Source organism: Cuculus canorus, chromosome 25 (genome assembly GCF_017976375.1).
Source record: "Cuculus canorus isolate bCucCan1 chromosome 25, bCucCan1.pri, whole genome shotgun sequence".
Classification (NCBI taxonomy): domain Eukaryota; kingdom Metazoa; phylum Chordata; class Aves; order Cuculiformes; family Cuculidae; genus Cuculus; species Cuculus canorus.
The window spans coordinates 2,601,949-3,036,945 of NC_071425.1; the positions used below are offsets into that span (position 1 = coordinate 2,601,949).

Genomic DNA, 434,997 nt, shown 5'->3' on the forward strand with positions numbered 1-434,997 from the left:
AATATCTCAATGTTGCTGCTATTAACACCGTTAAGATATTTATGTGTTTAGAATATGAGTTTGCAACAACACTTGAAAAATTCAAGTGTTTATTTAAAGCTATCAGCCCTAAAAAATTGACCTGGCGATCATGCAAAAATAGTCTTTCTCAAAAGTTTCAGTAACCTTCTGTTGAACTACTTGTATCGAATACGCACTGGACAAATCTGGCTTCCACACAGACTTTCATACTCCTCGTGCTGGTAAGGAGGTGGTGAATTGTGAAGCGTTGTCATGGCAATGGCAGAGTTACTGGCTTTACCTTGTCTTTCAGAGTAGTTCTGGACTGCGGCTGAGGAATAGGGTGGAAGATCTGTGAAGAGCTGGAAAGCTAAGCAGGCATAAGCTCGCTCAGAAGTGGTGCAGCCTTTGTTCATGACAGCAGTTAATCTCTCAGGTCTTGAACAAGATCTCACCATTACCCATTGCAAATGGTGAGGCTGGAGAGACTGTACGATCCAGAATTACACTATCCTTGAAGGAGCCCGAAGGGATCTTTTTCTCTCTGTTTGTTTCATCTGAAAATTTTCAGTGATACAGAATTGCTGGCCTTCACGTTTTCCCGGGATCTTCTGAGACCGCGTTTGCTGAGTAGGGCAGGGTTTGAGCTCCTCCTTGTGGCTCTGTCTCAGCTCGATTTAGCACCTGGGGATTTTCCTTTTACCATTTACTTGTCCATAAAGTACATATTCTTTCTTATTCTTCATGCACTCATTGTCTAGAATTGCTAACATTTTTAATTGTTTGAGGAAATCAATTGAAGGACATGGATCTGTTGGAGGAGTCCAGAGGAGGCCACAGAGATGATCCGAAGGCTGGAAGACTTCCAGTACTTGGACAGTCTGAAAGAGTTGGGGTTGTTCAGCCCGGAGAAGAGAAGGCTTCGGGGAGACCTTTAAAGCAGCTTCCAGTGCTGAAAGGGGCTCTGGGAAAGCTGGGGAGGGGCTCTGGATCAGGGAGGGCAGGGATAGTACAAGGGGAACGGTTTTGAGCTGAAAGAGGGGAGATTGAGATGAGATCTTAGGAAGAAATATTCTCCTGTGAGGGTGGGGAGGCCCTGGCCCAGGTTGCCCAGAGCAGTGGTGGCTGCCCCATCCCTGGAGGGGTTCCAGGCCAGGTTGGATGGGGCTTGGAGCAACCGGATCCAGTGGGAGGTGTCCCTGCCCATGGCAGGGGGTGGAACTGGATGGGCTTTGAGGTCCTTTCCAACCCAAACCATTCCATGTTTCTATGATTTCATATCCAGCGGTTCAATTCATTTCACCAGGGGTTAATTTAAGGCTGAATTTTCTATCCCGGCAGTTCATCACACTGATGTTCCATGAAATACTAAATTGAAATAGAAATACATAGATATTTGTCTAACAGTGCATGAAATGAAATTAAATGAACCCTGTGTTTCAGGTGAAACTTCTCCGTGAGGTTCCCCACTTGGTTGGCAGTGAGGCTGACAGTTTGTGAGACAGAGCAGCCTCTGCCTTACTCCCTGGAAGTTTTGTGGAAAATCATGCCATCCAGAAAAACAGAATGGTGTTTTTTTCTGGCAAGTAATACAAAATAAAGGCAATCTGGCACATTGGAAGAGTTTCCTCTGAAGCTCAGCCTTTTTGAACTGGATAAGATTCCACCCAGTTTCCATCAGGACTTGTTGAGGATCTACGGAATAGACCAAGAAACGTACTTTAAAGCCAGACAGCACCATGGGGCACCATGGGGCTTGGGTTTAGTTAGTGATGGAATCTTCAGAGTATGGAATGAGAGCAGCTCCTGGGCAGCAGATGGCACCAGGAGGAGGTGACGGCTCCCGTTTCACACAAGCTGCTCTCTGTGGGCTGAGCTGTTGGGCCCAAGCTGGCAGGAGCTGAGGAGCTTGTAGATCCTTTGGGAATCGTACTTGTGTTACTGAATCGGAACATGAAAAGCAAGCTGAACTTATTTTGTTGGCTGCAGTTTAAATATAGATAGTATATTTTGAGATTTACGTTGTACAGGTAAATATCTTGCAACCATCACAGCTCCTCCTTCTGGCATACAAATGTAGGGCTGCCTTTGCTGGTAGAATTTCTCTCCCTTGCAGTCTGAGTGACACATATAACAGTCACCTGCTTTCTGGGTCAGGAAAAAATATCATCTGTACTGTTCCTGTTTGGTTTTCCCTTCCTGGTAGATTGTGATGTTGCTTTGCTGAAGTCTGCAAGACCTCCTTCTCAGTCTTTTTCAGTGAGAACCCCAGCAGCACGTACGTTTCCTAACAGCAGTATGCCCATCATCCTGTGGTCTTGTTCACATGCAACTGATGCCAGCAATGTAGATATTTTTTCTTTAAATGACAGAAAATAGAGGAAAGAAAAACAGTGACTCTAAGGAGGCCGGAAGGAAAATAATAAAATGCGTCGTTCTAGAAAGACTATAATTCTTGTAGATACGTTTGGATTGAAAAACCAAGCAATGAGGTTAACAGCAAATTTTCCGAACTGTCTATCTTAGCGAAATACAGCATTTATGTAACTGTTTCATATGCTTCTGAAACTAGGATCTAGCCTTTTCAATATGTAGAAGAGTCTCTTTTCAATTCCACTGGAGTAGATTTGCAGAGTAACTCACTGCTGCGAGGAGGTGCTGTTGCTACCACAGCAGCCACAGAAACAGCACGGGCTGGTGAGTTCCTCCTGTGTGTGAAAACCAGAACAGCCACAGCCAACTCTGGGTGAGCCGTTCATCTCTGCCCAGCGCTCCCACGAGAGCCAGGGAAAGTGGCCTTTTTGCAGAAGGAACTGCAGGAACTTAAATATACATATGGAAAGTAGGTTTTTTTCCAGAGGTGCAGCCAATTTGTGCATGATTTGTAGTCGTGCTGCGCACTGTGAGTAAAGAGCTTAAGGGTTTTTTGCATTATCATCTCAGGTTTTTACTGATATTAGTGTTCATGGGAGAATTGAATGACATTTTCTATCTGTCTGTTCATCATCCCCTTTATTAGTATTATTAAAGTTATTGTTATTATTGTTGTTGTCCACTGCACATCTCTTGGTTTGGGGGTACAGGAAGCACCGTGGTAGGGAAGATCTGTGCTCACACATGTGGCAATGCCATCCCGACTTCAAAAAAGTGACACCAAACTGGATGTATTTGCACAAGCAGGACAGAAACTTTATTATGCAGATTCTTTTGTAAGGGAACTCTACAGCTACTGACAGAAACTAAGCTGGTCCTCTCTCACCCACGCAGCCAAATGCTCATGTGCAGGGGAGAGTAGATTTGAGGAAAGACATCGAGCTGTTGCATATTTGACAGAAGTGTAGGATATTTCTCTCAGCGTTAGTCAGTGTTGGCTGCACTGTTTCCATATGGTGCCATATGCAGGAGGGGATCTGGTATTTCTTTGTTAGAATCTCCTTTCACGAGCAGATTTTCCGTCGTCTTCCAGGCCTATGCGATTTCTTTCTCTGATCAGAGTTGCTGTGGCAGGAAAAAAATAAGGTCAACTAGGGAACCCCCTGCCCTGCTGACACCCTGCCGTGCCCTGCAATGGAGAGGTCTTTTGTTCCCCACAAGATCTTTTCATCTGTCAAAGGGGGAATTGCCTTTACATTACATCTTCTCTCCGGGCTGGACCACATCCAGTACATCTTAAAGAGTGCCCATCCCATGTCAGAGTGGAATGTACCTTCTGTGTCGTGTGAATCAGCAGGGAAACTTGGGAATCATTGGGAGATTTTGGTATTTTAGAAACTCACGAAGAGTTCATGCAATTGTTTTGGTAAGTCACTGGTTTCAAAAGTGCACGTAAAATAAGATAAAGGATTATATTTTTGTCTCCAAGTGATAAAGAGTGTGACCATTGCAGAGAAAGTATGATCTGTGCTAGCAAGAAGAAATCCTAAGCAAAAAACCAATAGGTTTATTTAATCTTAATTATTGAATCAATTCATTTCTACCCCTCTTCAAATAGAAATATTTCTTACCATCCTTCGGAATCACTCCCGACAACCTGTAGAAAAGAAAAAATGTTTGCTTATTGTCCATCACTCATCCTGTCCACCGAAACCATTGATCCATGTAGGAAACCCTGTGCAAACAGCTGTGATTTTACACTGTTGCTCTCAGTGGGTGGTGTCTCAGGTGTGGTGTTACTGGTGTTATTGGTCAGGTGCCTTCTGGTTTGAAGGCCAACATACTCAACTGGAAATGTGAACAGCAGTCAGACCAGTTCTTGGTCCTGATATGTCTCTGTATACTTCTCTCAAAATGTCATAATTTAGCAAAGACATAAGGAGATGACTGCTCAGGAATACAAAGTAATTCCATGTGTAGATCAAGTATGAGAAATGGACACTACAAGTTAGATCTTACTAAGTAAGCTGTGATCTGTACCAAGTTCTTTTCTGGTTAAGAATACTATGTATGAGGAGGATGAATATTTTCACCTCTGGGCACAAGTATAAAAACCCAAGAGCTAAAGAAATACAGATTTGTATAATCTGTTTCAGTGAGAGCTTTATGCAAGACACATGTATGGAGCCTGGTCCCTTCTGTAATTCATTGTAGTCAAAACAGTTGCCTTTATCTGGTGGTTTAGCTTGAGTTATAGCAACGCCTGGGACTTTGCCGGGCGTCTGTTTGTCCCATACTCAAAAGCCTGTGCATGCAGTGAACGTAACTCAGTAATCTGGAGTCAGCCTGATTATGACAATGCGTTATGCTATTAACCTTATCTAACCATCATGGGATTTGTGTATGGTAACGTACTGCATGTCCTGGCCCTCCAGCAACTGGCGGTATGTGGCGATTTCCTGCTCCAGGCGACTTTTGATATCCATAAGCATCCTGTACTCTTGATTCTGACGTTCCATGTCGCATCGGAGTTCACTCAGTTGCTCCTCCACGCTGGTGATGAGGACCTGAATCTGTGCCAGCTGGGCACAGTACCGTGCTTCTGTGTCTCGCAGGTTGGCTTCCAGTCCAGCTTTCTAAGGCGGAATAAGATCAGAACAGGTTAACACGCAGATCTGTCCCGCAAAGGTGGGGCCTAAGGAGAGGCAAGACAGAAAGGGAAGACCGTGTGAGTGTGCTTGCAGTGACTGGTGGGGCACTTGGGGCATCTCCATACCATGCTGAGCTGCGACTGGAGCTCAATCTCCAGCCCTTGGACTGTGCGTCTCAGTTCTGTGATCTCGGATTTGCCAGTCTGTATCTGTTGTGTGTGGGTGGCTACTTCACGATTCAGCTCGTCAGTCTGGAAGAAAAAAGCAACCGTAAAAACACGTGCATGCTGTATGAAAGTTTTAAATGATTTTGAGAGAGGGAGGGCCCATGCCTTCTGTTGGGACAGTGGTAGGGAGGCAACGCTCTTTTATGGGCATAACTGTACCTGGGTGAAGAACCAGGCCTCGGCATCCTTACGGTTCTTCTCAGCCAGAGCTTCATACTGCTCCCTCATCTCGGAGAGAATCCTGGTCAGGTCGATGCCAGGAGCAGCATCCATTTCCACAGTGACCGTTCCACTGAGCTGATTAGAATATTCTTTCATTTCCTGCATGGGCAGAAGACAGAGGACACAGAAAAGATCAGGCTCTCTCTTCCCATATAATTTCTGCCATCAGCAGTCCAGGCAGAGGTCTGCAGAACTTTAATAATCAACTGTTATAGGTGGAACACGCATAAAGATGTTTGTCAAATTTTATCGCTCATCACACACACCTTTCTCTGTGTACAGTTCTTGAGTTCCTGAGTACACTTCTCTGTGTACTCAAATACACACAATTATATGTAAATTAGACATATGTTTCTTTTATTAGCTTAACTGGCAGTGACTTGTGCCTGTGAGTGTCAAATTGGAACTGATAGGTCCGAAAAGTTTAGAATCACAGAAATCTGATTCTGTGATCCTTCTCAGGACACACTTTGGATTCTTTTAATATTACAGTTTTCTTATTAAGCTATAATGTCGTCACTCTGGGGTTTTTTGTTTGGATTTCCCCCTCCCCACCCAGGAGGCATAAATTCCAAAGGGAAGGAGTTTCCTCTTGGCAAGGTTATGGACTCTCACCTCCTCATGGTTCTTCTTCAGATAAGCCAGCTCCTCCTTCAAGTTCTCAATCTGCAGCTCCAGGTCAGCTCTGGCCAGGGTCAGCTCATCCAGGACTCTACGCAGGCCATTGATGTCAGACTCTACGCTTTGGCGCAGGAACAACTCATTCTCATATCTGTGGTTTGAAAAAGAAAGAAGCGCTGGAATATGGATGGGTTTGTATTTACCAGAGCTGTGAAACGATGACATTTTATATTGAATGTAAGAGGAACAGTGGGCGATAAATGAAAATACAGATATTGACAAGTGTCAATGGAGTAAAGATGGATTTTTCCAACTTCTAGCTGTGACATATGAAAGTACGGGCGTTGCCATCTGAGTTTATCTTTGAGGAGTACATCACATTGCACTTTGCAGAACTCACTACTGATTATCAGCATCCACAGCAAAGCTCTTGCAGAGCTCCTCTCACATTGGTGTGGAGGAAAGCACAGATTGCCCGGTTTTGCCTGGCACACCAGAGGAGGAAACACAAACCTGTGGGTACATCACTGCAAGATAAAGCAGTTGTGCATGTGTCTTTATCATCTTTTCAGCAGTGTCTGATGCACTGCGACATCCGTGAGCTGGACGAGCCCCAGATTACTCTTTCTGTTCCTTTTCAGTGAAAATCCCAACCTATTCCTGCCTTCTTTTCCCCTGTGACTTGGGCTGGTAGAAATAGATTAGAGAATCTCTAAAAACTAAGACATGAACTATGATTTCTTATCTGTGATCTGAGTACTGGGTTCTGCCAGGTTTGTATTCTGAATTCATCGCATTTTTGCCGGTTTTTTTTTTTCATTAGAAGTCATGACGGACAAATACCTATCCATAACTCTGAAATGTGTCCTTCAGTGACTGAAGAACTTTACTTTCTAGGTAAAAAGTAATACTAAACCTTGGAAAACTGTTTTGAGAGAGAGAAAAGGAGAGGGACGACAAATACGCTCCAGGTAGACTTACTTCAGTCTGAAGTCATCTGCAGCCAGCCTGGCATTGTCGATTTCCAGAATGACTCTGGAATTGTCAACAGTCGCAGCATGGATCTGGCAATCAAAAAACATAGATAAAGGTTCCTGTAAATAATGGTGAAATATCAACATCCTGAGCTCATAGCAGGGAGTTTTTGAGGCTGTAACCACCAAAGATGGCAGAAAAGCATGGACTTGCATTATGTTGTCACACTGCTTTTTGGATTTCGATGGCCATTGCAATTTATCGCATTGCTCTTTGGTGACACTGTAATTCCTATAGCTTTTATGGAGAAAAAAACAGAAATACCCAGATCTTTTCCACATTCCGTGTGCAAATCAGAGAGCTGAGGTACCTCTATGTAACTCAGGTTAGAAAATACATTTGTGCAACACCTGATCTTACCTGTAGCTGGGAGAATCTTTTTTTTTCAGTCTTTGCGGCCTACCTGTCACGTTCTTTACTATTTGAATATTGAATAAATATATTGATAATTCTAAATACATTATGCCAACTTTTAGTGCAATCATCTTAATTTCAACAAAAGTCACATTTTCAGGACAACTTATTTGGCTTTTAAACTGAGAAAAAGCTCCTCTTCTCTGCTCGAATGCTCATAACCTCATTATATTTAAGATGGGGGAATTCAGTATTTATTTGTAATCATTTTAGCTAATTTTAAAGAAGTGGTATATGCAGTTCCACAGTTTTAATGGAATTCCACAGTTTTAATGCATTCTAATTCCTCTACACACAAATGTCATACCTTGTCTCGGAGATCTTCAATTATCTTGTAGAAGTTGCTGTAGTCCCGGGCTGGGCTGGTGGGAGCTTGCTTCTGATACCAGTCTCGGATTTTAACTTCTAAATCTGAATTTGCCTCTTCCAGTGCTCGTACCTTGTCCAGGTACGAAGCCAGACGGTCATTCAGATTCTGCATGGTGATCTTTTCATTTCCAGAGAGGAGGCCATCACCACCACCAAAGCCACCACCAATGTCAAAACCTCCACCAAAGCAGGCCCCTCCACCAAAGCCAGCTCCTCCGCCAAAGCCAGCTCCTCCACCAAAGCCAACTCCTCCACCAAAGCCACCGTAGCCTCCTCCATAACCACCGCCTAAACCAGAACACAAGCCACCACCATATCCACCTCCTACAGAGGAGACATACCTAGCTGAAGAGATGGAAACACCTCTGCCACCAGATCCTCCATGGATGCTTGGAGCTCGGAAAGTTCCCCCTGTTCGGACTGAGGAAAGGCGAGAGCTGCTGCTTCCACCACCCCCAAAGCCACCACCATAGGTTGAAGAAGAGCTCTGCATGACAGAAGTAGCCATAGCTGCGGCACAAGAAAGCACTAAGGCCAATTAGCTAGCTGGATGTAGAGGAAAGAATGTGCCTTCACTGCCCTGGTGCTTCTTTTATATCCTCGAGATAGTCGGGAAACAAACCCAACCTGCAGCCCTCCCTCCAAAATTTCTCCTCCCTAGGGGTGAGGCCCATTATGATGACATTCCTCACAAATGGAGCTGGCTGTACATCTTGGGGGCTTGGGTTTGCTTTTTTTTAATTAAACAAAAGGGATGATTCAGATGAGTGGTTTTTCTTCAGGCTATAGTTCCGAAACTTGGAGTTTACTTTGCTGACATTTAAGAGTGGAAAAACAAAGTGAGTCCAACCCCACCCACTTCCATCACAGCTATTTTAAGAAAAATCAACTTTTTATAAAAATGAAGTTTATGTAAAACTCTCCTTTCTCCTTTTTCTCCTTTCTTCTTTGCTATCTGTATATGGAATTGAATTCAGTATTCCTGTTCTTTGCTTGGAAATAATATTTAGATTTTGGAATCTGAATTTTTAGTACAAAAAAATAATCACAGCATTATCAATCACATTAATTATTAATCACAGCACGGGAGGAACAATAGAATCTATCAGTGTGCAAGGAAGAGCAGGTACAGTGAATTCACTAATGCTTGTGAAAGAATCAACAGAGGTAATGTAAGATTGAAATAATTCAATTAGAAGAAGAAATGTGGGAGGACCGAGTTCCTGTTCCGTTTGGAAAACATAAACAAATTGAATTTAAGATGCAACTATTCAGATAGAAACAAATGTGTTTAATGCCAATGTGCACTGTGGAATGCGGTAATTCTGGAAAAGGAAGATTTGCGAAGCGCTTAGAAGAGTGTTTAATCTTAATCCTTCATTAGAAGAGGGAGTCTGAGACGTCTGTGTGTTTCACATCTAATAATTGGCCAAAAATGCAAAAAGCAGTGAGTGACTGAGTAACCCAGCTCTGTTCAGTGCTGTGAAATTATGGGGTACCAGAGTTGGGATCTCTAAGGAAGCAGAAATTGCTCATTTTCCCTACTGGGCTGTGGTCTGGGGGTGCAGTGGTTTAAGGAAACTGAGGGCTGAGGGGAGGGAGAAGAGCAGGGACGAAGTGAAGATGGGAGGAACTTTCTCTGGTTTCTGGTTCAGAACAACCAATGTTATTTTAAAATAAAACTTTGAAATAAAGTAGAAGAATGGTGTTTGATAACTACTCAATAAGGTAAGCACTGGGTTTAGCACAGCTTGTCATAGTAGTCACCAAAAAAAAAGAACTCAGAGCTCAGGATGGGGTTGGCATAATCTGAAGGGGTTTCTGAAATTCCAGTTGAGACTTTAATGCCTGCTGAGGGAAATGTAGCCTTTTAGCAGGAAAGATGTGTCCTTGGGAGGAAAGAAACATCACAAATCTACTAGGGATATGCAGCCTAAGAGCCTGGCTCTGAGAATGTCCACTCATTCTGCAGCTGATCAGAGAAGAGAGGGTGTTTCCGAGGTGTGGAAACATGTTTCCAAAGGAACCTGGACCTTTGCCACAGAGATTCAGTTTTGCTGCAGGGCAGATTAATGGTTCTGCAGAGTTTGCCAGATCTGTGTATCTCCAAGAGTTAAGATCTCTGGAAACAAGTTCAGACAGACTCACCGAAAGATAAAACAGTTTCTGTAAGACCCCTGTGCTGTAAATATCCTGAGGTGTGTGTGCTGCTGGGGTCTGTTTCACTCTTGACTGATCCCACAATGAGATCAAATTCCATTTGAAAACAAATCCACCTAAATTATTTGTAGAAACCACCAAAAAACTTCAGCAGGAAACTTTGGGGATTTTTCATTCTCTCTTCTTTCTTTCCATTTTTTTAGAACTTCTTTGGAAACTGCTGGTGAAAAATCTCTTTGCTGCTTCTTACAGTGCCCTGCGCGTTGTTCCGGGTTGTTTTCAGAGGAACGCTTGTACAAAACATGCAGCTGATTCTTTCCTGTAGAATATTTACCATTGGGAAAATCAAAAATCAACCAAACAGCCGATACAGCTTTTGTCCTAATAACAGTAAATCACAGTGGTGAGGACTCTGTGGCTTTTGAGTTTCCTGTAAACCCCTACACACAGACCCTTAGTGCATCCTGCTGATTAAAAGCTTGTACGTACAGATTGCAGCACTTGCAGACCTGAGGTGTATCCCTGCCTTGTCATCTGCCCTATTTGTTCTTTCATATTACAGAGCTACTTCTAAATAGCTCCCAGTATTTTACACAAACTAGTCGGTAGTATTTTCAAACCGGAGGAGAGTGGAAGGAAAGGTGCCTCAGCGCAGTGCAGCTTGGAGGTGGTTGGTCAAAGATCATTAGTTTGTGACTGGCTTCACAGTTGCTCTGCTTCTCAGATGTTTTCCTAACAAGAATAAAACCTCACTTTGGAGCACTTAACTTGTGCACATTGGCTCTTCTGGTGAACAGCAAAATGTGCTGTGCTTCTGCCCTGGGAGCAGGCTGCTGGCAAGTGCTCTCTGTGTGCGTGCGTCTTCAGAATTCACTCACTCGTGGTGTTTATTTATTGAGGGTTTTGTTGGGTTTTTACTGTCTCCAGGTTAAGGACGTCTGTAGCAAAGCCAGCACGCATGAGAGCATTTCATAACAGACTTCGTAAGGCAAAGCTTGCTCTAGTGAAAAATTAGATACAAATTGGTATTTACATTAGCAAAGGTTTAGAAATCCAAAGTGTTTTGAATCTAATTTCATATCTGAAATTGAACAGGTATGCAAAAATCACGTCTTTAACTCAGTTCTAGATCTAGATAGAATCACACAGAGAGTCACAGTCTCCAGTTATTATTTCTGCGTTTTAGCTATATTTTATCTATTGTTTAAAAAAAATAATCAGTTACGTTTCTCTGAAGTCAAGAGGTTTGGAATCCTTCCTGACTCATAACCTCTTCATACTTTAAAGAAACGTCTCAAATGGGTGCTGCCTCTGTACGGGCAGAGATCTGTGCTGCTCTGTGCATTCTCCGTTCAGCTCTTTCTGTAGCTGGAATGTGAACTTCAGTCTACAAACTTCTCCCCTTACACAGGGAACTGTAGTCGGTATTGTACTTGTGGTGCATCAGCTCCTCGGTTTGTCATCTTCCACAGGGGGAAGGACATTCCCCGACATGTCTGTGCTATGCAAACTCCTTTATTACTCTCTTACGGGATTAGTGGAGTTGACGCACTTGAGCCTTTCCTTTCAGGGGACAGCGTTCCATTCAAGAAGCAGCTTGTTTGTCATCTCAGACTTTGCTGATAGAGCCATAGTCAGGCACTGCACACCTTTAGAAAATAGATCGACTGAGACAGACTCTAAATTACAATCTTGGAGTGATTTTATATCAAATTTTCACAAGAAATCCTTCAGTACCCTACAAATATACATCTGCAAAGTGTCCTTATTGCATTCTTGGAGCACAAGAATTTCTTGCCAGACTTTTCCAATTGCATTCTTGGAGCACAAGAATTTCTTGCCAGACTTTTCCATTTGCAGCCGTACAACATGAGAACTCTGCACCAGTCATCCTGTACTGTGGTTTTGTTGCAAGGGCTTGCTTTCAGGGAATGGATTAAGGACTTGCTCTCAGGGAATGTTAAGATTGAAAACCAGACCTGAAGCTGTTTTTTCTTTCATCTGGGAGGGATCCCAGGTCTGACTGTCGTAGGGAATAGTTTTGATAAAAAGCATTTATTAGAAAGTGTCAGCACTCAGGAACAGCCTGCGCTGAAGCATTAACTGCTCAAGAGCTTTCTTCTTGCTCTTCCAAGAGCAGACACCGTGTAACCGGGTGAGCTCCAGTGCATCTCCTCTGTGCCAGGGCTTTCCACGCCATTGCTCCCTTTCAATTCTGTATTCATTCCCATCTTAGCCCCTTCTGTTCTGTATCTCTTTGCTGATTCTTAGTTTTCATGCCTGTTTTTCTTTCTAGTCAGAGCGAAGCCACTGCCCAATGCCATTGTGGTAGATTGCCAGCGGCTGAGCCTGGATTGTCTGTGTCAGTGCTGATGCTGACAGGTCTGCTTAATCACTGCTGAGCCAGACCCAGGCACGAGCACCTTGTGGGTGAAGAGAGTTGACCAACCTTGACTGAGGAGGCCCATGGCTTTGGGATACTTCCTGCTACACGAATACTCCATTAAGCTGTAAACTAGTTAGGAACAGGGGTGAAGTAATTATACCCTCCCAATTCCCAGGAGAGAAGTGCTGAAGGATTTGATGACATCTCCCTGAAACATCGACTGCGAGGTGATCTGCTCTGCTGAGTGCAGTGTGGGGTACTGTCAGTCTTGGCATGCTGTGGTTCCAGTCGCACTCTCAGCTGACTGCTCACTGTGTGCCTCTCCTAACAGTGGGAATGGGAGTGGGAGAGTTGAGCTGTGGCCGTGAGTTTCTTTTAGCACAAATCTTGAAAATTTCCTCAGCTGTAAGCTTGCAGAGGGATGGTTGGAAATGAAATTAGTGAGTTCTGGAGGCCTGGACTAAAAGTGATTACATTTAGAATTACAGGTTGGATGAAATCCTTTCAATAGGATAAGAACAATGGTGCTAAAACTGGTACTAAAAGTTCGTTACCTCTGCGTGAACTCGGAAAGTGAGCAACAAAGCCCTACAATTGTTTCTCACTCTCATTTGTTTCTCTAGGAGTTATCTTCAAGCCATTTAAACTGCTTCATATTTTACCCCAACAGAACAACTCCCAGCTCTTGCTTCTTAACAGAATCACTTAATAGCTCACTGCTACTGCTCTTCAGGGGGGAGAGCCATTGCAGTCAGAAACATAAGTCACTGTCATATCTCCCATTCTGAGGGATTGAGGATGCCATCATCTCTGTTCAGAGCCTGAAAGAGGAGCTCGGAGAAACCAGAGATGGAACTGGAGCCACCCACAGGCGCTATGAGCACTGACCTGTCAGGGAGGCTTGCAGGCTATTTCCTTCCTGGCAAAAGCCAAACTTCAGTAACAGTCAAAAAACAACACCAAAGAAGTTAAGATTGCAAGAAGATTGTCTTTATTAGAGTAGATACAGCAATTCAGTACATGAAAGAGCTAGAAATAATTGAAAAGCTAACCTAATTTGCAATTTAATCACCACTAAATGGATTAATCTACTGAAGCCTTGTGTCACCAAGCATTTTCTGTGCTGTTTCCAGCAGTTTGGAGCGATTTCTCCATTTCAGTTCCTGTGTGTTGTCTGCTTTTTCCCATTTTGAAGATGACATTTGGAGAGCTTCCAGTACTATTTCCCATCTGCCAGCTTGCCTCGTTTGTCTACAATAACACAGAGAGAAAGAATAATACATGAGAACGCTCTGTCATGGAGGCTTAGTTTAAGTCTTGTCTCTCATTCCCTTCTCCCTGAAGTTTTTTCTCTATAGCGCTGGTTTGAATTACTCTTACAATAGAGCTGACCTTTAAAAGCTCCAGGCAAGTTTTACTTGCATGTTTATACAATTTCCCTGAGCTGGCCAAGCTTCTATTTCTCGTATCCTTCCATCTGGGAGAATGATTAAGCATCTCGTGCTTTACTGTAGCAGAGTCTGAGACTTTTTTCTCAGTGTCTGACATCTTTTAATGACTGGAATTTGTTCAATTCTGGTCAGTCTTCATTTGTTACTTATTTGATTTTTTTTCCTGTGACACAAATCAATGCCACAGCCATCTCTAAGACCGACACAGCCACCACCATGGTTGTGCATTTCCTTTTAAAAATAAAACATCTTTGACTCCTAAAAGTTTTCTGAAAGAATCCTTACCGACAGTTCCAGAAGAGGAGCCAAACAACCTGTAAAACAAAGAGGTAACAGTTGAAAGGAGAGGTAACAGATCAAATGCTGTGTGAGATGAGGATGTGTGAAAGCAAATTCTTTAGCAAACAGGACCGTTTTGGTTATAGTCAGAGAAGAAATGATCGTCTCCTTGCTCTCCCTTTCAGCTCAGGAAATCCATTCATCAACAACTGCTGTGGGAGAAGACAATTATGGAAAAGGAGTAGAGGAAGTCAAAACCATTCAACTCCTGCCTTATTTTTTGCTCCAGGCTATGAAGTATTTTCCTCCTTGGGGCTACATGTGAAGTGACAGATGGCTGTGGTCCTGCATGGGAAGTCCCCTGAATGGCCAATAACAGCCACCTTGTCTGCCTGTCCCTCTCAGAGCATTTCCTATGAGGCAGGAGCTGTTAAACTGATACAGGAACTTTATGGGAATTTGGTGTTAATGGGTATATACTGTAAGGCATTACTGACTATGCTGTTTCCTGCATGTGAAGCAACTACGATCAGTTATCACTGTAACTGTTCGCTCCCTATAATGTCTTGTACTGCTTCTCATTTTGCTTTTGTGTTTAGAAACTCTTTGGGGTACTGCCTTAAGAAATTGTAACATTTCCAGCTCCACCGTGCTCCAGACAAATTCAATTGTTAAAAATTTGAGAACCTCAGGAGTATTTGCAGCTGTGGTTCCTTGTGGCCGCTGAGCTCCGTGGTGTGGTCAGACTGTGTGAGGCTGAACCAAAAAACATTTGCTGGGGTGAGCAGAGATACTTACAGGGAATCCTGGCCTTCCAGGAGCTGGCGGTAAGTAGCGATCTCTTGCTCCAGGCGACTCTTGATATCCATGAGCGTCTTGTATTCACTGTTCTGGCGCTCTAGATCACCTCGAAGCTCAGCCAGCTGCGCCTCGAGGTTGCTAATCATGCCCTGGAACTGCGCCAGCTGGGCACTGTAACGCATTTCCGTGTCTGCCAGGGTGCCTTCCAGTGCGGCTTTCTTCAGGCAGAGAGATTGAAGGGGAAAGCACAGAAAGGTTGGTGCCGGATGCAAAGAGGGGAATACATACCTGTTTTGGTGGGGAGGGGTTCTTGCAGTGCAAATGGTAACGTACCATGCTGAGCTGGGACTGGAGTTCTATTTCCACCCCTTGGAGGGTGCGTCTCAGATCGGTGACTTCAGACTTGCTGCTCTGCAGTTGTTCGGTATGGACAGCTACCTCACGGTTCAGCTCTTCAGTCTGAAACAGGAAAAACATTCCATGAGAAATACGGGGCCTCTGAGTAGAGGCTGTAAGGCTTGCACAGTGGTTTTTGTCTGTTTTAATGTTTGTTTTATGTATTTTTTTTCATCAGTATTGATATAGGATGGAGGTTTTTCTACCTTGGTGTGGAACCAGGCCTCAGCATCCTTCCTGTTCTTCTCAGCCAAGTGTTCATACTGGTCCCTCATATCAGCCAGGATCTTGGTGAGGTCAATGCCTGGAGCAGAGTCCAGTTCGACACTCACTTGGCCAGCTACTTGCCCTCCCAGGACACTCATTTCCTGTGTGGACATGGCAGAGGAAGACAAAAGAGGGTACAAATCATAAACTGAAAACATATGAAACTTCTGTTGGTCTTCAGGGGCTGAGATCAGACTGGCTCCCATGAAATACTTGGAGGGGGTATCCGGAGATTCCCGCTCTACAGTGAAATCCTTTCTTCACAGAGGAGAGTCATGAGGGACTCAACTCTTCACAGTGCCCAGGACAGTCATGAGGGACAGTCATGAGGGAATCAACATTTCCACACACTGTTTTTCTAATGTCACTTTCTAACATTCTTCTTGGGGTTCTGTTACCTCCTCATGGTTCTTCTTCAGATAAGCCAACTCCTCCTTCAAGTTCTCGATCTGCAGCTCCAGGTCAGCTCTGGCCAGGGTCAGCTCATCCAGGACTCTGCGCAGGCCATTGATGTCAGCCTCCACACTCATGCGCAGAGTCTGCTCTGTCTCAAACCTTGAAAAAGCAAACCCAAACTAGTCAGATCAGCTAATTAGGTCAGCCTACCATGAAACACCTCATTTGCCATAAATGTATCTGTAAAGGATTTGTGAGGTAGCAAGTGTTGTCCAGCGTTAAACCTTTCTCCACATATTTTACATGAGATACAGGTTTCCGTGGTGCAGGTGGTACTTTCAGCAAATGAGTAAAGGGCTGAACTGCAACAACAGGATCAAACGAGTGTTCATACAGAGAGTTTATAGGCATTTCTTTCTTTTTTTCACAGCCACTGCTCTTTGGCTCAACAAGGATTTTTGGTAGTTCAAGACACCTTTTCCCTTTCCGAAATGACTCACTTAGTTTTGAAGTCATCAGCGGCCAGCCTGGCGTTGTCGATCTGCAAGACAATCTTTGCATTTTCGATAGTGGCATCAAGGATCTGCAAACAATGAGAGTTCATTGCTGAGGTCAAAACATTTGCATTATCCACTGTCCTCTTCCTTGATCTGAGGATCAGAAGAGTTAAGATTCTCTTTTATCTGTAGCTACCTCATATAGAAGTCTATTTTATTTGGTCTCAGTAGGAAAGTATCAATGACCTATGGTGAATATGTAGCTGAGATTTATCCCAGTACTTCTGCCATGACTCCCTTGCTAGGCAGGTCCTCCTGCTCGTCTGGTGTATGCAGTGGCTTTTAGCTGGCAGCCCCACAGCGAGGCAAAGCTTCCTGCTGTCGTGGAGGACGAGGGCTTTGGTGAGCCAGGGGTTTGAGGACTGAGGCAAGAAGTCTTTTTTCTGGAGAGCCACAAAGGAAGCAAAGCCTGCAGAGCCCTTGTGGCTGAATTTGTTCCCATTACACATTTTCCTAATGGTGGGAAGTGATTACAAGGTCTGTATGTTTTTAAAATAAACAGTCTGGATTCATACTGCATTTGGAGTCTTTGAACATATTTTAGTTCCTAGAATAACCAGGATAATGTTCATTGATTCTTCTGTTGCATCACGGAAGCCCCTAAAGGAAATTTTGTATATCGAGAAGTAATCCCTGTTAAATTTTGTCTGCCACTTCTAAAACACAGGTCATCCACAAAAACAGCTGGAACAACATTTTCTCTCCCCTATATAAGGGGAGTAAAAGACAGGAGGGAAAAGAACACTAAAAGGAGAAAATCTCATTGCCAGTTCTGCTTTACTGGAGCTCAGGTTTTGAAATAAGTGGGAGCAGGTTTTGAAATAAGTCATGAGCTCCACGCTGAGCTGTGAAAACTGAAATTCAAGTTTTCTTTCATTTATTTACATAGTTTAATCAGCTGCTCCCTATGTTTTCTGGGTGTGTATCATCTCAGTGTAATCTGTGATTAGGTACCCACGGGCTGTTGGGATCAATCCTGCATTGATATATGAGATGTCTGCTACTTTCTTTTTCCAGAAGCCAAATGTTTCAGCACTCCTATTTCAGTTCCAAGCCTAAGTAATGAAATGTGAAAGCAAAATAAATCTATGGTGATGAAATGTTGAGCTGCTGTCGTCTCATTTACTCATTTACATGTGTATGGGCCTCTGAAGATTTTCAAGCTGTATGGCAGGTAACAGATTACAGAGTTAGGCAGGTTGCTGCCATTGTTTCTCTCTACATTTATCAGTATAAATATGGTCATATATACATTAAATGGTCATATGTGTGTATATGACCAGCATCTGTGTATAGATGTGTGTGTGCTTTATTAAAAGCCAGCGTTATCAAGAGTTAAGTACTGAGGCATCTCAGTCTGACTGTTTGGTACATTCTTTTAGCTAACATTGTAAAAAGTGGGTAATTCCATACCAGTAGTTTCCTTTATGCACCCCATCCCATCATTATGTATTCATTCCATCTTCCTCTCCTTCTCACAAACCGTGATGCCCTCTGGGTGCTTTCCTAGGGAAGCTTTTCTCTTTGGGGTTTTTTACTTCCTTCTTAAGGGCAAATCTAAGATGATTTTTAATAAACATTAACACCTACCTTGTCTCGAAGGTCTTCAATAGTCTTGTGATAAGGGCTGTAGTCACGAGCTGGGCCTGGTCCTCCTTGTTTCTGGTGCCAATCTCGGATTTTAGTTTCGAGATCAGAGTTGGACTCCTCCAGTGCACGCACTTTCTCCAGGTAAGATGCAAGGCGTTCGTTCAGGCTTTGCATAGTCACCTTTTCATTTCCTGAGAGGAGGCCATCCCCGCTCCCCAGAACACCACCAAAGCCACCACCAAAGCTGCTGCTAAAGCTGTTTCCATAGCCACCACTAAAGCTGCTGCTAAAGCCGCTTCCACATCCACCACCCAGGCTGCTTCCTAGGCCAGAAACAAATCGAGCGGAAGACACCGACACACCCCTGCCACCAGAACCCCCATGGATGCTCGGAGCCCTAAAGCCACCTCCACCGAAACGGATGGAGGAGCCCCCATGTCCCCCTGCCACAGAGGAGGTCGTTTGCCTGAAGCTGTAAGTGGCCATGCTAAGAAACTCTAAAGACTTGACCCCAGCTGCAGCTCCCGTTTGTGATCCTGAGGCAGGAGTGTGTGCTCCGTTCCCCCACTCCACCTCTTTTATGCTGGTGACAAAGGGAGTTGTCTCCAGAATGTGTTATCTGAGACCCATGGAATTTATCAACCTTAAGCCTTCTGCCAACACGGTGGTTCCTCCTATTGGTCAGTGGCTGTGCAGTGGGCTGTGTTTCTCTCCCAAATACCTTCACCCAAGAGCTGATTCCCTCCCTCTGACCACTGTCTCTTGAAACAAAAGGTGGGATTCAGAGGAGGCGTCTCCCTGCTGAGGGGAGAATTTGGAAATCTGGTTAGAGTTTACCTGTATGGAAACAAAAGGGCTGGGAGGGCGCAGCCCTGCTGAGCCAATGCTGCCTCCATCGTGAACTCACACAATGACTTGCTTCACGGGACCTCAGGAAGGAGTTTAATAGAGTGATTAAGTCAGTGGTGAACAATGTGTGCAGACCTTGATCAAACAGTTTCCCACCCCTCTGTTTTTCTTACTTCCCTTGAGAAAAATTCTTCTTTCAGCAGTATCCTTTTCACTATGTTTCTTTCTTTGCTCTCAGTCCCTTTGGGGCTGCCAGTAGGAGAGAGGGGCTGACAAAGAACATGCTGGGTCTGAGAGAGTCTGGTTTTTCTCAGAAACAAGAATCGTTTTCAAGGAGCTGTGGCTGTATTTGGAGCAGGGATAAGCACTGAACTTCCCTGGGGTGCTGGGGAGTGGGCAACAACAGAAGCAATATATATAATCAGAGACTGATTATATGTTCAGTCCTTTCAATGCTACTGAAGGAAGGAAGTAAACAGAAGAAACAGAATCACTGAGTCTTCTGGTCTTTGAGATTCATCAAAAAGTGATTTCTAAAGCGTTGAAGTCTTCTGTTACCCCACATGACGTTGCAAAAGTATTGTTGCTTTTGTTACTGCCAGCTCCTCCATGAGCATCCCTCACATATGAGTGGGTACTTACCTGTTTTCTCCCATTCTTTTTGTTTCTCTTGCCACCCCTCATTCCCTCCAGACCTCTGGGACTGCTCAGGAGAGCTGCTTTAAGGAAAGCAAGAGTAAAGCTGTCCCACCAGCATCTGCAGCTTTCAGGGAGCAACGAGGCCCGTGCAGAAATTCTGCCACCTAAAAGTGCTTCCACCGAACAGTACCTTTGGAACACAGGATGCCTGCTGTGATGTTTTAATGAGAAATCTTTTTAATACCAAAATGAAGAATTAAAGATAAGCCGGATTAAATGCATATGCTGTGGAAGGGCTTGTCTGGGCTTCCTGCACCCATAAATATGCCTCAGCTATTTTAGAACACACACGAGCGTTGCACTGGCATTGTACAGAGCGAAATGTCAAACTGCAGGGCAAATATAAGGAGGGTGAAAGAACAAATATACAAGCTGGAAGCTGGCCAAGACACCTGTACCTACAGTTCATTGGTCTGTGTCTAATTATGGGGCTGTATTGGAAAGAGGAATTCTGCAGTGACTCAGGTACAGACGATATCTCTCAGTGTGTACAGTACCTGCACTGTAGAATTGTGGAATGGGAAGGAACCTTTAAAGATCAGCCAGTTCCAACCGCCCTGCCATGGGCAGGGACACCTCCCACTGGATCCGGTTGCTCCAAGCCCCATCCAACCTGGCCTTGAACCCCTCCAGGGATGGGGCAGCCACCACTGCTCTGGGCAACCTGGGCCAGGGCCTCCCCACCCTCACAGGGAAACATTTCTTCCTGATATGTCATCTCAATCTCCTCTCTTTCAGCTTAAAACCATTCTCCTTCATCCCATCCTTGCCCTCCCCGATAAAGAGCCCCTCTGCCATGCTGTAGCCTGGGGACATCACAGGTGAGTTCTCCTCTTTCTGCAGAGACTGCTGTGTTCCCACAGCTTTCTCACTTGCACTGTTAGACTGAATAGCCTTTCCGAAGGTCTCTTCTGGCTAACAGAGACATGCTGGCCATCCCTTCTGTCAAGCTGAATGCTTCGTTCAGCCCTGAGTGGGGAAAACCTGCTCAGCGAGTGAACTGTTCCAAGTCCTGTGAACAGGGGAAAGAATAGAATCAGAAAGTCACCGTCTGTCCACAGACACAAAGAAAGACATGGTTACACTGTTAAATATTAAAGTCCATAGTTAGAGCATAAAGGACATAAGTCCATATGTTTTTCTTCACTGAAGCAAGAAGCTTAAAGGAGAACAAATTACCAGTGTATTCTGATAAAGACCAGTGTGTTCTTACTTGTCACCTGTGATGATGAGAGAGGAACAGCCCTGTATCTTAGGGTCCCTAAAGGAAATGGAAGGAACGGCCCACAAAAAGGAAATTTCCTTTCTCTGCATCTTAGCTGAGGTGAGGGAGACACATTTGTTAAAGTGAAGCCAACCTCTTGGCTGGTGGCAACAGCCCACGCCGGGCTCTTGGCTGCGCCGGGGTTCTGCTTTCCCTTGACCTGCTCTGCTTTCCCACCCAGCACTGCGTTATAGAATTGTTTGTACTGTTTCGGGGATTTTTTTATTAGTTGTCCTGTAAAGTGCTGTTTATTGCCCTGGAGTGACTCTGGCGTGTACTTCACTCTTCTCGCATCCTGCTAACTTTACTGCCAGGGATTGCTAATGCAATTACAATTAAATGAACTCTGTGATTCTTTGAACCTGCTTTATTGGTGCCTGCAATTCCGTGGATTTTCTTCTGTGGATAAATGAGCAAAGACAGGTTATTATTCTGAATTTAATTTTTAAACCTTTAAGTGTTTGTCCCTTCTGATAATTCTTCCTTTCTATCTCTGGAAGTGAAAGTGTGCTTTTTGACTCGTGTGTGCACATTTTGAGTCTTCATCTCTTCTCTTGCTCCTCAAAACTCTGGCCGCCCTACCCTACTGATCACGTCTCACACCCTCTTACAATCACAGCTCAGTGTGGTTTTCTCTCAGGCATGAACCACTTGAATCTCTTTAATTCTGACATAAAGTTTTCTATTTTTTTGTTTAAACTTCCTTGTGGGCAGACCCAACGATAACAAGAACTGATCTGCAGCTGGTACCAAAATGACTGTGTTGAACGTCTGCCAAAGACACACTTCTTACCTTTCTTGCTTTCATATGCCTTCATTAATCTTTTTTTTCCTAATCCTCGCAAACTTTGCATTGCCACATGTGCACTGGATGTGCCAACAGATTCGAAGAGAGGAATGTTTACGTGCTGAAAAGGCGGGTCTGGGCACATGCACACACAGCTGTGAGCAGTTGAAAAAGAGGGCAAGGAAAAGCAGAGAAGAGCAGCACTTGACTTTCTCAACATTACTATTTTTGCAAAGTAGAGGGAATGGGATTTTGTGAAGAGAAATGCACATGGGGCGCCCAGGTTTCTGCATTTAAAGAGATAAGAAATAATGTCATCTAAGGGTTTTAAAAGAAATTACGAGAGTGAATCATAGAATCATTAATGTTGGAAAAGACCTGTAAGATCATCAGACCCAACCATCAGCCCAACACCACCGTGCCTACTAAACCATGTCCACAAGTAGCATGACCACAAGTTTTTTGAACCCATTCAGGGATGGTGACTCCCCCACTGCCCTGGGCAGCCTCTGCCAGGGCTTCACCACTCTGTCAGGAAAGAAATTTTTGAGGACATTTCCTCTCATCCCATCCTTTGCTACTTGGGAGAAGAGCCCAGCACCCACCTCACAACAATCTCCTTTCCAGTAGCTTCAGAGAGCGATGAGGTCTCCCCTCAGCCTCCTCTTCTCCAGACTAAACAGCCCCTGGTCCCTCAGTCACTCCGAGAATCCTTGGGCTCTCCAGACCCTTCCCCAGCTCCATTCCCCGTATTGGGCCGCACTCCAAAGTCTTTCTTGTACTGAGGAGCCCAAAACTGAACACAGGGTTCAAAGTGCAGCCTCAATGAGAGAGAATCAGGACAAGTCATTTATCCAGGGTCTATCTCTTTCCTGGCAGAAAAGGAAGGATGATTCAGTGATTTGAGCTGAACTTGAAAGCTCTGTATCCCTGTGCAGCTGCAGGTTTCTTGGTGATATCGGGATACAACATGTAATGTCTCAATGTTTGTCATTTATAGGTTTGAATAGGTGAGTGTGAGGAAAAGACATAGAAGATGATAAAGAACTCAAACACTTGCCTAGCTGGGAGCAACGCAAACACTTGGCGAATACTTTAAACAGGATGTAGTGTACACTTCTGGAAATACCTCATTATTGTCTCTGTTTCCCTAGAAACATAAATAGCTTTAAACTCTTGATGTCTCTGTCAATCCAGAACTATTCTGATAATACACATCAAGAGTAAGGTGCCTGAGATGGGAAAATAAAATAGCTCTTACAGCTGAATTGAAAATTGTGTGGGAAGAAAGGATCAGTTTAGACACCATGTCTTGATGAGTGAAGGACAAGTCACTGGGTGTATTTTTACACTTCCTTTAATCTGTTATCTGGTTGGTAAATCTCAGCAAGGTTTGCTGGGACTGGAAACTATTCACACAAGTCCAATGTCTAACTGACAGGAGGATGCGTTCCAAGAGTCAGGTTCCTGCAGGCAGCAGCAAGAAGCAACTTAGAGGCCACTGCCAAAACCAAATGGGCTTCAACCCCGTCCCAGGCTTCAGAGGAACCAAGTACGTGCTGAGTGCGCACTGTGCCAGCGGCACTGCTGCAGTGATTCATGCTGAAGGAGGAGATCGTGAGCCGTTCCGAGGGCATTTACCCATAGGCCACATGGAAAATTCCTATGAAAAAGAAAAATCCCAGTCTTGATAGAAACACAGAGTAGATGGTTTTCATAGCACAGAGAGAGAGATAAGCTGTTATATTGTATTCGTGTCTGTAAAGCATTTGCAAAGTGTATTTGTATGTGCAATTTTTATGTGCTCATATATTTATGTATTTGTACTTACGTACTTATTATTATTTCTCTTGCTAATTTTCTAAGAATATATTTTGATGATAGTGACAGTCATAGCTTCCAGTCAGGGTAGAAGTTTTACTGTGCAAGCATGAAACAAGTTTTTCATCAAAGTAGAAGACAAGGAGCTGTCATTGTACCCTACTGGTGGCTCCTGTGAACTGGATCTGCGCTTTCCTGATTCAATAGGTCGTTTCATACTGGTTTTTTTGCTTCACAGATTCTTTACAGGTAGATTCACAGAGTCTCCAGATCTCTGTTAGGCTCAGTGAGAAAACCCAGCTCTGTGCTGCTCGGGGAGGGCAGGTCCTGTGCTTTGCAAGGCTACAGCCAAGGAGGTGTTGTTAAAACAGCTTGTTCTCCTAGCAACTACCACCTCATGGAAACACGCAGCTTTGGTTCTCTCTGCCCTGAATGCCTGCTCCCCTTTAGGGAAGAGAAAGGGTATTTCTAACTACTCCAGTTTGCTCCATTTTCAGAACAGTGGTTTATAGGCAAATGCTGTGTTATTTTTGTGTATCGGGCAGGTTACCACCCTGAATAGTCATGGTTGTTGACTGTGACTGAGGTCCATGGGTTTCCACCAGCCTCTGGCACTTGTATGCAGCTTTAAATTTTCTTTTCCTTAAACATTGAGGTCTGTGCTGACCATTTAGGCTTTTTGGGCAGCCCACCACCACCAAATCAAGCTGACTGAAATACTCGCTGAGTGCCTTTTCACTCTTTTCTAAGGAATTCAGCTTTCATAATGGATGAACACTTTGAGATTCTGGTAACACAAGTTCTGACGGTGTTTTCAACAGAAAGGAGTCAGCAGCATTGGTTTAAAGTCTTTGTGTGTGTGTGTATCACTATGAATACTGTAGTACTGCCATCATTTCTGACAGTCTGACACCAGGTTGTGGGAAAGAACTGAACTAAGAGTTGAAATGTAAGAAAATGTGGATGAATACGGCTGTGAGAGCCTGTGAGCCACGGCCACGCTCTGGCTGCCAGGGCTGCCTGAGCACTGGAGCGATGCCAGTGGAAAGGTGTTGCCCACAGCCAGGCTTTGCAGCAGCTCGCTGAGCGTGGGCTCGTAAAGAGTGGGTTATTAGGAGCAATTGCAGAGTGTGTAAACCTCTCTTCAGGCAGTACTAAATGGGTTATGAGAGTCAGCTCCAGTGCACCCGAAACCGTGTGTTCGTCAGAGAGCATTTGGCCTTAACCTCAGTCATGGCGTGGAGATTCTTAAAGATTTCAGAAGTCTGTTGGGAATGCTGCTCCAAAACATTAATTATTACACAAAATCGAGCAGTACCATGTTACCTGGGATACAGAAAGAATGGATTTTCCTACAAGAATTTTTGTACTTTCATAACTTGGCAGCTACTATTTTTCATGCCTACAGCAGGTTGATAATATCACCGGAGCACCTTCCTTTCAGCTGTTTTTTATCAGAGGTGCAGTGAATCACAGATGTGCTTTACCTGAAGCAGCAGCAGGGGCTGAGAGGACAGGCTGCCTTGGGAAAGGCTGGCTCAATCCGGAGGGTCTAGCAGGCTGCAGGCAGTGGCTACTGCTGCAGTGATGCTCTTTCCTTCCACCCAAGCCCGTGAGAGCCTTGAGAACGAGCGTGCAAAGCTGATGAGCCATGGGCTGCTGGACCCTTCTGTACCTGACAGCCGCCTTTGCAAACAGAAGGGTTTGCTGTGGGGCTGTATCCTGCAGGTATACGGCAGTCCTGGTCAGGTATAAAGCAGATCAGAGAATCCAGTGCACTAATTCCTGGTTCTTGGTTTGGATACTTCTCTATCCAACTGTTTCCACCCCCCAGCCTCCACCCAGCCTCCTGCAAATGGTATGTGATGCAGGTGGAGATGGTTGATTTTCAGGATCATTGAAACACACCCAAAGGTTGTAATGTACAGTCCTTTTTGCTGCCTTTGGAAGCAGGAGCAGTACAGAATGTCGGTACCTCCACAGTCCCCCCTGCAGGAGTGTTCCTTAAACACAGCTCTGTGGAACGGCTCCTCATTGTCAACAACCCCTCCTCTCCACTTGGGAGCGCCAGGCTCCCTGCCCGTGTGGCTACCAAAGGAGTTGGAAACAGACGCAAACCAACTTCAATGTTAATTAAACTCACACAAGAACAATCCAGGAGGTTTTGACTTAATCTGAGTTTTGCTGATTTCATATGGAGTTACCTCAAAACCTTTAGGCAAAATCACATGAAACGTACTCATTCTTCTCTCTCTTCGCTGTCCTTCAGAATGAATTAATTTATAACCTTTTCACTCTGTTCATTCAGTTTATTACCCCATATCACAGAATCACAGGATCACCAGGTTGGAAAGGACCCACTGGATCATCGAGTCCAACCGTTCCTAACACTCCCTAAACCATGTCCCTAAGCACTTCATCCACCCGTTCCTTAAACACCTCCAGGGAAGGCGACTCGACCCCCTCCCTGGGCAGCTGTTCCAGTGCCCAATGACTCTGTCTGTGAAGAATTTTTTTCTGATATCCAACCTGACCCTCCCCTGGCGGAGCTTCAGGCCATTCCCCCTTGTCCTGTCCTCTGTCACTTGGGAGAAGAGCCCAGCGCCCTCCTCTCCACAGCCTCCTTTCAGGCAGTTGTAGAGAGCAATAAGGTCTCCCCTCAGCCTCCTCTTCTCCAGGCTGAACACCCCCAGCTCTCTCAGCCGCTCCTCGTAACCCTTGTTCTCCAGCCCCTCACCAGCTTCGTTGCTCTTCTCTGGACACACTCCAGAGCCTCAACATCCTTCTTGTTATGTTATGTTATGTTATCACTGTTACCCCTGTGCAAAATGTACCTGTTTCATTGTTATTTAGGCTGTTCTTTCCTTGCCCTAACTGCTACCTGGGTCTGAGGCTGAATTGGATTTTGAGCTCATTGAATGGTTTCCGTTACAAATCCCACTGTATGTTTTCCGAATTTGCCACTACAGTATGCTGTGCGAACCCATGCGCTCTTGTACCGCCAGCTTCGGGAACAAACCTGCCCCTTGTACTGAACAACAGGACACGATTCTGCTGTGCCGTTCACCAAGGAGACAGAGCAGTACCGGCTCGCAAGAGAGCAGAATACAATACTCCTTTGTACTGACATTGCAGGTGTAGACTGATTGCAGCTCACTCCATCATTGATGTTTCGATGGGCAGTGTGCTCTGGTAACTCCTGTCTGATAAATCCCTCCTGCCAAATTCCAGGGAGCCCAGGTGGATGTTCTTGGCTCAGCTCATCGTTGCCAAAATGCAGGGACTGGGAGCAGCACATGTAGCACGGAGCTTTCTCCCCTTTCCCACTTAACAGAGATGGCAGAATGGAAGCAGGAGATGCAAGAATGTTCCTGGCCTCCCCAAAACAATTGGCTCCATTATGGGATAAGAAACATTCTTTCTGTTTAGCTTGTGCTCAAATATTTCATCCCTAAGCCCATGATAGCTGGCTAATGCTGAGGTTTAGACCTGCTTTTGGAGGCAGTCAGCACTGGTCAATATGAGAATAAAATAGAGCGTAAGGCAGACCACAGGTTCTGTTAATTTGTATAAAAGAGTGAGAGTCCTGTTGTGATTCAAGGAAGAGGTATTTTTGCTTTAACTTTACAAATCTCCTTTGTTTTCTAGGGAAAGATTTTCTCTGACTCACCTGTTCTTTCTGCCCTGCTGAGAATTCAGCTGTGGATTGTAACATATAGACTGTTTGATGCCTTTTTAAATTATACATTGTTATCCAAAGAGGTTATATTATTCTACCTGACCTGAATCTGTTTGCAAACCAAAGTGCAAGTGCAAAAGAATTTGACAGAATGAGGAATGTCAGTGAGGTCTGTGCTGCTGAGAGAACAATGCAGGCTTGTGGGACCCACCCTAATTTGTCACTGGGCAGCAGCTGAATCACTCCCTGGCTATGTAGTAGACCCTGCTCAGCTGCTTTCTCAGCCCATCACTAATCAAAGACCGAAATACAGATTTGTAAGTCGTAAACCAGGGAGCTAATTCACCAATTTTTCTTCCGCTGTCAAACCAAAACATGTGACACGGAGTGGAGCAGTTTTATAAGAGATTGAACCTTCCATCCTCCACTCATCCATCCAGAATGCTGCACAACCGTGGAGCTGTGCTGCCTCATGAAATAAGAGTACACACTGGCTTTATTTTGAACCATCAGGTAAACCATCCGACGTGTCAGGAGAAATAATTCTAACAATTGAACTTCCTGTTGTAAGAAGAACTTCTCTGCATACTCATCACTCCTTTCCTGCTCTGATCCTTTGCTTATACTGAATAAGATAGGTAGAGCCCTCATTTAAAAGTTGGGAGAGGGGGCTACCTGAATGTGATTGATATCTCATCCAGTGACCAAAAGGAAATTGGGTTTAATTTGCTAAAATTTTCATGACATTTGGGAGTTAAGTCATCCTGATTGTTTCACTTCTGCTGCTAAACTGCCAAATCAACTACTTGCACATCCCTTGCAATATATGCTATGAAAAAAGGGTTTCACTCATCTTTTTTTCTTCCGTGTGTCACTCTTGAGTTTAATGTATATGTTTTCATTCATCTCCAGCATTTCATCCAGACTTCTTCTAATGAAGCTAGTTTTCTTTTGGTCCATATTACATCCTATACTCAACCTTTCTTTCTCTGCGAAGGTATTTGTTCAACCTAAAGTTAAATATTAATATACGAAACAGATCGCTAGACACACAGTTTTCTTTGCATTGCAGAAAAGTAAAGTTTTATTAGGGGCATGGTTATCAGCAGGAAATGGCTCACACATCGTGCTGCAAAGAAGCGTGTGTGGATACAGTCAGGTATCTACAGCTGAAGGACAATATGAAAAGGAAGAAGCAGATCATTTTAGGAGTATCCTGGAAATCATTCTTCTCAACTTCATGAATAACTTGTAGAGCAATCGGTGTGCTGGGTAGGGTACACGGTGCATGTGCTGCGTGTTTGATCATGTTGTAGGCCAGGCTGCTCAGATGGCAGTCAGGAGATCAGGGGAAGACCAGCGCATCAGTGAGATCCTAACACACTCTTGACTGTCCTGGGAATGAAAGAAGAAACCATTACTCTGATGGGGAAATCGAGAGTCTCTTGCAGCACTGGCGTTTCGAGTATATCCATTATTGAAATGTCCAGATGTGTTAGCAAAAGTATGAGAAAGGAGCTTAGCTTGTTTCTGTAACTGAAGCTGAGACTTTGATTGTGGGTGGTTTAATCCCTGTTGCAATTGCAAAAGTGGAAGCCATAGCAGAAGGAATGGTATTAACAGGAAAAGAGATTAAACACAAAATATGAAAGCCATGAAAGAAGATAAATTAGGATCCTCTTTGGAAGATGTTTCTTACCTATCTTGTCACCAGATTGACCGTGAGAGTAGGAAGTAGAATAAGAGTGGGAGGACATTCCACCTCCTTGGAGAGCTCCGTGAGACGTTCTGTGCAAGGAAAGAAGTTTTAATGTAGGCAATGATAAATAAATTTATAAAGAGACATGTTGTGACACGATGTGCAGTGTGTGTAACAGCTTGGCTTCTCCTGGGCCTTGCAAATATTTCTGTTTATGTTTTTATTTCAGTCCCTTCAGCTAAGCCTTACTAGAAAGTTCAAGATGCAGACATAATATAAGATTGTAGAATTATGCTTCTTCTACTCTACCAGTCCACCTGCTGATGGAAGGCAGTACATTACAGTTAGGATTTGCACAGTGATTCCTCTCACTCAGCACAAACAGTCCAAGAGGAACTGACTAACAGAAACAATGTCAGTAACTGTATGTTCTGTGTTTCCCTCTCTGTTTGATGTACTTATTAAGTTTATGATACATACATTTCAATACAGATGCTGTTAAAAAATCTGCTGAATTTAGGCTTCAGCTACAGACTGGTAAAATATTCTACTCTGTGAGTCCCAATAGAGAAAAGACTGATAGAATTTATGCCCTTATTTGCAGACACCATACGTACACAATGTCTTGCTGTCCCTCCTGCAGCAGAGCTCGGTACTGAGCAATCTCCTGTTCCAGGCGGGTTTTGATGCCCAGGAGCATCTTGTACTCCTGGTTCTGGCTCTCCATCTCACAGCGGATGCTGGCCAGCTCTTCCTCCACACAGTTGATCTGCCCTTGGATCTGTTGCAGCAGCAAGCCGTAGCGAGATTCGGTTTCTCCCAGGGAGTTTTCCAGGGAGGCTTTCTGGAAGTGGAAATCCAGGCGTTTAGGACCAGAGCTCTACTCCTCTGTGTCCAAGGTGGGAGCGTCCATTGCGAGGAGGGAAGGGCCCTCACCATTCCTGCCCCACATACCGTGCTGAGCTGTGCCTGCAGTTCGATCTCCAGGTTCTGCATTTCACGTCTCAGATCCGTGAGCTGGTGGCTGCTCGTCTGGATGTCCTGGCTGCTAGAATTGACTTGCTGGTTGACTTCTTCAATCTGCAAGAATCAGAGCCCAGACACACTTTCAGGACAGCCCAGTCATTGCTCCATAGATCCTGACGTTCAACTCAGCCTTGCCCATCAGACCTGCCCTGCTCCCTCGCCACCACTGCAGTCTTTCCTCAACAACTCTTTCCTTCCCGTTCCCAAGCTGTGCGAGGGAGATGCAGGTGAGCAGCCTCCCCCGTTTTAGCCAAAGATCTCACATGTCCAGTCCCGGGGGGGCGGTCTGGGTTTTCCCACATAAGGAGGCTCCACTTTGTGTGTTGCCACGTACCTTGACTTCATACCACTGCTCCACCTCTCTGCGGTTCTTCTCGATGAGCTGCTCGTATTCGTTTCTCAGGTCATTCAGGACCTTTGTCAGGTCTTGGCCAGGGGCAGCATTGACCTCCACGCTTACATCACCACCAGTCTGAGACTGCAGCTGCCTCATTTCCTATAGAGAGTCCGAAGAGGGAGACAAGGAGCACAGGTCACACCTGGTGTTAGACACGGTGGGCAAGGCAGTGCCGAGGTACAATGGAATAGCAATCAAAAGGCATAAGGCCAAATTTACTTGTCATGTAACTTTGGGAATCAAAGGGCTGTGTCTCAGGCACTGGATCATACCTCTTCATGGTTTCTCTTAAGAGCAATCAGCTCGTCCCTCAAGGACTCCAGCTCAGATTCCAGTGATGAACGAGTGCAAGTGAGATCATCCAGGAGATTTCTCAAGCCATTAATGTCAGCCTCCACAGTCTGACGAATGACCAGCTCATTCTCATATCTGTTCCAAACAAAAGAGAAGCATTAGACATTCATTTTATTACCACACGTAGGTTTGGACATAGCACTTGGGACAGGATAGGACCTGCATTTGTGAATCCCTTAAAATTAATGACATAAAAGATGCAGGGTTCAGAGAGGGGCACTCACTTCATTCGGAAGTCATCAGCTGTCATCTTGCTGTTATCGATGTCCAGAAGCAGTCTATTATTGTCCACAGTGGCAGAAATGATCTGCAAAAGGGAAAGTTAGAAAACAGTCTTTTGGTGCTCAAGGCAAGGGCAAGGAGAAGGGAACCCCAAATCTTTCCTAGGGCTTTGTTGCAGGTTTTAGAATTGTTCCTGCAACAGTGCTGGGGCTACAGAAAGTTGTTGAAATGCCATGCCACAAGAAGTGACGTGTGCACAGTTTTGTGTTCCCCAGACATTCTGATGAAAGAATATTTTGATGAAGGAAAAAATAGGAGAAACATTATGCAGGGAGATTGCTGACACTGATGGGATTTGGTACTCTGGTGTGTAAAGAAGTCTGATCTTTGTCCCTGATGCTGTAATTCATGTCCTTATAAGAAAAGCTGATTGCAAGGGAAAGCCTTGGTCCTTCCATCTCATCTAAGTAGGAGCGTGCAGACACAAAGAGGGGTCAGATCTTGCAATCCAGGTGCTTTGGCTTCGTGCTCCATCCAGCTGAACTGAGTGGGAGCAGAGGGAAAGTCTGGAAACCACACACGCTGGGTTTGGAGCCACCTGTACACTGTGGGCTTTCAGCTACGTGCAGCAGCACGTTTGCTCCTGGTGGAGGTCACCGTGCTGCCTCGGGCTGAGCCCCCAGAGCAGAAGCCTTTCACTTGTGGGGTGGTGTGGGGCTTTGCATACCCAGGAGACGGGAGGCGAGCTCGGCAGAGTTCTGCCTGTGGTACCCCCAGCAAGGCCATCCGGTAGCTGCCTCCCACCCCTTTTGAGCCAGTGCCGGAGGGAAGGAGGAAGCCTTTGGAAGTGGGAACAGGGTATGGGAGATGGAGCCATGCTAGTGGTGGCTATCCTACCTGATTTTGGAGTTGTTCGATGGTCTGGTAGTAGGAGGAGTAGTCCTTGGAAGCGCTGGGAGCTTGCTTCCGGTACCACTCCCGGATATGGACCTCCAGCTGAGCGTTCTCATCCTCGAGCCTTCGCACTTTGTCCAAGTAAGCAGCCAGGCGGTCATTGAGGTTCTGCATGGTCACCTTCTCATTGCCGTTCAGAAGGTCCCCACCGGCACCAAAGCCTCCTGCAAAGCCACCCCCAAAGCCCCCTGTGAAGCCGCCCCCAAAGCCACCAGCCATGCTGCCTGCGCTCATGCCCGCTCCGTAGCCGATGCCGCACGCTCCCCCACCATAGCTTCCCCCGCCGACCACAGAGGAGGCGTAGCGCCTGCAGGAAGCAGAGGAGCTCCGGCCACTGCCACCACTGCAGATGCCTCCGCTTCCACCGCCACCGCTCCTGTAGGAGGTACTGGATGTTCTCTTGATGCTGCAGCTCATGGTGGAAGCAATCAGATATCCGGCCCCAAATGCAAAGCCTGCTGCAGAGGTTGATACAGGAATTCGGAGTGCAGCCTCTGTCCTCCCCGGTCGCTATTTATGCTTTGCTGGGTGGGTGTCACCTGTAGGGCCGTCCAGCTTCCCATGGAGGTTGCCAACCTTACTGCTCATGCCAAAAGTGATGTGCTAAGGGAAATTTCTTCTGGGGCTTGGGACAGCCTTCCCCACGGGTATTGTGTTTGGATGCTGATTCACCAAAGCTTGCCCTATAATTTGAGGTGGGTGGCTGTGAGTTAGATTTTGTTTCAGATAGCATAATGCTGGCTACTTAGTGAGACTCATTTTAATAGTCCCTATTTATTCTTTATAGCCATTTTTCGTCCTGAAATGAGATGGTGAAAGCACCACCCAGTTACTCTGCTTGAATTTCAGAGATGGAGAAATATGAACTCAGGCACCCTTTGGTTCATTCTGCCTGCAGAACTGCCGGTAACTGGCACCTTTGGAAGAGAATCTCTTAGGAATTTATATCCTTCCCTACAAAGAAAGCTCATCATGAGCAACATCTTTCAGAATGCTCAGAGGGGTTTCTCAATAGAACAACCTTTGAAGAAGCAATGCTATTTCTGTGTTCACTAGACTCTGGCAATGTCACTTCCAGGAAGGAATCCCATGCCATGCCCACAGCGATGGATGTGCAATGATGTGATTTCAAAGGTGTGAGGTTTTAGAATTTTGTGCAAATTTCCAGTCACTCAGACTGTTTCAAACCGAAACAGATGTGTAGAATCTCTAAAGCATCATTGACTCAGTCTTGGGAGCGGAAAGTGAAAGGGTTCATCTTTTCAACTTAGCAAAGTGGAGGCTAAGGTGATTATCAGCTTGCTCTCAAGGAAGGAGGCACCAGGGCTGTAAAAATTAAAGGACAATCCCGTTGTGCACATAGGAAAGGACAGAATCTTGCTTTGAGTGTGTTTGGGCTGGAAAATAAGGGCAACTTTTTATCTATGGAAAGTTTAAATGTCAGAAAGTTGCTTCCATTGTGGGATATTGGATGGAATAGAGAAACAGTTTGGGGACTGACCTTGATCAACTGGTGGTTGGGATTTTATCCTCCTGTAGCAGAGACTCATCTGCGATGACCTCTTAGAACCCCCTTACTTTTTATCTTTTGTCTCTCTAATGCTGTGCAGAGGTCTCCAACACTGCTGCACAATGGCAGCATTTCTGTAAGAGAGTGGGATGGGATGAACCCTTCATTGGAAATGGTATTTGCCTTTAAATAACTTTTGGAAAACATAACTGCTAAGCCTGAAAGACAAGGGGGTTGTTTATGTGAGAGTTATGCTTTGATGGGAACTCATCTCCATTTGGGAGTTAATTGCTAGTTCTTTTTGTTGTTGGTTTCTTCATTTCTGACTTTACCTACACACAACTTGCAGCTGTGTCTGGAGGAGCATTTTCTCTCCCAGCCACAACGATTATGAGACCCATAAAGCTACCAATGTGTGTCGTGGCTGCCTGAGGAACCAAGGAAAGCCAGTTACCCTCTTTCGTGGTACCCCGACAGCCGATTTCCTAGATATGCTGAAGATAATGTAATGCTTTGATCTTCATGATTATGATTGTTATTTTATTGGTAGCTCTTTAATTAGCTGCACGTCAGAACCAGTTGCTTTGCATATGTTACTGAGACTGAGTCATCATCATTAAAAAATCAAAATTATTTTCTCATAGGGTGTGATTCCTTACTCATATTTTCCTCATTAGATTGGTGAAATGCACCTTTCTTCTGCCCTATGAGATGTTTATTGCTGATTGACGTTAATGCCAGGGGTGTTGATTTTATATCTCCTTCTTGGCAATATTGCATCATAACATCTGACCCAACCATCTCAAACATTTCCCAATGCTGCAGTTTCATACCATCACCAGACACATTTTCTCTGTCCTCCTTTTTTTTTAAAGGGCTGTTCTAGCTATGCTTGCTGAAATAACTCTATCACAGAAACTTAGACTTAAGACTTTCTAATGGTAACTTATGAGTATTTCCATGTCTTCTGTGCATTTCTGGTTCATCCTCCTGTGGACACAGCTTTCTGGCCTGAAGTGGCTCTTGTGAGTCAGTTTGGGCATCCTGATTTACTTCCCAAGCCATAAGAGCCAGGTCTTTCAAGGTGCCATTAGCTTTCGTAACTCTTGCAAAGACAGAAGAAGGTCAAACATTTCCTATTGTAAAGGGCAGAGAGGCTCTTCAGCTGTTTGAAAAGACTGAGCTTTGAAATCATGTCTTCCTTTGGAAGACCTTTTGCTCATGAACTTTAGTAAACCAGAATTTTGGTTGGAAGGGCCCTTAAAGCCCATCCAGTTCCACCCCCTACCATGGGCAGGGACACCTCCCACTGGATCCGGTTGCTCCAAGCCCCATCCAACCTGGCCTGGAACCCCTCCAGGGATGGAGCAGTCACCCCTGCTCTGGACAACCTGGGCCAGGGCCTCCCCACCTTATTGTGAAGAATTTCTTCCTAATGTCTAATCTAAAGCTTCCCCCTTCCAATTTAAAGCCACTCCCCTTCATCCTACTACTATCACAGAATGATTTGTTTGCAGTACGTGTTGTGAAGCCTTTCCAGGTGCTGTTTACCCCCTGGTGAAACGGAATGCAGAGCCACAACCGATACTCTGAACCGGCAACAGAACCAAAAGGAGGCAATGGTTTTCACAGGAGCTCATGTCCCTGGGTCCATGTCTTCCATCACACAAGAGGGAGAGGACAACCTCAGAAACAATTACTGTTAACTAATAGTTCTCCCGCAGTGAGTCAGCTGAGCTCTTGGTAAGAACAGTGCTACTCCCTTCAGTTTTGTCAGGATCTGCATCTGTGCGTTTCTGATCCCCCATCGCCCTTCAGCATCGTCACCCGTGCTTTTCTTCACTTGTTCAGAGATGAACAATTCCCATAGCAATTCTGTTCTTACTTCTCTTATGTGACACTGTGGGAAGGATCCTTATACTTTGCACATGTGCAAACCTACAGAAAATCCTATTGAATATGAGCTGGTTTATTTCTATAGTCTGTCTAAATTGTTCATTCACTAGTCCTTCCTGCCACTGAAAAGGAAAAGTTTAAACGTAATTCCCAAGAGAAACTGAGCTCTTCTAGTGCAATAACCCTTTCCTGTTCATTTCTCTTTGCCTGCTACAATATGCTGTTATTATCAATGAACTTAACTCATTCAATTCTCAATTCCTCCCTGCCAAAGCCCTTGTTTTCCTTCCCTGCGGATCTTTTCAGAGCAATAAGCAACGGTATCTCTTCCTCTAAGAACCATGGCTGAAGTGAAGTGAGAGCCAGGAGCAGACAATGATATCGAGATACCCGATCAAGCACTTTACAAGATTTGTGGAGCCTCTGCCAGCCTTTGAGGGAGGCAGTGAGGCACACCGTGCGCTTGGCACGCCTATGGCATGTTCCCTGTGTTTCCCCCGGGAAACACAGCCCTTGCTCCATACTCAGATGGAGCTTGGCATCTCATGAATCAGTGGTGATACATAAAAAGCGTTGTGCTGTCAGCAGCAGGAGGATTCACCAGGGCTCTAAACCTGCTGTGGTGACTGATGGGTTTGCAGTGAATGCACTGAAGATTTTGCACAGCTTTGGTTTTGCAGATTTAAGTTCAGACTTATGATAGTGTTGGCGATCTCACAAAGACCTTACACTCTTGGTTGAGGAAAGGAGAAAGCCATGTTGCTGCTCTGGTGTTCCCTTGAGTTCTATTGATGTGGAAGGTTGTGGGTTTGGTTGTTCTGATACTTCTCTGTGTTTTTGGAAGATTAGAGGGAAGGAAAATAACCTTTCAGTCCTTATTTGTGTACGTGGACTGTAGTTCAAGTTTCCATAACCCTACCTCAAGACAGAGATCATCTTAAGCTGTCTTGGCGGTGTTAAGTACAGCAGAGCCATGAATGAAGTCTGGCAGCCTTTGGAGATGAAAGTTAGGTTTGCATTTGCTTTACATCATTTTCTATACTGTTAAAACCTGAAATCTTGTTTTTCTTTGGAGAAAGGTTTTTGTTCATACCAATTCCTTATTCCGACTGAGAAGTCAGTTTAGAAACCCAGTTTTTCAACATCAATCGAAAGTCTCTTCTTTGTGGTACTTAAAGCAATTCTGATAATGTGGTGGCAGAGCTAAGCTACAGGAGTGTTGGAAGAAGACCTAACCGAAATAATCCTCTTGTAAGTAGTTTATGGTGAGGAAACCTTTCATTTCATTACCCTAACAGAAGACATTCAGTCTTAAATGAAACAGCAAACACCAGACACCAGGTCTGACAAGTGGAGAAGGGAACAAGTGTTTATAGCCGAATGAAACTTGGCTGATTTGCATCTGCTGTGAACAGGTATAGACTGAAATGGGGCTTCTCTGTGATTTTCAGAAATCCAAATATCTATAACATAGCTGTTCTAATTCAGTATTGCCCTCTCATCTCCAATTTTATTGCATATTTTGTCTTCATCAGCAGAAAAATAAGGTGTAGAAAATACTTTCAGTGGATGAGACGAGTCTTTCATTCGTCTCAAGGCAGAGTATCAGCCAAGTGAGCGTTCTTGATAATATCTTTTATCTTGATATTATCTTGGTATTTAAATTGAAATGTGTATCGTAAAACATCGGAATGGTTTTGGTGCATGACACTGAAGGAAATAGGTGTGTTGACTTGGTGGCTGCATTTCCCAACAGCAGTCAGCGGTACGTAACTCTGCGTAGCCAAAGGTGTAGAAATACCTGATGTCAGGAAAGCTGTCTGCACTGGAACAGCCTATACTGAGTCACACTGTCCTGCAAGAGCTCTAGCTTTGAAGAGCTGGGTAAAGCCAAAGAAGAATGGACTTGGATGAGTGATAGTAGTGGTGCTGAGCACAATTTGGGACATTAACAGTTCATTAAATAATCCTCAGAGAGTTTCCCATCATCAATATTATCTTTCTTCTTTCACTTGCATCTTGAGGGAAAAGCAATGAGACAAAGGGTCAGGAAGCAACCTGTGAGTCGCTGTTAGAAAACCAAATGGCAAATAGTTTGTAATTTCAGGAAGGAAAAGAATTGTGAATGGAGTTCTGCTCTCGACTTTGTACCTTTTGCTTCTGAGGAGAGAATTCCCACAGTCTTACTTGACTGACAGTTCCCACAGGCAGAGCTTGGAAGGTGTCATAGTTCAAAGAGTCACAGAATTGTTCAGGTTGGAAAGACCTTTAGGATCATCAGTCCAACCATAAGCCAAACACTGCCAAGCCTACCACTACACCGTGTCCCTCATCACCCCAACCACATGGCTTTTAAATCCCTCCAGGGCTGGCGACTCCATACAACCTTCATACAACCATGCTCAGAATTAGTGATGTTTTCTTTCTCTTGGTGGTATTAGCTCAGCGTGATGTCCATTTTCATGGTGCAAAATACATCTGAAACTGTGTTACAAAGCATGATCGGACAACTGTATTTGATAGGACAACTGTGTGTGATCGATTGATTGATCAATACCTGTTCAAAGTTCGTTAAATTAAACTTCTCAGACACATTGGTTTTATTTGCATTGCAGAAGTGAAGTTTTATTAGAGGCAGTGTTAACAGCAGAATTTAAACCCTTAAGCAAAGAACCAGTCAGCAAAGACAAGCTGAGCAAGTCAGAATGGCAGAAGGAGTGATGAGGCAGGGGACCCTGCACTCTTTCCAGGTTGTTCCAGTGCATCAGCTCTGCTGTGGAAGCACTTGGTTCAGTTTCTTGTTGTTCATGTTCAATGCGTCATCTCATCTGGATGGTGCCAGCGTCACTGCTGTTGCTCTAACAAACTCTCGACTGGCCTGTGTAAAGACAGAGCAAATCATTGCCTTAAGGGGAAACCTGATCTTTCCTGCTGGACTGAATTCCTCTACCTAGCAGGCTGTGTTAGGAGAGCCGTGGGAAAGGCTCAGAGCAATGCCCTCAGCACTTCCCCAGAAGTGTGTTTTTTTCATTCCTATGCAGTTTATATTCTGTGTTCTATATTTAGGTAGAGGAAAGGGCAAGACTTTTAAACCCTGAATCCTCCGTGCCAGAATCAGTGAGGTTCTCTCATTCATGAGATACTGGATGTGGGAATCTTGCCAAGCCTGAAATACAAAACTTTTCTGACAAAATGTATTGTAGTCATTGAGGAAAACGTAACCCCCTACTAAACAAACACTTACAAAGTGCTGTCTTACCTGACATGTCACCATGAGAGTAGGAAGTAGAAGAATATGAATGGGAAGATTTTCCACCTCCTTGGAAAGATCCTTGAGAGACACTGTAAAAGGAGAGTAAATAATTCACAACAAACCCCCTAATCATTAGGTATTCCGTCCAACAAGAAGGTGCTATGGCTCCATGGACAAGAAATCTCTGTTTGCAGTTAAGTACACAGGGATTGCTTTTATCGCCTTGCTATAATTTGGAATACGTACACAATGTCTTGCTGTCCCTCCTGCAGCAGAGCTCGGTACTGAGCAATCTCCTCTTCCAGACGGGTCTTAATGCCCAGGAGCATCTTGTACTCCTGGTTCTGGCTCTCCATCTCACAGCGGATGCTGGCCAGCTCTTCCTCCACACAGTTGATCTGCCCTTGGATCTGTTGCAGCAGCAAGCCGTAGCGAGATTCGGTTTCTGCCAGGGAGTTTTCCAGGGAGGCTTTCTGGAAGTGGAAATCCAGGCATTTAGGAACAGAGCTCTACCCTTCTGTGTCCAAGGTGGGAGCTTCCATTGCGAGGAGGGAAGGGCCCTCACCATTCCTGCCCCACATACCGTGCTGAGCTGTGCCTGCAGTTCGATCTCCAGGTTCTGCATTTCACGTTTCAGTTCTGTGAGCTGGTGGCTGCTCGTTTGGATATCCTGGCTGCTAGAAGTGACCTGACGGTTGACTTCTTCAATCTGCAGGAGTCAGAGCCCAGACACACTTTCAGAGTGAGAAAATTCCCTGTGGGACCAGATTTGCTGACTGGGAACTGAGAAAGCTGAGAGCTTCTCCCTTTCATCCTGTCCTCCCTGAGGACAGCACAATCATTGCTCCATAGATCCTGACGCTCAACCCAGCCTTGCCCATCAGACCTGACCTCCTCTCTCGCCACCACTGCAGTCTTTCCTCAACAACTCTTTCCTTCCCGTTCCCAAGCTGTGCGAGGTAAATGCAGGTGAGCAGCCTCCCCCGTTTTAGCCAAAGACCTCAGATGTCCAGTCTTGGGGGGTGGGCTGGGTTTTCCTATAAAAAGAAGCTCCACTTTGTGTGTTGCCACATACCTTGACTTCATACCACTGCTCGACCTCTCTGCGGTTCTTCTCGATGATCTGCTCATATTCATTTCTTAGGTCATTCAGGACCTTTGTCAGGTCTTGGCCAGGGGCAGCATTGACCTCCACACTCACGTCGCCACCGGTCTGAGACTGCAGCTGCCTTATTTCCTGCAGAGAGTGAAAAGAGAGAAACAAGGAGCACAGGTCACACCTGCTGTTGGTCATGGTGGGTAAAGCAGTGTCAAGGTACAAAGGAACAATAATCAAAATGCATAAGGCCAAATTTACTTGTCATGTAACTTTGGGAACCCTGAAGAATCAACAGGCTGTGTCTTGGGCATTGGATCATACCTCCTCATGGTTTCTCTTAAGAGCAATCAGCTCATCCTTCAAGGACTCCAGCTCGGATTCCAGTGAAGATCTGACCAGAGTCAGATCATCCAGGAGATTTCTCAAGCCATTAATGTCAGCCTCCACAGTCTGACGGATGACCAGCTCATTCTCATACCTTTACCATAGACAGGAGAGAAAGAAAAATGAAACGAGATGTTGGCCATCAGTAGTGCACATCCTCCCAAGAAGTCTCCCAGTAGAACAGGAAGACTCAGTAACACCACGCAAGGCAATGCTGCCTTGTCTCCTGAGATTGTGAGACATGCAAGGTTCAGAGAGGGGCACTCACTTCATTCGGAAGTCATCAGCTGTCATCTTGCTGTTATCGATGTCCAGAAGCAGTCTGTTATTGTCCACAGTGGCAGAAATGATCTACAAAAGGGAAAGTTAGAAAAGAGTCTTTCAGTGCTCAGGACAAGGACAAGAAGCTCTTTGCTAGAGCTTTGTTGCAGATCTTGGGATAGTTTCCTGTGCCAAATTCACTTTTCAAGGAAACATGGGCTAGAACAGACCATCCTTCCAAATCCCTACCCTTTGCTTCTCTTACTCAAGTTAGAGCTTTCTGTGTATCCCAAGGAATGTGTTCAGCCCTTTTCCTGTGAAGGCTTCTACACAGTCTGTTTACTCTGGTACCAGTTTAAACTGATTGCAAGGGAAAGCCTTGGTCCTTCCATCTCATCTAAGTAGGAGCGTGCAGACACAAAGGGGGGTCAGATCTTGCAATCCAGGTGCTTTGGCTTCACGCTCCATCCAGCTGTACTGAGTGGGAGCAGAGGGAAAGTCTGGAAACCACACACGCTGGGTTTGGAGCCACCTGTACACTGTGGGCTTTCAGCTACGTGCAGCAGCACGTTTGCTCCTGGTGGAGGTCACCTTGCTGCCTCGGGCTGAGCCCCCAGAGCAGAAGCCTTTCACTTGTGGGGTGGTGTGGGGCTTCGCATACCCAGGAGACGGGAGGCGAGCTCGGCAGGGTTCTGCCTGTGGTACCCCCAGCAAGGCCATCTCGTAGCTGCCTCCCACCCCTTTTGAGCCAGTGCCGGAGGGAAGGAGGAAGCCTTTGGAAGTGGGAACAGTGTGGGGGAGATGGAGCCGTGCTAGTGGTGGCTATCCTACCTGATTTTGGAGTTGTTCAATGGTCTGGTAGTAGGAGGAGTAGTCCTTGGAAGCGCTGGGAGCTTGCTTCCGGTACCACTCCCGGATATGGACCTCCAGCTGAGCGTTCTCATCCTCGAGCCTTCGCACTTTGTCCAAGTAAGCAGCCAGGCGGTCATTGAGGTTCTGCATGGTCACCTTCTCATTGCCGTTCAGAAGGAGATCCCCACCAGCACCAAAGCCTCCTGCAAAGCCACCACCAAAGCCCCCTGTGAAGCCGCCCCCAAAGCCACCAGCCATGCTGCCTGCGCTCATGCCCGCTCCGTAGCCGATTCCGCACGCTCCCCCACCATAGCTTCCCCCACCGACCACAGAGGAGGCGTAGCGCCTGCAGGAGACAGAGGAGCTCTGGCCACTGCCACCACCGCAAAGGCCTCCACCGCCACCGCTCCTGTAGGAGGTACTGGATGTTCTCTTGATGCTGCAGCTCATGGTGGAAGCAATCAGATATCCGGCCCCAAATGCAAAGCGTGCTGCAGAGGTTGATACAGGAATTCAGAGTGCAGCCTCTGTCCTCCCCGGTCGCTATTTATGCTTTGCTGGGTGGGTGTCACCTGTAGGGCCGTCCAGCTTCCCATGGAGGTTGCCAACCTTACTGTTCATGCCAAAAGTGATGTGCTAAGGGAAATTTGTCTGAGGTAACTCAAATGCATTACCGTTGTGTTCAAGTATGTCTGTGTTGATTCACACAAAGCCTGCACTGTAATTTTAAGTGGGTGGCTCTTGGATATTTTGCTGGATAACGTAACATCTCATGGCTTCTGTTAACCTGGGAACGTCACTGGTAAGAGGAGGTAATGAAGGCTCCGCCTTGGTCATCTTTCTTCTGCAGTCTTCCGTGTGACGAAATTCAGCTTTTGTCTTCTTCCTGTGATCACAGACAAAGATTCGTGAGACCGAGCACTCTCTGAGGGATTCCTCATTCATTCATTTATCCAAAATTTACATTAGCTATTTAGAAATCAATTTTAATTTACGGCAACAAATGATTAAGTTTTAAAACACCATTCCCACATCTGTTCTTGAGAAGAACCTTACACTGAATTTTTACTCTGTTGTCACCTCTTTTACTGAGCACGGTCCTGCTGGCTTTAAATCTTTCTGGAAGTGCAAGATATGGATTGCAGACATTTTTCGTGTTGAAGGAAACTGGGTGACAGCCACAAAAGTAGCATTTTGCAAGGGAAAACATGTTCAAACTTTTCCTTTTCAAACTGCGATTAATTTTATTTTAGCTCTTTAAAAGAGCTCAGAGGAAACTGAGAAGAGCGGTGTTTGATATTCCACATCTTTGTCATCACATTAAAATAACTGTTTCTCAGCGTATGTCCTTGATTTATACAAAGCAGTAAAAAAATAAGTTTGATGACAAGATACAGTGCCAGAGATTAGATCTGAAAAAATATAGCCATTATCCAAAGTCGTTACAGTGAGTCGTGTTTGCCAGCAGGGAGAGAAGATCTTGCAACACAAAACACAGAGTCAGAAACGATTGTGTATTTTTTTCCACTGGCTGTGCAATCGGGGTGTTCAGGGAGAGGCTTTTTCCGTCTACACTGATCAAGCTTCCATGAAACTGAGACGAGCCTTGAACAGGAACAAACACTTGAGTTCCCGCTGTGCAATAAGGGTTGGCACTGAAAGCTCTGCCGCAGAGTCACTGGGCTCAGGCAATGGAAGCACAAGGAGCTGGAGGAACCTGCTGTGATTTACCACCTCAAATCAGCCTCTCCGCAGCAAGGAAGGATGAACCCAACCTGGAAGTATTTTAGGAAGAGATTCCGTATTACTGAAGAAGAAATAAACTCATTGATATTAGCAAAAGCAGAGTGCAAAAGGACTGAGTCCCCTTACAGGCAAAGGTGTGCATCAGAGGAGGGAGCAGGACTGTTTGAACTTGAAGACAGTGGCCTGTATGGCCCCATGGACATAAAAAGAGCTGAGGCTGGAGTCCTCAACAGGAGCACCTTTCATTTGTGCTTTGCTCTTGGTTCATAGCTGCTGCCTTCCAGCTTCTCGAGCAGTTGTGAAGCAGCGCTCCTCCCCGCCTGTCTCCCGGAGCAGCACAGGTGCCCAACAAAACGCCTTATAGACAAGATTCCTGCTCATGCCTTGCCTCAGAGAACCGTCAGATGTCTACTTGGAAGTAGCACAGCTTCAACCTGTGCAAAGTCATAGTCTTGTAGGTCTTTTGGGTTGGGGTTTTTAATAGGCTTATGATTTTACAGTAGGCTTTTGTAGCCACATATCTAATTTTCTTCTTTTATTGTAAGAATTATGTAGAAAGACTTCTCAACAAACAATTGCTGAATTGGAAGGGGAGGGGTGTGGACTGTTATCATCAGAATGTTATCTGCTCTCTGTAGAAGTGCTGAGCCTATAGAGGCTGTATATGTGATACGATATAAACCTGAGGGGCTGAACTCAGAGCCTGAATTGAGTTGCCTAAAGACACGTCTTGTGGGTACTGCCAGGGGCTTCCAAAGAACCAGGAGGTGTTCCCTCCGACTCTAGAAGGAAAGGGAGTTCAATATGTGGGAAATACTCCTTAAGAGAGAAGTAACATTTTCAACTTAAAGTGAAATTGAATAATGAAAAATATCTACAAAATTAAGACATTATTATTTAAATAACTAACTTTAATCAGAAATGCTTTTATGTCAGCCTGCTGCTGTGTTTAGAGGGAATGCGGTCACACCCTTGGTCATGATATGCCTCCTCCTAAGGCTGGAACAGTCTAGGGTTCTATCCAGTGCACATGCAGAAGTTTTCTCTAGACCTGTTCCACCATCCTCTGAACCTTTTCCAGCTCCATCATGTTAATTTTGAGACAGGGCTATCAAAAATACGGCCCAGAGTATCTGTGTGCCCCAGACCGGTACAGTGGAATTAATGATATTCTTCGTGGTGGTCGTTTGTGTTTTGAATGGAGAATCCTCTCTGTGGCCTTCAGGGGGACATATCCCCAAGTTTCGTAGTTCTCCAGGGAAGAGACAAGCTGTATTCTGTTCATCCAAACCCCAAAAGGATTTTCCTCCGCTGTTATTCATGATACGGTGAGGTTCCCTATTCCCCTCTCATAATCTCTTTATATGTCCTTAGCCACTGCAGAGACTTTCTCCTGAAAACCTGTCACTCCCTCTCACTGTCTTCCCAAGTGCTGTCTCTGTTCTGCCTTTTATAACCCCTCCTGAACATCACCACGTGATGCGCAGCGCTGAGCGCCTGTTGGACAGCAGAGTCATTGCGAGACAGGAAAATCAGTGCTCATTAAAAGTTCATTCAAAGTGCAGATGGCATTCGGGGTGGTGGCTGTGACACACAAGGTGCAGGAGGCGGCAGTGTGGTCCCCTTGGGAGGCTCTGCCATCCTACAGTCAGTCCTTTCGAAATAATCCACATGCTCTTCACTGAGACCATCCCATCTCTTTCTAGATTGTGCGTGCCGTCCAAATATCTAAACCGAAGAAACAGAAATCATCGTTATTCGAATCTCACTCTTGTGTCACTGGAAGTGTTTGTGCAGCACAGAGTGTGTTTAACAAGTCTGCCAAACCCCGGACACGCAAGCACAGTACAAACACCGACTTTGGTTTGGTGTAGGTCAAGTCGTCCTATTTCCCCAAGTGGTTTCCAAGGGTTGAGAAGGTTTGTGTGGCAGTGACCTGTATTGTGGGGATTAATGTTGCATCTTTTGTCCTCATCCACACCTTGTGTCTCTTCCTATTTTCCCTTTAACGGATGGTAAAGGCTCCGCTTCCACACCTCACATTCCCGTGGGCTATCTTCACCGCTAGAAGCCAGTCCATGAGCACACAGCCCCGCAGCGGCGGAGGAGCCCGCAGACTCGAGTGTGCGTGACCTACAGCCTTCACCCAGGCAGCCGCAGGGCAGTTCTGGCCCCTCGTTTGCCCGGGATACGCTGCGAGCCTTTGGAACTCAGCTCGCTGTGTGCAGTATTAGAACCGCAGCCATCCTGACTCAGCCGGGGCTCCAACAGAGCCTCTGACACCAGCTGGGAACGGAACCTGCCTCGGGGGAGAACTGCAGGGCGCTGGATGCTGAGCAGGCACTTGTATTCCATCTTCCTTCCCAGGTTTTCCACTGCTGTGTTTAGCTATGAGCGGCATAGTCCGCAGCTGGCTTCTGTGATGGACTAAGACTTTAAACGGAGTCTGAGGGACTCAGGCGCTGACTGCTTGTGCAAATCAGTAAAGCTGTGGTTGATGACCTGTCTGCAGCGTTCCCTCCTCCAAAATGCCATGCGGAAAGGTTCCTCACAGGTGCACAGGAGGCTGCTCGGAAAGGCCCAGGACAACACATTGCATTCCTTTGAGTCTCTGAATTTATTAGTCTCCAGAAGGCAAAGTTATTTCTTTCAACTAAGTCTCTGGAAATAGGTTTTATCCATGGGAGTGGCTTGCAGCGAAACAAGCTACTGTTTGTTTTCATGAACAAAGCTGTCTTAGTCACTGGAGAAAGCCTGACTATAATTTCTTCAAAATAGTGACTATGAAAGAGCGTATTAAACAGACAGAAGCAAACGCAGCTCCAAAAGGCAGCTAATAACAAGAGAGAGCTTTCTGATTATTTCTTTATTGAGTTTCTCTGAGCTGTTGCAGCAGCCAAGCAATCAATTTTTTTTGCAAACTGTTGTCAGGAATGTTTTTAAGTTACAATTGGATGTGGCTGAAAGAGTTTATGTCACCACAGTACAGATCTTCCTATATCCAAAGTAAACATTCCAGGTACTTTTACACAAACTTAATTTGTAACAGGTAGAAGGCAAATGTTATGGAGGAGAACTTTGTATTTCCTTTTAACTTCTTGTTCTTATCTGTTCAAATGCAGATCCCTTGTTGGTGCATTTCCAGTTTAGACCAAGGAATGTCAGTTAAGTTTTTGTGAATCACAAATTGAAACATTCCTTTCATTTTGTAATCACAGGTCTCTAATCACTCCTGTTCCTTCATGTCAAGCCTGGGTGGGCGCTCATTGATAGCAACGCTTTTAGGGTTCATATAGTGCCGAGATCCTGCAGCCGGTTCGGGGCTGATAATCAACTGCTGTTGAGTCTTAGAGCTCAGTTCTACAAGAGCATCTGGCACATTCTTTAATAAATAAAGGCACAGCCCAGGATCACAGAATCATGGAATGGTTTGGGTTGGAAAGGACCTTAAAGTCCACCCAGTTCCGCCCCCCTGCCATGGGTATGGACTGGATCCGGTTGCTCCAAGCCCCATCCAACCTGGCCTTGAACACCTTCAGGGATGGGGCAGCCACCACTGCTCTGGGCAACCTGGGCCAGGGCCTCACCACCACGGGTGGACCAAGAAGATTGTGGTCTGTCCTAAGTGACCAGAAATTGTGCTTTAACTCTGAATTTCATTATCGACTATTGTAATTTATCATCAGCTTTTCTACACGGAGCTATGTGTTGGCTTAGCTTTGCATTTTCTCCTTAAATATTTATAGAATCATAGAATAGTTTGGGTTGGAAGGGACCTTAAAGATCATCTGGTTCCAACCCCCTGCCATGGGCAGGGACACCTCCCACTGGATCCGGTTGCTCCAAGCCCCATCCAACCTGGCCTTGAACCCCTCCAGGGATGGGGCAGCCACCACTGCTCTGGGCAACCTGGGCCAGTGTCTCGCCACTCTCATAGTGGACAAATTCTTCCTAATGTGTAGTCTAACATCTATTTACATCTATAGGATGAAAGAAGACCCTCACACAGGATTCCGGTTGCATCAGACAGAAATGAAATTTTATTAGCGACATTTTCCCAATGCAGAACAACCCGGGTAACAAAGAGGTTGAATCTGTAAAGCAAGGAGCTTAGGTGCCAGTGATCGAAGCCAGAAAGCATTCCAGGCAGAAGCAGCGCACAGCATGCTTGGCAGGTGGGCAGACAGCCCATCAGAGTAGCTCTCATGATCCGTTTTGCATAGATGGCATCAGCAACTTTGAAGAACTGTTAAGAGCAACTGCCTTTCCTTGGTAGCACGGGGAAAGCAGAGCCTCTGGGCCAATATCTGTTTGAAAGGTCTTGTACTGTAGGATCCTCAAGTCTTAGTCAAAAGTCTTTCTTCCGTACTCTGTTGAGAAATAAAGGAAACATTAATATCTTCAGTGCTTGCACTGCATCTCTGAGGCACCAGAGTTGACTATAGGTGACGATAAGCATTCCAAAAGCGTAAAGGAAACCTCAGCATGATACAAAAGCAATGGGATTTGTGAGGTTCTGCAAAGAATGTGAGAGGTGAATAAAAACAGCTGGGGGGGTTGACTGCACGATCAGCTGCTGTCACCCACAGGATTCAATAGAAATGTGTGTTTCTAAAGCGGGGTTGATGCTTTGCACGCAAATAGGAAAGAAGTTTTAATAAAAGTAAATCTAATACTTTCCAGAAATCTTAAGTTTATCCTCAGTACTGTTTCCCTCCGGAAGAGAGCATTGGTACAGCATGTGAATCAGTAAGGACAGGTCTGAGAGAACAGTGTGCCCACACAACAGGTCTCACCTTGGCTTTCACCACCGGTTCTGCAGGACTGGGACTGGGATGATGAAGAGTAGGAGTGGGAACTGCTGTGTCCTCCTGATATTCCTGACATCCTTCCTCCTCCAATGCTGCTGCATCCACCTCCGCTTCCCCCTCCTATTCCTCCACTTCCTCCTCCCATTCCTCCTCCACCACTTCCCCCTCCCATTCCTCCTCCACCACTTCCTCCTCCCATTCCTCCTCCCATTCCGCCTCCAGAGGAAATGCTACCACCTCCATATCCACCACTCATGCTACCACCTCCTCCTCCTCTGCTTCCTCCAGAAGAGTAGCCACCACCTCCCATTCTACCACCTCCCATTCCTCCTCCCATTCCTCCTCCCACTCCTCCTGCTGGGATTCTGCAAAGAGAGAAGAAAGAAGGAAAAATAACAGTTAATCAGATGCGTTTTGATCTCCAAAGGAAATCTGTCTGTGGATTCTGTGCAGAAACCTGCACTGTTCTTGTCCACGTTTCCCCTTTTTAGAACCTAGCACAGCCCAGTGAGACAACCAATGCAGGGCCAAAAATCAGCCTCAGCTTGAATGCAGGAGTTTTATGCTTCTCCCACATTCTGCTCAGATATTTCACGCAAGGTTTAGCATTGCTACTTTATCAGCATGCGGTGCCCCTGGCTCCACATGGAGAAGGCATAAAATGAAGTTTGAGCTATTCTCAAACATAAGGGAAACCAAAGTAGCTTGAATTCTCCGAGGACTGAACACTGAGATTCTTGTGAAGGTTTGGTAAGCTATGGTCATGTTCCTGCTCACAGTCTTTTCTGAGGTGCCTACTGTCATTCAATTCCCGGCCTTTTCAGGAGCCAGGGTGAAGATGAAGCTCAGTACCTGTGCTTCCCTGGCCAGCCCTAAGTCAGTCGTTCAGAATTTCTGCTTGAATTTTTCTGCTGAACAGGTTTGCCAAGAAGTGTAGAGTGCCCCGAACCTGGGGGGAAATTGCTCAAGATAGTGGAATTATCCTCTTTTCAGTACAAAATCTGTTCTGTAAGTCTAGACTGTGAATTTCCCATCTTTGTGTCTAATCCAGCGACCCTGGAGTTCACACAACGCTATGTGCTTTGTCAGTTTACATACGTGAGGTCATGCTGCCCTTCCTCAAGCAGAGCCCGGTATTGAGCGATCTCCTGTTCCAGGCGGGTCTTGATGCCCAGGAGCATCTTGTACTCTTCGTTCTGGCCCTCCATCTCGCAGCGGATGCTGGCCAGCTCTTCCTCCAAGGGGCTGATCATGGACTGGATCTGCTGCAGCTGCATGTTGTAGCGACGTTCCGTGTCTTCCAAGTTGGATTGCAAAGAGTCTATCTGCAAAAGGAAAGCAAAATACAGCGTTTACGAGAATGTGGCAAGGTTAACTCATTTTCATGGAAAAATTGGAGATCTTCACACACCAGAAAAAAGCTAATCTTTGAAGAGAAGCAATGCAGTGTCCCATTCTTTACAGAAAGAGCACTCTTTAGGTGTGACCGTTCTTTCATTTTAGTGACACATACAGCCTGTCACAGGTGAAGCAGAAGCAAACGCCTGTCCTTACCATGCTGATTTGCGCCTGCAGCTCAATCTCCAGGCTTTGATATTCACGTCTCAGCTCAGAGATCTGTTGGTTGCTTGACTGGATCTCCTGTCCACTTGAGTGGACCTGCTGATTAACTTCTTCCATCTGAAAAATTCACATACACAACTGAGGCATTTCTGATAATAAGAAAACATTGTGAAATTAGCATAGAAACATTGACACAGCAATTAATAATAAGCATAAAGAAGGGTGTGATGGAGACTGTGTGTATCTTCTGCCACTCAGCTAACACACACGGTGTAATCCACCACCCAGCGGTTCTCCGTGCTTTATCGCATAAGCTTAATACTCCAGAACTGACCTATTACAGTAAACTGCTTAAAGTCATTTAATGTCCCTTAAATAACACATGAGAAGTTACCTTTCCTCTGCTGAAAGTAAATAGGTCCAGTACTTAGTGAAAGATTTAGTAATCAAAAACCCCTTGTGCTTTACCTTGGTTTCATACCAGCTCTCCACCTCTCTCCGGTTGTTCTCAATAAGCCGCTCGTATTCACAACGCATTTCATTTAATTTTTCCATCAAATTAATGCCAGGAGTAGCATTGACCTCCACATTGACATCACCACTGGATTGTGTTTGCAGTCCTCTGATTTCCTGAAATAAACCAAACCGCAAGGTTCTCAAAGGGTGAAGGAAAGGAGAAATGTCAAAGTTTCAAACAAAGGAAAAGAAAGGGACACTGCAAAGGTGTCACACGCTGTTTGTGAAAATCCCTTTACGCATTTTTCTTCTCAATGAGAATTATTATTGCAGGTCGTATTAATACTTTGCTTAGACTCTTCCCTATATTCTATCCAATTTTCCTTCCATGAATTCAGCAACAAACTCGTACTTTGTACTGAAAGCCATTCCTTTCCCTGGTCTCATTTTGCCGCAGGATTGCCTGGGTGTCTTACTGCCTCAACTGTGGGCAGCGATGGACACCACACACTCCTGCAAATCAAAGCCAGATTGTGCCCAGTTGGATGATGAAAGCCAGAATGCAAAATCTGATTCCTGCTAGTGGAGGAGATCCACAGGAAACTCTCTAAGTGTTGAATTTTCATTAGTTATTCTTTTAAAGTGTGGAGAAACTTACCTCTTCATGGTTCTTCCTAAGAAAGACCAGTTCCTCTTTCAAGGATTCAAACTGCGTCTCTAAGTCAGACCTGGCTAGAGTCAGTTGATCCAAAAGTGGACGTAATCCATTGATATCACTTGCCACACTCTGGTGGAGAGTGTATTCCGTTTCATACCTGAAGGAGAGACAAAAAAGATAGTAAAACTGCTGCCAGATCTCTTTCTTATCTTGATTATGAACGGTTCCCATTAGTACATTTTTGGTGTTTAATCCCATTGCTCAATGGAATTGAAAAGACATCATTCTCTTTCCATCTCCAATCAGTTTGTTTGTTTCCAATAGAACTTCTCTATTGGGAGGGGAAAGACTCACTTCAGTCTGAAGTCATCCACAGTCATTCGGGTGTTGTCAATGTCAAGGAGGACCTTGTTCAGGTCCACATTTGCACCAACAATCTGGAAGGGAGAGAGCAGATGTTATTCACTCAGTGGTCTTTGCAGTCTGACACACAGACAGAGGGAAGAAGTGCCTGTGGAGAAACATATTTCAGAATATCTTTATGGTAATGTCAAGCCCAACCAGTGCTGTGGGAGCTGTAGAGAGAAGAGTTTATTGCTTCCAGTTAAAAGAAAGTGCCTTTGCTGTCAATTTTGGTTTATAAATATCCATTAAAAACATAATCCCCTGTTGGAAAGAATAACTAAATAAACTCCTCATGTTCCAAAACCAGTGGGAAAACCTAATTACAGTTGTGTTTGGCTGCAACGGTATTCATATAGGAAATAAGGGGCTGTGAAATGAGGGCTCGAATGAAGCTACATGCCCGTGTTGGCTCATCCATCACAAAAAGATGCAATTAATATGGCCCCTTGTAGGAGGAGCAAGACATGAGTCTGTGTCCTGTCCACAAGAGTGAGGAACCACCAAGGTGGAGCACAGCATCGAAGGCAGCACTGACAGGCTCCGTAACAGGTGCCCTAGCAATGATCGGCTGTCGCACCAAGCAGAGCCACCTGCCCCAAATGCAAGTGGGACAGAATATGCACAGCACCTACAGCAGAAACCAACTCTTTGTCACCACACCAGTCTGCTTCCTGGCTGGAACAAGGGAGGGAATATATCACCTCAAAGAGGGCTTTGTGCTGCAGGTTGCAGCTGCTGTTCTGATGAAAATCGGCTTGAAGTTAGTCAAGTTACATCATACCTGGTTTTGCAGTTCTTCAATGGTCCTGTAATATTGGCTGTAGTCCCTGCCACCAGTGGGACCGTGATTTCTGTACCACTCCCTGATCATTTGTTCAAGGTGAGCATTTTCATCCTCCAAGCGTCGCACTTTATCCAAATAGGAAGCCAGGCGATCGTTAAGGTTCTGCATGGTCAGCTTCTCATTTGTGGAGAGCAAGCCAGATTCTTCACCAAACCCCATTCCACCAAAACCACCTCCACCATAGCCACCACCACCACCAAAGCTGCCACCACTAAAGCCACCACTACCCCCGAAGCCACTAAATCCACCTCCACTAAATCCACCTCCACTATATCCACCACCACCAAAACTACCTCCACCTAAGCCAGATCCATAACCACCTCCCATTCCACCAAAACTACCCCCACCTGATCCAAATCCTCCTCCATAACTACCACCACTCATTCTCCCACCATAGCTGCAGCGGCTGATCCTTCCACAACTGCCACTGCTAAAGCCCCCTCCATAGCTGCTCCTGGAAGCTCCTCCACCAAAGCTTCTTCCAGAAAAGCCTCCACCTCCTCCAGAAGAGGTGTATTTTCTAGTGGACACTGAGGAGTATCCACCAGACTTACGTATTCCACAGCTGCTACCACCTCCACCACCTCCACTGCTACATCCACCACCACCACCACCACCACCACCACCACTACTACTAATTCTGATCGAAGATTTAGTGCCACAGCTCATAGCGACAGCAGGACGAATCTAACCACAATCCCAAAGTTAGGTGCACAGCCTGATAAGAGTCAGGACTGCAAATTTTCATCCCCAGCTCTGTCTACTTATACTTTTGACAGAGGGTGTCACCATCAGGGTGTTTCCTTCTCCCAGGGCATTTACCAACCTTGTTGTTTGTGCCAAGAATAATTTGCTGAACAATATTTTTGTGCTGATATCTCAGGCAATCTGGGCCATTGCTGGGTTTATGGGGTTTGTTTAAGACTGAACATTTAATTTGCTTTGGGTGGCATTCTTTTAATTTTGCTTTTTCTGGACTAGGGAGGCTTTTGCTTCGTGTAGCCTGGGTCTGCTCGACGATGGAAGAGCCGTTTTGTGCAGGATCCTGGAAGCTCATGTTCAGGTGTTGTGTGCCTGTGGAAGCTGTACAGAAAGAATCTTTGTTAGCAGTTCTTCCCTAAAAGAAAGACGATGAGGCCCAAATCTCTCATGTTGGACCATGCATTTAGTTGTTCAATCATTAATTGACTTTCTTTGATCAGGTTTTTGTAGCTGCCGCTGTCAAAGACTATTGTTCTCTCTTGCTCTGTCATATTTTGTGCTTTTAAGATCTTCTACATTCTTCATATTCTCACCGTACAGGGTAGTGCAAGAGTTTTATTAATAACTGTCTATTTAGATTGTCCAACTTGTGCATCCTTGCCATCACTTAGAGATCACATTTGTTGATAGGAAAACTTTAGTTCAGGTAGTGCAGTGGGATTCATATTTCAAAATCAAGATCCTTTGTGAGGAAGGTGATAGGACAGCATGCCAGATCTTCAAGCCCTGGGATTCGAAGAGAAAAAGAAGAATGGATTTTCTTCACCAAAGAGCTGTTGATCTAAAGTAGTCGAAGATCAAGGATACTTCACTTGTATTATGAAGTCAATTGCAGAACAATTAGAAGCTGCATTATTGCAGACAATGACCTATGAACTAAAGATCTTTATGACTTAATAAAAACCTGCTCCTTCTCTCTATTGCTAGAGGTGATGGTTATACAGCTCTTAATGAAGAGATCCCTGAGACTCTGAAATAGCATCTTGAGAGAAAAGCTGAAAGGCTTTTTATACAAACTCATCGCAATCAAACTGCTGAGACCACAAAAAAAAATGACACCGTACTTCAGTCTAGGACTAAGCCCCAGGAGTTTGCCCAAGGTGGACTTGTCAAGGGTTTCCATCCACCTTTGCTAGGCTGGTGCTAAAGATGAGGGTCTGGAGACAGGGTGGCACATTTCTGAGACCTCAGCACCGACTGACTGATTCCAGAGGGCTGGCATCTACAAAAATATGTTCATGTTGTAATGTTTCCTCTTTGTGCTGGGTGAAAGCTGAATAGTCTGATTAGAATGCAATCTCATTTCCTCAGCATCTATTCAGCTCTGGTCTTTGCACGGAAAGCTGTATGGGACATTTACATCTTTTTTTTTCAATACAGCAGAGATTTCACTCCTGCAAACAGCCCGTCCCTACTGCTTAACTGCAGACAACAGCAAACCTGTCAGCACTGTGGTCCTGCTGTAGCTGGACCCCAGCTGTTAGAGCTTGCTTGGAAGAAAGCGTGCTTTCTCCTGTCAGCTTTGTTCTTCGTTACTGAACTGTCTCCATTGCCTTCTCCCTCTCTGGTTCCTGATCCTCCAGTGACTGTCAGGGATTTAGGAACTTTAGGGATCTCCTGCTAACGCTGAGGCGCCAGGAACAGAGCAGGGCATGGCTGAGGAGCTGCCCTCTGCTGCCCCTTTCTCAGCATCTTCAGGACAAGGACAAGGGCAAGGACAAGACAAGGAGGAATGGCCTCAAGCTCCACCAGGGGAGGTTCAGGCTGGACATCAGGAAAAAGTTTTTCACAGAAAGGGTCATTGGGCCCTGGCAGAGGCTGCCCAGGGAAGTGGTTGAGTCACCATCCCTGGAGGTATTTAAAAGACCTGGTGGATGAGGTGCTCAGGGACGTGGTTTAGTGGTTGATAGGAATGGTTGGACTCAACGATCCTAGTGATCTTTTTCCAGCCTAGTGATTCTATGATTCTATGATTCAAAGAGACCCCTTGATGATGGCACTGCAGGGTGGTCCTTGGCTTCCAGATGTCGCCTTCCCTGGAGGTGTTTAAGGAACGGGTGGATGAAGTACTTAGGGACATGGTTTAGGGAGTGTTAGGAATGGTTGGACTCGATGATCCAATGGGTCCTTTCCAACCTTGTGATTCTGTGATTCTGTGATGTCACCTCAATTGGGAAGCTGATTGTGTGTTCCTCTTGGTTTCGCACTCTGCTCTCAGTCTCCACATGTAGGATTCTTTTACAAACTGCATTTCTACCTCTTAACTTCTGGTCTTTTTTACATTAAATTAAGGATTATTCAACACTTTCTTCCTGAAGCCCTTGTCCTATCCTTTGTGCTGTGCTTTTGCCAGCATTGCTTTATTGCTTCTTATGCAATCTAAATCTCACTGATGTTATCTGGCCGTTTGATATATTCAGTGGCTCAAAGATGATGAAAGATTTTAAGTAACTTGATGATGTGATAACTTCTTGATTCACAGCTGGGGGATGGCAGTGTCACCTCAGCAGAGTAAACACCATCTCTGGGCTTCTGTCTGTGCTGGTAGTGGTGCCGAGAGAGGCAAAAGGTTTTGTCATTTTAGTGGTGGTTTGCCGGTGTCTTGAGTGGTGTCAGTTGGGTCAGTGGGTGGCTCTTGCCCACAAATTCCACTATGGTGAGTAAAATCGATTATCACATAGTGATTTCTATCAGCAACAATGTGATATTCCTTATAGATGCTTTTCAGAGAACAATACGTGGGTTTGTTGGTGATGATGAGCAAAATATTCTCTGGAATTATTGAAACAGGAGCAAAAATATTTGCCAAAAGAGTCTTTTAATCTGCTTATGTACTTCTGAGATCCTACTTTGTTTTCTCTTTTATTTATCAGTTGTCTTTTTTGATATGTACTTCTTCACAGCAAGCACTTATCCATACTGGAAGGTTCTTCCAATAGGGGCACATCCTATTGTATGCTTGGAAAAGACTTTAAACAATAAAAGCAGTGAAATAAAAGAAAGAGTCAAGGCATGGAAGGTGGAGAACTTCAGACACTCTCAACGTCTCATTTTAGTTTTGTGTCATTAGCACTACTTGTATTGAAAGGAGGAACACAAATAAAAGATTTTGCCTTTAGATGGTTGGGGTCTTTCAAGCCATATGCTCGTAGGATTTGCCTTTTTGCCTTTAGTGTTGCTATGCTTTCATTTTTGTCACTAGTTCGATCTTAGTGCTCTTTATAGAAATCTTGCTGGCTACAGGATGTGCAGCGAGCTTTTCCTTGCGCTGTGGTGTTTCTCAAACGGTGCCTCTGTTCTCAGAAATATGGGATGTCTCTCTGGACTATAACACTAAAGTACCTGGAAGCTACAGGTGAACTAGGACTTCCTCCTCTAATAGAGTTGGGGACAGTGAGTTCCCTCCTGGCAAATTTTCATTTATTGATTATTCAATATTTAACCATGCAAATAGTTACAAACCAGAGAGGATCCATCCTGTGGACAGGATGAATTTCTTCTTTCTGAGCTTATTAAAAGAGACTTCCAAAATGTGTGTTCCCTGGTGCTTTTCACTCCTGTATTATATAGATGGTGTAAAGTTTATAATTCACAGATTACCTGAAAGGAACTGGCAATTTTCAGACCTTTTTTCATCTCTTCCCTATAGATGATGCACAGCTTAAGCGTTTAAGGTTTTGTGTTGATGCAGCATCCCATATTTCATTCACCAGCATAAGGACATGGACTGTCACAGCCCCCAGCATCTCTCAGCCTGCACAGTGCCTCAATGTTTTGCCACTGCCTCTTGTTCAGCTCAGCACATGCCACGTTTTAAGTACAGCCAACGTTCTTTCACTCTCTCTGTTATTGTTTTCCCTTTAATCAGGCCTCCGTGATTGATATCAAAGTGCCTGCCTGGCATTGAGATGAAGACAAACTGTGAGCAGCCCACGCTGCGGTGTGTTTCACCAAAACTGGGAGACTCTTACAAAAGGCTGAAGCTGCTGCATCCAGAAAAGACCTGGAGAAAACGTGTTCTCACTTCTGTGTCTGTGCACTGAAAAATTAAAGCACTTTCCCTTAATTCAATGTCACTCCGTTGCCTCAGGCAAGAGCTTAAGTTTGTTCTCTTGATCTATTTAATAATCTCTTCCCATTGCTCTTACGAGAACTATTTTGGAAGAGAGGATCTGTTTTCACGCAGGAGCCTCTGCTCGCTCTGCATTCCTGCTTCATCTCGTGTTCCAAAGAGATTCTGATCAGACACAGCAAAGGGAACAAGGACCCTTGAGGCAGCGGTAAGCTTGCCCAGGAAGTTTAAAACTCTCCTGGCAAACTGTGTAGTGCAGCGTAGCTTGGATCTTCCATGCAAGTAGGGCGATGGGAGGTTGCTCAGATCCTGAAACTGTACGCACCATTTCTGTCACTTGACTGTGACAGCCATGGGTGGAGGCTTTTGTGCCCTGCAGCTGCCAGGCAGTTCACAGGCTGCTAATTCCTGCCCATCCACTGCCGGTTATCATTTCCAGCAGTTTCTAAGCCAGAATCAGAGCTGTTGCTCTGGGATTGCCCTCGTCTCCTGCAGGGTGAAGTCAATTTGATGGGAACAGGTTTTTTGTTGGTAGCAAAATGGAACAGTGTTTGTCACGCTGCCTATAACAGGAGGGCAGGGTAAAAGCCTCTGCCAACAAGGTCTCCTACCTCTCTTCAGAGTGTAGGTGCCTCAGCCCATTTGGGATAAGCAGCCTCAGATCCCCTCCAGGCTGTGGGCATCTCCAGCGGTTCTGTCACCTCCATAGCTTTAATTATTGCTGAATCCTGTGAGATGGAACACGGAGATTTGAATCCCAACCTCCAAAAGCACATATTGTACTTTCTGTTCCTACAACTGATGTGCTCTGTGAAAGAAAGGCACCCACTCTTCTTGAAGTGTTTCGTAGGGAGGAATCATGCTGGTCTGCAGATGGCATGGTGCTGGGCCAAGCTCTGCAGAGCAGGCAACGCGCACAGTCCCTGCTTGCCAGCGGGAAGGAGGAAAGAGCTGGTGCTTGCTCCCCTGAGCCCTCGTTTGCCTGAGCAAGGGCAGAAGCAGCCTAGAGAACTTGTTATTCCAAAAGTTAAGAGTTAGTAAATGTAATAATTTAAGGTGGTTAAATACCCACTGAGCCAGGATTTGGGAATCAGAGCTCAGGGGTTCACCCAGTCTTAAGGAAGAAGAACCACTAAGACATTCCTGTTGAAATGGATGGGTGTCATGGTTTAACCCCAGCTATTAAACACTACGCAGCTGCCTGCTCACTCCTCTCTTCCCCTGCCCCCCAAGTGGGATGAGGAGGAGAGTTGGGGGAAAAATGAAACTCATGAGGCTGCGAAAAAGACAGTTTAACAGGATGGCAAAGGACAAGGAAGAATAATTATAATAATAGACTCTACAAAACAAGTGCGGCACAGTGCGATTGCTCACCACCTGCTGACCAATGCCCACCACATCCCTGAGCAGTGATCGCAGCGCTCTGGCCAACTCCCCGGGTTTATGCACTGAGCATACGGTGCCGAATATCCCCTTGGCCAGGCTGGGCTGGCTCTCCTGGCTGTGCTCCCTCCCAATGTCTCGTGCACCTTCTCGCTGTCAAAGCGTGGGAAACTGAGCATTCCTTGGCTTAGCAACAATGAAAACAGCGTTGCATTATCAAAATTATTCTTATACTAAATCCAAACCAGTATAATACCAGGTACCAGAAAGAAAGTGATTTCTGGAACCGGGACAGTGGGTGCTATGAAGGTTTGCTGGTTTTATCCTTTCCCCTAACAGAGCAGAGAACTGGCTGACTGTGCTGTGTTAATGCTGCTGCCCATGACTGGAACAGGTTGTCCAGAGCAGTGGTGGCTGCCCCATCCCTGGAGGGGTTCAAGGCCAGGTTGGATGGGGCTTGGAGCAACCGGATCCAGTGGGAGGTGTCCCTGCCCGTGGCACGGGTGGAACTGGATGGGTTTTGAGGTTCCTTCCAACCCAACCCATTCTGTGATTCTATGATTCTATGATTCTATGATTCTATGACAATAATCCATGTAGCATTTGACAATTAATAGGGCTGACAATTAACACTAAACAAAAGAGAGATGAGCTGAATCGGTGCGCAGGCAATTTTGAAATTACATCTCTTTATTCGGAAGGAGAAATGAATTGTGCTGGGAGGACTGAAGCCCAACAGGAGTGTGGGTGCGCGTTTATTTTTGCCTAAGGTTGTTCTGAAGGCCTTGTCCCAACACGTACCGCAATTTTCTTCTCAGAGCACTAATAGGAACACCAGATAAGTATCTGAATTGCAACATTTTGCGCTTATAAAATTAAAGCTTATTGTGCTGATTAAAGCCTAACAAAATGCATGCAAATAAAAAGTGCAAGGTTTCCCTTACTACTCAATTATCACTGAAGTCTCACTCTAAGCACACTTGAAGCTTTGACATCCGACACTACAATCATTGTATTTTTTACTCCTGCTCTGCAGTGGGTTTAGGTTTTTAGCTCTATTCTTTCACATAAGTTTTTTTGCATCACTGTTATGGTTAAAAGCCTGTTCTCTCAGTAACCAAATGCCTGTGATAACCAGGATGCAGATTTTGTATAGACAAAATGGAAATAGCAAAGAATACTTAAATTGGCATTTTTTTTCCAGGGTATGGTAAGAAACCATCTAAATTCAGTCTTCTTTTTGACTGTAATGAGCACTGACACCATGATTTTTTCAGTTTATTGGTGGTTTGTGTTTATTCTGTCACCTCTTGCAATGTTTAGCAAATAAACTTTATTGTGAATCTGATTCCCATTACAGACACGGAGTCATCCTGTGCAAGGAACATTATAAACACAGCTGGTTAAGAAAGGTACATGTTTTAGGTAGGGAAGAAGCCAGTACAATTGGTGCTGAGTAGTTCAAGTAGTGACAGGAATATATTAGTTATCCTAATTGCTCAGAAATTTTTACTGGAATGATTGTAGATAGCATTTAAATCGTAGAATCACTAATTTGGAAAAGACCACTTACATCGTCGAGTCCAACCATTGATAATTGAGTCCAACATTAAATCAGCAGCAGAATTGCATGGCATTGCAAGCCATTGCGTTCTAACATTTACCTGTAGTGCAGAGCTGGTTCCTCGGATCCCGTACTGAGCTGCTTCACTCCCACCTGGATTCTCCTTCCCACCCTTTTAGTTCACTGACCTTCATTCTGCTTTGCTCTCACAAGCATTTGTGTCAGTGCAGTTCCCTCTGTGGGGTCAGATGTGCGTGTGCCAGATAGACAACTGGCAGGAAAAACACTAGGAGCGCGTTATATGTTTGGGAAGAAGTAGAGGATGAAGGAGGGTGAGGTAATAGTGGTCCTGAGCTCTGCTAGGATGGAGCAGAGCAGCACGGGCTGCTCCAGCACAGGCTGCTCCTCCCAGCAAGCTGTACCTGACCTCGGAGCAGCCTCCCGGAGCTGCTGTGTGTCCGGGACTGGGTGAGGGTCTGGAAACTACCCTATGAAAGCCTGGACACGGGCGCTTAACAAAGGCATCTTTGAGATGGACTTGGCAGGTTCTTGGAGGAGACGTGAGAAGCAGGAGTGCTGTCCTGGGAGTATTCTGTAATACACCATCACCACCTGCGAGAGGTGTAAACCAGCAGAGCAAACAGAGAAGGCATTAAGGGATAAATACCTAGCATCATTTTTTTTAGCCAGCGATACAGGGACACGCATGGCTTGGTGCTGGGAGGGCTTTAAAAACTAAGTAGGTGATTTTGCAATAAGAGGGAGAGGAGGGGTTCCTTGCAAACGAAACCAGCGCTGCCTCTTCGCGTGCCAGATCTGGCGTACCGGTGCCTGTAGAGGAGTGAACAGTCCCTCAGGAACCCCTTCTTAGTTCCCCCAGCCCCACAGAGATGCTGGTCAGAAAAAAAAGTTTCCTTCTTATCTTTTTTCTCTTTTCCAATACTGATCGCATTGGCTGCCAGCCTGGTGTAAGGCAACACGGTGAATCACTGGCACAGAGCTCCTGGGACTTGGGCGTTCAGGATTCCCATTCCCACGGTCTCCCACTCAGCCTGGTTTCTCAACTCTCTCCAGCAGGCGATGCCTCCTGCAGAGTGAAAAACAAAGCGCACGACACTAAAACTGAAAGAGAAGAACGTGCAGCAGAGATGCTGCTGTCAGGTTTCCTTTGCATCTAAGGAGCTGAGTCGAGAAGCGTGAGGGAAAAAGGATGTGTTAATCACAGAATCACAGAATCACAAGGTTGGAAAGGACCCATTGGATCATCGAGTCCAACCATTCCTAACGCTCCCTAAACCATGTCCCTGAGCACTTCGTTAATGAACAGGAGTGCCACGAGAAGCCCTTGGAATTGCTTCCAAGCACAATTCCCCATAGGAATTTGCGACACCTCTGCCCAGAGCTGTTCAGCTTGCACAGACCCCGCACCTGATCATCTCCAACAGAAGTGGAAGGTGCCATCAAGGCCACAGCACAGGGAGTGAGGGAACCTACTGACCACTTGGTGCCCATCCGGGCTATAAAGGAGGGAACGTGGATATGGTAAAACAAAGGGGGAAAGGCCTATCTCCATCCTTTAGCACACTGGCAGCCTCCCCTCTGTGAGCAGTCCCTCTGCTGTATGATCTGCAGGCAACCCTTACAGTTGGTTTGGGCATCTTTTGTCTTTGGTGTCTTCTTTTTCCTCTCAACCTACTAACAGGTTTTGTAAAATCTTGTCCTAGATTGGAAGAATTTGCCAGTCGTCTGGGTGAAGTGCATACCCGTCCGTACTTAAACACGAGAAATGCCCCGAAGTGGAAATACATGGAAGACACCAGGTGTTGTACAGCTGGCGTAGTTATAATCAGTAAAACCAGCCTGGGAATTCCTTCTTCTGTAAGGCCATGTGTGTGCAACGGGGACTGCACTCCAGCTTTATGGATTTATTTCTGAAAGAGTTGAGATTGCTCAGCCAGGAGAAGAGAAGGATCTGGGGAGACCTCAGAGCAGCGTCCGGGACTGAAAGGGTCTCCAGGAAAGCTGGGGAGGCACTCTTGATCAAGGAGTGCAGGGATAGGATGAGGGGGAATGGGTTTCAGCAGAAAGAGGGGAGACTGAGATGAGATATCAGGAAGAAATATTTCCCTGTGAGGGTGGGGAGGCTCTGGAACAGGTTGCCCAGAGCAGTGGTGGCTGCCCCATCCCTGAAGGGGTTCCAGGCCAGGTTGGATGGGGCTTGGAGCAACCGGATCCAGTGGAAGGTGTCCCTGTAAGCTTTGGGATCTTGCTCATAACCTAACAGGTTATCATGTATTGCAAAGGTAGGGCTTGATATTTGTTTGATTTTCAACCAACAACATCTGCTGAAGGAAGGAACTTGACACCAGACACGGCTTTCTGCTTGCATCAGAGAAGCACAGATTTATTAGTATTTAATTTTTTAGGGTTGATTTTTTCTATTGTTTTCACAAGAATACCAATCACGGCAGAGATTAACTTAGGAAACAGCAATCAAGAGCAGAAATTCAGGAGGAAGCAACAGGGCCATCCAGAGAGTTCTGACGAGCCCTGAAGTGAACAGTGTTGAGTAAGTCGAACAAGCATTTGCTCTCGCTCTTTGCAGAGGCAGGATCGGACACGCTCAGGGTATTCTCATCCAAAGGTCCACTGGGAAGGTGCCGTGGTAGAAGATGCTGGTTTCACCAGTCAGTCCTCAGACCTTCTGAAACTCCCTGCTGAAAGATGAAGGGAAGCGAGAGTTTCTGTAAAGAAGCATTATCTTGTCCGTTAAGGAGGCCTAAGGGAAAGCTGAGGAGGAGCTCTTTATCAGGGAGTGCAGGGTCAGCATGAGGGGGAATGGTTTTCAGCCAAAAGAGGGGAGATTGAGATGAGATATCAGGAAGAAATGTTTCCCTGTGAGGGTGGGGAGGCCCTGGCCCAGGTTGCCCAGAGCAGTGGTGGCTGCCCCATCCCTGGAGGGGTTCAAGGCCAGGTTGGATGGGGCTTGGAGCAACCGGATCCAGTGGGAGGTGTCCCTGCCCATGGCAGGAGGTTGGAACTATGGGCTTTGAGGTCCCTTCCAACCCCATCTATGATTCTATAATTCAGCACTTTAATCTTTTTGTTACTTCATAATCATCGACTGGGCAGTTTTCAGTGAATCAGAGTTTTTACTCCACTCTGGAAAGGTCAGAACAGTGTCAGACTTCATATTTGTACAAGTAAGTGTGTTTGCCACTCTATCATATTAAATACGTAGACCTGCTTCTGTTCTCAATGGAGTAAATTTAAATCACTCTTTAAATGCAACGTGACTGGAGCAGAAGGAATCGAATAGAGATGAACTTAGAGCCTATATTTATGTGTGCCTGGTTTTTACAACAAATTTTAAACATTATAGTAGGATGACACATGTTTCAGTCTTGCCCACCAACACGGAGCACACAGGACTGCTGCAAACCATGTTTGATCAAAGCAGCCCCTTTTTACAGAGCAGTTTGCACAACCTATTCATTTTTAAAGACGATATCTCATCTGCACCCAATCTTGCCAAGAAATCTTACTCTTACACAAAAGCCTTCTCCTTTCACTGCCTTTGTTCTCAGCACCGAGAGAGTCTGTGTAGAGCATCCTTACTTTCTGTTTTAATGGCTTCAGGCCTTTTGGTCTGTGGCCAGTGCGTTCATGCCCATCCGCCAGTCTGAGAGGGAAACAGCAGATCTGTGAGATAGGCTCCCTTTTTAATCAAGATTGATATCCTTGTTACTTCCTTGGTGAGAAGGAATAAATAGAAGCCTCAAAGCATCCTGACCCAGTGGGAGGTGTCCCTGCCCATGGCAGGGGGGTTGGAACTGGATGGCCTTTAAGGTCCCTTCCAACCCAAACTATTCCATGATTCTGTGATTATTTATTTTTTTAAATCAGAAGCGGAACAGAATCTTTCTAAAAATGATAACGTCCTGCTCATTTTCCCCATTTTCAGGCATTTCTTTGAGGTGCTGTCAGGACCGGGAGCCTTACCCGATCTCATCATTTTTATGGCTTCAGACACCTCCTCCATTGTTGCTCCTCTTTCCAATGTTTTATTCCCTTCCAGGCAGAGCTTCATGTTTTCACCACCTCCTGGAATCACAGCCATGAAATCAGACATGGAAAAGACCTTTTGGTCACTCCCCATCTTTTGCTACTTCAGGATTTTGCAGCTAAAACGCTTTTAATTTTAAACGCCATGAGGGTTCCAACTATTTTACCCTCCTTTAAAGATTTTGCCCCCTTCACACCAGGCAGAGTGGGGAAAACACGACCAGGGTAAACAGCAAAAATATTTGCAAAGAAGGAAGGAAGGTGTCATATCCTTTCCTGCTATTCAGATAAAAAACTTAATGGAAGGCTGTACTCTTTTGTACCAGTTTTTACCTTGGCTTTCACAAGAGTGGTCAGGCTGGGAGTGAGAAGATGAAGAGCGGAAGAGACAGGATTTCTCCCCTCCTCCTCCACCACTGCCGCATCCTCCACCTGAGGATTTCCCACAGCTTCCACCTCCTGTTTTTCCTCCACTCCCTCCTCCTCCACTTCCAGAGGAGGAAGATCTTCCATAGGATCCTCCATGGCTTCCTCCACCTGAGGACCTGCTAGTTTCTCCTCCACTACTTCCTCTTGCAGAAGGCCAGATGCTTCCTGCATGACTTCCTCCTCCTGAAGATCCACCACCCTGTGTGATGCTGTAAAGAGGAAAGGAAAATTTATAGCAACACGACCAGTGCATGGTTTAACCGCAGTTGACAACTGAGACCCATGCGGCCACTCGCTGCCCTCCCTGCCCACGGTGGGATGGAGTGGAGAAAGGGGAAAAAAGTAAAACTTACGGGTTGAGATAAAGACAGTTTAACAGGGCAGCAAAAGCAAGTGACAACAACAATAATGATAATAGTAATAACAGACTACACAAAACAAATGTTGCATCGTGCAGTTGCTCACCACCCAGCGACTGATGCCCAGCCCTGAGCAGTAATTGCTGGCCCCTGGCCAACTCCCCTAGTTTCTATCCTGAGTACGGTGGTGTATAGTGAGGAATATCCCTTTGGCCAGTTTGGATCATCTGTCCTAGCCGTGTCCCATCCCAGTTTCTCCTGCACCTCCTGCCCTCCTGCTGGATGAGAGGCTGCAAAGTCCTTGACAGCTCAGCACCAACTGAAAACATCAGTGGGTTCTCAGCATAATTTTCATCCCATATCCACAAAACAGCAGTACAGCCGCTACTGGAAAGGCAATTAACTCTATCCCAGCCAAAACCAGGACACCAGTGTCTGGCATCCTATTGGCTGCATCCAGAACACCTTCTGACTCCCTCTGAGCTCCTCATATAACTCAAAAAGTACTATTGTGTGAAACATATCTAAGGAACTGGTTTTAAACCATCCTAAACTTAAACCACCGTAAATTAGCTGATCCGCACAGAAGAAGGAAAAGAAAGCTAATGAATGGGTTTAGGTGTCTTTCAAAATATGTACTGGTTTTAAACCATCCTAAACTTGGTTTAAAACCATCCTGAACTTAAACCACCACAAATTAACTGATCCACACAGAAGGAAAAGAAAGATAATGAATGGGTTTAGGTGTCTTTCAAAATATGTACCCTATGTATTTTTGATGGCACTGTACTGTACTTCCTGATGGCACTCAGAAGAAATAGTGTTATATTTCTAAATACTCTTCTAAATGTTTTTGTCTAGTTCATAACAAGTACAGCACCACACAGCTTTGTGCACTGCGAGCTCAGATTTAGCTTCCCTAAGAATTCCTGTGATTGTAGTAAACGGGGTGATGATGAATCAATTGCTGTGGTTCCTACTATAAATATTGCTACTCTCCTCCTCCCCTGATCGCACTGATGGCTTGTTGGTTAATCTGCGTGTACATACTGAATATTATGCTGCCCTTCCTCAAGCAGAGCCCGGTACTGAGCGATCTCCTGTTCCAGGCGGGTCTTGATGCCCAGGAGCATCTTGTACTCCTGGTTCTGGCTCTCCATCTCGCAGCGGATGCTGGCCAGCTCTTCCTCCAAGGGGCTGATCATGGACTGGATCTGCTGCAGCTGCATGTTGTAGCGACGTTCCGTGTCTTCTAGGTTGGATTGCATAGACTGTAACTGAGAATGAAAGAAAAAATACAGTGTTTATGGGAATGTGGCAGGATTAGATCATTTTTATGCCCCAAATGAGAAAAATCTTTCAGGGTGTCAGATAAGCTGAGTGTCTTCATTAAATGGAGTGCTGGTTATGGCTGGTCTTCTGTCATTCCAGCAACTCAAATGTTCTTTGCGTGTTTGAGGATCAGAAGGAATCGTTACCTACCATGCTGAGCTGCGACTGCAGCTCAATCTCCAGGCTCTGATAGTCCCGTCTCAGCTCAGAGATCTGTCGGTTGCTTGATTCCACTTCCTGGCCGCTTGACTGGACCTGTTGGCTCACTTCCTCCATCTGAACAGGTAATAAAGAGAATTGGAGGCTTTGAGTTTCACTGACAGTGTCAGTAATGGGAGATTCTCATGGGAGCATCTGGCGACACGAGCTGAAGCAGAGGGTACGGGGGCTGCTTAAGCTTCCTCACAGGGCTCAGCCAGTGCAGCTTTGTGATTTCCCTTATTTAATCAAAGGGATTCTACCATTATATCTTAAAAGCAAAAGCTGTTGTTGTTCAAAGTGCTATTCATCTACAGGCAATTCTTACCAACAGTGGATGCTCTTTTTCCTTTGTAATGTGATGATTTGTATCTTAACCACTCACCTTGCTCTCGTACCACCTTTCAACCTCTTCACGGTTCTTCTTAATAATATTTTCATATTCTTTTCTCATATCATTTAGTGTTTTCAGCAGATCCTCCCCTGGAGCAGCGTTCACCTCCACGTTCACGTCACCACTTGACTGGGTTTGCAGCGATTTCATCTCCTGCAGAGAGAACCCAGGACCAAGACAAAGAAAAATGCTGAAATTACTTTGTGAAAGAGTTTTAAAGTCAGTTAATTTGTTCTGATGCCATAAACCCTCCTGGATCTTTTCAACGATGTATATATGTACATCATATTTTCCCTTGTTGCAATTATTTGGCTTTGACTTCCCGTCATTGCCAATCTGTCACTCATTAGCAGAGCAAGGAAGACTATTTAGTGCTGAGCGTGTTCCCTGTGATACCTCCCCACATTTCTGATACTGGAAGAGGTCTTGTTTCCCTCTGCAGATTCATGTGAAGGAGCTGGCTCTGACCTCCTCGTGGGTCTTCTTGATGTCAATCAACTCCTCCTTCAGAGACTCAAATTGCATTTCCAGGTCAGACCTGTTCAGAGTCAGGTTATCCAGCAAGGGTCGCAGGCTGTTAATGTCGGCCTCCACATTCTGCCGGAGCCCACATTCCATCTCGTACCTGTGCCGAGGACAGAGCAGAGAGGTCAGCCCTGCTTTGGGTTCTCAGCCCTTCTGGTGAACTTTAGTTATGAAAAGTTCACATACTCCACGCTCTCCACATCTGCTTTTGTTTCTGTGCTTTGTAGCACAAAGCATCTCTCAACCAGCAGAATTATTATATCAGCAGCCACTACTTAAAGTTTAATATTCATATTAAACTGTAATATTAAAATGTATTATCTGGTCTTTGTCTCTTTTTAGAGTCAGACTTCTACTGAGTCTGTAGAATCAGCGCAGCTTTCATCTCTATTTCATCTGACTTGGAGTGAGAAGAAAAACACTGTTTTTCTTGCCTTAAAAATAAAGCTTTAGTTGAGCTTTGCCTCCCAGCCATAAGGAGAATTCTCATGAAAGTCATCGTAAAAATAATGAAGACATTTAAACATTACAGGTTATTTCAGTGGTGCTGCCATGGAACTGGAGGAGCCCCGGTCTCCACAGTTTGGTACTTGTTTATGGAATGAGTTTACGAAAGGAAGTTGAGGAAAAGAAAAGAGAGGAATTCAATGCCTGGAAAAGAGAAATATATATTTACTTTATCCTGAAGTCTTCCGCGGTCATCCTTGTGTTATCCACGTCCAGAAGTATCTTGTTGGTTTCCACAGTTGCAGTCACAATCTAGACGAGAAGATGATATGCTGAAGAACATTTTCCCTGTTCTGTCATGTTTGCACGAGGGACAGAAATATGAATGTGATCTTGTCATAATTCCCAGGTCTCTGAGGGTAACAGCATTCCCTTCATACAGAGGCCTGGGAAGGTCATCTGCAGTGCAAAGCAGAGAGGTACCTGTGTGAAAATAGCATCAGAACAGCAAAAACTGGTTTGTGAGTCCTGTCAAGTCCTCCTTGGTGTCACTGCCATAGCTCTGTCTCATCTCCCATGCCCATGGGCCACGGGCTGCACTCAAATGTCAAACATGCACATCCCAGAGGGTTGTTACCATTTTCCCTATGCTCTGAAATCCACTACAGACATTCCAAGGATCTGCAGTCGCTGCCAACATATGATCTGTGTTGTACGGGATGTGCATTGTTTCTCCACCTCCAGCTGGAGACAGTTGGACTCATGCACAGGAGGCAGAATTTCAAGTGCAAGAGACACTGTGAGAGAAACTCTCAGGGAGTTTAGAAGTATCCATGCCTCAAATGTTTTACTTAATTACAAAAAGTCAATCAATACTTCAGTTTCTCTGACAAAGAACATCCTACCTGATTTTGAAGGTCTTCGATTGTTCCGTAATAGTGGCTGTAGTCCTTTGCGCCAGAAGGACCTTGCTTCTGGTACCACTCCCTGATTAACTGTTCAAGATGAGCATTTTCTCTTTCCAAATTTTTGACCGCATTCAGGTAAGAAGCCAGGCGATCATTGAGGCCTTGCATGGCCAGCTTTTCATTGTTGGAGAGAATTCCCGCATTCCCTCCAGGAAAGCCACCACTGAAACCACCACCACCACCAAACATCCCTCCATAACCCCCACCAAAACCTCCTCCCATGCTGCCACTGCCCATTCCTCCTCCAGAACCACCACCACTCATTCCCCCTCCGTAATAACCACCACTCATTCCACCTCCGCAATGACCACCACTCATTCCACCTCCACAACTAGTGCTGCTCATTCCTCCTCCAAAACTACTGTGCCTCATCTTTCCATAGCTACCACCACCACAGCTGCTCCTGGAACTTCCTCCTCCACAACTGCCACCCGAAATCCTGCTGCCACCACTTGAAGTGATTCTTCTTGAGGAGGCACAGAAATGCGTGCTGCCTCCTCCACCGCTACCACCTCCACCACGCAGGCAGCTTTTAGAGGTCTGCTTGGAACCGCAGCTCATCGTGGCAGCAGCGAATGATTCAGGTTAAAACTTAAAGCTGATCTTACAGTTGTTCTGGAATCATAGCTCCAAATTCCACCTTGCCTGAGCTGCTTTTATACCTGAGACAGAGGGTGTCACCACCAAAGGGAGTACCTTCTTTCCATGGGCATTACAAGCCATAGTCTTTACGCCAAGTATAATTTGCCAAAGGAGATGTTTGACAGTGTCAGGAAGCTTAGCCCACACTCAGAGTGTTCACGACCGTTTGTTTATTAACACAAAACATGTAATTTCTGTTGGGTGGCTCTGAATGAGGTAGATCTTCTCTGCGATCTAGTCCACAGTCATCTGAATTAAACTCATCCCACCCACCTCATCCCGCTCACCTCCCTTTCAGCACAACAATAAACTGTCATAATGGGGCAGTAATAAATTCTCTCTCTTTAATGTAATCATCCCTCGTGCTCTTTCTCCTTTCAGACACTTGGCAAGGCATTCCAGCTGATTTTATTATACTGAAGTGATATTTTAATCTGGTTTATGGTTATCTTATGCTCCTTATTTTTCTCATTTATTGCTTTGTGCCTTTTCAACAACTATCTCAGGGTCTGTTCTGTCAGTCTACTGAGCTACTCTCTGACAGCGTTATAGTTCCTCATAAAAACTTAGGAGACACTGGCAAATATCATGAATATCAAATATTATGAATAGCAATTTCTTCCGTACATCTACAATTATGTTTTCTAAATAATTATGAAAAATGCAGTGACAACAACTAGAAAATAGATCCATGTAAGGCTGAGAGGAAGGGAAGTGTGTGGTGTTGTCACAAGGAATAACTCTCCGTGTGCTCAGCTCAAAGGCAGTGACAGGGTGGCTGAGAGCCCTGGGAAGCATCCTGGCTCTGGGCTGGTCTCTCTGGACATATCTGTGAGTAAGAGAGGTAACGCTCTCACTCCTGAGAGCACGTCCGAATCTCAGGCAGGAATGATTTCCCTCCACAGTGCATGTACGTATTGGGAGAATCATTAATTTCCTGGGTTTAGGATCAAGTCAATAAACTGTACATCAAAAATAGTGTTTCTTTTCAGTTTTGTTCTCCATCCATGGTCACAGCATGACCCGAAGTGGGAAATATGTGCTATTTTGCAACTCCTTCTTTGAAGACTGTGTTTTGTATTTGAACGCTGATCCAGTGGGAGGTGTCCCTGCCCATGGTGGGGTGAGTGGAACTGGATGGGCTTTAAGATCCCTTCTAACCCAAACCATTCCATGATTCTAGTTCTATGAGGACTGCATCTTTTTCACAGCAGTGATGTTTCAGCTTAGCATCCATCATCTACGCTCTTACAGCAGCTTGAGCCTCAGCCATTGGAAATGTCTTTCCTGACAGCCCCTTGTGTCCTCCTGCCCAAGCAGACGGTTGTTACCAAAATGCAGTTTGTTTGCTGGCATTCCGTGTGGGCTGAAACACTTATGTGATACCCAGCCTCCCATAGCGAGATGGTTTATTATTCTTTTCTCGCTCAGCCTCTGCAATGTTGGTTGTGGCTAATTTAGAGGTTTGTTTGTTATGGCTTACAGCAACTGTTTGGGGAAACATCTTTTTAGCAACACCCCTCCCAGCCTGCCCACGCAGCATGGCACACCTGAAGTTACATCTTCTGCCAGACTTCATTTCTGAAATCACAGAGGCTGCAAAGGCCTTCCCAGGCTTGGTGAGATTGAAAGGATTTAGGGAGTCTGACATAATTTTAGCTTGTTCCAGTGAAAAATCCCTCTCTCTTAAACACACAAAATACTCTGCTATCCCAACAGCTACTTCGGCTCAGGATACTATCAGGTTTCATTCTGTTTAACTGGTTTCCAGGTGCTGACCTGCTGTTATAAGGACGTGGATGCGTTTCCACGTTGTTCTGTATAATTCTGCAGAAGGTTGAGGTTTGGGCAGATGTTTATTACATCTTTTGTGTGAGGCATTCCTGTCAAGCGGACTGAGCTACACTTCTTCCCCTCACAAAAAGAGCATGTTTGAGTAGTTTGAATGTGAGTGAGGATGCTGTGTGCTACACAGCTTCATGTTTGATATGGGAAAGGAAGAATTAACTCCTTTTTCTTCCCTAGAACTCATGCAGGGAACATACCTCAAGAGTGCAGATTAGCTCCTCAAATCTGAAGGAGCCTGATGTACCTGGAAATGACTGGTTGGGATCAGAGACAGAGCTTACAGAACAAATGGTTCCTGAAAGGAATGTTTCATTTCAAGATTTGCTGTAAGGTGGAAGCTGTTCTACAGGGTGGTTGTTTTCTCTGTGGTTATGTCTTATAGGATTGTCCAGGCACTTGCAAGCACACTGAGCTGATTCAATGAGCTTAGATGATTATTCCAGCAAAATCTAGAGATAAAGCTGCGGGAGAGAACCTGGAGGGCTGGGAAAATCTGAACATGAGTGGGATTTCAACAAGCTGCGCGAGCTGCAAGGAACCCCAATAGCACCTGTGAAATGGGACAGCAAAACATTAGGAAATCTTGGGCTGGTGATGTTTATTGCAGCATGAAGCTCCACAAACACCTCATGGCCCGTCCACCCTACGTTGGCGTGCCCTTTGCCAGGCAAGAGATGGGCATGACTTGGACTCACACCTACCTGGCATCATTCCATGGTGTGATGCTTATAACCAGCTGAGCATCCGAAGTCAGTTCCCTCTCCCTGTGTGCCTCATTGGGCTTCCCAGTGCTGGAAGCGGGCACTGAGCTATCTTCCAGGCTCACTGAGGACGGTTCTTAGTCATGGGCAGGTGAAGGAAGCTGAGAACACTTTAGTTGGTGCAAGAAGCAGGGGCTGAGAGGCAGTTATGGCTGTGTTGGACTCGGTGATCTAATGGTTGGACTCGATGATCTAAGAGGTCTTTTCCACCCTAGTGATTCTATGATTCTGTGCTAAGGAGAGCCCGAACAGTGTGATGAGGCAGGAGTTCTCATTTATCACCCATGTGGGTCTCTTACAGACTCTGTGTTGGGCATCCTCAGCCCGGGTGTTTGCAGGTATTCAAGCAGAGTCTCAGCTGTATTGGTTATGAGTATTAGAACTCTCATGGAGCCTCTTCTGCTTGAGGGACCCCTGAAAGGCTTCTCAGAGAAGCTGTGATCATCTGTGCCTCTCACACTGGTATGAAAAAAGGTGTGAATTGAGCTGCAAGGTGAGACTTGGTTTGAAACAGTTTGGGGTTTCTTGCAGTGGGCAAAAGGAATGGGGAGGGCAGCTGGTGGCCGGGCATCCAGAGCTGAGAGTTTAGTAGCGTTCAGGAGAAGCTGCCCCTGCGCCGTGCCAGCCATGCGCTGGGTCACAGCCAAAACAGGAGCTAGTGGAGCAGGCGGAGGAAGATGCCTGGGGGTGGATGACACCATGGTTGTTTGCAATGAGGCTTCTTCCTTTTTCCTGTGATGGAACTCTCACCAGCTCCTGTCCAGAAGGGGTTGGGGGACTCTTTAAGCCTGAGAGACTCACCCAGTGCTGGCATGAATTCACCCAGTGCACTTTAAATGCCAGAATTCTCATGTGCTCCACAGCCACGCAGTCGAGCATTGGCTGAAGGAAGAGGCTGCGAGAGAATGAAGATGTTTTCCTGGGGTGGGGTGGGTGGCAGCAGGAAGGGGTGAGGCTGGAATGGCCTCTGTGGTGGGCTGGGGTGATGGCATGGGGATGGAGGGGTGCTGAACACACACAAGCTCCTGATGGCTCTCCTGGCCCCACCTTTTCTGCAGTCTGCATTTCCAGCCTCTTTAGACCGATGTATTCAGGAGAAACTGCTGAGGCTGCTGATCGTCTTTGCAGGGTACAACTGGGCTGTCACCCAACTTTTTCTGTGTCCCCCTGGGGAGAAATCCTCTTCTATCCTTCCCACCAGATCTGGTCAGAAAAATTGTATTTGCTATGGTGCTATACAGAGAAAAATTATGGGAGATCTACCTGGGGAAAATGACTCATTTGCATAATTATATGCTATAAACTAACTACCATTATATAATAATTAAGCAATTTCGTTAACACTGGGCCATCCCATAGAACAGTGTTTCTCCACAGTAAAGAAAAAACACTGTCTCTCCAGACTGTGTGAGAGGGAGAACATCCTCCCCTCCTGAGGATGGATGCTGCCCACCCTTTCTTTGAGGTTTGGCCAACAAAGGCTTAGTGTGAAACTCTTCTCCTCTCCGCTAACATTTAAATACTGATAGTTTTTTATCTTATTCTGATAAAAAAATGGATGTTTGAAAACTGAGGAATCTGAGAAAGTTTGGTTCAGGTTAGCTCAATCATGTTCATTGTTTTAATAGTTCATTAACTGAGGGTTCTAAACAAAATAAAAGCAATTCCCACCTAACGATTCCCAATTGTTTACCCTGCAACGAGGACACAATGTGCTTTGGAATCTTTTTCCCCCAATAACTCTACTGGTGCCTGGCAGCGCTTCCATCCAGAAATACATGGGGTTGAAAATATTGTTGGTACCATCTATTTCAAGGGGAAAAGTTTCATTTTCTCTAAGTGCATTTTTGTAACTAGAAATTGTTGCGGCAGACCCTGTGCCCCTTTCCTCTCCCAGCATCAGGATGCTCGGCCCCTGGACTTTACCGTGTTCCCACGGCACTCTGAACCGCTGTCGGAGCCCCTGGTGCCCACTGGAAGCATCCACAAATGTTTTTAGCATTAATGGAGCAGCGATCTTAGAGGGTTTTTCCAACCTTAGTGATTCTATGATCGTTCCCTGCGTGCCAAAACATACTCAGGCTGTCTTTAAGTGAAGGGTTTAAAATACCTGTTTGAAGTGAGAGAGTCCCCACCTCTCCTGCTGTTTTCTGCAAGACAGGGTGTAAGTCTTGGCATCTGCCCACAGGCTGAGATGTGTGCTTACAGGGAATATCCCTGGAATGTGTCCTCTTTGTTGCATCTGGTGGTGCCAGTACAGCACATTTACCCCTCTATCCGTCGCTGGACACTGGGGGGATCCACTGCCTGCTGTGTCGGGGCAGTCAGCAGCGTCAGACCCAGCAAACACTTCTCCTTTAGGAAAAAAATAACTCTTGCATACATTCTACTCAATCTGTTACTCATTCGTTATTGCAGGGACTGATACTGATGAAACAGTAAAGGGCACCTTCAAAAGATCCACCACCCAAAGGAACGATGGTGATTATGATAGGAACAGTAATTAGGTGAGTCAGAGCCCTAAGAGTCTTTCAGAGTACAAACCCTTTGGTCGGGAACATCGACATTTTGGGTCTAACAGCTCCTTGCACAGCTGAGTCTGGGGTCTCAGCTGATGCCACTTCATTGGTGGAACCTTAATTAGCAAAGGGTCATTGTAATGCAATTAGAGCCCTGGGTTTCGCCAGGCTCCTGTCTAATGACAGGATGCAAAAATAGTCCAGTGCTGTTTGAAAAACATAAACAGGTATTGGCAAATTGGTGTGGCAAGTTTCAGCCTGGCGTCATTCCGTGCGCTCACACACAGGAGGACGCGGCTGGGGTCTTCCAGGAGGCAGGGAGGAGGCCTCTGTCACCTCCTGCAGTGGCCACACACACGGAATCCTCTCGTGTCAACCTCACTACGAGTGCAACCCTTAAATATGGGAGAGTGAGCTGGAGCAAGATGTCAGCAATGACAGCTCATTCCGTGTTTCCAGCCAGCAGGATCTCCCCAGCGCACACTGCAAATGCTGCTTCATTTCTTTAGCCAAGGATTTCTATTAGCAGAAGATAAGCCAAGCAGCCAGAGCTGAGACTGCCACCCACCCCTCCTCTGGACACCCTTTGGCACTCACGGTGGGAGCCAAGGGCCCTCTGGAGGGCAGGGAGAGGATGAGGAGGAATGCTTTTCAGCTGAAAGAGGGGAGATTGAGATGAGATCTCAGGAAGAAATGTTTCCCTGTGAGGATGGGGAGGCACAGGTTGCCCAGAGCAGCGGTGGTGCCCCATCCCTGGAGGGGTTCAAGGCCAGGTTGGATGGGGCTTGGAGCAACCGGATCCAGTGGGAGGTGTCCCTGCCTGTGGCAGCGGGTTGGAGCCGGATGGGCTTTGAGGTCCTCTCCAACCCAAACCGTTCCATGATTCTCTGGTCATTAGGGTTTTATATAACAATTTCTGTTGTCTAACAAACAGCAACTCCCGTGCGGCCAAACTTATCTGCATCCCCCAGCCTCTCAGTGAGCTGTAAGCCCCGCTTTATGCAGAGCATCTGATCCTCCCACACTGCCATAAGGTGGGTTCCCATCCTTAGGCAGACAGAACCAGACCAGGAGAGGACTGTGCCAGCCCAGGCCCCTGGGAGCAGCAGCCTGGCAGGCCGGCGTTTCCCTTGGATCTGTGGTTGGGAAGAGCTGACACCTTCTGGAGAAGTCAGGGAATCACCAGGATGCCTGGGTGCGATGCTCACCAGACAAACGCTCCACTCCCAGGTTCTTACACACAAGCAGCAGATGCGTGTCACAATAATTTATATTCCAGCTCTTCCTAAGTCTTTATTGCAAGTCAAACACAGCACTCACGAGGGACTACTGCTCAGGTCTTGGGACAGGCTGGACAGGCTGACTGCTTCTGTGTTTGGTTTCTCTTCCCTCTGAAAATTCCCAAAGCAAACCAGTACACTTCCACGGGTGCTTTGGGTTGGTATTTCCCTCCCTGTGGTGGCAGGAGGGAAATGCCAGTGCTGGTGGCAGCAGAAAGGGAAAACTCAGATGCCAAATTCACAGGGTTTTAGTTTCAGGGAGAAGCCATCTCTTGCTCCGGGCAGGATTTGCTCCACACTGCAGAGCCAAACCCCTGGCTGGAGGAGCAGGAGGAGAAAGGACAGTGGGGGCAGCAGAGACTTTGGCCCATCTGAAGGGTGGCTGGACAGAAGGAAGAATTTCTTCACCATGAGAGAGGTGAGGCCCTGGCCCAGGTTGCCCAGAGCAGTGGTGGCTGCCCCATCCCTGGAGGGGTTCAAGGCCAGGTTGGATGGGGCTTGGAGCAACCGCATCCAGTGGGAGGTGTCCCTGCCCATGGCAGGGGGTGGAACTGGATGGGCTTTGAGGTGCCATCCAACCCAAAAGATTCTATGATTCACAGTGTCCAGTCCTGGGGAAGAGTCCCTGCCGGGGAGGAATGATGGAATCATTAAGGTTGGAAAAGACCTCTAAGATCATCCAGTCCAACCACACGGTGCTGACTAAATCATGTCCCCAAGTGCCACAGCTATATGCATTTTGAACATTTCACCTTATAGTCATAATTATGTTCGAAAATAAATATCTTGCTTGCACCTCCAGGGATGGAAAACCCCACCACCACCCCGGGCAGCCTCTGCCAGTGCTTCACCACTCCGTCAATAAGGAAATCTTTCTCAGTATCCAATCTAACCCTCCCCTGGTGCAATTTGAGGCTGTTTCCTCTCATCTGGCCCGAAGGGGGGCACGGCAGAGCCCCGGGACCCTCCTCCTGCTCTGCCTCTGCCACCCCAGCGCTGCCGCAGCCACACACAGACACACGGAATGGGTTGGGTTGGAAGGGACCTCAAAGCCCATCCAGTTCCAACCCCCTGCCATGGGCAGGGACACCTCCCACTGGATCCGGTTGCTCCAAGCCCCATCCAACCTGGCCTGGAACCCCTCCAGGGATGGGGCAGCCACCACTGCTCTGGGCAACCTGGGCCAGGGCCTCCCCACCCTCACAGGGAAACATTTCTTCCTAAAATCTCATCTCAGTCTCCCCTCTTTCAGCTCAAAACCATTCCCCTTCATCCTCTCCCTGCACTCCCTGATCCAGAGCCCCTCCCCAGCTTTCCTGCAGCCCCTTTCAGTCCTGGAAGCTGCTCTAAGGTCTCCCTGGAGACTTTGTTTTGCGGAATCAAACCCTATAACCCAAAATGAGTTATAAAGCAGGTATGTTTATTTCCAGTGCTGGGGTGCAAGGGGGTTCTCCTCCTAGCTTGCACACCGTATGGCTTAACAAGCAGCTACTTATAGTGTAAAGACATGCATAGGTATAAGCACCTACTACATATTCATACCCTATCCTCGCTTCGTATTATAATTAGATCTGGAAAGTTCACTCCAATCTTGCGCCTGCGTAGTGCCTCCTGATGGTCATGGGCCGGGGTCTTAGGGATGAAGCAGGAAGTCTTTTTTGGGATGAATATATTTCTTTTTGAACTTTGCGCAGACTCAGTCTCCTCTGGCTGTTTTCAAACTCCTGAACGAAATGCAGCAGCTCCCTGCATTCCAATGCCTACTTATCAGTAAACTGCTGCTAGCCAGCTCCTTTGTTATCAACTTCCAAGGTCTTCAAGGCAAACAACACCAAGCTCTAACGAACTCTCCCAGCCCCCCCTTGTCTGCTTTAGCACATCAACTTCTCTGGGCTGAACAACCCCAACTCTCTCAGCCTGTCCTCATAGCAGAGGTGTTCCAGCCCTCGGATCATCGTCATGGCCTCCTCTGGATCTGTTCCAACAGTTTTGTATCCTTCTTATGTTGGGGATTCCAGAACTGGACACAGGACTCCAGATGGGGTCTCACAAGAGCAGAACAGAATAGGAGAATCCCCTCCCTCACCCTGGGGGATTGAGATGAGATTTTAGGAAGAAATATTTTCCTCTGAGGGTGGGGAGGCCGTGGCTCTGGGAGGTGGTCAAGGCCAGATTGGATGGGGCTTTGAGCAACCAGATCCAATGGAAGGTGTCCCTGCCCATTGCAGGGGGTGGAACTGGATGGGTTTTAAGTTCCCTTCAACCCAGATCATTCCCTGATTCTGTGATTCCAACATCACTGAGGCTCCCACTGGCGAAGCAGCTTTGTTCCCAGTGGAGCAGGACCCTGACCAGTTTGGATGACCCTTGTGTGTGGCACAGCACCTGATTTTTTTAAGGAATGCAGCTGCAGACACAGGTTTCTTGATTGCATGAGGCAGAAGCAAAGTTTTATTAGAGAAGTGTTTCACCAGCAGGTACCTCAGTGACCCTGACTAACTCAAGTAACTTCTAGAGGTTACAGCATTACAGAACAGAAGCAGCAGAACAGAAGGCGGTGGCCCAATAGGCCCCGGTAGATACACGGCAAAGCATCGCTGAGTCTTGTCTACTTTCTCTGCATAGAGGTGCGCAGTGAACATCGAGTGCTCTTGTTGTGTCTATGGGTTTCCCTGTATGTCATCTTCTCATCCATTCCTTCCTCCTTAATCACAAATTCTCCTGCAGGTCACTGGAGAAAAAATACAGCAGCGTTATTTGATTGGAACAGAGATAAAATCCTTCAGTTAACAAAAAATGCGATCCCTGTCGTGCCCTTCTTTCACGAATGCACTCTGTGAAATGAGAGCAGTTGGCAGCCAAAGCAGGAAAGCCCAGAAATGCCCTAAATTATTGTTTCAATGGGAACTGGAACTTGTAAAGTTACAGATTTGCTCTTCTTTTCACTCCTTCCAGACTTTTGGTTGTCCTCTTCTTTACTTTGACTTCCAGATCTGTTCTTCATGCCTCGTTTCCCCAGCTTTCTCCCCTTACTCCTGCTACTCCCTCTTGCCCCACTTTGCTTTCTGCTGCCCCGTATTCGCTCGGAGACCTCTTTAAACCTCTTTCCAGTGACACAGTCAGTTCTGCACTCTGGTTGGATCTGTTGTATCAGATCATAGCTGTAGCACGGTAACTCTCGGAGAAGACACCAATAGCATGTCCTAGGACAGTGTGTTGTCTCCATGCCTTATCCCAAAGGAACAAACTGAAACAAACTGTTCTCCCTTTGCGGGAGAACAAACTGTTCCCCCTTACCTTGTATATCTCCGGTCTTGCAGGGTGGGACCTGGGGCTGGCAATGGGAAGTTGAAGTTGTAGTGTAGGTGTGGCTTGTCCTAATGACTCCTCCTCCAGTTCCGATCCCCCCGCCATGACTAGTGGGATAAATTGGGTGAGAGAAATAGGGAATTTTAGAACTTTACATGCTACAAACTCTCTAATTGTGTCTTCATTAGGGGTTCGGGTGATTTACGTAGTGTCTTTTTTGATTTTCAGAGTTGCTTTGTATTTGTGCCCCTTTGGCAAAGAAATGCAATGCAGAATGTTGCAATTAATTCTTGTTATGACAGTTCTCACCCATCTTACTACAGAAAAGAGATGGTTAGGATTACTGATGTAATACTAGTAGTTACAGTGTTGTAACTAGCAGTTAACAGATTTGGTTTCTCAGCTTTGCAGATCCCAAGGCGTGATAGTTCAGGTTTGAATGTTCATCACAGTAAAGTTGCTGATGCGACAACATTTTCATCTCAAAGAAAGTATTAACATGGACTAAAGATTATCTCAGATTCCCAGCCTGTAATACAGATCCTTAATATCTTCATTTATTCATTTAGATATATACTTACATAAGGTCTTGCTGTCCTCCTTCCAACAAGCACCGATAGGTCTGAATCTCCTGCTCCAACCGGCACTTAACGTCCAATAAGGTCTTGTATTCCTGGTTCTGGCACTCTATTTCCGCTCTGATTTCAGCCAATTGCTGCTCCACACACGTGATCTGGTTCTGTAGCTCACCGAGCAGGGTGTTGTACTGACACTCAGTCTCAGCCAGAGAGGATTCCAAATTATTTCTCTGAGACAACCAAAGAAACAACATTCATTTACGTGGCACCATAGTCGTTGTTATTTCCAATGCAAAAATGCAAGAGCTATTCACCGCCTCCATGGAGGTCGATCTGAGGGTTCACGCTAAGGAATCCGGCAGTGATTGTATCGCGGCCGTAGGTAAGCTCACCACCTACCTGGCTGAGCTGAGCTTGGAGATCGATCTCCAGGGCTTGCAATTGGCGTCTCAGTTCGGTAACCTGGTTGTTGCACGTCTCTACCTCCTGCCCGCTTGTAATCACCTCCCGATTCACCTCCTCAATCTGAAAATCACCAATCCAGAATAAAGATCTTCAGAGAACGTCTACAGTGAGTCCCTAGCAAAGGGAAAGTGAGGGGAGCGAGTTCTCTGTGCGCTGGGCGTTAACCGCCAGCTTCAGCTGCTTGTTCTTTTTACAAATGACATTAACCTTGTGGCGATTAAGTCTCTTTAATCCAAACATGGAATATCTGAGTCCCAACAACACACCACGAGGCAATTGTGGCTGTTCCAAATGGGACATAACAAACTGGTCAGACAGGCCCGTGTCTCCTGTGGAACACAGGGTAGAGTGAGTGCTGTTCTTGGGCTTTGCTGTAAAGGTAGAACTGCTTATTGTCTCCATGTCTGTGTTCTGAAATGCTCCTGTGCCCTGAAACGTGCTGTCAGTTTGTTTTGCAGCAGACACGTGTCACTTACCTTGCACTCATACCAATCCTCCACTTCCTTGCGGTTGCGCGCTATCAGGGTTTCATACTGGCATCTCAAATCCTCCAAGATTTGCCTGAGATCCGGTCCAGGGCAGGCATTGACCTCCACACTCACGTCTCCCGTGGATTGTTTTCTCAGACAGTTCATTTCCTGGAAACACAACCCAGGTCAGATGCGTGCTGGCTTTGGGAAGACAGCAGAGAGGAGCAGAGCTTGCTGGCGGAGAGAGCTCTCCCTGCAATGGTGCCTCCCCGCTATAAAGCCCTTGAAGATGGTGCAAGTGTTTTCCCCAACAAATCTCTTGGGTAAATGCTTTTCTTAACCACTCGAGTCAGCGGCAGCTTTCACCCCCTCTGGCATTCCCAACCCCGGCAGCAGCAGCTGCCTCTTGGCCAGAGCTACCGCACACCCAAGATGCAGAAGGCTGATTCCCAGCAGTGTTTGATGGGTAAGGTGTGACCTGACAGTGGTTGAGCTTTACTTTGAAATTTAGAGCCTATTCATGGAGGCACAGCTTGCCACGGTGCTCCCAAAGGCAGGCCCCTACCTCCTCGTGGTTCTTCTTCAGGCAGCAGAGCTCCTCCCGCAGCGACTCCAGCTGTGCCTCCAGGTCAGACCTGCAGAGCGTCAGCTGATCCAGGACTTGGCGCAAGCCATTGATGTCGGCCTCCACGCTCTGGCGAAGGGCCAGCTCCGTCTCGTACCTGGGTTGTGCAAGAAAGCAGAAATTCAGAAGGGTAACATCTCCTTTCCCACCTACCTGCTCCAAACAGGGGTTTGTCGTCTAAGCTGAACGCACCGTACGTTAGATTTCTGCACTGCACTCAATGTCTGTTAAGGGAAAGGGGTTTTTCCTCATCTGTTTTTCTCACGTTCGTGATCTCTGTGCCTGATATCGCTCGTTAAGCTGCATTTCTATTTTGCTGATCCCAATCTCCACTGGTCTATGATGGAAATGCACCGACAATACCACTGAGGACCAGCCCCTCCCGTGTCAGTCCCCAGCCCGCAGCAACAAATGCTGTTGCCACAGCTTTTTTTACCCAAGGTTATTAATTAAGAGAGGTCTGGTGGCCAAGAGCAAGACGTGTTTCATCACCCTGTCCTGCCCTAATGTGGTGGTGCACTGAGACTAGTCTGCATTCTCTGTAATTAGTGCACTGAAGCTCCACGAGTACGGTGTAAAGGAGCAGAGAGGAGGTTCATCCACCCAGAGGAGCACTCACTTCACGCGGAAGTCATCAGCAGCCATCCTGCTGTTATCAATGTCCAGAATGATCTTGTTGTTATCAATGGTTGCGCAGACAATCTGGAAAAGAGCAGACCACGAGACATGTCTCACTTCTCTCTGCTGTCATAGTCTAGAGGTGTATTTACATCGCAGTTAGGTAGTAAGTCTTCCCAATTTCCTTTTTCTGTTACCTTCTTGCCTAAGTAACCTTGTTCCTTGAGCTGAGCAATTGGAGGAGCAACTTTGCTTTCATAACTGACAGTAAAGTAAAGTAAAGTAAAGTAAAGTAAAGTAAAGTAAAGTAAAGTAAAGTAAAGTAAAGTAAAGTAAAGAGATTGACTGTGTAGAGGTTGGGACTTAAAGACTTATGAGATAGGGTTCCCCAGTTTCAAGGTCTAGAGGCAAGCTCTAAAGATGCTTCACCAAGAAATGAACCTAAAGAACCTTCCTTGAGACACCTTCCTTGAGACATTAAGTCTCAGCTGACAGTCAGGCCGGCACGTTCTTGACTTCAAGCTTAAGTCTTTCAACAAAGAGAGTTGGAAGGTATCTTTAAGCCTTAAGATCAGTCATAACTTTCATTGTGGGCGTGTTACTGGCAGACTGTGCCACTGCAGAAATCAACTTTAAATACTTGGCTTTTTCATTTGAGGCAGCATTAGCTGTGTATGCTTTGTGTTTGTTCTATACTTCTCTTTGCTTTGCTCTCCCTACTGCGCTGACACCACTACATTTCCTCAGAGCATGCTCGATAATATTTATAGTTATAATTGTAGAACCAAAACACACAGTAATAGAGCATCCTTTTCCTTTTTAAGAGTATTGTCCCTCCTGTAGTGCTTTGCAGTTTTCATTTGCACCCACATTCAGCAATGTCATAGGGAAGCTTGCTAAAATTTATGGTCGCAAAGACATTTAACACCTAAGTTACCTCTTATGGCTGCAGTAGAATCTAAACACAAATCAGAAATAAGCTTTAGGAAGAGAAGGAACAACTGGAAATGGGGATTACCTGATTCTGAAGGTCCTCAATTTCTTTGTAGTAGCAGCTGTAGTCCCGGGGCTCGCAGGAGAGGCCCTGTGTAGCGTACCACTCCCTGATTCTGCATTCCAGTTCAGCATTCTCCTTCTCCAAGCACTTCACCTTGTCCAGATAGGAAGCCAGGCGGTCGTTGAGATTTTGCATGGTGACCTTCTCATCGCAGGATGAAAGCAAACAGTCGCCACCAAGACCACCAACAACCACACCGCCTCCGAGGCCAAAACCCAGGCCATTGCCATAGCAGTTACCACCTCCATAGCTCCCACCAGCCAAGCTACCAACGCTCAGTCCCCCTCCGTAATTCACTCCACCACAGTAACTCCTTCCAGAAAAACCTCTGCCACTGCCTATCCCATAGGAAGAAATCCGTGGTCCACCACCACCACCAATGATACAGCTGCCACCACTGCTCCTGCCTTTGCTAGACACAGTAATAGTCTCCTTAATGTTGCAACTCATGGCGACAGCAGCTGGAAATGCAAGCAGAAGCCCAAAGCAAGATGCACAGCTTGATATTAAATCAGACTGCGAGTTGTCCGTAGCTGCGAAACTCTATTTATACCTTCCACAGTGGGTGTCACCACTCCTTCTGCTTCCCATGATGCTGGCTACTCTTGCCATTGGTGCCAAGAATAATTTCTCAAAGGGAAGTTTCCTTTCAAGAATCCTGGTTGACAAGGAAGATGCTTTACATGTCTCTGGCTAATTTCAAAAATGCATTAGCAATAATGTTTTATGAATCATCAGCTTTTTGTTTATGATGCAAACTTTACAACATTAAGCCAGGAAAAACACTGTCCTAAATTATATACCAGGAAGAAATCATTAAAGGTTATTGCATCAAAGAGCTCTTTATCTCTCATTAATTTATTTTCATTTTATTTTGAGTTGAACAAGCAGTTTTCATGCAAGGCGCTGATGTTGAAATACGTAAGATGAAAAAGAAGGAATAAGGACAAAGTTTGACTCCAGGATGATGTATAAGGAATGATGTAAGGACTTTATGAAAAGATCAGAGACACGGAGATTAACCTTTAAGTCTCTCCATTGGCAAAATGACAATTCCAGACAACCCTCTGCTGCGAGTTGGGTGACACCACAGAGCGAACTCCTAAGGGACAGGGATGAAAGGTTCTCCATGTATGATCCTGGCTCTCCAGTAATTCACAAAGTGTTTGTTTATTTATGTGGGCAGCGTAGAGCAAGGTAAAAGTACTTTAAATATTTCCTGTTGTTCAGGGAAAGGCGTTTCTGCAGTTTCCATCGTTATGGATGATGATTGCTGATGATGATTGGGGCACGGTGGGGGGTTTGAAACAGTGAATGGGAGTGGAAACATCCAGTGGGCGATTTCTCTGTCGATATGTGCAGCGTTCTAATGAGAGGTTTGGGACTCCTGTCCTAGGAAATATAAAGAGCGAAATGCTGGTACAGCTGGCAGAGCAGTTGTTGCCCCATACAGTTCTGCACTGGCTTGGAGAAGATGGATTAAGCACAAACGAGAGGTCTTTCTCTATCACTGATGGCTCCAAAGCTTTACTAGGCAGAGAAACTGAAAAGTAAGAATCCTTTCACTCTTCTGACATCATGAGACCTCATAGCAGCCTTCCAGTATGAAAGGGGCTCCAGGAAAGCTGCGGAGGGGCTTGTGATGAGGGAGTGCAGGGAAAGGATGAGGGGGAATGGTTTTCAGCTGAAAGAGGGGAGATTGAGATGAGATCTTAGGGAGAAATGTTTTGCTGTGAGGGTGGGGAGACCCTGGAACAGGTTGCCCAGAGCAGTGGTGGCTGCCCCATCCCTGGAGGGGTTCAAGGCCAGGTTGGATGGGGCTTGGAGCAACCGGATCCAGTGGGAGGTGTCCCTGCCCGTGGCAAGGGGGTTGGAACTGGATGATCTTTAAGGTCCCTTCCAACCGAACCATTCTGTAATTCTATGAAAATCCAGACTAAACTCATTTTCATGAGATGTTTTGCTAAGACTCAAGGGCAGTGGCCTTCCCTGTGGGGAGAAACTGTTCCTGCTGGCTGTGGAGCAAGTGACAGGCGTTCCACAGCTTTCCAAAGCTTAACCATTCACTGTAAGAAATGTTCTGAGTCTGCTTCACCAGAGAACAAGTGAGCCCAACCTCTTGCTCAAATCCTTGCTCTGGGTCAGGATTGTGGATCAGAACAGCTAATATTATGGAAAGTAAATAATCCCACTTAATGAAGAACTGAATTATCTCAGTATTCATGGATTTGCTCATCATTTTATTGCTCTTATCCTCCTTATTTCTGCTGAAAAGATGCCTTCCCTTATCTCTGCTTCCTCAGATATTACTTATCCAGTACAATGAAAGTCAGCAGCATTCCTGTGCTATCTCCAAGAGGCTGGAGACAAAGGTGTGGAGAGGCGTGCTCAAAGCGATGTACTCAAAGACAAAGAGTGCACCGCTGGCAGAGTCTGCAGTTGAACCTGAGTCTCATGTACCAGACTGCAATGCCTGAATGCCAGCCTGCCCTTCCTTCCAAGCTGTGCTCCACTCAGGCTCTAAATACAAAGGAGCAAAGCTCGGAATAAGTAAAAAAACTAATAAAATTGTTATGTATAGGAAGGAATACCTGGATTTCATTACTAGGACTGGAGAACATAATTGGGGGTAGGGTGTGGTGGCAAGAATGAACCGAAACTGATGTAATAGTGCAGCGCTTGAAGCTTTGCCTGTCCTGCGTGTGATTCCTCAGGAGTTTCCCAACAACTGTCTGCAGCAAGCATCTTTTCTGCCTGAACACACATTCCTTCCTCTGCTCCACAGTTATCATTTTAGCACATCAGAATAATGCAGGCAGAAACAGGGAATGACTTACTCCTTTGTGGGAGGGGAGGATGTCTACGTGCCTATTGCGGACAGCAAAGAGGATGGTTTGGGATCTTCTGAGATGCTCTGGTCCCCTGTGGGGCAGGAGCTGTATCCTTCAGACCCACCGTTTCTGCTGTGAGCCTTCCGCAAGCACCTTTGCCCAGGATCCTCACACGGCACGCACTTGCTCTCTTGCTCTTTTTCCTTTTCATCTTCAGGAAACGGCGGCACTGGTTAAACCAAGATGAAATTAAATGTTGTTCTGAAGAACTTTAAAAAAATAAACTAAGCTTTCCCTGCTCTTTCCATTCTGTTATTTGAACCCATAAACTTCCTGGGTCTGTCTCATTAGCACAGAGGAATATGGAAATCTCATGGAAATTGAGTTTCCAACCCAAGGTTTGCAGCTCCGTAATTTACAGCTCCTTAATAGAAGGGTTGTTTCCAGGGTGTTTTCTGCTGGGGAACTGTTTATCCCAAGCTACCTTCTCATGAGTTGCTTTCCAGATGCTTCCCAACCTGTAGGTCCACAAACAACATCACAGCGTCTTAGAAGCTGAGTCTGTTCACCCTCGGGGGCTTTCCTTGGGCATAGTCATAAAGTCTGGATCTTTGGAGTCCTTCTGGCCGTGTCATTAGGTCTCTTTCACCTCTCAGGAATTTAGGACAGCTCCTTTGTGAAAGTGTGGGCTTTGCGTCTGTTGGACCTGGTGGGAAGGGTGGGGAGAGTGGGAAGACCTTTGACAGGGTCCCAGGGAATCAGGAGGAGCAGCTAGATGTCAGTAGCAGTTCGTAAGAGAGGGAGACTATCCCAGCCCTGCTGGGAGTCTGCCGGGGCCCCCAGGAGGAAACACAAACTTTTATATGCTGTAGGTAGCCTGGAGTTTCCAGAAGACTCAAAACTGGAAAAGGATTGGTTCAGTACCTTTATATGCTTAGAAATAAGTGTGAGGACTCACAGACTGGGAAGGATTGAGGCCAGGAAGGGCAGCAGTGGTTTATTTATTGTTTGTCTTCACCTTGAACAGTGCAGGAGAAGAAAATGGGAAAGGAAAAGGGAAATATTTGCTTTCCAGCTTCTTCTCAGCCAGAGCTCCGAGAACAACCGGGACACACACAGTGGACCAACCAGACCAACCAAATGTCCAACCAGTGGACATTTGCCATTATAATGGTGATCAGTGTCTCTCGGTCTCTTGTGAAGCACTGGCCTTACAGGTCAGCTGAGAGATTCTGCGTCAGCTCTGGGGCTTTCCATAGGGCTGGAAGTGATTTTTAAATAAGAGTGATCTTTAAAGAATTGAGTCCTAGTTTAGAAACTTCCATGGCCACTCTTGAGTCATCGCTGCGGTTGTTCCAGTGCTGCGTTCTCTTACTTTGCTCCAGCACATGGATACCACCGATTTTGGTGTTGGGTAGATGAGATAAAAGAAATACCGCTGAGACATCTTCTCTCCAGGGTCTTTTACAACAGGAGACGAGCACCTTTCACCTTGCTTGTGTCAAGTCTGTTTCGGTAGCAACAGAGAAATTTGTGGCTGTAGAAAAGAACTGATGCTAGAGAAGAACCATGGAATGGTTTGGGTTGGAAGGCACCTTAAAACCCATCCAGTTCCAATCCTCTGCCATGGACAGGGACACCTCCCACTGTATCTGGTTGCTCCAAGCCCCATCCAACCTGGCCTTGAACCCCTCCACTGCTCTGGGCAACCTGGGCCAGGGCCTCCCCACCCTCATCATGAAGAATTTCTTCCTAATGCCCAATATAAATCTTCCCCCTTCCAATTTAAAACCATTCTCCCTGTCCCTATCACTCCACGCTCTTGTGAAAAATCCCTCTTCAGCTTTCCTGTAGCCCCTTCGGGTACTAGAAGCCACTATAAGGTCTCCCTGGAGAAGTGAGCCATACAGCGCTGTACAGATGATCCCAAAATGTTTTTGCTTTGCCACATCACCTCATAAGTGACTGCGACTCTTCCTGTAACAGCCAGATTGCAGAAGCAGCAGCAGATCCAGTGCTGCTCTTTTAGCTGTGAACCTGCAGGGGGGAGTGGGCATGGAAAGCCGATCACTGCTTGGTTTTCTGGACCAACAGACAATTTAATTCTCTGAACACCCTCCAGCACATAACGAGTTTGAAAATTCTCCAAATGCAGAACGGCTCGGCAAGCTCCCTGTGGTCAGTTCCCACGGCTGCACCCACCAGAAGTGCTTTAGGGCCCCGAGTTACTCAACTGCTGTCCTCGTTTCGCTGGGCAGATCAGTGTCAGGACACACACTCGTTCCCATGCCAATCCACACTGACTCAGCACCAGCTACACGGCTGCTGGTTGAGACTCCGAGGAGGGAATGATCTTTGATTTGCTTGTGAGGTCTGAGGCACAATGGCTCTGTGCATCCAGAACCCTTAGCTGACTTTTTTTCCATTGTATTCTCTGTTCAGCTGCACTTTTGCAACTCCCACCCTGCCCCTTCCAGATCTCCAGAGAAGACATGTGTACTCTTAAGTACGATCTTGCAACCGTTCCTGATGTTCAGATTGAAACTCTGAAACAGAAGGTTGACCAGTAAATGACTCATCCTCCCGTCCTTATCCCAGTGGAAAGATTCCTCTGAAATGAAAGGGATAGGTTGGAATATAGGCCACGTCAGCCAAAAGGGAGTCAGTTGTGGAGATCAAGATTTCCTCTACAACCTTATCACAGTCCCAGGCTGGATGATGAAGTAGGAGAGGGCACAGCTCGGATGTGTCAGCACCAGGCTGAGACCAAGGCAATGTGTCTCCAGATGTGCCATCTCTGACTTTCACAGTTCTCCTAAAGTTGGGGTTTAGCGCAATGCCCTGTGGGACGCACACAGCCATCTGAGTTGTCTATTCGTGGAGATCATGGAGGGCATCGTGCAGGAACGGGCAACGTGTGCTACAAGGTGGGACAGGGAGGAGGTAGACAAGACCTGCAAGGTCAGCGAGGCTCCCACTGGTGTAATGGCTTTGTCCCCCCTAGAATGGGACCCTGACCAGCGTAGGTGACCCTTGTGCGTGGCCCAGCACCTGGTTTTCTAAAGGAACTCAGTTTGCAGACACAGGTTTCTTGATTGCTTGAGGCAGAAGCAAGGTTTTATTAGGAAAGCTTTTTCACCAGCAGGTACATCAGTGCTCGTACTGCTGGTTCGCTCCAGCAGTAGTCATGGTGCTTGGGCACACGCAGCAACACAGACTGGAAAAAAGCAAATAGCAAAACAAAGCAGAATGTGGCCCAATGCTCTGCTTATCCCTCTGACACATAGCTTAGCATGGCTGAGTAATACAAAAGAGCGCGCTCCTCGCTCTTTGCAGAGGCATACAGTAAATATTCTCTCTCTTTATCCATGGTTCTGCTTCAGGCTTCTCTTGTTGGACATTCTCATTTCTCTCCTTAATCACAAATCCTTCTGCAAGGCACTGGAGAGATGAAAGGAAACATTACTTTGTTTACAGCAAAAATAGATTCTTTCCCACACTGTCATTCTATGCACGTGATCATTTCAATTAGAGCCAATTCAATTAGAGTTTCAGATAAATACTGTCCCTTCCTGGACAGCTCGGATGGTTTGCTGCCAGGCAGGCAGGTGGGATTTGTAGCTGTTGGAGTGTTGTTTGCCCTTGGACAGAAAAATGCCAAATGGTAGAAACTGCAGACATCACACCAGCAGCAACTTGGATGAGGAACACATCAGGGTCCTTGCCGGAACAATGCCCCTGCTCACACTCCTCCTCCTGGACCAACTGTCACCATAGTTCTTTCTTTTTCAGTTTGGCTGGAAGTTTCCCCCTAAATAGCACTAGCTGTTTTCTGCCAGTATTCCCATGATTCCTGCTTTTTTCTTCTTATTTCTGGGCACTTTGCTTTCTGCTGTTCCTTCCTTTGTCCCAGATTTCATGTCAGCCCTTCCTCCCTGTGCTTTGCCTGCCTGGTGACTCCCTCTTCTCCTTTCTCTCCTTCTTCCCCCTCCTCCCTTTTTGCAGCTCTCGTGCTGCCTAGCAGACTCACAGCTTCTGCTGTCCCACAACAGCTTCTGCTGTTCATAGCTTCCTCAAAGCTTCCCATCCCATATTGCCCAGTAGTCTCATAATGAAAGTCTCAAATAGCATCTGTAAGCAAAGATCTTGGGAAAGATCTTTGTGGCTTTATTAGAATAAAGGAGACAGTGGAAATCCTGTAGAGCGTTGCAGTTCTCACCTTGTATCTCCGCAGCTGCGCAGGATGGCATCTGGGAAGACGCAGTGTAAGTGTGGCTTGTTCTAATGATACCTCCTCCTCCTATTCCACTTGTTCTTGCAACTCCTCCTCCTAGACCTGAAGACTGACTGATTCCTCCTTGCTGACTGAGGGGACAGGAAAATAATGTTTTAGTGAAGGAAGTGACAGATAAAGTCGAATTATAGCTTTTCATTGTCCCTCCTGCTCTCGAGCTGGTTTCCTATTTTGGCAGAAGATTGGCAGAACATCGCAGAGTCCTGGCAATGCTGGCACGGAGGGGAAAGCAGATCATCACCATTGGTTTATTGTATTGTTCAGTGTCCCAAGCCTACTTACATAAGATCCTGCTGTCCTCCCTCCAGCAGGCAGCGGTATGTATGGATCTCCTGCTCCAGACGGCACTTGACGTCCAGCAGGATCTTGTACTCTTGGTTCTGGCACTCCATTTCTGCCCGCAGATCCGCCAGTTGCTGCTCCACGCAGGTGATCTGGCTCTGGAGCTCAGCAAGGTGGTTGTTGTAGCGACACTCTGTCTCAGCCAGTGAGGACTCCAGGTTGTCCCTCTAAGGAGTGACGTGGCACGATACAGGCATGAGAAACACTGCATTTAAACTACAAGTTCTTATATCTAAGCATAACTGTGAGAGAACTGAGCTTTGCACCACCCACCTGGCTGAGCTGAGCCTGGAGATCGATCTCCAGGGCTTGCAATTGGCGTCTCAGTTCAGTAACCTGGTTGTTGCACGTCTCTACCTCCTGCCCGCTTGTAATCACCTCCCGATTCACCTCCTCAATCTGAAATAATAGTGTTTAAGTCAGATTAAGTATTAAAGAAAAAGAAGAGAAGGTTGCAAAAACCATGACATCAGAAAAGTTTGGGTGAACTCTCTCAGCCGAATGCTGGTACAGTACATTGTGTGGCTTCAACGTGTAATAAATCACTCTGCAGCCATTACCCAGGGAAAGGCAGAGTGGCATAAATGTGCTCACCTTGCACTCATACCAATCCTCAACTTCTTTGCGGTTGCGCTCAATCAGCGTTTCATACTGGCACCTCATCTCCTCCAGGATCTTTCTGAGGTCTGGGCCAGGGCAGGCATTGACCTCCACGCTTACATCTCCAGTCGATTGTTTCCTCAGACAGCTCATTTCCTGGAAAATACAACACAGATGGAGTCATCTTTTAAAAACCCGAGGGAAGTTGTTCCCTTAGTAGGAAAGGGCACAGCCCTGGCAGAGACCCTCTCTGCTGGACGTTCACAGCTCCCAGTTCACGTGCATCATCTCCATCCTCCACCTGCCCATCCACAGCCAGCACTCCAGGGCTGAGTCCTGAGGAGAGGGAGGGGGATGGATCCTGCCTGAATTAACGCTTTCAGCGCGAGCGGGGCAGGCCCCTACCTCCTCGTGGTTCTTCTTCAGGCAGCAGAGCTCCTCCCGCAGCGACTCCAGCTGTGCCTCCAGGTCAGACCTGCAGAGCGTCAGCTGATCCAGGACTTGGCGCAAGCCATTGATGTCGGCCTCCACGCTCTGGCGAAGGGCCAGCTCCGTCTCGTACCTGGGATGAGAGAGAAAACAAGAAACAGTCAGTGTCTGACACCACTATCTGCTCTTTTTTTCTTTCATTTAACGACCATCTTCCTTACAGCGTTTTCCTAACTGGCCTAATTCTTCACTGGGGCAGAGGTGTCACTCACCACGTTGTTGCACTCCAACAAGAAAAAGCAAAATCTTCCCCGTTGCAAGACACCGCGTGCCTGAACTGTGGGTGAACCCACGCCTCTCCCTGTCTGCGAATCCCTTCTGCTTTCCAAAGAACTCTGATCTCCCAAAAACCCATCTTGTTCTCCCACACTTTCCACCCTGGAGCTGCCACTAATTAAGGCATCTCTAGAGGGAGTGGGTGGAATAGCTTTTCCCCGTTGCCTCCAGCCTGTCCTGACCAGCAGATGCAGAACTAGCCAAGACCTCCTTCTCACCCACTCTGCGAGCAGGGACTGAGGAAGGGGACGGCTGTGCGCTGAGGGGTACTCACTTCACTCGGAAGTCGTCGGCTGTCATCCGGCTGTTATCGATGTTCAGAATGATCTTGTTGTTGTCTATGGTTGCGCAGACAATCTGGGAAAAGAATATACACTCCTGAAGTCTCTTCCCTACATCCCTGGAACATTCACTGGAACAGCTGCCCAGGGAGGGGGTCGAGTCACCTTCTCTGGAGGTGTTTAAGGAATGGGTGGATGAAGTGCTGAGGGACATGGTTTAGGGAGTGTTAGGAATGGTTGGACTCGATGATCCAGTGGGTCCTTTCCAACACGGTGATTCTGTGATCCCCAGGCTCAAGGGCACCCATCGACCAGCGCTGCCAGACCTGACCTCTTTCTCCCTCTCGCTTTGTGTTTCAGTATTGGGTAGCAGGAGGTGAGGAGCGTGGCAGTCACCGGGGCAAGCACTCAGTGAAGGGCAGTAGAGGCATTAAAGTGCTAAAATAGGTGGTTTGGATGCAGACAGCGAAGGAGCTACAATTACATTTGTCCAGCACCTGCCATAATCCCCAAACATCCTACATCTCAATCTTACTTTCATGGACCAGAGATTTAAAGCTTTGTTTCAAGACTTGGTTAAAGTCTGTCTCGTTCTGCCTGGTTCCTGGGTTCTTTTGACTTTGTTCTTCATTGTGCATCAACATCCCCGAATTTTTGCCAAACGCACTTTGCAAACAGATGTTTTGAATTCTAAATTGCACGCTTAAATGTGTTGTGGCAACACTTTCTTTGTTCTTATTTTTAATAAGAAGTCCTGTATTTCCCAGCTCTGTAGGAAAGAGTAAACTTGTGGGAAAAAAAAAGGGAATAACATTTAACTGGAGTTCTGCAAGACTGGTGGCAGAACAAAATAGATTCAGGCAAATTAATGCAATCCATTATTTATTTCTCTTTTAGTTGCTTTTTTGGCATATATATCTGTTTAAACACCTTGGCACAAATCTAACTCAGAAAGACTACTGAGCCAATTGCATGAACATAACATTTTCCCCTTCCAATCTATCTGATGAATTAAAGCAATGGAAAGAGTCCAAACACTAAAGGTTTTCACCTTTGAGCTCTAGGGCTTCCTACAGGCAGCATCTTAATGGCTGTTTACAAAAAGCATATTACAGCAATGAAATGTTACTCGTGATCACTGCATTAAGTTGTGAACCGACACCATGGGAGAAGCTTACAAGGGAGGAAGCAGCTGAGAAAGAATATTACCTGATTTTGAAGATCTTCTATTTCTTTATAGTAGCAGCTGTAGTCCCGCGGCTCACAAAAAGGGCCCTGCTTGGCATACCACTCCCTGATTCTGCACTCCAGGTCAGCATTTTCTTGTTCCAGGCACCTCACCTTGTCCAGGTAAGATGCCAGGCGGTCATTAAGGTTCTGCATGGTGACCTTTTCATCACCAGAAAGAAGAATGCCATCACCAGCAAAACCACCTCCAACTACCCCTCCACCAAGACCGATACCAATGCCACCGCCAAAGCGAGCACTGCCCCCGCTGAATCCCATGCCTGAGCATCCTCCGAGGACAGCAGCTCCTAAGCCACCTCCATAGTTTCCACCGACCACGCTACCGGTGCTCAGTCCTCCTCCGTAATTCACACCACCACAGTAGCTCCTACCAGAAAACCCTCGGCTACCACCTATCCCGCAAGTCGTGTATCTTCCAGAAGAGACTGAGGAGATCCGTGCTCCTCCACCACCGCCACCGCCACCAATAACGCAGCTGCCACCGCTGGTCCTGCCTCTGAGAGAGCCAGTTGTCTGCTTAATACTACAACTCATGGTGAGGACAGCTGCAGATCCAACCCAAAGCCCAAAGCAAGATGCACAGCTTGATTTTGAATCAGACTGCAGGGTGGTTGGTGCGGCAGATCTCTATTTATACCTTCCAAAGGGGGTGTCACCTAGGGGGTGTTTCTTCTTCCCACGGGGCTGGCTAGTCCTGCTGTTTATGCCAAGAATAAATAGCCCATAGGCAGTTTCCCTCTAGAAATCCCAGTTCACAAGGAAGATACTTTACATGTCAGCAGCTTATTCCAAAAAGTAAAATAATGTTTTATGAGTCATCAGCTTTTTGTATGATGCAAACTTTACAACAAGTCAAGAAAAAGAGGTGCCCTAGATTATGTACAAAGGAGAAACATTGGTATTTATAACATCAAAGTGCCTTTTATCTTCTGTTAATTTGTATTTATTTTCTTCTTAGTCCAATAAACATTTTTCTATCACATGCCGTGCCGGAGTCCGTGGAACAGAAATGGGGAGTTAATATAAATTCTCACTTCTGAAAAGCTTGAATAACAGTGAGGGCGGCAGCGAAACGGCCAGGGTGTCGTGGTGTAGATGTCTGTCCCCTGGCACGAGGAGGGACAGCAGGGCCAACACGCGCTCTACTGTGAGATTTCTTAAATCACTGAGGTAATTCCCCCATGGGTTCCGTTCCCCATTTGTGGTTTATTTTTCTCTGCTCCTGCAAACATAAGAGGGCAACGTGCTCGCAGGCTGCCCAGCTCAGGCTTGCTGAGGGTTGGAACCCCCTGTTTTTGTCTGGATGTTACGCAGCCTTGGTGCAAGCTGGAGTGAATGAAGTTCCTCGCTAAGGTTATTGCTTAATTACTTTAATTGCTGTCCATGCTGCCTCAATTTGTGGTGACTGGAGATAACGAAAGAGATGACAGGAAAGGGAGTATCCGTGGGCGATATATCCAGTCCCTGGATCGACTGAGATGTGATCCCGCAGGTCTTTGCCGTAACTAGGATTGTGCTGAGCACAAAATAAGGAGAATAATTGTCCCATTTCTTATCTGAGTTTCTTATCAGAGTAGAATCAGGTGTTAGCATGGCCTGGCCAGTCACAGGAGCACCATCTGCACAACAGCCAGAGGAGCATCGGAAGAACTTTCTTTCTGGTCAATCTGTAAAAGACGTAATTATACCCCAAATATGAGTACTTTGGAAGAGCTGCATGGCTATTTCTAACCTTCAGTGGTAAAATGTGATTCGTAGCCCGTGGACTTTTCAGCCAGGACATAAATAAAAGGTTGTTCTCAGTCTGTTGGAGAAAGTCTGCCTTTCTCCAGCAGACTGCTGTAATGAGAGGATATTCTGCTCTCCAGGGGATGGAGGCTTCTGTTCCCTACAGGATGGAATTCCCAAGCAACCCTTCCTCACAAGTAACCTTTGACTCAGCTATGTCCGTATTTACAGGAGCGGTCGTGATAAATCCTGTGTGGTGGTGAGTGTGACACCAGTCGGGGAGCTCTGGGAGCAGCCGTCACCTCTGGACGGAAGGAAACCTGCGCTCATAGCCTCAGCCACCTCTCCTTCACCAGTGGGAAGGCACGTGCTGTTGGGTGGCTGCTGTCACCAGGGTAGGAGTAAGTCCCTGAGCATATATGGATGTGATCGTCTTCTCACCAGCATAAGTTAGGGCTCTCCACTCTCCAGTGAGACAATTTATTTCTTTCCTTAGATCACAGGTGATAAAAGACGCCTACCCAAGGCTGGCAGCATTCTAGAATATTTATTATTCATACGGTGCAGTGAAATAATTCCCTCAAGGACAGGGCTAGAGTGTCAGAGCTCAGATTCCTGGCTAAGACCACAGTACCTGAAATACAAGTCTGTCCGCCCCACAGAAACACATCTCCCATGCTCCCCACACAGCCGAGACTCACAGTAGTGAAAATCAGGAGCAAAAAGGAGGAGAAGGAGTGCATCTGCCTTTCATCCGTCGTTTTGAGGAATATAATTGAAGACAGGGTGTGGCTGTAAGAGCCAAGAGAAATTAATATAATGTCTGGAGTGCTCGGAGCTCTTCTCCTGCTGTGCAGGCGTTCAGAAGTTACCTAACAGCAATGTACAGGGAGCAAAGCTCTGGGTGGAGGCTGCCTTTCCCTTTCAGTCTTAGGATTAGGAGGAGACAGTGCAGATACTGGACATTTCTCTACAGGTGAGCAAGAGCACCTTCACCTCCTTCTCTCATCGGTTACCTGATAGGAGGAAGGAGCAGGTCTTGCTCTAAAAACCAAACTTGTTTGCAGCACCGAACAACCTTTTATTTATGTCCTGGCTGAAAGGTCCACGGGCTACGAATCACATTTTACCACTGAAGGTTAGAAATAGTCATGCAGCTCTTCCAAAGTACTCATATTTGGGGTATAATTACGTCTTTTGCAGATTCAGCAGGCTCCTGGGTCATTGAACTTGGGACTGATAGAGAAAATGCATCCAAGAGGCAGTCCCTGACCAACCAGGTTGTGGTTTAGGACAGTTAGATTCTGTTTCGCATTCTGTGCTGGGTAACTCTGTTTGGGTTTGGTGTTCATCAGGGCAGCTTAACGGCCACACGAGAGCTTCACTCCAGGCCATGTCAAGGCTTGGAGACTCAGCTGAGACCTCGGGTGGAAATGCGTGTGTTTGCTCTCTCTAGCTTTTTTCCCTACCAAACGGATTCCTTTACCTCCATTTTTGCTCTTTGTGCTCCTGTAGCCTAGGGACGTTACCCTGGGGCAGAACCCTGCGTAGGAAAGGACTGTGCATGTTTAAGACATAAAGATGACCCAGAAGGATTTACAACCTAAGTGTAAGACAGAAGGAACAAATGGTTTCCTACAGGTGGAAGTCCAGGAAGCAATGATGGGCTGTGAGCCAGCGGGATTAGCAGTGATCTCAGCTCTGTGGATGGGCAAAGGCTGTAAAGCCTTGTGGGCATTCCAGAAAAGCCAAGAGATCTGAAAGTGGCTGGTGAGGTCACAAGGACAAATACTGACCCATAGTCAGTATGGGTTTCAGATGGAGGAGGTGGGAGGATGCTGCGTATTCAGGTGATGCTGCTGCTCATGGAGTGCAGGGGTAGGATGAAGGGGAATGTTTTTTTGCTGAAAGAGGGGAGATTGAGATGACACTTTAGGAAGAAATGTTTTCCTGTGAGGGTGGGGAGGCCCTGGAACAGTTTTCCCAGAGCAGTGGTGGCTGCCCCATCCCTGGAGGGGTTCAGGGCCAGGTTGGATGGGGCTTGGAGCAACCGGATCCGGTGGGAGGTGTCCCTGCCCATGGCACAGGGATGGAACTGGATGGGCTTTGAGATCCCTTCCAACCTAAACCATTCCATGATTCTGTGATGTGGGCAGTGGAGTCTGGTCTGTGGGAACTGCGACTGGCACAGTGTGCAGCCTTTTTGCAAAGTGTCAGCCTGGCTCTTCCGCTCTCTGCTTGCTTTGCTTATCAAAGCTGATAATGTTTTCTTGTGTCAACTACAAGGAGGGTGTGTCTAATCCGACAGAACTTTGCTTTCATAAGCACTGCTTCAGTGATGTTTGTGCAACCACACTGGAATATGATTTTATCTTGTCACTTGTAATTACCATTAATAATTTGCATAATAGCCATTAGGCATCACTTATTAAACACTTCTTTGATGTGATACTGAGCTGGCTCCAGACCTCGTGCTCCCATCTCTCAAATGCAGACCGTGACATTTTTCTGGCCAATGACTCACTGGTTCATACCACCACATTTAACAAAGTTCCTGTGAGGCAAGTGAAAATAATTATCACAATGAGCTTGGTAACAGCATCGTCGTCGGTCTTAAACATGCCTCAGAGACCAAAGCGATTACTCTGTTTCAGTTTCTTTCTTGCTGACTGTTCACATCTTCAAACCAGCCCTGAAGATTTGCTAGTGGTGAAGTAGAAGTTCAGCGGAACGCGGAGGAGGACAGAACCACATTTCTTCCTACTGAAGCTCCCTATCTTCCCCAATTTGTTTTGTGCAGGGGTTTAATTTCCTTCCAGCGCCTTCCGGACGATGCCAGTGCACCCAGACTATCCAGCATTTGCATCTCTGGAAGCACTAATGATTATCATGGGAAAGAACAGTGCGAGAGAATTTGTATTGGCTCAGATGGGAATAGTGATGGGAGAAGGCGATGACAGTGATTTCATTCGTGCGTGGGGGGACGGAAACAAGGCTTTAGGTGGCAGAGCCATGGGGGTCAAACCAGAGATGGAGTATGCAGTGCTTCCTGCGCTCAGATACAGATGGGGAGGAGGGGGCTCCAGGAAAGCTGGGGAGGGGCTCTTGATCAGGGAGTGCAGGGATAGGATGAGGGGGGAATGGTTTTCAGCTGAAAGAGGAGTGATTGAGATGAGATCTTAGGAAGAAACGTTTTCCTGTGAGGGTGAGGAGGCTCTGGCCCAGGTTGTCCAGAGCAGTGGTGGCTGCCCCATCCCTGGAGGGGTTCAAGGCCAGGTTGGATGGGGCTTGGAGCAACCGGATCCAGTGGGAGGTGTCCCTGCCTATGGCAGGGGGTTGGAACAGTGTGGGCTTTGAGGTCCCTTCCAACCCAAACCATTCTATGATTCTATTCTATACCAGACAGTGGTGCAACAGAGCCAGGCGACCAGGGGGGGTGGGCAGCCAGAGCCCCCTGGGGCGTCTTCCTTTTGTCTTTGTGTCGAACTAAATTTAATTTCAATACATTTTCAATATGTGGTTCATTCCAAGAGTTTAAATAATATTATTCAGCATACTGAGCTGAGAAATCTCCTGCTTGATTACAGTAGCAGTTTACTCAGCTGTATAATTCTTCGTGTTACACAAGCCAGCAAACAAAAATCCAGCCCCCACAGACAGTTACTGTGGGTGTGAGTGAGACTCTACCTGTCTGCACATTTTATAAAATAGGCTTTTCTAGAGAAATTATAGTTTATACATCGCATCAGAGTATGACATACTATTAAAAATGTGCAGTGCCTGTAATCAGGTGTAATTGTGCAGTGCTGTCCCGTCCTTAATTCGTGGCTGATTTCCAGCAGTGGCAATTTGCAAACCTGGTTGTTTTCTTCTGTTTCTTCACTGATGTCTTAAACCTCTGGTATGTTCACTCCTCAGGGATTTCTCGGATGGTGTTGTAATTCCCGTGTGTCTGCTGTCTATATAAGACAGACGCGCTATCTGCTAGAATGATCACTATGCGTTTCATCCGCAGGTGCTGGTTTTGATGCCGACAGCTTCTGCTTTCCAGCCGGAATGCCGACAGGACTCCCTCTCTTCCCTCTGGGGTGCCTGCCCTTGCTTTTTGCATCCTTAGATTCCTCTGCCAATCTTATACCCTCAGTCTCTGGCTGTCTTTGAGACACTCATTCATTCTTGCTTTGCAAGATTTGCGCATTAAAAGAAGAGAGAAGGAGTTCTTATAGCTCCGTGTGTGGAACCCAACAGAGGTTTGCCTGCAGTCGATGTCCCTGGTCACTTCTTGTCCTGTTGTCCCATGCACTGCGTCCTCTGCACTTCATTTGTCTTCATTTGCCATCTCTGTCCAGGTTATAAACTAATAGGGCAGGAAAAGCATCATTTTATTTCTGCCCTGCACTTAATGCGGTGCCCTTAGAGGTGCTGTGTAAACACTGTTAAATAATACTGCAATGCACAGAGCAATTAGTGCTGCGGGAAGAGGAGATACGGAACTTGGTAGAGAAAGTATTTAACCCTGAGCCTGGTCCACAAGCTCACTAGAGCACTCACAAGGCGAACCCGGGTCTGTTATCCAGGCAGTGACGAGGGAGAGGCCATTGCCCAAAGGGCCTTGGGTTGGCCAAGCTCTGCCTTGTCCCGTGCTGTCATTCCTTGAGTTGAGGTTGTTCATTCCATGAGAGTTGAGGTTGTTCAGCCTGGAGAAGAGAAGGCTCCAAGGAGACCTTATAGTGACCTTCCAGTACCTGAAGGGGCTACAAGAAAGCTGGAGAGGGGCTGTTTCCAAAGGCTTGTAGGGATAGGGTGAGGGGCAATGGGGATAAACTGGAGAGGGGCAGAGTTAGACTGGACAGAAGGAGGAATTTCTTCACCATGAGTGTGGTGAGGCCCTGGCCCAGGTTGTCCAGAGAAGTTGTGGCTGCCCCATCCCTGGAGGTGTTCAAGGCCAGGTTGGATGGCCCTTGGGCATCTGATCCAGTGGGAGGTGTCCCTGCCCATGGCAGGGTGTTGGAACGAGATGATCTTTAAGGTCCCTTCCAACCTAAACTATTCTATGATTCTATGATTCCAGAATCACCTGAGCTGTTTCTTTGTTTAGAGATGGACACAAATTCAGACTCATCATGTCCCTTGAAGTGTTCTTGTGAGAAGCCTTCACATGACACCTCACTATAAGCTCGAGCTCTTAACCCCATCCACCAGCTCCTTACAGAAAGAGGCCGACAGAGCCACGGAGCGAGGCTCCCAGCCTGCCAGGCGCAGTCATTAACAGGCTGATCTCCAGTCTCTGCTTGCACAAGCAGCGAAGTGCAGTTGTGTTCCTCTTTGTAATTCCTCTCTCTGTGGTAATAAAATCCCAGCATCTTTTTTTTTTCTGGCTGTTTATTGTATCTTACTTGTAAAAACATTCTCTCCCACGTATTAATTTGTCTCGCCCTTTTATCTTCCCACACTGCCGGCTGGTTCTTCCTGTTCACCTTTCTGAAAAATCCATTTCGAGGTGCTTTATTTAGCATTTTCGGTGGGAATTGTTTGCCTCCACCAGAAGGGTGTGCCGAGCCCAGCAGAGCCTGGCTCTCAAAATTACTGCTTCAGGATTATTAGTTGGGAAAACTTGTTGGTCTTGATTTTATCCTGGTACTGCACATTCATAACGACTCAAAGGTGTTGTGTGTAATACTATGGATTTTATTTTATTATCTTACGTTATGTTATGTTATGTTATGTTATGTTATGTTATGTTATGCTATGTTATGTTATGTTATGTTATGTTATGTTATGTTATGTTATGTTATGTTATGGCATATCATATCATATCATATCATATCATATCATATCAGCACACCTACTTTAATGAAAACTCGATTTTCACCCAGAAGTCTCTTTCCACAGAAGACCATCAGTCAGACTGCCTTGAACCTCCTTCCGTGCCCTCTGTCCAGCCTCCCTGAGTGTTTCTTTCCTCTATTTCATATTTTAGCTTATGTTTCCTCCTTTAATAGCACCTGTCCCTTTCCGCAACATCAGTCGCTCTCATTCCTCCACCCTCCTTCAGCTGCCCCTCCATCACCACCCTGCAGCCCCTCAATTCCACAGGAGCCGCGTGGAAGCTGGGAACATCGCCTGTCTTTTTTTTTTCCCCTTGTAGAAGTTGCTTTGTGGTCCTAAATCAAAGGTGAACTTCTAACCAAAGGTGTAAGAGAAATACAACTATCTGCATTAACACTTGGATATTCCTTTACTTGTAGAAATCATTTCTCAGGGTCAAGGCTGTGGCAGAGGTGGCAGGAAAGTTTTATTAGAGATAAGCTTCGGTGATATAGGACTGACAGCAGAACGGCTTTGCCCGGGTAAAGCCCAGTGCCTGGATTGAAGCAGCATTAGATAATGAAGGCAGCAGGCGGCGTGGGTGGTGGGAGGCAGCCACCCTGCAGAGACCAGTGCCGTAAGCAGAACTGGGAACTGTCAGGCTGGTTTTGCTTTGGTTTTTTTCCATAGGGTTTGTTCTTCAAGAGACCTCCTTGAGGGCATGTGCAGTGGGGCAGGCAGGGAAGCTCTCTTCTCCGCAGAGCCCTGCTGGGGAAGAGCAGGAAGCGTTGCTTTGTCTTTGGGCTCCTTCCCACACCCCCTTGCCTTTCTTCTACATCCCCCTTGCTCTGTGCTGACCTTTCTCTTTCGTCTTCTTCCTAGCTTGCTTAATTTTAGGTACTTGGTCAAAGGCTCGTGGCTGACCTTGAGTCCCCCTGCCAGTTCCTCATTCTTGTGTTGTGCTGAAGCTCCTATTTAAACACCAGCAGCCCCCAGTGTCAGAAATGTTTTCTATGCATAGGTTTATAAGTGTCCCATTTACTCCATCCCTCCCCATCCCTAAACCACAGCCGGACTGATCCCTGGGCTCCACCACCACCAGTCATGAGGCTGACTCCCTGCACTGCCCCTCTCCAGGAATCAGAACCCACACCCAGCCCCTCTTCACCACCCAGAAAAGCCTCGAGATCTCTTGGCCTCCTGTTTCCCAGCAGGACTAAAGCTGCAGCTCCTGGTCACACTCACAGACTCCCAGAGGACCCCTCACGTGACACATCCTCACCCAGAGCGCCCACGTTTAGGGCAGGCACGGCTGACACAGACCAGCTTTAAGCCCACCGCTTCTTCCGGCCGGCGCCGCAGGGACTCCTCTTCCCACTGGCCCTCTGTGGAAAGGAGACAGCTCTGGTAACCAAAGCCCCGGCATTCCCACCCTGGACATCTGCAGCCACTCACAGCTGTCTCTGGGGAAGCCCTGGTCCACGTTGCCCAGAGCAGTGGTGGCTGTCCCATCCCTGGAGGGGTTCAAGGCCAGGTTGGATGGGGCTCAGAGCACCCTGATCTGGTGGGAGGTGTCCCTGCCCATGAAAGGGGGTGGAACTGAATGGCCTTTGAGGTCCCTTCCTACCCAGACCATTCCATGATTCTATGATGCTCTTCAGTTGCTATTGGCCATTTCGCTTTCAAACTAAGGGTCATTAAGAGCAGCAATTGCACATCCTCTATCCTGCCTGTTGGTTGCTTTTCCATCTTGATTACCCAAGGCTCCAAGACCAGCTCTACCAACATCATTTCATCCATTGCAACTAGCATTTTGGGGACAAAACCTGATTTTTCATGTAACTGCTGTAAGACTGGAGAGTCCAGAAGAGCCCACCTCAGGGCACCACCATTAAAATAGCCCTTTTTCCAAACCAGGCAGTCGTGCTCAGGCCAGTCGTGCGTGTGCACTCATTGATGAGATGAGATGAGCAGCGTGTCTCGCTGTTTCAAAACCTCTGTCAATGGGAGGCGGGGAAGAGCCAACTGCTTTGCATACAAATTAAATTTCCCCAAACTTTAATTAAAATTGTTGTGTGAATCTGAACGCGTTTAGATAATTTATTGTTTCAGTTAATTGAACTGCCAGTCCCTAATCCTGTCTGGCTGTGGCAAAGCCAATAAAGTTAAATGACAGCGTTCATAAAACACCTCGGCCAGCTCGCCCTGCAAACCGCCCTTCGAGCCGTGATGCAAATCGAGCCGTGATGCTGCTGGGACAGCTCAGGGGCCCCTCCTGACTGCCCTCCCTGACCCAAGAGGGGAAAATGATCCCTGGCTGGCACTGTGGACATTTGTCAGAGCCAAATCCTCACATGCCTCGTGGTTTGCTAACAGGCCCTGCCTGGTAACAGGTCGGTACTGGTTCCTCACCACAGTGTTGCTTTTACCCTTTGTATCACGAATTTTCATCTCCCTGTAAGTCAAAGCATGGAGATGTTACTGTGCCCGGCTCTGCCTGTAGCCTGCGTACATGATGTCGTGCTGTCCCCCCTCCAGCAGGCAGTGGTAGGTTTGAATCTCCTGCTCCAGGCGGCATTTGACATCCAGGAGGGTCTTGTATTCCTGGTTCTGGCACTCCATTTCTGCTCGGATTTCAGCCAGCCGCTGCTCCACGCAGGAGATCTGGCTCTGCAGCTCAGCCAGGTATTTGTTGTAGCGACACTCGGTTTCCGCCAAAGAGGATTCCAGGTTTTCTTTCTGAAATGGAAACCACACAAAGGTACCTGGGCATGGTGCAAGCTCACCCCATCTGGCTACTGGTACATCTCTGGCCATACACAGCTTCCTAAAGATAAGAGAGCGGGGACTCTGAGCTGTAAATCACAGTGGCATCACTCACCATAGTGAGCTGGGCTTGTACATTGATTTCCAAGGCCTGCAGCTGACGTTTCAGCTCAGTGACCTGTTTGTTGCTTGACTCGATCTCCTGGCTGCTTGTGATGACCTCCAGATTCACCTCCTCCATCTGAAAAGTTAGAAAAGAGCATCCCTGGCCTCACCTCGTCACAACATCTGCTTGTGCCAGGGGCTTCGCCCCCCTGCTCGTGCACACCTTGCAGTGAACTTGAGTATTTCCAAATCTAAACCCCCACCGTTTATTCCCTTGTGGCCCTGTGACACCATGTGGTGGCCCCTCTGCTGTCAACAGAAGAGCACTGGAAGTGAGTGGTTAATTGATGCTGAGCACATCCATGACAGCATTGCTGATATTAAGACATCTCCACTAAGTGTTCTTAATCTCTCTTTTTTCCCTTTTTCCCCGCAACAGGCAGAGCAGGGAACAGCTTTGCGAGCATGTAGTACCTTGCAGGCATACCACTGTTCGGTCTCTTTGCGGTTGCGCTCCATCAGCATTTCATACTGGCACCTCAGATCCTCCAGGATCTTTCTGAGGTCTGGGCCGGGGCAGGCGTTGACCTCCACGCTCACATCTCCAGTCGCCTGTTTCCTCAGACAGCTCATTTCCTGCAGGAAATATGTGCACCACATCAGTAAGAATCACACTTGGGGGACTTTCCTTCTTCTTTGTCCTTATTTCCCTAAAGGTAAGGGGCAATCTAACCTCCTCGTGGTTGGTCTTGAGGCAGCACATCTCTTCAGTCAAAGCCTCACACTGCAGCTGCAGGTCGGTCTTGCAGCTGGCCAGCTGATCCAGGACGGGGCGCAAGTTGCAGATGTCTGCATCCACGTTTTGCCGGAGACCACATTCAGTCTCGTACCTTAAGCGACAAAGAAAGGTCAGTGTCTCAGAGAACCATGGCAAGCCCTTGAGTTGAGTTTGTGAGGGAAAGAACTGAAGATCACGTTCTTTTGCTTCAGACACGCAATGCTATGAACATCATCAATGACCCCCTCGCCTTTCACAGAGATCTGTGCTTCCACACAGCGGCACAACAAGCAGAATGTTAGGATTCCCCTGTCACCACTGCTCACCGACCCTTCCACGGATAGCGTGAGCCCCTCTGGCCAGCACGAGACCATACTCACTTCACTCTGAAGTCATCAGCAGTCATCCTGTTGTTATCAATGTTCAGAAGGATTTTGTTAGCCTCCATGGCTGCACACAGGATCTGGAAGAGAAAGGAGAGAGATTTGGGCTTGTGGTGTCCAGGAGACCCTGGAGGAAACATCTATGAGGGTAGCGTAACCCACTTATTTTATAATGATCCCTTATCTTGGGATTATTAATCAGTCAGAAGGCATTTGATGGGGAAAACTTTTCAGCAATGCCGGTAGCAATAGGACAAGGGGTAATGGGTTTAAACTGAAATAGGAGAAGTTTAGACTAGATTTTAGGAAGAAATATGTTTCACTAAGGGTGGGGAGGCCCTGGCCCAGGTTGCCCAGAGAAGTGGTTGCTGTCCCATCCCTGGAGGTGTTCAAGGCCAGGTTGGATGGGACTTGGAGCAACCGGATCCAGTGGGAGGTGTCCCTGCCCATGGCAGAGGGGTTGAACTGGATAACTTTCATGGTCGCTTCCATCTTGAACCATTCTATGATTCTATGATTACACTGGGGAAACCCACATGCCAGATTGGTGGAGCAGGCTGGGCTGAAACTCCAGTTCTCTGCAAATACAGCGCCCTCCTCCCTCAAACCCTCTGTTTCATATAATCTATCACTTCATCGGCGCAGCCAGAGGTATTGCCTCTGCCCCTCAACATTAATCTGTCCACCCATGAAAGCAAAGCCCAATGAAATATTAGGATTTTCTTGAAAACCAATGCTTTACCTGGTTTTGAAGGTCTTCAATTTCCTTATGGAAGCAGCTGTAGTCCCGTGGTTCGCAGCTGGGCCCTACCTTGGCGTACCACTCTCTGATCTTGCACTCGAGGTCGGCGTTGTCACTCTCCAGGAGCCGCACTTTGTCCAGGTAGGAGGCCAGGCGGTCGTTGAGGTTCTGCATCGTCGCCTTTTCATTGTTAGCGAATAAGATCCCATCACTGCAACCAGCCCTGGTGAAACCACCAACACCTCGCGTGCAGATGCCTCCACCGTTGAATCCAAGTGTAGAACAACCCCTTTGGGTAGCTCCAAAGCTCCCACCAGTAGCGCTGCCAGTACTCAGCTGCTTCCCAAGGAATCCCTCGCTTAAGCTGCCACCAGAAAAATTGCCAACCGCACCACCGAAGTCGTAGGCAGCGTGTCTTCCCGAGGAGGCGGAGGAGACCTTTATTCCCCCACCAGCCGCAGAGCTGCCTGTGCTATTCCTGCCTTGTGAACAGGTAGTCACGACTTGCCTGACGGCACAGCTCATGGTGAGAGTGCAAGGATCCAACTCAGAGCCCAAGGCAAGCTGCACAGATTGCTGTGGGATCTGAATGTGATCCTTCCGTCTCTACAGTCCTCTATTTATACCATTCCTCCTGGATGTTGCCACCGGAGAAGTGCTGTTTACTCTTCCTCCGTGTGACCTGGCTAGTACTATATGTTTTTCAGCCGGAAATATTTCCCCAAAGGCGTTTGTCTCCAGAAATCCCACAACAGAAAGATGCTTTGGTTAACAGAAGCGTGTTTCAAAACTACATCAAAAATGTTACTTCCTGAATCATCAGGTCTGACTTGTGATGACAACTAAACAACAGTGACACAAAAAAAAAAAAACGACGATACCCGAGAGTGCCTGAGGAATGAAACACCGGAGCAATTATCCATCCCTGGCGTGGGCGAGTCTACGCGGAAAGTGAAAGCTGTGGGAAAGCCATCCCATCTGATGGAGCCTGTTCGACCCCTTTGCCACCAGAATGAGAACCCCTCGTTCTGCTGCCCTGGATTCAGGAGATCATTCTGGACCGCGCTGCCTTTCTGCAGGAGCGAGGGTCCATCCCCGTCTGCGCGGCTGTCAGTTGAATGAGAACGTGATGCAGTCTGGGTCACGAGACCTCAAAATGCTCTTCTCTTGGGGAGCACAGGAAAATATTGCACTGGGTGCACCAGAGATTATTTCACAGAATCACAGAATCACCAGGTTGGAAAGGACCCATTGGATCATCGAGTCCAACCATTCCTAACACTCCCTAAACCATGTCCCTCAGCACTTTATCCACCCGTTCCTTAAACACCTCCAGGGAAGGCGACTCGACCCCCTCCCTGGGCAGCTGTTCCAGTGCCCGAGGACTCTTTCTGTGAAGAATTTTTTTCTGATACCAAAAAATATTTTCTGATATCCATTCGTTACTTCTCTTTCTCCTACGTGCATCAAAACATCAACTTAGAGGGGAGGTTCCCTGGTATTTGTTCTGCTGCTTTCAAGGGTGGGTGAAACATTCAAGTATTTATCCAGAGCAAAAGAGAAAAGGGTATTCCTGACTACCAAGTATAAATATTCACTCCCAAGAGAGAACATAGATGTTTTGTAAGGTTCTAAAACAGTAATGTGGGGAATTCCAGGTATTGTGTAGGACTGATCCGGTGCGACCAGCACCATGGAAATTCTTCGAATATAATCCAGGGGAAATGCATTAAACTTAGAAAAGATTCTAGAACTCATCACAGAAACAAAGATATTAAACTTGTTTTTTAGTCTTGGAATGTTGAACTGAGGAAGAAGAGAAATAATTAACGTGTTCTGTCATCTGAATCTTTCATTTTATTAATAATATGAATAGAGCCGTGCTAATATTGGCTGCCTTTCACCCCTGCGTTGTTCAGCATTGGCTCTGGATCCAGGTCACCTGGACACATCCCATAAGGAATGCGTCAGGTGCAGCCTGGTGCAGAAATATTGCTTAGGCCATTTGGGTGAGTTCATTAGTCTTGATTTTATCTTGACACTGCAAATCCAGAGCACCTTAAATGTGGTGTGGATTCTGTGCGTGTCCATCCTTTGTTACATCCATAATTAGCAAGCGAAGCCTTTTCCATGGCCTCATCGGTGCCGGGATCCTGAGCGGAGGCTGTGGCACGGCCAAGGCATCTCCACCGCAGAGCCTGGCTGCGGCTGGAGTCGGAGCAGAACTGCTCAGAATCTGTCTTTTTCCATAGGAGAACTGTAAGATTCATGCTGAGATAACATTTAATTCCATTTAATTGAGAATTATTTAATCCTCCATTTTTCAGTGAGAAAAATTAAAATGTTAATGAAAGGGGCTTTTTCAGTTACTGAAACCAAAAGATGTCCGTGTTTCTCCCTTACTTATTGAACTTCACGCCTTGCCATCAGTCTCAATGATGATTTGAATTCCTACAGCTTTTGTAAAGGAGAATAACAATTTCACTCTTATTTTTACTGGATTTGTATGTTCTTCGTGGTAACTTTTTTCCTTTCCAAAATTTGAAGCTTTTATTAAACCCAACTCTTACTTTTCCTCCGGTGCATACCTCGAGACCTGCCGGCAATCCCTGCCCTCATTTTATTAACAGATAATTTTCATTTTTTGATGAGATCTGTTAATGACGCTGTATCTCCATGCATAATGGAAGGCTCTTTCCAGAATTCACTTTTATTGACTTCCAGACTGGAGTCTACAGACGGAAATTTGCTCAGGGCAGCGTTGCGAGCCAGGGGCGATGCCTCCCAGGAGCCGTCCTCGGTTGACTTGGGAGCCCCTCGCAGCAACGCTGGGCCCCAAAGGAGCGAGTGGGGAGAGAAATGACAGCTTAGGAGGCTTTCCCGGCAGGCGTTTCAAGAACAGCCGTGCAGGCTTGACAAGGAAAAATTATTACTTCGAGTAACAAATGAGCAGAAAAGCCTCCCGTAGGCAAAGGCGCTGTTCCCATTTCATCAGCTTTGTCAAAAATAGAAAGAAAGGAATTATACTTCAGCTTTACGTTGGCGTCTTGTCCTGTGCTTTATAGGGGAGAGCAGGCTGATGGGAGAGGATGGGCACCTAGGAGTGATTCCCTAGGGTTCTTCTGCTGAGCAAAATGATCCGGTTCAAAAGAGCAATGAAAATGAGAAGGAAAGATTAGATTTCCCCAGCGGGAAGTGCTTTGGTTCTTGGGATATTTAAGGCTGAAGACTGCTTCTAAAGCTAATGTAGATGAGGTGCAGAAAGTATAATGTGCCCCCAAGAAGGAGATCCAGCATTTCACGTTATTACAAACCTTCCCTGAGTCACCAGCCGTTCTTGTGTCCAAGAGAACTTCCCTGCAAACTCAGTGACTCAGACACAACACCAAACCCTGAGTCCCTGGGTGCCCAGGCTGCCACCCACCACCCTGCCAGCCCCAGCTCGGGTTTGGTCTTGGAGCAGCCACCAGGGAGTGCCAGGGTGGAGAAACTGAGTGCCAGGCACTGCCCGGCACCAGAACCGTGCCAGCTTGGGCTTGCGCGTGTCCCCCCGGCCGGCAGGGCTGGCCTCCAGCTTGGAGAGCTTCATTACAGAGTGATAGAGTCCTAGAATGTGGAAGAGACCCACAAGGCTCATAGAGTCCAACTCCTGTCCCCGCACAGGACACCCCAACGTTCACACTGCGGGGCTGAGGGTGTTGGCCAAATGCTGCTGGGATACTGCCAGGCTCGGCACCGTGACTGCTTCCCTGGGGAGCTGTTCCAGTGCTCCACCACCCACTGGGGGAAGAACCTTCTCCTAGTGTCCAACCTAACCCTCCCCTGGCACATCTTCTTGCCATTCCCCCTGCTCCAGAAATAAGAGATCAGTTCCTGCTCCTCCTCTTGTGAGGAAGCTGCAGACCACAATGAGGTCTCCAAGCTGAACAGCCCAGGTGACTTCAGCCGCTTGTCCTACGGCTTCTCCTCTAAGCCCTTCAGCAAGAGACACAAGCAGCCCTCACTCCTGTCTGCTCATTGTCAGCTTAATGTCAGTGTTTCGCCTACGGAAAATTCTTGTGTTGGCTATTTACAAAGCATTTTCTTGCCTAGCTATTGAGGTAATTGTCATTCCACCTTTTCTTCTAGGCGGTGCCTAAACTGATCTCCATCTTGTTGATGACACCAGGTGCTCCGGGGTTCCGAGCCCAGCTTTGCAAGTGGCTCTGGGCAAACTGTTCAGCTTCTTTGAGTCTCAGTTTCATGCTTGGTAGGATGGAAACACTAATAACAGTGATTTTCCTTCTCAAGGGCATTGTAAAACAACTGCCTGATGCGAACCTGAAGCTTTAAAAGCTGGAGACATGAGACTCATTTGAAGTCTCATTCATTGTGAGCATTCTTCGTAGAATTTAAGCCTTTTTCATTGATGTAAATACAGGTTGGTGAATAAGGAAAACGCCTGGTAAGATCCTCCCAGTGGAATTGAATCACACCTGGGCTCTCCTGGCTCTCCTCAGGGATTCACTGCCGGCCACTCCTGCTGGCAGGTGTAAATGGATAACTCAGCACTCGGTGACAGAGTTTAAAGAGCACCAAATATGCTGCTTGATAAATCTCTCCCAAGTCCTTTTGGCTGCAGAAGCGGCTGTGATTCCTGTGCTGCCAGCAGAGCCACGTACTTGCGCCCTGGCACCTTCTTCTGGCACCCTTCTTCCATTTTATCCATAATATCTGTGGCTTTCGGAAAGCCTTTCTGTCTTCCTGCACTTGGGGCATTCTGCAGAGTTTAAAAGCTGCCATTTACAACTGAAACGGAACAACTCTCTTCTGATGACAGCAGAAAGAACCCATGTGCGGTTCAATTCGAGTTTCCAGCCTGCGCTCTTGTCCATGGCCATGAGGTCTAAGGCAGCTCGATGCTATAGGACATTTCTTGATCTGGTTTTTAGTTTTGAAGTGGCGCTCGATCGCTTGAGTTGGAGCTGTTTCTGCAGGGAAGGACTGTTATTCCCACAAGGAGAAAAGCAGGATAGAGTCACTGAACTCTGGTCCCTGTTTCTTTTCCTGCTCTTTACAGTAATTGCTAAACACTAATACAGACTGATAACATCTCTTCACGCTCCCTGTTCTGGAAAGACCTGGCAGGTTCCGCACTTCTTCGATCAACTTCCTTCTCCTTTGCTTGTCTTGTCACACCCAGAATGACATCATCAACGCTTTTCAGGAGTTTGGTCAGGCTGAAGAATGCGCCTCTACAACTATTCAGTATGGAATAGTTTTACTGGAACAGCTGCCCAGGGAGGGGGTCGAGTCGCCTTCCATGGAGGTGCTTAAGGAACGGGTGGATGAAGTGCTGAGGGACATGGTTTAAGGGAGTGTTAGGAATGGTTGGACTCGATGCTCCAGTGGGTCCTTTCCAACCTTGTGATTCTGTGATTCTGTGATTCTGTGATTGCGATGCCGTGTGAAGGCTGAGGGGAATGAATCACCAACGTTATCCAAGCGACAAATGTGTTTCGCTTCAGCCACAAAAGGCCATTGTAAGCAAAGGGAAGCTGATTTATTGCAAACTGTTACCATTTCTCTTTGTCTAAAGCCCAAATTTGTATTCCTGAGGTGGCTGATGAACCCAACTGGACAGAGCTCCCGTCTCCCACTGGCTAGAACGCAGGAAGCTTTGAGCAGACTGATCCGCCAGGAGGTGTCCCTGCCCATGGCAGGGGGTTGGAACTGGATGAGCTTTGAGGTCGCTTCCAAATCAAATCATTCCATGTTAAGGAGGAATTTCTTCACAGTGAGAGCGGGGAGGCCCTGGAACAGCTTTCCCAGGGAAGCTGTGGCTGCCCCATCCCTGGAGGGGTTCCAGGCCAGGTTGGATGGGGCTTAGGCAGCTGGATCTACTGGGAGGTGTCCCTGCCCATGGCAGGAGGGTTGCGACTGGATGATCTTTACGGTCCCTTCCAACCCAAACTATTCTATGTTTCTATGATTAAGTTGGATTTAAGTGATTCCTTCAGGCTTTTGGGTCTAAAGCGATTTCCTCTCTTATCTTGCCCATACGACACATCTGGATGGTGTGTGACTGGGGCAGTATCCCTTTGGACCCTGCGTCACTCTCCCGGAGCGTGCAAAGGCAAACCTGATTCCTGGCTGCCCGTGCGCAAGCTGCGTCACCTAATCCTGTATGGCAGCTTACCTGTAGACAGTGTTGACATGTGATAACCCGCTCGTGTGCCTTGAGAAGGATTTTGACTGGATGCCGTAGTGATAAGAACTTACTGCTACTCATCCCTCTGTGGATTAAGCAATGATTACTCCGGAACCTGTTAAAGTTCAGCCCTCAGGCAGCATGAAAAGATCTGTGTAAAGATTTTGTACGGTGTGCCTAATAGTGTGATTTAAAGACAGGCAAATAAGGCATGTGTGTAGGATTTGCCGGCCAGTCTGATGTTGTGCTCGTGTCTCAGCCTTACACACAGGACAGCAGCAGTCTGCCTGAAGTTAAACTTACACGAGAAAGTGATTCTTTAGGGTACCATAGAGAAATGAGCTTTATTTTGTTGGCTTTAATTATCAGTTGTGTGGCAGGGACGTCAAACATCATCCTTCCATCATTGCCTTCATTGCACATCAAGTATCAAACTTATCTGGTTTGTGCCTCAGTCAGTTTCGTGACTTCGGTGGAAAAAGCTGTCTGACTTTATTTTCACCTCAAGTGGCGCCCGTATCCCCTCACTCCCCTCCCCTCACTCACACTTGTGGTTTCTCAGGACTTTCCCTGGCATGAGCACACAACCCTGAGGCTTCAAGAGATCGTGTATCAGTGACAGACAAGTCCGCAGTTGCATGAACAAGAAAAAAAGGCTTTATTAAATGTGTACAGAGTGCACAGTGGCACCCGCAGGAAATTAAGATGAAAGAGGGAGGAGGAGGAGATGAATGAAGCCGACTGCTTTCCTTGTCACAACCCCATCACACACGGCCTCGGACAGGGCTTGGCTCAGCTTGCCGCTCTCTCGAGTCTGGGATTGAGGATCCACGGAGCTGTTTGCTCTCCTAGCGAGTGGTGAGCGCAACCTGCTCCCGGGAGGAGACCACCTTCCCGTCCTGCACCTCCTCGACGATGGTGCGCACCTGACGGGAGGATGTCGTAACTGCAAAAGGATAACAGAGAGGAATTATTCAGGTGCCAGGAAGGAAGGAAATTTTTAACACATTAGCAGATGTTGCACGTTCTGGAGGAAGGTGTGAGAAATTCCACAAGGTCCTGGAAAATGCACTTTTAAACAACCCCATGGGAAGAGAGAAGAGCCAGGCTCTCCTGACAGCTGTCACTGGTTCAGCCAGCGAGGCAGCACGGCACGCCCGGGAGTGATTTTCACTCCATCTATTTGACGGCTGCTCTAAAAGCAGATCTCAAAGCTGTCTGTTATAAATATGTGTAGCAAGACAGGCTCTTACCGTCTCTGCCAGAGTGTGAGGACATGGCGGAGGAGTACTGGGAAGAGATGCTACGAGAGAAGGAGATAAACAAAGAAAAGTTAGGGATAAAATCCTTGCATAACAGCTCTGTATTCAGGCAGGAGAAAGAGAAAAGTCTCATTGCAGTTGGTAAAGCCATTATTCTGTGTGATGTCTCTTGGAGAGAAGAGGAGCCACTGCACCTTCCAGCAGGACAAGGTGCAGACAGAAACTGGGGACCGAGCCACTGAGCATCCATGGCTGAGGTGAACATAAAGATGAAGTCTGAAAGCTACAATCGGTCCCCAGACAACATATCTTGTGTCTGTTACCCATCTCCTCCCCGCGTGCCCTCCCAAGCAAAGCCCCTCTACGTACTGGGCATCCTCGCCCTCCAGGAGCCGGCGGTACGTGGCGATCTCCTGCTCCAGGCGGCACTTGACGTCCAGGAGGACCCTGTACTCTTGGTTCTGGCGCTCCATGTCGCACCGCAGCTCGGCCAGCTGCTCCTCCACGCTGGTGATCAGCACCTGCAGCTGGGCCAGCTGGGTGCCGTAGCGAGCTTCGGTGTCGGCCAAGGTGCCCTCCAACGCCGCTTTCTGTGTGCAGAGGAGAGGGACAGGGTCAGGGGGGATGAAGGGTAGGAAGGATGGGAGCACCTATGCGTCCCCTGGCCCGTGCGCCCCCACCCTGCCGGGAATTGGCCTCTCGTACCGTGCTGAGCTGGGATTGGAGGTCAATCTCCAGGCTCTGGATGGTGCGTCGTAGCTCTGTGATCTCCGTCTTGCCGCTCTGAAGCTGCTCCGTGTTGATGGCCACCTCCCGGTTCAGCTCTTCCGTCTGCAAGAGGCAAACCCATGTCATTCCAGCACCACCAAGCAGGCACAGCCTTGGGTCCCTCGCATCCCGCTCCGCTGCCGGTGAGCCAGCTCACCTTGCTGAAGAACCACTGCTCGGCATCCCTGCGGTTCTTTTCGGCCAGGCTCTCGTACTGCTCCCTCATCTCAGCCAGGATCTTGGTGAGGTCGACTCCAGGAGCAGCATCCATCTCCACGCTGATCTCTCCACCCACCTGCCCGCGCAGGGCATTCATTTCCTGCCAGAAGAGAGACACGTGATGCACATCCAGAGTGAAATCAGTATATTCTCATCATGTCGAATTTTTTATTTGCACCCAGAATAAGAGTCCCACAGACCTTCTCCTGGAGGTCTTGTCAGAAGGGATCATTTGATCATTTCCCACTCCCTCACCCACTTGAGTGTCTCCTGACAGCCCTGATTGCAGGGACACTCCTGCACATTTGATCACCCTTTTCCATTATGCAGTTTTCGGTTTAAGCCTGGCCCCGTTCTCACCTCCTCATGGTTCTTCTTCAGATAAGCCAGCTCCTCCTTCAGGTTCTCGATCTGCATCTCCAGGTCAGCTCTGGCCAGGGTCAGCTCATCCAGGACTCTGCGCAGGCCGTTGATGTCGGCTTCCACACTCATGCGCAGAGCCTGCTCCGTCTCAAACCTGGGGGGACACACACAAGGTTGCACCATGCAGCCCAACTGGTACAGGTCCATCCTTGTTGTTTCCTTCCTCAGCTTGACCTATTTCTGCCAAGCATCCTTCATTAAACGTGCATGCACAGCTCTCCACAGCGCAGGAATGTCCAGACTGTGCAACGTCCAGGAAGAGCTACAGCTCTTCCCAAATTTCACACTTCTACTGAGCTGTGACCATGTGAAGCAACTTCAGGTGCAGAAAGCAAATAAAAGCCTTAAAGAGACTGGGTTTTCTCTCCTTCCTTGTAAGAAATATTGAAGGCATCGGACTTACTTCGTTCTGAAGTCATCAGCTGCCAGCCTGGCGTTGTCAATCTGCAAGACGATGTTGGCATTTTCGACGGTTGCAGCAAGAATCTGGGGATGTGGATAGAAGAAAGCAAAAGAGTGAACAAGTGGTTGGAGAAAATGGCATGCTGCTGCCTGAGCTCCCGATCAGAAGGATTGGAGCAGCACTGGACCTCCTGCCTGCTGGGCTGGAGGATACTAGATGGAACTAAATGATCTTTAAGGTCTCTTCCAACCCAAACCATTCTATGGTTTTATGATATCTATGTTCAATCTCCCGTTGGCACTGGTTCAGTGCTGGAGTGGCATCTCCAGATGCTCAACCACACTCAGAATCCCAGCAGCGCTTTGTCTGGCAATGCTGGACAGCCCAGCTGAGAAGGAAAAAAAGGGTTGAGGAAGGAGTGTCTGAACCGTTTTGCTTTTGTAATTGCACCTGAGGTGCAAATATTTGTTCTGGGATTTTGCAAATTATTGGCTGTTTAATGAACAGTAATTTCTGTAGCCGCAAGCTAATGAAAAGCTCTCGCTGCGTTCTGACACTTCAGTGGATATCCAAACTATAATCCAGGAGGATTGATGTGGTCATTTCCCAGCTGCAGGGCAGGAGGGGAGGGAAGGGGCTGCCTCCCTCTGGATGACAAGCAGAGGGTTTCTCTGAGACTCAGCACTTCAGTGCCTCAATCTGGAGATAGCTTCTGCCTCCACATGTCCTGTGTTCCACATCAGAGCACACTTCACATGCTGGAATTCAAAGAATAGCTTTATGTATGAGGCAAGAGCCCTTCACCCCAAGGTGAAACCCAAGAGAAGGCTTAAAAAAACAGAAAAATTCCAGGGATGTGAATTCCCCTGGGGTTTGGCCCGTGAGCTTGTCAGGGCTGCTGCCCCATTGCTCTGGAATTCACACTCAGGTGTCGTAACGACCCAACCACCCCACCTCCAGCCCCTCCAGTGGAGCCTGAGCTGACGAAGGCTGCTGTCACCTCACAGGCAGTGGTGAAGGACCAGGCAATCAGCTCATAGTGAGTAACGAGGGCAGAGAGAGGACAGAGGTGGCAGAGTAGGAGAGGAAGGACAGATATCGGTACTTTTGTTTAAGGACATTTGCCTAAAGTCAGCCGGGAGCTGCTAAGAATGAAGAAATGAGCTTGGCCATGGTTTCATCCACTGCATATGGAGCAGGGCACACACCTGACCAGCACCTACCACAGCCCACTATATTCTCACTCCTGGATGTTCATTTGTGTCTGTTTGCACCTCCCAAAGAACAAACAGACCATAGGGCAGCTTCTTTCTTTTCTAACCTCTGCCTCAAGCCTCCTATCAGGCTAGGGAAGATCTTATTTGTAAGGTATTCATGAGAGTGACTTGGCATCTCCATTTGCATGGCATTCAGTAGAGCACAGGGCTGAAAAGAGAATTGTCCCTCCCTGCAAAGGGCTCGGTGGGAGCCTGGCAGAGAGAGCTCACACAGAGAGGAGGGAAGGACGGCAGGAAGTGACTGGCATGGGAGGGAGAATCTTGTAGCATCAGGTAACCTGTACCAATGCCTGGGATGCTCTGACTCCTGCTTTCTTGCCTGTCTTTCTCCCTACACTGCAACAGTGGATAGAAACCAATCTTTGTTTCCATGCCTCGTGGAGGACATGACCAAGAACCTGCTGTTGATAAATGATGACTCTTATTTCTAAGCATGCTTTCTTTTTTCCTTCCTCATTACCTGTCTTTTATTAATGCTCTTCCCTTCAGCTACTGGGAACACGGTCATCTTTCTAAAAGTGATTTTAATGAAGATATCTTGGTAATCACAGCATCCTACCTTGTTCCTGAGCTCCTCGATTGTCCTGTAGTAGGGGCTGTAGTCACGCTCTGGACCAGGCGCCTGCTTCTTGTACCATTCCCTGATCTTGACCTCCAGGTCGGTGTTGGCCTCCTCCAGGGCACGCACTTTGTCCAGGTAGGAGGCCAGGCGGTCGTTGAGGTTCTGCATCGTCTCCTTTTCCCCAGCTGGGAGGATTCCATCACCACCTCCAAAGCCACCTCCAAAGCCAGCTCCAAAGCCAGCCCCATAGCTGCCCCCAAAGCCACCGCCGAGGCCCCCTCCTACGCTGCTGCAGTAGCTGCCCCCGTAGCCACTTCCGAGCCCCGAGACGATGCGCGAAGAGACAGAGTAGCTGCTAGAGCCTCCGTGGACACTGGGAGCCCTGTAGCCTCCTCCTCCTCCAACACGCACGGAGGAAAGCCTGCTGGAGCCTCCAGCCGGGCCCCCGAATCCCTTGAGGGAAGTGGAGGAGGAGAATTGCCTGACAGTGGTGCTCATGGCGAAGGCTGGCGGAGGGCTGAGGAGGGCTGAGGAGGGCTCGGCAGCGCAGACAGCGAGTGCTGACTTCCCCCGGCTGGGAGCCCTTTATAGCCCGGGCAGGAGGCGTTGCCCACGCATTTTTTTTTTTTTTTCCCCTGTTGCATTCCCAATGATTTTCATCACTCCTAAAATCTGAGCCAACTTCCAGAATCATCATTTTTGCCTTTGTTCTATTCACTCTTTTTTTTTCTGTCCTATTCCACTAGAAACGTTTTATCTCACCAAGGGCGTCTTTATGCTTCTTCCGTTTCCAAGTAAATAGTCAGGTGTGATTCAAGTAGGAGGCTCCTTGCTCAGGGCTACATTTTAATGCTGCTTTGTACAGTTAGCTCTGAAACCGAGCTATTCAGGCAGTGTTTCAATGAAGTAAAAGTCAGCATCTCTTTTGCTGTGTATTTTTGTCCCAGCTACTCGTGTTTCCCACCTCAGCTCGGGCTGCACACACTGCACACCTGCAGGGACAAGAGCATTGTCCTGAAGCCCTGAACGTGCATCCACAGTCCCAGGAGTACAAAGTGCTGGAAGGAACTTGGCTCCCAGTCCTGGAAAATATAAATCCTCTCTTTTATCCGCAGAGAGAGGGATGATCTGTAACGAAAAACAATGAAAAGGGAGCTCAGGCTTCAGGGCTCATACAGGTTTCACCTTGGGGACCACCCAAGAGCAGGGGAATATGAAAAGGCAATAAGCAGGGGATGTTTTGTCTTGTTTGTTGTGAACGAGAGCTTAATGAACAATTCAGAAGGGGTGAGGGATGGTTGCTAGCTGGAATAACTTAAAAATTCTGAGATGCTCCAGGCGAGAATGTGGAATAGCATAAAGTAGATGAAGGAAAAAGTTTCTGGACTCTAAGCACTGTGAACAAGAGCACAAAGTCAACAGTAACATAGCCTAGCAGCTAATGCTAATGGTGTTTTCTGTGATTAACATCTCAAACAGTGGTGACCAGGGAGGGCAATCTCAGTTTGAGTTTGGAATTTACAGCTGCCTCATAAACAGAGCTCCAGGAGAGATAGCGCTTGCCTCTGAAGAGCAAAAAGGCTCAAAAACTGCACGCCCCAGGCATGGTCCAGCTCTGCGGGCTGCTCTCCCTGCTGACCTGCGTCACGCAGAAACCACAGAGCTGAGTGTCACTGCCTAATAATGCAGGGTGTGGAGGAGAAGGTATTTCTCATGTGTGTACACGGCGTATTGTCTCCGCAGACAGGCCCCAACAGCCCCTTCCCAACAGCCAAGTCTTCCTTAGATCATTTGCCAAGGGAGGGGGGAGAGGGTATTGAAGTAAAGCACCAGAGGCATCTGTCCAAGGAGCTTTGAAGGGCACGACGCCCTCCTCTCCATCTGCAGAAGGCTGGAAACGATGCAGGAGTGGGATGTGTCCTTGGACTATCAGGAGTTGGCTGCTATGGAGAAGCACAGCTAGCGATGTTCCCATTTGCCACCGGTGAATAGAGACAAGTCTGTACGGCTCGGAGAACCGGAGAAGAGGAATCTCTGCTGTGTTTGCTCCGGCCGGAGGATGGGTTCAGTCTCTTGGCGGCAGCATCTTCTTGTCGCGTGAGCACCGGGAGACGGCGCAGAGCCAGCAGACGCCCACTTTCTGCTCACCTTCCCCAGGTGCAGATGGCAAAGGTGCAGCAGCGCGGGGGCGGCAGGGATGTGTAGTTCCCAGGAATGTGCTGTCTTCCTCTCTTCACCTTCACCCGGGTGATGCAAGGGCTGAACTGGGCTGTCCCTACTGCGTGCCCTGGTGGCACAGAGAAAGGGGTGACATCAGTGACAAAACAGCCCCCCGTGTAAGTCCAAACCCTCAGCCCTGCCATGAGCAAAGCCTTTTGGAGAGATGGAGAACTGTCACAAGGTTCACAATGGGTTCGTTCTTTACGTGAAATTACGTTTTCTTTCATCTTTTGTTTCCTACTTAACCGCTGCGTCATAGAAATCCACACTGCTCAAAATATCTGTGATATTTTGATAATACCACAAGGCAGCAATTAAAATCATGAGGGGTTAATTAAGACTTAAAACAACATATTACAATTTCTAAGACTTTATTTACATGACCTCCCATTGAACACAACCACAAATGACTGCGTAGTGCTCGTAGCACGCTCTCCTGAAAATAAAAGGCTGACTATTAATAAACCAGACTTTGCCACTGTTTCGTGAGCACAGGCACACTTGGAGCCTGGTTTTTACACCTTCCAGAATCCGAATGCTGGTTCTAGAGCATAACAGTAATTTCATGGTAGCACACAGGTGTTTAACCACACAATTCTGCCTCACTTCAGGAGGAAAATGGCAATGAATTTCTGACTCCAAACATACAAATCAGCAGACCTTGGAGATCGTAGAATCATGGAACAGTTTAGCTTGGAAGGGGCCTCAAAGCCCATCCAGTTCCACCCTCTGCCATGGGCAGGAACACCTCCCACTGGATCCGGTTGCTCCAAGCCCCATCCAACCTGGCCTTGAACCCCTCCAGGGATGGGGCAGCCACCACTGCTCTGGGCAACCTGGGCCAGGGCCTCCCCACCTTCACAGGAGAACATTTCTTCCTAAGATCTCATCTCAATCTCCCCTCTTTCAGCTGAAAACCATTCCTCTTGTCCTATCCCTGCACTCCCTAATCAAGAGCTCTCTGCAGCTCCCAGAAAGGAGGTTGTGGGGAGGTGGGTGCTGGGCTCTTCTCCCAAGTAACAAGAGATCGGATGAGAGGAAATGGCCTCAAGTTGTGCCAGCGGAGGTTTAAATTGGATATTGGGAAAAATTTCTTTACTGAAAGAGTGATAAAGCACTAGACAAGGCTGCCCAGGGCAGTGGTGGAGTCTCCAGGGGTTCAAAATGCATGTGGATGTGGCACTTCGGACATGGTTCAGGAGGCACCATGGGTTTGGGCTGTTGTTTGGATTTGATGATCTTAGAGGTGTTGTCCAACCTTAGTAATTCTGTGAGTCTCTGATTCACTGGGGGTGAATCATTCTTTCGATGTTTTGAAAAAAACCTGAATTATCTCTTATCTCACCATAAAGTCCAGGCAGATTTTCTGGAAAATGGACTTAAAACTGCATGGCCAGCTCTATTCTAAGACACATCAAGTAGTGCTTCTCTGCTCCATCCCATTGATTAGGAAGTTGGAGCAATGAATGGAAGAATCCAGCCAAGGATGTGTCTGAACTGGCTTTCCAGGAACAGCTGGGCCAGCTGACGGCAACGTGAACTGCTGCGTCAGGAGGAGCCACTGGCAGTCAGGGAGTGACCGAAATAGCTCCCAGAGGAATTTGAATCTTTTTTTCTTGTACAGACCATACCCACCACTTCCCATCACTTGTTTTTCTTACCCTTTAGCAGTTCCTTTGGAAGCAAGAATTGCACCAAGCTGAGTTTGTATTTCTGGAGGGGTGTCAGCCAGTCTATCCCTGCCACATGGAATCATGGAATGGTCTGGATTGGAAGGGACCTCAAAGCCCATCCAGTTCCACTCCCATGGGCAGGGACACCTCCCACTGGATCCGGTTGCTCCAAGCCCCATCCAACCTGGCCTTGAACCCCTCCAGGGATGGGGCACCACCACTGCTCTGGGCAACCTGGGCCAGGGCCTCCCCACCCTCACAGCAAAACATTTCTTCCTAAGATCTCATCTCAATTTCCCCTCTTTCATCTTAAAACCCTTCCCCCTCATCCTATCCCTGCCTTCCCTGATCCAGAGCCCCTCCCCAGGTTTCCTGGAGCCCCTTTCAGGACTGGGAGGCTGCTCTAGGATCTCCCCAGAGCCTTTTCTCCTCCAGGCTGGATCTACAGCTCAATTTCTCTTTACCACAAAGCTTTTATCTGAACTGTGCAACAACTGCAGAGTCAGCGCTGGGCAGGGAATTGTTTGCAGGGTCCTGGCTGCATGACCTGGGATTTGTTCATTTTCTTGCTTGGACTCTCTGAGGTAAAAGCTTCAGCTCTGCTGTTGCTGTTCATTGCAGCCGGGGAAGCAGCACTTTGCCCAACCTGAAAGTCCCAGTGCCAAATCTGAGATGAAATATAAAGGCTCCCACAAGTTTCACCTCCTCTGACTGCACAATCAATTCCTTTCTAGACCTCCAACCACATCAGCTCTTTCCTCCGAAGCAGACAGATCTCGGATATCATGGAAGTGTAGGTCCACTGGCCCCACCACCCGGGTACCAAAGATGCAGAATGACTCCTTCCAGAGAGAAGCTTTATTCTGCAGCTCCGGAGTGGGAGAGTCTGGCTTTTCAGAGCAACAAGACAAGCCCCACGTTTGCACAAAGTGTGAAGAAAAGCTTTATTGGATTTCTGAGCATGGCACAGCACTTGGAGAAAGGTTAAGGGTAGCAGGGCTGTGATAGAAAGAGAAGATGCTCTTTGTGATCTCCATAGCCAGAGCACAAAAGCTGGGATCTTCTTCTGCGTTGCTACATGAGGTTTGCAGCAAACCAGGCAGCGTCTCAGAGGGCAGCCTGGGTGATCTGCTCGCGGGAGGAAATCACCTTCCCGTCCTGGACTTCCTCGAATATTGTGCGGATTTGACGAGTAGTGACAGGTCCTACAACAGAGAAAGGAGGAACCGTTATTTATAGGGAAAGAGGAGAAAGTGCTTTAAAGATTTTCATGGACAGATTTGTTACTACTGACAACTGCCTCAGCAACCCAATAGATAGACCACATTCCTACCCCAAATACTTTATTGTACCATAGAATCATGGAATGGTTTGGATTGGAAGGGACCTTAAAGCCCATCCATGGGCAGGGACACCTCCCACTGGATCCGGTTGCTCCAAACCCCATCCAACCTGGCCTTGAACCCCTCCAGGGATGGGGCAGCCACCACTGCTCTGGGCAACCTGGGCCAGGGCCTCCCCACCCTCACAGGGAAACATTTCTTCCTAAGATCTCATCTCAATCTCCTCTCTTTCAACACCAAACTGTTCCCCCTTGTCCTCTCCCTGCCCTCCCTGATGCAGAGCCCCTCCCCAGCTTTCCTGGAGCCCCTTTCCGTACTGGAAGCTGCTCTAAGGTCTCCCTACAGCTTTCTCTTCTCCAGGCTGAACAACCCCAACTCTCTCAGTCTGTCCTCAGATGGGAGGTCCTCCAGCCCCCGGATCTTCTTGATGGCCCTCTGAAACCACCTATGGTTTCAGTCTGCACAAATAATCTTCTGAAACGTTCTCTGGCATAGCATAAAAGTGGTTTGCGTCAATTCACATATTGAAAATATAATGAAATAATAATTTTAGTCATTTAGTGGGGAGAGTCTGAGATTTAGTGTGATCAGAGCTTCAGCCAAGACATACCTTCTTTCACAGGCTGCGAGACATAGTGGGAAGTCATGCTGTGGGAGGAGAAAAGAGAAAGGATGGTCAGAAACAGAAAAAAGTGAGTAGGCTCTTTGAGAAAATCATTATTTAAAACCCCGCCTCTTCTTCTTGTATCAATATGTGACTAAAATGCCTTCTGGAACCTGCCTAGTGTCAAAAATTAAAGGGAGGTTATGGTAAGGATGTTTGCGTCCCATGAGGATTCAGACACAAAGGTAGCACACACATCCCTGTTGTACCACCGAGCAGTGGTTCCTGTTCCCTCCCCACCATCACACAGACACAGGAGGGATGGGAAGTGGATCCCAGGGATATCACAGAGCTCTGATAACCTCTGGGCTGTTCTGGACTAGTAGGGATGAAAAGAGAGACCCAGTTGCGTGCCACGGCTCAGGAACGGGATCACAGGATCCTCCAGGGAATGCAGGTTGTTCATTTCTTATTTCCCTTGCTATAACCCATCTCCTCCCCACGTGCCCTCCCAAGCAAAGCCCCTCTATGTACTGGGCATCCTCGCCCTCCAGGAGCCGGCGGTACGTGGCGATCTCCTGCTCCAGGCGGCACTTGACGTCCAGGAGGACCCTGTACTCTTGGTTCTGGCGCTCCATGTCGCACCGCAGCTCGGCCAGCTGCTCCTCCACGCTGGTGATCAGCACCTGCAGCTGGGCCAGCTGGGTGCCGTAGCGAGCTTCGGTGTCGGCCAAAGTGCCCTCCAACGCCGCTTTCTGTGTGCAGAGGAGAGGGACAGGTTCAGGGGGGATGAAGGGTAGGAAGGATGGGAGCACCCATGCGTCCCCTGGCCCGTGCGCCCCCACCCTGCTGGGAATTGGCCTCTCATACCGTGCTGAGCTGGGATTGGAGGTCAATCTCCAGGCTCTGGATGGTGCGTCGTAGCTCTGTGATCTCCGTCTTGCCGCTCTGAAGCTGCTCCGTGTTGATGGCCACCTCCCGGTTCAGCTCTTCCGTCTGCAAGAGGCAAACCCATGTCATTCCAGCACCACCAAGCAGGCACAGCCTTGGGTTCCTCGCATCCCGCTCTGCTGCCGGTGAGCCAGCTCACCTTGCTGAAGAACCACTGCTCGGCATCCCTGCGGTTCTTTTCGGCCAGGCTCTCGTACTGCTCCCTCATCTCAGCCAGGATCTTGGTGAGGTCGACTCCAGGAGCAGCATCCATCTCCACGCTGATCTCTCCACCCACCTGCCCGCGCAGAACATTCATTTCCTGGGAGAAGAGAGAAACCCATCTTCATGCAATCCCATCTTCATGGAATCCAACCATCAGCGTATAAGGATGTTCCTCTCAAGAGAGAGTTTTTCAGGAAAGATAGCGTCCTGTGGCAGCTATTTCTCAGGGGGATCAACAGGGAGCAAACCAGAGGTTTTGCTCCACAATCACAATTAAAATAATCCAAACTCTTAAGAAGTCTCTCTCTGAGTGAATTCATCAGAGACTAAATCAGAGCCTAAAGTTGCTTCATTTGTCAGGAGGTTGACCTTCCAGGTCTGAAGCTGCCAGGACTGTTGATAAATCTCTGACAGCTACAGTGGACATTACTGACATAACAAGTGGTGACTGGGTTTTATACAAGTTCTGGAGAGGATGCGCTGTTATCCCAAATGGATCATCTCTACTTCTTTACCAGCACTTCTCATCTTTCCTCCTAGCAATTCAAAACTCAGCAGAGCTGTAAAGGTTGGACCGGACCTCAAATTTCTGGGCCCAGGCTGGACTTGATCTGTTCTCACCTCCTCATGGTTCTTTTTCAGATAAGCCAGCTCCTCCTTCAGGTTCTCGATCTGCATCTCCAGGTCAGCTCTGGCCAGGGTCAGCTCATCCAGGACTCTGCGCAGGCCGTTGATGTCGGCCTCCACGCTCATGCGCAGAGCCTGCTCCGTCTCAAACCTGGGGGGACACAAGAACAGTCTCAAAAGTTGCACAGGATTTTGCCCAACTGGGAAGAGAGCACCTCGGTTTGTTGTTCTCTTCTTCCATGCCACTGGCATCATGTCAATACTGCACAACCTCTGTGGTGCATGGACAACCTTCTGATGGTGAATGCAGGGGAGCAGGAGATAAAACAGTGTCCATCTGAGTCTAGAGCATCACCATTACCCTGATGTCACCGGGCCGTGCGGCTGGGTCTGGGCTTTGCTGAGCTACACACACACAAGTTAAATATGCAGAGGTGCAGTGGAAGTTCTCTGTTCAGGACAGCTCATACCCCAGAGGAACGAGCGATGGGAGTAAAGTGGTGGAGGTTTTGATGGACAGAAAACAATCCTTAAGTGCCTATAGATTTAGATTATGAAATAATGGAATGGGTTGGGTTGGAAGGGACCTTAAAGCCCATCCAGTTCCACCCACTGTCATGGGCAGGGACACCTCCCACTGGATCTGGTTGCTCCAAGCCCCATCTAACCTGTCCTGGAACCCCTCCAGGGATGGGGCAGCCACCACTGTTCTGGGCAACATGGGCCAGGGCCTCCCCACCCTCACAGCAAAACATTTCTTCCTAAGATCTCATCTCAATTTCCCCTCTTTCAGCTCAAAACCACTCTCCCTCAGCCTATCCCTACTCTAACAGATCCATGTCCTTCCTGTGCTGAGGATTCCGAGACTGAACACAGTAATCAGCTGCTTTGGAAGTTACATCTTCATTTTGAAGGCTTTGTTTCCACATTGCCTTTTGGGGGTTTGGGTGGGATTTTCTCCCCATTTCATCAACCATCTCTGCAGATTTTGTTCCATTTTTCCCAGGAAATGTGTCTTACTTGGTCCTGAAGTCATCGGCTGTCAGCCTGGCATTGTCAATCTGCAGGAGGAGGTTAGCGTTGTCAACTGTGGCCACCAGGACCTGGAGGATGGAGGATAAGGCAAAAGCACCAAATAAATGTCAGAACATCTCCTGGCCGACCAGGGGATGGGAGCACAAATGAGACTGTCAGGACAGGAACAGTTTTGGGGAAGGTTGGGGTTTCCTTAGCAGAGGTGTGTATTTAACCAGGACAAGTGAGACAGAGCTGAGAATGACTGGAGGAAGGGGCTGGTTACTCTGTGACCTCCCTTTCCAAAAATCCTTTGGGAAACATTTCAAAAGACAGCACAAAGCCATGTGAGCTATGTGAGACCTCATGAGGCATTTGTTCCCATGCTGCAGGGCATGTGCTGATTATGCAAGGGTCAAGGAGGAATCATCAGCTCCTCCTTCCACAGCACCAGGCTCTGTAGGACCGATGGAGCAGGAGGAAGCTCCTGATTGGCAAACCCATTTGTTCTGGGATGGATTTAATGTTTTAACTGCAGAAATGGAGCAAACTGCGTTAAGCAGGTACCTACAGCTTCTGATTTATGTATTAGAAAAACCAGGAGCAAATTATCCACACTGGGAGAAGGTTCCAGACTCTGAGAGGCCATCAAGAGAGGGAGAGAAAAGAATTCCCTGCGTCATTTGCCAGCTCTCCTGCAGCTCTCGCTCTACTCTGCCTCCTTTTGTGTTTACTGGGGGCAGTTCACACGGATGAAGGAACAGAGAAGAACAGTCTGCTCTTGAGTATTGCCTCCAAAATTGGGTGGTGGAAATCAAATCAGAGCAGAGAGAAATCCCTTCAGAGCTGCCTGGGTGGGTGGCATCGAACCCAGCCCTGGAGCAGTGACTGCCAAAAGGAGAAGAAAACGTTATTGGGCAGTTCCATCTTTTTCTCTTTAGCATCCAAACCACATCAATAGGAGGAGCTGAAACAAGTTTGCAAATTCTTTGACATCTACAACTTTCCCTGCAGGTTCACTTTAAACTCGAGGAACGCCATGCGTTCTCAATGCGGACTTGTGTCTCATTCTTCATTTTTGCATTATGTTCTCTTACATCTCCTTCTTCCAGTGCAAACTGCCATTGGCTCCACCTGGAAGGATGTAATCAAAAGCTGACATTGAGACATCTCTGAATCCCCAGCCTGGTGCTCTGCACGTGCATCTAAGACACTTCTTACGCCACCGTTAGTGCTGACTAATTACAGAGGGAACAGTCAGTGTTTCTGCTTCCTCTCCGGTAATGAGACATCCCATAGTGTTAATCACAGCATCCTACCTTGTTCCTGAGCTCCTCAATAGTTCTGTAGTAGGGGCTGTAGTCACGCTCTGGACCAGGCGCCTGCTTCTTGTACCATTCCCTGATCTTCACCTCCAGGTCGGTGTTGGCCTCCTCCAGGGCACGCACTTTGTCCAGGTAGGAGGCCAGGCGGTCGTTGAGGTTCTGCATCGTCTCCTTTTCCCCAACCAGGAGGACACCATCACCACCTCCAAAGCCAGCTCCAAAGCCAGCCCCATAGCTGCCCCCAAAGCCACCGCCGAGGCCCCCTCCTACGCTGCTGCAGTAGCTGCCCCCGTAGCCACTTCCGAGCCCCGAGACCATGCGCGAAGAGACAGAGTAGCTGCTAGAGCCTCCGTGGACACTGGGAGCCCTGTAGCCTCCTCCTCCTCCAACACGCACGGAGGAAAGCCTGCTGGAGCCTCCAGCCGGGCCCCCGAATCCCTTGAGGGAGGTGGAGGAGGAGAATTGCCTGACAGTGGTGCTCATGGCGAAGGCTGGCGGAGGCGGGAGGGTGAGGAGGGCTCGGCAGCGCAGACAGCGAGTGCTGACTTCCCCCGGCTGGGAGCCCTTTATAGCCCGGGCAGGAGGCGTTGCCCACGCTTTTCGTCACCCCTGACAGCTTGAGCCAAATTCCAGTATCATCATTTTTCTCTCCCCAATTTCATGTCTTTTGTCACTTCCCACTAGAAGCACTGTGGCGAAGAGGATCTCCTCCTTCCCCTTCAGTTCCCAGCACCAGGCGTGATTCAGACCAAAGGCTCCTTCCTTGCTCACGGCTACGTTTTAACATTTCACTCTTGCACCTGAAACACAGAGGCGCTCACTCCACCTCCTCCCCGCTCCTCCTCGGTGAATCCTCTCTGATGTGCCAACCCGACCACAAGTGTCTCCTATCATTAAAAATCCACAATTCTATTTATTTGCTTGTTTAAAGAGTCTAAAGCCAACAAAAGCTGCTGACTCCAGACCTCTGCACATCCATAATCTTTCTATGGGCTGACGGAAATTTTCCCGTCAGGACCTCTACCCCGGGACAAGCTTAGACCTGGTGCGGTTTGTGTACTGATACCGTATTTGGCAGAAATCACGTAGCTCAAAAGAGAAGAAACTCCAGTAATTTCTGCTTACATACCAGTCTGGGGTGAATCTCTACGGGGGCTGGAAATTCCCTACAACAGTGGGAGTTTAAAGCGAGATGACTGATGTTCCCCCAGTGCCTCACCTGTCACAACATCTGCAGAATCAGTCTGTGGCTTCGAAGAGATTTGTAGTGCCTAAAAAACTCCTGTGCCCCGATTTCTTCAATTTGAGGCAGGTTTTAATGCTTAAAATAATCTAAATCAGAGAAAAAGAATTGGAGCTGCATTAGACAGGATGCATTATGTGCAATTCCTGATGGGAAGAGTGTGATCAATCCTTATCAATCCTTATCAGCGCTAGTGCCTGCCTCCAGATGTGCTTTTTTTCCTACACATCTGCAGGCTGCAAGACTTGATGCTGATGCGACAGCAGGATCAGCAGCGCTGGTATCAAAAGTAGTGGTGGGCAAAGCACAACAAACACAGCGGTGAGGAGTGGAGAGTGCTGCGACCACCGCGGGGCAGAGGGTTCAAACAGGACCACAGAGAAGAGAGCGGAGATGAGGCAACGCAGCCGCCCCGATAGCCACACCTGCCTCGCGCTATTAAGGGATTGACACAGTGATTATAGCAATGCGGCTGGACAGGTATTAGCCTGAAAAAAAAAAAAAGGAACAGAGAACAAGGAAGGGAGACATTGCGCTGTTTTATCTTTTGTTGGGAATAAAAACTCCCTTTCGAGCTGCGGCGCCAGGTCTCGCAATGTACAGTGGAAAATCGCACGCCCAGCCTGCTGGCCCGCCTGGCTCCAGCGATGTCATGCGTGGATAAGAGAAGTTATTTTTCCTTTTAGCAGAGGTGTCTGTGAGGCAGTGAAAGAGAGTTACAGGGATTAGGAACCCTTTTGTGCTTTCTCTCCTGTGATGATCTCCTTCTTTCCTGCAGCCCCTCTGGCTGTTTTCATGTTCTAATGCACTTAACTGATTTTGGAGCTGCTTAGATGTTCCCAGAGCCTCACCCTTGGTAATTCACGGTACCTCCTTTCTTTCATCTGTTCCCTGAAGGACACAATAACAATAACACTTCACCTGCATCACTGTTAGATCTCAAGGACTTAATAGGGAGTCACGTTCTCGTTCTTTAGTGGCTCTGGGAGAGGTGGTGTGAATTTTCTGAGCAGCCACAGAGGAAACAACTTAACCAGAAACAATCCCCTTAGTTGAGGGCTCTGGGCAGTATTGCATCAGAACTGATTGGCTTCATATTGTGGGTTTTGACTTCCCGAGCTGCAAAATCTGGGGATTTGGGATTCACACGTGCGCCGTCCCACAGAGAGCTTGGGAAAAGAGAGGACCTAGAAGTAACCCACTGCTGCCAAAAGGCAGAGCGAGCAGGCAGTGGTGCTCAGCTCACAGCGCAGTGCTGGGGCAAGCTGCCAGGGTGCAGAGCAGCTTTCCTGCTGGCCTATTTCCCACCACAGCGGGGGTACGGGATTACCCAACCGCCATCGTGTGGGAGCTGTGCTCAGGAGCCTGCCCTTGGCCACCCCTGCTCTGAGCTCTTCCAGATGTTCTCGCTTTGCTCGTGTTTGCTCTAGCAAACACCTTCCTGCTCCAGGCGATCGCTGTGGTGGCCTTGGGCCCCCCCCACATGGGCCAAAAACTCTGTGGTGAATTCTCACTCAGGTCACCCTTACATTTTAGGCCAAAGTATGTGTCAGCCTGGAGGTGACAACTGACCTAAACCAGGGTGAAGCCCTGCCACAGCCCCACAGGCAGGAAATCCTGGCTATAGGGACCTTCCCTCTGCGCTATCACCACCTCAGCCTGTGTTTAAGCTCTTTTATTGCAGCCTAAGAGGAGATCTGGTGATTGTCCTGCTCTGTCAGCTTTGGATGATCTTTTCTGATCAATGTTCTTACTGGTCATCTGCTGCCCCGACCTCTGGCAGAGCTCCTCCATCCCTGAACTCACCCCACCCTTCCAAGAATGCGCTTATCCCAAGGTTCCTCTTGCGCCGGCTCTGTTGACAGGACACGATTATACAGAGGAGCGTCAACCACTTCAGCTATTTTCTGTTTGCAGAAGAATTCAGTCTCCCAGGCTCTCCTGAAACACTCACCCACAATAAATTCCCTTGAGATAAAAAAAAATAACCCACACGGGAGATGGTATCGGAGTCTGTTCCAGAGCAAAGCACGCCGGAGATGCTATCTCTCGCTCCGGAGTGCTGCAGGGGGAAAGGAAGAACTGAACTCATCTGGTTCGCATAGGAAGGGAGGTGAAATCATATGGACAAGCAGTGCACACGGTAACCCAGTGTGGTGTGAAAGGCCAGGGTCAGTGCGTTGCATTTGCCTCAAGCAATAGCACCTAATTGTGCTTTTAATGCCATTAATATGATCTAATTAGGAGTCATTGAGTTTCCCCCGTGGGCCAGCTTCTCCTGAGCGTATTTCACAGCAATTCACTGCTCAGTAGAAACTCCCTTCAGCAGAAACTCACTGAAGGATGCAATCCTGGGAAAGACATCGCCTGCAAGTAAGGAACAGCCGGCACAGGCTCTCCCCTTGCTGACAGGTTTGCTCTGTAAGCTTGAACAGCAGCAAGATGGGTAACAAATATATCCAGGTGTGGAGTGAAATGTGCTGTCTTTGTTTCTATCTTTGTCTCTATCTCAGTTGCCGATTCTTTATCATCTGCCAGGACTTGTCCTGACAGCCCCCTCCCATTATCTGGAAAAAAAAAAGCGATCCGAGATCTGTTACCATGAAAGGAAATTTCATAGCGTGTGTTTAGTGGAAGCTCTCTTCTGGGCAGACTCAGGGCGTTTTAGCCACCAGGCAGCGAGGCAAGGCTGTCCCCAGCTGCGGGGCGATGGGTGATGCTCCCCCGGATGGGTGATGCTCCCCCGGTGCTGCCCACCGTGCGTCCTGCAGGCTGGAGGAGAGACGGGCAGCACGGCCTCAGCCCCTGCAGCTGGAGAAGGGGAGGAGGCAGCGATGGAGCCAGCAGGGTGAAGAACCAACGGGAGGGAAGACGTGGGGAGTGTGTATTGTGCATCTCTGGGCTTCAAATGGGCTCCTGCCAGTGGTGAAGCTGGACCTTGCTCTGCCTGTGGGAACCCTGCAGGCAGCTTCTGTAGAGTAGTTTGAGTTGGAAGGGACCTTACAGATCATCCAGTTCCACCCCCTGCCGTGGGCAGGGACACCTCCCACTGGATCAGGGGCTCCAAGCCCCATCCAACCTGGCCTTGAACACCTCCAGGGATGGGGCAGCCACAACTTCCCTGGGCAACCTGGGCCAGGGCCTCACCACTGTCATAGTGAAGAAATTCCTCCTTATGTCCAGCCTAAATCTGCCCCTTTCCAGTTTGTACCCATTGCCCCTCACCCTATCCCTATAAGTCTTTGTGAGCAGCCCTTCTCCAGCTTTCCTGTAGCCCCTTCAGGCACTGGAAGGTCACTATAAGGTCTCCTCAGAGCCTTCTCTTCTCCAGGTTGAACAACCCCAACTCTCTCAGCCTCCTATGGAAGGTGCTCCAGCCATCGGATCATCCTTGTAGCCTTCTCTGGACCCGTTCCAACAGTTCCATCTTCTTCTTATGTTGAGGATTCCATCCACAGCCCTGTGCCAGCGCCACGCTGGGCTCTCAACAGGCTATTTCCTCCTCTCGGAGAATGCAGGACAGGGGGATGCTCCTCTGTGCTGCTCACAGAGCATCAGGCGAGGGCCTGGCCGTGTGTCATTTGATGTTTCACAAGGCTCCTCCAGCAGTGAGCACCTTGCTGGAGCACAGACCCGCTCCCCAGCCTGAGACCCGCTCTGCCCGTTTCGGCACAGTGTGTGCCAAGGAGATCCCCTTACAGGAGTGATTCCCAGTGAATCAGCACTGCAGACACAGCAAGTTCACACGCTCTGTTGCTCAGCTGCGGGAGCAGCTCAGCCAAGGGGCTGGGCAGCGGGGAGTGATGCAGATACCGCTGCTTGGCTTCGGGAATCACACACCTGTCTGGCACAAGATGTTTCAACGGATGGCTCACGCTCTTCCCCCGGGTCCTGCTGCAGTTGTTCATCCTCACAGCCACCCAGCTGCTGCGACCGCCCATCGAGCTGTCAGCTCACTCAACCGAAGGTGGTCTGAGCACCGCCGGCATGCTTTAGCAATGAAGATATTGAGTGATTTTGATCATAGAATCACAGAATCACCAGGTTGGAAAGGACCCACTGGGTCATCGAGTCCAACCATTCCTAACACTCCCTTAAACCATGTCCCCAAGCACTTCAAGCACTACCAGATCACAACCAGTCTTGTCTCCAAGACCTGGCTCAGTTTTTCTGCCCCTCCTTAGGGATGAGGAACCCATTCCAGAGAGCTCACTGCTGTGAGCAGGCTCTGTGGTACCCTGTCTGAGGTGACATCCCAGCTCCTGTGCTCCAGCTCAGGCCAGTGACACCACGTAGAGCCACGGTCCAGAGCTGGGGATTCCCTGGTCGAGGCCACGGGGCGAGCAGCCCTGCAAGAGGTGCAGGACTGGGGCTCTCCCAGCGCATCTCTCTCAGCTGCAGTCAGGGGCATGACCAGCGTCACTCTGGCTGGCAAAGGGAGGACAGACGGACACCAAATCACTGTTTGTATTACTCTAGACAAAAGCACATTTTTTGTGAGCAGTGCCAGGCTGCCAAGCGATCACCAACTGCTTTAACTCCATCTCCACCGCAAACTCCAACCTTTGGAGTTTCCCACGTTATTTTTCCAGTGTCTGCCTTCAAGATAACGAGCAGCTCTTGCATTTTCCTCATGCCTCATTCTGCCGGTGTGGAAACACGATCACACCCTGTTTGTTCATTCCTCTTCCCTTGTTAAGCGGACAGGGAGTTGCACATGTATTTTCCCATGCTGACTGCAGGCAACAAACAGCGGCTCCTGCGTTCGTTTTGGGCCCACACCCGCTGCACCCACAGTGACTCCGGGCCACGGATGGGAACCACGGCTTGGGGACACCCATGATGCTCGCAGTGGGGTGAGGCAGATGTGGCATCAGCCTGGAGATGCTGGCGCTCACAGCCAGGCAGGAATTGTGGCTTTCTCCCTGCTCTGGGGTGCAGCCCATCACACCAAAGGGTGCCGGGTGGATGTGCCACACTTGTTGCTGGTGACAGGGACTCCACCAGCTCCATGACCCCTCCATGGCAGCTTCTGCTGGCATTTAGTGTCATCCAGCTTCCAGGGCTTGTCCTGGCTTCTGTGCAGACCCACTCCGGCACACAGCCCTGTGATGGCACAGGAGGATGGGAACAAGAGATGGGAACAGCCCCACAGCCTGTGCTCTTCTTGCTCTCCCCTAGTGAAGCCCCTCTCCCCAGCGGGAGCCTGGCTCTCAGCTTGTGCCTCTCTAGTGGGATTTGCCATGCGTTCTGCTCCCCTCCGAACCCTACTTTCCATTGCTCCTCAAGGGTTGGGGGTTGTGGTGGCTGCTGCCGGCGAGAAGGCTCCCGCTGTGGCCAGAAGGCTCTGGTCCCCTTGTGCTCATGGAGGGATGGAGAGGGACCACTCCCAGGAGGGAACCACGGCTGCTGGGAAGGGAAGAGGCTGCCCAGCCACAAGAATCATGGCACGGGGGAGATGGACCTCTCTGCCCTAAAGCAGTCCCTGTGACGGGGCTGTGCTGTTGCTTCCCACATGATGTCATGGCTTGGTCGCTCCTTAATCCCTCCTTGGCAGGCAGTTTTCTGAAATCATTACAAGACTGAAACATTCCTGGCTGCCGGAGATCCCCAAATGTAAACATCCATCCCCAGGACCAGAGCCCCCCAGCCTCGCCGCCCCTACCCGTGGCTCCGCCAGCCCCTGCCGCAGCACCCACTGGGTGCTCCTCCCGCACGGTGCCCCGCAGGGCTCCTGCCTGCAGCCCAGGCTCCACCTCGCAGCGCTAATGATTTTCTGTACATGAGTTCAAAGCGAGCAGACACAGGCGGCTGTCAGCTGGGTGTCTGGCATCAGGCAATTACCTGCCCAGGCTCTGCTCTTTTGCCTGGAGCAGGGCTGATCCTCCTGATATGCAACAGTAATTATGAGCTGCAGCTTTGGAATCAGCTCTTTCGCCTCTGTTATTTTTTTTTTCCCCTTAATCCAGATAACTGTGCTCAGTCAGGCACTGAAGAGAGGAGCAAATGCCTGTGGTTCAACACCATCCCTGGCTCACTGCTCTGTCGCAGAGATGCGGGGCTGCACGGCCAGGACCTCTGCTGGGCTGGGGTGTCTGGGGGTGCTCGGCTGGGCCAGGACACCCCCCGCCTCCCCGGTGCTGGGCCGGGACAGGCTGAGCATCCCTTGGGATCCTCGGTGGTGGCTCTGCAGGGAGGACCAGGATGGGTCCTGGGGGGCTGGGCTGGGACCTGCATGGGGCGCAGGATGGGGACCATGCTGGGGACCCGCATTGGGCTGCGCACCAGGGACCCACAACTGGGGACACGCAACTGGGACCCGTGTTGGGCTGCGCATCAGGGACCCGCTACTGGGACCCACTACTGGGACCCACTACTGGGACCCGCTACTGGGACCCGCTACTGGGCTGAGCACCGGGACCTGCACTGGGAATCCATACTGGGCTATTGACTGGGATCCGCACCAGGAACCCACATTGGGCTGAGCACCGGGGACCCGCACTGGGGACTCCTATTGGGCTGTGGACTGGGAACCCGCACGGGGGACCCACACTGGATTGTGGATGGGGAACCCGCCCCGGGGTCCCGCGGTGGGTGGGCGCTAGGACCCCGTGGTGGGTGGGCGCTAGGACCCCCGCGGTGGGTGGGCGCTAGGACCCCGCGGTGGGTGGACGCTAGGACCCCCGTGGTGGGTGGGCGCTAGGACCCCCCGCGGTGGGTGGGCGCTAGGACCCCCCGCGGTAGGAGGGCACTAGGACCCCGCGGGCCCCTGCCGGGTCGCGCTGGGCTCGCGCCCGGGCGGGCGGTGCCGGAGGGCGCAATCCCTGCGCACGGGCGCCCCCTGGCGGCGGCGGGAGGGGTGTGCGGGGAGGTGCAGATGGGTGTGCAGGGAGTGTGCGGGGGGGGGCTGAGGTGTGCAGAGAGGTGCTGGGGTGTGCAGGGGGAGTGCAGGGGGGGCTGAGGTGTGCAGGGAGGTACTGGGGTGTGCAGGGGGTGTGCAGGGGGTGCTGGGGCATGAGGGGTGTGCAGGGGGGGCTGAGGTGTGCAGAGAGGTCCTGTGCTGTGCAGGGGGTGTGCATGGATGCCGGGGCATGAGGGGTGTGCAGCAGCGTCCAGCGGTTTGCAGGGGTGGAGATGAGGTGCGCCGGGAGCCTGCGGTGTGCAGGAAGGAGTGGGATGCATTGGGGTGCACAGGGGGGTGCATTGAGGTGTGCCAGGGTCTGCAGGAGTGTGCGGGGAGGGGGCATGCAGGGGAGGACTGGGGTGCACAGGGAGGTGCTGGGGTGCGTCAAGGTCTGCAGATGTGTGCAAGAGGGAGTATGGGGCGTGCAGGTGGTTCTAGAGTGTGCAAGGGGTGCTGGGGTGTGCACAGAGGTGCTGGGCTGTGCAGGGGGTGTGCAGGGAGTGCTGGGGTGTGCAGAGAGGTGCAAGGGGGTGCAGGGGGTGCTGGGCTGTGCAGAGAGGTGCAAGGGGGTGCAGGGGGTGCTGGGCTGTCCAGAGAGGTGCAAGGGGGTGCAGGGGGTGCTGGGCTGTGCAGTGGGTGTGCAGGCAGTGCTGGGGTGTGCAGAGATGTGCAAGGGGGTGCAGGGGGTGCTGGGCTGTCCAGAGAGGTGCCAGGGGGTGCAGGGGGTGCTGGGCTGTGCAGACATGTGCATGGGGGTGCAGGGGGTGCTCCAGTGCAGGCAGTCATTCCCTGCCTGCATCCTTTCAGTGCCGCTCCTCAGCCAGGGCTCCTGCGGGTTGGCAGCACCCTGCAGAGAGCAGGGCATGCAGCACCACACCAGCACAGCTTGGTGCGCCGCAGCAGGGCTGGATGCGGCTCTCGGTGCTGGTCCTGGCTGGGGATCCTGCCCTTGCTCTGCTCCCACTGCAGGCAGAGCCAGGCTTCGGGCAGAGCCACCACATCTGTGGCACCTGCGTCCTGCCAGGCAGAGCTTGGGCAGAAGGGGGAGGAGGAGAGGGTGAGTGAGTGTCTGAGGGTGTGCACACGCGTGTGCAGGCATGTCTGTACGTAACGCTGACTCCATGGCACGCCTCGGTGCTCCCCGTGCTGAGAGGCTGATGGGCAGCATCCCTCTGGCAGCCCCTCAGTGCCACCCGTGTGCCAAAAACCGGGGTTCTTCACCCCGTGTGCGTAAATCCAATCGGTACGTAGAGTCGAGGCATTTGTATTTCCTCAGTCGTGATCACAAAAGGGTGGCAGGCGTTGAACCCAGCCAGCACAGCGGGTGAAGAAACCTGGGAGCTGCTGACACCCAGGACCTGGATAGTGCCCACTCCAGCACGGAGAATCATAGAATCATGGAATCACTAGGTTGGAAAAGACCTTTGAGATTATCAAGCCCAACCGTACCTGTCCACTACTAAATCATACCCCCAAGCACCTCATCTCCCCCATCTTCAAAACCCTTCCAGGGATGGGGACTCCACCACCTCCCTGGGCAGCCTCTGCCAGTGCCTGAGAATTCCTTCTGTGAAGAAATTTGTTCCTAATATTCAATCAAACCCTCCCCTAGTGCAACTTGAGGCCATTCCTTCTCATCCCATGAGAAGAGAAGAGGCACTTGGGGCAAGAGACAAGCACGCACCTCACCACAACGTCCTTTCCAGGAGCTGCAGAGAGGGATGAGGTCTCCCCTCAACCCCCTCAAGGCTAAACCACCCCAGGTCCCTCTGCAGCTTGTTCTCCAGCCCCTTCCCCAGCTCTCTTCCCCTTCTCTGGAGGTGCCTCAAGCCCTTTACGTCCTTCTTGGAGTGAGGGGTCCAAAACTGAACTCAGGATTCGAGGTGTGGCCTCATCACTGCAGAGTACAAGGGCACAATCCCTTTCCTGGTCCTGGTGGCCACACAGTTTCTGATATAAGCCAAGATACTGTTGTCCTTCTTGGCCACCTGGGCAGAAGCTCCATGCTCCATGTCCATGGGACATCCAGGCTGGAGGAGATGCACGAGCACACTGGGGTTCATCCCCAAGGACCCCGGCTGTGATGGCTCCCCTCCTTGCCCAGCCTCGCCACCCACGCCGTCCCCGTGAGTCAGCGGGCGCGTTCCTGGGGCAGGAGGGGACGTGTTCTGCGAGGGACGGGCTGGCTGCCTCACTGCCGCTCGCTCCCACGCCTGCGGCTGGGGCGGCTCAGCTCCAAGCTGAAACTTGCCCAACTAATTACAGGGGAGACAAGGACTCCAGGGGATTTACGTTCCTCCCAGGCCACACCTGGGAAACAACTTTCACCATCAGCCAGTTCCTGAGAAATCACTCCACCTGCACAGCCCTATCCGGGGATCCCAGTGGGCTCAGGGGACGAGGGGGGCTCCCACGAGCCCCGTGTTGAGTTTGTCCCGGGTGCTGCAGACAGCCCCATCCCTTCTGCTGCTGCCCTGGGAGCTCCCGCAGGCTCCGGGCAGGGCTAATGCCTTCGTTCCCTGTGCGGGGTGCAGTGCTGCTCAGCACCCTGACACAGATGGGCTCCAAGCGCACCTCCACAGTGGCAGAGCCTGGGGGGTTTGGTGACTGGAAGCTGGAGGGTTTGCACTGCTGTCCTCAAGAGATCAGAGCCTCACGGGTGGCTGGCCAGGCCCTTCACCTCTGCATCGGCTGGGGACGGCTCCCCAGGGACTGCCCAGGACCCAGGACTTGGACTCAGGACTGTTGGGAGAGTCAGGGAACTCGTGGACCTCACTGGGGTACAGGGGCTGTTCCTGGCCAGCGCCCTTCTATCTGCCCACAGCCAGTGCTCCCCGAGTTATAGACAGGGCTGGACCCACCGAGCCCCTTTGGACACATCTGGATGACTCTGGTTGGTAAACCAGGGAGGAAGGACCCAAATCTCTCCTGTCCCCTGAGCCTTTCCCTGTTCCCATGAACATGGAGAGACGCAGGCAGCCAGCTTTGGTGCACAGCCCTCCCTGGAGCAGCTTGCTTTCTCCTCCAGCCACTGGTATGTTCCCCATCGTGTACTGGTGACCCAGTTGAGGCTGCTGTGGGATCACTGGGGCGCCAGGGCCACCGTCCTGCTGCAGGCTGTGTCCAGTGCAGGTGTGTCCTTGAGCACCAGCAGAAGCTATGGCAGGAGTGCGAGCATCACTGCAGCAAAGCTCTGCACCCAGCTCTAGTCCGTGGTTCATCGGCAAGACCAGGGACGTGGTTGACACCAGCCAGGCTAACGCAGCAGACGGTGCAGAGCCGGCACGGCGAGCCAGGCAGCGAGCCCTTCGGGTCCTGCAGCCCAGAGCCTGGGAGCTGGAGCTCCATGCATGGCACGTGGGTCTCTCCCCGTGTCCCTCCTCGTGTCCTTTGCTTTACAGCCAGGGCACTGGGACCCCAACAACCGACCCCACCAGGGTTCGGAGCATCGGCTCTGCAGGTTATGGGGCCATTTTGACCTCCACCACCTCCCAGGAGCTGCTGGGAACGGGCGGTGTCAGCACATCACTAAGTCCAAGGTGTTTTGTAAGCAGAAGGGAGCGAGTGGTTTCCTTATTAGGCAGCGCGGTGTTGGCGTCTCCCTGGGGCGAGCGGGCGGTGGGGCGGCACGTCTGGCTGCCAGCACCCACGAGGGCGGTGGCAATGCTGACACGGGAGATGGGAACGCGGGCATGTCCCCGCCTTGCTGATCCCAGCCCAACACTGGGCGTGGGGGCAAGCCGCGGCAGGGCAGTGGCAAGGACGCGCAGGGCAGCCTCGTCAGCTGAAACAACGCTGGGCTGACGCACCGGCACTGCACCCCATTGCCCACCAGCCCCAGGGGTCTCCTGCCGCTGGGGACCACTGGGCAGCCCCCATCCCCGGGGTTCTGTTTGCTTCCAGCGAGGCTGAAGAGCCCCTGGGTGGGGAAGGCGATGGAGAATCAGCGAGCCAGGCAGCATCTCTACCTTGGATGTCATCTCCATGGGTTTTTCACCCAAACCTGTCCCCTAACCTGCTGCCAAGCTGGAATGCCACAGTCTTGGGGCCAACATAAGCCCTGGCACATGGACCTGAGGCTTCCTCATGCCCCAAAAACCTGCTCAATCTGCCATCAGTGCCCAGAGAGGAGCTGCCTTGGCTCTGCCCCTGAGCCCATGCACGAACGCAGCAGACTCTGCAGTGGAGCTGCTTGTGGAAAGGCAACGGCTCCATCCTGACCTGGTTGTCCAAGGAAGCCCCATGCCATGGGGTGAGCCTGGTGGCCATCGGGAAGGCTGAGCACATGGCAGCTGAGCAATGCCTGTGCTCAGGGGCCACAGCAACCCCTCTCGCTGCAGAAAGAAGGGCTTTGGGGACAGATATAGATGGAGCCTGCAGGAGACCCCAGCCCACACCAGTGTCTGTAGATGCCTCGGTGGGGGAAGCTGGGGGGATTCAGGGTCCTTGGGGAGGGCACATCCTGGGGTGCTGCTGCTCATAGAATCGTTAAGGCTGGAAAAGACCTCCAAGCTCATCCAGTCCAGCTATCAGCCCAACTCCACCATGCCTACTAAACCATGGCCCAAAATGCCATGTCTACACGGGTTTTGAACCTCTCCAGGGATGGAGACTCCACCACTTCCCTGGGCAGCCTCTGCCAGTGCTTCGCCACTCTTTCAGTAAAGAAATTTTCCCCAATGTCCAGTTTAACCCTCCCTTGACACAATTTAAGGCCATTTCTTCTCATCCTATCATGTGTTACTTGGGAGAAGACAGTGAGGCTCGGCAGGTCTGTGGTCTGATGGGTCCCTGATGTCTCGCAGCCAAAAGAAGGTGCTGTGGCCAAGCTGTTTTCCAGCTCAACCTCCAAGGCACAGCCTGCCAAGGTCTCCCGGTCCCCCTGCCAGGCCAGAACACACTGGTCTGCCAAGATAAGGGGTCTGAGCAGCTCTGTACTGCCTGGTGCCATGGGACAAGCTAAACACGTTGCTCCAGCACCCGTGGGGTGTCAGGAGAACCCCAGACAGCACCAGTGAGCACGGAATGGTCAGACAGCTGCAGAGTATGGCCGCAAACATGAGCTGTGGCTCCAGGCTTTGCAGCTGTGATGCCCAAGGACCTCAGGCACCCCAAGAGTCCCCACAAGCATCCCCCTGCCACTGCGACCTGTGTCCTTTGCAGCCCAGCTGTTCCTGCAAAGCTGTCCCTGTGCAGGATTTGGGGACCCCAGAGCGTGGCTGACCCCATTGCCGGCTCCGATCCCGGCTGGGCAGGACAGATGCTGCAACCAAGTGTTTTGTAAGAGGCAGATCTCAGCAGCGTCGGGCACAGTGCCGGGCAGGGCTGGGCTCTGCCAGCGGTGCGCAAAGGAGCGCTGGCCCACGGCCACTGTTTGGCCCTCAGGGAATTGCTGTGTGTAGGCAGGGATGAGTGTGCCTGGCCGTGGGGCAGGGAAGGGGCAGGGCTGAGCGGCTGGAGGGGCGCAGGGATGTGCTCACACCCCTGGCAGGTTTTGCCTCGTAAGTGAAATAGGAACTGGAGCAAAGCAGATGCTGACCAAGGTGTTTGGCCTCACCTGTCCCTTCTCTTTGCTTGAGTCAGCAGAGTGGGGACAGCTGGGCTCTGCCTTGTGCTTGTCATTTCTGCTGCTGGAACCCCCAAAATCTCCTGTCTCTTTATCCCTGGGTCAGTGAGAGGTGGATCCAGCCAGGCTCTGCCTTGTGCTCGCCATTTCTCCTGCTGTTACCCCAAAACCCTCCTGTCCCTGGGTCAGTGAGAGGTGGATCCAGCCCAGTGTCCACTCCCTGTCGTGCCGGATCAGGGTAGGATGCCTGAGCTGTTTGCAAGCCGGGCTGTTGGCACAGCAGGGCTGGTTTCTCCCTTGGCAGGAGCAGAAGGGTAGCCCTCGCCTGGGCTGCGATGCATGGGAAACACAAAGCAAGCAGCAACCATCTGGGCTGGGGAGGGAAGGGGCTGCTCTTCTCGGGTGCATTGAAGCCCCCCCAGACACTCTGCTGCTCTGCCCTTGCCGTGCCAGAACAGGGGACTCTGCTTTGGTCCCCGTAGTGCAAGGCAGGGTCAGCAGCATGCAGCCATGTGTCGAGGCACCAGGGAGGAGGATCTCACTGCTCATCCCAGTGCATTCAGGGTGTCCTCATACCCAGCCATCCTGTGTCCATCACCTCACCGGTGATGGTGCCAGTGGTGAGGTCCCACACACCAGGAGCCCTGACTGGCCCCCAGGACTTCCAGCAGAGGCCCTTCCCAGGTCTCTCCGTGGCCCAAATTCTCTCCCTGTCATGGAGCAAGGAGCTCCCTGCGGGAAGCTGCGTGGCACAGCCAGAGTGGAGGGGGGAGACATGAGCAAGGGGCTACAAGGCAGAGCTGCCACGTTGCCCCTGCCCAGCCGAGGAGACAGAGGCAGGGCTGGAGCTGCACAGGGCAGAAGCAGTGGGAGATGTGTTCTGCTCCCAGCTGGATCCCTGTGTCCCAGGCTGTTCCTCTGCCACGCTGCATCCTGGAGCACTTCTCCCAAGTGACAGAGGACAGGACAAGGGGGAATGGCCTGAAGCTCCGCCAGGGGAGGGTCAGACTGGATATCAGAAAAAAATTCTTCACGGAAAGAGTCCTCGGGCACTGGAACAGCTGCCCAGGGAGGGGGTCGAGTCGCCTTCCCTGGAGGTGTTTAAGGAACGGGTGGATGAAGTGCTGAGGGACATGGTTTAGGGAGTGTTAGGAATGGTTGGACTCGATGATCCAATGGGTCCTTTCCAACCCGGTGATTCTATGATTCTATGAAAACCCAGCACCTTTCCCCCTTCCCAAGGCACCCAAAGCAGTTCTGCTCCTGACAGCATGGCCCAGGTGTGATAAAAGGCAGAAAAACAGGACGTGCCTGGCAGGAGCAGGTTTGCTGGCGTGTGCAAGCAAGCGATTCCGGGGCCAACATGCAGAGCTGCCGTACAGGGGCAATCCCTCCCTCCCCTGCTCTGAGTCAGCCCAGCACTGTCTGTGCCTGGTGCCGGCAGCGCTCCTGTCCTCATTCGGGAGAGACAGGATGAAAAAAAAATGTGATGGGTCTCTGGGAGGAGGCCATGGAGATGATCAGAGGGCTGGAGCACCTCTGCTGTGAGGACTGGCTGAGAGAGTTGTTCAGGCTGGAGAAGATGAGGCTGCAGGGAGACCTTAGAGCAGCTTCCAGGACTGAAACAGGCTCCAGAAAAAGCTGGAGAGGGGCTCTGGATCAGGGAGGGCAGGGATAGGATGAGGGGGAAGGGTTTTAAGATAAAAGAAGGGAGATTGAGATGAGATCTTAGGAAGAAATGTTCCCCTGTGAGGGTAGGGAGAACCTGGCCCAGGTTGCCCAGAGCAGTGGTGGCTGCCCCATCCCTGGAGAGGTTCAAGGCCAGGTTGGATGGGGCTTGGAGCAACCGGATCCAGTGGGAGGTGTCCCTGCCCACGGCAGGAATTGGAACTGGATGGGCTTTAAGGTCCCTTCCAACCCAAACCATTCCATTATTTTATGATCTAAATCTATTTAACTTAAGGATTGTTTTCCTTCCATCAAAACCTCCACTACTTTATTCCCATCGCTTGTTCCTCTGGGTTACGAGCTCTCCTGTACGGAGAACTTCCACTGTGCCTCTGCGCATTTAACTTGTGTGTGTGTAGCTCAGCAAAGTGCAGTCCCAGCCGCACGGTGTGTGTATGGTGTCCAAACCTCAGCCAAGGGAGACCTTGTGAGTGCAGGACAGGCTTCATCCTGACTCTGTGGGAGCAACATGGGAACCAGCAGGGCTGCAGCAGAGGGAACAGCACCCCTTCTCTATGGGAAACCCATGGGATCCCCTAATCCCTGCAACACCATCGCTGGGACAACCTCCAGCCTCACTGCACTGCACGCAGGGCTGGAGCAGTGCCCAGCTGGTGGCCACAGGGATGCCCCTGGTCAGGGCAAGCGGCATCCATCCCAGAGCTCGTGCATAAGTACAGGCAGGGAAAGACTGAGCCGGGCTGTGAGCCAGGATTGTGCCTGTTCAGCAGCCCCAGCAGCTGGGCTGGGCTGAGTGCTGCTGCTCAGATCTCTCCTGGCACCTCGCGGAGAGAAGCGGTTTCACAGCCAACACTGGGAAAGGTGAAGGCTGAGCAGTGGGGTAGGAACGTTCCTGCCAGGGGAAGGAGAGCTGAGCAGCGAGAGGCAGGGAGGGTGAAGAAACCTCATCAGAAAGCTGTAATTGAAGCACACCGGGAGCCAAATTGGTGGCTGGACAGGGATCAGGATGTGCCCTTGCAGGGGAGGGACTGTGCCAGGACAGGCTAGTGGGAGGGGATGCATCTGAAACCCTGCAGTGGCTGTTACAGCATGTCCAGTGCCTCCATCCCAGGAGCAACCTGATCCCATGGGAGATGTCGTTGCCCATGGCCAGGGAGGTTGAAACTGGATGATCTTTAAGCTCTCTTCCGACCCAAACCATTCTATGATTCCATGATGCTATGGGTATCACAGAGACCATCCTGCAGGACACCGCCCTGACCCCAGGTGGGCAGAGATCAGGTCACTTGCTCTATAGGTAAAACCTTTCAGGGCTTGCAAACTTTGGGATGCGAATTCAGGAATAGCTGTGCAAGGAAAGGGAATGTGGTACTAGAGAAAATAGTGTGGGATTCCCTGCGCTGCCTCTGGCCCCGTGACAGCCGGGCTCACCCTGGCCGTGCCTCAGCTCTTTCCAGGAGCAGGTTAATCACTGGGGCTAACATCTGTCAGCGCTGCCTTCGCTGATTAATGGGATCAAATACTGCACATCAGAAATCCAGCTCATCCTGAATCCAAGTCTATGCAGTCATAGAGGCTGCAGGAAGAATGTTAGAGGAGAAAAGCTGGTTTCTAGGAATGTCCCAGCCCAGAGGGCATTTCCGAGCTGCAGGAGATGCAGTAAAGCAAAAAGCCAGGATGATTCCTTCCTTTCTGCTACACTTCCCAGGTGTCTCCGAGGGGCACCAAGACTCCTGCCTCAGAACACAGGGTGAAATGGCCTTGCAGGACCCCAAAAGAGAGACCTGCAGTAATCCAGGGGCGGTCGCGCAACCAAGAGCACCGCTGCAGGACCCTCGCATGCATGGTGGAGCTCCATCGTCCCAGGTTCACTGCCACACACACAGAAGGGTTTCTCCCTGAAATCATAGAATCATTAAGGTTGGGAAAGACCTCTAAGATCACAACGTTCAGCTGTCAGCCTAACACCACTGTGCTGCCATGGCCCCACGCACTGGTGTTTCCCTGTGCCCAGAGCCAGTGTTCAGCCTGAGACGATGGAGATGGATGGTTATTTGCCAGGCACTGGGCATTAGAAAGAAAAAAAAATTCAGCATCTCGGTGCTGCCTGCTGGAAGAGCTCTTCTTGCAAAGGAGATCAGCATTGCCACCTCGTGGGGAGCCGGGACCAACGTCTCCGGGGGTGCAGGCACCTCCCAGGTCGGGCAAGGAGGCAAGAGCAGGCTGGGCTGAGAACCCAGAGGTGGACAGAGGTGAGGAGAGCACAGCTGGAGCCACCTGAGGAAGAAAAATCAGTGTTAAAATTTCCCTGACAGCATTTCAGCCCATCACCAGCCACAGGCTCAGCTCTCTTCATCTTTTACCAACAGCTCTGAGGGCTCTAGTGGTGGGGATACAAACGCCGATGGATCATACGGACACTCAATCTACAGTGATACTGATAAATGGACTCTGTGAGGTGTCCTGGCTCAGTTGCAAGACCAGGCTGTCCATACAGGAGGTTCCAATGATTCCATTCAAGTGATTGGCACTTAAAACGATCAACAGCCTCTTCGCTGTAGTGAAGGCTTTGAAACACCTCCAGCAGAAAGAGGCAGTGTAAATGTCTGATTGCATCTCTGCTGTCTGGATACCCCACCATGCGGCTGCTAGAGACGGTTCCTTTTCTGGGAGAGAAGGAAAATCTGATCAGAAAAAGCAGAGAGAGGAGAGCCATCTGCTTGTTCATGATGGCCATGGAGCAAATTCACATTTTAATGGCAATTTCAGCCAGTTCTCCAACTGATTTGTCACATACGGACAGAGAGAAGTGGCAGATGCTTTAGAAACACCAGAGAAACTGAAATACAGCAACGCAAATGACTCCTTCTACCCAGTGCAAGATAAGCAATTTTCTTTTCTTTAAAATAACGCCCCCAAGAATGACGCAACATCGCAACCATGTCAGGGCTGCCAGGGACACAGATGGCAGCACACCCGGATGCCAACAACCTGTCAAAAATACGGGGTATTTCAGAGATGGCTCCCAAAGCCGGGCAGGAACACCTACACCGGGAGAGCCGAGGCCACAGGAGATCGACAAGGAGCTGATAAGCTCCAGGATAAACGATCCAGAATCCAACAGATGCCATGCAACAGACCCCTGTCTCCCTGGGGGCAATATCCTCGCTCCGTACGCAGCTCTAACGAGATCCCAGAGGGGAGTTTACGCTCCGTCTGGATCTATATGACTTCTAACCCTGTGAATTGATTAAAGATTTACTGTTCTTCCTATCCGGGGTTTCAGTGTATTTTTAGAACACAGAATATATCTTTGAGCTGGATGTGATGTTCATCCGCCAGCAGCCCCCGCACTGGGTTGTGCTGAGCCAGTGCTGGGAGATGCTCATCGGTTCACAAGGCGTTTTCAGCCCCACAGCAGGCGCCAGGGAAGTGATATATCATCTTTCTTTGCCACCGTGTGCTGAACACTGAGATCCAGGCCCTTGGCCCCCAAATTAGGACTTGGAAGCAGGGTTAAGTGTTTCTAAACTAGGACTTGGAAGCGAGGTTAAATGCATCTGGTTTTGAAGTACGTTTGGTCACATCTCCATCCACAGGGCTTCAAGGAAAGGACCCAACCTGAGATCACCACTTCCTGCTGCCCAGCAGCCAGGGCTGTGAGGCGATGCTCGGCACGTCTGCCCTGACATCCCAGAGCTCTCAGGCAACGCAGGCCATGAGGTTGTGACAGACAGAGCCCCAAGGGACCTTCTCTCCAGGTCACATTTGGGCTCACTGCTCTGCTGTGAGAACTGAGAACTGTGTGAACTCCTGAGAACACCTTTGTCTCAGCACATTACGAAAGGCCAGGGACTGCCTTTCCAAGCACCATCAGCAGGGTTACCAGGATGTCCAGACCCAGCTGGGCCATCACAGCCACCCGGCTGTGGGGAGCCAACGCCAGCCACGCTGCACCTGCCATGTGGGACAGACAGTGACAAGGGACAGACCTCACCCTGCAAAGTAGAATTAAGTTTGCTGAGCTGACAGTCAGAGCCAAAATGCAAAGGGACTTGTTTCACATGTTTAAAGAGAAAAAAGCTTCGTTTTCTGGCAGGTCCAGGCAATACCCTGAGCATTTCCCTCTGGCATCAAAGAGCCCTCAGGTCCTCACTCAGGAACATCGTGTTCTGCAGCACCCTGCTGTCCTCGGAGCATGTCCCTGCCAAGCAGCCTTGGAAGACAAGAAGCCTGATTTCCATCTGCATATGGCACTCTGCTTGCTTCAAGCACGGCTGTCGTCACGCTGATAGTGGAGTGACAAGTATAAAGCCACAGGCAAGCGTTCAGTCTGAGTCAGAGTCTTCTCAGGCTGGCGCTGAGAGAGAAGTCGCCCACAAAGCACCACAAGGGCTCAGTTGCGGAACACAGAAGGGATCAGTTGGCCAGCACTGGCCCAGCCCAGGCTGTGAGGGCCCATACAACGACACTGGGAAGGGGATCACAGAATTGTGGAATGGTTTGGGCTGGAAGGGACCTTAAAGCCCATCCAGTTCCAACCCTCTGCCATGAGCAGGGACACCTCGCACTGGATCCGGTTGCTCCAAGCCCCATCCAACCTGGCCTTGAACCCCTCAGGGATGGGGCAGCCACCACTGCTCTGGGTAACCTGGGCCAGGGCCTCCCCACCCTCACAGCAAAACATTTCTCCCCAAGATCTCATCTCAATCTCCCCTTTTCCATCTTAAAACCATTTCCCCTTATCCTATCCTTGCACTCAGATCAACAGCCCCTCTCCAGCTTTCCTGGAGCCCTTTTCAGGAATGAAAGGCTTTAAGGATGCAGCTGTGTCACCTCTGTGATTGCTGTGGGGCTTCAATATTGGGATCGACCAGGGGGGCAACATCCTTCCCTGCTCCTGCTGGCCACGCCACGGCTGATCCAAGCCAGGATGCTGCCGGCCTTCTTGGCCACTTTGGCCACTGCTGGCTCATGTTCAGCTGCTGTCAACCAACACCCCCAGGTCCTTCTCTGCCAGGCAAAGTTTGGATCAGGCTACGTTCCGCACAAAGAGTCTCAGGCCCACAGGGAATGGCCACACACCCCTAGCTCTGCATCCCCATGTCCTGTGGTGACCTCGAATCGCCTCTCAGGCCAAACTGGGGCTCTCTTGGTTTGCGTGGGTTGTAAAAACACATATAACAAACCAGAAGACATCCTAACACGCAGGCAGGAGGCCTCGGGGTGCACATTTGACACCAGAATGCCCTTAACGCCTGCTCTCAGCCCTCTCCCCTACCCCCGCCGCTCTGCGCACGCGCCGGGCCGCCATCTCCCCCCTCACCCCCCCCGCAGCCGCCGCGCGCCGTGACGCCCCCGCGCGCCGTCCAATCAGCGCCCTCGCTGCCCGTGCGTGATGACGTCACCGGGAGGCGTATATAAGCGCGCTGCGCCAGTCCCGCCCCCCTGACAGCGTCTCCAGCCGCCGCCGCGACAGCATCCTCCGTCGAGAGCCGCGAGCCCCGCCGATCGCCCCAGCCGCCGCCGCCTCCTCCGCCGAGGGAAGGGAACCGTGTCGTATGTCCGCTATCCAGAACCTCCAACCCTTCGGTAAGATCCTTTGTGCGGCGGCGGGGCCGGGCCGGGCCGGGCCGGGCCAGGGGAGCGGCTGGGCGGCCCCGCCCTGACCAGGCCCCGCCCCGTGGCGCAGTTGCTATTCCAGGCACGGGTTGCGTCAGCCGCGCGGCGGGGGGTGGGCGGGGCCTGTCTGTGATTGACGGGAGGGTGGCCAATAGGGAGTGACGGGGCGGGGCCTAGCCGGCTGTTTAACCAATGGGGTGTGGCGGCGGGCGGGGCCAGGCGGTGCTGGCAACTAATGGGGAGCGCGGCGACGGGCGCGGTAGCCAATGAGGAGCGAGGAGTGGGCGGGGCTAGGCTTGCTAGGTAACCAATGGGGAGTACGCAGGTGGGCGTGGCCCGATGGGCTGTTTAATCAGTGGGGCGGGGCCACCCGGTCCCAGTAACCAATGGGATGCACGTTGCTGTGCGTGGTACTCAGTGGGGAGGGCGGGGTGAGGGATGACGAGCAGGTGGATTGACCAATGGGGAGGGGAAAGCTGAGGGATGACTGACAGGTGGATTGGGAGGGGAGGGGTGGGCAGGGCTGGGGGTTGACTGACAGGCCTGTGGGGGCGCATAGCGGTGGGCCAGAGTCTGATAAGTTCTCCCTGCAGACCCCTTTGCTGATGCAAGTAAGGGTGATGACCTGCTCCCTGCCGGCACTGAGGACTACATCCATATAAGGATCCAGCAGAGGAACGGCAGGAAGACCCTCACCACAGTCCAGGGCATCGCGGATGATTACGATAAAAAGAAACTGGTGAAAGCCTTCAAGAAGGTGAGTGATGCCAAGGGGCCCCTCTCTGGGAGCAGCTGCTCCCCTGTGGGATAGTGGGGTCACAGCCGTGATGGCACCGAGCAGCAGATCTGGAGGTTTGGATCGTGCTGACTCTTCTCTTGCTTGTAGAAATTTGCCTGCAATGGTACTGTAATTGAACACCCCGAGTATGGAGAAGTGATTCAGTTGCAAGGCGACCAGCGCAAGAACATATGCCAGTTCCTCGTAGAGGTAAGACGGTCTCAGTCTAAATGTTAAATACTAAACTAAACACAAGTGTCTATGTTAATAACCATGAGGGTTCTGATTTTCTTAGCGTTGGACAAGTAAAGGAAGGGTTTTTTGTTCTTCTTGAAATTCTTGTTTAAAGTAAATGCAGTCCAGGAAGGTTTTGTAATTGCAGTCTAATCCTCGTTCCATGCTTTAGCGGGAGCAGAAAGATGACAGTTCTGCAGCATAGCTGGCATGCAGATGCGCACCTGTCTGCCAGGATGTGCTGTAAAGTGCCTTTTCTTTCTTGCAGATTGGACTGGCTAAAGACGACCAGCTGAAAGTCCATGGGTTTTAAGTGCCTGTGGGTCACTGAAGCTTTATGCAAGAAGATTTCCTTATCATGAAATTCCCAGCTGTCCCTTGTCATAAGTTTAAAACCAGCCGGTTTGTGTAATGTAATGATTTTGGGTCCACTGTTCAGTCTGGACTAGTGTAATTTGGTGATGTAATAAACTGACAAGAGCCCATGCTATCTCGTCTTGCTGTCCCTCATTTAACAGAGATAAATCTGGCGTTTGGCACAGTCCAGCCTGAAGCCAAAGTAACCGGATGGTCCAAGTTAAGCCAAGGGACTCGGCCTGTCAGTCCAAACTCTGTCTGGATCGCTCCTCAGTCCAGCTGCTCTTCCATTCCAATGGACAGCAATTTTTCTGGTGCCTCCCGCAGTCCTACAAGGAGCGAGGCATGGAGCATGAGCTGTGACATGGCACAGGGAGATGGCGCCTTCCCCTTAGGCAGTGTTGGCTCCCGTTGGCAGAGGGATTTGGGGAAGCTTTGAGCAAGAGGATTGACTGAAGACCAGTGACCTCGAGGCTGGATGGCGACCGTTGTGGCCTGGCAGGCGGTGGGACAGTGTGAGCCTCAGGATACCGGGCTGGCGTACCCGAAGGAGCTATTACCCTGGGTTAAACTTGTGACAAGGGATCAGTTTTGGACTAATGTAACGAGTGTCACTGTAGATCAAGCCACAGAGCGCGTGTGTCACTAGCAGCCGCTGCCTAATGCCCTGTGAAGTAACAGATTTTTGGTTTCATTTTTAATGTTTTCTGTAATGTATTTAAAGTCTTATTTAAATAAAATTGGCTTTCAGAAGCATTTGCTTGGTGGATTCGGTTGCTTCCTGGGGCTGAAGTGGCTTTCTGTGAGCAGTGATGAGGCCACACCTCAAATCCTGAGTTCAGTTTTGGGCCCCTCAGGACAAGAAAGATCTTGAGGGGCTGGAGAAGGGGTTCTGGGAGCAGCTGAGGGAGCTGGGGCTCTTTCCTCTGGAGAAGAGGAGGCTGAAGGGAGACATCATTACTCTCTGAAGCTCCTGGAAAGGAGGTTGTGGGTAGGTGGGTGCTGGGTTCTGCTCCTAATTAACAAGGGATGGGGCGGGAGGAAAGGTTGCACCAGAGGAGGTTTAGATTGGATGTTGGGGGGAAATAGCTTTACTGACAGAGTGGTGGAAGCCCTGGCAGAGACTGCCCAGGGCAGTGGGGGAGTCTCCATCCCTGCAGGTGTTCAAAAGATGTGAAGTTACAGGACTTTGAGACATGGTTTACAGGGCTTTGAGGCATAGTGGGGTTGAGCTAATGGTTGGACTTGATCTTGGAGGCCTTTTCCAACCTTGATGATTCTAATCTATGAATCTATGTGACGCTGGCTCAGTGCTCTGGGTGCTGGGGTGGGGTCTGCAGCCCCAGGAGTTCTGTGGGGTCCAGGAAAGCACATCCACATATGACCGGCTGCAGGAGAGGGCAACCCCTTCCTGGGCTGGAGCTCATCAACTCTTGCACCAGGCATTGTGCTCGTTACGTTCCTGTAATCCTGGCCAGGATGGTCAGCACTTCTACTTCCAGCAGGGACAAACAGCAGCAGGGTTACCCCATCCAAGCTCTGCTGCGGAGTGTTTTCCCTCTCAGAGCTTAGATGCCTTTAACAAGCAAGAATGAAGTCAGCGTGTATGAAATGGTGAAGCCTTTAGAGCAGCTCTGGTTATCGGGGCTGGCAAGAGCCTTCTGCACTGTGGGCAGGAAATCCGGAGGTTTCCTTTCCTGTGCTCCAAGGCAGCAACACTGGTTGCAGACACGAGTGCTGGGCTGTGGTGACAAGGGCCAGGGTGTTTCAGTGAGCACTGAGGTGTGGCAAGGGTGTTGTGGCCACGGCTGCGGTGTTTCAGTGAGTCTCGTTTGCCCCCTGTGCAGTGGTAGGAAGGAAGGGAGCTGCCTGGGCAGCCACTTGCGCTTCTGGCAGCTTTCTAAGAGCAGCATCTTGTTTGTTCACTCACTGCCTGCAATGATGCCAACTTTCTGCCGCTTTTCCACGTGCTGTGACAGAGCATTTGGTTCACTTTGTGCCATTTACTTTCTTTCTTTGGGGACTTTGCTCTCGTGGAGCGCTGCAGCCAGCACTCGCGCTGGGGTCTGTGTCCGTGCCTGCACCTTGAGCTCTGCTCTCCTTCTCCAAAAATTCAACTTCCCTGCCTGCACTGGGGCCTTTCCGAGTGCAGGGAGCTGGGCTTTCTCCCCGCTGGGGTTTGCCTGACTGCTCACAGCTGTTCAGACGCAAGAGGGAAGCACTGCCTCAGCCCGGCATTCAGAGGAGAGCCAGACTTGGCTGAGCAGAGGGAAGAGATGCTGCCAGTGCTGGTTTTGCATGGCTCATCCTGTCAGAGTCCAGCCAGGGCTGGGAGAAAGGACCACCACGAGCACCCACGTGTGAGGCTGCAAACCTGCGTCAAGGGGAGGAAGCGCCTGCTGTGTTCGCATCGACCTGATGGCTCATTGGGCCCGGATTGAGCCATTAAAAGCCAGAAATTACAAAATAATTTGTTTGTTCCTTGTGAAAAATGATTCCAATTGATCGCTGCGGTGCTGGGGCACTGCTGCCTTCCGGCCCATCGAAAGCCCATTTGTTTCAGGGTTGTTTGAGGAGCACCGAGCACATTCTCTGCAAACGGCGGGGGCATGGCGGGGGCTCCTGAACTGTGGGTGTTGCTCAAACGTGGCTTATTGGAGGAGTAAACAAAAGTTCCCTACAAACATGAGATGAAGGTAAATAGAGGCAAGAGGAACTATTGATGCTAAATGAAAAGCCTGGTGGCAGCAGGCAGGGGTTATTGGGGGGCACTCAGTCAGACGCAGCAGCAGGTGTCACTGACCCGTGGGGCGGGTGCACCCCCAGCCAGAGCTACACATATGTGTACACGCACACACACACACACACACACACACACACACACACACTTATGTCTTTATGCCTATGGATACAGATATGTGTACATATAGAGACACACACGTCTCTTTGCATCAAGAGAAGCGTGGCCAGCAGGTCAAAGGAGGGGATTCTGCCCCTCTATTCCTCCCTTGTGAGACCTCATCTGGAGTATTGTGTCCAGTTCTGGAATCCTCAACTTAAGAAGGGTATGGAACTGTTGGAACAAGTGCAGAGGAGGCTACAAGGATGATCCAAGAGCTGGAGCACCTCCTGTACGAGGACAGGCTGAGAGAGTTGGGGTTGTTCAGCTTGGAGAAGGCTCTAAGGAGATCTTGCAGTGACCTTCAAGTACCTGAAGGGTCTACAAGAAAGCTGGGGAGGGGCTGTTTACAAAGGCTTGTGGGGATAGGACGAGAGGGAGCTGGTTCAAACTGGCTGGTTCAAGGCCAGGTTGGATGGGCTTTGGGCAGCCTGATCCAGTGGGAGGTGTCCCTGCCCATGGCAGGGGTTGGAACTGGGTGATCTTTAAGGTCCCTTCCAACCCAAACTATTCTATGATTATAGCTAGAAATATGTGTGCAGAGAGACATACACACATCTTTATGCCTATGGCTACAGATCAGTCTACATATAGAGACACACACACACATATACACGTGTTTTTAAGGCTAAAGATATGTGTGCAGAGAGAGACACAGAGATGTCTCTTTACACCTATGGCTACAGATATGTGCACGTACGGAGACACACGCTCGTGTAAATACACAACTGGGTGTAGGAAGATATGGAAAAAATACAGAGAGCCATATGTGCACAGATGTGCATGTACACAAATCTGTGTATGTACACATAATAGCTGTGGCTCTTCTATAGCCAAATAGGCATACGTCTACTTACAGCTAGAGAGAGGCACACACGCGTGTGTGCACGCATACACACGTGCACGTATGTTGATGTGGGTTGAGGCTGTAGGGTCCAACTGGCCCCCGTGGGGATGGGGTGTGAGTGTGAACATACACACATGCACATAAATATGTATATGCACGGAAGAAGACGTGCATGTCTGTGTGTGTACATATATATTTATATATTTATAGGTTTTATATATTTATAGTTTTTATATATGTATATGTTTATTGCCACTGGCTCCATACAGTATGACACACAGAGGCGTCTTTATACCCATATCTACGTGTGTGTGTGTGTACAGAGAGAGATATTAGATACACAGACCGCTATAGGCGTGAGGTGTGTTTGTTCCCCCCTCCTCTGGGATCTCAGGGCCGCCCCGGGGCGGAGTTGCCCCCCAAAGCCCTTAAAGCTTGGCTGAGCTGGGCTGTACCAAAGCCACCGAGAGCCCGCAGGTGAGGCTGGGGACACCTGGGGACAGGGTGGGAGAGAGGATGGAGAAGGCTTAGTGACCAGAGGAGAGGGGACTTGACTGGGAAAGAGGGGACGGAGCAGGGGAGAGAGATGGAGAAGGCTTGGGAACAGATGGACTGGAAGGGACTTTGAAGGATATGGCGGGTTAAAGTGAGGCCAGAAGATAATGCGAGGGCTTGAGCACCTCCCATACGAGGACAGGCTGAGAGAGATGGAGCTCAGCTTGAAGAAGAAAAGGCTCTGGGGAGACCTTAGAGCAGCTTCCAGGGCTAAAAGGGGCTCCAGGAAACTTAAGGAGGGGCTCTTAATCAGGAAGTGCAGGGACAGGATGAGGGGGAAGGGTTTTCAGCTGAACGAAGGGAGATTGAGATGAGATTTTAGAGAGAAATGTTTCCCTGTGAGGGTGGGGAGGCCCTGGTCCAGGTTGCCCAGAGCAGTGGTGGCTGCCCCATCCCTGGAGGGGTTCAAGGCCAGGTTGGATGGGGCTTGGAGCAAACGGATCCAGTGGGAGGTGTCCCTGGCAGGACGTTGGGACTGGATGGACTTTGGGGTCCCTTCCAACCCAATCCATTCCATGATTCTATGACTTGGTTACTGGCTAGGAGAGAGAATGGAGAAGGTTTGGGGTACCTGCTGAGGGAGGCAGAGGGGAGCTGGGGAATGTCGATGCTCTGCGATGAGCACCCTGCTCCCTCTGTGCCTCTGCCCTTGCTGCAGACTGAGCGTGTGGCCCTGGTTTGGGAACTGCAGCCCCTCCACTCCCTCCTGAGTCTCTCCACAGCCATGAAGACGTGCATTGGCCTTGTCCTCACCATTGTGGCCACCACCTGCCTGTGCCGGCCTGCGGCAGAGGCACCAGGCGCTGCGGGGGACCCCCACCAGCTCCCGGCCAGCCTGGTCCGGCGGGACTGGCCCGAGTCCCTGTCCCAGGAGCAGAAGCACCTCAAGTCCCGGTTCCTGCCTCGCATCTTCACAGGTACCAGGAGGTGTGGGGGTGGGCAACCCTTGGGGACCCTTGTAAGGCACAGCCTGGCCCCCACCAGCCCCAAACTGGGGCAAATCTAACCTCCTTTCCTTCCCCCGGCAGAGCTGGGTGACCGCAAGGACTACGTGTACGGTGCTGAGGCCCTGCGTGAGCACTACTACCCCGACTGGATGGACTTCGGCCGCCGCAGCGCTGAGGACTCGGTTGATGCCGCGTAGCCGCTGCGCTGGCCGTGCAGAGCACCAGCACGCTCGGTGCACATCCCTGCCTGCAATAAAGCTTTGGCACTATGGCTACTGCTGCTCCAGTCTTTGCTGGGAAGACCTAGGGTGGGGTGGATTTTGCCCCCAGCCCCACCGGGACATGCAGGACAGAAACATAAAAAGGTACACAAATTGCTTTGTGACTTCACATTTATTTAACAGGGGACAGGGTACAGCTCAGGGAGAGGGGTGCAGCTGGAGGGGGCAACAGCTACACCCCAAGAACCACCCTCTGCAGGTGTCCCCTGAGCTTGGAGGGTACTGCTACTACTGCTACTCGATGGGCAGGAGTGAGTTTAAAACCACCATTCCCTTTAAAACTCAGCCCAGGTGCCAGGCAGGGGCCCAGCCCAGAGTGGGGGTCTCACCCCGGCACATGTTAGTCCCCCCATGCGTCACCCAAGCCCAGGCTGAGCATCACCCTTCACTGCAGCAGCCCGGACAGCCCCAAAGGGCCAAGCTGCCCCTTGCTCCTCAGACAGGCTCAGCAGAAGCAGGAACAGTTTTTATTGCCAGCAAATGGCTCCTGGAAGTGTCCACAGCCCCACAGTGGGGGGGACAGGGTCAGCCGGCAGCCCCTGCCCAGACTGGGCTCCCCGCAGAGCCTCGAGCATCGCCCCACACGGCTCTCTGCTCAAGGGACCCCCACCACACCGTAACACAGGGCCCGGGGAGCGTCGCCCTGGGGCTGCGCTGCACCGCAGGGTTGGATCCTGGCAGCCAGGGCAAAGCTCCTGCCACCTGGACATCACCAGGAGCTGAGGCTGAAAGCCCGTCCCATCTCCCTTTCCCCATGGATGGGCGATGAAGAGGAGGAAGGATGTGTCTCACCCTGAGCTCAGGAGCTCTGCAGCACTGTCACGTCAGCGCACCCCAGGCTCCTCGGTGCTCTCCTCGCATATATGACATCTCCCCTCTGGCCACCACCTTGTCCAACCCCAAGCGCCGCAGCTTCTCCACCAGGTTCAAGCTGAAGATGCTGCTCCTTCCTGGGTGTCTGTCCTGCCCCCCACCTCCAGGTGAGGTGTCAGTGTGCTCAGGGGGGAGCAAGGGGGGCCTCCCCCACCACCTGGTCCCTGGCACCGAGGCAGAGATTCCCCGAGCCAGCAAGAGCCCAACGAGTCCCATCGGGGTGCGCAGGTGTCCGGGAGCAGGCGCCAGCATCGGGGAAGACTGTTCTGGCGAGGGGCTGGTGGGTCTCAGCCTCTCAAGGGGCCCACAAGAAGGCACGACGGCGTTATACAGACTGGAAGGGAAGAGAGAACAGAAGCGGGAGTCAGTGGGGGATGATGCTGCAGCAGCTGGGGGAGCTTCACGCAAGCTTCTCCTTTCCTCCAGGCTCATCCACCCTATGAACCCTCAAGCTGTGAGAGACCCCACATTTGCAGCATCATTCAAGCCACTCAGGTCTGCCCAGACCCCCCAAAAGCTCGGGGGATGCTGCTGGGGGGCTATAGCCATGCCTCCCCCCAGCTCCCCAGCTGGGACATGGTTGCTGCTCCACAAGCGTTTTCCAAAGATGTAGGGTTTTGTTTATCGGTGCACAGTGAACTCCAGCCTTAGAGGAGCTCATTAGGGCTAAGCAACAGCGCTCATTAATTAAAGGGCAGGCAGGTCTGTCCCCAGCCCGGCCAGAGGTCCTGCTTTGGGCACAAGTCCAGCGAGGAGGAAAGCCTCATCTGCTCCCAGGGAAGGCAAATCCCCCTCAGCACAAGAAGCAAACACTGGTTTTGCCCCCACAGAGCTGCTCCCGCAAACAAGCTCAGCATCATCTGCCCCGAGGAAGGCTCTTCTTCCCATCACAGTGCTGCTGCAGAGGCTGGGAGGGTCCCAGCCCAACTGGGGGGGCTCTCAGCCACTTGAGCCGCAGGATGTGGGGACGCTGCAGGTGCCGGGCATCTCTCAGAGCATCAGGGGCTGGAGGTGGCCCTGGATTTGCTGCTTCCTCGAGCTGCACAGAGCCAGGCAGAGGGCGAGGAGAGGGTTGGGGGGCACAGGGGGTGCAGCGCAGGCAGTGCAGGCGGTGGGGGGGGCCACGCGCCTTACCTGGGTGTCACCGTGGTGCTCTCAGTGGTGGGGTGGAGGATGTGGCAGGTGGTGATGGTGGAGGTAGACAGGGTCTGGGGGAGGTTGTTAACAGAGAGGAACACTGGAAGGGACAGGAGACACCAGGTTATGGGCGGGGGGGCACAACACAGGGCTTTGCGGGGGGGGGGGGGGGGGGGGAGAGCCAAAAGCCACTGCCAGCAGAAAGCTGCGTGCATGGGGTGCATCTTCAGCAGCGTTTGGATTTAACGCTTGCTTAAACAGGAGGGTTGCAAGCACAAGCAGGAAGAGGAGCCGATGTTTCTCGTTGATCTGCCCTTTCCACATGCCCAACGTGCAGCGGGTGCGTGCAAGGGCTCGTCATGCCGGGGCGGCTACAGGAGAACAGCCCCGGTGCAGCTGCAGCTGGAGCATCCCCCCGGGGACGGACGGGTGGCAGGGACAGACTGCCACGAAACAGGAGAGCGCAGCGGGGTGCGAGGGGCAGCAGGGCAGGAGCATCCCGGGGGCTGCATCCCTTCCATCCCCTCGCCCTGCGCTCACCCCCGGGGCGCTCCTTGGCTTTGGCGGGCGTTGAGGTAGGGAGCAGCTGGAAGGAGCTGGTGTCCACATCGTCCTCCTCCAGGTCGTTGAGGCTGTAGACCTCCTCCAGGTCGATGTCCAGCTGCCTGAAGTCTTTGGTGAGCACCCCGGGACGGGGCACCAGGATCCCACCCAGGTTGGGCCGTGCCAGCTGCTGCCAGTGGTGGAGCGTCACAGAGCCTGGGGGGGGTGCACAGAGTCAGGGGGTTCAGTGGGTCTTGTGGAACCCTCCTGCTACCTCCAGCTCTGCACATAAGCAAATCCCCTCCATCCCTCACCTTCCAGGGGCTTCACGATCTGCAGTTTGTCAGGCAGGTAGGTGAGGGAGCCGAGAGAAAAGCCAGAGCCAGCGGTGAGCTCTGAGCCCCCAGAGTAGTTGGTCCCAGTGGAGATGATGCTCTCGTTGGGGGTGAGGAAACCGCTGGAGCTCTCCCCGTCTCTCAGCCGCCAAAGCTTGTGCTCCCGCTCTGCCTCAAAGAAGGAGCGCTCCTCCGAGGCATGGCTCTGCTGCCGCACCGACAGCCGCTGCACCGCTGCCTCCAGGTCCTGCTGGTCCGGGGCTGCGCGGGGCTCCTCTCCAGCCCCCTTGTCCCTGGGGAGGGCACAGTGTGAGGGTGTTTGGAGCCACAGTGCCACACGGCACCCCCTGTGCCAGCCTCCAGCCTCCCCCTGCCCCGGGCTTGCACCATTGATCTGATGCTGATCAACATCCCCAAAATAAGAAGGATATGGAACTGTTGGAATGGACCCAGAGAAGGCTACAAAGATGGTCTGAGGAATGAAAAACCTCCCATACAAGGGCAGGCTGAGAGTTGGGGTTGTTCAGCCTGGAGAAAAGAAGGCTTCAGGGAGACCTTAGAGCAGCTTCCAAGATGGAAATGGGCTCCAGGAAAGCTGGGGAGGGACTTTTTACAAGGACCTGGAGTGATAGAACGAGTGGGAACGGCTTTAAATTGGAAGGGAAAGATTTAGACTAAGCATTAGAAAGAAATTCTTCACGGTGAGGGTGGGGAGGCCCTGGCCCAGGTTGCCCAGAGCAGTGGTGGCTGCCCCATCCCTGGAGGGGTTCAAGGCCAGGTTGGATGGGGCTTGGAGCAACCGGATCCAGTGGGAGGTGTCCCTGCCCATGGCAGGGATGGGACTGGATGATCTTTAAGGCCCTTTCCAACCCAAACCACTCCATGATTCTATGATGTCTCCAAGAGCCCGGTCTGTCCCACCCATCCCAAGCCCCCACCGTGGCACTCACTGGGCGCCCTCTGTGCCGGAGCCGCTGGCGTGGGGGGTGCTGGCCCCTCCGGAGGGTGCAGCCGATAATTGTTTGGAGCCCGGCACGCTGTGCGGAGACCCGGAGCAAGACTTGGCTTTGGCCCCCTGGTTCACTGCTTTCACCGTCTCAAAGACTCGGCGATAGCTCCTGCAGGCAGGGATGGAACCTCAAGCCAGAGCCCCCCAACTCCCAGCCCAGCACGAACCACCCATGCCAGCACCCACTTATAGTCCGAGGAGGAGCTGTCTGTCCGCTTCCTCATTGTCCCCTTGATCTCAGCCGCTAGCGAGTCCTGGATCCAGAGGGGACACTGTGTCAGAAGGGAAAGCGGAGCCCCCCGCGCTCCCCCAGCCCTGCCCGCGCCCCGCGCTCACCACGGGCAGGAGGCTGGGCGCGCCGTAGCGGCTGACGGTGCTGTTGGGCAGGCTGCGGCTCCGCAGGTTCTTGACCTCCTCCTGGGCTTCCTGCAGCATCCCACCACACTCGACGTACTTCTCCTGCAGGTCCCGCAGCTGCGGGCACAGACACGGCTCGGGAATGGCCCCAGAGGCAGCGGGGCAGGGCAGGACCCACCCCACCAGCTGGGACACCCATGGATGAACCTTCTCCAGGCTCACCTCCGTCCGGAGCTGCTGCTGCACCTCCTTCGCCACAGCCAAGTGCTGCTGGAGCTCCTCCACCTCCGATCCGTACTGCAGGAAGGAGAAAGCAAGGTCAGGGAGCTGTGCCCCGCGCCCACCCTGCACCCCCTGGCATGGGTAGGGGATGCTCACCGCGCGGCACTTCTGCTGCAAGTCCACCACCTGCGCCAGGAGCTGGCTGATCTCCTCCTGCTGCCGCGCCGTGTCCTCTGCCTTGCGGGTCAGTTCATCGGAGAGATAAACCACCTGCCGGCTTGCTTCGGCTGGGGAGGATGACCAGGGGTCTGTCACCACTGGGACACGGCCCCCCAGCGCCCGCAGTGATGCTGAGCAGCGCCCACAGACCCCAACCCAACTCACAGAACTGCTCCACGCAGTCAATCATCAGCTGCTGCTCCTGGTCCTCGTACTGACAGGTCTCGGTTGCGATGTTGGTGGCCTGAAAGAGAGGATCAGAGGTGCTGAGCGCAACAGGAAGGACTTCCAGGCTCCCCAGGTGCCAGCTCGGACACCCCAGCAGGGAGCAGGGCAGAGGTGGGCACAGAGAGGGGCATCGCGCCGGCTCCGCTCACCTCCATGCGAAGCTTCTGGTTCTCCTCCTCCAGACTCTTGAGTTTCTGCTGCAGGGTGTCGTACTGGAAGTACTGCTGCAGGGACAGCGAGGATTCATGCCGGCGCAGCCTGGGGATGGCAGGGAGGGCGCTGAGCATCCGTAGCGCAGGCAGGATGAGGCTGCCAAGCCAAGCCACCCTCCCTCCAGCTCCCAGGCAGGAACCCCACAGCTCCGTGGGGATGGACCCATGGAAGGGAGCACAGCCCAGGTGCCAGAGACAGTTCCAGCCCAATTCATCCACTCAGCGCCCCCCCGGAGCAGCAGAACAGGGACCCCCGAACACTCACGGCGTGGAGGTGGCAGAGGTGGGTTCGCTCTCCTCTGTGGTGGTGGTGTAGAAGTGGAGCAGGTCATCGCGCATGGAGACCTCGTGGCGCAGCTGAGCAATCTGGGAGGGGAAGGGGCGTCAAGACAGAGCCACCCACAGCCCCCCCACCCCCAGGCTGGGCACGCAGGGGGCTAAGCCTCTGCCTAAGGGTCATTACCTCTTCTTTGGCCAACTCCAGCTGCTCCTCCAGGAGCTCATTGCGCTCAGTCAGGCTCCGGTTCTGCTTCAGCAGGGACTGCCCGATGCGTGCCGCCAGCTCCAGGTCGCGCTCTTTCTGCGAGGGGATGGTCTGCATCAGCCGGAGTCCGTTCCCTGCTGTGCCCCCTCTTCCCCAGCCCTCAGCCACCCCTGCAGCCCTGGGGTGCCACCAGCCCAAGCCTGGCCACAGGGTGGACACCGCCGTACCTCATCCAGCAGGTTGGTGACAGCATCGATGTCGTGGTAGGTCTTCGTCATCCTGACCACCCGCTCAGCGCAGAGGACTGGGGGAGAAGGGAGAACGCTGAACCCTCGCGCTGTGGCTCAGCACCGTCCCCTCCACTGCCTCCTGTTTCACTGCTTCCCATCCGTTGCGTGGCAGAGGGAACAGGACAGACAGCAGAAAGCTGCTCCAACACTGGTCACCAAAAAGGACCTTTTATCTGCTTGGCAGCACCAGCCGTGTTGCAGCACAGAGGCGGGCAGGGATGCTCACAGCCACGACGGCCTCACGGGAAACAGGGGGCTCCCACCTCACCCCAAACCCTGCCCATGTCTTAGGGCAGCAGGAAAGATGCTGAGCCCCCACCCCTGGCTGCGCCCACCACCCCAGCGCAGACGTAGTGCCAACGCACCACGGGGCACACGGACGGGAAGGAGGGACAGGGAAAGGCAGGCAGCAGAGACAGGATTGGAGGCGACGTCTCCAGCGAAAAGCAGGCTGGAGCTCCAATATAAACAGCGGTAGATGGCACCATGCAGAGCTGGGCTTGCAGGCAGCGTCCCCTCCAATCTGTCCCCAGCCCCCTCCCCCAGATCTCCCCCCACAGAAGCCAGCATTGCCCTAGTTTTTCCCTGTAGATGCTTGGCCGAGGCAAAGCCAAGCGCATCCTCGTGGGATGCTGCCCCCTGCACGCACTCCAACGACCCTCCAGCTGCAGCGGCGCAGGAATCCGCACGCAGCAACAAGGGGCAGAGGCAGCCGCAGGCTCCCTCGGGAGCAACGCCGGCACCGAGCAACGCTGCTGCATCCCACCGAAAGCCCTGGGTCTCTGACGGGGAGAGGCGGTGCAAGGATGGGGATATCTGTCCTCCCTCTGCACCAATCCTGCCAACTGTGCCTATAGAAGCTGCCAGACGGTGCTGGGCATGCACCCAGATGGCAGCGCTGGAGCCGCACGATGGGATGGAGCCAACAGCGAGCACGAAGCCCCAGATCCTGCCTGCACCCCCTGATGCTCTCTTCTGCTGTTTGACTGCCCTGAGGGCGCGTGCCTCAGTTTCCCCCGGCAGAGCAGCACTGGCTGCACTCAGAGCCTCGACCTGCGCCCCCAGCCATGGCCACGCTCGCCAGCCGGGCAGACAAAGTGGGTTAACGGGAGAAGCTCAGCCACACAAATCCCATTACGCCGCCCCAGCTGGGGTTGTGTAATGCTGCGTGTGTTGTCATGACGATGCCCCCACCACCCGCTCCCCACCGCCCTGGGTGCTGCCCCACACCCCAAGAGGCGCTCCCCCAGCGGGCACGTCCACGGGGAGAGGGGCCAACGGCAGCCCCAACCCCAACCTCACCCCCCCTCCCTCTGCCCAAACAGGGGCTGCTCCCCGCAGGGGTCCCCAACTGCACCTCGTCAGGCCCTTGAGCTGTTAATTGGAAATAATTAGAGCATGAGCATCGTTACAGTTGGAGCGAGCGGCAGCCCTGGGAGGCAGCGGGGGCCGCAGTGCTGACAAACACGTAAACACTCGCCCTATCCGTGGGCCTGATCCTGCGCAATGCGGGGACCAGCGGGATGCAGGGGACCCACACCCCGTGCATCCCCAGGGGCGCACGCAGAGCGGGCGAGGGTCCCTCATCCCATCCTCCTGTCTGCTCCCCACCACCACCAGGGCACGGAGAGCCTGGGGTGATCCAAGGGGCCCCCCCCAAAAGACCAGGCATCCTCTTCCCTGGGATGGAGAACTGCAAGAGGGGGTCAGGGCTGTGCACCAGCGCAGGGAGAGCCCTCCCTGGAGTCGGAGTGATCCAAGGGGCTCCCAAGAGACAGGACAGCAGATTCTCAGGGATGCAGAGCTGCAATGTGGTGCCGGGGCTGCGCTCGAGAGTAGGGAGAGCCCTCCCTGGGGTCGGGGTGACCCATGGCACCCCCAAAGGACCAGGCATCCTCTTCCCTGGGATAAGCACTGCAATCAGGGGCTGGGGCTGCACACCAGCTCAGGGAGAGCCCTCCCTGGTGTTGGGGGGATCCAAGGGCCCCCCAAAGGGCCAGGCATCCTCCTCCCTGGGATGCAGCACTGCAAATGGGGGTCAGGGCTGTGCACCAGCGCAGGGAGAGCCCTCCCTGGGGTCAGAGTGATCCGAGGGGCTCCCAAGAGACCAAGTATCCTCTCTTCCCAGGGATGCAGCACTGCAATGAGGGGCTGGGGCTGCAGAGCGGTGCTGGGAGAGCCCTCCCTGGGGTCAGGGTGACCCATGGCACCCCCAAAGGACCAGGCATCCTCTTCCCTGGGATAAGCATGGCAATCAGGGGCTGGGGCTGTGTACCAGCACAGGGAAAGCCCTCCCTGGTGTTGGGGGGATCCAAGGGATCAGGCATCCTCTTCCCTGGGATGCAGTGCTGCAATATGGGGTTAGGACTGCGCTCCATGGTGGGGAGAGCCCTCCCTGGTGTTGGGGTGACCCATGGCACCCCCCAAAGGACCAGGCATCCTCTTCCCTGGGATGCAATGCTGCAATATGGGGTTGGGGCTGCGCTCCAGTGCGGAGAGAGCCCTCCCTGGTGTTGGGGTGACCCATGGCACCCCCCAAAGGACCAGGCATCCTCTTCCCTGGGATGCGGCACTGCAAGCGGGTGCCGGAGCTGCGCATCCCACAGAAAGGAGAGGGGAACGGAGGAGCCGGGAAGGCGACATCTCCCACCCAGGGAAGAGATCCCAGCCCCCTCGGGACCCCCCCGGGACCCCTCACCTTCCTCCAGCTCGCGGGCGATGGGGTCTGCGCCGCCGCGCTCCGCGTTGCCGTTCAGCTCGTCGTAAGCGGCGGGGCTGCTCCAGATCTCCATCGCGACCGGCCCCGCCGCCGCTCCTGCCCCTATTTATGGGGTCGCACCTGCCCGGCGGCGGGGCCGGGGCGGGGCCAGGGGGGGCCGGGGCTGCGCGCTCCCCCCGCTCCGCTGCGGAGCTCAGAACGGCGGCTGCGCGCTGCCCGTGCGCATCCCGGCACCAGGACCCCCGGCATCCCGTGGGGATGGTCCTGTCTGCATCCCGGCACCGGGACCCCCCGGCATCCCGTGGGGATGGTCCTGTCTGCATCCCGGCACCGGGACCCCCGGCATCCCGTGGGGATGGTCCTGTCTGCATCCCGGCACCGGGACCCCCGGCATCCCGTGGGGATGGTCCTGTCTGCATCCCGGCACCGGGACCCCCGGCATCCTGTGGGATGGTCCTGTCTGCATCCCGGTACTGGGACCCCTCGGCATTCCATGAACGTGGTCCCCATCCACATCCACATCCCAGGACCGGGATCACTTAGGAAATTCCATGGACACAGTCCCCATCCGTATCCCAGGACAAGGATCCCTCCCTTAGGTTTCTCCATGGACATGATCCCCATCCACATCCCATGACTGGGATCCCTTCGGCATTCTGTGGGCATGGTCCTATCTGCATCCCGGGACTGGGATCCCTTAGGGCATTCCATGGACACACTCCCCATCATACTCCAGGACGAGGATCCCTTGGGGCATTCCATGACCATGATCCCCACCCTCATCCCAGGACCGGATCCCCTACAGCATACCATGGACACAATCCCCATTCAGCAACCTTCAGGTACCTGAAAGGGCCTACAAGAAAGCTGGAGTGGGGCTGTTCACAAAGGCTTGGAGTGATAGGATGAGGGAGAATGGGTATAAACTGGAGAAGGACAGATTTAGACCAAACATAACGAGAGATTTCTTCACTATGAGGGTGGGGAGGCCCTGGTACCAGGTTTCCCAGGAAAGTGGTGGCTGCCCCATCCCTCGAGGGGTTCAAGGCCAGGTTGGATGGGCTTTGGGCAGCCTGATCCAGTGGGAGGTGTCTCTGCCCATGGCAGTGGGGTCGGAACTGGATGATCTTTAAGGTCCCTTCCAACCCAAACTAATGCTATGATTCTATGATCCACATCCCAGGAGCAGGATCCCTTAGGTTCCTCCACGGACATGATCCCCATCCACATCCCAGGACTGGGATTCCTCAGGACATTCCACGGACACGCTTCCCCATTTGCATCCCAGGACCTGGATCCCTTAGAACATTCCATGGACATGTTCCCAATCTGCATCCCAGACCCCAGATTCCTTAAGGAATTCCATGGACACGCTCCCATCTGCACCCCAGGACTGCGCTCCCTTATTGCACTCCACGGACACACTCCCCATTCCATGACTCTGGGATTCTCTGAGCGTGAGCCCCCTCGCGCCCACCCAGGCTGCACCTCCAGCTCCCCCACAACCGCACTCGTGCAGAGAAATCGGGAGAGTTGAATAAATCACGCCGTGCTGAATTATGGAGGAGCTGGCTGGCACGTAGCACCAGCCTTGCGGGCGGGAGGGCAGCGAGGCTGCGCCGAGAACCCCACGGCACAGCACCACGGCACGCTGAGCACCATCGTAACTGAACGCCATTCCTCGTTAGGACCAAACTAATCGATGGATTGACAACGTTGAGGCTGGAGTTGTCCTGCACTTGGGGCACAACAGCTCTGTGCAGAGCTACAGACTGGGGGAAGAGTGGCTGGAGAGCTGCACGGAGGAGAAGGACCTGGGGGTGAATGGTTGACAGCGACTGACCATGAGCCAGCAGTGTGCCCAGGGGGCCAAGAAGGCCAACTGGCATCTTGGCTTGGATCAGAAACTGGTGTCACCAGCAGGGCCAGGGAGGGGATTCTCCCTCTGTACTCAGCACTGGTGAGACCACACCTCGAATACTGTGTTCAGTTCTGGACCCCTCACCACAAGAAGGATGTTGAGGCTCTGGAGTGTGTCCAGAGAAGAGCAACGAAGCTGGTGAGGGGCTGGAGAACAAGGGTTACGAGGAGCGGCTGAGAGAGCTGGGGGTGTTCAGCCTGGAGAAGAGGAGGCTGAGGGGAGACCTTATTGCTCTCTACAACTGCCTGAAAGGAGGCTTGTGGAGAGGAGGGAGCTGGGCTCTTCTCCCAAGGGACAGAGGACAGGACAAGAGGGAATGGCCTGAAGCTCCACCAGGGGAGGGTCAGAATGGATATCAGAAAAAAATTCTTCACGGAAAGAGTCATGGGGCACTGGAACAGCTGCCCAGGGAGGGGGTTCGAGTCGCCTTCCCTGGAGGTGTTTAAGGAACGGGTGGATGAAGTGCTGAGGGACATGGTTTAGGGAGTGTTAGGAATGGTTGGACTCGATGATCCAAGTGGGTCCTTTCCAACCTGGTGATTCTGTGATTCAGCAATACACGATGCCTTTATTTGCCTGGTGAACCCACACTCGCCGGGCTCCTGACCCCAAAATCCACATCCTGCCAGTAACCGCTGGACCCCTGGAGCTGTCTGCAGGCACCTTCGGTCCCAGCCTCTTCCTCCTCCTTGTACTGGTGTTTCTCCCAGTGTTGGAAGAGTGTGAGGGTAGGGACCTCACCTGGGCACCCCCCGAGGGACCCCAAGGACACAACACATCTCTTGGCATGGACAGGAGGAGCTGCTTCTCCCTAATCCCCTGCGCAGGGATTTGCTCCTCCGGGCAGGTCCTCTGCTCTCTGCGCAAGCAGATTACGGGGGGCTATTTCTGACGGCAGCTTAAAGGTTTGGGTATAAGGGATGAGGCAGCCCAGGCCCCCTCCACGCCGGCACGCGCCAGCGGCACCGCGGGCACGGAGAAACGTGACCCACAGAGCTTCTGGGGTCGAGCGTGGCTTTGCCCACAGAAGGAGGATGGAGGTGGTCAGATCCTTGCCCTGTGCACACAAATGGGGTTTGGGGCTCAACCCCTGTCGCTGCAGGGTAGGGGGGTGCGGATGGATGAGGGGGCTGCACCCCACTGCCTGCTGAAGAGGGCACAGCCACCTGAGGAAGGCTCAACGGGGGGTTTGTCCCCAGTCCAGCCTGGGTGGGAGCCTGGGCTGGCATCTTGGCCAAGCCCTGAGCCCCAGACAATCGTCGAATTGTTAATGTTGGAGAAGACCTCCAAGCTCATCCAGTCCAACCATCAGCCCAACCCCACTGTGCCGACTGAACCATGTCCCAAAGTGCTGTAACTTCACATCTTTTGAACACCTGCAGGGATGGAGACTCCCCCACTGCCCCGGGCAGCCTCTGCCAGGGCTTCCACCACTCTGTCAGGGAAGAAATTTATTCCCAGTATCCAATCTAAACCTCCACAAGCACAACTTGAGGCCGTTTCCTCTCATCCCATCGCTTGTTACTTGGGAGAAGAGCCCAGCACCCATCCTCCCCACAACCTTCCTTTCATGGAGCAGTGGAGGGTGATGAGGGATGAGGTCTCCCCTCAGCCTCCTCTTCTCCAGATCAAACAGCCCCAGGGCCCTCAGCCGCTCCCATAACCCTTATTCTCCAGCCCCTTCCTCAGCTCCATTCCCTTCTCCAGACGCGCTCCAGCACCTCAAGGTCTTTCTTGGAGTGAGGGGACCCAAAACTGAACGCAGGATTTGAGGTGCAGCCTCACCAATGAGTGAGTATAGGGGCACAATCCCTTTCCTGCTCCTGGTGGCCACCCCATGGCTGACCCAAGCCAGGATGCTGGTGGCCTTCTTGGCCACCTGGGCCACTGCTGGCTCATGTTCAGCCTCTGTTGACCAGCACCCCCAGAGCAGCTTCCCAGACACTCTTCCCCGTCTGTCTCCCACTGCCCTTCATCCACCCCCAGCCTCTCGCTCTAATCCTGTCGCTGCCTGCGTGTGGGTCAGAGGCAAAAGCAAAGCAGAGATCATCCATCTGTGCCCCCAGTGAACCCCAACCCTGTACTGGGACAGAGTTTCGCCACCCCACTGTGGGACATCACCCCTGCACCCACGGGAGCTGCAAGTGCCTCCCCTGGGTGCCCACACCCCACAGCTCAGGGGGGGCTTCGCCAGCAGCACCCACCCCACATCCCCCTCGGCTGCTCCAGGCTGTGGGGCAGCAGAATTTGGGACCACTGAGGCACCTTCCACTGTCCCCATTCCGTGTCCCACCCCACGATGTGAGCCACGACGGAGCGCAGGGGGAGCGAGGATGCTCAGGGGGTTCCAGGAGATGACAGAGGCTCTCTCTGAGCATCCGGCTCAGCTCAGTAGAATTAGCTCGGGATGTTCCAGGCGAGGAAATCCAGCCCGTCAATCCCGTTAGCGGCGATTAGCTCGTGCGTTGCCCTCGTGGCCTCGACCCAACGCAGCTGGCACCGCCTGCACCCCGCTGCCCTCGGCAGCCCCGCGGCGCGGCACGAGACACTCACGAAAGTACTGCAGGGTCTCCTCCATCTGCCGGGGGGTGAGGGGACCCACGGGCTCTGGGGGTCCAGGGCGAGCACGCAGCCAGTCGTCGTGATCGTAGCCGAAGACGGTGTCAGCTCGCAGCGTGTAGCGGGGCAGCTGCTCGCCCAGCAGGCTGATGATCTCCACCTCGGAGGCATCGCCGCTGCACAAGTCTGGGGACAGAGGGGCATCACCCTAGGGACAGGGGCAGCCACAAGAAAGGGGGTGCAAAGGGGAGGGGGGGGCATGGTGGGGGTGCGCTCCCTGCATCCCTCAGCGCAGTCGGTCCCCCGAGGGGTTTGGAGTTGGTGCCACCAGCGTGGTCTGTCGCCCCACCTTGGTGTGGGGATTGGTGGTCCCCTGCAAGGTGGCACTCAGGACCCCCACCCCTGCTCTCCCCAGCTTCTCTTTTTCCTGCCTATCCCTGTTTTCTGCGGGCAGGGTCCTGCTGCCATCTCCTGGCCATGCTCTGCCCGGACAGCAGGCCAGGGATGCAGGCATGGGGCCAGGGATGCAGGCATGGGGCCAGGGATGCGGGCATGGGGCAAGGGATGTGGACATGGGGCCAGGGATGCCGGCATAGGGCAAGAGATGCAGGCATAGGGCAAGGGTTGCGGGCATGGGGCCAGGGATGCACGAATGAGGACAGGGATGCGGGCATGGGGCAAGAGATGTGGACATGGGGCCAGGGATGCCGGCATAGGGCAAGGGATGCCAGGAGAAAGGCTCAACTCTGCCCATGCCATGAGCACAGGATGAAGGACCACCCTGGAACTGCCCCAGCTCCACACCCTGGTCCCCACCCGCATCACCCGCCTCTACCCACCGGTGATGGTCGCAGCATCACGGTGCCCACCCGCAGCCGACCCCTGGGATGCAGGGCCAGCATGGGGCTGGGCAGCAGCGGGCGAGTCTGGGCCGGGCTGGGGGTGATGGGTGTGTGGGTGCTGGCCGGGGGGCGTCTCTTGCTGGACTGTGGTGTCCAGTTTGGCTGGCGTTACGTGGGGAGTCCGGCTGCCATGGGGAGAAGCACCTTCCTCCCTGGTCCTCTGGAGCAGAGCTGGCAGGCAGCAGAGTCCCTTCTCCGGCCCCTGTCTGGGGAGAAAGAATTGTTAGGGTGATACTCTGGGGACCAGGGACACAGCCTGAACCCCGCACTCAGGGATCCTTGTGTTCCCCAGCATCCTACCAGGTGGCCAAATCCCTCCCTGAGTGAAGCATCTGCCAGAACTGGAGACTACAGAGCCCTGGGCTTGGACATCCCCATTCCCTGTGAGCTGGTGAGGGACAGGGGGACCAGAGGGACAGCCAGCACCCGGGCAAGCCCTGGCTCAGCACCCTCCCGCTGCTGAACGTGGGGCAGTTTTGGGGTCAGCATACCTGCTCAGCACCGCCTTTGCAGCAGCTGCTGTGTGACACGTGGGGCTCAGCACCAAAGCAAAAAGTTGGTGATGTCCAGAGCAGCGTCAGCTCCAGACAAGGGAGGGGATGCTCCAAAGGGACCAGGCAGGACCCTGTTCCCCTTGCCTGGCAGCTGGCTCCCTGCCTGCGGAAGCGAGCATGGGAAGAAGCCGTGCAGCTGCTCAACAGCGGGCGGATACGGCTGCGGTGCCAGCGGCTCCTGCAGAACCTGGGAGCCCCACCTTGGAGAGCAAAGTTCGGCTGTGATCCTCCACCCCATCAGCAGCACGACGAGGAGCAGAGACCTGCTGGGTTGCCCAGGGCAGGGCTGGGCAGCATCCATGCCCTTCCCATCCCAGCTATAAACACATCACAAGGCCGGCCATAAACCCAGAGCGTTCCTGCTCTCTTTCCTTCTCCTGTAGCCCTGGCTGGCGCTGTAGCCTCCGTTGGCATCGCTGCCCCTCTGCCCTGTGGGGGCAGGAGCCTCCTGCGCAAGCGCCGTTCCCCCAACTCCATCCCTGCCTCCACCTCCGCTGCAGCAAGACCTGGGTACCAGCAGCCCCTCGTCCCTGGGAGCAGGTTCATGCCGGGGCATCGCTGCCCTTCCTCCTGGCATCACATCCGCAGCACCCAGCCCAGGCCACCCCACCTCTCCCTCCAGATCGTCCCTGGCACCCGGGACAGGCACGAGGCAATAGGGACACTGAGCCACAGCCCTCTGCCCCACGGCAGCGGGACCACGAGCCCGAGGTGGCCCAATCCTGCCACCACGCAGCCCCAGAGACAGTTTCCCCAGCCATAAACCCACAGCTCCTCTCCCTTTCCGCTTCTTCCCCCGGGAGCAAGAAGGGGACCCACCGTGCCGAGGTGCCAGGCTGCTGCCGCCGCCCCGCTGCCCGCGCTGCCGCTGGCTCGGAGGAGGGAGCCCGGCTGGTGAGTCAGCGTTCGGCCAGGGCTGCCAGAGCCCTGCGTCTCCTTTTGGCCCAGCTCCTGCACGCACATTAGCTCTTCCCACGGGAGACCTTGTTCAGACACGTACGAGCAGCTCCCATCGCTCTGCACCCCACTGTCACCAGAGTTCAGCTACGGGATGACGTGGGGAGCTGCCCCACGGGGAGAGGGAGCAGGGCAAGAGCAGGAGGATGGAGCTGCGGTGGTGGGCCAGGAGAAGCAGAGCCACGGCTCAGCCTAACCCCGGTGCACGTGCAGACCTGTGCTCATCGCTCTCTGCCCTGTCCTGATGCCGTCACGCAGCTCCTGCCCGGGCACCTCCCTGCCCGCGCAGCCTCCCACCAGGGTTGGGTTGGCCTTGACCCCCAAGCCCCTTCTTCCCCACCCTGCGCCCCAGCGCTGATGCTCGGCGGCAGCTGAGAAGCTCTGGGGTTGCTGGGCTCGCTCCGAGCTATTTTTTCCCCTCAGCTGCTGCAGCTGGAGCTTAAGGATGGGGAGGGGGCTCTGCTCGGAGCCTCTGCAAGCGTCGGGGTCAGGGGTTGCAGAGCAGCAAGGCCAGCACGTGGGTGAAGGCGAGGATAAGGCAGTGGCTCAGTCCCACCATTGGGATGGGGACAGCTGCAGTCCTGCTCTGCCGCAGCCCAAGGGACATCCCCACAGGGGTCCCTGCAGAGCCCCCCAGGCTGGAAACACCCCTGGTGTCATGATCCACAGCCTGTTGGATCCCACCCCCATGCTCAGGCGACCCCAGCAGGCACCGTCTGCCTGAAGCATCGCTCAGAAATGGTTCTCTCCCTGCACCCAAGGCCATCGAGGCATGGGGTCCTGCCCCAAGAGTTCATCCTGCATGCTGCCTGGCTTCCCAGTTGGAACTGGCTCCCCAGCCCAGAGCTCAGCTCCATCCCCTTTGCTCCTTCGTTACCCCCCAACACCTGCTCCCCACCTTTAGCACAGCTCTCTCCATGGCTGATAACACCATGGGTTCCCGGTACCCCATTCCCTTCCCCTTCCTGAAAACCCTCAGCAGCGTCAGCCTCTTCCCGCAAAGAAGGAAAACACTTCCCGCTCCTGCACAGACTTCCTGGTTCGGGCATCGGGGACCATAAAGTGCAGCCAGACACCGGCTGTGGCCACGGATCCCCCTCCCCAGCTGATGCTGCTGCAGCCAAACCATCCCCTGGCACCCCTGGCACCCCTGGCACCCCATCCCTGCCGACACCGAGGGAGAGGGAAACTCCACTCGAGGGCTTTGGCTGTGGGATGTGGGGTGTTGGTGCAGCCGGGGGTGCGGGGGTGCCAGGGGTTGATGATCTCGGGGATGCAGGGAGTCGGTGCATCGAGGGATGTAGGGGTCCCAGGGGTTGAGGGACCCAGGGATGTGGGAATGCTGGAAAACAGGGCACCCAGGGGTGCTGCAGACCAGTGAATCCAGGGATGTGGGAGATCAGTGCACCCAGGGGTGAGGGGTGCCTGTGTCGGGGCACCCAGGGATGGAGAGGTGCAGGGGTCGGTGCACCTTGGGGATATCGGGGGTCGGTGCATCCAGGGGTGAGGGGTGCCTGTGTCGGGGCACCCTGGGGCATGGGGTGCACTCACCACTGGGCGCTGCTCCCGGTGCAGCAGCGGGGCCCTCGTACATCGCTCCCGCGGCCCCAACGATAATGAAAGCCGCTCCCTGGGCAGGTGCAGAGAGCGATCGGGCATGCCGGGACCTGTAGTTTGCTCCACATCCCTCCTGGGGTGCCTCTGGTCCTCCCCACCACCTCCCAGAGGATGCAGCTCCCGGGGAGACCTTGCAACCATCCCCGGCTGTCCTGGTGCTGGTGTCCTCTGGCTCTGCTTTCCCCTAAAAAGCTCAGTGGTGGCCCCCGGCAGAGCTGGGGGTCTTGGGGTGCACAGACCTGCCCCAGTGAGGGGACCCCAGGGTGGGCAAGGGCCACAGGACACAGTCCCTCCCAGGACAGATGCTAAGTGAGGCATCTCCAGGCCTGCTGGCACCTTGGGGACAGCTGGATCGGATACTGGGAACATCCCCGATACCCACAGTGGGGGGGCTGAGAGCCCCAAGGAGGGCTCCAAGCTTGGCACAGCCAAACCCCCACCCTAGGGTGCACCAGGCTGGAGCCCCAGGTCCCACATCCACGTGGATTCTTAGGGTGCAGCAAAGGGCTGGCAGCTCTGCTGGGGTCTCCAGGGACAGGAGTGAGGCTCGATGTAGGTTGGGAGCAGGAGCTTTGCCAAGTCACCCTGGGGATCCACCTGGCAGGGCGGCAGAGCCTGCACCCACGGAAAAGCAGCTCTGGGTGCACCAATGCTCTCCCACACCACACAGCCCAGGGAGCAAAGGCCAGCCTGGCCGAATCACCTGCTCCTCCTGCACAGGAGGCTTGTTCCCATCATCCGTTGCTGATCCGTCTCTTGTTCCAGCAGCAGCTGCAGCAGGCAGAGGGCTGCTTGGCCCCCAGCCCTCCGGAAAGGTGCTGGGTCCTGCCAGGGCTTCCCGGAAAGCAGCTGTTGTTTTGCTCATCCCTGGTCCTGGCAAGGGTCACATCAGGAAGCGCAGTCGCATCCCTGCTGCACCGGGGCTGAGCTCAGAGCAGGATGCTCCCCTGAGATGGTGGGACAATGCTGGAGCTGCTTCCCAGGCCAGCTCCTGCTGCCTTTTGTCCCCAGCTCGCTCCTGTCCCAGCTCAGGCTGCTACCGGGACAGACCACAGCATGCCACAACAGACGTGTAAAACCTCACATCTTGCTCGCTCTGCAGCACCACGAGCTCCACGTGTGGTGGGCACCCACCTCCTCGTCCCCCCACGGCACGGCTGGGTGCAGCAGCGAAGCCATGGAGGTAGAGGGGTTGATGCTGAGAGCGAGCGGGAAAGGCTGTGACTTTGTTCCCGGCTCCCTTTGATCACAGCCCCCCATCAGCCGTGTCGGGCTGATCAGCGTCTTGCCAGCGGCTGCACGGAATGAGCTGTGCTATAGCAGGCACAGCTTGGAGCTGGGGGCTCGGGGACGATGTCCTGGCTCTCCAGGTGCCTCCTGGGGGTATCCCACCGAACCCAACGCAGCGACAGCAGCATCCTGAGCCACTGGTGCAGCGCAGACGTTGCTGCGTGACCCAATTGCGCTATCCGAGGAGCTCCCGTGGCCCTTGCTGTCTCCCACAGGATGGATGCACGGGGCAGAGGTACAAACCTACTCAGGACATGGGGATCCTGGGGCTTTCACCCTTCCATTCCCCAGCAGGCAAAAGCCACAGCCCTGTCCCCAGGTGTGCATGGAGCTGCTGCAGGCAAACTCCTGCCCCGGGCTCAGCCTACATCCCCTTGTCGTAGAATCATATCATGGTATGGTTTGGGTTGGAAGGGACCTCAAAGCCCATCCAGTTCCACCCCCTGCCATGGGCAGAGGCACCTCCCACTGGATCCGGTTGCTCCAAGCCTCATCCAACCTGGCCTGGAACCCCTCCAGGGATGGAGCAGCCACCACTGCTCTGGGCAACCTGGGCCAGGGCCTCCCCACCCTCACAGGGAAATATTTCTCCCTAAGATCTCCTCTCAATCTCCCCTCTTTACGCTGAAAACCGTTCCCCCTCATTCTATCCTTGCACTCCCTTGTCCAAAAAGGCGCTGCAGGCAAGCTCGGGGTGGCCAACAGCGTGTGTCTCTGACCCATCCCCACGCCGAGGAGGCCACGGAGATGGGCAGCTCTGAAGTTGATGGGTAACTTTTTGAAGTTTCCACCTCCCAGCATGATCCCTGCCTGGTGCCGCTCCCCCATCGCCCTCATGCGCAGTTGGCAGAGTTAGCATTTCAGCTGAGAGTATCTCCTCCTGCCATCTGTTCCTGCTGTGAAGCTGGGCTGCAGGAGGAGGCAACCAGGTTTGAAGGAGTAAATCACTTTTTCAACGTGACCTCTCACGGCTCCATCCAGGCTTCGCTCCATCAATCAGCAGGGCTCGCTCCCAACCGGCACCTTTATCCCTCAGAGCTCATTAAAGGGCGCTCTGTGCAGCAACAGAGACACGGGTGATGCTGCCTAACAAAGAAACATCTTAATTACTGGGGGTTTTTACCTCCTGACAGAGCAGACAGGTGTCTGGATGGAGGTGGCACGCTAACGACCCAGCAAGGGAAGGGCTGGCAGGGAATCCGGCTGCACGGATGATGGTGGGAGCTGCTGCCTGTGCCGTGGGGCTGCGAGCGGGTGGACCCCCCAGAGCATCATCCCTCAGTCACCACCTGAGCTCCCAGCCAGGCATAGCGGGTGCAGAGCATGGAACGACCTCATCCGATGCCGTCCAGTCCCACAGGAGAGATGCACCAATACTTGGCCCAAGGATGGCGATGGGCACCTTCACCTTGGCCACCCCAAGGGACTCCCTGACCTTCCCCAGCTGAGAGAAGAACAGGCTTAGGGCAACACGAGGCTGGGGGGGTTATTTTATTCTTTGCTTTGGTCTATACAAAAACAACTTAGAGAAATAATAAAATCTTCCATTTCTGAACCACGCTCCGGTAACTGTCCATCCCTTTCCGACGGAAGCGTTAAACCCACCATCGGATCTAGAGCCTCTTTATAAAATGTGTTAGATAAGGGAGGAGGGGACGGAAACACACCACTCACCAAAAAGAAGGGAAACGGGTTAAAATGTGCAACAGAGATCGGTACAAGGACTCGGTTCCTAATGCTGGAGTCACTCCTCTATGGGTACTGGTAGGACAGGCAGGTACACAAAGTCAGCTCCCCAACGGCTGATCGGAAAGAATTAAACCACAGACATCCCGATGGCTAAAACGAAGGTCCTGGGACACGGTCCCCTTTGTTTTCAGCAAGCTTTGGATTGGCCTGATTACATTTGAGCTCGCAGAAAGCAAAGGGTTTTCCCGCGTTAGATTCCTTTCCTAGAACACTAACACGCAGAACAAAGAGTGGGGAAGTCAGAAAGCACAAACTTAAAAGACGGCCAAAGCCGTTGGCACCATATTAAAAATAAAAAAAGAAATATATATTCATAGAAAAGACTATTTTGCCAATGAAAGGTCGCTAATGGTGCAGGGTTTGTGTGTTTTAAAGCTTCTGAAACAGTATCTTGGATGCTGGATGCGGCAGTAGGTGCTCGAAGCAGTCCCAGGAGGAAGGACTTTCTCCACAGACCCACAGCAAAGAAAGGAAAATGGAAAAATAAAACCTCTGGTGGGAATGGAAAAGTTTGTCTTCTCAGGCACTTCTGTCTCCCAAGTCCTTCTTGCGAATGCTCAGCTCTGGGGCCACCCTCTTCTGTACGGAGAAAACACCTGCGCGCGGCAGGAGAGAGCTCCTGTTACTCCACCAGGGAATGGGTTTGGAAGAGACCAGAGCCCCCCTGAACCCGCGGGGTGACGGGGGCACAAACCCGCAGCAGCGCTGGAGACCCCCTGGCAGCACCATCCCTGCCTCCTCAGCCACCCACCCCGCTCCAGGGCGGAGTGCGCCGTCACCCTGGGTCCACGCAGCGAGTACCTGGTGCGGGAGCTGCGGGGCGGGTTAGGCGAGCATATGGTCAGCGAAGGGCGCTCGGACGCCGTCGCTGTAGGCGTCCATGGGGTAGTCCCCATCCATGTCCATGTGCATGTCGATGGGGTCCAGGGGGATGTCACCCGAGTACATGGGGCGGTAGCCGGGGTCCAGCTCTGCAGGGAAAGGGACGTGGCAACCTCAGCTCCCACCAAGAACCTCGTCCAGACCTCAGCCACCCCTCCAGGTCCCCTGGCTCAGGGCAGCGAAGGATACAAGGACCATCCACCACCCACTTGGCCCAAGCCACCGGGCCAGCCCAGGCACACAGGGAAGCGGCTGCAGGCGCTCCCCAGGGAGCAGAGCATCCCGAGGTGGGCGACAGGTTGGCACTGAGGGATTTAAACCATCCTGGCTTTGGTGAGACAAAGCATCCACCCCACCAGACCCTGCAGGAAGAGCTGCTACCGTACTCACCATCTGAGTACGGCTCGTTGATGGGGATCATGCTCTGAGCCTACAAAAGAAGGAGACACTGTTGAAGAGGGGGGGGACACACGTGTGCCTGATGCCAGCCCCATCCCAGGTGTCGGGTACCACAATCCAGCGCTGCTCGGGAGCTGAGGCCACAACCCCTCCACCCCCGCCTCCCCTTGGTTTGCCAGGTGCTCCCATCCGAGCTCCGCTCCGAGGCGGTGGTGCCAAATTTTGGAGGCAGGATGGGGCCATTCCAAAAGGTCCCAATTTCCTCAGGCACAAAGGACTTGTCTCCATGCCCAGCAGGATATGCTCACCGCCTCCCAGGCTGCCGGGTCGTGCTTGAAGAGGGAGTTGGTGAGCTCCACCGAGACACGCTTCCTGTAGTCGGGGTTCTTGTCCTCTGAGATTCGGAAGAGCACGGCGGCCGCGTAGGTGGCTGCAGGAGAAGAGCAGCAGCCTCAGCTCTGGTGCCAAAGGGCACTGAAACACCAGAAGCCTCAGAGCAGCTGCAGCTGGGGCAATGCCAAGAGGCACAGAGTCCTCGGCACAGGGCCTGGGACAGCAGCGCTCACCCGTCCCCTCATTCCTGGAGTGCAGCAGCTCCATCAGGGGCGCCGAGGCCCCCTCGGCATCAATGGCATCTGCTGCCTCCTTGTCCTGGGCCAGCTCGCAGAGCACACCAGCCGCGACGCGCTGGATGTTCTCCACTGGCGAGTAAAGGAGCTGTCAGGAGAGATTAGCAACAACGGGAAACACTCAGCGAGGAGCTGGCATGCTCCTGACGTGGTCTGACACGCACAGGCGCCGCCAGCCGAGCTCCGTGGCTCCCTGGCCCTGGGCTTGTGCTGGCCAGGAGGGAGGTGGCCAAGTGTAACCCCCATGTCCTTCCAGCTCCTGACCTGCACAAAGAGAGGGATGGTGTTGAGGCGGAAGATCTCCATGCGGTTCATGGGGTCCCGGGCGAGGATGTGCAGTGCCCCCGTGCATCCCTCCACAATCTCTTCCATCTTCACTCCATCCTGCCAAGAGACAAGCGCTCAGCGGGGACCCTGGAGCAGCCGGCGTGCCGCACACCAGGGCACGACCATCCTGAGCTGGAGGTGGGCACAGGTCGCCTTTTGGGGTGCCAGGAGCAGAAAGAGGGGACTCACCGTGTAGGGCTGCTGCGTGCCGGCTGCTACGTGCCGTTGGGCATCCTGGTGAGCCTTGACCAGCAGCTGGACCAGGCGGGGGATGACGGCGGCCTCCTGGAGCGGGGCATGGTTGGCCGGGCACAGGGCCAGGTTGCGGATCAGGCCTATGGTAGCCTGGAGGAGAGAAGAAGGCATGGAGAGCTTCATCTCAACCACGGATCACAGCAGCATGTGCTCCCCATGGGACCCTCCAGCCGGGCCCTCCTCTCCTTGCCTGTCCCACCCCATCCCCCTCTGTGGTGCAGGCTGACTTTACGTCCCTCCCACACCGGATCCATCCTCATCCCAGCGAGGGAGGCCGGGGCAAGTATTGATTTCAGCCGAGCAGCCGGCACGAGCCATTTCCTCCATTAGCTTCCACCAAGGATGTGGCTCAACGGGAGCAAGGCTGCAGTGGCAGCAGCCCAACATCGCTCCATGCACAGCACCAGCTGCAGACAGCGTGTCCCACCACGGGACAGCAGCCAGACGCTCGCTCAAGCCCAACCTTTGGCTTCCTCCAGCCCCCAACACCCCTCCAGCCCCTTACCTTGACCAGTGGCCACTGGTTGGGCTGGTTAAGGAGCTTGACGATAGCAGGGATGCCGTAGTTGAGCCGCACTGAGTTCTGTGCCATCTCAGCCTCGGGATGCCGGCTGGTGAGGTGCCGGAGAGCGCAGACAGCCGGCTCGGTGATGTCCTCCTTGTCTCCTGCCCGCAGGATGGTGTGGATCAGAGCCTCCACCCCGTTCGACTGCGTCACCAGGGTCTTGTTCTTGCTGTTGTTGCAGGTCAGGTTGGAGAGGGTGCCGGTGGCACAGGTCAGCACATTCACATCGTCGGAGCTCAGCTGGTTCACCAGGATCTTGAGGACACCATCCAGGCCCTCCTACAAGGGTGGGGACAGGAGGTTGGACCAGCCCTACCGTGGCTGCAGCCGGGCTGTGGGGAGCCAGGGCTGCTCCGCTGGGATGGGTCGAACGCCAGGCCTTGGAGGAGAGGATCCTCCTCCCGCGAGAACAGCTCCTGCCATCACAGAGCATCCAGTCGTACTCTTCCTCCCAGCCCTGACACCCCCTCCCCTGGAGCCCCAGGCTGGTGTGGTGGCCCTCGCCGGAGCTCACACCCCCTTTGCTGTGGCTCCTGCGCCCCCAGCACCCCTCGCTCAGCCCCACAAGGGCCAGAACAGGCAGCGATGGTGCAGAGGCAGCATTTGCGCCTCCCACACTGCACCTTTCCTGTCCCCCAGTACCCCCTGCTCAGCTCCACACAGGCCAGAACAGGCAGCGATGGTGCAGAGGCAGCGTTTGCGCCTCCCACACTGTGCCTTTCCCGTCCCCCTGCAACCAGAACTGCTTCTCTTGAGCAACAGGGGTTCTTGACATGTGCAACTTTACTTAGGGTTTAATGTCTCCAGCAGCTTTTCTCCGCCGGGAAGTGCAGACAATTCATCCGCCAGCGCTCTCGGAGCGATCCCGGGGTGACCCCGGTCCCAGCCATGCCGGCAGGCAGCCAGCAGCAGGGCAGGAAGGAGTTAAAAGCACCATGGCCTTGTCTCCCCCTCCATCCGGAGAGGATGGTTACACGCCAGCCCAAATAGTTTCCACGCTGCATCAGGCGCTAATCTGCACGGAGAGGCGGCCCCAGCAGATGGGGAATGCATCAGGAGGCTGCAAGGGGCTGGGAAAAAACAGCCCCGGAGCGGAGCTCAGGGTCACACTCGCACCAGCTGCCTCAACCCCATGGGCACAACCGCCTCGATGGCAACTCTGACCTAGCGGCAGCTCCCTCGCTGGGGAAGGAGCCGAGCCGGCGGCCAGGGCAGGCTGCCAGCGGCTCCCGGAGTCAAAGCAAGCAGCGATGTCCTGCTGAGCAACTGCTGGTGGCCTCGGCTCCCTGCCAGGGACGTGGCACGAGCACTGGCAGCCGGCTGGCAGGAGCCTCCCAAACACCAAGCAAACCCCTGGTGCACCCCTTAGGTGCAGTCAGATGTTCTCTCGCTCTACCAGGCACACACGCTGCTCACAGCGCTGGGAAATGGCACAAGGAGTTCGCTTTGGAGTCAGTCTGGCATGAGCAGAGGGCGAGGGGCAGCATAGCAGCTGGTATGGAGAAGCCTGTATTTAAGCACAACTCAGGTTTCACAGACTCACCTGTTTGGTGGCCACATCAGAGAGGTTCCGCAGGGTCCAGAGACAGTTCTGGACCAGCCTGGGGCTGGAGCTGGTCAGGTGCTTGCCCAACGCCTGCATGCCACCTGCCAAGGAAGGAGACACCAGCCTGTATGCGAACACCCAAAGCTGCCCCAGCAGAGAGAAGGGAGGGATTGAGTCTGCGCGGTGAGTGTGGGTTGAGCACCACCAAAACAATGTCTCCAACGCATGATCCAGCCTCATGTCCTAGCAGAGGCTAAATGTGGTTGAGGAAGACAGCTCCCACTCGGCCAGCTAGACCAGATCCTGCCCATGCATGGTGCCAGGAAAGCATCTCAGCAGCCTTTCAGAGCGAGGAACCAGGCTCCGTGCAAGTGGTTTCACCTGGCTGTGCAAGGCACCTGCCTGTCTCGTACATCAGCTGTGAGACGGCACCCTCAGCTTCATCACCCTGACACCACCATTCTCCTCCTGTTCTCCTCTCCACCACAGGTCCCAGCCCCTCTTACCAGCTTCAACGATAGCGGGCTTGTTGCTGGGACACACCGACAGCACCTTGAGCACCCGGCTCGTGGTCCAGAGCAGTTTCTCATAGTTGTAGCTGCGCATGATCTGCACCAGGGCCTGGGGTCCTCCGTTGGCCAAAATAATCAGCTGCAAGACAGAAGAGGCAGGGTCGGGGTGTGCAGCAGCTCTGGGCTGTGAAGGCCACCACTCTGGTTTCTCCAGCTCATTCCAGGTCATAGAATCCTGGAATGGTTTGGGTTGGAAGGGACCTCAAAGCCCATCCAGTTCCAACCCCCTGCCACAGGCAGGGACACCTCCCAGTGGATCCGGTTGCTCAAAGCCCCATCCAAGTCAGGCAGGAGGTCCAACCCTTTGGCACGTAGGAGTGTTTCGGGTCACCCCCAGCCACCCCAGCACCAGGGTCCCTCGCCTCATGCCATGGTTAGGATGGGCACCAACGCAGCCGACGCCAGAGCAGGTCCAGGGACCAAAGCTGACTCATGCATAGGAGGAGAGGAGCAGCCAAAGAACAAAGATAGAGGCATTGCCCGGAGCAGCAGAGGGAGAAACCCAGCCGAGACGATCTACCCGTCAGACTGGGACAGTCTGTGCTTTCAGGGATGCTTCACCTGCAAGAGGTCGGATGCGGCAGCGTTGCAGACAGCACAACAGCTCTGCTGCCGGCTGTGGCCGGAGGGCACACGGGCAGAGATGTGGGAGCTCCCACCCCTGTCTCCCAGGCTTCTGTCTGCGAGAAGCAAGGTTGAGCAACCACCCTCCTTCTGCCCTCCCTCCAGCAGGACCCCACACCACGCGGCCAGCCAGGCTCCCTGTGCCCACCTTGCTCTCCTGGTTCCCGTAGGCGAGGAGCTGAAGGCAATCGGTGGTGATAGCCAGGAACTTAGGGTTGTTCTTGTTCAGCAGGGGAACCATCTTCTGCAGGCCATCGGCCAAGCGCACAGCCATCTTGGCCCCTTCCTGGTAGAGCAGCAGGTTGTGCAGGGTGGTGATGGCATAGAAGAGGACCGACTCGACCGGCGAGCTGCAGGCAGGCGGCACAGAGCCACATCAGCACAAGCAGCTGCCTCTGGGCTCACCGGGCTGCCCTCAGCCTCAGCTCCCACCCTGCACCCTTCGGCAGGACCCACTGCAAGGCCATGGTGACATGAGTTGGCCCTTGGGGAAGGGATGTCTTCTCCTAGGAGCAGAGCAGAGCCTGAGCACCATCTCCACGGACGAAGTAGCGTGGGAAAACGCTCCCCTTCTCCTGCCCCCACGAAGGCTCTAAATCCAGCAAACCCCTGAGGCTTTCGCAGGCTAAATGGCTCAAGGACTCCACTCCCTTGTTTTGGTGTGAGCAGAAGGAGGACCCACATCCAGAGGCAGCAGGAGGCCTCCCCTCCTGTGCCCCCAGACCAGGAGGAACCGCTTGGCTCTGCCTCAGGACCCCCTGCCAGCATCCTTGTACCTCAGCATCCTGACAAGAGCTGGGATGCCACCGGACTTGAAGATGGAGAGGAGGCCCTCGCGGTGGTGCGAGAGGTTGTGCAGGATGCTGGTGGTGCAGCGGGCAGTGTCCAGGTCGCTGGTGCTCTGCATGGTGCGAACCACGGCTGCCACGATCTGGGGTGACTGCATCAGGGCACGGCGCGATGCCTCCTTCTTGGAGAGTTGGTTGACAATCATAGCCGCTTTGCTGACAACCACCTGAGAGGGGAGAGAAGCCAACAGGTGGGAGAGGGTCCCAGTGGTGCCCATCACAGCCAGGACAGGAGGGATCCCACTCTGCCAGGTGAGAGCGAGCCCACGGCTGCCGCGCATCATAGAAACACAGAAACATGGAATGGTTTGGGTTGGAAGGGACCTCAAAGCCCATCCAGTTCCACCCCATGCCAGGGGCAGGGACACCTCCCACTGGATCCGGTTGCTCCAAGCCCCATCCAACCTGGCCTGGAACCCCTCCAGGGATGGGGCAGCCACCACTGCTCTGGGCAACCCTCATCATGAAGAATTTCTTCCTAAGATCTCATCTCAATCTCTTCTCTTTCAGATGAAAACAGTTGTCCCTCGTCCTGTTCCTGCCCTCCCTGATCAAAATCCCCTCCTCAGCTTTCCTGGAGCCCCTTTTAGTACTGGAAGCTGCTTAAGGTCTCCCTAGACCCTTCTCTTCTCCAGACTAAACAACCCCAACTCTCTCAGCACGTCCATGTACGGGAGGTGCTCCAGCCCTCACATCATCTCTGTGGCGACCTCTGGACTTGCTCCAACTGGATCGTCTTGTGCTGAGGGTTCCAGGTGGGGTCTCACCAGAGCAGAGCAGAGGGGCAGAATCCTCTCCCTTCTCCTGCTGGTCCCACTGCTTCGGATGCAACCCAGGACACGGCTGACTTTCTGGGCTGCGAGCGCATCGTGCCAGGCAGGGCAGCGCTGCAGCGGCAGAGCCAGCACGGGCGAGAATTGCTATTTTTATCAACGCTCATTCACGATGCTCCAGGAGCTGCGCTGCAGTTGGCAGCGACGGGCAGCACGCGGTCAGGTCCACAGAGCACAGACGAGCTCAGAGATGGGTCAAGCGAGGGCTGGAGCACCAAAAGCTACCAAAAAAGCACTCCAGGTCTGTGCAAAGCCAGGGCAGGAGAGCCACGTCTGCGCAGCAAGGACAGGCTGTCAGAAGACAGAGGTGGGCTCTGTCCTCTCGGAGGGTGGAGGGGACCACAGAGCTTTGTCAAGAGGAAGGAGTGGACACGCGGAGCCCCGTGAGGATGGGAGTCCAGCTGTGTGGCCGCGGCGAGGGAATTGCACCCTGCAAGCCTGAGAGCTGAAAGCCTAAGGACACACATCAAACCAGGCTTCCTTACCGGGTCCTCATCGTTGAGCAGCTTAGTGAGCTCTGGGATGGCGCGGGTGGCCAGCTCTGCGTCGTCCTGGTAGTTGATGAGGTGCACGATAGCCGATTTCAGCATCTGCGAGGGCTCTGCCAGGCGCTGCACGTTGGTCTGCTGCCCCTCAAGCTGCGTGGTGATGAGCAGGGAACGGTCCTCCACCGTCTCGGGGTACATGGCAGCCCGGACACGCTGGGCACGGGTCATGGCCAGCTGAGCCTCCATGTCTGCAGCTGGGGTAAATGAGGAGGCAGCGTTAGACACAAGCTCTCTCCGAGGAGCACTCCCAACCCTGCTTTCCAATTTCAATTAGCTGAGCAAGAGCTCAGCGCAACGCCACCAGCAACGTCAGCAGTCCCAGCACGCTCTGCAAGGAGCCGGGGCTTCAAAGTGTAAACAGATACGGCGGCACAGAGATAAGACAACGCTCAATTAGGCAGCGTGATTAAGCAGTTGTCACACAGAGCCTATTAATTAAAAAAAATTAAGGATATTTGCAACTTGGGACTAGTTGGTATTGGGGATTAGGAGGACACGGAGGCCTTTCCTGCTGAGGATGCTGGGACGAGCATGACTCAAGGGGCAGAGATGCTGAGCAGCCACTCATGGGCCCCACCTCTGCGCAGAGGGAGCGAGTGGGGCTCAGGAAGGCTTGAACCTCTCCGCAGGGCTCTGCCAGCCCTGAGGAGCCAACGATTAAACTTTCCAGGGCTGACAGGGGAATCGCAGAAGTGAGTGGAGCAAACCAGCCCTCTTTTAAGGACTAAAGCCACAGGAAGCATCTCCTCCTTTAGCTTTGGGGGCTGCGCCTCCACCTGCTTCACCCTCGCAGCAGTGGGAGAAGACAGGCTGGCCGGCGGGGCGTGACGGCACACGCTGGCAGCTCTGCCAGCCACACTGAGACAGGTTTCCCGAGCAGGCAGACAGGCAGCAGAGCAGACGGCTGATCCGTGGGCCAGGATCAGCTGTTCCTATCCGGAGCCAACCCACCGGAACGCTCAAATGTGTGCGCACAGCTCAGCACTCCTGCGGGCTGGCTGCACTCCGCCCCTACGCAAGAGCCTCTTGGCATGGGGAAGGAGGACAGGAAGGAGCATATTTTAGGCAGCAACAACTCCCAGGGTGTGGAAGGCGGCGTGGAGGAGTGCCCAGAAGGAGTAGAGCTCATGGGAAAGGTGGAAGAAGGTAGAAGCTAAGCAGCTGAGCTCATGGACGTGCCCAGCCCCGTAGTTCCTACCTTGCGCTTGGCTCTGGCTCTGACTCCCTCCTTGGCAGTAGCTTGTGGTGGTCGTCTTCTTGATGGTGTACTGCTTCCCGTAGACCTCATCATCGTCCCCGAGGCACTTGCTGCTGACCGAGGGCACCTGGGTGTTGACGCCGGAGTGGATGCCTGAGTCGTAGGTGTAGGTTTGCTGCCACTCCGTCACCTTGATCGGCTGCTCCATCATGTTCATCACCTCCATGGCTGCTCTGCGGGTCAGGAAGGAGAGAAGTTCCAGCTCTGTAGAGCCCCGACCGCTGCAGCACCCTCCCGCACCAGACCCTGTGGCAGCCCCCGGCGTGGCAGCCGGCCCCTGCGCAGCCCACGAGCAGCCGGAGCAGATTGCTATCTGCCCTCCTCCCCCACGCGAGATGAAAGGCGGCACCGGGATGACGAACCCAAAGCTCAGCACTTTCTTGCTCGTGTTCAGACATGAACCACGGCTCCAACCGGTGCAGACCGCGCACGGCTGGCTGAGACGTCAGCCAGCACCTGCCACGCAGCGCCACGTCTCACCGCCTCGTAAAGGCTTTGAGAGCAGGCTTTGCCCGACGTAGGGAGACCCCACAGGCAGGACCCCCCACCCCATAGGCTTTGAAAGACCAGTTTCCAGAGACAGGACCTGAGCAGAGAGCTGGTGACAGCCACAAGGCTGGAGCTCTAAGAATAAAACAAACCATTTTAGAAGCCCTCTGAGACACTCCTAAAAACACCTAAAAATAACCAGGCAAAGCCACCGGCTCGGCTCTCCTGTGGGTGCTCTCCATGCTGTGCTGAGCACCACATCGTCACAGCTCAGCGCCGGGACAGGGCAGCCCAGCACATCCCAAACCTCAGGACAAAGCAGCCAAGGTTGCTTTGGAGCAGGGCTGGGTTTCCCTTGTCTTTAATTGAGGGATGCAGGACGAGGGAGGATGCCTCGTGGATTAACCCCTGAGCTCAGCGAGGCAGGCAGGTGCCGCAGGGCTGGAAGTCACCAGCCCCACATCCAGCCCCCAAGCACAGCCAGGAGAGGAGGGATGGAGGAATGAAGGCAGCCTTGTTGCTGCTGACCCACCACCCAGGCACCCGCTGGGGTTCCAGCCCCTTCGTCCAGCGCGCAGGAGGCTGCGCAGGAGTGGGGATGAGTCAGAGTTTCAGAAGCGATAAGAGGCAAAGGGAGCAGCTGCTGGGTGCAGCAGCAACCACGCTTCCAAACAGAGACGTAATTACCACCTCCACCAGCACTGATTCATGCAGCGAGCTGGACCAGGGTGGCCACGCGCCCCTGGCTCCGCTCCAGCAGCCAGCACAGCTCGGGGCTCACCGGGACCAACCAGGCTGGTGAGGCAGCCTCGGACCCCAGCACCCTGCTCGGGAGAGCAAGGGGAGCAGCGGATGAGCCCCCCGCCACGCCGGCGGCTGAGTCAGGGCGTTGGGTGGTGGCCGAGGACGCGGCTTACGCGGGGCAGCCTGGCAAGGCACGGCGCGCATGGGCTTGGCACGGCTCGCCCCAGCGCTGCCGGCTGTTCCCAAGGAGCAGCCAAGCCCTTGCGAGCAGCGCAGGGCAGGATCCCAGCACAGGCACAAACACTCACTCCCAGCGAGCAGTGGCTCGGTGGGAAGCAGGAGCCCTGCCAAGCTCTCATCTCCCCTACTGGTTGCATCCTGCATCCCATTGTGGTCTCCATCCTCTCCCAGTCACCTTCCTGGAGCCACTGCAGGGCACTGCTTCTGTCAATTTGATATTTTTTGAGCTGTCAGGCAGCAATCCGCAGCCCAAGTACTGCTCAGGCTTTAATGGGTTGTGCATAATGCATGTTTATAAGGGAGCAGGAGAGGGACCCACTAATGGAGGCCATCAGGGGCAAAGCATTCCCACAGCAGGATGGAGGAAGGAGTAGGGTTTCCGTTTGGTGCGTGACACACGGCGCCGGGGGCAAGCCCGGCTCTTCTCTCCACCCCATGCCAGAGCAGGGTTCGGCTGGGAGAGCCCCTGCGCTGAGCTGGGAGTGCCCTGGTGCCACACTCCACCTGAGTGTATCCATGAGCTGCGGCACTGGTGTCTGGGAGAGCAAGTTCTCCCAGCTGGATCATCCCAGCTGTTGTGGGAAAGCTGCCAAATTGCGTTGGGAAGCCCAACAAAAGTAATGCCAAATTGCACCCAAGGAAGCGCAGCAGTGTAGGAGCTGGGATGAGCCATCCGCCAGCCCAGAGCCCCGGCAGGAGGGACACCAGCACATGGATTGGGATGGACAAGGGAAGAGCAGAACCACAAGTGGGAAAGCAGGAGGGACACCAGCACATGGTTGGTGATGGACAAGGGGAGAGCAGAATCAAGGGTGGGAAAGCAGGAGGGACATCAGCACGTGGATGGGGATAGACAAAGGGAGAGCAGAACCACAAGTGGGAAAGGTCCCCACACCACAGAGGGGGAGTAAAGACCCAAGCCCCCACCCCAGCTGCAACAGGGCCCCCAAGCAGCAGCAGGCTGGGGTGGGCAGGAGGGGCTGGTGCCACCCACACCTTCAGTCAACTGGTAACAGCCGCTCTACAATTTACAGGCTTTCGACAGGCACTTAATTTCTCAAACCTCTGTGAGTTCAGCTCAGACACGGGCTTCTCGCAGTGCCCAGCATTATGCATGCATGAGCCACCCCCCGACACCCGCTCCGTCTGCACCGCTGGCACCCCAGAGACATCAAAAGCCAGGAAAGCTTGTCAGAGTCCAGACACGAGCTCTGCGCGATCAGCTCCAGACAAGATCTAAGCAGGTCCAAGCTAATGAGCAAGGCATTAAACCTCATCTGAGCTCAGCACCCTACAGCGAGGGAAGAGGGAACCACCAGGGATGGGCATCTCACAGCCTGGAGACTCTCCAGCCCCAGACAGGACCACAGGTACCTCGTTAAACACAGCACCCACCCACGAGTCCAGAGGTCATGAAGATGATCCAAGTGCTGGAGCACCTCCCATCCAAGGACAGGCTGAGAGTTGGGGTTGTTCAGCCTGGAGAAGAGATGGCTGCGGGGAGACCTCAGAGCAGCTTCCAGCACTGAGAGGGGCTCCAGGAAAGCTGGGGAGGAGCTCTGGATCAGGGAGGGCAGGGATAGGATGAGGGGGGAACGGTTCTGAGCTGAAAGAGGGGAGACTGAAATGAGACCTTAGGGAGAAAGGTGTCACTGTGAGGGTGAGGAGGCCCTGGAACAGGTTGCCCAGAGCAGTGGTGGCTGCCCCATCCCTGGAGGGGTTCAAGGCAACGTTGGATGGGGCTTGGAGCACCCGGATCCAGTGGGAGGTGTCCCTGCCCATGGCAGAGGGTGGAACTGGATGGGCTTTGAGGTCCTTTCCAGCTCAAACCATTCTATGATCCTTCCCCTGGAGCATCGCTCTGTCACAGCCCCCGAGGGCTTTGCTCACCACCATGGGCAGCCAGCAAGGCCGGTGGCACCCGAGGTGACAGGGCCAGTGGAGCAAATGCCAGACGCTCCAGCAGCAAGCAGTGACATTTTCTGAACCCTGTGTCAAGCACTCGCTGCTCATCACTCACGGAGGGACAGACATGAGCTTCTCCCCTATCCGCATGGCTGGGCTCTGTCCTCAGATGTCCTCCCTCCTCCTCAGCGGGATCAAAGTGGGACAGACGGCCGCCAGGGTAGGGGATGCTCGTTATCCCTGGGTTCACCTTCAACAGGAGCTGCTGCCCTGCAACGCTTTGGGGGGTGCGTGGCTGCAGTGGGGCAGGATCTATGATCTCCGCCAGCAGCAAAGGAGAGGGCAGCAGATAACACAGGAGAGAGAGATGTTAATGCAGGAGATGATCTTTAAGGTCCCTTCCAACCCAAACCATTCTATGATGTGGGGCATATCTGGAAAAATACCTGCCCTGGAGGGGTCAGCCATGAGCATGGGGGATGCTTAGGTGGACCTCCAGCCCTCTCCACAACCAGGTTTGTTGGTACAGTTGGACAAGTGCTCCGAGCCCTGCTCTTATCTCCTCCCATCGGGTTGTTATCAAGCAAAGCACAGCAAGGATAGAGCGGTACCACCAAGCTCCCTGCCTGCAGAGCCACGACCTCAGAGAAACAGGACCCACGAGCCACGAGAGAAGCCCAGGGAAGGAGGAGGCAGGTGTAGAGGATCCTAGAGATGGGACAGCAGGTTTTGGGGAAGACCTGCCCCGAGCACCACAATGGGGATCGGACCAAGCCACGCAGGGGGCTTCACTCACAGGAGATGGGGCTTCAGCCAACCCTTGCGCAAGCAAGAGCCAGGAGAAGGTTAATCCCTCTCCCACCACTTTGGGCAGCCAGGAACGCCGGAGAAGGCAGAGGAAGCTCCCGCGGCGGCAAGGCACCAGCCAGCAGCTCATCCGCCCCCAGAGCCATTTGATCAGCGGCCAGGCAGCATCACCCCCTGGGACATCGTCTGCAGAGGAAGTCTCCAGCTGACACGCAGCCCTGGGTCTGACCAGCCCTTCCCTCTGGCAGCCGGGAGAAGCCTTCGGCCTCACGCAGGCAGGACACAGCCGACACACAGAGAGCTGAGCTGCCCAAAACAGGCACAGGGAAGCCGTGAGAAAAAACAAGAGGGACTTCTTGAGAGGTGACACCTAAGAGAGCAGGAAGAGGGCACAGAGCATCCCCACATCTGGGGCTGAGCTCTTGCTCAGGGAGTGCAGGGACAGGATGAGGGGGAATGGTTTTCAGCTGAAAAAGGGGAGATTGAGCTGAGATCTTAGGGAGAAATGTTTTGCTGTGAGGGTGGGGAGGTCCTGGCCCAGGTTGCCCAGAGCAGTGGTGGCTGCCCCATCCCTGGAGGGGTTCAAGGCCAGGTTGGATGGGGCTTGGAGCAACCGGATCCAGTGGGAGGTGTCCCTGCCCGTGGCAGGAGGTTGGAACTGGATGGGCTTTGAGGTCCTTTCCAACCCAAACCATTCCGTGACTCTGTGATCCCAAATCCCAGGCGGGGGCTCCCCAGGAGCAAGCACCCAGACCTGGGGGTCGGTGGCTCCAGCCTGTGCTGCGCAGCCCAAAGCAGTGGCAGAAAGGGCTGCCACAGCCCTCCAGAGAGCCCCATCCCTGCACACATCCTTCCTGGAAGGAACAGAGAGCAACAGCACTGGAGGTGCCCCCACTCGGGAGCCAAAGCGTGTAAGTAAGGGGATGAGCTCGGCTGCGGGAAGTGTACGAGTGATTGCAATTACAGTCACTGAGGCTTTTAAGAAAGGGAAAGAGGCAGTTAAAGCAATTCAATAAATGCAATGCAAGAAAAGACTCTATTTTAGAAAGCACTTACGCTACACGCAAGCGATCTCCCGTCCTCCCCACCCACTTGGAGAAGCCTAAGGATTAGTGACCGCTCGCTGAGACAGTGAGACTAGGGCAGAGCAGCCTTGACAGCAGTGATGCTCTCACACGGCAACGGCACCGAGGGCTCAGTGCACCCTGAAGTTCCCACTGCCTGCAAACTCCTGCCCAGAGGCATCCAGCAGCGACATTATCGCACCGACAGCTAACGAAGCCGGAGCAGCAGCTAACGAAGCTTCCGCAGATGCTGCCACAGAGCCAACACTGTACAAAAGCTTCAGTGGTTTTGAAGAGGATCCCTCGCAGGAACGCACAGCAGGAGGAGGCAGAGAAAGGAGCTTTTCAAGACCTCACCAGCATCAATGGGAAGCGTTAGAGTCAGATCCTGGCTGCCATGAGCCCTTTCAATGGAGCTTTAGTGAAGATAAGTGGAAGAATTCAAAGGGGAAGGAGAGCGGCTTGAAGTTTAATGAGGAAGAGACAGGCAACCAGCCTCGGCCTCTCGTTAGAGAGCAGGCTGTACCAGGAGGATGCCCCAGCCCTGCACACAAAGAACCCGATAGGCTTTGTTCATCAGCATTTGCACCTCCTGAGCAGCTTCCAGCCACCCCACCAGCTCCAACAACTTCAAGTCACTCGGAAAGAGCGGCAAGGGGTGCAAGAGCCACTCTTCAAAACTGGGCTCACTGGAGGAAGCTCTAAAATCCTATTTCTTTTTCAGCTGATAATGATGAGGTGAAGTTTGAGCTGCCAAAAGCCCTGTGTGAAGCCCCTGCTCCGGCTGTTCAGGGGTGCTACATCAACCAGACCACGTTCCTGGCGGCAGCATCTCAACCACGACCAGCTCTGCTCAGCTGATGCTCTCAGTCAAAGCAAAGCACGTTCCCTGAGCCTGGAAAAACCTCATCTTCACCCGACTTAACAGCTCCTGACAGCTCCAGCACACTCCGAGTCTAGGCTGTAATATTTTGGCGCTTCACATCACAAAATGACAAGGTAATATCCGTCAAGCGCTCTCCGGCTGCAAGAGCACACACAATGCTGGGCACGACACCCACTCTCCTGCAGCACACGGAAGGGCAGCTGTGCCAAGAGCTTGGGCTTCCCCAGGGAGCCCTGCTGCCCACACCATGCCCTGCACGGCCCCAACAGCTCACCCAGCATTACCTCCCTGCTTCCCAAGAACACCACTGTTGGGCACTGGCACAGATCCAGGGGCCTCGATTTAGGATCAGCTTCCCAGCTCACAGCTCTTGTGTCGTGCCCGGCCAGCTCTGCCCACAGCGGGCAAAACCCACAGCAGGACCTCAAGGACATCATGGAATGGTTTGGCTTGGAGAGGACCTCAAAGCCTATCCAGTCGCATCCCCTGTCATGCGCAGGGACACCTCCCACTGGATCCGGTTGCTCCAAGCCCCATCCAACCTGGCCTTGAACCCCTCCAGGGATGGGGCAACCTGGACCAGGGACTTTCCACCCTCACAGCAAAACATTTCTTCCTAAGATCTTATCTCAATCTCCCCTCTTTCAGCTGAACACCATTCCGCCTCATCCTGTCCCTGCGCTCCCTGATCAAGAGCCGCTCCCCAGCTTTCCTGGAGCCCCTTTCAGTCCTGGAAGCTGCTCTCCCTGGAGCCTTCTCTTCTCCAGGCTGAACAACCTCAACTCTCCCAACCCATCCTCATGCAGGAGGTGCTCCAGCCCTCAGATTATCTCCATGGCATCCTTTGGACTCACTCCAACAGATCCATGTCCTTCCTGTGCTGAGGACTCCAGAACTGAACATGGGACTTGTCACACTCCAAAGACCCATCATGGGGTCTCCTACTGCCCACCTCCCCTCCCCACATCCCTGCTCGCTGGCACAGATTCCACAGAGATCCATGGAGATTCCAGGATGAGGAGGACCCACGCGGGCACATCCGCTCCTCAATTAAAGTTTGGTGATCTCATTAGAAACACTGCTGGGAAAGAGGGGAACTTCCTACTTGTCCACGGAAAGAACTGGCATGGTGCAATTAAACACAATAACTCCATCTGGATAAGTAAAAAAAAAATAAATCATCATTATTTTCTTTTAAAGTTCACAAAGAACAAGTTGTCCTTTAAGAATATGGTAACTGCAGGCTTTAAATTTAGGCTTTGAGGCTCGCAGACTGTTCCCAGCTCTTTTCAGTGCCCGGAAACATAGGATTTTGCCACCTGGCTCCGACGCTGCTGGAGGAGTCGAGGCAGCGGGGAGGGACACGGGGCTTAATTTCTCCATCCAACCGCATTACATCTGTAAAGTTCAGATGCTTCACAAGAAATTATCACCAACACTCGTCAACACCCGGCCTGTCGGAGCAAGTTAATGATTTGTCACCAGGGCTCTGCCCGCACGTCACAGCGATTACGGCTCCTTACGGCAGGCAAAGGTCTCTCCCTCACCAGCCACCACCCCATCTCCAAATCCACGCAGGACCATGGCACATCCCATACCATGAGGTCCACCCTTCCCACCAGCACTGGAGTGGGCAGCGTGGCTCCTTCAGGAGCCGCTCACTCACCTTCACAGCCTCCGGTGGGTTTGATCTCTGGGAGAGTTGGAAAACACCAAGCATCCCACCTCAACCTAACAGCTCTGGCTCTCTGGAAGGAGCCCAAGGACTCGCTCGGTTTAAACGAGGACAGACGTCACCACGCTGCCCAACGAGCCCGAACCACCACAGCACGAGGCTCCTGCTCTGTTTGCAAAAGCAATTTGGGAGTCGAGCGACCGAGGCGTGTCGGAATGCCTCTAGGCCTGTCAGCAGCTGCAGCAAAACCCATCAGGGCTGGCATATTTAGAAGGGTATTTCAAACCTCTGACTAATTAGAAACATCTTCATTTCTCCATGTGGCTGCGCAGCATTCCCGCACCAGAGGTGGGAAGCGGAAGGGTTGAGGAGCTCTACCCATGGAGGGACCTGTGCAGCTCCAGAGTCAGCGCAGTTTAAGCACAGACGTGGTGTTTAGCTGCTTGGGTCAAGTTTTAAGGCTTCTTTGGAGAGAGATTGTCTGCACCTTCACGCCCTTGATGTCCTCCACCACTTCATCAATGTCCATGGGGAAGAGGGGTAAACGCAACCCTCCCAAAGTGGAGAATGCGACGGCGATTCACGGCACCAATGCAGCCCTGGTGTTCTCTGGAGCTGCCATCCCAGCTGCTGCAATCCTCACAGACCAACCTGAGGCTCTCATGGGATTGAGGATCACCACCTGGAGAGCCACCACCCAAATCCCAGCTTTGGGTGACGCTGGGTGCCCCACACCTCCCGTCTGGGTGGGAAAGCACCCGCTGAAATCAAGGTAAACGCTAAAATCCAAGCTAGGCTTGTGCTGTTTTAATGGAAATTAAATTTCTTTTTAACTCCAGTTAATTAGAAGCCAGTCTAATTGAAACCTTTCAGACTCGCGCAAGCCTCGGTACAGATGCTGCAATTAAAGTTGTGCAAGTTCTCTACAAAGAAGCTCCACTCCTCCAGCCTGCAAAGCGGGGCCGAGGGCAGCTCTGCTCCCGAAGGCTCTGCCATCTGTGAGCGGCAGCATCTGCCGTCTTAAAGCCCGGCGATCTGCAAGCGCGATAAAAAAGCCAAAGCCCATCAAATGCTCCCACACCAAACCGCAGCCTTGAAGGGAAGCCACCGTCACAGGAACAGCCTCAGCTGAAGGAGCTGTGCAGCTGCACCACAGTGACCTGGGAGAGCTGATTAAAGACTTCAGGTGGGGGAAAACAAAGGGGAGACTTAATGGGATTAGGACAGCACTGGATATTACACCGGAATACTGGGACCAGAGGGGAAATCCTCCGAGGTTCCCAGCTGCAGCCAAGCCCCAAGTCTCCTGCACCGCCGAGGTGATCGAGGCTCCAGGCACGGGGATGCTGAACAAATCCTTGCATGCCCAGCCCTAGCGGAGCCCCCAGCAGCCCAGTTTGGTCCCACCGGGAACGCACGCGCTTCCTGAAGCCAGCGACACGCCACATCAATCAGACAATAGACCGTAAACGCCATTGTCTGGAAGCCGCCCCACCTTTATCCCAACACCCCGCAAGTCCCCAAGCATTGGGGACCCACGGCTCCCCCAGCACCCATGCAGGAGCCAACCCAGGAGGGGAAAATACCCCTCAGCCGCTGAGGCCAGGAGCTCTGCGCATTCCCTTCCTGAAAGCCAAATTGTTTAAGCCAAATTAGCAGTAAAATGGGTTTTTCATGATGCTTTATGGAAATCCTCCAAAGCGATGAACGATTACAGGTTTCAGACGTGCAAACACTGTTTCACTGGGTACCACGCAGGCAACTCTGATAAAACTGACAAAGACACGGAAAGGGATGCTAAAATCTCTCCAGTCCCATTGCCGGACAGCACGATCAGGCTGGACGCCCATTTCTCCCCCCCCAAGAGCAGGACCAGGAGCAGACCCCGCAGGCACTGTGCCCGCCGGGATGCGGCTGCCAGCCCCGAGCGAACGCCCCCGGCACCGCTCCAGCCCCGCGGCAGCTGGCAGGGAGATGCTTCGCCCACGGCTCCCCGCCAGCCCGATGGCAGGCGGATGCGAGACTGCCGGGTGTCGGGGCTGGCAAGTGGTACCCGCGCCAAAACCAGAGGGACGGGGGCTGGAGCAGGAGGTGCAGCCACCGCAGCGAGCAGATCCGGATGGGTTATGGGGCAGCGCCAGCTCCTCCTGTGCTTCTGGCATGGGAAAGCCAACAGGGAGCATCACCCAATACAAAGGGGTCACCCAGGTACCCCAACATCGTCGCTGGAAAGCCAAGAGGGGTGGAGAGATGATGCTGCCCAGCAAGAGTGGGTGCAAACTGCTTTCTTCATGTCCACATGGGGACAACAGCAGCTCAGGTCACCCAGGACTGTGCCCTCCCGGCGCTGACACACGCTCCTTTCATGGCACAAATGTCTCTCCAAGTTGCTCACACGCAGCCTACGTTCTCCCTCTCCGGGCAACTCCCAGCAACGTCTCAGCATTATCCTTTCATCTGTGCTGTAAACCTGATTAATTAAGCTCATCGCTCAGCTAATGCAATTAAAAGTGCTCTCTCCTCTCCAAACAGCAGACAAAAAGGCAGCCGAGTTTCGCTCCCGGTGTGGATGTAGGAACCCCACACTCCGAGCAACATGAATAACAACATTCTTCCACCCATGGTGGGGTTACCTGGGTGCCACCAGGCTCCCCCAATTCCTTCCCGATCTCCGGTCACCCCAATTCCTTCTCAATCTCTTTGGATTTCCAGCTACGCAGCTTGGGAAAGCACTTTGCAAACCCGGAGGAAGGCGAAGGGCAGGGATGGCAGCGCCAAGGGGCTGCGGCGAGGGCTCCTTGGCACCATTGGGCCACCAGGTATGACTCGTGGCATCCCAGCTACGGCATCAAGCAGCCCCAGTCTCCGCAGGAGCCCCGTGGCCACCTGGGCGAGCAGCTTGCCAAGGGCTCACCCGCTGCCCTGTCACCACCCTGACGCCTTGCCCGAGCGCACCCGGGCGGTGACGGGGACAAAGCCACCACCTGGCACTGGGGTGTGGGGACACGGGCAGGAGAGACCCCACCTGCAAATAGGGGGAGTGGGGACACAGGTTGGGAGGGTCTGACCTCCAAATGAGGGGGAGCAGGGACACAGGCAGGGGGGTCCGACCTGCAAATGGGGGGGGACGGAGATGGGGAGGGGGTCCGATCTCTAAATGGGGGGAGTGGAGATATAGGCTGCGGGGGTTCGACCTCCAAAAGGGGGGGCAGGGACACAGGCAGGGGGTCCCACTTCCAAAAAGGGGGATCAGGGACACAGGCAGGGGGGTCCCACTTCCAAAAGGGGGGATCAGGGACACAGGCAGGGGGGTCCCACCTCCAAATAGGGGAGGAGGGAGATGGGGAGTGGAGATACAGGCGTGTGGGGGGGTTCGACCTCCAAAAGGGGGGAGCAAGGACACAGGCAGGGGGGTCCCACCTCCAGAAGAGGGGAGCAGGGACACAGGCAGGGGGGTCCCACTTCCAAAAGTGGGGAGCAGGGATGCAGGCAAGGGGGTTCAACCTCCAAAATGGGGGAGCAGGGACACAGGCAGGGGGGTCCCACCTCCAGAAGAGGGGAGCAGGGACACAGGCAGGGGGGTTCGACCTCCAAAAGTGGGGAGCAGGGACACAGGCAGGGGGGTTCGACCTCAAAAGAAGGGAGCAGGGACACAGGCAGGGGGGTCCCACCTCCAAAAGGGGGGAGCAGGGACACAGGCAGGGGGGTTCGACCTCCAAAAAGGGGGAGCAGGCACACAGGCAGGGGGGTCCCACCTCCAAAAGGGGGGTGCGGGGACATCGGCAGGGGGACACCGACCTGCAAACGAGGAAGAGGATCGAGGTGACGGGGCGGGGGGGGGATAAAGTGCAAACGGAGGGAGAGCCGGGTCCAGCGCAGCCCGGGGCAGGGGCGCCCCGCAGGGTCTCGCCCCGGGGACCCACCCGGCCGGTTCTTTCACGTTCGTCTCAGCCCCCCCGGCGGGACAAGCCGCGCTCCCGGCTCCGCTGCCCGCGGGGAGCCCTGCCCAGCCCGGACACCCGACACCGCCTCGCCCCGTCCGCCGCTGCCCTGTCCGGACAACCGGGGCCCCTCCGGTTCCTCCCCTCCCAGCCCCGCCCGTTACCGGTGCTGCCCAGCCCGGGCACCCGGTGCCTCCCGGTTCCCCTCGGTTCTACCCATCCCAGGCACACGGTTTCCCCCGGTTCTTCCCGGTGCTGCCCAGCCCGGGCACCCGGTGGTTCCCGGTTCCTCCAGGCGCTGCCCAGCCCGAGCACCTGGTTCCCCCAGGCTCTTCCCGGTGCTGCCCCGCCCGAACACTCGGCTCCTCCCCGGTTCTTCCCGGTGCTGCCCCGCCCGGGCACCGGGCTCTCCCCGGTTCTTCCCGGTGCTGCCCCGCCCGAGCACTCGGCTCCCCCCCCGGTTCTTCAAGGTGCTGCCCTGCCCGGGCACCAGGCTCCTCCCGGTTCTTCCCGGTGCTGCCCCGCCCGAGCACCCGGCTCGCCCCGGTTCTTCCCGGTGCTGCCCCGCCCGGGCACTCTGCTCTCCCCCGGTTTCCCCCCTGCCCCGCCCGTCCCCGGCGCTGCTCATCCCGGTCACCCGGTTCGTCGCGGTCCCTCGCAGCCCCGCCCACCCTGGACCGCCGGTTCCTGCCGGTGCCGCCGCTCTCACCTGCCCCGCCGCCCCCTGCGCGCTCTCTGCCGCCCGCCCCGCTCCTGCCCGAACAAAAGGCGATCAGCGCCCCGCGCGCGCCCCGCCCAGCGCGAGCCCCGCCCCCTCCGCGCAGCCGCGTCGCTGATTGGTCCGCCCGCACGCCCGTCAGCCCCCGCGGCTCGCCTAGCCCCGCCCCCGCCGGACGTGTTTATCCGCTCGCCATTGGTGGGGGCGCGGCAACCCCGCCCCCAGACGGGAGGTGATTGGACAGCGGGGCGAGGTGGGCGGGGACCAGGCGGTGGGCGGGGAAGGGCGCGGCGGGGAGGGGAGCACCTGGGTGACGTCACGGGGAGGGGCGGGGCCAGGGATCCTCCTGCGAGCAGGGGTGGGGCGGAGGGACCCCGGGGATCCGTGGGGTGCGGGGACCCTCGGGCACGTGCGTGGGGTGCGGGGGTCCCCGAGAGCTGCGGGGTTCGGGGACTCGGTGGGAGGAGCGCGGAGCCCCCACTCCCACGCTGTGATGTGCACGTGGAGTGCGAAGAACCCCTCCCCGAGGGCAGGTGTGGGGTCCTGGGACCCCTGCAAGGAAGCTGGGACCCCATTGTCTTGGACCCCCATCCCCTTCCACACTAGAATGTGCACATGGGGTGCAAAGACCCCTCAGGGAAGGTGTGAGGTCCTGAGACCCCTATTGCTACTGCTCTGCGAGGTCCCCTCCTACACTATGATGTGCACATGGGGTGCAAACACCTCTCCCAGGGCAATTGTGGGGTCCTGGGACCCCCATTGCCTTGCTATGGCGAGGTCCCCTCCTACACTATAATGTGCACGTGGACTGTGAAGACCCCCAGGGCCAAAACAGGGAGCCAGGACCCCTGCGAGGGAGCTGGGACCCCCATGGCCTCAGCCCTGAGGAGCCCTATCCCATGCCACAATGTGCACGGAGGGTGCTGGCACCCCTACGAGGGAGCTGGGACCCACACGGCCTCAGCCCTGAGGAGCCCTATCCCATGCCACAATGTGCACATAGGGTGCTGGGACCCCTACGAGGGAGCTGGGACCCCCACGGCCTCAGCCGTGCATGTCATCCCCCCACAGGGCAGTGCCAATCTCTCCACACACAGCTCCAGCATTGCCCGTGGGCTGCAGGCGTCTCAATCTCATGGGGGGTATGGCTTGCTCAGGGGTCAGCACCGTGCCAGGAGGGGCCACAGCCATGGGTAGGGTCTCAGGGTTGCCCCCTGCCCACCTGCCCACTTGTCCTGTCTGCTCCTGCCTGCTCCTGCCTGGCCAAGCTGCAGCAAGAGCCCTCCTGTAGCCATGCCAAGGGACTGCATGGGCCACCCCTGCATCGCCTACACCATCCGCATCAATGGGTGCTGGCACGGAGCTGGCATTGCAGCAGAAGTGAGGCAGGGTCTGACTCTGGAGCATCACCTCCCAGGAAGGGGCTCCGCGCAGCCTGCGTGGGGAAACTGAGGCAGGAGCCCAGCAGCGGCAGCAAGAGGCGTTGGGGAAGGGCTCGGCTGACAGCAGCCTGTGTCACCCCAGTCCCTGACCAGACTGGTCCAGCCGGGTGCTGCTGCCGCGTCCCAGCTCACCCGCTCCCACCAGCCCCAAGCGAAGCCTCCGTCACCCAGCACCTAAACAATCAATGAGTGGCACCAGAGCACATCCCAGCTCACAGCGGGGATCTCCAGGCCTCCTGCTCCCCAGATTTGGGGACAGGGGTAAAGGGGACACATCCTGCAGCCCTCACCATCAGCCCCTGTATGGTCCTTTGCCACATCTGGCTGCAGGCGCTGGTTCAGTTGGGAAATCGCAGCTTTGGAGAAGGGCAAGGGACAGAGCTCCCTCTCTGCAAGGAAACTGGATTTCATCCCTGTGTCCAGAGCGAGGGATCTGAAGCACAGCGAGAGCCCTCACAGCACAAGAGCGAAAGGGGCATGTGGCATGGCAGAGCAGGGCATGGCAGCACACAGCACAGCTGAGATGACAGCCAAAAAAGTCCTTGATGTTCCTTATTGCTTGAGATCAGAGGAGTCAGGGAAGCGCAGTGCTGTCTTCTGGGTCTTAATGCACAGAATCCCACAGGCTTACACTCCTGCTTCCCACCTCTGCATCCCTGCTTGTGCCTGTGTCCTTCCTCTGCATCCTTGCTTGTGCCCCTGCTTCCCACCTCTATATCCTTGCATCTCACCTCTGTAACCCTACTTGTTCCCCCACCTCTTTATCCCTGCATCCCACCCCTCTATCCCAGCTTCCCACCTCTGTATCCCTGCATCCCACCTCTGGATTCTTACATCCCACCTCTATATCCTTGCATCTCACCTCTGTATCCTTGCATCCCACCTCTATATCCTTGCATCTCACCTCTGTATCCCTACTTGTTCCCATACTTCCCACCTCTTTATCCCTACACCCCACCCCTCTATCCCACCTTCGTATCCCTGCATCCCATCTCTGTATTCTTGCATCCCACTTCTGTATCCTTGCATCTCACCTCTGCATCCCTACTTGTTCCCCCATTTCCCACTTTTTTATCCCTGCATCCCACCCTTCTATCCCACCTTCCCACCTTTGTATCCCTGCATCCCACCTCTGCATCCCCACTTGTTCCCCCACTTCCCACCTCTTTATCCCTGCATCCCACCCCTCTTATCCCACCTTCCCACCTCTATATCCCACCTTCCCACCTCTATATCCCACCTTCCCACCTCTATATCCCTCATCCCACCCCTCTATCCCTGTATTCTTGCATCCCACCTCTATATCCTTCCATCTCACCTCTGTATCTCTACTTGTTCCCACACTTCCCACCTCTTTATCCCTGCATCCCACCCCCCTATCCCACCTTGTGCCCCTGCTCCCCACCTCGGTACCCCCTGCACCTCCCCGCAGCCCTCGCAGCGCCAGCCACTGCCAGGGTCACACCGACACTCCCGGAGCTACTGGGAATGCTGGATCCATCCAGCACCTCTATACCCAGTGGGGGGAGCAGGGAGGGGACCCCGAGGACCCCCAACCCAGCGCTGGAAGGGTCTTTGCCCTTCGCCAGCAGAGGGGTGAGAGCAACGACTCGTGTCCCCCAATGTGAGTTTGGGGCTGGCGAGGGGGATGCCGTGCCCGGGCACGCGTCAGAGCAGGGCGGTGGCCCTGTGGGCGCTGTGCCACCCTTGCCCGGCTTGTTGGGAAGATAAATAAGCCTTTGTCCCCTGGGCTGTGACACTGGGCAGAGCGCTTCCCACTGATCTGGGCGCGAGTGCCGCCAGCCGCGCCCCACCAGGCTGCGATTCCCCTCCCAAGGGTGGTTGTGACCCATCGGGGACAAACCTCACTCCTCCTGGGGGACAGGACAGCCCTGCCTGCTGCAAGGATGGAACGGGATGGTCCAACCACCCCAAAAAACCTCTGCCCCGAGCCCTGCCCGTGGGTCTGGGGGCTCAGCATCATCCCCCATCCCAGTGCCATGCAGGGAGGGCAGCGCTGGGAAAGCCCTGGAGAAAGGAGCTGCAGGGCAGGGCAGGGTGGGGTGCTGGCAGCTTCCCTGCCACCCCCTTCCTTCCCTTCCCTCCCCTGGGGCGAACGCTGTGATTCAGCCTCTCGGTTTCAGTCCTGGCAGCCAACTTCCACGGGGAGCAGGAATGCAGCCGGCATGGCAGGGAGGAGCGAGGCGGCCGCATGCTGCACGACGCTTTGAGCACAGGGCAGGCGCGAGCTTGTTGGCACTGACAACAGCCTCCAAAAGGGGTTCCGAAACACCCAGGCACCACTGGGATGGGGCCATCATCCACCCGGCATCAGGGGATGCAAGCTGCACCCTCCAGACCACCCCCAGGACAATGAGCCCCCCAAGGACCAGTGTTGGGGTGATGCGCTCCCCTAAACAACCAGCAAGTGATGCACATCACGCCCCAAACACCTTTACTGGGGTGCAACCCGCTGTCCCTCCACGCCACATGGCAGCATCCCCCACACAACAGGGGGTCCCACGGCTCCATAAAGGGTCCCAGCGTTGTCGAGGACCCCACAAGAGCCTGGCTGCTCTCATGCCCTCCCCCAGGTCCTCTGTGGGGGTCTCCCCCACTTTGCGTAGTCTTCCAACCCCCCCATCTCATCCTTCCTCTCATATCCCGAGCATCCGCTTCCCATGGTAGCAGCACATCCCAATCCAAGGGAGCCCTGAGGCAGCCGTGAAAAGACTGGTCCGGATTTTTATTAAAAGTTCAGCACCAGTAAATATTTAAAAAAAAAAAAAAAAAAAAGCAACTGTGCAAGTTGGGAATTATTAAATTAACAGAGCTTAAGGCTATAGAGGGTTGGTGTGGTGAAAATTCAAGGCACACGCAGGGCACGGGTGACGCAGCCTCGCTCCGCTGCAGCCACGCGGATGCTGACACACCGGGAGCTCCGCTGTAGCACCGGGCTGTGGGCTCCGAAGGGATCCCGGGCTCTGGGGGTGGGCTGGGAAGCTGGAGGGACCTGGATAGGAGCTCAGAGAGCCCTGAGGAGGAGCAGGGCCAGCACCCATGCCTGGCTCCGACAGCAGCGGGTGTTGCTTCCAGAGCCAGGGCAGCCCTCAAACCCTCAAGACAACACAGGGGTCAGTCCTGGCGCACTGTCCACACATCCTGGAGAGGAGCTGAGGGACACAGTAAACCACAGTGCTGCAGGGCTTCCCCCCTGGCCAGGGCTCCTGCGGACATCGAGGGCAGTGGTGGCCTGGGGTGAGCTCCTGGGAGAGCAGGGAGATTTGGCAGTGCCGGCGCTCAACCGATGGGAATCGGGCTGTGCTCAAGGAAGCAGATGTCCAGATGGGCAGGATGAGCCCATCCCCGCAAGCCCGAGTCTCTGCGTGGCAGCTGGCAGGAGCCCAAAGCCCCCACGGCATGATGCAGCAGGGCCACCAGCATCCAGCTCCATCAGGGCCACCACCACCCAGCTCCATCAGGGCCAGGCACCTCTTCGCCTGACTTATTCCAGGGTCTCTGCAAACAAGGAGAGCTCGATGGCACCGAGGCTCGGGCAGCAGTTGCCCCCAGCCCCGCGCAACAGCCCCCAGCCCTGCTGTCAGGAACCTTGGTCAGCTTTGTCCCCTTTGGTCTTGGGTTCCTGCCACCAATCTGCAAAGAATCCCTCCTCGTAGTCGCCTTCGCCCTCGAACTCGCCGTCGGAAGGCTGGTCCTGCACCTCTGGCCCCTCATCGCCGTCCACCTCCATCTGCAGCACAGGTTGGGGAGGAGGAGGAGGCAGTGGGGCTTGGTGGTCCCATCACAGCCTCTCCTGGGGCCAATCTGGGTTTTGGACCCCCTTTCCAAGGACGGGCTCTGCCTTGAGGTACCCACAGCACCCACCGGCTCAGCCAGCACCCCCAAAAGCACCCGGCTGCACCCACACCGCGCTTACCTCATCGTCAGCCTGCAGGTACTGCTTGGCAAAGTCCAGCATCTTCTTCTGGGCAGCCGTCCGGTTGTGGTAGCGCACGGCTTCCTGAGCAAGGAGAGGGAGCAGGAGCCACGTCAGCCCTTCCAGTGCTGGTAGAACCATGGGATGGGGGGATCTGGGGGTCCTCACCGGCCGGGGCTCGAAGTCCTCCTCCTGCAGGCGCCAACGCTCGCGGTGGAAGCGGTAGTAGACCAGGTTCTGCTGCATCACGGCATCACCAGGGTCGAAGAGCATGTAGCTGGAGACGCTGCGCACCGCGTTCCGCATGTCGTTCACTGCAGGGTGAAGCACCGGGTGATGCAGGGGGGTGGGGGGTGACACCCTGCCCAGGGGCCCGCAGCACCCTGGGGTGCCCCAGGGCCATGGTCGCCCCACCCTAGGCAGCACTCACGCTTGTAGTAGGCAAACTGCAGGTAGTGGTACATGGTGGCCACAAACTTCTCCACGAAGTAGCCGCCTACGTTGGGGGTGAGCTCGGTCTCACAGTCCACCTTGCACTGCAGCACGCTCACGAAATGATCTGGAGGGAGACATCAGGTACTGCGTCCCATCAGCCCCCCGATCCCCACCTGCCAGCCCCCAGCCCCCTGCCTGGTCACCTGCGATGGCAGGGTAGAAGTCCTTGAACTCCTGCACCTCGTAAGCGCCCTCGCAGCCCGCCAGGCAGTCCTCGTACGCTTTGTAGTACTCAGTCAGCGCCTGCTCCATGTCAGCTGCGCTGCTCCGGAAATCCCCGTTGTTGTAGAGCTTCACCGACCGCACGAATATCGGCTACGGGGACAAAAGTAGGCACTGCTCACCTCCCCACCAACCTGCCCTCCCCTCAAGGCAGCTCCATCCCCAGGATGGACCCCAAAGAGATGCTCCCTTAGGGGCTGGAGGGGAGCACCCAGGGCTCAGCAAGGAAGAGCTGCTTCCCTCAGGGTTTGGAAAGCCCAGATTTTGGCAGCCAGGCGCCCACTGAGCTCCCCAGAGAGCCTCTCTCCCACCCCATCCCCTCCTCACCTCGTAGGGCTGAGCCTCCAGGTCGACCAGGTATTCATCAACGTCCACCATCGTCCTGTAGTAGTTGAGGTACCTCAAGGTCATCTCGTGCTTGGGGTTCTTCTGCAGGAAGGTGTGGGCAGCGGAGACCGCTTTCTCGATCTTATTGGACTGGAGAGGGAGGAAGAGTCGGTGCAGCAGGTGCCGACACCTGCTCAGCACCCAACCAGACCCTGGGGCTGCAGGAGGGGACAGTGCAGCACCGGTGGTGCCAACTCCGAGTCCACTGACAGTGACAAAGAGACAGGATCCGGGACCACAGCCAACACAGATAAATCCAGGCGATGCACAGCATCCAGCCACACCAACCTCTCCCTCCATGCCCATGGTGGGATCAGGGATGGCTCAGCCCCTCGTGGACCCGCAGATCCAGCCAGGAGTGATCCATGTGGTATAAATGATGCTATACAGGTGTGAACTGGAGAGGGGTAGATATAGGCTGGACATTAGGAAGAATTTCTTCACTATGAGAGCGGTGAGACCCTGGCCCAGGTTGCCCAAGGAGGTCGTGGCTGCCCCATCCCTGGAGGGGCTCAAGGCCAGGTTGGATGGGCTTTGGGCAGCCTGAGCCAGTGGGAGGTTGGATCTGGATGGTCTTTAAGGTCCCTTCCAACTCTAACTCTTCTATGATTCTATGAGCCATGGGTTTGCTCCACACATCCGCTCTCCTCGGGCACCGCCACCAGCCCGGGCGAGCGGCTCCGCTCCTCATCTGCTTTATGAGTTCTTGGGTTGCAGCTTCAGGGGAATGAGACTGGGGGTGATGAACAAACCATCCATGGAATGGGGTTTGGCCAGAGAAAGCGAGAGGAAAAGGCATTAAGGATCTAAGCCAGGCTGTCCCTCGCCACTGCCAGGTGAGCGGGGCAGCAGCGCTAAGCACTAAAGCAGCATCGGTGCCAGCAGCCGGCCAGCGGCGCGGCTCAGGAGCGCAATCCGGGGAGCATCTCCCTGCCAGAGCAGCTCCGGCCAAAGCAGGGACACCCCAGGGTGAAGTCTTTATGAAACCACCTTCCACGTCTACACCGGAACGCCGGGGGCAACGCTTCTCCCTGATGGAGCATCCAGACACGCGTCCCACAACAATCACGGCAACATCGGACGCCCCAAGTCGAGCCCCTCGGTTGGGGCAGCCCCTGCGTCCCCCTCCTGCATGGCCAGAGGGACCTGGGGGGGACCAGGGCAAAGCGAGGGGGGACACACACACGCACCCACAACCACACGCACCCCCCCACGGGGCCCCAGGAGCACCCCTCACGTCCCGCCTGATGCGTCCCAGATGATGCCGACGTGCCGCGGGGCAGGGGCAGGATGGAGGAGGGAATGCCAGATGGGGGTGCGGTGGGGATGCGGGAGGAGGGGGGAGAACGGGGAATGCAGGATAGAGGGGCAGGGGGGGAATCGGGATGGGGGTGCGGGATGGGGGTGGATGGGGGTGCAGGATAGGGGATGCGGGATGCACTACAGGATGCGGATGGGGGCGAAGGATGTGGGGGCAAGATAGGGATGCGGGATGGGGTGCAGGATGGGGTGCAGGATGGGGATGCGGGATGGGGTGCAGGATGGGGATGCGGGATGGGGTGCAGGATGGGGTGCAGGATGGGGTGCAGGACGGGAATGAGGGATGGGGTGCAGGATGGGGATGCGGGATGGGTGCGGGATGGAGGTGCAGGATGGGGATGCAGGAGGGGAGTGGGATAGGGGTGCAGGATGGGGGTGTGGGATGGGGGTGCAGGACAGGGATGCGGGATGGGGATGCAGGATAGGGGCTAGGGGTGCAGGATAGGGGTTGGGGGTGCGGGATAGGGGTGCGGGATGGGGGTGCGGGATGGGGGCAGGATGGGGATGCGGGATGGGTACAGGATGGGGGTGCGGGACGGGGGTGCGGGACGGGGGTGCGGGATAGGGGTTGGGGGTGCGGGACGGGGATGCAGGATAGAGGTTGGGGGTGCAGGATGGGGATGCGGGATGGGGGTGCGGGACGGGGATGCGGGACAGCTGTGTGGGATGGGGGTGCGGGATGGGGGCAGATGGAAGTGTGGGATGGGGGCACATGGGGGCCAAGGATGCAGGTGCGGGATAGGGATGAGGGATGGGGTACAGGATGGGGGTGGATGGGGATGTGGGATGGGGATGCGGGATGGGAAAGCACATGAAAATAAGGTACAGGACAAAGGGGAGCAGGGTTCAGGGGGTGCAGATCAGGAGTGCAGATTGGGGGTGTAGGATGGGGGTGTTGGAGAGGAGGTATGGGATGAGAGGCACAGCATGAAGGGTGCAGGATGAGGGTGTCAAAGAGGAGGTACGGAAAGAGGGGCACTGGATAAGAGGTGCAGGATGGGAGTCTTGAAGAGGAGGTATGGGATGAGTGGCACAGGATGAAGGGTGCAGGACAGGGGCGCAGGATTAGGCACAGGACAGGGTTGTGCCTTGTGGAAGGCTGTGGGATAGAGGACAGAGGAGATGTGGACCAGAGCAGCGCAGGAACAGAAGCCCTAGGGAAGCCCCCCCCCCCCCCTCCACCAGCCACGTTGCGCGGCATTTGCGCCGCCTCACCTTGAAGAGCGCGTAGTGCAGGTACTGGTAGGGCATGCGGCGCTGAAAATCGCGCAGCGTCTGCGCGGGGGGGTAGCGCAGCTGGAAAACGGGAAGGTCGCGTTTGCAGGCGCGCAGGCAGCTTGCGCGGCGCAGCAGCTGCCCGAAGAGCTGCATCTCCCGCTCCCATTCCCAGGCGGCGGAATCCTCCTGATCCTCCTCCTCCTCCTGCGCGGGGTCCTGTGCTAAATTCTGTGCTGAATCCTGCGCGGGATCTTGCGCGAGGTCTTGCGCGGGGTCTTGCGCGAGGTCTTGCGCGGGGTTCTGCGCGGAGCAGCGGCGGTGGCAGTGGGCTTCGCTGTCGCGCAGCAGGCGGTGGAGCCTCAGGCTCGCCTCCAGCTCCCGGGCGCTCTCCTCCCACTGCGCCTCCGCGTATTGCGCCAGCGCCCGCGCGTAAGCGCCCTGCAGCGGCTCCAGCGCAGCCGCGGGGAACCCGCGCACGCTGTACTCCTCGTACTGCGCCGCGCACAGCCCCGCCAGCGCCAGCAGCGCTACCCCCGCGCTGCCCGGCCCCATCGCGCACTGCCCCGCGCAGCGCCCCGCGCAAGGGGGCGGGCAAGGGGGCGGTGCGCGGCGCGCAGGGTCTTAGTGCGGCTCCGCGCAGCTCGGGGTGGGGGGGGCGCAAGGGAGGGAGGGGGGTTGCTCTCCGCATCGTGGGCTCCGGGGATGTGGGGGGCTGGGCGCTACTGGGAGCACCGGGGTGTGCGCTGGGGGATGCACTGGGGGTTGCACTGGGGGTTGCACTGGGAGCTGCTGGGAGCACTGGGGGAAGCACTGGGCACTGCTGGGAGCAGTGGGAGGTGCACTGGGGGATGCTGGGAGCACTGGGGGATGCACTGGGCGCTGCTGGGAGCACTGGGGGATTCGCTTGGGGACACACTGAGCACTGGGGGATGCACTGGGTGCTGCTGGGAGCACTGGGAGATGCACTGGGAACTGCTGGGAGCACTGGGGGATGCACTGGGCGCTGCTGGGAGCACTGGGGGATTCGCTTGGGGACACACTGAGCACTGGGGGATGCACTGGGTGCTGCTGGGAGCACTGGGAGATGCACTGGGAACTGCTGGGAGCACTGGGGGATGCACTGGGCGCTGCTGGGGGCACTGGGGGATGCACTGGGTGCTGCTGGGAGCACTGGGGGATGCACTGGGCGCTGCTGGGGGCACTGGGGGATGCACTGGGAGCTGCTGGGAGCACTGGGGGATGCACTGGGAGCTGCTGGGAGCACTGGGAGATGCACTGGGAGCTGCTGGGAGCACTGGGGGATGCACTGGGTGCTGCTGGGAGCACTGGGGGATGCACTGGGGGATGCACTGGGCGCTGCTGGGAGCACTGGGGGATGCACTGGGGGATGCACTGGGCGCTGCTGGGAGCACTGGGGGGTGCCCTGGGTGCTGGGATGCACTTTGTGCTGCAGCCTGCGCACCCCAGTTGGCACTCAGAGCCCCGCTGCGCTGCCCTGGGCGGGCGGCCGGACCCTCCAGCCTGGCTGTGCCCAGAGCTGGTTTCACAGCTGACTGGTGCCAAGCTGGAGGCTGCACACCCTGCACCGTGCCAGCTCCCGAGCTCCAGGGCTGCACCGCGCCAGCTCCTGGGCTCCAGGGCTGTACCGTGCCAGCTCTAGGGATGCACCGTGCCAGCTCCCGAGCTCCAGGGCTGCACCGTGCCAGCTCCTGGGCTCCAGGGCTGTACCGTGCCAGCTCTAGGGATGCACCGTGCCAGCTCCCGGGCTCCAGGGCTGTACCGTGCCAGCTCCCAAGCTCCAGGGCTGCACTGTGCCAGCTCTAGGGATGCACCATGCCAGCTCCCGGGCTCTAGGGCTGCACTGTGCCAGACCTCGGCACGGCCACACTGGCCCCAGCCCAAGCCCAGAATTGTGTTGCTGTCTGGACGGTGGCACTGAGGGGTGTTCCAGCGCGGGGCACGAGCCAGGACACTGCTGACGTTTCTTTCTGCGGAGCAGAGTCCGTTGGCTGTGCCCAACACCTCCCTGCGAGCAAGCAGCTCCATAGCCCATGGGCTGGGGTGCTCTTGGCCCCATGGAAGCGCTCCCTTGTCCCAGAGCCATGCCTGACCCCACTGTGCCATGGGGAGAGCCCCAAGTCCCCCCAAGTCCCCCCGAGGTGCTCAGTGCATTGAGGAGCTGCAAAGCCCCCCAGCCTGGACTGGAGGGAGCTGATAGCGCTTTGCTTGGACTTTTGCTCTCACCGGTGAGGATTCAGTTTGGAGTCAGTATTATCATAGAGTAATTTGGGTTGGAAGGGACCTTAAAGATCATCCAGTCCCAACCCCTCTGCCATGGGCAGGGATATCCCACTGGCTCAGGCTGCCAAAGGCCCATCCAACCTGGCCTTGAACCCCTCCAGGGATGGAGCAGCCACACCATTTTCCACCTGGGACTCGCTGAGGGCTCTTCCCTGTCTGTCACCAGCGGAGCGGGGATGGGATGCTCCACGTGCATTTGCTGCTGGTCCGACCTCGGAGAGACTGGTGAGGGGGTGGTTTCACCTTTTTAATCACCGCCTTTGGGTAAAAGACGTGGCAGCAGCAGAATGAAGAGCAGTAGACGTTATTAAAGCCGTTCGTTCCGTGTCTCGGCTCTGCCGGGGGGTGGCGAGGAGCATCCCGCGGGATGGGATGCAGGCAGCGCTAGGACCCGGGCTGGGATGGGCTGGGATGGGCTGGGCAAACTCATCCCCAAATAACTCTCCTCGACTTTTTCCATTGCGGGAGGAACGGCCCAGGAAAGGAAAGAAAAGAAACAGAACGCTAGGGGGGGGAGGGAAAGAAGAAAAAGAAGAAGAAGAAGGAAAGGCTCCCGTCGCGGAGCTCCATCCCGGCCGTTCCTGCTGCCCCAGAGGGGGATTTGCCCGGTGGGGCGGGATCGCAGCCAACTCGGGGTCCACGTGTACAGGAATTCCAGCGCAGCATCCCACGGGAAGGGGCGGCCGGAGCGGCTCCGCCTCCCCCCCCCCCCCATCCCAGCCCGCATCCGCAGCGCCATGGCCCCGGGCAGCAGCATCTTCATCTTCCTCCTCCTCCTCCTCCTCCTCCTCCTGGGGACCCCGGGGCTGGGCAACCCCGGCCCCTTGGAAGACGTGGTGATAGAGAGATATTATATCCCTAAAATCTGCCTGCGGGAAGTCCAGATGGGGGATTTTATTCGCTACCACTACAATGGGACCTTTAAAGATGGCAAAAAGTTTGACTCCAGGTATAATTTCCGGCTCTTTCCCGGCTGCATGCCCCCCTGCACGCCTCCCTCCATCACATCCCCGAGGGCAGCTGCCTGCCCGGCTCAGCTTTGCCCCCCACACGGGCTTTTGGTGGGTGTTGGGGCGAGGCTGCAGAGCCCTGAGTGCCTGGGGGTCCCAAGCGAGGTGTCAAACGCAGTTCCCCCATCCCCTGCTGCACCCTGAGCCCCATCCCCTGCCAAGCACCCCCTGCCCGGGCACCCACGCTGCCACCCTGGGTGTCACAGCAGCCCCCCCTGCCCATTGGGGAGCCCTGAGGGTACCCACGGTACCGGGATGCTCTCAGCTCCAGGGTGCCATGGGATGCAGGGATGTCCATCTCAGGCATGGGCAGGATTTGGCCCTAAGCGGAGTCATTTTTGCACTCAGGAACATGTATTTGCCTGTGCTGTACAGGCAGGGAGAGCACTTCAACGCTTTGAAACGTGGCAGTGGCGAAACCCGTTCATTATCTAAGCGGCTTCGCTTTTCCTCGGCCCGTGCATCGATCCTGCTCCGTTCACGCGGGCTATAAATCAGCGTTTACACGGTGCTGCTCTTGATTTACACCACTGTGAGCAGGGGGAGAATCAGGAACACAGACAAAGGACAGAAACCAGTTGGATTGCGGTGGGGCTCAGCCCCGTACAGGAATGAAAACTTTCCAGGCGAGCGTTTTGCAGAGCCCAGAAAAGCAAAGGGATTCTTTTCCGGTTAAATATGTCTTATTGTGTAAATGGAGGAGAAAGTATCAGAGCTGTGGGCAGCTGCTGTGAGCCCCGATGCAGTGGGAGCGGAGGATGTTCACTGCTAACAGGAAGGAGAAAGCATCAGCTGCCCATTAAACGGGATGAAGGATCCCAATTTATCTGAAATGGCCCCAGTTGCTTCTTGAAGTACTTTAAGATTTAAAAATAAAAACAAACCTGCCCTTTAAAAATGATATCTTCTTTCCTCCTCACTGCCTAAAGCTCCAAACGTGCCATATGCAAAATGATTTGGAAGCAGCAGAAGGTGGTTCAGGAGCTGCTGACCTCCAGCCCAGGTCGCCGCGTGAGATCTAATGGGTTTGGTCCCAACTGAAAGCATCACCCAGAGGACCAAATTGCATTCTTTTGCATCCTGAGCATGCAGGATCACGCTGGAGTCCTGACCGGTGCAGCAGCTCCACCATGAGCAGTGCAGGATTGATGCTGTCAGGATCAATGTCTGCACCCCAGGGAGGGGGCAGCCCCTTCTCCCCACTCCGCAGGCACTCAGGACCCCCAACGTCACCCCATGGGGGTTCATGGTTTGGCTCTGGCTCCACCCCGAGCTCTCAGCGCTGGTACTGAGCACCTCCAGCACCATCAGCTTTGGGAGTTTGGCCCTTCGCCCCATGGCTGATGGGTCTGTCCCTTTGTCCCAGCTACGACCGAGGGGCCACGGTGGCCGGCGTGGTGGGCGTCGGGCGGCTGATCACCGGCATGGACCGGGGGCTGCAGGGCATGTGCGTCAACGAACGGCGTCACCTCATCGTACCGCCCCACCTGGGCTACGGCAGCATCGGCGTGGGTAAGGGGTGCGGCACAGCGCGGGGCAGCGGGAGCCAGCGCCCAGGGGATGGCGTGAGAGGGGACAGAGGTCTAGTGCCCACCCGGCAGGCGCTGGCCAAGGGTGGCTCCATCACCAGGGCAAGTGATACCCCAGGAATGAGGGGTCCTGATCCCCTGGGCTCTGCTGCCTTCCCAGGGCTGGCAATTGTGATCAGCAGCGCCGGATTCGGGAGAGCTTGAGGGGGACAGAGCCCTGAGCTCGGCGCTGCTCCCACCTACGGTGCTCTGTCCTTGCTGCCATTCCCAAGTGACAGGGGACAGGAGAAGGGGGAATGGCCTGAAGCTCCACCAGGGGAGGGTCAGGTTGGATATCAGGAAAAAATTCTTCACAGAAAGAGTCATTGGGCACTGGAACAGCTGCCCAGGGAGGGGGTGGAGTCACCTTCCCTGGAGGTGTTTAAGGAACGGGTGGATGAAGTGCTGAGGGACATGGTTTAAGGGAGTGTTAGGAATGGTTGGACTCGATGATCCAGTGGGTCCTTTCCAACCTGGTGATTGTGTGATTCGATGATTCCTTTTAGCGGGGTTGATCCCCCCAGATGCCACCTTGTACTTCGACGTTGTCATGCTGGACATCTGGAACAAGAATGACAAGCTGCAGATCACCACCCTCTCCAAACCGGAGCGCTGCAACCGCACGGTGGAGAACTCGGATTTCGTGCGATACCACTACAACGGCACTCTGCTGGATGGCACTCCCTTCGACTCCAGGTACAGGGTGCTGGGGTGCAGCCTCGCATCGGGGTACAGGGCACTGAGATGCACACTAACCCGGGGGGGTACGGAGAGCTGGGATGCACCCTTGCCTTGGGGTATGGAGCACTGGGATGCACCTTCGCCTTAGGGTACAGGACACTGGGATGCAACTTCACCTTAGGGTACAGGACACTGGGATGCACCTTCGCCTTAGGATACAGGACACTGGGATGCAACTTCACCTTAGGGTACAGGACACTGGGATGCACCTTTGCCTTAGGATACAGGGAACTGGGATGCACCTTCGCCTTAGGGTACAGGGCACTGGGATGCAACTTCACCTTAGGGCACAGGACACTGGGATGCACCTTTGCCTTAGGGTACAGGACACTGAGATGCAACTTCACCTTAGGGTACAGGACACTGGGATGCACCTTTGCCTTAGGATACAGGGAACTGGCATGCACCTTCACCTTAGGATACAGGACACTGGGATGCAACTTCACCTTAGTGCACAGGACACTGGGATGCACCTTTGCCTTAGGATACAGGACACTGGGATGTAACTTTGCCTTAGGGTACAGGACACTGGGATGCAACTTCACCTTAGGGTACAGGACACTGGGATGCACCTTCGCCTTAGGGTACAGGGCACTGGGATGCAACTTCACCTTAGGGTACAGGATACTGGGATGCACCTTTACCTTAGGGTACAGGACACTGGGATGCACCTTCGCCATAGGGTACAGGATACTGGGATGCACCTTTGCCTTAGGGTACAGGACACTGGGATGCACCCTGGCTTTGGGGCGCTGGTGTTGGGATGCACCCGGGGTACAGGGCGCTGGGGATAGCATGGACCAGAGGGGTCATCCTGCACCCCAGTCAGAGCAGGCTCCCCCCTGCTCTCCCTTCCCACAACCCAGCAAGGGCAGCGCAGCTCCGTGACCCCCAAACCATCCTCCCGCGTGGCACTGCTCAGGCTGGGAGAAGCCTGGAGCCATCCCCCTCCTTGTTCCTGCCCCCCAGCTACAGCAAGGACAGCACCTACGACACCTACGTGGGCACCGGCTGGCTGATCAAGGGCATGGACCAGGGTCTGCTGGGCATGTGCGCCGGGGAGAAGAGGAGCATCATCATCCCTCCGTTCCTTGCCTATGGGGAGAAGGGCTACGGTAAGTCAGACATCACCCCATCGTACCCGGAGCTCGCAACAATGCATCAGAACCCTTATCCGGACTGACCCATGTCCCCTCCCCAGGGACTGTGATCCCACCACAGGCATCGTTGGTGTTCAGCGTGCTGCTGGTTGACTTCCACAACCCCAAGGATGGCATCTTTGTGGAGCACCTGGAGGTGCCCGAGTCCTGCAAGCGCAGGGCTGTGACCGGGGACTTTGTCCGCTACCACTACAATGGGACGCTCATGGATGGGATGCTCTTCGACTCCAGGTACAGCTGAGTGGGGAGGTCCTCTGATGTCCTCTCCAGCCCCATGCTCAGCAGCCAGCTGCAAGGAGAGGCTGGAGAACTAGGGGGGAGATGGAGGAGAGGGTAGTAAGGGGGGTGAGACTTTACAATCTTATGAGGAGCAGCTGAGGGCCTTGGGACTGTTTAGCTTGGAGAAGAGGAGGCTGAGGGGAGACCTCATTGCTCTGCAAATACCTGAAAGGAGGTTGTGGTGAGGTGGATGTTGGTCTCTTTCCTCAAGTAACAAGCGGTAGGATGAGAGGAAACGGCCTCAAGTTGCACCAGGGAAGGTTTAGATTGGATATTAGGAAAAAATTTGTTACGGAGAGAGTGGTGAAGCCCTGGCAGAGGCTGCCCAGGGCAGTGGGGGGGTCACCATCCCTGGGAGGGTTCAAAAACCACGTAGAGGTGGCACTTCAGGACATGGTTTAGTCGTCACGGTGGTGCTGGGCTGACGCTTGGACTGGATGAGCTTAGAGGGCTTTTCCAACCTTAACAATTCCACGATTCTACGAAATAGGCTAAAAAATACAATTCCCGTTTGCTGCCTCCCCAGGAGCAGGGTTTGGCTCTTGGGGGAGCAGGGCAGAAGTTGGGCGAAGGGGTGTGAGTGGGGCCCAGGGTTGGGGAGGGGGCGGTTGATGGGCCAGGCTGTCCTGCGTGACGGCGCTTGGGGGCTCCTCTCGCTGCAGCTACTCCCGCAATCACACCTACGACACCTACATCGGGAAGGGCTACATCATCCCCGGCATGGACCAGGGCTTGCAAGGGGTCTGCGTGGGAGAGAGGCGGCGCGTGGTCGTCCCCCCACACTTAGCCTACGGGGAGAACGGAGCAGGTAAAGGGCAGCCCTGCGCGGTCTGGCATAGCTGCACGGCATCCCCTCGACCAGCACCTACACACTGTCGGTCGGACAGCAGGAAAGGACTCAGCTCCTCACCTTGGGGGCCACCACCATCCTCGGGGCGTTGTGGAAGTGCCATGGGTAGGGCTATGGTTGATGCCAAGGCATGCAGAGCCAGAGCTCCGAGGGATGGTCACATCACAAACCATGGGAAGAAGAAAAAAGAAGGCTTTACCAGCCCTGTGGCACTCCACGAGCTTTCCCAGCAGCTCTCTTCATCCTTCTTTTCCAGGGGACAAAATTCCTGGCTCAGCCGTGCTCATCTTTGATGTCCACATCATTGATTTCCACAACCCTGAGGACCCGGTGGAGATCGAGACCGTGTACCGGCCCGAGGGCTGCAACGTCACCACCCGGGACAGAGACTTCGTCCGCTACCATTACAACTGCTCCTTGCTGGATGGCACCAAGCTCTTCTCCTCGTGTGTCCTCACTCGTGGGCTGCCCTGAACATGCCTTGCCTTCACAGGGATAAATCCTGCCAGGCGCTGGGGGTGGATGGGCACCGGAACGGCTCTTGGGAGCATCAGCTCTTTCCAACACTGGAGCATTGGCCACGTGGCTGTGGGGCTGAAGGGATCGTGGGACGGGGTGGAGGGTTGGGGTCTGGGGACAGGATGGATGGGGTGTAGGAGCATGGAGGGTGTCAAGGTATGGAGGGTGTAAGATTTCAGGGCATGGAAGGATGGAAGGTGTGGAATTTTGGGGCGTCACCTTCCCTGGAGGTGTTTAAGGAAAGGGTGGATGAAGTGCTGAGGGACATGGTTTAGGGAGTGTTAGGAATGGTTGGACTCAATGATCCAGTGGGTCCTTTCCAACCTGATGATTCTATGATTCTGTGAAAGGATGGGATTTCAGGGCTGCCCGCTGGATCCAAGGGGCTTTCTCACCTGCGTTGTCTTCCCTCCCTCCTGCAGCCATGACTACGAGAAGCCCCAGGAGGTGACGCTGGGGACCAACAAGGTGATCGAGGGCCTCAACAGTGGCCTCCTCAACATGTGCGCGGGGGAGAGGAGGGTGCTCATCATCCCACCACACCTGGGCCACGGGGAGAGCGGAGGTAGGGAAGCGTGCGATGCAAACCAGAGGGCTCCTTCACCCTCAGAAGCTTTCACCCATCATGGGACGGCTTTTGGTGGTGCAGCAATCTTCACTTGTTTTTTTCAGCCCGAGGGGTGCCCGGCAGCGCCGTGCTCCGCTTCGAGGTGGAGCTGGTCTCGATGGAGGAAGGGGTTCCTGAGGGCTACCTCTTCATCTGGCACGGGGACCCGCCCGAAAACCTCTACGAGCAAATGGATCTGAACAAGGATGGGGAGATCCCTGCCGACGAGGTGAGGGAGGGCCCCAAATGACACCAGACCTCTTAAGGGGTGCAGGAGATGCCACCCTGGGGAGCAGCACCCGAAGGGCACTTCTGTCCCCGGGCACTCGGGAGCCTGAAGAGCAGTGGAAGAAAAACACCCCAGCGCAGAGCATCTCTGCTGGATGCAGGCAGGTCTGTGACCAGGCAGGGACACCCTTGCTCTTGCTCCTGCCCCATCCTTGATGTCTGGCTGCTGCACGGGCCGGGGTGATCCCTGCTGTGCCTGGTGCTGGGAGGGCCATGAAGATGCTCAAGGGCTGGAGAACCTCCCATCCAAGGCCAGGCTGGGAGAGTTGGGGTTGGTCAGCCTGGAGAAGAGAAGGCTCCAGGGAGACCTTAGAGCAGCTTCCAGGGCTGAAAGGAGCTCCTGGAAAGCTGGGGAGGGACTCTGGATCAGGGAGGGCAGAGAGAAGATGAGGGAAAACGGGTTTTCTAAGCTGAAAGAGGGGAGATTGAGATGAGAAATGTTTTCTTGGGAAGGTGGGGAGGCCCTGGCCCAGGTTGCCCAGATGGCTGCCCCATCCCTGGAGGGGTTCCAGGCCAGGTTGGAAGAGGCTTTGAACCTCCTGATGCAGTGGGAGGTGTCCCTGCCCATAGCAGGGGTGGAACTGGATGGGCTTTGAGGTCCTTTCCAACCCAAACCATTCCATGATTCTATGACCTCTCCCTCTGTTGCAGTTCTCCACCTTCATCAAGACTCAGGTGGCAGAAGGGAAAGGCCGCCTCATGCCCAGCTCCGACCCAGAGAAAGTAATCGCTGACATGTTCAAAAACCAGGACCGCAACCAGGATGGGAAGATCACCTCTGAGGAGCTGAAGCTGAAGACAGACGAGGACCAGGAGAAGATTCATGAAGAGCTCTGAGGAGCAGACCCTGCTCTCCTCTGGAACACAGGACTCCCACACCAGCTGCCCCAGGAATCCCCCCCTGCCCCTCCCCAGTCCTCCACGAGGGCATATTTTGATTTTTGTCTCCCTTATTCTTTAACTGAGGGTATTTTTTTGACGTGTTCCTCCTGGATAGGAAGCCTCACCGACCTCCAGGTAATAAACCCAAGCAAGAAAGTGGGGAAACACCCACATTCTTGGGAGTCTCAATACCCCACGGGGTTGGCAGCGCCCACATTTCCATGCACTGCCTCTTCCCCCGTGCTCCCTGGCTCTGCAGACGATACCTCTGCTGCAGAGTGGGACCAAGGATGCCAGAGCCAGACCCCAAAGCCCTCCTCTGCTCCCAAACTCTGCTTTGCCCCTTCCTTTCAGCTCCCCAAGGAAGGGTTGGGGCATTGGTGTCCCCCCCCGAGCCCGTTCATCCTCAGCCAACGACTGCACATCCCGCTCCAGCCTCATCGCCTGCAGAAGGGAGGCAGGGGCTTCTCCTCCTCTTCTACCGCAGCATTTTGGAGTTTAGGGTTGGGGTGTTGTGAGGTGGTTTGTTTTTTTTAATATACCCATATAAAAATCCTTTAAAGGAGAAGAGAAATAAAGAGAAGCCTTTTCTGCTGGTCCCTGCTGCTGCCCCAGCCTCTGCTCCCTGCTGCCATCCCCCTTGAGATAAGAGGCTGGAGGGGGCTCAGGTTCCCAGGGTGAGAACCCCATACCCATTTCAGACAGCCTGAGCACCCCAAGATTGCTGGGGTGGGACCTGGCAAACCCCTTGTCAGGCAGGAGAAGGAAAAGAGCTTCTCCCAACCAGGCCCTCAGGGAGCAGCATCCTCCCCACCTGCATCTTCTCCATCCGCATCCTCCTTATCCGCATCCTCCCCGCCCTGCAGTGACAGCTCTCCGTGACTGACAAAAAACCAGCCCGATTTCATTTTGATGACTAAATGCAGCTAATTAAACTCGGTGCTGTCAGGTTTACCAGTTGTGAGCAGCACAGCTCCATCCCCTCCCTAAAAAAAGCTTTCGCAGAGGGTGCCTCGAGGATGGAGAGAAAAGAAACACAAGCACAGAGCAGCGCAAAAGGGCAGAGCGAACCCCTCAAACGATGATGTCGACCTTGCGCCAAATAAATCATTTCTATTGGTTTCCAAGGAGTTTGCCTTTGTGTCAGTTTACTTTGCCATGAAATGTTCCGGCATGTCTGGGCATGGACAAGTGGCCGGGAGCGTGGTGCCCAGGGGATTTCAGACTCCAGCACCCACTGGGGTGGGCAGGAGAGACAGAGCCCAAACCTCAGCAAGGATGGGCTGTGCTTCAGCTCTTGGGATACTCCAGCCAGGATGTGCTTCAGCTCTTGGGATCCTCCAGCCAGGATGGGCTGTGCTTCAGCTCTTGGGATCCTCCAGCCAGGATGGGCTTCAGCTCTTGGGATCCTCCAACCAGGATGGGCTGTGCTTCAGCTCTTGGGATCCTCCAGCCAGGATGGGTTGTGCTTCAGCTCTTGGGATCCTCCAGCCAGGATGGGCTGTGCTTCAGCTCTTGGGATTCTCCAGCCAGGACAGGCTTCAGCTCTTGGGGTCCTCCAGCCAGGATGGGCTATGCTTCAGCTCTTGGGATCCTCCAGCCAGGATGGGCTGTGCTTCAGCTCTTGGGATTCTCCAGCCAGGACAGGCTTCAGCTCTTGGGATCCTCCAGCCAGGATGGGCTGTGCTTCAGCTCTTGGGATCCTCCAGCCAGGACAGGTTGTGCTTCAGCTCTTGGGATCCTCCAGCCAGGATGGGCTGTGCTTCAGCTCTTGGGATCCTCCAGCCAGGACAGGTTGTGCTTCAGCTCTTGGGATCCTCCAGCCAGGATGGGCTGTGCTTCAGCTCTTGGGATCCTCCAGCCAGGATGGGCTGTGCTTCAGCTCTTGGGATCCTCCAGCCAGGATGGGCTGTGCTTCAGCTCTTGGGATCCTCCAGCCAGGACAGGTTGTGCTTCAGCTCTTGGGATCCTCCAGCCAGGATGGGCTGGGCTTCAGCTCTTGGGATCCTCCAGCCAGGATGGGCTCTACTTCAGCTCTTGGGATGCTCCAGCCAAGATGGGTTGTGCTTCAGCTCTTGGGATCCTCCAGCAAGGACGGGCTGCACTTCAGCTCTTGGGATCCTCCAGCCAGGAAATGGTGGAGTGGTGGCGTCCCCATCCCTGGATGGGTTTAAAAGGTGGGCAGGTGAAGTGCTTTGGGATATCACATAGTAGTGGACAGGTATGGCTGGACCTGATGATCTAAAAGGTCTTTTCCAACCTAGGGATTCTACGATTCTATGATCAGACCAGGCAGCAGGACAAGAGGTGAAAGCACTTTCCCACATAAGGGTCTGAGTTTAGAATCACAGAATAATTTGGGTTGGAAGGGACCTTAAAGATGATCCAGTTCCACCCCCTGCCATGGGCAGGGACACCTCCCACTGGCTCAGATGCCCAAAGCCCATCCAACCTGGCCTTGAACCCCTCCAGGGATGGGACAGCCACAACTTCCCTGGGCAACCTGTTCCAGGGGCTCACCACTCTCACTGTGAAGAAATTCCTCCTTATGTCCAGTCTAAATCCCATTATTTATTGCACCTCATCCTATCCCCACAAGCCTTTGTGAACAGTCCCTCTCCAGCTTTCTTGTAGCCCCTTCAGGTACTGTAAGGTCGCTGTAAGGTCTCCTCAGAGCAAGGTCTCCTTGCCCCATCCTGGCTCACGGCAGTCACAGTTTAACACTTTACACTGAGCTTACACAGAAATAAAGAAGGATTTTGGTTTTTTACTGCTGCTCTGAGAGCTCAGGATCACCCCAGATGTTTAGGACAGGAACATAGGTAGCTAAAAGAGTCTATAAAACCCAAAACGCTGCTGTTGGATGGGCTGCAACACACTGCTCCGAGCACCCAGGCTGCTGCTGCCCCTCAAACCCCTCAGCCTGAACCCACAGCAGATGAATTTACTTCTTGCACCGTGCGGCAGCATCAGACAAACTCCAGGCCCTGCAGGGAGGACTGGAAAAGCTTTGGGTTTTAACAGCAGGAGCTGTGATGCAGCAAGAGGGAGAGCAGAGCTGAAGTGTGGGGCAAATAACCTGCAGGGTTTCCATGGGGCATTTTGGGTGGTGCTGAGCCTGGCAAGACCACACCAACTCAGCCCCAGCACTCCGGAGCCCACGGAAAACAGGACAAGAGAGAAACCTGTTTTCTTAGACAGGAACAGAGTAAAACTAAACGGCTTCCATCTAAAATAGGTCTGTCCTCAAGCCATGGCAACCAATCTCCATTTCCACGCTTGGCTGCTGAAACAAGTAGAACATCTCTAACCGAAGCACAAAATGGTTTGTTGTGGCCTCAGGCGGTGGCGAGGAAGATGTCTGAAGGGGGTGAAGTCTGAGGGAGAAGCGGCAGAGCCAGACACAGGTGGGGCAAAGGGAGAGGAGAAGCTTCCTCCATCTCACCCCTCCTGTTCCAGGGCTGACCGACACGGTTAGTGAGGTCGGGATGGGCACAACACATGAGAGCCGGAGCAGGGAGCCTGCCCAGCATCAGGATGGAGCCCAGCAGGTACCAGATCTACTCCAGCTTTGTCAAAGGAAGGACATTCACTGCCCAGGTGTCTTGCTGAGAGGCCAGCGCCAGGATGCTTCTTTTCCAGCTCATGTCTCACTAAGAATGTACCGGAGAATCCCATTGACCACATCCAGCGTCTCGTCACTCTCCAACACGATGTCGTAAGCGTCCAAATACTTCCCCCTCCACTCTTCCACCTGCAGCGCGGCCACCAAGATGGGGTAGAGAGGAGAGGAATATAAACACCGGGAGCTGAGAAGGAAAATGCTGCACCCACAGCCCTCACATCTTTTGATGCCACCAAGAGGTGGCATTGTGGTTGGTCAAAAACCAATCTGACAATGCCCCAGGTGCACCAGGAGCTCAGCGGACACCCCCACCTCCCTCCACACACCCCATGGGAGGTCACGCAAGTCTCTTGCAGCCCCTGAATCACTCAGGCAGCCGCCTGCCCTCTCCTCCTCACCAGGCTTCATACCTAGGGAAGGCTGGGGGGAAGCAAGACTGCTTCTCACACCCACCTTGTCGTTGAGAAAGCCAATCTTGAGAATGTTCTCCACCCTGGGAACACCGTCTGCCATGGTCAGATCCCCCATGGAGTCCCCCAGCAAGATGATGCTCGTCCTCCTGCTGAGCTGCTGGAAATAATCCGTCCCCTGCAGAACGCTGCTGTTCTTGTTGTATGTATAGATGAGGGGTGGCTTGAAACGCGTGAGGATTCCCTGTGCAAACAGGACAGAGAAGGTGAAACTGCAGCAATTCCACCACTGTGCTAAAAGCTTAGTACCCTCTCTGGAATGGACAAACAGGAGGATGTCCCGTCCTTGAAGGGAGAGCAAATGGGGTGAGAGGCCATGACCAGCTTCAAGAGCTTTCCCTTGGTCACCTCCAGCCAAACGGATCCAATCATAGAACATGAGAATGGTTTGGGTCAGAAGGACCTTAAAGATCATCTGTTTCCCTGCCATGGGCAGGGACACCTCCCACTGGATCCGGTTGCTCCAAGCCCCATCCAACCTGGCCTTGAACCCCTCCAGGGATGGGGCAGCCACCACTGCTCTGGGCAACCTGGGCCAGGGCCTCCCCACCCTCACAGCAAAACATTTCTCCCTAAGATCTCATCCAATCTCCCCTCTTTCAACTGAAAATCATTCCCCTCGTCCTGTCCCTGCACTCCCTGATCCAGAGCCCCTCCCCAGCTTTCCTGGAGCCTCTTTCAGTGCTGGAAGCTGCTCTAAGGTCTCCCTGGAGCCTTCTCTTCTCCAGGCTGAACAACCCCAACTCTCTCAGCCTGTCCTTGGATGGGAGGTGCTCCAGCCCTTGGATCATCTCCGTGGCCTACTCTGGCCTCGCTCCAACAGATCCATGTCCTTCTTATGCTGAGAGGTCCAAAACTGGACATAGGGCTCCAGGTGAGGTCTCACCAGGGTAGAGTAATGCAGCAGAATCCCTCCCTTGCTAACAGGCAGTGTCCAACCTAGCGCTGTCTCTGTTAAATCTATCGCAGCCCTCAACTGCGGTCGAACCACTCTCCTCTCTGCGAGCTCACCACACGTACGCAACACAGAAACTCACATTATCATCGAAGTCCATGTAGTTGGACACTACGTTGACGTTCGAGTAGAAGACATTGGCCTGACGGATAATCTCTTCAAGGATGTCACCGATGCCAGCCGAGAAGATGAACAGGGGGACATCGTACTTATGCAGCTGATCAAATAACTCATTGAATCCATCCCTAGAGCAGAAGTATCTGTTACACAGAGTTGGTGTACTCAGGGCTGGGAAAGCTCTCAACCCAGCTGTGAGGCTCTTATTTCTGCCCAGGACTTCCCAAACAGAAAAACACTCATGAGCTTTGCAAAAAGCACGAGCTTTGTGCGGCACCGCCGGCATTTCTGCGGCATTCACCGCGCATGCAAGGCGTGCGCAGCCTCTGGGGACCTGCGCTGGACACACAACCCAATATCTCCTGAACACAAGGAGAACGAGTAGCGCCAACCCACCCAGAAACTGTATTTTAAGAGATGCACATCAGGTCAGGCTGGTTGTGAGGGTGAGCAGACCCATGTGTCATGGTTTTAGCCTGCCAGGACACAATTTCCCTGCAGAAGGGGAACTTGGGCTCATGAAAACCTTCAAATATGGTACCATCTCCTCTCTGAGACCGGCAGCCCATTCAAACAAAGGCTCTCCGAGCCACTTTTAGGACAATCACTGCCAAGGCCAGCTTTAAGAGCAACTTTCAGCACAACATTTTTGGGCTGTGGGTGAAATATGAGGCTGAATAAGACCCGGCAGTTATAGTACATAGGGAAAATATCACCCATGGAAGATGGGAACTGCAAGCTGCCCCCTACCCTGCACTGCAAACGGAGCTCTGCCCATCATCCACGCCCTTGGCTACTCCTAGGCAGGACTCAGAGGAGATGAAAGTGGCTTCTGAGCAGGAAGGAGCCAGCCAGCAGCTGGGTAGCGAGCCCAGGCTGCAGCGCTGACTTTGGTTCTTTCCTGATTAGAGTTCAGCCCCAGGAAGGGAGATTTGCATCTGCCACACCGCGGGGATGGCCTGCAGACCAGGGTGAAAGCAGGGAGACCTCGCACGGTGGAGGAGAGAAAGGGCTGCACAGCCCAACCCCAGGCCTGCACCTCAGCATCACGCCTGATTCTCTGACGATCTGGGCGATGTCACCCTTCTGGATCTTCTGCTGCGACAGCAGCTCGTGGGCCCTGGTCCACCTACGAAAAAAGCAGTGAGGGAGCTTAAGGCCATCAGAAAACCAGCTAAGACTTCCCAGTATCGCTGCCAAGCCAAGAGATCATAGAATCATGGAATGGTTTGGGTTGGAAGAGAGACCTCAAAGCCCACTCTGATCAAGAGCCACTCCCCAGCTTTCCTGGAGCCCCTTTCAGTACTGGAAGCCGCTCTAAGGTCACCTTGGAGCCTTCACTTCTCCAGGCTGAACAACCCCAACTCTCTCAGCCTGTGCTTGTACTCTTGGTGCTCCAGCTCTTGGATCATCTCTGTGGCCTCTGGACTTGGTCCAACAGATCCATGTCCTTCCTGTGCTGAGGACTCCAGAACCGAATGTGGGGCTCCAGTTGAGATCATAGAATCATAGACTAGTTCGAGTTGGAAGAGACCTTAAAGATCATCCAGTTCCAACCCCTTGCCACGGGCAGGAACATCTCCCACTGGCTCAGGCTGCCCAAGGCCCATCCAACCTGGCCTGGAACACCTCCAGTGATGGGGCAGCCACAACTTCCCTGGGCAACCTGGGCCAGATGTTCAAGCTTTGTGGCCTGTAGTCCTCAGGAGCAAGAAGGTGCCAGGACAAGGTCAAGCTCATCTCATCCAAGCACTCACCACTCCACCATGTGGGGCCGTTTCTCTTCCAGGGTCCGGTTGGGATCAATTTCAATGGGATAGTAATAGTGCAGCAGATCCATCAACTGGAGCGTTGTAGAGATGGGAAAAGAACAGAGTGAGCAGCTCATCTAAAGAGACCGTAAGCAACAAAATAAGCCTTTCTATATTGCCCCAAAGCACCCCACCCTGAAGGAAAAGCAAAACCAAAACCATTCCGCTGAGCAACCACACCCCGAGCAAAGCTGGAAGGAGGTGTTGACCTCTGGTAGCCTGGTTGGCTCTCACCTTCCTTCAAGCACTGCACATACAGCTGAGCACATCCCTCCTTTCTCTTTGCATCAGACTGAAAATGCCCACGGCTGAGCATGCTAATTAAATCGGCTCCACTCTCCACACTCGCTCCACTCCGTCCTGGCAGCAAGGCTTGGAGAGGCGTCACGCGAGCCCGCACAGCGTCCTGATGCTGGGCGACAGGGACCAAAACCAGAGTCAAGAAGCACAACAGCACCTACCTTCTTCCTGCAGTCCTCACCGACAACATGACTGCCATTGAGGATATCTGTAAAGACAATAAAATGCTCACGTTGTAGCCCAGAACCATAAAAAAGCTCTTAAAAAGGCAGCTACCCCCGTCTCCAGCGCCAGCTCGTCCCATAAACGAGCTGCGTGTGGCACATCGGCCCACGCAGAGGCTCACACGGGGGCTCAACGCAGCGGTTCCCGCTGGGAACCTGCAGCACGCGCTGATCGCAAGGCATTGCTCCACTGGGAAAGAGCAGCGACAACGCTAGTGAAGTGGAGGATCCAAATGTTGGAAGGAGAAGCAGCAAGACCGGGAGAGAGCTCCCGCGGTGGTTGGGGTCTGCTCGGGGCAAGCAGACGCTGCTGCAAGCAGCCAAAGCCCAAAGCTGCACTGGAAGCAAATAAGAGGGAGCGGTCAGGCTTGGAAAAGAAGGGAGAAGGGTAACAGGACCAAGGAAACTGAGAACACAAATATAGAAAGCAAAGCGAATCAGCAACAGGAAAAAAAGACAGCTTCAACTCACTGTGCGAAGTGGGGCAGCGTCTGCCGTTGCACCCGAACCTGCTCAGCGTCATGTCAAAGTCAGAAATGACCTGGAAGGTGAGGAAAAACCAAATCTGTGTGTGACCCAGCGCACGGAGAAGTTGTTTTGCCCAGAGAAGTCGTAGCTGCCCCATCCCTGGAGGTGTTCAAGGCCAGGTTGGATGGGGCTCAGAGTAATGGGATCCAGTGGGAGGTGTCCCTGCTCGTGACAGAGGGTTGAAAGTGGATGGGCTTTAAGGTCCCTTCCAACCCAACTCATTCTAAGGTTCTGTGATTCGCTCTGCCCCTGCTATAGCCGGACAAGGCTGCTGCTGCCTGCAAGGATGCAAACCCAGCGCTGGCACCTCTCACTCAAGGCTGCAGACTCGCAGTGGGGCGCAGCAGCAATGAATACTGATCCTCCTGCCAGCCACGAACCACATGTCCTCATCTGAGACAGCAAGCACCACCCCAGCACTCTTATCAGCACCAAACAGCTTAATCCTGCTGAATTACTGCCGTGGGTGGAGGGGATGTCCTTGGGGGTTGGCTCGTGTTTATAGGTTGCACAACAGGGAAGGAAAAGGCCCATCCAGGACAGCCACCAGCCTAGACCTTGACGGGATAAATAGCCCCAGCCTCCCTCTCATCTGGGGCTTCTCCCTGTCCACCTGCAAAATGTGTACAAGATGCTTCCTTGCCCATGGATTGGGAGCAGCCACGCCACGGAAGCGAGACCGGCTGAAGACAAGGACCAAGTGTGAGGGTGATGCATCACCTGCCCTCGGCTGAGCCACCCCACCGCAGCCAGAGCCAAGCAGTACCTGCAGCTTGTTCATCCCCTGCTCCTTAATGGCCTGGATTATCCCCATCACTCGTTCCGGCTGCTGGATGCGGACTGTGGCTTTCTCCAGCTCGGGCACCTGTGGGCAGAGACATCGGTTCAGCGATGCTCTCAGGATCCCATGCAGGTCCCAAGGCATCTGTGCTCCCCACAGCCCCTGCTCCCCACCGACAGGTTTACCCCAGCCTTTGCCCCCCAAACACCCCCTAACCATGCTCCCCACGGACCCTGCTCCCTCAGGACCAGCCTTACTCCACCTTTTGCCTCCTGATACTCCCCCATCTGTGCTCCCCACTGACCCCACTCCCTGAGGACCAGCCTTACCCCATCCTTTATTCCCCATCCATGCATCCCACCCTGCTCCCTTGGGGACAGGTTTACCCCAACCTTTGTCCCCCCAGTACCTCCCAGCTGTGCTCCCCACAGCCCCTGCTCCCTCGGCACCAGCTTTACACCATCCTTTGCCCCTCATCCATGCTCCCCACAGCCCCCACTCCCCTGCCTCCATCCTCACCCCAGCCTTTACCCCCTAAATGTACCCCACGGACCCTGCTCCTTCAGGACCAGCCTTACTCCAACTTTTGCTTCCCAATACTCCCCCATCTGTGCTCCCCACTGACCCCACTCCCTCAGGACCAGCCTTATTCCATCCTTTATCCCCCATCCATGCTTCCCACCCACCCTGCTCCTTCAGGACCAGCCTTATTCCAACTTTTGCCCCCCAATACCTCCCACCTGTGCTCCCCACAGCCCCTGCTCCCTCGGGACCAGCTTTACCCCATCCTTTGACCCCCAACCATACCCCCCACAGACCCCACTCCCCTGCCTCCATCCTTACCCCATCCTTTGCCCCCCAAATGTCCCCCACACCCCTCACTCCCCTGCCTACATCCTTACCCCATCCTTTGCCCCCCATCCATGCCCCCCACGGACCCTGCTCCCCTGCCTCCATCCTTACTGCATCCTTTGCCCCCCAAATGTCCCTCACGGACCCTGCTCCCTCAGGACCAGCCTTACCCCATCCTTTGCCCCCCACCCGTGCCCCCCACACCCCCCACTCCCCGCCTCCATCTTTACTCCATCTTTTGCCCCCCATCCATGCCCCCCACAGACCCCACTCCCCTGTCTCCATCCTTACCCCATCCTTTGCCCCCCACCCGTGCCCCCCACACCCCCCACTCCCTTGCCTACATCCTTACCCCATCCTTTGCTCCCCCCCAGCCCCCGCTGCCCGGCTCCATCCTTACCCCATCCCTCCCCTCCCCGGGCTCTCACGAAGCCGCCCCGCAGCCCCCCGGTCCCGCAGCCTCCGCTCACCATCGCGCTCCGGTTCACCGCGCAGGGCTGAGCCCCGCCGGGACGCGCAGCCGCGGGGAGGAGCAGCCACGGAGGCGGAGCCGGGTGGGCTGGGGGTGGGGGGGGGGGGTGTCAGAGACCGAGGGTGCGAGGAACGGGGGTTCTGGGGGTGCCCGAGACCTGAGGGTACCTGAGGATGCCTGGACTGAGGGATGCTGCGGTACCCGGGGATGCTGGGGGTGCCCAGAGCTGGAGAGGGACCAGGGGATGCTGGGGGGTACCCGGGACCGAGGGGTGCCTGGGGTTGCTGTGGGTACCCAGGGACGCTGAGGGGCCGGGGGGTGCCTGGGAATGCCTGGACTGGGGGATACTGGGGGTGCCCGGGGATGCTGGGGGTACCCGGATCCGGGGGGCACCCAGTGATGCCTGGACTGGGGGATGCTGAGGGTACCCGGGACCGCGAATGCCCGGGAGATGCTGGGAGTGCCCAGAGCTGGAGCGGGATCAGGGGATATTGGGGGGTACCCGGGACCAAGGGGTGCCTAGGGTTGCTGGGGGTACCCAGGGATGCTGAGGGTACCCAGGTCCGGGGGTACCTGGGGATGCCTGGACTGGGGGATGCTGGGGGTACCCGGGACCAGGGATGCCCAGGAGATTCTGGGGGTGCCCAGAGCTGAAGTGAGACCAGGGAATGCTGGGGGGTACCCGGAACCCGGGAAAGGGGGCGCCTGGAGAATGCTGGGGTGCCCAGGGCCAGAGCAGGACAAGGGATGCTGAGGGGTACCTGGGGCCGGGGGATGCCCAGGGATGGCCAGAGCAGGGCTGGGGGATGCTGGGAGGTGTTCAGGGCCGGGGGGTACCCAGGGTACCCGGGCTGAGGAGTGCTGGGGGGGCCAGAGGTGCCCAGGACCGGAGTGGGTCAGCCCTGGGTCAGAGCAGGGCTTGGGGATGCTGAGGGATGCCCAGAGCTGTAGGGGACACTCAGCAGTGTCCAGAAGGGACCAGGGGATGCTGGGGGAAGCCCAGGGAAGACTTAGATTAGACATTAGGAAGAAATTCTTCACAGTGCAGGTGAGGAGACCCTGGCCCAGGTTGTCCAGAGCAGTGGTGGCTGCCCCATCCCTGGAGGGGTTCAAGGCCAGGTTGGATGGGGCTTGGAGCAACCGGATCCGGTGGGAGGTATCCCTGCCCATAGCAGGGGGTTGAACTGGATGGGCTTTGAGGTCGCTTCCAACCCAAACCATTCTATGAAAAGCAGTTGGCCACTGGTTAGGAGTGAGGACACGGCTCCCTGTCCCCCAGCTCTCCCCTCCTCAGTCCTGGGCATCACCTTCCACTCCTCTAAATGAGCAGCAGCTACAGCGGTGACAGAGTATTTATTCATGGCTTCATGGTGGACATGAGTGTCCCAGTTTCCCCCATTGTGGGCTGGGACGAGGGCAGTCAGTGCCTTCATCGGGGGGAGCTTTACAGTGACACTAAATGATATTAAAGAATTGCAGAGGAATCACGAGGCTGGTTCTGCTCAGAGCAGCCATCAGCAGGACCCTGCGTAACCGGGGCTGCGAGAAAACAAAGGCTGAGGGCAGCCAAGGAGGGAGGGGGCCAGGAGGACCCCGTTGTCTATGGAAGGGCTGGCAGCTGGACCCGTATCACCCCTGCCTCTATGATCTCACCACGGGACACGCTGCAGAGAGATCCGAGAAGCAGGGACTCACTCACAGTGCGGAGAGCAGGGGCAAAGCAGCACCTCAGATGGATGGACCCTCTGCTGCCTGGGGCTTCAAGGACGATAGCTTGACTCCCACCAGATAACTGCATACATACAAACATGGAGAGGAAGATGAGCGCTATGGCTTGCACCGTCTTCAATGAGCTTCGCCTGGAAGGGAAGCTCTGCGACGTGGTTATCATCGTGGATGATGTTAAATTCAATGCTCACAAGAACATCCTCTGTAGCTGCAGTCACTATTTCTGGTCAGTGCTTGGAACAAAAGGGGAAGGGGAAGTCCAGAAGCTGTGACTCCTTTTTAAAGGAAGCAGATAGTAAAACTTTAATTAATAAACTCCATGGCTTCCCAGAATGGTTACTGGTAGTGCCCAAACTGGTGCCTGGGGAAGAATCATAGAATGGTTTGAGTTGGAAGGGACCTCAAAGCCCATCCAGTTCCACCCCTGCCATGGGCAGGGACACCTCCCACTGGATCCGGTTGCTCCAATCCCCATCCAACCTGGCCTGGAACCCCTCCAGGGATGGGGCAGCCACCACTGCTCTGGGCAACCTGGGCCAGGGCCTCCCCACCCTCATCATGAAGAATTTCATGTTTAGTCTAAATCTTCCCCTTCCAATTTAAAGCCATTCCCCCTCATCCTATCAGTCCATGCACTTGTAAAAAGTCCCTCCCCAGCTTTCCTGGAGCCCCTTTCAGCAGTGGAAGGTCACTATAAGGTCTCCCCAGAGACTTCTCTTCTCCAGGCTGAACAATCCCAACTCTCAGGCTGTCCTCATACAGGAGGTGCTCCAGCCCTTGGATCATCTCTGTGGCCTCCTCTGGATTTATTCCAACAGTTCCATCTCCTTCTTATGTTGGAGATTCCAGAACTGGACACAGGACTCCCGGTGGGGTCTCATGAGAGCAGAGTAGAGGGGAGAATCCCCTCCCAAGAAGGCTCAGGGGATGAGAGGGTCAGGGTTTAACGCAGCAAAGCTGGTTTTACCCCAGCCCTGCTTTGTTTTTTCAGGGCTCTGTTTACTGGCAGCTGGAACAATCCCGGGAAGAGAGCGTATAAAATCCCCGGCACTTCACCTGAAATGATGAGGCTCATTATCGAGTATGCCTACACCAGGACAGTACCGGTCACAGAAGACAACGTTGAAAGTTTGCTAATTGCAGCAGACCAGTTCAACGTCATGGGCATCATCCGACTGTGCTGCGAGTTCCTAAAGTCCCAGCTATGCTTGGAAAATTGCATTGGCATCTGCAAGCTCACGGATTATTACCACTGCCCCGACCTGCGAGAAGCAGCTTACGCCTTCATCCTCTACCACTTCAAGGATATGTACCAGGTGTCTACAGAGTTCCTAGAGCTCCCCGTCGACAAGTTAATACACATCATTGAGAAAGATGAGCTCAATGTGAAAGAAGAAAATGCCGTGTTTGAGGCTATACTGAAGTGGATCGCTCACGATCCAGAGGATAGGAAACAGCACATCGCAGTCCTGCTGAGCCAGGTAGGTGCTTTCGTGGCGCGTGTGGCCCTGCAGAGCTGGGCATGGGGCAGCTAAGCCCCATCTTCGTGTAAGATAGGAGGAAATGCAGCCTCCCAGCGCTGCCCACAAAGAAGCAATGTTCAAACCGTTAGGTTATCATTACACTGGGGCAAAGATATGGCCCCGGAGTCAGAGCAGAAGTGCTTATTTTCTCATGTTTAGAGCTTAAGTTTAACTGTTCCTCACATCCAGGAAGGGCCAAAGTTCACGTGGGGTGTTGTTATCTCTACCTCCACAAAGCTGATGAGCGTTTGCCCAGACAAACCGTACTGTGCAAACAGCAGAAGGCACCGTGGCAGCTTCAAGCTGAGCACAGGAAAGAGCCGAGCCAGAGCAGGGCAGGTTCGCTGCTGTGAAATTAGATCATTTGCCCTCGCACACCCCTTTCTGGATTAGCTAAAAACTACTTACGGGTATAAACTGGAGAGGAGCAGATTTAGACTAAACAGAAGGAGGAATTTCTTCACTGTGAAAATGGTGAGACACTGGCATGGGTTACCCAGGGACGTTGTGGTTGCCCCATCCCTGGAGGTCTTCAAGGCCAGGTTGGATGGCCCTTGGGCAGCCTGAGCCAGTGGGAGGTGTCCCTGCCCATGGCAGAGGGTTGGAACTGGATGATCTTTAAGGTCCCTTCTAACCCAAACTATTGTATGATTCTATGATTCTAACTTGCCATCAAATCATTAAGGTTGGAAAAGACCCCTAAGATCATCAAGTCCAGCCATCACATTCCAACTCCCCTTTGCATTTTTCAGGTCCGATTGGCGCTGCTGCAAATAGATTACTTCATGAACAACGTCAAAGCGCACGATTATGTGAAGAACAACGAAGATTGCAGAGTTCTCATCATAGACACGCTGACAGAGATTTACCACCTCAACTCGCACGGCCCCTCTGATTCCAATTTCAGCAACCAGCTCAGTCGGCCTCGCCTGCCCGATGCTATCTCGTTCGCTGTCGGAGGCTGGAGCGGGGGTAGCCCAACCAACGCCATTGAGACATACGATAGTCGTGCAGACAAGTGGATCAATGTCACGTGTGATAAAGAAAGCCCCCTTGCCTATCACGGCACCGCGTATTTAAAAGGCTTTATCTACGTTATCGGAGGATTCGACAGCCTGGATTATTTCAACCACGTTAAGCGATTTAACCCATTTCAGAAGACATGGCAGCAGCTTGCGCCCATGCACTCGCGGCGCTGCTACGTCAGCGTGGCTGTTCTCAACGACTTCATCTACGCCATGGGAGGGTTTGATGGATACACGCGCCTCAACACAGCGGAACGCTACGAGCCAGAGACGAACCAATGGACACTGATTGCTCCCATGCACGAGCAGAGAAGCGATAGTAGTGCGACCACGCTGAAAGAAAAGGTAAACGGGCTGTAATGTTATGGCAAGCAGTTATGGTTGAAGTAGAGTGAGCAGGAGAAGAAACCAACCAAACATCATGGTATGACATAGTGAGCAAGGCTCTGTCCTTTCACATGGCACGTATTGAGGTGGGGACTTCCATAGAGGTCAGCCTTTCACTGGGCTTCATACCTGATAAACACAACTACCGCTCCGAGTTTGTCATCTCAAAAGAAAAGAGTAGCTCAGGGAACAGGAAAGGTAAAAAATGCTCCCTTTAAAGCAATGAATCGTTTAAAATAAAGGAAAAAAGTTCACATAAAACTTATTCATTAAATCTTGGAGCTACAGAGATAATATAATCATGGAATCGGGGTCAGAAGGGACCTCAAAGCCCATGGCAGGGACACCTCCCACTGGAGGTCTCCCCGGAGCCTTCTCTTCTCCAGGCTGAACAAAGGGAGGTGCTCCAGCCCTTGCATCATCTCCTGGCCTCCTCTGGACTCACCCTAGCAGATCTGTGTCAGCAATTGACTGGCAGGGCAGAGCTGCAGGCAGAAGCAGTAAAAACTCCTCCAAGAGCTCATCTCACCACTGCCCACTTGCTGCCAGACAGTACTTTTCGTGGCCTCAAGTCAAATACCATGCCTACCTACTTCATGCAGTTCAGGAAACAAAAAGTTTAAATCCTGGTGACCTGAATAACTACTCCAAACTAAGGATGCTAATTCCCATTAAAACAAAACAAACCCACCCCAAAATCCAGCCACGCCATTCATTTTCTCCTCAGTGTATTCTCCCACCATGGGTATCGCTGCCCTGCTCACCCTGTTTTCTCTCCCATGACCAGGTGTACATATGTGGTGGGTTCAACGGAGAGGAATGCTTGATAACAGCTGAAGTTTACGATCCCGCTACAAATCAATGGACCCTTATAGCCCCCATGAGAAGCAGAAGAAGCGGATTAGGCGTGATCGCATATGGAAATGAAGTCTATGCGGTAAAAGAGCAATCACACTTCAAAAAATCACCTCAAAGCCCATCCAGTTCCACCCCCTGCCATGGGCAGGGACACCTCCCACTGGATTCGGTTGCTCCAAGCCCCATCCAACCTGGCCTTGAACCCCTCCAGGGATGGGGCAGCCACCACTGCTCTGGGCAACCTGGGCCAGGGCCTCCCCACCCTCACAGCAAAACATTTCTTCCTAAGATTTCATCTCAATCTCCCCTCTATCAGCTGAAAACCGTTCCCCCTCATCCTCTTCCTGCACTCCCTGAGAAAGAGCCCCTCCCCAGGGGTCTTGCTAAAGTACTTACAAGAGACTTTGCACTTAAAAGTGCAAATGACTAATGCAGTTAGTCACAGGACCAGCAGCCACCACACTTGAGCACAAAACGTTTCCAGGACGTTGTGTTTCACCTCTGTCCCTTTGGCATTCACAGGTTGGAGGATTTGACGGAATTGGCCGGCTGCACAGCGCGGAAGCTTACAACCCCGTTGGTGACACGTGGCATTCGATCTCTGCCATGCTAAATCCTCGCAGCAACTTTGGCATTGAAGTGGTGGATGGTTATTTGTTTGCCGTTGGTGGCTTTAACGGCATATCCACAACTTCCAATGTTGAGTGCTATGACGAGAACACTAACGAGTGGTACTACGTCCAAGACATGAGCATATGCCGCAGCGCGCTGAGCTGCTGCGTGGTGCCAGGCCTTCCAAACGTCAGGGACTACGCTGCCAAACGCGATGGCCACATGGACGACTTTTCAAATGAAGTCAGATTCAATTCTTCAACCAGCAGCCTGCCTACGTACGCTATCAGCACCATTTAACTCACAAAGTCTTCTCAGCAGCAAGTGGATGCCTCCACCTGTTCTAAAATAAAAACAATTGATACTGGCCAAACGAATAATCAGTATTTAAAATCTTGATCCTACGGCACCCCAAAATGTGTGTATCGACCACAGCGACTTGAAAAATAAAAGGTACAGGAGAGTGCTAGAGAAATAAAAGGTTTATTTTCATTAATTCACTTATTACAATAGATTTTAGTACAGTGTATTGAAGGTAAAGAACGTGACAGTAGGATTTGATTCCAACAGCCTACACACACACACACCACTTTACCTGACTGGAAGTACAGGAGTGCTGCTTCCCCGAGTGAAGTCTACATTAATATCGACAGGAGAGCGCCGCTGCCATGATCCACTGTCACACGGACCTGCGAGGAGCGCCTGACTATTAGTGGTCTTCAAACATCTTGTTAGTTCCACACTTTACATTCGTATTAGTAACAGGATTAGATCCTCAGGAGCATCTGTGTTATCAGACTTCTGCTCAGGACTGCCAAATTGGAGAGATGATATATCCTCCAAGGTAAGGTGAAAATAAATCTGAGCCATAAACCACTTATTTTAAGCTTTTTATAAGCCCATTGAATGTTCTAACATCAACAGGGCTGTGTTAAAAATAACCTAAAATTGCAATTCTTTGTGACTCAGTAGATCAGCCCATTCCGTGATGCACAAGGTGAGCCAACAGTTCAGGTTTTAACATTTAAGTGTCATGGAGAAAAACTGTATCAAAGTAGTACAGCAGACTGTTTGGCATAGTTATTCATAACGCATGCTAAAGAGCTGGTGTGTTTTATCCGTTTCTGGAGCATATCCTACTGTGTGCAAGAAAGTCTCATCACACACAACCCCAGTGCACTAACAGGGTGTTCAGGTAGTTATAAAAATATAATGGACGCATACGGCACCAAGGAATGACTACAATGACCGCCGAGGGCTAGGCAGGACGAGTCTGACTTCACTAATGATTTAAATGGGAAGGGGACAGGAAACATGCACCATGTGGCAGGTATTCAGTGTGGATACAGAGGTTTGATTGTCGTAAGGAGGAGAGAAAAACCTTCACCTGATGTTCTGCTACATCAGGAAGGCCAGAAGTCAGCCTTCCAATATGGAAAACACACTAGGATCTTACCGACACCTATTGAGCCACTATAAACTCACGGAAAGAATTCCCAGGCTTTCATTTATAGGATTATTTAATAAACACCCAGCAGGCTACAGCAGCCAAGGGCCATGAGGAATCTGGATTGGGATTCACAGGTTAGTGGGCTAAATCACAGCCAGAGTCAATAACACAATTCTCCCAAACACCTCCATGTGATATGATGGACAGTTAGACTCGTCAGTTAAAAAACACGTGCAATGCAATTGGTCCACTTAAAGTCAAGGCTAAAAAAGACCCCAACTACTTAAAAATTCTGCATTATTGGCATAGCAAAAGTTAGAGCAAACTGGTGCTATTCACAGTGCCCAGACTCACCATGCAAACAGAACACACGGAGATAATAGTGCATCACCCATGGAATCACAGCTGGCACCCACAAGTTAGGCTGTCCAGACACCGAGCTGTTTCGACACTGTCTTTGAGTGGAATGTTTTTAGTAAACTGTACGTTGGCCAAAAGTTCTCATGGGAAGGGCAACATCAATTTTGTTTAGAGAAAGAAAGTCTGCAAGGAGCTTGTTCTTGCATCTGACTTTGCGTGCTGCCACATGTTAAACTGTTTAATTCATATCTTAACTGAAATGGGAATCTTGGTATTTCTCCCTAAAAACTGTCCCTATGTGTTGTCAGACTACAAGAGGGCTCTGATGGAGCTGTGGTCGGACCACTGTCCTCCAGCTGTGTGTTAAATCCCAATGGCAGCTGGTGGGATGGAAGGCATGAACCCTTCCCAGCTGCTTCTGTGCAAAGTCTGGTAAAGTAACCAGCTCCCACAAATCGAAATGAAATTCATGGATTTAGTAGTAAAGCTGAGGCTTTTTCACACTTCTCTCACAAATGCTGCTGCAAGGGCAGTAATTCAAACTATTCCGGCTCAATCTGTAGGAGCTGATGGGCCAAGCCCTGTGGATTCGCCTCTTGCTTACCGGCCTGCGGAAGCTGAACCGGTAACGGCCACTTCTGAACATCAGCCCTCAATCCCAACAGCCTCACTCATCTCCTCTCCTGCATCAAGCCAGCGCTGTTCAATTTAAGCTCCCCTAAGGATCCAACAGGCAAATAAAATACAACACAGATGAGTCATCTGAGACTAAGCTGTTAGGATTTTCAAGTCCTTTTTTTCAAACAAGGCTAGGTTATTCTAGTACAAAAAGACAAGTTATTGATATCAAAAGTGGCAAGTGAACTACAAAGTGGACTTAAGTATGCATCAGAGAAACCTTTAAAGGCTGAGTGGTTGCCAGACTTACCCAGTGTGTCAGATATGATCTAGGATGCCTGCTGAATTGGACAATGAGAATTATCAGCTCAGAAAGCTAAACAATTAAAAAACAAAACAGAACAGAATATTGTAATGTTTAGAAGTTCTTTTGCAAAGAAGTTGCCCACATCAAAACCACCAGCATATCATCCTATGAACCAAAGACAGTAACAGATCCTCCAACGCCTGTTTACACATACTTTGGAACACCCTGGTTGCTCCTCCCTTTCCCAGCCCTACCAGCCTGAGTTAGGCTCCACGCGAGAATCTGGAACATTCAAACGAAGTGAAGGATTGGGAAGAAAGGGAGGTAGGAAGGAGGCACTGGATCTGCTGGGAACCTCAGCTGTCCTAGAGCTCAGATCAGGGAGGAGGAGTGTTCAGCGGGACAGGAAACCGAGAGGAGGCAAGACGCTGCAGGGAACATTCCATGTCCGGTTCCTGTGGAGTAAGGAAACCAGCGCCAACCAGGGCACTGATTCATGTAAAACAACCTCAAAACACCACAAGGTACTTAAACCAGCTTAAATGTCCCTGCATTGTAAGTAGAGAAACTCAAATGTTTAGAGACTATGAAAACTCAACTCTCTCATTCCAAGAGCAACAGCGAGTGCCAATCCACTAAGAAGCACCGCAGCGCAGTGACTCGAAGTTTCCAGGGGAAGCGTACTGAAGGCAAAGGGCACTGATTGTCCAAGACAGTCTGGGAACAGGCTCGCAGGGGCTCTTCTCATCACCTTTTCACTAGAATTAAAACACACGCAACATTTGAGAAATGATCTACAAGCAGCTCAGGTTTCAACCTCTTCCTGTGACACAAGCTCTTCTCACTAATCCACACAGATAGAAGTGAACGGTCTGTGTTGGTGGGGGGGTTATAAAAGGTTCTCACTCCTTTTATCACGCTGATCATCGACCCAAGCTTCTAAAAAAGCTGTCAACTCACAGCACCTTCAGCTACACCTGGAAAACCCTACTGCCTCAAGCTTTTGGTTTGAGCAATGTCTGGTGTTCCCTCAATCACCCATTTACAAACAAACTCTGCAGCCATTCTGGAACGTACAAAATATTTAATACACATAGAAACATCCTGAAGTAAGTTTATAAAGAAAGACTGTGCTTTTGTCTGCAGACATAGCTCTAACTATTGCACTTGCCTCCAACTTGGGAAAACCAAGCGCACAAACACCAAATAAACGTGAAGTTTAGTCACTGAGGAGGAGAGGGTAAAAGGAATGTCAATGGATAAGTGCAAATAAACTGGTGCTTTCCAGCACACACAAATATAACCACTAAATTATTAAGATAGTGATCTCTGATTTTCAAATTAGAACTGTTAGAGGCTAACTCTACAGTAATCCTTGAAAACAAAGATCTGAACAAAGAACTAACAGGCTTAACGCTCCCCAAGATATTCCAGAGCCCCTTACAGGCTATGGTTTCTTCCCGGGCACCACTAAGTAACAGTGTTGGGCTCACACAGTTTCTCAATTCCCACCCATCAATTTCAGAACTGTTTAATTTTCGACACACAGAAGACGCTGGTTTTATGCATCAAATCCGATCCACACCTTCATGTCTTATAAAGACATAGCAAGCCTAACAAAACCGGTTTAGCACAGTATTTCCTAGACTCGTCAGGAGTGATATTCCAGAAACTAACACTCGATCTGTGAGCGTGGCATTCGCCGTAAGCTCAGGGAGTGTCGGTGTATTTCCTGCATCTGCCTTTCCTGCATTTGCCTTATTCTATCTTTTTGCCACATCAAATTTTGTGGCATAGGGTATCTTTGTGTTCCCTGCAAGCATCGGAAGGGAATTCTCACGTGGCAGGCCGTTGCTCTGCAGCGAGGCTGAGGCATAGGAGGCAAAAGCATCCAGCGCTTTCTCTCGGCGCAGTAACGATAGGCCTCTTTCCTGTATTGCTTGTCAATATCATCGCTGTTTTTCCACCCCCCAATGATGAAAACATCATCTTTATAATAACAAATAGCTGCTCCTTCAATGCTAAGCACCTCTGGGGGTAAGCTCTCAAGTATTTCATCCGAGGCCCTGCCAGAGATCTTTATCTTGGCCTCCTCGTTATCTATCGGGTAACTCTTGGGGCAGCACGATGCCGTATGGTAAAAGTTTGTGTTAGCAACTGACATCTGAAACGAGCAGTAATTATCAATGAGGGGCAGTGACTCCACGTCTTGCCATTGCCTGGTTTCAGCATCATATCTGATAATAACCGCCCTCAGTCCATCTTCGCTATCGCTGTCAACTGGGGTACGTGCAGCAACATAAACAAACCGATCTTCTACAGAAACAGCTTTGACATCCCGAAGAATCTTTGGTGCCGACTCCAGGTTAAGCCATTTGTCTTGTTCAGGATTATAAATGGCCACATCTTTAAAGCCAGGACTGAAATTGCCATGCCCACCAATACTGTACAGGTTCCCTTTCACTTCAGTAAGGCCAAAAGAATGCTTTCTGGTTATTAGATTGGAGACTTGCTCCCAAATATTTCTGTTTGGATTGTACCTTTCTACAGTCTTGGCAAACCCCGGCTCCATGGAACCAGCCACATACACGTAAGACTCTGTCACAGCAACTGCGTGCCCGTCGAGGTGATTGTGGATGTGCGGCAAGTTCACCCACCTATCCTCGTCAATGAAATACCCAACGCACTCACTCAGGTAGTCTCCTCCCTCTGACACACCACCGATCACCATAATCACATCCATATTCTGTCCAAAACGCGGCAACAACCCTACTGGACAGGTGGAATGTTGTAGATTACCAGACTGCAAGTTCTCAGAGCGCAAGGCGTGACTCTCCACGGCTTCAGACACTAATTTAACACACGCTTCGTTGCTCGCAACCAGCCTTTCGGATTTGACATTGCGAGTAAGGTAAGTAGGTTTCATCTGAGACAATCTAAGCAGTTTAAAGAGATCTTCAAAGTACCTTTCTCTCTCCTCAGGATTCTTCTGAACCCACTTCAAAACGGTCTCAAAGAGGATTTCTTCCGAGTCTACTGTGATCTCTGAGTCCGAGAGCCAGTCTCGGATGAGGTGAAAGGGCAATGTGTAGAACTCCTCATCTTGGATAACCTTGTGGAAGTTCCTCCTGATCATATCCTGAGCTTTGAGGGCCAGCTGGTTCAGGGAATACATGTGGGCTAAGCTGTGAACGGCTACGCAGTTGGAGAGGTTGAGTTTCTTCTTCAGGAACTTCCCACAGAACTCTTTGAGCCGGGTCAGCAGGAACCTGTGGAACAAACAGAGGGGCCTGAGGCTGGGGTGTGGATATTGAAAATACTGGCAAAGAAACTCTCTAAGACTTGGAGTTTTAGAAAGTGAGCATCCTTTTAATGCAGGCCTGGGCAACACCAGGGAGTGATCTCCATCATAGACGTGCAGCAAGAGAAAACCTGGTTACAGAATATATTTCCCACTTACATGTAAACGTGTAAATTTTCCCAGATATTTTATGCACATTCTATTATTTTCCAAGGACTAATTTTAATGTTATTATGAACTTCACAACAGTCAGAACTCTTTGTAATTCGGAGTTGGCTCCAGCTCTCTGTCTGACCTTGCATTTGAGATAGACTGCAAGCAGAGGTGATGGAGTTTATGAATAAGATGAGGAAAAAAGGAAAACTGATGATGGGCATTGGATACTGCAAAGACTTTGACAATGGGATTATCCCGATGGAGTTTATGAATAAGATGAAGAAAGAAGGAAAACTGATCATTAGATACTGAGCCACATTGATAAGAAAACTGTGTTAGAACAAACTGCAGGGACTGTTTCTTTTTTAGAGGGGTGAGGTAGAGAAAAAGCAAAGAAAATTAGCAACTTCCCAAGGCACCTATTGACCAAATTATGAGGATTTATAAATCCTAAACCTACAAACAGCAAAGCCTGGCCCAGGTTGCCCAGAGCAGTGGTGGCTGCCCCATCCCTGGAGGGGTTCAAGGCCAGGTTGGATGGGGCTTGGAGCAACCGGATCCAGTGGGAGGTGTCCGTGCCCGTGGTAGGGGTGGCACTGGGTGGCTCTGGGGTCCCCCCTCACCTGTCCGCCATCTCCAGCACCTCGTGCACGTTCCCGTTGCTCACGCGGATGGTGCCCGTGTACATGAACCCCACCACGGCCTCCACAGTGTCCGGGTCGGGCCCTCCCTCCGAGCTCCATTTCTGCAGCTCCACGCGTCCCGACAGCGATTCTGCGAACCCCCCTGAAAGCAGGGGGGTGAAATACTCGGTGGCGGCCGCCAGGACGGAGCGGTGGGCGCGCACCTCGCGGGTGGCCCCGTGCCGCCCCCCGCCGAACGCCAGGGTGATGTCGCAGTACAGCCCGTGGCGACGCTGTTCGTTCTGACGCCAAGCCAGGTCCGTGCAGTGAGCGGGGCAACCGAACTCCTCCGCCTCCGCCTCCCCGTCGGTCCCCCGGGAGCCGTTCTCCGCCTCGGGGGGCGGCGGGACCGATACCGGCTGCGGCTGAGGGGAAGCGGCAGCCGCCGCCATCTTGTCCGCCATGTTGGGAGAAGCGCGCGCGGCTGCCCCCTAGCGCCGCCATTTTGTGTGACACGGCGCCCTGCTGCCCCCTAGGGGCGTGGGGGTGCGGCCGCCATCTTGTCCGACATTAGCGGGGGGTGATGTGATGGAGAGCAGCCCTGAGAGAAGGGATTGAGGTGCTGGTTGATGGGAAGCTCGACATGAGCCGGCAACGTGCGCTCACAGCCCAGAAACCAACCGTGTCCTGCACTGCATCAACAGAAGCGTGGCCAGCAGGGAGGGAGGGGATTCTGCCCCTCTGTTGCTCTCTTGTGAGACCTCACCTGGAATCCTGTGTCCAGTTCTGGAATCCTCCACATGAGAAGGAGATGGAGCTGTTGGAACGGATCCAGGGGAGGATACAAGGATGATGCGAGGGCTGGAGCACCTCGCATAGGAGAACAGGCTGAGAGAGTTGGGGTTGTTTGGTCTGGAGAAGAGATGGCTCTGGGGAGACCTTAGAGCAGCTTCCAGTACCTGACAGGGGCTCCAGGAAAGCTGGGGAGGGGCTGTTCACAAAGACTTGTGGTGATAAGACGAGGGGCAATGGGTATAAACTGGAGAGGGGCAGATTTAGGCTGGACATCGGAGGAATTTCTTCACCATGAGAGTAGTGAGGCCCTGGCCCAGGTTGCCCAGGGAAGCTGTGGCTGCCCCATCCCTGGAGGGGTTCAACGCCAGGTTGGATGGGCCTTGGGCAGCCTGAGCCCGTGGGAGGTGTCCCTGCCCATGGCAGGGGTTGGAACTGGATGATCTTTAAGGTCCCTTCCAACCCAAACTATTGTAGGACATGGCGCCCTACTGTTTCCTACAGGTGTACGGACCTGGCCGCCGCCATCTTGCCCCCTAGCGGCGGGTATGCGGCCGCCGCCATGTTGTCCAACATGGCGCCCTACTGCCCCCCAGCGGGGTGGGGGTGCGGCCGCAGCTAAAATGGCGGCCGAGAAATAAACGGCGTGGAGAAAGCTTAGGTCGCCCTGAGAGTAGCGAGGTGGGAGAGCGGTGGGTGCCCTCGGGGCGGCAGCGTGACAGGGACAACAGACACAAGACACACAGAGGGGGCAGGTGGTTCCTGCTCGTCTTGGGGCCGCTGGTCATGGAATGGTTTGTGTTGAAAAAGAGCTCGAAGCGCATCCAGTTCCACCCCCCCTGTCATGGGCAGGGACACCTCCCACTGGATCCGGTTGCTCCAAGCCCCATCCAACCTGGCCTTGAACCCCTCCAGGGATGGGGCAGCCACCACTGTTCTGGGCACCCTGGGTCAGGGCCTCCCCACCCTCACAGCAAAACATTTCTCCCCAAAATCTCATCCTAATCTCCCCTCTTGGCTCAAAATCATTCCCTCTGAACCCATCCTTGCACTCCCTGAACAAGAGCCCCTCCCCAGCTTTCCTGGAGCCCCTTTCAGAAGTGGAAGCTGCTCTAAGGTTTCCCCAGGGCCTTCTCTTACACTGTACAACCCCAGCTCTCTGCTGCCTGTCCTTGGATTGGAGGTGCTCCACCCCTTGGATCATCTCCACAGCCTCCTCTGGAACTGCTCCAACAGCTCCATGTCCTTCCTGTGCTGAGGACTCCAGAGCTGGACCCAGGACTCCAGGTGAGGTATCACAGGAGTGGAGCAGAGGGGCAGAATTCCCTCCTTCACCTGCTGGTCCCAGTGCTTTGGACGCAGCCCAGGATACCTTTGGTTTTCCAGGCTGCAAGTGCACATTACAGATTGATTTTGTTAATTAAAGTTATCGGTGGCTAATTATTTCATGTCAGGGTGCTAGCGGATGAGAAGCTCACTGTAAGCCAGCAAACATGTCCTAGGCTGCATCCAAAGCATTGTGACCAGTGGGGCAAGAGAGGGGATTCTGCCCCTCTGCTCTGTTCTCAGAGGACCTCACCTAGAGTCACATTAAACGCTGTTTAGGACCAACTCTTAGAAGCCAGAAATGGAAGAGTAAAATAGTAGTGTATCATTTATTTGGGTTTGGTTACAACAGACAGACAGGTAGAACACTCAAGTTATTACTGAGATTATTTTCACAGCTGTGTATAACATGAGTGATTTCTCCTTTACCGTTAGATTACCAGTATGTGGAAAGTTGTTTGCATAAATACAGACACGGGAATACACGTAGTTTCACAGTTTTTAACAGCAGTATCTTACAACTTAACACTTTAAATTACTACACCAGAGTTTGAGTAACATTGGTTATACATCAGCAGTGGTCCCACTGCTCAGGATACAATCAGACAGAAGATGAGAACGCAGTAAAAGTGAAAAAACAACCAACAACAAAAAAATCCCAGGTCATGGCCTCTGGGAATGAGGGGCACTTCCCCTTCTATCGGGAAAATTACAGCTTGGTACCAGACTAACAAAGCTTCCACCAGTTCAGTAAGACTGCACCTACAAGGAAAACTTCCCCCCAAGACCCTCAAACTCTTTTCTGGAAACGAAATTAAACAGTAGAAACAATGAAAGGGTGAGAAACAGTATTAAATAGAGCAGGTAACATATGGAATAGCACAAGTTTTGGTTTTTATTAGAGTAAGTTTCTATTCTGGCAGAACAGTTGCTTTGCACAGTCTGAGCCAGCAGCTCCGTGTCTGTGTACCAATGGCCTTTATACATCACAGTCCCATTTGCGGCTGTCCTCTGTGCGGGCTTTTGTCCTCCCAAAGGACACTGAGACAATACTACTGGTTCTCACATAGTCATGTGCTCCGGTAAGACATAGGAAATGTCATCCCACGGGTGACGGTACAGACCTTGCTTCAGTCTCTTCTGATCCAGGTAGTGTCCTGCAACAAAAGTAGCTGATATTACAGCACTTCCGTTCCTCATCCTACTCTCACTTTGCCTTGAAACAACTTGGATTTCTGGATTCCTAAAACTAGGAGTTTTGAGGTTCACATTTTTCTCCTGGGCATCCCAAAAGGATGGGAGGAACAGAAAACCAGCAAACTTACCGATGAATCCCATACTCCTGCCTAGTACAAAGATGCCGTTAAGAGCTCCTATATCAATATATTCATCTGCTTCTTCCCTGCAAAAGAAACAGCGATACAGTGAATCTTAGAAAGGCTAAGAAGCAGCTCTAGTACCAGTAGCAACACTGAATTCGCATGAAAGCCTCCCCCTCAAGTCCAGGCCACATTCCCTTCACCATGTCCTTCTGAAATCCTATCAGAATGGCTCCCATCATCCTTCCAGGGCCATGATCTAAGAGAAACGGCTCACTACACACTTACCGTGTGAAAGAGCCACAATTCCTGAGAACATCAACAAAGGCAACTCCAATAAAGCCATCTACATTCAGGATAAGGTTTGGTTTCTGCAAGAAGTGAACACAGATGTTAACAGTGGGAAACTGTTCCAGGGAGCTTTCAAACCAGGGAGTTTGGTTCAAACTACAGATTATCTGCCACAGCCCATGACATGCGCGAGCTCTGCCTCGGATTTAAAGAGCCCAACAGTTCCAGTGTGGACAGGGAATAACACAGACAAAGGGGCTTGGTTTGTTCAGCATTTTCCCAGTGTCTAAATGTCTTCAGCCCTTCCAAACTGCAGTTGTACTTGGCCCAAAGCCAACCACAGAAAAACACACACCCCCAGCAACACTTTATGAAGCACTGCATTTAACATACAGTCTCAACCCCATGTCGCTTTTCCCCCAGTAAGAAAGAACGCTCAGGAGAGGGTAATTTCTAGCAGGTTTCACCTTGGAAGTTGTAATTTTTTCTACTTCAAGTGCGTAGTCCAGCAGCGGTGTGGCAGGGAAATGCTGCTTCACGTAGTCTTTGAGAATCTGAACTCTCATGTCTGGGTTATTTAACTGCAAGTTAAGAACATGTTCATAGAATCATCACATAGCATGGAATGGTTTGGGTTGGAAGGGACCTCAAAGATAATCTAATTCCAACCCCCTGCCATGGGCAGGGACACCTCCCACTGGATCCGGTTGCTCAAACTCTCATCCCAACCTGGCCAACACGTTACAGTCACAGATGCTGCCCCTTCATCAGCTACTGGCCAGAAGCGTTACTATTTGTAGGTTTAGGATTTATCAGTCCTGAGGATTTGGTCAATATCTGCCTCTGGAAGTTACTAATTTTCTTTACTTTGCTTCTTCTCTACACCATCCCTCTGAAAAAAAGAAAAAGATCCCCTCCAGTTTGTTCTAACACAGTTTTCTTACCGATTTGACTCTGTGTCCAATGCCCATGATCAGTTTTCCTTCTTTCTTCATCTTATTCACAAACTCCATAGGGATAATTCCGCTGTCAAAGGCTTTACTGAACATCTTAGCTGCAGCATCCAGTGCTCCACCAAACCGGTCTCCCTGGATGCGATACAAAGGAATTACAGCAGAGGCCTCCACAGGTAACCATGTGCTTGTTTTGTACCTTATCTTCCCCATCCACTCTGCCTACTCACATGGCATTTATGAAACTAAAGTCAGGCACAACCTGGGATAAAGCATCTGTTTATAACTTAAGTGTCAATACACAACCAACACAGCTCCACTACAGAGAGCGTGGGGGGAGAAAGCAATCTAAAGTTTGGTTTAGTCACATTTTTACTTGTTAGTGTTGGAAAAGACCAGGCAACCACACAGGGACATTGCTGACAGCTGTGTGGCCTCTACAAAAATCACTGAATGGTTTGGGTTGGAAGAGATCTCAAAGCCCATCCAGTTCCAACACCCCGCCATGGGCAGGGACACCTCCCACTGGATCTGGTTGCTCCAAGCCCCATCCAACCTGGCCTTGAACCCCTCCAGGGATGGGGCAGCCACCACTGCTCTGGGCAACCTGGGCCAGGGCCTCACCATCATCCCAGAAAACATTTCTTCCCAAGATCTCCTGTCAATCTCCCCGCTTTCTGCTGAAAACTGTTTCTCCTTGTTTTTTCCCTGCACTCCTTGATCAAAAGCCCCTCCCCACCTTTCCTGGGAAGTATTTCTAGACTCAAACAAGACACATGACAACGGCCTTGCTTAAAGCATCAAGCAATGCTTTAAGCATTCAGAGCGCCCAGCGATTAGAGTTGAATTCGGAAATAGTGAGTCTGAGGAACAGACAAAACATCCACGACACCGAAGGGACTCCCAATCTTAACTGTAATAAAACCTGAGCAAAGTAACAAACAGCAAAGGTAGACTGCCTGAATATTAAGTACTTACAATAGTAAGAAGGCCTGAAGTAAGACTCGAGACAAGATCTTTTCCAGCTCTTGCACAGACAATGGTGTTATGGGCTCCAGATACAGCAGGCCCATGATCTGCTGTGACCATCAAACACATCTCGATGAACTGGCAGGCATACTTTGGTAACCTGAACAAGTAAGAGACTCAAGTCACTTATTGTAAAGAAAACAGAATTAAAGAGATATTCAGGGTTACGCTGGGAAGTGACTTGTTTTAGGAGTGTGTGAAAGAAGTTGAGCAGGGAAAGAGAGCTGCAGAGTCACAATACCCATCGGTGCATCCTAATATCTCTTTTGGAGATCAGACTTTCATTTGCTTTCCACTTTGCTGCTTAGTTCAGTACTGAGGGTTGGTTTTGTACGTGGACTCTGCACACTGACTGATCCACCACTTCTGTGGGTCCCTGCGAGGAAAGCCACGAGGCTGCGCTCCAGCTCTGTTCCTCTCCTGCTGAGCCAGAGATCTCAGCTCGTGCCAGAAGCATCTTTAATGAACACACAATCAGATGAAGGCAAGAAGCTTCTGCCATTCAGAAAGTTCCCTGCAGTCCAGTCAGCAAATGTCTGTGAACTCTCCCAATCTCTCCAGGGAGAATTATAACAAGCAAGCAGTCAAAGAGAGTGAAACAGGCCTAAAATGGAGAAATTTCCTCAAATGCACCACAAAAGTTGTGGAAAACTTCACCCCGAGGCTAAAATGCATCATACAAAGGCTTGGATGCCGATGTGTTCAGAGGAGGGGACAGAGATGGCTTTTGCAATGAATCTACATTCACAAGGGAATCCTGGAGTTACTTTTCTGCTTCCAAGTCTACTTATAAAACAAGTAAAACTTCAAGCCACAAAATTTGGGAGCTTTCATAAAAGCCACCTCACCTCCTTTGAAACCAGAGCAGACCCAGGACCCCTCCAATTCCCATCTCTTCTTTGAAGACCTCGGTGATCGGCATCCCAGCGTAAATGAGTTCCTGACCTCTCTCGTCACAGATGCTTGTCATAAAGGAAGCTGGTTTGCGGATCAGACCCAGCTCCTGAAATAGCAGCACAAAAATAGGATTTGAAACATTCCCTGTTAGAAGCAAAAGCAGCAGGAGGCAGAGTGGTCAGACAATGATGCCCTAAACCTGCTCTCAAAGCAGGTTCCACAGCCCAGAAACAGCATAGCAGATAACGCTACAAAATGCGAAGCATAACCTCAAGGCAACACCGTTATCACCACGAGCATCCAGAATCGGAGCAAGCATCCTGCCTGGTTTCTAAGGAACCACAAATCAGGTAAAACAGCCCAGCTCACCCTCGCCCAGGAGTAATCCATGGGTACAGTTGGAGGAGGCACTTCCTCAGCTGGCTCAATCACTCTTTTGGCCACAAGATCCTGGTACACAGACCTAGGGAGAGAGAGTCCATTTATTAACTTAAGTTCTTCTAAGAGATACAAGTGAGGTGATCTTAATCTTGGACCTTAAAGAAACAGAATGAATAGAAGTTGCTTTACTTAAGCAGGAATATATTCCCTCATCAGCCTAAAGTCACTGCCCTAACAGTTTAAGCCCCCTGCAGAAAGTGCCCTGTTAACAGGACTTACTGAATGACCTCTCCCAGCTCATCAAAACTCCGGGGAACAAACACACCAGCTTCTCTTAAGGCTTGATTCTTCGCAACAGCGGTTTCAGAAGTCTGGTTGGCACAAGCCCCTGCATGGCCAAACTGCACCTACAAACAAGAGGAGAGACAGCAGTGAGGAACACAAGTTGTTTAACTGCAGAGAGTAGAGCAAAAATAAAGAACTGTAAAAAAACTTGGTGACAGAGGAATAACAGTACATGCATATCCACCTTCTTTTCTGGGCTAACAGAACTCTTGGTTGCAGCTGTAACCAGTACTGCAATATGCAGGACAGTTTCTGATCTGGAATTGCTAAAGGCTTTTCCATCAATGTTCCACCTCCCTGAATTCCTCCACTCTCCCATTTAACATCAATCTTTCCCATTCCCACTCCAGAAGCAGGTGGCTGTTAGAATCTGTTGCGTTCCACAGGCCCAGGTGGCCAAGAAGGCCAATGGCATCTTGGCTTGAGTTATAGATACATATATAATTTTATGCATTTTGTTCGTACCTCTGAAGAGAACATGGTGGCACAAGTACCAATACACCAGCAAACCACTGGCTTGGTGATGCGACCTTCTTTAATGCCTCTGCAGATCTTGTACTCTTCTGTGCCTCCAATCTGCAGAAAGAAAGCAAGCGCAGCTGGTTCAAAGCTGTGTACTTTTGTAGAAACCAGCTCCAAGGTGCATGTGGAAATATTACTTGGATTTTCCCTCCTCTTTCATTGAGTAAAAGCTGAAGTCTCAGAGCAAAGCTTCCTTATTTGATCTTTTTAAGTAAGGGAGACTATGCTTGCTTGTGGAATATACTCAAATTTATTTTAATTAAAGCATAACAAAATAAAAATTCAGACATTCAGGAGCAGTATGAACAGCTGCCACTTCTCTGTAGCTGTTACTTCACATCCCTGAGGTCAGATCAAATGCTCCCAAAATAAAACACAGGGGTATTTCTCAGACAGGAGTGAAACGGTCTCACTCACCTCTCCAAGTACCACAATCATTTTCACTCCTGGAGTATCCTCGTAACGCAAGACGTGATCCATAAAAGTTGAACCAGGATATCTGGATAGAACACAGGGAAAATGGTAGATGTTCAATTTGCTTCAAGATTTTTTCCAAAAGAAGAAAAACTAAACAGCCAACTTGTCTTTCTTCCCAATTAACAACAACTCTTCATGGTGTCCGTGTTCGAGATACAAACTCCTACCTGTCTCCTCCAATGGCCACCCCTTCGTAGACCCCATCAGTGGTTCGGGAAATGATGTTGTTGAGCTCATTGGACATCCCTCCAGACCGGGAAACATAAGCCACACTGCCAGGTCGGTACAGTTTGGATGCCAAGATGTTATCCAGCATTCCTCCTGTGTTGCCTATCTTAAAGCAACCCGGTTTGATCCCACCAACCTATAAGAATTGGAGAAAGATGTAAAGCCCATTAAAAATACACATGAAACTTCAGAATGTTTTATGTAATACAGCCTCGTTAATATTTATGCAAACAGAAGACAGTAAAGTGACCTTAAAATGAGAAAGTAGCATGCGCTTTATATGACTAAAGACAAAATGGGTTGTAGAATGTACTTTATCCTTCAGAGAAAGGCGATGTGAAGATTAAGGCAGATGAACAAGACTAGAAAAACATCATCAGTGCTTACAGTTGCAGGCCCAATAATGGTGACTCCTTTTTTATCAGCTGTCTTGATCAGTTTGCGTGTCAGGGCTTCTGGAATGCCCTCAGCAATAATGGCAATGGTGCGGATCTGCATCAAGGTGAAGAAAACCATTAGTACCCCCAGTGTGGCCACCGTACCGGCCTTTAGTAAAAGAGAAAGCATGGCATGATCAGCCTCTGCCCCTCCACAGGCCTCTGGGAGGTCACACTGTGTTCTCACACACGGGAAGCCCCAGCACATGGATGCACACACGGCTCTGATCTTCACAGCAGTCTCAAGAGAACTTTTTCCTCCCTCTTGCACATTAGAGCAGCACTGTATTTTAACCAACCCAAAGTAATTACTCCTAAGCAAGGGATGTCAAGTTCTTCTTACATAAATTGTAACTCCAGTATCCTCCTCAGAATCCATAAGGAGTTGTAAAAGAGGGATTTATCTGCAAAGCTGGAAGACCTGGACAATTTGCTAATGTCATCACTGTTTAAGAAACCTTGATACCATGCAGACAAGATTACAGCATCATGGAATGGTTTGGGTTGGAAGGGACCTCAAAGCCCACCCAGTTCCAACCCCTGCCATGGGCAGGGACACCTCACACTGGATCCAGTTGCTCCAACCCCCATCCAACCTGGCCTGGAACACCTCCAGGGATGGGGCAGCCACCACTGTTCTGGGCAACCTGTTCCAGGGCCTCCCCACCCTCAAGGAAAACATTTCTTCCTAAGATCTCATCTCAATCTCCCCTCTTTCAGCTGAAAACTGTTCCCCCTCCTCCTAGCCCTGTGCTCAGATCAACAGCCCCTCCCCAGCTTTCCTGGAGCCCCTTTTCAGTACTGGAAGCTGCTCTAAGGTCTCCCCAGAGCCTTCTCTTCTCCAGGTTGTACAACCCCAACTCTCTCAGCCCGTCACTATGTTCCTCCTTCTCTTGGGCTGCTTCTAGACCACTCACTCACCTGTGGATAGTTCATGGTTTCAACAGTGCTGTCATAAGCAGAACGCAGAGATGCGAAGTTGATGAGAACATCCACCTCTGGGTGCTTCTTCATGGCATCTGACATGTTCTTGTAGACGGGGATCAGGATTTCTTTGTGGCCCCAATAGAACTTCTGCCTGTGGTCACCACTACAGAAGAGGAGATGAAAAAGCCCTGACTCTTAAGGCTACTGGAAAGGCAAAGCGCATGCAGACAGAAGAGTTTACAAACCCCAATTCCCAGACACCGAGACTGACTGAGACACTCACTAGCAAGTGAGTGCACATGGGGAGGGACCATACTAACAGCAGAAGGTTCTTCAGAGTATAGAACAGAGCAGCGTATGGAAGGAGACGGGCTAATGGGGACAGAGGCATCCAGCAAGATGAATAAGCTCTCCCACAGTGAAGTTACCAGAGCCTTAATTCTACTCCAAGCTGGAAGACAGAATGAGGCACAGAAAGAGTAATGAATGAGATGCATGCAAAGCTGCATTACTGGACTGGAACAAACACCAGACTAGGGGAATAGGAAACCAGTTATCTGCCACAAACAGCCAGGACAGCAAGGGGAGGGCCAATCCCATTCTGCTACAGTGAGACACTGCCCACCCAGCTCTGTGCACAGCAAAGGAAATGCACCCAGGAAAGTTTCACCGTAGGTGTCGTCTTTTACATACGGTAGGGACTCCAAATGGAACTTAGCGAAGTCTGTACTGTTCAATCATTTAAGAGTGTAGAGGCATTGGCTGTGTTAGTACATTTGTAGTAGAACACAGGATGATCATAGAACAGTTTGGGGTGGAAGGGACCTTAAAGATCATCCAGTTCCAACCTCCCACTAGATCGGGCTGCCCAAGGCCCATCCAACCTGGCCTTGAACACCTCCAGGGATGGGGCAGCCACAGCTTCCCTGGGCAACCTGGACCAGGGCCTTCCCCCGTCACAGTGAAGAAATTCCTCTTTCTGTCTAGTCTAAATCTGCCCCTCTCCAGTTTATAGCCATTGCCCCTCATCCTATCCCCATAAGCCTTTATGAACAGTCCCTCCCCAGCTTTCTTGTAGTGCCTTCAGGTATTGGAAGGTCCCTATAAGGTCTCCTCAGAGCCTTCTCTTCCCCAGGCTGAATAATCCCAGCTCTCTCAGCCTCTCCTCATATGGGAGCTGCTCCAGCCCTTTGATTACCTTTGTAGCCCTGTTCTGAACCCATTCCAGTTTTTGCCAGCATGGCTTCCTCCAAAAGCAGAATCAGATAATTATAGGTAGCCTCAAACTTTTAGACTCTTGCTTTTTCTTCATCAAACAACTGCAGCACTGCAAGGGGCTGCCAGTCATCTATAGATGTGGCTACATCTGCACTCTGTTTCAGTACCCCAAGGTTTGCACCTGCTGAGAAGGTACAGAAGAGCTGCAATCGTCAGAGCTACAATCTTAATTGTTAAGAGGCACAATTCTCTGCAGGCCAGTGCTTGATCAGACATCAGCTACCCCGGATGTCTGTAAATACAAGAGAAATTAACTGAGTGGAGGAACAGAGTTTGGATACCCTCTAAAAGAGCACGAAGTGGGAGTTAAATTATGGCTAATATTAAGGTGTTTCAACAGAGCAGCCTGAACTCAATGGTTGAGGGAAACAGGAAGCAGCCTGCAAAGCCAGCCTGATGGTGGGAGGGAGCACGGGAGAAGAAGAGATGGGCAGAGCTATGCTAAAGAGCAAAGAGGAAGAGGAGGAAGCTAACGGAAGAAGTTGAGGGAAGCAGTCAAAAATAATGCAGTCAGAAAAATAATGCAGTCAATGCAGGCCACTTACGTGAATGGATAAACCATGGCAGCTACTGAAGGCTCGTCCCGGGAGCAAATGTAATCAAAGTCCAGCATTCCCTGCACGGCCCGTGTCTGCATCCCCCAAATGATAGCTTTGGTGTGACGGCTGAACAGGGTCGTGGCTTTACCTGCTCAGAGAGAGAGGGGGAAAAACCAGAACACAATCAAAATGCACATCTATGCAAGACAAAAGCTGCAGCTTTGCCAAACACCTGCTGAAAGTCTCCTAATCGAACACATTCCCCCTCCCTCTGAACTGAACCCAGCAGGTGAACTGCAGGACGTCAGAGCCACACCATCAAGTCACAGAAGAAACTGTAGATGAAGCAGGATCCCCCTTCCCAGGACTCTGAACACAACAGACAGGTTTGGGGTTCCACAAAATGGGCAAGTGCTAAATCACAGCAGGGGAACTGGCACAGAGAGGAAGTAAGTGAAAACTGGCTCTTCATCTTCTCGTATGGGCCATTCACGTTCCTCCCAGTTTTATTTTGCAAAGCTGAAGAGGAAGGGAACTTACAACTTTTATTTCTTTGCACATGGTCTAGAACCTGGGAGAGCTGCAGGTTTGCCTCCTGTGTCTGTCAGGGCGACAGGAAATCAAAAGCAGGAGATGGAGGGGACAAAGAAAGCAAAAAAAAGTTCTATAAGCTCAGCTTTTGTTTTCAGTTTTTGATGATCAGAATTCAACACAAATCTGCTGGCTCCAAAAATATATATGGGGGCCAAAACTTGGCTTTGGGGACAGTCACAAGAAAGGGGACAGTTCAGCCAGTGATGAGGGGTTGCTTGCTTCAAAGATATTTACACCACGAGTCACAGCAAAGTGTTGAGCTCTTCCCTTTGACTCCAGGTAGAGTTCATTCGTTAAAAACTCAGAGCTGATCCAACTGCTGATCCCAGCTCAGTCTACAGCAAATTTCTTTTTGGCTTTCCAAGGTAAACACATTAGATATCGAACAGGATACTGTTCTTCTGGCTTTAACAAGAAACCAGTCACTGCTCTCCAGCCCTACACGTTCACAGTTTAGCTGCACAGCTGCATGACTTGATATAAGGAAACTGTCTACTCTGAAAAATTCCATTTACCTTGCAGGCAACTGCAAGGAAGTAACATCAGTCTTCCTAGAAACAGGAAAACATGAGCACAGAAAGTTGATGCTGTTTGTCTGAGTCCACACAGGGAGGCATCCAAGTCCCCCTTATACTGTCCCTCCTCTTAGGACAGGGCAGATGGCTCAAAGCTCTACCGTGACCTCGATTCAGCAGTTCATTTTCATCAAGCACGTAGCTCAAGAGAGTGCTTAACATCCCCAGAACTACACCAAGCACAAGCTTTAATGGGTTTGCTGAACTGATAAGGCAACAAGAACGTTCAGTTCATTCCCTGACTTTCTGGTGCCCTTCAAGGCTCACAAGCACAGTACCTGCACTATTGTGTTTCCCTTTGAAACAAAATGCCAATTTAGGCATAGTTAGTGATCCCTTCTTTTTGAAAGCAAGGAAAACAAAGCTTTGCACCATACGCCTACGTCTGGTTTTGTTCCCAAAGACTGCGTCAGGGGGAAGAAAAAAAAATGTAAAAATTGAGACCTGTCCCTCTCTCCCCCAGAAATATGCTTTTGCGCAGAGGAATGTGATGTGCACTTGAAAAAACAAGGAGTTCACAGGGTGGTAGCTAAATATGCTGGGCAGGAGGGAAGGGAAGGCCCAGTCAACACTGAGAACTTCTGGAGAGACGGAAAAAAGCAACAAAACCAAGAACTAAGTCAGCTGCCAGCGAGGCCAGACACACTCAGCTATGCACACGTGTCCTACCTGAACCAGGTCTTGAGGCTGGGATTGAATCTGTTAAAGAGAGAATCACTCATGCAATGACACAGTTGGCTGCTGTCATCCCGACACTGGGGCACCTGCGATGGGCACTGGAGCATCCCTCCACCCCACAGAACTCGGGTCCTTTGGATTTTGCTTTCGCTAAGAAGCCAAGTGGACTGGAGCACTCTCCACTGCTGCTCTCCAACTATGCGGACACCAAATTTTGCCTTTTGCCATCTAGAAACTGTTTGCTTATCCCAGCATAAGGGATCCAAGGCTTACACGTTTTCAATACATTTTTGAAGCACTGTTCATGCAAAATTCTACACACTGTGATTGAGAGAGCAGGTGTTGTGATGCACCTCATCAGAATCAGATCCAAAGCTTGCCACGCTCATCCCATACTGTTGTAAACGAGGCCAGTAACTCCTCACTTCCAAGTGAGGAGGAGGTGGTTATCACATTCCATACCTACCCCATTCTGCTGTTTTCCCCCATACAACATGTTCTCCCCCAATAAGGCATCCAACAAATACAAAAAGCTGCCAAAGCTCTTGCGCAGAACCATGCTAAAGAAGCTTCCTACAAATTCCAGTGAAGAAAAAACACCCCACACAGCACAGAGTAACCTCCAGCCCTAGATGAGCAAGAAGTACATCACAACCCCTGCTGCACCAACTGACTGCAGAACGTTCATCCAGGAAGCTGCAGTACATCCAGCAAAGGACTTTGGGAATACCTACACCATCCCAGCAGCATCCCATGGGAACACCTCCTAGTATTTAACCAGAAAGCAGGCCCCAGTTCAGCAGCCACACCATAGATACTCATTGTCTGCTAGCCTCATGTAAGGGTATGTGGGAACGCTGAGGATCTCAACGTTGCTGTTCCCCTTCAAAGAAAAATCCCAGATCAAGGCAACTCTGACTGACCTGGTGCTCGAGCTAAAAGTACAACAGCAACAACATTCCAAAAGCACTTAATTAAATTCAAAGCATCACAGAATCACCTCCCTTTACATCCAGAAAAAGCATTAGTCCAGTGCACATTCCCTTTTCTGGAGCAGAAGAGAATGTCGGCAATCCTTTCCAATGCAGGACTTACCAAGTGGTGCTGTTGGCTTTGCCTTCTTGGCTGGAGCAATATCATCTGGTCTGGACTCTGAGAAGGAAGCTGTCCTGCTTGGAGCGGGAGTCTGAAAGATTCAGAAGCCAAGTCAGTTAGGGACAGCATGCCAGACAAGGCCTGGAGCACGCAGGACAAGATGCCCACCTTGTCTATGCTAGTCTACAAGGAAAACCATTGGAGGACCATTTCAGTCAAGCAAGGGAAAACTCCTAAATGACCAAGTTTCCAGTAGATGCAAGAGTCGCGCTGTTGGTTTTTAGGGGTCACATTTTCTGCACGAGCACGGTGGATGTTGGAGGGACCCTCCTGATAAACCAGGCAGAGTCCCTTGAGTCTTCCCAGAGCTTTGTACAAATACATTGGTGGCCAAGATCCACTTCTGATCTGTTCAGGCAGGGGAAGGTGCCTTCAGGAGGCCCCTCAAGTGTTCACAGAGGGGATTTGACTCACCGAAGGGCTGCCGCTGGCATTGAGGAGGAAGTTAGCGGTGTGTGCTGCGGCAGGCGGCTGGTTGGGGATGGGCCGATGGCCAAGTGCCATGCCCACAATCGCAGTCATGTGAGTCTCCGTGCCAAAGACATGGATGGGGATCCCAGTGGTCTTCCCTGTGTGTGCATACAACAACAGCTTTGGAGTAAAAAGAAACAAGATAAGCTCCTGCCAAAGTAAAGCATTTAACCTTGCAGCAGCTCAGGAGAAAGCAGGTTTGAAAAACAAGATGCGAGAACAAAGCTTACAGAAATAGTTGGTTCTTACCAACTTCTCCCATGACACGCAGTCCTTCCTGGTAGTTCGGGCCTCCTCTTCGCACAAAGATTCTCACCTCATGCTCCTTCAGCGGGCCTTGGTAATCCTTAATGGCTCTCACAATGCCCTGAAAGAAACATCCAGGACAGGTGAGCTGGGCAGCCCGATGTTTACCCTGTCCCATCATCTCAAGAACTCCTGGAGGAGATCCACTGTCAGCCTCCACTCAACACAGAACGGAGGAGAACAGCTTGGAGCTGATGACTCTGGACATTTGCTAATGTGTTTCAAGTGTCACTTACTTTAAAAGTGGCTGCCACGTTGGTGAAGTTCGCAATGCTACCACCAATGATCAGGATTTTACCTGAAGGAAGAAACACACAAATTAAACAGTTTTAAGAACACAGGGTACTGCAAGATCACAAAGCAGTGTGGGACATGAAGCAAAACATTGCTGCAGTTCAGACTAGCTAGCAGTCTGCAGTAAGTTGTGTTCAGCAGAGCCAGAGAGATAAGAGCTTTGAATTTTTCTGATAAGGATCTCTAGAGCCATGTTTGCTTTTTGCTACACCGCAACCCACAAGTCCTGTCTCAGAAGCAGGAGCTGAGAGTGAGCTATCACTATTTCCCTTGGAAGGTAGCAGTGCATTATCTCTGCCAGGGATGTTAGAGCATCATACCAGCCCAGATTTGTTCAGTTTTTGCCCCACAGCTGAGCAGCTCTGAAATTGCAGCAACTTCCTTACCTTCAGGGTGCTTCTCTCTTGTCATGAGGGAGAGGATGGTCTTAGCATAGTCATAGGTTTGCTGCTCGCTTGGAGCTCCTGAGTATTCCCCATAGTTGGCCAGTTCATTCACACCTCCCAGGTCACAAATGGTGTCACTGTAACAAAAAAAGTTATAATTTGAGTGACTATAAAGGTCTTAATAAAGCATTACAGATTCCTAGGCAATGGGACTTGTGACAGAGATCACAGATCTACTGAAACAAAGCTGCTCTCCTGCTGGTGCCAGCCATGATTAATCATGGAATGGTTTGGGTTGGAAGGGACCTCAAAGCCCATCCAATTCCAATCCCCCATGGGCAGGGACACCTCCCACTGGATCCGGTTGCTCCAAGCCCCATCCAACCTGGCCTTGAACCCCTCCAGGGATGGGGCAGCCACCACTGCTCTGGACAACCTGGGCCAGGGCCTCCCCACCCTCACAGGGAAACATTTCTTCCTGAGATCTCATCTCAATCTCCCCTCTTTCAGCTGAAAACCATTCTTCCTCATCCTGTCCCTGCACTCCCTGATCAAGGCCCTCACCCACAGCTTTCCTGGAGCCCCTTGCAGTACTGGAAGCTGCTCCAAGGTCTCCCTGGAGCCTTCTCTTCTCCAGGCGAACAACCCCAACTCTCTCAGCATGCCATCGTACAGGAGGTGCTCCAGCTCTCGGGATCACCTCTGTGGCCTCCTCTCAACTTGCTCAAACAGATCCATGTCCTTATTAGTATAATTTTGTTATACATCCTAGATCTGATGAGAATCTAGTGACTACCTCAGCAACAACATTACTATAAACAGCTTTCAGACAACTTTTCCCTTTCCAAGTTAAAAAAAAAACCATAACCCAACCTCTCAGAATTAATTGATCTCTAAGGGACACCACATTCTACATCCTGGATAGAAATCAGAACAGCATCTTCATTCTGAAGAGGCCCCAAGCAGTCACAGCACGTAAGAGATTGCTTTAGAACAGTCTCCTTTCCAGAGACTGCATCAATTATTGTCTTCCAGCACTGTAAATCCACCCCCTTCTCTGAAAACGTCGTTGCTGTTACCTGTAAACCACAGAGGCACCACCACCAGCAACCATGGTCCAGATCCTGCCTTTGGGGTTAAGGATCGTGAGCTTCAAGCTGGCTCCACTCTTTGCATCCAGATCAGCGATGTAGGCTTCCTGCAGAGAGAGCAGCACACGATTTAAGCTTTCTTTTGTATCCTCCTTTTCCAAACCAGAGGGTCCATTGTGCTGGGCTCATCTGGACATGTAGAACTCCCACATCTCTTCTCAACTAGAACTGAGAGCAGAGAAGAACTACAAACACCGTTTTTGTAAGGGATGGAGGCTCAGCTTCATCTCTCGGGACCAGGACTAATGTGTGTTATGTGTTCTCCAAGACAAAACACATCCTGGAATAGAGAACAGGAGACTGAGGGGAGATCTCATTGTGGTCTGCAGCTTCCTCACAAGGCAGGGAGGAGGAACAAGCACTGATCTCTCTCTGATGAGCAATGATGGGACCCGAGGGAATGGCTGGAAGAGGCACCAGGGGAGGGAAATGTTATTCACTCAGAGGGTGGTGGAGCACTGGAACAGCTCCCCAGGGAAGCAGTGACAGTGCTGATTATATTCCATAAGCATTTGGCCAATGTCTTTAGACCTACAGTATGAGTGTTGGGGTTGTCCTGTACAGGGGCAGGAGTTGGACTTGATCTTGTGGGTCCCTTCCAAGTCAGGGCATCCTATGACTGGACACAGCCAGCTTGCACCATTCTCCATGTAACAAATCTAAAGAGGATCAACCTGAGCATCTGCTTGAATTTTGATTCTCTTGGAAGATAAAAATCACATCTTCCAAAGAATAAGTTGTCTTTACAAGGCCTGACTTCACCTGGGACAAGCAAGTGATTGCTAGAAGTAAATTTTATGTTACTTCATTTGTAGAGCACAAACCCAGAATGAGATTTATCCTGTTTGCACACGAAAAGCTGGAGGAACGCAGCTGACTGTTGCTTGTGTTTCCCCGACCTGTACATCAACAGCGGTCTTTTCCTCCACTGCCCGCTCAGCCACAGAACCGAATGTCTCTGGACTGAAACATCTTGTTCTGACCATGTGTGCAGACCGAGACCAAAGTTTGGAGATCACACATCCAAGGCTATGTACTCTGGCTGCACTGCGGCCAAGAACATCATCACCAAGAGCGCTGTCATTTGGCTCAGCGTGGTGTTCCTGTATCACAGCGTGCTTGCTCCTGGTGAAGCACTTTACTGGGGGTTCATTAAAATTCTCAGCAGAGACACTGCGATAATAACCTTCCCAGGGACTCACAGAGGGATAATTCAGAGATGAAAACTGAATTAATCCTTTTAAGAGCAAATTGCGTTAAGTACTGGCATCCAGCAAGCCACATGGAGAGAAACAGCTAAATGGATTTCCTGGCTGTGTTACAAAAACCTTTTTCCCAGCAGAAGCATAATTATAATTATTAAAATAAAAAAAAAAAGTCAAGACAAAAAAAAACTTTTGGAGATGGCAGAACAGTCACCTGAAGTAAGTTAGGAGCAATTAAGGAGAGAGCTCTGCTTCCAACAGAAGCTGCAGGCAGGCTCCATATGAAGCAGTACAAGCCTAGGGAATTCTGAGAGAGAACTTGAAAACAAGAAGTTTGCCTGCAGGCCTCCTCTTGTTCATCATTTTCCAGGAAAGCAGGGACATTAACATCTTAACTTTTAAGTTTGAGAGACACGAAAGAAATTTGGGCCACAGTGGGTTGTTACTTGCCTCTGGGTAAGCTTCCCTGCCAAAGGGAGGGGGGAACTCCACGTCCCCCCATTTCATTTTGCAGATGTAGTCGGCAGTTGCATCAATCTTCGCAGCCAAGTCAAGGATGTAGACACCATCGTTGGTCACTACTGCATTTGACAAATACATGAGAATTAGACCCCTTTTATACAGAGAGGTGATACTGATTTACCCATCAAATTTGATACTGTACAGAGATCATTACAAAAGCAAGGTCACCTTGGTTCCCCTTCCTCCACATCAGTCTCTTAAGTTCTATTTACCAAACCCAGAGAGTTCCCTTCAGAACTGATGAGTGACCATGGTCACGGACCAGGCCCTCGCTCAAGGGCTGTTTCAATCTGATCCAAAAGAACAGCTCATGTTCTTCAGTTCTGACCTAATATCTCGTTCAAGAATCCTTCATTTCCACCAGGAAGTTAGATAACAGAAAACACCTGCAAATAGTCCTCATTTCAGATTCACTCAACTAATAACTGCAAGGCCCATCACAGCAATTCTTTTGTGTATGCATGGAAGGACGTGGATCTGTTAAAATAAATCCAGAGGAGGCCAGGGAGATGACGCGAGGGCTGGAGCACCTCTGCTATAAGGACAGGCTGAGAGACCTGAGGTTATTCAGCCTGAAGAAGAGAAGGCTCTGGGGAGACCTTAGAGCAGCTTCCAGGACTGAAAGGGGCTCTCGCTCAGGCAGTTGAGGGATAGGATAGTTTTCAGCTGAAAGAGGGGAGATTGAGATGAAATCTTAGGAAGAAATGTTTTGCTGTGAGGGTGGGGAGGCCCTGGAACAGGTTGCCCAGAACAGTGGTGGCTGCCCCATCCCTGGAGGGGTTCAAGGCCAGGTTGGATGGGGCTTGGAGCAACCGGATCCAGTGGGAGGTGTCCCTGCCCATGGCAGGTTGTGGAACTGGATAGGCTTCGAGGTCCCTTCCAACCCAAACCATTCTATGATTCTATGCCACCTGGTATCGTTGCAAACTACATAAGCCAGAGAAGTATAAATTGCACATTTCAGTATTTTAGAACAGAAAGTCCTTCACACAAAAATATTCATTACCTAATGGATTGATCTCGAGGTATGTGAAATATAGATCTTCATAGAGGTTGAACAGGCCACAGATGAAGCTTGCCAAGACACTGTAAAAAAAAACATAACACAAATTCATTAAAGCAGCCAAATATAAAGCACAGTCTGCTCTGCTTCATTTGTATTAGCAGCAATCTGCAAATCTACCCTGTATCAATTTCATTCATTCTCATCCATCTTCTCTGGAAGAAGACTCAGTGATGACTCAAGGAAAGGAAGACCTTGATGAGTCATCTTAATTACACTCCACCAGACTCTGCTGAGAACACAGTGGCTCACAAGAGTTGTAAAGCTATTCAGGCTGTTTAATCTCACTGAGAGACAGACGTATCGTCTCACTGTCAGATACACAAACGAACTTCGTTAGCTGAGATGGGGAAGAGACTGCAGTAAACTATCAGTGACAGATGGCTTCAGCCTCGCAGTGCTGAGCAATGCTGTCAGCGATAGCATTGTGTTTGGAAGAAATGTAAATCTTTAAGATAACTAACTAGGCATTTAATTAAAGGAAATTGTAGAGTCATAGAATAGTCTGGGTTGGAAAAGACCTTAAAGATCATCCAATTCCAACCCCCTGCTATGGGCAGGGACGCATCCCACTGGCTCAGGCTGCCTAAGACCCATCCAACCTGGCCTTGAACACCTCCAGGGATGGGGCAGCCACAACTTCTCTGGGCAATCTGTTCCAGGGCCTCACCACCCTCATAGTGAAGAAATTCCTCCTTATGTCTAGACTAAATCTGCCCCTCTCCAATTTATAGCCAGAAAAAGCTTTGAGATCTATGGATAAGCTTGCAGTAAGCATAAGGACAGCAAGAGAACACTTTCTTAGACTAGGCCAGAAGAAAGGAGGGAGTGTTTCTGAATAAACAATCAGATTCACATCTTATCACCAAACTCTCCCACGCTGGCAGGAAGGATCAAAATTCACTACACGTCTCCAGCATCTCAGAGGTCAAGATTTCAGCAGACTGAGAAGCGCTCCTGTCAAGTGAAGGCTCAAAGCAATATGAAAGCTTATTTTGAGTTTTACAAGAGGCTTTGATAAGGTCAAAGAACTGGGATTTAGGATGCACGGCTGATTCTTGACAGCAGCAAGAAGGGCAGAAGAGTAAGCTTTAGGGTGAAACAGAAGGGACATTGCACCGAAATAAAGCAGAGGAGCTTCCGAGTGGCTGGCCATGCCCAGAACTGGGCATCTGTACTTACTCCTTTTTATGTGCTGGCGCATGCTGCAGGAGATGTTTCTTTACATCCGATTCACTGAGCTTTTCATCCACCGCCACAAGCAACTTCTGAGCTTTGGCATCCACATCTCCCACATCCACACCCCCTTCATGGTGGAAGAGGACGTAGTCTCCCTCTCGGGCAGCATATATGCAAACATAGAACTCCTCTTCCTGCACAGACCCAGGTAGAAACATCAGGTCACACCCAGAGAAGCCCTTGAAGAAGCTCTTGTGTCAATGCTAGGGAAGGGGCAACACTGCTAAGCTTTCCAAGGAGAAGCAGCATTGGAGCAGCCCAGACATCCCCAGGGCTGTGCAGGCCTGGGAGGGAGAGCGGCAGGGCCTGGAGTGCTTCATCCTGGCAAAACACGCCAGGGTTGGGCCATTCCTGGAGGAAACTGCTCCTACTTTGCACAACTCAAGTGCAAATCCAAGTCTTTTCTTGCACACATTGGAAATGCCTCTATCTTTGGTAACTGCACCTTCCCACAAACCACAGCAGAGTCTGACTATTTCACCAGCACAAATTGAGATCTCTCACATCAACAGTTTGTTGCCCACTCAGAAATACCAGACTGAAGGAGCGGGAAGCTGCCTTGGCCAACTTGGTCCCTCTCAGGTGATCTGTAATCTCTGGCCAGCAGAGCAACAGCAACCAACATGGTTATTAGCAGCTCTTCACACGAACGCTGCCCTACACACAGCTCTGCTCACTTGTATCAACACCGTCAGCTTAACAACATGCTCCCAAACTTAGGCTTTCTCCACTGTATCAATCCATCCAAAGCCACATGCAAGTCAAGAGAGACTTAAAACCACTTTTTAACACTATTTGGCATACTAACCTGTTTGTGAGGGACGAAGGGTTCAATCAGAAAATTCTTTAGGATTCCCTTGGCATTAGCGATCTGCAGGCAGAAAACAAAACACCAATAAATGCTCGCCCAATATCCACATTTATAACAGCGTAAGGCAAACTAAGTATTTATCAACACTGCTTTAAAATCATTTGCCCCCAGGCACCTCTGCTGAGTTTCCTAGGGGCTGTTTATCCTGGAGAAAATGAGGCTGAGTGGAGACCTCATCACTCTCTGCAGCTCCCGGAAAGGAGGTTGTGGGGAGGTGGGTGTTGGCTTCTTCTGCGAAGTAAGAAGGGATAGGACAAGAGGCTCGTTGGCTGGGCTAAGTGGCTTAGAGCTGGAGCCAGCAGTAAACCCATCATAGCAGGGCCAAGGCATCACTTTCCTTGAGGCAGCACTCTTTCAGCTCCTGACACACAGCAGCTGGGATGGCAAGCTTTTCTTTATCATTAGCATTGCAGTGTTGTCCCCAGGAGAATAAATATTGTCAGCCAGCACCAAGTTAAAATAAGGATTTGAAGTAACACTCGGTCATCAGCCAAAACACAGCAGCTGGCTACAATAAGAGGATAGTTTTATGACAGCTTTATACTTGTCCTGTTAAATCTGCCTTGGGTATTAAAGCGAAGCAGTGGTACCAACCAGACCCAACATTTCAGCTCTCAGCTGCTGGCTCTCAAGTGGAAAGGATGGTACCGAGTCTTGCGGAGCTTCCATCACATCATCAGGAACAGGGAGAACCCTATCACGGTGTCATTTACAGCAAGACGCTCACACAGAGGACAGTTTCTCGCTTTGGCACCAGCATAACATGCATTAAAACCACTGCACACAGCTCCCGTTGTGCAGGGAGGCAGCAAAGAACAAAAAGGTGTTATATTTTGTTGCTAAGGTGGCACTCACCGTGGTTTCTTGGCCCAGACGCTGTTTGAGCCAAACCTTCACCTGATCCAGAGTGAGGTTAATTCCAACCAGCCCAAGCTTCCCACGTCTCTTGATGAGCTGATCTGGCTTCACCACTAAACGCTACAACATCATGCAAGAGGGATTAAAAGAAAGAAACATCAGAAAGTAATTTTGGGCAAGCAATTCTCTGCAGAGAGTGGAACAAAACGGCTGGGGGTTGGAACTGGATGGGCCTCAAGGTCCCTTCCAATGCAAACCATTTTAAGATTCCATTCGTGCTGGACCCTGTAGCCTTTATGGCATTACAAAATCCTTGCTCCCTTCTGGCTTTCTGCAGGTCTTATTTAGAAGCACTGCTGATATCTTCCAGCAATTCACTCATGCACTTGAGTACGGAACATTTAATTACTTAGCATAGGGCTTCCATCAACCAGTCAGTCAAGGATCGTGAGACATTCGTATTCTATCGACCAGTATCTTAATAAAATTAACCACTGGAAAGGAGCCAGCTTGGACAAATAATAAATAGAGCTCTGGATACACTTTCTCTACCGACACGGCTATTAAACAGAGATATAAAAAAATCTTGCATAGAAAAAGCAGGAAAATTAAGTTTTCCCTGACGTTTTGCCTGGACACAGGAAAGCTAAGCAGCATCCTAACTGAACAGAAAAGCTAGCTGTGGAGAAAGCACTGTATGATTTTAGAAGGCAAGGGTTTGAGAACAGGGACTGACATCCCAAGAGACTCGTTTTGTCCAAAATACCCTCATTTACCTCCTGTGTGGTTCTTAGAAGCTTCTCGTTCGCAGAAACCTCTGACCATGTATCTCACAGTCCTTAAAGGAATGCTACAATCAGTCCCCTAAGCAGTGATACAACAGCCTTGAAGAAAGGCTTCTCTCTCCATCAGTGCTGCAAATGAACCATTGCAGAGCAGCAGCAGCGACTGGTGCTTGAGAAGGGATCCAAAGCTCAGTTCTGCTCACAGCCTGCCACCACACAACGTGCCGTGCCCACAGCGAGCAGCCCGGGTGGGCAGAGCTCTGTCCCAGATTCCGTCACGACACAAGAGCAGTCGCTCTCCTTACCTCGCTCAGCAGCCAAGGGTGGTCCTGGGTGAGCCGTGCCCAGTCCGTGTCTGGAGTGACTCGGGCATACTTGAAACGGTTCTGGATGGCAGAGGATGTACAGATATACTTGTACAAGAACTCTTTCCCTGTCTGCTCAGAGATGGCTTTGGCTGACATGGTTGCCTAGTCTGGATTGAAAAAAAAAACAGAGAAATCAGGAACAGAAACCAGTCCTCACAGAAAACTCCCCATCGCCTCGCTCAGTGTGAAAACAAAACAAATACAACCATCTTTATAACGGGGAGAGACAGCCCCACTCTGTAAAACTCACCAGGTAAGTAAGAACCATTCCGTGTCACTTCAAAGTTCTACCCCATTCCACTACCCCAAGCATTATTTTGGTCCAGCCTTGATTGCAGGAAAAGCCATAATCATAGAATGGTTTGGGTTGGAAGGGACCTTAAAACCCACCCAATTCCAGTTCCTGCCATGGGCAGGGACACCTCCCACCGGATCCAGCTGCTCAAAACCTCATCTAATCCGGCCAATGTTTAGCTGTGAGGGTGGGGAGGCCCTGGCCCAGGTTGCCCAGAGCAGTGGTGGCTGCCCCATCCCTGGAGGGGTTCAAGACCAGGCTCGATGGGGCTTGGAACAACCGGATCCAGTGCGAGGTGTCCCTGCCCATGGCAGGGGGTGGAACTGGATGGGCTTTAAGGTCCCTTCCAGCTCTATGACCATTCTATGATTCCGATAAGACAGTTTGGATTTTTTGGTTTGTTTTCACTTTTGAGAAAAATCATTTTTTAGGAACTCCTAACTCCATGCCCTTCCTGAAGCTGACTTTCTTCTTCAGTGTATTCTAAACTGACATAAGTGATTGATCTCAAGCCTGTAACTTTTCTTTCTGATACGCAGCAACAGAGTCATAGACGTCAAAGATGCATTTATTTTTAGCTGCTGTAAACTCTTATTTAAAAGAATACTTCATCCCAGGGAACCTGTCTGCATGTATCAAACATCAGAACAGAGTCTCATGATCAGCAAGTGGCTCTGGCTCTTCCGAGGGGTCAGGCTGCTGACAGAGAAGCTGCGCTGAGTGACTGGGGGTCACGCCACCCTTCCCCACACGCAGGCAACGTGACACAGAACACAAAACCACACTTAGGGTGGTTCCTGGAAGAGCTGCAAAGCAGAAAGGCATCAGCAGAGGAAAAAAAAAAGAGCTCAGATTCCCCCTGAGGATGCAGACAGAGAGGTGTTTAAACGGCTCGGTAAGACTGACTGCCCATGCCACCACAAAACAGATGCTTTGCTTCAAACTCAAAGAAGGAAACACTTTTAAAACCCCGCAGTCATTTTTGTGCCACCCTCTGGGTAAGAACCATTCCTAATCAACTGGGTTATTCATCCACTATCAAGCACAGTATAAGCCAGGGGCTAATTAGTCATCATTACAAATAAAAGACCTTTTGCCCTACAGCCTGGAGGAGAAGGTTCCCCCCCCCAAACAGACTAAATATTTATTATGCAGAAAAGAGAAGCAGGAGGCAGGTTGTGTTCTGTGTGTGCCTCCGGCTCCAAACAGGCCGGACAGGGTACCGTTATTGAAAGCCATTAGCTGGGCTTAACAACGGGCAGGGAAATTTGCTGCTAGCACATTTTCAAGTGCAATTCAACTGTTAAAATAGAAAATGAGAAACTATAGAAAAGGCAAGGTGTTAACCAAACAGTGTTCCTGCTTCCAGAGAATGCTTATGTTCAGCTCCAACGCTTCCCAAGCACAGCTTCCAATTTAATCCCATTTCAAAACAGCATCGGCCAACATTTCTCAAGCACCCCATCTTCACTGACTCAAAAGCCTCTTATCGCCACAAAGACTTGCACCTGATATTTAGTCTGCTGAAAAACAACCCCACTTTGCTTTTATCCCCACTCCCCGCAAGTGATATCAACCCCAGAGGGGCACTCTTGTGAACAAGCCAAAGGAGACCAAGAGCATTATGTCTACCTGGCCCCTGCAAAGCAAGATGCACATCCCATCCTTCCACTCCCCCTACAGCTGCTTTTAACACAACAACCCACACAAATGCTGCTGCAATCACTTCATTTGCTCTCCAAGGGGCATTATTAAAAACATATATTGAGAGATGCCGTGGGAATAGGGTTCTCCCCAGAAAACACCAAGAGCCATTGAATTCTGTCAAGTCCTTGGGCTACACGCAGCCTTTCAGCAGCAAGCAGAGCTGTAGAAGCAATCCAGAACTTCCATGGGCTCCTCCTAATTACAAAAGATAGAGCGAGACTGGAATAACACAGTGAAGTTGAGGGTTTATACACAGCTACAGGGAAGAAGCAGAATTGTGGAAGGGGAAATGCTTGATACCAGCAGATTAACCTCAAACATTCCACAGCTGGAATATTTACTGCACAGCCTTCCTAGGCAGGCTGCAATTCGAGCCATAAGCAACGCATGGATGGACACACACTCCTCTCTTCTTGGTGTTAAACCACCACAGCTCTTTAGAAGGCCAGGACTTTTCAATGGAAGGAAACGGAGGTGAAGAGGGGCAAAGCACCCACAATCTCAAAGGGAGGGAGTCTGCAACAGGTAAGCAGGAGCAGCCAGACACAGCCTAAGGGAGTGGCAAATGCCCCGTGTGTTGAGTTGGTTGCACATGAGGCTTCTGCTTGTGGAGCAACTGGGTGCTCACAGAACCAAATCCTGTTTATGGCCAATAGCAATTCTCTGCCCATCTTTACCCTGCAAATGCCACAGAACTGAAGAAGGGTGTAAACTCTGTTGTAATCTGCATCCATTCAAAGGTTAGCAGAGGTGCTGGGATGGCTTAAGCTTTATTAGAAAGCAACTGCAAGAAACTGAACGGCTTAACTACTAGAAACCAACTGGAGTTTGCTACGTCAGACTAAGACCACTCTCAAGTGGGTTTGCAGAACTGGTTTTTATCTATCCACTACTAGTTGTGGATCAGCTTCATGGTATCATCCCAAGATAGCTTTTTTCCTTAATGATGAGGCTCCGTTTGTGCATCAGATAAGCACTGTGAAAAAGAATCTGCCTGCTCCTCTGACCAAAACCTTACAGTCTTATTGTACAGTCAGGGAGCCAGGGGCTGGATACAGAGAAACTTCCTAAAGCTACAGCAGCTGGCACGGCTGTGAGGAAAAAAAAACACCAGAGAATCATGGATGGTTTGGGTTGGAAGGGACCTCAAAGCCCATCCAGTCCCACCCCCTGCCATAGGCAGGGACACCTCCCACTGGATCCGGTTGCTCCAAGCCCCATCCAACCTGGCCTTGAACCCCTCCAGGGATGGGGCAGCCACCGCTGCTCTGGGCAACCTGGGCCAGGGCCTCCCCACCCTCACAGGAGAACATTTCTCCCTAAGATCTCATCTCAATCTCCCCCCTTTTGGCTCAGAATTGTTCCCCCTCATCCCATCCCTGCACTCTCTGATCAAGAGCCCCTCCCCAGCTTTCCTGGAGCCCCTTCCAGTACTGGAAGCTACTCTAATGTCTACCCAGAGCCTTCACTTCTCCAGGCTGAACAACCTCAACTCTCTCAGCCTTGGATGGGAGGTGCTCCAGCCCTTGGATCATCTCCATGGCCTCCTCTGGACTCACTCCAAAAGCTCCATGTCCTTCCTGTGCTGAGGATTCTAGAACTGAACTCAGGACTCCAGGTGAGGTCTCACCAGAGCAGAGGGGCAGAGTCCCCTCTCTCGCTCTGCCAGTCCCACTGCTTTGGATGCAGCCCAGGATACAGTTGGCTCTCTGGGCTGCGAGCGCACATTATCAGCTCACATTGGGCTTCTCCTCCACCAGCCTTACTCTGTGAGCAGGCACAGACACACTCCATCCCCACAAACACCATTCCGCTGCCTTATCCTCACAGCTGCACACACACGCACTACAATAAGTCATCTGTGCTGTAGTGCTGAAAACTTTCCATCACTGTTTTTTGCTTTCATGCAGTGCTATTTTTCCAAGAGCAAATCCTGCTCCCAGGTTACCTGCAGCTGTTTATTTTGCCTGGTAGGAAGCTGGAATACCCTGGTGTTCAAAGCCCTTAGAAACCCATCAGCTGCCTGCTCTCCAATACTTTCTCTGGGAGCAGTTGTTAGTGTATCACAGCTAATTACAGTAGGAGCAGATGCATAAAAGACAATTAGAAACATTTCTTAATCTAAAAAACCCCAAGTGTTCATTTCTCCAGGGTGGCACAGAGCCCCTGAACAACGCTGCAGATGTTCAGTCCGCATTCACAAATTAAAACACTTAAGCTGACGCTGGTTCTGCCAGTGACCAAGCTGCGATTGCAGGACAGCAGATCCAGGGCATCCCTCAGCTCTTGTTAAAAGGAGTCCTGTACAAAACAGTTACTGGGAACAACAGTGACCTACATGGGATTGCTTAAATGTGACCCCAAACGCTGGAGCATTCCCACAAAGCACAGCACTGGGAAGCTCTCATCCCTCAAGAACTTCACTGGCCTTTCTGCCACTCCATCCTGCTGCTCCCCTCATTTCCCTCCAAGTTTCATCACCTCCTTTTTGCAATAATGGAGTAAAGAGAGACAACTTAGAAGATTACTACAATAGCAGTAAATGAAAAATGACAAAATCCTTGTTTAGTGGCAAGAGAAAAGCAGGAATGAGGCCATTCTGTCCTTATCTGTCCATGGTTCACAGAGACATTTCCTAATCATTAGGCAGTCTTTAATCATACCCCTCACTTATTTTTTTTCTGCTGCTCCAGCCCTATGGGATAGCCAGCACAAAACAATTGCTTCACTCTGCTGAATTGTTAAGTTAAAAGATCAGCAGGGAAAAAAAAAAATCCACAGGGCATCAGCAATTCCTGGCTGTGCGTGCAGGTCCCTCATCAGCCAGAAAGACATAATCAGAGCAGACTCCGTTAACTGGCTGCATCTGTTCTGCAAACACTGGGCAGAAGCAGGGACTGCAGGTCATGACAGAACTGGAGGAGCAGAATCCAGTTTCCCAGGAATGAGACAGGTTAGGGCTCTCATCTGTCACGGATAATCTTGTTTTTCAGTCATGCTGAGACCCTGCAGTGCCAGTCAACACTGGCAAAAGCAACAGCTGTGCCTCAAAAACGGAGGGGGTGCAGAGAAAAAACAGTCCCTATCTTGGTACCAAAGATAAAAGTGGGAGGATAACTCCTCTTCTGCCCATTCACTCCCAGACTGTTCATGATTCATTAGATAAGACCAAACTGCAGTTGTCTGAAGAATTTAGGCCCTGGATCTCACAACCACCACAGGCAAAGGTAAAGTCACATCAGCAGCACAAAGTGCCTTTCGCCGCCCACTCCCCTCCACTCTTGATCTGCATCCTCTGCTGCAGAAGGTTCAGGCAGAGGGAACTGAGCTTCTGACCTGCGAGGCCTGCAGTGATTTGTGGCTCAATCTGTAAGTTCCATACTGGACTTGCATCCTCACAGCCCTTCAAAATCCAGTCATGATGAACTGCCTTGCCTTTTCCTTTGAAGGATGTAGTATGGAAACACAGCTGGTTCACGGCCAAACTTGGTGAGTGAAGGACAATCGACTGCCACTTTAAAGCATTTTCTATAGTGCCTGCCATAAAAGTTTTCTGTGATCCTATTATAACTCATATTTTAACTGAAAAATCCAGCTTAGAAGGGGCCTGGGGAGGTCATCTATAGCCCAACCTCAGGCTCAAAGCAGGGTCAGCTCCAGCCTGGGTTACAAGGACTGCTCTTGTGTTTGAAGCATTCTGTCCTGCACTCACCCTGCAGAGACAGAGAGCTCTGCTGAACGGATGTCATCTCCCCAGCTTGGTTTGACAAGCGTGTTACTGGTCTAAGAATAAGTTATTTCTGGAAGCAAAACATCACCTGCCAAATACGCAAAGAAAAAAATAATTTCACTTGGAGAAAGGAGAAAGTTTTTCAAGTGTATTGACAAGAGGAAAACAATGTGAGGGTGGCAAGGTCAACAAGGATTAAAGAGCTGATGTTGTGTTTGCTGTGACACAACCGATACATCTGCCCCAACACACCAGGGAGGAGCTGAAGGGAAAATATAATATACAAAGAGAGGCAGGGATACAAGAAGAGACTTTTTCAACAACAGAACCTGGGTAAAGTCCCCTTGACTCCTAAAGAGATGGGGTGATGTGACATAACCCAGAGCAAACAGGGTCGACTGTGCAAGGGGAGGAAATAACCACAGAGTTTAAAGCAAAATAAACCAAATTGAAGTCTTGCTTCTCTGTGAGCCTCACCAGTTTTGTTTCATACAGAACACAGTGGTTATGCCCACAGTTTCCCTAGATCCAGACCAGTACCACAGTCCAATCATCCCTCAGGGATTCTTTTGCTGGGAGAAAAGGACTCCCTCTCCAGTGAAGATTTCATGCCCTCTCTCCCAGTGTCAACAAAACCACACTGTAAAGCAGCCTTCCTCCTCCATCCCAGGTCATTTATTAACACAGTTCAAGAGCAGCCGGTATTTTCAACTCACAGCAGCATGAAAAGTGACGTGAGTTTGCACCTGGCAAACGCGTGTGCTTTCATCAGAAGACAGCAAGGGGGCTGGAGGGAAGAGGCCAACTTTTCGGGTCAAGATCCCTCTGTGCAGTGCATTGTGAAATGCCTGGCACCATTTGGGTGTGATGCAAGCAGGTGCACTCACTAAGGCAGCAGGCATGATAAGAGCCCAGCTCTGGAGGAGGATCCCTGCAGACAGGGAGCCTTTGGGAATAACACAACAACCAAGGAGGGGGAAAGACTATGAACTGAGTTAAGTCCAGCTAAAGGAGATGAGCAGACAGGCTCCAAATGCCCACGTAAACAACTTAAGGCCAGAAGCAGGGCGTTGGAACCCTGTCTTTAAAGAAGATTCTGTGCTGCAGCCCTGGGGAAAGTCTGAAACAAGTCTATTCCTTAAATCCTTCTCCATGGCCCTTGCAGAGCAGCATGCACTCTGCCTGGCAGAGCATTCCCAGCTACGTCTGCCCTCTGTATTGGGCCCCTCTTCAGGCAGGACTGTTACCAGTTGGAAGAGCCCTGCGAGCCAGAGGATGGGGAGCATGATTTCTGCACGCTCATACAGAAGCTCTGTATGTGAGAAACTCCACAGGGCTGGAATAACAGCAGAGCTGACGCTCTGAGCTTCAACTCAACTAAGGAAACAGAAAAAATACAGATGCCTACAAACAAGATATTCAGAACACACTTAAGTTTCCAGTCTTTAGATGCTACTGCAGACAACAAGCATAGTTTAACAGAGACAGGTGAGAAGCCTGAACAAGAGGAATTCCCAAAGCAGCAGGACACACAGCAGGTGTTTGCAGGTCACAAACAGCAGAGCTGGAAATCAGCCATTACACAGCTCTTGGAGCACCTCTGCTACGAAGACAGGCTGAGAGTTGAGGTTGCTCAGCCGGGAGAAGGCTGCAGGGAGACCTCAGAGCAGCTCCAGGAAAGCTGGGGAGGAGCTCTGGGTCAGGGAGTGAAGGGAGAAGATGAGGAGGAATGGTTTTCATCTGAAAGCGGGGAGATGAGAGGAGATCTTAGGGAGAAATGTTTTCCTGTGAGGGTGGGGAGGCTCTGGAACAGGTTGCCCAGAGCAGTGGTGGCTGCCCCATCCCTGGAGGGGTTCAAGGCCAGGTTGGATGGGGCTTGGAGCAACCGGATCCAGTGGGAGGTGTCCCTGCCCATGGCAGGGGGTGGGACTGGATAGGCTTTGAGGTGCCTTCCAACCCAAACCACTCCAGGCAAGGAAGGAGATCTGCTGGGCTGTGCTGACACCGACAGGAGCCCTTTCTCCAGCTCCTCTACAGCCTTGGCCCGTGCCCACCGCACCCAGAGCCCCGTTCAGCCCGGGACCCCCCCGGCCTCGGCAGGGACCGGCACTCCCCTCCCCTCTAAGGTCGGGAGCCACCAGCCCCGCTCCCCCACCGTGCAGCCCTCCCTCCGGTACGCGGTTCCCCCATCCCTCCAGACTCACCCAGGCTCCCTCTCGGCCGCGCTGCCCTCACCCAGCGCCGCCGCCGCCTTTTGTTCGCTGCGGCGCGATCGTTCCGGCCCATCGGGCTACGGGCGACGCCGCTTCTTATTGGCTGGCGCCGACATCACGTGTCCCTTGCCTGAGCGGGAGCCGCGCGCTCATTGGCTGGCGGAGGTGGGGCGGCTCCGCGAGGGCTTCTGGGAGTTGTAGTTCCGGCCCCCCCCGCCATGAGCAGGACAGTGGTAGAAGTAGTTCATAGACTCACAGATTCACTAGGTTGCAAAAGACCTCTTAGATCATGGACTTTTTTGATTTAAGCTCAAATAGAGTTGAGTTTCATCTAAGTAACCGTATTTTTTAAAGTTAGGCAGAACGTCCCTCTGAGAGCATGTTTTCTTTCAGTGTTTTTCATAGGATCCCAGAATTTCCAGGCATTGTTCATTCTTTGGAGGTGATGTCTTGTGTTCAGGATGATCTGTGCTGAACAGAGGTGTCTTCTTCTGTAGTTACCTCTCTTTGCAGTCTTTCCCTTATCTCAAGGTCAGGCAGAGCTGGCTTCAAAGCTCCAAATTAGCAAGAGATTTGGTTGTTTTGAAGTTCATAACATTAAAATTAGTCCTTGGAAAGCAATAGAATCTGCATAAAATATCTGGGAAATGTATAGATAGGCATGTAAGTGGGAAATACATTCTGTCCCAGCTCTTGTCTCACTGCATATCATTCATGGAATCACAGAATCATAGAACCACCAGGTTGGATCATCAAGTTCAACCATTCCTAACACTCCCTTAAACCATTGATGGAGATCACTCCTTTGTGAGGCCTGATAAAGGATGCTCGCTTTCTAAAACTCCAAAACAAGTCCTAGAGAGTTTGTTTGCTGGCATTTTTTGTATCAACAGAGCCACTGTCCCACTGTGTCAGCCCTGGCTGCTCCAGGAGAGGCCTCTCATGGCCCCAGGCTGCACTTCCTTGCGTGCCACCACCTTTGGCAGCTGGGATGGACCCAACAACAGGGCAATCCTCCCACAGGGGGGCTGTAACAGCACGATGGATGCCCCGTGGGCAGCCAGGAGCCCCACTCGGGAACAGTGCCATACATCAAGGCCAGGTTGGATGGGACCTTGAACAGCCTGGTCTAGTGGAACGTGTCCCTGCCCATGGCAGGGGGTTGGAAGTGGATGGGCTTTAAGATTCCTTCCAACCCAAACCATTCTATGATTCTATGACGCAGCCATCCCGCTGCCCTAGTCCTGGCTCTCCTCCTTGCTTTACAACAAGCTTCTAAGGGCAGACATCACCCTCTACCCCTGCTTGCCAGAAATCACCATCACACATTCATTTTTTCCCTAATATTTCCAGCTTCTGACTACAGAACGCATCAGCAAGGCTGAAGGGAGGCGCCCCGGGGTGGGATCTCTGATGAGAGAGGATGGCTTTGGTCCAGAGATGAGTTCTTCTGGGGCTGTCTGGCATTGCCAGCTGCCTGGAGCACAGCCCTGCAGCAGCCACCGCATGGAGGGGGACCGGAGGACACTGACATGATGCTCCTGTCTCGTTGGGGACGGTACGTCACACCCAGCAGCGCCAATAGGGAAAGTGTCCGTGGCAAACCGTTACCAGGAGCTTAAATTGTCTTAAATTCTCAGACTCCCCAGGGACAGGGCTGTGTCACACCAGCCTCCCACTCCAGGGCTTGACTAGTGTTTGTGTCACCACCCACACATGACAGACCCAGCCTTCCTCCCACACTGCGGGGCTGTGCAGCTACTCCAGCCCCATCCCAAGAGCCATGGAGTGAGGATCATTCCTGAGATCCAGGGATCTGCGATCCAGCAGCAGCACTGATTTTCCCCGTGGTGAATTTAAACTACACAGGCTCCAAGCAGGACAGACGGCACACCCACTCTGAGTCATTTGGCAGGAACAAATTGATTCAAACATTAATCTTGGCAGGGTCTTACCCAAGGCTGAGATAAAATCGAGACTGAAGCTGCTGATAGGAGGAGAGAACCAGCAGCATCTCGCATTCATCATTTGTTTGTCCAGGATGTGACACTGCAGTGATGAAACCAGTGTCACCAGCTACCAGCAAATACGCAAAAGTATGGAATATATAATTCCAAGGAGAGGTGGTGGGCTGCCCTGGTGAAACCCCCGCAGGAGGCACTGGCTTGTGACCCGGCTGAGCAGTGGAACCTGTTCAGCCTGATGATCAGCAGTAATCGAGGCAGTCACGCAATTGCTCTTGCAGAGCGATTTTGCCAAGCGCCTGCACTCCCACACCCCCTTTCTCTCCTGCTGCAGCTTTGGAAATGCGGGTGGGTGAACAACACCCCAGCGGGTGCCAGATCCACCGTTGGTCACACAGGTTGGGCCAGGAGAGGCTGTGTGGGACACCGGGAGTGCCCATTATGCAGCTCCAATCCCTTCTGCCAGAGCCCACGCATGGTTTTGGCTAGCTACAAAGATGATCCGAGGGCTGGAACACCTCCCATACGAGGACAGGTTGAGAGAGTTGGAGTTGTTCAGCCTGGAGAAGAGAAGGCTCCAAGAAGACCTTATAGCGACCTTCCAATACCTGAAGGGGGCTAAAAGAAAGCTGGAGAGGGACTGTTTACAAAGGCTTTTAGGGATAGGATGAGGGACAATGGCTATAAACTGGGGAGGGGCAAACTTAGACTAGACAGAAGGAGGAATTTCTTCACCGAGAGAGTGATGTGACACTGGCCCAGGTTGCCCAGGGAAGTTGTGGCTGCCCCATCCCTGGAGGGGTTCCAGGCCAGGTTGGATGGGCCTTGGGCAGCCTTATCCAGTGGGAGGTGTCCCTGCCCATGGCAGAGGGTTGGAACTGGATGATCTTTAAGGTCCCTTCTAACCCAAATGATTCTATGATTCTATGAAAACGTGCATCTCTTTCCCTTACGTGCAGCGCAGCCCCTCCACACACCTCCCCATCACCACCCATGGTCACACCGCATGCCCAAACAGCCCGCCCTGCGCTGCCTGTCCCCACAACGCCGGGTGTGCGGCCTCGCCCGCAGCTTGGTGGCAACTTCTGCTGCGAGATGGGGTTCAGTGCAGGTGCTTGCCCATGCCGCTGGTGGGGCCCCATGGACAGTGAGCTCACAGAACCATTTAGATTGGAAAAGACCTTTAAGATCATCAAGTCTAATCCTAAAACTGACACTGACAAGTCCACTGCTAAAGCGTATACCCCCGAGCGCCACATTTCCAAGTCTTTTAAATCCCTTCAGGGATGGAGACTCCACCACTGCCCTGGGCGTTCACTTCCAGTGCTTGACAACCCTTTCAGTGAAGTAATATTTCCTAATACCCAATCTTAACCTCTGCTAGCCCAACTTAAGGCCGTTTCCTCTCATCCTATTGCTTGTTACTTGGGAGAAGAGCCCAGCACCCACCTTCCCACAACCTCCTTTCCAGGAGCTACTGAGAGCGATGAGGTCTCCCCTCAGCCTCCTCCAGGCTAAACAGCCCCTGGTCCCTCAGTCTCCCCCAGAACCCCTATTCTCCAGCCCTTTCCCCAACTCCATTCCCTTCTCCAGACACGCACCAGCCCCTCAATGTCTTTCTTGGAGTGAGGGGCCCAAAACTGAACCCAAGATTCAAGGTGTGGCCTCACTACACCGAGCACAGGGGGACGATCCCTTCCCTGCACCATGGCTGATCCAAGCCAGGATGCTGTTTGCCTTCTTGGCCACCTGAACCACTGCTGGCTACTATTTAACAGCTGCCAAACAACCCCTCTCCACGGATGGTTTTCTGCCAGGCAGCTTTCCAGCCGCTCATCCCCAATGCTGCAGCGCTGCATGGCCATGTTGGGTGACAAATGCCGAAGCCTGAGCCGTGTTGCACCACGTGCTGCCCTCCTGCCGGAGTGGGGACTCGAACCCGCGATGCAGAAGGAAGGGCCGCTGCGCGGGAAACTCGTCGCGCCGGAAGCAGGACGGTTGCCAGGCAACAGCGACGCGGGTGAGCGCGATGGCGGCCAATCGCCTGGAAGGCGGCACCTTCCCCAACCTGTTGTCCGAGGGGAAGCAGCTATTCCGGCTCAAGGAGTACGACAAGGCCCTGCGCTGCTTCGACAACGTGAGGGCACCGGCGGGTGGCCCAAGGGGCCCCTGGGGGTGGGGGGCGGGTAGTGAGAAGGGAGGGGGATGAGAGGGTGAGAATGAAAAGAAGGGACCCTCTGGGGCGGGGGGAGGGAGGGAAAGGTCCCTAAAGGTGACTGGGGGTCACCGAGGGAAGGAGAGGTGGGAATGGGCACCCAAAGAGTGGTGGGAGGAGGTGCAATCCCTGCCTGGGGTGGGGGATGCTCAGAGAGGGGGTGCAGCACCCACAGCACGCGGGCTTGGATTGGCTGTGGTGTGGCCAGTGGGAGCAGGGAAGGGATGGTCCCCGTGTGTTCATAGAATCATACAATCATAGGATGGTTTGGGTTGGAAGGGACCTCAAAGCCCTTCCAGTGCCACCCCTGCCATGGGCAGGGACACCTCCCACTGGATCCGGTTGCTCCAAGCCCCATCCAACCTGGCCTTGAACCCCTCCAGGGATGGGGCAGCCACCACTGCTCTGGGCAACCTGGGCCAGGGGCTCCCCACCCTCACAGCAAAACATTTTTCCCCAAGATCTCAACTCAATCTCCCCTCTTTCAGCTGAGAACTGTCCCCCCTCGTCCTATCCCTGCACTCCCTGATCCAGAGCCCCTCCCCAGCATTCCTGGAGCCTCTTTCAGTGCTGGAAGCTGCTCTAAGATCTCCCTGGGGCCTTCTTTTCTAAATCACTAGGACAAAGGGGAATGGTTTTAACTTGCCCAGAGCAGTGGTGGCTGCCCCATCCCTGGAGGGGTTCCAGGCCAGGTTGGATGGGGCCTTGGGCAGCCTGATCCAGTGGGAGGTGTCCCTGCCCATGGGGTGGGACTGGATGCACTTTGAGGTCTCTTCGAACCCAAACCATTCCATGATTCTATATACACGCTGCTGAGCCCAGCATCGGTGTCATCGCTGTCTGCTGCGTTCCAGGCGCTGAAGCTGAGAGCAGGAGACAAGGACTGCCTAGTTGCCCGCTCAAAATGTTACCTGAAACTTGGAGACACAGAAAACTCCATGAAAGATGCTGAAGCTTCTCTCAAAGATGACAAAACATTCTTCAAGGTATATAGAATGATGTGGTAAGAGTCTGAGGCGGCCAAGGATGGGTCTTTTATCTATGAAACTGCAGGGTCTAAGAGAGCGTATGGCCAGAAACAGCTGCCTGTGAACACATCCATGACTTTTTTTATTGCTTCCAGAGATGTGGGGATGCTCAATGAACAACTGAGGTGGAGTTCCAAGACCAGATTTTACTCTATGCAGATTACAATAGCATAGGGTGCTCACTTCTGCCTGGTGGGGAATTAATTGATATCTCTAAAGCTTTTGGTTTTTTCTCTTTTTTAATCTTTTTTACCACCCCCTAAATGTCATTTTAGGGAATTTACCAAAAAGCCGAGACATTATATATCATGGGTGATTTCGAATTTGCATTGGTGTTTTATCATCGAGGCCACAGGCTGCGTCCAGACCAACAGAAGTTCAGGCTGGGTATTGAGAAATGCCAGGAGGCGATCATCAACTGCATCGGAAGTAAGATGTTCTGTTTTATGGTCCCTGCTAGCACAGCCAGAAGCTGTTCAGGGACAGCTGATGGCAAACTAGCTCTGCAGGTGACCCAAGGACCCTGCAGTGACAGTCTCTTTGCCTTTGGATTCATGTCCTTGGTAGCCATTCTCAAATCATAGAATGGTTTGGGTTGGAAGGGAACTCAAAGCCCATCCAGTTCCAACACCCGTGCCATGGGCAGGGACACCTCCCACTGGATCCGGTTGCTCCAAGCTCCATCCAACCTGGGCTTGAACCCCTCCAGGGATGGGGCAGCCACCACTGCTCTGGGCAACCTGGGCCAGGGCCTCCCCACCTACACAGGGAAGAATTTCTCCCTAATGTCTCATCTAAATCTTCTCCCTCCCAATTTAAATCCATTCCCCCTCGTCCTATCACTCCAGGCCCTTGTAAAAAGTCCCTCCCCAGCTTTCCTGGAGCTCCCCTTTCCATGCTGGAAGCTGCTCTAAGGTCTCCTCAGAGCCTTCTCTTCTCCAGGCTGAACAACCCCAACTGTCTCAGCCTGTCCTTCTAGCAGGGGTGCTCCAGCCCTCGGATCATCTCCGTGGCCTCCTCTGGACCATTTTCAACAGTTACATATCCTTCTTATGATGAGGACTCCAGAACTGAACGCAGGGCTCCAGATGGTGTCTCACAAGAGCAGAACAGAGGGGCAAAATCCCCTCCCTCGCTCTGCTGGTCCCACGGCTTTGGATGCAGCCCAGGACACTGTTGGCTTTCTGGGCTGCGAGCACCCGTTGTCAGCTCACGTTAAGCTTCTCATCCTCCAGCACCCCCTAGTCCTTCTCTGCAGGCTCGCTCTCAATCACTTCATCTTCAGCCTGTACTGAAACCACGGATTGCGCCAGTGATGAAACCAAGAAGCAACAAAAAGAGCACAGCTCTGTGCTTTTTTCTCTGGTTGACTGCTGTACAGTGTCTCCTAACGTCTGTTATACGAGGAAAGTATGACACTAACTTAAATTTCCAATGTTTTGAGGAATGCAGAAGAGAGCAGCTCATCTATTTACAGCTCCTACTGATCACCGAATCCATTTTGAGATCTTTATCCTAATATTCCAAGCTCATAATGAAATCTGCTGTGCTACCTGAGCCTGGCCTTCCCCAGATCCTGACTTCTCTCCAATTTACGTTGCATAAGACCAGTGAAACTGTTGACTGTTGCAACGGAGCACTGCTTTCATAATTTCTGGTGTAGATGAGAGAACGGAGTCCTGCAGGAGACAGGAAAGGCCAAGGACCTAGCGATGGTAAAAGTAAACTGAAAACTGGTCCCTTTTCCCTTAACTTTCCCCTTAGCACGGCTCTCCTGTGCAGAGCATGGACAGGACACGTGCCCGCTGCTGGGCACACCTCAGCTGGGGCTGCCACCTTGGATGCTGCTCAGAGCTCGCCAGGCTGCTGTAAAACCTGCCTGGGCAGTCCCTTCACAGAGCCAGGACGCACCCTGCCTGCACATCCGTGTACACCGGCCCTGATCCTCCAGATATTTAAGTGCTTTACTCTCCCTGAAATCCTTTTCAATATTTCAGTCCACCACGGATTAACTCCATGTCCCAGGTGTGTGTGTAAAAGCCTAAAGCTGATATTTATCTATAAAAACCCAAGGAAATGCTCCAGATCTGGCTTGTTTTCCTGCTTTCTTAGCTTGGTTTATGATTGGACTCGATGATCTTCAAGGTCTTTTCTAACCTAAACGTTTCTGTCATTAAAACAAATGCTTTTATGTCTCTGCAGCTCGTAGTTGAAATGCTTGTCATGCTTGGTATTCCGAGGTAAAAGCTGGAAATGCCTTCAAGCATCCGGGCAAACAGGTTAAAACCCAAAAAGACTTTTTTTTTTTGCTGAAGCGATAGCTCCTCGATGCAAGATAAAACAAGCAAGGAAATACGTTAGCACTGGATCGAGATATTTAACTAGTTGGGAAATGCACACACGTTAACAGGGCACATCCTCAAAACTGCTTCGCTTGACAGATTCAGGAACACCTGCCTGTCACCATACGTGTTTACGCACATCGCTGATCTTGGCCCAGCTGCCTTGCTGAGGAAATCCCTCTCCAATAGCATGTGAAGCTCTTTCCTTCCCTCTAACCAGGCCAAAACACAGAGCTGTTTTCACTCTCCCCTCCACTACCAGGGCTCAATCTTAGCAGCAGAATTGGATATCAGAGGGAAAGTGAGTTTTTTTTCCGCTAACAACAACGCACAAAACCTATAAAAGAGTTCCCTGGACTGCTGGGGATCCACGTGCTTATCAGCTTTCCTTCCATTTCAAGCTTTGGCTGTGATCCCACAGGATCTGCTGTCCTTTTCGTTTCTCTCTTTCCATGCAGGATACAGCATGTAAGCAACCTGCGCCGTAATGGGAGCCCCATGTGAAAATAGGAATTAAAATCCCTAAAGGAGCTGAGTTCCCTGCTCACAGAATATCCCAACATCCATGAAAGTGGGGTTGGAACTGGCTGATCTTGAAGGTCCCTTCCAAACTCAAACCATTCCACAATTCTATTTCCTATGAAAGAATCTGTAGAAAGCTTTATTTCAAAGAGGACGTTATAGGCGTGGCACATTTATGGTCATTTTGATTTCTAAAGCCTTCGCACTGCCGTTCTTGAACACTAATGAGTGTTTTCTTTGTATTTCCAGGTCCATCCTCAGTTAGACTGGAAAATAAAGAGGGTCTGTGCTTTATAAGCAAGCAGGCAGAGGTATAGTCTGAAGAGCTCTTGCTTTAGAAGCTAACTAGAATTATTATAACACTAATACTCTCTAAAATAGGCATTAAAGGATTACTACTTTCTGCAGCAATGGTTGGTCTAGTGAAGAGTCTGGAATCCAGGAAGCACGCTGATCTGTTAGGAGAGTATTCAGGCACCTGCTTTTAAGGTAGTTCTGGCTCAGGCTATGCAGAATTAAAAGGAGAAGTCCGAAGGACAGAAAAGAGCAACCAAGGGGAAACAAAGCCCAGTTAGAAATTTCTCTGCCGGTTCCCGTTGGGTGATGCTGATCACCCATCAAGGGTAATGAGTAACAGCTAGAGCTCAGAGCCAGGGTACATTTATCTACAATATTTACTTTGGCTTCACCTGATGTGTAAGGTTGACGTTTTTGATAATGGCCACTTTCTCGATTGCTTAATTTTGGCGTGGGTCATTGCAGCGGTGCCTTGTTCCTCCGGCATGCCAAGCCACGCTTCCCTTTGAAGGCAGTGCAGTGAATGCTCATTGCTTCTGGCAGCTGGAATGACAGCTCCTCAGCGGTAAAAATGATCTGTACAAAGGCTGGATGTGAAACTTTAGGAATACCCTCCTGATGGTTCAGAAGCCCTGGCTCTTCCAGACACTGTTTCTTTGACTATGAACAACTGGACCTGCCTTCCCCATAGCCTCAACCTCCTCCCACAGCACCGCAAGCCCTCCAGAACAGTACAAGATACCGGAGCAGAACTAATTCTTGCTGTTACAATCGTGCCCTCTCCTGTTCTAGGAAGCAAGGGGGCACAATTGGGTGCAAAATTTCAGTTGCTCATAACCAAAGCAGTAGGCGAGACACTGAGTTTTTGCTTTTATTTAAAAAATAAGTAGGTTTACATGAAGCATAAACAGAATTCTGCTAATTCTAGCGTTCCCCGCTAACCTACTCCTTCTCCCTTTATTTATTCTCACTGTAGAGCAGAAAAGCGAACCAGAAACTCCAAATCAAACTGACAAAGGATGAAAAACGGACAAAAAACCAGGTGCCTGTGAGGAATCCAAAAGCTCAGCGACAGTTTCTTGGAGAATTTTATGCTGACAAGGCTTACCTAGAAAATTTGCTCAAAGATAAAGGTTTGTCTCCATTGTATTTAACTAAATGTTACTTCTAAGCAGGTTCTCCTTTTTTTTATCCCTACGATTACTCTTCCTGATTTGTACCAGAGCTCACAGCCCATAGTGCTTGCAGGGGTCCCGACAGGTGGTAGCTGGAGAGTACAGGTAGTTTTGGAGCCAAATCAAATATTTCTAACCATGTCTGAGCCTATTCTCTTCCCTTTTAGATGTGAGGCTTTTATAACGAACAATAAAACAACTCAAAAGCAATCTGCGCTGATGAAATCAAAAGCAGAAACAGTATCATTACAAATAACTTCTATCCCAAAGATAAATTCCACTTGCATTAAGTGCAAAGCATTGCTCATAGGCTGCAACTCATTTGTGGTTTCATTATAAACACTGTTAAGATCAAGACGCAGGATTTGGAGACGCATCTTACTTTTAAAACTAGGCAGAAAGGTGACTCCACACCTGAGTAATTTTTCTAGACAACTCTTTACCCAGTAATAGAGAAGTAATTGAGGATTAATCACTGCTCACACGTTTTAAGGTATTACTGATATTAATAAGACGTGGGCTCTCTGGTTTCCAGGTATATAAGAGCCCTCTCAGTTTCAATCTAATCCACATTGTTTTTAAGTGTCATTTCAACGCAGATGCCCCATACATTTGTCTGTCCAGGAGGACGGGCGCTCGCTCATCGCAGTGAGCCCTCATCGCCTGCGGCCCTGCTGAGAATGCTGTGACCACCAGCTCCAGCTCACACAAACACACAGAATAGGTCACAGCAAAGCAATTTGCCATAATTTCCCTCCTAATCGCATCAGTTCTGAGCGGCTCTGAAGACTTTAATTTCTAGGACTCTCTATTAGAGCAGAAAAACATTGACAAGCTGCTGAACTGCAGCTTCACCTAATCCTGAATGTTAACACTCTCCTGGGTTTTACCGTCTCATTTCAGATTTGATGGAGAGCCGCACAAAGCAAGGGATTAAAGTAGCAGACCTGGTTTTGAGTGGCATTTCCTACCTGGAGACACACAGTGAATTCTGGCAGCAGCAGAACCCTATTTACGCCCGCGTGAGAGAGCGCAAGCTCAGGCAGCAAAGGTGGATCCGGGACAAGAAGCTAAATCCAGCTGAGGTTGGCAGATACGTCGCGAAGAGTATGGAGGACATTGAGATGTGTAGGTGTCCTGGATGGAAGCAGTAAGAAAATAATGACTGGCACATGTAATTATTTGCTGCAGTAATTACAGAGCACAACAATAGAAGCGGTGCAAGTATTAGCAAACACTACAGGCAGTTTTTGGCAAGTGTTTGCTTTTGTATTCTTCACTTTTCCCAACACCTTCTGAGATACAGACTCCAACACATTTTTTTTTTCTCAGCTTTCTCTGTACTTGAGGTCTTGCTGATTGGTTTTGGAGACACCACTTAGCAAAGCCAGGCAGGCCACTGCTTAGCAAATGCCTCGGGCTGGAGTGGTAATCAGAAGTTGCTTTATTGAGAGATGCCACTAGCATTAAAATGATACCATTTTTTTAGATGAAGTAGAGAGATGAAGCTGCTGAAAAACAGTGTTTTGGAATGAAGGAGTAATTCAGCCACTTCTAGTCTCTCTCTCTCTTCCTTTGCTGCATATTTTACAACCCGGGGAAATAAATTTAGGCATTACTGCAATTCAGTTCTTTTAAACTACTACAACTCAGTGAAGGCAGCATCAGAAACACCCTGCAGTCTAATTCCTGCAGCGCTCTAGCCCAGCTGGGTGCAGTCATAGAATGGTTTGCATTGGAAGGGATCTCAAAGCCCATCCAGTTCCACCCCCTGCCATGGGCAGGGACACCTCCCACTGGATCTGGTTGCTCCAAGCCCCATCCAACCTGGCCTGGAACACCTCCAGGGATGGGGCAGCCACAACTTCCCTGAGCAAATGAGAAGAGCTCACCAGGAAAGCGCAAGGGGCTAATTTAGGAGATAAAACTCTTAAGTACTGTAGCTAAAACTTCACCTCCAAGACCAAGCTGCCCTAACTCTGAGCTTTCAAACCTTTCAACAATAAGCATCATTCTCCTTTACCTTTCTTCAGCAAGTCTAATGCATTACCAGAGTCATTTTTCTTTACTTGCTGTGATGGAAGTGATTTCCAGTAGTGCGAGGAGGGCCAGAAGTACCATCTCCCAGGGGCATATTTCTTGGAGATTGGAGGGAGAAGATGCACAAAGAGCTCTGACCTCTCCTAAGCTTGGTCTGAAGCTCACACAGCTGCACCTACTTCCTCAGTATCACTGTGTTCACCTGCCAACATTTAACCTTTCCTCTCCATCTCTAGTGCTGAGTGGTGACTGCCCTGAAGAAAGCTGCAAGAAAGCCGAGCATGTGCTAAAAACAATACAAGGGTTGTCAGCCGATGAAGTTCCTAAGAAGAATGAACTGATTGGAAACCTCCACAGCTGCATTGGGACCGCTCGCTTAGAGATGGGCCAGATGGAAGCAGCTCTGCAAAGCCATAAAATGGATCTGGAAGTTGCCAGGCAGAAGTAAGTGATGAGAAGTTCAGCTGGATGGGGGGAAAAAAAATCCAATATACAGAGGGAAGTACCTCTGTTAAGATGGATTAGCATTAGGTAATGGAATGCTCACCTGGAGATTTAACGAGGCAACGCATTCAGGTTCTGCCCAAGCCACTTATTATCTCCTCTATTTCAAAAATAAGGAGACTCAAGCAGGTTTTTAGAGGACACAGACCACATTGCACATCTAAATCTCTGCTGAAGCAGACCAAAAGAGAACACAAATCCTAGTCTCAAGCACTTTAGCCTTCTCAGGAAGGTCCGGCTCCCAAATGCACAAGTTTTCTGCTACATTTTTCTCTTAAAATCATGCACATTCAAACCATGGTAGCAGGCTGGAAATATTTACCCAAGAGGTACATTTACCTGCTCATAGCGAACACATCCTGCAGCTCTTTCAGCTAAAACAGAATGAAGTGAAATGGAGTCTTAAGATTAAGTAACAGTTTTGCCAAGCACGTGAGAAAAAATAGTTACTTGAATTGAAGTTATTTTGATTTGATTTTCACCAATACCACTTAAGGCTGTTAACGTTAACAACATTTATTGTTTTCACAAATCACTTCTTAAAATTAATAGTGGTTTAGGAAATTTCTGCCTCTGTCCTGGTGATCTCCGCTCCCCAGTTACACCAAATAAACTTAAAAATGGGCAGGAATGAGATATGTAATTTTAGTACTTTTTAAACCAATATGAAATAGTGTTTAAGGGGCTGAAATGCTGGGATGATGAGGGGGAGCCGGCCCTGCTGTGGCTGGGGTGCAGCGAGATATTGTTAATGATGCCCATTGCCCTCAGCGATGCTTTATCCTCTCATCAGGTTTTTCATTTGCAAGGCAAGGGTAATCAAAGCAGGCCACGTTGGAAGATGGGAACGAAGCCTAATTGAGGAAAAAAATTCAAGTCCACAGGCTATATGGTTATAAAAGGAGCTTCCTCTGGTGTGGGGCAAAGGAGCAGTCACAGTACTGGGAGCAGTGCCTCTTACCCAGAGGCTTGTAGAAGTCTGCACTTTGCAGGCAGGCTTTGGGGTCTTCCCTTTCCTCTTGGAAAGGAATTATCCATTCGTGTCAGGGACCCAGGCACTGGTCAGGGATTTCTAAGGACCACAAGGGCCACGGAGATGATCCGAGGGCTGGAGAACCATCCAAGGACAAGCTGAGAGAGTTGGGGTTGTTCAGCCTGGAGAAGAGGAGGCTTCAGGGAGACCTTAGAGCAGCTTCCAGTGCTGAAAGGGGCACCAGGAAAGCTGGGGAGGGGCTCTGGATTAGGGAGGGCAGGGAGAGGATGAGAGGGAACAGTTTTGAGCTGAAAGAGGGGAGATTGAGATGAAATCTTGGGGAGAAATGTTTCCCTGTGAGGGTAGGGAGGCCCTGGCCCAGGTTGCCCAGAGCAGCGGTGGCTGCCCCATCCCTGGAGGGGTTCAAGGCCAGGTTGGATGGGGCTTGGAGCAACCGGATCCAGTGGGAGGCGTCCCTGCCCATGGCAGGGGTGGAACTGGATGGGCTTTGAGGTCCCTTCCAACCCAAACCGTTCCATGATTCTATGATCCTCAAGTCCACAAAGGGAAACTAAGGCAAAGAAAGTCGAAAGACTTTAAGGACTGCCAAATTTGAGAAAAAAAAAATATTCAAAGACAAAACAAAATTACTTTCCCCTGAGTCTTATGAGTTTCAGCTGCAACAGCTATAGATCAGCCCCAAACCTACCTTGATTTTCTGCCTTTCAGGCTGACATCAGTCCTTTACCTTTAATTCTCAACATTTCTCCTGAAGTCATGTTGAGCACCAAAGAAATCGTGAAGCTGAAGAAAGCGCAGGCTGTATCAGGAACAAGACTATTTCAGTGATGATTTCTTTTTCTTTTCAACGCAGCAACCTGCCAGATGCCGTATCCAGAGCCCTGGGGAATGTTGGCAGAGTTTATGCCAGAATGGGGAAATTCCAGCAAGCTATCGACACGTATGTAGAATTAATTACAGAAAAGGCAGCTTTTTTTTTGGTCAATAATTGTCAAAACCAATTATTTTGAATTAATTAGATGCTGTCTTTTCCATTTGTTTAATCACACTGCTAGCAAGGGGGGCTCTGGAACTTTTCACAACAACAATACGTGGAATCATGGTAAAAATCATGATGCAGTGAGATGCAGTAAATGTTTGTCTGTCTTACTCTGCGCGTAAAGATGGGAGGAGAAGATTCCAATGGCAAAATCCAGCCTGGAGAAGACCTGGCTGTTCCATGAAATTGGCCGATGTTACTTTGAGCTCAATCAAGCTGAAGCAGCCCGTAATTATGGAGAGAAGTCCTTGCAGTCAGCAAATGAAGAGGGAGATGTTGAGTGGCAGCTCCACGCTGTGGTACTGCTGGCACAAGCACAAGGTAAAGGCATGAGCACAAATATTGCTCTAAGGATGGAGACAGCCTGTTCAGCTTGATTAACTCTGGTTGATCTCACAATCGTACGTTAAAATTGATGTTTTCATTTGTCTGTTGCAGTACAATTAAAGGATTATCGGTCTGCAATCGTGAACTTTGAAGAAGCTCTTCAGAAGGCGAAGGTTATACATGATGAAGCTGCTCAAGAGGCCATCCTTACTGTAAGGAGGAGGGAAACTTAGGGCAGCGACAAGTCTGCTGTACCTATTCTCCAGTGTCCTGTGACTGAGGAAACGGCACCACGCAGCCAGACTGTTAAAGAGAGAAATGCAGCCTCTAAGGCAGTTCTTACATTTAAAGTTATCACAGAATTATAGAAAGGTTTGGGTTGGAAGGGACCTCAAAGCCCATTCATCCCCTCTTTCAGCTTAAAAGCGTTCCCCCTCATCCTGTCCCTTCCCTCCCTGGTCAAGAGCCACTCCTCAGCTTTCCCGGAGCCTCCTTTAAGTTTATGAAACCTCCTGGCTCAGAGAACATAACCCAAATTTATGAACCAGTCCTACATATTAAAAGGTTGAGTGCCTGCCAAGGGGAAATTTCCTTTGGACCTCCTTGGGATAAGGGTTTCGCACGCAGAATAGAGCGGTGCCATCTCTCTATTATCAGCTGTCAATCACAGCTCTATCTTTTCTGGTGTCTCCAAAACATCCAAGAGAAACCACCCTGGAGAACATTTGGGCATGGCCGGTGAGCCAGGTAAAGCAATCTGGGTGTTCTGGTCTCCACCTCGGTGGATTGTGGATGATCTAACGGCAGCAGCTACCCAGGCAAGTTACACCATGGGCACCTTCCTCTCTGGTGATCCCTCAGGGATGTCCAGAGCTCAAGTGGAGCCCATGCTCCTGCTGGAAGAAAAATTATAGTGTGAGAGATGGAATCTTCAGGGGAGGAGGCATTTAATAAGGGATAGCAGCAGGCAAGGATGACTGCGGGGAGAAATGAAGGATGTTGTTGCCGAGAGTAGGTAGGAAAGGAGGAGGTAATGATAGCAGAGATATTAAGTATGGAACTGTACTTCTAGAGGTTTTCCTAATAAGCTGTTTCACTTTCAGGCCTTGGAAGATGTGAGCGAAAGCTTCTTTGAAGAGCTGAAAGAAAGAGAAGCGGAGACAGTTTACAGTATTAAAGGTAGTTGTCATTTAGACCTCTGCATGCCATAAAGATAAAAAATTCTCCACTTTCCTGTCCTGGAGCACAGGTCAAGGTGTGGGAGGAAAGCACACCATTGCCAGGTGGCAAACACCCAGATTTCTGGCTGGTATCGCATCCTCTGTACTGGTGCATAGCAGCAGAGATTCATTTATGTGGGAAGCTGTATAGAATCATAGAATCATGGAGCGGTTTGGGTTGGAAGGGACCTCAAAGCCCATCCAATTCCAACCCCTGCCATGAGCAGGGACGCTTCCCACTGGATCCGGTTGCTCCAAGCCCCATCCAACCTGGCCTGGAACCCCTCCAGGGATGGGGCAGCCACCACTGCTCTGGGCAACCTCATGCAGGGCCTCCCCATCCTCACAGGGAAACATTTCTCCCTAAGCTCTCATCTCAATCTCCCCTCTTTCAGCTGAAAACCATTCCTCCTCATTCTATCCCTGCACTCCCTGATCCAGAGCCCCTCCCCAGCTTTCCTGGAGCCGCTTTCAGTGCTGGAAGCTGCTCTAAGGTCTCCCTGGAGCCTTCTCTTCTCCAGGCTGAACAACCCCAGCTCTCCCAGCCTGGTGTTGGATGGGAGGTGCTGTAGCACAGTTATAATTTGTAGCTTCAGTTTTTTGGCAGCAAAGGCTTCATCCTGGTATAAAGCAAGGTGAGCGATGATAGTGAAGCTGGGGAAGCCCGGAGGGAGCCTGGTGTCACTTACCAGTGCCACCCACTTAAAAAAGCTGGTTTTAATGTCACTGAAAGCAGCTCCAGTGTCCGTAATGTGGGATGGAGGGAGCAGTCAGAAGCAAAATATGACTGTGGAATAAAGTAGATGCGCAGCGTTGAGGCCTCCAAAGCAGCAACTGCATCCACAGGGTCCAACAAATACACCTTACAAAATACTGGATTAAAATCTCTCTGAAAGGACCGCGCTATTCCCAGCCTGGGCAGGAGGTGGCAGCGCTTCCCAAGCCTTCCCAGCGCCGGGAGGCTGCTCCGGGGATGCGCCTGGTCCTGGATGGATCCGCCCAGGCATCAATGTACTTGGCCATGGGATGTACCTGGTGATGGATGCACTTGGCCAAGGATGAACTTGGCCAGGGATGTACCTGGTCATGGATGAACCCAGCCAGGGATGCACCTGGTCATGGGTGCACCGGCCATGGATGCACCCGGCCATGGATGCACCTGGTCAGGGATGCACTTGGCCAAGGATGTACCCAGCCAGGGATGCACCTAGCCATGGATGCACTTGGCCATGGATGTAGCTGGTCATGGTTATACCTGGCCATGGATGCACCCGGCCAGGGATGCACCTAGCCATGGATGCACTTGGCCATGGATGTACCCAGCCATGGATGTACCTGGTCATGGATGCACCTGGTCATGGATACACCCAGCCAGGGATGAACCCAGCCAGGGATGTACCTGGCCATGGATGTACCTGGTCATGGATGCACCCGGCCAGGGATGCACCTGGTCAGGGATGCACTTGGCCAAGGATGTACCTGACCAGGGATGCACCTAGCCATGGATGTACCTGGTCATGGATGTAGCTGGCCATGGATGTAGCTGGCCATGGATGCACCTGGCCAGGGATGCACCTGGCCAGGGATGCACCTAGCCATGGATGCACTTGGCCATGGATGTACCCAGCCATGGATGTAGCTGGTCATGGATGCACTTGGCAATGGATGTAGCTGGGCATGGTTGTACCTGGGCATGGATGCACTTGGCCATGGATACACCTGGCCATCAATGTACTTGGCCAGGGATGCACCCGGTCACTGATGTACTTGGCCATGGATACACCTGGTCACGGATGCACGCAGCTCCAACCACCCGCTGCTCCCAGTCCCGCACACCAGCAGCAATGGGAGCCAGGAAAGGGAAACCAGAGGGGAGCTGGGACAGACACCAGGCTCTTGCTATTCCCACGGATTGTGCAGTGCCATAGCTCGGTCAAAGATTGCTTTTTCCTCCACAGATTATGATTTCAGCAGTGAAAACACAGAAGATGGCAACTCAGAGATGTACCGAGAGGAAGAAGAAAGAAAACAGAGCACACAGAATCACAGAGGTGGAAAGCAAAATGGTGCCAGGAATCATCAAGAAGAACGTGGAAATGATATGGAGGGGGGAAATCAAGAGGAGACGAGCGGAGGGGAGAAGAAACAGAAGAAAAAGGCGAAGAAGCATATGAAGAGCAGCCGTACCCAGTGCAGAGGCAGAGCAGTGTGTCCTGAGGAAATGGAATGAAGGGCTGTGCCCAGCACCCAGCCTGCAAACTGGAGCTCTCCTGGTGGTGTTCCCAAAGTGGACCTCTTCTTAGTGGTGTTCCTAAGCCCAAATTCTCCTGGCGGTGTTCCCAAACCAGAGCTCTCCCAGTGATGTTCCCAGTCTGGAGCTCTCCTGGTGGTGTTCCCAAACTGGAGCTCTCCCAGTGATGTTCCAAATCCAAAGCTTTCCCAGTGATGTTTCCTGTCCAGAGCTCTCTCCTCGCTGTTCCCAGTTCAGGGCTCTCCCAGTGCTGTTCCCACATCCCTGCATCCTGGTCCCCTCCCTGCACCCCCTTCCACTCCCCCCAGCTCTGCCTCCCCCCCCCTCCATCCCCCTCCCCTCCTTCCTTTTACTCCCACCCCCCCGGCCACTGTCCCCCCTTTCCCCTGGGCTTGGTCCCCCCCTCTCCCTACGCCCCCCCCCCACCTCTGTCCCCCATCCCACCCCCTGTTCCCCTCCCTCTCCCCCCTTCCACCCCCCCCCCCGCCTCTGACCCCCAGTTCCTCTTGTCCCACCTCTGCTCCCCCCCTCGTTCCTCCCATCCCCTCTACCCCCCCATCCCTGTTTCCCCCCTCTTCCTCTGCTCCCCGCATCCCAGTCCCCCCCCATCTCCCTCCCTCTCTCCGGGCTCCCCCTGCCCCCCGCCCCCATTCCCCCGCTCTGCCTCCCCAGTTTCCCCCATCCCACCCCCCAACTCCCCCCTGTTCCCCTCCCTCTACCCCTCTCCATCCCCTGGGCTCCCCCTGCACCCCCATCCCGCATTTCTGCACCCCCAATTCCCCCTGTCCCAACCCCTTGGCTCCTCCTGTTCCCCTCTACCCCTCTTCCATTCCCCCCCCCCATCCCTGGGCTCCACCGCCCCCTGCACCCCTCTGCCCTGGCTTTGTCCCCCCCAGTTCCTCCTGTACCCCCCCGTCTCCCCCTGTTCCCCTCCCCTGCCTCTACCTCCCCCCCCCCCGTTACTCCCCATCCTCTGCTCCCCAGTCCCCCCCATCTCCCCCCAGGCTCCCCCCGACCCTGTACCCCCCTCCTTCCCTCTCTGCCCCCCCCCCCCAGTTCCTCTCGTCACCCCCTCGTCCTACCCCCTGTTCCCCTCTCTCTACCCCCCTGCACCCCGCAGCTCTGCCCCCCCAGTTCTTCCCATCTCAACTTCTGGCTCCTCCTCTTCCATCTTCCCCCCTTCCATTCCCCCCCCCCTCCATTCCTCCCCGCCCTCTGCACCCCACATCCCAGTCCTGTCCCCCCTCCCATCTCCCCTCTGCATCCTCCCCCCACCCCTGGGCTCCCCCCGACCCCCCCTCCTCCATTCCCCGGATCACCCTGCCCCCCCAATCACTCGTGTCCCCCCCTCCATCCCCCGGGCTCCCCCCACTCTCTGCACCCCCAATCACTCGTGTCCCCCCCATCCCTCGGGCTCCCCCTGGACCCCCAATCACTCGTCTGTCCCCCCATTCCCCGCGTTACCCCCGCTCCCTGCACCCCTCCATCCTCCGCCCCCCCCCCCTCCATCTCCCGGGCTCCCCCCACTCTCTGCACCCCCAATCACTCGTGTGTCCCTCCCATCCCCTGGGCTCCCCCTGGACCCCCAATCACTCGTCTGTCCCCCCCATCCCCCGGGCTCCCCCCACTCCCTACACCCCCAATCACTCGTGTGTGTCCCCTCCATTCCCCGGGCTTCCCCTGCACCCCTAATAACTCGTGTCCCCCCCCATCCCCAGGGCTCCCCCTGACCCCTTCACCCCCATCACTCGTGTGTGTCCCCCACCCTCGGGCTCCCCCCGACCCCTTCACCCCCATCCCCCGTCTCTTCCCCCCCAGTTCCTCCCGTCCCCCCCCCCATTCCCCTCCCTCTCTCCCTCTCCACCACCCCCCCCCCCCCCAGTCCCCATCTCCGCCCCTTTCCCCGCGCTCTCCTGCGCCTGCGCGCCCGGGGGGGGCTCCGGGGGGGCCGCGGGGGGGGCGGTCGCTATGAAAAGCCGCGCGGGCTGTGCCGCCCCAGAGCCGCTGCCCCGCTCCGCACCGCGGCCGCCGCTGCGCTCACCATGGTAAGAGGGGGACACACATATGGGGGGGCAAAGGGGACCCCGGAGCAGCGGGCACGGCGTGGGGGGGTGGTGTGAGGGGGGGCGATGCGGGGCTCAGCCGGGAGGCGGCTCCGCGCGGGGGTCCCGGGGATGCTCGGAGCGATCGTTCGGTCCCCGCGGGTCCCGCAGGGACTTCGGGGCTTGAAGGGGACATTGTCCGCGCGGAGCGGGCACTGTGGGGGCATTGTTCCCGTCCCTTCTGAAGGCGCTTATTGTCCGCTTGGGAACAATGGGGTGTTCTCCGGGATTGTTCTTTTGTTTGAGCCTTGAAAAGATGCTCAGTCTCTGCGCAACCGGCGCGGAGCACGGGAACGGCGGGGGCAGCGCTGCCCGCACCCCCCGGGTCCCTGCCCGCATCCCCCCTCCTCCTGAAACCCTGCCCGCATCCTCCCCCCGGGGTCCCGCATCCCTCTCGCCGAGGGACCCGCATCCCCCCTCCTCCCGAGACCCTGTCCGCATCCCCGCCGCCGGTGTCCCGCATCCCTCTCCCCCGGGGACCCGCATCCTCCCCCCCAGGGTACCTGCCTGCATCCCCCCTCCTCCCGAGACCCTGCCCGCATCCCCCCCACCGGTGTCCCACATCCTCCCTCCGGGGAACCCTGCCTGCATCCCCCCCGCCGGTGTTCTGCATCCTTCCCCCGGGGTCCTGCATCCCTCTCCCCGGGGGACCCTGCCCGCATCCTCCCCCCGGGGTCCCGCATCCTACTCCCGGGGACCCTACCCACCCTCCCTAACGCCTGCGGGGCTCAGGAAGGCTCGAGGAGGAGGAGGCAGGCAGTGATGCTTCCTCCTGTGCGATGCTTTGGGAGCCCTGGATCACCCCAGGGGAGCCCTGCGGTCCTCGCTCCGCTGGGATGCTCCTTGGTTCCCGCAGTGGGAACTTGACAGGGATAGCGGGAGAGACTCCAGCTGGTGCCCCCCAGGCTCACCATCACGCTGGGACAGCAGCGCTCGCTGCCCAGTGCTGCCAGGGAAGCAGTGGGGGTCCTGGGCATGGTCCCTCCTGGTCTCAGGGTGCTTTGGAACCAAAACCTACCTCCTGGAATAAGGGAGAGAAGAGATAGATAAGGCTGTGGAGATGATCCAAGGGCTGGAGCACCTCCGTCGTACAAGGACAGGCTGAGAGAGTTGGGGTTGTTCAGCCTGGAGAAGAGAAGGCTCCAGGGAGACCTTAGAGCAGCTTCCAGTACCTGAAGGGGCTCCAGGAAAGGTGAGGAGAGGGTCTTGATCAGGGAGCGCAGGGTGAGAAGGAACGGTTTTCAGCTGAAAGAGGGGAGATTGAGGTGAGATCTTAGGGAGAAATGTTCTCCTGTGAGTGTGGGGAGGCCCTGGCCCAGGTTGCCCAGAGCAGTGGTGGCTGCCCCATCCCTGGAGGGGTTCCAGGCCAGGTTGGATGGGGCTTGGAGCCCCTGATCCAGCGGGAGGTGTCCCTGCCCATCACAGGGGGTGGAACTGGATGGGCTTTGAGGTCTCTTCCAACCCAAACCATTCCATGATTCTATGAAAACTTGATCAGCCAAACAGCTGTTTGTTAAGGTCTTCACCCTGCAAACACATGAGCTGTATTTTTCTGCAGTGGGCAGAGCGTTTACACGGTGTGTAAAACCCCTCAAGTTTTGCCTCAAAGGTGAACTCAACCCCTTGGGCATCGTTTCCGCTGCTGCTGGCACAGCGTTTGCCCCGAGCGCCGGTGCTCGTCCCACGCTGGGCGAGGACGTGGCTGGGGAGGAAGGTGGCAAGTTCACACACTACGCCGTCAGCACAATCCCAAACTCGCACAGTTGGAGAAATACCTCATTTCCTTCCAGTCCCGTGTTTTCCCAGTCCCTGCTGGGATATTATTTGGGATTCCAGTTACCGGAGCTGCTGGCAGGAGGGAGAGGAGCCAGCGCCAATTCCCCTGCAGCGTTTTTTCCCCACCTCGTGTTCCGCTCCCAAAGGCGAGCGTTTCTTCCTGTACTCGAGTTCTAGTTTCGGTTTCGTGTTCAGCTCTGCAGCTGCTGGAAAGGGTTTTGCTTTCCTGGAAGCAATTTCAGTTGCTGTTCATCGCCAGAGGAGGCAGATTCCTCCCCTCCGTGGCATTCGGGCGCTGCTGTTCAGTGTAGCACAAAGAAGCGGCAGCTCTTGATGCAAGAGACAGCATCTTCTGATGACTTTGGTCATCATGGACCATGACTTCGGTCAGAAAGAGCCTTTCCTCTGGGGATGGAGGATACCTAAACAAAGCGCTGTGCTGTCTTTCAGCCAGAGGAAGCGATGAGGTTGCAGCTGTCACGGCCTCCTGGGACTTGCATTTCCCGTTTCCAACCACACGTGTTTATTTAAGTGTTCAGAAATACATTTGTCACTTGAAGCGCTCTGCTCGGGCTCTGGTGGAGCTGGTGGTGCCTCTGAAGTCTCAGCTGCTGCCACGTGATGGGCAAAACTTCCCCTTCCTGGTTAGGTAGGACGGCGGTTACCGAGGTCCGAGCAGGAGCAGAGCTGCACCTTCAGCTCCTCAGGTCGGTGCTGGGATGGTGGGATGGGCAGAAGTCCCTGCTGGAGATATAGCTGTGAGAGGTGGCAGAGGGGTCAGGGGCTGCGGGACAGGATGTCCCCTGCACCCCATTCCTTGCCAGGGTGCTCAGTGGGGTTGCTGGACTGCAAGGTGTTTTCTGGAGAACAAGATTTTCAGGAGCAGCTGAGAGACCTGGGGTTGTTTAGCCTGGAGAAGAAGAGGCTGAGGGGACACCTTATCGCTCTTGGCAGCTCCTGGAAAGGAGGTTGTGGTGAGGTGGGCGCTGGGCTCTGCGGCCAAGTAACAAGTGATGGGATGAGAGGGAATGGCCTCAAGTTGTGCCAGGGGAAATTTAGATTGGACATCAGGAGAAAAGGGTTCTCAGGCTCTTGGCAGAGGCTGCCCAGGGAGGTGGTGGAGTCTCCATCCCTAGAGGGGTTTAAAAGCCAGGCAGAGGTGCTCAGGGATGGTTCAGTAGTGGACACAAGTACGGTTCAACTCAATGTTCTCAAAGGTCTCTTCCAACCAACCAATCTGATGATTCTTGCATTTCAGAACAGAGGGTTCTCCAAGAAGAGTCACCCATTCCTGCCTAAAATATTTAGAAAGATGTCTAGTCAATCAGCGAAAGAAAGACCCGAAAGCTTGCAGTACCCTTTCCTTGATGATGAAGACACCATCTCCATAGTCAAAGAATCTAAAACCTTTTTTATTCTACGGGGCCTGCCCGGCAGTGGGAAGTCCACCCTGGCCCAGGCTATCCAGGATAGGTATAAAGATGCCTGCAAGGTCATCTCTGCCGACAGCTATAAAATTACACCTTTAATAAGAGGCACCATTCCTGAAGAATACTCCAAGGTGGATGAGGATCTAGTTGACTATTGCAAACGAGATATCAGCGTTATCGTTTTGGATGACACTCATCATGAGAGGGAGCGACTGGACCAGCTCTTTGATATCGCTGACAAATACCGGTACAAAGTCATCTTTGCCGAGCCCAAAACCCAGTGGCGAATGGATTGCTCGCAGCTGAAGGACAAGAATCAATGGAAGCTGTCGGTGGAAGAGCTGAAGAAGATGAAGCCGAGCTTGGAGAAGGAATTCCTGCCCATGTATTTTGGGTGGTTTTTGAGCAAAAGAAGCTCGGAGATCCTGAGGAAGGCTGGCCAGGCCTTCTTGGATGAGCTTGGGAGCCTCAAAGCCTTCAAGAAGGAGAGCAAATACTGTATGTATGGAAGTATCTTATCGGTTTCTTACTCGGTTGATGGAATGTTAACACACAGTAAATGGATTCAGTCTGGTCAGGTTCTAACACGGATTTCTAGTTCCAGTTAGCAAGGAAACTGTTTAAAGCTGTTAATCCCTTTCCCAGAGCTGATAGCGTTGCTCTTGTAAGTGGAACTGAATGAAAGGGTTCTTGCTGAGAAGACTGGGAATTGGGTTTGGGGGGCAGCAGCGTCGGCTCAGGTGCTGGGCATCCCCTGGGTGCTGCCAGGAGTGGAAGAGAAAGGCTGAATATTCTTGTCCCTTTGGGATTTGTACAGCTTAAGGTGAGCCACGATGACGTGCATTCTCTTTTCTGGCTGCATCCCGTGCTCGCCTAGGTAGGAGGAGGACTTTTTCCTCCCCATCTGCTTTTCAGCAGTAAGGAAGATGGAATGCGAAGGGCAGGTTGGTGAAGAAAGCAGAGATGGGACTCAGGGATGTAGCATCAGGGATCATTTTTTTGCCGGTAACGCTGTGTACCTGCATTTGCAGTTGCTTCTGCTGTTGAAGACCCCAAAATAAAGATCGATCTCACCAGCTACTTTGTGAAGAGGCCGCCCGGGGTCTTGCACTGCACCACCAAATACACAGAGTTTGGAAAAGCAGCTGGAGCTGAGGAATACGCACAGCAAGAAGTGAGTACCACGGCTCCAACACCTCCTCATTCCTAGCAGAGCATCCACAGGGTTTGTGGGGTGGGTTTGGAGCTAAGAGGGTGGAATGGTGAGTACGTGGACGTGGCCTGCACCACAGAAAACTTAGTTTCCAAATAAGATACTCCTACTCCATTCTCCCAACTTATCATAGAGTCATGGAATGGTTTGGGTTGGAAAGGACCTTAAAGCCCATCTACTTCGACCTCCCTGCCATGGGCAGGGACACCAGCAGCTTGATCTGAATGCTGATAAATTCAGGTACTTGCACTTCTCAGCTAAATTATTTCAAAAGGGAGAAGCCCAAGGTAAAGGTTGGAATTTCAGAAGGGAAAAGATGTAACCAGCTCCGAATTCACAGAGCTGAAACTTCAGGTCACGCCCTTCCCATTGTACACGGGGTTTCAAATATAGAATCGCAGAAGGGTTTGGGTTGGAAGGGACCTCAAAGCCCATCCAGTTCCACCCCCTGCCATGGGCAGGGACACCTCCCACTGGATCCGGTTGCTCCAAGCCCCATCCAACCTGGCCTGGAACCCCTCCAGGGATGGGGCAGCCACCACTGCTCTGGGCAACCTGGGCCAGGGCCTCCCCACCCTCACAGCAACATTTCTTCCTGAGATCTCATCTCAATCTCCCCTCTTTCAGCTGAAAACAGTTTCCCTCATCCTCTTCCTGCGCTCTCTGATCCAGAGCCCCTCCCCAGCTTTCCTGCAGCCCCTTTCAGTCCAGGAAGCTGCTCTAGGAGCCACCATGATCAGCCAAGACCCTGAGCTGGTGAACAATAAAGCCAAGGTGATTAAAACTCTGTTCTGGACTTTTGTCTCTCTCTTCTCTCAGGCTGTGAAGGCTTCGTATGGCAAAGGCTTCACCTTATCCATCTCTGCTCTGTTCATCACAACAAAAACTGTTGGTGCTCGGGTAGAGCTCAGCGAGCAGCAGCTGCTGCTGTGGCCGGGAGATGCCGACAAGATCCTGCCCACCGACAACCTCCCAAAAGGCAGCCGGGCACACATCACCCTCGGCTGCGCCAACGGCATCGAAGCAGTGCAGACAGGGCTGGATCTGCTGGAGTTCGTAAAGCTGGAAAAGGCAGGGAACAAAGGGGATCAAGTGGGGGAGATTGGAGGAGGGAAACTGTTGTATTTTGATAACGGCATGTGGATGCTCCTCCTTTCCAAGAAGATCGATGTGAGGGCGATATTCTCGGGTTACTATGGGAAAGGGAAACTTGTGCCAACACAGAGCACCAACAAACGGGGCTCTGCTTTTAGTTCCTGCACCATCATCTAAGAGCACGCAGGGCAGCGGGTTGGTTCGGTTTTAAAAGGCAAGTAACTCCCGTAACCTCTAAAAGTGTAAAAAGAAATAATTCTCCCTGTACTAAAGCAAGCCCTCTCGCCAGCCCCAGTGTGGAGCCTCCCTGGGGAGAGTTTGTTGGCCTCCAGAAAGGAAGAAAACAAGCAGCTCCTGGCTGACAAATGTCAGTAACGGAGTGCTTTTAGTGGAAGAGGTCTGGAGAAAACCAGCCATGGTGGTGGTGGTGCTCTGCTTGTTTTCTTCCTTGGAGGGTCATCTCTGCTCTTTTGTAACTTCCCCCTGAGCCACAATCGTGAGACCTTTACCTGTCGGTACTGCACGCCCTGGCAGACCAAAGCCAAGCGAAGGGAACTGGGTAACGCTGCTCTCCTTCTTCCAAGCCTGAAGGACTGAATCAGCCATTCCTGGAGCTGAATTCCTGGGTATAAACCAGCCAGCACCAGCTGTGGATCACTTGTCATGGCAGTTGCTCATAGTTCAGATTCCTCCACTGCCGGGCAGAGATGCGGAGTGGACTGCAGGGAAACCCATTGCCAAGCGATGTCTTAAAGAGCCGTCGCAGACTTTGAAATGTCCCAGAAAGGGAAAATCCCAGGAGATGCATTCAGTTCCCGCAGCACGGCTCCAGTCATTTCACTCCACTAGATCAAGCAGTGTCCGGTGTCCTTGTCCTGTAGGGAACAATCCTGCCTTGGCAGGGAGTGGAAGAGATGAACTAATGTCTTTTCCATCTTTTAGAAACTAAAATCATGTCTGAAGTGCGGAACTGTACTTCATGCAAGATTTTACTACTTCTCTCTAATGCACTTGAATGTTAAAAGTTAGGCTGGCAGTAACATTGTAAGTTAGGAAGTAAGCGGAGGTGCTGTAACTGCATAACTTGAGGCTGCTCGTACCTAAACTGTTGGCTGGAAAAAAAGTTAACGATAAAGCACGTCTGTTTTATTGAAACTTAAGTTCTTGCTCTTAGCCTGCCCGCCAGTCATCAACAGAGACACGGCCACTGCTTAACCGTAATGCGAAGCTCAACTAACAGACTCAGGTTAAACTCACGCTCTGGCTCCCTGTTTGGAACTAATCCCTGCTAACGGATGTAAATACTTGCTGTGTTGGATACGCGTGTGCTGGGCTGGTGGCTGTAAAGGAGCTGTGGGATGGGCACAGCTTGGCTGGGCACGCTCCAACACCGTTCCTGGGGAAGCCCAACGCTGCCGGTGCCAGAAGAGTTTCTCCTCGGAATGTTTATAACAAAAGCAAGGCGTGCTCTGGGATCAGCGGGAAGAGTTTACTGATAAAGCACAATATTTCCTGCTGTTTCAAAACAACGGATGGCAAATTCGCCTTAGAACAAAATCTGTACCAACCCAGACCTCGCAATCCTCCCTTCAACGGAGAAACCTCTGTTGGCTTCCGCACCGGCAGCGGGGCGAGAGCCCAAGACACAAATCCCATAAAGGTGAGTTTAAAATGTATTTACCAGGAGAGCCTCTGTGGGAGCGCGTTGAGCTCCTCTCTCTCCGGCACCTTGGAACAACCCAAAGCTCCAGATCACATCCAGCACCGAAATGCACAGCTGGAGTATCGCATTTATTTGCCTGTTCAAGAACAACAGTGAGATTGTCGTCATTCAAGTTTTTATTAGTTTGTACATCATATACAGTTTATAATAAAGTAAACCAATTGCATATGGTTTCGCTTCAGTCTGTGAGATTCTTCATATAAACACATCATTATGGATTCTGCCTAATGAAGTAAACAACAAATATTCACATTTTTTTTACCATTCACATCCTAGAAAGTTAAGGGTCCGCAGAGGGACAGTGTTCACGCCGATGGGAAGCCTGGCTTAGAGAGGATGACATGTTTGGCAAAGCGATGGGGATCATGATTGCTCCATGCAATGCTCCTTTCCTCCCACGGGAAAGGTTCCGGTATTTACACTGAGGTAAACAGGCTTTCGATTCAGATAAATACTGCAGCACGGGGTCTGGCGTCCTCTCCAAGCCGGCTTCACATCGGTGCCGGGATTTGCCTTGCCTACTCCTCAATGTCGTTACAACGCGGCAGGGACGCATGCAGAGAAGGCGCGTGGTTCCCTCTTCCACACTTGGCCCCTCCACCACTGCTCCATGCCCTTTTCCCTTCCGAAGCCAGAGCTATTGAGTGACGACAGGGGGGGCAGATGGGGCAACGGCCACGGATCTGGCTCTGCCAGGGCTGTGGCAGCATCCGGAGGCAGCATCCCAGCTCTCCCACCAGGTCTCTGCCTCTTCCCCAGCCACCCCAACGCCGCTTCACCTCCGTGCTTCGCTCCCGTTCCCCACCAGAGCTTTCCTTCCGAGGGCAGATCTGTGCTAGAGTGAAAACTTGCCCAGCACTACTCAGAGAGCAGGGCTAATCCTGACCCTGCGCGAGCGGGGACACCCAGGGCACGTGCAGGGAGGCCAAAGCGCTACACATCATCTTTCAATGCCAAGCTTGGGGAGCAGGGACAAGTGGGACATCTCCGAACGTGGCAGGGCACCCAGGAGAACAGAGGCTACGGAACCGCTGCGGGCCCACCTTCGCTACGGCCTGAGGGACCTCAGCACCGCTCGGAGAAACCCAGGGAGATGGACACACAAGTGATCCTTTATCCCGAAGGAAAGGGTAGGGAGGGTACAAGGCACAAATTTAAACGGGATGAAAAGCATCCGCTCGAAGATAAGGGAATAGCTTTAGTTCTTAGGGAAACTGAGGAAATAATTTTCAAAGAAGAGCAAACCACTGGCTGGTCCAAACGCTTTGGTCATTCCATGGGTTGATGAGTGATTTGGCCAAGGGCAGCTGGCTTGGAGACCAGCGCTGTGCGTTTCTGTATCGGAACGAACGGCAGCACAGCAGCTTTCACTGCTAGATACAGCAAAACTCCCAGGGACTTGCACTATTCCATGGTTAACAATACTGTTATCCCTAAATTTTTTCTTTCTCCTTTTATTTCAGTTTGCATTAATGTATTGACAATAGTCAGAGCCTTCAGCACAGCGATCCAGCTTTGCCGCAACACTTCCAAGTTTCCAAACCATGCACTTTTATGGCTCTCAGTGCTCCCCACAAAGACGGAGATGACCCAGCATCCACTTTTAAAGTAAATCCACACAAGGAAAAACACACCAAGCTTTGTGGCCTCGAGGTCAGACGAGGTCAGACGATAGCACATAGAAGTGTCTTCCACACACTGATGTGTGTTTTCATTTGTAAATCATGAAATTACTTCCATTTTCATTTGAATGCAACCACATTTCACTAATTGGAAACATCCCTGCAGCAGCTAAGACACCACCAGTATCCTGACAGAGGCAAAACAACATCACCAGGGGAGCTTCAGGGTCTAATGATTCCTTATCTCCTTGCAAACCCTACACAGCCATAATGATGTAGCTTCACTTCACACGCCCGGTCTGCCGAAAGCCACGCTCCCTGCACGCACAGGGCTTTTCCCTGCACTCGACAGCTTCCCCCGAGGAAGCTGACAGCCATTCCCATCAGCTATCGAGCTCTCCTTCCATTCCATCTGTTAAAATACCGCTCCCTTCCACGCCAGCTTGGCCTGGCTTTCAGCCACATCAGCTCTGCTCTCTCCCGGCACTTCCCACATGCAAAAGCTCTCTCAGCGCTAACCATTCCCCCTGGGAAGCCTCAGAGCTGCTCAGTGCTTGGATTTGGGGCTGTTGAGCGTACAGGGCTGGGCACGAGAGGCTCCGCACAGGGGAACGCTCTGGGGGCAAACGCGGGTACAGCTCAGGGTTAAGTACCAAGGCTCTTGCTCTTACACCAAAAAAGAAACCTTTAGTAACTATAGACTGCCTTCCAAGAAACGCAACTCTTCCCATCAAAAGGAAGGGCTTTCCCAATCGGTTTCTTCCACGTGCCAGGCACAGGTGGAGGCTTAGCCACACCGAAGTAAATCGCTTCTAAACAAGACTTGACGCTCGTGTATCTCTGCGGTGCAGAGGATCACCAACAGCAATCGCCTCCCATCGCCTTAGGAAAACCACAGGCCTGACACCCCTTTAAAACACAAATTCATTCCCTCCACAGCCGATTCCTCCCTCGGGTAGCTCCTGCCAAGCCAAAGGAACCTGGGTGTGTGTGGCTGCAGGGTGGCGGTAGCCAGAAAAATGGCACTAAGGTTCTCTGTGCCTAAGTACAAAACAAAGTTTTGTAACTATCGAGTGCAAAAGGCAACATTTCAAGCACCGCACAGCAGAAACAGCGTCTGGTATCTCCAACTTGGACTCAACCGGGGCACAGAGCCACTGCACCGCTATCTCCTGTCCTGCGGTAACGCGAGAGTCACCAAATGCCACTCAAGTCTCAGCTCTCCACACAAAAGGGAACCCGGGTTCACCTTCACACCTTGAATCACACAATCACGCTCTTCAGAAAAGTCTTGGCACTCACCATATTTATATTTAACTCCATTAAGTCATGCATTCATGTACAATTTTATAAATAGCTGCTGTATACGTTTTGTCTCATGGAAGAGAAGCCATTTCGCTGCTCTCCTGCAAGGAATGGTCTCATCCACAGTTTGGAGAGAAGCAGCCTGCTGGACTCAGCTGGGGGAAGGGGGAATAATAATAAAACCCACTGACAAATGCAGGACACGTCTCTGCATGGTGACAAAAGACTGAGAAAAGTCCAAACTGTACAGTAATATCAACACAGAGCAGACGAGATGTTACGCATTCAGAACACCGCACTAAACCAAGCCCAGTAAAACCCAACGGATGAGTGCCATGAGGACTGGAGTATCGACATGCATAGACCAGGACTTCAGTTGCCCAGATATTTCCTCTTTTGGAGCCTGAAAGATGCTAGGACCATGTTTTGTGCTCTTGGTGCAATCGGGGTAACTCCATCACCTTCCCTCAGTGCAAAGGAAGTCAGAATAAATGTTGTAGCCTATTTTTAGAAATACTACTGAAGAGTGGCTCATTTTAATAGGTCATTTTCGAGTGAGATGTAAAATATTTCCTTTCCTCTGCAGTACTAGAATTTAAGCCCTTAAATCTTCCCTCTATGAAAGCAGATTATCAAAAGTTCTGTCAAAGAACGACCCCGGGACTGTGGTACTCGGCGGCGGCAGCACCACGACTCTATTGCAACCGGCGGAAACGAAGATAAAACTCGCGCTGCGGTCTAGCAACTCTGTCCCATTGAACAGGACAAGGACAGCCCTCAGAAGGAAGGAAGACAAAGATGTTAGCATCCAAACGAATCGTTTCATGCAATGATTTCATTGCAGTTTTCGTTCCTGCAGTAAGAAGTTAAATCAGGTTATTATATAAAAGTCAGTGTCAGGTTTCTATAGGAAAGCCTTGCATGTATTTGCATGAACACCCGTTTTCTCAGCCAAGCAAAATCCAGCCCTTCAAGCATCATGGCACTCCAACGGATCAGGTTAGCACACTCCGGGCACAGCAACGCTGCCAGGACTCGGCCCTCCATGCTGGCATTGCCGAGGGCCAACACACTTTCTCTCAAACCCCACTTCTGAGCCAGACCACCCGCAGCTCGGGCAGGCGCACACGCTGCGCTCCAGGACCGCTGTACAGCCAGTATTTACCCGGAACAAAGCACCTGGTCACACCGATTCTTCGCTCGCTAGAGAAAAGGGAGGAATTCTGGAAGCAGAGTCCTCTCTCAGCTGAGATTTTGCTGTAACACTACATTTATGGTGAAAAATACAACAGCGTTCACGTTAACTGGCAGTCCCACCAAACCAAATCCATTTTCAATTCCAGACGGGGCAGCCGCACGCAGCTCCAGGCTTTAAGCTCATCCCTCCGGCTCCCATCCTGACATTGTGCAAGAGAAGCAAGCGAGAGACTGTCAGTTCAGAGTTTGACTTTGCATTTTCTTGCTTGTTTGGACCAGTAAATTACGTCTAGTTGAAAACTACTTGACTGGTTTAACATATCTGTACAGTTCCTGTAAACATGAGGAGAGCACACAGCTGCACGCACACAGTAACCATTTGCAGTCATTAACCTGAATATTACTTTGCATTTCTTCAGAGCCTGAAAGAGCTCATCCGCATCATGGATCAGTACCACAAAAATCAAACAGCAAGCTCAACAAAATCAAGTTTTAGCACAAATATTAAATGTTCAAGTGGATTAAATTAAAAAGAAACATACGGTGAAGAAATTCAGCCCAGAGCAAATTCAATATTCCCTTAAAACAGGACGATTCTTGGAGTGGGAACACAAAGCCCTTAATTCTAGCTGCATCACAGGGAATTCTCACATAAGCTGCTCTTTTAAATCCAAAGAAGCATTTCTCTTGATACAAAATCGTTAAGCTCACGCGTTAGCATTAAAGTTAATGCCCAAAGGTACCATTCTGGTAGAACCATGGCAAAAAACAAGGTTAAAAAACAAGACAGCTGGCAGATAAAATACGATTGTATGAAACTCGATTGAGTCTTGGCAATATTTTCAGAGGTTAAGATACCTTACAAGTTACCACAAACCCTGGACATGCTGCCACGCTGCACTTCAGAGCCAGAACGAAATGGGAAATGACTTCACCCTTTTAGAAGTCGAGATTTCGGGAGGACTTCAGGGAAATCCTCTCTGCTGAGGAGCAGGAGTGGTCTGAAAGTACGGGCCAGCATGGAGGGACCAAAAGAGTCAAAGCTTTATTTTTTTTTTTGTTGGGTTTTTTTTTTTAATAAAGTTAACAATAAAACAAAATTCACAAGCCTTCCCCTCCCGAGCTGGTTTCCTCTTCACACACAAAAGCACACAAAACAGAGGTCTCCAACTGAGAAAACCGAAACTGCTCTAAGTACAATGAGACGTGATGAAGGAAGGAGTCTACGTATGTCCGTACTCAAGGTTAAAATAAGCAGATCAGGTATGTGCGGGTTTTGTTTTTGTTTTTAGCCAAACTGGAAAAAGAAATTTCCAGGCCCAGAAGCTGAAAAAGAAAATGAAAGATATTAGCGCATTCAAAATCCAAAGACAATGCGGTTAACTACTGGAGTAGCTTGATGCCAACCAGTGCTTCATTCAAACAAAACCATTTGAAGGAGAGGTGAGGTCTTTGCTACTGCATTCCCAGCAGCTGATTTCCAACAGGACTCCTGATAACACGGGTAAAGGAGCAGATTTACACAGAGGAAGGTAAATAGGACACAAAATATGCAATACTTCTCAAAATTCACTTAATAAAAGCCCTTAAGGAACAGCCCTGAAGATACTGATACCCTCTAAGGGCTGCGTAAAGCCATCCTGCTCCAGGGTGTGTGAAGAAAGCCTGACCACACACGAGGTGTGAAGGGAGAATGAGTAACAGCTTCTTCATGGCATCCAGTCACCCCAAAATGTTGGCAGGCAGAGGCCCTCAGGAGGATTCACGGTGTCGTGAACCAGAGGAGTGCGCTGTGTGATACACACAGAGGATTTCTGACCAGGAATCGCCTTTGCTGCTTCAGCACTGGCAGCTGTATCAAAGCTATGCTCAATTATTCCTAAGCACCACTTAGATGGCAAAACCTACACACTTCTAGAAAAGGGAATCCCTGTGTTTTGTTGCTTTTGAGCACAAAGAACCAGAAGGGCTCATCAGCTGTGCAGATAGAACCTTCAAAGAGCTCTTAGATACTTTTATGCAGAGAAGTCAAATAATCTTCTCAAACAGCACATCCACTCTGGGAAACTCAGCTCTCCTGTCAAGTGATTTGCTTACTTACGTTTCTAAAGCTGAAGGAGAACACTTGCACCTACCTTCAAAACTGAAGCCACCTGGCCCACCAAAGAAGGCCTTGAAGATGTTATTTGCATCAAAGTCTACAGGGAAGAAAAGGAAGTTGTGAGCTGAAGTGAAACAGCCAGTTACAGTTTTCACAGTTTAGAAACTGTCACTTGATTGAGGGCCCATACAGCATTTTATAAGTGAGCAAAAAGCTAAAAACAAAGCTTGCTTGGTCTGAGCACTGCTACGCTACGGCGGCGTACAGGGCCACTGACCAGTAGAGAACAGGTAAAAGCAACAGCAGCCAGAGAGAGAATTCCAGTCACAGGGCAACCTGAGAATTTTGGATAAGCAGCATTTAGGGACCTGCAATCTTTTTATTCCGCTATTGTCTACTTCCTATGAAAGAATTCTGGCTCATGGCAGAACGCGCTGGCTCAAATCATGGCTAACATTCACCATATAACCTAGACTTTCACAACTTGAAACACTCATTGCAGAGCTGCCACTCAGTGCTTTCAGAGAGCAAACCAAGTCAACTCGCTGAATTATTACAAACAGGAGGTTTGCTTTAGAGGAGGAGGCTGACTCTAAACGATCTAATCTTTCTAAAGGCTGCCATGGTAGAATATCTTAAGGACCACCTACCTCCCATGTTCAATCCATCCTCTTCTAGGTCCTGCCCGCTGTCATAGCGGGCCTTCTTCTTGGGATCTGACAGGATGGTAAAGGCTTCGCCAACCTCCTTAAATTTCTTCTCCTCTTCCTTCTGTACTTCTGCACTTGCCCCACTGTGTCGGTCTGCGGATACAGAAACAAGCAGGGAAGAAGCTTTCAGTTTCTACTGTAAATGAAAAACACTGCACATTCCCAGCTGCTGTCAGAGCATGTATTTTGGATTTGTGGGGGTCAGAACTGCTATTTGTCCAGAAATTCCCCGTCTCATATTTATTCCCACCTTTGGATGATGGTTGCACAGGGCACACGCGTGGAGCACCAATACGTGCTCCAGTAATAGATGTTTCTGGGTACCTGGATGATGCATTAGTGCTCTTTTCCTGTAAGCCTTCTTGATCTCATCTTCAGAGGCATTTTTGTCAACCCCAAGGATTTTATAGTAGTCTTTCCGTTTGCTCTTTTTCAGTTCCACTTGTGCGTTCTTTAGAAGCTGCTTGTGTTCTAGAAAGTAGTGCAATGCCAAAGAAAAGCAGCGTTAGTGTCAGGTACAGTCTCCTTCTTTAAAAGTGGCTGAAGACCAACATGTTGAGATGAACATAAGGACTGAAGTGCCAGAAGCACCCAACCCACTTGGATTTACGGTCAGGTCACTAAATGAAGCCTCACTGTCCTCTTAAGGCTGTTTCCAAATGTAGGTAAATGCCTCAGTGCTGTTAAATCAGTATCTGAACCACAAAGACTAAGGTTACTCTGTCCATTTCATTTCAGGCCACTAAAAAAGCAAGATGACAGTTAAGAACAAGATCCACCACCAGATATTCTGACCCTAGTGCATTGCTTCGGCTAAAAGCTAAATTATCTCCTCAGCATTCTGGGAGAGAAGCCAGATTGAGGGAGGCGTTTTAGAGCCCTTCTGAGGACTCTTCCAGTATTGTCCTGCTGGGGTAAAAGGCTGCAAATCAAAGCTGGGGGGAAAGCAAACAGAAGCAACAAAAATGCCAGTTATGGGATTGGGGTGCAATCTCAGATATTTGCATATATTTTATTACTTTCTAATTATTTTCATCATCATTATTATTATTGTTTCATTAAAACTGTAGTTTTAGTTTCCAACCCACAAGTCTTTTGCCTCTCCTTTTCCTTTCCCTGGGTGTGAGGGGAAGGCATTTGGGAATCCAACTGCATGGTTTTAGCTGCCGAAATCAGCTGGGTCGGGGCTAAACCGTGACACTTATGCATACAAAAAAAAAATGCCAATATGCTCACCTTTCGTTTTTTCTGTCTGATAAACCTTTTCATAGTCTCTTACAGCATCTTCATATTGTTCTGTGTCCATGTAACTGTGGAAAGAAACACTGGTGGCTGAGGTGTACTTCACAGGAAATATCAAAAGTGGGTTCAGGTAGATACCCATCCAGAAAAAGATGTGCATGGACTGGAGGAAGAGCAGTCATGAGAGGAACCCACAAAGGGTTACGGCTAGACCGACTGGAAACTTAGGCACCTGCTCTTTGTGGGAAATCCTGGCACAGGAAACCTGCACTTTGGGCTCCAAGTGGAGACTGCAATCTCATTTAGCAGCACAAGCTATACTTTAACGATCTGATAAGTACTTTATCCAGCCGCAGGAATAAATACCAGCCAGTAAGGTTTCAAGGAAGCTAGTGCAGTTGTACACTCGCAACACTAGTTAGAAGTGACAGCCTTGGCACCTCAAACAAAGGGATTTGTGCCCATCTATTGGCATTTCAGCCTTACTCATGTATTAACTACTAAGTGTGATTTAGCGATTACTGAGATGGAGCTCAAGAAGAACACTGAAGGCTGTGAATTACAATGAATGCACAACAGGAAGGCTGCAATAATAGTTTTGGTTCATCTATAAGTCAGGCAGCTTTGCGCTAAACTGGGGAGTGAACAGTATTGAGTAACGTAGCAACTAAATCTGTAGTCAGAACAGAGCTTTGACCATTTCCCTGGTGGGTGCCAAGTTAAAGGAGAGACCAGAACATCCTTTGTCCAATTCACTCAGCACTACGCTACACTGTCATCTTATCTGTGGCTGAGATAGGTGCGGTCTCAGCTGATTTCCCTGCTATGGGGAGCAGGGCACCCCATTTCAATATCTGGTTTGTTGGAAGCGTGAGCCACTCTGCCAGGATAAGGTCTGTGACCCACAGCAGCCCCTCTGAAAAAGCTTAGGAGAGGGAATCTCTACTTTGGTCTATAGACATAATCCAAGCTTTAGAACAAATCCTGCCTAAATACAATAATCAACAGGCAGTTCCAGCTCCATGTAGGCAGGACAGACTACACTGAGCTTCCTGTCTCTTCCTCTGCATAAGACAGAGGAACAAATTCAGGGCCCCTTAAGACAGAACCTTTGATTCAGTTACGCTTCAGATTTGTTATCCCAGTCTGTCGGTGCTGGAGGGAGCAGGCTCCTACCCACAAACCTGCTCAGAACATCCGTTATAGAGGTCGACTTACCACTGTGCTCTCCTCAAGTACGCTTTGATATACGTGTCGTCCAGTTTTACTGCATTCGTGCAGTCATCTATTGCTTCTTCAAATTTCCTAAGCTACAAAGCCAGACAGAAGTTAAGTGAATCCCAATCCCAAAGCAGCATTACAACTTTAGGCAACTGGGTACAGAATCTTGGAACATCTCAGTGTTTTTTCTGTCTTTACGTAGATTTTTTTTCCCCAACCCCCCCCAAAACCACAGAACTTTTGTTCCCTAGGGAAAAAAATCAGAAGCTTGGCTAGGGAGACAATAGAATTATGCGGTGCTTTTCTTTAAGAAATGCACTTGGAAACACGGGTTTTCCTGAGAATGACCTGAAAATCAAGTTATTCTGTATCCAAACCAAATCCCAGACAGGAAAATAAACTTAATATTTTTCAAAATGCACTATCTGTTTTCAAACATCAACAGCCAGGGAAAATATCCATTACCACTGCCTCCAGCTCATTCCATCTCACAGGTTTTGAGCCTCTGCCCCCTGACTGAGTAGGGGTGTTGAAAAGCCTCAACAGAGGCATCAACACACAGAGACAGCTGAGGAAGAAACATGCCTGAAGGAAACGCAGGATGGAAATTGGAAGCACCATCACATGACTGTTTCTCTGGCTAGTGCATGACTAAAATCCAACAGTAGACTTGGAAAAAGGGTCCAGGGTTTTTAGATTGGGTCATATTTCTTTAGATCAGAAAACAAAGCAAGACAGAAGATTTACAAGAAGAATAAGAAAAGATATCTTCTCTTTACTGAGAAGGAAAAAATAAAGATGCCTTTACACTAATTAAGATAAGGCCAAACTACATTCCTGCTCTCCCTCCCACTCTGTGCAGCCCAAGAATTTGAGTTTCATTTCTTCAGGAGTCAACTTCTTTGGCTCCTGGAACAGATCCAATCATTGTGCAAACACAAAAACCTGAACTGTTGCCTACAGCACTAGAAAGATCCAGCTGTCCCGGCAGACAGAGAAGCCCGTGCTTTCCAGAACAAGTGATTTGCAATTTAGAAACTATTCAGGGAAGAATCTGAAGAAAGACTACCTGCCAGGTGACCATTTCTTACCTTTGAATTGACCGTCCCTCGGTTGCAGTAGAGTTTGGCATTTGTTTTTATATTATTTGGATCTATTCCTAGTGCCTCTGTGTAGAGTTCATATGCTAGTTTGTAGTTTCCTTCTTTGAACGCTTTATTCCCATCTTCTTTCTTTGCTTTAAGTGCTTTGGCATTCTGAAAGAAAATATACCTTGGATAAGGACGTTAAGCAAGGGGATCAGGGGCACCAAGCTCCTTATTTTGACCCGTGAGGGTCTTCAAACATAACGGTTATCATTTGGGTTTAGATACTGTAGCAGGATACAGAAGTTACACCCTTGCTACAGCAGCTGAAACGAGTCATGAGCATTTTGCCTTTCCCCCAGGAGAAGTGCTAAGAACACCCAGTGCCAATCGCAGGCATTCTCCACGGGACCAAAGGGTGCCTCGTTTTTCAGATGAGAATATGACAGTGAAGTAAATTTATAGATTTAAAAGGAGCAGGAATGGGAGCTCACTTTTGAGAGCTTCTACAACAGGGAAGGAGCAATACGAAAGGAGCAGAGTCTAAATGCAAATCAACCTGTAGGCACTAATATCGAATCTGAAAGTCTTTCAGACCTAGTTTTATCGCTCCTGTATCTGATCAAGGAATGAAGGAGAATGAAAGGTAGGCAGTCTGCAAAGTAACACAGTCTGCTGAGTAAGAGCTTCTAGTAAGTCAGTTTTGCCTCAAACAGGAGCTGTTTGTCTTCAGGAAGCGCTCAACACGCTGCTTGCTACAGGAGATCTGGGGAATGATAATGTTGAGGGAGGGAGAAGGGGCTGATCCAGCAGAACCAAGGCAGGTGTCTGGTGAAAAAAAAAAAAAAAATCCTGGTAATTTTGCAGTCCCATTTCCAGTATCCACAACTTACACGGCAGGCGAGACATGCTTTCTCGTGATCAGGAGCCATTCTGAGTGCTTGGACAAAGAATTGCACTGCCTTCTCAATACAGTCCTCATAATAAAGGCAGAGACCACGGACATACAGAGCGTCAGCATTTGTTGAGTCCATTCGTAAGATGTCACTGTAACAGACACACTTAAAGAGTGAAATGTTTCCCTATTCCAGTTTCCATCTCACCTCCACTGAGATAATTCACTATTTTACCAAGCCCAGGGTACAGATGTGCAAAAAGAACAGCAACTTTTTCAAGCAACACCGCTGATTATTAACGGATTATAAATCCAATTTCCAGTCAGATTAACTTTAAAGGCAAAATTCATGCACTCTTCCTCAGCACAATTTGCATTAAGGGCTACTACTTTGTTACATCCCCTCATTCCTTTTGGGATGCGGAAAACAAGCAGCCACCAGGATGCACCACCAGCTGCTACTCAAACTCCAGACCTCACGACGCTCACCTTGCTACAGACTGTGCTTCTGGGTAGCGACCCAGTAACGCTAAACATTCAGCCTTGAGGATTTTGAACCGGTGACAAGCAGGAGCAAACTCCAAAGCACGATCCATGCAAAATACAACCTGGTGTGGGAAAAAAACCACAAACGTGAGCAAAGCAAATAACCAAAGGCCTCAATTGAAAGGCTGCACCATTACCACACTTGAGATTTGTCTTTGAAGAGGAAGGTAAGCGTGCGGACACCCCTTGCTTCTACTGCTGGAGACACGTGTTCCACTAGATAAGCTTCCTCATGCGCAGGATTTTTATTTGCCTTTAAAAAGCTTTGTGTACCAAAGTCTGCAGCACCTGCTATGTTACTGTGACAGAGGATTTGAGGGACGCCTGTAGAAGGTCCTTCCCTCTAACGCTTCTGAAACTGTAGGCCCTAAAGAAAAAGCCAAGGAAGACAATTCTGTCCCTGTTTCCTGCATTATAAAGACATGTGGGAAGGACAGAAATTCAATAGATTGAGACAGTTTGGACTGGACAAAACACAAAGTACAGTGAAGGGACTGATCTTACACTGCTCTGACTGCAAGGGGCAGGGTGATCTAATAGGTCTTTTCCATCTCAGCCTCTCTGGTGGGGACATCTGCACGAGAACAGGGTCATTGTTCCACCAAGGTTCATCTGCTTCCCCGGCCCGTGACATCACGATTGCCTGCTGTGGGAAGCACTGTGCTCCAGACTGAGAAGCCAATGGCTTCTGGGTGAGGAAGGAGCAAGAGGAGCTCTCCAGAAACAAAGATCACATTTCATGCAAGCCTCCCCAGTGAAGTGAGACGGGAGAAGTGAAGGGACAGATGCAAAAGCCCAGAACATGCAATACAGGCAGGGCAATTCCTACACAGGAAATCCACATTGAGCATACATCCCACTTGCTCCTCACAGTCAGGTGAAATAAAGCTGGGATTTACCCTTCCAAAATCTTGAGCTTAGCCTAAGAGTGTGGACAATCTCCTTTCTGGGCCAAACTCAGCCCTTTACATGCATCCACTGAACAGAAACAGTTGCATGAAGTATTTGGTGCCTTTCGTATTTCATGCTGTCATTTCTTGTTATATCAGGTCAGTACCAGCTGCATCTTGTTACAGGCCTTGGGAAGAAAGATTTGGACACAGTAATGGAGAATGCCTCCTGCAGATCTGCATTGCTCCTTCAATCACCCTCACTATAACACTGGCAGACAGACTACTTTGTTTTTTTTTCTTCCCAATTAAAAGAGTTGAAAAAGAAGAATCCTGGATATACACTTTAGGAGTAAAGCGTGATCGAATGTTGCTGCTCACAAAATCTGTATCAAACAGCTCATTCATGGTTCCACTCACCCTGCAAAGCAAACAGTAACAGAGGATATTCAGCCTGAGCCAGTCACCCTCTTCACTTTTCATTTATTCAGGGCTAAGAGCATGGACTCTGCCATTTTCACAGCCATTACAGTTCACAAAACAGCCCTGCTTCAACAGGAAAGGGATGCTGTTCAGCTCCTCCCATTAGGACTAATGTTAGGCAGGGAATCAGCCACACACCTGGCTGAACAGGCAGGGTAAAAACACCTGTTCATAATTTAATCTTACCTTCCTGAAATCCCGTTTCTCAAAATCCACTTCAGCTATTTTTTCATACTCGAGCACAGTACTGGCGTTCTTCAGCTGAAAGACAGGAGAACACAGCGAATGTTGCAGGACAGTCCTGGCCTGGAACCCCAAGCAGCATTTAAGCAGCCAACTCCTACAGTGTCAGAGCAAAACTAACTGCAGACCACAAACAGTAATGCAGATTACATGAATACTTCTGTCAGCAATAAAATCGGTTTGAAATCAAGTAACCTCACTGGTAGCCCCTGTGAATGAGACATATGGCAGAGCCTTCTACACACCGGATCTGTGCTCCCTTACCATCACCCCTCCTCTGGAATGTTGGGTGAAAGACCAGCTTAGCCTCCATGCTTTCCTGCTATGAAGAGACAATCGCATGCAGAAATAACTACGCAGCCTGATGGTCTACTGAAAACCAGACACAGGGACGCACACAGCATCTCATTTTTCCCATAACCTTCCAGCACAGAAACACTCATTACTAATGACAACTGTGATTCCACCTTGCAAATCCAAAGTGAAAGGCTTACCAGTTCAATCTGTTCCTTTTGACAGCATCGTCTACTGGGAATATTTAAATTTTAAGAGCCTCTTACCTCTTGCTGTGCCTGGGTATTCTTATGATCCAGTTCTAAAACTCTCTGAAAGCAGCGGCTGGCGGCCATAGCATTCCCTAGGGAAAGATGACACTTCCCTTCCCGTAGATGGCCCTGAGAAGAGAGTTAGAAGGGAGTTGCAGGAGCTGCCACGAGGAAACTGAGATGTGAATAAGATGTAGAAAGTTTTCCACGTACCCTTACAAAGGTATCATCCAATCTGACAGACTGTTGAGCATCTCCAAGGGCTTCTCGGAATCTCCCCAACATCATGAGTGTAGCAGCTCTGTTACCATAATAACTGGCATTATTAGGACAGGTATCTGGAGAAGACGTGAAAGCACCTGCTGTTACTGTAACGTGAGCAACTATAGGACTTGTAGAAAGTATTAAAAAGCCGTGTTTGGATTAAGAAAATCACATTCCCTCCCAATTTATAACACATCACCTGCCTGGCTTAATACAACACGTGATGGTCAAGCAGCCGTTTTGAACAGCGAGCCATAGAACTATTTCTTCCTACACCACATACAGGAATTAACTCATATAGAACAAAAGTTTGTGGTGTTCGGGTGGCAGTGCTGTGGACCCTGGGTTAGAGGGAAAGCTGCATTGGTTTCACATCAAGAACATCTTGGCTGGAAGAGAAACAGAACTGCTGCTGTCCCCCACACTGATAACGCAAGCCAGAACCAATCTGGTGAAGTTTCACAAGGTAACAAAATAAGGCAAGAAGTTTCCATCAAGCGCCTGCTGCCAGAAACCCTGCTGGTGTATTTTAAATCAACAACCAGCTTTTATTTTTAGCAAATATTCCTATTATCACCAACTCTTCTCACCTATGGCTTTCGTGTAATAGTTGTATGCTTCGTTGTAATCTTTCTTCGCATAGTACGCATTTCCTTGTTCCTTGAATGACTCTGCTTCTCTGAAAGGAAGGAAAATACATTTTAAATGGAATTGAGCATCAGAAGAGATTCTGACTGTGACAGAGCACTTGATCCCCAAGCAATCTCAGTATAACTCTTCAGTGGTCCAAGATGCTCGCAGCCAGCTGCTGCGAGATCTCCTACATACACGCTCTCCAAAACAGTGCAGCTCATCTCCTGCTGGCTTGCGGATACCTCAGCACTTCACTAGGGCCACGAACAGGGATATTCAGGGATGTCAGGGATCCTTCAAAATAATAGGAATTAAATAGCAGAACGAAGCTACCCTTGAGCATCCTCCCTCCAGTCTCAGATGCAGTCGTCCAGCAAAACTCAGCCAATTGTACGTGGTTGATCACACCAGCCCACTCCTGTGAGGTGCTGCACAACCTCAGCAGCCATGGAAGTCAAGAAACAGCTCTGTATCTTTTAGCACCAGTCCCACATGCTGAAGAAATGGGGCCAAGAACAATTTCTACATTCAAGACAGCTAAATCAAAGAGAAATAAGGGTGCAAGTCTCAAGCAGAAGCTTGGCACTGCCTTGGCAACTGGTCCAGAAATAGTCCTCACGCTCGAGAGCGAGCATTTGCAGAGACAGTTTAGGACATTTTAAAACACACAACATATGGTTCAAGGCAGCATCCCTTAAACTCCTGAAAGCAAAGTTTCCCCTGGAGGAAATTAAACCCTTCTCTCTCTTCTCCTATCTACCTTCACTATTTTAGATAAGCAGTCTGAGAGGGAACTCGTACCACCATGGTGTTGAGTTTAATGCAGCTTCATTGAATTAAATTCAGTGATTTGATTCACTCATATCCTCTCCTAGGCCGTTTAATATGAGACCAACTCCGGAGAACCCTCACCCCACTCTAAGAGACACCAGTCAAGGCTTCAATCGTGCTTTTGGGACCTTACTGCTATAGCCAGAGCGACAGACACTGTCTGCTTTCCAAAGCACTTGCAGAACCAGAATGCTGGCCTCAGACAAAGGCAAATTCCACCCATCAGAACAAAGACCAGCTTAGACTTCATCCTTCATGCCCCACCAGGGATGCGCCTGGCATATCCACAAGCTTCAGCTTCAAGAACAAGCAGTCTCCTGCTAAAGCAGCCCAGCCACAGGGAACCACCTGCGCAGGGGAATGACCATATCACAAGCAGCGTGGTTGAAGTTGATTATCACAGGTCTTACTCCTCTCAGGTGACCATCCACTGATCCAAACATGGCCTTTGCTGAGGCAAGGAAGCAGAAGCCAAGGAAGCTAAAATAGCTGGGTGACCCTGAGTCTGCCAGAGCGGAGCTGTGCTTGCAGGCTCAAACTGAGTTCCAGGAAATGTTGCGCTTCAGCATTTTCTCGAAAGAAGGATTCAGAAGTGAAGGTGTCTTTTTGTACGACTTGCTGCAGGAAAGTGATTTACAGGGGAATCCATGGTAAACAAAAGTAAGTCAGAGCAGAGAACACGAGAATAGAGAGTGAAGAGTCATAGAACTTTTTACATACAAATATTCCCATCTGACTCTAGAGCAAACATGAGCTCTCAGCACTGAGGAGCTTTATTTCTCTACCTGACAACACTACAGGCCACAGCTTGTCTTCAGTCTACCAGGTCCTATAAACACAGAGAGAACCTTCACCTTTCAAAACTCAGGCTAATCTACCACAGAAGATGCAATGCAAGCAATCCATTTCTCTTTCTGTACACCTTTACAATGGTCTTAAAAATTAGATGCAGCTTTGGGCATGTTTCAGGACTGGGTTTTGCCCAGAGGAAGCAAAGACTTTTGCCTGTCATGAATTACATTCTTAATAAACCAAGCCAGATAGAAGCCTTCACTGAATGATGGAGCTACAACAAGAGTGGAAAAGGGGCTCTTGGGTTTGCAGAGGGATTGCTAGAGTGCACCACAGCACGAAACCTCTTTCAGTATATAAAAGCTGAAGGGAAGACGGCTGCCCAGTACTGCCTTTTAGTAAGTGCTGAATCCACGACCTGAGGGTGCAGAGCAGATTTGGCAAGAGTTGACCACTGCTTAGCATTTTATTTTGGAAGAGATGAGAGAAATGCGTTTATCTACCAGCAGCCACCCCCAGAACGAAGCTGCCAACCCAGGACAGAGTGAACTCAAGCCACAGCGCCCGCACAGTGGGGGAAGTGCTGCCAGAGCACCCCACACTCCCAGGGCACAGCTCAGTAACGGCAGGGAAGGAGCCAGAACGAGGAGGAGGAGGAACCCCATCAGTGAAGGAGAGCAATGTTCAGCAAGCCCACTGGAGAAAGAACAAAGGGAATTGTGTTGAAACAAGTTCACATGTTTTTAACCTCATTCAGCTCGCCATTGGCCATTCCCACACAACCGCCTCATGCAAGGGGTTGTTTTCACTGAACCATCACAGTTTTGCCAGCTGGCAAAACAATAGACACAGGGAGCTACCATGCCGATGCCGCGTCCACAGCTGAAGTCTAAGCTCCTCACTTTCATTTTGAACTTTTGCTACCTGCTACAGCCCAGCAAGGGACCTGATGCACCCCTGCCATAACCCTGCTAAGAAGCAGAAGCAAGAACACAACCACAATGCTTTACTTATTTGAAATAAGATGAATAAGTAACATGGTGGCAAGGAGATGCTTTAGGGCATGCACCTAGCTGCCTTGGAAAGGCCTTGTCCCCAGCTTCCAGGTTCAGTTGATCCCTGCTGCACCTACTCCCCTTCCTCGCCCCTCCAGGATGGAAAATGCTGTACCTCCTCCGCCCCAGTCTTCCCAGCCCCTCACCCAAGGAAGATGCTTGTTCCCACAGCCTGGCAGCAAGGCAGCATCCCTCCAGCTCCTCCTTCCCCGGGGCCACAACGCTTAGAAATGGTTATGAGCTTGCTGGATGGCTCTGCATCACAAGCAGCAGGGCTGGAGCACCTCCCGTATGAGGACAGGCTGAGAGTTGGGGTTGTTCAGCCTGGAGAAGAGGTTGTTCAGCCAGGGAGACCTTAGAGCAGCTTCCAGGACTGAAAGGGGCTTCAGGAAAGCTGGGGAGGGGCTCTTATTCAGGGAGGGCAGGGATAGGATGAGGGGGAACAATTTTGAGCTGAAAGAGGGAAGACTGAGATGAGATCTTAGGGAGAAACGTTTTCCTGTGAGGTGGGGGAGGCCCTGGCCCAGGTTGTCCAGAGCAGTGGTGGCTGCCCCATCCCTGGAGGGGTTCAAGGCCAGGTTGGATGGGGCTTGGAGCAACCGGATCCAGTGGGAGGTGTCCCTGCCCATGGCAGGCAGTTGGAACTGGGTGGGCTTTGAGGTCCCTTCCAACCCAAACCATTCCATGATTTTATGACTCACACTTTGCAGAATTAAAAGTGAGTCCAAACACAACCACTCGATATTACATATCAAACATTCATAATGCAGTGGAAAAAAAATCATCAGCAATTCTGCACTTCCGGAATCTGGACAGTAAGCGCTTTAACCAAAACTTTATTCTCTTGGTTCTGTAATCCAAAATGGAAAAGGAAATCAGAGACGCTCTTAAAGCTCCTTCCCTCAGCTCTGTCGTACAGTCCAAAGAACAAGGTGAACAGTGTTAATGACAGAACTCATCCAAACCACCGCTTACCACAGCAGCCCCTGAATCACAAGCCTTCCAGCAACTTTACCTGTCCTGCTATGAGGAAGCATCGTCCCATGGATAGAGCTAAAGGGCTTGGTGCCAGAGCATCCTGTTTGTCAGAGTGCTAGGGAGAGCTAGGAAAATGGGAGAAAGAACACCGATATACAGCAAAACCATCTTTCACATAGCATCCATACTCCAAGATGCTACAGAAAGCACACAAGCACAAGAATTACTGTGTTCTCTTTTTTAATTCATCTGTTTCCCTTTTAACGATACAATAAGCCATCATCTTAACGATACAATACAGCATCTCCAATAACACTGGCAGAAAGGGAGTACACAGGTATTTCCATTGTTCACATGGCTTAAAGCTTAATGATGATAAAAGAGTGTGAAAGAAAAGCAAATTTCCTCCAAAGCATGAAAAGTCAGTTGCTGGAAGAGCAAGGCTTGCAGTCTGAGATCCGAGACACAGAACAGAAGCCTCTCTCCCCAGTTGTGCTCCACTGACATAGAAAGCACACAGAGAAAACAGTCCTTGTTTACCACAGTCTCTGGCTACAACAAGAAGAAATGCAGATCCCCTGATATCACTGGTAATTGTTTCAACCCAAACAGATGCTGCAGCCTGAATGAGATCATTCTGCACCTCGCGCTGATGTAGGCTGCATTCCCCACTTGCTACTTTTGAAACTGAAGAAGAATCGTGCTTTGCTAAAAATATGACCCAAACTGAATGGGTTCTTTTGTGAGGGAGGTTAGTGTCTTCTCAGGACCTCTCCACGCCAGACACAGAAGACAGGGAAGAGCTGCACCAAGGATCTCAGGAAGAAGGTTGTCTTTCATTGCCTGCATGCGCCACAAGCTCACAGGGAGTGGGATGTTCGGAAAAAACTCTTGCCCTGCGAGCCAGTCCACTTTTTGAAATCTCTTCTACACATTTGTCAGGACCCCTAACTCTTCACGTGCTCCAGCCTCTGCCTCCCATGGTCCCAAGGACCATGACAAGCAGTAACTGCTTGTTCCAATGCTCCCCTTGCCACACAGAGGCTCAGAGAGTGCCACGCAAGGAGCGTGCTGCCTGCCTGGTGGTAGATGGAACCATCACAAGGCTCTCTCTGCTCTCCGGGCGCTGTGCAAGCTCAGCCCCTGCTCATTCCCAGAAGAGCACTGAGAAGCAGCCATCCTGCGCACCACTGACACAATCCCACGTTTGCCTAACAACTCCTGACTCCTCCTCAGAGCTTCCATATGCTGCCCCCGCACCGATGCCAATCGTGGCTTCCACTCCTCCTACTCCAGCTCCTAACGTGACACATGTAGACCTACCCTGAACACACCTCATCTTGTTGTGAGAAGCTTTGGGGAGCTGGCACAGACCCCATGGACACAGGTACAGGAGCTCAAAGCAACACCACTCAGGTACAGAAATGCAGCAGACTCACTCTTTCCACTCTCACTCCTCCTTCAGTTCCTGCCTCCATTACCAAATACCAACCAAAAACGCTATCTAGGACCTAAGGAAGGCTTCAAAACCTTGTCCTGACCAAGCAATCATTTCTAGAGTGCTCTGACAAAAGGATCACATCTGCCTTTACTAAGCTATTCTTGCAGACTTTTTCTTTACTAGAGATTTGGTGTCTTTATCCAACAGTTTTTTTGGTTGAAATCCAGCCCAGATTCTCAGCTGTCAGATGTTACTCAGCTGCTTGGGTAAAATAAGTTTGGTGATCTCAATACAGTTTACAGCGGGCAGACGTCTAGAGCTTAAAATTAGCTGTCATGTTCGCCACTGGACATGCTATACCCCCTTCTCCTTCCTTCCAGGACTCTGAAGAGCAGCCAAACACTACGCAGGCCACAGAAACGCATCAGGGATACTTCCCTGCATGGTTTAGAGACCCTTTCTCCAAGTTAGCTTTAATACTGAGTGAGGACTTTGAGTGAAGGGAATCCCTCTCTATATATAATTTCTCATAAGCAGTGCTTGTGCTTTCTGTCTCTGGTGCAGAAAGCGTCACAAAATCATTTATAATGCACACTGTGATATAGCAGCATCGTACTGACCCCACTGCAGCAAGAACACACGGAGTAGAACAGCGCAGCACCCAACATGCTGCACATCAGCACCCCCAGCTGCACAGGGAGTGGGTTTGCCGCTGCCTGCCGCACCGAGACGAGATTTACTCACAGCATCCCCACACCAGAGAAAATAATATTGAGTATGTACACGCCAGTATCTGTATGGACGGTCTAAAGGCTCTGCAAGTGAAACACGAAGGCAAAGGTTTGCCACAGCCTCTCACCAGAGCAACATAAACGGTATTTAATAGAGAAATGCACAAAACGACCTCACTATGCTCTGCACACACCCCGGAACATTCCCAGCTCCTGAGGAAAAATGCAAACCCGGGAAACCAAAAGCCACAAGAACCTAATTATGCCACAAGAAATCAAAGGGATGAAGCAAACCTCTCCCTGCGGCTGTGAGTGAAAATGGCCGGGTGAGACTTGAACTTTAATTGCACAGGTATGTAACACACCTCAGTATCAGTCCAACATGCAGTAACAGCGTGACTGTTTCTAGCAGGGCCACATCGCAGATGATGTGAGACCCCACGGAAGGGTCTAGAACCAACTGGAGACTCCTTTGTTCCAGAGGCTGAGGCAAAGGAAGCCAGCCAGCTGTAAGAATTGCAAGACAAAACACCTGCATCTACGACAACGCTTCTCCCTAGAAAAGTGTGTGTCCTGATAGAGAAAAGGCTGGAATTGCAGGCAACGATCAGCTTTCTATACTGTATAAAGCAACTCCCTGCTTCAGACAACTCAAATACTCCTCAATAGAAGAGCAAACAACTCTGACAGCAGTTTCTGCTGCACCTTGGATTGTTACAAGATCATACGGCAATCACGCAGCAGTAAAACAGGCTGTATGTACGGCCTGGGAAATGCAAGTGCCCGTTCTCCAGGCTGTCCCTAATGAAGTCTGCCTGCCAAGGGTGCCCAAGCAGCCAACTCCCTGCTCCTGCCAGCGCTCCCTGCAAAAGCAGCCATGCAATGACGTTTATTTACCAGCAGCCAGACCAAGATACAGCTCATTTCACATCAAGAAGCGGCAGACAAGCTCTTGCTGCTCACCAACACCTGAAAACCTCTGGGCAACATCTGTCAAACCAGTGACCTACAGCCAGGGGAACACCAAAACCTTAACTTCAGCACAATTTTTGTGCAGCAAATCTCACATTCATCACTTTACTAAGGTTAACTCTGATTTCCTACCCAGGCATCAACACGTCTGAAGGCTGCAGTGAAAACACCAGCCTGTGCAGATCGTGATATTTTCCAAATGATTTGAGATGCTTCTTTTCCAGAGGCTTCCAGATCCTCCAGTGCTGAAGAATGAGGAGAAAGATCAAACCTTAAGCTTGTGCATTAGTATCTGGAGCTGCCAGGAAGATGACAAGGAAATTCTCCTTGGCAGAACTCCAGCGACCCCAGGCTCACAGGGCCCAAGGATGAAATATCGCCATAGGTTAGAAACCTTTCAAATTCATTTTAAAAGTGACTTTTTGGAGGTGGACCAGTCCCTGATCACACCACAACTCAACCCAGCTCATCAGCTGCTTCCCAGCTGGCACCAACAGCACTGCTACCCAGCAGATAAAAGTAATGCAATTACATCAACACTCTTCCATACGGATCCCCAGAATTTATGCAGCAGCAGACAATAATTACCCTGTGACCACACTCCATTCCTGTCCCTTAAACAACCTGTGAGCCAGCCGCTCGGCAATTTTCCATTGTTCGAGTGCATTAGTTCCAATCATTCTCCAACACAGATCTCCACTTTTGCTGAATTCCTGATTTTTATGAAGCCACAGAGAACAGAATCGTGCATTTAGACAAAGGTGAGTGAGGAAAGTATCTGCATCCCGTTGTATTCTGTTCCTGAACGGAAGCACAGAACATGGAAACCACTGATGCTGATCAACAGCAATGATTCAGATAAGGTTTTCACTTATTTTACTGGGTTTTTTTAATGGAAGCTTGCACAGTCACACCATAAACGCTGCACTAAACTCGATCCAAGCACACATGCCCATTAATGTGGTGTGCATAGCCCTCACACTTCAAGATGTTTTACAAACATCAGATACCTAATTAACCCTCCCAACTAACAAGTGATAGGATGAGAGAAAATGGCCTCAAGTTGCAGCAGAGCAGGTTTAGATTGGATATCAGGAAAAATTTCTTCACTGACAGAGTGGTGAAGCCCTGGCAGAGGCTGCCCGGGGCAGTGGGGGAGTCACCAACCCTGGAGGGGTTCAAAGAGCATGTAGATGTGGCACTTCAGGACATGGTTTAGCAGGGACAGCGGGGTTGGGCTGATGTTTGGACTGGATGATCTTAGAAGGCTTTTCTAACCTTAATTCCAGCCTATCACTCTAAGCCTCCAACAACCCTTCCCAACCGCAGTGATGATCAACGTCATTTACATGAACTTAACTGAGCTACAGAAGTGCAGCAACACATAAGGCAGGAAGGGACAAAGCAGAGCAGAGGTAAACACACAGGAAAACCTGCCCACCTGGCAGAAAGGCCTGCATGTTCTGAGCAACCAAAGGGAATAATTAGAAGCGGAATAATCATCTTCTACCCACACATTTCTCTTTTAGAAGGATAAAGAAGTAATACCCCAACAACAACAGAAACACTGAGTAATCACCTACAAAGGTACTTCGTGGTACAAACCATGAGCTATGGAATCAGCCTTATCCCACCTGGAAAAAGTCAGATGTGTGACATGGCTTCTGTCCTTCACAGCCCAGCCTTCCAATTGGAGCCAGGCCAGGATCAAACTCTGCCAGTGAATTTTTCCATTTCTGCCCCTTTCCTAAGGCCATCTGACTCATGACAGGTTTCCTGCTCCCATCGCTTCCGCAGTGAAGCCTGGGGAGGATGAAGGCAGGGCAACGCTGGAGATCACTCTTGCAAGACGACTATGCCTCCAGCATGATTTTTCCATTGGATATTTTTAACATTCCAAACATCATGTTTCATTAGCCCAGGGGAAGGAATGACTTGCCCACAAACAGGGCCTTCCCCAACTTTACCGGCCACACAACTTGTCAGTGTTGTATACACAGCGTCCAGGTTCCTCTTCAGCAATGTCTAATTAAACTCCTTGGAATGACATCACCAGGAACCAGCTCCTCCTAAGCCTTCAACTTCTGACAGTAAACAAGCAGCACAAACCCCCTCAGGCCACCAATATGGTTTGGAAAACTCTGTTCCTCTGAGCTTACTTTTCAGTTCTGTTTCCTCCTTTTAATTCCATCGCTGAATAATTTTCTGGAGCACTCGCCTCACCTTCTACAGAAATAGCTCTCTCCTCCCCAGCTCCCTGGGAGACAACCAACCACCGGCACTTGATGCCGCAGAGCCAGCGGACTTTCTCAGACCTTGGACCTTCCCATCTCACCTCCTGTAGAGACAGCCACGCTCAGATGCTGCTGAGAACCAGCACACTCACTCCTGAGAGGAAAACGTGCACAAAGGGTGTGATCCCCACCACCCCATAGCGATGCTGCCTGCTCCCCTGAGCAAGAAGCACCAGGCCACTGCAGAAAAAAACCTAATCACTGACATTTAAAGAAGCTCTTTAATGCCAATAACCCTTCCAGAGCAACACATACACCTGCAAGTGATGTTTTTCCCCATTATCCACAGCAAGGCAGGACAGAATAGAAACTGCTGGGTGCAGATTTCAAATGGTAAGAGGGAGAAAGGAGTGGGCAAGGCCAGGAAGCAAAGAGCACCCAGACCTAGGAGTGGGAGCTCCCTTCTGAACCACAGCTTAACCGTCAGCCTCAGCGATAGGCTAAGCTCTTCAAAAGCAGCTGGATTCCCTGGGATGTCATTCCTGTTTCTGGGACACCCAAGCCCCACCTGACTGCAGACAGCTCAGCTCCAGTATGGGATACACGTTCCAATCCCAGATCTCACACAGGGTTGCAGCCCAGACACTCAAAATAAGGCAACTTGCATGGCCCTGCTCTCACCAAGCTCCTCACTGCCTGGGCAGGAGAAGCCACTGGCATGGGTGCCCAGGGCCATCCCAGCACATGGCTTGCTAACCCCTCAGGACCGTGCACAGCCTGGCAAGTAGCTGCTGGCCCTTGGTGCCACTCAACCCCCTGGGCCCATGGAGAAGATCACACAGGCTCTGTTCACCCAATTGGTCAAGAAGGCCAACAGCATCCTGGTTTGGATCAGCCATGGGGTGGCCAGCAGGAGCAGGGAAGGGATCATCCTTGTGTGCTTGGTGCTGGTGAAGTTGCACCTCAAATCCTGGGTTGTTTTGGGCCCCTTGCTGCAAGAAAGACCTTGAGGGGCTGGAGCACATCTAGAGAAGGGAACAGAGCCGGGGAAGGGGCTGGAGAACAAGGATTGCAGGAGCGGCTGAGGGACGACCTCATCGCTCTCTGCAGCTCCCTGAAAGGAGGTTGTAGGGAGATGGGTGCTGGTTTCTTCTCCCAAGTAAGAAGTGATGGCATGAGGAAATGGCCTCATGAACCACGGAGGGTTCAGACTGGATAATGGGAAAAATTTCTTTACTGAAGCATTAGCAGAGGCTGCCCAGGGAGATGGTGGAGTCTCCATCCCTGGAGAGATTTAAAAGCCAGGCAGAGGAGGTGCTCAGGGACGGTTCAGGAGTGGAGAGATACAGTCGGACTCATTGATCTTAAAGGTCTTTCTCAATGAAACAATTCTATGGTTCTCATGTTGGGGAAGGGTTTGGAGCTGCAAGAGGGGAGATTGAGGTGAGATCTTGGGAAGAAATGTTTTGCTGTGAGGGTGGGGAGCCCCTGGCCCAGGTTGCCCAGAGCAGTGGTGGCTGCCCCATCCCTGGAGGGGATCAAGGCCAGGTTGGATGGGGCTTGGAGCAACCGGATCCAGTAGGAGGTGTCCCTGCCCATGGCACAGGGTGGGATTGGATGGGCTTTAAGGTCCCTTCCAACCTAAACCGTTCCACGCGGAGGCCGCTGCTCCCAGCCCGCCCACCGCGAGCGTCCCCGGCCGCCTCCCCGCAGCTCCCCGCCGCTCTCCTCTATCCCTGTCGCCGCTCCTACCTCCTCGCCTCCTCCTCCCCCTCAGGCTCGCCGGGTGCCCCGGGGGCCGCCATCATCACATCGCACTCGGCCGCCGCCGCCATCTTAGCGCCGCGCCGGGCTGGGGGCAGGGCCGGAACGGGCGGGGCTGCCCGGGCCGAGGGGCGGGGCTGCCGCCCACGTGACCAGGGTCGCGAGCCCCGTAGGGTCTGGCTCTGGGCCCCGCCAGGGACGGGGCGGGGGGCGCCGCGCTGGGAGCCACGGGAGGGCCTCCACCCTCAGGGGAAAGCGTTTCTTACTAATGTCTAATTTAAAACTTCCCCTTTCCAATTTAAAGCTGTCCCCCCCTCATCCTGTCGCTGCACTCCCTGATCAAGAGCCCCTTCGGAGGTTTCCTGGAGCCCCTTTCAGTCCTGGAAGCTGCTCTAAGAATGGGATGGGTGAAAAGGGACCTCCAAGCCCATCCAGTTCCATCCCCTGCCATGGGCAGGGACACCTCCCACTGGATCCGGTTGCTCCAAGCCCCATCCAACCTGGCCTTGAACCCCTCCAGGGATGGGGCAGCCACCACTGCTCTGGGCAACCTGGGCCAGGGCCTCCCCACCCTCACAGGGAAACATTTCTTCCCAAGATCTCATCTCAATCTCCCCTTTTTCAGCTTAGAACCATTCCCCCTCATCCTATCCCTGCACTCTCTGATCAAGAGCCCCTCCCCAGCTTTCCTGGAGCCCCTTTCAGTGCAGAAAGCTGCTCTAAGATCTCCCCCTTTAAGAGCTACCATGATCAGCTTTGCCTCACAGCAAAGCACTTCTTCCTGAGATGTCATCTCAATCTCTCCTCTTTCAGCTGAAAAACATCCCCCAGCATTAGAACCATAGAATTGTTTGGCTCTGACAGGTCCAAACCTACCTGTCTACTACTAAACCATTCCTGAGCACCTCATCTTTTAAACCCTTCCAGGGATGGAGACTCTACCACTGCCCTGGGCAGCCTAGGTCTCCCTACCCTCATTGTGAAGAATTTCTTCCTAAGATCTCACTTAAATCTTCCCCTTTCCAATTTAAAGCTGTTTCCCTTTGTCCTGTCTGTGGACTCCCTGAGCAAGAGCCCCTCTCCAGCCTTCCAGGAATCCCTTTCAGTCCTGGAAGCTGCTCTAAGGTCTCCCTGCAGCCTTCTCCAGGCTGAACAACCCCAACTCAGCCCTTTTCAGCACTGCAAGGAGCTGGCTGGGGAGCCGCTGTGTCCCCCACCCCTCCACCCTCCATGCGGCGCTGGGTGCCCTTAGGTCCTCCTGCCCGGTAGGGGGCGCTGTGCATCTCCGTCTCCGCTAGGGGCGCTGTGTTTTACCCCACCCACTAGGAGGGCGCTGTATGCCCTTAGGTCCTCCCGCCCAATAGAAGGCGCTGTGCGTGTCGCCCCCTCCCCTCTCAGCTCACTGTGTCCCTTCGCCCCTCCCGCCCGCTGGGAGTGCTGTGTGTTCACCCTCCTCTCTATGATCGCTGTGTCTCTCCGGCCCGCGGGGGTCGCTCTGTGCCCCCGGCCTCTTGCGTCACTTTAGGCGCCGCTGCGGCCTCTGGGCCTGCCCGCCCCTAGCGCCCGCCCTGGCTGTGGTTGACCTGGCCTCCCCGCCTCTAGCGCCCGCCCTGGCTGTGGTTGGCGGCCCAGGCTCCCCCTTACAGGCTCCCGAGATCCCGCCCAGGCTGCCCTGACAGCCGCGGGAACAGCGCGGGGGGAGGCAGCATGGGGAAAAGCTGCAAGGTGGTTGTGTGCGGCCAGGCCTCCGTGGGGAAAACGTCCATCCTGGAGCAGCTGCTTTACGGGAACCATGTGGTCGGTGAGTGGGAGGGGAGGGAGCCTGGCAGGGGAAAAGGGACGGTTCTGCACCGGACAGCCGCACGGAACCGGTGTTGGAACGGGTCCTGAGGAGGCTACAAGGATGATCCGAGGGCTGGAGCATCTCCCATCGAGGACAGGCTGAGAGAGTTAGGATTGTTCAGTCTGGAGAAGAGAAGGCTGTAGGGAGACCTTGTAGCGACTTTCCAGTACCTGAAGGGGCTCCAAGAAAGCTGAGGAGGGGCTGTTTATAAAGGCTTGTGGGGATAGGACAAGAGGCGGTGGGTATAAACTGGAAAGGAGCAGATTTAGACCACACATAAGGGGGAATTTTTTCACTCTCAGAGTGGTGAGGCCCTGGCCCAGGTTGCCCAAAGAAGCTGTGGCTGCCCCATCCCTGGAGGTGTTCAAGGCCAGGTTGGATGGCCCTTGGGCAACCTGATCCAGTGAGATGTCCTTGCCCGTGGCAGGGGGTTGGAACTGAATGATCTTTGAGGTTCCTTACAACCCAAACTATTCTATGATTCTCTGACAGCTTTGCATAAGATACCTCTACACGCCAGTTCTGCACCAAGGCAGCTCTACAGAGTGCCCAGTTCACTGTTTCTTTTCTTTTTGTTTTCAGGGGAAAGCGGGTAGTTTGTTTTTACATTGTAGAATTTGAATCCTGGGTTTGGTTTTGGGCCCCTCATTACAAGAAAGACTTTGAGGTCCTGGAGTGCATCCAAAGAAGGGAATGGAGCTGGGGAAGGGGCTGAGAACAAGTCCTACGAGGAGCAGCTGAGGGACCTGGGGTTGTTTAACCTGGAGAAAAGGAGGATGAGAGGAAACCTTAACGCTGTCTACAACTGCCTGAAAGGAGGTTGTGGTGAGATGGGTGCTGGTCTCTTTGTCCAAGTAAGGAGCGATAGGACAAGAGGAAATGCCATGTCCCAGGCCACCTGATAGGACAGTTTGAGTTGTGCCAGGGCCAGCTCCTTGGCAGAGTCCCCATCCATCCTCTGCCCTCCTCTCTGGCAGGCTCTGAGATGATCGAGACGCAGGAGGACATTTACGTGGGCTCCATTGAGACAGACCGGGGTGTGCGTGAGCAGGTGCGCTTCTATGATACGCGAGGCCTTCGGGATGGCCTGGAGCTTCCCAAGCACTGCTTCTCCTGCACAGACGGCTACGTGCTGGTCTACAGCACTGACAGCAAGGAGTCCTTCAAGCGGGTGGAGCTCCTCAAGAAGGAGATTGACAAGTCCAAAGACAAGAAAGAGGTGAGTACTCCACGGGAAAGAAGCTGTAGAGTGGGATCTGCTCACTTTGTTCATGCGCTCGCTCAGAGATTCTTCTTTTCTCTAGCTTGTCACAGGACGGTGACAGGAATCCCTGTTCCCTAAGACTCTTAGTTGTAACTGGCTGCTGTTCTGGGATGCTTTCTGAGGGTACAAGTGCTTTGCAGGCCCTTCCCCTTTGGGGCTGTTTTGAGATACGCAGACCCAAACAGGAGGAGAAGCTGCCAGAAGGGAGCACAGGGAATGTGGTGGTTTAAAAAGCCTTAGCACAGAGCAGGAATTAGCAGCAGGACCAGGCCTGGCATCAAGGGCCTTCAAGGCAGAGCCAGGCAGCACCGTTTGGCTCCGAGTTTGGTGCCTTCAGGAATTCTTCTCACCTGTTTTTTGAACAGGTCACCATCGTGGTTTTGGGCAACAAGTGTGACCTGCAGGAGCAGCGCCGGGTAGACCACGACGCAGCTCAGCACTGGGCCAAGGGCGAGAAGGTGAAGCTGTGGGAGGTGTCTGTGGCTGACCGGCGGACGCTGATCGAGCCGTTCATCTACCTGGCCAGTAAGATGACACAGCCACAAAGCAAGTCTGCTTTTCCCTTGAGTCGCAAGAACAAGGGCAGCGGATCCATGGATGGCTGAGCCTTGTACTCCCTTCCCATCCATTGCCACCTCCTCTCCCTCGCCTCCCTGCTTCCCTTGCACATACCTCCTGCTGAGCCTGTTTGGTGTCGCAGGGCCTGCGGGAAGCATGGTGGCACGAGAAATGGGCATCCCAGGGCTGAGAACGGTCTGAAAGGATGAGAGGTGAGCCTTGTGCTGGGTCAGGGCCTGCTCTTCTCGCTCTCCAGCCCCCCTGGATGCTGGAGGTGCTACAGGAAAGCCGGGATTCTCCCATTGTTGCCCCTCTGCTCTTGGAGCGCAGGCTGGCAGGCCCGAGGGGCTGCAGAGAAGAAGGCACAGCACAGGGCTGGCCAGCAGATGGGGATCCGCTCCACGGCTGGGCACAGAGCAAACAATTCCCTTTCAGCTCTGGTTTGTATTTACTGGTACTGCGTGCAAAGAGCCCATTTGGCGGCCCTGTCTCCAGCCCAGCGGCTGTCAGAGCAGCTCCCTTGTCCCACCGCAACCGGAGATGCAGTGTCCTTACCTGGCAGTGCCCGTGGCTCCTTCACATGCAGAAATACCCTGCTTCAGGGAAAGGGTAGTGCAGAGCAGGGCAGGATGCTGCTTATTGAGTGCATGATGTCTGCATCAACCATGCTGCAGCTCGTCTTTTGTGGAGTGCAGACTCCATTGTCCTCTTGGAGAAGCTGGGACTGCGCTCAGCCTGCACCCCCTGGGTGCAGCGAGGTGGGATTTCTTCAGCACACATCCAGCAGAGCAGCCAACACTCAGAGGCTGCGTTGCCCCTGCTGCAGGCAGAAGACAGGGATGCTGCCGGGGATCCTTCCAACCCAGCATTTAGCTTTTTAGTTTAAACTAAAACACAACAAGCATCCCACACTCTCGCTGCCCGTCTGGGTGCTCACTCTACCCTCAGAACCACCGCAAGACAGGGGAAAAGTATCCTGGTCCTGCCCAGCAACACATAGTCTGGATCTAGGGAAAAGACAAATGATAAAGAAGCCCTGGCTTGTTCGTACTTGTTCCTTTTATTTACTGAGTAACACAATAAAGCGATGAGATTCGATTATCAAAATATTTTCCTTTTTTTTTTCCCCAACAGTTATAGTACATCAAAAAAATATACAATGAACATTACAGGAGGGGTACTGGCCAAGTCCCTAGAGTCTGTTTATTCCATTTTTGGGAGGAGGGGGGTGTTTTCTGAATCAAACTGTTCACATCACTCCAAGGTTATGTACAGAGGGGCACACGTTATTGAGCGCTATGGACTATGCCCTACTACCTACTACAGCATATGCTAAGTCAAAGGCAGTAAATGCTTTGGATAGTACAGGAGCAGAGAGGGATTCCGGAGGCAGGGATGTGGTAGAGAGGGAGGGTGTTCTTACGCAGCTCGCTGCAGTATTATTGTTATTAGAAGGAATGGCTTTCACAGGGTTAAAGTGCCAAGTGTAGGAGTGTTCAGGACCCCCTGGAGCAGCCGCTGCTGGCTCCAGCACAGGCTTTTCAGAACAAAATGCAAGAGGAGGCCCCACCAGTGCCAGTGGCTCCTGCAGGCTGGAGCATCACCGCAGCCTGGCACTCCTGCGGCTGGTGGGCACGCTGCCGGAGGGGACGTGCTGCCAGAGGGGATGCCCTGCTGCGGCCAGGGCTGGAGTGGCCAACAAGGCGGCCTGGGGACAACCACAGTGAGATGAGAGGGGCTGGAGCCAGGCTGAACACCGGCTGCTGGGCACCGTGGCGCTGTCAGAGCTGCATCCCTTCTGACACCGGCTGGTCCCAGCGTGGACGCAGGGTCTGGGCTGCGTGTGTCGCTGGGCAGTGGGACCATCTCCATTCTCCCTGTCCTGTCAAAGCCACTGCTGCTGGGAGCCTTCCCTCCCACAGCTGCTCTCCAAAACACCTCTCCCACCACTGTAAGACTTTTCAGTTGTCTCTACCCCAAGCCTTCCACTTCCACAGCTCGATCTCCTGATGCCCTCTTTCCACTCCCCTCCTTTCGTGGCGTGGAGAGGAGATGCCCTGAGCAGATTAATCTGTACCCAGGGGCTCCCTCACACTCCTGTCCTCTGCAACAGGGGCACAGCAGTGGCACTATGGGCCAGTGCTGCCCACAGTGAGAAATAGGCCCTCCAGATGCAGGCTTACAGCTCCGTGCTGCCCTGTTCCCTCTATGCAGGTTTCCTGCCCTCGTCTGACGCTCCGGCTCCGGAAAGCAGAAGCATTTCAGCCACCTGAGTTACCCGTTGGCTGGTTCTTAATCACCTCCCCTTGCCCGGACCCTGTCCTGAGCGTCAGTGGAGCGCACCAGGCAAAAATCCTCCTGAAATCCAGGTGCTGCTCATGGCCAAGACATCGGATATGTGTGCTTGTGCGTGTGGATTCCCAGGTGCACAAACCGACCTGCCTCTTCCTACGGGCTGGGAGGGAACGCAGGTCGCAGCTGACACTTCTGAGCCAGGGGATGGGGAGGGAATCGTCTGCACAGAGCTTTGCGTTGTTTTTCCTGCTCTGCCCCCAGCTCCTGGCTGTGCACAGCATGAGCACCAAAGTAAAACGCAGACAGCAAATGCGGCGGGCGAGCTGCTCCCCTTAGATTTGCATAGATCGGGGTGGGTGTCACTCCAGCGTAAGGTCCATTTGGGTTGCAACTTTCCTGCATATTTCTATTTACAGCATAGTGCTGGGAACCCGGAATGCCGTGGCTACAGTTTTCGGACCAAGTCATCGCTGGGATTTCCGAGCACAGTGAAAAGCAGAGCTACGGCTTCAGGGATCCCTCCAGAGCCCGGCTTTCCGCGGGCTACAACGGGAGCATCACAGGGAGAGCGCCAGGCGTAGGCTGTGGGTGCTGCCTGCTCTTCCATAGCTGATTGTCCAGGCTGCTGGGGGACACCGTTGGGTTTTGGGAGTCATCAGTAACTCCCTGGAAGCTCCTAATGAGGATGGGGTTGGACGGCCGGACGTGGTGGCTGCTGGTGCGTATGCAGCAGCGTTGCCTTTCACTGGAGAACCAAAAGTGCTTTAGGGACATTCACTCAGCCTCACAGCATCTCCCGGGAGGTAGGGGCAGGGCTGTCCCCTGCAGGTGGGACAGAGGCAAACAGCTGGTGCCAAGCACAGGGTCACCTCCTTGGGGAGCCTCTCACACCCTCGCTGGGCTGGAGTGGAGCCCGTCTCCAGCCACGCGGCCAAGTTGTGTGCTTCTTGGGGCCAGGGCAGGGGCCAGTGTGCTTTTGGAAGGAGGAGGCACCAGCCCTGGGCTTCAGCTATTGCTCTCGGAGTGAAGATACGGTCAGGGTGGCCGGTGCCCACTGCGGCGGGGGCTCTTTGGCTGGTGGGATGTAGAGGGTTGTGGGGCGCAGGAGGCTGGTGGACAGCATAGAAACCCCCGGCCAGCACAAGCTGGGCTGGTAAGGGCATGCGTGGGCCAGCGCAGTCCGAGAGGGGAACTGCCAACCTTCCGCTTGTGCTGGAGTTGTTTCTCCAGCAAAAGCTGGGCTGAGATTCCTCTTGCAGTTCCCTTCCCACCGGGCTGGCAGGGACCGCCTGGCCAGAGGGATGCTCCTTTCCCCAGGGAACAGCTGGCTCCTCTTCTTCCAGTCTGGTAACTGGGAGGGTGATGAACACGAACCCAGCGGCCCAAGGACAGGCAGCCCCTGACCATGAGACACAAGAGGGTCTTGGTGACTTGGGCACCATCCTTCCTCCTGTGACACCCAGTGATGGGCTCCTCTGCTGAGCGCAGGGCTGGCGTTGGCTGGAGAACACACGGTGGGGCTTGCCAGGCAGGACCCCGCTCGAAGCAAAGGAGAAGCTGGGGTTGATGATTACGATGACTATGGTTTCCCACCAGCCAGAAGAGCAGCCCCCGCGGCACAGCCCGATCCATGGTGGACGGACCTTTGGCGAACGAGCAGCTCTAGTAGGGCGCGAAGACAATGGGGCCCGGTGTGGTGCGAACGTGAGCCGGCGGCGTTCGGAAAAGAGCTGGTCCAAGGATCGGGGCTTGGAAGAGGGTGGTGGCAGCAGCTGGTCTGAGGGCGAGGGGGCCAGGCATGGCGCAGACGGCAGCCGCGGTGAGCGGGCTCGGCAGGAAGCGAGTTGCCAGGGTTTTGGTGAGATGCTTCTGCAAAGCCAGCTTGGACTGCAGGAAGAGAGGAGACACTGTGAGGCACCTGACTGCCAGAGAGCACCCAGCCCAGCTCCCCACCACCAGACAGGCAACCCTGCATCAGCCCCTGCCCACGTTGGCTTTCACCTCAGCTCTCAGCGTTCCTGGAGTAAACTCAGCCCCCAGCCCTGATCCAACACCACTTCATCCACAGCCCCTGTCCCTCAGCTTGGCCGCCCCTGGCTCAGAGCAGGCAGGGATCATAGAATCATGGAATGGTCTGGATTGGAAGGGACCTCAAAGCCCATCCAGTTCCAACCCCATTATCATGGGCAGGGACACCTCCCACTGGATCCGGTTGCTCCAAGCCCCATCCAACCTGGCCTTGAACCCCTCCAGGGATGGGGCAGCCACCACTGCTCTGGGCAACCTGGGCCAGGTTCTCCCCACCCTCACAGGGAAACATTTCTTCCTAAGATCCCCTCTCAATCTCCCCTCTTTCAGCTGAAAACCGTTGCCCCTCATCCTATCCCTGATCCAGAGCCCCTTCCCATACTGGAAGCTGGTCTAAGATCTCCTCAAAGCCTTCTCTTCTCCAGGCTGAACAACCCCAACTCTCCCAGCCTGTCCTCATAGCAGAGATGCTCCAGCCCTCGGGCCTCCTCTGGACCCATTCTAACAGTTCCATTTCCTTCTTATTTTGGGGAATCCAGAACTGGACAGAATACTCCAGGTGAGGTCTTAGGAGAGCGGAGTAGAGGTTCCTCAGTCATGGTGACCTCCTTGGGGACGTTCTTGGCCCTGTGATGCCAGCTTCTGCTTGGTTTCCTTGGGCTGTGTCAGCACCCAACCATCAGAGCTCTCCCATTCAGAAATCACGAAACAAGAGGAAGAATCACAAGCCCTGCAGTCATGAATGCTGCTGCCAGAGGACTCAAAAGTGATTCCCGTGCCTTCCTTCCCACTAATAAAGACTCCAAACTCCGTTATAGACCACCCTCCCCAAGGGCAGCAGGTTAGATGTGACCATGGGAAGCAAGGCTTGAAGGAAAGCAGCCCTTATCTCATTGCAGGAGACGGCTAACGTGGCAAACGGTGTTTCAGAGAGCAAACCGGGTGGGTAATTTGCAGGGAGACAGATACCTTGAGAATACTCACTGCGAGGGCAGCGTTCTTCTGCAGTTTGTTATAGGGGCTGTACTTGGGCTTGGGCGGCTTCCCCGCCAGCCGGTCTTTGTGCCTCCGGCTGCTCATGTGCTGTGAGAGGAAAACAGGCAGATCAGAGAATCACCGAGGTTGGAAAAGACCTCTAGGCTCATCCAGCCCAACCATCAGCCCAACGTCATTATTCCTGCTAAACCATGTCCTGCAGTGCTGTGGCTACACGGTTTTTGAACCCCTCCAGGGATGGTGACTCCCCCACTGCCCCAGACAGCCTCTGCCAGGGCTTCACCACTCTGTCAGGGAAGAAATTTTTCCCAGTACCCAATGTAAACCTCCCCAAGTGCAACTTAGAATCATAGAATCACCAGGTTGGAAAGGACCCACTGGATCATTGAGTCCAACCATTCCTAACACTCCGTTAAACCATGTCCCTAAGCACTTCATCCACCCATTCCTTGAACACCTCCAGGGAAGGTGAGGCCATTTCCTCTCGTCCTATCACTTTGTCACTTGGGGGAAGAGCCCAGCACCCACCTCACCACAACCTCCTTTCCAGGAGCTGCAGAGAGTGATGAGGTCTCCCCTCAGCCTCCTCTTCTCCAGGCTAAAGAGCCCCAGCTCCCTCAGCCACTCCAAGAACCCTTATTCTCCAGACCATTCCTCAGCTATGGACATGCTCCGGCCCCTCAAGGTCTTTCTTGGAGCAAGGGACTCAGAACTGAACCCAGGATTTGAGATGCGTCCCCATGAGCATCAAGCACAGGGGGACGATCCCTTCCCTGCTCCTGCTGGCCACCCCATGGCTGATCCAAGCCAGGATGCTGATGGCTTTCTTGGTCATTTGGACCACTGCTGGCTCATGTTCAGATCACCCAGAGCCGGAACAGCGAGGGCAGACCCACAGCCCCGTGTGGGTCTCCTGCCATCAGGTCCTCAGCCCCAAGACCCTGGGGAAGGGCAGGCTCCAAGCCTGGCATCATCACCTGTTTGAGCTGGGTCTCCGAGTTCACGTAGATCTCACACACTTGGCAGTGAAACGCCTTGTTCTGGATGTTGATGCTGCCCTTGTTGCCGATCCGCTTGGACTTGTGCCCTGCCCGGGAGAGGAGCTTGCCTCGGCCTCGCCGCAGCTGGGTGCTGTGACCCTCCAGCATCAGCTTGTGCTTTGCTCCTGGGTGGCAGATGGGACAACTCAGCAAACACTGACTTTGCAAACAAACCCAGAGTCGTTCCGAACGCTGCGGCAGCAGGAAGGATGCCCTTGGAGCAACCCATGCGACAGCGCTCGGTGTCCTCTGCCCCATAGAACCCCAATCCCACCACCTCCCTGTGCCTAAAAGCACTTGCAGGCAGAGAGGACAAAGAGATGCCTGGGAATCCAGACTTTCTGGGGAAGTGGCAGCCCATTCCCAGGACAAGGAGATGTGCAGGAATCCAGAATTTCTGGATCTGAGGCAGCCCATTCCCAGGAAAAGGAGATGTCTGGGAATCCAGACTCTTGCCGGGGATGTGGCAGCCCATTCCCAAGACAAGGAGATGTACGGGAATCCAGAATTTCTGGATTTGTGGCATCCCATTCCCAGGACAAGGAGATGTCTGGGAATCCAGACTTTCTGGAGAAGTGGCATCCCATTCCCAGGACAAGGAGATGTGCAGGAATCCAGAATTTCTGGATTCTTGGCAGCCCATTCCCAGGACAAGGAGATGTTTGGGAATCCAGACTCTTGCTGGGGATGTTGCAGCCCATTCCCAAACCCTGCCAAGCTCTTATGGCCAGCTGCGCTTCGCAGACAGACCAGAAATGCTCGGCTTCCCGGAGACCCCCCCCTCCCTTTCCATGTGCCAGACCTTTGGAGAAACTGCTATTTTAAGCATCTGCTGGAGCCTGTCGCCTGGCCCCGGGCGTTAGCACAGTCTGCAGAGCCGGGCACGAATCTCCCGCTGCGCTGCAGCATCTCAGCTGTGCCCAAGGTCAGAGAGGATCCGGCCGCAGCGCCAGGAATAGCTCAGCAGGGTTACAGGAGGAGGAACCCAAAATCCCTGCACACCTGGGGACAGGGCGCTCTGTCCTGTCCCTGCCAGCGGAGGGTGACTAATTTAAGCCGTCGCTAATTTATTCTATTTTTTAAGGCGCTAAGCAAGGAGCCCGTGTCCGTGTCACAGCCCCGGAGCAGCGCAAGCACACACAAACATTGGGTTGGTTTGGTTGGTTGGTTGGGTTTTTTTGCCCAAATCAGCTCTTATCTTCGTAACTGGAGCTGACAAAAGCAAAATGACACGTTTGCAGCTAAGCCGCTGCGATGTTCGGAGCCAAACCCTTCACCCCAGTGCCCAGCGAGTGCGTGAGGCAGGGGAAACTGGTTCCCAGTTTTGGCTGAATTAGAGGAAACCCTTCCCTTTAAAACTGGGGTCCCCGTCTTTGTTTAGCAAAGGGAGGAGCAGGTGCTGTCGGGCACACAGACCCCCATTGGGACCCCCCACACTGCAACTGGACCCCCACCACAGACCTAAAGGGGTCTGGGTGCGCGTGGGGGACCCTCCCCATCCCCAGATGCCCGCCTGCCCCGAGGGGCTGCTGTGCGCATCCCATGCGCCGTCGCTTGCTGCTGGGCTCCAGAAGATGAAGCTCGTTCAATGTCCCAAAGGGGCTTCTCAAAGCAACCACGAGCCCGAACCACCGAGCTGCTTTTTGGAAGGATCATCGTGGGTCTGAAAGAGGCACTGGCACTCAGGGTGCTATCAGCTTAAAGCCAAACCGCACTGGAATATCAAGTAGTCGCCAATCACTTGATTAAACGTATCTGAAAATGTCTTTAATTAAGAGAGACGAACAACAAAAGAGCATCTGACCTTGCTAAAATTCACTCCATAAGCTGCAGCACAGGTAAAACCACCACTTATCTTTGCAAACCACCTTAATGAACCCATTTTCATCAAATTCATTAACACTTGGTGCAAGGCGGTTTGGGGATGGGGCATGGCGGGGCTTTGCACGGAGCCCAGGAGGAAACTGCGAGGGTCTCACCCCATCCCTCCACCCCCTGTCCCACGCACAGGCGATGTCCTTACCGGTGTTGTGAGCCTCCAGCTGGGATAAAGAGTTGACGGTCACTTTGCAGGTGGGACAGTACAGATGCGGTTTGCTCTTCTTCCCCTCCTTCTCGCTCTCGGGGGCCGAGCTGACGCTGCTGCCCGACTCGGCTGCCTGCGCCTCGACTGCTTGGGTGGCTGAGGACGCCACGCTGGTGGCATCTGAGGTGCCTTCCGACAGCTCCGAGGCTGGTGGGGAGCCCAGGGCGGTGACGCTGCCTGGCAGCTCTGCGGGCGACTCCTCGGCACCCAGGCTGCTGCCCTCACCCTCGGGCTCCTGCATGCCGTTGGCTTGAGCTGGCGGGAGGGAAAGGGGGGAAAAAAAGAAAGAAATGGGCAGAAAGGGAAAGTTCTCTGGGCTTGAATGGGTTTTCTGGATTTCAGAGACCACCTCGGGCACTGGCAGCTCATGTCCATCCCTGCTGAGGGTGGCCCTTCCCCAGGTCTCTCCTGTTACCGTTGTATTTGGGTGGGAAAGGGGGGAAAAAAGAAAGAAATGGGCAGAAAGGGAAAGTTCTCTGGGCTTGAATGGGTCTTCTGGATTTCAGAGACCACCTCAGGCACTGGCAGCTCATGTCCATCCCTGCTGAGGGTGGCCCTTCCCCAGGTCTCTCCTGTTACTGTTGTATTTGTATCTGAGTGAGCTCCAGTGCTGCTTCAGCTCAGGGGGATCTACCGGCTCCGTTCCTGCACAGGGCAGAGCCCTGGGGAAGCACGAGCCCTCGTTGGGGCATGGGCAAGGGATGCTTCCTCTCCTGCAGCCGGCATCTTCCAGAGACACCAAATCCCAGGGGGAAAAAAACAGTCACAGGGGAGCCCAAGGGCCAGGTTCCCCAGGAACCCGAGCTGCCCAGGCTCCTGGGCTGGATTCCCACATGTTCCCTGTGATGCTGTGGCCAACTCGGTACGCCGAGGATGCCAATGCAGCACAAAAGCTCTGTTATTAACACTCATGGTGGCGTTTACGCTGCATGAATCACAGCCCTCCTCAGCCCGACCAGCAGCTGAGCGTGGCAGGATGCTCCGACGCGAGGGTGCTTAGGGTCAGGATTTAATCAGGCTGTTCAGGATGGATCATAGAACGGTTTGGGTTGGAAGGGACCTCAAAGCCCATCCAGTTCCACCCCCTGCCATGGGCAGGGACACCTCCCACTGGATCCGGTTGCTCCAAGCCCCATCCAACCTGGCCTTGAACCCCTCCAGGGATGGGCCAGGGCCACAGAGAAGTCATGGATCTTGTAGATGTGTTTGGACTTGGGGATTTAATATCCCCTCTCCCTCACAGGGAAACATTTCTTCCCAAGATCTCCTCTCAATCTCCCCTCTTTCAGATGAAAACAGTTCCTCCTCATCTTCTCCCTTCACTCCCTGACCCAGAGCCCCTCCCCAGCTTTCCTGGAGCTCCTTTCAGCACTGGAAGCTGCTCTAAGGTCTCCCTGAAGCCTTCTCTTCTCCAGGCTGACAATCCCAACTCCCTCAGCCTGTCTTCGTAGCAGAACTGCTCCAGCCCTCGGATCAGGCGGTGAACACAAGCACTGCTGCACCCCAGGAACCAGCCAGCTTGCTCATCCCGGTGCCGGTGGCTGATGGCACAGGACCCTCCTGCACCCCCTGCTCACGTACCTGTGCTGCCGGGCTCTCCGCTGCCCTCGGAATTGGGGACAAAGTCTACTGTGCCATCCTGGCCAGTGGGCACCACTGCACCCCCCGCCGCCTTCTGCTTGTTCTTCATGGCCTCGATGGCTTTCAGCCTCCGCGCGTGCTTGTGGCCCTTGTAGTGGGCTTCTGCCTGGTTCTGGGGAGCGAGAGACACGGATACCCACCTCGGTGCTGCACCCGGATGGATGGACGCAAGGAGGATGGTGAAGGGGTCAGCCCTGGGCCACAGCCGGTCAGACGCGTGCAGCCACCCACCCTGGTGACATTCATCCCCAGGGCGACGCAGAGGTGGGTATTTTTGGTTGGGTGCAGCGCAAAGCCGCTTTACTCCTCCTGCCAGCTTGCTCGGCGCACAAATGTATTCAGGCTGAGGTATCACTTTGCTAAGACATCACCGCATTGCACGGCCGAGATAAGGACCTTGCTCTGATTAAATGCACCGAGTCACATTTTAAAGGCAGCTTTCGGGCAAAATTGATGACTTCAGAAGTGTACAATGAATCGCTGGCTGTAAAAATAAAATAAGAAGGTCTGGTGGTGGGGAGGATGCGTCTCCCATTGTAACCTAACGGGTGTCTAACACGCAATTTACATTCACGGGCTCCTTTCTCCCAGCGAGCGCCGGATAACGCGGTGCGCGATGATGGGTTTGTGCCTGCACCGAACTGATAAAAACATACACAAAGGCAAATCACCCGAACATTTGTGTCTGCCCCAGTCGGGGACAATGCCACATTGTCCCCCAAAACAACTCGAGTTTAGCAATTTGATTCTATGATTCTATGAATTTAGGGAACTAAATCCAACAGGAATTAAGATGCTGTTACCACTGAGCAGCACCGATTAATTTGCACGGCTGTTTTAGAGGCTTCCTGCACTCGGTATAGGAAGAAGCATCCTTTCTCTCCCCCCCTCCATGGCTTTCCAAGGGCTGGGAACGGCGTCCACGGTTGTGCAGCGATGCCGCGGATGGGGCCTCATTAGCAAACACAATAAACTTCCTCCAGATAACGGGGTTGGGATGGGGTTGGGCTGCACCATAAGTAGGTCACGCTGCACCGCTGCTGCTCGGCACGGAAAGATGAGTGGCGTGAGGGTCTGTGCCAGGCTGTGCTCCCCCACAGACATGGCCTCGGGGACGGGGGGACACCCGGGCAGCGATGGTCGGAGTGGCACAGAGCACCCAGGAGGGCAGCAGGAAGGCGTGGTGGGACCAACTCTCCCTCTGCTACGGTTCCAGTTGAGATGCAGCTTGGAACGGGAAAGCGATGCTTTTCCCCAAGCTGCTTTGTTGCAGTGCAGAATAATAATTAAGCCCAGAAACGCTGACTTTTGTTGGCAGAGCAGCACCCACAGCCCCAGGCTCTGCTGATGCAGCTTGGCCAGGCTGGGATGGCACCTCCAGGAGTCAGCCTGGCACAGGGTGCAGTGTCTGGGTGGGCAGAGCCGCCCCGGGGAGGCGAAAGCAGCTCCCGGCAGCCCCTCGCGCTGCCGACACCGAGTTCAGCTCAGGGCTGGCACGCGGGGACTCAATGCTGCTTCGATTCCTCAGGAAGGAATGGCTGAGGCCAAAGGATGCTCCCATGTCAGAGGATGCTCCCAGGTTGGAAAGCTGCCTGGCAGAGAAAGACCTGGAGGGGCTGGTCAGCAATGGCTGAACACGAGCCAGCAGTGGCCCAGGTGGCCAAGAAGGCCCCCTTGGATCAGCCGTGGGGTGGCCACCAGGAGCAGGAAAGGGATCATCCTCCTGTGGGGAGGCTGCAGCTCGAATCATGGGTTTGGTTTTGGGTCCCTCACTCCAAGAAAGACCTTGAGGCACTGGAGCGTGTCCAGAGAAGGGAACGGAGCTGAGGAAGGGGCTGGAGAACAAGGGTCCTTGGAGCGGCTGAGGGACCTGGGGCTGTTTGGTCTGGAGAAGAGGAGGCTGAGGGGAGACCTCATCGCCCTCCACTGCTCCCTGAAAGGAAGATGTGGGGAGATGGGTGCTGGGCTCTTCTCCCAAGTACCAAGCGATAGGATGAGAGGAAACGGCCTCAAGTTGTGCCAGGGGAGGTTTAGATTGGATATTAGGAAAAATTTCTTCCTGGAAAGGGTTCTCAGGCCCTGGCAGAGGCTGCCCAGGGAGGTGGTGGAGTCCCCATCCCTGGAGGGGTTTAAAAGACGAGCAGATGGAGTGCTCAGGGGTGTGGACAGGGCTGGTTGGACTCAAAGGTCTTTCCAACCAAACAATTCTATGTTTCTACGATTTTAATGCCCATGCCCAGGCTGGACTGAGCCCAGGAGGCTTCTGCGTCCATCTCTGCCCTGCACACCACGCAGCAGCAGCCCAGGGGAGCAGACGGACTCGTGCCAGTGCCAGCGGTGCCAGCCCAGGCGATGGGCTCCGAGCTGCTGCCTGTGCTAGGAATCTCTTGCTGCTCCACTCCTCTTCCAGCCCCGCTGCCTGCAAACCCCTGTCTCTCTTCTCCCAGCTTTGAGTGAGAATTCCCTTTCAAACCTTTCCATCACTTTTCCCCACGGAAGATCAGCTGCGTGGAGTTGGTTACCGCAGGGATCAGTGACTGCTCCTTTCCTCCTCTCTACAAGGCGGTTGATAAAAAAGCTGGAAAAAAAACCTCTCACCCGCCGCACCAGAGCTCTGGGAAGCCAACACAGGGAAGATTATATTCAGCTCCTAAGGACCAGATATGAATTGCACGAGCCGATAAAGCAGCTTAATCCAAACACTGAGACAAAGGCTGCAGGGAAATGGTGAGGAAGAGAAAGAGCCAGCGCGGCAAACAGAGGACACGGCACCTCTGGGAGCATCCGTGCCTATGGGCAACGAGATGTTGGTGGAAACATCGGTCAGGGCAGCTGCAAAGTGAGGGAAAGCAGAGCTCTGAGGAGCTGTCGCCTGTGTGGTGGGTGCCATCATGGGATGCTCATGCTCTCCCACCCAGCCCCATCCCGGCTTACCGCGGAGTTGAAACGCAGGTGGCAGATGTTGCAGGAGATGAACTGCTTCTTCTTCAGGGGGGTGGGCACGCCGAAGGTGTGGCTGATCACCGCCTTCTGCACTGGGTCCATCTGGAAGGAGAGGGAAGGCAGAGGGTGGCTGGGTGCCACGCAGCGACGGCCGCTCCGGCACGGTACCAAAGCTTGGCCATTCCCGGACCCGCGGTGCTCCCCCAGGAGCTGCTGCAAGCGCCAGCAGTGGAGCTGCACCGGCCTTGAAGGCACTCCTGGCATGGGGTAACGTGCGCTGTGTCAAGCCCTGTCCTTGTCCTTTCTAAACCATCCCTGAAGAAACCCAGCGCGGTCTGGCAGAGATGAGGATGCTGCGGCGGTGCAACCTGCAGACCCCATCCTCATCGTGCTCCTCTGCGACCTCCCCGAGCCCTCTCCCCCCATCGCAGACACCAATGTCCCCGGGTGGCAAATCATCAGTTTGTTTGAGCCGCTGCCCTCATCCTCCCAATGCCAGAGCGGCTTTCTGAGAGCCTTCCCAGGAGCAGAAACCACCAAACCGAGGGGCAGAAATGATCAAAGTGAGCAAACGGCCACTAATCCTCCACATGCTCTCCACCAGGGAGCTGAAATATCTGTGTGCAAAGCCGAAGGCACGAGCAGAGCCACGTGTCCTTGCTGCTTGTCCATGAGATGCTGCACAGCCCCCCGGGCGCCGGGGCAGGAGGGACGGCGGTGCCCGCGGCCACGGGCACAGCTCGCCCTGCGCGAAGCCACTCTGAGCTGTGCCACTGTTGCTCTGGATCGCGCTCTGCTTCCTCCCCTCAAACTACAAGGCTGACAGCTTGCACAGCTCCTAGTATCTCGCTGGATGCGTGTCCGGAGACAGAAGAACTCTGGTTGCCTGCCATGAGCCGTGTCTTTCCACGGAGCCCATCCACGGCGAGCGGCCGGGCAGATGCGTGCAGGCTGATGACAACCCCTGGCGCTTCTGTCTCTCCCCAGGGCTCGGCGTCATTCCTCAACTCGGGCAGCAAACTTGTTCGAAAAGCCATAATTGTTTCAAACAAAATGCATTTATTAAGTGGCGGGGGGGGGATAAGAATAACCTCTTTGTTTGAGCGTGGCTATAATCTATAATGCAAGTATTGTTCCCCTACCCTGTGGCATAGGAAGATTATCTTATCTGAGTCCTGCTGTCAGTAGAGCCTTGGGTTTTCAGGCGATCATATTTCTCTGCAAAGCTATTTCGTTGCCGAGACAGGTGCATCAGTCTTCGAGGCACATGCCTGGACAACAGAGCCATTATCAAGACCCCAAATTCCTCTCCAGGAGTGAGCAGAATGGTAAAAGCAGGTGATTAATGAAGTGCCTGTTTGCTAAGAAATTTTACTCACTTATCTGGCATACAAATGAAGAGGCATTTGGGGTCCGGCGGAGACCCGGAGGAAGGTACAGATGGCAAAGATGCTGCTCCACTCTTGATGACAAACATCGCAACGTGCTGCAGGCAGCATCCCTGCGCTGCCAGGCTGCGGGCAGAAGTGGGGCTGGCTCTTGTTTTCAAGCGAGACACCCAACATTTCCATGCAAAGGAAAGAAAAATAGATCCAACCTTGGCAGCAGCAGCAGGAGCTGCCAAAGCCTGGCTGGCAGCTCTCACCAAGCCGTGTCGGCTTCGACAGGCTCATCCGCCCTTCAAGCACCACGGCAGGAGCAGGGTGGGACTTCAGGGCGGTAGCACCGAGCAGCCCCAGCAAAGGGTCCCCTCATCTTCCCAGGGCAGAAGGTGATGGCACCAACCTGAGCCTTTACACCCCCACGCTTTCCCCAAGCCGCCGTTCCTCAGCCTGGTGGCACGGCAAGGAGCTGTGTCCATCAGAGCTCCCACGCTGCCTGCCATCACCCTGGGCAGGCAGAGGAACTGCCAGCTCACCCCAAAACTGCCTCCTCACCTCATCCCCTGCATCGTGGCCAGAGCTGGTGCAGCTGGGATCCACCTTCGATCCTGCTATCCCAAAGAAACGCAAGCCCTGCATTCTGAAAAGGGCACCCAGCGCCGTGGAAGCCTTCCTGCCCATGGAGCGATGCTCTTTGCTCCATCGAGCACGCTTGGTGAGCGCGGGGTGCTTTGCTGGCAGCTCCCAGCACACTGAAGCTTGGATGCCACCCAAAAGCCCTTGTGCTCCTCTCCAAATGAAAACACAACCACACCAGCAACTTCTCCCCTAACCTACGCACTCACTGCTACATCAGATAGGAAAAAGCCCCCCCTGCTCTCCGCAGGGCTGAAGAGGGGCTGTGCCGCCACGGTACCTACCGGCACCGCAGTCGGCTGCGCCGTAGCTCTCCGTGGCAGTTTCCAGCAGAACTGACCCGACAGCAGACGAAGGCTTTGGGCAGCGCACACTTGGAGAATAAAGATCTCAGCTTTATAGTCAATTCTTATTGACTCACATTACTTTATTTATCCCTGGATGTTCCTACAGATATAAATAGAGCTCCCTGCACTGAGCTCCCGAGGTCAGAAACGGGAATTCACAGGGACGCAGCATCAGTTCGGATCGCATCTCCTGCCGTGGATTTGCAAGGTGCTGGCTGGGTCCTGGGGATTTGCAACATCCCAAGAGCTGGAAAGGGCCTTTCCAGCATGAAATGCACCTTCTGTCTTGCATTAAGAGTTATTTTCCCTGCTGTTGTTGCTTTAAGCAGCAGGAGAGCTCAGCTTGGAAAGGTTTCCCTGGCTCCAGAGTAAAACATCTGCTGGGTTCATGAGAGCCTTGTGACCTGCTCAAAGTGCAAAGTGTTCTGCTAAGCAGTTGCAAACAGCTCCCGCTTTGTAGGGCAACGCTGGATCCTGCACAGCATCACCAGCGACGGGTAAGCAAAGGCAATCCCTCCGATTTCTTCTTAGAGCAACTCGGATAGAGCAGCTCTCTCAAAAAGTAAAACAACCTGACTGACTCCCTTCCACCACTCCCAAATTAACCCCGAGGCTCGGCTGCCAGGCGGAGTCGCTGACCCAACCTCACTGTTACTGGGGCAGCAAAATGAGGAGCTGCAGGTGGAGTCTCTGATCCAACCTCACCATTATGTGGGCAGAGAAACGAGGAGCTGCCAGCCCAGCTCTGGGGTGCAGTGATGCTCGAGCCCTGCATCCCATGAGGACGGGGACTCACCTCCAGCTCCCTGCAAAACCCTCGTGCCCTCAGCCTCAGCTGCCTCTTCAGCACAAATGCATCCCAAAAGGGCAGCTCTGGATGATCAGACCGGTCTTCGCTCAAGCTAACATCACACATCAGACTTGGGTCTGAACTCAGAGCAATTAATTCAAGGTGCTCTTGCAGCCAGGACAGCCTCCCCAAGCATCTCTGTGTTTGTGCCCATGGCAGTAGGGTTGGAACTGGATGGATCTTTAAGTTCTTTTCCAACCCCAACCATTCCACAATCTCCATTCTCACAGTAGGGTTGGAACTGGATGGATCTTTAAGTTCTTTTCCAACCCAAACCATTCCACGATCTCCATTCTCACACCCAACATCCTCCAGGGCAGAGGAGATCCCACTAACCTCAGTAGCGACACGATGGGTCTGTGTGGCTCCAGCAAGTGCAAGAGATTCATATTCCAAATTACTACTTACTTTTTAAAGCCACACAACTCTGGAGAGCACGTGCCGAGGCAGTGGCAGGCGGGAGCCAAGCAGAACAAATACCAGGGGCTGGTTCAACTTAGCCATTGACACCAGCGACTAAAAAAAGGAGCCCAGACAAAGAGCAGCAACATTAATGACATCAAAAAATCCTCCTCTCCTCTGTTTCTGCTTGTTAGCACGAGGGAGAGACAGGCTAGAGCTGGGATTTCAAAAGAGCTTAAAGGAGTTAAAGCTGAATCCCATTCAACAGCAACAGGAATCCCCGTACTTAACGTCTACAGCCCTCTTTGAAGATCTGGGCGATAATTTGCACCTTCTGAGCACGTTTAATCTCAAAGCCACTTACAAAAGGCCAGCAAATGAGTGGGGAGGGCGTTCAGGAAAGTCCCCTTTCCAGGCTCATGAAGGTATAAAAATGGGCATTTACCATATCCAGAAACACCTGCTCTGTGTCTGCGAGGGGAGTATTGTGGGTCCTGCTCCCCTCCGCTCCCCAGCGATGCCACAAGCCAGGGCAAATCCAGACAGCTGAAACAGCAGGGCAGGGACCCTGGAGCGAGGGGCTCCTGGAGCAGCTCCCATCCCTCCTATCAGCAGGAGGAACAGAGAGGTACTCCGGGGGACGGAGAACCCAACGTGGGAAACCAGCCCGGAGGGAGCAAACCAACACTTCCCACCTGAGACTCTATCAGGGATGTCTTTAGCTGCATCCATGTCAATTTAGATGTTTAACATCTTTAGAGAGACGCGTTATTTGTATAACCCAAGTTCTTGGCTTGGTGGTTCAAGGTTGGAGTCCTTGAGCTCAACCAGGTGATCCACACGGCACCTACACGAGACCATGCAGCACCAGCCACACTCTTTCTGTCTTTACGTAACTTCTCTCTCTTTCTTTCCTTTTCTTTATTTGCTTTTCAACTCATGAACCCCTCTCCAGAGCTACTATATTACTATTGATTCCAGGAGCAAAGTCCAATTGATCCGGATTAAAATAAACCACCTTTTTAATTCTGGTTTATGAAGGTGAGGACTGGGAACTGCTCTGAGCTAAAGGCAGTGCACCCAACAGCCAAAGACCTTGGTAATTAAACCAGAAATGGTCCTGTGGGGTTTGAGGAGTGGTGCTGTGTAGAAAAGGAGCCTTTAGGGGACGGAACTGCTGAGAAGGATGAGGCATCCGGCAGCCGATGCCCACCCACCACCAGGGACTCACCGTGTTGAAGTTGGGGAAGAGGTTGAGTGGTGACGTCCCGTTGAGCCTGAAGGTCAGAAAGTGCTTGATGTCCAAGGGGGGATGAAGGGGACGGCCAGGGATAGGCAACGACGCTAAGAGGGGGCTGCTGTGTCCAGAGGGACCTGGAAAGGCAAAGGGGAAAGAGCAATGTTAGCGTAGGAGGGCCCTGCTCGCAGTGTGGGGACACGGACATGGGAACACGGCACGCAAGGACATGGACGTGGCACATGGGAACATGTCACACAGGGACATGGACATGAGAAAACAGCACATGGGGCCATCTGCCATGGGCTTTTTGGGAAGAGGTCCCAGCCCAGGGTGGTCCTCGTCCCCTTTCTGCCTTTCGGGCTCAAAACGAGCATCCCAGTTCATGCCGAACGCAACCATCACCCAAAAGTTTGGTTTGAACCATCTGAAAGGTGTCAAAACCTCTCCTGGAGAAACAGCCCTTTCCCTGGGTTCTCCCATGCTGGAACCACCAGGTCTTCTCCTTCCTGGGGCTGTTTTGGCTGCCGGCAGCAGGCACAGGAGCGCCCCGGCCCTTCCCGTGGGGTTGGGGGGCAGAGGGCTGAGCAGCCCCCACTACGGCTTTGCAAAGGTGTTGAGTTTTAGGTGCCCCCAGGACCATCCAAACCCACCTGGGCAGCCCCCAGCTCAGCCTTTTCATGGAATTTTGGGTGGAAAGCGCTAAGGATGGGTTCTCCCCATCCCACCTCATCCACTCCTTGCACAGGAGCTGCTGAATCATCCCCTGCAAACCAACCGCGAGCTCCGGTGCGTGACTTAAAAATAGCCTGGAGTTATTAATAATTTTCTGTTTAAAAAGAAAACACCCCTGGGAAGGAGGAAGGCCAGACAGAGGGGGGCTGCCCCCAGCCTGCTCCTCGACCCTGTCCTTTGCCCAGCAGAGTTCCACTTGGACTCATCCATCTCTCCACCGGGAAAGAATCCTCTGACCTGTGCAGGGCTCGGGTTGGGCTCCGGCACACCCTCCCAGCTCTGAGAGCGAGAAGGGAGGAAGAGTGCAAACAAACAACTGAATGAATAAAATACAATCGATAAGAAAAGGTTTCAAAATGCTGTGAGCCAAAAAAGCCTGTTCACGTCTCGTATGGCTTCACACCTTCTCCCTCCTCCTCTGGGTCACCTTGGGAGCCCTGTCATAGAATCATGGAATGGTTTGGGTTGGAAGGGACCTTAAAGATCATCCAGTCCCACTCTCTTCCATGGGCAGGGACATCTCCCACTGGATCCGGTTGCTCCAAGCCCCATCCAACCTGGCCTGGAACCCCTCCAGGTATGGGGCACCACCACTGCTCTGGGCAACCTGGGCCAGGGCCTCCCCACCCTCACAGCAGAACATTTCTTCCTAAGATCTCATCTCAATCTCCCCTCTCTCAGCTTCAAACCGTTCCCTCTCATCCTCTCCCTGCCCTCCCTGATCAAGAGTCCCCTCTCTCCACCTGGAACAAGGACGAGGCCAATATTCCCTTGGGTTTTTTTTGATTTCTGGGTTGGTTTTCACCTCAACGGTGATCCAGCATCACTCCAGCCCACCGCGCGCCCCGATGTGAGGACAGCAGGCCCTTCATGTGGGGACAGAGGTGGGCAGTGCCCGCGGGCTTGGATGCCCCCTGACCGGGAGCCGTAACCACCCGAGGTCTCAGCCGTTCTCCAGCCTCCCGACCCCGGCCGTGCAGGATGAGAACCGCTCTCCGGCAGCGCTACTCTCCTGCAGTGCTTTGCTTTTCCTTGCTTGACACCCGAGCCTCCTCCGCCAGCAACCAGGCTGGCGAAGGAAGGAGCCCAGATACCAATCTGAAATTCTAAATTTGAAAGATTTGCTGAATTTGAGCAGCGAGCGCTCGCCGCGCCAGCCCTGCGGGCAACAACGACCTCTTTCTGGGAGAGCGCACACGGGCGGCTCTTCAGCGGCAACGGAGCCATCCCTGAGTCAGGCCTGACTCCGGGGAGAAATTACAGTTTGCTTCATCAGGCGTGCATTGATTGAGTTAATTCCAGAGTCGCCCAGAAGGGAAATCTGGGAAACCGCTTAAAAATAAATAAATAACATGCTAGCAACAGCGACCGGAGAGGGAGCAAAATCAAGCAGAAATGGGTGAGCGATGCATAATTAACCTTCTGAGGCGTGAAAGAGTATTTCTGCATCAAATCATCGGAGATGGCAGGGTCAGCGCCTGGGGAGACGGCCGCTGGGGACCATCCAGCCCACACACACACAGCCACGACCCCGAGCGAGAGCAGCAGTCGCAACAAAGGCATTTGGGGCTGGATTGCAAGGGTTGCCACTGCCTCAGTCAGTAAGGTTTGCGCCAACTGCGCTGGCATTAAATATATACACATAGAGTCATCGAATGGGTTGCGTTGGAGGGGACCTCAAAGCCCATCCAGTCCCACCTCTGCCATGGGCAGGGACACCTCCCACTGGATCCGGTTGCTCCAAGCCCCATCCAACCTGGCCTGGAACCCCTCCAGGGATGGGGCAGCCACCACTGCTCTGGGCAACCTGGGCCAGGGCCTCCCCACCCTCACAGGAAAACATTTCTTCCTAAGATCTCATCTCAATCTCCCCTCTTTCAGCCGAAAACCGTTCCCCTCATCCTATCCCTGCACTCCCTGATCCAGACCCCCTCTTCAGCTTTCCTGAAGCCCCTTCCAGGACTGGAAGCTGCTCTAAGGTCTCCCCAGAGCCTTCTCTTCTCCAGGCTGAACAACCCCAACTCTCTCAGCCTGTCCTCATACGGGATGTGCTCCAGCCCTTGGATCATCTTTGTGGCCTCCTCTGGACTCGCTCCAACAGATTCATGTCCTTCCTGTGCTGAAATATATATATACATATATAAAATCTACCTTTGGGTAAAGAGGTAAGGACAAGATACTCTGAGCCATTTTGGCACATCCTTGAGACCAAATTTATGGATTAAACCCACTGGATCTGCAGTAAAACCAGTCGAGACGGGAGAGCTCTCAGAAACCCAACTGAGATGTGACCCCGTGGAGGAGGCAGGACCGTTCCCTCAGAGATTTGCCGCTGAAGAAGACAAGAGCCCCAGGAGGAGGAAAAGAGCTGGAAGCCTCCAACAGCATCATCATCATCATCCAAGCACCCTGTGAGGAGCAGCTATGTGCAAAAGGAGGAAATCCAGTGCTCAGTGTGGAAGGTACAACCATGAGGACAAAGGCACCGTCAGCTTGCCTGAACCTCAGATGATCACAAAGCAGAAGCATCACACGCAAGGAGAGAGCAGACAAACAGCAGAACCACAGCCCTGGAACCAACAGAGCTCCCCAGCTTGGAGCTTGCCACCCTGTACACCCCAGCACCCTCCCAGGGCACCAAGCACCCGCAGGATGCTCTTGGAGCACCTTCCCAAGGTTATGGGGCTGTGCCACGATGGCTCCTGCCTTACCTTTGCTGCAGGGCAGATTCCGGCAGCAGCTGCAGGCTGTATTTTTAGGTATTAATTAGACACTCAATTAAGGGGATTTGCCGTGGGGAGAGTGGCAAGCCCCCAGGTCTGTCTAGAATGACATGACCTTAGCCGAGGTGATGGGCACGGCCACCGGCAGGGTGGGCTTTGCTGGCGAATGGCACCTCTGGGTGCTGGGTCTGCAGCTCAAGAGTGGGGTCGTCCCCCACCACAGGCTGTCTTTGTCTCTCCGCCAACCCTGGCAGAGGAGCCGCCACTTCTGCAGCAAACACGGCCGTTCTGGCCCTGCGGTGTCAGCCCTGTGCGTTCCACCAGCACGGGATACGCTGGGGGCTCTGGGAAGCGTGTGGAAGGGTCAGTGTGAGGAAGGGCAGCGCGGGAACCCTGCGCCCCAGCCTGGCTCTCAGGTTGGCACTGCTGAGCTCACACTCGAGCCCATCCCAAACCCCAAATGCCACTCCACCAGAGTCGGGGTGCTGCACCTTCCCCTGCCACTGAATGAATCCCGGAGCAATCATAGAATCATTTGGGTTGGAAGGGACATTACAGATTATTCAGTTCCAACCCCCGCCATGGGCAGGGACACCTCCCACTGGCTCAGGCTGCCCAAGGCCCATCCAACCTGGCCTTGAACCCCTCCAGGGATGGGGCAGCCACAGCTTCCCTGAGCAACCTGGGCCAGGGCTTCACCACCATCATCATGAAGACACTCCTCCTTCTGTCCAGTCTAAATCTGCCCCTCTCCTGTTTATACCCATTGCCCCTCATCCTATCCCTACAAACCTTTGTAAACAGTCCTTCTCCAGCTTTCTTGTAGCCCTTTCAGGTATTGGAAGATCATTATAAGGTCTGCTCAGAACCTTCTCCAGGGTGAACAACCCCAACTCTCTCAGCCTGTCCTTGTACGGGAGGTGCTCCAGCCCTCGGATCATCTTTGTAGCCTCCTCTGGACCCATTCTAACCACTCCATCTCCTTCTTATGTTAAGGATTCCAGAACTGGACACAGTATTCCAGATGGGGTCTCACAAGAGAGGAACAGAGGGGCAGAATCACCTCCCTGCAGCCTGAGCAGGTCCCCTCACCCCCCAGCTCTGCAGGGAGGGGGCACGGCTGTTCTTAGCTGAGCATCCAGACGCGACCCAAAGATGTCAAACCATCACTGCTGTGGTGGCCCCCTGCCTGGGGCTAAGCCTGGATTTATCAGTTCAGCTTTATGAATCAGTTGGAAGAATCACAGAATCATGGAATGGTTTGGGTTGGAAGGGACCTCAAAGCCCATCCAGTTCCAGCCACCAGCCACCTCCCGCTGGATCGGGGTGCTCAGCCCAGCTCCTGTCCCACAGACACACACCTGAGGGCTCCCTTAGCATATAAAGACGTGTATGAGTCCTTCCTTTAACCAAGGCCACCCAGAACCGTGCCTCCCACCTTCTCACTCCACTCTCACACAGACGCCTGCAGCGGGTTTTCTCCCTGGCGACGCAGCTCAGGGAGAAACTGTTGTGCTCAAACATATGTGAACCTCGAAGAAACATCTTTGAAAGCGGCAGGGACAACGCTGTGGGTTTTCATACCGACACGAGAATCTGCCAAGGACCCATCTCCACAGACGCCGGCTGCTTCGTAAGAGCATCTGGCACCGAGTCTGTCCAGGACAGATGGAGACGGAGCTGTTTATTCACACAGAAGCAGGCTGGCTCCCTCCCGTTTGGTAGGTGCCCTCAGTAAATTTTGGTGGTGTCTCAAATTCCTTACCCAGGGCTTTCAAGCTTTTGTCTCTGGCCAAGCATCAGTTGAATTCACTCCAGCTATTTCCAGGAGGCTCTCTGGGAAACACGTGTGTGCGTTCCCTGATAGCAAAGGCCGCTGGCAGAAGAAGAGCAGTAACACCCGGTCATGACACTAAACCACGATCGCAGCACCGGAGGGGGCTCAGCGCTACTCAGGGTCCAGAGCACCTCCAGTGCCTCCAGTTCTGGCTTTAGGGACATCAGTAATTAGCAGATCGCCCTGTCTTGCGCTCCCAAAGCAACCAGACACAGCAAACCCAACCCAGAGCACAGAGCAGCAGATCTGCCGGCCCTGGAGACAGGGATGCTGTGGCTGCCCAGGCACGGTGGGTTTGCTCCACGCAGTCCCTACAGCAGGACCAGCCCTGGCCAAGCATAGCCCTTCCATTCCACTCATGTCCAGCGGAAAGAAAGGGCCGATCCCCCAAGGGGCTGCAGGGCTGCTCCGTGCAATGTGCTCCGGTGCTGACACCGGTTCCCAGCCTCCCCAAGAACACAAGGATGGTGTGTGTTGTGAGCACTGTCCTGGCTAAATCCTCCTATTTCCAGTTTTCAACAGGCACAGCCGCCTCCTCTGCGCACACGGGTTGTACAGCAAGCAGCCCGCAGCAAAGCCCGGCTCGCAGGACAAGGTCACGCTGAGAACAACAAACCCCAGCCGAGGGATGCTTGTGAGCGAGCAGCCTTCACCCAAATACGCTTGCCATCAAAACAGCATCTCCACCTTATGGATCAACGAGAAGAATCACAGAACTGTAGAATGGTTTGGGTTGGAAGGGATCTCAAAGCCTCTCCAGTTCCACCCCCTGCCATGGGCAGGGACACCTCCCACTGGATTCGGTTGCTCCAAGCCCCATCCAACCTGGCCTTGAACCCCTCCAGGGATGGGGCAGCCACCACTGCTCTGGGCAACCTGGGCCAGGGCCTCCCCACCCTCACAGCAAAACATTTCTTCCTAAGATTTCATCTTGATCTCCCCTCTTTCAGCTTCAAACTGCCCCCCTCGTCCTGTCCCTGCACTCCCTGATCAAGAGCCCCTCCCCAGCTTTCCTGTAAGACTCCCGTTAATGGGGGGATATGGACTCCAGGTCATCAGTGAACAGTCATCTGCCACCAGCCCTGAGGATAGAAATCCCGCTCTCCCTGCCTCCACTGTTGGTGCAGGGCAGAGCATGTCCGTAAGGCACTGCCAGGCACCCCCAAATGCTCCATCCATCCATCCATCCATCCATCCATCCACCCAATCCATCCACCCACCCATCCGACACAGGGGTCTGGAGGCACAGTACCTGTTGGGTTGGACAGGTGGCAAACGGCTGCTTGGAGCAACAGGAGGGAGCTGTGCTGGCTGAGAACTTCCCCCGGGGCTGTGTGACCTCTCCAGCCACCCAGGCTGCTCTCCAGAGCTCTGCAAGCCAACGCTGGGGAAGGTCCGTCCACCACGAGCGGTGGCTGCTCGCTCCAGAGGAGGTTGAGCAGCAAGACCAAGTCCCCTTGGCCCTTCCATGTGGCTGCAGCACATGTCCCAGCCAGATGTAGCCACATGGGACCACCAGGGATCATCAGTGCTGCGGACATTGGGGTATAATCCTGCCAGGAACAGACCCTGCATCTGCAGAACGGCATCGACTTACCCAGGGAAGGAGAGGAGCCGGATCCCACGCGAAGACCTAGTGCTCAGTATTAAACCAACGTGATACTTCAGGCTGTTGCGTTGGCTTTATTGCAGATCCAAACCAGGCAGAAGGGTCTTCCCACCCCACCCTGACAGAACAGAAGGAGGAAAGATCCCTCCTAGTTAAAACCAGAGCAGTAACGTAAGACCCTGACATCTCACACAGCACCAACTGCCCAGCGCAGCCCCTGCACGCCCGGATCCCAGCGGCAGAGGAGCCCAATCCCCTGCCCACCACGGGCTCCCAACAGCTTCGCTTGCTTTGGGATAAACGGAACGATTAAAAGAAAAACTACAAGCTAAACAACTCAGGTTTGCCCAACAGCCGATCTTAAAAGACTCTTCCTTTGGTTGCAGAGAGCTCAGAATGCAAAGGGAATGTAGGAATGCGATGCCAGTTTGAAAAGACCAGGAATTCACTAATCATTATTTTTGAATCCCTGCTTATAATTTATTCCATCATTGCAAAAAAAAAAGAAAAAAAAAAGTCCTTTTTGATATCTTTGTGCTTTAAACATTAGGAAAATTAAGATAGACCTTTTTAATATATATATTTTTATATATATATACACACATACATACACAATGATGCATTTAAAAGTTACTATTTCCTCGGCGATTACAATACCGTTCTCTAAATCTCTTGCAAGGATCATGACTTGATGCCACAGGTAAAAAGATGTTGTGCTGTGCGCAAGGAATACCAACAAGCCACCGCCAGGCATTCCAGGGTTTGCCACCCAGCTAGAAAGATGCGCTGCCTTTTCCGCACTCATTCTTGAGGCTCCAAAGCAGAAAAAAAACCCCAAAACCCACATCTTTTCTTGCAGAGTATTAAGAAAAAGCTGCTGGGGATGATTGTGCAAAGGCGAGGGGACATTTGAGCTCAAGAGAGGATTTGCTTTCATCTCCCTATAACAAAATAATAATGAATCCTTGAAAAGAAACCTCATCACAATCTGGGATTTCAGGTGGCCCCAAGATTTTAAATGCTGGCCAATTCAAAGGGATGTTAGGGGGAGGAGGGAGGGGTGGTTGTGGGACCACCATGGCCTTGTGAAGGATCCTGTTTCCTCTTGTTGCTCCTCCAACTACCTAAAAGGAGGCCGTAGTGAGGCGGGTGCCGGACTCTTCAACCAAGTAACTAGTGAGAGGATGAGAGGAAATGGCCTCAGGTTGCGCCAGGTTTAGATCGGATGTGGGGAAAATTTCGTCATGGAAAGGGTTGTCAAGAATTGGAAGAGGCTGCGCAGCGAAGTGGTGGAATCTCCACCCTTGGAGGTGTTCAAAAAACCTGAAGATGTAGCGTTTCAGGACATGGTTTAGTAGGCATCTTGGTATTGTGTTGGTGGCTGAACTTGATGATCTTCGAGGTATTTTCCAACCTTAACGATTCTATGAATATCTTCCCAGCACAGAGCAGGTCACCATCCACGCCAGTGGCTGCGCGGCCCCAGCAGTAACCATCGATGGGGAAAGGTAGCGTTGAGCTGGCGCTTGGAGCTGCCCACAAGACACAACGCCCTGCCTGCAGGGCTCTGCCTTCACCGGCCACCGCTCACTTCACCTGCGTCATGATGAAGCTGGACTCCCTCATGCTTTCATAATACTCAATGGCCAACGCAAAGTCAAACTCATTGATGGCCGGCCCGTCGATGGCGATCTTCATGAGGTCGGAGAGCCCCTCGTCATTCACACGGCACAACCGGCCGCGCTTCAGCAGCTCCCGGCCCCGGCTGATCTTCTCAGCAAGGACCGAGCCCAGTGGCAAAGCCAGAGCGATGGCCGCAAGGATGGCAAAGTCTGGGAAGAGCTCATGCATTTCAGAGTTGCTGTAGACCAGCTTGACGCAGAGGTCCTTGAAGGAGAGCTGGCTGAGGCTGAAAACGATCCGCTTGAAGAGGGGGAAATCGCTCAGGGCCCTCTCGCTCACCACCACCCGGGAGTAAGCTTGCAGGAGGAAATTCAGCTCGCTGACCCCATAGCCGCCAATGTCCTCCAAAGACTGGGGGTAGCACTTGGGGTTGAAGATGGTTGAGAAGGAGCTGATGGCCTTCAGGACGCTGCTGGGGAACCTGTCCAGCAGGCTGCCCCGCACTCTCTCCAGGTAGCTCTCCTTCAAGTGCTCAAAGTGCTTCAGGTGCACCTTGGAGCAGTTGGCCAGCTCGATGCCCTTGTAGTAGAGGCGGCTCTCGCCCTCCCGATCATCTTGTGGGTGCCCGTTTGTCTCATTGAGGAACTCCTGGAGGTTCTTGCCACTGGTGCTCTTCTGGGCCTGCAGAGCGGTGGCCATGGCAGAGACAAGGGGTTTCAGGACAGAGAGATCAAAGTCCTCGATCTGGAAGAAGTGGCTGAGTTTCTGGAAGATGGGGAGGACATCCAGGAGGATCTTGGTGAAGGCCACAAACTGGAACTTCTTGAGCTCTTCACAGAGGCCATGGGCCACAGGTGACTGCTCTGCTTCGCTCTCCAGCAGCAGCACCAGCGCGGGCCACGAAGAATCGATGGCTTCCACGGCTGGGAAAATCGAAGTCCAGTGGATGGTTCTGGGGCTCCCAAGGTCTATCTCACAGAGGTCCAGGACGCTCCGTAGCTCCTGCAGGCCACTGCTTTCCCCCCTGAAGCTGGAATAGAGCCTGTACACAGCATCCACGGTGGTCTCGTACTTCTGGAGGTATTCAATGCTGACTACGCTCTCTGCCAGCAGCAGGGAGCTCCCGTGGGACAGGCAGTGCATCTCCGTGAGGAGCGGGCAGAGGGAGGTCAGCACAGTCCTCACCTCGCTCAGTCGCTCGGCCGCCAACGAGGCGCCGTCAGTGCTGAACCAAGTGATCTTCATGGTGGGGATGTCGAAGGAGCGCATCACCTCGCCCACCTTGCCCGCCACCGTGGAAGCCTCCCCAGCGGGCAGCTCGAAGCTCCCCAGGAAGGTGGCAGAGGTTTGCCCGTTGCACGGGGAGACGGTGGTGGCGAACATGGCGAGGTTGTGGTGCTCCAGGATGTCCACTGTCTCATCCACCACCAGCCCAACAAACGGCGAGGCTTTTATCCTGTGCCTGTCCTCCTTGTGCAGGACTTCGGCAATCGCTGCCTGAGCCGGTTAAAGGGGATGCGCAGGGCAGGCAGGAAGGGAAAGAGAAACACAAGTGAACTTCAAAAGCACCCAGGAGATGCACAGCACCCGGCGCAAAGCAAGTGCCAAAGCTCCGACACCCAAAAAGCAGCACAAGCAGAAGCTGGAAATCACTTTTTTCCCTAATAGGCCGTCTCCTCCAACTCCTGGCTCAGCCCAAGCAGTGAGCAAAGCTGCAGAGAGTGCAGGAGTTCCTGCCATGAACTTGGGCTTGGAGCCCCATGGCTTCGTAAGGACCAAGCCCAGAGGGGTCTTGGAGCTCCACAGCTTTGGAAGGACCAAACACAGCTGGGGTTTCGAGCCCCACGGCTTCAGAAGGACCAAGCCCAGCTGGGGGCTGGAGCCCCACAGCTTCAGAAGGACCAAGCCTAGCTGGTGCTTGGAGCTCCACAGCTTTGGAAGGACCCAAAAAAGCTGGGGCTTGGATCCCCGCAGTTCTGGAATGACCAAGCCCAGCTGGGGCTTGGAGCTCCACAGCTTCAGGAGGAGCAAGCCCAGCTGGTGGGCTTGGAACCCTAAAGCTTTGGAAGGACCCAACCCAACTGGGGCTTGGAGCTCCACAGGTTCAGGAGGAGCAAGCCCAGCTGGTGGGTTTGGAACCCCAAAGCTTTGGAAGGACCCAACCCAACTGGGGCTTGGAGCACCACGGCTTCAGAAGGACCAAACCCAGCCGGAGCACCACCAAGCTGCATTCCCCCACCACCCGGGCTCTTGAGACCCTGCCTGTGACAGGAGCAAGATAAGATGCCCAAATCCTCCCACCCTGGTTCAAATTTCAGCCATCGCTTCCCTGCTTTATAAACCAAGCACAACAGCAAAATTTCACAACATCTTTCCTTTCTTTACTCGGTTTTCCCCATTTCAGGCAAAGGACTTGGTTTGAAGGGAGAACTTCCTCAGCGTGTGTGAACGCTGCAAGTAGCACTTCAGGCTGAGAAATCTAATTAGTGGGTTTAGTTTGTCTGCAGCAAAACGCGGCTCTTTAGAGATCTGAAAAGTCTGGCAAAGAGCCAAGGCCCACTAAAAATTAATTTGATTTTAACAGGCATGAAGCATTTGTAAAATTAAGAAAATCCTTTCTAAACTCTCTGGCTACTTGATCTTTCTGATCACCCAGTTTAGGGCAAAAGAGGAAAAACCCACAGTGCTCCTGTGCTAATTGAACCCCTGAGCGTTCTTCTTCCAAGCTGCCCGGCAGGCTCAGACGGGAGCCGATGCCCCTGGTCTCCCTGCATGTCTGGAAGCAACGCGTGACCACAAGTCCAAAGCTCCCTCGATGGAGCTCATTGCTTTCTCCTGCTTGGTCAAAACAAGGAATGACACCAAAGTGCCACGTTGATGTTCCAACGTGGAGGAACTTTCAGTCTCCATTGAAAATGCTGGAGAACAGGGGCATCGCTTGGTTTCCAGGTGAAACGAGAGGATGCCCTGGAGTAGCCTGGTTACATGGACCAGGCCAGCGACCACAAGAACATTATGGATGTGCCCTGGTCCCATGAGGCACTTTTACCAGTCCAAAAACAAGGATGGAGGTCTGACCATGAGGGAACACCGATGTAGGGGCTGTGGGTGCTCCTGAGCAGCCAGCAGTCCCAGCCCTTGCTCTCCTCGCAAGCCAGGGACACCAGTTCCCTACCTTGCCTCCTGTCCCTGGGACACTGGTCTCCCTCCGGGGCTCGTGCCACTGGGAGGATCCAGCGATCCCTGCTTCTAGGACAACTCTGGCCCTGGTGAGGCACAGCACACACTTGCCTTGCTGTGTTTCACTGGCGCTTGTGGGATGGGAACCCATGCTCAAGGCTCCCGTTCACACATGCGACACCGGCGATGCTCAATCATAGAATCCCTAGGTTGGAAAAGACCTTTGAGATCAAGTCCAACCGCACCTGTCCGCTACTAAATCATATCCCTAAGCAATGGGGTGCTGGGAAGCACGGAAGCCTCTGCCACAGCGTATTGGCACGAGCACCCAATCCATTCTGCTGAACACAGTGTGTGAAGGCAGCTTTGCAAGCAGGTGGCCATCCAGCCTTGAAGTGACCCTCAGACCCAGGTGCATCCCAACCCATCATACACACCTGCATCTCCCTGATGCTGCTGGGGTGGTAGTACTCGCTGTGCTCGGAGACCAGCAGCGCCTGGCACAGGTTGAACTTCTGGAAGTGGAGCAAGGAGGAGCACTTCTCATCTGGGATCTCCTCCTTTGCCATCCAGTAGACAGTGGTGAGGACAGCCATCTTCGCTGGGTTCACCTCCACCTTGATGACCGAGCGCACCTTTGAGTAGCCGTGCCCATGGGTCTCAAAAGCCAGTTGCTCCTGGTTCACCGCCAGCGCCTGGCGGTGCGCGCCGGAGGTGACGTGCCGTAGCAGGGCATGGCGCTGGAAGTTGTCCGTGCCCACAGTAAAGGCATTTTCTGCTTTACCGTGCTTGTTCTTCACCAGCGCCTGCCGACACTCTATGCAAAACATGAGTTTCCTCTCATAGTCAAACTCCAGCCAGGTAAATTCTTCCTTCCAGTGCTCATTGAAATAACGCTTACATTTTTTATTGGAATTGGAAGTTTCCCCAGCTGGCTTTTTCCCTGGAGGTACCATATTGCTGGGGCTGGAAAATCAAACACTACGGTTGAACCGAAACGTGCCTTGGAGGAGCAGCCTCTACATTTAATTTAGTAAGAAGGTCTATTACAACTCTCCTGGTTCGACTGGAGATGAAAGAGACACAAGGGAAAGGGATTAAGGCTCTGCAAACCTCAGCTTGTGCTCATCATTTATTCTCGGTGGCTGACGAAGAGCTGAGGTGGCTCAGGACAGGCAGGGCTGTGCAACAACCCTGGTACCACACGGGGGGATCCCACCGAGCACCTCACTGGTGTCACCGATAGGATGGCACAGACACATGGTCCTCCTTGTAACCACAGGGCCACCCAAACATGCTTCCCATTTCCAGACGCCCACGCTGTAGCTGATGCCGGGAAAACACGGAATCAGCATCGAGCCAGATGGCTAAAAATGAAAGCACCCAACCCCACCAGGAGCAGAACCCGCTGCTGATGGCAAATCAACCCTGAGCTGAACGAGGAGGGCTTGGAAGCCAACTCAGAAACACGTGTCGGGGTTGCACACACGCACATGGGTCTTCATTCCCCCCTTGCTTGTCTCTGCCCCAGGGTATCCCAAGGCAACCCATGTCTCATGGCAGCAGAGCCCCAGCCCAGCACTCTCCCCAGGGGTGGTTGATGCACAGGACCTGCTCCAGCCAGGGTTTCCCAACATCTGCTGGAGCTTGAAGCTGCAAAGCACCGACACACGTATTTAAAACAGGTAGCAGAAGTATTTAAGCATCCTCTTAACTCCCTCCCTATACTTAAGCCCCACTCAGTCTCATCCTTGCGTTCTTCCATGAACGGGATTGAAAAACCAAACCGAATCTTGATAAAAGTAGTGGGAGGAGGAGGAGGAGAAGGAGGAACCCAGCGCAGTGTGGGGAAGGCAGGGAGCCAGAATGCAAAGGAAAAAGGAAAGAAAATGGACATTCACAGTAGTGCAAGCCAGGCAGCGCTGTCAGTCTGTGTGACATGCTGAGAAACCATGAGGAACTTTGGGTTTTTCTAAAGAACAAACCCCCAAGAACCAGAGCCGTGACCCCAGCCCACAGGGGGAAGTGGAACCCATCACGGTTTAGGTGTCAGAGCAACACCCAGAGCTGCAAACACCCCATGTCACGGAGCAGGGGCTCCCCTTGGGGTGTCCGGGGTGATGCTGGATGTGCAGCAGTAGAGTCACCAGCCCTGAAGCTGCTGGGTTCCCTTCACCCTGCAACCAGCGCTGAGGAACATCCTTTACCAACAGCAGAGGAAGGAGTGACGGTCCTTGGCCCCTGCACTTTCCCCAGGCTGCCTGGGAACAGCTGCCTGCCCCTGCTCTCCGCCTTGCTGGTCTCCCAGGTCCAGCCCCGAGTCTCCCCCCAGCTCTGGGTACCCCTTCTGGCTCCACCTGGCTTCTCAGAGACCCTCTCCTCCTCCCAATGGAGGGCAGAGGTACCAAAGCCTCCTGCCACGCTGGACAAGAGCAGCATTTCTGCTTTGCTTTTCCATCACAAAAAACAGAGGGACCTGGTAAAAAGGCCAGGAAAAGAGGAAAACATCAGCCCCCAGGCAGGAGATGGCAGTGGAACAAGCGCCACCGGCATCTCCAAGCCCAGCACCGTGCACCCTTGCCCTGCAGAGCTGGGTCTTGCGGGACAAGCATGGTGCAGACCCCTGACACAGTGTGGACTCCAGAGCCCGTATCTCCCATTGCTGCCCCCCAGGTGCATCATCGCGACCCCCTGAGCAGCCCTTTGCCCCGTTAACCACCCAAGTGTACATCTTCAGAGCCTTACCCTTCTGCCTCCAGCCCTGGGACCTCTCACTCTGGGCTCTTCCAGTCAACCAAGAGCTGCGAGCCAGCTCCGCGAGGGCTGGAGGACAGGGACAAAGGACCAGAGCAGCCAGTCTGGGTCAGAGCAGGGCTTTGCTAGTCCAAAACTTGGCTCTAACCACAGTCAGCAGCAAATACTTCCAAGGAAGCAGAAGGAAACCCCAGGATACAGCCCAGCTGGAAGTTTTCTTCCTGCCTGCAGGTAGCACAGAACTTTTATGGCTTACAACGGATGTGCAGATCCTCTCTGCATCTTGCTCTTAGCCTATTTAAAGTGGTTTGGTTTGCTTCCCAGACCCAAGTGTCCTGTCTGGTCACAAACCTCGTCACGGTGCAGCCGAGAGCATCCAGGGAATGATTCCTACAGCTTCCTCAGGATGGGTCAAGAACTGCACCACAGCCACCGAGCGCTGGCAGCATCTCCTCAGAAGCCCATTAACTACGAAACTGCGACGGACTTGCCACGCGAGAGTCCAAATCTTGCTGAATGTTTCCTCTGCCGCTGCCAGCACCGCTCAGACGTTCCCCAGGGATGCAGGATCTGCCAGGGCTACGATTGCACCGCCGCTCCTGCCGTGCCCCGGCGAGGCTCAGGGTTTGTCCCCTCTGCGGGACGAGGTGCCTACGCAGCAGCGACAGCTCTGGCGCCTTGCACACGGTTTGCACACCCAGCCTGTCCCCAGTGCCCCCAGTCCCACGGCAGGGGAGCTCGGCACGCTGCGATGGTCCAGTTCCTCCATCCCTTCCCTGTCACTGATCCCATTGGCTCCCAACCCCACCCTCACCTATATCAGTATTCAAAGCAGCAAAAACCGCTATATTGGGAAGGGAAGAAAAAAAAGCAGCAATTAGTGTCTGGGGTGCACAGTGCCGGGGAGAGGTTGGGATGGACAGAAGCACCATAGCACTGCATCCCTTCCTTGCCGCCGTGCCCATCGCTCGCCGGCTGCTGCTGGCAAAGCAGCGCAGCGCTTCCTCGGCGACCCGGCAACGTGCGGGGAGCGAAGGCAGCTTGGGATAAGGGGTGACACTGCTGTCCCCCCCCCCCAGCCTGCTGCTCCCCCCAGCAAGAGCCCCGTCTGCAGGGAAGTTTGGGCAGGATTGACTTGCAAGAGGATGCGCGGCTGCTCTGCCCCTCGCACCCCAGTGCATCAGCCCTGGGTATCATCGCTTAACGGCCACCCGGGCGAGGGGGCAGCACGCGACCCCCAGCCCCGCACGCCCACCCTGCCCCTACATACGTACCATTTAAAGGCTGCCATAAGCTTTGGGGCGAGGGGGCTTGGAAACTTCCCAGATGTGGGGTTTTAAATAGGGGAAAAAATAAAAATGAAAACGATTAAAAAAAAACCCAAATCAAATCCAGCCAAACATTGCCAAAGCCAAAAAAAAATGAGAATAAGAAAGCTCGCCGAGAGGCAGGGAGAAGCGGCGCATCCCTGCCCCACAGCACAGGGGGGATGGGGCAGGGACCCCCCCCGGTGATGCCGTAGCTCCGAGAGGGAACAAAGCCTGCGGCTGCGGCCCCGGCTCACGGAACCATGGGAGCAGCCATCTTGCAGCGCCGACGGTCTGGCTCGGCGGATGCTCCCAGCAGCCAACGGCGGCAGTGGCCACTAGTGGTGGCCAGGAATGGGGAAGGCCAAATGGCCATGGCCTGGTCATTGAGATCATAGAATCATGGAATGGGTTGGGTTGGAAGGGATCTTAAAGATCACCCAGTTCCAATCCCCCTGTCACGGGCAGGGACACCTCCCACTGGATCCGGTTGCTCCAAGCCCCATCCAACCTTGGCCTTGAACCCCTCTGGGGATGGGGCAGCCACCACTGCTCTGGGCAACCTGGGCCAGGGCCTCCCCACACTCATAGAGAAGAAATTCCTCCTTCTGTCTACTCTAAATCTGCCCCTCTCTAATTGACACCCATTGCCCCTCATCCTATCACTACAAACAGCCCCTCCCCAGCTTTCCTGGAGCCCCTTCAGGTGTTAGAAGGTCGCTATAAGGTCTCCTCGGAGCCTTCTCTTCTCAGTGGTGGATAACAGAATTACAGTATGGTTCAAGTCAGACTTGAAGGTCATCCAGTCCAACCGTGAACCCCACTCTGCCAACTCCACCTCTAAACCATGTCCCTAAGCACCACATCTACACGGCTTTTAACTCCCTCCAGGGATGGCGACTCAACCACCTCATTGAGCAAAAAAGACGAGAGATGAGGGAGATGGAGTGGGCAGTGGCATTGCGGTAAAGTGGAGTCATGGATACGATAGCTGGGTGATGGTCTCAAGTCCCCGGAATGGGAGCACATGGAGCTCTGCTCGGCGCATGCTGTCCCCATGTCCCCTTTCCAGGACACCTTCTCCCAAGATACAAGGAGGGTGAAGGCGATGGGTGTCTGGTACGTGGCTTGTGGCCCCCCGGGACCCCCACAACGGGTCCCTTGGCTGAGGTCTGAGCGCGCACAGCAGGATGAGCTGCAGAACTCTTTGCATCCAGCCAGGATGGGTGCTCCAGCTTCAGGTGGAGCCAGGACCTGAGCACCCCACAAGTGGGCAGAGCAGCTCTCTAACCCTGCTCGCAGGCACTGAGCTCTTGCAAAATGCAGGTCTGAGCCCCTGAGCGAACGCTGCAGCAGGACTTGTGTTGAGCTCCCACTCAAATCCCATTTGACTGTGCTCCTGGCCCGTAGCTGCGGGGATGGCATTAGGATGGTTGCGCCTGGCACCCACGCCATCACGATAATGCATACAGCGGCTCCACCCAGGACCAAAAAACCTTCTTTTACCATTAAATGCAGGTGAGATTTAGAGACCCCGCATCGTCTTCCAAAAGTAGCATTTTACACCAACTTTGCTTCCCCCAAACAAGCTTCCTGAGGATGCTAAAATCCCAAAGAGCACCGGTGTTCTATGGGAACCACTGATGGGAACACCCCATTCTCCAGCCTCCCCAACACAGACACGGTGCGCGGGTGCTGGAGGATGCTCAGCCCCAACTCCACAGGCTCCGGGCGCGGAGGCTGGCCCCATGGTATGTGCCTGGATTAGGGGCTGCATTGTACCTGGCTCCACGCTCACGGGAGGTCTGAGCAAATTCTTCTCTTTAGGCTCCTCGACATATCCTGGGGCAAAAAGCTCTTCCTGATCTCAGGACATTCCTGCCCAGCCACCTCAGCCCAGGGTTCATTCCAACAGGAGCTGGGTGAAACCAGAGACAGGCTCCCAGGGGTGAAAATATGCACTATTTATTCTTGTGCTAATGCAAGCGAGAAAAGAGGACTTAGCTTTTTTTTAAATCAGCTTTCAGGCAGGAGGATGTCGCATCCCATGGTTGACAGCATCCAGAACAGGATTGCAAAGGTCAGGATGCGGCATCCAAAGCAGGATCGCAAAGGCTGGGATGCAACAGCCAGAGCAGGGTTATAAAGGTTGGCTGTCCCGGGTGGGCAGCAGCCAACCCTGTTTCCCATGGCTGAGCCCCTGCTGCCCTGGGATCCACTGGCAGGACCAGAGAACTCCATCTGGAAGCACGCTTGGCTCCCAAAGGGAGCTTCTCCCAGCCGGCACTGTCAGAGAGACACCCAAACCCAGAGCAGAGCAACAGGGAGCGCCAAGGAGCCCATGCAAAGTCCTGGAAAACAGGTGGATTTGGTACAATCCTGCCCTGCCCTCCTCCCCTCTGCTTGCACCAGCACCAGACGCACGAGCTGAAGGGAGCCAGGCAGGAGAAAGAAAACTGCTCAAGAGAAGAAGCAACGGGCACCAGGCAAGAGCCCAAAATCGTGTTGGGCAAATCAACCGCGGCAGCACACGGCATCACAGCAGGGTCCGGGCTCCTCTCTGAGCACCACCAGAAAACCAGGGAGATGGGGCAGGATGGGGCAGGTCAGCGGCTCCACAGGTGTTTCACCAAGGGATGAGCGCTCTGCAGACCCTGGTTGAGGAGATGCCACCCCAGCCCCGGGCACAGAGATGGGCATCAGCTGGGGGAGATGGAAGCTGCCTCCCCAGGCTGGGGATTGCGATCGTTCTGTCCTTTTGCTTTGCAGAGGATAGAGGGACGTTAACTTGCCAAGAGCAGCTCCAGCCCCACCAGCTGCTGGCACAGCACCCAGAGAGCATCTTCACCCACGTCAGCACCAAACCACAGCAGCCTTATGGGAGAAGGATGGGGACAGACACACAAGGACCTGCCAGAGCCCCCAGTGCCTGCCAAGGGACACCGAGCACATGGAGACCCTTGGCATGAACCCCACAAACTCCAGGATGAGCATGGGGGCACAGCTGAACCTGCCTGTCCCCTCTGCCCGGCACGTCCCTGCCTGAGGTCCTGCAGCTGGAAGCAGCTGAAATGCCTCAGGTGAAACAATCTTTTAATTGCATTTTTTTCCCCCCTTCCATAGATGAGCATTTCTGCTAGAAATCTCCAGCTTTAATGTGGATTTCAGCAGTGTTTGCAGGATGTCCCTGACCCTGATGAGCATCTTGCCCTTGCGGGATGGCAGACACCCTTCCTAAAGGAATTGAAATGGAAATATTTCTAGTTACTCCTATGCAGCAGCAGCTCTCTTGGTTTGATCACTGCTATTTTTCTCCCCCGTGACGTGCCTGGAGAGACCGGCAGGCAGGTGCCTCGTCTGCACGAGCACATTTATCATCGGCATGGCACGAGGGCGGCTGCTGCCCCGTGAGCCACAGTTTCCATTTGAGCCTTTGTGCCTTTGATGGCCAAACTGAACCTGACACACACAGCTAGGGATGCTGAAGGGTCGGATCCTGCCCCTCTCTGCCAGCACCTCAGCCCCACGCCTGAAAGCTGCATCTCCTCAAGGCTGCTTTAAAAAGCTGAACTGACTGAAAGCCCAAACACATCGCTCCAAAAGATATTAAACCTCCAAAGTCCAAACACATCTACAACATCCACGACTTCTCTGAAGCCCTGGACCAGGTTGTCCAGTGGTGGCTGCCCCATCCCTGGAGGGGTTCAAGGCCAGGTTGGATGGGGCTTGGAGCAACCGGATCCAGTGGGAGGTGTCCCTGCCCATGGCAGGGGGTGGAACTGGATGGGCTTTGAGGTCCCTTCCAACCCAAACCATTCTACGATTTTGTTTTTCTTCTCTGCATTAAGATCTTTAAACCATTCTCTCAGGCTCTGGGGAATGACTCACACTTTTCCAGCAGGGAAGAGGAGTTCCTGGTGCTCCCGAAGCTGCTAATCCCAGAGGGCCCCATCCTCTCACAGCCCACCGGCTCTGCTGCCCACTCTGTGGTGCCCGGCTGCACCAGCCGCTCTCCTCCCCTAGAGAATCACAGAATCACCAGGTTGGAAGGGACCCATTGGATCATCGAGTCCAACCATTCCTAACACCCTAAACCATGTCCCTCAGCACTTCATCCACCCGTCCCTTAAACACCTCCAGGGATGGTGACTCGACCCCCTCCCTGGGCAGCTGTTCCAGTGCCCAATGACCCTTCCCGTGAAAATTTTTTTCCTGATGTCCAACCTGAAATGATGATGACCCCCGTCCTTCTCCCACCCGGGACAGGGCAGGAAAGCCCCGGCACGCTGGGACATGGCCCAGGGAGGACTGAAGGCACATGGGGACCCACTTGGGATCTCTCCACAGCATCTCGGGGGACGCAGCTGGGTCTCCTCTGGGGTGTCCCTAGGACCCATTTGGGATCTCTCCAAGGCATCTCAGGGGATGCATTGGAGTCCCTCTGGCTTGGCTCCAGAGCCCATTTGGGGTCTCCCAAGGGGAGTCCCAGAATCATAGAACAGATTAGGTTGGAAGGGATCTTAAAGATCATCTAATTCCAACCCCCCTGCCATGGGCAGGGACACCTCCCACTAGATCAGGGTGCAGATCCACACTCCCCCTCTGTGTTCAAAGCTCCATCTATGCCAGGCTCCAAAACGAATCAGGGGTTTGGAGCAGTGGGAGGATGCACGGGAGCTGCCCCAGCCCCATCGCCAAGCTTTGCCGCCGCAGCATCCCTCGCACCCGAAGGTGGTGACAGTTCAATTTAATCTCTGCTGTGCATGGCGGAGGAAGGCAGGCTGCGAGGAGCTGCTGTCTGGTGTAGGAGCGAGCTGTCCCTCCTCTGCGAGGAGACAGCACTCAACACCGTGTCAGCTCAGACAAATTAAAAATACTTCGTCAGCCCCTCCAGGGCTGGTGCCTGGCCAGGCAGAGCTGGATCCTCCAGCAGGATCTGCTGTTTCACAGCATCGCTGCGAAGACACAAGAGGGTCACAGGGAGGAGTGGGGGCTCCAGCTCACGGAAGGGACACGTGTTGGGAAACCTTAATATTTCCCTGCCTCATCCCAGCTGTCTTGCACATCCCCAGGGTGGTTGGGGTTTGTTCCTGCACTGCCGGGGGGCCCTTCCAGCATCGCTACAGGCATAGGGCAGCTCAGGTCCTTGCAGAAGAGCCTGGGAAGGCAGTGGGTGATGGAGAGGGGATCACAGGATGCTGCTAGGGAAGGAAGCCCCCGTCTCAAGCAGCCAACACAGGGACCTCCTGCTCCCCAGCAGCTACCAGCTCACAGGACGCTGCCTCGCGCCTCCCTCCCCTGCCCAGCCTTGTCACAGCCTTGCATTGCGTGACTTGAGCTGGCAGCAAACAAGCCTTGAAATAAACTCAGCTGACATCGCTGCAAACTCCCGGGCATGGCCACAAACAGGATTATTTGTCTGAGCTGAGGAGGGGGAAACAGTGCTCATCTCTCCCCACCAGTGACCCCAGCTCCAGGCTAACTCTCCGATCGGAGATGCTGCAAGTTTACTCCTCGAGATGCAGCAGCAGAGAAGGGCAAAGCCTTTTTGTTGAGAAGCAAGAGCAGAAGCAGAGCCAACGTGATCTCCCACCCTCACTCCCTCCCAGTTGATACATTTGGTCCTGGAAAGGGTGCTCAGTTGCATCCAGCACCCCAGGAGCTGCAGGGAGCAACCTTGCACAACTGATATAATAAATAACTTCTGAGGAGCAAAACTGGATGAGGGTCTTGCCCTATCAAGCCTCTTTTCCTCTGCGTGTCTACAAGCAGCAATCCCACCTCCCCTTGGATTTTAATTCCCAAGTCTGTCAGCTAATAAAATGGAAAAATCAACATTTAGTCATTCTCCCCCTTGCAGAGCCCCCACTCAGCCCCAACCAGTTTGGTGTCCCCTGTATCACAGCCAGCATCGGTGCCGGGGATGGAGCAAAACCGGACGCGGGTCTTACTCTGCCAAGCCTCTTCTCCTCCCTGCATCCACAAGCATCAATTCCACCTTCCCTTGGGTTTTTATTCTCAACTCTCCCTATCTATGAGCTAATAATCCGAAAGATCAATCTTTAGTGATGCCCCCCTTTGCAGAGTCCCCATTCAGCCCCAACCAGAGCAGCGTTCCGGGTATCACAGCTGGCATCGCTGCTGGGGATGGAGCAGCCTAGCCAAGACCTCACTGATTCCACGACAGGCACCAAGGAGCTCGAGAAGGGCTAATCCTGACCTGGGCAGCAGCAGGAAGGAGGCAGCGAGCATGGAACACTGAGCCCAGCTCTGCTCCCCGAGCCCTGCTCCCTCCTTCCCAACATCGCTTTTTCCTCCAGAGGATGTGGGGGGGTGAGGGGCTTTCCTAAACACAGAGCTCAAGGGACAGATTGGAGCCCCAGATTAGTTCAGCCTTTATTCCGAGCATCGTTTAAATCATAAAAATTACAGCTGAGTCCAATTCATTACGGCCAGGGAGCGACTGACAGAAATGAAAAGGGGGGAAAAGAAAGACACTCAAATTGATGCTTTCTCACCGTTCCAGTGAAATAACCAATTTAGAACAAATTAAGGGGCTCCCATCTCTACCAGCCTTTTGAATTGCCTCTAAGCCAACGCACATTTTTCACGGTGCAGCGTTTCCTCCATTAGCAGTGAAAATTAACGATTTCTGTTAGCCAAGCACCCGAAGGTGGGTGCCTGGGCTGGCACCGAGCCCCCGGAGAGCAGCGACGGGGACAGGCTCAGGGGGGATAAGTGCCATAGAATCATAAGATGGTTTGGGTTGGAAGGGTCCTTAAAGATCATCCAATCCCACCCCGTGCCATGGGCAGGGACACCTCCCACTGGATCAGTCGCCCAAGGGCCATCCAACCTGGCCTTGAACACCTCCAGGGATGGGGCAGCCACAACTTCTCTGGGCAACCTGTTCCAGAGCCTCACCACTCTCATGGTGAAGAAATTCCTCCTTCCGTCCAGTCTAAATCTGCCCCTCTCCAGTTTATACCCATTGCCCCTCGTCCTCTGGCCAGGGCCACCCAGCTGGTTGGTGTTAGAGCCAGACTCTGCGCTTCTGCCAGTCCCCTCTGTGGTGGCATCCATGAGCAATACATGCAGACCATGGTGGCGACACTCAAACCACTGCGCATGACAACATCACGACTGTTCCCAAAGTCCCCAGCACTGAAACCATTTGGGCTCCGGCAAGTCCCTCTGGGATTTGCTCAACAGGACAAAAAGGCATTCAGCCCATTTGCAAGCCCCAACTCGGACTTCGGGGATGTAAACCCCAGGCACACAGAGAACTTTCACGCTCTAATCCATTTACACGTTCCACTCGCTCTAAGTTTTATAAAGGCCAAAGACCTTGTCCTCCCCCTGCCCGCTCTCTGTTCACAATATTATTTTCATAGAATCATGGAATGGTTTGGGTTGGAATGGACCTCAAAGCCCATCCAGTTCCACCCCCTGCCATGGGCAGGGACACCTCCCACTGGATCCGGTTGCTCCAAGCCCCATCCAACCTGGCCTTGAACCCCTCCAGGGATGGGGCAGCCACCACTGCTCTGGGCAACCTGGGCCAGGGCCTCCCCACCCTCACAGGAGAACATTTCTCCCTAAGATCTCATCTTAATCTCCCCTCTTTCAGCTGAAAATCATTCATCCTCATCTTCTCCCTTCACTCCCTGACCCAGAGCCCCTCCCCAGCATTCCTGGAGCCCCTTTCAGTCCTGGAAGCTGCTCTAAGGTCTCCTCAAAGCCTTCTCTTCTTCAGACTGAACAACCCCAACTGTCTCAGCGTATCCTCAGAGCAGAGGATCTCCAGCCCTCGGATCATCTCCGTGGTCTCCTCTGGACCCGCTCTAACAGTTCCAGGTCCTTCCTGTGCTGAAGCCCTGAGCCCAGCGCCTGCCGCGTTGGCGCTGGCAGCTGCAGAAGGGCATCGCTCCCCCCAGCACGGCTGCCCTGGGGCCATGCTGGCCGTACCCAGTGTCTGGAAAATGATACACATCTGTCATTATTTTTTAATTAGATTTTTATTTCCTACTGCTAGTATTTCATTGTAATTTCCGTCACTCCTACCCAGGCCATGCTAATATAATCACTTCAGAGAAGAGTGGGAACAGCCAGCCTACTCCTTCCAACATCCCGCTCAGAAAAGGGGAAAAATAGCAATCTGTGAAATACCAGTGTTGGAATGGGTCATCAGACACCAGCGCCGGCCACCAGCAGCCTGCTGGGAGCATCAGCATGGCCAAAACTTCAAACAAGTCCTCACAATACCTGTTAGCAACCCATTGCTCCAGTGAGGTGAGGAATAAAACCAGTCTAAAACCATTAGGACAGCCTGAGAGAGTTGGGGTTGTTCAGCCTGAAGAAGAGAAGGTTCCGGGGAGACCTTAGAGCAGCTTCCAGCACTGAAAAGGAGCTCCAGGAATGCTGGGGAGGGGCTCTGGATCAGGGAAGTGCAGGGAGAAGATGAGGATGAATGTTTTTCAGCTGAAAGATGGGAGATGAGAGGAGATCTTAGGTAGAAATGTTTCCCTGTGAGGGTGGGGAGGCCCTGGAACAGGTTGCCCAGAGCAGTGGTGGCTGCCCCATCCCTGGAAGGGTTCAAGGCCAGGTTGGATGGGGCTTGGAGCAACCGGATCCAGTGGGAGGTGTCCCTGCCCGTGATAATGGGGTTGGAACTGGATGGGCTTTGAGGTCCCTTCCAACCCAACTCATTCCATGACTCTGTGATATGATTCTATGATATGAAATTTGTGATTTATACCCTCGGCTTGATGCGGGACACGCAGTGATATTTTCTAGCCCACATCACACTAGAGGTCAAGATTAGATGACAGTTTGATCTAAAAATACTCCAAAGGGGAGGCTGAGGCTGCCGGAGGAGCTCAGAGCCCCCTTGGTGTTGAAAGCGCTTTGATGAAGTGCTTAGGGACATGGCTTAAGGGAGCGTTAGGAATACTTGGACTCAATGATCCAGTGGGTCCTTTCCAACCTGGTGATTCTGTGAAAGGAGGGGATGGATATTTTCCCCAGGACATTTCTGGGAGTGAGCCCCCGGCAAAAAAAACAAAGTGCTTTTAAAGGGAAATCCATGCAAAACAACCTTAAAGCGAGAGCTCAGTCCCACCATCTGCGTGGAGAACCCCAAAGCCAAACCCAAGTGAGCGAGAACAGAAGCTCTCTCCTCTCTGTTAACCCCAACAACAACAGCGGGAATAGGAAGCCTCATTAAGCAGCCAATTAACAACAGCAAACACACAGCAGCATCGCAGCCCATGTGCCTCAAAGCCAGGTGATTCCGAGTTCCCTCTGGTTTTGAGGTGCTTAAAACACTGATGGAGGACGATTTGTGCTCGCAGGGAAGGGCCACCTCACAAACACCTTGCAACCACCGCGTCTGTGTACCCAGAACACCACAATCCCGCGTCTGCTTTGGCCCCGGCACGGAGATCACCAGCGAATCCCTAACACCACGGGTCCAACACTGAAGCTTTAGTGGCTTTATAATATTTCATAGATATTTGAGACCAGAAAGCTAAACGCAAGCTTGGGGGAAGAGGGGATAAGTTTGGATGTGTTTAAATCTGCTTTGCCTAATGAGCATTCCAGACAGATATCCCGAGTACTGTTACGTAGAAATACATGGAAAGACAGCTCATGGAGAAAAGATTGTGTTTCAAACTACTAGAAAAATTAAAGCGATCCGAGGGAGCCAAGTGACGAGCCGGGCTGCAGTTACACCGATGCGAGCACCTCGGAGGAGCCCTGTCAGATGTGCCACTTGAATAACATCCACGCTCGCCCAGCCCGGCTGCTCTCCTCCAACAGCCACAGACACCACCACCGCACTCCAGCGATGCGTTCCCGGAAGAAAACGAGTGCATGGAAGCATGCAAGCATGCAGGCGCTCATGTATGCGCACGCCACACGTGTACACGCATGGAGAGCACCAGCGCTGCTGGTCGCATCCCGCTCGCTGCCCAGTGACCCCGCTCCATCCCCAGCAGCTTGCTGGAAAGTTAATACCCATAACAACAAAAGCACTGAAATTCCCAGCCTTGAATCCGTGCGGGAAATGGGTCTGAGAGCAGCGTTACGCTCCATTTGCTGCCGCAGCTCCACTCTACAAACCCGAGCCAGCCCAAGCCAAGCAGCAAAGCACCATCACCACCACCTCCCCGGGCAGCTTTTCCTTCACTCCCTTCACCAGCCTCATTTCACCCACCAAAAAAAAAAGCAAAGAATCGCCGTCGCGGGCGCAGCAGAAACACAAATCAGAGCTGACCCCCAAAAAGGAAGAGCAAGGGCAAAATAAAGCCGTGTCAGCGCGCGACCTGTTTCTACCTCTTTTTGCAGCCTTGGGAAAAAAAATCAATAAGATGCAGTGAGTCAAACTCAGCTTGAATCCCGTAAGTAATTAGGATTAGCAGGCTGGGAGCAGAAGAAACAGGCTGCCTAGGCTGGGAGGGACCATTTTGTGGGTGTAAGGTACACAGCTTAGTTGATGCAAATAAAAAAGAGCAGCTCTTTAAATGGGTTCTTCGGCAGGATGGGAATAGGGAACGGCAACGACCTGGTTTTTTGGCTTCGAAAGAAGAAAACCTCACGAAGGCGTTTTAGCGCAGCAAAACCCTCAAGGGGGTTTTTTTTTTGGGAACCCCCCAAGTGAATCAATGTTTGTGTTCAATGCAGAGTCTGCTTCCAGCCCCTCGCTCTGGAGCTCGGATGCTTTAGTACCACGTATTTCTGGGATAGTAAACAACCCACCTTGAATTTTCACTATTAAGAGTTAAATCTGTAGTCAAAATCGCAAAGAGGACAAAAGACACCTCCCTCCCCACAACCCTCAGCGGAGTCACCCAGAAGATAACAAACAATTAGGTGTATCTTTTTTCTTTAAAGAACAACTCGTACCTCGATTTATTTCCATTTTCTCAAGCCAAGTTACGTTTTCTCAAGCTCAACTAACTCGGCGCAAACTGGCTGCCTGCAGGAACGCTTGAATCGGCTCCGTACAGGTAGGAACATCCTCAGGACAGCAGCAGGGCGAGTGCCCCTGACTTTGCCCCCCCCCCCTCTGGATCCCCTTTCCCATCGCCACGCCAGCCGGGACCCAGAGCTCTGGTTAACGCAGGGCTCCCGCTAAACCTCCCCCCCTTTCGGTGCCCAACGGAGGCTGCCAGCTCCGCAAACGGCTTTCCTGCAGATTAATAACGACCAGGCTGCGATAAGGATCAATTGGGGATGGATAGGTCACGATAGAGAGGGCTGAAGATCGATTGAGGAGGGATAGAGCACGATAGGGAGGGATGGGGATCAATTGGGGATGGATAGGGCACGATAGGGAGGGATGGGGATCAATTGGGGAGGGATAGGACTCAATAGGGAGGGATGGGGATCAATTGGGGAGTGATAAAGCACGACAGAGAGGGATGGGGATCAATTGGGGAGTGATAAAGCACGACAGAGAGGGATGGGGATCAATTGGAGTGATAGAGCACGATAGAGAGGGATGGGGATCAATTGGGGAGTGATAGGGCACGATAGAGAAGGATGGGGTGCGATAGGGACCAATGGAGAGGGACAGAGAACATCAGGGCACGATGGGGAGGGGTGAAGAGTCTTGAGGAGGGATGGGGATCAATTAGGGAGGTGCAGGGAGGGATAGGGAACATTAGGGTGCGATGGGGAGGGATGAGGAGGGATGGGGATCAATGGGGGGCGAAGGGGAGGGATGGGGATCAATTAGGGAGGTGCGGGGAGGGATAGGGAACATTAGGGTGCGATGGGGAGGGATGAGGAGCATTGGGGAGGGTTTGGGATCAATTAGGGAGGGATGGGGAGGAATGAAAAGCACTGGGGCGTTGATGGGGAAGGATGAGGAGCCTTGGGAAGTGATGGGGAGCGATGGGGGCGCAACGGGGAGCGATGGGGCTGAGCAGCCTCCGGCCGGCAGCTCCCACGGAGGGGGGAAAGTTGCGTTTCACCCACCTAGAAGCATTTTGGATGCGGCTGCCTGGCCTCAGCGCTGCCGGTGCCTCCCGCTCGCCCGGCCGGGCTGCGGGGAGGGAGGGAGGGAGGGATGGAGGATGGGGGGGGGGGGGGGGGGGGCGGGCAAGGAACGGGAGGGCGGGCTCGCCCGCAGCCCCCACACCCCCCAATTAACAGCGTGCGAGCCCCTCACCCCCCGGCCGGCCCCACCTCGCCTCTACTGGGAGAGCGGATGGGAGAAAAGCTGCCGGAGGTGCCGGGAATTAAGATGGGAATGGGAGGGAGGAGCAGCTGGGGGACACCCCCCACCCACCCCGACCCCTCCCCAAAGGCTTTTTTCTTCCCGAGAGCGAACACCTGGGATGCCAAAGAGAAGAAACTTTGATGGGGAGGAGGGAGCCTGCAGCCGGCTTTGATGCACCCCAAAAGAGCTCTCTGCAAGTGGCCAGGACCTCTCTTAGGGGGAGAAAGAGGGGGGCAGGTACCTGCGGAGATGCCCCCGTGCTGGGTCTCCACTGTGGGTTTGCTCAGGGAGAGGAGATGGGTGTAGAAGACACCCACCCTGAACCCCTCCAGGAAAGGGTCCCCGAGATTCCCCCCCGGGAGTAGGGTCGAACGCACTGGTGGGATGCAGGCAGCCACCATCCTTCCCTCCAAACTTCCCGAGCCTCTTTGACCTGGGAAGACAAACCCATCCTGTGCACGTCCCCCCCTTCCAGTCACCAGCACGACCCTAAGCTTTTGGGGTTCACAACCAAAACTCTGGCACTCACCCCCAGAACGACAGCGTGAACTCATCCCTATTTCCATTATCTGCACTTGAGAGAGGGAGCCCAAAGCTGGCTTTGCTTGCACCCCCAAGATCTCTCTGCAAGTGCCCAGAACCCCTCTTAGGGGAAGAAAGAGGGGGGCATACACCTGCGGAGATGCCCCCGTGCTGGGTCTCCACTGTGGGTTTGCTCAGGGAGAGGAGATGGCTGTGGCAGCCACCCGCCCCAAACCCCTCCAGAAAAGGATCCCTGAAATCTCCCTGGTGAGCAGGGTCACACGCCCGCAAGCAGCAGGATGCGGGCAGAGTCACCCATCCCTCCAAACTGCCCCGAGCCTCATTTGCCCAGGAAAACAACCCCACCCTGTGTGTCCCTCTCCAGTCACCAGCGGTGACCCTTGGCTTTTGGGATTCACAACCAAAACTTGGGCACTTCTCCAAGAATGACAGTAAGAACTCGTGCCTATTTCTATTATCTGCATTTGAGAGACGTTCCAACCTCCCAGCCAGCCCTGGAGCACCCACTGGGTGCTGGACACCCTGCGCAATGCCACCTCATGGTGAGACCGCACCTCGAATACTGTGTTCAGTCCTGGGCCCCTCACCACAAGAAGGATGTTGAGGCTCTGGAGTGTGTCCAGAGAAGAGCAACGAAGCTGCTGAGGGGCTGGAGAACAAGGGTTACGAGGAGCGGCTGAGAGAGCTGGGGGTGTTTAGCCTGGAGAAGAGGAGGCTGAGGGGAGACCTTATTGCTCTCTACAACTGCCTGAAAGGAGGTTGTGGAGAGGAGGGAGCTGAGCTCTTCTCCCAAGGGACAGAGGACAGGACAAGGGGAATGGCCTGAAGCTCCGTCAGGGGAGGGTCAGAATGGATATCAGAAAAAAATTCTTCACAGAAAGAGTCCTCGGGCACTGGAACAGCTGCCCAGGGAGGGGGTCGAGTCACCTTCCCTGGAGGTGTTTAAGGAACGGGTGGATGAAGTGCTGAGGGACATGGTTTAGGGAGTGTTAGGAATGGTTGGACTCGATGATCCAATGGGTCCTTTCCAACCTGGTGATTCTGTGATTCTGTGATTCATGGGGAAAGGGGCAGCCCAGTTCCGCGTACCTGCCTGGCTCAATCCCAGCCCTGAGCACACGCGGGGTCCAAAGCAGCCACAGCATCGCCTCGTGGGGTGACACAGGTTGGTGTGGGCAGCTTGCCCCGGCTGGGGGGGCTCTCCCCTCTGCGATTGGAGGTTTGCGTAAGAACTGGAGCCCAGGGGCTGCTGCCTTCCCTATGGTTTTCATTAGCAAAGGCTGAGATCTTCTCAGTGCTGGACTTTCAGCCTCCGGAGCTTCTCAGGAGGGCCAAGTTCATGACATCTAAAGAGGGAAATGATGAAAAACTTGCTTATGGAAAGAGGAAAAAATAATCTCTCCCATGAAAGGGAGATGAGAACAGGGAGGGATTAAAAAACTTCGGTCAAACAACTCAAAGAATTAGGCAGGAACCCCTCTCCTTCAGCTGTGGGCAGAAGAAAACCAAAGATGGAAACCATCCTGGGCACTGCAGCCAGACCAGGCACTTTTGGGGCAAATTCTAGCATTCTGGTGTTCTGAAAAATCACCCAAAGCTGTCAGGGTTCCCTGACAGGGAACCAGGTGGCCAGGGCACCTAGCAGGTTCTTCTCCCAACACCACTGGGCTTGGCTGTCGCCGTGGTGGCACCGGCAAAGCGATGCAGCAGGCACACTCCCTCCCTGCTCAGGGTTTTGCTTTCGGGGTCGTTAGCAGCAGCAGTAAGTTTAGCCCGGACGGTCACTAATCTGGGATTGACAGCTGGGCCCGCGCCGCCTGTTTCCAGCCTCCCGGCAGGCTATTTAAACCCAATATTAATTTGTTTAATGTCACCAACAGTTTGGTGTTCTTGCAAGCAAGTCTCAAGCAGAGGGGAGCATAGAGGTGTAAAGACCAGGAGGATATGGGGGGGCTGACAACAATCCGGGGGTTGTTCTTCTTTCCCAGAGGACAATCCCAAGTCACAGGCAAGTTTAGCATCACCCGACCTCCAGCCGCACTGGCAAAGGCGAGTCAGGACAACTTAAGCCCTGAACCCCCATCCTCCACCCAGCCCTGATGAGCCCCTCGAGTTCTGCACAGCAATTCAATCAATAAATAACCTCCCTACTCCAGTTTATCCCAGTTGGGCGGGCAGGTCCTGGCTGGCATGACTGAAAGGGGTTGAGCTGCTGTGACACGGAGAGGTGGGAGAGAGGAATAGCAGTGTGGGATGGTGGTTTTATGGCTGAGCCTTTGTGGCCAGCTGGAGCAGAAGCTAATTGCAGGTAGTGATTACAGCCCTATGCCATGAACACCTCCTGCCCTCCTCTGCTCACTGGAATTTCCCAGCGACGCAGCGTGGGTCCGGCTGGGACATATCTTGCTATATTTGTACATGGACCCCAGGGGTGGCACACGGCAGCAGCACAAACCCGTGTCACCCTCCCAAAGCATTGCCAGCCACCCCGCACCTTGGGGAGCAAAGCCCGCGGCCACTTCTTCCCATAACATCCTCTACGGGATGGAGCTGCCGCTGCTGAGCATCTTCACCCGATCCTGCTGCTGCGAAGGGTGCCTGAGGGCCCACGATAACCACTTTTACCACCCTGTAAACACCGTGGGAGACACTAAAATAAAATGAGAGGCAATGGGCATCGCTGTGTCAGATGCTGCGCAGCCACTCGCGGTCACTCCATTTCTACGCAGGTTGTTAATGAAACCCAAAGCCCTGATGCAGAGCGTTAGGAGAGAGTGGTGGTGGAACCGGGTTTCCCTGCAAACCACAGAATGGTTTGGGTTGGGAAAAACCTCCAAGACCATTAAGTCCAACCATCGATCCAGCCCTGCTAAGTCCACCACCAGACCGTCTCCTCAAGTACGACATCTACTCATCTTTTAAACACCTCCAGGGATGGTGACTGAACCACCTTCCTACGCAGCCTCTTCCAATGCTTCGCAACCCTTTTGAGTGAAGAAATTCCTCCTAATACCCCACCCCACTCCGGCACATCTTGAGGCCGTTTCCCCTTGTCCTGTCAGTGGCTACCAGGGAGAAGAGACCAACCCCCACCTCACTACAACCTCCTTTTAGGTGGTTGCAGAGTGATGAGGTCTCCCCTCAGCCTCCTTTCCTCCAGATTAAACAACCCCACTTCTCTCAGCTGCTCCTCATAAGGTTCGCGCTCGAAGTCCTTCACCGGTTTTGTTGCCCTTCTCTGGACACGCTCCTGCATCTCAGTGTTCTTTGTGCACTGAGGGGCCCAAAACTGAACCCAGGATTCGAGGCGCAGCCTCACCAGCGCCAAGAACAGGGGAAGGATCACTTCCCCGCTCCTGCTGGCCACACACAAAGAGGCAAGACTGCCTGCCCGGGCATGGCCCCAGCCCCCAAAGTCCTCAGCCTGCAGCTCAACGCATACATCCCAGCAGAGGCAAAGCCCAAACATGCAGTCGGAGGGAGAGCGTTCGCCTACACCCACCACAGAGCCAGGCTTGCTCGGGCAAGCCTGCTCAAGCTGTGCCTGCGGCCCAGGCAGCAGCGGCTTAAAGGAAAAGGGAGGGCAGGAAGGTAGGGAAGATCCTCCAGAAGCAGAACGGGCCCAGCTGTGACCCATTTGGGCCCGAGCTGCCCCTAATGCCACCAACTGACTGAGCTCTTTGTGAAACTCCATGAAACACAACAGAACGATTACTCTGAAACCTACTGAGGGCAGCGTTTTGCTCCTCGCTGGTGGAGAGACAACCACAACAGGCGTTTCCCAGCCTTAGACTCCGAAAGCAGCCTGACAAATAGCGAACCAGATTGGGCAACGAACACGTCGATAAATGAGAAGGGAGATGGAGGGATAAAAACACCCAGCAGGAATCGCATCCCCATTCCTCCCCCCTCCCCGAGCCTTTCTGGCTGACTTTGTTCAGCGAGGATTTAGGGTATAATTTGGGGGTGAAAGATGCCAGATAGGATGAAGACCGATACACCTGGAGGACACGTATCGGTTTTCTTCTGCTCTGTAACTTGAGCCCCATCAGAAGCAGAAGGCTCAGGCGTGGAGCAGCCGCTGGCGGTTCATCCCCGCCAGGCCAGGAAGGCACGCACTGACCTTTCCTGCTCCGGAGTTTGCTCAGGATTAAGACAACATATTTGAAGGGCTGAATCCTCCCCCCTGGGGGGTTCCCACACAAGAAGGATGAGGTTTGCAGCTCGTCTTCCCCCCACGACTCCCCTGAGAAACAGCAGTCAAACAACCGAGCCCGCAAGTTGGTGCCCACTCCGATGGGATGGAAGCATCCTGATTTTTACAATCCTTCCTGAAGATTTTGGGGTTGTGCATCTCAAACGAGCGCAGTAAACACTTTGTGCACTCCACTGGTTTGTCTGGGAGCGGAGTGACCCGTGGTGCTGGCTGTCCCTAAAGCGGGGGACACGCACCCCGGGATGCTGCAGCCAGAGCGGGTGGCATTTAACCTCAATTTTCCCCGTGAAGGGAAGGTCTAGTCTCATCGTGTTGCTAAGAACCGCGCTAACAGCCAAACGCCTCGGCTCTTCTTCTCTGTGCTACTTTAATCTTCCCTGTTTCAGGAGCTGAGAACAATATTGCCCTTTCATTAATCTCAGCTCCTGCACGAAGGCTCAGCTTTAAACCGTGATGGAAACTACACCATTAAGGACCTTTTTTGTTGCAGGGCATGGCATTAAAACATTATTTTCCTCTCTTTTTTTTTTTCTTTTTGGTAAGGATCTGCTTTAAAAAAGCAGCTTAAAATTGTTTAAATGCGTGTTCTCAAAATTCTCACCCTTTAACAAGACCGTAATAACGGTTGCCTGGGTACCACGGCCACCGTGTCCCCAGCTCTGGGGATGCTAAAGAGGGGCTGCTCCATCCGTTGTCCCCCTCCTGGATGCCCTCAAGGAGCCGCAAGGATGAGCAACTGCGTAAACACAGGAACCAGGGCTGCAGGAGGAGATCTGGGACCACGCTGGCGGCTGCTGCCTCCCACGTTAATCATCTTTCACGTCGAGATGTCTAATTACAAAGGCATCTAGGACAGGTCTGCATATAGGGTGAGGAAACTGGATGACCTAAAAATATTTCATTATCAGGAAAAGGGGCTGGAATTACACCTGTAAATAGTTTCACAGCGAGAGTGTAATATTTTCCATTTAATTTAGGAGGATGCTCCTGGAAGAAACAGGGCAGAGGATTTTATCCGTGACCACACTTCAGCACAGAAGAAACCCTTCACGCTGAACCTGGGGCACACACACACAGACCACAAACCCGGGGCTTTGTTTGTGACCCCAAACTCACCCGGCACTGCTGGAAAGGGTACCTGGAGCCCACCCTGGCATAAAAGCATCCAAGGCTGCCAGAGCAGAGCACAACCAGCACCTGAACCCCAATCGTTGGCATCATAGAGTCACCAGGTTGGAAAGGACCCACTGGATCATGGAGTCCAACCATTCCTAACACTCCCTAAACCATGTCCCCCAGCACTTCATCCACCCGTTCCTTAAACACCTCCAGGGAAGGCGACTCGACCCCTCCCTGGGCAGCTGTTCCAGTGCCCCATGACTCTTTCCATGAAGAATTTTTTCCTGATATCCAGCCTGAACCTCCCCTGGTGGAGCTTCAGGCCATTCCCCCTTGTCCTGTCCCCTGTCCCTTGGGAAAAGAGCCCAGCTCCCTCCTCTCCACAACCTCCTTTCAGGCAGTTGTAGAGAGCAATAAGGTCTCCCCTCAGCCTCCTCTTCTCCAGGCTGAACACCCCCAGCTCTCTCAGCCGCTCCTCGTAACCCTTGTTCTCCAGCCCCTCACCAGCTTCGTTGCTCTTCTCTGGACACATTCCAGAGCCTCAACATCCTTCTTGTGGTGAGGGGCCCAGAACTGAACACAGTACTCGAGGTGCGGTCTCACCAGTGCCGAGTACAGAGGGAGAATCACCTCCCTGGCCCTGCTGGTCACACCGTTTCTGATCCAAGCCAAGATGCCATTGGCCTTCTTGGCCCCCTGGGCACACTGCTGGCTCATGGTCAGTCGCTGTCAACCATTACCCCCAGCAACTGGCTACCCAAAATCTTCTTGATGCTTAATAAGCCTAATATCCTGGCTTGCGTCTCGCCTGCAAGGTCCCCACTCGGTTCTATGCCCCTTGGGGGGCTCCTGAGGATGATGCTGGGGAGCACATCCATCCGCAGGGCAGGGTGAACGCTCCAGGGCCACGGCGCTGAGCACGCTGAGATGCTCCCGCTGACACGGGAACGGTAAAATAAATGAAAGTATTACTCATAAATCTATGGCTGCAGAAAATACCAAAGGTGAACTGGAGCAGCATTGTGTGCAAGATTTTAAAACGCGGCAACAATTCAGAGGCAAGAAAAGGGAAAGAAGCTTCATTCAAGGAGATCGTGCAATGAATGCAGTTAAACGCAGTCCTGCTCCAACAGATTTGGGGTTGTTCAGCCTGGAGAAGAGAAGGCTCAGAGGAGAACTTAAAGTGACCTTCCAGTACCTGAAGGGGCAACAAGAAAGCTGGAGAGGGGCTGTTCACAAAGGCTTGTGGGGATAGGGCAAGGGGGAACGGGGATAAACTGGAGAGGGGCAGATTTAGACTGGGCAGAAGGAAGAATTTCTTCACTATGAGAGTGGTGAGACACTGGAGCAGGTGTCCCAGGGAAGTGGTGGCTGCCCCATCCCTGGAGGTGTTCAAGACCAGGTTGGATGGGCTTTGGAACAACCGGATCCAGTGGGAGGTGTCCCTGCCCATGGGAGGGAGTTGGAACTGGATGATCTTTGAGGTCCCTTCCAACCCAAACTATCCTATGATTCTATGACTACAACTACCTCACGCACTAAAAGCAGAGGGAGGGCCACGGGGGAAAGGTCTTGGGCTGGAAAGGCTGCGTCTTACACAGCCAAAATGCAGATGCAGCCACAGGGTCTGGCGGAGGGAGCCGAGCATCCTGAGCACAGCTCGGCCTTGCTACCTCCTTCCTCCCTTCTTGGGTATGGACCCAGCCAGAATCCAGTTTTCTTCCTCCACACGACCGTGCCGTGACACCGTGGGGTTATAAAAAGGAGAGCTCACTCAAGGAAAGATGGCATAAAGCATGACGAGGGAAGATCATCTCTTCATAGAAAATTTTATATTGCTTACGACTTACTGTCTGTGAACATAAAACAGTTTAACCAGCCGACCCTAAATCACAGTGACAGCTTTACACTACCCACAAACCTCTGCTCGCGCTTCTCCAGCTCAGTCCTACCTCCCTCCCCTCCCCATGTGCTTCTTTTTCAACCTCGCGGTCCCCCCCTTTCCCCTTTTCTCTGGAAGAGAAGAACACGCGTGTGCACACACATACAGAGGTGCAGTGGGCACAGAGAGGGGTGGAGGCTGCGAGGGATGAGCTGCGTACCAACCTCACTATTCAGCGAGACCCTGGGCTTTCACCCCTCCTGGTGCCTTCATCCACTCAGTCCTGGTGCTCTTTGGGTCGGTGCTTGGGCACAGGGTGGCCACGCAGCCCTGGCACACGCACAGCTCGGTGTAACCCGTGTTCTCTCCAAGCCCCAATGACAGCAGCCTGTGCGGGAATGGGATGCAATGGGATGCTTCACCTCTCTCCCAAACAGAACAAAGGCTGTCCCATCTCTAAGAACAGTAGAGCCTCCTCCAAGACCACCAAGGTCCCTCACATCCTCACCTCTCCCTGGGGAGGGTTAAGGATCGAGGTGTACCTTTGCGTGCAGCCCCCAGTGCTTGGGGGGCACAGTCGAGTCCCTTTGGCAGGACACCAGCCCAGGGATGGTTGTGACATCCAGGAGCATCCCGACACAGACCCAGCACCTCACCACCTTCCCAAAGGGACCTCATTCCCCATCCAGAGCTGCTGCTGGAGCTTCCTTGGAAAAGAGATGCCGGGGACGGGGTTTGGCAGCTACTAACGAGCTGAGACACGCTCGTGGTTAGCTGCTGCACTTGCCATTTTTTTCCCCACTTAAAATAAATCCCCTTCTTTCCTCTTCCAAGGCCGCTGAGCTGATGCTACACGGGAAACTGTGAAATGCTCCATGACGGCATGTTCCCCATTGCTCTTAATCCAGTTCTAATTAAGATCACGTGTGACGCATGCCTGAGCTAAGTGGCCATAAAAATGCTATTGTTGCAACTTGATAGTAAACCCAATGGAAGAAAATGACAGCAAAATCCAAGATTAAGCATAACCGACTCACAAAATACAGGGCTTAAAAACAACATCAGGCAATTTCTTCCCGATTTTGGGAAAAAATCACTGTTTCCAGCAGCATCCTCTGTGCACAGCTCAGTCTGTGCTGGCGATGCCTCGCAGCAGCACCCTGTGCAAAGCTCGGTCCTGCCAGACTGTAGCTTCTCCCATCGCCGCTCCGATTGCCGCAGCCCTGCTGCGACCCCGCAGCACCCACGCACAGTCCCATAGGGCACAAAATATCTCCTCTGGAAAGGTTCAGCCAGAGCCCCTGCGCCACCCCAAGCTGTGATTTAAGCCGATGGCTTCCTCCAAGCTCATCCCAGCTCTGGGCATCAGTGGCTCCCACAGCAGAGCGAGGCAGACCCATGGGAACGCTGCACTGGCGGCTGCGCCTTCCTGGAGCTCAAAGGACTAAATCTCTTTATTCTGGCTGGCAGAAACCATCACAGCCTTTTGATAAGGATGATTTTAAGAGAAAAGGGGGAAAACAAGCAGCACTAAAAATTTAGAGGAAGAATTGCCCCCCCCCAGCCAAGCACAGGAGCAGATGTTTGGATCAAAGCTCTCCGCTCCCCCTGTGATGCCCCATCCTCAGCAGATGAACACAACCCAAACCCTTAACCCTTGAGAAGCACCTTGTGAAAGTCAGAGCCATTTCAAACTCGAGACACACAATCTGGGGGCCAACGTGGGGACAAAGCCAATCTCTAATATTCATTTGCAGCCAATGAGTCCCGTTTGAAATGACCCATTCCTTCCCACTACCCATTCCTCCATCCTTACACCCTCCCCACCCTCTGCCACAACACCTCTCAGTCGCTGGTCCAGATCAATGCACTGAGCTCACTTTGCTCCCTTTCCAACCACGGTTGCTGATCCCCTCATGGCTGGGGCACTGCAAGCCCACCTGAAAGTTATATTTGAGATATATTATCTTAGTTTGTTATCTTTTGGCTTGGTTCAAGGCAGACTCTCCTACGGATGCAGTCAGAGCATCCGCTCCCATCACAGGGATGCTCCAACCCCTCCTTGCTCCCAGCATCACCCAACAGCTTTGTACAAACAGAAGCACAAGCAAATCCTGGGAGCTCACTGCGTCATTTTTTTTGGCTGCAAGTTTAAGTTTTAAGGATCTTTTCAGAATAAGTGTGTCAGGAAAAAAAAAATAAATCCCTGAAGCCTCCGGCCAGAAATCAGGGCGCAGAGTGGAGGGCAGTGCCCTGCTGGGAAAGCCACTGCACCGAGAAAATCCTTCTAGCAGAAATTAAAAGCTAATCAATTGATTTTTATTTGAAGTTACCGACTCAATAAAATTGGAGATTAATTACGATACAGCTATTAAGCCATAATAAACCGAATAGCTGGGCTTTTCAGAGGGAGGGCAAGTTTTTCAGTCTGGATAAGAGAAAGCTTTGAGGAGACCTTAGAGCAGCTTCCAGTGCTGAAAGAGGCTCCAGGAAAGCTGGGGAAGGGCTCTGGATCAGGGAGTGGATGAGGGGGAATGGTTTTGAGCTGAAAGAGGAGAGATTTGAGATGAGATCTTAGGGAGAAATGTTTCCCTGTGAGGGTGGGGAGGCTGTGGCCCAGGTTGCCCAGAGCAGTGGTGGCTGCCCCATCCCTGGAGGGGTTCAAGGCCAGGTTGGATGGGGCTTGGAGCAACCGGATCCAGTGGGAGGTGTCCCTGCCCATGGCAGGTGGTGGAACTGGATGGGCTTTGAGGTCCCTTCCAACCCAAAGCATTCTATGAGGTATTTTCAGAGGATTTAAAAAGTGAGCAGTTTTCTCCCAATTTCTGGGCTGGTGTGAAGGGGATGTGCAGAGAGGAGGGTTTGGGCTCACATGGCACCTCTTGCCTGGAGCTCTCGGACCCTTTTCCACCTCCTGCAAAATGGCTTTTTCAGTATAACAAGATCATTTCAATTCCCAGTGATGAGGGATGTCCCTGCGCCGAGACTGACAGGGAAGGGAGAAGCCTGGGAGTAAGCAGAGAGAAGGAAAATGTGCAATTACACAACTGCGCTTCTTCAAGTGACACCTGATCCCAGCAAACATCTTTAAGATGTGAAAACCATTAAGTTTCTCCCACTGAGATTCCAGGTCATTCAAATCTGATCTAACAAGCTATTTTTAATCATCTTTGCTTGCAGCTGAAGGGAGCAGCCGAGGCCAGCGGAGCAGGAGGACTCTATGCTTGTCCTTCGCTACATTTATAGGCGCTTAAAATACAAACCCCGCTACTGGTTTGCCACAATCAACACACGGGTGAAGGCAACATCCATCACAGCTGAATATTAAAGACTCTTTAACACCCATGGTGGGCACAGATTTGCTGTTGGGAAGTTCAAGAGAGACCGCTGTGCTGTATCACGGTCCCCAGGAGGTACGGGCTCGGCTCCGGGTTGGCTCAAGCCATGAATGCTCCATAACCCGGTCCCTGTGAGCCCTCCGCCTGCCCTTTCCCACTCATCTGCTGCTCCTTTCCATTCCTAAATGCTCTTTCCCCCCATCATCTACACCTAAATCCACCAGCCAATATCAGAGCCATCTCTGGGTCCAGCAGAACGCTTTGATTTCCCTGTAAACACAGTTCTAGGGCGAGCCTAACCTTTTGCTTTCCCCACCAACTTTTTCCACCAAGTCCCAAAAGCAGGAGAGCAGCAAATCACCACTGGAATTAAGAAGGAAGCCAGAAAACCCCAACTTTCCTCCCTACAACATCACTGGTGCATCCCGACATCCTCACATCCGACAGGCTTACGAGGCTGGTCACGGATGAAGGCTCCTGGCAAGGACAGACAGCACAGTCGGAGGAGCCAGGCGCCTTCCCACCATGCCTGCCTCAGCTCTGAGGACATCCCAGCCAGCGACACAGCCGTGCACCCCGATTAGTCCCCAATTAGACTCTAATTCTGCATGTTTGCATATTGTTTAAATCAATACATCGGATTTTATTGCAGACAAAGTGCCACTGAGCATCGCCCTGTTTATTAAAGACAATGAAAGGATTCCGTGCATAACACGAAATTGAAAAAAAAGAATAGATTGGCACCATTTTCTTGGTAATTAAGAGCAAAAGTGCTCCCACAGCAGAGAGCAGCTGGGGGAAGGCAGGAGAGAACACTCTGCAGCTGACCTCAGAGATGCTGGGCGCCAGATCAGGATGACAGATGAGGATCACGCGCTAGCTGGACCATTCATGGCCAGACCCGCCAGCTCCCTTCCCTCTCCGCACCAGGGCACTGCTTTCCCAAATGATGCTCTAGGTGGTTTTCAGAACCTGTCTACCAGCAGGATTATCCCAGCCAAGCAAAGTGCAAAACCATGAACCCTTATGGCCCCATCAGTTCGACAGGATGAAGAAACCCTCTCTTCGCTGGCTGAGGACAGCTCGCGCAGGCCAGGGACAGTCTGCGTGATGCCCAGGGATGCCAGGCTCCATCCAGCAGCGCAGCACCCCGGGACCCTTCCAGGATCTCCCACAATTTAACATCTCAGCCAATAACTTCTATCTGGGAAAGCCAGCCTTTGTGCACAGCAGCTTCCTTAGGACTGAAAGGAGCTTAGAGCAGCTTCCAGGACTGAAAGGGGCTCCAGGAAAGCTGAGGAGGAGCTCTTGATCAGGGAGAGGATGAAGGGGAACAGTTTTGAACTGAAAGAGGGGAGATTGAGATGAGATCTTGGGAAGAAATGTTTCCCTGTGAGGGTGGGGAGGCCCTGGCCCAGGTTGCCCAGAGCAGTGGTGGCTGCTCCATCCCTGGAGGGGTTCAAGGCCAGGTTGGATGGGGCTTGGAGCAACCGGATCCAGTGGGAGGTGTCCCTGCCCATGGCAGGGGGTGGAACTGGATGGGCTTTGAGGTCCTTTCCAACCCAAACCATTCTATGCATTTGCAATGGAGGATCTGTTCGAGGGGAGCTGGTTCACCCCCAGCACCCAGAAGCAGCTCCGCCTGCTGCCAAAATCAGGGGGTTCATCTGGCACCCCCCATGCAACACAAGATAACTCCTGCCAGCAGCCTCCAGCCCTTCTCCAGCTCCCAAAGCAACACAGGCTCCCATGGGCTCCCCACATCCCCTCCCGGGGCCAATCCCCTGCGCTGCTGACCCAGCGAAGCTGAAGCTGTCACACCAATTTCTCTGCTCATCTCAAGCCTTTCTGCTCTGCAAAACGCGCACAGACAGATATTTCAGCGGATAATTGGGGAAACCAGCATCTTCCCCTTTGCAAGGGGCCATTAATTCTATGCAGGGCTGCTCGGTGGGTGCAGGCAGCACCAGGGAGCCCCACAGAGGGTCTGGATACATGATGCCACGGGGGCACATGGAGCAGGAGAAGAGCTTGCAGCGTGGATCAGCACCGGGGCACAGCTGGCTCAGCCCAGCCCTGCTCAAATGACCTTGACATTGGGTTTAGGGGAGCAGCCTGTCAGCCCTCAGGGCTGGGAAAGGTGGTTTGAGGTGGGTCCGGGCTTGCACGAACCCTCCTGGCACGGGAGATGCTTGGGCATGGTGTCCTTTGCAGTGCCCCCAGCACCCACCACCCGCAGGCAAGGGGGGGAAGGATGAGCTGCTGTCAGCTTGGATCTGCCTGGGAAGCTGGGAGACTCCAGCTACAAAGCAACACGCTTTCCTCACCGCGTTTCAGTGAGATGCAAGCTGACAGGGCTTGGAGACACTGGCTCTGGCAGTAGGGGAGCATGAGCTGCTCCCTACAGCCCAGGATTATTTTGGGACACTGGTGGAAGGGTCTTTTTAGGGGGCAGCAGAGGGAGGGAATTCCTGATGTGCTCCATCCTGTGACCAGGCAGCCCCTGGAGGGAAAAGGGAAGGCGTCAAACCCATCCTTGTCGCCTGCCCTCACCCATCACTATCTCAAAAGCCACTGCTCCCTGTTTTGGGGGGAAGCACAGCTCTTTCTGCTCACTCAGCACCAGAAGAGGGGGGTCCAGCTCTTGGTTGCAGGAGCACGAGGACACCAAGCGCAAACTGAGCTCATTTGGGTACCCTTGAAAATCGCAGGCAGTAATTAAATCACTCTTGACCCAGTTGGATTTGAACTGGCGTCTGCAACATGAAAACATCTTTCATCTGCGGACATCCCGTATCTAATTGCTGCTGCACTGCGATTCAACACAAGACGACAGAAATCTATGATTTGCCTTGCAAGAAAACGCCTAATAAACAATAATTTGATTTTTAAGTTGGGGGTCTTTCTGGCATAGAGCTAATAAATTGTAATGATACTGATTATCGCATCTGTTTGTCAGCTAAGCTCTTCCACAGCTTTGCTCCACGAAACGCAAGCTTTTGCAAAAATAACTGATCGGAGAAGCCAGAGGGGAAACGGGGACGATCGAGCAGCGCCTGTGAAAGCTGCCTTTGATGTAGCTGTAGATGTCAGTGCGAGACAGAGATTCCAGCTCAGAGGAATAGCCCGTCTTTGTCTAACTGAATTATTTCATTTAACCCATCGCTTTTAAAAAGCAGCCCCTCTTCTCCCAAGGTCCCCCAGTGCTGACACCTCAGAGATCCGCCTTGGCTGCCCTCTCCGTGGGTTGTACGGGGCTGAGCCCATCGCAGCTTGGCCAGGATCCGCCTGATAAAGGCTGGGCACACACCAGGCTGCCCAAAAAGGGGCAACTGCTCCCGCCACCAGAAGCAAATGCATTTTCTCAGCACCCAAAAGGTGCTGGTTTGGTTGATGAAGGGCTCCAAGAGGAGTGGGATAGGGCAGCGCTCGCCTGCACCAGGCTGAACCCAGATAACCATCGCCTTTGCCCATCCCTGCATGCACCCTCCTGCCCAGCCAAGAACATCAAGAGCTTTTCCAACACTTGTCCTTAGCTCTTCTGGGCAAGGCAGAAAGGGCTGCTCCCTTCTCAGCAGCAGTAGATCACAGACTCACGGAATGGTTTGGATTGGAATGGACCTTAAAGCTCAACCTGTTTCACCCCCTGCCCTGGGCAGGGACACCTCCCACTGGATCCGGTTGCTCCAAGCCCCATCCAACCTGGCCTTGAACCCCTCCAGGGATGGGGCAGCCACCACTGCTCTGGGCAACCTGGGCCAGGGCCTCCCCACCCTTACCATGAAGAATTTCTTCCTAATATCTAATCTAAATCTTCCCCATTCCAATTTAAAGCCATACCCCCTCATCCTATCCCCGCAATCCCTGATCCAGAGCCCCTCCCAAGCTTTCCTGGAGCCCCTTCCAGCACTGGAAGCTGCTCTATGGTCTCCCTGGAGCCTTCTCCTCTCCAGGCTGAACAACAACCCCAACTCTCTCAGCCTGTTCCTCGTACGGGAGGTGCTCCAGCCCTCGGATTATCTCCGTGGTCTCCTCTGGACTGGTTCCAGTAGTTCTATATGGGTTTAGGGGGGACCCAGTCCCTCTCCCAGCGCAGTGGACGCAGGGCTGGGTTGCATCGAGCACCCGCAGTGCCAGCGGCATCCTCGGTGACCGGCGCAGAGGGGACACGGGTGTCGCATCAGCCACTTCTAAGTCTTAATTTGTGATTCACAACCACGTGCCCTGCCGGGCTGAGGCCTCGGGAAGCTGGGAAAGGTTGCCAGTGACAAAGCCAGAAATGACATTTTTGAACAAATGGGCCGGGGGAGAAGGTCAGCTCCGCATGAGCAGAGTGGGCTGAGGCGAGAGCAGCATCCTGCACGGGTGCTGCTTCCCCGCTGCCGCAGGGAGGGCAGGAGGGATGGCAAGGGGAGCAGATGCCACTTGCGATTCCCCCCCTCCCCATAAGCAAATTGCAGCCCTGTGCGCAAGCAGAAGCCGACTTCACCTTGAACGCCCGAGCAAAGCGTGTGCGAGGCTGACAGCGCCGCAAAGCCCCGAGGGCTGCGACTGTCTGCTGGAGCCCTGGATGCCGGCAGAGGTCAGGGATGATGCACAAGTACAAAGAGCATACTTGCATGCCCCAAGATTCTTTGGCTTGGTAAGAAACACAACCCTGGACAGCCTCCCACCGAGGCGCAGACGGGTGCAGAAGGAGAATCTGGAAGCTGCAGGTTGGAATTTATGAGCCCTCTTCCCATTAAAATAGCAGGCGCTATTTTCATCTGTCAGTAAACGATGATAAACAGACCAGCTCCTTTGCATATCCCAGACTTTCCTCAAACAAAACCACCACCAGGGAGGGCAGGATTTGGCACACAGATGATCATTGCCACGCTAGGAATTTATGGCTCTGGAATGCCCAGGCTTTAGGAAGAGCCGGAGCAGGTATTTCTACAGGGCTCTGCCAAGGCCAGGGCACCGCCATCGACCGCACCACCCTGTAGAACCATAGAACGTCCTCAGTTGAAAGGAACCCAACAAGGATCATCAAGTCCATCTCCTGCCCCTGCACAGGACAACCCCAATATTCACACCGTGTGCCTGAGGGTGTTGGCCAAAGGCTTCTGGAATACTGTCAGGCTTGGCACCATGACTGCTTCCCTCGGGAGCTGTTCCAGGCCTCCACCACCCACCGGGTGAAGAACATTTTCCTACTGTCCAACCTCACCCTCACCCGGTGCATCTTCCTGCTGTTCCCTCGGGCCCTATCATTGGTCCCAGTGCTTTTTCTACACTCAGAAAGAGCCTGCAGAGATGTCTCAAGAGGGGCTTTGAGAAGAACCTTCTCACCAGGGCAACATTTGGGGAAGAAACAGGCAGGAAAGAGAAGACTTGGTTAGTCAGGCTCAGTGTGATAGGGATCATCGTGTCACTCTTTAGTGGGGGCTTTGTCCAGCTGTCAGGAGTATTTCTTCCCTGTGCTGCAGCCTGACAAATAGTTAATGTGCAATTCTGCACCTCCCGGAGCTGTTACCAACATGGAGCGGACGCGAGGCTGCCTGCAGGGATGGGGCCGAACTGCTCTCTCACAGGCATAACATGAGGTAAGTGCTCTAGAATAATTTAACAATTAACAGAAGATCCACCGTCAAAAAAAGAGAAACCATCCCCACCTCACGGCAGCCTCGAACAGCTACATCCCCAGCATCGCATCGCGTGGAGGACCAGCCAGCGGAACAGGACACTGTTGTCCCAGGATTTGGATACAAAGGCCTTGGAGCATCCCACAAGAGACCCTTCCCCCTCCTAAAGCTGCAGTGCAGTCCTGTGCCCTCGGTCCGTCACCTAAACACCCAGTGAAACAAAGCCATGGACCTTAAAACATCGCATCGAGGGCAAGCACAGAGCTGTCTTGGCTGCAACTTCTGCTGAGTGGCTTTTGGGATAAACACTGGTCTGTAAATGGAAAACCAAACCTGCCTCTGATGCTGTGCTGGTGCTTGCCTTCTCACTGGAACAGGCAGATCCTGTTAAGCACATTGACCCCAGATGGCTCAGCTCATCGAGTTTGTTGTAGGGCCCATCAAGTGTTGGTGTTGCAGCAGATCCCAGCACTCATTGGGATCCCATTGTGAATGGTTTGGGTTGGAAGGAACCTTAAAGATCATCCAGATCCACCCTCTTGCCATGATGCACAAGCCAATACGATGGGACAGTTTGCCAAGGACATTATATGTCAAAGGGTCAGTGGGATCCAAGGCAGCTACACACGGCCAGAGCACCCGGGCATGGGGCACAGCAGGTCAACATAGGTTACCGGTGCAAAGCACCCCAATAGAAACATGCAGGTGAAGCTTCAGATCATAGTTTCCCAATGAAACTTCCAACCACATTCGAAAAGTATCACTTGAGAGCCTTAGAGATGTCCACCCTTAACCCTCAGCACCAAAAACTAAGCAGCATTTTGAGCCAGCAGCAGCCAAACTTGTCACAGTTGCAGGAGGCTGGAGAGACCGGGTCAAGTTGGCACACTAGTAACCCTGAACCACCGGCCACTCCACCCTTGGATGGGTTCATCCCATCTACTCAAGGCATCTACAGAAAGCCAAGAAGATTCTCATGTAGACATGGAGTATGAACAAATGCTCCTGCATATGGATAGGACCCACATGTGTCCATCCGTCCTGTGCAGCACCTTGAGCTCTCAGGTCCCAAACACACTTGAGGACCAGCAGTGACTTGGGTGGTGAAGCGCCCGGAGTTCAGGCAGATCAGCAGGAGACAGACACCGAGGACACAACACAGCATTCCCGAACATCCCATGAATCCTGCACACCAAGCCCAGCGGAGCAGCTGTCCCAGACCAAGGGCAACCTTGGCCTGATGGATGGGCTCCTACCTTGGGCTGCTGGCATATTCCCCTTGTTGAGCTGCTTGAGGCGCTTCTGGTGGGATTTGCCGTTGTAGTGGATCTGTGCCTGTGCGGCCGAGTTGAGCTGGATGTTGCAAACCTCACAGAGCGTGAACGACTGGTGCTTCTTCTCCCGTTTCATGCGCTGCTCGGGCTGGCTCAGTGGGCAGCTGGCTGCTTCCACCAGCCTCACCTCATTCTCAGGGTTGTGGGATGGGCTCAGGGGTCGCTTCATGCCTGCAGGAAGAAGGACAGACCCGCCATGAGGACAGGAGGACTGGAACAGGGGGGTCAGGTGAGGCAGGAAAACCCGGCATAGGTCCCACGTCTGTGATGTGCCCAGGCTGCCTGGATGTGGGGGGAACTTGGAGACATGGTTTAGTAGTGGAAAGTTGGACTTGATGATCTCAAAGGTCTTTTCCAACCAAACGATTGTATGATTCGAAGAGTCTATGAACTCCCTAAACTTCTCTGCAAGTAGTTGCGTTAGGGTAAGACAACATGAGCAGTAGCTCATGAGATCAGTGCTGGAGCAGGGAATAACCCACATCTTCCAAGTTTCTAGCACCAGACGACGCTTCGTGTCAGTTAGTCTTTCTGTTCACTCCTGGACAGCACTGTAGGTTGGCCCAAGGCAGAGCTGGGATGGTAACCAACTCCAAGGCAAGAACTTCAACTGGAAGGACTCATGTGCTGCTCTGGCATCCCACGGCCCGTCCTCACCATGATAGGAGGAGGATTGGCACCTTCAGCCATGAGCACTTCCTTGCCTACATTAAATAGATGTCTGTTCTGAGCACACGGTCCTGCAGGACCAACTCACATCAGGAGGTTGAGTCTCATTCCCGCACAGGGACACCACGTGGAACAGCTGGAGTGGCCGGGGTCAGCTGCGGCTGGCCCTTGCTTTGCAGGCACACTGTGACCACTGCCTGTCTCCAGAGGAGCAACATCAGCGCAGGAGCTGGTGGGACATTCAGAACCAAGTCTTGGACAGGCACAAGAGCCTCATGTGGGTGGTTTTGGTGGGGGCTGCAAACACATCCAGCAGGCAGGGGAAGCACCTGGAGCCATTCAGGTTTGTGATAGAATGGTTTGGGTTGGAAGGGGCTTCAAAGCCCATCCAGTTCCAACTCCCTGCCATAGGCAGGGACACCTCCCACTGGATCTGGTTGCTCCAAGCCCCATCCAACGTGGCCTTGAACCCCTCCAGGGGTGGGGCAGGCACCACTGCTCTGGGCAACCTGGGCCAGGGCCTCCCCACCCTCACAGCAAAACATTTCTTCCTGAAATCTCCTCTCAACCTCCCTTCTTTCAGCTCAAAACCATTCCACCTCATCCTATCCCTGCACTCCCTGATTCAGAGCCCCTCTCCAGCTTTCCTGGAGCCCCTTTCAGTCCTGGAAGCTGCTCTAAGATCTCCCCAGAGCCTTCTCTTCTCCAGGCTGAACAACCCCAACTCCCTCAGCCTGTCCCAGTATGGGAGGTTCTCCAGCCCTTGGATCATCTTCGTGGCCTCCTCTGGACTTGCTCCAACAACTTCATGTCCTTCCTGTGCTGAGGATTCCAGAACTGAACACAATTCTCCAGGTGAAGTCTCACCAAAGCAGAGAGGCAGAACCCCCTCCCTCGCCCTGCAGGTCTCACTGCTTTGGATGCAGCCCAGGACACGGTTGGTTTTCCGGGCTGAGAGCATGCACTGCTGTCTCACGTTGAGTTTCTTGCTCACCAGCACCCCAAATCCTTCTCTTCAGGGTTGCTCTCAATCCATTCTCCGCCCAGCCTGTTGTCATGCTTGCGATCGCCCTGATCCAGGTGCAAGACATTGCCCTGGGCCTTGTTGAACCTCATGAGGTTCACACCATTCCACTTCTCCAGGTCACTCTGGATGACATCCCTTCCCTCCAACGCGTTGACCCCACCATGCAGCTTGGTGTCATCGGCAAACTTGCTGAGAGCATCTGCAATCCCACAGCTGGCGCCTCCGACAAAGATGTTAAACACCACGGGACCCAATACTGACCCTTGCAGACGCCACTCATCACTGGTCTGCACTTGGACATCGACCTACTGAGCGCACCCATCCAGCCGCCCTGGTTTGGATGCACCAAGAGCTCAACTCAAGCAGGGACACCTCCCACTGGATCCGGTTGCTCCAAGCCCCATCCAACTTGGCCTTGAACACCTCCAGGGATGGGGCAGCCACCACTGCTCTGGGTAACCTGGGCCAGGGGCTCCCCACCCTCACAGCAAAACATTTCTTCCTAAAATCTCCTCTCAGCCTCCCTTCTTTCAGCTGAAAACCATTCCACCTCATCCTATTCCTTCAACTCCTATTCTTGGACCAGTTCGGTCCCGGGCGCTGCAGTCCCGGCTGCGGCCTCGAGGGGGCGCACATGGACCGCGCTGCTCCCCACGGGTGGGGTGTGTCCATCCCCCCCACCATGGGCAGTGGGAGCTGCTCCAGGGTTCCACCACCCTCTGGGGCAAAGTCCTGCTCCTAATGTCCTGCCTAACCCTCCCCTGGCATCTTCCTGCCATTCCCTCAGGTCCCATCATTGGTCACCAGAGAGACGAGCTCAGCACCTGCTCCTCCTCCTCCCCTTGTGAGGAAGCTGCAGTCCAGGATGAAGTCTCCTCTCATTCTCCTCTTCTCCAGGCTGAACAAACCAAGTGACTTCAGCTGCTCCTCACACAGCGCCCCCTCTAAACCCTTCACTAACTCCATGCCCTCCTCTGGACATGCTCTCCAATAGAATCATAGAATGGTTTGGGTTGGAAGGGACCTTAAAGATCATCCAGTTCCACCCCCACTGCCATGGGTAGGGACATCCCACTGGCTCAGGCTGCCCAAGGTCCATCCAACCTGGCCTCGAACACCTCCAGGGATGGGGCAATAGCTTTATCTCCTTTCTATCCTGCAGCACCCAAACCTGCTCAAGGTGGGGCTGCACCAGTGAGGACCAGAACAACCCCCTCCCCTCAATCAGTGAGAAATGCACCCCAAGACACGGTTGCCCACTTGGCTGCCAGGACACTGCTGGCTCACGGTCCACTTGCCATCAAGCAGAACCCCCAGGTCCCTTTCCGCAGGGCTGCACAGCGGCAGGACGGAGCCACCCCACCCCAAGAGAGAAGATCGCAGCAGCAGAGCTGCCCCATCCAAGTGACGCACATCATTTGTGGTCATTCCTCAAAACTCACAGCGATAGATGCCCGATGGCAACTCAGATCGGCTGAGAGACCGAGGAGAGGACCTTTACCCGAATAACCATTAGCGGAGCAGCTGGAAAGCGGATCTGGGAGATGATCAGCATCAGGAATGTGAAACAGGGCCTCGGGGACACAGCAGGACACGCGGAGCACTGGTGGGGACGTGCCAGTGGAGGCAAATCCCTGGGTGCCCTTGGCACCCGCCCCCTGCCCGGGTATTTTTAATGCAATTACATCCCAGGACGCAGAGCTAAAATTGGTACATTATGTGAACAAAGCATCCCAAAAGTCTCCCTCATCTTAAAAAAGGAACGGCTCTAGCCTGGATTAGGCAGCAGCTCTCGTTGCAGCGTTTAAGAGGTCTGTCCTAATTGCACACACGCTTGTCTCATTCACTTAATTTCTGCCAGGCCTCTTCTGCTTCTCGGGTGTTAGGACCATATATTTAGTGATTTGTGGTTGGGAGAAATCACTCCACAGGTGAGGGCTCGCATGTCCCTGATTGATGGCTACTCTGGGGCAGATTTCACCTTTTCAGCAAAGGATTGATACCCTCCTCCCTCCTTTTACAGGAGGTAAACTGAGGCACGGTGAAGGTGTACCTATGGGAGGCTGGAGCCCCGTGCTGGGCCCAGGGTGTCCAGAGAAGTCATAACTGCCCCATCATAGCTGCTGGAGGGGTTCAAGGCCTGGTTGGATGGGGCTTGGAGCAACTGGCTCCAGTGGGAGGTGTCCCTATCCATGGCAGGGGGTGGGACTGAATGGGCTTTCAGGTCCCTTCCAACCAAAACCATCCTATGATTCGACACCCCTCATGATCCCAAGGTGACTCAGGGACTGAGCCAAACCAGCACCAAGCATAGGGTTGTTGCATCCCAGCTATCCCGCCCCAGGGTCGATGAAGCCAAGCTTTTGTCTTCTCCATGGGGGACCATAAGCAACTTCCTCTTTGGGGTGGTCTTCCCAAGGGGGCAGAGAGGCCCACCAGGATGGAGAAAGCAGAGCTGTCACTCACCCACCTCTGCCTGGATTTCACCAGGCTGATCGCCATCAACACCACCTCTCCAGACCCACGTTGCTCCCCCACAACCTGCACCTTTTGCTGCCCTTTGCTCAGGGCTGCGCTGGCCCAGCCGCCGGCCGAGCGGGGTGAAAGGCTCCTGCCGGGTACAAAAAGCTCCCTGACAGATGTCCAAATCTCTCTGAAATAAAAGAAGGTCAAAGCAGCTTGGGTATCACCGCAGAGGCGAGTGCTGCGTCAAAGCACCCATCCTCCCACCACACAGTGCCCATAGAATGGTTTGGGTTGGAAGGGACCTCAAAGCCCATGCAGCTCCAACCACCTGGCGTGGGCAGGGACACCTCCCACTGGATCCGGTTGCTCCAAGCTCCATCCACCCTGGCCTTGAACCCCTCCAGGGATGGGGCAGCCACAACCTCTTTGGGCAACCTGGGCCAGGGCCTCCCCACCCTCACAGCAAAACATTTCTCCCCAAGATCTCACCTAAATCTTCTCTCTTTCAGCTCAAACCCATTTCCCCTCGTCCTGGCCCTGCACTCCCTGATCCAGAGCCCCTCTCCAGCTTTCCTGGAGCCCCTTTCAGTCCTGGAAGCTGCTCTAAGGTCTCCCCGGAGCCTTCTCTTCTCCAGGCTGAACAACCTCAACTCTCTCAGCCCATCCTGGTACGGGAGGTTCTCCAGCCCTTGGATCATCTTCGTGGCCACCTCTGGACTCGCTCCAACACCTCCATGTCCTTCCTGTGCTGAGGACTCCAGAACTTAAAGGGTTCCCAGGATGCACTCCCACCCGGCATGGCAAACACCTACAGACACTGTTCCTCAGCCCTGGTCCCAGAGCATCGTGCAGCACACAAACCCAGTCCAGGACCATAGCTTCCATCTGAGTCCAAGGCAGCTTTTCCCCCTCTAGTCCTTGCTGCTTTTATTGTTCGCAATTGCTTAGGAGAACAAACTGATTCTGGGATCACCTTCTCCTTGCTCCCCATCACTCTCAGCACTCAGGCATGGTCTCCCCACGCTGAGGAGCACGGGCAGCTGTTGAGCCAGCAGCTCCACAGAGCAAGGTCAGAACTTTAAGGTCAGTTTTATACCCTTGTACCATAGCCCATAACCTCAGGTCTCTCCCTCTCTTCGTTTTTCGGGGTTTTTTTTCCAATAAGACCATAAACATGTTGCAAAGGTTTGTAAAGGGCTGACAAACGTTAGATAGAATTTAAACCCCAAGCATTTAATGCCTGAAATAAGAAACACTCCGCTTTATAGAGGGTGCATGATGTCAGAACTCGTGTCCTTTCCAGAGAGCATCCGTGCAGGTGGGAAGCAAGCAGCGGAGCGAGGCTCTGCCGGGCAAGGATGCATCGCTTCATCTGCTCCACTCCCCAATTTACTCAGTTCAGCCTCCCATGGACCACACTTCCCCACCACCAGCAGTGTCTCCTGCCAGGAGCCCGGCCAGATCCATTTGCATTGGTGCCTGGGCAGCAGGGCTTTGTCCCAGCGCTGGCTCCAGGGATGCTGCATCCCTGCACTCTGGGGTAACCGTTCAGCTGATGCCACAGCCCAAAGTCCTTTCAGCCCCTGGAGAACCCTGATGGGCACCTGAGCACACAAGGTTTGGCTTTTCCCAAGACCCCGGTGCCTCCAGGCTCAACCAGGCTTGCCCTGCGCAGTGCTTCCCTGTGCAAGGAATATCCCCACGGCTGCACTGTGTGGTCAGTAGATGACCTTTTGAAGAGAAGCCCCACGCTGGGACATCCTTCAGCTCCTAAATCTGAGCAAAACACTTCAAAACCAACAACTTCCCACCCAGGCTGATGAGAGCGCAGCTCCATGCCAACATACACCTGCAGCTCCCCATGCATCCTGCGAGCAGAGAGATGCAGCATCCCTCACCTCTGCTGCCAAGGAGGTCCTGGCCACCTTCTGCTGCGTGGCTCTGCCCACAGCTCATGGGTGATAGCAGCCCGTGATGCTGGCAAGGAACAGCAAGGGGAATTAGCGAGGGCGATGCCAGCAGACATCTGCAATGTGCTGACACATTTACACACCATCAGCCTGCAAAGGAGGAACTGGAGCTCAGGACATGTGGCAGAGGTCTTGCGGCCACCTACCCTCCACAGTGGGACCCCCAAAATCACCAAATAGTTGCTTTTTTAGCAGAAGGAATAGCCTTGCGCCCAGAAAAGCAGCTGTAAGGACGTGAGCTGAGTTACCAGGACAGCTTGACCAGAACGCCACTACAAAATCCTGAGGAGAGGGCACAGGTTTGATGTTTGTTGGGCACTTTCCTCCAATTCCGATACTCTGATAATCCAAGGACAGACCCAGCAAGGCCATCCCAGGGCACAGGGAGTGCAGTGGCCAGAGGCTTCCATGCTGATGCAGCCTAAGTGCTTGCCTGGGGATGCTCTCCCAGTCCCACTCCAGCAAGAATCCCCAGGCTCCCTCCTGCCCTCAGCAGATTTGTGTCCTACGGGTGTTTTATTGAGCCTGAACACCACGGACCCAACACATGGGGCCAGAACCTCCACCTGAGTCAAAGTACCATCATAGCAGAGCTGGAGCAGCATCAAAGCCGAAGCTCTGTCCCATATGGGACATGGGAAACAGTCACCTTAAGCTAAAGTTTGGATGAACTTGCTAAGCAAGAAACACAGAAAACCCGAGTGATTTGAGTCCACGTTATTCCATAACAGGGAATCTGCTCTCATAGAATCATGGAATGGTTTGGGTTGGAAGGGACCTCAAAGCCCATCCAGTTCCAACCCCCTGCCATGGGCAGGGACACCTCCCACTGGATCCGGGTGCTCCAAGCCCCATCCAACCTGGCCTGGAACCCCTCCAGGGATGGAGGAGCCACCACTGCTCTGGGCAACCTGGGCCAGGGTCTCCCCACCCTCACAGGGAAACATTTCTCCCTATGATCTCATCTCATCTCCCGTCTTTCAGCTGAAAATCATTCATCCTCATCTTCTCCCTGCACTTCCCTGATCAAGACCCCCTCCCCAGCATTCCTGGAGCCCCTTTCAGTCCTGGAAGCTGCTCTAAGGTCTCCTCGGAGCCTTCTCTTCTCCAGGCTGAACAACCCCAACTCTCTCAACCTTTCCAGTTCCTCACCTCTGTCTGAGGGCACATAAGGGTAAATAAAACAAATGGAAGCAGAAGAATTAGTATGAAAACGGCGACCAACAAGCATCACAAAACTCACTCAAGCCCCCCGAGCAGTGACCGTATTTGCAGTGGCCCTGTTTGTATTTGCAAATTATCCCGGAATGCCTGGGGTTTGAAGGGACCTCTGGAGCTGATCCAGTCCAACCCCACTGCTAAAGCAGGTTCACCTCAAGCCAGGTGCACAGGAAAGCCAGAAAAGGCCACAAACCCTTACCTGAGCACGGCTGAAATCACTGCATCTCACTGGGCTGTTTGCACTCTGCTACTGAAATTTGTCATCAGAGCTGATAGCGCGTCCTCATTAAAATTGGCTTGGATGCACAAAGTAGATCAGAGTTCTACCGTGCTCGCAGGTGTAAATCTCAGCAGAGGAGCAGTTCAAGTCCATGATCCCAGCACACAGAGGCCAAGCAGGTATTTGCCGTGGGGACCCCCAGCCACACCTGCACCCCAGAACCCTGGGGGACCCCCAGTTTGCCCCAGGGCGCAGAGGAACCCAGCTCAAAGGAGGCAGCCACCCCATCCTGCCTTCGCACAGACCCATCACCGCTGCTACAGACGCTTTCCAGCCCACCCTCCCAATTTGGGATCAGGACAAAGCGATGCTGAAGAGGCAGCACCTGGTGTCTCCGGCGCGGGGAGGCTTTTACCTGGTCTCCAGCAAAGCGAGCGCTGAGCTCTGCCCTTCACAACCACCAAGGCGGCTTCTGCCCGTGTGCCGCAGCCGTCAGGGCACCGCAGACACCCCTACACCCAGCGAGTTTCCGACACTTGTCTCATATTTCAAGGAGCACTTCAAATGCGGTTCGATCGCCACTAAATCAGCTCTCATCAGCAAGCTCCAGATGAGAGCTTGGGGCGAGTACGAGCTGGGTGCCTGCAGCTCAGCAAGTTTCCAAAAAGCACCGAGCGTCACGCGGGGGAGCGGGCACCAGCTGGCAGGAGCCTGCACCGGAGGAGCTACCTTGAGCCAAGAGCGGGCAAATGCACCTGACATCAGCGCTGTTGCTGAACAGGGGAGATGGGGGAAAGCTTCCCAAGCTGCCTCTAAGGTCAGCCCTAAGAAAATTCCCTGTGTGGCTTCATAAAGAGGCACTGGGAAGAGGTAGAAGGCAACCAGCGAGCGCATGGGTGCTCTGCCCCCCTTCCCCCCCAGGATGGAGGTGGCCCAGGAGACCTGTGATGACATCAAAAGATGCTTTGTTGTCCCAGACAGAGCTAAGCAGGCACAGGCAGACCATGGATTTCAGAGCGCCACGGCCCCGTGGCTTTCAGCATTTCATAACACGGCATCAAACTGGCCCCCTGCTGCCCCCGCCTCAGCCCCAACATATGCTCCGCTAATGCCAGAGCGAGGCATGTTTTAGGATCAGTGCCTAAACCATCCGTTGTCAGGCAAGGATTAGAGCGAATCTGCCTTCCCAAAGAGCTTCAGGGCTGCACGGTAGCCCCTGGCACAGAGACCAGGACACGCAAGGGGCTCAGAACACCCCCAGACCTCACATCCGAGCCCCTCAACCACCCAGGCTGGCTCTTCCCCTTGGAGGTCTCCTGGGGTCTCTCCTCAGCCCCACTCCTGTGGGCTGGAGGGCAGTAGGACATCCCACAGCACTCCAGGCACGCAGAGGGCATCGCACGGCGGTGCTGCTGTGCCTGTCCTCTCGCTTGCACTTCAGAGATCATTAACACCACAGGGCTGCGTGTCCTCTGAATCAGCAGATCTCAGCTCTGCTTCTGAACGGCGACGACAGCTAAAACCCAAACCAAAGGAGACGCCGGGGAGGGAACAACGCTGCTTTTCTGCGGCAGTGCAGAGAATGCTCCTGCCTGTCCCAGGAACCAAAACCTAGGAAGCCCTTCTCTGTTCCCATCCCAGGGTCCCAGAGCACCTCGGCTTCTAACACCACACTGGTAACAAGTTGATTTATCAGCTTCGTTGGTAACGAGTTAATTAATCAGCTTCAGCAAGGACCAACCGGGCAGCGTGCAGGGTAATGAGAGGGAAAATGTGGTGGTGATAGGCAGGATGCACAGACTGTGTCTCTTTAGAGTGATAAATGAGACAGTGTTGGGTGCGTCGAGCCCGCTGCCCTGGCCACGCGCCACAGCGAGGTCCCGTTCCTCCCCGGGGTGGGTGAAGGTGGGCTGGGGAGACCCCAGGAGGGACCTCATCACTCTTGCACCGGCATAGAAAAAAAAGCAAAGCAAACACAGGCAGGGAAGGCTGACATTTCGTCCCCAGGGGTTCAGCTGTAAATGTTAGCACAGCGTAAGGGAGCAGCAGGAGAGGAAAGATTGAGGCGCCAGCAATTCATCATCCTGATCGGCTGCTGTTCCTCCCAGCCGCTCCGTAGCCTGCCGGCTGAGGAACGCCTGGCACGGGGCTCTCAAGATCACTAAATCCTTCAGGTTTCTTGTGATCAGCACAAAGATCAGGGCAGAACCACCTCCTACAAACCCACGGCAAGCCAAGGTTGGGCAGCTGCCCAGCACCAACCCCGAGCTCTTCCACAATGCCAATATTCAAGGAGGGCACAAAGCTCTTGGAGGATGCTGGTGGGCAGAGTACTGCAATGAGCATCACCCGGGGCACGGAGGAGCCAGCGAGGTGGGGACCTGAAGCGTCACAGCAGGAGAGGAATAAACCTTCGCAAAGGTTTGGGGGGAAGCAGGGATATCACCCACAGTGCGGCCGTCAGAGAACCGCCCAGCCAAAGGGATCTCACAGCGGATGGTTCTGGCTGCTCCCCCACCTCCACACAACTCGCCTCTTAAAATAGACCCGAGGAGTGCAACCCGATGCAGCCGCGGGACAAGTCTTGGCTGAGGTGCTCCTCACTGGCTCTCCTTAGTTCCTAACAGTTATATTTCCCCAGATCAAACAGTTATATTTTCCCAGATCTCCCCGAAATCAAACCCAGACACCATTTGTGACATGGCAACGTTGGCTCGGGGCTGGCTCCCGTCACCGCAACGGAGCCCCGATCCTCACGGCAACTCAAACAGACCCACAAACAAAGCCTTGTAGCACCTTTGCTGCTATTGTGTTCCTCAAACGCACCATCTCTCCCTCGCTGACGGAGGTAACCCCTGCCCGGATGAGGCCTCACCCATCTCCTCACTGAGACTGCGGCAACTGTCTTCTCATTGAAGATGAACTACAGAGAAACACGTTCTGCCACGGGGAAGGGTTTGAGCCTTGTGCCCCTCTCAGTCAAGCGGCTGCTGGAGAACATGATTTACCACACGTGCAGGACACGTTAAACCTTAACAGTCCCAGTGCAGAGAGCACTGGCGAGCGATGCTCCCTCTGAGGAGCCAAACAAGACTTCGTTACAGCCGCGTTTGTGCGAGAGCCACATAAGCAGAGAAAGCAAAGCTTGGGGGCCTCACCAGGAGAGCACTACTCAAAGCTTTTGCTCCCAGGTGAGGAAAGACCCTTCCCTAGGGCCAGCATCCCAGCCAATCCACGCAGGCATCAGGGTGTAAGAAGCCCGGCACCCACCAAGCTCTGGTTCTCTGTGCCCAAGGCAGCTCTGCCGTTGCCACCAAACATGGGCCAAACCCCAGCACCCAATACCCAGCAAAGGGGCTGCCACCCAAGGCATGAAGATACGAGCAGCGTGGTGGTGGCGGTTGCATTCCCACCACCCACATGTCCCTCAGAGGCAGGAGACGTGCACCGTGATGACTTACGGCAACACCCGGAGTCCCAGCACCGACCAACAACGCGTGGGGAGGGTCTTCTCTCCTCACTCCTGCATCCAGGTCAGGAGCTTTTCAAAGCAGATATTGGCTTTTAAGCATGTTTGTGGATAGCTGCTGACTAACACAGGAGAACTCTGACTTAAGTCCGAGCGCTCGCAAGCTACTGTATTACAACCTAAATTAAATATTTCATAGCGCTAAGCAAGTGACATTTGAAATCCAGACATTGCGGGGGTATCAAATAAAGATATTTGCAACAGGATCTGTTTAAATCTTTGCAGCGCTTTGGATCAGGCCATCAAAACAAGCCCAGTGCGTTATTAAAATAAAAGTTATCAGGCACCCAATCTCCTGGAGGAGGCCCAGAAGCCCACGCGGTGGAGCAAAATGGGTTTGGGGTGACAGTAAATAAAAGCTGAGCCCTGCCGACCTACGAGCCTGGCATTAAAGCACAGCTTTGGAAGTTAAATTCATTAAAAAGTTAAGGCTGTCAAAAGACTTTGCGTTACTTTTGCGCCTTCCATGACCACACGAGAACATCCCACGCGTGGACAGGTTGAGAGAGTTGGGGTTGTTCAGTCTGGAGAGGGCTCCGAGGAGACCTTAGAGCAGCTTCCAGGGGTGAAAGGGGCTCCAGGAAAGCTGGGGAGGAGCTCTGGATCAGGGAGAGGATGAGGGGGAATGATTTTGAGCTGAAATAGGGGAGATTGAGATGAGATCTTGGGGAGAAATGTTTCCCTGTGAGGGTGGTGAGGCCCTGGCCCAGGTTGCCCAGAGCAGTGGTGGCTGCCCCATCCCTGGAGGGGTTCCAGGCCAGGTTGGATGGGGCTTGGAGCAACCGGATCCAGTGGGAGGTGTCCCTGCCCATGGCAGGGGGTGGAACTGGATGGGCTCTGAGGGCCCTTCCAACTCAAACTATTCTATGACTGCATATGTTTTAACCACCAGGTTTGAAATACCCATTTCTCAATAGAGACTCTCTCTGCTCCTCAGGATCACACTCGGATGAGCTTAAACTCAAGAGGGAGCTGCACCAAACACCACCAAAGGCAAAGCAATTTCTTCCTAGGCCGTATCCCACTAAATGAAGCAGCACATCAGGACCTACCAGGGCATTGCAGGTGGCCAAGCCAGCAGAAGGCAAAGCAATTCCTCCCTAGAGACATCAGGGTGCAAGAAGCTGGAAAGCCACGCAGGACACTCCCTCCCACAGCATTCTGGCTGCTCCCCCTCTCCTTTTTATACTCCTCCCAAATTCACTCAGCTGGAGCTGCTCCTGGCTGGGTGGAACCCATCAACAGCAGCTGCTGACAGGGGATTCACAGCAGCAGAGAGAAGGAAAAGCACTAACCTCCAACTAAACCTAAAGGCTGTTTTCAAACAGATCTTTCAAATATGTGATACTGGAATTACCGTGAAGTTGTTCAGTTCTGACAAACACCTGAGTTGCTGCCCCAGTTAAGCAATACGCTTGCTGCATAAAAAAAAAAAAACCCTTAAAAATGAAAAATATAACAAAGCTTTCATTGACTTCTCTAAAAAAAAAAAAGTGTTTGGAAAGATAAAAGCTGGAGAAGGATTTTCTCCATCAGTCACAGCAAATATGACAGAGTCCAGGCAGCAGGATCGAGCTCGACGATGATGAAGGTGTGTTCGGCGTAAATTTGCTTACCGCTACATGAGTCAAAACTGCTTCTGTGGGAACGAAAGGCTCCCTGAGTGCTTTGTCAGTGGGTTTGCTCTCAGCTCTACCCTCTGCCCGCTGAGCCCTGAACTGTGGCGAGAAAGGAGCAAAGCCCAACTGCGCTGACAATGCAGCTCAAGGAACCCCCCATCCTTGAGCCACCCCAGATCCGCAGCGCCTGTCACGGCTCTGAAGTTCCCAAACTGCCAGGGAAGCGCTTGAAAAAGCATCTCTAACTGAAAAGCAGATGACAAGGAAAAAGAACCCTGAATTTATTGTTTTCTTAGGCTTTAGAAAGGGAGGAAAGAAAATGGGACGCCCCATGATTTTTTAATGCCTGCAGTTGGCAGTTCCATATTTAATGTGACAGCATCCCTTTAAGAAAAATATGTTCATACACGGGAAAGAAAATAAATTGGCAAAGCAATTTGCTTTCAAGCCAGCCTGACAATTCTCCACACAAACACTTTACTGCAGCCTCGGTTGAGCTACACTGGCCGGCGCTCCGTGCTGGGCAGCATATAATCTAAGAGTTTAAGGGTGCTTCACTTGGTTGACAAGCCCATCTGCTACTACTGGAAGCAGTAATTTATCCCAGAGATGGTACAAAGAGAAAGTGGAAGAAATAATTCATTGTGTGTGAGCTGACGAGGAGACGCGTTGTCATGTTATCACGCTGACAACCCCACAATACAAACAGAGATGCTTGTTACAGAGCCTGAACGCGGCGTGATCAAAAGGGTTTCTTCATTCAGGGTAGGAAGAGGGGAAAAAAAAAAAAAGCAGGAAGAAAGGAGAAGGAGAGCTAAATCAAAGCCTGTGCTTGCCATTGTTTATAAAAGAAACTTGTGAGGAATGCTTTCTGCAGAGCAATTAGTCATCAGGATCTGAGGTGAGCGCTGTATGGGCTACAGGAGCATCAGCTCCTGCATCGACCTTTGGTCTCTGCTCAGGGCAGCGTGGAGCGGGACACGGGTGAGCTGGCAGTGCCGGTGGGAAGGATGGGTCTGAGGAATCACAGAATCACCAGGTTGGAAAGGACCCATTGGATCATCGAGTCCAACCATTCCTAACACTCCCTAAACCATGTCCCTCAGCACTTCATCCACCCGTTCCTTAAACACCTCCAGGGAAGGCGACTCGACCCCCTCCCTGGGCAGCTGTTCCAGTACCCCATGACTCTTTCCGTGAAGTTGGCCTTCAGCCTCGGCTCACATCTTGAAACTCTCATTTGGCTCTGAAACTGCCGGGAAGCTGACACTGACAGGCAGGGAAATTAAACAGGACAGATGACAATTAATTGTCCACGTCTTTCAGTGTCTCCTGGATGGGGACTAATGAAGTTATACATTACTCACTGGCTGGAGAACAGAAGGAGAAGAGTTCTAGAGCTCGGGTTTAATCAGTTCACTGATAAACGTGGCCTGAATCGGTCCCCTCCTCTCCGCACGCTGTTTTGTCTCTGAGCTCAGCAGACCGTGGCTCCCACGCGCCGGCTGGATGCGCTCTCCTGCTTTTACAGCACCAGGATAAACTCGCAGGAGCCCGGTGGCTGCAGTGTGAGCATCCTTCGCTGTAGCAGAGGTCACCGCTGTCAGGACGGAAGCACGTGTGTCCAATTAGAGTGAGAAACCTTTGTTCCCAGAGGCCAGAAGCCAGCGAATGTTGGCTGGCAGCGCAGGTGGCAGCTCTAGTATTTATTTGAGCAGCACCATTAATGTTATTTAATGAGCTCTAGTGGGTCAGCTTTCCTGTTTGAAAGGAATTCGTAAACGGACTCATGAAAAGTTATTTGTCTCCTTGCCAGGGAAAACACGTGGACACAGGCTGTGAGGAGTCAGCCCTGGGCATGCAGAGCTGGGCACGGTACGTGCCACCAACAGCTCGCTGTGTACGAGGGGCTCCAGGCAGGTTTGGAACTGATCCCATCTCAAGTTCGGGTGGTGCAGGAGGAGGAAACCATGATGGGGCTGGGACTCAGCCCCACAAGGAATTTTGCCCGCTTCCTTTCCCAGTCCAGCCCCAGGTGCTCTGGGGCCGCATCAGGGCATCCGAAGGGACACGGCTCCTCCAAAAGAAACAAAGAACCCACCACTGCCCCATGGTCAGGGGGGCGCTTGAGTGGCTACGGGGTCCCTGCAGGGTGCTGGGGTGCCCACAGGAGCCTCGCTCAGCGCTGAGCAAGCCAAGGCATCCGATATCCACCTCCCTCCCACGCATTGGTGTTGAGCGGATGAAGATCTCCCTCCTCCCACCTCCCTGCTGCTCACCTGCCTCCCACACCACCACTCGTGACATTGCGATCGCTGCAGCGCTGTCACCGCAGCGGCTGCCTCGCTGTCCCTGGGGGGACACAGGCAAGGCTGGGCACAGATGGAGCAGCTCACACCGACCCCTGTGCACAACCGGTCAGCAGCACAGGAGCCGTAACTGGAGGAGAGGCCGGTTCTCCCGCAGGGACATTCCCAGGGTGAAGCTTGCGAGCTGCCATTCTTCCAGCCAGAGATGAGATGCAGCCCTACGCTTGCCTGCCAGCAAATTCCAGGCGATGGGAAGCACAGCAGCAAGGTGGCCCGGGCAGAGGTGCTGGCAAGGCCACCTCCCAGGATGCACGGCCGCCAGACAACATGGCCCGTCCGTGCCAAGGATCCAAGTGTGTTCATGAGTGGGCACAGCGCCACCCTCGCAGACGGGATCGGGGGAAGCAGCCAAGGCACGGTCCTGCAGGATGCCTCTGGGCCATGTGCTGCGGCCGGTTTCCCAACAGGAACCCCAGCAGCCAGCCCGCCAGGAGGACTCTCCAGTCCCTGGGGTGAGCGTTGCTTCCAGGTGGAACGGACCAGCAGCGCGTGCTCCAAACAGGGACATGCAGGAGGGTGGGAGAGGGGCTTTTCCTTTCAATCCAAGGCCATATACCCCCATGGTGGCTGCAGCCCCGCGAGGTACCTGGATGCTCGTTCACCAGGAAGGGCAGTTGGGGCATCGTGGTACCTGGATGCTTGTTCACCAACGAGGGCAGCCGGGCATCGTGGTACCTGGATGCTTGTTCACCAGGAAGGGCAGTCGGGGCATCGTGGTACCTGGATGCTTGTTCACCAGGAAGGGCAGCCGGGGCATGGTGGCACCTGGATGCTTGCTCACCAGGAAGGACAACCAGAGCATCACCAAGCAGCATGCACGCAGCGTTCCAGCCCTGCACCAGGCACCGAGCCCCGTGGCACCCACACCCACGCCCTGAGCACACTCCACCGAGCCCAGCACCACTCCAGCACTCCCTGCCATCACCCCGAGCCCTGGGGTGCAGCGGGATGCGAGCGGAGGACAGCAGCGAACGGCTCCTCCCTGCTGGCAGCTGGCGAGAGGTGGAGGCGTTGCTGTTATGAAAACATGCGAGGGCTGTGTCTGAAAACATTGCAAGGAGCCAGCTACATAAATAGGCCCTTTATGGTTCCTCTTTGCTCTAAGACAGGCCCTTTCACATGCTCTTGGCTCCAGCACGGCGGGGTTACTTGGCTCAAAGGGCTCTTCGTGTTGGGTGTGGGGGGAAACAGGGAGGCACCAGCAGCCAGGGAGGCTGAGAACTGCCCAATCCCCCCCACCCTGGCACCCTCCTGGATGGGAGAAAAGTTAGTTTGGGGCAGGTCAGGAGACAGCAGCGATGGGGGTGGTCAGGTCCAGCGCTGAGTGAGAGAAAGGCATCAGAGATGCCACGTTGTGCCCAGCCAGGAGCATCCTCTGTCTGCCCTGGGGCAGCCCTCGCAACGAGGACAGGACACCCACTGCACTACCCGGTCCCCTCTAGCCCATACAGCACAGGACCGGCATTTTAAGGTCCACCGATAGCCCAATCTCACACTGTTTCGCACCAAACCGAGGCAGGACCCTTCTCCATGCATCCAGGGATAATTTGCAGAGCTGGCGCTACCCCACAGCTCCTTTCTTCCCTGCAGCGATCAACCCACCGTGAGAGCTTTTCCAGGGATGGAGCAGGCAATGCCTGGCTCCCCACAGATTCCATCTGCGGGCACCGTGCCCTGCTGCTTCCCACCCTCAAATCCCACAAGCTCCCTGGAAATGGGGCTGCGCAGGGAGCTATTTCTGTCTGGGTGACACCCACCCAGGCCTCCCCAGCAGCGCGGAGCAGCAGCCCTGCCAGCATCCCTCCCGCTGCCTTTGCAGCTGCAAACGTGTTGACACCTAAGCAATAATCTCTCTTTCCTCATCCGAGATGTTTTGGAGGAAGCGACAGGGCAAAGCACGCGGCTGTTCCTCGGGAGAAGGTGCCTGCTGGCACCCAGGGAAGAGGTTAAGCAGGAGGGGAATGGGGCTTTGTGGGTGTTACGGGGGGAACCTGCAGCCCTGGCTCCCCCCATACTCCTTCGCAGTCAGGTTTGCAGCCCTGACTTAGTCCTTTCCCAGTATTTCCAGGTCACGCACTTGAGAAAGCAGCGTGGCAAATCCCAGCTCTCCAGCAGGATTTTCTGCTTGAAGGACAAGAGCCTCCAGCTCAGGAGGCAGCTTTGCTTTCCCAAGTTCTGGGATCTCAAACCTTCCTCCACCAGTCACACAAGCATGGTTCCAACGCCCCTGAGCAGATGGTGCTTCCACTACACCAGCATCTCATGGAGAAGCGGCTCGTGCTCCCACACAGGAGCTGTGATGCCCATGGAGAAGGGATTGAGAAGGTAGGGACCCAGATACGTTCTGGAATCCTCACTGTAAGAAGGAGATGGAGCTGTTGGAATGCATTCAGAGGAGGATACAAGGATGATCGGAGGGCTGGAGCATCTTCCATATGAGGACAGGCTGAGAGAGTTGGGGTTGTTCAGCCTGGAGAAGAGAAGGCTCAGAGGAGACCTTAGAGCAACCTTCCAGTACCTGAAGGGGCTACAGGAAAGCTGGAGAGGAATGTTCATAAAGGCTTGTGGGGATGGGACGAGGGACAATGGGTATAAACTGGAGAGGGGCAGATTTAGACTGGACAGAAGGAGGAATTTCTTCTCTATGAGGGTGGGGAGGCCCTGGCCCAGGTTGCCCAGAGCAGTGGTGGCTGCCCCATCCCTGGAGGGGTTCAAGGCCAGGTTGGATGGGGCTTGGAGCCCCTGATCCAGTGGGAGGTGTCCCTGCCCATGGCAGGGGTTGGAACTGGATGGGCTTTGAGGTCCCTTTCAACCCAAACTATTCTACGACTCTACAATTCTATGGATACAGCAACCAATACTGTCACAGGACATGGACAGAGGCTGCTCTGCTGCCACCACCTCCGCATGGAGCACACCTCAGCGCCACAGCGTGCGGGACTATTCATCAACCCTTTCATTAGGGAGTTGTCATTAATTGAGCACCTCCAGTGGCCACAGAGCCCGATGATCCATCCAGTGTCAGCAGCTGGGTGTGCAGCAGCAGCTCTTTACTTCTTCCAGCTGCATCTATTTAACACGCTTACAATTCAGTTTATGCCCCCTCAGCAGCCAACGTCCCCCCCCCCAGTGTGGGAAAGCTGGTGACTAAAGCAGGGGGTGAATGATTAGTGATTCAGAGGATAATTTTGCTCATCTCGTGGCTTTTTTTAGCACGGGGAGGACAGAGCTCACAGCAAACCCTCACCCTGCACCACCAACCGCTGCCACCTCCGGGCATCCCAGTGCCGAGCTGCCCACCTATGACTGGGAAGCTTTTGCAAGGCAAGCGGCTGCTTGATGTGGTTCTCCTGTGGAAAACGGGCTTTGCCAGGAGAAGAGAGCCGGAGCACCTCCCGTACAAGGACAGGCTGAGGGAGTTGGGGTTGTCAAGCCTGGAGAAAAAGAAGGCTCCAGGGAGACCTTAAAGCAGCTTCCAGTATGGAAAGGGGCTCCAGGAAAGCTGGGGAGGGGCTCTGGATGAGGGAGGGCAGGGAGAGGATGAGGTGGAATGGTTTTCAGCTGAAAGAGAGGAGATTGAGAGGAGATTACAGGAAGAAATGTTTTGCTGTGAGGGTGGGGAGGCCCTGGCCCAGGTTGCCCAGAGCAGTGGTGGCTGCTCCATCCCTGGAGGGGTTCAAGGCCAGGTTGGATGGGGCTTGGAGCAACCGGATCCAGTGGGAGGTGTCCCTGCCCATGGCAGGGGGTTGGAACTGGATGGGCTTTGAGGTCCTTTGCAGCCCAAACCATTCCATGATTCTATAAAAATCACGGTTCTATAAAATCAGACAACACTACAAAGGCTTCTTCCTAATGCTCTCCTTTAATTTTTCCTTTATCACCTGGGAAAAGGAAAAGCAGAGCAACAGCCCTGGTTAGCCAGGAGGTGCAGGCAGCGCTCGCTGCACAGTTCATGCCACGCTGGAGCTGACCCGGCAGCAGCTTTTCCCATGAGCAAAGCACTAAGCTCTTGTCTTAGCTGTAAGTGATGTCTGAAAACACCAAGTGCCGGCTTGAATTAACAAGCTCTTTGAGCTGGAATTCTGCTGTGAAACAAGGCGATGCTGGGGCAAACACTGCTGGAGATAACCTCTGCCCATGCCATCTGCCGCAGCAGCACAGGGGCACCAACCCTGCCGAGGCTGCGCCGCCAGCATGAGGACCAGGCAAACGCCCGTGTCCTGGAGACGGTGACAGGGACGTGTCCGGAATTTCTTGTGATCTTTACAGACAGGGCAGCACATTGGTCATCCAAGTGCTGAAGCCCACTGTGGCATAAACCGGGTCCAGCCCCGGGTGGCTCCGTGCCCGGCAGTGCTACCTCAGCTTTGCCAGCTTTCTGCGTGAGCAGTGCAGGAGCAGAGGTTGAGATCCACACCCTTGCACCATCACTATGCCTGCATTGATCCACCTCCATCCTACAGAGAATCATAGAATCACCAGGTTGGAAAGGACCCACTGGATCATCGAGTCCAACCATTCCTAACACTCCCTAAACCATGTCCCTCAGCACTTCATCCACCCGTTCCTTAAACACCTCCAGGGAAGGCGACTCGACCCCCTCCCTGGGCAGCTGTTCCAGTGCCCCAGGACTCTTTCTGTGAAGAATTTTTTTCTGATATCCAACCTGAACCTCCCCTGGCGGAGCTTCAGGCCATTCCCCCTTGTCCTGTCCTCTGTCCCTTGGGAGAAGAGCCCAGCTCCCTCCTCTCCACAACCTCCTTTCAGGCAGTTGTAGAGAGCAATAAGGTCTCCCCTCAGCCTCCTCTTCTCCAGGCTGAACACCCCCAGCTCCCTCAGCCGCTCCTCGTAAGACTAAGACATCATCCCATCATCCACTCCCGAGCCACCTCCCCAGCACAGGACCATTCGGGGGTGGTCCCCGCACCAGTGCGGCCAATGTGCCCAGCACCAGCTACTCCTGTTTCCCGCAGGGATCTGCTGGTGCTGATGGTCACCCAACATCATCGACCACTCCCATGGGATGGGACGGACCAACACAGCCCCAAAGCAGCCCCGGGGGGAGGCAGCCCAGCCCTCTGGGGGGGGATGAGGAATTGCCGCCCCCCTAAAGCGGCTTCGCTCTCACTTTAATGGTTTCCCAGCTGCTTCCCCATTTTAGCTGATAATGGGGCTTCACTATCTATCTGGATTTGAGAGTTGCTTGCCTTGTTCAAGCTGAAAAAAATCAATTCCCCTCTCACTCAAGTCTTTCCAAGACAGATGAACTGAAGATCGTGCCTGCCTGAGCAAAATATTTATTCAGTCTGGGAACAGATTTACTTTTGAACCTTCTATAAATACAGCTGAGGGCCCCGATTTAATCCCTTAACAGAAGACCTAATTTTATTTGATTTTTGTCTTTTAAAATCCTCCCTTTTCCAGCGCCTTGTCAGCAGGTGAAAAAAGGCAGATATTTTGGCACCGGCCTTGATGATGAGCTGAGGGCTCCGAACTGTGGTTGTGGGGATTGGGATGTCCGTGCACGGTCCTGCAGCAGGTCAGGGCTCGACGGTGCCAGGGAAGGAGGAGACCACCAAGGTCTGGGTTCTGCAGGGGCTCTGTGCTCTTCGTTACTAATTTACACCCCATGGAAGTGTTACCGGGGAGGCAGAGAGGCCAAACTCTCCACAGAGGCATCGCCATGACCCCGCCTGCATCCCTGTGCCGCAGCAGAGCCCACCACGCTGCCCATCTCGATGCAGCCGAACACAAAACCTCAGTAGCCCCCAGGACCACCAACATCCATCCTGTGGCCACATCTCTCCCATCTACGTGAACCTCCAGGATGAGCCGCCCTTCGCACCAACCGCAGCCGAACCAGGCTTCACGCATAGCATGCTAATTCCTATTCAAATGGGCTGGCTCGTTATTAGCGATGCAGCTCACAATTTGCCACCAGCCAGAGCCTCTCCACATCACCCTCCAAGCGGAGATGACACACTGAGCGGGATCGTCCTCAGGACTGCGGCTTCACGCAAGGACTGATGCCCCAGACCTTGTCGCAGGCAGCTGCCTCCACCCTTCCCTGCCTCCCGTCACCTCTGTCCCTTCCCAGCCGGCGTTAGCTCTGGCCGGGGCTCAGAGGAGTCGTGGTCCTCACAACTGGCCCGAGAAGGAAAAGCTCCTTCATTGGTCGGGTGTGGATGGGCAGTGGAAATTTGTCCCCTGGAACACATGGGATTGTTCTGCCACCTGCCAGAACCTCACCAGCACGTGCCACTACCTTCTGTGCCAAGGAGGATTTCGACTCATGGAATGGTTTGGGTTGGAAAGGACCTCAAAGCCCACACAGTCCCACCCCCTGCCATGGGCAGGGACACCTCCCACTGGATCCGGTTGCTCCAAGCCCCATCCAACCTGGCCTGGAACCCCTCCAAGGATGGGGCAGCCACCACGGCTCTGGGCAACCTGGGCCAGGGCCTCCCCACCCTTATGGTGAAGAATTTCTTCCTAATATCTAATCTAAATCTTCCCACTCTCACAGGAAAGCATTTTTTTCCTAAGATCTCATCTCAATCTCCCCTCTTTCAGCTCCAAACCGTTCCCTTTTGTCCTATCCCTACATTCCCTGATCAAGAGCCCAAGCCATCAGCAGGCTAAACGTTCCCAAGGATGAACAGTAGAGCTTTCCCACTGCTAAGCAGAAGCCAAATCCAATCAGGTGCTGGACCCATATTTCTTCTTGCCAGAACCCACACTGGTGCCGCCCAGGACCACGCTCGCTGCTGCCCAGAGCCCCTTCCCGCGCAGAGCAGGATGGGTCCCGCAGCAGCGTTGGCGTCACACAGCATCCGGAGGTGCAGGTGGCTGCTGGGCTTCTGTAAATCCCTTTGCCTCATCCGCCGCCTAAGTCGCACTCATCCTGCCCCGCGAGCGCCCAGCAGCGCCGCGTGCCTTCCAGCGGTAATGGAGCAGCACAAATAATCTCCCCTCTGTGTCTGGCCAGGGAAGCTGGATACTGATGCGGATTAAAACGTCGGAGTGCCCATCCCAGCTCTGTCCCCGAGCTCCATAGAAACTCTCAGCCAGGAACGAGCTCACACGCAACCACGGGATGAACAACCTGACCCTCAGCTTGGGTGAAGGGGTTGCTCTGTTCCCATTTAAAAGGCCACGTTCCCACCCTGTGGGAGGCTCTTCCGAAGGCACAGCGTGCCCTCCATGCCTGGCTCACTAATTTGACACACTTATTAAATTGCTATTATGCCTGTTTGCTAATTACCTCCTCTGGAAACTGGAGAGGACACAAATTTGACATTGAGCTGTAAAACCCCGCAACCCGATAGGTGCTGAGTGGGGTGCTCAGCAGGGTTGGAGGGTGAGCAGAGGACTGGAAACGCGGTGGTGGCTGAAGCATCCCTTCCTGTCCTATCGTAGCCCCACGGTCCGATGGCACTGCCACCCCACAGCCAGTGGCACGGGGAGGGGAGCCCCAGTGAACCCCCGCTACGGCATCCCTGGGGCACCAGCCCTGCCTTTCCCGCACCCTGCGGCACCCGGCGCACAGATTAATCTGGGAGCGCTTTAATCCGCTAAAGCCCTTTCGTAACAGCACTCAAAAATAAGCCTGGAGAGTTCCTAATACTTCTTGAAAATTTGGAGTTGAGATATTTATAGGCTCTGCCCTTGTGTGCGACCAAGCGCACCCGGCGATGGGCGAGAGGTGGGGACCCGCTGCCGAGCGCCTGCGGTCTCGCTCCCCAATCCTGCTCTGTGCCACTCCCCTGCTTTCCGCTGCTCCCTAACAGGCTTCCCTTGTTTGGGATTTTTTTTGGGTGTTCTTTTTCCGCTTTAAAACATTTCTGGGCTCCTCAGAAGCAGCCCCAGCCCCGGCGCACAGTCAGGCTCTGTGCGGAGCTCTAGATGAATGCAAGGAGGCAGCGCTCCTGACCAAGAAAAACAGTGTTGGCACTTTGGCCCCAGGAGTGCTCTCAGGGAGGACAAGGGCAGGCGAGGGGAGCAGAGGATAAGCATAGAATCATGGAACAGTTTGGCTTGGAAGGGATCTCAAAGCCCATCCGTGGTCAGGGACACCTCCCACCGGATCCGGTTGCTCCAAGCCCCATCCAACCTGGCCTTGAACCCCTCCAGGGATGGGGCAGCCACCACTGCTCTGGGCAACCTGGGCCAGGGCCTCCTCACCCTCACAGCAAAACATTTCTGCCTAAGATCTCCTCTCCATCTCCCCTCTTTGAGCTAAAAAACATTTGCCACACGGTTTGTCAAAGCCGTCACCCGCAGCTCCTCGCCACACTGGGCTGCGGTACTTTTCCCAGTTTAAAGACAGCTGAGGTCTCAAAGAGAACTGGGAGGTGAAAGGAAGGTGAGAAGCAGCCTCTGATCTGACACTACCCCACATTCAACAGCTCCTTCAAGCCCTTTCGATGCGGAGCAGGAGGCAGCGACCGCACGACAGAGCCAGAAATACCCAAACTGGAAACCAAGCGCTGGGCACGGCCCCGCGGTGCTGCACCAGCCAACATCCCACACATCCCAGCCCATCCCAGTGGATTCCAGGCAAGGTCCTGCTCATGAGAATGGGCCTGGAGGACCTCTGCAGCAAACATACCACACAAACACAGACCAAATCTGGTCCCGTGCAGGCGCCCACTGGAATACCAAGTACCTGATCCAGGAGGGGAGGAAAATCAACCCAGAGAGGGGAAGAAAATCAGCCCAGGATGGGGATCCATTCAGATGGAGCAGAGTGTGTCTGGAGAAAGACATCAGTGGGAACCACAAAGGACCCTCTGCTCCCCACTGCCACACGGAGTGGAGCTGAGTGTTCCCCACCCCATATGCACCTCCTGTCTGTGGGGAAAAACATCTCTGCAGCCGTGTCCGAGCCCGTGGAGTAGGAAACGACAGCCTGGACTCAGAGCCAAGCTGAGAAAAACTTAGAGTGGTTTAATTTCCCTGGGATCAAACCTGGGGGCTGAAGGAGCCCAGCATCTCGCCGTGGGAGGAGGCACGGAGACCCGGGCTGCTGCAGCCCTTTCCGAGGTGCACCCAGCTGGAGCAGCTCCCGTCTCCAGGCAGATGCAGGCAAGGATTAGGACTTAACCTCAAAATGTTTCCCTTGCAATTTCCAAGCAATCTTTCTTATCAACTAATTAAAAAATTTCCATAATTAGGCCAGGGCAAATCACCACTTGCGAACGTTCCCATTTCACAGCAGCACAGATTTGTTCTGCGTTGAGGGCTTCGAGCTCCCACCTGAGCTGGGCAACCCTCCCCGTTGGGTTCAGCCCAGACTCACCCTCTTCAGCCTCTGCAGCCTCCCAAGAGCTTTAAATCCCGCTGGGAAGGGCCCAGGAAGAGCTGGGGGTCCCCACGCTGCTCCATCACCTTCACCCTTGCCCATCACAGGAGACCTCACATGTGGGCAGCACCTCCCCAGGCTCCCCCGGGAGCCCCACCGCTGCTGGCCCTTCTTACTGGCACTCGGCTGGGTATTCATTCTAGGGAAAAAGTGGTGATTTGATTTTAATTAAAAAGAAAAATCAACTATAAATGGCCCACTGGCGGTGGAGGAACCCTTCCCCACCTTCAGACCCTGCCAAGTGCTTGGAGGAGCCTCCCACCCCATGGCACTGCAGGGCAAAGACATGTATAAAGTGGTGAGCCTCCATCCCCTGCCTGCGTCGTGGGGCACAAACCCTACTGGCCCCACTGCCATGGCCCTGGGGGCCTCTTGTAGCCTTGGCCAAGCTGGTCATGCCAGAGTATGGCCATGGAAGAACATTGCAATGCCTCCGTAAGACCTGGAGAAGGTCTAGGTTGAGCCTGGAGGCTGAGGGAGACCTCATCACTCTCTGCAGCTCCTGGAAAGGAGGTTGTGGGGAGGTGGGTGTTGGTCTCCTCTCCCAAGTAACAAGTGAAAGGATGAGAGGGAACGGCTCCAAGTTGTGCCAGGAGAGGGTTAGATTGGACATTGGGAAAAATTTCTTTACCGAGAGAGTGGTGAAGCCCTGGACGAGGCTGCACAAGGCAGTGGGGGTATCCCTATCCGTAGAGGTGTCCAAAAACCCATGTAGCTGCGGCACTTTGGGACACGGTTTAATCAGCACAGTGGGGTTCTGACAGTTGGACTGGATGAGCTTAGAGGTCCTTTCCAACCTTAACGATTCGGTGACTCTAAGACAAAAACCTGCATCCATCTCATCCCCGGCGAGCTTCCCATGGGAATCCAACACCCTACCTGGTTACATCCCTTGCCTGCAGCTCAGCTCAAGGCTCCTTAAACACGCAGGTTCCCTTTTACAACTTGCAAGCAAATTGTTGTAGTTCTAATAAAAAATGAGCTCTTGTTACCATGCAGCAGCAGACTGGATTTCCTTGAGAGCACAGATATAATTCTTGACAGGGGCTTCCCGACACATAAATTATGACGCTATTTTGGAGGCAGTCTCAGAACATCAGACTAAGAAACAGCCTTTGTACATCACAATATTGCTTCTCAGTTGACAAACAGACCCTCGTGGGCTTCATTACTTTGCTTCGGGCGCACGTTTTTTGCATTTTTATTTTCCCTAGGGGTGATTAAAGGGCTGCAGAGCTGTGGGTTCTGGGCTCAGGAAATAAAAACACCAGCTTGCACTGAGCTAAGAAAGAAGAAAAGTAGTTTGCTGGGTTGAGGAGCTCAGAGAAGGGCTCTCTGTTCTTCTGGTGTTTCTTGTGCTTCCAGGATGGGTTTCATAGAACCATAGAATGATTTGGGTTGGAAGAGACCTTAAAGCCCATCCAGTTCCAACCACTGCCATGGGCACAAGACCTCAAGACCAGGCTGGTCCATGCCCTATCCTTGATTAACCTGTTCAGTACTTGATCGAGAGCATCTCTGCAAAGGTCCTTGTTTATTCAATAGCAGAATTATACCATACACTTTTAGAAACACGTGGATGTCCCAGAAACACCAAATAAAAGCCAAAGCAAGGGGAAGATCTCCAGAAATGCACTAAATCACAGCTCTGAGACAAGGGTGCCTTCCCTGGCCACCAGCTTCAAGCATGCTGGAGCAACGCTGGAGGATAATTTTGGTTGGCATGGATGGTTGTAGCCAGGAGAGCTCCTGGTGTTGCTCTGGTGGGGCCCCAGCATTGCTCCAGGATCCAGGAACATCAGCCACAGCGTTACTCCAGGCTCTAGGGACGCTGGTCCCAGTGCTGACCCATGGGGAGAAACAGCTGGAGAGCTCAGGTGGGAAGAGCTGGGGCAGCTCTGCCCCATCCCTGGCCCTAGCCCCACCGGCACATGGATGGGAGCCTCCTCCCATGCCACTGCGTATGCCAGGCAGCCAATGCCAACCACGGATAAACGGCACAGAGAGCTCTCCAGCCTCCAAACCCAACCCAGCAGCGAACACAGCAAGTGGGAGGGGAAACCCCACGGTTTAGGGTGTGATTCTGCTGTGCAGCCCGTTCAGTTGTGCACCTCAGGTTCTGCGGTATTTATACTCTAATCTGCCAGCAAAAATAGACTCAGCACGCCCGGGTTGGGTGTCTCGCCTCTGTGTGCTGAAAGAGATGGGAGAAGCCAACCAGGAGGGGAGGGATGGGAAAGGCAGCCCAAATCCAGCCAGCAGCGTGTGCTCGAGCAGGATGGCATCTCCTTGCGTGGGTTCACCGTTGGGTTTTACCACGCAGCGCAGCCTCTGATCCTCACCCGCCACAGATGGGACACACATCCTGCCCGGTCCAGCGACAGGGATGAGGCTCCGAGGTCAGGAAGCTGCCAGCCCCATCAAATATTTGTTATTCTCAGGGTTATTAAACCAACCTCCTGATTTATCCATACTGGAGGCTGCTGCTTCACCAAGGCGGAACCTCGTTCGAGCAGGCAGCAGCAAGAGCAGCCGCTCCAGAGACCGAGCTCAGGGATGCTCATGCACAAGACGTGCAGTGGGAAGTCACAGCTCAGCGTGACGTCACCGCCCTGATAACACACAGCAACGCTCCGCACATTCGTGTAGAGCTCCGTGCTCAGCGCTGTGCGAGTCCTTGTTTTAAAGCATGTGGCAGATTGCAGGGCAAGCAAGAAACCCCACAGCACCCGTTATCGCCAGCCTGACTCTGAACTCCACGCATGACAGGAGTTTCTCATCAGCAGGCTCACACCAGCAGCTACCGAGGGACCCGAGCGCTTCCTCCCATCCCCATGGAGCCGTTTCAGCCAAGTGACAAATATCACTCAGAGAAGCCGACGCTGGGCTGGATGCTCCATCGGAAAACACCTGCAGCCACTTAAAATAAAAACAGTCAATGATTTGACTCACGCTGCCTGCAGAAGCTCCGGGCCAGGCTGGCAGCCGGGGACAGAGCCTCTTTTATTTGCAGGCTCTCACATAGAGTGGCGCTGCCCATTGATGCTATTTTCAGGCGCTGTGCCCCACATGCACACACAGCACACACAAAACGTCTCAGCTCCCCGCTCAGACACCCCAGATAATCGCGGAGGTGAAGATGGGTTTTACCCAGTGCTGAGCAGCGCAAGGCCAGCTCACGTCGCCGCTGAAAACTGCTGCCGTGCTCCGCTCAGAGCAAGGGATGCTGCCAGCTTGCCCAGGACCCACAGACACATCCAGCCCACAGACACATCCAGCCAGCAGAGCAAGCAGAAAAGTCGTGCTGATCCCCTTCACACTCGTGATTTAACCTAAAAGCCCTTTGAGCCTCCAGGAGAGCAAAGCTGGGCCCTTCGACCCCTTACCTTCATGCAGAATCATCTCCAGTGTATGAAACACACTTTAAGGTGTGATTCTGAAACCAAAAAGCAGCCACACGCGGCGAGGAGAGCTGGGAGCTCAGATTCTGTTTAAGAAGTTGTTCTAACCCATGTGCATCCCGTTGTTATCAGCGCTCGCAGCCCGGCTGCTGCGCTGTCAAGGGCACAGCCCCGCTCTCCGGGATCCACAAGGTTTGATCTCGGGCAGAAGAATTCCAGCCCTACCTCACCCTGAAGCCCAACTCATCAAAAGCTTCCGCGATAACGCGGAGCTGCCTCGAGTTAATAGCAAATCGCATCGATAAAAGGTGAGGAGGCAGCGTGCAATCTTCCGGATGAGGATGCTGCGTCTGTATCCAAGTTTGATCCTGCTCGACGAGTTCCTCTGCCTGGCCGAGGGGATTCTGCTCTGCCCCAGGCTGCAGCCACCCCGAGACACAGCGCTGGCTGCCCACGCCGCAAACAGAAAGCGCTTGTGTAAGTCTTCAGGCAAAGTCCTTTTCTTTAAAAGCCGAGTACCCCTTGTGGAGGCAGCCAGAAAGCCTTGGCTCCATTTCCAACGCTAACCTCTCCGTGCCTCGATCAAAGCAAGGATGCTAGCAGCCCTCGTCGCCCTGCGGCTTAGCCGCGGGATGCGCAGGGTGAGCTGCACACCTCGACACCCCAAAAGACGCAGCGGGGCTCAGTACCCACAGACACAGCCCCACCACTCAACTTGCTCCGCGTAACCCAGCTGCGCGCTGATACCTTGGCAAACGCCGTCCAGGGCCCAGGCGCTGCCGACAGACCCAAACCCATCGCACGCCCACGGGGATGGCATGCAGCGCACCCCAATAGCACTGACCCCCTGGCAAAGATGAGCTGGGGGGGGGCACTGCTGGGCACCGCAAACCCACGCAGGTCCTGCTGAGCGTGGGAAAAGCAGCCTCAGACAGGCAGAAGGGGCTGCAACCAGCGCAAAAGTTCCTCTGGAGAAGTTTTCCTCCTGACCTGACACCTCCAGGGGAAAAGATCAGCAGCATCGGGGGTTCTGCCACCCCCGCACCCGCTCTCCATCCTCATTCCAGCGCTGCCGGGTTTCCCGTTTCCATGCAAGAGCCGAGACGGAGAGGAAGGGACCGGAGCATCCCCCGGGCTGGACGCGCATCCCTTCTCCCGGTTCCGCGGTGCCTTCCCACCGCATCCCCCGCCTCCCACAACTTTCCTACGGCCGTAACTCTCCCGAACCCGCAGCCCAGCACCGAGAACCGGTGTTTTCAAGGGATCCCGTGTCCCCCCGCCTTCTCCCCCCAAGCCCTACCTGCCCAGCCGCCCGGCTCCGCCGCCGTTTGCAGCATCCTCTTGCCGGCTGCTCGCTCCCGGCTGGGCGAGCGCGCTCCCGGAGGAGGAGGAGGAAGAGGAGGAGGAGGAAAGGGGGGGGGGATGAAGGCAGCGTGCGCGCCGCCGCGGTCCTGTTCTATCCCCACATCCCCCCCCCGCTTCGCCACGCAGTGTGCCCGTACGGGGAGGGAACGGCATCCCGGTGCTGCATCCCGCATCCCTCGGAGGGGGGGGATAGGGGTGCTGAGCAGGGTCCAAGGATCCCCTGCTTGGGGAAGGATGGTGGTGGCTCCCCAGGCTCTTCCCAAGGAATCTGATGGGTCAGTGAGGTGTGATCTCAGCAGAGCATCGCAATTTGAGGGCATAGAAGTGCCCAATGCCACCAGTGCACGGAGCACAGAGGATCATAGAATCACCAGGTTGGAAAGGACCCACTGGATCATCGAGTCCAACCATTCCTAACACTCCCTAAACCATGTCCCTCAGCACTTCATCCACCCGTTCCTTAAACACCTCCAGGGAAGGCGACTCGACCCCCTCCCTGGGCAGCTGTTCCAGTGCCCCATGACTCTTTCTGTGAAGAATTTTTTTCTGATATCCATTCTGACCCTCCCCTGGTGGAGCTTCAGGCCATTCCCTCTTGTCCTGTCCTCTGTCACTTGGGAGAAGAGCCCAGCTCCCTCCTCTCCACAACCTCCTTTCAGGCAGTTGTAGAGAGCAATAAGGTCTCCCCTCAGCCTCCTCTTCTCCAGGCTGAACACCCCCAGCTCTCTCAGCCGCTCCTCGTAACCCTTGTTCTCCAGCCCCTCACCAGCTTCGTTGCTCTTCTCTGGACACGCTCCAGAGCCTCAACATCCTTCTTGTGGTGAGGGACCCAGAACTGAACACAGTACTCGAGGTGTGGTCTCACCAGTGCTGAGTACAGAGGGAGAATCCCCTCCCTGGCCCTGCTGGTCACACCGTTTCTGATCCAAGCCAAGATGCCATTGGCCTTCTTGTCCCCCTGGGCACACTGCTGGCTCATGGTCAGTCACTGTCAACCATTACCCCCAGGTCCTTCTCCTCCGTGCAGCTCTCCAGCCACTCTTCCCCCAGTCTGTAGCGCTGCATAGGGTTGTTGTGCCCCAAGTGCAGGACCCGGCATTTGGCCTTGTTGAACCTCATGCCATTGGTCTCGGCCCAGCAGTCCAGCCTGTTCAGATCCCTTTGCAGAGCCTCCCTACCCTCCAGCAGATCCACACTTCCACCCAGCTTAGTGTCATCTGCAAACTTGCTAAGGGTGCACTCGATGCCTTCATCCAGGTCATTGATAAAGACATTGAACAGAGCTGGACCCAGTACTGAGCCCTGAGGAACCCCACTTGTGACTGGGCTCCAGAGAGGTCAGTCCTGGCAGGATGAGGGTCCCCAGCCCCAAGCACAGCAATCAGCCCCCTCAGATGGTACAGGGGAGGTGGTTGCAGGGCATTGCTGGTGGCAGAAACCCTGGTCATCCCGACTTCAAGCCCTACGCAGACAGTTGGTAGCATGGTGGGATAACCCTTCACACCCTGCCTGGACACTCCTAAAGAGCTGGAATAACCCAACTCCTCCGGGAGGACAACCTGAGCAACCCCATCTCCCTGCTCCTGCCGCAGGGTTGGACTGGATGACCTGTAAAGGTCCCTTCCAACTCAAAGCATTCTATGATCAACAGAGAAGGGTGAAGGGAGGGCGCCTGCAGGGAGATACTGTTTGCTCTTAAGTCATTGTAGGTGGAGCACAAGGCGCCCACCAGGCAAAGGCTTCTTTGCTGACACACAGCTGGCTTGAGCTAAGATCAACATTTTTTTTTTGAGTGCAAAAGCATGTGTTTTCCTATCGTGTCATCGTTATTAATATTTTAGCAGCTCCCAAACCTTTAAGCAGGGCCACACAGTGTTGACAGAGAAGAGCAGATATAAAAAAGCCTTGCTCCCCACCCCAAGGAATATACTGTCTAGACACCTTATATAATCACATTTTGCCCTCCTCCAGGACATTTTGCAAGAGGATCTCAAAGCACTTTGCAAACCTGCTAATTAAGCTTTGCAGCCCGGCTGTGAGGGAATTGCTCTGCCCTCCTGGGCTCTCTGGCCAAGAGCACTCTTCTTCAGAACAGATGCACTCCAGGGCTCTCATCTCCAGGAGCTCTTGCCCGCTTGCTGCTTTGCCTCCACTAAAAAAAAGTGGAATTGATGCCAAGACGAAGTCCCATCAGCCACGTGAAGGTGCTGGCAGAGGGATGGAGGCTGCTGGAAGTGAGAGCAGACTTTTTGCTGCTCTGAGTTCCTCCAAGCTTGGCTGCAGGAGGGCTCGAGGGCCCCCAAGCTACCAGGAAGACAAAAACCAGGAGCAGAAACTGAACCTTGAGCTCCTTTCCAGCAGCTATTTGTAGGTCTCCTTGATGGGTTACACTTCTCCAGACCAAGAGTCCCTTTCCTTGCTGCCACCGGAGCTGGGGTCGGTTCCCTAGGATGAGCAGCATGGCACCGCCGAGCCTTGGCATGGCTCTCATCAACTACTTTGGCGTTTAAGAATACTTTCTCCGAAGCTTGGCACATTTATATGCCATGCCATCTGATTTTCACCATGTAGGGTGGTTTTTTTCCTCCCTATAAATAATTACAGGCACTCTAATGCATCTCAAACCTTGCATTACCTTTGCTGTCGGGAACCTGATGGAGCCTTCATCTCCGAGGAGCAGAGACAGGGCCACAGCTCCTCCATGAACATTTTTCAGTCATTTTAACCCTTCCAACCTCATCTTGCCTCCACCACGCAGTGAGCAAGGGGGCCAAATCGCCCTTCCAGGTATGGGAATCGGGAAGAACAAGGATGAGGCCTCTTGCCCAAGTCACGTCTCCCAATATTCCAGCCCTGGGGAGCACAAAGGAGTCGCTCCCCTCCATGGTAACTGCTGGCATCCCCCTCCCAAAGGCAGCCTTTCACAGTCTAATACAACGTTTCTCTTGCAGTCTTTCCCATCCCCTGAAGTTTTCCTGGTGTGTTCAGCAAGGGATGTTTTTAAACTAAACTCATACCATTTCTACCCTGTCCCTACCAAGGGACGGAGCTGGTGACCCTTTGCCATGTAAAAAGATGAGCTAAGTGGGATGGAGAGGGCTGTTCCCAGCCAGAGGATTGAGTCGGATTTGATCTGCTCATACCAACTGTCGTCAGCAGGACACCCAGGGTCTGCATCCACCCAGAGGATCTCGGCTCCCCACCACGCAAATGCACTTTGCTGATTAAATTCCTCATGAAAATGTTTTCACTGCTGTTAACTTCACGATTTGGTCTTTCTTTCCCAGCCCTGTCTCGCTCTCATCTCCTTCCCACACAGACCCAGCTTCAGCTGCCTCAAAACTAACTCAAGGAAACTTATTTTCCCATCCAGAAACACAGCACAAAGACCGAGCAAGGCAATCAATGCGATATGCATCTCAGCAATGCTGGCGAATCCTCCCGGAGACTCCTCTCTTCTTGTGTTTAGTTCAGCTTCTCCCTGAGATATTGTTTGTGCCGAGGCCAACGAAGAACTCGTTGCCCTTAAACCTCTTCGCCTGCTGCAGATATTTCTGAGAACGAAGACCAATCTCTAAACAGAGAGAAGGTCGTTCCCAGTTGCACTGCATCAAAGTGCTCTGGGACAGATTAGCAGAAGGAAGAGCACATCCAGATCCTCCATCTCTGCTGCACTTGCTTGCAAGGTTTCTTCCACCCCCGTGTTTCGTTTCTTTGCAGCAGCTTTTTGCATCTGAAAGGAAAGAGATGAGCCCAGAGGGAACGGACACTCCTCAGGGCTGAAGCTTCACCTTTCCTCCTGTTTGCGGAGTTCAGCTCCGTGTTCAGTAAATAAGAAGTTTTATAGACAACCCAAGGGATTACATCCTCCCAGCAGTGCGGGAGCTGCATAATCGGTCCCCAGCAGCTCCGAGCGTCTCACCGTGTAGGGAGATGCTGGAGCCGCGCAAGGATGCCACAATGGAACCACACTGGTGAGCCAAGTGGGGATGAGAGAGGAGCAGAAGCTGTTCCAGACACAACAGCGAGACATTTCCAATCCCAAACACGGAGCCATGAGACCACAAGCCCTGTCTGTGTCCTGACCAGGGAATCCAGGTTCCTCTGCAGCGCTGAGGACCCAAATCAGCTGTAGACAGAGAAGGAGGTGACAAGGACGAGCCCACCTAGAAAACCACAGCATAGACCCTCAGCTACACGTGCTTCAAGGCACCACTGAAAGCACCCGTGATAGACCAGGAGAGGCAGCAAACAGAAGTCATTGAAAGCAATTTTAAGCAGCTGATCATTGTAGAGCACTTACCCACACTGCTGGCTCCGTGAGGAGCAGACTTAAGCACACAGCTCGAGCTGGTGCTGAGCCATCCTGGGCTGCTGGTCCCCACTCACACATGTCCCCACGCAGAGCCCTTCTGCAAACCCCAGGGTGTGGGTCTGGGGCCACCACTGGCTGCTGCTGCCAGTGCAGCAACTCACACGTGGTTCCTAAGTGATGAATCCCCTCTAATCATAGAATCAACACGTTGGAAAAGACCTCTTGGATCATCGAGTCCAACCGTTCCTATCTGCCACTAAACCATGTCCCTGAGCACCTCGTCTACCCATCTTTTAAATCTATCCAGGGATGGTGACTCCCCCACTCCCTGGGCAGCCTCTGCCAGGGCATCATGACCCTTTCTGTGAAAAATATTTTCCTGATATTCAGTCTGACCCTCCCCTGGTGCAGCTTGAGGCCATTCCCCATTGTCCTGTCACCTCTCACTTGGGAGAAGAGCAGTCCCAGCCCGAAAGAAGTCATAGAATGCTTTGAGTTGGAAGGGACCTCAAAGCCCATCCAGTTCCAACCCCCTGCCATGGGCAGGGACACCTCCCACTGGATCAGGATGCTCAAAGGAGGGGCTGTGCCCCAGGAACCGAGCCTGGGTCCCTCAGCCCGGGAAGGTCAGCACAGGGTGGCTGAGTCCCAGCATCACTTTCCAGAAAGCCTCGCTGGCTCCCCAGCCACCACGCTGAGCTGTGCCAAGCTGCTCCAGCAGCTGCCGTGGCCGTTCAGCAGCTGTTAAACCCATAATTGCTCATTGAGTCATAATTTTTTTTTTTTTTGGTGAAAGCAGCACTGTCAGTGAATTAAAATCTTTTCAACAGCCCATAAAGATTTTATGAATGTTTCAGATCCAGATCAATGGGGGTTAGCATCTTTACAGCCAGGAGAAGGGGCAGGCGATAAGGAGACAGACAGCAGAACATCTCATCAGCTGTAACTGGTTAATGAAACGATGCCAACAGGCGGCCCGTGAGAAGTCATAGAATGATTTAGGTTGGAAGGAACGTCAAAGCCCATCCAGTTCCAACCCCCTGCCATGGGCAGGGACACCTCCCACTGGATCCGGTTGCTCCAAGCCCCATCCAACCTGGCCTTGAACCCCTGCAGGGATGGGGCAGCCACCACTGCTCTGGGCAACCTGGGCCAGGGGCTCCCCACCCTCACAGCAAAACATTTCTTCACAAGATCTCATCTCAATCTCCCCTCTTTCCGCTTCAAACCATTCCCCCATGTCCTGTCCCTTCACTCTCTGATCCAGAGCCCCTCCCCAGCTTTCCTGTAGGCAGGAAAGTCATCCTCACCTTGGTATGGAGGATGCACTGACCCTTCCCACCACTCAGCATGGGGCAGGATTTGTCCCGAGCTGACAGCCTGGTGCAAGGGCCATCTATGGAGAGGATGCTGTGATGGGGATGCAGGCAGGAGCGCAGCTGCAGGCACAGCAGCAGCACCAGGAGAGCAAGAAGCCAATGCGGCCACGCTGGCCTTGAGCAATAGCAGCATCTTGGCTCCCACGCCCGTGCTGTGCCCGTTAGCTCAATTAACAGATTACCTGGCTCCGGCCAGATGCAGTAATCAGACCCAGCAGTGACTGCGCTGGCAGGGAGGGCAGGAGCCCAGGAAAGACCCGCATTTGGATTCAGAGGAGCCCACGGCGTCCTCAAGGGGCAAAGGTTTTCACTCTCTAAGAGCTGTTGTAAAAACGGGATAAGCTTTTCCATTTCTACAGCCCTTTCCACATGAGCACTTTGCAAATAGTTCGTTAATTAAATCTCAGCGCTCTTCTGCGAGGTAAGGCTGTTACAGAAGGACCCCAGGACGTGCAACTTGAAGACCGATGCCTGGTCCTGCAGCAGCTTTCTGCTGCTTTTAAGGACAGGGCGATGGGGATGGCCCCACATGGGTCTGTGTGTCTGTCCTTGTGACAAACATATGCCTCACCTCCAGCTGACAGCTCCAACTCTATCACCAAGCTCTGGCTCCACCAGCACATCACTGGGGCAGCAGGACAGGGGCAATGACCCAGCCCAGGGGCCACCTCAACGCCTGCATCGTCACAGCTGCTGAGGAGCAGAGGGTAGGTGTCCAACCCCTGCATTATTGGGGTGGTTTGGTTGGGAGCAAAAAAGGAGGATGGAAACCTCAAAGTCATCTCAGGTTGTACCAAAATCTGGGGCACAAGAGATGCCTACAAAAGCTTGAGACAAAGCGTGTGCTAGCAAAACCTTTGGAAGCCAAGAGACAACAAGAAAGGTGCACTATCCATCATGGAAACACTGGGGAGCTGGAGTCCTTCTCTGGGTCCTGGAGAAGGACTTGTGAAGTTTGAATGTTTGAAGCCCCTGATCATAGAATGGTTTGGGTTGGAAGAGACCTTAAAGGTCATCCAGTTCCAACCCCTTGGCATGGGCAGGGATACCTCCCACTGGCTCAGGCTGCCCAAGGTCCATCCAACCTGGCCTTGAACACCCCCAGGGATGGGGCAGCCATCACTTTCCTGGGCAACCTGTTCTCATGTCTCATCGCTCTCATGGTAAAGAAATTCTTCCTGATCTCTAGTCTAAATCTGCCCCTCTGCAGTTTGTACCCATTCCCCCTGGTCCTATCCCCACAAGCTCTTGTGAATAGCCCCTCTCCAACTTTCCCGTAGGACCCCTTCATGTACTCGAAGGTCGATGCTCCACAGCTCTGCTGATCCCTCACTGGGTGCGCAGAATCCGTCCCTGCAGGGAGCCCAGCCGACCCAGAGGTGCAGCTGCATCCTTTACAGGAGCTCTTGGTCCACAGAGTCATCCTGAGGTTGCCCCATGGTGGAGATGGAGCCATGCACATCGTCCAGCACCCACCCCAGCGCCCTGCGGCAGCTTGAGAGGAGCAGGAGCCGTAGTGCCACTTCCAAGAACAAGTGACAGGGACAATCGAGCCGCAATGGGGTTGTTGTGGGCGACACTCGCTGTTTATACGTTACTGAGGCACCGTACGCCGCTGCCGGCAGCCCCCGCGCCGTCCCGGATACCTGTTATTTTTAGCATGAGTGCGGAGCCGCCTTTGATCGTCCCATTAGCTTTGTAAAATATCCAGGACAGATGAGCGCATGGCGCAGCCTCCGTGGCGCGGCTTCGCTGTGAAACGCTTCGCAAGGATGGGCTCAGAGACTCCAGCAGCCGTGGGGAGGAACCCCAACATCTTGGGGTGGCACGGATCCACCTGCTTTGGGAGATTAAACACACACGGAGCAGCCGTCGCTGTGGCTGCGAGGAGAGTCTGGTTTACACCTTGGGATGTGCACAGCCTCCGGCACCAGCCCCCTGTGTCCAGAGCACAATGGGTCCTGTTTTCTAAGCAAAGCAGAGATAAAAGAGCTCACAGGTCGGAGTCAGCGCTGCTGGGGGCCCAGGTAGGCTTTCTGCCAAGCTGAGCTCCGATTTGGGCACCCATGGGTGCAGGAAACCCCTCACTGGGTGCACTTGGAGCAAGCAGATCCAGTAGGAGGTGTCTCTGCTCATGGCAGGGGGTTGGAACTGGATGGGCTTTAAGGTCCCTTCCAACGCAACCCATTCCATGATTCCATAACAGAGAGACCCCCAGCACTCGATCCATGGAAACCAGCACCCCCAGCCCCGCTCTCCCAGTTCCCCCCCAGCCACCCCATCACCGCTCGCCTTTGCGCTGGGCATCATCGCTCCCTCGGCCATGGGTCGCGAAAGGCTGTCGGAGCGAAAAAAGACACCGATAACTCATCGTTAGTGGAGAGACTTCTTTTATTTTATGGCGGTTGTTCTTTCCTTCCCATTGTAACTTTTAATTAAAACCTACAAAAGGAAGATAAGCGGTCCCTCTGCATAATTGCGAGGAGTCGATTTTATTGTAGAGAAAAGCGGGTTTAATTTTTAATAGACTTATTTTTAAGGAAGAGCAACACTTTGAAGGGAGCTATGAGCCCTGCTAACATTATCAAAGGCGAGGAGAGGAACAAAGATGGGTTTATTACATGTTCTCGAGAAAACTGTTATTTTAGGGGAGTTTTATGCTCCCTCCTAATGAGAGATGAATTGCACGGGCTTCGTTTGCTGGAGAAGGAAAATTAAAATGAAACTGATAAGAAGCCCAGCCTCTAGGTTCTGTCTTACCTCCCAATTATAAATGGAAGCTCACAGGCATTCCAGAGATGGGACTTGATGTCTACATTAATTATAAATAAATTATCTACACTTAATGTTTAAATGAAATTCCAGATAAAGCTTTATATTTAGAATAGCACCGCATCAGTGCATAAATATTTATATGAGGAGTCTGCACAAACTGTGGCTGCTTTGGTGTGATGGAGCGGAGCCTGAGCAGGGAGCCCCAGCCAGGAGATTGGGGGGAGCTGAGCCCACCAGGGCTGGGGTGGGAAAGGAAGGGGCAGGGAGGTCTCAAACCCAAACACCTGCAGAGTTTGGAGAGAATCACAGAATGTCTTGAGTTGGAAGTGACCTACAAGGCTCATCGAGTCCAACTCCTGTCCCTGCACGGGACACCCCAACATTCACACCGTGGGGCTGAGGGGGTTGGCCAAATGCTGCTGGGATACTGTCAGGATCAGCGCCGTGACTGCTACCCTGGGGGCTTCTCCAGTGCTCCCTCATCCTGTGGGGGAAGAATCTGTTCCTAATGCCCAATCTAACCCTCCCCTGGCATCTTCCCGTCATTCCCTCAGGTCCCATCATTGGTCATAAGAGAGAAGAGCTCAGCGCCTCCTCCTCCTCTTGTGAAGAAGCTGCAGTCCAGGATGAGGTCTCCTCTCAGTCTCCTCTTCTCCAGGCTGAACAAACCAAGTGACTTCAGCTGCTCCTCATATACTTCTCCTCTAAACCCTTCCCCAGCTCCATACCCTCCTCTGGATGCTCTCAGGTCGCTTTGAATCTTTTTTATGTGGTTGGAACTGACCACGCATGGAGCAGCAGAGGCACCTCCTGCATGTAGCCGGGACAGCCGGAGATAGCAGCTTCCCTCCCTCCCACCCATCTTTCTCTATCCCCAGAGACCCAGCAGCCACAACCCAGCAGAACCACCAAGGTACGCGGTGGCAGAGCCGGGGGCAAGCCTTGCCCTCACCGTACGGAGCAGGGGACACACGCTGGTGCCCCAAAACAGTGACACCAACCTCAGATCACGGCAGCAGGGAACCAGCGCAGCAAGCCCAGTGGTCCCAGTCTGGCGGAGAGCGTGGGATGGTGGAGGAGAGCATGGGATGGTGGATCACAGCAGCTTTTGCAGGAGACGGCTGGGCAGGAACAGGCCCGTGGGAAGAAGTCTGGGTCCATGCTGGGTGATGGTTGCTCCCCTAACCTCATCTGGAATACTGTGTCCAGTTCTGGAACCCTCAACATAAGAAGGAGCTGTTGGAATGGGTCCAGAGGAGGATACAAGGATGATCCCAGGGCTGGAGCATCTTCCATACGAGGACAGGCTGAGAGAGTTGGGATTGTTCAGCCTGGAGAAGAGAAGGCTCCGAGGAGACCTTAGAGCGACATCCATGGAACTGGATGATCTTTAAAGTCCCTTCCAACCCAAACTATTCTATGATTCAAACCTCTCGCTGCCACCAGAGCCGCACACACCCACCAGCTCCCGAAGGCTTCTCCTGCCTCCAGGGTTCAGGAAACATCACTGGAGCCGGATCCATCCCTGAAGCTGCAGCAGAATGAATGCAGCAGAAACAGCCATTTCCCTACAGAACAAACCCAGTTTTGTTTTATCCCCATCCCCACAGCTGCCCCGCTCACCTCTAACACCTCATCACCAGGGTGGGGAGGCTGAATGGTCCCACCTGCCCACAGGGGCTCAGCTGCCCTCCCCACTGCCCTGCCCACCCCGTTTTCCAGGAGGTAAACTGAGGCACGGAGAAAAGCTACGATTTACTCAACACCTTCTCGAATCAACCTCTTCAACACAGCCAAAATATTTTCTTGAGACCCATGGCAACATATAAAATCAGTGCTGTTTTCCATCACACCCTTTCCCTTCCATCCAGGACCAAAATAGCTGCCCCAGCCTGTGCTCGGAGCCCTCATTCCTGATAGTGAGAAGCCATTTCAGAGCTTTTCAGTCCCCCAGCAGCGAGAAGGGAATATCATCCATGTCACAGCATTTTTCACAGCTTTGCCTCAACCTCTGCAGAAAGTTTTACGGCTCGCACAGCTTTGCTGGTTGTCTCGGGCTTAAAAGGAGTCGTTTTTTATGCTTTAATGCAGCTGGGGTGGAAGAAGAGAAACTTGACAGGACTGTGGCTCAAAGCTGCGTAGAAAAACAGTAAAAAAGAATAAATAAAAGATGATTGAAATCGTTCAGCCTCCAGACACTCATGCAGAAGTTCAGCCGAGGTCTGGGGGCGATCCAGCATCCTGAGCAGCCGCTGCCGAGGTGGGAAATCATCCGTGGGGACCCCGGTAGCAGGTTGTGCCAGCAGCCAGCGGTGAACCCGAAGGAAGAACGCTATGGTTGGGTGCTCCCGGCCAACCTCCCAGAACTGCTTCATGACATCAAAAATCCAGGATGCAGCAGCTTTCCAGGGGCCTGAATGCATTTATCTGAGCTCTTCTTACTGCCTGCCTGAGTCCTGGCTTCTCCCAGCCTGGTCCCCTCCGTTCCCAGCACATCCCAGCATCCCTCCAGAACACGCCGACACCCCAGCGTGTGCCAGCCCCACCAGTTCATTCCAGCCTCCACCACAGCCCAGGCTGCTGGCAGGTTTTATTATTTTATTTATTATTAGCCTGGTTTCCCCCCAGCTGCCTTAGGGATCTGAACAGGATGGACCGCTGGGCCGAGGCCAATGGCATGAGGTTCAACAGGGCCAAATGCCGGGTCCTGCACTTGGGGCACAACAACCCTGTGCAGCGCTACAGACTGGGGGAAGAGTGGCTGGAGAGCTGCACGGAGGAGAAGGACCTGGGGGTGATGGTTGACAGCGACTGACCATGAGCCAGCAGTGTGCCCAGGTGGCCAAGAAGGCCAATGGCATCTTGGCTTGGATCAGAAACGGTGTGACCAGTAGGACCAGGGAGGGGATTCTCCCTCTGTACTCAGCACTGGTGAGACCGCACCTCGAGTACTGTGTTCAGTTCTGGACCCCTCACCACAAGAAGGATGTTGAGGCTCTGGAGTGTGTCCAGAGAAGAGCAACGAAGCTGCTGAGGGGCTGGAGAACAAGGGTTACGAGGAGCGGCTGAGAGAGCTGGGGGTGTTCAGCCTGGAGAAGAGGAGGCTGAGGGGAGACCTTATTGCTCTCTGCAACTGCCTGAAAGGAGGTTGTGGAGAGGAGGGAGCTGGGCTCTTCTCCCAAGGGACAGAGGACAGGACAAGGGGGAATGGCCTGAAGCTCTGCCAGGGGAGGTTCAGGTTGGATATCAGAAAAAAATTCTTCACAGAAAGAGTCATGGGGCACTGGAACAGCTGCCCAGGGAGGGGGTCGAGTCGCCTTCCCTGGAGGTGTTTAAGGAACGGGTGGATGAAGTGCTTAGGGACATGGTTTAGGGAGTGTTAGGAATGGTTGGACTCGATGATGCAGTGGGTCCTTTCCAACCTGGTGATTCTGTGATTCTGTGATTCTGCCCGGCAGCATCCTCGCAGCAGCCCGAGAGCGAGGGGGACACAGCTGGGGCAAGGCTCCACGCTCGAAACTAAATAAGCAGCACATTGGGGTGTGAGCCTGCCTGCCTCGCTGCACGGCTCTGCCCAAACCTCCTCTGCCTCGAGACAGCAGGATTTCATCTGCCATCCCTGTCAAGCCAGAGGAGACAGGGCTGAGCATCGTGGGGCTCCTCCAGGCACCCCAGAAAGATCCTCTCCTCCCCAGAGGAGCTCTGCTGGGCTTCAAGTGGCGTGTTGGTAGGAGTTACTGGGTGAAATGTCCTTTGCCCTGTCAGCCCTGGAGCCTTGCAGGCTGAGGAGAGGTTTACTGCTCACTTTCTAGGGAGAAACCCCCCAAATCTGGTGATTATTGCTGAGCTGGGAGTGTCTGGGAGCATCCCTGAACCACCCAGTTCCAGCAGCACCACACCAAGCTGGGATGCAGCAGGGACTTCTGCCCATGCTGGGACGGCATTGTTGCAAGGGCTGAAAGAGAGGGAAGTGTGTGTGCTGAGACCCCAAACGTCCCTTCTTTGTACAAGCCTTGCACACTTGGCTGCCAGGGTGGTGACAGGTCTGGGCGGCTGGAGCCCGTGGGGGCTGCACAGCCACCAGGTGACAGCCCTCCCGCTGACCCAAGTGGTCGAGAACGTCTTGCACAGAGCCAGAGCCCAAGCACGCCCCTGCCTCTTCCCTTTGGGGTCCACTGTGCCGTGCGAAGTGGCCGCTGCAGCCCTGCTGCCAAGACAAATGCAGGAGCTGATGGTGCCCTGCCAGCTCTGGTGCCCCCGTGTCAGGTAGGACACATGTGGGACACTGCAGAGTGTGGGGAGCATGCAGAGCATCCCGGCCAGGGCAGAGCATCCCAACCAGGGCAGAGCATCCCAACCAGAGCAGAGCATCCCGGCCAGGGCAGAGCATCCCGATCAGGGCAGAGCATCCCGACCAGGGCAGAGCATCCCGATCAGGGCAGACCATCCCAACCAGGGCAGAGCATCCTGGTCAGGGCAGAGCATCCCAGCCAGAGAAGAGCATCCCGACCAGGGCAGAACATCCCAGCCAGAGAAGAGCATCCCAACCAGAGAAGAGCATCCCAAACAGGGCAGAGCATCCCAACCAGGGCAGAGCATCCCGGCCAGAGAAGAGCATCCCGGGCAGGGCAGAGCATCCCGGCCAGGGCAGAGCATCCCAACCAGAGCAGAGCATCTCAACCAGGGCAGAGCATCCCGACCAGGGCAGAGCATCTCAACCAGGGCAGAGCATCCCGGCCAGGGCAGAGCATCTCAACCAGGGCAGAGCATCCTGGCCAGGGCAGAGCATCTCAACCAGGGCAGAGCATCCTGGCCAGGGCAGAGCATCCCAGCCAGAGAAGAGCATCCCGACCAGGGCAGAGCATCCCAGCCAGAGAAGAGCATCCCTTCCACTGCAGATCATCTCAACCAGAGCAGAGCATTCCGGCCAGGGCAGAGCATCCCAACCAAGGCAGAGTAACTCATTCAAGGCAGAACATCCCTTCCACTGCAACCCATCCTGGCCAGGGCAGAGCGTGCATGCATGACCTGTCGGTGAGGGTCGTGCAGGCAGAGCCTGGCGCACTCAGCCCGGGAGCTGCAGCAGGGTCACCTTTGGTATCGCAGCACTGCACAGTCCTCACTCTGCAATGGGAGCGGTATCTCATTTCTTCCTCAATTAGCTCCTGATTATCAGTGTCCCAGGGCCCCTTTCCAGTCTCTGTTTAATGCACCATTAATAATTCATTTCTCAGATAGCAAGAACGCAGCGTGAGGTTAGGGCTTTGTGACTAATAAGTACCAGAGCAACCCTCATCTCCGAGGGACAAATGAAGGGAACAAAACCTAAAGTGAAAAAAAAATCAAAGATAACATTTTGTGGCCTTTAATCAAACATTGGATGAGGGGGTTTGATTACTCAGGTGAAGAACACATGGGCATGCTCCTCCTTGGCTGCTGCAGGCAGCTCCCACGCCTTGATGACAGTGCCGTGGCCTCGCCAGCACTGGCACCATCCCTTCCTCGGTGGTGGAGAGGGAAGCTGAGGCACTTCAAGGTGGAACTCAAGTGGTCACTAAGCCAAAGCAGGGGCTGACCCGCACCATCCTGCTCCCAGGGCTGGAGATTTAGGTGTAAGCTCTACCTTTCCTCAAGTTGGAAGGTTCCAGGCAGCCAGATTTCTGGACCAACCCTGACTGTTGGTCCTTGGGGCAGAGAGAAACCAGAAACCTTTTCTTGGAAAATCCTAGAAGCCTGGTGTCCCAGAACCTCCATGGATTTGGGGATGGGTGAGAGGCACAGCCTGACCTGACGGAGAGGCTACAACCTCTCACTTTGCAGCCTGAGCTCCGCACTGCGCTGGGGAGGGCGACCAGCATCAAAGCACCTCCATGAATGTGCATGTGGTCCCACATGGAATGGGAAGGAAAAGGAGCTTCTTGCTCTCTCCTACTGCCCCACCGTGTCCTGTTTTAGGTAACAGCAGCAAAACCACAGGAGGGAAACAAACTACCAGACAAAAATCACCCACTACAACAACGGCGGCTGCAGGAGGAGAAGTGGTTGGTGGGGAGGTGTGATGTACCACAAATACCCATCAGCCTGGTGCTGACGGTTCATGGCCCTTGAGCGCCAAAACTCTTCGTATAGGAAGTCACAGCTGCAACCGGCAGCACCGGCACGGGACAGGACACCGGGTATTCCCAGTCCACCACTCTGGAAGGGAGG

The 434,997-nt window shown here is 52.4% G+C and overlaps 27 protein-coding genes and 2 long non-coding RNA genes across 59 annotated transcripts; 9 read left to right on the forward strand and 20 right to left on the reverse strand.

Annotated features, from left to right (window-relative positions):
- Positions 1-3,163: 3,163 nt before the first annotated feature.
- Positions 3,164-8,487, reverse strand: LOC104054500 (keratin, type I cytoskeletal 15). Its single transcript, XM_054088245.1, has 8 exons — positions 7,851-8,487; positions 7,076-7,158; positions 6,089-6,245; positions 5,411-5,572; positions 5,150-5,275; positions 4,789-5,009; positions 4,005-4,030; positions 3,164-3,498 (listed from the first exon to the last, which is right to left on the reverse strand). The coding sequence occupies exons 1-8, from the start codon at positions 8,418-8,420 to the stop codon at positions 3,425-3,427; spliced, it is 1,419 nt and encodes a 472-aa protein (XP_053944220.1). The 5' UTR covers positions 8,421-8,487; the 3' UTR covers positions 3,164-3,424.
- A 4,934-nt stretch (positions 8,488-13,421) lies between these two features.
- LOC104054420 (keratin, type I cytoskeletal 19) lies at positions 13,422-18,786 on the reverse strand. Its single transcript, XM_009555417.2, has 8 exons — positions 18,196-18,786; positions 16,549-16,631; positions 16,051-16,207; positions 15,592-15,753; positions 15,323-15,448; positions 14,987-15,207; positions 14,195-14,223; positions 13,422-13,709 (listed from the first exon to the last, which is right to left on the reverse strand). Exons 1-8 carry the CDS (start codon positions 18,679-18,681, stop codon positions 13,678-13,680), a joined length of 1,296 nt encoding a protein of 431 aa, XP_009553712.1. The 5' UTR covers positions 18,682-18,786; the 3' UTR covers positions 13,422-13,677.
- A 9,598-nt stretch (positions 18,787-28,384) lies between these two features.
- LOC104054499 (keratin, type I cytoskeletal 13-like) lies at positions 28,385-32,463 on the reverse strand. The gene is made up of 8 exons (XM_054088251.1): positions 31,890-32,463; positions 30,995-31,077; positions 30,689-30,845; positions 30,354-30,515; positions 29,948-30,073; positions 29,611-29,837; positions 28,994-29,082; positions 28,385-28,689 (listed from the first exon to the last, which is right to left on the reverse strand). The coding sequence occupies exons 1-8, from the start codon at positions 32,361-32,363 to the stop codon at positions 28,670-28,672; spliced, it is 1,338 nt and encodes a 445-aa protein (XP_053944226.1). The 5' UTR covers positions 32,364-32,463; the 3' UTR covers positions 28,385-28,669.
- A 5,498-nt stretch (positions 32,464-37,961) lies between these two features.
- Positions 37,962-41,727, reverse strand: LOC104054498 (keratin, type I cytoskeletal 15). The gene is made up of 8 exons (XM_054088252.1): positions 41,181-41,727; positions 40,357-40,439; positions 40,026-40,182; positions 39,681-39,842; positions 39,189-39,314; positions 38,852-39,078; positions 38,612-38,694; positions 37,962-38,230 (listed from the first exon to the last, which is right to left on the reverse strand). Exons 1-8 carry the CDS (start codon positions 41,649-41,651, stop codon positions 38,211-38,213), a joined length of 1,329 nt encoding a protein of 442 aa, XP_053944227.1. The 5' UTR covers positions 41,652-41,727; the 3' UTR covers positions 37,962-38,210.
- A 5,231-nt stretch (positions 41,728-46,958) lies between these two features.
- LOC104054418 (keratin, type I cytoskeletal 10) lies at positions 46,959-52,368 on the reverse strand. The gene is made up of 8 exons (XM_009555415.2): positions 51,622-52,368; positions 50,790-50,872; positions 50,436-50,592; positions 49,790-49,951; positions 49,313-49,438; positions 48,857-49,083; positions 47,744-48,123; positions 46,959-47,317 (listed from the first exon to the last, which is right to left on the reverse strand). Exons 1-8 carry the CDS (start codon positions 52,351-52,353, stop codon positions 47,292-47,294), a joined length of 1,893 nt encoding a protein of 630 aa, XP_009553710.2. The 5' UTR covers positions 52,354-52,368; the 3' UTR covers positions 46,959-47,291.
- A 9,473-nt stretch (positions 52,369-61,841) lies between these two features.
- On the reverse strand, positions 61,842-68,822 carry LOC104054419 (keratin, type I cytoskeletal 19). 5 transcript variants are annotated; one of them, XM_054088239.1, is made up of 10 exons: positions 68,120-68,822; positions 67,444-67,526; positions 66,711-66,867; positions 66,234-66,395; positions 65,801-65,926; positions 65,369-65,595; positions 63,864-64,168; positions 63,468-63,569; positions 63,084-63,147; positions 61,842-62,182 (listed from the first exon to the last, which is right to left on the reverse strand). In XM_054088239.1, exons 1-9 carry the CDS (start codon positions 68,741-68,743, stop codon positions 63,101-63,103), a joined length of 1,833 nt encoding a protein of 610 aa, XP_053944214.1. In that variant the 5' UTR covers positions 68,744-68,822; the 3' UTR covers positions 61,842-62,182; positions 63,084-63,100. The 5 variants fall into 5 exon arrangements, with proteins under 5 accessions (XP_053944214.1, XP_053944216.1, XP_053944215.1 ...); XM_054088241.1 differs by lacking the exon at positions 63,084-63,147 and having other exon boundaries at positions 61,842-62,179; XM_054088240.1 differs by lacking the exon at positions 63,084-63,147.
- An 8,830-nt stretch (positions 68,823-77,652) lies between these two features.
- On the reverse strand, positions 77,653-82,881 carry LOC104054496 (keratin, type I cytoskeletal 13). The gene is given in 9 exon segments (XM_009555493.2): positions 77,653-77,963; positions 78,530-78,648; positions 79,123-79,142; positions 79,144-79,349; positions 79,519-79,644; positions 80,061-80,222; positions 80,620-80,776; positions 81,299-81,381; positions 82,316-82,881. Coding segments are annotated over 9 exon segments (1,365 nt in total). The 5' UTR covers positions 82,805-82,881; the 3' UTR covers positions 77,653-77,960.
- A 411-nt stretch (positions 82,882-83,292) lies between these two features.
- On the forward strand, positions 83,293-88,126 carry LOC128854510 (uncharacterized). The gene is made up of 3 exons (XR_008453568.1): positions 83,293-83,551; positions 83,751-83,904; positions 84,658-88,126. It is a non-coding gene; the product is annotated as an uncharacterized LOC128854510 (long non-coding RNA).
- Positions 88,127-88,272: 146 nt separating this feature from the next.
- LOC104054417 (keratin, type I cytoskeletal 19) lies at positions 88,273-93,326 on the reverse strand. Its single transcript, XM_009555414.2, has 8 exons — positions 92,677-93,326; positions 91,461-91,543; positions 90,827-90,983; positions 90,416-90,577; positions 90,095-90,220; positions 89,762-89,988; positions 89,405-89,550; positions 88,273-88,626 (listed from the first exon to the last, which is right to left on the reverse strand). Exons 1-8 carry the CDS (start codon positions 93,247-93,249, stop codon positions 88,601-88,603), a joined length of 1,500 nt encoding a protein of 499 aa, XP_009553709.1. The 5' UTR covers positions 93,250-93,326; the 3' UTR covers positions 88,273-88,600.
- A 7,395-nt stretch (positions 93,327-100,721) lies between these two features.
- On the reverse strand, positions 100,722-105,630 carry LOC104054495 (keratin, type I cytoskeletal 19-like). 2 transcript variants are annotated; one of them, XM_054088249.1, is made up of 8 exons: positions 105,026-105,630; positions 104,281-104,363; positions 103,856-104,012; positions 103,597-103,758; positions 103,133-103,258; positions 102,764-102,990; positions 101,534-101,636; positions 100,722-101,016 (listed from the first exon to the last, which is right to left on the reverse strand). In XM_054088249.1, the coding sequence occupies exons 1-7, from the start codon at positions 105,548-105,550 to the stop codon at positions 101,549-101,551; spliced, it is 1,368 nt and encodes a 455-aa protein (XP_053944224.1). In that variant the 5' UTR covers positions 105,551-105,630; the 3' UTR covers positions 100,722-101,016; positions 101,534-101,548. The 2 variants fall into 2 exon arrangements, with proteins under 2 accessions (XP_053944224.1, XP_053944225.1); XM_054088250.1 differs by having other exon boundaries at positions 100,722-101,019.
- Positions 105,631-111,849: 6,219 nt separating this feature from the next.
- On the reverse strand, positions 111,850-126,808 carry LOC104054415 (keratin, type I cytoskeletal 14). 2 transcript variants are annotated; one of them, XM_054088248.1, is made up of 9 exons: positions 126,294-126,735; positions 116,127-116,407; positions 114,291-114,373; positions 113,825-113,981; positions 113,403-113,564; positions 113,183-113,308; positions 112,847-113,067; positions 112,469-112,518; positions 111,850-112,161 (listed from the first exon to the last, which is right to left on the reverse strand). In XM_054088248.1, exons 1-9 carry the CDS (start codon positions 126,571-126,573, stop codon positions 112,064-112,066), a joined length of 1,458 nt encoding a protein of 485 aa, XP_053944223.1. In that variant the 5' UTR covers positions 126,574-126,735; the 3' UTR covers positions 111,850-112,063. The 2 variants fall into 2 exon arrangements, with proteins under 2 accessions (XP_053944223.1, XP_053944222.1); XM_054088247.1 differs by lacking the exons at positions 111,850-112,161; positions 112,469-112,518; positions 112,847-113,067; ... (3 more) ...; positions 114,291-114,373; positions 116,127-116,407 and adding exons at positions 120,953-121,227; positions 121,976-122,013; positions 122,504-122,724; ... (2 more) ...; positions 123,746-123,902; positions 124,772-124,854 and having other exon boundaries at positions 126,085-126,808.
- Positions 126,809-146,925: 20,117 nt separating this feature from the next.
- Positions 146,926-149,239, forward strand: EIF1 (eukaryotic translation initiation factor 1). The gene is made up of 4 exons (XM_054088395.1): positions 146,926-147,084; positions 147,708-147,871; positions 148,001-148,102; positions 148,395-149,239. Exons 1-4 carry the CDS (start codon positions 147,054-147,056, stop codon positions 148,437-148,439), a joined length of 342 nt encoding a protein of 113 aa, XP_053944370.1. The 5' UTR covers positions 146,926-147,053; the 3' UTR covers positions 148,440-149,239.
- A 4,249-nt stretch (positions 149,240-153,488) lies between these two features.
- On the forward strand, positions 153,489-154,059 carry LOC104054493 (gastrin/cholecystokinin-like peptide). The gene is made up of 2 exons (XM_009555490.2): positions 153,489-153,701; positions 153,813-154,059. Exons 1-2 carry the CDS (start codon positions 153,509-153,511, stop codon positions 153,926-153,928), a joined length of 309 nt encoding a protein of 102 aa, XP_009553785.2. The 5' UTR covers positions 153,489-153,508; the 3' UTR covers positions 153,929-154,059.
- Positions 154,060-154,123: 64 nt separating this feature from the next.
- Positions 154,124-168,137, reverse strand: HAP1 (huntingtin associated protein 1). Of its 4 annotated transcripts, XM_054088685.1 has the most exons (16): positions 167,960-168,137; positions 167,115-167,306; positions 159,859-159,935; positions 159,611-159,727; positions 159,413-159,513; positions 159,085-159,193; positions 158,873-158,951; positions 158,645-158,775; positions 158,489-158,563; positions 158,246-158,383; positions 158,096-158,163; positions 157,851-158,018; positions 156,880-157,193; positions 156,563-156,781; positions 156,020-156,122; positions 154,124-155,219 (listed from the first exon to the last, which is right to left on the reverse strand). In XM_054088685.1, exons 2-16 carry the CDS (start codon positions 167,137-167,139, stop codon positions 154,832-154,834), a joined length of 2,112 nt encoding a protein of 703 aa, XP_053944660.1. In that variant the 5' UTR covers positions 167,140-167,306; positions 167,960-168,137; the 3' UTR covers positions 154,124-154,831. The 4 variants fall into 4 exon arrangements, with proteins under 4 accessions (XP_053944660.1, XP_053944659.1, XP_053944663.1 ...); XM_054088684.1 differs by lacking the exons at positions 167,115-167,306; positions 167,960-168,137 and adding an exon at positions 162,620-162,770; XM_054088687.1 differs by lacking the exons at positions 154,124-155,219; positions 167,115-167,306; positions 167,960-168,137 and adding exons at positions 155,472-155,924; positions 162,620-162,770.
- Positions 168,138-173,916: 5,779 nt separating this feature from the next.
- JUP (junction plakoglobin) lies at positions 173,917-196,021 on the reverse strand. The gene is made up of 15 exons (XM_054088548.1): positions 195,936-196,021; positions 183,416-183,648; positions 182,155-182,411; positions 180,765-181,003; positions 180,137-180,338; positions 179,299-179,443; positions 178,790-178,893; positions 177,187-177,525; positions 176,616-176,771; positions 176,364-176,483; positions 176,037-176,187; positions 175,779-175,900; positions 175,462-175,501; positions 174,991-175,160; positions 173,917-174,785 (listed from the first exon to the last, which is right to left on the reverse strand). Exons 2-14 carry the CDS (start codon positions 183,639-183,641, stop codon positions 175,015-175,017), a joined length of 2,247 nt encoding a protein of 748 aa, XP_053944523.1. The 5' UTR covers positions 183,642-183,648; positions 195,936-196,021; the 3' UTR covers positions 173,917-174,785; positions 174,991-175,014.
- LOC128854463 (collagen alpha-4(IV) chain-like) lies at positions 183,640-196,180 on the forward strand. The gene is made up of 5 exons (XM_054088018.1): positions 183,640-183,992; positions 184,722-184,894; positions 193,151-193,334; positions 193,998-194,104; positions 195,378-196,180. Exons 1-5 carry the CDS (start codon positions 183,640-183,642, stop codon positions 196,178-196,180), a joined length of 1,620 nt encoding a protein of 539 aa, XP_053943993.1.
- A 4,009-nt stretch (positions 196,181-200,189) lies between these two features.
- On the reverse strand, positions 200,190-205,543 carry P3H4 (prolyl 3-hydroxylase family member 4 (inactive)). Its single transcript, XM_009555488.2, has 8 exons — positions 204,963-205,543; positions 202,368-202,517; positions 201,962-202,133; positions 201,754-201,882; positions 201,492-201,637; positions 201,324-201,407; positions 200,996-201,137; positions 200,190-200,905 (listed from the first exon to the last, which is right to left on the reverse strand). Exons 1-8 carry the CDS (start codon positions 205,515-205,517, stop codon positions 200,892-200,894), a joined length of 1,392 nt encoding a protein of 463 aa, XP_009553783.2. The 5' UTR covers positions 205,518-205,543; the 3' UTR covers positions 200,190-200,891.
- Positions 205,544-207,968: 2,425 nt separating this feature from the next.
- On the forward strand, positions 207,969-216,481 carry FKBP10 (FKBP prolyl isomerase 10). Its single transcript, XM_009555409.2, has 10 exons — positions 207,969-208,215; positions 209,643-209,788; positions 210,351-210,540; positions 211,555-211,700; positions 211,787-211,976; positions 212,687-212,832; positions 213,131-213,320; positions 213,816-213,958; positions 214,066-214,229; positions 214,940-216,481. The coding sequence occupies exons 1-10, from the start codon at positions 208,004-208,006 to the stop codon at positions 215,123-215,125; spliced, it is 1,713 nt and encodes a 570-aa protein (XP_009553704.2). The 5' UTR covers positions 207,969-208,003; the 3' UTR covers positions 215,126-216,481.
- A 461-nt stretch (positions 216,482-216,942) lies between these two features.
- NT5C3B (5'-nucleotidase, cytosolic IIIB) lies at positions 216,943-225,387 on the reverse strand. The gene is made up of 9 exons (XM_054088407.1): positions 225,304-225,387; positions 223,967-224,065; positions 223,144-223,213; positions 222,610-222,656; positions 222,095-222,180; positions 221,377-221,466; positions 220,303-220,465; positions 219,249-219,449; positions 216,943-218,924 (listed from the first exon to the last, which is right to left on the reverse strand). The coding sequence occupies exons 1-9, from the start codon at positions 225,304-225,306 to the stop codon at positions 218,814-218,816; spliced, it is 870 nt and encodes a 289-aa protein (XP_053944382.1). The 5' UTR covers positions 225,307-225,387; the 3' UTR covers positions 216,943-218,813.
- Positions 225,388-225,452: 65 nt separating this feature from the next.
- On the forward strand, positions 225,453-231,891 carry KLHL10 (kelch like family member 10). 2 transcript variants are annotated; one of them, XM_054088406.1, is made up of 5 exons: positions 225,453-225,502; positions 228,025-228,514; positions 229,309-229,926; positions 230,756-230,905; positions 231,349-231,891. In XM_054088406.1, exons 1-5 carry the CDS (start codon positions 225,495-225,497, stop codon positions 231,736-231,738), a joined length of 1,656 nt encoding a protein of 551 aa, XP_053944381.1. In that variant the 5' UTR covers positions 225,453-225,494; the 3' UTR covers positions 231,739-231,891. The 2 variants fall into 2 exon arrangements, with proteins under 2 accessions (XP_053944381.1, XP_009553780.2); XM_009555485.2 differs by lacking the exon at positions 225,453-225,502 and adding an exon at positions 227,006-227,259.
- Positions 231,892-231,945: 54 nt separating this feature from the next.
- KLHL11 (kelch like family member 11) lies at positions 231,946-238,722 on the reverse strand. Its single transcript, XM_009555484.2, has 2 exons — positions 238,254-238,722; positions 231,946-237,442 (listed from the first exon to the last, which is right to left on the reverse strand). Exons 1-2 carry the CDS (start codon positions 238,715-238,717, stop codon positions 235,846-235,848), a joined length of 2,061 nt encoding a protein of 686 aa, XP_009553779.2. The 5' UTR covers positions 238,718-238,722; the 3' UTR covers positions 231,946-235,845.
- A 1,951-nt stretch (positions 238,723-240,673) lies between these two features.
- ACLY (ATP citrate lyase) lies at positions 240,674-270,559 on the reverse strand. 3 transcript variants are annotated; one of them, XM_054088416.1, is made up of 29 exons: positions 270,452-270,559; positions 262,453-262,622; positions 261,360-261,482; positions 260,442-260,504; positions 259,577-259,767; positions 258,338-258,417; positions 257,260-257,390; positions 255,533-255,651; positions 254,454-254,590; positions 254,010-254,071; positions 253,717-253,834; positions 253,411-253,565; positions 252,937-253,027; positions 251,833-251,862; positions 250,001-250,142; positions 248,172-248,340; positions 247,201-247,305; positions 246,753-246,949; positions 246,526-246,607; positions 246,052-246,162; positions 245,521-245,648; positions 245,230-245,323; positions 244,812-244,966; positions 243,913-244,063; positions 242,926-243,069; positions 242,449-242,562; positions 241,979-242,061; positions 241,697-241,773; positions 240,674-241,528 (listed from the first exon to the last, which is right to left on the reverse strand). In XM_054088416.1, exons 2-29 carry the CDS (start codon positions 262,609-262,611, stop codon positions 241,434-241,436), a joined length of 3,306 nt encoding a protein of 1,101 aa, XP_053944391.1. In that variant the 5' UTR covers positions 262,612-262,622; positions 270,452-270,559; the 3' UTR covers positions 240,674-241,433. The 3 variants fall into 3 exon arrangements, with proteins under 3 accessions (XP_053944391.1, XP_053944390.1, XP_009553778.2); XM_054088415.1 differs by lacking the exon at positions 270,452-270,559 and having other exon boundaries at positions 255,533-255,647; positions 257,256-257,390; XM_009555483.2 differs by lacking the exons at positions 251,833-251,862; positions 270,452-270,559.
- A 3,876-nt stretch (positions 270,560-274,435) lies between these two features.
- On the forward strand, positions 274,436-288,358 carry ODAD4 (outer dynein arm docking complex subunit 4). 2 transcript variants are annotated; one of them, XM_054088707.1, is made up of 12 exons: positions 274,436-274,561; positions 275,494-275,625; positions 275,943-276,096; positions 278,781-278,842; positions 279,805-279,961; positions 280,907-281,131; positions 282,280-282,487; positions 284,395-284,481; positions 284,705-284,901; positions 285,019-285,119; positions 286,011-286,086; positions 288,086-288,358. In XM_054088707.1, exons 1-12 carry the CDS (start codon positions 274,454-274,456, stop codon positions 288,355-288,357), a joined length of 1,779 nt encoding a protein of 592 aa, XP_053944682.1. In that variant the 5' UTR covers positions 274,436-274,453; the 3' UTR covers position 288,358. The 2 variants fall into 2 exon arrangements, with proteins under 2 accessions (XP_053944682.1, XP_053944683.1); XM_054088708.1 differs by lacking the exon at positions 275,494-275,625 and having other exon boundaries at positions 274,443-274,561.
- On the reverse strand, positions 281,006-288,454 carry LOC128854617 (uncharacterized). Of its 10 annotated transcripts, XR_008453601.1 has the most exons (10): positions 288,315-288,454; positions 286,817-286,914; positions 286,182-286,270; positions 285,974-286,046; positions 285,621-285,803; positions 284,986-285,117; positions 284,692-284,882; positions 284,269-284,422; positions 283,509-283,702; positions 282,980-283,401 (listed from the first exon to the last, which is right to left on the reverse strand). It is a non-coding gene; the product is annotated as an uncharacterized LOC128854617 (long non-coding RNA). The 10 variants fall into 10 exon arrangements; XR_008453596.1 differs by having other exon boundaries at positions 285,621-286,046; XR_008453598.1 differs by having other exon boundaries at positions 285,685-285,803; positions 285,974-286,270.
- Positions 288,455-290,298: 1,844 nt separating this feature from the next.
- CNP (2',3'-cyclic nucleotide 3' phosphodiesterase) lies at positions 290,299-301,939 on the forward strand. Of its 3 annotated transcripts, none has more exons than XM_054088370.1 (4): positions 290,299-290,423; positions 293,515-294,184; positions 294,718-294,860; positions 295,719-301,939. In XM_054088370.1, exons 1-4 carry the CDS (start codon positions 290,421-290,423, stop codon positions 296,169-296,171), a joined length of 1,269 nt encoding a protein of 422 aa, XP_053944345.1. In that variant the 5' UTR covers positions 290,299-290,420; the 3' UTR covers positions 296,172-301,939. The 3 variants fall into 3 exon arrangements, with proteins under 3 accessions (XP_053944345.1, XP_053944347.1, XP_053944346.1); XM_054088372.1 differs by having other exon boundaries at positions 290,356-290,423; positions 293,520-294,184; XM_054088371.1 differs by lacking the exon at positions 290,299-290,423 and adding an exon at positions 292,824-292,963.
- A 950-nt stretch (positions 301,940-302,889) lies between these two features.
- DNAJC7 (DnaJ heat shock protein family (Hsp40) member C7) lies at positions 302,890-323,616 on the reverse strand. The gene is made up of 14 exons (XM_054088369.1): positions 323,486-323,616; positions 312,657-312,745; positions 312,016-312,140; positions 311,818-311,931; positions 311,201-311,275; positions 309,585-309,703; positions 309,094-309,247; positions 308,207-308,371; positions 307,113-307,204; positions 305,889-305,962; positions 304,977-305,123; positions 304,593-304,745; positions 303,977-304,039; positions 302,890-303,167 (listed from the first exon to the last, which is right to left on the reverse strand). Exons 1-14 carry the CDS (start codon positions 323,566-323,568, stop codon positions 303,130-303,132), a joined length of 1,491 nt encoding a protein of 496 aa, XP_053944344.1. The 5' UTR covers positions 323,569-323,616; the 3' UTR covers positions 302,890-303,129.
- A 1,325-nt stretch (positions 323,617-324,941) lies between these two features.
- Positions 324,942-328,831, forward strand: NKIRAS2 (NFKB inhibitor interacting Ras like 2). The gene is made up of 3 exons (XM_009555405.2): positions 324,942-325,298; positions 326,318-326,559; positions 326,970-328,831. The coding sequence occupies exons 1-3, from the start codon at positions 325,205-325,207 to the stop codon at positions 327,207-327,209; spliced, it is 576 nt and encodes a 191-aa protein (XP_009553700.1). The 5' UTR covers positions 324,942-325,204; the 3' UTR covers positions 327,210-328,831.
- A 5-nt stretch (positions 328,832-328,836) lies between these two features.
- ZNF385C (zinc finger protein 385C) lies at positions 328,837-420,494 on the reverse strand. The gene is made up of 9 exons (XM_054088019.1): positions 420,257-420,494; positions 391,024-391,272; positions 345,040-345,182; positions 340,183-340,293; positions 337,189-337,360; positions 335,545-335,862; positions 333,459-333,646; positions 332,455-332,568; positions 328,837-331,344 (listed from the first exon to the last, which is right to left on the reverse strand). Exons 1-9 carry the CDS (start codon positions 420,492-420,494, stop codon positions 331,120-331,122), a joined length of 1,758 nt encoding a protein of 585 aa, XP_053943994.1. The 3' UTR covers positions 328,837-331,119.
- Positions 352,451-361,106, reverse strand: C25H17orf113 (chromosome 25 C17orf113 homolog). Of its 7 annotated transcripts, none has more exons than XM_054088356.1 (3): positions 360,781-361,106; positions 357,190-357,718; positions 352,451-355,069 (listed from the first exon to the last, which is right to left on the reverse strand). In XM_054088356.1, exons 1-3 carry the CDS (start codon positions 360,795-360,797, stop codon positions 353,537-353,539), a joined length of 2,079 nt encoding a protein of 692 aa, XP_053944331.1. In that variant the 5' UTR covers positions 360,798-361,106; the 3' UTR covers positions 352,451-353,536. The 7 variants fall into 7 exon arrangements, with proteins under 7 accessions (XP_053944331.1, XP_053944337.1, XP_053944333.1 ...); XM_054088362.1 differs by having other exon boundaries at positions 357,190-357,818; XM_054088358.1 differs by having other exon boundaries at positions 357,190-360,157.
- Positions 420,495-434,997: the final 14,503 nt, after the last annotated feature.

Bases quoted from the DNA above. Each gene is read 5' to 3' on its own strand.
- LOC104054500 (XM_054088245.1), bottom strand. From the start codon at position 8,420: ATGGCTACTTCTGTCATGCAGAGCTCTTCTTCAACCTATGGTGGTGGC. The intron at 7,159-7,850 runs GTATGACATTTG...TTTGATTGCCAG, and splicing joins TTGAAGATCTCCGAGACAAG to ATCCATGCTGCGACTGTTGA. The intron at 3,499-4,004 runs GTAAGAAATATT...TTCCTGCCACAG, and splicing joins GGGAGTGATTCCGAAGGATG to CAACTCTGATCAGAGAAAGA.
- LOC104054420 (XM_009555417.2), bottom strand. From the start codon at position 18,681: ATGGCCACTTACAGCTTCAGGCAAACGACCTCCTCTGTGGCAGGGGGA. The intron at 15,449-15,591 runs GTAGAAAAACCT...TTCCTGTTTCAG, and splicing joins AGGCCTGGTTCCACACCAAG to ACTGAAGAGCTGAACCGTGA. The intron at 13,710-14,194 runs GTAAGGATTCTT...GTGTTATTGTAG, and splicing joins CTCCTCTTCTGGAACTGTCG to ACAAACGAGGCAAGCTGGCA.
- LOC104054499 (XM_054088251.1), bottom strand. From the start codon at position 32,363: ATGAGCTGCAGCATCAAGAGAACATCCAGTACCTCCTACAGGAGCGGT. The intron at 30,074-30,353 runs GTACGTGGCAAC...TGATTCTTGCAG, and splicing joins AGCAGTGGTATGAAGTCAAG to ATTGAAGAAGTCAACCAGCA. The intron at 29,838-29,947 runs GTATGTGGGGCA...TTCCACTTCCAG, and splicing joins TGCAGGCACAGCTCAGCACG to AAAGCCTCCCTGGAAAACTC.
- LOC104054498 (XM_054088252.1), bottom strand. From the start codon at position 41,651: ATGAGCTGCAGCATCAAGAGAACATCCAGTACCTCCTACAGGAGCGGT. The intron at 40,440-41,180 runs GTAGGATAGCCA...TCCCTTTTGTAG, and splicing joins TTGAACAACTCCAAAATCAG to ATCATTTCTGCCACTGTGGA. The intron at 38,231-38,611 runs GTAAGACAGCAC...GTCTTTACACAG, and splicing joins CTCTCATGGTGACATGTCAG to GCCAGTCGAGAGTTTGTTAG.
- LOC104054418 (XM_009555415.2), bottom strand. From the start codon at position 52,353: ATGAGCTGTGGCACTAAATCTTCGATCAGAATTAGTAGTAGTGGTGGT. The intron at 49,952-50,435 runs GTAAGTTTCTCC...GGTTTATTTCAG, and splicing joins TTAGGAAGAACCATGAAGAG to GAAATCAGAGGACTGCAAAC. The intron at 49,084-49,312 runs GTAAGGACAGGC...TTCCTTTTGCAG, and splicing joins TGCAGGCGCAAATCAGCATG to ATAGACTCTTTGCAATCCAA.
- LOC104054419 (XM_054088239.1), bottom strand. From the start codon at position 68,743: ATGAGCTGCGGTTCCAAGCAGACCTCTAAAAGCTGCCTGCGTGGTGGA. The intron at 66,396-66,710 runs GTCAGAGCCAGC...TTCTCTCTGCAG, and splicing joins TCAAGAAGACCCACGAGGAG to GAGATGAAATCGCTGCAAAC. The intron at 65,596-65,800 runs GTAGGTAACGAT...TTTCATTCTCAG, and splicing joins TGCAGTCGCAGCTCAGCATG to TTACAGTCTATGCAATCCAA.
- LOC104054417 (XM_009555414.2), bottom strand. From the start codon at position 93,249: ATGAGTTGTAGTATTAAGCAGACAACTGGCTCTCTCAGAGGCAGGACC. The intron at 90,578-90,826 runs GTAGGGGCCTGC...TGTATTTTCCAG, and splicing joins TGAAGAAGAACCACGAGGAG to GAAATGAGCTGTCTGAGGAA. The intron at 88,627-89,404 runs GTGAGAACTGCA...TCATCTCTCCAG, and splicing joins CGCAGCTGCGGAGATACAAG to TGCCTTGCAGAAGGATTTGT.
- LOC104054495 (XM_054088249.1), bottom strand. From the start codon at position 105,550: ATGAGCTGTGCCGTCAGGCAAGTCGTGACTACCTGTTCACAAGGCAGG. The intron at 103,259-103,596 runs GTACTACATGCT...CTAACTTTTCAG, and splicing joins AACAGTGGTATGCCTGCAAG to ATGGAGGAGGTGAATCTGGA. The intron at 102,991-103,132 runs GTGAGTGATGCC...TTTCCATTTCAG, and splicing joins TACAAGCCCAGCTCACTATG to AAAGAAAACCTGGAATCCTC.
- LOC104054415 (XM_054088248.1), bottom strand. From the start codon at position 126,573: ATGAGCACCACTGTCAGGCAATTCTCCTCCTCCACCTCCCTCAAGGGA. The intron at 116,408-126,293 runs GTGGTGATGGTG...GCAGCGTAGGAG, and splicing joins CTTTGGAGCTGGCTTTGGAG to GGGGCCTCGGCGGTGGCTTT. The intron at 113,565-113,824 runs GTGAGAACGGGG...CTCTTCTGGCAG, and splicing joins TGAAGAAGAACCATGAGGAG to GAAATGAATGCCCTGCGCGG.
- EIF1 (XM_054088395.1), top strand. From the start codon at position 147,054: ATGTCCGCTATCCAGAACCTCCAACCCTTCG. The intron at 147,872-148,000 runs GTGAGTGATGCC...TCTTGCTTGTAG, and splicing joins TGGTGAAAGCCTTCAAGAAG to AAATTTGCCTGCAATGGTAC. The intron at 148,103-148,394 runs GTAAGACGGTCT...TCTTTCTTGCAG, and splicing joins TATGCCAGTTCCTCGTAGAG to ATTGGACTGGCTAAAGACGA.
- LOC104054493 (XM_009555490.2), top strand. From the start codon at position 153,509: ATGAAGACGTGCATTGGCCTTGTCCTCACCATTGTGGCCACCACCTGC. The intron at 153,702-153,812 runs GTACCAGGAGGT...TTCCCCCGGCAG, and splicing joins CCTGCCTCGCATCTTCACAG to AGCTGGGTGACCGCAAGGAC.
- HAP1 (XM_054088684.1), bottom strand. From the start codon at position 162,713: ATGGAGATCTGGAGCAGCCCCGCCGCTTACGACGAGCTGAACGGCAAC. The intron at 159,728-159,858 runs GTACGGCGGTGT...ATCCCCTCGCAG, and splicing joins TCACCAACCTGCTGGATGAG to AAAGAGCGCGACCTGGAGCT. The intron at 158,384-158,488 runs GTGAGCCTGGAG...CTGTGCCCGCAG, and splicing joins AGCAGCAGCTCCGGACGGAG to CTGCGGGACCTGCAGGAGAA.
- LOC128854463 (XM_054088018.1), top strand. From the start codon at position 183,640: ATGGCTGCTCTGCGGGTCAGGAAGGAGAGAAGTTCCAGCTCTGTAGAG. The intron at 183,993-184,721 runs GTAGGGAGACCC...GCTCCGCTCCAG, and splicing joins GAGAGCAGGCTTTGCCCGAC to CAGCCAGCACAGCTCGGGGC. The intron at 193,335-193,997 runs GTACCCGCGCCA...TTGGATTTCCAG, and splicing joins GGTGTCGGGGCTGGCAAGTG to CTACGCAGCTTGGGAAAGCA.
- JUP (XM_054088548.1), bottom strand. From the start codon at position 183,641: ATGGAGGTGATGAACATGATGGAGCAGCCGATCAAGGTGACGGAGTGG. The intron at 181,004-182,154 runs GTAAGGAAGCCT...CTCCCCTCTCAG, and splicing joins TGCTCAACGATGAGGACCCG to GTGGTTGTCAGCAAAGCGGC. The intron at 175,901-176,036 runs GTGAGCGCTGCT...CTTCTCCTGCAG, and splicing joins CTCCAGGAATGAGGGGACGG to CCACCTACGCGGCCGCCGTG.
- P3H4 (XM_009555488.2), bottom strand. From the start codon at position 205,517: ATGGGGCCGGGCAGCGCGGGGGTAGCGCTGCTGGCGCTGGCGGGGCTG. The intron at 202,518-204,962 runs GTGAGGCGGCGC...CTCCCTCTCCAG, and splicing joins TGCACTACGCGCTCTTCAAG to TCCAATAAGATCGAGAAAGC. The intron at 201,408-201,491 runs GTGAGGACCCCC...CTCCTTGCTCAG, and splicing joins AGGACTTCGAGCCCCGGCCG to GAAGCCGTGCGCTACCACAA.
- FKBP10 (XM_009555409.2), top strand. From the start codon at position 208,004: ATGGCCCCGGGCAGCAGCATCTTCATCTTCCTCCTCCTCCTCCTCCTC. The intron at 209,789-210,350 runs GTAAGGGGTGCG...GATTCCTTTTAG, and splicing joins CTACGGCAGCATCGGCGTGG to CGGGGTTGATCCCCCCAGAT. The intron at 211,977-212,686 runs GTACAGCTGAGT...CTCTCGCTGCAG, and splicing joins GGGATGCTCTTCGACTCCAG to CTACTCCCGCAATCACACCT.
- NT5C3B (XM_054088407.1), bottom strand. The intron at 221,467-222,094 runs GTGAGTGCTTGG...CTTTTTTCGTAG, and splicing joins CGGCCCCACATGGTGGAGTG to GTGGACCAGGGCCCACGAGC. The intron at 218,925-219,248 runs GTGGGTGTGAGA...GCCGCGCTGCAG, and splicing joins TTGGCTTTCTCAACGACAAG to GTGGAAGAGTGGAGGGGGAA.
- KLHL10 (XM_009555485.2), top strand. From the start codon at position 227,114: ATGGAGAGGAAGATGAGCGCTATGGCTTGCACCGTCTTCAATGAGCTT. The intron at 229,927-230,755 runs GTAAACGGGCTG...TCCCATGACCAG, and splicing joins CGACCACGCTGAAAGAAAAG to GTGTACATATGTGGTGGGTT. The intron at 230,906-231,348 runs GTAAAAGAGCAA...TGGCATTCACAG, and splicing joins ATGGAAATGAAGTCTATGCG to GTTGGAGGATTTGACGGAAT.
- KLHL11 (XM_009555484.2), bottom strand. From the start codon at position 238,717: ATGGCGGACAAGATGGCGGCGGCTGCCGCTTCCCCTCAGCCGCAGCCG. The intron at 237,443-238,253 runs GTGAGGGGGGAC...TTTGTTCCACAG, and splicing joins GTGCTGGAGATGGCGGACAG to GTTCCTGCTGACCCGGCTCA.
- ACLY (XM_054088416.1), bottom strand. From the start codon at position 262,611: ATGTCAGCCAAAGCCATCTCTGAGCAGACAGGGAAAGAGTTCTTGTAC. The intron at 260,505-261,359 runs GTGAGTGCCACC...TTCTGCCTGCAG, and splicing joins GTCTGGGCCAAGAAACCACG to ATCGCTAATGCCAAGGGAAT. The intron at 242,062-242,448 runs GTGAAACCTGCT...CACTTCTTGCAG, and splicing joins AAAAAATTACAACTTCCAAG to AAACCAAACCTTATCCTGAA.
- ODAD4 (XM_054088707.1), top strand. From the start codon at position 274,454: ATGGCGGCCAATCGCCTGGAAGGCGGCACCTTCCCCAACCTGTTGTCC. The intron at 274,562-275,493 runs GTGAGGGCACCG...GCTGCGTTCCAG, and splicing joins CCCTGCGCTGCTTCGACAAC to GCGCTGAAGCTGAGAGCAGG. The intron at 279,962-280,906 runs GTTTGTCTCCAT...GTCTCATTTCAG, and splicing joins AAATTTGCTCAAAGATAAAG to ATTTGATGGAGAGCCGCACA.
- CNP (XM_054088370.1), top strand. The intron at 294,185-294,717 runs GTATGTATGGAA...CTGCATTTGCAG, and splicing joins CAAGAAGGAGAGCAAATACT to TTGCTTCTGCTGTTGAAGAC. The intron at 294,861-295,718 runs GTGAGTACCACG...CTCTTCTCTCAG, and splicing joins AGGAATACGCACAGCAAGAA to GCTGTGAAGGCTTCGTATGG.
- DNAJC7 (XM_054088369.1), bottom strand. From the start codon at position 323,568: ATGGCGGCGGCGGCCGAGTGCGATGTGATGATGGCGGCCCCCGGGGCA. The intron at 305,124-305,888 runs GTGAGCATATTG...ACTACTTTCTAG, and splicing joins TCAGACAGAAAAAACGAAAG to AACACAAGCAGCTTCTAAAG. The intron at 303,168-303,976 runs GTAGGTGCAAGT...TTTCTTTTTCAG, and splicing joins AGGTGGCTTCAGTTTTGAAG to CTTCTGGGCCTGGAAATTTC.
- NKIRAS2 (XM_009555405.2), top strand. From the start codon at position 325,205: ATGGGGAAAAGCTGCAAGGTGGTTGTGTGCGGCCAGGCCTCCGTGGGG. The intron at 325,299-326,317 runs GTGAGTGGGAGG...CCTCTCTGGCAG, and splicing joins TTACGGGAACCATGTGGTCG to GCTCTGAGATGATCGAGACG. The intron at 326,560-326,969 runs GTGAGTACTCCA...TTTTTTGAACAG, and splicing joins AGTCCAAAGACAAGAAAGAG to GTCACCATCGTGGTTTTGGG.
- C25H17orf113 (XM_054088356.1), bottom strand. The intron at 355,070-357,189 runs GTGTGTATGATG...TAACCGGCTCAG, and splicing joins GCAGCATCAGGGAGATGCAG to GCAGCGATTGCCGAAGTCCT.
- ZNF385C (XM_054088019.1), bottom strand. From the start codon at position 420,494: ATGCGGGATGCAGCACCGGGATGCCGTTCCCTCCCCGTACGGGCACAC. The intron at 391,273-420,256 runs GTAGGGCTTGGG...TTCTTCCTGCAG, and splicing joins GGAGCCGGGCGGCTGGGCAG to GCATGAAGCGACCCCTGAGC. The intron at 335,863-337,188 runs GTACGTGAGCAG...CCCTCCCGCCAG, and splicing joins CGGAGAGCCCGGCAGCACAG to CTCAAGCCAACGGCATGCAG.